A 571,128-nucleotide genomic window follows, 5' to 3' on the forward strand; every position below is an offset into this window, starting at 1 on the left:
TAATCCCAGTAGATAAGACAGTCAGATACTCAACCTGGTACCTGCCTGACACCAACAATGTCTCTGTTAACAAGCAGTCCAACAGGTGTACCTAATGAAGTGAGTGTACAGTTAGGTTTTTGTTCATCTGTTAGTTTGTTTTTTAGGAAATTCGCTGTTTTCAGGATTGTTATTGTAAAACAACTTCCACCATTCCCATTAATAACTGAATATATGCATTTAATAAAACCAATGAAATATTTTAGAAAATGTAAAACGCATTCAGCCCTGCAACAGGATTGCAGCCCCATTATATCAGGAGTTCTGATGAGCCTGGAAATCTTTGCACTATTGACATTATTGACTCTAGCAGCTATCAGTACACCACATGGCATCATTCAGTTGAGACATTCGTGGGACATTTGTGAAAAACTAAGATTGCCAGAGTCCATATATAGATACAAATAACAGAAAATCACTGAAAATGAATCAGAAGCATATCTGCTGTTCACGTGATTTAGATGCTACCAGAAAGATCAAACCACTAATTTATGGTGGGGGTGGGAAGTGTTTGTATTGCAAGGTTGTGTAACACATGTGGGTAAATGTTTCAATTTCTCTGGAAATCATTGTGTACTTTTAGAGAACTTTGAAAAATGAATGAATGAATGAAAAAGTGCTGTGCTTATTCAGCATAACCAAAACGTTCTGAAGATATTTCCATAACTTCAGACATAAAAATACTCAAACTGTGAGTAATGGCATTATGTAAATACCGAATCTGAAGAATGAGGCTACTATTTAAAGGGGGACTATGAAGCTTATTTACCACTTATGATTTCTATTCTTGGGCTCTTTTAGAGTAGCTTTGCATGAGTCAAGTTCAAAATAATCCTTATTTATCTTATACTTCAGGTAGAACATTAGGAAAAACATTAACCTCCCAAGACCCGAGCTCTTCCATGGCATACATTTTTAATTTCTCTTTGATATTTGGGCATAGTGGGACCCAGTGAATGTAAAAACAAAGAATTACCAGATTGATTTTTTTTAATCTGATTTTTGTTTATAAGAAAAATGAGAGCCACATATGAGGATATTCGTATAAAATGTTGATAGATCAGTGGCAGTATAATGTCCTCATAAGTGGACATCAGGCCCTTGTAGAGCAAAATGTAGTGTTTTGGTCTAAATAACCCAAAATGTGATGTCCGCATATGTAGACGCCAGGTCCTAGGAGGTTAAAAATTAAATAATGCACTTAATGGGTGAGAAAGCCATTTTCTGTTTTTCAGGATACACAATGAATCTTAAGGGGCACCTGTGCAATTTATTCTTAAATATCCACATCTGATATGGCTGATTTTCAGTTGTTAGTCAGATGTAACCAACATGTAAAGATGTGTCTTAGAAGGTTCTTGAAAGAGCTGGATCTAACCTACCTTACCTCATCATTTCAGGTGTTACTACTAATAATAATCTGAGAGCCTGAGATGAGAAGGGTTAGTTTTTCAGACATGCAGCAGATATGGCTAAGCAATGCTCTGCTTGATTAATGCATATCTTCATATTTAGTATCAGAAAAAAATTATTAGATAAACTATGCATTTAGTCTACAACCAGGAAAATCAGTGCTGTATGTCTTCCCAGAAGCATCCTCTGGTTGAAGCTGCTAATCTTGAGGTCAAAGCACCATCTACTGGTCATCATTAAAAAGCCAAAAGCGCTGCTTTTAATAGCTACTCTGCATGCATCCATGCACTAGATGGTAGTGTTGTACTTGTCTCATCCAAGGGACCAGCGCTTAGTTTGTGCCCCTACTTCATATTACAAATACAAATAAAAACTAAAGGTTTTGATGTTTATTTGCTGTATATTCCAGTTAATCCTTCTGTTTTTAAAAAAATCCACAGTGCCGGTCTCCCTCTTCAGTGCCAGTTCAGCAGAGAATGATCAGTTTCTTCATAAAACATCCCTTCTGTGTATTGGCCAACAATATTGAAATTTCCAGTAGTTTGATTTCTGACCCCATATGAGTAATAAACTATTCTGCAGTCATTATAATAAGTGGCTGTAAATTCTTACTGGTGGGAATATCTGAAATGCAATGCAGTGATAATAGCTGGCAGCGCTTGTGGGAACCATTTAGACGTGAAGGAAAGCTTTGTAGTGGCTCCACTGTTAAAATGCAGTCTTGTTCAGGCCCTTGTGGTACAAATTTGCTTGTTTATGTGGGAAAATTTCTGTTTGTCCTTTTGCACAAAAAAGGCATGTTTTGTTCTTCTGCTGGCATTTAAGAGAGATTCTTCTAAAGCAGGACTGAACTCCATAAAAACTATCCCTGAGAAAACGTGTTCGTGGTAACCTTTAGAAAAGGCTGCTCCTGTCATCTGTGAAGTCTCCATTCACTCTCCTTGTTCTCACAAAGGTCATGGGCTAACCAAATGTCCCCAGGATAAGGCTAAAATGTTGCTATCCTCTCTGAAAACAGCATTTGGCATTTCTGCCGTACACCATGAATATACAGTATGCGGAGTAGACAGATACTTCTTGAACATCTACAATTCATTCCACATGATTGGAACTAAATGGAGATATTGTGTTGGAGGTCCTGACCTCATAACTTTGCCAGGTGAATGGTGGCTCTACTGAACCCACATAATAACCAAATATTATAGGACATATTAGATAATCACACTTTTCTACATTGGATAGAAATGTAAAGGCGTTATAGGCAGTGGTCAGCATTGCAGCCTCACAAAAAGAAAGTCCAGAGTTTGAATCCACTGACCTCTCTGTGTGGAGGTCACAGGAAACTTTCAATGTCAGAACATCACAACAACATCAAATGTTAAGCCTGGACATCGTGTCTCTGTAAAAGTTGTGCTCCTCCATGGAGGAGCTGAAAGACATCTGAATTAGAGGAGGAAAGGACTGATGTAGCTTGTAGACCAGGAAATTAATTAATGACCACCAGCATAGCGATCCATCTTTCTGACAGGCCAGCCTCTAGTCTCTAAAAAAGGAAAGCCTTCAGCCCAGATGTTTTACATTTAATATCTACATTTACAAGTGAAAAATGAACAAATGTATTTTACAATCTCATTTTTTATGAGTGGAAGTGGTGTTGCAGTCCTCTTGAGAAATATCAATATATGTCATGAGACATTTACGTTGTCCTCCTCAAAAGGCAAGTTTCATGATTTACATTAATGAATCTCTATTGTGTATTGTTTGTATTTCTTAATAAAAGGTTAAAACATTTTGTCCAAGGATGAGGATGTTATGTTATTTGCGGTGTTTACTGCAGCGCATCCCTGGAGGCCGTTTCATCATTGACAAGGTGGTAGGAGCAGTGGTCTCAAAGAAATGAAATGACTACGCTTGATGTTGCTTTAAATTTATGGCTTCAGAGAGTGTGGCAAGCTCAGAGGCCATTGTCAATCCCAGTCAATCACTGCTATGTCAGCAAGGGTCCCAGCTGTCCACATGACGTAGTGCACTAAACCAGTGACCATATGGACTGACAAGCATGCTGGTACATGGAGTCACAGTGTCAGTGCAATTTAAGTTAAGAGAAAGAAAATTAAATTTCGGAGAATTTACTTGAGTAGCAGATGTAGTTTATGCCTGAAAGTACCTTCGTTACTGAAGTCAATTATTTCTACGATAAAGCAAAGAAATGGACGTAGGTTGGGCTTACGGAAAGAAACTACAAATCCCAGTATGGCTGGTGTGGGAAAAACAATTCACCCCCACAATCTGGGGCGTTCAAATTGCTGTAGCCGCGTTGGATTTTTACCGTCACAGTTGGAAAACTGTGAAAAAGATAATCAGCCTTACGATTAATGTTCGTGGTGGAAAACCGCAGGACGCAGGCCGAGAACTGCAATATCCCAGAGCTCAAAAACAAAGCACTAATTTCACTTATGGCCTTTAAAAACATGTAAATCTTCAATTAAGTATACACTTCGAACAAGAAAATGCTTATAGTCATATCAAACATGCAGTTCTAGCGCGTTTTCCATTTTACGAGTTTTTGTTATGAAAAATTAAAAACATTTAATAGTTTTTTCCTGCACTGTTTCAGGCTCTAAACTCTGCGTTATATGATTTCCGACCGTATTTGAAAGCATCCCCAGCGGTAGCAGCCCCTCCGCATCACACACAGATTCATTCACTGTGTGGCTGCTCCGTGTAGAACAACAGGCTACCTCCCTCAGTCCTGTGTGAGTATTCCAGCCTCTGAGCCCTTCGTTAAAGTTAGAATAAATATTAAATTGTCGTTTAGCCTCGAGGTCAGATTTCTTTTAAGCTTCAGCACAGTAATATTTCTCTTGCGGTTGAATCGGGGGTTTTATTTCTTTTCAAAGTCATGACTGAGACGTTTGTGGACAGCATGGTCTTTTGTTCTCTAGCTATATTTCTCGTTTTGACAAAGGAGAGCTGGGTTTTTATTTTGCCTAACCGCCTCGGCAGCTCGACACCAGTGTTTGCTAGTGTGGGTTATTTTTTTTTAAATTTTTGTTATGAAATATTCTCCAGTCCTGTGTAGCAGTTAAGCTTTACAAGGCGACTGGTATAATCCTGTGTAGACATAAAACTGACATAAGAGGAAAGGGCTGTATTTTGTATTTAGGCCTGTATGAATGTATCCACTTTGGAAGTAGCTATACTTAATTATGTTTTTCTTAACCCCCCTTTTTTGTATTGTTTTTTTCTAGGATGCTGCACAGCAAGGGAACAAAGGAAACAACAGAAGCTTTGAACCAATTTTGCCATCTAACAAAGAGCCATAAAATCAAAATCAACATGGGATCCTAGATAAGAAAATCATTGTGACAGCATCTTTTTGTTGTTGATTACATTCTAGGAAATGTGTTGTCAACAGATAACTCTGTTGATGACTTCAGGTTTTTAGTTCAAGAAGGTGATGTTTTTCCGTGTGCAGTCGAGCTACCGCTATCAGGATTGTTTTGTGTCTTGTAAGCATATTAGGAGTCTGATGTTTTGCTTTGAGGGAGGCTGCTTGTGACAGAGCGGTGCTGCTGTGAGTGGGGATGTGGAATAAAACATGCACATAACTAGAGGAGTTCAGTCTGCCTCAGTATCACTGACAGGGCAGTCCTTTCTCCAGCACACAGCCCTGCAGCAGCTCTACACTTTCCTCATGTGGCACTAGTTACTGACTGGCAGACTTGTCAGCGCAGCCAGGGGCCGACTGAAGCTGAAACTCCAGCTGCGCCATGGCTTCATTGGACAATGATGAAACTGGGAGTGATATGTCTGAGTCTCTGGAGATCTGTGAGCTCCAGGACCAATACATGGAGCCAGAGAACTGCTTCAAGTCCAAAAGTCTACCAATCCTGAATGAACCTTGTCAACAGGGTGGCAAGGCTGCCGAGCCTCGGCTGGTCGGCACAGCCCACACTTGTGTGACCCTAGAGGACAGTTGTGGGCTTCATCGTAAAACCCCAGACTCCAGCCAGGAAGAATCCCCCTCCTCCAGAACAGACTTCTCCCCCTCTATGTCCAGCATGGTGGGGCTCAGCAGCTCCCTGCCTGTGGAGGGCCACAGGGCCACAGGCTCCGGTGGCAGAAAATTTGGATTCTCCATCACCCGCCTTATCCGCATCCCAGCTAGAAGGTATGTGCAGGTCATCCTGAGCGACTCGCGCTGCTTCTTGTTCTGCATGTGCTACTTGACCTTCATCCAGTCCCTGATGGTCTCGGGCTACCTGAGCAGCGTCATCACCACCATTGAGAAGCGCTACAGCCTGCGCAGCTCCGAGTCCGGCCTGCTGGTCAGCTGCTTCGACATCGGCAGCTTGCTGGTGGTCGTCTTCATCTCGTACTTCGGCGGTAGAGGTCAGAGGCCACGCTGGCTGGCTGTGGGGGGTGTTGTTATCGCTGTAGGCGCAGCGCTGTTTTCCCTTCCCCACTTCATCTCACCACCTTACCAGATCCAAGAGATGAACTCCTCAGCGGGCCACGAAGGCCTTTGTCAGAGCAGCAACAACAGCGGCCGTGAACTGCTGGACGTGGCATCGTGCCCTCGCGACCAGGAGGGCAATGAGCACAACCTGTATGTGGCACTGTTCATCTGTGCCCAGATACTCGTGGGCATGGGGTCAACGCCAATCTACACCCTGGGACCCACCTACCTGGACGACAATGTGAAGAAAGAAAATGCATCTCTGTATTTGGGTAAGTAGCAGCAGAACAGGAGGCACTGCATTCAGAAGAGGATAAATCTGTTCCGTCCTCTAATCCACTTCTGTTTTCCTTGCTTATGACTGACATTTGCAAAAAGTCAAGGAATTATGTTTCAACACTAAAGCACTTAGTTGGTTTTGCTCAGCCCAGACTGGCTGAATTTATATAAATAAATCTGTAAAGCTTACAGACCGCTTTCTACGACTTGAGCAACTTCACAGTTAAACCGAGCAGCTCTGGTGTGTGGCTGGAAGAATGCCGAGACGCTGGGTTACACAGTCAGTGGTTTGTAACACAATTAGCATCGCTTACCCGAGCCTATTTCATTCCATTTGTTAATGGATTGGATGTTGGGAACGTCCGAGGCGGAAAGGTTATGAATTTCTAATTCGAGAGATTTAAAAGACTGCTTTTTAATTTGTTGGGTCATGTGATTTTTACAATGCATGCGTTTATACCTCAAGATTTTATCCCCCACTCTCATGCTCTGTTCTTCTGATTTAAACCTCTACGCCATGTGACCTCTGCACCACGCTGAGGTAAATACAGAGACTGCAAAGTCAACCTTGGGCCAGAGGCACACAAGAGATGAATCTGTACCAAGAAGCAGAACTAGGTTGCTTATGATTAATAGACCACAACTGGCTCTGTGTGTGTGTGTTTTCTCCAAGTTTTGTGTGTGCATGAAGAAGCCAGAAAAGACAAGGTTGTGTTCGAGGTGTTAGCAGACTGTTTTCTCTGTTCTTATGTGTACTTCTTCACAGGTTTCCTTTTATTTATCTGTGTCGGGGCTTTACCCGTCTCTTAATGTGTTTGCTCAGATTAATTGGATTTATGTAGATGTATCGCATACTTTAAATAGCTCATGGAGTAGCTTATGACTGTAGTAATCCTATATGTGCACTGTAGCTGGGTTACCGCGACATGGGGCACCCTTCAGTCTTGGAGACGGCCACTAAGGCTACGTTCACACTGCAGGTCTTAATGCTCAAATCTGATTTTTTGATCAAATCCGATTTTTATTTTTTTTTTGTCTGCTCGTTCGCACTACAAATAAAATGTGACAGCAAACGCGCTCTAGTGTGAACCCTCAAAGCGGCCCGCATGCGCAAAAGAAGACGTCACACACAACGCGCTCTGTTTAGTCCCAGACCAACCAGTATTGTTTGACTGATGGCCCTTAATATAAAGACTTGTTTCGGACTTTACGTTTCCCAATTTTGCTTTAAGTTATAAAGTTATTTTGTTATTTACATATGGCCTAATAATTATCTTTATTGCTGTTTTAGAGGAGCGGTGCTTCAAAGGATAGTTGCAGATTTCTGTCAGAATCTGCAGATTATACAGTACAAATAAAATGTTCACGTTTCTCCAACGTTGTCTTCCCAGCTGTTTCACTAACATCTACACGGGATGGCCGGGAAGTGTTCGCGATGTCTTATCAGGCGCTTCTCTGGCGCTGATAATTGGCGTCTGTCTTGTGTCAGTGACATAGAAGACGGATTTAATGCGACATGACCGTTCAAACAGCAGTCGCTTTCTAAAACATCAGATATGTATCGGATTCAGTACCACATATGAAAGTGACTCCGATCGGATTTGAAAATATCGGATTTGTGCCGTTCACACTGTCATACCATGATCGGATATGGGTCGCATAGGGTCAAAAAAGTCGTTTCATTTTAGATTTTTTACACTAAAACCATCAGATAAAAGATAAAAACAAGCATTCAGAGATACAGAGAATATATGGTTGTTTTGTATAACTGTTCAAAACTCTTGAACCACTGACTGTTTTACTTGATTTGTCCACTTTTTGTCATCGAAATCGTTGATTAGATGTTCACCGGTGTGCATGAGCATCTGTTTCAGTGACAGCTGACTACTAGTACTTTTGAAATTAGTGCCTATTTTACCACTGAAATGAATTCACATCATTAGCCACGCTGCTGATGCTGGCCCAGTTATTTCAGCATTGCGCAGCCTACAGAGCATCGGTCTGCTCTGCTGCCTGCACTGTTGCCCTCGAGACCCAGTATTGATCAGATCCCTTCATCACAGCGACTCATTGCAGCATAGCTATCGAACCATCCACAAAAACAAGGCCCAAACGGTCTCAGACACCAACTTGCTTCGCCTTCATCCTGCTAAGGTATTTCCGCAGCAGATGCATTAGGGCTCAATATGCTCCCTGAGTCGTCCTGCTCAAGACGTCCCTTTGTGCAGATTTCCATCAAAAGCAGCGCTTGCTCTGATGACCTTGATGGCTATTTTGAGAGAGCTCACAAAGGGATAATCTGTTCACTCCAGTAAAGCATTGTTTGGAAAACCAGACATGTTCTGACATGTCAGAGGGAGCAGATAATCGGGGGAAAAATGTACGTTATTTGTATTGTAGATCCCCAGAGAACCATGGTAACGCAGTTTCAGTAGTATCTACTTTGAGAACTCTTATCTTTCAGAGTCTAGACAGCGATGGCTTATCATGCTTTCTTGTGAGTTTGAGTGTAAACATAACCTGAACAGAGGAAGGAGAAGAGACCTTACAGCAGGACTGCAGGTTTTCACCCAGAAAATCATTTTGTAAAAATATAGGCTAACCCACATCTAGAAGAAGCCTCCCCTTTTCTCCTCCCTTCAAACCCATTAATGTAAACCCTATCTCAATTTGCTCTGCCTCAGAGGGGAGGAGTTGCTCTTTTGTAGGACAACATGCTTTACGTTGAAGGGTACTTCTGGTGTCCTTGGAGAGAGAGAAGGCATGCACATGTGTAAGAGAGATGTATATTTGATGCGTGTCTTTGTGTCTGCATGAGTACACAGAGCCCATCACTCCATTTCTCAACTCCAGCCCACATCTCTGGGGTAATATAATAGGGACGGTGTCTGAACTTTACCTTTTTTGCTCTACTTTCAGAGCAAATGGTGACATCAGTGTAGCATTTATGGTGTGTTTTGCCGCTCTCGTCTGTTTTCTAAAGACATGACTTGGACGGACACAGGGGCTACTACCTTTCCTCTTGTCTTTCCTCTTCTTTCGCTCAGACAGATTTACAGCATATCGTTCTTGGTGTTACTATGGTGAACGTTTGTCTGGGAAGTCACTTCATTTGTGTGATGGTGGCTCGTTGCAGTGGGTACTGTTGTGTGGCAGAATAATCATTTGCAATAGATGAATGAAAGAAAGATGTATTTGAAACACTTTTGTTCTTGTTATTTCTGTTCAGTTTACTCAGCTATTGTTGTGACTTGTTCTCTATAAGTAAAACTACCTCAAAGCACCTTATAGTTAAAAGTAAAGACCCTACAAACCCTTAACAATCAGATGATCCCTATGAGCAAGCACTGGGCGAAAGTGGGAAGGAAAAACTCCCTTATAACAAGAAGGGAGGGGAGGAAGGACCAATTGTGGTTAAAGGGGAAGGAGACAGGAGAAAATTGTTGTTTTTGTTTGTTTGTTTTTTTAAATGAATGTCTCCAAAGAGATCCATAGAACTAATCAGTAATCGTGTTTGTCTTTGAATATTTCCTCCACTCCAGCCTTTGGGCTGTGGCTTAACCTGTGCTTATTAGATGGGGTCTTTTTCCCCTCTCCACTGATGACCGCAGTGATTTACATGCTAATGATGCAGAGAAGGTGTAATTGACATGGAATAACTTGAGATGCTGGGTTTGATTTTACTGCCTTCTGCATTCCACAGTAACTTTCAAATGGCGTGCTTGAGCTAAATTTATAATAAAATAAACAGAAAACACTGATATTAAAACCTTTTGTTTATGCTCTGTTGTTCTTTAATAACCTTTCAGTGTCTAGACGTTGCTGTCTCTGGCGCTTGTAGCTAGCTACCTGCTTTACATACAGGATAAGGTTAATTGATTCCTCCTAGCTGTCATCCTCACGGCCTCTGCATTAAGTACTGTAGTTTGCAGTGCAGAGGTCTCTCTGAAACTTCCATCCCAGTTTCCATTATTGGTGTTTTTGAGTTATTAATTTTTTATTAGGTACTCATGGAAACCATGCATCAAGCCTCTGGAGGATGAATAGGAAATGAAGGAGGCGATGCCCAGTTTATGAAGAGAGGCCTAAACAGCAGTGCTGTCTGCACGCTGACACACAGACACATGCTCACATGGACACAAGGGGTGTGTTTTCTGACAGATTTAGAAAGAACAGTTGCTCTCAGACTTTTCTCCTGCAGTGCGTGCATGTACTGCAGCTTAGAGAGGCAACAGAGGAATGGACTGTTAAGTTTACAGTTTAAACCTCACTGTGTTTATGTATTTATTTTTTTGATGTAGGATTATCACTCGTGGACCTGGTACGTCCCTTTTTCTGCTCACTCAGTCAGTTTCATTAAATTGTGTGTCCTGGTCTGCTTAGCAGCAGCCAAAGCAAATGCAGGTTGTGCACATAGTCAGGCAAACAGTGAAGTCCCCAGAGACCCCGCCTTCTCCCCGCTCCTCTCTGCCCCTCTGGGCTGACGGGCTCAGGTTTCAGGATCAGTTTAGGGTACACATTGATCTGTCAGAAGCTGGCACACATATAGAAAGAAGACTGGTCTCGTTTCATTGCCGTCCTCATGGAGGGTTTAAATTATGCCACACTGGCCATGCAGGGTTACTCAGGAGCAGGCGACCTTTCTGTGGGACTACTACTGTTACTATGACACGCCTGTGAACGACTGACCTCTGCGTGGCTGTGCTACTGATGACAGTGTGTGCATCAAGAAGAGAAGTGATGTAAAAAAAAAAAAAGGTTCATGTGAGCATAATAATTTGTCTCCAGTGGTGGAAGTTTTTAACCGCAGCAATTGTAGTGTGTTGTATTTATTGCTTAACCTCATTGACCAGTGGCTGTTTTTCAGTGTGGTGGCCGGTTGTTTTGACAGTGTGGGAAGGTTCCTGGGGAAATGCCAGCAGAGTTTTTTGTGATATGAAGAATGCTAGAAGTCCTTTTGTTTTCAGCTATGCGGGAAAGAAATGCTTGCTTTGTTCTTGCAGCCTCTTTGGTGCATGTTGTTCCACCACATCCTCACTGATCCCTGACTTCTTTTTGGAAATCAAATTAAAAATAAATTCTCAGAAGACCTTTTGGTGTAGTTAAACTCTCAGAGCACAGAAACACTGTCGAGGTTTGGGAACACTGGTGGTAGAAAACAAGACCGTGTTATGGGTATAACATAATTAATAGACACCTCAATAGAGTGATTATCTGTATCGCATTTGCTATTTAACTTGTTTAGGACTGGATCTAACTTATACCTAATTATTAATCTGCAGTAGGCAGTAAGCTTTTCCTTTGTCACCACTTCTTTGTAGGGGCTAAATTGAAAGCTGACTTAAACAGGATTGCAACCTTGCTATTTAATGATAGTTTATTCTGGAATATTTAGTTGCTAAAAACATTTTCACCGTTACAAGTTACCTATCATCCCTCACCCCAACTTCTTTAGCTTTTTATATGGATAGCTTTGCTCCACTCAGCTGTCAGATCCTTCTGAAAGTGTTTTATTGCTTAAAAACTGCAAGTAGCCACTTCCTTTTCATCGCTGCTGGATGAAAACCCTCAAAATAATTTCTGTGTATTTTCTGCTGTTAAGCTAATCATAACCGTGATGAGAAACATGGCCTTCCGTTGCCTGTTTTGTCCGGTCCGGAAATGAATTGGCGTCAATAATTGCCAGATGTTTGCTACCAGGGGTGCAGTATATCCTGCGATGGCCATCAGAACAGAGAGTACTGCTGCTAGCACACGCCATGTTCTCGGAAAGACGCATTGTCTGATAGAGCTGCTTTGGGTTTCCACGTAAGTGGCTTTTCTCTTGGGATCGCAGGGTTACACCAGCCAGACACCGTACAACCACATCAAGTTAAATTGCATTTCCTCCTCTCCTTCTTGTGCATGCTACCTCCTCTGCGCAGTCCAATCTCCATGTTGATGCAGGCTTCAGGGTGTTTTAAGAGTGTTGCTTTGCTACAGAGACGAGGGAGAAAAAAAAATCTCACTCCATTCCAGTGTTGTGCTCTCTTAGCGGTAGACTGGCTATTGTTCTTCTTGACCCCTGTGCTGCTCAGATGGAGAGTGAGCGAGGGAGGGTGGCTGGAGGGAGAAGTGCTAATGGGATTTACATAAGTGCAAGAACATGTGGAGAACAAAAAAAGTTCTGTTTATGAAAATATTTCTGTTGCTGTTGTCCATACAGATGCCCAGCAGATCTTTTTTTTTTTTTTTTTTTTTCTCTTCACAAGAAGTGATTTATTTTTATAATGGTTTATAAATGGACATAAATCCTGTGTTGAGCTTCCCAGAGCTGCTCTGTGGGATGAGATGGATGTCTTTAAACGCTCTCTGACCTAACCCCATTGGACGCACTGTGCACAATGACGCGCCTTTCGGGAAGCGCCAAAAAAAATAAGGCATTATGACCAAAAACGTTGCCTGACAGCCGCACAGATGACAAGGGTGAATTTAGCTGTACGCTTTCACCTGTCTCTCGCAGCGATGCTGCCAGGCTCTGTTTAGCTTGTAAATGTAGCATTAATCTGGTCGTGCATTATGCAACACGGACTATTAGGCTACACATGCAACTGTGATACAGTTCACTGAAGAAGCAGTGTTTTGACAAGCGTCGTCCTCAGATGTTGGCAGCAGCTGAGTTTGCTCTTTGTGGCGAGGTTAGTGGGTTGGGAAGGTGTACAGGTACAACGGAGGATCCCTCTGCTTAGCACAGACACTTTATGCTACGAAAATGTTCATTTTTCACACTTTTGTTTCTGTTTACATGTGTGGGGGGGTGTACCTAGTTTTAAGGAGTTGGTAGGCTCCAGGTGTGACCCTGGAGAGAGCAGCTGTTGAGAGCTGGCAGGATGCTTGCCTGGGGGAGGGGGAGTACACATATATGAATGTGAGTGTGCACCTGCAGTTGGGGTGTGGGTTAGAATTGAGGGCTTTTGGGGGGGTGGCTGGTAGTGTGGATAAGTATTCGCAGAAGGCTTGTACACTTGTTTTTCCTACAAGCTTACACTTACAAAAAAAGAAAAAAAAATGCAGGGCAGAAAAGTCTCATCCTCAACGTCAAGTATGGCTTCATACTCTCCTGCCACAGTGTGTAGGAGGCACTGCTGCAGAGCACAGTCCTTTTCTTACTTGCGTAACACCAAATTAATGAAATCTGAATAAAGCATGGCTGTGCTATGTAATCTTCACATCCTCTCGTCGTGCTCTCCTGTGTTGATTATATTCACCCTGTTAGGAGATCATTAGATCGCCTGTCATCCTTCAAGATACCCAGAAATCAAATTGTCTCAGGAGTTCTTACATGGCTGTGAATTGCAAAGCACACCTACAGGAATGAAAACAGCAGGATTTTCTTTTTCTTTTTTTTTTGTTTAAGAATTAGCTTAGTGTGTGTGATTAATTTCCAAGTCATAAAGGGGAAATTTTTAACTAGAAACGTCAGTTTGAGTATGAACACAACTTTTTCTTTTTTTTTAAAAAATGAGCTCTTGAGTTGGAATGAACATTTTTGTGGTTTAAAAGAGTAGCAGAAGTAATAGTCCTAGTGGAGGATGTATTGAGGATGCCAAATAAATTCTGGGCATAGCTTTAGAGCCATGGAGCAGATTAGTGTGCCATGTCTGTCATTTACAGAAACTGAAAAGCTGCAGGTGCCAGCTTGTGGCACACTGAAAACCTAACTCGCTGCTGTAATGAATTCACAGCTTCACCGAGTGTAATGTGGTTCTACCCTCAGCCCCCAGATGCCTCATTCATGGCCACTCATCAGCTGAAAGATTATTTGCCACCCTCTCAAATGTTGGAACATTATCTATGCACAGGCAAACACACAGCTTGTTGTGTTTCAGGCTGGATCTGGGACCCCTCCCCAGTATGTTCCTGTTGGCAGGGAAGAAATGAAAGGAAGGTACTGTAAAGGTCTCCTCAAATGTCCTTAAATGCTACAGCTCTGCTCAAAAGTTTCTCTATGTGATGATTCACAAAGTCACAGCACAGGCTTTAATTATACCATTAATCTCCTAAATCACATACATTTTTGTTGCAATTTTTTTACAAGGTGTTGATCTGAATGTTTCTTTACCTTTTTAGAGAAACCTCTTCACTTATTAACCATAAACATTTAGTCTTGGATAAACAAAAAGTTGTCTACTTTCTGTTCAAATCTTGTAAAGTGAATGCACGAGAAGTCACAAAGAACGATGGATTAAGAGGAGAATCCAAAGATGATGATGGATTAGGCTGCTAAGTAAAAGGATTTGCTAAACGTGGCAGCACGCGAAAGACTTCTGAGAGTAAGTGAAGTAAAGTAAAGAAATAAAAAAAGGGAGGAGACGCAGTGGAATTAATCCGTTTCTCTTGAGCCCGTGTGCCTCTGAATGACATTTCATCACTAAGCCATTTAAAGAGAACCGTGTTGCTTTCATTGGCTTGCCACAAGGGCAGATTGTGAAGAAGAAAGATTTTCAGTTGTAACAGTGTTCACAAAAACACCCTTGCAGCTGCTGCAGCGTCACAGTTAAAGTAAATACGTCATGGCTTACTTATAAGTAATAATTAACTGCATATATGTAATTGTACACTGCTTAATGCAGGGTTTGCTTTTGTTTTTCATGTTTTACTGAAGGGAGGGTGGCAAAAAAAATACACGGTACACATTTCTCACCCATAAATAACAGCAATACAGTAAATGGAAAGTGGTTCTAAGAGAGGAAATCCTACTTAAGCAGATTTGTTTTCCCATGCGTTACTTAAACTTAAAATCTTACACAGGGCAGATTTGCATTCGAGGCCCACTCACACATTTTAATACATCACGGAAGAGCGGGCAGCTGAGCTGAGTCCTGATGTGCGTTGCTTGCTGGGTTTGTCATGTTCCCAGATGATTTTGAGATTTTTCTTTCTTTTTACCCTACCCATGCGTTCTTTTTCAGCTGTGCTCTCTCATCGCTTCATCCCCTTGAGTGGATTCTTTTATTTATTTATTTTTTTTAGATCAGCAGCAGCAGATTTGAGGACTTTTGCTGCCAGTGCAGGACTAGAAGCCTTAGGCCAGCAATGGAATCAGCAGAAAATGGTCATTTGGTGTCAGACTGGGCCTGTGACGCAACTAATGCACGCTAGCGTGAAGCTGTGTGTGGGTGGATCGGCTCCCACTGGAGAGCAGTGGCATGCTGGAACCACTATTTCTTTTTGGACGTTGCTGACAGTCTGATTAAAACAGTTAATATCTTTTATTCCCATCTTTTAGGATGTTTTTCTTTATGCTAATTCAAATAAACAGATAAATGTGTATGCATACATGGCTGGTTGAAGTGTTGCCTCACTGGCTGACTACTGTACCTCAGGCTCTCTGCTGCAGCCGAGGAGCAGCTAAAAATAGAGAAAACCCCTTTCGTTCTTTTTTTCCCCCCCTCTCGTTTTCTAAATATTTGATTTTGCCAAGTGAGCTTGGGGAACCCCTGCATGGAGCAGCTTTCATGAAAAATTCATTACATTTAGAATTTTTCCTGCACCCTACACAGCAAAGTGCTGTGGTATAACACGTAATAACAGAGAACACAGTTTCAAAGTGACGCAACTTGTGCCACTTGACTGCAGCATGCACAGAATATTTATGAATGGGCCTGCACTTGCCTTTATTGTGTCTTACACTGGAGGCATCAATAATATACCATATTACCAGCATTTTTCACAGCTGGATTAGGCAAAAACATTCATAGTTTGTTGTACAGAAACAGAACGTAGAAGAGGATGGAGGAGACAGGCAGGCTTGAGATGCTGATCAAGTTCTTAGTGCTCCTTGTGACTTGTCATGTCTCTGCTTAAGGGGCTTCCACAGGAATGCCTGGAGGTAAAGTGGTACAGAAGTCTAACGGGTGGCCTGAATGTTGATTTCCTTCTGAACTGCTTTGATTGTGCAGTTCAGAAGGGTTCCCGGTAAAGACTTTGGTCTGGGTCTGTACCCGGCTGTGCTGCTGTACTGCTAGATCAAAGTTTTCCCCATTTAATCCATTAAGATCTTCACCGCTTTCGACACCTGAATGTAAATTCAAATGAAAACGCAGTTTAAAAAGGTGTAAATCTCATAAAGAAAATCGAAAAGTCTTGCTTGTTCAGCATGTTTTCATTCACTTTATCTAGAACATTTATAGAGTGCCAGCACTATTCCTACTATTCCTTAAATATAAAGATGGATATGTGTATTAATAGATCTGATTTGCATCATTAAACTAGTCCAGATTTAATGTTCTGTATAGCTATGCAATTAAATGAGGCTGTGCTTTGTTTGGGTGTCCCACGCAGATTTATGTTGTTATCTCAGATACGGTATCTGCCGGCTGCTCGACAGTGTTTGACTTTAATAAGTAGTCAGTCTGTTTTGGTTGCCGAAACTAGGAGCTGGCAGTACAAGGCATTCCTTTATCATTTCATATTACTAACACAGTGAATGTGCAAGTGTATTAAATGTAATCAGTTAGTAATAGTCGGCTCAGTTGTGCTTATGTTGCTTTCAGCTTTTTTTTTTCCTTTCATGCCTTATTCTCATGCATTTCCACTGCCAGTACTCCATCGCATTTTCTCTATCTGTTCATGCATGTCTCTTGATTTCCATTTAATTCTCCTCCCTGAATGTTCTTATCTGACTGGAAGCAGTTGTACAAGTATGTATAGAGAACTTTCCCCCCATTATTCACTTGGGGCTAAACACATGCACGGTCTTGCAGAGGCAACTCATCCTTCAAGTCTGTGACGACAAATGTGTACTTCATTATAATTGGGACCACATCCATCCTGAAAAACATCATCAACACATAATAAATGGACTTAGAGATGTATGCCTTTTTGTGTATGTGTGTATCATATAAATAACTCATGCATATTAAAGCAGTCTGCCCCACTGGCCTCACTCTGTTCGTGTATGTGTGCCCTTTGGGTGAAACTGTAAGGTTAGGACTTGTAAGAAGACACTGCTATGTCAGCAAGTTGTCATGACAATGCCGCCATTCCCCTATTTCATTGTGTTTTTTCCTCCTCTTGTCTCTCGGGGTTGGAGAGGTCACATGACTGAACTGATCCCCATAATACAGGGATACATAGAGCGGCGTTTCCCTTCTGTGGCTCTTTTTCGAACAGCAGACGCCGCATAGATCATCTATCAAAAACCCCACAAAAAACAGCTACTACACTTTCCAAAGAGCTTTAGGAACTCCACAGAGCAGCAAATCAAAATTCTGTGCTGCCATATCGCATAAAGTAGATGTTATTAAATAAAGTAGAATAACTCATTCTGAGGCTCAGTTGTTATCCTAGGCTAGAGTGAATAGTTAACGTGTGATGTATAGTGCCACATAAATCAACGTGGCAAAGCTCAAGTAACGCTCACGAGACAACGTGATTGCATCTTTTTTAGAGAATCGGCAGCTCCCACGTAACGCGCTGAATACGAACCCAAGGTCGTTCGCTTGCTGCCTGCTGCCTGCTATCCATTCCCGGGCTTGTTTAGAGGCTGACTGAGCGGTGTAGGCTAATGGCCAGGTGGAGCGCTACATAATTCATTGAAACGAAGCTTTGCAGCCAGAGAGCTGGAAAGAGAAGGATTACAGAGCGAGGCTCATACCTCTACAGCCTTTATTGCAGGACAGTCACTGGAGAGAAATAAATTCCCGAAAAACAAATGAGATTTTTACTTTGGCTGCACGTAAACGTCGCTGCATGGAGTTTGGTTTTGTATATGTGGCTGTGTGGAGCTGTGCGACCTTTTGACCTCACTGACGATGCAAGCCTTGTCCTTTTTATTTCGTCAATGTGCTTAAATCAAATCATTAATCTGCGCTAATTAGTTTGACCACCAGGGAGCTGCTTCATTAGCCGCAATGTGCTTTCTCATCAGGTCCTGTGGCTCTGCATCCTCTGCTGCTCTGGCTGAGTCTCATTGGTGAGGAGAACACGAGGTCAGGAGAGGTCGTGGGGGAGGGGGGTGGAAGGTCACTAGAAGCCATTGCATTTTTATGGATGAAAGTCCGTTCTTGTCATCTAGCTATTCAAGCAGCTTCAGGTGCCTTGGTGACTACCAAAGATGACGCCGTAAAAGCTGAAACGCAGTAAGACCGAGTGCAGTGAAAATCATCTCACCAATTCTTTCAATTCATTCTTCTTTTTCTCTTTGGCCTTCATTCATTCCTACGAGCTGTGAATGAGTCACTGCTGCTCGTGAATACAAAGGAACCGGCAGTGTGGAGGAGGCAGAGCGGAGACAACAGAGCAAAACTGGTCCCTGAAGGTTAGATGTAAGAGGGATGCTGCTGAGCAAGCTTTATCACTCAGTTACACAGCAGGATCAGTCACCGCAGACTGCACCCAAGCTTCTTCTTTTTTTTTCTTTTGCGCTCCTTCTGTTTCTTGATGTTCGCTCTTTATTCTCACTCTCTGTCTCACATATTGTGACCATACATCACATTTGGTCAGATACTGAACTGGCAGAAGTAATCTTAGGCGCCTACCTTGCCCCAGCGTTTTAGAATTTGTAACTTTTTTACAGCAACACTGATTTTTGAAGCATTGTTTACTTTTCTGCAGAATCATCTTCTTTTATTTTGCGTTTTTCTTTTTGCATTGACATACATATGCTTAATACCTTCTTATTAAATTCCTTCGCAGCCTCTGCATGCACTACAAGTCTGGACGGACATGGGTGTAAACTCCTGCTTGACTGGTTGGTAGACAAATAAAACGGTTTCTTGCTTTACTGCCTTTCTCTTTCTGGATTATTGTTGAGTAAATCTCCTTTCTTCTCCTCTGCCTGACACTGCTGTGTCCATCCATCACAAACACTGGAGCTGAACTGCTAAATTGGTGTCAGTGAAGCCGTTTAAAACCCTAACCTCACTCTTACCCTTAATGCACCTTGCCTCCCTCCTTTCACACTTGCGGGTGAATGCACATTAGAGTTAATGTTTTTAAGATGCAGGGAGAGCTGACCTTGGATGCCGGTGAAGTCACTGAGTTGTAATTGAAACTGTGTGCTTCTTGTTGAGCTGTTTTTGGTGCTGGGGTGATTGTGTTTCCTGAGATTATGTGGCTCAGATGGATTCTGTTTGTGTATCTTAACATGTATGCGGTGTGACTACATTCTCAGTTTATATCTTTTGAGGCCTAGAAACCATGAAGGCTGAGCCGTTACCTCAGCCTACATGAAAGTCAAACTGAATAACCACGTGGATGATTTAGACTTTGTTTAACCTAAGAGTGATAAACCAGTAACTGCAATGCAGCGCTCCTAACGCGGTGCCTCTACACGTGTAGAAAGCCACATCAAGTCTTAATATGTTGTCCTTCAGGTGCCGCTGGTGAAGGTCCATTGTGTAATTCAGTGAAATGAGCCTGTGGGCGCCATGCGTTCCTCATTGGCATGCACCCCTGCAGTCCACTGACGTCTGCCACCGCAGCATGTGTTGTGTGTGTGTCTTTGATGGAGCGCTGCTGCTGTGCCAGCATATTTCTCAATCCGATGCCTGTGCCCCGGTCGCCCTTCAGGCCGGATGTGGCCCTCCAATCCCTTCATCCCAACCTGCTGATCTAAACTATCTCGGCTCTATGCCAAGTGGGCAGGATAGGGCAACGACTAAGGTACAGTTTATGACCCGCCCTTTGTCCTTCAGTCAGGCACAACGGCGTTAACGTGATAGATGGAGTAGCAGGACAGACACAATCCCCCACCAAAGGGGATAAAATATGGCCGTCCTAACCCGGACCCCCACGTATGACGAGGATTGAGTTTGGAGGGCAATCAAAGGACCATGCTTGGTGCTTAACTTTTGCATGACAACATGCTGGTTGGATGCACCTGGTGTATTTGTGACTCAAGCCAGAAGGTGTCTACACTGTGATGTGTTATATTTGGGACAATAGAAAGGTCTATGAGACACTGGAACTATAACTAGTTATTTAGCTATACCCTTATACCGAGAAAGATTGCTAATGGAAGCTACCTACAGATTACAGTTGTCTGTATTTCCATGTAACAGATATAGTTTATTGACTAATCTAATGGGCAGTGAATAAAAAGATGATTTGTGGATTTTCTTTTCTTGGATATTTGAAATTTGGAAAATGGGTTAATTAATGCTTTGCAACCCAATCTTTGTTTGCTTCAAGTTTGTCAAGCTTACAGTACTTGATAGTGACATTTAGAGTCTGTCTGATAGGAAGTTTTTAAGACAGATACTGATATTTAGTGAAGAAGAAGATCAGCCTGTAATATGGATCAGCAGATGAATCAGTGCGACTATGAGGGAGGATCATGACGGGGGCAGATCATTTGAATCTGCAGCAATCTATAAAATGGCGTTTACCTACACATTCACCCTTGTCTTTAAACTCCACTACATTTCCCAGAATTCATGTGTGGTTTTTGTGAGACATTTTTAATTTCACAAAAGCCAAGGCACAATAAGACCTCTTATTGTCCCTGCCAACTGTAATGAACTGTTTATTGTCTCCAGGTGCTAATATCCTGTTGCACTGTGTAAATGCTTTGACTGCGGCAATGAATCGACTCTCCGGGCAGCAGGATATGAGAAACGGCAAAGTGAAATGAGTTAAAAAGATCAAACGTGATAAAGGGAGAAAAAGGCAGGAGAAGCTTTAGGTGTCTGGAGAGGAAATTCTTCAGTTCATGTAGATTTTATTGGAATAAAACTTAACAGATCTCCAGGCTCACCCACAACTTGGTTATACATTTTAATATATGTGTTTTTTTAGATGTGTATAGGTTGTTTGTTTTCATTACATTTTTAAAAAATATATTTTTATATAGAAACTTTGAGCGCAGAGAATTGCTGTCTTACATCTTGCGCTTACAAAAGTGTGTTACTGTTAGTGAATGTCTGCTTTAGGTTGGCAAGAGGAGGCTGTTGAGCAATGTTTTCCTCTCTTCTTTTACTCAGTGCTTTTATTTAAGGGAGCCTTGATTTAATTAAGTTTTGATGAGGATTTGGGCTTTAGAAATACGCTTTTTTTTTTTTTTTTTGCTACTTTACTGGCCAAAATCCACAGAGGGAACGATGTCCAACAACACCCAAAGTGCTTGGATGAAAATATGTTGGCACGGCAGCTGAAACATTTGGTTAAACAGACTGGGATGAAATGGTGTTTGAGTTTCCATTCTGACAAAGGCGAGCTTACATGGTGGATAATGTGTGTGTGTGCGTGCGTGTTATGTAATCTGGCTGAGAAGACGCGTTCATTTGGTCTCAGAGATAGATTTGATATTTTGGGTGCTGGTGTGGACACACGGCGCACCTGCTGCCTCTCCTGCTAAACACAGGCTCTGTCACAAACAGCAAACACCAGCATGTGTGAACACACAGTTCAGAGACGCAAATCAACAAATCTGAGCGTGTGTGTGTGTGTGTGTGTGTGTGTGTGTGTGTGTGTGTGTGTGTGTGTGTGTGTGTGTGTGTGTGGGAGACGAGCAACAGAAGCATATGGGTTGTAGCTATTTTGATCTCTAACTGCAAAGTCTACATGTGGGTATGAATTTTGTCATTCACGGCAACATTTTCAACCACACACACGCGCACACACACACACACACACACAGTAATTATTAAGTGCTAGCAGCAGTGTTCCAGGTGTAATTATAGAAAGTTTTGCCCCCTCATTCTGACTGGTAAATGTCTGCTGGATGTCCACAGGAGGTTTTTCCACTTGTCCAACTAACTTTAATGAGTTTTCCTCTTCCTGAAACAAAGAGATGGTGCATGATTGGCTCTCTAACTGATGGTCTTAGACCTCGGTGAGTTAATGTTTCAACCACACAAGGTCTGCTGGTGTGTCAGAGCTACAGGTCATCGTGAGACCTTTGTTTTTGTTTTTGTTTTGTTTTTCCTCAGATGCTTTATGAGCTGTGAGAAATTACCTGAGGTGTAGGTGCGCAGTTTCCACTGATCTCAGTGCAGGTGTTTAAGATATAATGAATGTGATGTAACGAACAGCTCCTCCAGGTCTGATGCAGTCAGTTGCTGGGAACAGTCGGTCATTAAGCATTAATGTGGAAATTTGTAGGCTTTGCTGGCTGCAGGCTTCACACTCATCAAAACTTGCAAATACCTGATAATGTTTAATGAAAGCTGCAAAGTGTTTGTTTTGCAGACTTCTGACTGTTCTGTCTGTGCCTCTTCTAGCCATCATGTATGTGATGGGAGCCCTTGGACCCGCAGCTGGCTACCTGCTTGGAGGCGTCCTTATCGGTTTTTATGTTGACCCCAAGACTGTTGTCAACATAGACCAGAATGATCCTCGGTTTGTTGGAAACTGGTAAATATGAAGCTCGTTTCCTCGTGCCAGCTGTCCTGTGATATGATCATGTATTTTCTCAGATATCTTTATAAAACTTTCATTTTTCTTTTCCTTTCAGGTGGAGTGGTTTTCTCTTGTGTGCCATAGCTATGCTTCTGGTCATCTTCCCCATGTTTGCCTTCCCTAAAAAGCTGCCGCCACGCCACAAAAAGAAGAGGAAGAAGAAGAAGATTGGCTCACCGGGTGACGTGTCCAGTGATGATGACGTGATGAAGGAAAAGTCCAATAGCAAAAGCCAAAATGTTTCCTCCTCCATGGGCTTTGGAAAGGATATTAAAGGTGAGGAACAGATAACATTATTTTCACTAAGTATTCCTTATAGATGGATCTCTAGGTACCTTACACAAAGGACCCATGAGCTACTGATGTCCAAACAGCCTTTAATTCAATCAATGACTGGGATTAGTCATTTTATACTGTAGTGCAAGGTTCACTGAACTCTCCTTTAAAGATGTTATCGATTAGTGATGGAAGAGCGTGTCTACATAGATGCCTAATGAAGCAGCAAACCTTGGAAGTGTTAGTGGACTTTAGGTTCTATTAACTTTAGTAAATAAACAGTAAACATGTCTAAAGGTCACACACAGGACAGTATGGCTGCACAGTGAACTTAATTTTAATCATAGTCACAATTTTGGCTTCCTGCAATGAAATGAGCTCCATTTTAAAATACATGCTCTGCCAATTAAAACACAAAGCAAAAGCAAATTAAGCACTCCTTAAATTAGGACCGACCAGGTGCCTGCATGTGCTGATCGCAGCTGTTCCCTGCACTGTGCTGCTTGAAGCTTCCTACACTAGCCTGGTTGAGCTGGTTGAGTTAAAAGACAGATTTATAAGAAAATTCAAATGTTTGGCACAGGTACAAACACAAGTTGGCACAAATTTAAAAGGAATGTAGCAAAAGTGAAAGCGGTGCTCCTTTTTTGGTCATTAAAATCAGTGTTGATCATCATGATGATAATCATGATTATCATCGTCGTGCAGTCCATCAGTTCATTTTGCCACCAAAGATTACTCGCACTTAAGGATGAACTGGTTCGACTTCAGTGATCAATGTAATATCAAAGCAATGCATTTTTGTGGTCAAAGGTCAAGGTTGCTGTAGCTTCTTATGTGTTCCATTCTTGTGGTTGTTGAGGTTTCATGTGCACCTGGATTATTTTCATTACATCTGACACAAACGTTTTCTTGTACTCAGGATGAACTGGGAGGGACTGGATTGTGGTTTTTGCACCACCCTAAAAAATGAAAAATGTGCTGTTAAAAATGTGATTTTTTTTTAAATTTTTTTTTTAAAGACCCGCCCAATGAATTCCTCCTTCACAACAAATCACATATCGGTCTAGACTCTAGACAGACGTGATTGCAAACTGCAACCGGACTGGTTTTTGGAGGCGTCCAGCTACAAAGTGGTGATTCTAGTTTATGTCATCTCTGAGCCAGATGCCCCAGGAATCTCCCGGCTTTCCCTGGAAGAGCCTCTAGCTGAGTCCTGCTCTAGTGTTTCCCAGTTACCTCTTGTGCAATTTTTGCTCTCAGTCAGACAGCTCTCTCACTCTCTCTTTCGCTCTCTCTTTTAAATGAGCTCTCAAGAGAGTTCAGTCACATTTCCACACACAGGACTAGACAGACTGAGCTGCAGAGGAGTGCACGTTCGCATATGTGAAAATCACAGCTGTAAATTTGAACACGCATTTAAGGTTTCTGCACGCTTATAAATGAATCCCCGTGTGTACGTCGGAGCATTCGGAACAGGATTTCGTCTCAGAGAGACGCACCCGTGCTGGAATGATGATGAATGCGTTATAGCTTCATCAGCCCACAGCTAGCTCTCCGGCTGTTTTATTTGTCTCAGCACAATGTTTTGGGCTGTTGTGCAAACTGTGGCCAATTTCGCAGACTCGGGAGGTTCAGTGTTTGGATCTGGAATGTATTACAATACTGTGCATGTCCTTCAATTGAGGTGTGCTTGTTTGTCCATTGCCCGAATTCAGCACTTTCTGCGAAAGATATGCTGCTGTGAAGTAGCTATCTTTTTTCTTTTTTTTCTGTTGTGCCCTTCACATCATAAGCAAACCCTGAAAAATGCTAACACTGATTTTTTTTACACATCACAGTGACAAACTCTTGATTATGGGAAATTCCAGGCCTTGGTCTACTGCTGCGTGAATGCAGTTCCCCATGGAAATGTTGTCATTATGGATAAAAAAAACTGCTGACACATACTGTGTATTACAGCCATGTTTCAATATGTGATTTATTACCTTGGCATGCTGTGAAATACACACACAGGTATTTCAGCTGGCATTTATTCCTCTCACAGGATAAAACGGATTTCAAGACTCAGTTCTTAGCTCCAAACGTCAGCATCCGTCTGAAGAATAGAGTCATTTCATGTCAAAATATGCGTTTTGCATTTATACCCTCTCAAATCAGTTTTAAATACTGTAGCGCGCAACGACTCAAAGCTAAAATGATATAGGGGTCGGTGCATTGTATTACTAACTGCGGTAAATTGTCGTTCTATATCTTTAACCAACACGAAATGTGACACGCGACTATTAACGACGCTTAACGTGTCTGTGTGTTTCAACCTTGTTGGTTGGCTTGATCAAATAGATGACACAATTTGACGGTGTCGTCAAATAAATCCTAATAGAAAAGCAAATGTGGCAACTCTTGTGAGCCAGTGGTCTGTGTGATTGAGGGAGCAGCTGCTGTAGATGCCAGCAGGACTCACCATCTGTCCCCCTGCAGACAGCGTTACAGCACGCCTCCCAGGAATGAAATAATTAGCGTCACTTTCCTTTTCCTACCATTTGATCTGGGATAATGCTGACAGATGCTGCTAATATTTCCCCGCCTACAACAAGATCAGTTGCATTAGTACTGAGACTGCTATTCTCATATCTAGGCACCGTGTCATCTAGTCACACTGGCCGGCTTCCTAATAACCTCCTTTAATAAAAGGCGATAATAATCAACATCACTTTCTTTCTGCCCTTTCTTTTGTTCCTGCTTTGCTTTGTGGTATTTGCTTTTGAGGCGTGTGAGTCAGAAGAAGCCCTCGTGAGAGCCGCATGGCTGTAAAACCTTTTGTGTTTAAAATCCCTGGACACACATACACACTAGCAGGGAGAGACTGGAGATGCCAGTTGCGCAGAGGGTAGGCGAGCCACCTCCAGCTAAAAGGTTTTCCAAGTCTCGCTTTTGTGCCCAGATGTGACTGATCAGACCACACACACACTCATACTGAGAGAAAAAGACTGTAGAGATGGAAGAAAGGCTGAGCGGCAAGAGCAAGATTTTCATGATTAAAATATAAGGCTGTCATTATAATCTAATGATTTTTTTCTCTCATTTGAATAAAGAAGCTTTACTGACATATTTGTGACCTGACTTCTTAAAGTTGGTTGGACGTTTTCTGACTCTTTGTGTTTCCTCTGAATAGTAAAAAAAAAGAAAAAAAGAAATTTTCCCAAATTTATTTTTCTTTCTATTCACTTTGTCTCTTGTTATAAGTGTTATAATCAAAGGAAACCCTACAGACTCTTAAAGGATGATTTGCTCCAGCTCAAGGTGACTTTGGAGCTGTAGATTCTGCAGCACGTTCCGGGCGTTCTACGGCACATCAAACATCCAAACTACATGGATAGTAGTTATAGAGAAGCAGTAGCTTGAATCTGAGGTCCCTGTGGATTGCAGAGATCCTCATTCTGTCAAACTGTTCCTGAAATTGTATACCTTAGCTGTGCTGAGATGGAGAAGTCCATATGCGCCAGTGACCTTGTACCTCTTACAAGCACATTCAAGGAAAGCTTATCTTACACAAGGTTTAGACACATAAAATATACAGAAGACCGAAATAATGTCCTGAATATGTCGTGAAAACAGGGAAACCAGGGAGCCATCCCTGGCAGAGACTGTATATTTCCATCTCCTCTGATCTGATATCTTTTTATAAGATATAAGCAGGGATTAAAATCTGAAACCCAATTTTAGGGGTCAAATCTGGAACAGAATTACTTAAAAAAATCTTGCTTTTGTGAGGTTGTGGTCAGCTGACCTTTGCTGCTCTTTGTGTGTTTAGTCAGCTAAATTCAACAAGATACATATCGATGTTTCACAACTTATATCACAGATTTTTCCAACCCTTTAATACCATGAAAGTATTATAAAAGGTAGCAAGTGAATCTAATCAACATCATTTGAAATACAAATTAATGTCTGCTACCTTTGATGTAAGCTAATATTGACCACGAACACCACGTCTGCTCCGTAGCAGTCCAACATGAAGTCCTGACTGTAAACTTCACCACAACACTGTAAACTAACCAGTTTAGCCTGCATTAAACTGCTTAGTAGTGTCCTACAGTATTTTTATGCAAAGTTTGAATGAGACAAAATGAGTGTACTTCAATTCTTAACTTTCATTTTAAATGATCTCCAACTTAACCCACCCTAAACAAAAAATTGTTGTTGTTGATAATATTCGCTTCTCTTCTGTAGCTCTGACCGCAACTTTACATTTGCACCATGAACGGTTTACAGGAGTGAGAAGAAAACAGAATGTGTTCCGGGCATAGCAGTGAGTGGGATGTCTTTATTTTCTCATTTAATGAAAAGGATTTCTCTGTCATCATAAATTATGAACTCATTTGACGGTGTTATGCTGGCAGTATGGTAACCCGCCTATCAGATTTAATAGATCATTAATTAAAGGTGCTGGATTGTCGTTCCAGATCATTCCTGCACACATTAATGTCTGTATATAAGATATATGCAGAGATGCATTTTTGACATAACTGCATAATTGCATTGGGATAAAAAACATTTTTTAAAAACATTTCCTGGGACTATTAAAGGCTAGTAGCAGGGAGTTGATTAGTGATTCAAATGGAAGTCTCACATTTGTTTTGTCTTGACAGCAACCATCTGCCCTGCTTGTTTATGTATGAGTACCTGAATCCTTACTTGCTCCAAACATTTTTTTTTTATTGTCACCAGATATTTATCTTTGAATCAATAAAAACATTTCGGTCCACTTTTCTTTGCTGCTATTTCTCAGCCAGTATGACCAATGTACTGGACTCCATAGGAAAGACAAGGAGCTCAGTTCTGCCCGGTAACAGTAATGCACATTTGCAGTTAGACCACATGACTACCGAGTGACAGAATTAAGGGGGGGTGTTTTCATCATGGGGACCAAATCATATGGACACTGCCCTCAAGCAGACATAAATGCCCTTGTCATGATAAACCAAGGATGACAGTATTCAGGCTGTAAATGCAGAGATTGGTTGGTTGGTTTTGTGCACGCAGCACAGAGGCACATGATCCGCATGTTTGCACTGTATGGCAAACATGCCGGTGGCTTCGTGAAACCCCTGAAGCTCAAAACGATATGTAGGCACAACTAAATAATGAAGGGAGATAATTAAGAGGGCAGCATGAATGGTTAAATTGTGCTCATTTATAAAAAGAAAGCGTTTTCCACAGAAATCGCGGAACATCTGCATGTTTGTTTACTGTCTTTTTCTTCTGCAGTCGTGCGTGAAACAAGAATAATTACCCGGACTAATGAGACGAGGCTGAGTGCATCTTTGTATTTAACAATATTTGAGTGAGTTTCGTAGACGTTTAAGTGTTGTTTACTCTGACATTACCTAAGGCTGATACTACTTAGGGCTCGTTTTGGCTTTTCTCAATTACAACTCTTCTTGCAACGATTCTTCCGATTGTAGAGTGTGTGTGGGAGAGAGTGAGAGCCAAATTAAGAAATTGATTGCGCGTTAATTACAGCGCGAAGGTAATGAGCTGCTCCGTCTTGTCTTGTGTCGCTCCTCAGACCTTCCCAAGGCAGCACTGAGGATCCTCAGCAACATGACCTTTCTGTTCGTCAGCCTGTCCTACACAGCAGAGTGTGCCATTGTCACCGCCTTCATCACCTTCATTCCCAAGTTTATTGAGTCACAGTTTGGTATCCCTGCCTCCAATGCTAGCATATACACAGGTGAGTGTGACTTTCTTTACTCGTAGGTGTGAATATGTTGCTACTAGCTGCCAGTGAAAAAGCTGTGGCAGATGGTTCACTTTATTAATGGTACTTATGTCGGTTTTGTTTTCTACAATCAGAAAATAGCCGTCGATTCAGTCTGTACTGACTTAAGCTCACATTTGTTCTCACCTCTCCACGTGCACACATCGCTATGACTCTTTGAGTCCTGCTGGATTTCATTCAGTGATAATCTTCCATTACATCTCATGACTGTAACACACAAGTCTCTGCAGGCGACATTCATCATAGCTTGGTCTCTCTGATATGCACAACCACACATACACACTCACAGGACCCTCCACCCTGCCTACGATTTGTGCACCACATACGTAGGGTTCACAAAGAACCGGTCTAATCCTTCAGTCGCGTCTAAGCCAGCGGTATTAATGCACAACTAATCTGGTATCAGGATTACTACGCTAAGGACTGATTAAAAACTTAATTATGTCTTTGAAGTCATGAAGGTGTGGGTATTTGTGTGTGTGTCTGTGTGTGTGTCCAAGAATACTGCTGGCTAACATATGGTCATTTTTAGACTCTCACATATACACACAATACCGTCGCCTCTTCTCGTCTGCCTGTTGCCAGGATACAAGGGGTAAGGGCAAACGGGTGGTGCAGTTGCCATGACTACTCAAATGATGCCAAGCTGCCAGGATGTGATGATGGTTAGAGGCGAGGAGGAGAGGTGCCTCCCGTTGATGGGAGCATAGTGCTTCCTCAAATAGTCAGCTGGACTGACCGAATACATTTCAGATATGATGCAAAGGAAGTGTTGGTTATAACTTAGTAGGTGTAGGTTTGGTATTTATATGCCAGATATCCAAATCTCTTTGCTAATAGCTCTTCTGGAATCACATTGTTTGTGCAAAAATACTCCTTTATGTCTCTTAAGCTGCAATATCTTTGGCATTTTTCATAGATTCGAGGAAAGAAATGGAAGCAAATTATATGTCTCTATAACAGGCTGCTACTAACAAACTGCCTAAAGGTACAATTTAAAATTGTTTTTTTGTTAAGTTTGCTTCAGTGATTCATAGGTCAGTGTTAAGTGAGTTAACAAACACAAAACTTTGAAAGACCTCCAGATAGCCTGGAGAACTATTGTGGCTGTAAAATACAAAATAATCTCATCTTTCAGGAACCTTTGAATGGTTTTTCTCTAGCACAAACAGTAATGGAGTTGTGCTTTTTTGAAGAGCACTTGTAAAATGTGCACGCTGCAAGGCTGATGTTTAAAAAAGAAGAAAAAATCAAAAAGATCACTTTTAAAAAAAAAAATCCAAGAAAGTCTGGCTGCTGGGAAGCAAGAAAGAAATGAGGGGCGACTCAAGACTTTTGCACAGTACTGTATATAAATAAACATGACTCGGCTTAGTGTAACTAAAGTGAGCTAGCACTGCATTTAATGAATAGCAATATAGTCTCACAGACATCAAATAGAAATAACTTGAAATCACATTAATTACCACCTTGTTGGATCAGCATCATGCCTGGTTACAGAGCTGCCACAGCTACATGTTCATTAGATGTTGCTGCAGAGATAGAGCTGTAACATCACACACGCCCCTCTCAGCTGTAGCCTCCCCCTCTTCTGCTGCTTTGCTTTCTGTTTTTTGACTATTTGTCACTTTAGTTTCCCTTTGTGTTCCTTATAGTTCTTCTTAGGTTCTTAAAGCACCTCTTGCATATAGTGACACACACGTAACCTCTCATGTTAATAACTGTTAATGCGGAAAGAATATGTGTAAAGAGCCTTTTTCCCCCCATGTGTACATGTTTAATGTCTCACAAAGTGCATGGTTTAAGCATAGAAACATGCACTTATAGGATAATTTTAAACACCTGTATTCTGCATAGTTCTCCCTGAGCATGCTCAAGGATACTTTGTCTTTTGTCCTCTCTTCTGTTTTTTCCTCTTGAGCTCTGCTTTTAACACACACACACACACACACACAAATACCATGGATACGGTGAGAAGCCACATGACATTTATGTGTACTCTTATCATTTCTCTGCTAATCCTCTGTCTTTGACGGCCCTCCGCCTCCGCTGACTGACCCGGTCTTGCTCATTACCCGGCTGTGAGCATGTGTGGCCGGGCTCGTGGGCTGCCATGTGCACCCACCCTGATCCTCGACCCCAGCATGAGGACACTTGCCACTCGGCCTGTTTTGCTAGAGGCCAGGGTTGCCTCTCTTCTCGCTGTCAGTCTGACTGGCTGTGGTGGACTGAGAGCACGTGCTGCAGCCTGAAATGACTCACAGCTAACCCACAGCGTGGCCTTGTCACATTGATGGAGCAAACCTAGTCTGGTCTCTTGCTTTCGATAAAGTAATTTATTCTTGATTAAACGGGCGGGGTGACCTTGAGCAACAATTTCTGACAAAACTCACAAACTCTGTCATATAAACGCATAACGAGCTCGCTTGGCATTCGTGTCGGTGTGCCTGATTAGAAAGCTGTGCCTCAGATGTGTACACCAATTCATCCAGTGTTATCATTTTTCCATGGCACGTTTTATCTGCTTGCAACACCTCTCCATCTCACCGATTACTTTCTCAGGTGTGATCATCGTACCCAGTGCCGGGGTGGGCATCGTGCTGGGGGGCTACATCATCAAGAAGTTGAAGCTCGGCGCAAGAGAGTCGGCCAAGCTGGCCATGATCTGCAGTGGGGTGTCTCTTCTGTGCTTTTCCACTCTCTTCATAGTGGGCTGCGAGAGCATTAATCTAGGAGGCATCAACATACCCTACACCACTGGGTAAGGACAGATAAACAGAAGTTATTGGAAAGGAATTGTAAACCTAACATTGCTTTTCATTCAAAATAATATCTAAACATCATTTAAGAGGTTTCATTAGTTGTAAAATAGACACACTAGACAGTTTTTTTCCCAGTCTGATCGAAGTCTTGATTTTTTGCTTTGCAAGCGTGACTCTAAAAACAAAATTAATCATTTAAAATGAGCCATTGCAAAGCCAGAATGCTCAGACTAGACTGTGTATAAGATGTATCTGAGAAAGGGTGTGGGCTGTCAGCGCTCCCATCTTCCTCATGTGTTGTGGTGTTGGGAGTGTGAATGATTAATTAGCAACACTGGCATCTGCTGAAGTGACTCGCTTTGCCACCTCTATTTCTGAAGCTGCTGCGGCTCGACAGCACATCAGCAGCCTGCTGCTGAGTTAACAAACAGTCATGTGACGTGTCAGCCCCGGGGGCAGAAATATGGAGTGGTCTGCTGGCACACTCAGCTATGAGCCCGCTCGCACAGACGGGCGGTACCATCCACACGGCGACCCTGGATGATGCAAAAGACCCTGCAAACTGATTACAAACATTGCAAATCTACTGTAATAATTTCCTCCTCTCCTCCTACTGTTTGCTGCTAGCATTCTCAGATGTTACGTGTGCAAGCATACAGGGATAAATAATACAAATGCAGTGAACATGACAAGTATTCACAGCACTTCACTTATTGCACATTTTGTTAGATTTACAGCTTTATTCCAAAATGTATTAGGTTCAAGTTTGGGCTCTGGCTGGAACACTCAAGGACATTTTCAAAGTGGTCCCAAAGCCTGAAGCACACTGAATGATGTCTCTCTACATTTGTATTCATCTTTCCCTAAACCCTGACTAGCCTCCCAGTTCCTGCTGCTGACAAAGCAGCATGATGCTGCCACCACCGTGCTTCACTGTAGGGATGGTATTGGGTGATATCATTTAACCTCCTAGGACCTGGCGTCCACATATGTGAACATCACATTTTGGGTTATTTAGACCAAAATACAAACTTTTGCTCTACAAGGGCCTGATATCCACTTACGAGGACATTGTACTGCCATTGTTCTGTCGAAATTCAAAATGAATGTCCTCATATGTGGATCTCATTTTTCTCAGAAACAAAAATCAGGTAAAAATAAAAAATCAGGTAATTCTTTGTTTTTACACTCATCTGGTCCCAATCAGCCCAAATAGCAAAGAGAAATTAAGAGGTTAATAATAAGGTGATGAACAGAACCTGGTTTCCTCCAGTAGCAACAATCGGCATTCAGGCCAAAAGGTTCAATCTTTGTTTCACTAGACCAGAGGATTTAGTTTCTCGTGGTCTGAGAATCCTTCAGGTGCCTTTTGCAAAACCCAGAGTAGGTTTTCCACCCTGTTGACCCAGGATAATATTGAAAACCTGCAGGACACTGGCCCTTGAGGCCTGTAGTTTCCCATCCCTGTTCCAGAAGGTTCCCCTCTCACCACAGAACAACACAGGAGCTCTGTAAGAAAAATTAATGGAACAACTGAAGTGTTGTGAATACACCAAACATTTTATTAGCCAAGAAAACTTACATTAATTAGGCTCAACCGAAAAACCATCCAAGAGTGGACGCACTTGAGTTGACCTCAAAATTCACAGCAAGCTAATGGCTCTGTCACACAAGTTTACTAAGAACAGATTGTATGTAATTGCCAACTTGACCCCATTCAATTACAGACTGATATCAGATTGACGCTGTCTTATGGCAACATTTATGACAGGGTTAGGGTTAGGTTAACTTCGAAGACATCACTTTCAGTTTAAAATAAAAAAGTAATATCGCAATATTTAGCATAATATTGTACCTTAAGTAAGTTATTGTGATAATATCGTATCGTATAATATCTGGTGATTTCCACCTCTAGTTTGTATCCATGTGTATCCCACTAAATACACTTAACAGTGCTTAACCTATGTGAAATGTGCTTTTCGCATAACTAAGTTAATTAAGGGGACTATTTACTACACTGCCAGTAAGCCCCTGTGCTTTAAAGTCCTGGAGCTGACTCATTGTAACTGTAGTTTTTGTCTGAGCCCATGTTTGTAGAGGGGTCAACAAGACTGTGTGAGCCAGCGGGCCTCCTCATTACGAGCAGCGGTGGTCTCTAGTCACAGGTAACACCCACACGGGAAATATTTAACCCAAGCTGCCCTTTGTGTCTGTACTCTTATGCTAGTCTAGACGCGGCTCTCCCCCTGCTGACAGACTGAGGACTATCTGACAAAAAAAGGACAAAGCCAGGAGGCATGTCGAGTTATGTAATGTTCTTAAATGTCTGCTAAAGTGTAATGTGATAATGTGTTGGGCTGGTTTTCTTAATTGAAAGCTACAGCATCTTCCCACAAGACCTTTGTTCCTGATAAACCTCCCGACATCACAGGTTTGGTTGTTGTCCTTTTTTTTTTTCTTTTCCTGGTCATTGTCTGCCAGCGTCAAAGCCGATTAAACCACTCACTCTCGTCGCTCTGTGCTTGGGTTTTTCATGCAGCGTTGCCTGGGCACAGTGATGCAAAATTTGCAGGGTTCATTAAAGGCCGGGGTTTGGTCTAGAAAGGGACATGTGCAATCAGTGCTGCAAGACTGCAACTCCATGAGCCTTAAATGCCTTTTCTTAAAAAAAAAAATGTATGCACACACACAGAGTCTGGAATGTGACACTGTTATGTCAGGGCGAGCCCAAATGTGTCGTTCCAGTGACAGCTAATAAAGATGAGCCTGGACTTTCCGGTCCTGTGAAAAATGATGGTCCAGTGATTTAAGAGTTTTTTATTTTTTTCCCGTTTGGCAGATTTTACGTAATGAAAAAAATTACTGGCAACGAGAGTAACCTACCATTACACGGCATGTCAAAAATAATCAGAGAGAGAGGCCCCACCAGTGTTGGCTGTGTGTGCTTGCGAGCGTCACTCCTGACCGCTGTGTTGTTAGGGCCTGTCCCCATCTGTTCCGCAGGGCTCAGAGTGAAGCTTCCCAGAGAAAACCCAGGGCTCGCTTCACTGCTCCCGGCTTAGATGAAGCCAAAGTCCTGTCTGGCTTAGAGCGACTGTTCCCACACTGCCTAAAGAGCCAGTGGAGGTGTCACTTCCTCATCCCCCCTCGTTTCTGTCATTCTATCATCACACATTCCACACGGCTAGATCAAAGTTAATCAGAAGGCGGATTATATATAGAGACAACTGTAAAGATTGTCAGGAAGATCAGCAGCCTCCTCAATAATACTTTTTCTTTGTTGAATATACAGCTCCACACAGAAACTATTTCAGTTTTTTAATTGCTTTTTGATGCTTTTTCCCCCCTTTTTTCTCCACCCTTGAAACAAAACTTTATGGCATGCTGAGAGGGAGAGTGGGACAAGTTTAATTGTCTTTGCAGCAGGGAATGTGGTTTAAAATGCTGCATATAGGGCCATTAATTTGTTTTCAATTTTCCCGGAGCTAAGTGACGTGCTGATCCTCCCGCGGGCTCACGCTTGCAAAAAGAGATTGCACTCACGCTAACCTGGACAAATTAATGCTTAAGAAATTATTAAATTCTCCTGCAAATTGAATGGCCAATTCCCCTTGCCTCCAGCTCTTGCTAACACAGCGCTCGTGTGCATTGCTAAATTAAAAATGAGGGGTGGGGTATATAAAAAAAAAAAAGACTTTGGTGCATTTTAGCATTAACTGATATAGTTGGAAAAATTGAATCGGCTGGAAAATATGAGGTAGAAATAAGCGCCGAGTCAGGCCAGAGGGCAAAATAAACAAATAACATTACTGAATTAAATGGAAAAAAAATGGCTTTATGATGATTAAAAATTCACTTTTTAAAATACCGTGCTCTGCTATTGGTGCATCTTCCACCCACTGATTTTTATTTTATAAACATATATCTAACCTGAGGTCTCTTACTGGGCTGGAACCAGCCAAAGCTGTGATTGGCCCCATAAAACCCCAACGTGCAAGCATTTGGTGACAGTGGCAAGGGAAAAAACCTCTGGAGGGGCAGCCATCTGCCGCAATCGGTTGACACGCATTCTCTCACATTCACACCTACAACCAGTTTAAAACTAAAGTTAGTCTAACATCCATCTCTTTGGACAGCGTGGAGGAAATGCAAACTCCACACTGACGATGAGGAGGTTCAAACCAGGGACTTTCTTGCTGTGAGGCGACAGTGTTTTTGTTCTTAGCGTCTACGCTTTTCCTCTGCAGCCCGACTCTGACGATGACCCACAGGAACCTGACGGGCAGCTGCAACGTGAACTGCGGCTGCAGGATCCACGAGTACGCTCCAGTCTGCGGCTCTGACGGCATAACCTACTTCAACCCCTGTCTGGCTGGATGCAGCACCGTCGGCAACGACAGCACTGGGGTGAGTGCACAATAGAGGGGGCGATTGCGTACTTGCTGCACTCATAGTTGCTTTTGATTTTGTGTCACATAATTGCACAAGCGTCAAATAAATCGGAGAATTATGAGTGGAAAAAGAAATCCGAGGAGTTTGCCAGAGGATACACAAATCATAATGGATACACAAAGACCTGTTTTCTGTGCATTCTCTTCTTGTAGCCCTGCAAATAGAGGAAATTAGCGAACAACAATGTCCCAGAGGAAGTTATAACAACACAAGGAAAGAAAATGTTTGGATTCTTTGCCTAGATCACTGATTGCACCATGTTGGTGGTGCCATCCAGTCTGTATGTGAATCTAAACGTCTGTTTTAAGGAGCTTTGTTCTGATTTAACTCAGTTTAATTGCAATTTCTCATTGTTGTTTTCTCCCACAGATCAGGAACTACACCGACTGTGGCTGCGTGCAGAGCAGGCAGGTCATCACCCCGTCCTCCGGCAGCCAGGTCAACCAGCTCCAGCTCGTCATTGTTAAAACGTACTTGAACGAGAACGGCTACGCAATGTCAGGGAAGTGTGATCGCACCTGCAACACACTCATCCCTTTCCTGATCTTCCTCTTCATTGTCACCCTCATCACTGCCTGTGCCCAGCCCTCCGCTATCATCGTCACACTCAGGTAAGGGAGGCTGTCCTGCCAGGTTTTGCCAGAGAACATCTAACAACCTTTGTTGAAGGGTTCTCAGTTTTTCATTCTAATGTGGTTTCCCTTTACCCAGGTCCGTCGATGAACAAGAGAGGCCTTTTGCTCTTGGGATGCAGTTTGTCTTACTCCGAACTCTTGGTATGTTTCTCATTATTTACACCACATAGAAAAACTGTCCTCGGTATGCTTTACCAACTTGTTAGTTTGGATGAATCTCTTATCATTGCTGCCCATTGAATCTACTTTGCCCATACAGGAAGTGCAAACGCTTTAATTTAGTGAAAAGTGAGTATTTGTTATTATTTTGTTCACTAAGACAGCAAACAGCTTTCTGAGCAGCTGAAGATGTGTCGTCAAGCATGTAGCCAAGCAAATCTGTCATCTGATGTTTTCATAGCTTATTTTTATTATCTTGTTCGTCCTCACTAACGCCACAGAGCGCAGGGATATGCCAGCTTGTAACACACCTCTGTGAACTTTTGAGCAGACAGGTGTAGAAAAGTGCTCGGGCTGAGTAAACGCTGCCCTTGCGTGGAATCCAATCAGCCTGGCCTTGCTGTGTGAACATAAAGTTGTCACAAAGTTGCAAAATGTGTGCAAGGATGCACAGCGGAGCCCTGTGTGTGTATGATTATAGAGTTAACACAATCTAATAATGAGTTTCATTATATACACCTATACAATGTTACTGAAGTTAGCGGCGCTTCTGATCGGCATAAAGACAAACATTGCCACCAAGTGGTAGAGAAATGGTACTGCAGTGCAGTTACTGTTACTACTGTGCTGTATGTATTAGGATGTATTTGAATTCTGTGAAATTAAGTTTATTAGCAAGAAAGTTTAATTTGAGTTAAATTAATTCAGTTCAATTAAATATTGTTATGTCAGCCTCAACCCACTGTATAGTTTATATTCAGTTGGCTGAAATTAAAGTAATTAACTACAGCTTCTCTCTCCCTCCAGCCTACATACCGACGCCCATTTACTTCGGTGCTGTGATCGACACCACCTGCATGCTATGGCAGCAGGACTGCGGCGTGCACGGCTCCTGCTGGGAGTACGACGTGACCTCGTTCCGCTTTGTCTACTTTGGCCTGGCTGCCAGCCTGAAATTCGTCGGCTTCGTCTTCATCTTCCTCACCTGGTACTCAATCAAGCACAAGGAGGCGCGAGCTGAGCGCTGGCGTCAGCACCTGCCTCCACTGGGTACTGTCAGCGAGCTCGTATGCCACGCCGGAGGCCAGAAGAGCCACGCGCGCACCCGTTCCTGCCCCGTGTTCATCCCGCCTCGACCCGAGCCGCCAGCCGTCCTCCTGCTTAACCGCGGCCACAGCAGCCTCAGCTGCCCAGGCAACGCCCTCAAAGCAATAACTCCCCCCATCTTGCTGCCACATCACCACCGAGGCTCTGCCCATGTCTGAGAGTGCGCCGGTTTCATAGTGACACGTGCCTTCCTGTCTGTGCATTTGCACGACACGGCGTCTGCTCACCACACCAGTCAGACGCCAAGCGGGGGGTCCGCCGCTGCTGTAGGACAGACAGGCAGAGACACAAGTGCGCCCACCACACCTAAAGGGCTGCTCGTCCTTTACGATGACAGGAGAGCGAAAGATGTTCTTTCACTCAAGAGCATATCATCAGCTGCAGCCACACGGCATCCACACAGAAGGTCAGACCTCCAGGTTTGGACGCTATAAAGACATCTCATGGTGCTACTGTTAAAGGGCAGGGCATTATCATTATGTACAGTCAGATGAATCATCATCAACACAGCGTCTAAAGCACAACCTGTACTATGCAAGCTCCTGTGTACAGCTCCTCCCTTCTCAGTACTGTACAGCTCCCTCTGTATTCCACATCTGTACCTCCTCTGCTCCACCCATACCACCACACTGTTGTCCATTCTTTGATAATCCCATTTTCACTTGCAGGTTAAGCATACTCTTGTGCATTTGAACCTTTTGCACCTGTTCTCTCGTCTGGTGTTGTCCACATCTTCAGTGGGACTGCTTTCTAATCCTTTCACCTCCTTCATTTTTTTTTCTTAACAGTGCCTCTCAGGCTGCCTCGGCCAGTCCAGTATAAAAGGCTAGCTACCAGGGTAAACGCTAGCTACTAAAAAGCCAGTCATTTCTTCTTCAGCTGGGCGACAGCACTTATTGGTCGTCACAGATGATCGTCTGCAAGTTAACCATGTAGCTCAAAGCAGGCAAAGACCAGTTGGTACAGTGTAGAATGACTATAGGCAAGAAAACGATATTTCATAGCAAGTGGTGTTATTAAAATGTTATTTGTCAGGCGGCAAAAAGAAGAAAGGAAATAAGAACGGTACATTATCTCTTACCATGTGCTGAAGTTACTGAATGTCCCAAAGATGTGACAGTAGGATTTATTTTTAAAGTGGCAAAACCCCCGTTTACTTTAACCCCTTTTTAAAAGCGTCGTCTTCAGAGTAAAATGATTTGTATGGAATGAACCTGCAGATGAACACGTGTAATTTTGGCTTTGTATTGTAAAGGCGTCTCCATACTACTGATCATCAGATGTACATAGTAGTATTTTAGAATATAAAAGTAGCAGTGCAGCAAGCTTGACCCCTTATGTCACTTATTGGGCGTTTGGGGCCATCTAGTGGACACAGAATGATGGCGCGTGAAGGCCAGTGAATGTTGCTGTTTGTCAGACCTACTGTACTATGAAATTATGGGTTTCTAAGTTAATCACTGCTCTGGATTAATTGCTTCAGACCCCCAAAGGTTATAATCGAGAGAACAGATGACCTGCTGTCTTGGATATTTATTTATTTAAGTCAGATGTTTAAATTTTTTCTGGCAAAGTCTGCTGAGTTTCCCGTAACACTGGGCTTGTGTTGTTTAAGTAAATTATAACTTAACTTCCTCTAATCAGGAGCATTGAAGCCTTGTTGTGTTCTGATGTTAGAAATATATAAAAGTGCATTGAAAAACTCAAATGTGAGACTTTTTTTTTTTTTTTTAAACCACATTTTTAGAAGTATTTTTTTCTCCACGTGCAAGGGGATACATAAGTCTAATAAAAGTAACAGTATTTTATATTCTGATTGGTATGAGTTAACAGCCCTGCCACTTAAAGATTATCATAGGTAGATCAAAGATTAATTTTTAGTGTTACCGTGACTTCAAATGAAATATTCATAAGTCATCATTGTGTAAATATTAAAGCAAATGAATCATATTATAGAGCTCACGTGTAGTTAGAAGCATATTTATAAACTAATCCATGATGTTGTAGTTAAAAAGGTAAAAAAAAAAAATTCTTAAAGCTAGAAAAATGAAAAAAAAAAGTGGTTGAACAGTATTATTCACACGGGAAGGTTCATTTTACATCACAAAGGGGAAAGGTTGGGATTATTGAACTGTTATCCATCAACTGAACATAATAAATTAAAATGTTGAAACTATGCTTCCCAGAATGTCCTCCTATATTATGATTCTCTGCTCTTCCTCCCCTGGGTCGTATTCATCACGCACTCTAAAGAGGACTAGCAACGTAGGATTACGAATCATCTGCTCACTTACTGTGATTGCTGCTCATGAAACTCTGTTCTGATCCTTAAAACCTGTGCAAAAATACCTTAGGAATATGTTCACTGCAAGGCAGAACAGTAACATTTCCAAAATATTACTTAGCCCAAGGCCTTCTGTGTTCTTAAAATTCGATTTTTATTTTTATTAAAGCATGAAAACATCTCTTTGAGGTGAAGTAAACTGCTCTCCTTGCAGGGAAGGCTAGAGAATCATCCGGCAATGCCGCACCAAGGCGGCGATTTCTGACTTTGCTGTACTGTACACACACTTGGATTTCAGTGTCCTGCTGTTCAAATGTCTGGATTGCTACTGGCACAGATGACTTTGTGTTGACTGCAAGATTTGCTTTCTTTCTTTTTTCTTTTCTTCAGTATTTACACTGAAAGTGAGTTTCCTGTACTCTCCAAGTTGAGCTTTTATTGCTTTGTGTTCCTCAGGAGCAAAAGTCTAATTACTGTTTGTGAACACTTGATTTACAAATGCCTTGAATACTTGATATTTGTCATTCAAATAAAATAAAAAAAAATCAATAAATAAAGAAAATGAACTTGCTTGAATCATTACACACGGAGACTTGAGGGTGAAAGGTTTTATTTCTTAACAGCGTCGTGGCTTTCCCGAAACCAGAGTTGTTCCATAATTTCTACACACACAGCTAATGCTGCAAAGAAAAAGGAGCTTCGTGAAACCAGTTTCCAAGATAGATGTGAAACGTTGCCCTTGGAGAACCTTTTAGGCTTTTACTGACATGGACAAACCTGTAACAGTGTGTCATAATGTAACCACCTTGAAATGAACTGGCCATGTGCAGCACCATTCTCTGTCGTACGGTGACGTTTCTTTACAAAGTTACAGAACCACACGAGGAAGACGTTCTACCACGCGAGCGCTTTTCTTGTGATCAGTGAAGAAAATCTTTATTTAAAAAAACAAACAAACCCCAAAACAAACGTGAGCAGGTGTCGTGTTTCACGCGCCTCGTAGCTGACTGTTAAACTGTGCCGTGATTGTCTGAAAGCAAAACAAAGTTATGTTGATTCTGTAACCTTTTTTAAATTATTTCATAAAATCTGAGTTCACAGCAGACAGGCAGTGGAGGACCAGGGTCGTTATTTTTTGGGTGGGGAGGGCTGTTTAAAAGTGCTTGTGGATTGTGATGAGAGTTTGTTGCGACTGGGCAGGACTAGGATAAACTGATGAATGGAGCATAACTAACTCGATGCTAATCACCCATTTAGAGATGGTTTAACCACTCACACCGTTTTTCATAAAAACATATTAAAAACATCAATGGTGTTGTTATCCATGTGGAATTCAGCATTTTTAATTCCAACACTTAAGTTTAGCTGCATTAAGGCTTTTTTTCTAAAAAAAAAAATATATATATATATATATTTTTTTTTTTTTTTTTTTTTTTTTTGAGGAAAAAGAAACATAACACTGTTTACTAATAATTGTAGGCAACAGTAAAAAAATAAACAATAACTTTAATACTCATTATACAACTCTGACTGACTGAGGTGGCATTATTCTTTTTGCTTCGCTCTTGGCTAGCACTCCTTAGTCACCGTGTCTTTATGGTGACCGGAAGTTTATTGGCTGGCTGGCCAGAGCGTGAGTCTGCCTCAGAGGGTCTGACTGGAGGGTTGAGGCAGAGAGCCGCTGGCCTCGTAGTCCAAGGTGATGGGCAGAGCTGACTGAGGCAGCACCACCCTGACACTCTGTGTGCTAGTCTGTGTGGTGGGGATGGTGGTGGTGGGAGGGCTCCCTGTGGTGCCAGCTTGGACCTTAGGCCTCAGAGTCTGCGAGACAAAAGGGAGAAAGCCTTGGGCGTGGAAAATATCATCCTCCTCTTCAGGGTCCAGGTTATGACTAAGACCCTGCGGGCTGATGGTCTTTCGGTGACCGGGGCCGAGTTCTAGCTGGGCTCGCAGGCTGTTGTGAGTACGCAAGAGATCATCGTGTCGCGTTTCGAGTTCTGTCAGCCCATTCCCGCTAAACGTTTCGCCTTCAATCTCCTCAAGCAGCTGCGCCCACGTATCGCTGTGGAGGACATCCCTGCCTCTACTCAGACCTGGTGATGATATCACTGCTGATTTTGACATAACGGACGTCTCAGGTCCGCTTACAAGCCTCTCGGGAAGGTCGTTGACAGCAGGCTCCAGTTTCTGTTCCAATGTGGGCCTGGGTGTGGGTCGTGCCGATGGTATTTTGCTGGGGATGGGGGTGGTGAGGCGAGTCTCTGTGACTAAGCCCGGCCAGACGTCACTGGCAGAAGCCAGCTCTTCTCCACTGCCCACTTCAAGCCCTCCACCCCCGGCCCCGGAGCCCAGCTCTGGCAGGGTGGAGTCGTCAAGCTTATGGGTTTGGTTGTTAAAAACGTGTCGCAGTGCAAACATTTTATCTACATCCTTCTGGAAGTTGTCCCAATTCTCTGGGCTGGGGCTGTAGTCAGGCCTACATTCATACAGGCTTTCGTTTATGCTATACAAATCCTCCAGTCCCTGCCAGTTCACCTCCTCATCTGTCAAGTTGGGTAGCTTAACCTTGTTGTCCTTCCCATATTGGCTGTGTGCTGTCAAAGAAAGAGAGAGACTGTGAGGAGCAGAAAAATACGGGGAGCTCTTTTCAGGTTCACTCAGTCGGCATGCAGTCACGCTCAGCTCCCAACTCTCACCAAAGCAGCCAACGTATAGGAGTCTGAGGCCTCAAGCAACACACACACGCTTCAGAAGTAGCATTAGAAAAACACAGTATTCACCCTGAGCTCAAGCCATGAGTAGTGCAAACACATGCTGGCTTTTTGCTAATTCAGAATAAATAAAAAAAAGTCTGAGGAAAAACAAAAATATTCAATGATCCATTATAATATACTAACAAGTAATATGTAATGATATAGTTAATGAAGGGCCTGGGCTCAACTGAAATGCAAAGTCAGGCAACCTGGAATAAAAGAATGTAATGGCAGAGGAAACAAAAAGATGGTCAACAAACAAAAGATGAAACTCATGAAGCAAAGTAAGAGAAAGTGCTCGGTAATTCCCAGGAAAAATGAGAAAGGAATTCAAAATGCTACGAAGAAACAAAAGTAGCAGCAAAAGCCAAAATCAAGAGTTTGTCTCAGTTTGATAAGTGCAAGAAAAGAAGCGTCAGAGCCGCTTTTGGTTGACCGTCCTCGAGGAATCGGCTCTCTTCAGGACTATTTGCAGCTAGGAAAATGGAGATTGTCTGACATCGGGTTTTTAGGGACTCACAGGAAGGAGAGGCTTGTTCTCCTCTTTGACCATTTTCGATGCTGCTGCCGCCTGGTAAGCAGGTGCCAGAAACAGAGGTCAAAAGTGCAGAGGTCAGTGCCTGGACAGAGAGGTCACGGCAACTCAAGTGTCCATTCTACTGCTAGCTAATGGCCATGAGTAGATATGAAGAGCTATCCTGAATGTCGCGTTACACCGGGACAAAATGGAATGACTGTGGCTGGCATGGCATGAAATGTCGAGTGTTAAAGGAATAGTTTCAAGTTTTGGGCAACTTTATTTTTTGCTTAAGTAAGATGAGGAGATGGATACTCCTCTGTCTGTTTTTACCCTTTGCTTTTGTGAGGATCAAACAAACGAGACATATATTGAGTTGATGAGAGGAGATTCCTGGAAGTCTCTTTCTATTCTTCATGCCTGGCAGGTACACACCATTCAGGGCTGTATATAAGCTTATCTCCCAAAAATGTCAAACTATTCCTTTAATGTCAGGTAGTGATGCATTATGGGGATGATGCGGTATCATGCATTGTCATTTACATGCACTTGATGCTTGGCCTCAAGTAAAGAAATATCCATTATTAAGACTTGGGATTATTCTATTTAAACAGCCATGCTATCCTATAAAAAGATACTAAAATGATCAATATTTTAACATAAGAAACTGATAGAAATGTTTCATCTTGAGCATTGCTGTGAAAACATGTGGCAGAGAGCATCTTAGCTGCTGCAAATCGACAATCCACAGCGAGCAAATATAAAGACAGACTGTGTGCGCAGGATGAAACAAACAAACAAAATATCTGTTATGCTTTGTTAGCGCATTCCCAGCATGCAGCCACAGATGAAGCGTCAGCACTCCGTGTATGACGGATTAATGGGAATGAGGCAGTTGGGCCCATGCAGGTGTTAAAGGGAGGAGAAAAAAAAAAAAGCCACTGAAGAGAAACAAAAACTTGGAGAATACCTGTGTGGCTCAAAGCTTCCTCCATCTTTACCTCCTGATAAAAATAAAAGCAGTCGATTGTTAATGTTTTGATTCAAGGAGGTGTGGGAGGGAAACAAACAGATCATTCACACTGAAGACGTCTTCATGCACCGCTCCTATATGCTATGGAGAAATGCAATCATTGGATGATTAGGAGGAGGAGGAGGAATGAGGAGACAATGGAGGAAAAAGTCTGAAAGGTCTTATGACTGGGCTGGGTTTAGAGATGAGGAGATTCAGAGTTAAGTGGTCTGATCACTTTACAGGTTATCCCCTTCAAAAGCAAAAAGGATAAGAGGTTATCCAGTCAGGTGATTGCTGAGGGTTAAGTCACACATCACAAATAGATTCTGCTGGACCCATTTCACCCCACAGTTAAAATTTTAATAATCTAATTTTCCAACTAAAACATCACTTGATTGAACCACAACAGTAATTTCATTGGTTCACAGAGCTGGCACCGTAACTGAGAAAGGGCAGCCAGTGCAAGTAAGAGATTTTCGGCTGTTTTGTGACATGTGCTGGCACGGATTTGACAAGACCAGCATGCCAGCGCTGAAACACAATCAGGTTTCTCAGAGCAGCTTTGGCCGCTCCAGTGCTCCACTCTCCAGCTGGTAATTACAGACATGAAAGTTTTATCCTCAGGACATAAACAACGCAGCCAGTTCATGCCACACACAAACGCTGTATAGCTCAGACTTTACAGGCTTAGGTCATACTGACATTACTTATTAACCGCCTCCATCACTGGGATGTCTTCTTTTAATGATCCTTGGACCAATTGGCGGTGATAAAAATAAATAAATAAATATACTGTGGCTGCCTATAGCACCGATGCGTGACAGGCTCGAATAAAACGACAGCCTCAATTGCTGTGATGACAGAGTCCTCCAAATAATATCCCTAACACTCGGTGACTCACAAAGGGGAAGATTGGCCACGATGCACAACTGTAACCTGGCCCTGTATTTTTCTTTTTTTTTTTGATAAATTCAGAATATATTCCAGTAGAGTGGGAGATCCTGAGCTGAAAGACAAGTCACAGTGCACGTGTAGGTGTGTGGGTATGTGAGAAGAAAACACAGGAAACAAAGGGAATGCATATCTCAGTGATGATTACTTGACCTCCACCTGAAATTTGAGCAAACTGAGTGGATCGTCCCCAAACACATGCACCATGCAGATATGTACAAACACACACAAGACCGAGACTGAGACAGATTCAAACCACAGAAGACTGGAACACAAATATTATCACATCGTCCCTCGGATTGTGAGTTATATTAACGATACCACTTGTTACACGCTTCAGTCAGTCTGTTTCTTCTGTGTGTAGAATCTGTTTCTGTCTTTATTGGCATCACAACCACCACTAAACCCAGTTCTTCACTCAAACGGGGAACAAACAGACTGAAAGGAGATTCTTTTATTTTAATTACTCTTTTTTTTTTTTTTACCTGTATCCAAGCCTTTAGGGCGAGGGTTACACTGCTTGTATCCTTGACAACTCCTCATCTCCATGAGCTGGGCATGGAGTGTGTTCAGCACCTCTCGATCCACTGCATATACTGCGTTGGTAAGCTGCCAACACAACACACACACAGACACTTGTTTTATTGTCATGATGTTATATCTTCTTGTTATATTCCCATGTAAATACCTGCAAAATTACTAACAGCACCTGTTCTTTAACAGATGAGTTTTATAACGCAGGAGCCAATGAAAATTGTTTAAGAGTGACAAAGCAGACAAACGCAGTGAGAGAGAGCACAGCTGACTGATTGTAGACAGATGTTCACCCACCTGGTAGGGGTCACTGTTGAGGTCAAAGTACTCCAGGAAGCCGGTGGAGAATTCGCAGAAGAGCGTGTTGTGGGTCTCGTTGATTGTTCGCAGGCACCAGTACGTGTTGTTGTTGGAGCTGGTGCACGCACAGAATGCCCCCACTACGAAATAAATGACACAGCTGCTGCCGTCAGTCCTAATCCTGACCATTATTTCAGGCGAAAACGTGAAACTCATTAAATGAATGGAAATTTTACGAATGTTTGACAACCAGATCTACATCATGTTAAACGCTGATCAAACAATCATTATCTCGCTGATGTTTGGAGACTGAAGCTAATAAACGCACGTGTCCAGAAGGGAGCCGTCTGCCAGTGGTCATTGTTATGCGTGAAGCAAGTGAGGCCTGGAAGGCTGCAGTCGTCGCCATTCCTCTGGCGCTTCTTCTCCTTCCTTTCCTTCTTTCTCCTGCGGATCTCGTTGTACAACTGGGCCTTCCCGTCTATGTCCCGCGCAGCCTCTCTGTCAGACAGAAACGTGAGAGAGGATTACAAAGGCGTGACGCAAACATGACATCAGCCCCTACCCTCCCTGGTGCAAGTAACCGCAGTAATTGGGGGGATACAAAGGGGACTTCCAGAAGGCCTCACTGATGCCAGGCTATGACAGCCTGTTTACTTTCATGTTTGAGGCCTTACTACAGTATTTCCAATTTTCTCTGGAATGACATTCTAGCCACTGTCCCCTCTTCCTCCAGCCCGAACACACGGCAGGCACTGCGAGAAACAGCTGCTTTACATAAGCATAATCGGTTCCCAGTGTTTCCTGGTGCAAGCCGATCACTGTGTTTGAGGGACTAACTGATTTCCCTCTCTGCTGGATCATTCTGTCTTTCCATGCAACTCAATCACTTCCAGACACACAATGACAACATCTGCTTTGTCATTTAAAGTCTATTGAGGGACCATTTATAGATGGCATGCCTTCTTTAGAAACCTGTGTGTATTTTAGGATCGCATACATCATTAACACACCAAAGTAAACGTACATGATGGAGTGTTTCAACTGTGATCTACAAAGCAACCGAAAATGAAGATGAGCTTTAGTGATGGATTCGTGCAGGGACCACCATGCAGATGTACGGTTAAAGAGCATTACAGCACACACCATTTGCACATTTTCAATCAGTTGCAGATTTCATGGTCAGTGTTAACTGAAAGATAAAATGCTGAAACTAAACAGGGCAAACTCAGAATTAAAAGGGGAAGAAAAACTCACTTAAACGGATGGAGTTGATCATTCCTGCTCTTCAATCTCTCTGCCTTGTTTCTGTGTCCTTTGCTATAATAGCTGTTTTTTATGAACAGAAAAGGGACCGTGGAAGAAAAGTTGTTTTTTTGTTTTGTTTTTTGTTGTTGTTTATTTTTTAATCCATGTAATCCAGCAGGGTTTGGAATAAGGCCTAAAACAAGCTTTAAAATCAACTTTTCCAACAATACTGGAGATATAAATGCATTTTTTAAAATGAAATTATAAGTGACTGACCTCTTCTTTCCACAGTCACAATCATCTGGCCGTGTCCTCTTCAGATGACCTCTTACTTCTCGCAGTTTTTTCATTTTTTCTTGAAGTGCTTCAATCTAGAAATACATAAGCAATACAACCAATGACCTTTGATAAAAACAAATATCCAGAAAACTGTCCAAGAGCCTCATATTGAACCTCATACACTCACCTCCTGGTCCACATAGCTCTTATGATCCTTCCACGCTCTGGGGGACTGGTAGATTTCTCTCTCGCAGTGGACGCTGTCGTTCACGAGGATGTAACACCTAAAAAAGATGCAAAAACACCCCCTGCTGTATTCTACTTTATTGACGCAGAGAAATGTAAGTGAGAGGGGAAATTTGATTGCTTACTTGTGGGTAACTTTCACAGAGTTCAGGTATCCGACTGCATTTGTATCATCTGCCAGCATTTCCTCTGAACCGTCGTCAGACCCCAACTCATATTCTGGTTCCTCTGGGTTGTAGTGACGCTTGGAGATGACACGAGGACGGACAGCTGACTGATCATCTGCCTGAAGGTCAATATCATATATTTGACCTTCAAACTCCACAGACAGAGACCTGGCAGGTCGAGTGTGGACGAAGCGTGGGCGATAACCTATTATAAAGAAAAAAGGATGCTATGTATTTCTTTTTACTCTCATTTCCACCTCATTTCAACATCGCAATGAAGTAAAAGCCAGCATCCTAATACACCAACTGATTTTTGGTAGGATATCCTATCTGGATCTTTAAGGCTTATTACATGTTCATACCATTGTTGTACTATTTCCAAGACACATCAGAGGGCATCAGACCATTTGATAACAAAGCCCCAACAGCCCACGCATGCACAAAGGCACGTCCAGAGCATACATTCCAGGACCTGTTGAACAATGTTTGCTTTTTCCATGCATGGGTCTCGCTAGAGCATAAAAAATCCATTGCCGGGAATAAAAACTTGAGGCTTTAAAGATTTCTCTTTCTAGTACTGAGAGACAGACATTAATGGGACTTTTTAAGAAAACAAAAGCTCTTGTTTTTGAAGTGAAATAATCTGACACACATGTATATGCATTTTGCCATGGTTTCAATTAAATCACTGTCCCTCTATATTACAAGAAGAAAGAGCAGGTTTGGGTATACTCACGGCGGCTTGTTGAGGAAGGAAACTGTCGGTGGGAGCGGCGTTCGGTCTTGGATCGTTTATACTGTGCGTCTCCACAGTCGCAGGCCCTCTCCCTTTTGTCGTAACTGTCACGGGGCTTTAGGCTGCGGGCTCTCTTCCTGGAGCCTTCTTTGGAACCACCTTTACACTTCTGTATCCTCCACTTCCCTGTGATCTCCTCAACGCAGTGCCATTTCTGCAGAAAGAATTACTTTTGGTAGCACAATAGGCTTGCAAAAAAAAAAATAAATCAAAGTTTCCTTGCAACAGCAATGAACACATCTTATTTTATTTCTTTTTGGGTATGGCTAATTAGTGCCTTAGATGTTAATGATATGACAGCACAATTTGAGATTTCACAACTAAACCTTTAAGAAAATGAGCACATGCTTCTAACAGACATATCAGAGCCTGTGGGAAAGAACGGCATCCAAAAGCAGCGAGAAAGATCAACCAAAACTAAAACATGAGGCGAATTGGGTCTGTCTGGTTTCTGGAAAACAAAGCGGAGAGCCATATCGTTTTCACATTGGGTATGTCCATACTATGTGCGTCACTAGGGTAATTGTGTAAATACATGTCCATACAATCGCAGACATCCCCCGCGCCATTTCCCAACATGAATTCATGCTGGGAAAAGAAAGTTTTGAAGCTAATTGCTGTGAGTAGTGCCGCTTGTTGGGTCTCGAGTAAACGAAAGAGACACATCAGTAAAGTTTGGTATAGATGATGAGGGCTGAGTGTGGGAACGAGGGTCCAAACAAAGGGCTATAAGTCAGATCGGGTTCCTTTTGGAAGAGCTTACAGACAAAACAGGGCTGTTATATCAGCATCAGACAAGACGTGAGAGCGAGAGAGAGAGATGTATTGTCACTGGAGGACGAGAACAATCTCCATATTTCTTTCTCCTTCTCCCTCGCCCTACTGCGAGTGCTTTAAAGGTATAAGAGTATCACTGCAGCAGCAGAAAAGCAGAATAATATAATATAGAATTTCAGGATTTCATCCTGAGACCGATCCATGTTGAGATTTTCCACTGTGCATATTAACAAAATAAGATAACTGTAATCAAATTTGTTAGCATGGATGAAAAGGAGAGAAAAAGCATTTGTTTGCTTTGAGCAAGAAACACTTTACTGGCCTCCAGGTTGCTTATATGAAGGTATAGTTAAACCATTAATAAGAAGCTACTTGCAATCAGTGTTGGTCAAGTTACTTGAAAAAAGTAATCAGTAACTAATTACTTCCCCCCAAAAGTAATCCTTTATTTTACTGATTACTTATTTTCAAAAGTAATTAATTACTTAGTTACTTAGTTACCTTTTAAAAACATGATTTACTACCTGAATAGGTGATAAAGCGATAGATCTTTCAGCCCAATTCTACTTTTTCTGCGTAATCCATCATAGAAAATGTAATCAAATGGAAAAGTCTCTTTTTAAAACTTGTTTTAATCTTTTAACTTTATGCATCAAGCAAACATTAAATTATATGCATCATTCTCTGACTGGAAGAAATTTGTTTAACATTTAAACCTATTTTCTGCACATTCCAGCACATAAAATAAAATATTTTTTTGTGTTTACACTCAGTCTTTCAAATAAGTGCAAGTGAAACACAGCAGAAAATAAATAAAATCAAAGACTCAGCGGTCCTGTTGCTCTATTTTCACCTGTATAGTAGGCGGATGTTTTCCCTGGTGCAGGTGTGCCGCAGCGGTCAGTGGAAGAATCCGCGAGTTTGTCTGTGAATTTCCCTGGTAGCGCACTGGGTGCTTGCACGGAAGTTTAGGGGTTTTTTCACTGTAAAAAAAGTTTTCTTCCCACGCAGTGAACAGCGGACGCTAATGTTTTTGTCACTTTTTACGGAATCAAACTTAAAGTAAGGTCAGTACTTCCACGCTTTAAACGCTGCACGCTCACACTCTCTCCTGCACTCGATATATTATCCGTTGTTGATCTGCACACAGCTGTTGCCACGAACGTCACGACACTCTCGCAAAAAAAAAAAATCACGGTTTTAGTAACGCAGTAACGCAGCGTGCTTACGGGAAAGTAACAGTAATCTAATTACCTTTTTTGCAATAGTAATCCCTTACTTTACTCGTTAAAAGATAAAATATGTTACTTGTAACGTATTACTGCCCATCTCTTCTTGAAATCACTTCAACACACTAGATGTACTTATGAGCACATATGATGAGCTTTCACTTGCATTATATGATGCAGTATACACCTCTGATGCCTATTGCTCCTGTTAATAACTCATTGTTATACACACTGTGAGGTGTTCGTTATGATGGATCTGGACTGCATTAGCCAAACCCTTATAAATCTCTGTGATTGAATACTACAGGACATTTGTAATAATTTGTCTTATTCTGGCCTGTCTGTTCCGGGGCCACAACCTCTACTATTTGGCTGTTGCTCTGCCAGAAAATTCATGGGCATAGATCAAAGGGATGTACCAATTAGCGCACCACAAAACGGTGTAAAGCGGTCCAATTATAAACCAGTTGTGGCTTTGTAGAACAGTTCAAAAGGCAGCTAAGAGGTCACTTCAAAATAATTGCATCGGCTTTCTTTAGTGGATATATCAGGGCACTCATGTGGTCAAAAGGTTGCAGAAAAAAGAAATGCGCTTGTGTGCAAATGGGTGTTCCTCCTTTACCTGTCCGGGCTGTTCACACGGTGTCTGGAATTCAGCCTGCTGGCAAGTCTCTCTGACCTTCTTGTACTTGGGGAGACTGTTGCTGTGTTGAGTACTCGCTGAGTCGTCCTTTTTTCTCAGGATCTTCCTACACGACAAAACAAGGAAAGCAAAACCATATCAAATGGTGAGTGACGTCAAATGGCGTCAAATTCAACTGCCCTGTCCCCTTTTCCTTTACAACCACCACCACAAACACTGGCTAAGTCTCTGCTACGGCCATGCCAACACCACTGTCCTTCCTCTTCCATTATACCTCGACTAGCCACAGCAGTCACAGACAGAATGAAGATGCCAGTGAGGCACAGAACAGCCTGTCCCCTTACACAGGAGGGCCACTGCAGTGTTTAATTTTTTGTTGCCGTCTTCTTTGGCTGGAACCAGCCAATGTTCACACGCTAGCTTGGCTGACGTATCTTGCCTTCAGCCAAGAGTGATTAAAGAGCAAACAGTTGTTAAAGACCCTCCCTGATTGCTGCATTACGTAGATGGAGTTTTAAACAACACAGTCAGTCCCAGCTGTCATCCAGCATTTCACAGGCTCAGATGTAGTACTGTAAGGTCATGTGAGGTTATTAAATCAGACAACATATCACATGACTGGTGCAGGAACTGCAGATAAAACTTCGACTACTGTATTTGTGTCAATAGAGTCAAGTTAATGGAGGCTAATCTTATCACTTAAAGAAAAGTGGACCTGTGGACGTCATTTAAAAAAAGTTTAGAGTTTAACTGAGAAACAGATTTAAAAGTCAGCAGGCTGCTGGCCGACATGAGCAGCAGTAAAGCTAACAAAAGCTTCTTTTATTCTCTTGATAACGTGTGAGAAATGATAGCGGTGATGTAGCAGTAACAGCAGCTGTAAAGAAGAATGTGACAATGTAATATACAATATTTTTCATTTTAATTTTTCTCCTTTTACACAGTTAGACTGTGCTGCCAGCACAATCTGCCTTCAGCCAGTGATTGTTCTCTTGCCTGTCGTTTTCATACGAGTGCCCTCATGGCTTTCTTTTCTTGTTTCTTCAACCTATGTTTTTTTTTTTAACCCTCGGGCAACTGTATATCATAAAGTCGAGCTTGACGGGATTATTTCTCTCCTCGGTTGTCATGTTTCTGTCAGTGTACCTCTGGCGTTAGCACAGCGAAGCATGTTCATTGAACAAAAGTGGACTGACAGCTTGGAGGTATCATTTTCTGCGACATATATCTTGTGGCAGAGGAGGTTAAATAAAGAACTGACAGGGTTTGTGAAAGGACACACACTGGATGGAATCAGAAAACAGCCTTGGGGAAATAGTCAAGTGTTTTCTGCAGTGTGGCTCCTGCATTCCACACTGGGAAAGCTGGTGACATGTCCTGTGAGTGGATTGAGTGTGAGGCTTCCAGCTATTCCTCAGGTAACATCATCCGGAGCTTGGCTAGCCTTTGTTTATTTTGCGTATGTCTAGTCCTCCCATGTTACTGAAATGTATCTTCCTCCTGTCTCCATCGATGCAAGCTAAGTCAAGTTTAGGACTATGATCTAGGATTGTGTACTTAATATATGCAAGCCCCCCTCCCCTCCGAGGAGACAAAGACTCGATAGCTTTTCTTTTCTTTTTTTCCCCCCTAAATGACCTGGTTACATGTGTCAGCGCCCCTTGCGTGAACTGTCATAATTTTCCAGGAATTTTAGCTTCGCCAAACAACTTACAACACTTTCAATTGGTTACACACTGCCGTCCAAGCCGAATGTGGTCAGGAAATGTCTGTCAGATAACAAATAACCGGGAAAAGCAGATGCGTTGCTCGAAAAGGGAACACGCACCGAGCCCTGCACATTTCGGGTTCATTTAAATGTTTTCATCAGGTTTATGTGACACACAGTGACACGGATGTGTTTGTGGTGTGGAAAGGGAATAAAGAAAGCCGGTTTACCCTCGCTCCACAAGGAATGTGTCCCTCCAGACTTTGGGTTTCCGGTTTGGTTTGAATCTGGGAAAACAAAACATACAAAGTTTATAAGCTTCATATGGCCTATGCACTCACTATCAGCTACAGCACGGTGGGAACAAAGCTAGTCAGAATTATGGAAGTTGATCACAGCAAGAACAGGACCTTGCGGGCGTAATGCTCTTTTAGTATTAAAGGGATTGTGCTAAGTTTTTCTGTAAAAACATTTTCGTGCAGATTTATTATAAATAGTGCAAGGCACAATAATCTTGCATTCCTTTTATACACGGTTAGTACAGTGGGTTTGCTGGAGACAAAAAATGATTCAGTTTGCAAACAAATTCTACAGGAAACCTCATAAAGAAGAAACTCAGTGTTTCCCAGCCAAAGTCCCACAGCCAAGGAAAATCTGCCAAATTGCCCCAAACCCACTCTGCCCAGCTGGAGCAAAAGCCATCATTTTGGCTATGGAAATTTGCATTTGCTCAATAGAAGTCAATAGAAAGAGTTGTTGCACATATGCACGCTGTGGAATTACATGTACATAGTATCCATTACAGCATGGCATAATGGATCCACACAAACCTGTTGCCAGTCCGTTCCTGTTCCAGCAATTTAAGGATGGGCTTTCCATCCATGTCTGGAGGGATCTCCAGTCCAGCAATGTGGAGAAATGTGGGAGCCAGGTCAATGTTTAGCACCAGATGAGGGTTTCTGGAACATTACAAGCGTGAAAGACATTAAGTTTCAAGTGATAAAACTGATGGATTGAAATATCAGAAGTTTACTCAAAGAAGACAACAAGAGTGCAGCAAAGACTTACTGAATGTTTTTATAGTAACAGAAAAAATGTGCGTAGTTACTTACACTGCCCCAGGCTCCACATTCGGTCCTCTCATGAAAAACGGTACACGGATATCAAAATCATAAGGCATTGACTTGCCCTTGACCAACCCGAACTGACCAATGTGGTATCCATGGTCTGCTGTATAAATGATGTAAGTGTTGTCCAGTTCGCCTGTTTCCTCCAACATGTCATAAATCTGTGTGAAAAAAAGCATCAGTAAAATGATCCATGGTAGATTACTCAATTATTTACAGTAACTACATATCCATTAATAATTACTCATACCTTCTGCACTGAATCATCCACAGACATAAGCGTCTGTAGCCTTTTCCGATGCAGGAAGTTGGTGAACTCCATGTGGATCGGTTTCATGGGGCCCGTGTACTGCATGATCCAATGTTTGTCCATATTGGGGGCATAGTTGTAGCTCGGGGTGCTGAAAGGGCAAAAGGAAAGGAGAAAGGAGACGGGTATGTTAAAAAAATGCATTATTTGGGTTTCATTGTGTTGCCGTTTAACTCGCGTAGAAGTCCGAAAAACATTTTGGACGTGTCCACATCAGAGCGCCTAACAGCCAAACATTTAAGATGCCAAAAACACCTGTCTGCTACTTTTCACAAACCTCTGCTCAGCAGCAGGTGTCACAGTTGTCCACTGTGCTTGACAAGCATCAATAGCCGCTCAGTTTGCTGGGGGAAAATGTCTTAATACTTTGCACCCAGCACCTTGACTGTTTTTCCACACCTCTCTCAGACCAGATCTCTCCTCCTCACACAGACACAAGTCTCCTCGCTTCACTACACTCCTGGCAAAGACGAGTCATTTGAGGGTTGGCACATGCTTAAGAAAATAATAGGTCCAAAAGTCGGGTTTGCAACAACTTCTGGTCTAAAAAAGCAAAGAAGTCATGCTCATTTGAAATTGGGGAATTACAAGACTGGACAAAGGCAAGACAGAGAGAAAAATGCTTGCGTTTGTCAAGTTTGTGTTCAGCTGAAGGAAAGTGTTCCCCTGCTTGCAGTAAAGGGAAGCGGAACACCTGATGTTGTGCAAATCTTCTGCAGTTGAAAGCAAAATAGCACACAAATTATATACACTAAGTATATATAATGTACGTAGAAACCCACAGAATCTCAGTAGCAGTGAAGTTGTGTCCCTTCAGCTTTAAGTAATCCACTTTATAAATGAGCAGCTTCTACCCCTGAATAAACAGCCCAAGCCTCAAAATCTGCGTACTTAATGAAGACTTGCTTTGGGAGCTACTTTGTCCTCAGTGACTGAGCTGCCTTCTGTCCTCGTCTCCTCAGGACTGCTTTGTGAGAAGGGTGAACTCTTCACCCACTTAGCAGGCGGTCTAATAAGACCCACAAAGGGACCCGTTTCTGGGCAATGGGCCACCAAGGTATGGGGGCGCTGAGCACCAGGGAACCAGGAATGTAGATGTCAGTGGAAAGACGCCAGTCCGTAGCAGAGGTCACACCTGCATACTGTTGCATATAGTGCAGGTCTACCTTATTGTCTACATTATCCTTGGCTTACAGGAGCACTCCATGCACCCTAAAATGCCTCCTAACCTTAAAACGTTAGGAGGCACGCTTGAAGATGAGAGAGTTTCCATAAAGCAAGTTTTTAATCTATGGCCAGAATAGCATCTATCACTCCCTGCAGGGAAAGACATGCCATTGACAAACCGCACCAAATCTACGGTGTTTAAAATAGGTCGGGAACATACTTCGCATCTGAGAGAGAGTAAAAGCACCTGAGGAATGTTAATGACATTAACATCAAACCATCCCCAGCTACTGGTGCTGTCAAAAGCACAGACGCTTGTTTTGATTTATGAAGCGGCTCCTCCTTAACTGCCACGCGGTCTCTTTCCATCTCTGTGCATAACACACTAGCTGTAGATGGCATCTACTACAAAGTCATCTTTCCATAATCCAATTTAAAATGGAACAGTGTCAAGAATATTCCCATCTATAAAAAGAAATTTTTGAACATCGGAAAAAAAGTGTTTCCATAGCTGTTATGAAAGTTTATAGTCAAACAAACACCCAACCATGCCAACCACCTGGGCTCTCCTTAGTACCACTTAATCTACACAAACACACACACAATAACTGGGGCAACCCCTTTAGTCACTCGTGGGCCCCAGCTCCACCCCCTTCACCCGGAGACTCAAGCTAAAAATAAATTAATAATGTCACAAAGGGTGTTCCAGAGCGCACAATGCATTCCTCTGGTCCTAGGAGCTCCAGGGCGAAACTGCTGATTGATATGGATGGGGTCAGGAAGTCCTTTGCGAATTGCACAGGCGGGGAGGAAGGGGTAAGCAGAGCGAGCTGGAAAGAGAGAAGGAGATGACACTGGGAAACAAGGAGGGAGAGGTAAACAGAGTGATAGAAACAGAGATATACAGATAGAGAGACAGAGGGGTAGTATAAATAGATGACAAAGTTAAGTGTGACAGAAAGTGAGAGGCAGGAACACTAAAACCTCTGGGAAACATAAAGAAAAGGTAGTATTGAGTCTTCAAGTCCAAATCTAGTTCTCTAAAACACCATGCCTCCACACATTGAGCCGTGCAGTGAGGCAGTAGGGCTTGGTGCCAGTGAAACAACCCAAAGTACTGCAGCTTAACTCAATGAGAGCTGCTGGAGGCCAGTGTGGGTTTGGCATAGAGCACAGTGCTACGTTAAAAAACCATTCCCGATCTTCCCTATGGTATGTGCCTCAGCTACTCTTGGATGATAAATCATTTTGATTTCACGCTTGCCAAGTCGTCGCCCCCAGCGGCTTCAGAGCAACCTGTCATCTCGTGGGGATTGGGGTGCATACTTACTGTAATAATGTTAGGCAAACCAAATCGCAAAAACTCAATTTAGCTGTTAATGAGACAAAGGCTGAAATCAAAATCTGGGCCCTAAACACTCATTTTTCATTCTTCTCTAAGGCTACAATTCCTGTGTCAAAACCCTGATTAGTGTATATGTTTGAGCATGTATGATAATCTGAGCCTCAGTATTGCTTACATGTGCTGCGAAGCATTCGGGAAGAATTCGGCATACTGTGGCGCCGAGTCTTCTGGGCCGTGAGGAGCAGCGTGACTGACGACCATCATCACGGGACGGTGCGGGTACATCTTCTTGGACATGCGGAAGAAGCTGATGCTGTCGTTGGTGATTAGGTCAGTGAAATAGTCCTTTGAAAGAAGAGCAAAAATAAGGCCCGTTAAAAGGGCGAAAAGTCTAAAAGAAAAAACCTAGAAATAAATATGGAACTGAGGGAAAATATACACCAAAAAAAAAAAAGAACATAAATTACACAACACATGCTTTCATAACTCATTTGCAGTCCAATCACCGTGACATGTTGCTTGCCTTCGTCTAGTCACTTTCAAATAAAGTGAGAGGGGCCATTGGGGATATGAAGTGGGGCCATTGAGTACACTACGGTACCAATCTGTCGAGTCAACAGCTGGCAGCTTGCCTGTGTGTGTGTGTAAATGAGTGTGCATATGTGTATACAGTATGTGGGCAGTTGCCTCATCAGTGAATCTCTGCACTATTGAATGTGACACCACTTGATGGCGAGGGGCCAGGCCCTTTTAAATAGCATGTTGTGATAAATTTGCTTTCTGCTAACTTCATTTTATTTCGCTCACTTTCTGCTACATCTCCCTGCTTCCTTTTGTCTTTTTCACACAAAGTGACATCAAAATATCTTTTAAGAAACTGAGATATTGGCTTTGGGTAATATAAATGGTAAATGGACTGGTTATTATACAGCGCTTTTCTCCTCTACCTAAGCACTCAAAGCGCTTTATACAATTTGCCTCATTCACCCATTCACACCATTCATACAAGCACTTTTTCTATGCTTCTTCTATCTGACATTTACACACATTTATACTCTGATGGATGCATGGGAGAGCAACTTGAGGTTAGTATCTTGCCCAAGGATACTTGGCATACAGACCGGAGCAACCAGGGATCAAACCAGAAAGTAGACTCAAGCGCCAACAACAGTTCTCAAGATGCCAAATGCTGTGTTTCTCTAAATTAAACACCACAGGCAAAGAGAGAACAACTGGATGAATGTGAAGAGCTTAGACACAGGAAATGTGAAATTGTCACAACACTGTACAGCAGTCCCACCTTGAACTGAAATTACAGTAGCATTCGCCAAGTTTCCAAGAGAAGACCAACCATTGTACCTGTTGTTGCTGCCTGGCATACAACAAATGAAAGGGAGTGCCAGGCTGAGAATCAAAGGGTAACGGGTGATTTCCTTGAAATGTCAGAAGTGGGTTTGGCTGATTCATCTTGTCTCTATTAATAGGTTTTACAGCTAGACCAGCTTTAATGGCCTGGCGGCTGTACATGCCCGTGGAGGCCGATGATTATGTGCACATGGCAAAGCACCGCCGTGCACTTTATGTTGTCAGCTCCCAAATCTGAGCCACTGCTGCTGAGAGCTCTGGCAGGTCAGAAGGAAGTGACAGTGTCGTGGGGAATGCCTGGCCAGTGACTATAAAATAGTCAGGGAGGTGAAGAATATCACTTTTCCCTTTTGGAGCTGATTGGTAATAGTAAGTGGCACTCACCCAACGGCACCCCATTAGTACATGGTTTCATTTTCCCAAATCGTTCATCTATTTAATTTGTAATCCTCATAAGTTTTTAAATGACCTACAGGACAGCCAATGCACCAGTGTTTAATAGGTTTACATTTACAACATTTATTGTTTTTTCAAAGTTACAAGATTGCACATCTGTCAAATTAGCAGTGAAACACTTTATAATATCACAGCTGTTAGAGTTGTTGCTCTACTGTCATGGGATTTGATATTGATGGATGATATTCTGAAACTAAATCTCACTCAAGAGTGTTTGACAAAACCCTTAACCTCAATTAACTCATCCTCCTACAGAAGAAAAATCAAACAGGACCTAACTGGATGAAATCACACAGGGTCTGCTTAATCAGTGTCATGATGTGCAAGATGCACTCTGCACAGATACTCTGACCTTCTCACCCCATCCAAACCTAAAGAACTGCGGTTGTCCTGGTGGCAGCAGGTTGATGGGCTTTGGCAGTAAACAGAAAATATTGTGTCCATTTGGTTGTAAACCACAATCTGCTGACCAAGTCCGTGTCATGTAAACACACCGGCCCAAGCCTGTGGGTAATTTTACACCTTGGTCCAAGTTGGCAGAGAAGTAGCAATCCAAACATTTGTTTGCCCATCTCATAGGCCAGCCCGCCACATGGATTTCTTGTATATCCAGCACTGTGCAACCTAGGGAGATATTGGCACGGACTTGCGAAAACAAACTGACAGCTCTTACAAAAACATTTGGGGAAGATTGATGACCGATGCCATCTAGAGCTACAAAAAGACAGTGTAACCACAGTCATCCCCCAGCAGTAGCAAACAGTGGTGTTACAGCACAAAGTCATTCTGCAAAACTTGATAGTGAGACACAAAGAGGAAGAATAAGAGTGAGAGACAAAAACAAGTGCAGGTCAGTTTTTGTCACAAGTTGTCAAGTTGGCTTCTCATAAAGATGCACCAGTTTTATAGCGTCTAAATATTGAGGAAAGGTGCATCATAATAAAAGGATGCTGCAGAAAGAGGAGGCGTCAACTCAGCTCATTTCCTTTAATCCTCAAGAGAGAATTCCTGCCATCCTGAATCACCACACAGCCATAAGCTGCTTCACTGTCTGTATTTATAAGCGAGTGGAACCTGCAATTTGTCATGTGAAGTCTTAATATTAAGTCATAACGGCAAAACAAATTAGGGACTGAGCTAATAGAGCCTTTTCGTATGAATTATGAGAACATACCTTGGCATAATCAGCACCATGTTTCTCCTTGTAACCATTCCGACAGACAGTATAATTATAGAAGCGGGAATTTTTGATCAATCCAACCCATTCGCGCCACCCAGGTGGGATGTAGCTGCCATTGTACTCATTGAGGTACTTGCCGAAGAAAGCTGCAGAAGAAAAGATGAGAGAAAGAAGGGAGAGATGGGCCTCTTTTAATATGCAGTTTCTTTATATATGCAGTCTTTACAAGCACTGCTTCCTTAAGGCGATGCCTGTAAAAAAACAAAAAAACAAAACATAATTGTGTGACTGTGCGACTTTATCTGCGCTTATGTGATGTTTAACATTTTTGCTTGTCTCCTTTTCCCTGGATTCTCTGACAACATTCTCGGATAGGCTGGGCAGGAAGCCAGGCTGTCCCAGAGACGGCTAATTGCAGACTAACGCAACGACTCCAAAACCACAAGTCGAGCTGCAGCCCACAGGACCCCACTGAGCTGCCCAGTTCAACGCCTGCCCATCACTCAGGCAGACAGCGTCTGATGAGACACGACATCGACCTGGCACGCTCAACGTGTTTGCATTTCTCACAGCAGACAGCCAGGCAGGCAGGCAGGTTTGTGGAGTCTAGCTTACTGTATAAATTTGCATTGACTAACATATGAATGGCGTTGCCAGGAGGAGATTAGAGCTAGTAGTGACTGACACTCTGTTAATCAGAACCGAGAACCTCATACAGGTGAACCATCGTCACTATCAAAACTGCCATTTTCCATAAATAAATAATAAGAGAACACCACAGGCATGAAATAAAGAGTCCTCAATTATATTTGTGTGAGTGTGTATTCACAAACCTGTTCTATAGCCAGTTTCATTGAGGTAGACTGCAAAGGAGCGCGGCTCATGCTGAGCTTGCCAGGAAGGGGAGGAACAGTTCTCATTGTTGGTGTAGGTGTTGTGGTTGTGGACGTACTTGCCCGTCAGCATGGAAGAACGTGACGGGCAGCACATGGGTGTGGTGACAAAGGCATTGGTGAAAGAAGTGCCACCATCCTCCATGATCTTGCGGGTTTTATTCATTACCTGTAGAGAACCTGGAGGGCGAGGTAACGTGATCAGTGCTGTACAGTTACAGCGAAATCTTATTAAACACACGCAAATACTGTTTTTCACTCGTATTTACTTAATCTGTGATTCAGTGCTCTGAAAGGCAAATAATTACAATTCAGCACACGAGAGACCAGATGGCCATTCCGGTGTGGCTTATGGCCTCTACTTAATATTTAATGTGCCAAGAAAGACTACAGAAGTCCTGATGCAAATCACCACAAAGACAAAGAAACACATTAGAACAGAGAGGATTGAAGACTGGGAAAAACACTGAATTTTAGATAAACTGTGCACTTTTTCTTTTAAATAGGGAAAAAAATTGAAGCCAAATGAAAATTTCCAGGAAGACCAGGGGTTTCTGCCAGGCAGCCTTACCCAACTCAACATCCTGGTCGTCAGTCATGATGAGGATGATGTTGGGCCGGATGTTTCTGCGGTCTCTCTGAATGCGACCTCTGAGGCCCTGAGCCCTGGTGGTGGTGAAGGCCCAGCTGCCTGGAGCCCAATCCAGCGACAGGAGGGCCAACCAGGACAGCCAGTGAATCAGCATGGTGACTGAAACAACAGGCCAGAGGATGGGTAGATGGAGGAGATTAATGGAGAGAAGGGGAGGGAGAGAACCAGCCGGGCCGCTCACTCACACTTGTGCAGCTCTTGCAGCAGTGATGGACTGTGGGGAGACAAGAGGGGGAAATGTATGGAGACATTACAACAATAAGCATGGTGGGAGGTGAAACTTTAGGGTCAGTTTTGCAGTAGTGGAAGAGAAAACTGCATTGCACCTGCAGAAAGCCAGAATCCCTGTTGGAACATTTAAGCACATTTACTTCAGGTAACTTCTGTGCAGATGGTCACAAATCACACTCAAACAGAACAGTTTATCCATAAACAGGGAAGCCAAAACAGATTGGCTTTAGCCCTTAACGGTCCAGCAAGGAAAACTTATTCAGCAGTTCAAATATATGCTGTGTGCAGATGGAAACTCCATTAATACTGAACACAAAAATCCCTCACCCTCAACTCCCTGATCTGAAAGAAAAGAAAATACTCAACTCTGTCAAAGTTAAACAAAAACAAATAAACTGAAGATCTAGAAACACAGATCTCACCTCAGAGAATCCCGCGAGTCCCCTACTTTTACAGTTTTCTCTTTATCTCTCTCTCTATCGTTTCCTGGTTTTCCACTCTTCTACCGTGTCAGAGAACACACTCGTGCACGGAAAGTCTCCATCCCTACTGGACAGCTGCTGTTTAGCTAACTGTGATGAGATTAGGCCATTGGCTGCACACCCAGAACCACTTGCCTGCATGAGCCAATTGTGGCCCCCCTTTTACCTGCCACTCAAAAGTCACCCCCTGGTGAGTCAAGCATGACACAGGGCCAGTGGGGGGAGAAAAAAGGCACTGGAGGCGGGGAGAGGGTTCCACTACATTAACTGCAACGCCACTGTCGGGAATCACAGATGACCACTGAGTCATCACTTGGCAGCCTCTTGCTCACTATAACAGTCATCATAGCTGAATGCTCCGACTAAATTCCAGTGATCAGTAAAGAGAAATGTATACTAGTACAAACCTGAGCTCAGATTTTATTCCTGTACCAATGAAAAGCCAGTCTAAAGGAATTCAAAACATTATACCGGTAGTGTTGTGCTACAAATTAAAGTTAAAATGTAATAAGAATTCAAAGATGCCTTCAAATATATATAAAATATATGTGAAAGAATGGCTTCTGCCTGTGAGATGAACCGTGATGCAGTAATAATGAGAACCTCATCACCACCTGTGAAAAAGTGCCTTGCGGACAGCAGTCCCACTGAGTGGCACCACACTGCTCCCTATTCTGGGTTAATGGCCTGAAAACAAATGGCAGGTCTATGACACCTGAGCCCGGCCAAACCCCACTGGGTGGCTCCGCCCTTATTACCATCATTTCCACAAAAGGCCTGTCCGAATCAGCAGAGAGTAACAACCCTAATAAATGATTTGTATCTTGATGATTTTGATCTATCGCACAGTCCAGAATGAACTAACCTGCGTTGTTCGGATGGTAGTCGAGGACGGTAAAGATTCTGTTTGGTAATTTGCATCAGGAAATTAAAACACCTACTCTAGTCGTGTATCAGATGGATGCAAATCATCTCAAACACCCAACACCTCCCAATGTTGACCCTGCTCTACTACGCTGTTTATTTCAGCTGCTTCTCCAGTTTGATGTTAGATATGATAAGCAGAGCTTCAGACAGAGCTTTAAGAGTACTTTGGTGTACTGGGTTTCAGACAAGCTGTGTCTGGACTAGCCAGCCAGCCCAGTCATCGTGACAGCCCTGTGCAAACACTGGCGCCGTTTGGACAAACACCCCTCTGGTGCGAGGTGGCAGAGTGCACAGAACCTTGCAGTGAGCTACACACACAACACAAACTACTTTACAAACACATGGTGACACGCAGAAACTCATAGACGAGCCTTTATCCCACAAAAAACACACTCTTCTGCCGTGTGGATCCAAGTCCTCCTACACAAATTGGGAACGCTTCCCATATACAAGACACATAACCCATATCTAGACAAAGCTCAAGTCTCTGTTTCTATCAGAGCTGCGGAAGACCTGACATCAGCTGTAAGCCAGTCGGCCAGCGAGTGTAATGTTAGCACCCAGCGCAAATTCAATTTTACATGCCAACGATTCCAAGCAATGGCCTCTTCTTGCATCTTAGACAAAACAGACAAGAAGGTTCATTGTGGTGTCTGATGCAAACCTTGTGGTGCTGATCTACAGTGGAGTCAATAGCTATTCTGTCTGAAATGACTGAGACCGCAGGGCTAATAAAGCGCCACACAAAACCCCCCAATAGAATGAGGGCTGTTATTATGCAGGCCCCCTCCCCTTTTTCTGGACTACCGCTCGTAGTCCATTTCACCTGATCCACTTTGCTCACTAGGCCATCTGAGGTTCACTTAGGAGCAAAAGGACTTCTACAGGTCTTGAGTCATTCGATCATCCTTCTCAAAGTGACCCATCATCAAAGAAAACCCAAGTATATGCTGGCATCATATCCTCAGTGCCCTGACTTCCTCATGCTAATGTGACATATGGAGCGTAAAGCCTCTAGAGGAAATGAGCAGCTGAGTGACAGGACATGTCAGAGTGTCGAGATAAGCAACTGCTGTTGTGACCTTTAGTTCATGCAGAAAGTTTCCAATTCACTGAGCAAGAGTGAGAAAGAGGCAAAAAAGTGATTTTACTTGAATTAAAAATGTAATTTGCCCAAGGATGCTTAGGAGATATTCCTTCCAGGCACCACATCGTGGTGCTTTTATCAGAATAAAACAAGTAGCCCTGCAGCAATTTCTGCCTCAGACAGGTCCACTCTACATGAAGATTTAATTTGGCTTGTTTTAAATATAGAATACATCCTGTGAGCACTCTAGAGCAGCACGGTATGCTTTATAGTTTAATATGCTCTATTTAAAATGTATAATAAAAACATCTGCTCCAGATTTGAAAGTGTGTCTAAGCTTTACAGACAGGATAGTTTAAACACCTATTTAACTACCGCTAGATGTCAGAATGAACTCCATTAGTTGTGTGTGTACAAACACACGTGTGTGTGTATTTTGTTTTGTACAAAAGCTTTACAAAGTGTTACACAGAGTTAATGGCTTCAGGCACATTCAGGGATCGGCATAAATTAGGCACTTTGTACACTTTAAATACACAAAACAATATGAATGACTTCTGATATGTGAAAGTTATTATTAGGCTTCCAAATCCATCTTCTGTTATCATCACTGATTCTTTTTTGCCTCCAGAGTTCAAATTCATGTTTCCAATTTCACGATCCCTCGCAGATCATTTTCATGTCATTTTCATGTCATTTTCGCAAGCCTTTCATTTTGAATGACTCATTTATTTATGTCATGTAGCGTGATATCAGCAGAACAGGCAACTTCTATACATCTGTGGAGCGAACAAGAGGTCTTTATTACTGGACAGAGTCAGAGGACTAGGGAGCACATTGTTTCTCCTTCCTCATTGTTTTGAAGGATTAGCTCTAATGACCCTTTAAATGAGCCCTTACTGTACTCATCATGGTTAAGCTGGGGGGAGAAATATTGGGCATGGATGGGAGGAACGCAGCATGCCTAGGAGTTCAAAAGGACTGAAACAAAAAGGCCACTATGGAGTTTTCAGATGCACAGCTGCCAGATACATAAAAGATGTGCAATTTTCAGATTAATGGCAATCAACACTTTTAGCACACCTCAACACCGTACTAATCTTTGCTTTCATGAGGGTATTTTTTTCTCCTACTTGTAGAAAAACAGCTCTTTTACTTGCTTTCCTACAACACATGCAGCATTGCTCGGTAATTTGGTATGTCTATACAGACAGCTGTGCTTTGTGCATCGAGTAAAGCTGAACATAATAGAGTTGCTGCTTGTAGCCATGCAGGGCAGCAGTATTTGGCTGGTTGGCAGTTGTGCCCTCTTGTTAGGGCCTCAAACCACACACTGCTGCGTCCTGACCCTCCTCCGACCTGAGTGGTGTTATGGCTTTGATGGTGGCTTGTTTAACCTAACCTCAGCAACCTGAGGCTACCCACACACAGGGGTTAAGAGGTGAAAGTCTGAAGAGAGAGCGAGAGAGAAAAAAAAGAAAACAGAGGTATGAAGGCAACAAAAGTCTTGTCTGGTTGTGATTGGCCCACATTTTCATTTCATCAATGGTCTGCATCTGGCTTAAGTCGTGTTCGTTCAGGAGCGGCAGTCTATACATTTATCAGCTGTGACTGAAAAGTAGCAGATTACCCAAGAGCGCACATGAAAGACTTCTTATGTAAAAAGGCAGGATGACAGCCGAGAGTTCGCGTATCTCTAACAGCCACATGTTTGTCCACGAGCGCATGCATGCTCACAGAGGAGGATCTTGCCCAAGTTAACACAGAGAGTTTGGAGGTGAGGGGGTTCACATTCCCAAAACAAGATGCAAGTCAAACACAAACCAGATGCCATGCTCCTCTAAAGTAAATCAGTCATTCATAAAAAGGCCTTGCTATTAAGGACAATGGCCATTTCAAAGCACCTCAAATCCCCCCTTATTCCTGTTCAGTCTCTCTCTTGCTCCCTCGCTATTTGCCTAGTCCATCTCTATGGCAGCCAAGTCACAGAGGAACAATGGAGGGGAATTATAGTCCAACAGCATAGTTTGAATTCTGTAGGCTGCTCTGCGACTGTTGGCTGCATGACTTGCAATAACAGTAAAAATCATTTAGTACATAGTCATTCCTCGACCATAGGAGAACTGCTGAAAGAAAGAAATAAACATCGCAGAGTCGGGATATAAAACATGCTAAACTACAGGCTGGTCTGATTAACAGATAAAGACACAATGTTTTGCACTCCTTCTTTCAGAGAGGAAAAAATGAATAAGACGAGGACTTAGATTAATATGGAGGTTTGTCCAAATATTTCTGTAATCTGAGGGAATTCAGCTGGTCTGCTGCCATGAGGGCTGACGAGGGACTTTTATACTGAGGAGAGCCTGTGTCAGGGCCTGCTGTGCCCGGCAGGCCAAGGGCAGCGCTTGTACCCATCAAGGCCCACCCGTCAGCCACACTGAGCCGACTGAAGGGGAGTTCTGTCCCAGTACATTTACTTGGCTGTGGGTAGGCACTGGGAAAAGACTCAAACCTTGGTGTTTTCAGACTCTTAACTCCATTGATTTGTTTGACCAAAATGCCCAAGTTGGTGTAAGATTTATGCAAAAATTCCAATGAGAAAACCCAAGTGCAAAGTAGTGAAGAGAGATCACTGTTCCAGCACGTTTATGGCTACAAAACCCTTTACTGTGACAGGCACAATCAGAATCTTTGTTTTGTTCAATATTAAAAACGATAAAACTTCAGATGTTTAAGCTTCCCGTTCACTGGAATGTGGTTTGTTTGGGGTACAATGCAGGCCACTTTAATGAAGAAGAATGGCCTCAATTCAGTGAAACATGAACCTGGAGTTAGTGCATTCACAGCTATTAGTTAAACCCCACATGTTTCTCTCGGACCTGGGGAGAGACCCTTTGTAGTGCCATGGCTGTCATTCCACTCCATCAATATTATGGATGCATCTTAATGTATAATTAAATGAATCCGGGTCCAAAATACTTCAAAGTGGGAATGACTTGTGGGCCCACAAGCAGCCTATTGGAAACATGAGTGGGTTTTGAGTACATTAGGAGGTAAATGATTAAAAAACACAAAAGGTCACATTTTATTTATGTATGGGTGTGTTCCCAGTCTGACGGTGGTCTGTATTTAAACATTCATATCCTCGGCTATTTAGTTCTTTGAGTCTAAACCAAGAACTTTATGTAGGCATCCATGGCAATCACTCACACACGGCTATCATACTTTCAGTAACCGGACTGGAATTTAGAAAGTTCAAGAGGCCCGTTTCTGCCTCCATGATTTAAAATTAGTGGTAATATTTAAAATCAATATATTTTATATATAACGTTATGATGTGCTGGTGCTACACCTATTGGTAACCTCTGCTGTACCATTGTCAAAGTATATAAAACAACTGTAGGTGGAGGACGGCTGGGCAGTTTTTTTCTTTCTAATCTGGTGTTTTCCTCCATGTCAGTTTAACACAGTAATTAAAACAAAGTAGTGCCACAAGTTAGCGCCTCCTTTCTCTACTGTGTTGAGCTAAGCTTAAAGAGTTCCACACATGGCACATTGCTCTGTCGAAAGAGTCTCATTAAGACTTTTGTTAATGTTCGTGTGGAAAGTCCTATTATTGTATCTGACAAATTTAGGTTAGCAAGTTAAACCAGAGACCACACCAAGTAAGCTAGCCAGGTGTTATATAATAGCATGTTATTGCCTTCGGCTTTCTTCCCCGAGGGCCTGAAGGGCGTCCTTCATCACGTCCTTATTTTAGTTTGTTTGTCTCACTGGTTTTTGTCTGGTTTAAAACAATTCAGTTCAATTTTATTTATATATTTATAATCACACTGATAGTCACCTCAAGGAACATTCAGACGACACCCTATGAGCGAGCACTTGGTGACAGTGGAAAGAAAAAACTCCCTTTCAACAGGAAGAAACTTCCAGCAGGGTTTCTCTGTATTGTTGCTTGGGCTTTACCTTACAATAGTGTCTCGAGGAGACTGTTGTTGTGATTTGGTGCTATATAAATAAAACCGACCTAAACTGAAATTGCATACTACTCAGACGCATCTTCAGCGACAAGAGCAACAAGTAGTCCTGCCACAGATGGTCTGGCCCTTATACAACCCCAATCTCAGCATGATTGAGTTAGTTTGTGATTAAATGAAAAGATAGAATATCCAGAGAGCCAGAAGCTTGGCTTTGTATACGAGGTTCAAGTATACAAATGGAAAAGCTCATTTACTGTTCACGTGGGTAAGGGAAAAAGGTAAGGGGGGTAGGAAGCAGAGAAGAAAGTGAACAGAAGGGAAACCACTCCACTGATTTATAGTGTGATATGAAAACATGGAATCACAATCAGAGGATCAGCAACCACAGTTATACGAGCCTAAAGCAAGCATTTTCTTTTTTAAACTATTCTAAGCCATGAATGGAAACCATTAGCAACAGACGACCTCAGCTGAATGAAATAAAAACGCATTTTTTATTCCTCCAGCCACGTTCTTGTCAAAATCCACACTCCCATCAGAAACACTCTATCAGAGTACAAGTGCTCCAGAGAGTGAGAGGGAGCAGAATGAATTGCTCACTCACGGGTGGCTTTCTTGTCTCTTTGACGTGTCAAATATACCCCAGATAAATTATTTCTTTTACCACAAAAGAGAGCTATGGCAAATTGCTTCAATGGGTTTCCACTGAGGTAATTGTCAAGAATAAAGAGACTGACTTCTTTTCCATGAAATCAGCAACATGATGGCAGAGAGAGAGAAACACAGAGAGAGCCAATGCACCAAGCCTGATGGATGATTTTTGTTCCCTTATGTGAAAAGTGTGACTTTATTTTTTTCTCTTGCACTCTGTGAATACTGAAAAAGCAAAGGATTTCTAAGGTGGTGAATTTGTTTAATAGGAACAAATGAGCTACTCTGTCAATGTCCACTAGTTAGTAATTGACAATAAAAACAATTTAATGAAATCTTTGTTTAGAATATGCTAATTCATCAGAGTTTATTACATCTAGCTTCTAGACAGGTGACTGTAAATGAGTTTAATCTTAGAAAAACTGTTGTATTATAAACCCCCCTACTTCTGTGAAAGAGTGAAAAAGGTGGCAACAGTTGAGAAAGGAAACTTCTATTAAATGTAGTGCGGCTCCTGGCACATGAAACTAAACACCCCCAAAATGTGAAGCATGTGGAGGCATATTTTTTGGGAATCATAGACAAACATAGATCATGGGAACCAGCCTGTGTGACCGTGAATGTCATAAACAGACTTCTCGATGACTCAGACACACCAACATGATACCACTCATAAAAATGTATTGGACTCATTGCACCTGTGCCAGTTCAGCACTCCCCCCCTCTCACCCAATCATGCCTTTGGATATGTGTGTGTGTGAACGCCGGGTATTTGGATATCATGTACTCTGTGAGTGCGTGTCATTCACTCAAACAGAGAATGAATCACTCAGACTTGGACGCAGACAGACACGTAACCTGTAATTTGTACGCAGGGGAGATCTCCTTTCCATTGCCTCTGGCTTAGTGTGTGGCTTTCCAAAGCACGCAGCAACGTCATTTGTAATTGAATTAACTTTATCCTCTCTGGCAAAATTTCCATATTTAATTCCATTGTAAATAAAGAAATAATAAAACACGATTTCGATAAAAAGATAAATTAGCTCGCACAGCGTTGAACAGGAAGCTTACCCATCCGAATCCTTCCAGGCCTTTTACTTTTGAGCCAAAAGTAGAAGAATGCAGCCACTACATCATCCAAACATGTTCAAGAGACAGCAGACAGAATCAGCTGAAGTTGCCACGGGCAACTCGAGAAAACCAAGATGACAATAATGTGAGTCATGCCATCATAGAGCTTTTCATTATAAAGCAAGTTGCTGTTCAAACACTTTAAAGATGCAGCCATTCTGCATCCACACGGCCGAGTCGTGTTGATCAAATAAGGTCAAACAGGACTGGAGGCGACCAGCAGAACACGGCCAAGTCCTCGCATATAAGCGCTTGTGCGTGTACGTACACAGAGGCAGAGGAGGGGAGAGCGCTGGCAGAAGCTGAATGTGTTTGCTCGCTCCAGGGGAGAAGGAAAGAAAGGGAGCAGAAGAGCTGAAACAAACGCATGCTGGCTTCTATTAGTCGAGCTGTAGAGCGCAATGAAGGGGTGAGGAAACATATTCATTCCCTCTGCCTCCTCCCCACCCAACAACATCCCCCCCAACCCTCCCACCCCATTATATCCATTCTGGAAAGGCGGCGGATGAAAGGGGCAACCCCCCAGTGGCAGCACTTCTCCCTCCAAACTTTCGCCGATGCATTCTGACGGCTGCTTAATTGTACGTGATACAGGCAGGATCCTTTCTCTTTCAAATCTAAAACAGATTGCTTCTCCCTGGGGAGGAGGATTATTGGACAAGAGAAATGACAAAGCAGGGACTGTCCAGCCCTCTGGGAGGTGGAGGACAGAGGGGGTGAGCTCGTGCATAGTGTGCTTATGTGTGTAAATAGCTTTTCTGTGTTTGTCTTTTGTACAACCCTGTCCTGCAAGAAGATTATGTTTGTACCCATGTGTTTCAAAAGTGCACACATTATCCAACCTCCCTGCATCTTTTTCCACTTTAAAACTCTCTCTTTCGTCCCCTCTTTATCACACATTCACACCTCCCTTTCTCTGATCTTGGCCTCTCCTTTATCTTATCCCGCTTCCACTTCCCCCTCTGTGGCTCTCTTGACCTGGCTTTCTCTTTCTCACTCTAAAGTCCATGCTGCATCTACGTGCAGTGACATCTGAACAAACGCTGCTGTGAACATTACAGAAAAAGCATTAAAACCTTCTCTCTCTCAGTCTCCCTCTCTCACCAAGGATTTACCCATTAAAGTGCACTTTTAGCCACCATTAGCAAACCCGCATTTACCCCTGTTGTGTAAATTCTCAGGCCACAATTGCACGGGCTGTCTGGGGTCATTCCTGGCTTTTGTGTCGCTGAACCACCTACTGAACATTTTCTTCATAAAACACATCTTTCCTTTTTGACTAGTCATCAAGGCAGAGGCTCGAGACAAAGGGGATGAGAGCCATAGAAAACAGTAAAGTACTGAATGTGTGTCTGGATTGCTGCTCCTTTTACGGTGTCCTAAATACCACATCAAAGGTTGGAGGGATAAGGAATTCCCTCCAATAATGAGATGGATGTAATGTTTGCATGCCCTGACCTCTCTCATTCAAATAGCAAGCTGAACAAACATATGGGGTGCTATCATGAGCTCCCAAATACTGCCTAAAAGATTTCTTTTGAGATAGGTGCCTAAAATAAAAAAAAAATAAAAAAGACTTAATTTAACGTGCACTTTGCAAATGGATCAAAACTCCATAACAATGTTTGATCAGTAAGGTCAACAAAGGAACTGGGAAAGTGGCTGACTCATCTAAAGATAGCCTTTCTGGATCCCACATAAATAAAAGCATGCCAAATGCTCACTGTTCAAATGCTGGTCATTTGCAGTGATAGGACTGTGCAATCTACACAAGCGCTACTATGCAATCAGGCTAGTATGAGGAACACTATCATTAAGTTGAAGAGATAAACAAGTTCTGGAGGAGAGAGGGTGGTTTAGGAAATCTTTTCTTAACATGCTCACACACACACAAGAGAACACACACAAACTACAGTTATACAGCACTGCTCTCTGTACTTTCCAGAGAGGGAAAAAGGGGAAAAACTAAACTAGTGTCATTCCACTGGACTTCAAAGCAAAGATGTCTCAATCCAATTAAACTGATTAAGTGCTACTTGATTCAAAATAATTATTCAATACTAGAACCTGTGTCACCACAATCCCAACTAAACTCTTTTTTAAAATAAATGACAGAATTCAGATATCTGACTCCTGTCACATAGGATCAAGTTCACAAAGCAATGCAGCATGATGAATGAGTCGGAGACGACAACAAAAAGCAGAGGCAAGTCAAAGCTCATCTAACATGGTTCTGATTTGGAGGAAGAAGTAAGGATAGAAAAGCTAAAAATACTGAGCACTCACCTGAAAGCATCTCCCCACACGCACACACACAAATGGAGAAACTTGGATCAGTATGACATTACATGTGCCTCTTTTCTCCAAAGTGACTTCCCACAGGAGCGTTACCTAAAAGTTTAAAACTGTGTTTGCATCCCGTTTAAACAGAATCTTGTTCAGTCTATTAGACTAACACACATATATGCATATTTGAGCCATTTCCACTTCCTGCAGTAATCACTCTTCCATGAATGTGTTGGCCCTGTTCATGATGAGATGGCATGCGTGTCTGGGAAATCTCTGATCCACTGCTGGTATTTAAACAGACGCACGCACTTTTGGTAGCATTCGCTTACACCCAGTCTCTCGGCATGCTTATCAGAAGAACAAATTAGCTCACTGAATACTTTCACACGCATAGAGAGACACACGCACATACATCCGCAAGCAGATCTGAATGATGGCAAAGCGACTACTGGAACAACGTTTGTCTTGGCAAGCGCCTACCCCCCAGAATGTAATTATTTGCAGCAGCTGCTCATGCGCTTGTTTGTACCACAGTTAAGCTAGAAACTGTTTAAAGGATCTATCTTCTTTTCTGCGCTGGCAATAAGGCACGGCGTTTTAAAGCAGTCCAAAGCTGCTTTGCTGTGTTCCGAGTAAGTTAATCAGAATATTGAGTCTAAGCGTTGCTTGCGGATCAGTCTTGTCAGTAGCGAAAGTTTCAAGTTAAAGTTCCCCATCATTCTCCAGCCTCGCATTCAGTAATACACATGGACACTGCCAAAGTGTTGAAATGTAAGTCAGCCAGTCTACTCAAAGAACTAGATTTGAATGGGACCACAGTAAAATTTTGCCATCTAGGTCAAAAGGATAAATTCCCTGGTTTTTGCGGACTTGTAGGTGAACACAGTGATCCAGTACACATTAAAGTCAAACCGTTCACTTGGATGGACTTCAACAATGTACCACACACACAGCAGACAGGGGCAAAATGTACTCCACATTTGGATTTTTTCTTTATTAAGAAGCTTACTCAGTTTCACTCAGTGTCCCTAATAAAATTTAAGACTGCAAAAGCAACGACAGTCGGTCATGTCTCCAGCTGATTGATTCTAACAATCAGCTCATACAAACAACTCTACAGGTCTTAAAGCAGTACTAATCACTACCTGTTGGTGGTTGTGTTAAATACTTCGAGTAACAAGCAGGAAGTGTAGCTACGGCTGGTTTACAAAGGTAAACACAAATTCACACAGCAGCAGCTTTCACCCATACAACCTTCTCTCCTCTCAGCCCAGCTGCTGTTCACACAACTTTTCACAGCTGCACAGTCTCCATTTGCAAATGCCTCATACACACACACACACACACACACATATAATGCCTGCAGCAAGGCATAAATACTATACATCATATTCCCACTTCACTGGCAAGTTTCGCTTCTCACTTGACTTGAGCTAAATAGCTAAAGTGAGGTGCACATTCCCAGCGTCTCTCCCTCTCTGCTGAGCTTTGACAGTTTGTCCGGAAAGAACTCTTCAGCAGCTCATCCATTTAGCGCATACTGACACGATCTGCCAGAGGTGCACTCTGAATGAGATTTATGAAAAAAACTTATCTGGCCTGAAGTGAAGGAACATTAAATGCCACGCTGATTTATGGAAATGTCGAAAAAAAAAGTGTCTTCATTTGCTATTACAGAAAAGGAAAACAATTTAAACTCAGTACTGGATTTCTGTATGATAAAAAAAAAGACACCATTAAAATAAGAACATGATAAAATACAACCTGTAATCTTTTATAGATTGCACCATACTGACAGTTACATACTTTTAAGTGAGAGAGCAGTTTAAAATGTAATGGAGCTACCTTTCACGCTCATATAATCGGTTTCGGAAAATGAAAAATGAACTGATGAACGCTCATGTTTTGGGGGAAAAAATGACATTAATGGAATGTGCTGCCTTCTAATCCCTTGAGACGGAGGAATTTGCGACCGAGGGAATTCCTGTCATTCACAGGGAAAACTATGAGATCCTGCACACACTGAGCTGCTGTACGGGCAGCACAGACAGGCTGCAGGAACAGCGCAGCTCACAAGTCCAGACTTACTGAGTTATACCTGACTCCTGAACTGTAATGTGAATCAGAAATTTACTGCTAAATGAACAACAACATGCACGCTCTGCAAAAGAACTGGAAACCTGACAAAAAAAGAAGTGAAAGAGTAAAAAAAGTTGTACAGTACCTGGAAGGCAGGAGAGAAAAGTGCTGGCTGACTGAGAGGCAAGGATACGATTGCTCTCAGTTTTATCCCCACGCTTCTTGACCAGATCTGCCTTTGCTCATGGAGGGGTTTGTATCTTCGTGCTGGGACTTGGTTTCAAGAGTAGGGGGGACCACACAGCTCCTGGAAGACAACCTCTCTCCTCTAATCCTCTCCCCAATGTGATGACACTCTCTAACCTCGACCATCTGTTGAAACACGTCCCAAAGCAGTCAGCACCACGCTGTGTCAAGAACCCCACTCCCCTGCCCAATCACAGACCGGCTGCTGGGTGGCTCCTCGCTGCCAGGAGGCAGGGACAAGGACACAGCATAGCGCAGAGGGAGACACACACACACGCACAGTCGGTCACACCACTGCCTCCACCCCACACTCACACAGACACTCTACGAGATGAGAGCAAGAAAACCCCCCAGTCATCGTAACCTGAGAGGCAGAGTAGGACGGGGAGAGTGAGTGGAGGAGGAAGGGGAGGGGAGCAAGCAAGAGAGAGCAAGGGAGGGGAGAGAGGGTGAGAGAGAGGGGCACATGCTTAAGAGCTAAAGTAGGGAAGATAGAGAGATACAATTTGTATCTTTCACATTATGTTGCTGGCAATGTCGCTTAAATAACAATCCCTCCGCCCAATTCCTCTCCCTGGATCTATAGCGCATGTGGTCTAAAGAAATAATACTTTTCAAAAAATGCAATAAAATTCTATATTGGCTCCGAGGTGGGAATGCTGTTGGCACTAAACTGTTACATCTGAAAGCGTAGAAGCGCAGGCAGCAGCCCTCACACCTTAGTGTGTTAACTCCTTACGTCCCCCGGCCACATTCCTACCCTTCACCACCTATTGCCTTAAGTTAGGAAAGAGGGCAGAGGGGAATACACTAAAATGACAAAGCTAAGGGAAAGAGTAAGATAAGGAGAAAAGAGATAAGCGACGTCTAGATATTTTTGACTAGATGATGGCCAGCTGTTTAAGCAAACACCTTTGACGATCAGTCTTTCGATGGCAACACAATTACTACTCAGTTTCCTAAACAAATCAATCCAATTCTCAGTTTACTCAAAACACGAGGAGCGTTAGGTGAGAAAGGTTGTCACGTTCATCAGTTGGTTGAACTACTGTCCTACTCATTGATCCATTAAAAAGGGATTATGAGACCCTAATGATATTCAGGGATAAATTCAAAGGCAAGCACTAATGAGGTGATGCCCGTTTGATATGCAACAGCATCATCATGTGTTAATCAGAGTGGGGAAACGGCAAAGAAAGGCTTGTGAGTGATTCATTTACATTACATAAGCACGAGCAGCATACACACAATGACCTCTGTTTGAAGTTGTCAGACAGGTATTAATCAAAAGTTTGAGTGCCACTTTCCAACTTCCCTTGATAATGAGTCATTTGGTGGGGGAGGGTGTGTGTGTGGGGGGGGGGGTTAATACCTAAAAGAAAGTTTCACCTTATTGTGTAACAGTCCCAAATCTGTATCAGCTTTATATTTTAATGTTATTTTACTGCACAAACCCACACAGAGTGACTTTTTTCAGTGGATGCTACTAGTTATCTCCCCTGCAGGTTTGCATTAAGCTAAACAAGCCCTAGACATGTAATGCTCTTCCCAGCACCGACTGATGTTTGAAACACGGGCAGTGGTGAGACAGAGCAAGAGCCTGAGGGGGGAACGAGCTCAAATTAGATTAACTAAATTTACAAAGACTGTCCCCAGCCCCTGCTGCACGGTTACACACATCCCAACCCACACCTACAACCCCAAGCCCCCATTCTCACGGCCGAGAGGTTTCAAAAGGGCCTTCAGGCAGGACAGGGGCGACCAAATCCCTGTGCTCTTTACTGGATTAAAGATGGCTGCCCCACTAGGGGAGAGGGGCTGTTTTTATACAAGCTGAGCACATCTGTAAACATCTTAAAAGGTGTGTTTCTGTGAAGAAAACATCCAGAGTCTTATCCACGGCTATTCAAACTTTCAAAAAGGTAGAAAATGGTCAATGATTTATGCAAACAAGCTAACCATTTTGCATGACCGCCATTAATCTCCATTTTCCATTTTCACTTCCGCTGATGGACACAAGGGCAACAAAAGCGAGGGCAGGGGGAGGTCTATAAAACGGCCTCATCTTATGAATGACTGAATGACCTGCAGGGGGGCAACATGGTCCTCTGGTAACCCCTATTCACTCTCCTTCTCCCTATCCTGACTGCACAAATAATTCACCAAGCACATCAGCGGGGACATCAGGCACATAAATTACCTTTAAGATGAGTTGTTTTCTCTTATTTTATACTTATCTTATTAGGTACCTCTTGTCTCTTGTGCAAGCTTTGCTCTCAAACTGAATCCAAGCCTCTTCTGACCTCAGGCTCACTTCCCCCCTTTTCCTCAGAGCTTTCCAGCCATCAGTTGGGTTTGCAGGTGCAGGCACAGCCCAGTGTGGGGGGGCTCCTCGGTTCACTAGCTCCATTTTCTATGGTTGAATGAGATATATAGGGGTGTCATAGCTGTGATTCTGCCTCTGTGCCAGTATAAAGTGCTACGCTCAAGCTGAGAGGTGGGGGGGATTGGGCAGACATGAGGTCATTTTGTCTTGTTTTATAAAGTATTTTCAAACCATTCTAACCTCCAACTGTACTACAGTAGTGTCATGCAAGATGACATGCACAGCTGGTCAATAAAGTGCAGAAGAATTAAAGAGAGCAGAGGGCAGAGGGGATATAAATACGTGATAGACAAAAGGCAAGAAGGTCTAAGGGAAAAAATAGAAAGTTAAAGTCATTGTGCAGTGAACGTTAAATACATACCCCACACATATGGAAGAATCTCACCTGATACCCACACTAGCAGTGCCATGGAAAAGGTCAAGAACCGGTACCAGACATGAGAGAGACATGGCAAAGCAATCTGAACTAAAACTGATGATGTCAGAAGGGAAATAACTTCTTATACATCATTTGGGGCAAACTTTAAAATTTTTTTTTATCAGATTTGACTGGTAATTTTAAATTCCAGAGGCCATTAAAATTCAAGTTAATTTAGATAATGCTTTAACATGATTGCTCACACAACGCTGGATTTAGACCTTTGCTGTAAACCGACTTAGTAACTTATGAGGTAACTGGAAACCCCTTTTACCCTAAGCGGTAAGCTTCCACGTAGCGTCACGTGCACCTCCTGAAAAGTGCAACTACATGTCAACACAGCCCGCAAATATTGTGATATTATTTCTTCTGCAGTTTAGAATTTATCACTTAGAGAATAACAATTACTGTCTCAATATAAAGATGAATAATAATAGTGTAAATATAAGGACTCACAAATGTCAGCAAATTCCTGGGGGGAGATTGCTGAAGCTACCAAAATGGTCGTGAGGGAATGTACGAATAAGTAAAAAAACCTGAGGGACAAATGTGTTTGCCTCTGGAAAGGAAAAAACTGACCACAAAAAAGAGCCGGGACCCAGGAGGCAAAAAAGCCCCCAAACATGAAACATCGGAACAAGGCCACACAGTATTTAACACGTAAACACATACAAGCACAAATGTAAGCAATGACATCGGCCCCTTACATTAGTCTCCACAAAACTCCCCGGGGAATTCTATACCAGAGGTAAGTGGCCAGCGGGGTTTATTAAGAAGGCTACCGAGCGGCAAGGCTTGCATTTGAAAGTATTTGTTGCTACTGAATTGGTCAGAGGAGCAGATAAACTAACAGTACTCCAGTGTTCATTTGTGCAATATTGTTGGGAGATGGGATGCTGTGTAAAATGAAAAAAGACAAGGACTTGCTTATTTTAGCAAGAAAATACCAAACTACATCATTCACGTAAATAAATCAGCATGGCTAATTATTAAGCTAAATTGACGTGGCTGCACTCAACAACAACATTTGCAGTATTTTCTGTTTCATTATGAGTCAAATAAATGTTACGATTTTTTAAGCAGCACAATTCCAACACCCTGCAAGAATAAGACAACACCTCCTGTTCAAAACGAAAACGATTTGTCTCATTTTTCTTCTGCTCAAATAAAGAAAGTGATTGAAAAAGAGCATCTGAGATGTTCTCACTTAATGCATAAAGTTTAAAATCAGTAAATACTATTTTTGTTTAGATTTTCTACAGCTTCCTAACAATTTCTTATAAAAAAAAAAAAAAAAAGAGTTTCGATGTCACATGTAATAAAAATTCTACAAAGGCTCTGATAATTCTTGTTGGCTATAAAGCCATGGAAGTTAGCACAGGTCAATTTTTAACATCAGTCATACAGTACAGGGAGTGCAGAATTATTAGGCAAGTTGTATTTTTGAGGAATAATTTTATTATTGAACAACAACCATGTTCTCAATGAACCCAAAAAACTCATTAATATCAAAGCTGAATGTTTTTGGAAGCAGTTTTTAGTTTGTTTTTAGTTTTAGCTATTTTAGGGGGATATCTGTGTGTGCAGGTGACTATTACTGTGCATAATTATTAGGCAACTTAACAAAAAACAAATATATACCCATTTCAATTATTTATTTTTACCAGTGAAACCAATATAACATCTCCACATTCACAAATATACATTTCTGACATTCAAAAACAAAACAAAACCAAATCAGCGACCAATATAGCCACCTTTCTTTGCAAGGACACTCAAAAGCCTGCCATCCATGGATTCTGTCAGTGTTTTGATCTGTTCACCATCAACATTGCGTGCAGCAGCAACCACAGCCTCCCAGACACTGTTCAGAGAGGTGTACTGTTTTCCCTCCTTGTAAATCTCACATTTGATGATGGACCACAGGTTCTCAATGGGGTTCAGATCAGGTGAACAAGGAGGCCATGTCATTAGTTTTTCTTCTTTTATACCCTTTCTTGCCAGCCACGCTGTGGAGTACTTGGACGCGTGTGATGGAGCATTGTCCTGCATGAAAATCATGTTTTTCTTGAAGGATGCAGACTTCTTCCTGTACCACTGCTTGAAGAAGGTGTCTTCCAGAAACTGGCAGTAGGACTGGGAGTTGAGCTTGACTCCATCCTCAACCCGAAAAGGCCCCACAAGCTCATCTTTGATGATACCAGCCCAAACCAGTACTCCACCTCCACCTTGCTGGCGTCTGAGTCGGACTGGAGCTCTCTGCCCTTTACCAATCCAGCCACGGGCCCATCCATCTGGCCCATCCATCTGGCCCATCAAGACTCACTCTCATTTCATCAGTCCATAAAACCTTAGAAAAACCAGTCTTGAGATATTTCTTGGCCCAGTCTTGACGTTTCAGCTTGTGTGTCTTGTTCAGTGGTGGTCGTCTTTCAGCCTTTCTCACCTTGGCCATGTCTCTGAGTATTGCACACCTTGTGCTTTTGGGCACTCCAGTGATGTTGCAGCTCTGAAATATGGCCAAACTGGTGGCAAGTGGCATCTTGGCAGCTGCACGCTTGACTTTTCTCAGTTCATGGGCAGTTATTTTGCGCCTTGGTTTTTCCACACGCTTCTTGCGACCCTGTTGACTGTCTTGAATGAAATGCTTGATTGTTCGATGATCACGCTTCAGAAGCTTTGCAATTTTGAGACTGCTGCATCCCTCTGCAAGATATCTCGCTATTTTTGACTTTTCTGAGCCTGTCAAGTCCTTCTTTTGACCCATTTTGCCAAAGGAAAGGACGTTGCCTAATAATTATGCACACCTGATATAGGGTGTTGATGTCATTAGACCACACCCCTTATCATTACAGAGATGCACATCACCTAATATGCTTAATTAGTAGTAGGCTTTCGAGCCTATACAGCTTGGAGTAAGACAACATGCATGAAGAGGATGATGTGGACAAAATACTCATTTGCCTAATAATTCTGCACTCCCTGTATAGAGAAATTTGTTTGGATGCAAACGTTCTATTTCACTGCATGTAGCAGATAAAAAAAAGGCTGTTCCTGCAAACATCAAAGGTGACACCTATTCTTCCAAACCCATTGTAAATTAAGCTAACAAGCAGCGCTGCAGACAACAAGAATCCACACACTGACGCATTATGAACTCATTTACAGGAACCTGACTGAGTGTGATGGTGATGGGACTAAGAGGTCTTTTCATAATAGCACCCATTAACAGGTTTCAATCAAATGCCACATATGCCATCTCCTCTCTGGCAGATGTTTACATGACATAACATGTAATAGGTCACAATCAAACACACTGTTATGTTTGGATAATCTAATCTTCAGGTTAGAACATGACAGATTAGTTCAGAGTAGCTCATTCATTTTCATTCACGGAGACAAGTCGTTTCCAAAAACAACTCTTCTTATACTGTGCGGTCAGGCAATGATCAATTAGATTTCCATACAAATTTCCATCCATTTTCTTAGTATTGGTACTAATAAAAATTTAAAAAATACCTACTAACTACTGCATACGAGTTCTGAATTAACACCTCCCAAAGTATTTCTTTGTAATAAGGGAAATGACTTGGCTCTTACAAGCTACCCTCAATTAATCCCTAAATCATATTCTTATTCTTCTATTTAGTATGTAAAGTATTTTATGTACAGAGTTAAGAAAAACAATAAAATTCACTGACAGTGCAGAGGGAACAGCAGAAATTTCACAGACCACCCACAAAGCTTTTTTTTTTTTTCTGTAAGTAGGATTAGGACCTTTCAAGGGCTTCTGAAAAGCAAGAAAACAGATAGCAAGACAAATCAATACTATCACAGTTCTGATCTGGTAAACCACAGGATGACGGAAATGTATTTGGGATGGCCTTAAGGTTCGGTAAGTGGCTGGGAACCAGTGCTGTAAACCATGAGATACAGAGAAGAGATACTGATCAATCTCCCTGGGTCAAAGTAAGATGAAAGCTAAGACAATGGTTATCATGTACTCACCAGGTTTCACAGGCAAAGCCCAAGGGACTTTTGACAATGAATTAATGTTAACTAACTATTAATGTCAACTAGTTAATTAACTTTTTTTTTCTTTTGTGTTTTTAAGCAAGTGAAAAAAAGTAGCTCAGGCATGTAAAGTTTATAGAATTATAATGATTTCAATTACACAAGTTTAAAACTTCATGCAAAAATGAAATTATTGCATTTTTGCCACATTCTCAGTCCCATATTTTGTCCTGTCCTCTTGGAAATCCATCTAACATAATACATCTTTCATACAGTGCCATTTATTATGAAATAATCCAAGAGCATAACATGCTGTTGCAAAGCTCACCTTTGCAACTTTTTATCATCCTGGTGTAGATCATGCATCAGTCTGACATTGAAACTCACACACCAGCATTTTCATGTTTTGGTACTTTCCACAATGAGACGGTGGCATCCAGGTAGATTTGGAACTATGCAGATTTTTCCCTCTAATAAAACATCCAACTCTCGCTTCTCGTTCATGTTATAAGTTTGGCTTTGGCTCTTAATTCAAAGCTGGCTTTAAAACGTAAGTTATTTCACTAACTTGTATAACTAGGCTATTCAAATTATTAGTAAGTGTCCAAAACTTTAAAACAAGCTCATCTAATTTGCTGATATTAACAGAACGTAACCCAGACGATCACAGTTCACTGAAGAGAGGGCTTGCAGTTTTGCACAAGAACTAGATGTCTGTTCAAAGAGTATTTCTGCTCACTGAGCCCAACCTGAATTTGAACCCTTTTGCTGGAACTGTCAATGGGACATGGATATTTTTGACTCTCAGCAAAGAATGCTTTTGACCATAAAGAGATTAATCAGCGATAAAGGAAAAAATGTATTGGTAAAGCATATTGTTGACCTCTAGAGAGAGTTCCTCTGTAGCCACAAATAAACAGTTTCCACACCACTAAACAATAATGCATTCAACAAATAATCATTTCCCCTCATACCCCTGTGCTCCGCAGACTCCAAACAGTCTCTTGGGTCAGAAAAAAATTTGTTTGTTTACACTGATATTCCCTCTGTGTTAACTTCTAAAAACCGGGACTCATGAAAGACCCAGAGAAAGGAGTAACCGTTGTTATAATGCTCAGCTTCTTCGTGTCATTGAGGCGCTTTTGGAAGTCTCATCCTCACAGAGTGGTGCTCCATTTCCGGAAGCCTGACTTACTAATCCTCTCAGGCGAAAAGGTGAAAGGAAAGACCAAGGAGAAAGGGAGAAAGCGGTACGTGGGAAGGAAGGGCCATGTATGCTACAACATTCAAAATGCCTGGTTGAAAATAATCCCATAAAGCATGCCGCCAGCGGCCTGTTGAGAGGAAGAATTAGGATTTGCGTTAGCCAGATAGGCTGTTCAATTATCCCCTCAGAGGCCTTAACTGGCCCCAGGCCACAATAAGGACAGAATTTTCATTTGTCAGCAGAACGGGGCAAGAACGAGGCAGATCGGGTTAGAGCATACTGTAGTGCAACACAACAGCACTGCGAATGATATGATACGCTGAAACCATCAAACTAACTGCAATGAGCAAGAAAAAATGCCTGATGAAGAAGCAAACTGACAAGCCAGGAAACATCCACTGCAGCACTGCTGTCCACATGGCAAACTTGGTAAACATGCTATCTGAATCAGAATACAAACTATGTTTTCTGGGGGCCACTAAGATTTAAAACAGAAACGAAAAAAACAACAAAAAAAAAAACACAGGGTTGTGGCTGTGGCTTTTAACAGGGTGTTTGTTGGGTTCCTGAGAAAGGGGAAGGCTCTGTGTGATTTGTGATTCGCACGCGGGTGGGAAGAGAAGCCTTTTAATCTGTGCCCCTGGACTCCGCTTCCCCTCACTAGGGGAAAATCAGTAAGATGAACGGCTCAACCACTGGGATGTTTATGACCTGCTGCAGGGCCACAGAGCGTAAGAGATCATTTGTAAGAGAATAGGTACAACAGCGGGTGCCCTCCCCTTTACTAAGCTGCCCTTTCTTTTATACTCCCTGGTCCTCTCCTCATATACCCTGTACCCATTTATTGTTCTACACCACCTTTCTCCTTTTAAGATTAACTTAAACATTTTTATATATCAGTTCAGAGCTCCATCCTTGGTTTATAAAGAATGTATACTTCACAACAAGAGCCAGCTTTCAGAAAAGAAGCCCCAAAGAAGCTAGGTCTCAAACAGGTGCAAATTCCAGTGATGCCTGCGTGCACTTGGACACTATTGTGCCTCTTTAAAACTGGGCCAAGCCACTCACTGAAGGTGATGGCCAGCAGAGATGTCTGACAGCTAGACCTGCTTTCTTGCAGGCAAAAGCATTTATTTTTACTGTGATGGTATGCATAAGTAAGGTAGACAAAGTGCAGCATGAACAATTTAATATTTATTATAACTTCTTATACTTATATTTTAAATTTAACGAAAAAGTAAATTGTGACACGGGCACAGGGTTTTCCATTTTATGCTCATCTTGCAGACTGTGGAGTCTGGAGGGGAAAAAAATGCACCAGACGGCCCTACCAAAGGAGAATTCAGAGGAGTCTGGAACTGTGTGGGTGGGTGAGCACTCATTTGAAGAAAACTCCCAATAATCCAATTAAGCACATAATTTCCTTTAGTACACAGGAACTGAATCGACTGTCAGAAAGCAGCCGAGTCAGAAAAAGTGAAAAGTTAAAAGGCTATGGATAGAGGAACGGGTAAGAAAAGACTTCTCTGTGTACTGTTCAGCTGCTGCACCGAACAAAACGCAAACAAAGCTTTAGAAAAAGAGGCTTTAGATCTCTGCAAACATGGTGGGGCCTCCCGTGCTCCACTTTGTAACTGTCCTGCTTGGCTGACGATCAGCTTCCTTGCCCGGGACTAGTTTTTATCCCTTGACCAAGAGCCAAGTTGTCTTTCACAGTATGTGTGAGTGCGAGTGCACGCGTGCTTGAATATGCATGAGAAGAGTGAAGGGGCTCCTTCACTGCGCAGCGTTCTATAGCTGGCCTCATATTCACATAGAGAGAGAACAATGACAAGATGAAGAATAATAAGAGAACGGAAATCTTCATTTGTCGGACAAAGAAACTTGGACCGCATATCATCGTTAATTCTCTGATTCCCGTTACAGATCTCTGATTATGTGAATATTCTTGCAAAAATAACGTGGAAATGACTGAGTGAATGCACTTCATCAAAGAGAAACAGAAGCTATAAAGGAATTCTGAACATCTTTCTTGCAAGTGATCATCTTCCCTCTTGGGGCAAGGAATCTCACACTAGCCAGAAAAGGAGAAAATGGGCATAGCAGGTCTTTGAGCTACAATTTTAACCTCTTCAAATTGTTTTCTACATATCTGTTGGGTTAGATCATTTAAAACATACACAGATCAAAGTTTGCACAAATCGAAATCTAAAATCTCATCTGAAGTTTACATTTTACTTAAAAAAAAAGAAAAAAGATCTCAAGTAAGTTTTTTAACTTTAAGTCAGCCTTTATTTATATACGACGACTGCAGACTTTGTTTTGACAGTGACAGTTGTCCAGCCTTTGAATAAAGACAGGAAGGAAGGAGCAAATGAAAAATGAGAAAAGTACGAAGGAAGGTAAAAGAAAAGGGAAACCGGCTCAGTCTCTCTAAGACAAGCTTAAACTGTGAAAAGGGGTGCTCGGCTTTCTTTTTCAAGCTTTCATATCCTAAAAAGATCCCCACTTAATTCCCCGTTCTTCATTTCCTGTCCAGATGGCCAAGGTATCTAGAGTGCAAATGTAGCTGAATCACTGAAGACTTTCACGAGTGAGTTGGTGCAGGAATAATGTCGGTTAGAGGCATTTGCCTGGTTTCTTATACATCACTTAAACTATTTTTTCAAAAATAATAATAAAAAAAAATCCTGAACTCAATGAGGGTCCGCTTGAGCTCCCGAAAAACTGGAAAAATAACATCCTCCGTTATATGGTAATAGTGTTAGACATACGGAAACCACACACATTAGAAAGAAAGGGGTTAACATGAAGGCTTTATGGGCCCCTTGCCAAATACTGTACTACACTTGAGCTCATGGTGAAATCAAAACATCTGCTTACAGCATTAAAACAGTCATAAATATTATAGCCTATAGCTTAGAAAAACATGCTTTAGGGATTAAAAAAAATACAAACCTTGCAGCTGTGGAGACGTTTTTAGCACTTGTCTGCACAGGTACGTTTAGAAAATGACAGGATATAAGATGGTTTAAAGCTAGCAATAAAGACAAGTATTCTAATTTAATACTTTGAATCTTTATTTTTTTTAAATGCAAGAAACAACTAACAAAATAACAAGATCTGTGAAAAAATGTTATTGGTCATCGTCATGCTTTTTAGTGTCGCCTAAAACAGATAGCTGTCAGGCCAAGCGGGGCTTAGCGAGAGGACAGCCTTAAACAACCGAGGTGTAGCCCAGGTAAAGTGGGATTGCGGGCTGCTAAAAAGATCAAGCCTTTTAAAGCCTTTTGCAAGCAGACATATTCCAGCCAAATGCTGCAAGCTAATTGACAAATCAGGTTAAATCATTCTGTTTTGGGAAGCTGTCTAAATCCCATTACGGAGAAACAGTAACTCAGCTCAACCACAAATATGCAGAGTCAAAAAGTGTGACAGAAATTGCCTATAAAGTGCGCTCTCTGCACTTTCCACAACACATTGAGTTTGCCATATGAACCCCACGTTCTTGGCATCTTTGCTTATGCCATTACACAATAGTGTTCCATGTCAAACGGCAAGCTGGTCCTCTCAGGTCACCAGCCAAACAGAAATCACAACCTCAAGTTTAATATCCAAGTCAAAGAAAACTAGGCTTCTGGCCCCGCAAAAGTAGAAATCTAGATCAACAGGAAGTCAAATGGCTTTCACTTGAATGTCTTTTCTACCGCCGTTAGGACATCATAAATATATCCCAGAATATAAAACACCTAAAACCGGGCCCTTTTGCACTGCATCTGACTGACAAGACCGCTGTGGTCCAAATTATTCACAGGCACACACAGCAGGCAAATAGAGCACTTGGCTGAGATGTGTGTGTGGTGCCAGTGAGCTGTACACAAGCCAAACTTTTGGAGTCAATTGTCAAGGGCATGCAAGTCTTAGCCATGAAAGCCATCTGGAAAGGGGCAGAAATGCCACTATTTACAGCTATAAATAGAACAAATAAGACCCACAATCAGTGATAATCCCCAAACAATGCAGCGGCTTTGTGGTATTACTTAATGTTCCACATCAAGACTTGGACAATATGTTTTGTTTCACCTAACCGTCACATTGTTGCTTTCAGGCCAACTGACATCGAGTACATTTTATGTAGTCAGAGTGTTGGGTCGGCCACGTGACCTTTGACCTGAGTCGGGAGAGTCCGAGAGGAAGGCCACGACACTTTAGTTATGGATTCTCACTTAATCCCTTCATCTGAAAGAGTCCTCTTCAGCACAAATGAGGTGGAGACACATGCAGCAGCCGGATAAACTGCAGTCGCAATGTAGCTGATGAAGTCAACAAGGGCCCAGTTTATCATTTCATTTAAGTAGTTTCTTAAAATCTATATAAAGAATTTAATTTTGATCAGTGGTTTTAAATTTATACTCAATTGTATTAAAAAAGGGAACCAAATGTAATCTATTCTTCACCTCCATCTGGGTGCTGAAAAGCTAACTTGGCACCCCCTCTACCTCCAAGATCTAGCTCTGCATAGACAAACACATGAAGCGCTGCACTTCGGAAGCCGATTCTTTTTACCAAATAGCGTTTCCCCAATGGCATTGTGTTTGCTCCTTCTTCCTTGACATGGGGGCAATTTATTAAAATGTATGAGACTTTATCCTACTGTGTTCAAACAGAGCCAAGATGGGCTTGCCTAAACCTCTCACACACTCTCACTTAGACTCACACACGGAGACACAAGGGAGAGTCAGCTTCTGTCTCTGTCTATAAGTAGGAGCTGCAAATATCCATGCTGGAAGTGTGTTTGAGATGAAATGGCACACGGCGAGCCAAAACTGGCCTTTAACAAGAACAAGAACAAAGAAACCAAGCCGCAAAGCTACAAAAACAGAACTGCCAAAACCAAAGGACTTTGTGTATTTAAGGTAACCATCGATTTTTATTTGCGAGCGCTTTATTCTCTCTCAGTTTTTGTTTAATTACAAAACCATCTCATATTTCTTCCACTTTCAAGCACTCAAACACAGTTCAAGACTGCCCTTACTCTGTTCCCATTACTGGAGCACACAGTGAGGCTGCACGCAAAAACTTTAGGGAAAATGTGGTTATTTGCTAAAAAAAAAAAAAGTTTACTCCCCAAGGGTGGCAAATATACTCAGAGTTGATGCAAAACATATTCAAGAATTAAAGCCCCACTTCCTCCTAATGTTGGAAAAGGGTAAGCAGCAACACAAAAGAGCCTCATCAATGGGTTAAAAAGATCAGACGTTTGCGCAAATGTGTTGCAAAGCCAATCAAAAGCAGGCTCCCCCCAATATCAGCATCAGCTCTGGGCTCAGTTTTAAACACATACCACTCATTATTGGCAAGTTTGTTCTGGCCATCCACTGGATAGGAGACGATTATCAGATATCACCCCTCAGTGCTGCTTCATCCTAACCCTAAGGCAACCCTTTCCTCAAACAATAAAGGTGCTATAAAGTTATCTGTTACATATCACAGACCTGTACGCTGTCCTGGGAAGAGAGTATTTACTGATAACAGTGCAATCTTTGTCATTTTTATAGCAGACATGTTATTGTTATAAAACACTTTTTTACTGAGAAATTTTAGACATCAGATATGAAGCTTTCTGAGAAACCCTAAACATATGTTTTCATATCAGCCTCCCTGGCTAGCTGGTGTTTTGTGGATAAAGGGAAGCTCAGGTTAAGCTCAGACTGCAGATAAATCAACCTCTACGCACACTGCTCTCTAACTCTTTTCTTGTTTTCCGGGAACTCCTAGTTTCCCTGAGCCCAGCAGAGCCGCAAGCTGTCGTTTTGAAACAAAACTAAATCTTCTCCACCACTGGTCTAGAAAAACAGCCTGGCGAAAGAACAACACTAAATAATGACAATCTATAGAGCAAACCACAAAAAAGGCCATATTTATTTTTAAAAACATGTGCAGTTGCACTGTACACAGCCCCAGTCCCAGGATACATAGATGGAAGATTTCAGACAGACGGGAAACACCAAAGAAATCATTTTTCATTGATGGTTATATAAAGCATATGCAACCGCACAATGGTTTCTGTATGCATGGCTTGTGACTCTGCAGCCTTTTCATGGAGATACACACAGAGGACTCTATGCATTGATCTCTATAGGTAAAGGTGATATCATCCGCTATTGAGGACTGAGGTGCCAGCACATGCACAGAAACACTCTTCGGACAGCTGCATTGTTATGCAAAAGGCCAATAAATGCCACTAGCTACCTACTTATTAATACAAATGCAAACCTCAACCTCACACCTCATATAGTTTAGAATCTTTTACTTCTATTTTACATGTTAAATTTTAGGAGAAAAAAACATTTTCTCGATCTGAAGTCGCATAGAAAAGTTGTTACAGACCCTACATCTGCAGTGCAGTTAGTGGTCAACTAGATAACCATTATGTTGTGAAAATTAGAGACATGCAGGTCAAACAAAAGGGGCACACTACTAAACACATAAAATGCTCAGGATCATTTATCATAATTGTCATATATATAACATTATATTCTCTTTAAATGTATGATCTTGTTTAGTTTGTGTGTCTCTGCATGGCATCTGTGATCTTAGCGGGGGATCGAGGACCAATGTGGCATTGATTGTTTGCAACTCTAAGCCTTCCTGGTAAGCCATCTCCGTCGCCCATGATCCTTTCCAATGAAAAGCAGACTTGCCCAGGCTTCCATTGCAGTGTAACAGCTCTAAGTGATTTTGTTCTTAACCCCAGAGCTTATTTTGAAACCTCCAGGGGGTATTGAAAAATGAATTGCGAGTGTTGCGGAAACTTTGCCCTCCTCCCTTCCACTGCCACGGTTAAGAGAACAGATAGTCCGTGATGGGGAAGTGCATCTCACTTAGCTAAATTGACCGTGTCTCATCCCTCAGTACCTACTGTTCCAGTGGAGTAAATGAGTTTCACCAGGTGCAACGTAGGATCTTTAGAGTCCCAAGAATTTTCCGAACTTGTCCACACCCCTGCATTCATCCTATTGAAGTGCAGCTTGGTTAGACACGCCTGAATGGCTTTGGTCAACACCTCACCATTACCAAACCTTGCTTGAGTTGTGCAGCAGTATTTCTGATGAGTCATTCAATATAGCTCTGGCACAAATCTTCACAACACACAATTTCACTATATAAGGTGTCACTTTTTTTTTTAAGAATTTGGATGGAGGGCAAATTGTCCAGATGGCCCTAACTCAGCAGTAGCCATATTACCTTTCAAAATGCCGTCTCAGTCCCGAGTTACCATTTACCTGCGGCAGCAGGGCACTTCCCTTTTGATTTCTGCACAGTTGCTCTGATCTGTCAAGCAGAAAAATAACCAGAGGCTACTTCAAAGGCCAGGTTTCCTCGCAGTGGCTGCGTCCTAAATGCTACTGGCTTCATGCAAGGAGCCAGAGCTAAAAGGCGTCTTTATATGAAAATTGGTTTCATTAAGATCACTGGAATCCTTTGAGGATCAGCGCAAAAAAAGAAAACACATGTTGACAAGCACAAACGTCTGCACCTTCTTATAAACATGAGCCCCCACTACTCTACACAATGCGTTTAGGGTAGTTTCCCCTCGTCAATTTACTAAGACGGTACACTACTCATAAAGCAAATGTTAAAAAAAAGTTTGAGACAGTTTCTAAACAACAAGACCCTGTTCTCACACCGGTAAGACACATTTATAGTCTCCATGTTGCTGAAAGCATGCCCTGTACTCTAACATTTTATCTTAATAAGAGGTGTTTTATAGCTTCCAGAGGGAGGCTAAGAGGAAAAAGGATCTACTTATGTTTTTAAAAAGCTAAGGTACATATGTTGCACTTATGGAAAAAAAAAACACTAATAATCCTGTTTGAATCACCAATACTCCTTGCAGAGTAACTCAAAGCCTCATATATAAAAAAAATGTCAGTACCAACCACATAAAAAGTCAAACTGGGTGAAAAAAAGTCTGACAATAAGATATTTACGTCAGACAGAAGGGTCAAATTCACTAACAGACAGGATAAAAAAGATCAAAGGCGCAGATTCTAAAGATTTAGACAGACTCAACGGTCCTTAATTTTTGGGGCTAATTTCAAGACACTTAAGATGGAATGTGAAACTGAGTCAGCTGCTTATTCACACCCTTCAGGATGGCCTGAAAAGCTTTCCAGCTGTAGCTTGGCTGCAGAAATATGTCCAAATCCTGTCAAGTCAACTGATATCCAAGCATGGAAATTATTAGACATCATACACGAGGAGACGGGAGAACTCCAAGAGGGAGGCATTTTATCCAGGCTCAGGACCTGTTGTGCTTGTTCTCTTCCAAGGTTACAAAGGTGGGTAACCCAGTCCATCAAGCAGTTCCTTATCTGGCTGTTGATCAAACCCCTGGGAGTGTGCTGTAATTTCTTCACACCGACTTTGACACAGAGGGTTTTGGTGTGGTTTGGTCCTACCATTAAACGCAGTGCAAGGTCTATTCACCTATACATTATACAGGACTGAGATTAAAAAAAAAATGTCAGCATTGAATGGAAAATGAGGTGTTTCTTAACACCACACGGGGTCTTGGGTGAATTGACTGCTATCAAATTCAAGCTCTTTTCCACGTTAGATGCTTTGTCATCAAAAGCACACAGGGAGGATTTCAGCTCTCAGCTGTAGGTCTTGTATATAATAAGTTACAGTTAGGCTACCACAGCTCACTGAGCTCCTTGCGGCTTTGCTTTCAGAAGAAGTGAAGACATTAAAGTCATCTGTTTCTGGATGCATTTTGGAGGATGGTTGAGTTATGAGTTTGGCTCGTGTTACCTGGCTGTGCTGGAGCTGACCTGAGCGGGACCTACAGATTAAGGAACCATCTGGGAGCTGCAACCTGAGCCCAGGAGAGGAGGAACAGGAGGGCCTGGCCAGGATGTTGTTTTTCCTTATTTACAATAATGCATGGTGCATACACACACATAGAAATTAGCCACAACGTCATGTTTAAGACCAATTTAACCCAAAATGCCTTTTAAAAGACCAAAGCCAACCAAAGTGATAGTTGGTATCCACAATTCCTTCAACTCCACACTTACACCACAGAGCTGTGCGTGTAATGCAAATCTAATTAGCTCCAGTGATCGTCACAAAGACTCAATGATATGAGACAGACAGATTAAAGTCAAATGGTGGCTGAAATAATTTCATTTGACTCAATTTATTTAAAAAAGAAATCACTTAATATTCCTTTATTCTACTCTACTTTTATTACAGCTTCTGCTTAGTGGATTCAGCTTTATTTATTAGTTTTTCCATTTATACATTAAAACCTAAACATCAAATATATTTCAAGAGAAACATTAAAGAAGCACCAAAAAGAAACAAAAGACAACTAAATACTACGAAACTACTTTTTCTACAACGTCAAAAAAATATTCCGACAATGAAGCTGGCTGGCCAAAAGTCATTTCACGTGTTATATGTTCATGCCAAAATCCAGGATATACAATTTCATCATAAACAACGTGTTGTCTGTCTTTCATTACTTCAGTTTTGCCTTAACACTGCAAAGAACAGTGGCTGGAGACCAAGGACAACCACGATTACTTCGAACGTGTGCAGTGAAATTGTGATTGCTTTTGAAATAGTTGCTTCAGGGACCAAGTCTGCAACCAAGATCACAAAACGTAGTTGAATGATCATCGTACTTAACTACTTCAGCATATGCTAAATCATTAATAACAACTGAAACTTTTGGAACATCACAGGATATCTTCTTACTCTCCAAAAAAAGTAGATATCCCGAGAGTAAAAAAAAACTTTTTCTTATTCTCAGAAAAAAAAAAAAAACCTCTACCAGTGAGGCAGCTCTTCATCAAAGCAAGAAACCATAATGTCTAAGCTTAGCAATTAGAATATTTGGGTCAGTGACATTGAAAGCTGCAGTAAGATTCAAGAACACAACCCCAGCTACTTTCCTTTCATGTATGAACCACTGATCCATCATGTGTACTGAAGCAGTGTTAGCAGAATGCCATAATGTGTAAGCTTGCTGTGCTCATGTAAACAGATCATTAATGCTAAAATAATTTATCTGACTGTCCTCACAGGTGACTTCCTCACCACATGGAGTATCCCAATAGATGTAGAGTCAGAATCAGTAAAACCTGCTTATACATTTCTAGATTATACATTTCTTTCCAAAGCTCTGGAAAGGAAAGCAAAGAAGCTGCAATCTAAAACATTTTTATTCCAAGTTTTAGATTTATATACCAGAAGATGTTTTATCTGAAAAGTGACTCTATAGTGTGCTGGTTTTACACATTCACCTAACAAGCAAAAGATCCACAAAGCCCTTTGTGGTTGCGTCGGGAAGTGCATCAGCATAAAAACATAAAATACGTTTCAAACGCCCAAAGCTGCCCACTGTGCCCCGCCCCCTTTAGAAGCAGCTGAAATGAGCTTTGTTTGATCCTATAAAGACAGAAACATCTTTCTTGCCCTTAAGACAACCCCTGAGGAAGTTGAATTAAAGCAAAAGTATACCATTGTCCAAAAGAGGATTTGTTTCTTAGCAATTCATTTCCTATTTGGAGAGGTACTCTACATACACCAAAAGGACCTACACCAAGGTAGATTTTTCAGTGAAGCAATTCAATTTTGATATTTCCCACCAGTATAATAAATCCTCTACCTCATTTATTCAAATTATATTTCAGAGGTCACCACAAGTAGGAAAATCTTCAGCTTTGTAAAGAATCCTGGTTTCGCATTTAAGAGCATTTGCTGCAGTTCATAACAGTATGGCTAGATGTGAAATACAGTAGGCATGATGTTACATTTTCTGGCCCTTTGATCCTTAAAGACAGAGTACATCTGCTGATCATTTTGCTAATATATTATCCTCTATACAGTTATGGAAAATGAGAACCAAATGCTGTCTAACTGTATTTAGGGAGAGGCCAATTCATCTTTAAGGGACCAGGTCACATGTTATTAACTGCTGCCCCTTAACCTTCAATATGACTACACAATCTCAGGATCGGGTTAGGTGATGATGATCATGCTCTTCAGAAGTTCAGAAGCTCCTTTCTAAATGTTCCATGTGATTCTCAAAAGGCTCATTTAGGTCTTTGTGGTGGCAACACTAATCAGTGTGTTACACACAGGAACCTGCCAGAGCTCTAGAGAAAGGCCTGGTTTCCATCTGAGAAAACAATAATGGCTCCTAATGCCATCAGGACTCTTTCGCTGTCAGAAAACACACAGTGATAGGTCCATTTATGGCAATTATGCTCATTTTTAAATGAGCCTTTTAGGTCTCAGTTAAAAGGCCCATTCTCCACAACAAATGCCAAAGCAAGTAATGATTAAAGATCATATGTACAAAAATGACTTCTTTTTTTTTAGATGCCTTGATTTTCCTGCATTCAGTCAACAGACTGACTTAAATTTCTTTTAGCTGATTAGGATAATCATCTAAGCCCCCTGAATAGGCCTAGACTAGTTAAGATTATGAGTGAAAGAACAGATGCTGCACTTAGAATTTTACTATTCATAAATTACAATGTTCAATCCAATCCAACCTTACTTTTATGCCTTAGTTTTTAAATTGCCTGTCCCACAACGTAAAGACATTTAGATTATAATTTTACAGTCAGAGGTAACAACTGAAATGACCACTGGTAATAATTAAAATGGGGTTTTAGTACTCCTTAATTTTGACTTGAATGAAATTTTTGGGTGCGAGGTGTCACACTTGGAACAAGTGGGACAACTTTAAGCTTTAAGAGGGAATCATGACGCTGGTCAATTTGCCATCAACCCCACAGGCCACTGCACTTTTAAAATATCATTCACACCATTACAATAGAATGGTGTGAATGATACAACACAATACAATACGATTAAGACTCCTAAAACCAGGTGACATTTTTCAGAGTGTATGCAAATTGTAGCCTCAGCTTCCTGTTCTTGGTGTGGTCTTCTGCTGCTGCATCCCATCTGATTCAAGGCTTGACATGTTGTGCATCCAGAGATGCTCTTCTGCATACCTCGGTTGTAATGAATGGTTATTTGAATTACTATCAACTCAAAGCAGTCTGGTTATTCTCTTCTGACATCAACAAGGCATCTTCAACCAGAAAACTGATGCTTGATGATTTTTTTCTCTTTTCCAGGCGATTCTCTGTAAACCCTAGAGATTTCTGTGTGGGAAAATTCCCAGTAGATCAGCAGTTTCTGAACTTTGAAGAACAGGCCATCTACAACAACCATGTCACCTTTGAAGTCACTAAGTCACCCCCCCAATTCTGATGCTCAGTTTGAACTTTAGCAGGCCATCTTGCCTTAATGCAATAAGATGCTGCCATGTGATGTGCAGTTAGCTATTAGCTAATCAATTATATCCAATGAACTGGATTCTGGGTGTATACTGAAACTATACTATATTTGACCTGTAAGTCTTGCTTAATCTTTAGAATCATTTAAGAATTAACAGTAGTTCTACGACATTTTGAGGACATTACGTCATGCGCATAACCTCATAACCTAAAGCATAACCACACTGAAAACCAGTCTAAAAGTTCTTTTGAAAAATCACCGACATACTTACCAGCTCTACACCACTGCACGCTCTCACAATGAGGCTCACATCAAGAATCTGCCCACCCATTAGCCTACAAGGCACACAACCCACCAGAAAAACAACCATGGACTCCATCTTCCCTGTAAAGCCCCAGTTCTGCTGACAGCTGTGATAAGCACAGGCCTCACAGCTGTTGCACTTAACAAGTTCACCCAAAACACGAAATCAGGATACCATCTGCTACTTATGTCTTTTCAACATCATTAATCAAACTCCCTATTGCCTCATTGATGGAGTAGAAGATATTGTTTCCATCACATCACTGGGAGCACAGAAGCACACACTGTTTTATATATGAAGCAGTTGATCTTTATGGGGTGAGGATTTTGCATTCTCATAAATGAAAGCATAAATCAGTAAGTCAAGAACTTTCAAAGTAATGGTATTTACACTCATTTGGCAGTACACACTTAAATTCATAAGGCACTGAATGAAGCGCAAACATTTCTAACATCAATCGTTAAACAAAACTTCAACTGACTATTTCGTCAATATAAAGACAGAGCGAGTTCTTAATATATGATAGTCTTTATTTTTCAGCAAGGCAAAAAAAATGATTTACTCCCCTACTTCCTGCTCTGTGGAGTTTGATTGTACCCACTAAAATCTATGGCAGATACACAATCACCACAGGGCCATTACAAAACACCACTAATGGATACCAAAATCGCAAGTAATGACTGTCAGTTGTTGACACACGCTGTGCCATCCCATAAACCTCAGACGCCCAACAGGGGGTTCTTTGCAGAATTTAATAACAAAGGAATGTTTTCTGTTGAAAGATAATTTACCCTCACTTTTGACACGTTGTGACATCATAGCTAGTTTGGAGCATTTCAAACCTCACACCTGTCCAAATACACCATTTGTGACATTTTATGATATGGCCATATCGAAAACGCTAATGAGCAAAGACAGAAATTTGAAGAAAACTACCACCAGAATGTTCTAGTGAAAGAATTTGCATTATTCCAACTTTTACCGGAGGGTTGAATATGGACCACCAACATATAAGCGTGGGACATATTTTTCTCCCTTGTACAGAAGGCTGGATGTCACAAACAATAAATCAAAAAACAAAACCCAAAAAACAAACACACACACACGCAAAATCTTGGCCTCGACCGACTTCTTTGACAATATCCTCAAAAGCAAATGACGTGTGACCACCCAGCAATTCTTCTACGGTAGGCCAGAAAGTGAATGCAACAGCAAAATCTTCTTCAGCGATTTTGTTTTGATGGGGTTTTTTTTTGGCACATCACAGTTCAATGTTTGAATTCACAGAGCTAGAAAAACTTTCTACTCTTTACAGTCCATTTCCAAGTCCAGGCTTGCTGTCAGGGTTACCGCTAATATAGCAAACAAAGTATCTAACAGTGAACCTAAATTAAATGTAACAGTTACCTTTGTTCTCTAGACATTTCTGCATTAATGACAATATATCTGAAAACCTATGTACCAAAATTCTCTCACTTTCCAGTTATGTCCATGTTATGGCCTAATGGTGTGTTCATAAGAACTTTCCCAGTCAGGAACTACAAGTTTCCAAGACAACCTTGTTCTACAAGTTGCTGACCCCATAAGTTAGGAAGTGTCTATGTAATATTATTCAAGGACATGAAGAAAGGCAGTACTGTTAACAAAAACAGGGTCCTTATTTGCACATAACTGGAAGCTGGCAAAGGTCTACCATCTCCTCTGATTAATATCCGTGTTGTCCAGCCACTGAATCGATGGTCTTGTTTACCAGCTCACAAGCTCACAATGGATTTAGCTGAGAGGGATACCAGCTGGGATCCACATGACACATGGATTTCTTACTCATGTGTCATGTAATATGATATAGGGCTCTGAAAATGAATTTGCCAACTTTCTGATTTCTTGTTTTTCTCACATATTTGTCACATTTAGATTCAGATAATCAAACAATTTTTTAATATTACACAAAGACAACCAGAGTAAATAACAAAATATAGTCTTTAAATATGATTTTGCCCAGGACCATCACACTACCACCACCATGTTTAACTGTTGGTTTGATGTTCTTTTCCTGTGTTAGTTTTATGGCAGATGAAATGGGACTTAAACCTTTGAAAAGGTTCAACTCTTGGGTTTTTTTGGTCAGAAGTGGTTTTCTCCTTGGAACTCCCATGGGTTAGCCATTTTTGCTCAGACTCTTTCTTATTGTTGAATCAAGAACTCTGACCTTAACTGAGGCCAGTAGTTCTTCTGTTCTTTTGAGACCTCCTGGATGAGTCGTCGATGAGCTCTTGGAGGATTCTGGTAGGCTACCCATTCCTGCGAAGGGTCAGCAGTGTCCCATTTGCGTATATTGGCTCTCACTGTGGTTCACTGGAGTCTCAAAGTCTTAGAAATGGCTTTGTAACCATTTCCAGACTGACAGATGTCACTTACTTTGTTTCTGTTCTTGAGTTTCATAAAATTATGGCATATGGATATGTTGCTTTTGAGATCTTTTAGCCTATTTCACTTCGTCAGACAGGCTCTATTTAAGTGATTTCTTTGGTTCAAAGGGTCTGGCAGTAATCAGTCATGGGTGTGGACAGTGAAATTGAAGTCAGCTCTCCAAAGAATGTGGTTACTCACAGTTAATTCATGATTTAACAAGAGGGGTCATTTCCCCCCCCCCCCCTTTTACACATGGCCAGGTAGGTTTGGATAAGTGTTTTTAATAGATTAAATCATAATTTAAAAACGTAACACTAAAACTGGATCCAAAACATTTAAGTGTAACAAAAATTAACAAAAAATAAAAATCAGGAAGGGGTAAATATTTTTTCACAGCATTGTATCTTTCTGCAGGTGATACAACTTTGTTTCTGAACTTTAGAAAATATATATTTTTTATGTGATCTTTTCTGGTAGCCCTTGAATAAAAGTTAAAAATACATCTGACCTGTGAGATTTTTAATTTTGCCTTTCTTGGAACCATCTCAAAGCTTTTAGCTGCATCTAGCTGACACAGCCACTGAAGCAGACAGTTTACAGTCACAAAAGGACTTTATTAGAAGACAATATACTTGACTTGCAGCAACTTGAGGCCCTAAATATCGTTTCACAAGAGCTGCTGGACCACATCACAGCTACAGAGGGAGTGAACACAGGACTTAAATTTATCAGGTGGTCAGAAACATAACTCCTGTGGGATGCTTATGGCATTCGATGCTGGTGAAGCCACTTGTGTTATATGTTACCCAACTTTGCACTGTAAATTGAGTTGTCGCTGCTGTCCATATGAATCTGTTTTAGGGCCTTACTGTTCACTTGGGAGACAAAAAGGACTTCGCTGCAGATTTAACTTGAGAATTGAATTGTCAAGTTGAACTTTTTTAGCATTTCATATTTTATTTATTATTTAATTACAGTATAAACAACAACAAGGCAAAAAAAAAGAGCATGTATGGACTTTGACTTGACCGGGGGCTCAGAGGATGGCATGTACCATTAAATGAAACATCTGTGATGGGAGGTTCCTATTAGATAAACTCAATGACCTACTCTTCTATGTCCTCCCCATCCTCAGAAATAAGCAGCTATATGAACCTGCATTAGCACCTACACAACATATACATCTGTCATCATCTGTGCATTAGTCCTTATCTATTACCAGAAGACTTTGTTCAGAATTCCCAACTGAGAAACCAATCCAGCTAAACTCACTCAGAAGAACTTTGAGCAGACTTTTGACACTGCTAAAGTAATGCCCTTGAGATCCTTTGTGGCTGTCCTGCCTCAAGCTGATTTATGAGAGTGCCAACTTTTAACAGCAGTTTTGCTGTGCTATTGCAACTGAGCCTTTAAAAATCTGAGCCAGGCTTGACAATAAATGCAGGAATGAAATTTCAACACAGACACAAACATTACTATAAGGTGCAGGGAGTTCATTTCTATGCATTTGTCTATTTACAGTGTGAGATGCATGCAAGCTGATGCATAAATGTTATAATTAGACGAATTGCCAAACATTTCAGTACTAGCACATTCTTTTAAAGGTTTCAATATGCAGGCTTATTGGTATATTAGTATTATATATATTATATTAGTAGACTCATACAAAAGTCATCATTTTTGACCCACTAAAAAATTGGGATGGTCCATTAATCTGCAAAGACCCTACCCTCAGTTATTTATATTATTTTCATACTTTTTTGCTGTGGTGTTTTAAAACTGCAACATTTTGGCTGTGGGCGTATACCCAACAGGATGTTATAATTAGTAATACAGGACCCTGTTGCAGGGTTGCGCTAATGTGGGGGTGGCACGTTTATTTGCACTTTAATAATTTCATCATTATCAGAAAAAAAGATGTCTAATGTCACTGCTTTTCTCTTGCTAGGGCGGGTCCTTTGCTCGTCATTCACTCACTGAGCTGAGGCCCAGGTTTGAATCTATACCTTTAAAAACAGACATGAATCTACTGAGTATCCAGATAGGAAAAGAACCAGCTCTCTGGGACAAGGTTTGATCAGACAAACACCAATCCCTGGGAAGTAGGAGGATAGTAGCAGACAGATGGCAAACTAAAAAACTGTGTTAAGAACAACATCAATGAAAAACACCTGTCATTGCGTGTTTAAAACAAGACCACAACTGAAGAACAAAGTCCTGTGATGGGAGTACTTCTCAGATCTGTGGTGTAAACTGAAAACTACTCCACTACCATTAGCCATCTGAAAAGATCATTTTCCCTTGTTCCCACTCTCAGAATTTACTGCTTCTATGACAACGTGCTCTCTGTTTACTAAGCTTCTCAGAAACATCTGGTTGCACCGCCCATCAACTAAGGGCAGTGGATTTACTCCATTATGTATTCCTGCAACCAATCCATGATGGCAGATTCTTTTCTGTAATACAGACAATTATCAAAAGTGAAGTAAAAGAGAAGATAACATCCCCATCCCTGGGGGTTTCTAAAACACACTGTCTATAAAACATTATTTGCTAAATTAGTCCACTAATTGAAGATCATGTAGTCACTTGATACAAAGATACAAAAGTTAAATGGGTATAATGCTGGAAAAATTATTTTGCTGCCAACAAAACTACCGAGCTTAATGGCTCAGCTTCTTTAAAGTGTAATAAGGACTGGACATTAATGCTTGTCCACTTGTCATGGACAATGGAATTTTTGTAGGACATGTAAACGAGAGATGGACTTTATGAAAAACAAATACACATCTTAACATCAATCAAATCATTCCACAGAACAGTAAATGTTCACAGTTTAAGCATTTTACCTTTGGAGATCAGATCAGGCAATCAGGCATTTATCAATCGCTCAAATCAGAACATTATGTTCTGGATCATTATAGTCAGTTCCTGTATTCATTTTGACCAAAAATACACCAAGAACCATGACAATCTGACAAACAGAAATGGAAATTAAACACACCTGTTGATATGTATACACATTAATATGGCAATTATCCCATGTATAATTCCTGACTAAGAGAGAACAGACGCTGGGCCTCATGCTTGGAAATGTTTATTTTTGTGGCCTTAGGGTACAAAAAGGTTAAAGGGCTGCCTGTCTTAAGACGTGCAGATTTAAGAGTGTGATGAAGTGAGATAAAAGAAAGCAATGAGAGCGATGGACAGACTGGAGAAGTAGGTGGGACTGTGGCACAATAGGAAACAGAAAAAGCCTCAATTTTCTTATGTAAAAGTAATTAAACAGCATTTGTATTTAGCTCAAGGATGGCAGTCTATCATTAATATCTGTTACACTGTAATGGATCACTGTTGCTGTGGGCCAATTACCCTTGAATAGAAGAAATAAAGACATCCAACTATGAACACTCAGAGGACGATATAACATGATTTTATGTGAATAAAATTACTAATGATTAATACCGTAAGCAGGTTTTGGGCATATAATGAGCTTTTATCTAGCTAACAGACTTGTGCTGTCAGTCTGTCAGTTGGGTGATCTTGACTTGATCAAGAGAAAACTATCTGTTAACGTTGAGACACTTAGCGAGCACATTGTCCAACACTAACTTTTAGCTATTGGATGGATTGCCATGAAGATGTTTCCTGTAGCCACCCAGGATGAGTCCTAAAACATTCCCTGTCCCAGTGACTTCCTTTTGTCCTAGCACCACTACTTCTGGATACTCACTCTCAACCATTTTTTTAACTGACCAAAGCTTTCCTCCTTCCTTCTGTTAGCTTTCCGCTAATCCTTTCTGCCCTTTGCCATCCTTCCAGATGTTCACTGCTGTCACTGGTGCTTCGTAAATCCCACATCATGTCAAAAATGACTCAGTGTCCTCTGTTGCATCTCTTTTGCTAACCCCTCCATCCTCCCAGCCACCAAATCTGACTTCAACTGTCCCACCCATAGGTATCCCTGTATGAGGACTTGCTGAGGCAGCATGTTTTCCTTAGGAAATGACTCATAAATTATGAGAGCTCCCAGGCTGGCTGTGAAAGAGCCAGACAAGCATACACAAAGGTCCCTGATTAGTAAAGCTGGGAGAAAGGCCAGACAAGTCAAAGCTGGAGGACCCATTTAGGAGCGTCCCTGACTTGAAAGAAGAAAGGAAAACATATTGATCACATTGCACCGGCTGGGTCATATTAAGAGCTATTTTAGAGGGATACCTGAGATACAAGAACGAGTCAAGCATCTCATAAGGACTGCTTAATATTTTCCTTTGTTGAAAGGAGATTTTAAAAAGATTTTTAGAAGGTCAGTTTACATACAAAAGTTTATTTACATTATGTCACATAAGAGTCCCAGTAGCCTTAGGCTTCCGAAAGCTAAGAGTTTCAGATGTCCTATGGTTGCACTTCATAAAAAGGATAATGTTGCAAGTAGTGGTGAAATGCATACTAGAATAATAAATCGTTTGATTAAGAGAAAATAAGTGAAAAACTGTTTCAGATGACAACAATAGATTTGATATTAGCAGCTTTCTAAATGAGAACACTCATTTACTCTGCCTTTTAAATATATGTGTACTGAAAAATGTCTTTTGGCTGTTAGATGCTACAAATATTAATCTTTAAAACAAAACTCCTCCAGGAACTTTATATTAATTAGTCAGCATTTTATAGAGCAAATAGTTAATGGAAAGCTAAGATGCAAAACCTTTGGCATGGTGGAGGATATATATTTACAAATTACTTTAAACTGAAATGGAAACATATCTGCAAATAACTGGACTCTTATTTGTATAGTGCCTTTTCTAATCTATTTGAGCAATGAAGCCACTTTCTTACTACATATTCAAAAAAGCACATTTTTATATAAAGAGGATTTAAACCTAACATTTACACACTAGCATTAGATGCAATTCAGCCATCAGCATTTTCCCCAAGGATAGTGGAACATGCATGCTAGAGGAGGAACCACTGATCAAACTACTGACCTTCTGATTAGTCGACAATCTACTTCATCTCTTGAGCCACAGATCAATCTATTCTAGTTAGTAATTGCAGGGTATTACCATCTTGTCTCTAAGGCACAATACAGAGAGATTAAGCCTTCCATTGTCTAACCTTCATAAAAGCCTTCAAACAAATCATTTCTAAACTGTTATTTTTATTTTTCATTTTACCCACAAGCAAATATCCCAGTTTTCAACTTGGAAAGCACCTTATTTTAAAGTGCTGGATTTTTTGTTTCATTTGACATTTAAGTGAAATTGCACAGGGGTATACTCGCCTTTGTCGTACACTGTATATTCAGAAGATGAATACCAGAAACCCTATATATAAAGTTGTAAAAACAAAGTCTGCAGATGAATTATAACAGCACTTGGGCTCTGGATTTTTTTCACTGTTATAAAATAGGCTTTCCATTGAGGAAAACCAGGATCATGTGCTGGTGCTTATCTACAGTTAGAGTTCATCCTCAGCCAAGTTTATTAACTTATGAAAGCATAAAATTCTGGGGAACAGCAAATTTATATGAAAGACTAACTGGATATTTTTGTTTGTAGAGTCTGTAAACAGGGGCGGATTTCAGAAAAGGAATGCTTTGTTCAGTCCTGAGCTATCCTTTGTACAGAATGACAGGATAAATCAAGTCACATGAATGCACACAAGTATACCTCTTTTGAACTTGGTGTACTTTGAGCACGCACCCAATATTTAATGAATTTCAGGTCGAGAACATTCCCCTCCTTCACATCTTTTCTGTCTGTATCTAAACGTTCTTTTTCACAGGACTCTATACAGAACTTTGCACTCTTACTGGTTCCATATGAATTACGAGGTAAGCAGCAACCAGATTAACCGATCATCAACAAGCATGACCACCTCTGTAAAAGCAGTTTTGGTACTTCTCTCTACAAAGAACAGGGCAGCATGTCTTAGGTTTGCAAAGTTGCATCTGTACAAACCACAAGAACAATATCCTCTGGACCAAAGGGAATATGTCTGGCTGTAATGTACGGCACCACATTTGGTGGAAACCAAGAACAGAATATCAACACAAACACTTCATACCAACTGTCAAATACGGTGGTGGAGGGGTGATGATTTGGGCTTGTTTGGCAGCCATAGGACTTAGTCACCTTGCAGTCACTGAGCTGAACATGAATTCCTAAATGTGAGGCCGCCGCTAAAGCGTGGCTAAAACTAGGTCGTGCAACAGAAAAATGATCCCACATCAGCAAATCTGCAACAAGAAAAGTGTTTCAGTGGCCAAGTCAAAGTCCAGACCTCAACTCAACTGACATGATGTGAAAGACTGATAAAGTCATGCAAACCTTAATTTATTGCTGCTTAAGGTGGCTCTACAAGCCACTGAATCATGAGGGTGTACTTCGTTTTTCACAGGACTTCATAGAGTCTTTCTTTTTCACGTCTATAAAGGTGAGATAATCGAGGTGCTGCCTATGTTGCTGTTGTAAAAAAAAAAAAAGGACCACAAATAGGTACTCCCATAATACATCTTATCGGCAGGTCATTATGACTAATCACACAATGAAGGATGTTAGCACTATAAACTAAACTTGTCTACATTAGCACAAATAGCAGTTTTGTGAAACTGTGGCTGCTGAGAATACTCAGGTATTTTCCACATTCTCACCTACAGCTTTTTACCACTTGAGCTAATTAAAACAGTTTATAGGTCTACAGACAAAGTATGTAGTTGTGAATGGATAAACATGATGAACACATAAAACACAGAAAGAACCTTTGCTATGCCTCAAACATATGAACAACAGCCATCTATAATCTCTAACTTAGCAGACAGTCTAGGTCAATAACATAGTATAAAAGACTCAACACCTAACAAAAACAACCCTTGAATGCTTACCAAATGCCCTGCAATTTTCCACTCACATTTCCACTACAAGAGACAAGGGATTTCAGTTGTGAGAGGAGTTTGGGTTTATGGGCACTCCCTGAGGATGCATAGGAGCATAACAGTTTACTTTAGCACATTCTCTGGGGGTTAACTTCAAAAATACTGTTCAGACAGACATAAATCCAATGAGTGCATTGTAAAGTACCAAAAAACAAATAACACATTTAACACAAGGTATGCAAGTGCCACACATGAGTGGGTCAATCAACCCAACAGGATGCCATCCATCTTTATGCCCAAGCTTTACAGAGAATAAAGGCATGCTCACTTAAACATTCCTGGTTGTTCAACGAGGTATTCAGGACTTCAAGTCAAGCATGTTTCTCACACTATTAAATTTTCCAAGAATGTCCTTCAGAGCAGACGGCAATAAAGAGAGATGCGGAAAAGTGTGGCCCTTAAGACAGAGCTATATTCAGTCTGATTTTCAGAGAAGCCAGGTGACGTCTAGCTTTTTGAGACTAATTCCCTTAAAGCTGGAAACAGCAGAGGATCTGTTAGCGCTGTGACAGGGATATGATTCTGTATAAAACATGGAGGAGAACAGGAAATTCCCGGAGAAAGTCTTGAGACGACCATTGTCTCACAGTCAGTGAACTGGAGAGCATCTGTGCCTCACCTACCCCTAACCTCTCCAAGCCAGGTCAAACTCAAAGACAACAGGCTGCCAAATTAGCATTTTATAGCTGTGGGTTGTAAAGGAGGTGCAGCAGAGAACAAGGTAGGAGGAGGAGAAGATGGTGGGAAAGAGGAAGCAAGGGCTTTGAAAAAATACAGTAATGACAGGAACTGTCATTCACACTGTTGTAAAGCTCACTGTAAATTAAATAAATGGATAATAAAGGAAAAACTGTTCACAGAGGAAGTAGAATCTGGTTAGTTAAGGGTCAAGGTCAGTAATTTTTAACAGCATATGAAAGCCATATCCTTAAGAAATAGGATGGGTTAAGTTGTCAATATGTATGGAGGAGGTCAGGAGAGAGTATGACCGTGATCCCAAACCCACTGCCAGTGCATTGCTATCATCATAGATTGGTCTCCCCAGAGCCCAGACCTCAACATCATTGACGTTGTGTGGGATCATCTCGACAGAAAACAACAAAAGGCAGCCAACGCCCAAAGAAGAGCTTTGAATATCCTTCAAGAAGCCTGGAGAACTCTTCCTGAAGACTACTTAAAGAAATTATACAATCTTGCCTAAGATAGTTTAGGCTGGTTTGAAGAATAGAGGTGGTCATGATAAATATTAACTTTCAAGCTTGTTAGAATTGGCTAAATTGTCCAAAATGTATGTTTGGAGATTATTTCACGAAGTAAAACAGTAAAAATAAGTCACTGATAAGAGTTGCAATAGACCTGAAAGTTATTTCCAAACAGCTTAGACCAGGAATCATCAAACACTAACACACTGAAAGTAAAGCACACCAACCTGGTATCTTACTGGAACTGATCAGACAGGACTGCATTACAAGAAGGCATTGCAGGCTCCAGTAACAGACAAATCAAAGCAAACCTCCTCACCCATACTACAGCATATACAGTGCACTCCTGCTGAGATAGTCTGACTGCCAAATATCTCGAGAGCTGTGGGAAAGAAAACTCAGTTGAGTTGAGAGAAGAAAGGTTTTCCACATCAAGATGTCTTTGAAATGTCCAACAAAGATAAGCAGAGCATGGTGATAAATTATGATGCGAGACAGTGGCTCACACGGAAGACCCCCCACCTGCACTCCATCCCCCCAAAAATCCCTTCCTTCTCCTATTAACTGAAGACAATACGAAAGGGAGCATCAAGTTTTTCCCTATTGAAACCAGCTGTACGAGCAGTAGTAATATCTCTAATCCTAAAATCTCAAATGAGTCCATATAAACCCGATCACAAATCTGTAAGGGGGCATATAACATATAACATATAGTTCTATGGCACAAGACGTTTACAAAAAGAAAACACACCCAATCGTGCCGTGTGTTAGAGGTCTCTCAATCAGTGACAGCAGGTTTATTTTAACAGTGTAGATGAAACATGTGCACGATCTTTGTCAACACTAGTGAGAAAAGTGTTTTTTCAGCTGTTTGAAACTTGTCATTTTATTTTTTTTAAAAGTGGTCAAATAAAGGAGAATTTATTATGACTAAAATAGAAATAGGCTGGCTCTCAAAAACTGTAGTTTACTATACTATAGTATACTATATAAAATATCCAGAAATGAATTACAGGTTTTTGAGAAATACACCATTAAAAAGATACAATATATCTACTGAAACCAAGACCACCAGAAAAAGCAGTTAAACTGGGAGTTCACTTCTTTTTCCTTTGCAACCACCTGTGCATACATCTTAAAATTTTTGCACTCATTAACACATACAGAGCTTAAAAATATCATTTTCAGTAGCACAACAGGGCGAAGTCAGTTGATCTGAGGTGGCGGTGTTTGTATAAATTTAGAAGGACAAGTCCCTGTTGATCCCACCACACCCACTGGTTTCCTCTGTGAAAGGTAAATAACAGCAGGACAGAGATCATTCTGACTGCAGCGCTCCTTGACCGCTAATGCAAACACACGCACAACCGTCAGCTCGGCAAGTTGTGCAGCTACCCACTCTCCCTCTCATCTGAGGACGTACTCATCACCTTCCCCCGCACAATCTGACTTCCTCCATTTTGCAAGCCCGATAAACAAACACACCAAATGCTAACATTGCATAACCCAAGCAGCGACCCTAGCCAAATGTCACCTCTATACACACACACACATGCACTTGGCACATCCTCCACACTGAGGGGGAAGAGATGTAACTGCTTCACAAGCTCTGATTTGAGCGTTCATAAATTTGCTCATCATTCAATATATGTGTCACTGCTTTTTTTCTCCCCCTCCCCTCCTTGCCCTGATTTCCATCTTTCCCCTTCACTTTTTTGGCCAACAGGTCCTTCCATCTGTTAGCCAGCTGGTGGAAGACGAGGATGGTGGGAGAGTGTGGGGTGGAGGGGGTTGCTCCACCCGTATTTTTGCTACTCTCCACGGTTTTAACTTTCTCACACTAACTAATGACTCTCCTGTTGGTCCCACTAGGGCTTGACCCAGCGCCGGGTATACCTCCCTGCAGGATGTTACATCCGGGGCACAGACAAACCTGCGCTGAATAGAGAGTGAAGTAACAAATCACTAACATAATACTTCCAGTTCAGAGGGTTCGCATAATAAATGCAGAGACCGAATATGTGGAAATTATAATCTTAGAGCACTGGGACTCCGCTTGTAGCACGGCGCATACACCTATATGCCTCAGATTAACACACTTTAAGTGGTTAATGCAAAAATACAGTGTGTAACATACTGTGAAGTTAAATCATCACTATAAAATATTCCTTTTTTTTTTTTTTTTTTTTTTACCATCAAAGTACCATCAGGGTGTACACCCCACCCCTGGCGTCGTTGCCCACCTCTCAAGGTTAAATACACGTAGACATTGAGGGCTAGCAGGAGGGACTATGCGCTTACCTGCTGCTCTCTGGCATGTAGCTCCATGCCCTCCTGGGTTTTAAATGCACCTTAGAACACACATGCATCAACACTACAATGAGCGGGTGGAGGGAGGTTTGGAATCCTCTCTCACCCCCGTTCTCTGCGACCTGCTGGAGCGGGGGGGGCTAGGAGGAGGAGTTGGCTGTCCGACTGCGGTCTGGAGTGTGGGGCCTCCCTGCTGCTGCGGAGTCGGGGCGGTCTGCCTCCCCCCACCGCAGGGAAAAGGGTAACACCACCTGGGTCTGGGTGCAGTTCCCCCTACAGGGGTAAGGGTACCTAGACCCGGTTTGTAGAGTACGCTTGGGGAGTGTGATCGTGTGTACAGCGTCTCTTTATGTCTGTCTCCACGTTGGTTGAGTGTGGAGTAAGTGCATATGAGAGCATGAAGGTGGGAATGGATGTTTGTATATGTGTGTGCCTGTATTTCTGTGTCTATATGTCAGGTTGGGTGTCAGGCGCCACCTCTCTGGGGACATCTCAGGCCCTCCAAGGTTTGGAGGCCTATCTCCCCCTACCACCACTTCCCCTGCCGGTGGCAGACTCCCTCAGGTGTCGGTGCGTTGGTGGTTCTTTGTGTCCGGGGGTGGGCGTCCTGGTACACACCGGCTCACTCCTTGGCAGCCGCTTATCGGGGCCTGGAGCCTGGGGCTCGCTCGGGCCACTTCGGAGGCGGGGTGACCCCGGCCTCTCGGCCTGGGGCTCGGTCACTCAGGCACGGCTGGCTGCCGGCGGAGCTCACGGGCGCGTCACTGCAACTCCCCCTGGCTTCTGCTCCGCGGCTGCTGAGTGAGCCCTCATCTGGGACTCTCCTCAGCTCTTTCTGGGACAGTGGGACATCATCAAGGACTCCAGTCACCCCAGCCATAAACTGTTCAGACTGCTTCCATCAGGAAGGAGGTTCTGCAGCATGCGGTCCCGTACCAGCAGACTGAGAGACAGCTTCTTCCATCAGGCCATCAGACTGCTGAACACGTCATAGACACCTCAGCTTCACTACTGGAACTTCAACATTATGCACTCCACACTGTATATAAATGCCACTTGTTTTGCACATATTCAACTCTGTATATTTTATTTATTTTATTATTACTATTATTATTATTATTATTATTATTATTTTTTTTTTTTACTATTTAATTTGTAAAAATGTGTATACACACACACATACACACACACACACACACACACACACACACACACACACACACACGTAGGAAAATATTTAGTATACACATCCAGAAATGCATACACTATTATATATTGTACATATATTTATTAGTTTCAGGTTGGCCATTCTTGTATTTTGCTCGTTTGTGTTGTTGTGTTTGCACATCTCTGTTGCTTGTGGGGCTCGCACACAAGAATTTCACTCGCATGTGCTGTGCCAGTGTGCCTGCACATGTGATGTGACAATAAAAGTGATTTGATTCGATTTGATTTGGCGTGGCTGCCCCTCTGTTGGTCTTCCTTGGTCTCTTGTGTTCTGGGGGCCTCTGGATGTCTGGAGTTTTGATCTTCTCCATACCTGCTTCATGCCCTGGAGGACGGGGCTGTGGCCCCCCCACACCCTCTAGCAGATCATTACATGAAGGAACCTTTAAAAAAAAAAAAAAACAAGCGCGTCCATGCTCACAGGTGTACACACGGGTGCTCACACACACAAACTACACCCTTTTTGGCTCCTACCTCAAAGCACACTGTGTTCTGTTGATCTTATGTGCTGCACAATAATGTTTAATATTTAGTATTTACTGTCATATTCCCATATATCATTGTGATGCTGTTTATTCTATTACTCTTGTTCTCTTCTGCTTGTTTTCTTTTTTCTTTCTCAGCAGGTGATCCAGGTGATTGATATATGCTTTTTTTATTTCTTTTTCTTTTTCTGCTCATTCTGTTGGTTTTTGTTTTTTGCCCTTCTTCCCCGTCCCTCTTCTCAGCTGTTTCTCTTTCCCTCTTTCTTTCTCCCCTTCTTTCCCCCAGTCAAGTCTGTCCCGTATTCAGTAAGTGAAAATAAAATAAACAATAAAAGGTGAATCAAATGGACCATTACGGCAAGGCTGGGATGGTCAATTTGGTAAAGTAAATCCATTGGGCATCTTTCTTTGCCTTTAGACAACAATTCTGATGGCAAAAGAGCCAAACGGGACAGGCAAACAAAAAACAAAAAACAAAACAAACAAAAAAAACTATAAAATATTCCTAACTCACTGAAGAAGACATTTTCTTTTACTTGTGTTTGCGAAGAGAAAAGAAAATTACCATAACATGATAAATAAAGTGATTAAAAATATTTGAAATGGTTTATTGTTCTTTTTCTTAATCTGCTAATTTGTTAGCTTTTTAATAGTTCAAAAGACCAATAAAAGACACTGGCAGTGTAAAGATAAGAGTACGTATGCTTCTTATTCTCTTAGTCTTGTTTCTGATTTGAAACACTTCCAATACAACCATCAGGTCTGATTAGCCTCTCCTACTGTAAAGCCTAAAGCAGGAAACAGTCTGGCTGAATAGAAGCTATTGAGCTAAGCCTGCGTGTCAAAATGTTTCACTCGTCAATTTTCTTCCTCCTCGTCTTCACTCTGCTCTTACCCTCGGCCTCTCTGACAGACAGGTTCAGGGCAGGTCTGGGGTTGACAACATGTAACCTGACCCCGCATAGTGCTCTCACCCCCTCTCTAATGATCTTGGCCCCTTCCCATTCCTAATGTTGGTTTAACCTGATGTTAATATGCCCGCTCTGTGCTACTGAAACAAAGTTCTGTTCCACTATGCCTAATGAACGTCTAGCCTCGGTCACCTCCGCTGTCAAATAGAGTTTTAAGTAGCACCGTCTTAAACAAGAAAGACTACTTTCGTACATCTGTAGCCACATGTGTTATTGCAGCCATGGGGGAGATATTGAGTGAACTACAGTGATTATATCTCTGACAACTGGCTGATTTCTGGCTTATTTTTATAATCAGGAGAGGGAGAATTTTCGCTCAGGATTTGATTAGATCCTTGTTGTCTTTCTAGATCTATTCAAACATTTATTCTTGACTCTTAATCTAAACACTAAAGAAAGGACGCTCTGAAAAAAGCCTGTCTGTTCTTAGCTTTACTTGTTCAGCTGATCTATTTGTCACTTGATGGGCGCATGTGTAGAAATCCAAAGAATTCAAATACTGAATTTAAATTCGTATTGATGTGTAACCCTAATTTTAGCTCAACGTTGGTTTCTTGTAACACTATCACAACAATGAGAGACACAGCTGGCAACTGTTTGGGGTCAGACAAACTTTACTCCCTAGCACCCTCTTGAAATGTGGCAACTGCTGTGAATGCAACAGCCTCTTATTAAATGTCTAATGGACACCTTTCAGTACCTGAGGAGTCCTTCAAAAGCTCTCAATAGATCCACAAGGAGTATAATAACCTCTGTCTAGCAATAAAACTCAAGATTGGCTGTAAGCTGCAATCAGTCTATTATGAACGGGTTTGATTTGAATAAGAAATGCTGGTGCAATTCAAGAAAAGAAAAAGAAAGACAGAGGCAATATGTTTTTGGTCTTTTCACAGTTCACTGCGAGCCAAATCCTTCAATCATGCCCCTCACCTACAGGGCTGCATATTAACCTACAATTTAGCTAACTGGCTTAATTGATAGGTGTATTCTCAGAAGGTGAAAAAGTAGGAACAGGTTTTTAATGTTATAATTTGTATCTCCAAAAGCCTTTGTTATCCAATGACAATGTATTTCTTTACCACACTCAACAGTGTCAATTACAGTAAAGTCAGGGTTTGCCTAAGGCAGGACCAAAGCACCTGTTAAAGGATTCATTGGTCTTACATCTTAATCATTTCAATGGGGCAATGTCATGTTGTGTCAAACTGGTTTCTGGATCACTTGTTTTGCTTTGCTTGCAAAGTTTGAATATTGAACTGAATGCAAGCACTTGTCAAGCGAACTGTATCGTGCAAAGAATGTTAAGAGGGCGGAAGATAAAAATGAAGGAAGAGGTGGTCATTAAGGTTTCAAGTCTCAGGCATTTGTGAACTTTGATGATACTTGGCTTGCTTTGTGAATCTGCACAATGTGTTTTGTGGGTAGTCTAGCTGTTATTACCCCCCACCAGTTACCTCAAACTCCAGGCAAACCCATGATTAAGTGTTAACACAATGCATAGGTCAGTCCTGTCTAAACATCAGGAAGCAGCTGCTGTTATTTGGACTGAGGGTTACTTAATATTGTTTCGTTTTTTCATTTTAGCTCCACTGTTTGTGATAAATAAGTGGAAACCAGATTGCCAAACACAAATATTAACTTAAATATCAATCAAATAGTGATCCTTGCATGTATTCAAAGGCATTTAACTACAATTTTAACCATAAATGGAGAAATAAAACATAAACATGACAAAATCAGAACACAAACAACAACACAAAGAGACTCCTGATCATACTACAAGACCAACAACCCGACTTGTGTCAGTTGCTCGTTCTGTCCAAGTAGCGCATTACCAGAAGCAATTCCAGGCTGGGACTGCCTTTAAAACTTCACTGACCTTTCACCCCTGGTTGTGCTACACCTGTTAGCAAGTATCAGTTCCATGTGCGATCCATGCCACCCACCCCCACGCCAATTTTACCCTCATTATAGGATAAGATCCTGACTTTTGTGAACTCAATTACTTAGAAGAAAAGTTCATGGTGCACAGGAATTATTTGCAGACTGCTCCTTTAAATGTTAAATTCATTTTAACCAAGGGCAAATGAGGCAATGACTTGAACTGAAGCTATTTCCTCTTTCCATGAGGTTGCCCTTAGGTGTGTTTCTTGAATGCAATTCCTGAGTGCATGTCGTTTCCATTTTTTAAAAAAAGTGCTGCTGTTCTGTGACTATCTCCACAGTATCACAGCTCCAGAAGTGCATGTAGAGCATGTAGAGAAACAATTCCAGATGATTTCTTAAGTCCAGGCTTTGAAGTTTTATGATACTGCCTCAGAGGGCAAATCCCAGACTCGCCCAAGTTGCATCAGACAACTATGGTGCAGACCACGATTTGCTATCACTCTACCACATGTTCTAGACACATAGTTGACCAAAAATGTGTTTTCTGACCCAAAGTCATTAGTGGAAGAACAACATGATGACAGCATGAATCATTCGCTTTATACTGACCTCATCCTAACAACCTCCCCCCGCTTTCACTGCCCGTCTCTTACGTCCTATTCAAACTATCTTTGGTGAAAGCCCTAAGTCTTCCCCTCATTCAATAAAATGCCTGTGCATTTCAGCTGGGGTTTCCATGTCTCTCCAAACACAGAGGGGCTAGGTCAGAAGAAAAGTCCACCAAAGAAAAATCCATTCTGTGTCCTCAGCCATTCGGCAGGTCAGGACATGAGCAAACAGCATGCTTTCACCACCCTGGCAACTCTTTTCACTTCACACTGGCAAACTCCTGGAGTCCACACACACACACGAATCAAAGTTCTTGACAGCAAACCCAACACCCTCTCATGAACTGAGAGATAAACGCTTTCGTAGTCACAACCAGAAAAAGACTTCCGGGCTCTTTGTGACACTGGTAGCAAAGCCGTCTGGGAAACTTGAAGGCTCTGACAGTTTCTAAACATTGCAGAGATCTATGGACCGCAGCATTTTGAGAAACAGATTGTTTAAAGAGCAAGCTTTAAACTATGGTGCAATGAGAATGTATTTGACATTAGCATATGGTAATCATTGACCAAACATAAGGATCTAGCTTATTTTTCAAAGGCTTTAAGATACTTTCATGAAGTGCATTCAATTCAATTAAATGAGTATGATCCACGCAAAGTTGCGTTGTTAAGAAGGAAAAGCACCTTTAGAAACACACAGAAGCTTGTGCCGATTAAAAATATTTAAATAAATGTGCCAGAAATTTCACAGAACAGGTGTAAAGTTTGTAAGTGGTCATTACACTTCACAACTGTTTTTTCCTTTTCTGTTTTTTCCCCAATTCAAAGGCTGCCTCCTGCTCAGTTCAAAGCATTATTCCTCTTTCAATTACATGTCACACAGACACAGAGCAAAGCGATGGGAAAATTCAGTTCTCAATTGGGGAGTTTGCTTGGACAGATTGGACAAATATTTCTTTTATGTGGTCGTATCCACGCCTCAGTTCTGCCCTGACAGCCACAGAAGAGGGAGTGAACAATTCAAACTGCACTACATTATGGGCTGGGTGGCTGCTCCATCCAAGACACATGGCTGTCTCAGCAGCTGCCTGTTTGTTTACACTTCACTGCTAGCCTTAGGTATCAATTAGGTTTATGGGGACAAGGAGGCTAATAGTACAACATGGACTGAATTCAGATTACTGACAACACTGAACGGAGAAGGCACGACGATGACAAAAGAATTTAACAATGTACTCTAATGAAAAACATGATGGCTAAGAATATGGTTTGATGTTATAAATTCAAGCCCAAATTTCATCTAGAAAGATTATTGTATTTGACATCAGTTAGGCCAGTTTTAAATGTCAAGTCAGTTTAGAAAAGAAAAAAAAATCACTTCCCTGGAACAAATAACTCCTACTTTTCACTCCAAACCAAACTCCAGCCACAGGAAGACAACTTTGAATGTCTTTCTTCACCATATGGGCCCATCTAAAGAGTCTAAGGCTTTGTAATAGCACACCAACTGCAAGGACAAACAGCAGCCCAGACCACATGCTCCTGTAAATCAAGCCCAGCCTGCGGTCTTCGGTGTCAACATCTGACATCCAGCACTAAAGGATAGGTGATATCATCATAATCACTGCATAGTAATGCATCATAGGCTGTTCAGCGAAGCACAAAGCCTTGTCCTGAGGAAGGGAAAAAAAACAACAAAAAAACCCCCAAACATTGTAGATGTGTCAAACTTTTGAGAGCTCGCCAAGAAATGTCTTTGCAAATTCACACCACTGAATCGCAAGTACCAACGGTCCTTTATAATTTCCCTTGTTAAAATTCACATTTGTTTGGCACAAGTGATCCTTTTTGATAACCGATTAAATGATCTATTGTGTATAATAATTGTTTTTGATGTATTAGACCCTTGAAATTTGTTTAAAAGTTTGCAATTTCCTAAAGCTCAATTTAAAAGGAAAAAAGAACAACAGCCAACCACCCACAACATCTCTACATATAAAAACAGATTATGAATTGAGCCAGACTGAAGGTTAAGATGGAGTTTCCGACCCACTAGACTTATCAGCAGAAACACTTTTGGGGAGGAGGCTATCCAGCAACATCATCTGTGCCCTCTTGTGGATGGATGGCACAGTTCACAAACCTTGACTCCAAGCATCTACTAGCTAATCTGAGTCAAAAAGACCACAGCTCCTGGCAAGACACATTCATCAACAGCGATTCCAACCCCCTCTTATTTCTCTACACGTCTTTTTTTTTTTTTTCCTCCCTCAAAACTGTTGGCAAGACCCAGACCCCTCTCAGCATGAAATACATCAGAGTAACTGGTATCAGCCCCAAACCCCTTATTGTTTGGCCTTGACTTGAAAGACTATTAAACTTCAGTGCGCTATATCCATAAACTTAAGTCCAACTATGAGCTAAACTTGTCACTGACATCATGGAGGAACAGTAAAATTGCTTGGTTATCAGTGATTTCCTTTTATTCGTTCACCGGTCTTTCTTTAAAATGAGCCAAAGCCAAATATCAAAAGCAATCGGGGAATTATACAGGCAGCTTCTGCCCTATGACATGAAGCAGGAGACAAAGGAGGACTCAGAGTGCTGATCCCGTAATGGGAACCATTAGAAAGGAGAACAGAGAACAGAATAGTCGGTACACAGGAGTCATCAACTGTGATTAAAAATCGTTTATGGCTCATGTTCAGTCTCAGGACTGAATAATTTGATAAATCTCTCTTTTAAGTTGTTAATGCCCACTTGAGAGAATCTAAAGAAGAGGATCATCATCAAGCAGTGGTTAAGTGATTTTTAAAGGTTGTAAATGATAAAGTGGGCAGACCTCTTGGTACTTAGGACTGGTGGATGTGCCTATTATACAGTCGTGTGTTTTTTTAAATGTACAATGGTAAGTGCAGAGTTGCTTTGGATTAAAAAAGAAGCAGATTTGTTCTTTCTCTTACCCAATAAATCCTTTTTATTCTCTTGTTCGTTCTTGTGCCGACACCAATGAGATCATTTACTATTACATCTGCTCTCAAGCCTACAGTATAGTACATATTGTATAGATCACACTTGTGGGTTACAGAATTTTACAACATTGTACTTTTTTTTTTTCACCTACAGTTTTAAATCTTTATGGTCTCTACTTAATCGGAGGCTAAACACTGTGTGGCTGCAAAACGAATCCAAAGTCAGTGTTTGAGGTAGCCTACCTGCTGCGTAATCTTTTAAGGCAAAATTTTCTTTCAAGTCACTTCTATCCCTGGGGTTTCAAATCACTTACTGAGGTTTCAGACCTGTTTAGTTTGAATAAATATTACATTTATAACCCCCAAGATTAAAAAAAGCCCCAAATCAAAACAAGATTTAAGCCTGCCTTTTGATGAAAAAATACATTGGGACAGCTGGTATGAACATCAAATCGTTCTTTGTTCAAAATCATGAAACTGAAACCCAGAAACTGGAAAGCGCTTTGTGCCGCCAGAGCAAAAACACTTATGAGTCAGACAGAATTTCACCGCGTGCTGGGGATTCATCTTCTTTGTATCTTGATACTAACAACATCCAAAGCAAATCATGACAAACTTCATCACAACAAATGTGACTGGTTCCTGTTCCAGTATGTCCATCGTGTTCCAATTCAGCAAAACCTAGCTAACGTATCATGACCCCTGAATAATTTCATTTTGCACTGCATTGCTGGGAAGTTGACATCAGACTCTTGGCAGGATAAGCCTTTGATGAGGGGAAACGGCGTCATCTTGATGATCGGGAATGCAAAGAACCAAACACTTCCAATGTTACTCACTTAGTGACAATTAATCTTTGCCATTTGTCCTGCTGTTACCTACAAGCCAGTGACCCTGAATTGCAGATGAATGAGTGTGAATGCACTGGATGCACAAGAAGGAAATAATTTAAAACAAAACAACAGCAAAAAAAAAAAAAGGTAAATCATTCACTACTCGCTTGAAAGTAAAGGAACGAAGAAAGGGGAGCGAAGGCAGCAGGTGTAGTGCAGCTTTTTGGCATTATTACAGACATTTTCTGTCCTCCTGTGGTCAGGCGTTCACAAATTTACGAACAGAGCTAATCACGCAGCTAACCCTCATCTGACCAGCCGGCAGCATCATTTATTCCTGCTCCACCCTTTTCCTGCATGGGAAATCATTCCACGGAGAGCTGATAAAATAACAGGAACACTACAAAAGAGCCCTTATTACCAAATCAAATGATTACCAGCTGTGACAGCACGGCCAATATTGTTTTTTTATCTTCTGAGTCAGTCAGCATGTCTATCCATGTCATCACAGCAAAAATCTGATCCCTGAGACCACAAAGGCAGTTTTAAGTACTTTAGAAAGTATCTGGACAGACAAAGTCTTTGTAGACAGTTGTGTCAACATTGCACTGTAACAATGCAACAGAGCTTGACAGATGTGCAGCTGAAGATGAAGGTGCAATGAGACTGGGTATATGAGCACTTAGTAGAGGCCGTCAGTGGTAAGGGACAAGGAGGTCTGCGCCTCCTTCCCATTTTATGATTCTGTCAAGCTGTCTTTTGCATTTGCAGCGTATTTTCAATGTGGAAACACAGCAGCAACAGAGGAAAATAGCAAATGTGTCAGGATGTGTCAGGGCTTCCAGTGTAACTACATCAGGGGTAAGTCCTCCGTCTTCATGCTTGGCCAACATTTACAGTTTGAATGCAGATATCGATGTATGCAAATGAATAGATGTGCGACTCCTCACATGAGGGATCCTAATCTAATGTACAAACATAATACCTGGAATTTTTTCTTGGCTCACAACAGGCTTTTCAGAACAGTATGAAAGTAAAGGCAATTAATGTGTTTTGACAGAATATTACCATGCATATTACTAATATTTATGAACATCCGATAAATAAAAAGTTCAGTATCATTTCAACCGATAACTTACTCCCTACAGTACATGGATCTTAAGTGTTACAAAAATCATCAGAGAAGGAGCCAAGACAAAAAATATTCTGTGAGTAATACTTCCAACGCTGTAATTTCCAGAAATCAAAATAAATACTCCTGCACGGGAAATGGACCGTCAAATATTGTTTAAGAATACAACTTTCATACGGCAGTTTACAGTTGGTTTTTTTGAGTGTAGACATAAATCAGGCTGCAGATGTGTCCAAAGTGATTAAAAAAAAGGTCTCGAGTTTACAAAAACAGTCACTTCTCATTATACAAAAGGCCACATTATTTATGGACCTGACAGTTCATCCCAAAATCTCTCCTGCTGACATCCTAAATATTTATCTCCTCACATCAGCAAAGGAACACAGAAACATGACAATGGCTTGACTTCAAGACAAATACAATTAGCATCTCAGTCAAGATGATGGTTTTGATCGTATGGGATTGGCAGTGGAGTATCATATGGACATGGAAACATGAGTGCAAAGCATCTGGATTAAGATAACCAATCTCAGCTCTTTTATCCTCAGACTTGTTCGCTGCTTCTTACAGAGTTCCATTTAAAAAGAAAAAGAAAATTGAAGTTTTAATTATAATAAACAGCCTGTCCGACCCCCAAACTCCCTTCTGTTTTTATTCCTTCAAGAGTCATTGTATCTGAAAAGAATTATAATTGCACAATTTTGTATGCCGTGACATTTTCTGAGATGGTTATTGCTCCGTGGAAACCTTTTATTGTAGCAAGTGGCGATGCACCAATCTGTCAGCCATCTGCCTGTCTGCAAACAGGATGACATTTACCAAAGGCAGTGGTAATATGCTAAAAAATACTGTGACAGAGACCTAAAGGACTTGAATAATGAAGAAAAAGGGAAATGCATACCAAAAAGTAAACAAACAACCAGAAAAATAAAATACTGACACTGGCCAAATAGTTATTTTAAACACCGACCCAAGCAGAAGGTTTGGATTAATGGGAGAAAACGCAAAAAAGCAAAAGTACCCTGCAGACAATTAGAACAAAGCACCATGAGAACGTGTAATAAATCACAGCTTGAGTAAAAAACACCATGTGCAAGCTCAATAAATTCACTGCAACTTTATATGTAAATGAAAACACAAAAGAGAAAGGAGCAGAAGGGATTGTTTGAGAGCATGATAGTGAAATGAAACCCAAGTATGATTTAACCGAGGCACTGAAGGTGATTTTCCTTAGCCTAAGGGAGCTTTGGTGGCTACCTACTGTCAACTACCACAACAGAAGGCGATATTCTATTTCAGTCCACCCCAAACATTTCCAGCACACTGTGCACCATCACACCATGATTTTAACCCTGTATTTGAAAGACTAATAACACTAAAGCTAGCACAAAGATTTCCTTGACCCAGAGACAGACGCTGAGTTTGGATGATTCATCTGATCCAGGTCTAAGCCTCACCCACCACAAAGCCTGGCAGTGTGTAACACACACACACACACACACACACACACACACACACACACACACAGACAGAGCTTTTGAAAAGATCTCCAAACATCTGGATACTGACCACATCACGGTCAGGGAGAAGAATCATAAATTTGTCTGCGAGAAAGAAAAGGAGAGATATAGACATGACAGCTCAGACTACTGTTCTCACATAGTGAGGTTTCACAATTCAGCCATAGCAGTCTACAGGGGTACTCTCAGGGCTCCAGAGCCTGTGATTCTTATGGAGATTTGACGGAAAAAGCCTCACGCTCAGCCAGAGATCACAACAGGATTTCTGTTTATCCATCCACTTTGTAATCCCTCACTAGTCCATCTGGATTTTCTTTTAAACAGCATTAAATACATGTTGTTCCAGTGGACCCGTGCACGCATTTACAAATCCTGATAGGGATCTTTTTTTTTTTCAGACACACTAAAGGAGATGAGTCACTTCCATGTCGTTAATCATTAAAATTAAGATCGCAATACCGGAAGAAAAAGAAAAAGCTCGTTAAACTAATGTCTCTGCTATCATTTGTAGCTGTTGAGCGTGGGTGCCAATAATCTGCCACGGCAGAGCAGCTGTAAACGTTAGGAAAACTGCCGAGCTAGAAACAACATCGCACTTGTTTAATACAGGCTGTATGTCCTTCAACGCACCAGGAGCCCGGCCAAACCTAACAGCCTCAACTATCCACACAACAATGATAGATATCTTCTGGTTTACATTGTTGGGCTAAGGATGGTCAACGGTTTCATTCTGCTGCCTGGGGTAATAGCTGAAAATTAAATACTGGGGTGATTTAAGATGTTCCGTACACACGTGGACATGCTGACAATCAAAGGACATGTGATTCCCCCGCAATAACAGATAGCCCACCGCCAAGCTGGAGGTATAAAACTTTTTTTTTAAAATAGCATTTATAAAAGCAAACGAATTAACCGACCAAACCACATAATTCAGCTGGACTTACCTTCAAACTTCATTTTGAACGTCGCTTTGTCTCATTTCTGATGCTAATCACGTTTCAAACTTTTTTTTTTTAGCTAATAACGTTTGAGGAACTGAGCTAAGTTAACTCAAATACACAATATTTATTCAAATGAAATGATAAAGAATGATATTTTGAAGTAACATCCTTGTTTTGAGCGTATTTCGAGACAGTTTGGAAAAACGAAGACGTGGTTTAGTGCAGCGGTCCCCAACCCCCGGGCCTCGGACCGGTACCGGTCCGTGAGTCGTTTAGTACCGGGCCGCGAGAGTTGAGGCTCAGGTGTTAAATGTATCGTTTTCAGGGTTTTTATCGGTTTTCAGCGTTATTTTGTTATCGTTTTTATCGTTAACTCGGTTTTCCTGGGTCTTTTCAGGTGTGTTATGAATAAATTCTCTTTTTTTCAGTACCGGTACTAGTTTTATTTTGTTGTATTTATCCGCGACACCTTAAAGGCCGGTCCGTGAAAATATTGTCGGGCATAAACCGGTCCGTGGCGCAAAAAAGGTTGGGGGACGCTGGTTTAGTGTCTGTCAACCATTTAATTAGATGCCAATGACCATTCCTTTGATTAGAAGCACGCGAAGAAAAATGCCGATGTGTATGATGTGGTTTTTTGTGTTGCTTATTGCTTGTTGTTCCTTGGAACCTGTACACATTCTAAACAGCTTTTAAATCAAAAATGATATAAACATTTAGATAATGTTACTCATACCTTTTAATCATTTGTTCTATTATATTCAGGGAGAAATGTGCCACATAATACTCAAGACAATGTACATTAAATAAAAAGATAAATAAAGCTTTGTTTATTGACTAATTTTAACCTAAATCTGTGTTATACTTAACAGTCATTGGGTACACCTGTTCATCCCCATGTTCAAGCAAATATCTAAGCAGCCATCATCTCTAGGGTTCTAGGGTGATCATATTTAGATTTCCAAAAAGAGGACACTTAGCCCAGTCATGAAGAATTTTAATAATACTGTCTGCTTAAAGAAAAGTTTTGTATATTTAAACGATGCCTTCTCTGTGCGGTTAATGAGTGGTAAAATTAAAAAATGTCATATAGGCTTTTACAAGTCAACAAGTGCAAAAAAAAGAGGATGTTTGGTCACCCTAGTTTACACAGAGAATGGTGTGAAAAGGAGAAAATACCCAGAAAGCAGCAGTTCTATGTGGGAAAATGCCTTTGTTGATGCCCAAAGCCAGAGGAGAACGGCCGGACTGCTTCGAGATGTTCTGCAGAAGAGCATCACTGAATGTACAGCATGTCGAACCTTGACGCAGCAGAAGACCACACCGGGTGTCACTCTTGTCAGCAAAGATCAGCATTGTTTGTATTGTAGTAAAAGTGCACCAATGTGCAAAACACTTCTGGCTGTGCGTGCAGAAACCAGAAGTCCTGTCAACAACATGTGAACTCATGTTCTGCTCTACAAACAATGATGGGTGCAGTCTTTTATTGCTTATTGTTTCTTTTACTGCAGCTAGGAAAGTTTATTGCTCTAAATTTTTAGAAAACAAAGCGAATTGGGCCTGCTTTAACGGGCCAAAACTCCTACCTCGGCTTCAAATGACAGCACTTCCATGCTGATGACAGACTCAAAGTAGTAAACAGTTAAAGAACAGCGGAGGCTGATTTTTATTAGTTCTGTGAGAACAGGCAGTTCACTTCAATGAACACAGAAAACAAAATCCAGATTGATGATTATGTTTTAAATTACAGTTACCATAAAAAGGACCCACATAAACCTCCCCGGGTGATTCTGCTGAGGAGTCCTCACAAAAAGGGTTTAATATGGAGCTTCTCCATAATTATAGCCTACCACGTGTAGCGGCAGTGTAGAATGAAGTACTAGCTACTTATGCAGATTTCGTCCTCTTCATGTGAAAGTTCAAAAAGTATATAATACGTTTATCTGTGGAAAACTCAAAAGCATTTAACGTAATTAGAACATTTCACAAACAGGAATTAAACACTGGTTTCCTTTCTCATAACACCAAAAGGCCTTACAGTTTAACCAACCTGCACACACACACTGTCCACAAAAAGTCATACCCAGTCTTTCTATACACATCGTTTTCCCCATGTCACACATTCTCATGATATTGGGACATTTCAAACAACAAATGACTCTATATGCCTTCAAAGCGTACCTCCCACCAACCATAGATTTATTTGTGCTGTACGTCAAGATAATTCCCAGTCTGTTCAGTTGTAAATTAGGACATGGGTCAGCCTGCTGACCATTGATGGTGGTCTGGATCTCACGGTAAGTACAGCGGTGGCTGTTGCTATGCCTGGGTGGCCCTTACAGTTGCTTTGGACCTGACGTATAAAGGCCTGCACAATATGCACACTTTAAGAAGATGCTGAGGGTTTCATATTCTGCAGAGAAGTATTAACGATAAGCAATTTGATCTCTCTCTGATTGTGCGGCATAAAACTGACAATCACAATCATCTTTGCGGTAAGCATAATATCATATAGCTACAATCTGAAATATGATACTACGCAGCGCGAGGGTGTGGGTAATTTTATGTACAGAGACATTGGCAAACACAAAAAGCAGAGGAGAAAGGATCAGAGTGCTTATTTTGTGCGACATCTGTGGCAGTAATTGAAGTCCTCATCTCTCAGAGTGTCTTGCCTTTTTCCAGAACTCCTCATGCCTTGAAATTTGGCTGTCACAAAACATGAAAGCCTGGAGGAGACACATGAACTCAAGAGAAAATATTGATAGTATAAACGGAGCTAACATGCCTGCGATCAGTGGAACAAGAACAGACAGCAGTCACATTCCCGAATGTTTTTCCAACATAGGGAAAATGGAATATGAAATACGAAAATTGAAATACACAAAGCGATACATTTCCCTTCTCTGTTAGGAAAATATTGTTTATGGTGTTATAAAGATTATATCAAGGCACCACTGTGAGTTAATTATGCCATGTCCTGAAATTTTTCCACAGATCTGCGAGAAACCACATCCTCTTTCCAAAGAGCACACAATGTGCTAGAATGCGCAGGGCATTAATTCACATGCCATGTTTTACAGGATGGGAGTTTTGAAGTGATTAGTCTTCTTACACATCCTTTTTACAGGAATCAGCCGTTGTGAAATGAGGCTGGAGATCTGAGTAGTTTGCAACCACATCCCGAGGGACAGACTCGAAAGCTGGCATTGCTCGGCGTACCTTACCGCAAAACTCAGTGGGGTTTGAGTGAAGGGATCAGACTGTCAGACTGAAGGCTGTGTCCGTGGTGCGCCTGTCTCTGGAGCTGACGTTGTCTGTGTTACTCTCAGACAGCCACAGTTTAACTAACAAGTGCCCAGGCAAACACAAGAGGCAGCGCGGTAAAAGGTCACGTCTCTGTGCAGAACCTCCATGTACGTAAGAGACGCAAAGTTAAACGCTGGGGAAAAGATGGGGGAAAGACTGGATTAAACCAGGACTTCATTATTACACGTTAGGTTTAGAGTTAATCTCTATGCACCACTGGAGGTCCTTGCACAAGGAACAGGCTGCATCTGGCCCAACTTTTCAAAGGTTGTCATGCATGGCACACAAAAAGTACGCAAAGTACGGCTATGAATATAGTGGATGTTATCCTTCATTTCTGTGGACTCATATTTGGTGGAATTTTTAGGACCGTTTAAGTATCATAAGAGTTTAATGACTCACTACGAGGATGTGTGTACTCTCCTTTTTTCTTTTTTGTTTAAGGATTGATTTGGAAGGAGTAAAACTAAAATTCTTTCCTGGAGTTTATAAGAACTCGTTCAACCTGATGATGGGGACAATGAGGCGTGTTGTATTACAAAATTCTCCCAAGCGCCTCATCCGTTGAGGCCAAGTTGTTTTTGTTTCTTTTCATTTTGGCTTATTTCTGGGGAAATTTTTGAACAAAACTGCCTCGAGCTTTAGGGGGTAAAAACTCCTCTTTCAGTGCTTTTCCCCCCTCCCAGGTTGAAATTCAGAAAGCGCTAAATAAAAATAGCAGAACAAGGTGTGTTACACTGGGGTAGAAAATAGAACAAGTGCACCAAATCAATATAACAGCATTCCACGGATACCCTTCAGAACTTGCGTATCTTAAAAAAAACCCCACACAAAATCTTTCACCAGTGCATTTAATAAACACTATCCTAACATAGGTGTGCTGCCTTGACAGTGTGAATATGCCACAGGCCTAGAAAAAGTCTACCGACAACAAAATGCATCTGTTTGCTGGACTCCATGTAGAATTTCAGTAGCATGCTATAGAGCAAACAAAAATAAATGGCATATTTCATACTCTCAAGTCATATTTTCACATTTTTATCGTACAGTTACAGTACAATGTGTATGAAATATCTGTGAAAAAGTATACAATCTTTTTCTTTCCTATCTATGAATTATAAAAATAATTGTCTGTGTATTCACATATTCAAAATGTCCAGCGGTTTGCATAATAGTTTAATTGGATCAATGTCTCTGGTCTCCGTCACTATAGGCCTGTGAAAAATGAAAGACAAAAACATCAGTCTCCTAGAAACCAAAATCAGACACATTTAACCGCTAATAAGAATAATAACTGGGGCAATTACTTTGAAACAGCCGTTTAATATTTGAGCATGTCATGGACAAACGTGAGGTGGAAAATTAGACTTAGTGTTGCCCAGTGGAGGTTCCAGTGACCATATTTCACAATATAGAAGAGTTGTGGGAGAGCAGTGAGCTTTGAGTTTGGTTGCTGTGGCAATGCTCTGGCCTCTCTGATAGCCAAGCAGCAGCAGCAGCCTGTTCTCAGATCTGCCTCCAGACTGGCACACTGACACTGGGAGCTGTGGGCACCTCCGGAGCCACAAGAAGGAGAACCGCAGACAACCTCAAACCAGACAGACTTTCTCCTTCTCCCAAATGTTGACGCTGTGACTTGACGCTGTCTGCTGCGTGTAAACGCACAACCCAAGTGACTTAATGGAATTGGGCAACAGCGTCTCCACACACAGGCAGCCTCCGCCAATCGCATTTGAGAGCCGCTGTGCCCTCCATTTAGCCTGTGACTGTAACTGAATGGACCGTAAATGAAGGTGGAGGCTACCAACTCGCCCATTGGTAGTTGTTTGGGAAACATAATGTGGCTCTAAACATGAGCTCACTGACAGACGCTGAGGCTCTCTCAGTTTGAAGCAGTTACTTACAGCAGCAGAACTCTTGACATAGTTTGCAGGCGGTGGCAAAATTATGCAACACATTAGAGACTGTCTCTTAAGGTTAAAACATCTACCTGTTCAGATTCTCACCTGAAAACACGGATCTCTTATTGGCGTCTCGTGAACCACCTGCGAAAGAAACGAATAAATGTCACGCAGGACGACGGCTCTTATTTGAAGTTACAGTAATGCAATACAATAAACGTTTATAGGCATTTGTGGCTTTGACAAAAAAAAAGTATTAGCATGGTTCGTTTGAAATATCTTTTTATACAATGACTGACCCATAGTAGGTGTCACATTAAGCACTAGGCTGGCAGTGAGGTTGGCGTATTAGTGCTGAGCTCATTTAGCACCATTTACTGCACTACACTACACACACATGTAGACTCGGTTTCACAGGCTTGGGTTAAGTAAGTCTAGCCTTGGACTAAAAACCTTTTTCAGCAGAGATCCTCTCTGATTTTTATTCTTTTAGTCTAGGACTAACCACTCGGATAGAGTTTCTAAAGTAATCTCTATTCAAAATTACTATATTCTATATTATATTACTATAGTAATCTATATTCAAAATTATACACATGCAAGAAAATCAGAATTTTACTGGTATTGCACAAATTTATATATTGTCAAAGTGCAAGCTGCAACTAAGTTCATGGCCTGACACTACCCTATAACAAAACGTAAGAAAAATATCCATGCTTTTTTCCACCTGTCTAGCTTTATTTCGTTTTCCAATACTTCTCCTGGCTTCTCTGCAAATTTTATGACTTTTCAGTTTTTTTTATGATCATGCAAACTCTCGTAGTCTAAAACTTTAACTATAGCTTTACACTAAACCTGTCAAACTCTAGCCGACAGCTATTTTTGCTTAGTACAAAGAATGAAAATAAGAGGTAAAACCCTTGCTTACTAATATTTTTCATGTGTCAGATTTTGCACACAAACAGCCAAAATGACAGGACCCAATTTAGCTTTAGCCGTGTTAGCAGACGGAGACTTTAACCTGAATCAGAATCAGAAAGGGTTTTATTGCCAAATGTTGAGCGGGTTTACAACATTAGGAAATTGCTGCGGTGTTCAGTGCAAACATACTGTTATAAATACTGTTATAAATTAAGCTTAAATGGACATGAAAATAAAAATGAGAATAAGAATTAAAAGTGCTAAGTAGATAGATATATACATGATATATACATGAGTGCAGGTGGTGATCAGTGCCAAACATGGAATGATGCAGTGAACACAGCGTAGGGAAGCCTTTCTGTGTGGAGTTTGCTTCAGTCTGTTAGCTCTGTTCTAAACTGGTGACTTGTCCAGGGTGCACCCTGCATGTAACAGCTGTGATTAGATTCTAGGCACTTTGTGATGCTGAACCCGATAGGCAGAAGAAAATGGATGGATTTTAACCCAAAGTAGCCAGCTGCAGTTTCAGATTTAAGAGCAGCAAGATAGAAAGCATAATGAGCTATACTAAGGAGATGCATGTTGTTTTATATATGTAAATGAAGGTCACTGACTATGTCTCCATGTATGTAAACTATTTAGATCCAGTGACATGCACCCCATATTGAAAAACACATACAATGAGAGCACTTCAATTTGTTTTTATTTGAAAATGATTTGAAGCAATTCCTAAATAAGCAAACATTAGAAGTTTGCTTTGCCTCTTGCTTTGTTTATAGGCTGTGATTTTAAAAAATCTTTTTTTCCCCAATCGCATATTTAGCTGTCAGTGCAGCTGCTGTTTAACAGTATTATTTCATAGGTCAAAAAATTCCCAGGAAAAAAAAATTGGATAAAGAGCGCAAAAGTGCTCTCTGAAAACAATTTTAATGCCTTGCACTGACTAATACAATCGCTCACATGCACATACGCAAATGCACACAAACCAGATTTCAGTGAACAGTCCCAGTGGGTCCTCTCTCACGCCAGAAAGTGCTTTGTCACGTCTTGTGGCTCTTTTTCTCTGTCAGTCTCCCTCTCCCCTGTCTGAGCCACGTCTAATTCAATATGCGGTTCATATCCTTTCTCAGCATTGCCATTACTACTGCCAAGACTTAGAGCAGACCCCCAGGGGCTATTAGGAAAATCCATCCATTTATTGTGCAAGATACACATTTGGCAAAACAACGGCCCTCTAGAGGAACTTGTCAGAAGAGTTATATTTCCATGTGACAACCATTCGCCTGCTTGATCTTTTGTTTGACTGGAATTCTTGTTTCATAGCATCAATGAAAGCGGTCTTTTTAAGTCCCACATGCACTTAATTTTCACTTTGTGTAGCTGATGATTCTTTGTTTGCTGAGAAAACAGGGCTTAGTTATTTTCAGAGCGTTGTCTTTTATCATTTAACTCATTCAGAAATTGGAAGCGTCTTATTTTTGGCTAAGCAGTCACAGGACCTCAGCGTGCCAGTGTTGGTCTGCAGCGCTCTGTACATCCAGCACATTGGTCCACTTCAAGAAGCTTTGACAAATACAACAAAGGATAGCGTGAGATTTGGTTTGAGCACTTGATCAGGTTGTAATTGTGGAAACATGTTGGATGGCCCAAAAGGAAAAGATTTCATCGAATTTTGTCTGATTTTTAATGATCCAAGGAGAATTTATCATAATGCTTTAAATATACTGGGCATATTCATGTTTCCCCAGAGGATGAATCTCTCAGTTTGCATGGGATATTTCATGATTTACTCATTTATTTGTTCGTTTCATGCGCTGTTAGGAAATCTTCAGAGAGCATATTCATGCTCTCAGTGACATAAACCCTACTGATTTTGTCTTGACCGTGTCGCCTTATGTCAGTGCCTGTATTGGAATAAGTATCAGAATGTCTTACTGAGTGGCTTTATAGTATAGCCCAACTTAAAGGTCCCAAATCCATTTGCGGTTACTTCAGGAAGGGCATCAAATCAAAAATGCAGGGCTACCCGCTGTGGTGACCCCTTGGGAATAATTGCGCAGCCAAAAATAAAGTCTTCTACTGATAAGGCTGTTATAACATTTGAAGCATTTCAGTCCAGTCCATTTATATTTCTGATACAGCAGACCTGCAGGAATATGTAATGTTTACATGACTGATTTGTCATTTAATGCAGCTACAATAACTTAAAAGTCTCTCAGGACCTAAGACATTTATCCATATGTTAATCAGTCATAAGGCAGTATAAATCTGACAGTTTCTTAGCGGATCACAGTGAATTGAAAAGTACTTAGTTTCACTCCGGCGAGCATGTGATTATCAGACCATACCACCACATGCACTCATTTGATTTATGGACCAGAACTTTCAAGGAGGTCTGATTTAATTCTGCCATGTTCAAAGCCAGAGTAACACACTGCACCGCATCCAAGCCAGGCCATTACTTTGACTCGATTTATGACTTTTTAAGCAAAAAAAACAAAAAAAACCCTACACATCTATGTGTTGGATTTTGATAAAGATATATTTCCTACAGGTGCCAGGAAAGGAAATTGTACATGACAACATCCCACCCTTTCAGAACCTCTCCAGGATTTCACCCAGTGATGAAATATGGAAATTAGCATGAGTCAGCCGTTTTGCTCCGTTGCAGAATTTTACAAGGAATATGTTTCTATTGCCAGTTTAATCCAACAGTTAATCATTGTGGTAAAGTGACTGTGCAGTGATGAAATGAACGTCACGTCTCACAAAGAAAAAAGAAAAAAAAAAGTCAGTGGAAAGGTAAAAACATTAGAGGTCCAGATTTGTAAACGGTGCAAATGAAAGCTTCTAAAAAAACTCCCAGTAACTGAGATGCACTGTGGATGTTTGGTCTCGCCTGCATGAGGGGAAAAAAGAAAGAAGAAAGGTAGAGCAAGAAAAGTAACTCACTTTTATCCTGTTCTGGAGGGTCCAGGATGTCACTGTCTGTGTCACTAGGAATATGCCAAGGCTGTCTGATGGCCTGTAACTGCTGGTAAAACTCATCCTGAAATGGAAAAACAGATCATAATAGAAGAGAAATAATAGAGGATGGTAAAATATATACTCTGCAGATAGATGGACAGAACAAAAGAGAAATGGGAAAACAAGATTAGGAAAGACAATCTAGGCCAGCCTGTCCGTTTAGCAAATCTGAACTCTTAAACAAACTGAAAATGGAAACAAATCTTCAACCGGCTTATGGTTGTCATTGTATTAATGACTATGTATTCATAATTGTATTCAATACTGAACATTTGGAACCCTAACCCATCAAAAAGTGCAAAAGTCAAGAAATAAAAATGTACAAAACTAGTTGAATACCAAGAACTGTGTCAGTGCGTCCCAGGGCAGCTGTAGCTACAATGTAGCTTGCCATCACCAGTGTGTGAATGTGTGTGTGAATGTGTGTGTGAATGGGTGAATGACTGAATGTAGTGTGAAGCGCTTTGGGGTCCTTAGGGACTAGTAAAGCGCTATACAAATACAGGCCATTTACCATTTACCATAATGAGCACACATATACGGTGAAATATATACTTTATATCCAAGAAGCCACTGCTTATGTCTTCATATTTTGCTTCTAAGGAGCCAGACTTTCTCTCCAGTTTTAAAGAGCCATAGTTGTCGAGCATTCCTGAAGGTCTTTCAAAGTTTTCTTTGGAAATTGGCTGCTTTTTCACTTCCTTCAGTCCAGTCCTTGTACCAAACCATTTTCAGAGGAATGTTTACTCTTGGTTGTTAAGTCACTGACCTATATTAATAGGTCATTGAAGCCCCCTCAAGGGATGAATCAGTGTTGTACCCCTTAGAAGTAACAAAAACAGGGGGGGGAAGAGACAGAAAAGACCTGACACAGGACCCAAAAACTGCTTCTGGCCCATCAGTTGATCCATCTACTGTTCACTAAAGTCTCCTCAGAAATGGTCTCAGTGGAAGAGCGGCTGTTAAGAACCATTCTTAAAGAGGGGAAACAATGGCTGGGGTACTCAAGTTACACAAGATCTGGACTGAAAATCAGTAGCAAGAGGTCTTGTGAGTTAAATTTCTCTAACTAGAAATATATGTTAAAAAAACAAAAACGATTTTCAATTTTTTTGTAGTTTATTGCACTTTTTTGCAATTTATGTAATTACTATGCACTTAATGCATACATATTATTAAAATTTGGGCTATAATGGTTGTATTTATGTATAGCAACTTGAAATGCTCCCAAAAATGGCACTACAGCATGTAAAAATATAATATAAGCTCTGGCGGACTTGGGTCTATGGTAGGTCTTAAAGGGTTCATGAATAAAATTTGGCATTTTTGGTTCAAATCATCATCTATATGTACGGAGGACTTTAGGAGAGAGGTACAACGGTGAACGTTTACATCCTATCTGTGAAACACATTGGAGGCTCTGCAGTGGTTGGTGACTGCGAGGGACCTTGGCAAAGTTGATCCAATTATGAAAGCAGACAATTTTAAACACACCAGCAATGCAGTAAAAGCATACCTAGATGAAAAAACAAACAAAAAAACAAACAGTGAAACCCTAGCAGTCCTGGATTGGCCTCCCCAGAGCCAGAATTTAACATTATTAAAGCAGTGTTGCATCATCAGGGGCGATCGTGGCTCAAGAGTTGGGAGTTCGCCTAGTAATCGGAAGGTTGCCGGTTCGAGCCCCGGCAACCTTCCGATCTGGTTGGACAGTCTCGGTCTCGACAGTCTCGGTCGTTGTGTCCTTGGGCAAGACACTTCACCCGTTGCCTACTGGTGGTGGTCAGAGGGCCTGGTGGCGCCAGTGTCCGGCAGCCTCGACTCTGTCAGTGCACCCCAGGGTGGCTGTGGCTACAATGTAGCTTGCCATCACTAGTGTGTGAATGGGTGGATGACTGGATGTGTAAAGCGCTTTGGGGTCCTTAGGGACTAGTAAAGCATACTACAGGATGGTAATGGTAAATACAGGCCATTTACCATCATTTTGACAAAAAAATAAAATAGAAAGATAGCAAACATCCAAAAAAGAGCTTTGAATGTCCTTCAAGAAGCCTAGAGAACTATTCCTGAATACCAATTAAAGAAAACACAAGAAAGCTAGCATTTATATCCGTTGTTTTCTCTTTTAAGAGGTTAAAGATTCTCTCACTCTGGAACCTGGCCTCACTTTAAGGCTTCAGTTCTTCTACCTGGGACCAGGTGGCCTTAATAAAAGCCGACTGGGTGCAGTAGTGTTTTGGATAATGTGACTAGGTGTCAACTGGCATAACTGTCAGATTACACAAAGGCATTGTAAAATTCCTGCCCCACCATTAATAAAACCTTCAAAAAAAGGCTCATATTTAACAGTCCTGCTGTTAAGTAGATCATGAAAGGAATATAAGAAAGAAATCCCAATGAAAGTTCCCCTTTTATGCCAGACTCATTTTTCCACAGTGAAGTGACATCCTACTGTACAGACCTCCACGACTTTCTGCTAAACCCCACACGAAGTGGTGTGTGCCCGCAAAGGATTTGCACGTGTAATATTTTGTGCTCCTGGTGATCTCGCTCATATTTCTTTCTGAGGAAAGGCTCTCAGCTTCAGTGCCCGGCTTTACTTTTTTGGCTTTCAGCACACAAGTTCACTCTCAAGATGCTAAAACCTTTTCAGACCATGACCCAATTTTTATGACAGTTTTATCCTTGCAATGTGAAATATAACATGTAGAACTACATGTCTCATTAAGTGCTTGCATGACTTGTAAAAAACAAAAGTTTCAGTGTGGGGTCTTACCTCAGACAGATAGGCCCGTAGGCTGGCACCAAGGGTATCTGTGCTGCTTAGCCCTGGAGGGGTGAGCAGCGGTCGGGTAAGTATTGGCTGACTTGTGGGTGTAACAGGGCGGCTCCGCGACCTCCTGAAGGTCACCTCTTTATAAGAGCCGGAGTTAAAGGTGGAGCGTGTCAGCAAACTATTTGGGGTTATGGGCCTGCTGGGTGTTCTGGGGGTTTGAGTCCTGCTCCCAGGGTTGCTAGGAGACTGAGTCCTACCCATGGTGAGGGTCGTGGTCTTGGGGCTAAGCAAGGGGAGGCCCACACCACAAGACTTCCCCGTAAGGCTACCAGCTGGAGACTGGGGCCTGGACACGAGGCTGGGGAGGGGAAGTGTGTCAGGTAGAGTTCTGTGGCGCACTGGGGTGTGGTATAGGCTGCTATGTGGATTATTGGAGCTTCGGGTGGTCATCTTTCCCACTTCTGCCAGCTTTGCCAGGTCCTTCTCAACCTCTGGAGAAAGAAAGGCAATAATCCAAGTCAGTATCCAAACGCTTAAGGAGTAAATTTCCTATTTAAATCCTATGGTATACACACACATTGAAATAAAATTGACTTTATTTAAAGCCACGAAAATGCCCATAATAATTTTTAAGATAACTCTCCCAAATAACTCTGGAAAAGGAACTTTTAACATACCAGCAGGCTTACTTTGAGTTTTATTCATCGACTGATTTGACTAATGATTCACAAACTTTACTGTGGGCGAGACTGCTTGGGTTAATCCCTTTTCTCGGCAATGATGACAATATTTATAGACCTTATAAACTGTGGTGAATCCAGCTTCCTCTGTCAGAAAATGTCCCAAGTTGATACAGTAAGTGCAGCATGGCTGTATTTCTTCCCTTCTTCCTGACAAAAACACATTAGGCTGCTGCTCTGGTAGTCTCGAAAACATTTTTGTTTATAAAAAAACGCGACGCTGCCAACTTCTGTGATCAACATCTGGGTCATTTTTTCCATGTTTTCTGCTTTCGTTCCAGATCTTGACAATCGGGATTCAACAAACTGGGAGTTATCATTTAAGAGGCATGATTTAGAGGAATGACTCACTCGAGGTAGAGGGTACTTCTGGAAAACTGTATGTGTGACGTTAGATAAATAACAAGAGCAAGCAACAATTATTTCACAAACTCAAACTTCCATGTTTTTGAGCAAATTTCAGCTTTTCTGGGTTTTACAAACAACATTTGCAGAAAACATGAAACATGTGCTTCTATTCACTGACAAATATCCATTTAGTATGCAAACAGAAAATGCCTGTAATGCTATCCTAAATTTAGCTTTTGGACATTACTCCGGAAGATTCTGTTTGTTTAAAATCAGACAGTGCTGCACAAAATCCTTTGGGGATCAAATGCATATAATTATTTGACATGCCTGAGTGGATTGCTGTTTATGTGCTTAAGCAGCTCAGCGTGCATAGAAGTAAACCTTCATTTGAGACACAATGCTGAACATATGCTGCTTGTTGTTGGTTTTATGTGTTCACTAACTTGTGTCCTGCGTGATGTTATGTGTGTGTGTCTGTGAACCGTTAAACTTTACAGACGTAATAATTTCTAAATTATAAGAGCAGCGGGTCCTCAGAGTTTTACTGCCTGAATGCCAACACACACTCGGAGGACACTTCATTAGGTACACATGTTCAGTTTCTTATACTGCAGCTGTCTCATCAGCCAATTGCATAGTAACAATTCAATGCATTGAGGCATGTAGAGATGGTAAAGACAAGCTGTTGGCATTCACACTGAGCATCAGCATTGGAAAGGAAGCTGATTTAAGTGGCTTTGAACCTGGTTTGGCTGTTGGTGCCAGATGTGCTGGTCTAAGTATTTCAGAAACTGAAACTCTCTCGAGTTTACATAGAGTGCCGTGAAAAAAAGAATATATTCAGTGAGCAGCAGTCTCAGTCTAATGTCAGAGGTCAAGAGAGAATGGCCAGACTATTAAAGCTCTTAGGAAGGCAACAGTAACTCAAATAACCCCACATTACAACCAACATATAAAATCTCTCTGAATACACATCAAATTTAGCCTTAAAGTAGTTGGGCTACAGCAGCAGAAGACCACCCATGTCAGCTAAGAGCATGAAACTGAGGCTATATTTCGCATGGACTAGAAATCTGACAAAAAAGATTCGAAAAAGTTTGCCTGGTCAGATGAATCTCAACACATTCTACACATTAGTAACAACTAATGGGCAGAAATTGGCAAATTTTATTAATGGGCCAAAACGCGAAAGCTGAAATGGATGAAGGAGGAAGTGAGACGGGGAGAGGAGAAGGTGGCAGCCTCAGAGGCTAATATTGAAAGACATCTGTGGAGTTGAGAGTAGCTTGGTCACTGCTGAGGACGAAGCAATCAAATTACGGTAAACACTCAACCGTGCGTGCTGTTCAAGGCAGGTCTTGACATCAGCTTTTGGCAGTGGCAACACTGCTGTATGCACTGTAACCATGTGCTAACCTCCACAGCTGGATCTTGACCATAACACCAAAGGATAAATAAGTGAATACCTTTAGACTGCAGTGAAATAAATAATACAAACGTGCAAAGTAAAGTACAGGATATAATGATTTCCCGCTTTAAGTCCTTAATCACCCACACACTATGTCCACCCACACTGATGGCTGATATTATTTTAAAAAGCTGTAAACAGGATGTATTCCGTAGTTCCCATAAAGCTTATATTTTCATCTTGAGGTATTTACCAGTATAATGATAAACACCACATGTTTTTGCTCTAAATACCCCCCCACCACCACACACACCGACACACACAGAAATGGACATTCGACTCCAGCTACCTAACAGTAAAGAGTAGCCTATGAAAGGCAGTTTTAATTTTAAACTGACTTTGTTAAACACAGGAATACTTTAACATATCTCAGTGACACTGATATAAAGAGACATGCCATCAAAATTCATATACTATGAACCTTGAGTTTGAACCCAAACGCAAGTAACAACAACAGGGAAAAGAGGGTAGAAAATGAGACAGAGGGGGACAGAAAGAAAACAAGAAGAAATAGAAACAGATCTATTAAAGTCTTTGATCCAAAAGCAGTTGCATGTGGTGAGCGAGTACAAGGCCCTAGCACGCTATACGACCATTCAGAACTCATGAAATCTTTATTGGATCCTTCCACTGAAAATAAACAAGTGCGCTAAAGACATGTCATTTGTCAGCAGGCTTACAAGTATACAATATACTGTTTGCTTGACGAAATTAAAACGCTCCCTTTAGTCCTTGGATTGATAACGTACAAATAATGTGAAAGAAATGCACATTCCTCACACGGTGTGAATGGAAGTAAAATTAAAAGTTGGCAACGCGGTCTTGGAAAAATTCTTGGGATTATTTACTTTTACTCTGACGAGATATCCCTGGCTCTAAATGGGGGAAATTTTCTTTTACAAAAGCCTTTGTCACTGATGAATTGAGCAGTTTGCGATGTTTTGTACAACGGATGAGGAGGTTATAGGTATTATATAAACACAGCTTTCAGACTCGGGCCCCTCCCTGGCCTCAAACAAGCGAGAGTGAGGGAGCAAATGTGGTCAAGCAAGCTAAGGACTGAAAGGCAAAGCGGTGAATCAGGAAGATGAGGGATTGTTTCCTGATTGTTTCAGGGTGGTTTTGTTCAAATAAAAACAGTCACACCTCTGCACCAGCTCAAGAGAAAGGGCCAAACGCCGATGGAGTGCATGTTTCATGACTGGAGGGCAATGAAACCACTGCCGCCAAAAAAATGCCCCAAACACAGCAAGTTCAGAAGAAAATACAGACAGAGGAAAGGGTGTCTGCATATAAATACACATCTGCACACTTCAAGGTAATAACTGAGCGGGATTATCTTTGCACGAATCGACAAAATTATGTATACTTATACACTTGAAGTGTGCTAATACATTAACTACTTAGGTATTACAGACATTTTTATACATAGACCCTCATTTTCAGAGGCCCAAAACTAAATTTAGGCAAATAAATGATCTGAACTTGATTTCGTGTTGAGCTTACATTTTTGAACTAGTTATTCGCACAAACTCTCAATATGGGGCCCAAAGAGATGTTGATGCAAGTAAAGGAGGTCAGTATTAGGCTGATAAACCTTAAATATTAAAACTTTAGAAGTGGACATATCAGCAATCAGGCTCAGCAATACTAAAATACCAGGTAGACCACAGAAGATGAAACGGCTAAAGACATATAGCCAAGTCAAAAACACTCTTGAGGAAGTAGGTGTATCATTTAAATTTCAAGTCTATAAGCAAGAGATGCTTTCATTAATGTAAATACAGAGGGTTTACAGTATGGTGCAGACCACTGGTCACAATCAAGAACAGAAAAACATCGAAAAGAGCCTGGACAGTTTTAGGGGGAAAAAAATGCCTCCAAACTGAGATTAACTTGCACTACAATGATGGGAAGAGAAAAGTGTGGCAAAGGAGAGAAACAGCTCATGACCTGAAGCATACCACATCATCCGTCAAACATGGTGGAGCCAGTATTGTAGCATGGTCATGTATGGCTGCCAGCAGAACCGAGCCACTCGTGTTTATTGATGATGTGACTGCTGATAGAAGTAGCAGGATGAATTGTTAAGTGTATGGGGCTACGCTCTCTGCTGCGATTCAGCCAAATTCTGCAAAAGTCATTGAAGAGCGATTCACAGTGCAAATGGATAATGGCCTGAATCGTACTACAAAAGCAGCCCAAGAGTTTCTTAAGACAAGGAAATTGGATATTCTTCAACAGCCAAGTCACTGACCTGATCTCAACCCAACAGAGCATAGCTTTTCAGCTATTAAATACAAAACTGAAGGCAGAGGGACCCACAAGCAAGCAGCAACCATAATGCAACTGTAAACCGTAAAAATGATGCTAGTTTGTCCAATTGCCTTTGAACTTCTTAAAATGGGTGACTGTGTAATTTCTAAATGATTAATCCAATGCTTTTGTTAAATCTGTTGAATTAGAGTAAAACGGAAAGTCTGCAATTCAATCATATATTGATTGTTTGAATTAAAATACCCCGTGGTGGTGTACAGACGCAACATTACAAACAAAAACTGTCCAAAACTGTCCAAAAACCTCTGTCTCTGCAATATTTCCAAAATGTACTCTTGCGCAACTGTGTGAAAAAAAAAAAAGAGTCCCAGATTTTAAGCCCTATGGGAATGTCCCCAAGAGGGTTATGGACCCCCAATCAATCCTCTACCTAATCACACGAGCCAAGGTGTGACAACGGGTGTGCGTCACAATCAGTCACTGTGAAACCTGGCCCCACCCTATGTGATTTACTGAGGTCAAATGGCCCAGGATGTGAGTGGGCGTTAAGGCTTCTGGGAAGGGATCTCAAAACTGGATTATAGATGGGAGACAGTTGGTGTTGTAAGCCGTCGTCCTCTGTTCAAAGATGGTTGTTCACAATCGACATCATTACTTCTTTTCTGTGCAATATGTGAACACAGGCATCTTCGAAATAGGGGGTCTATGACCCTCTTGGGGGACACCCCCATAGGGCTTAAAATCTTGGACTCTCCAAAAGTTGTCTTCAAGAAACTTAAAGAAGTCCAGACGCTTTTTTTTCCAAGCTACTTAGACTACGATGACCTGGCTGACTGAGAATCTCAGTGAGCACTAACTGGATACATACACTACTCAAATAAATTAAAGGAACACTTTTTAATAAGAGTATAGCATCAAGTCACTTAAACTTGTGGGATATTGATCTGGTCGGTCAAGTAGCAGAGGGGGTTCATAATCAGTTATGGCTTATTGGCCTCCCAGGAACATTTTTGGGCATGCATACAAGCATGTAGAGGCCATACAGGCTACTGACTACCGTTTTGAGTTGCTGAAATGAAATATTAGCAAAACAGACTTGCCTGCCACATCATATTTTCATTTTGTGTTTCTTTTGGTGTTTTTGAATCATTGAATTCAGCCCCTCTGCATGTTGATACTTTTCATTTCCATAAAATGATGTGGGATCCTTTCGTTCCTAACACATTACCCAGTGTACCCATATCAGTGTAGACATCCAGCATGATTTTTTTCCCCATTGAGATTTGATGTGCTTTCAATGTGTTCCTTTAACTTTTTGAGCAGTGTGCATAAGAAAATGTCACAAAATAAAAACACAAACTGGGGAAACAATAGTAGCTCAACAGTGAGGCTCTGGCTCATAATGTGGAAAAGATTTAACAGCTAATAAAGGCTTTAAAGACTTGGATTAGCTTGTTTAACAGCTTCTACAAAAGGCCTGCTGGGAATCATCAGGCTGACTAGTCAGTATAAAACTAGAAATCAATAACATCTGAAAATTTGGTACATTTTTAACACAAACTTTATCCTTTTTTTTCTTTTTTGGGGTGTATTTACTGTCATTTACAGATGATCTTAGAAGGTCATTCCAGCTGTGACCACTGCTGTTTGACAGAAACAAATTCACTCAGTGTGACCAGCATGTGTTTAATATATCTGGTATGCAAAGAAATCTTTACACACTGTGACGCTGTTAAACAGACTGGGAGGACATGCATATACAAACAAGTGTGTGACACATGACAGTAAATGGCAAGTCTCTCCCTGGCTTCTATTCCACACTTTCATCTGATTCATACTTGATCTTCATGACAACAAAAGCAGTCTCTGAGTCACCCAGACGTCACATATATCAAAGCTCAGCCTTGGACTACATTAAGAATAATCATTTCCAAATTGCCACACAAATTCCATTTCGTCAGACAAATAACACTCCAACAGAGTCAGCCTTCGATCGGCTCATATTGACTCAGCAGCGGGAGTGAGAGTTATTAACTGAACCTGTCAAAACTGAAGCTCAATGGGATTCCTGGCATGTGGAAAACATTTTAATTAGTCTTTCTATTTACTCTCCATAAAGCCCAGGAAGAGCAGAGAGAGATAAGAATATACATATCTCACTATACTAAGCGCACAAAATGCTATATAATTCATTCCCGTGTTATAGATTCATTTGTTCCTGTGATTTAAATAATTCAAAGCCAAAAGATACATCTTGTCCTCACGTTTTGGTTGTGTGCGTGAGTTATATAAGTGTCCCAAAAGAGCAGAACACCCTGTGCAAATAGATTATAATTTCCCTGATCAATAGCTTATAAGAAAAATGTTTAAACCAAAACAGAGACTAAGATAAACAATTGAATTTTGCCAGAACAATCTCTCCCCTGAGCTGGATGAATACATCAGTCTTTTTTTGCTGAAGGTGAGTTGAGTGCATACAGAGAGTCTACACCGAGATGAAAAAATATTCAGTAACTTCAGTCCACATCCACATGTCTGGATGGTTTTACTACAGGGCTTTTAAGTAGGGGATTTGGGGGTTTTAATTTTACTGGAAGTAATTTTTCTCATTAGGACGAATGCTCATATTCTCCACTCTTACGCCATCATTGTGGACATGGATGCGGATATAGACAGCTGCAAATATCATGGGTGGATGCTATTAACTAACTGTTAAGCAGTGAACTGTTCACATATGCATTATATACATTTGAAAGAGATTGATCCAAAGTCAAGGTAATTTCTTTCCAAGAGTTATTGTGCATTTCTTTAAAGACAAAGTAAACAGATGCAGCGGTAACGGACGCCTTCACATGCTATTCTCAGATTCAGATTTCTCTTTGGATTTGTGGTTCATACGCAGTCGATGCCCTTGGTCCACAGTCACAGTGTGGATTTCATTAAAAAACTAACAAACTGCAATGAGCTTCATGTTCAGACCACCCTTGTGGAAAGTGCTCTTATATAAAGTAGTGTATAATCAGCCAATTATTATTGTTCTTGGTGACACTACCTCATGTAAGACTGACCATCCCCGTGCACTCATTGCATCACTGGCCACTGAGAGAAGGTGAATTGTTTCATGAAACTGCATATGGAAAAGGGTCGCTGCTTGAATTTTAACACTTTGCATATAAGTTACCGATCTTTGACGTTTGTATTTTACTATTAAAGCAAGAGAATGAATTAATCAAAACATGCTAAAACCTTTATACGATGTAATAAAATGGCTCATTTTTTCTTTTTCTGGCTAATCCAGGGCTCCATAAGTCTTAGTTTTTAATTAACCAGGAAATTCCTTCCACCAAAAGCTGTGTATTCTTTTACTGGATAGCCCCCCCACCCCTCAAGTGCTATCTAAATCCCCTTCAGTTATATAAGACTCTATAGCTTTGTATGCCTGCATGTGTGCATGCTGGCACAGTGTTTTTGCTTTCAAAGAAAGAAGGCTTTTTGATCTGCCTCAGTCTCACAATTCATCATTATAGCTAATATCACATACAGACGCACACACACATAAAGCATGCAAACATACACATACAACTGCCTACCAGCAAGCTGCTTGCCCATGTTCTCCAGCTCTTTAGAAAAGAGGGAGTCGCCCAGTAGCAGGCCCGTCTGCCCGACAGAGCTCCCACCTCTCACAGCCTTCAGATCAGCCTCCCAGACAGCCTGACGCTAGTTAGCAAGGAAAACAGAAAGAGAGAAAAAGTCACATTAGAAGAAAGACCCTTCAATTAACTCTTTATATAATTTTCAGCGTTTGCTGGAAATATCTGAGCCATATCTGCTGGGGGAAAAAAAAGAGCCAATTATTATTTTACGAGCTCAACAAAAACACAAGAAACCACAGCAAGTGTAGATGAAAGCATACATCATGGAGTGCACTGTGTTAACTGAGTGCAGGGTGCTAGACAGTCAGTAGTGGTTCAGAGCATTTTTGTGTAACTATCAGTAAATCTATAGGAGCGTGTATGCACACCAGTCTGCTGGCAGCGAGCCTGGCAGCAGCAAATCTTGCGCTGCCAGTTACGGAACAATAAATCAGCCACTTTGAATAGTTTCCAGAGTTTTTTTTTTTAAATAGAGATGATCATATTCTAAAGCATATGAAATGAAAGAAATAAAAAGGCAGATTGGATCACTTATGTGTAGTTGCTGTGTTTGGCCTATTTTGCTCGTACCAATCATGGCCAAGTGTGTGATTTGGAAAGGGACCTGTTAGACAGTCTAAACTTTGCCAAGTTCTTTAATGGCAGCATGCTTAATCCTCCTATTTTTTTTCCTTTGATAGGACGCAAGTGGCCAGATGATCTGTTTCAGTGGACCGAGCGTACATGAGCTCCAAGCACAGGTGAACAATAAAACCTGTCAGCCGTAATTCCACCTCCTGTAAGTTTGGTTTACACTAGATAAGTTATGATACCTCTGATGCCAGCACTTACATCATTTGATGTGCTAAGCACTTAATGGGAGACAGAGCTGACTAGATAAAGTGCTGACACAGAGTGAGGTTTGGAGACATCTGGTGATATACATAGAGCGAGGCTTCCAGCAGTCTTTAAAGACAATCCTGGGATAATCCCTTCACAGCAAAACCCGAGCACACGGCTGCGCAATATCACTAAAACAGTGAAATAGTTCAAAATGAAAACATCTTGCTATAATTTTTATGATTTTTATTTTGAAGTGCGAGGTACTTGATCCTATGCACGACAGACTATGAACATAAAACACAAGCCACAAAGTCCAACTTTAATAGAACAAATGTCAGAACACCTGTGACCACTGGAACCAAACCGATTCCACATGAAATCCTAGTTGAGGATAATTGCTTGAACAAGGTTATAAAAGAACACCTGTGAACACACACTTTCCTCCTGGGTTATATCTAATGCAACATAGCTGAGTGTGGTAAAAAATAAACAGTGTGAATGGGAGTGTAGGAAGAGCCGTGTTACCAGTAACGGAAGATGGAGTTGGTGACCTCACACAAACCTCCTATTTGGAAAAAAGACAAGCAAATGCTTTTGATTCGGCGAGAAGAATATCTGGGGGTGTCGGGCGCCGCGACGGACACTGGATAAAGTCAACCTCAAAAAAGCCATTACTCATAAAACTGCAAGATTTAACTTGGCCGAAGGATAAGAAAAGAAGCCTGATGAAGTGCAGAACACGCTTTGGTCAGTTACAACCAAAATAAATTTGTGTGGATCTGATGGTTTCCAGCATGTCTGGTGTGAACCTGGCCAATAACACCACAGAGGAGTGCATGAAACAAGGATGTGTGAGTGTAATGTTATGGGACTGCGTGAATGTCAAAGGTGCATGGACGGTCAGGGCAACTGAATACTAAATGGTGTTTTCATTCAGGGCAGCCACAAGAAGCTCGAGAGGAAAGGAATTTTACAACACGACGGTGTTCACAAACGCACAGGGGACAAGGATCTTTACGGGGAAAACTATGAGCTGGATAAGCGTGTCCTCTCACTAAAATCAAACAGATCCTTTGGAGATCTTCAGTGATAAAACCTCTGCAGCAAAGAGCGACTGAGAAGAACTGTGTGAATAATGAAGGAGTGAAAAACTGGCAACCATCAAACATAAAGGTGGGCAGACAAAATAGCCTTTTTAAAAATAAAAATAAAAAGAAGAAGAAGAAGAAAATTAAAAAAAATTCACTGATCAGATTTTTGGCATTGGGATTGTCCTTTTGGGTTAAGAGGTGTAGTTCTTAACACATTCGTCTTGCAAAAGAAAAATCCCCTGTCTGGAACACAAACTCAGGGGGTCGGCATACTCCTAATGCAGGTCCCATGCCCGGATAAATGGGAAGGGTGCATCATGAAGGTTATCTGTTGTAAAATCTGTGCAAAATCAGAAATATAAAAATATGCAGATCCATGGGCTGTGGCGACCTGCTAGGTAACAAGCAGCCAAAAATCCCAGTATATGCACAGGAAGGAATACACTCTATTATAAGAAGACTCTCTTAACATTTTAGTATTCTTGCACAAAGGGGAGGTTAACTCAGTTTGTTCTACAGTAACAAGTTAAGCTCCCCTCAAAGAGGACTGCAATGCTTAAAGAGTAGGTGTAGTGAAAAACAAGGGAAGCTGCTATCCTCTGATAAATGACAGAAGATCATTCCCAGGATCTATGGCATTGATCTTCATGCCTGTCAGATACATAAGGCCTTCTGTGGTCGTAGAACCACAACACCCAAGCCAATCTTTAATTACAGTCCTCATAAAGCAGCAAGGCGGGTTGAGTGCTACAAGTGAATCCCCTCCCCAGCTTTATTTCTTTCTCATTGGTGGTATCTCCCTAAATCCAACAGCATGACATCACACTGTCCTCCTCTTGCCTTTTATACTCAGCTCTGGCAAACAAGGCCACCAACAGATTCCCAATTTTAAGTGGACTTTACGTCGTTACATTTTAAAGCCCCGGTGCTTCGGATATCCAGAGTCCAAGTTGATTATATCAAAGATCAAATTTATCGTAGTGCCTTATTAAGGAGCTCGGTTTTATAAAAGCTTTTGATATACAATAGATCATCTATTATTAGCAACATCTACAACGCAACATCTGCATTGAGTTCTAAAGCTCTGCTGTAATCAGGACCATATATCCTGGAGACAGCAGACTGGAGGCCGAGGCTGATGGGACTCCACAGTCCCGAAGACCAGGAAAACCAAGCAAGCCTGTAAGAAATTCACCTCATCAGACAAGATCAATAAGCAAATAGACAGTGCAATGAAATTATGACTGTTATTTCATTGGGTTTAGTGACGTCATACTAACAAAGTCACCTGGATGTAATCGTGTATCAATATGGCATATTTGAAAATCATGTACAAAACAAAAATGCTACACAGGAGATGTTGGGGCACAAAATGGACTTGATTACACGGTGAGACGATACAACAGAATGATGGAGAGTGGTTTCATTTAGCCATGGTTTAGAGCATCTATTGTTCTTATAACAAACAGTGCACGACGTGCGATATTTTAATCCTAGCGGCCGAAAAGACAGGAAGGAATGGCTTTTCATTTGCCAAATAAAAAGTGATTTTGCAATGACTTATAGTGTATTAATGTCAGTGGTGCAAAACTGGTATGATCTCCCTCCCACTATGATAAAACTAAAGAAAGCTTAAAGAGAAAAGGGGAAACCCTTCTGGTAAAACTTCTGGCTAACTAACAAACATGGGTCTTGTTTCTTACAAAATTGATTCCATGTTGAGAGCAAACAAGACAGAAAGAGAGAGGATAGACGTCTAGAGTCAAATATTTTATAGCCTGCATGTGTGGAGCTATACGTGTGTGGTCAGCAGTAATAATCACCGCAATCTGGGGTTTGGTCCAACATGGCCCCTCCACACAACAAGGACTGCCGGGGGTGTGTGCATGCAGTCACAGGGGTTTGAGCGTACTGCTGGCTTTGCGAGCACAACTGATGGACTCTTGTTGTGGTCAGGCCTGGGTTGCATAGGGACTAATATACACAAAACACACACAGGACCTTGCACCAAGACACTCTATTTGATCATCTCTCATTTCAGCTTATTATTTGAGGCTTTTAACTGCTTCACTTGAAGTATTGGGGCTCCTTTGAGTTATAAATGCTCTGGCTGATAGGATTTGCTATTACGAGTGTTTGGGGTGTTTAGTGTACGTCACTACCACAGTACCTTTAGTGGACTGTACTAAAGGTACTGCAGTTCTCCTTAAACACAAGTGGATCACTCCATATAAAATCTACTAAATTTGAAGTCAAATGTTTCCACCAAACCACCTTAGAATCAGCTTTTCTTTTCTTTTTTTTGGTGCAATAACTTTACTATGTTTAAGAAGTAAAACAAAAGTTTATCTTCATGATATAGCTTTGAGCTTTAATCATCAGGAGATATATCATAGTTCTTTCTGTGTCATAAAAAGCTGAAGCTGACTGATTTATTTGCAGGCTGATTTTGTCGGCTGCCATCTGCTACTTGATGACATATGAATGAATGAATATGAATGGCTCTGGTTAGCACTGTTGCTGCACAGCAAGAAATTCCTGAGTTCAATTCCACCATCAGGCCGAGGTCTTTCTGTGTGGAGTTTGCATGTTCTCCCCGTGTTTGCGTGGGTTCTTCCCACAGTCCAAAGACATGCAGTTAGTGGGGATAGGTTAATTGATCAATCTAAATTGCCCATAGGTGTGAAAGGTTGTCTCTTTCTTTGTGTTAGCCCTGTGACAGACTGGCGACCTGTCTAGGGTGTACCCTGCCTCTCGCCCTATGACAGCTGGGACAGGCTCCAGCGCCTCCCACGACCCTGAAAAGGATAAGCAGAAGCGAATGGATGGATGGATGAAGTATTAGCGTTTATGAAAGCTGATTAATGAGACGTAAAAATTAAAGAAGAGACAGGAGAAACAACCATGTTATGGGTGTTGGCATTACACAGTTTGGCCACCAGAGGGCACTTTGTTACCTGTTCGCAAGACACGCACGTGGAACGCCACAAAGACAACCGACTGATCCGAGAATAGTTGGGCAGAGGGTAAAGAAGTACATAAAGAACTACACATGAGATTTTTAGTAAAATGTATTTGTCTTGTATGTCTGAGAGAAAAAAAAATATCAGCAGTCATAGAGGAATTCCAGATTTTTTAAATCGCCAAATATCGGTATTTATCTAAAAAAATCTATATCAGTCAAGCTGTAATAACAATTTTGTTACATAGTCATGTTTTAGCACTTGCAAAATGGCATGTCTGTGAAATAAAGAAACATCTTTAAAATTCCTGCCACACACAGGCCGGGATCACCGAGGGTGTCAGGTTTAGTCTAGTGATTAAAGGCCAAAAAGCTGTTACAAGCTCATAGCGCAATAAAGCAGCAACCTACAAAACAGCCCTCTTCTTTTCACCCTTTTCTTTGCTAACATGAAGTTTTGGATCAGTCACATCCTTTGCTACTTCAGCAGCAGCAGGAGATAACCACCGTCTTTAGCCTTGTCTGTACCTCGTTTCCTTCATACTCGTTTTTAATTTTGAAAAAGCTTCCTTGGTTATAACTATCAACGATCGAGCTCCTGCCAGAAGCCAACAATGAGGAGCTTGGCCTGAGCTCTCTCTGCAGTGCGCTCGCACAAAAAACCGTGTGCCAGGTGGTGTAAAGTAGACCTGCTGCATGAAAGACACTCTGCGGACCCTTATTTGGTGTGAGATTAATCTGGGCATAGTGAGAGCTGACATACAGACTTAAAACGGGTATCACATGCCAAAAGAAACTCAGCATAAAGTGAAGCATGACATTTTTCTCTCTGTGAATTTTCATCTCGAGCCTCATGAACCCTTTATGTCATCGGGCCTCAGGGTTGAAGCTCTGGTAAGCCAGTGCATTAAATACTGACGAGTACCCAGCCAGTCCTGTGTTTTTTATAGAATCAGGTGTAGTGATGCGTCAGTGCTGTACAGCTGAAAAGTCTTGTGTATTCTGGGGAATTATCTGAAGTGGAAAGAAACAAAAAGAGGGTCATATATTCTGTCATATCTTTACATGGATTAATCAGCTAAGCTTAACACTAAGAAAATGAATTTATTACAGGTTTTCTAAATAACTCACTTTGCTTTTGCAGCCCCATCTAAGTTGCATGGCTGTGGGAGAATATGGGATGTGAGAGTTAGCACTCACACTTTTAATGAATTCCTGTTGTTTTGGCTTATAGCAGAATCACCTAATGGATTTTATGGACTTGCATACAGAGCTCAGAGGCTCACTCATCCAACCACAGTCAAAAGCAGACAGGATATTGACAATAACACAGTTAGGCTTTTACTCAAGTGCTCCAAAGACCGACTTTATGACACACTGCCTGTTCTTAAATCAGAGAAAAACAACGAGTGTCAATAGAAGTGCAAATGAGATGAGTCTTTACAAGAGTCTGCGGGAAAAAATATATTTTTACTGCACTGTACTTCAAAATTTAGCTGAAGCCTTAGAATCAGTGTGCCATAACACAAAAGATTAGTTTTTGTATGTGTGACATCTTGGAGTTCATTTCCCAAAACTTTAAAAAAGAAAATGTTAAAGATGTGAAAGTGCTTCAACGTGTTAGCCTGCAACAGACTCTCCAGGATGTACACTGCTTCTTGTCCTATGATGTTGGGCGAGGTTTCAGCATCTCCCATGACTCTACACTGGGAAAATGGAGGAAAAATAGATAGATGGATCTATTACAAGAAATTCCCTAACAGAAATCTCTCCATCATTGTAAGCGAAAATCATTTTAGTGCACAGGCAAATAAAGAAAAACAAAAAATCCTGTAAATCCAAAACAAAGCTTTTGGCAGATTACACCAGCACTTGCCTTGTGTGGCTACGCTGTGCGATTTGCTCAGATGACAACCATACATGCGTGTCTGTGGAGGTGTGGGGAGCAGACTGTTGCCAAATATAAAAAGCCATACAGCCAAGATTCCTTCGGAAACAGAAATAAACCCTCATAACGGTTCTGCTTCGCATCTCTCACACACACAGCACTGCATCACACTAATTATCTTATTTCCAGCATACAAGTGAGCAGTTTCCCTTGGCATATTTTACGATGGTAACACCCATACCACTCAGAGCAAATCTGATTAACACATATCACTTAAGAGTTACAAAGGAAAGTGGGAGAATTTTGGGGGGAATTTACACCTGGCTATTGCTTTAGGAAAGAATTTGTCTTTATGGGGCAATTATCACCTAAAGGGAGCTGGCAGAGGTAGGAGACTAATAATGATAACCGTTAAGAGTGTTTACTTTCCAACATCTCCAGGGCATTTACTGCCCAAACCAGGGCTTGTCTACAATACAGGGCTCTACTTTATTTATGGACAGTTGTAAATGCTAATAATAAAATATGACTTCAAACTTTTAAAAGTCGCAAAAAAAAAGTAAAGAAAAATGCAATGACCACTGCGACAAGAGAGGAAGCACCAAGACACTTTTCTACCAGCGTAATGAAATCTTATGTCTTTACTCTGTGCGAAGACATAAGATTTCATTACACTTTCATTCATTACTTTATTCGAGTTATTTGTACTCCTACCCCCACCTCCCGCCGAATAAACCATAAAAGAAAAAAAAAATTCCACACTGCTTAGTCATTTTACTCCACAAGCCCCTGGACGACTAGCTGAACTTACAAGCTATTACAAATTGCATTTGCCTTTCGAAGAGGGCCAAATATAAGCAATTAAGCACAAAACAAGCACGGTTACTTGCAGCACTATAGGTTACAGGAGATATTTGCACTTGCAGAGTCCATATGGGACCTATTAGCGCACTGTTCTCTAAGTTGCCAGACAAGGCTTAACCTGTGAAGATTGCGGTGTAGCGGCAGGATGGAGTGTCTAATCCCTTGTTGCGCACAGCTACAAACTAGTGGTTAAATGTGGATGTGAAGGTCATTGGAAAGGAGAAATAAAAGGCACAGGCTAAATTGATCGACTTAACTCTTCCAGATTTATTAAAACTCTGTTACTCTGTGTTGGTTGCGGTCAAGCCTCAGCTTTTTGGTTCTAAATCCTTCTGTGCGTTGTGTCAAAGAAAACACTTGTAAAATGCTGGGAATTAGTGTGACTGGCATGTTAAGGTCCAAATGTCTACAGTTTCAGGATGGAGGCTATTGTATTTGGCTAAATCCGTCAGAGCTCCGACTACTTTAGTCCTTCAGTTTCTAAAGGTCTGCTCCCAGTTAGTCTGGAGCCTCTCTGCATCTGCTCCACACACGGAGCACTGCACTGGCTCCTTTCGTTCTTAAAAAAAAGCAGTAAAAAGCCTTGTCTAACACTTAGATTGGGCAATTATATTTTTTAAAAAAAAGGTATTGGCTTTTCGGAGAGGTAATTATACAAAGGTACCGGCGTCTTAGCTGAATGCTTTATTAACAGCATGTGCCTTTGACTGAGTCTGGTGTGCGCCACGTAAGGCCACTATAGATTTCTTCCCTGAAGCGTCTGAGGTTTATCACGCCACTTTGCTATTCAACAAACCTTTGTGTACCTACTGTAACCCAGAAATATTTAGATCCATTATCAAACCCATCTAAATCTCCTGCGGCTGTTACGTCGCTCGATATTCTTTTCGTGTATTCCTTTCAAACTGCACACAAGAGCTGTGAAAGGCAAGCAAAGTGATGCAGGGAGAGTTTTAATTGGGGCTGTTTAGCGCTATCAGCTGTTGTGTAAGCTGAAATCCCCACATGAAGATGGATCACTTTTACTCGGGCCTTGTTCTGTTAACGAGGGGCTCGAGGTGGTTTTGAGACAATAGCAGTCGAGGAGGAGAGAGCGACGAGGTAATTGATGGTTGTAAAGCGATCTTAATTGTTTGGTGATGGATGTAGGGAGGACACTTACAGAGCCTGACATCTGAGATAAGGTGTCGCATTCCTGGAGTCGTCCCGCCACTGTGTCCAACCCGGGCAAAGGAGCTGCTCCAGACGATACGCACAAACGAGGGAAAAAGGAAGGATAAAGCAGAATGAAACGGCATAAAGATTTTATATATTAAGTATGAACTGCAACTTACAAGATATATCAGGTACAGCTTGTTCAGATATGTGTGGCCTATGCTCCTCTTCTGATCTGCTGTCTGATAGTGTGTCTCCCTGCAACCTGGAAAACAACACACAACATAAACTTGCACTGCAGCGCATGTTTGGACATTGAAAGTCAGATAACAAAAAAAAGCCAGCCTCAATCAGTCTGAGGTGATGATACAATGAGGAAATGTTTAGCGAAACGTTCGGCGAAATCTGGATCGGCACGGAGGTCGGTTTCAGGTCACAAACTTTTTTGTTTTTGCTGAAATTAAATATGAATAATAATGAAGAAACGACAGTAATGCACGAATAGACGATGTGTACACAGGCAGCAGCACCTCCACTATCCCTATGCTTATAAAAACATAAAACTGAAGATGAAGAAGAAAAAATAAAAACCCGCACGCAGCTACTATTTTTCCCTGACATCATTCAGTTACTGTTTTTTATCAGAATGTGTTCCAAGCCCCTATTGCTTTTTTTTAAAGATAACACCGTGGACTGAAAGGGAAGTGGGTCTGACAGATTTGGCTGTCTTAAGGTAGCAAAAGATTTGGGCTGCCCAGAGATAGTGAAGTAAACTGCAAATGAAAGACAAACAGCCTTTTCTCGTTTCACCTTTCAGCAAGAAGAGAAAAATGCTATTTAAATGCATTTATGCTCTTCTAAATTGCTCTATACACTCACTATAGCTGTAACTGTAAATCACATCATATGTCAAATTTGTGCACGCACCACGTTGGCATCAAATTCTTTATACCTCATGCTGTTTCCATGTCATGAGAGCAACCATTAGCAGAAGAGAAAGGAAAGCAATCCCTATGCCTTTATGGCACAGCTGCATTCCCAGCTGCAGGGCCTCCTTGTTTCTACCTCTACATCGAGACTAAAGGCACAGCGCAACTTCTTAAAGTGGATTCTATTTCTTTCCTTCTTTAGACATCCCTCTCCTTGTCTCCCCCCCTCTTTAATGGTCTTTATAAGACCATTAAAAGTACCCAAGATGACTATCAAAAGGCCTTCCCATTCTCTGAACAAAAGCTACTCATAGCCGCAAGTCTTGACTACAATTCCCCTAGTGCATTCCTGATATGAAAGCAATTAATTTAATGAGAACGACAAGTCCAAAAGAAGTTTGTGGAAATCTATCCATTTCCTTAAAACCGCACTGCCAGCTACTTCAGAGCAGGCCTAAGATCTGGGATGCGTTTGCACACAGGAGATTTTGTGGCGGGAGTACATGCTCTTTAAATGAACTGATCAGGCCAATAAGGGAGGTGGATGAAATGTTGGTGTGACCACAGTTATAGCCCAAAAGGCAGAAACGTGGCCACAACACACAGGCCACACAGCATTTTGCACTTCAACCAACCAGCAGAGAGCCACTGGAAGCTGCATGTTTTCAGACCTGCCACTGCTGGTTAAGAGGCACACTGGCTGACTGGAGCATTTGGTGGTGTGGCCAGTGTCTGGACAGAAGGGACGGAAAAGGACGTTGGCAAGGGAAGGTGTCTTAGAAGTCAGGGATCGGTTTCAATACGGGGTCAGTGAGTTCAAAGAGAAAAGCGATCCTGCAATGCAAAGTTGACATTTTGTTCTTATTATGGTGCCCAAATGGGAACGGAGTTATCGCCTTCACACTGTGGGTGTGAAATTAGGTGTCACTATTTCCTGGTTTGGGGTAGTGCATGGTAGAGCCAAGTGGTTCGGTCTCATTTGCGCAGACTGATAGACCTCACTGACCTGTAAAAAAAACACAAGGGAAGCTGGATTCGAATGTGTCTGACTGAGGGATGACGGGTATGTGAGGAATGCTTATCCAGCTTGGGCCAGTGTTCACAGTTCCCTGCTGAGCCAAGCAAGCCTCTGGTATCTTTGTGTGAGTTATAAAATATTGCAAAGATTCCCCTCAGTCATGTCAATATTAAAATGAACTAACATGAGCAGTACTGCAAGGTCACATCTCTCACATCTCTACAAGTCTCACTGATGCTGAAGGACAGATGCACGTGTTAGTTTTCTGAAGAACAATTTTAAAGCTTCAGCGAATCTCATCAAGGTAAAAGTAGACAGTTTGAAACCTGTGTCCAGGCTGCCTTATGTGTGCATCCATGAATACCTGAGTCTGTGCACGTATGAACTTCTGCACAACCCTAATTTGAGAAATCTGTCTTCTCAAAACAGCACAAAGGGCAAGCCATGCGTGCAGCACTTTTCCAGCTTACTGATCTGTTTATGGCCCTTAGACTACTCAAAAATGACTTTGAAAGACCACAGCTCCTTTGCCAATAAAACTTGGGAAAGATTCGGTGGTCAGGTTAAAGAGGACAAAACAAGAATTTGGCCTCAGCCGAAAGGATAAAGGAAGACAGAGAAAGGGAACAGATGTTTGACATTTCAGTAACAAAAAAACCTTCACAAGAGCCAAAAATGACTCCAGATACAGATGCTGCTTTGCTTTGCCACTAATTCCACCATGGGACAAAAGGTATAAACAACTCGCTTAAAACCATCAAGTCGATAAACTGCCAACAAAAATCCAGCGATAGCCTTCATCCTCCTGCACAAACCTTTGACAACAACCCGCAGCCTGCGTGTGGAACGAAATTGATAAGCTGCATGAATGAAAGAAGAGTTTGAAACAAACAAATTCCAGACCCCAACCAGTGGAGGCTGTGCAGGCAGATTTGTGCCTGGCGTCTCATCAAGAAGATACCGTTTATCTTTGACTGGCATCAAGGAAGAGTTTTGCCCACACCTGCCTACGGTATCACACCCAAAACTCAGAAATCTGAGCACCAGACTGACGATGTGAATCTGAGGGAAACAGGAAATGTGTCTGAGGAGAAAAACTGTGATAACAAGAGAGAGGGTGATAATGGAGACAATTATCCTCGCTAGAGCTGATTTGTGAAAACAAGCAACACTGGAATGGACTTCAGATATGATATTATTCTCTGCTACCTCTGATACAAATGCAGAGACAGGAAATGGAGGGTAAGAAAAGGATAAGAAAGAAGTGTTGGATGTTTGAAAGAAAAAAATGGATGCAGCAGGCGCTACGGTATAGTTTTGACAAATGAACTGTAGAGGAAAATTTACAGAAATTGTTTAGCATTTCAGTTGGGAGATGAATTTGTTTCAGTTCTTGCTGAGACTTTGATGAGGAGATTATCTAGTGAAAAAAACAGTAAGTGTGGCTTTGCGTGGGGTTAAGAGCTGAGCAATTTCCTGGATTTGGGCAATAATTTAACATAATCCTGGAAAAACAGCTATTTGTCACCTATTTACTGCCTCCAGTCTTTAAGCTAAGATAAGCAGTTATCGCAACAGCATTAATCTATTTACCTAACTACTAGAAAGAACAAGTCTTCTCAACTGGTTATACTTTCTTAAGGAAAGCTGTTTTATATTATTACAAAACTCAAAAAATGTTGTAAATAACACTAGAGACAGACGAGGAGTGGCGAGAGAGTGGATCCAAAGGCAGACTCTGGAGACGGACAGGAACTAAAAGCGAGCCTTTATTTACGGCTCTATGAAAGGCAAACAAAAAGCAAAAGGGAGACAAAGAGTAAACCAACAAAAACCTAAACTGGGAAAACAACTAAATACTAAGTGCATGGCACATGAAGACCTGAAACCTGAGACATGAAAAACCTGAGACTTGTAAACATGGGGGAAGATGAGCAGGGTGGCTGAACAAACAATTCAACAACAGGCAGAGGAAGACAGAGGACTAAATACACAGTGGATAACGAGACGGTGGGAAACAGGAAGGAAACACAGCCTGAACTAATCAGACGCAAAGACACGCAAAACTGAACACGCTGAACCCTGGACAAGGGACTATCAAAATAAAACATGAAACATGAAACATACACTAAGACACGGACTAGACAGTGGAACCAGGGAAGACAGACATGGGAACATGACCGACTGGGGAGACAGAAAGAGAGCACACAAAACAGACACAGGAGAAACATAAAGACAAGGATGTTTAGGTGTGAGACACAGTAACAAAACCCTAAAAACTAGAATGTATAAATATAACCAAAGCAGAAAATAACTAAGAGAACTAGAAATACAAATGGAAAAGCAAGGAAACTGAACCATGAATAACACTAAATCAAAGAATATTAATTAACCAGCAACACAAACACAGACCCAGGACCATGTCGTACCAATACCAATGCCGCACCTTATGTACGGGAGAGCAGTGTGTCATGATTTATGAGATGAAGTTTGAGGTATATTTCTTTCATCCAAGGCAATTATTTTACACATTCAGCAGGCTATGTACTGAACTTAGAGGATAGAAACAAAGTATCAATCCTATCATTTATCATTAGTCATAAATAATCTATCATTGTAAAATTCATCAGCCTATTCTTTTTCTAAGAAAAGGTTAATCCATGAAAAAAATTTCCAAAAACACGTGACTTCATGCAGAGGTGTATACTACTCCTTTCACCAACCCCTACAGTCTGGCTTTTTTAGTTCTATTAAATGAAGTTGCAAGCAGAAAAAAATGAAACGTCTGTTTTTTAAACTAACTATTCTGATGTATTATAATGATTGTGTTGTTCTTTTGCTCAGTTGTGCCCTTGAGCCTCGCTTTTTCTTTCAGTTCTAAGGAGAACCAGTTTGATTTGGTCTTGTAATAGAGTAGTACACATCGTAGCTTAAAATCTTTACTTGTCTGACAGCTCCCACAGGGAACACCGTTCATCCCTGCTACCAGAAAAAAAAGTTTTATGGAGCGGCATTTTGAGACTGTAATGGAATCTACAAACGATCCAGACACTTGACTAGCTCCATGCTGACATGCGAAACAAATGCAAACGGAGAACGATGAAGACGATTAAATGCTTTTAAAAACATATTCATGTTATTAACCACTGCATGTGTGAAGATGTTTGTGAAAGGTTTGTTGAGAAGACAGAGTACATACAGACATATATACACACATATTAGTACTAATGTTTTATAGAGGTAAAAACACGGACGTTTCAAACTTTGGGGCAGAACTGTGCGTATATTCTCCGTCCACTGTGCCAGAAAAGAGAAGGTAGAAACATTTACCTGGCACACCTAGAGCAGATGTTGAGTGTAACTTTGGCCTGTGGTTCAGGCTGATAGGAGCTGCGTCCTTGGCTGAACTTACTGCCGGATAGAACCAGCCCTGTCACACCCTCCATCCGCAGGTCATCCAGGTCCTCTGGGAGCAGAGAGGGAGTAACACAGAGAAACAGCAACAGGGAAAGGAAAGCAAAGAAAATGGAGTGAAAACAAGAGACAGAAAGGACAGTTATTAATCATACTTTGGTATCTCCCTCCACTAACGATCCCCTGTGATGACAGTCTGCTAAGAGCCAAACGAGCAAGCAAGCACATCACAGTAAATAGACACTCGGCTTAGCCCTGCTGCTGTGCTGCTTCACACACACTCCATAGGCATGGATCCACAAAAAAGTGCAGAATCATAAAGTTCACATGAATAACACTTTGTTATGAGGAATGATTTTAACAAGGTGATGACAGGACCGCATTATTCCTGCACAGAAACAGGAAGGTTAACAAGCTGAACTGGACAAAGAACAATATGGAGAAAAAACGAGTGGTAAGATGGAAGGAAAGGGTGATGGAGAGGTGGAAAACTGGGTTTTGTCTGATCTCTTACTGTGTCCTGAAGAGCAAACAGTTGCAGAGCACACACACACATAGACTTTCTCCCCTCTGTCTCTAAAGAAGTATATAAGACACAGAGCGCACTACAAATGTCTTTAATAGACAGAGGACAAACACCACAGAGGAATAAATCACACCAGTAACATGATTTATGAAAAAAAACAGTGGTGATGTTGAATAGTTACAGACTTTAAACTGTCCATTAATACAATTCTAGTATCAAAGGGGAGAGTCTGAATCAGCCAGTCCATTTTGGTTTTGAGTGCATCCCCAAGAGATAAAACATACTGCAGTATTTTCCGTGTCACGGTCCTTTCCGTGAGAACGAATAGCGTGCGGGTGTTTTGGCGTCTTCCTCTCTGAAATGTGCTGTTCAAGTTTTTTAAATGTTTAAATCAACATTTTGAACGGTCACCATAACAATATTTCTCCCATTTTTCTCAGCCCAGATGAATATCTGAGCTTTGCCAATTGGGGTGAGGGGGCGGAGGTCACCTTCAGGCCAGACAGTGTACTCGAGCTTCTCGCTGCCATTGTTTCTGCTCGTATACACGTAGCACAGTACGTGCCTGACTGTCTGCGTATCTGTGTGTCTAGTTACTTGAAACCAACAGTGATACTTTTCATTTTGCGATTACATTACCTGGCCCCTGGTTGAGGGGGGGGGGGAGAAATAATGGGCCTCACACCTTGAAAGAGGAGAATGCATGACTAATCACCTGGATTAGATTGGATGACACTTGCTCATGAGAACTCTCTTGCTCCATCCATCAGCGCGGCACAAAGCCAGAAAATCTCATCTGTCTCTTCTCCCCTTTGTGTGAAATCATTGCAACAAGATGGCTAAAAGTCATCCTTCGGTCGTATTTGTTATCCACCTATCCTGACCTGCTACGTAAAAGAAAGTCAGGACAGATGGCAGTTAATAGATTTTTAGTGTTATGTCACAAACAACTGCCTCTAGCTACATTTTAAAAAGGAATGAAAAGTATTCAGAGCATCACCTTTCACAAAACAATTCCTAGAAACATTCCCACTGTCAACTACATGCCTGATCTGCAATTCTGCAGCTTTTTTTTTTTTCAACTTTAATTGTAGTTATGCACTGGGGTTGCTGTCTGTGACATCCTGTAGTCAGAAAGCCTTGTTATGAAGGATGCCCCTCAAGAAATATTACATGCACAGTTTGTTGTTAAAGAGGAATAGTCATACTCCTGGGAGAAAAGATCAAACTTAACCTGACTGTCATTCACTGTATCATTTTAGTTACTTACAGTTAGTCCAAATGCTGTAAAATGTATTCAGAGTAGAGTTATTTGCACGTATTTTGCAGATCTTTTCAAACTGTTGAATTTTGACACCATTTCAAATTAAATATTGAAATACTGGCTAAATAACACTAAAATAAAGAGGGATTGAATTCTGGCATGTTAAGTCATTTGTATTCCTGCATTTGTCTGCGAGTGACTAAAAGGGAAAAGGTGATACTGTGAATATTCATTTCAATTTTTAAACCTGTTTTGTCGTTTTGAATTGCACTCTGATATTAGCCAACAATGCATGTATTAGCGTGCCACAGCACTACATTGTCACAGCCTCAGTGGCCATAGTTAGTCCTGTTAAGAGCTGGTTAAAACAAAGCATTTCTTTAGCACACAAAAATACATATTTATATCCACAGAAACGCTACTGAAATCACACAGATCAACTGCCTCCACCTCACCCTATCCCTCTGCATCTCCTCCTTCATTACATCCATGAGTTTCCTTTGAGATTTTCCTCTTCTCCTGTCTGGCAGCTCCACATTTAGCATCCTTTGTCCACTTCGTCCACTATCCCTCCTCTGCACATGCCAGCTTTGACTGTCTAACTGTATAACCAGTAGCCTTTATGAGCTCTCTTCTCTTTTATTGGTTTGTTTATTCCCACTTGTTTGCCGTCATAAAAAGTAAATGTTTTCATGGTTTCAGAAATATGTAAAATACACAACCACATTCTCTTAAGAAGCAGAACTTATGTGTTGGTCGTGGCACAGAATGTGTTGAAAATATGTCCCAGCATCAAAGAAACAAAGCAATTTTAAAGTTACCTTGTCAGTAAAACCCTTGTCTAAAATTATGTTAAAATCTTTTGCAAAGTTTTTTGGTTTTCTTCTACATTTGATAATATGTTGCTCAATTCCACACTGCCAGAGAAAAAGGGCTGTTTTAGTGTTTAGTGAAGGACAGATAGGATACACTCCAGCGATACCCTTAAGCAGCGCAATATTAAATGTCCCATTCATCATGGAATGCATTGGAGGGGTGGGGACAAAGGGAGCCACCAGCAATTTGAGCAATTTTCTGGTCGTGGGAACTGCTCCGTTTTGGGTCTTCACTCTTTTCCTATTTTCTCTTCATCCATTCACACTTCCATCCGTTCTTTCGGCAACTGACTAACATGGCATGCCGGATTTTCTTTGGGTCACAGCCTGTGGTACAAATCATTAGCTGACACTTGGAAATATTCACTTGTGAGACTGCAGCTTTCATGAAACACTAAAAGAATAACAGGGACCAGTTCTGACCCTGAAAAATGAACATGACCTCGGTATGCACAGCTGCTTGTCACTTCAACTCCCATTTTGTCTTTTCAACTTGTTTCCTTCTGGTCAAAATAACATGACACAGTAAGGAAGCGAGACCTCTGCCTGAAGAAAGAGGACTCCAATCTCAGGCACTTAGTGGTTACTGAGATAAACGAAATTTTTGTCTGCATCTTACACACAAAAAAAACTGATTAAACTGCGGCTAAATGAAATGCAAGAGAAGCTCAAACATTCTGAAATGAGTCACCAAACCTGAACTTGACCTGCCAAAAGCACAGGAAACTAGCATATGCAGACAATATCAAGAACTGCAAATGGAAAGTAAAGAGTTTTTAAAAAAATTGAGTTTATGAGCATGTGCGTGCATGAAAGTGAAGCAGCAAAAATTGCTGACCTACTACAAAACTGAATCAGCGTGAAGACCTGCCGCTAGCTGCCCCGACTGTAGCTGTTCTATGGGTGCGCATTTTGGTGTCCTTATTAGCTCTCAGAAATAAACTGCATAAATGACAAAGATGGCTTTTAGAAAACAAACAGTTCTTTCGTGACTTAAAGTTTTGTCTTGCCAGGAACAGGCTTTGAAGGAGGGTGTTTCCCTTCATCTGTGCAACAGCAGTCTGAACTGCATCCATGTCGGCCCTCACGCTGAATCCAACTTTCCGTGGAGAGAAGTGACAGATTTCTGTGTTGACACCATCCTATCTCTGAGGAAGGCCTGTGCATGGAGCGCTAAAATGATGAATTTGTATCCCGTGGGATAAGGTTTGGGTGTTAACATTATATATGAGTCCTTTTATAAGCTGGGCTTGAGGTCTGAATATGACAGCAGAAACTGTTTATTAGTCAGGAAAATTTGATTTTTGTCATCCCGCACGCAAACTCATAGAGTATGACACCAATTAATATTTAATTTGCAAAAGGACTTTTTGTGTTGGGACAAAAAAAAAATAGCATATGTCTGGAAACAATATATATGAAAACATTTAAAGTTGTATTTAACGGTAACAGCTGTTCTACACACAAATAAAAAAAAAGTGTTACATATACCACCTATACTGTTAACACAGAAATTCAAGTGACACTGAATGAATTATCATCAAGCCAACAAAAGTGCCAAAAACTGCAGTTCCTCTAATGGCCACATGAGGCTGTAACATTTTTACAGCCAGAATAGAAAATTTACTTTATCGTCTACAAATGATTTAATTGTTTACAACACTCATACAATGGGTGACTTTTTTAAAGACGCATCCATCCATCTATCTTCTAAAGCAATTATGCAAAGAAGCTGGATCCTTTCCCAGCTGTCTTAGGATGAGAGGAGGGGTACACTCTGGACAGGCTGCCAGTCTATTGTATTCGCTCTCACACTCACATCTACTGCACGACCAATATAGAATCATTTAAACTAACACCATACATGTCTTAGGACTCTGGGAGGAAGCTGGAGTATGTGGTAGAAGCCCTAACAGGCACACAAAGAACATGCAAACTCCAAGCAGAAAAGCACCAGTAACCCTTTGCTACCCATATGGAAAAGAAATAGTAAAAACTTATATGTGATTACTCATGAAAGTGGCCACTTTCATGAGTAAATCATATAAGGCTTACATGATTTACTCATGAAAGTGGCCACTTTCTCATTACTTTCATACATTGTTTTAGTAAGTATCCAAAACATACAAGTTTCATTATATAATTTTTCAAGGGATCTTATATCTGTTTTCACTCTTGTATGCTTTTCATACAAGTTTCACACAAGACAGATACAAACTTTATAAGATTTATATATATCTTTTCCATATGGGTAGGCTTCACCTCCGCTAATTAGAGTAACTGAACAGAGGACTCGCAGCTGTGTTTGTTTTGTTGGCACCTTCTGGAGCATTTTTAATGCAATTATCTGAAAAATAATATGCTTGCTGTGCATTACAGCATGCCCAACATGTTGGAATTATAGTACTTCATTAGACTGTTAATTAGCGCTAATTATCCTGTTTCCATGTCTGTGCACCACACCCCTTCAGTCTATGGATGCAGCTTGCTAACCTAGCTTGCTAGCGTTAGCTGATAACTTAGCATTTTAAACCAAAATAAGGTCAACAAGTTTTGTTTTAAATGACAAAATAACAATTGAATTTTTAAAATAACAATGTAATGCGTTACTGTACTAAATTCAGAAAGTACATTACAAGTATTTCATTACTTGCATTACATTAGATTAAGGTTCTTTTTTCTTCCTGTAGACTTTCATTACTGATTTCAGTTTTTGTGCTGGGAGGAGGAAAATGGTGGAGTGATCTATAGCTTTTGAGGAATGGAGACATTCCACCACAGACAGATATTACTTTTATTTTTATTTATTTTTTACTTTTATTTTTATTGCACAGAAGGACAAGATCATGATGGTGAAACAACTGCATTATACTGCTAACAAAACTGTCTGTCTGCACAGACAGCAGTCTAACAAGAAGCTAGCCAAGGATTTGCTTTGTGCTGTCAGTTTTGTGTTCATACATAAAAACTAAAACATCCCATCTGTGTCTTCATTACAATTAGGGATTTCTATTAGTGTGTGGACCTGTAAGTTTATATTGCTAACTGGTAATTATGTGACAATGTGTTTCAGTTCAACGTAACAATTAGTGTAACAAATTACTCAACTGGTGACATCATAGTGGTTGTGTCCATCTTTGACATACAGTCTATGATTATTACACATCACACAAGCTATACTTCTTTAACTTTTCTTAAGTTAATACCCAACTTCAAGCTGAAGATCAAAAGAATAGTACATTATGTGTGTGTAAATGTTATTTTCTTGTGTTGTGTAAAAGACATGGGTACTCCCCACGTTCACAGCAGAGCCCAGCATGTATCCCGCACAATAACACTATGATAAGTTTACAATGTGCCTCCTGTGAGACTAGTTTACCCAAAGACCAGGACAGCCTCATGGGCCTCAGTCTAGACACAACAAACGTCTGTCCACACTCGCCTGTTTGTCAGCCCTGTCACATTTTCACTCCCCAGGCACCAGGGCAGCCATGCGTGCTCTCCCCCCTCGTCTGACGATGACACGGCAGATAAATAAAATGGATCTACACTGGGGTGGAGTATGGTGGGAGAGGAACGGAAACTATTCAAGCGATGCAATCCCAACAAAAGGCCCAAGCGCTCAGGAATTCCGTGCCGCAATCACTCACTTGCGCTACAGTAGGGAAGGAAAGGAGACGAGCAAAGCACGCAGATAAAGAGAACTTGTCTATCTCTAAGTTTCCATGTAATTTCACGTTGTTTGGATAGCGACGGACTGGCTGTCTCTTTCCTACTCTTCCTAGGCTAAAAAAAGAGCTGAAGTCATAATTAGCACACTAGCTTCACAAATAACATAATATACACCTTCTCAGATGATGCGCTGACAGATGTAATGGGTGGAATCAGCTCAACCTCACACATGGAGGGAAGGCACACACACGCTCCATCTCCCACATAGAATCCATGGCGTTTCATCAAGTGCTGTGAATTATTGGGTCTCATCGATGTGAAATAATTGAATTTTCCATTCTTTCATGAGCAGTGGTGACAGGTAACCACAAAACACTGGGCTCTAATTAATAGTCTATGTGACACATGCCTCGCTCCTTACGGTGCGCAGTTGAAAAGCTGCGCTTACTCACAGACGGGGACGCACATGTGTGAGCAACATACTCAAACTTACAGATAAAAAAGGCGCACGGCAACACATACAGTGACACTTGCAGACCCCACACTTTTGCTGGCCTCACACACACACACACACACACACACACACACACACACACACACACACACACACACACACACACACACACACACAGCCAGCATTTGTGTTTCATTAAACCTCAAGCACCATGCCTCCACTCAGTGGTTAGTCGTCACACAGACACCTTTGATGTGATTCGCGACAAAGACACATTTGTTTGGCTTTGTAATAAAAACAATATTCCATCTTACATTTTATAATTATGTCTCAGCTTTCAATAGCACCCTCTCCCCCACGACCCCCTCCTCTCCTGGCCTAAAAATACGCCTGTTAGGCTCCAAGCCCTCGCAGCTCAGAGCGCAGCAGTAAAAACCCTGATCAGAATCAGATGGGGGACACACATGAGCGGGGTAACATCACAGCTCAGTGAGGCCTGTGGAAAGTCTCATCACAGACCTGGTGCAAACCTCCTTTTAACTCGCTTTCTAACCGCAAATATCGCTGAGATTAGGACGTCAGCGTAGACACGGCCAAGCTTGATGTATTGATGGATTACGATCCCAGTCATTATACTGGGATAAAGACTCTTTATTGGTGTTTTATTACACATATTTCAAAATTAACAGGACTTGATCGTCAAGAAAGCATTTCACATGTACTACATAATAAAAATACATGGAAACATCTGTCTGCCAAGAGCAAGGTTGCCATCTACAGCTCAAAACAATGACGTTAATCACTCAGAGAGAAGTGTGCCTAGGCAAGAAGCAAATAGGAGAAATTACTGAGAAACAGCTATTAAAATATCAAAGATGAGTGATGGAATAATGTGGTAGGTAGCACCATACAAGCAATACATTCATTTGAGCTGAAAGCTCCTTTTGGAGATCACTGCTTGTTTTTGATAACTCCATAGATACAGCAACATAGTTTTAAATAACTTCACCAAGAAATGCACAGACACAGTTGTATTCAGTCATTAAAATATTAACACTCTAATAATTACTGCACAGTGTCATCAAGTCTATAACTCTATCAGGTAAACTTCTTCTCAGCACGAGCCAGAAAACGCTGGCGTGTTTAGCCGGTTGCCTCTACTAACACAATGGATCTATTCACACAACTGCTTTATCTGCCAGTCTAGATAACAACGCTTTCTACAGATTACATACTTGCGCACCTATCTATCATCTTTTGGCCCCGTCTAGCAACAGTAGTCACAATACAGCTTCACTGTATCAGTTCAGCTCGTTTCCATTCGAATAATCTGCTCATCTAAGGCGCTTATGCACACAGGAGGTACGTACGCTGGCTGTTATTAGGCTATGCTCTGCGTAATGACTACCTCTAGATTTATAGCATAATCGCAACAGTCTACTTGCCTATTGGTAATTGCTTCCAGTAATACCACCATAATACCGCAGCAATTTGCCCCTCGATTAACGTATCCATCTGCACTGTGGAGACTTTTACAGGCATCAAATTGGGCGCAGTTACGCTTTTAATGGGGACATTCTTTTCGCCATCAGGCCAGCAAAACCTTCAGAGGTGAGCACAGTCCTTTCAAGCGTCCAAGCGAAAGATTTACTGTTTCAGCAGCTTATGCTACTGACATATATGATCTCATTTACCTCCTCCTCTCGAAGCACCGCGATGATACAGCTTTGTTTTTGTTGGTTTACATCGTGTCCAGGGCAACTGTTGTGTCTTTAGTTGTTTGGGCAAAGATGAGGGAAGCAATGGTATCATGAACCGGCTGTACCTCCTCCTCTTTCTCTGTTTCCTCTTTGTTCTCTTACTTTTTATGTCTCCTGTTTATTTACAGTCTCTCTTGTTGTCCTTCAGTTTGTGAGTTTTATGCACGACACCTTCGTCCCGGACTATTCGCCAGTGATTGTGTATGACTGTTTTTATAAGTTCATCCCCATCTTGTATATCTGTTCCAGTTCACAAGTCGTTTTCTACAAGAGAATTCAGCCTCAGCTCGCTCTCCGTCTGCCCACCTGACAACTCAGTTTTCCCCTCAGGGCTGCACGCTCCATCTTCAAAGATCCATCCACTCCAATTACCTGACTATTCACAACAAGCTACTTTTAATCATTGCTAACTTCAGTGTGTGCGTCTTGCCTCTTGGGGTCCTGAAATTTTCAATCAACATAACAAATGGCGGTGATTAAAGTGTGTCTGCATGTGGTGTGCGTTGCAGGAGGTCTTTCCTGATGGTATCAGGAAACTGGAAATCTTAACTGACCTCAGTCAACACAGCAGTCCTTCTAGTACAGCAACTTGTATTAACATAGGTAGGATGATATTAACGGTGATCTTTAAAAATCATAGAAAGTAACTAAAAGTAGTGTACTTATACAAAGAAAATACTTTTTTTAATGCACACCAATGTTAATTTTGCATACATACAATGTACAATGTACAAATTTAGACTACCAGAATAAAATAAATAAAATAAAAACTGGTTTGTTTTTTCCAGGATAAAACATACAAAAAAACTGTTGCTCTGGCCATGCTAGCATTCATTCACTGGCCATTTTATTATGTACCCCTGTTCACCTTCTTTTTGACACAAAAATGTAATCAATATATACTCAATACATTTAGGCATGTAGACAGGGTCAAGGCAACCTGCTGAAGTTTAAACTGAAGATCAGAATGAGGGCTAAAGGTGATTTAAGTGACTCAGAATGCTGCTTCAAGTCACTTATTAAACAAATGTACGCAGAAGAGCATCTCTTAAAGGACAAAACGTCAAACGTTGAAGCAGATGGGCTACAGAGGCCCACACCGGGTGCAACTCCTACGACTCACAAGGCTCACCAAAATTGGAGAATAGAAGAGTGGAAAGATGTCGTCTAGCTTAGTGAGAGTTCTGCTGCAAAATTCAGAATTTGGTGTAAACAACATGAAAGCATGGATCCATCCCGCCGGTCGATGGTTCAAGCTAGTGGTGGTGGTGTAATGATGCTGGGGATATTGTAGCACACATTTCACTCATTAGTGACTGTGCATCAGTTAAACACCACAGACTAACTGCTTATTTCAGCAGGATAAGACACCATGTCACAAAGTTCAAATCATGTCAAAGTGCTTCAAAGAAACAGGACAACGAGTTCACTGTACTCAAATCGCCTCCATGGTCACCAGATCCTGTCAGATCCAGTCACCTCTGGGATGTAGTGGAATGGGAAAGTCACATCCTGTATGTGTAGCCAACAAATCGGCAACAACTGTATGCTATCATGTCAATATGAACCAAAATATTTCCAGCACCTTGTTGAATCTGTGCATGTTTCAACTAACTGCTATCAGCCCTTAAATTTCAGGAAGAAAGTCGAGATAATGAAAAACATTGCTCACTTTTCCACACCTATTTTATTTTCTACAAAACACTGAGCTATTGTACTGCAGGCAGCACTTCATGAAAGGAAGCTGTAACACCAACAAAAGAGCCACACACAGCTATTGTATCTCATCCACCAGTCTGCGCTTAAGTCTATGTGTATCAAAGATCAGACAGAGCTTTATCATGCGCTCATCTTGTCAACGTCAAATCTTCAGTGTCGCTGTAACTCGGCGAGCGCAGGTAAAGCTACTCTTCTCCTCTCCCGTTTCAGGATTCACGCCAGAGCGGGTTCACATACTGAAAGGGTCTGCTGGCTCGTGAAGGGGTGGTCTGATGATATGTCATATATTAGTATTTTTTTTACACTGGAGGCTCAGTTACCCTTTGCAACAATGGAAGTGTGTATGTGTGTGAAATGCATTCTGGCCCAAACAGCCTTACAGTCTTTTAAGTATAAAGTATTTTAGACTTTATGTTGCTGCAGAGTTAAATACACAATACGTCCTATTGAAAATGTTTTTTTCCCTTTTTTTTCTACAATAAAGTTTGTTTTTCATCGCCTGAGTTCATGTAAATCAAACATATTCTCTGCACATATTAATAAAAATGGAATTTGAGAATTCAATCAGCTTGCCTCCTGAAATGGAATACTTCCACCACGGATGACAACAACAGTAACCTTACAGCGGGGAACTGGCTAACGCGTCTCATTAACTTACCATAAAATAACACTGCAAGGCCAAAAAACAGGGTGTTTCTCCCCACACACTGAACTCAGCTTGTTTCTTGCTTGGGTTCACTATATTGCTGCGGTTCCACTGCCTAGCAAAAGCTAGAATTTTGACATTTTCCATGGTTACACAATAACATGTGAGTCATATTCATTTTAAATATGGTTTGGACTGTGGTGAATATTAAGCGCAGAACTAATGAAAACAACTGGGAAAACACAGTGTCATCCCTGAGAACTACCAGAGAATCAACAAGACTGCAACCTCTAAGCTGATTTTATTTTCTCCTTTTGGAACAATGTGAACAAAACAAATCAAACTCGAGTCACGCGTATTTGGTTTTTTATAATTGTATTACATCGGGAAAACCTTGGCTAGCAGTACTGTAAGCCATTCCAAGGCGATCCTATTATTTTCTCATAAGCTCCTTATCCAGGTACTAGAGGAAAAAAAGAAAAAAGAAAAGAAAAACATCCAGTTTGCAAAAACCTCTTTCCTACTATAAAAATGCAGAGAAGTTGCAACTGCAACTAACTGTTGTAACCTCTAAGTCCATTTTTATCACACTCTTGCAGAAGTTGTACTTGTTCCACAGTAGGACAAAGCAGTGCTCCTTTCCTGCCTCCCAGTGGAAAATCTGCAGTATGTTTTACATTTACATTGTTCCCCGAACCTCCCTCTCTTCATTCCCCAGAAACTTTGGCACACACTAAACACGATCGCTCCCAGCAACATCACAAGTGTTTATTTCTCATCTATACATTTGCTTTCATTTGTATGCAGAAACTGCAAGTTACCAGGCGAGATAACAATGGCCGATCTGCCTGACAACATGGTGAGGCTCCGATGTGCATGTGGACCTAACATAGGATGTATTAGCGTCACATGGTAAATAAAGGTAATGTGCAAAAAAGGTTTAAAAAGTTATTAAAGTCTATAGACAATTTTCTGTCAGGTTACCTAAATTCAGATCATTTGCACTCATCAATGCACTCATCTGGGACAATGCTCTTAATAAACTTTAGACACAGCAACTGTAATTCAAGCATTTAGCCACTAGAGGTCAGACTGACCTAATGCTTAAACACATAGCACCCAACAATTTCTATTCCTGAAGCAGTTGCATTGCTGCATGTGAGAGGCCTTTAACACTGCGCACCAGTCAACAGCTTATTGTTTGGTGAAGCAGAATCAAGAGAAATGAGAAGATAATGTTGCATGTTTATAAAAATGAACAAAAACAAAGGTATTTTATGTAATAACCCATTACTGTACAAGGTTAAGTTACAGCAGCTTTTGCTGTGTCATCAAATTTGAGAGAGCACTTAATTCCAGCGATTCAACTTATCTGACAGCAAGCACCTCTCAGCTGTGAAGTCCTTGAACATGTTTCCAAATCCCTATCGGCTTGTGGAGCAGCTCTGAACAGATGACCACATGTTTTACCCTTGTGGACAGCAGCAGGGAAAAAAGATGAATATCTCCTTTAGGGATCAATATACTATCACAAGCTCACCAGCCCTGCCAAGGATCATCAGTCATCCTGGCATGCGTTTGGTCATAGCTACAGAGTTTTTGCCAAGACCTTCTTTCTAGTTGAGGCCCAAAAAATCCTCACGAGGGTCCTTCGTTTCACAAAGTCCACCAAGGCACCACATGATACGTGTTAGCATCACCTTTAATCAACTTTACAGTAGTGAGGCAGTCAACTCAGAGGCGGCGGTCTCTGGAGAGCTACGTGACCAGGCCTCGACAGAGGATCAGAAATGCATTCGTTTCTTTGAATTACTGCCATAGACCAAAGTGTCAAGCCACAGAGCCTGTGAGGGGTCATCACAGACCATCAGCATCCTGCTTTCTGGTTATATTTATTACTACTCTCCTGGGTCATGTCTGTTGAACCCTGCCTTCTAAAAATGGTGTTCCCAAACCAAACTGCATTCATAATTACTTTGCAAGAAGACCCATTTTCTCTAGCACAAGACTGTCATACACCAGACGAAGGATCAGCTACCATGTGAGGGCGTTTTTCTTTCAGATTTTCTTTTCACTTTCCACTGTGCTCCAGATGTAGCTCACGAGGAAGAATGGGTTGTCTGCAACTCGGGAGGTCGGTGGTCTGATTCCAAACTCCTGTAGAGTATGATTAAGCAAGATACTGAACCCTGAGTTGCCCCTAATGTATCTATTAGACCAGGGGTGGCCAACTCCAGGCCTCGAGAGCCGGTGTCCTGTACGTTTTAGATGTGTCCTTGATCCATCAGAGCTGATTTAAATGGCTGAATTACCTCCTCAACATTTCTTGAAGTTCTCCAGAGGCTGGTAATGAACTAATCATTTGATTCAGGTCTGTTGAGCCAGGGTGTTATCTAAAACCTGCAGGACACCTGCTCTCGAGGCCTGGAGTTGGCCACCCCTGTATTAGACTGTAAATTTGTGGATGTTAGGTTAAAAACACGTACGCATAGAATAAAGAAAACATATATATGTGAATGGGTAAATGACCACTGTGGCAGAAATTACCTTGAATGCTCAAATAGGGCAAAAAAGTGTTATATCAGAACCAGTCCGTCACATTTGGGCACAAAATTAAGGTGCTTAATTCAAAATTAAGCAGCTTAATTTTGTGCTTTTGTTACGCACCTTTGAAGCTTCTACCTGAGCATGCAGAGTCCTGCCTCATTTAATATAGGAGCTATTGCCTGAAAACACTCAGAAAGACACAAAAGGAACAAGTATGCCTAAAACATATACAGTTTCCATCTAATTTTGTTACATAATTATACTGTAATATCTATGAGAAATTTACTTGGTTGGTATCGTTCAGTTTATATCAAGCATATTTTTCTTGATTAATTACTGGACCAGACAAATATTTTTATTTTTCTGTTGCATTTTATTAAAACAAATATTATGTCATGTCATGTTATGAGGGCAAAGAAAGTGTTTTTGAGTGAAGGAAAGATACCATATATGACAAGTATTTTGATTCTAAATATCTAATAATCATTAAAAGCAAACGGTATTAAAACTATACTGACAACGTTGTTCAGCTGATTGGAAATTTTTTGCAACACAAAAGAAAAGAAAAACTTTGTGTTTAAATAATATTTTCTAAAGATTTCTTTTATATATTAGCAGACTCACAAAAGCCAATTCAAGCCCAGGACCCTCCTGCAGTGAGGCGACAGCGTCACGGTTGCCGTGACGAAACATTACATTAAAAGAGCAATTAATTTGATAAAATGCCCAGCTTTGAAACCGAACACCTAAAATGTCGCAGCTTCAGTTTGTGTAACCGCGCGGGAATCGCTGACACGCAGTGAAAAAGAAATGAGACCCTCTGAATGACCCTGGTGAACGGATCCTGCTAACAAGCAGAAGTGTCTCACTGCTGTGACAGGAGCGTGGAGAGCACAGACTTGCGTAGATGTGTGTGTCACCACAGAGCAACAGCTCTAAGGAGACCGAAGAGAGACTGAAGCACTATTACTAGAAACCATGTTTGTCACAAGGAAATAAAAAGACTGCACTGCAGGTTGCCGTTCCTCAAAGAAGTACTGCTTGACAATCATTTGTTAGCTATGAAAATTTTTTGTAGTATTAGCTGTAACACAGAACTGTCGCGATTCAGATTTGAATGACATAAACGGTGTACAGTGGGGCAAAAAAGTATTTAGTCAGCCACCGATTGTGCAACTTCCCCCACCTAAAATGATGACAGAGGTCAGTAATTTGCACCAGAGGTACACTTCAACTGTGAGAGACAGAATGTGAAAAAAAAATCCATGAATCCACATGGTAGGATTTGTAAAGAATTTATTCGTAAATCAGGGTGGAAAATAAGTATTTGGTCAATAACAAAAATACAACTCAATACTTTGTAACATAACCTTTGTTGGCAATAACAGAGGTCAAACGTTTACTATAGGTCTTTACCAGGTTTGCACACACAGTAGCTGGTATTTTGGCCCATTCCTCCATGCAGATCTTCTCGAGAGCAGTGATGTTTTGGGGCTGTCGCCGAGCAACACGGACTTTCAACTCCCGCCACAGATTTTCTATGGGGTTGAGGTCTGGAGACTGGCTAGGCCACTCCAGGACTTTCAAATGCTTCTTACGGAGCCACTCCTTTGTTGCCCGGGCGGTGTGTTTTGGATCATTGTCATGTTGGAAGACCCAGCCTCGTTTCATCTTCAAAGTTCTCACTGATGGAAGGAGGTTTTGGCTCAAAATCTCACGATACATGGCCCCATTCATTCTGTCCTTAACACGGATCAGTCGTCCTGTCCCCTTGGCAGAAAAACAGCCCCATAGCATGATGTTTCCACCCCCATGCTTCACAGTAGGTATGGTGTTCTTGGGATGCAACTCAGTATTCTTCTTCCTCCAAACACGACGAGTTGAGTTTATACCAAAAAGTTCTACTTTGGTTTCATCTGACCACATGACATTCTCCCAATCCTCTGCTGTATCATCCATGTGCTCTCTGGCAAACTTCAGACGGGCCTGGACATGCACTGGCTTCAGCAGCGGAACACGTCTGGCACTGCGGGATTTGATTCCCTGCTGTTGTAGTGTGTTACTGATGGTGACCTTTGTTACTTTGGTCCCAGCTCTCTGCAGGTCATTCACCAGGTCCCCCCGTGTGGTTCTGGGATCTTTGCTCACCGTTCTCATGATCATTTTGACCCCACGGGATGAGATCTTGCGTGGAGCCCCAGATCGAGGGAGATTATCAGTGGTCTTATATGTCTTCCATTTTCTGATGATTGCTCCCACAGTTGATTTTTTCACACCAAGCTGCTTGCTTATTGTTCACTCTTCCCAGTCTGGTGCAGGTCTACAATACTTTTCCTGGTGTCCTTCGAAAGCTCTTTGGTCTTGGCCATGGCGGAGTTTGGAGTCTGACTGTTTGAGGCTGTGGACAGGTGTCTTTTATACAGATGATGAGTTCAAACAGGTGCCATTCATACAGGTAACGAGTGGGGGACAGAAAAGCTTCTTACAGAAGACGTTACAGGTCTGTGAGAGCCAGAGATTTTCCTTGTTTGAGGTGACCAAATACTTATTTTCCACCCTAATTTACGAATAAATTCTTTACAAATCCTACCATGTGGATTCATGGATTTTTTTTTCACATTTTGTCTCTCACAGTTGAAGTGTACCTCTGGTGCAAATTACTGACCTCTGTCATCATTTTAAGTGGGGGAAGTTGCACAATCGGTGGCTGACTAAATACTTTTTTGCCCCACTGTATGTGATGCTTTAAATCTACAAGTGTGACCATAAGGTACTTTACTCAAGAGAATCACCACGCAGATAAACATTACTACAACACACAGACAAACTGCGAGGAACAAGTGACAGACGGTAGCAGAGGGAATGCTTCACCACAAAAAATATTCAGACAACACATTCAGTTTAGAAAGAGGCATTACATCCTGCATCTGCACGTACAGAATGACAAGCTCTCAGAGCCTCCATTGAATTAAACTTTACATCAGGTGTTCTTTCCACTGACACTCATCCATCTCAAGTCATGGTGGCAGAACTGGCGTGGAGGAACGTAAACACACACATGCACTCCTGACACAGGCGAAGTAAATCATATGAGCCACTTTGCGATTCTACGCTTGTCAGAGAGAACAACAAGACTCGCTAGCTGAAAACATCTGGCATTCCAGTGCAAACAGGAAGAGCAGATTCCTTTAACAGCTACTAAAGTGCTCTTTAGTGCAAATCAAACCAAATTCCACTGCATACACAACGCATGCCTCTGCAGGTGTGCGTATATACAATGCTTTCCATCAGTTCAAGTCAACCCTGTTACATGTTGAAGAAAATGTACATTTTTACATCTTTAGTTAACTTTAGGGCAACAGAATCTCTGCAACCATAAGAGAAAAGAGAAATTATCCAGTGAACAGCAGTTCTCTGGGTCTTGTTGATGCACGATGTAAGAGGGGAATAGCAAGACTGCTTTGAGCTGACTGGAAGGCAAGAGTAACTCAAATAACCATAACTTGGTTTACAACCAAGGCATGTGAAAGAGCATCTCTGAACGCACAACACATGAAACCATGAACCAGACAGGCTACAACAAAGCCGAGACCACACTAGGTGCCACTTCGGTCAAAATGAGGTTACAGTCCACACAAACTCGCTAAACTGGAAATAGAAGATTAGAAAACCATTCCCTGGTTGATGAGAGTCAATTTCTGCTGCAACATTTAGATGGTAGGGTCAGAATCTGCTGTAAAGGATGATGAAAGCATGGATCTATCCTGCCTTAGATGAACTTCAGGCTGCTGCTTGTGGTTTAATGATATGGAGGATATTTTCTTGGCACAATTTGGGCTCCTTAGTACCAGCTGAGCATCGCTTAAATGCCAAAGCCCACCTGAGTATTGTTACAGACCATGTCCAACTCTTTTTTTAATGGCTCAACTTAGATTCTCATTGAATTCAGTGTACTCAAAAGGCCTCCACAGTCACCAGATCTCAGTCCAATGGAGCACTTTTGGGATGTGGTGGAACGGGTCATTCACATTATGGATGTTCAGGCATTTATTATTTTTAATTCACCAAACACAAATTCCAAGTAACACACACGCCTTGATATTGTGCATCCAAACTGTGTGTGCTTAGGAAGGGCAGATGTAGTGCATGCTCTTTGCATGAGTAGGTAGGTGGCTTGTGGGAAATTTGTGTACAGGGCTCATGGCCATGATAATCCATCCATGTTTGCCATTAACCACTTTCCCACTTTTAGCAACATTTTTTCCCCACAACTCATAGAAAATGTGTCAGAACACAGTGAATTTGACTGTATGCAGGTGGCCAAAGAAAGCAGCTGCAGTAATAGTAGTGCTGTAAAAGAACCAATTTCCCTTTTTTCCCACCTAAAAAAAAGCAGGAGGCACAACATCAACTGAACATGCCATAAGCCTTCAAAGTAAAGTATTTTTTTAGTTGTGCTACGAGGTGTTTCTTCCAGTTGTGCAAAAATACACAATATGCATATTTTTTTATTCCACATAGCCTAAAAAAATATATAGTGAAAAATGTGTAGTTCCATCTGCAGACTTCATTTTAGTGTTATCTGAAATCGCAGTTCAGAGGTTTGCCAAATGCATCACATAAAAACACTCATACATGCAGACTCATAATCAGCAGTAGGATCAATGGTAGTTTTACACTGGAAAAACTAATGGACTGCATCTGCCTCGGAAAACCGTTCACTCTGCTCTATTACACAACAAATTTTTCACAGATTTGTAACTTGTGACTTTGTATGTAAGTCGTATCGGGCTGTGAGATTACCCAGAAGCTCCATGGCATCATCCTCGTCCTCGATCTCCTCTTCCACAACAGAGGGGGTGGGGCTGTGGACTGAATCAAAGGAGTCCTGGGACAGCATGGCAGCCAGAAGCTTCTTATGATGATGCTGCTGCTCCTTTAGCCCTTTGCTCTTCGCTTCCATCTTCAGGCTAAAGGTGAAATAAAAAAGTCTTAGCAAGAAAAATAGCATAAAGTAATATTTTTCAACCCTCATACAAACTGAATCACAATTAAATACTTATTAGCAAGTAATTACATTGTTGCTCACTTCTGTAAAGCATTTTAAAGTTGAATAGGTCATGAATCTGAAGCTATTATCTTCTGCAATAATATGCTTTGAGTTTCTGGGAAACACATGGAGAAAAATAACGGGTTTTATAATAACAGTGTTCCGACAGTAATTACATACTCTCATCCTAATCTGTTAGAGTTGTATCTAAGCAGACTCGAGCTTCCTAGCAAAAACAAAATAATGCATCTGCCCCAGTGCTATGCACATGCATGACTATACTTAAAAAGGTGTTTCACCAATCATTGCACTTGGTATTCATTCCATGGCTGGCACAGACAAAACAGAGTACAGTTATATGAAGTGTCATGTAGGTGTAGTGCACCTTGCTGTACCTGGGTAGCAGGAAGTAGATAAGACAAGATAATTGCTCTGAGGTGAGCAACAGTTAAACACTACCCACAAACCATTAGGCGTTTAGAGGATGTCAGGTTGAAAAGGGAATCTAAGCTCAGGATTTATAAGCATGTAGGTGTTGAAAGCACCCCCTGCAGTTTTTACCCAACGGGGGAGCCAATGATCAAATCCAAACGAGTTACTTACTGCTTGAATCTTTTAAATATTCAAGAATGGAAAAGATATATCTTTTTTTAAAGGATCGTTAAATATTTATAAAATCTGAATACTATATTTCTAATATTATTTCTTCTTATATAATAGCCAATAGTATTACTGCTTTGTTCCAGCACGTCTGGCTTCTGTTTACATTTCAACATTGTCTTCAGCCTCCACTATTTGTTTTATCATAAAGGCGTACGCTAACATTTCCCACATGGTAATTTATAAACATTACGCGCTGATTGCCACGGATTTATCCATGGAAATCACAATAAAGCCGTCAACATAAATAAATACGTCAACATTTGTGGAAAGAGGATCACAGTTCTGAGACTGTATTCAATTAAAATAATAACTATATGAAAAAAAAAGAATGCTTTTCTTCATATTTCTGTTCCCACACACAACACCGTCTTCATTTTCCTTTACAGTTAAGAGATACACATACCACACTGAAGGCTGGCTTCCTCTTACCTCTATATTGGCGAAATTAATTTTCATATCCCAGTGGCCGAGGGCGTGGATTATAGGGGTGGAAGAGAATTAATTTGATGCTAATCTCAGTTTAATGACTTCTATTTACAGCTAATGTGAAAGGGTCAAAGGATATTTCTTCATACCCTCCGTGTGGTATTTATGCTAATAGTATCTGCTAATACGAGTAGTGTGGTTGGTATGGGGTGTTTTTTACAGCTTTTGTCTTTGGATGAAGAAAAAAACAAAAAAAAGTTGGACCATTTCGCTGTGATTGCAAACAGTCAGGTTTAACCTGAGGCTAAACTTTCCAACATTGCGGCGAGAATCTAAGATGAGAACAGCAAACAAAGCAGGAAAGTAATAATTGTGAAAAATAGAAGTAAACAAAAAAAGAGAGAGGCTGCTCGGCTAGCTTGTGTGGAGACAGTGTTATTACTTTTGTGTGTTGTATAATGGGCCCACATCTAATATGAAAATCTCAGGCCCACTGTGCCTCCCTGTAGCTGTCCCAGAGTCAGCAATTCTTTTTCACCACAGGAGCCAAAACATTAAACACAATAAATATGACAAAAAAATGCAGCTTTACGGCACTCTCTCTTCCTGTCTGAGTGACCAATAAGTAATCAGAACCCATAGAAGCGAATGTCTTTATATTTTTGTTAACAGAAAAAAACTTGTGTTCCTGCTATACGTTAAATGTGGAAGCCTCGCTCCACCGGAACTCCTTGAATAAACTTTGGCCACAGTTCGTTCTTGATTTCCCAAGTGCACTTTGCACTTATCCCTCTGGAAACTGCAGCCCATCATACAGAGAATGGACACAACCTGTCACTATCTCTTATGGTCATAAATGACAGGTGGGCTGGAATGAGGGACAGAAGCAAAAGTTTGTAAGTGAAAGCAAGTAAACTTGCAAAAGTCAGAGGAGGAAGATGGACTGCATAGACGAAAAAGGTCAAATGCATGAGGAAGAAATAAAAATATATGTGCTTTCAGATTGCCGATAGAAGTTTTAATTTATTTTTTTGGCAGAGCTTAGTTGAAAATGTTAAAATTTTCATTGGGAGTGTCTCGGATGGACAGGAGTACAAATGAGTATATCAGAAGGACAGCTCTTTGGGAGGTTGAGCAGACAACGTTGGAGAGGTTAGAGAGCGGTGAGCATGGAAAAAGAAGACCACAGAGGAGGTTCATGGATGTCGTGATGGGGGACATGCAGAGGGTTGGTGTGACAGAAGAGCAGGGTGGGGGAGATGAAGTCATATGAACCGCTGACTTCTAAAGGAAGCAGCCAAAAGAAGAAGAAACTGAACGCCTATGAGCACCATGAAGGGACGCCCCATTAAAGTTCACATGGGATTTTAAGCGAGGGCACTGCTAGTCTTTGCCAGCTTTCCATTACATCAGTGGTCATTTTTAGCTTCTCTAATTATAAACCTAACCAGTGGATTTAAAAATCTCTAGCCACGAAATTTTATGTCATTTAGTATTATGACTTTTAATAGAAACATGACACTAGGCTGGGTCAGAAAACTGCTTGGAGTAATTGAAAGTGATGTGGATCCCCAAACAGAATGTGATAAGGGAGCAAGTTCCCAGTAAATGCAATTAAGAGTTGATATAAATGATCTATGTGATGAGCCAGGTACTCCTGTAGTTAATGAGAGAAGAGGCTGTGATTATATTGGGACACGACACCATCCCAAACAAACAGCGGCTCGCGTTTCTCACAGTCTTAATAGGTAAATACAAAACATCTCACTTACACGCACGCACACAGAGCAGAGCTCATCAGTGAGCCCACACACACATCCCTATCTCCCAGCTCAGGGTTTAAACTAAGTGATTTCTCCCTATAATCCACCCATACAGTAACCTAATGAGATTAACACTGTGTGTATGTCAGCTCAGGCCTGAACATGATTTATGGTTTTATATCCATTCCTCCTTTAATTTGTCATATCAGAAGCACATGCATGCACTTGTGTGTGCGCACTAACACACATGCGCAGCCCTTGTCTTATCCATGTGGGGGGTAACTTGTTGGCATAATGCATTCCCAGAAGCAGAATATTTGTCCCCACAGTGACACATCTCTCCGTGGCTTTCACACAGCACCACAAGTTTGTCACACTCCTCATAGGAAAATACATAACATCTCATTTACACAAACACATATATCCGGTTCTGTTGGGACCATAATTTGTGTCCCCTTAGTGACAAAAGTCCTTATGGATGAGTGAGCAGTTAGGTAAAAGTCCCCACCAGATAGAAAAACATACGCATGAGTGGACACACACACACACACACACACACACACACACACACACACACACACACACACACACACACACACAGGGCAATAGCCTCATCTAACAACCAAGTCCACTTGACTTGGAACTTAAAGGGTTTTTTTAAAGATGACAAATGATTTGATAATGCAACGCACGACACAGTTATACTGTCATAAACGGGCCATTTTTAAAATAACAAGCAGAAAATTTCTTGGCCTTGAGGACACAGAAATGAGGTTAGCTTTAATTTGAAATTGGGTTGAAGCAGTATCATGGCAAGCATGTTTGATCGCGCCTTTGAAATGGGATTATCAAACCCATTCAGATGGGCATTCCTCAGGCAGCCAGAGTTAGAAGTCTACCTCCTCCTATTTAAAGAGCCAACAAGAGCTTTGTGAAGTTTCTGAAGTTTTAAACTTTTTGCATTAAGTGACTCAGACGCACACATACACTCATATAGATGACGTCACAAATATACTATATTCCCAATCACTAACCTCCCAGCAGGGCTGCTGTCTCCACTCCAACATACTTCAGTTTTAGACCGAGGGACGGGAGGGTGCAGCATTTCCGCAGCCAGCGGGTCTGCGTCATCTTCGTCCCGACCAACCCACTCCCCCACCACCCGAGGGCGCAGAACTGCGTTATATCCCACCAAGTTCTAAAACAGAAATGCATATTAAAACAGCAGGAAGTAGCAGACAGAAAGGGAAAGATTAAAATGAAAAGAAGCAGAGGTAGAGGTGAGAGGAGTCAGAGAACTGCTATGAATCTCTATCTTAACACTGTGTACTTTTAATTCAAAAAGAAACCCTCAATTATAATAATAATGGAGTTTTTTTTAAATAATAAAGTTCAGAAAAAGAGTAGAGTGTTGTCTGATATCTGCCTCCCAAGCAGCCTCTGTACACATTTGCACGATTCAGTGTGCAAAAAGCAAAAATACTTATCCTCATCTTTCACAAAATCCAGAAGGAATTCTATTGTCTCTGCACGATCTCAGCAGGTATTTAGTATTCATTCCCTGTTCTGTTCCACAGAAAAGAGGGAAAATCTCTGGACTATAAGCCAAGGATGTTGGACATGGTGCGCTGAGCAAAAAGTAAATTCCCTGTCAAAACATATGCTGTATTTCTCAGAGCCAACATTTTCAAAATCGATCTGTGCATCTCCAACCTGAGCAGCCGCTGCACTATTGTGCCGGGAGGGAATTTGGGCCAGGCGAGGACAAAGGCAGAGCGCAGACAAAGCTTTGCGAGTAAGATCCACAACGAAGGGGCAAGGGAGATGGAGATGGAGGACATGCTTTACTGAAGTATCACTCTCGAATATCAATCCCTTGAGATAGCAGTTCATCATCAGAAAAAGATGATGTCTGTGCTGCTCTGTTGAGCAAGTGAAAGTTAAGAAATCTGGCTCTTTTATTTGATGTAGCATGAGTAATTCAGCAGGGGTGATGAGAGGAAGACCAAACTAGTGTCAATATAGGAGTGTTTTATTTTCCCGGCTAGTTAATATCTACCTGGTCAAGCTCATCAGAGATGGCGATGCCTGAGGAAAGAAGAAAATGGTTTAAAGCACAGAAGCATCTAATACGGTTTTACATCCCAGCTTAGGCTGCTTCTAAGCTTAGTGGTGAGCCTGTAAGATAAGCTGCTCTATCCGGTTCCTTCTCGGGATTAACAGTGACATTTACAGAAAGGTCTAGACTTTAGTTCTATATGTTAAGATGTATTAAACGCTGCTGAGTATGATGTAAGCATGCATTCTGCTGAGTTGCAGCCACTCACTGCGCGACAGGCTCTCCAGGGCCTTGCCGAGCTTCTTGCTCTCCTGCAAAATGTGGTTGAGCTCATCAAAGTCCCTGCTCTCCCTCCAGTCCCAGGGCGGGTACTCGATTGACCGAGGCACTGGACATCACAGAAGCAAACATGCAATTTACGTCAGCGCATCCGAAAGCATTGCAGATCCACTTTGTGTGAGTATTATGAAATGGATGAGAACTGACCCTATGAAATGTCCAAATAACCATACTACAATCTGCAAACACCCCTGCTTGACTTTCTATTTGCCCAAACACGACTTTGTGAATTACTGCAGGATGAAGTGAAATGGAAACTTTGGCAGAAAAGTCACAGAGTGGCTTCCAGAGGCAGAGAGCTGACTGGACTGAGGCCAGGGGACAGTGTCTGTCAGTCTCTTTGATTAACAAAATAACTCAAACAGGAGCAGGAAATGACCCACATATGTTACTGATGTCCTGCTCGCGTCCCCTAGCAGCGCTCCAAAGCTTTTGGCGGTCTCACTCAGACATGCAAGGAGCAATATTGTTTTTTAGAGGACGGATTACTCGTTCATCCATATCAAACGTTCTTATGCTCAAACACAGCTGGACGGAAAATCAACATCAAGTAACAGTGAAGACGTGCCAAAAATGTGCCGGTTATCTACCAGCCTTCAGTCTCTGAAAACACACTGAAAACTATAGAGAGGAATTTGGATTAAACTTGATGCATGTTTGAATGAAACTAATATGTCCTGACAGGTGCAGAAAGTGAGTGGTCTGTTTCCCCACAAATAAACTCGAGGGCGAATATTTGTCAGCGCTGCAGCTACAATCTGCCTTCCCCTACACTTGTTCGCTCTGACTAAGCTGCTTGGCATTCTAACAACTGTAAACACACAGCAAATTCGTCTGCCAAATACAGACATGAGGGGGGGGGGGGGGGGGGGGAATCATTACTTCCGGCAACGAGTGTCATTCTCTCCTATGCGTGGCTCTGTGTGATGGTGCTGCCAGAGCAAAGGGCTACGCTGCATCTTAATAGCTTAGATTAGGGGTTAAGAATTCAATTCTCTTTGGATCTGCCCATTAAACTATCAGTCAGGCACAAGTGAGGCCAAACCCTTTGCCAAACAGTGCACAGAAAAGGAAGAGGGATTCATTTTGATCAGCGTGTGAGTGGACCTTTAGTATGTTTTTGACAGCTGTTGTGCCGGCTTCCTGCATACAAACTGTGCAATAATGATGAGAGACAGTTCTTTTGATTTCAATTTTTCATAAGCTGTGCATGCCAAAACACCTATGCATGTATTTTTAATGTGATTTGACGTTAAATCTAGCTTTGAAAGCTTCTTCCTCTGAAGGGGGCAACAGGAATGCTGCTAACACACCAAACCTCGATGCTGATGCACAGTTCTCCCATTCACTCGTCCTCTTTTATGGACTTCACGAGACACCCTCATCCTCTTGACTGTGAGCAATGCTCCTAACATAGTCTAAAATAGACTCGGTCTGGCAATGACAGAGCACAGCGTTACATTATTGAAGAAGTCTGTGGCGCCGCTTGATACCCATTTGACCTATTCTTATTGCCTCAATTGCCATACTTCATTCTAACACCACAGCTAAAATTAACCCAGGAAAATCATTTTCATATATTCTGCATGAACCCAAGAAGTCTGTGAAGAATCCCTCTTTAGAGTGCGTAGAAGTGCACGGCTGTAAGTGTAGGCTATAATAGGTGGTCCTTAATAATGAACTCATCTGCAGGGCTCTGAAAGGCTGGAAGGAGGACACTGGACTATACAGTGTGACTAACTTTAATTAGACATAATTATAGCAAATTTAAAATGGAGATTAAAGTCAATGGAGCGTGTAATTGGGAAACAACCGATATCAACAGGTATCAAAACAGTGCTGCTTCACATTTAAAAATGGATTATGTGTGTCCGGGTGTGCATGTGTAAGTAACACAACCAGGAAAAAATTTAAGAAGTAAAGATTAAATAAAAATTAAACTTACGGGATTTGGATTCTGGTGAAGGCGGAGAGATACTTGAAACAGCAAGGTCGCTCTTTGATTTTTTTGGCTTCTTTGGGTGAATTTGCCACGGCTTTTCATAGTTGATGTAATCCCTCCGAGTGTTTTTGTTTTCTGTCAGGAAAGAGTCTGAATTTATGTTCAGCATATCATAGGACTATTTATCATGAACTGGGGGTACTATGTGCAAAGGCAAATACTTTGTTCTTCTTGTGTGTGTCTACCGCAACCATAAATGACAGCAAAGCACAGGAGACATTTTTGCTAAAATGAATCAAGGGCAAATATATTAAACTCTTTTTTTTTTTTTTTGCGGGGTAGACAGGGAGTTTTGTTCGTCCAGGTCCGAGAGAAAGGCAGGGGACATGCAGCATATGTATAATGTGTTTGCATGTGTGTGTGCACCAACCTGGGGAGCTCTGTGCCCAAAGTGCAGCAGAACCTGAGAAAGCTCTGTGTAGCTTGCCAGGGCTGTCTTGCTTGGTCTGCAGGTGATCAATGAGAAAAGGGATTGGATGGTCTGGAGTCTCAGTTATCAATTTGGTCATCAACTCCTAGAGAAGAGGGCAAAGCAGAGAGCCATTAGAGCAAAAGTGGCACTGCAACAAGAGTGAGAGAGAAGGTCCGAGCAAGCGGAGTATCGGCCATGCTGATGCTGAGAAACACAATCAATCCCTAGAAGCATCCCAGGAGTTTTTTGGAGTTGAAATCACTCAAAGCAAGTGTGCGCGTCCAGCAAGTGGAGATTTATACCAAGCCCGGTATCACAGTCTTTAAATAATAAAAGATGGTACTAGTTTTTCCTTACAGACATGGAGCAGTTCCCTTCCGTGTCTATTAGTAAAACATGTCTGCAAGCTTGTTAAAAATCAGATGAGGCAAATAAGTATACAAGTAAATAAACACTGCAGGAATCGAGGGTGTTCTTCAGCAGCCTTTTCGCTGAGTAACATTTGAAATATGAAGGGCAATTTTTAAAAAATGCTCTAGAATACCAGAGAAAGCAAAATGAAGGCGCAAGTTTTTCTCCAGCATCACATCTGGTGATTTTCCAAAGTTTGCAGCCTGAAAGTGTTATTCTGACCACGTGCATTTGCACAGTTGAGAAGGTGTTGAGCAATCGTTGTGTTAGTATTGTGTATAATACACTTTCAGCAGGCCCACAGTGACATATGGGACTTTTCAAGGTATTTTGAGGGTTAGATTTCATTTTACTGACTTATTAGTCTGCCAATAACTCAGTATATATTTGTAATCTCTGATAAGTATGAGAAGGTGGCCCCTTCCTTTCTTTTTGAGCTGCATTTGACAATGGTACACAGACTAATATAAATTTTTAAAGTATGACTAGCGAATATAGCGCCACGGAGACCTGACTCAGTGCTGCACAAAGCTCCACGGATATGATGATGGCAGCCAGTTATAAAATTCAATATATCACCCATGCCTAGATAGTTTTGACACTTAGAGAGGAACTTGGCATTGGCAGTCTGACAAATATAAGGTGCACAACCCTGTGAATGTCACAAAAAGTGCACAACTCCTAGTTGTGCTCCTGACTTGGTGCACTGCAGGCTCTTCCAATCAGTTTGACACCGAAACAATTATTTACTCACAGCTTAAGTTAAAAATGGAAACCACACGGACAAAAGTGGCGTGCACAAGACTTCCGCGGATGGTTGTTCATGTAGAAAGAGCGCCCAGATATTACATGTAAGCATAAGGATAAACTCACATTTTTGAATAAGGACATTTTGAGAAAAAAGCAGCAGAAAATGAAGAAGTGTACCTCAGAAAAAAAAGAGAGAAAAACACACTGGTGGGAGTCACAGTAACAGGTGCTGAGGGTGGAGGCCATATCTCACTCTGCATGCTAATTTCAAATCCTTCAAACGCATGATGGGAACTGCTTCAAACGAACGATCATGTTCAAACTAATCACGTCCTACCCGTTTACGACACATTCCCTCCTTGTACACACACACTGACAAAAAACACAACAACAGAAAAATATTAACACTGCCCAAAACACTTCTTAATACACTAGCTACGATACAAATGCAAGCGCAGAAGTGGGTTTTATTTTTCTTCACCTACAGAAAACCACAGAGCGAAACTCTTATATCACAGCTATAGGGAATAGCAGTCCCTTTGAATATGATGGGTGCAGTGAAATGAGCATATGTCTGCTCCTGTCAGTATATTTGTGTGTGCCGCTGCGATACGGTATGAGAACGAACTCTGTTTGACCAGTTTAAGCCATTCAGAGCAGAGCTCAGGCTGACTTCAGGATGACTACTGCAGTGAAGCAGAGAAGCCATTAGTGGACTGCAGTGAATTGGCAGTAATGTATGGATAAAATGAGTGCGTCTGTGTGTATGTGTGTGTTTAAGTATTTGTGATAGGATACACTGTAGAGTTGCTTACCTAGCAGAATTGTATTTTCCTACGCTTTGATGGCTGGTATGCATTTGCCAATATGAGTTTATTTGCATATGTGCGTGTTGTTGTTTTTTTAAGAGGTAGAGACAGGATAAAGAGAGCCTGCCTGTGTGTGTATTACAGCTGGCTAGTCTTGGCTGCACTATGTGTGCTCAGAAAGCTAATCAGGTAATTGGTCAGGGGGACATTCCTGCTCTGCCCCAGTGTCTACAGCAGCTCTGACAGGAAACAGCATGTGAATGGATAAACAGGGCGCATGCTGAAATGTCTCTCTGTAAAGGCCTAACAACACAGGCAACTCACGCCACTGTTTGCAGGAGTAGCACCACATGAGAGAATAGCGCACCGAGAGTTTAGCAAAGCAGCGCTCCTCACCATAGTCTAACAGTTTAAAACCTCTAAAAGCGGCACAAGGCAAAAGTTGTAATTACTGCTTAGTAGTTCCTGTGGGTAATTTAACTAACTTACCAACAGGAGGTCTATTACTGAAGGTTGTAATTTGGAAGCAAATGATGAGAACTCTGTTAAGTGCCCCAAGTGTTCATTTCTTTTTGCAGGAAAGGGGTAAAGGGAAGACGGTTCTTAGTGGGATGTGCGTTCACAGGGATGCACAGACAAGAGAAGGAAGCGATGATGCAAAGAAAGAAAAGATCCCATAGCTTGCAGCTACATGTGCATTCTGCACACGTCTGTACTGTACAGCACTCTTGTGTCAACGTGTATTGATTGCACGCACTACAGAGTGTTCTGCTTCCAGCATGACACATGGCTGTTTAATGAGCTAAAGCACCTCTTCGTCCTTTACCATCTACAATGACAATTGTAATAAGGCAAAACCTCACACTGTAAGCAGCAGATCCCACTAAATCTGCACGGTGGATATGCAAGCATTTGCATTGCTCACGTATGCAGCGGAGCAAAGTAACCGTGTCTGACACTTTCACGTTCTATGGTAATGAGCTGCTTTAAATAACACCAGTCTTGTTTTGATAAGCACATGCTGTTAGACGGGTAATCACATTTCCTTCGACAGGAACCACAATAAGATGTAGACTCAAATTTGGGTCAACATTTTTCGGTGCAAGCTGACTTTAATACTATTTGGTTTGGACTTACTTGCACCAGCAGAACATCGTCCTTAACGTATGGTTTTATATGTGTGAGAGAGATTTAAAGAGTGCCCGAGAGTTTCGGTCTGTGAAGCGGTGATCTCCAAGCAGCCCAACAGGTGGCGGAAGCAACTGAGACAGTGGAGTCTCAGTTCGTATCTGTGCAGATGCATCGTTTGGCGGGATATCTGCGTGCCCCAGGCAGTTTCGTTCGGTCACAGTAATTGACAAGCTGTCAGCCAGCCAAGAGACACCCATGTCCTTGGAAGCTCTCGAGGACTCTCTCCGGGGACAATAGCAGTCATGATACGCTCACTGATGCCTGATACCCCACAACTTAAACAAACTCCCTGAATTAAAAGTGGAAAGAAGTCGAAAATAAGAGAGGAGGGCAAAGAGAAAGTTCTGGAGGTCGTGCACGAGTAGCAGGCTGAGACAGTTTTGACGGTGGCATTGAAAGAGGACAGGAAGAGAGAACTCTACCAGGGTGGTGGGTAAGGACAAATCTTCAAACTCTGGTGACACAGAGTATCCACGCGGTTCAAGTGTCGGTTGCAGTATAATAAATTTTGCCAGTCCCAAGGGGTTCATTTCCATTTGTTACCTTGGACACTTGGATAATGATTTCTCTTGTGCAAATCAAAGACGGAATCACAAAGAACACGGACAAGAATAAAAAAGGCTGAAGTAAAAAAAACAAAACACCAGATACCGACAGAGCCAACGCTGCTTCACAAGCTCTGTGATTTAAGCGACTTTGCCTAAGCTTTAGTTCTTTTTTGTCAACCTGTGAGCTGATGAATTTCCTCCTCAGCCATTGTAGACTCCTGGTGGACTATTTGAGCTATGGATTTATGGATGCAAGGAGACACTGAGCCTGCAGCACACAACACTTACTCTGCATGAGTCGGCTTTCTGTGATGTCTGTGTTCCAAAGAGGAAGTATATCTATTCACATATCTACTGAGAGAAGCGCAGTGTGTCTGTATTGCAAGTATGAGGGTAGACATAAGAGGATTTCAGCAGTATAGAGCACATTTACACATTTTATTTCAGGCTTGCTTGAATAAAATCAGTGTCACCTTCAGCATGTTCCGGACTTGCAGAAACAGCTCCTCCAATACTCCCTGGAGGGCTTCCTGTCCCTGTCACCTATAGAAGAGGCCAATGGCTGCCAATGATTTACTTATTCTTTCTGTTAATAAAATATGTCAATGCAAAGTCATATCACAGGTGACTTAAGGTGACATGTGAGTGTCTTTATAGTTCAGAGCCAACGTAGGTGAAGACACGCAGAGGGAGAGCAAGAGATGTGCCGGTGGAAGACATCCAAACCCTGAATAAGCAGGAAGGCAAGAGCAGAAGAGATCATGTGGAAGAGGAGACTACAGGAGAGGCAATGTCACCTGGCCAGACTGGCACCAGCAGATAAAACTGCTCTCGTCTTCCTCGCTGATATGCACCCTTCACTTGCTTTGTCCTTGCGGAGTATTTGCTGATTATGTTTGACCGGTTTCACTGTAGGGCGCTGTTGGATTGACAAAATTTGCCAAAGCAATTTTCAATCAAACATCTTCCAGTATCACATCTTTCCCCTTTCCATTTGCATTTGTTTCTCCTGCAGTTTAATTTGTGCCATTTACTGTTCTCTGTCACTTCTGCACTTCTGCAACTAGGGAGAGCAATTATTATCACCCTCTATTTATTTCCGTATGGTTTCCGATACTGTTGGATTAATAACAATAAAATAAGCGTGTAAATGCTAATTTGCTTATCATCTTTTTGGTAATTATCTGTGGTGCTTGCTGTGTTCCACAGGAACAGATTTATTCACAACATTTATACGTGACTTAACCTTTTCAAAACCTACATGACGATCTTTCTGCTGCACAGCAATCAAGTAATTAAAATAGAAAACGAAACGCACAGAGGCCTTGCTATGACTATCACTGCATTCAATGTATTTTGTGTTCTATATGAGAAACACTTTCTTCACAAAGCTCTTCTTTGCAAACTTCTTGGGTATCTTTTGTATATCTTTTTAACTACACATCAACTTCACACAGTCACAAGACTACCTAGCATTTGAAAAATCAGAAAAACTGAATTTTATTTACTACGCTCACTGAACACTTTATTAGGGACACTTTGCCCCATATTGCCCACACTATTACACCACCATGTGCCTAAACTCGTAAGAAAAGCCAGGATGGACTCGTGCTTTGATTTTGGTTAGACAAGCTTCTATCAGCTGAATGCTGCAGCAGAATCTTCTATTGTTCAAAAGTTTTGGTGAGCTCTTGTGTCAGTTTTTCGACACAGTGTGGACCTCTGCTGCTGTAGCCCATCTGTTTCATTCAGAGATGGTCTTCTCTGTTGCTTTCCTATCACCTCGAACCAGTCTGGCCATTTTTGGCTGATCTCTGGCATCAACACGCCATTTTCACTCAAAGAACTGCTGTTCTTTAAGTATCGTCCCAATTTTGCCACTTTTTTATCGCCATCACTCAAGGATCTCATCCACGAGCCAGCTCTACGTCAACAGTGTGTAGATTATCCTCTTCAAAATAACATACTGTGTAGCACAATACAATTTGGGACAACTAATACTAGTTAGAGCTAAAGTTGGGAAGACACAGAATGAGCACTGTGGATTGTTTCCGCCATCATTTACATTAAAGCTGAGCTGGAAAGGTAATGGACAAACAGCCAAATGAACTTTGTCTTTGCAACCTTTAAAAACACACACATTATAGAAATACATACAGCATGAGCACTGATAGTGTCTGCACACTGTACACACATGGTCATTAGTCACCAGCTGAACAAACAGAGGGCAACTGTCAAGGCTCTTTGTATCACATGATCAGCTCTCCTACACCACCAGCATGACTATCAGCTTCACACATCAGTAAGCCCCCAGGATCAGCGGGCTGGAAATGGACGTGATATCTTTATTAGCATGCACCAGAGCCACTGTACTCTCTCTCTCTCCTGATTGTTTCCTGTCTTCTTACAAATACAAGGATACTCCTTCCCCCTGCCTAACACTGCACGCTTTAAGTCTTCCTCATTTTGGACTTCACTCATCGTGTCCCTGCTCGATCTTCCAGATACCACAGAAATGCTTTACCTTCCCTCTTTGTCCCCATCCTGCACTCCCTCAGGACCAACCTGGCCTTGGGCCGTGTGTTGAGCCGCCTGTCTCGTGGTAATTACTCTAACTGTGCCTGAGGGGAAGCCGTGTTAACCCGTGCATGACCACACATCTGTCACACCAAGTTACCAAACTCAAGACCATCACAGAGTTTGAAGAAAAAGATAACGTCTAATTGATACGGATGCTGCAGCACTTTCTCTGGCACATTATGATGCAATTTAACCAATCCTAACCTTCTCTCCCCTGAATTTTGATGCTGTTCATTTGTAAATGAATCACTTACCCTACCAGCCAGACATCAAAAGGGAAAAAAGGCTTTGTTTCAATTTTCTCACGGTGTCGTAATAAATTACCAAAGGAAATCATTTTATTCCTAATTGACAGGTATTTACCAAGCCTACACATTTGCTTAAAATGATTCAAAGTGAGCAGATCTGTGTCTGCATGCTGTAATAACCCACCAACATGTGTGCATACAAATGGCTGAAACTACAACCAAAAGAGCAAGCGTAGAAAACCCGAAGCTATACTTAGTCTTGAAGATGTAAGGTAACGAGCTTATCTGGATTTATGATCAAAGCGACTCACTTCTCATACTGGACCGTATGCAATATGATATACAGAGTGTTTTTGATAATTAATGCTAAATATTTAGTAATACCCACTGTTGCATCACCAGTCTTTAGGATGATCATTCATTAATTTTTGCTTCAGGTCAGTTTGGCTAAGTGACAGACGGAGAGGTTTCAATGAAGTTACAGAAATCCAAAATAAAGAGAAGAAAAGGAGTTAAATTGGATCACTTTCCAGCAGGAAAAACAAGGAAATAAGATAAAATTCATCTTTTAAGCTATGTGTTTTCTTTAAAGTTACACCCTTTGTAATTAATGATACATTTTTGTCGATGTTCTTGTTTATTCGACCTAGATGAAACAACACTGTAATGGATGAAGTAACATTTATGTTTTGTAGTCCGTCTTCTGTATATTGTAGTTTCGATATGTCACACTGGCCTATTTTACAAGTGCTCGTTAAATGGCCGTAACGCTGTTATCATTTGTGCTAGAGATGAAATGCAAACAGCTTTGGGAAAGAATAGAAGAAATTTGCTGTAAAAAAGTCAGCTCCACCTGGATTTTACCATGTGCTCGTCACATGATCTTACTCCTCGACAATTTTAATCTAAAGAGAAAATTAAAATTGTCCCTGAAAGATGAGAATTATTTTGTAATTTTACAGCCAAAATTACAAAAAACATCCAGGTGACCTGTATGATACTTGGATGATAAAGGATTAAGGAGTCTAGTCAGATTCTCTGAGCACCGAAAGTCCTTTTGAATTTTTCTTCACAAATTTGCTTAACCCCATGACGTTCTCGCTCAAAGTGATTAGAAAAGGAGGTAGGAGGTCATTTTTTGGATTATTTGACGGTACCCTCTCCCTCCTGTCTGCCACATCCTGATTAGTCTCCCCCCCCGCCCCCCAAACACCTGTTCCCTATTTGCCAATTACTCACCCATCTCCCATCAGTGAGCTGCTCACTGCAGGATGTGCTGTTCCTGTATGTTCCCTGTCAGATCGTCTTACTTTCACCATGTCAAGATTTCCAGGCATTTCTTAGTTTTTCTTGTTTTCTAGTGTTCTTGTTATTTCTCATGTTTAGTCATTGATTTTCTTGTGTATGACCTTTTTGGGCTGTTTTATGGATTTGCCTTTTGCCTGCTCCCTACTTGGACTGTTTACTTTGCTGCCTTCCTTGTTCCTATGATCACTGCTTATTTTTGACTAAAAATATAGACTTTGGACATTTACTAAGCCTCCCCTGTGTTCTCTGTTCAAGTCCTTTCCTCTCGTTGTTACATTGCAGAAAATACTGACCTTATTTCCTGTTGAAAGGGAAAAAATAAGTTGAAAGAAAAGAAATCAGACAGCAATCCAAGTTCAAAGAATATCAATTATATTAAATCCTGATCTGACTGACCTATGATACACATTCCTAAAAAATAAGACCAATGTTCTTCTGTGTTCTAATTTATAGTTAATTTAATGATTTTACAAAATATACTGTTAATGGCATTTTCTAATCATTTGAATGACAGCTCTGCAGTCTTACAAGAAACGGATGCAGGCAGAAACATGGATATCAGCATAGAGAGTGAAGGTGAGACAAAGGTTCTACCTCTGTAGGGCGGATGCTGTTTGGTTATGAAAAGTATGACATGGACCAGAAAACTGTACTTTGCAAATTATGACTTAGGTCAACTCAAATACCAAGTAGTCCCACATGCATTAAACTGTGACGCACTGTGTTTTCTGACACCTTTCTAACCAATTTGAGCTAAAGTAGTTCATCTGTTGCATTGAACTACTCAGCCTTAGCCTTTGGTCCCCACATGCATAAACGAGTCTTGGCCATCCATCACTGCTCCGTCCTTGGACCAGTTTAAGATACCGACCACCGGAGACCAGGAACACCCCACAAGAGCTGCAGTTTTGAAGATACCCTGATCCATTCATCTAGTCATTGCAATTTGGCCCTTGTCAAACAAATCTTTATGCTTGCCTATTTTTTTTTTTTTTTTTTTGCTTTCAACACATTGACTTTGAGGATAAAGAGGTTTGGGTTACATCTCACAGTCCTAGTTCCATTGTAAAGTCAAATGCTCAAAGTAAATAAGATCAAGCAATGTAAATTAATATTGTAATTTATCAAATTTTATGTGACTTTTTTACTTTTTGACTGATGGCTCTCAATTAACATGAATCAATTCAATATTTTAGGTCTTTAACTATTAAGCATTTTATTAAGTCTTATTTCAGAGTATTTGTTTGTATTGTGTGAATATGCACTGTTTCATTGTTTCAGTGTCTTAAGTGGGCGCGACAGGACTCCAGGTTTGTAGTGGCTCAATTTTGGACAATAACATAAATAATATGCTCTAAAGTGTCCAGCACTTTAATTTACCTGCAATTAAGCAGAACATTTAACATGTTATAACAGCAATTATCTACCTGAGTTCTGCCATTTGGTTTTCCTATACAGTGTAGATAATCTTGAAATGGGAAGAAATCACAGTAAATGCAGGTCTGACACAGTGAACACATATTTATTAAGTTTAGGTGTATGTTTATGGCCAACAAGAAATATTAAAGTTTCACTGAGACAGAAAGATGAGGGATGTTGGTAATAATGTTGGTGAAAAATAAGCTGCAAAACACTCAATCACACAGAGTCCAGTAAATTATCTCCAAAGGAAGTGGATCAATAGGTCAGGTGGTGTGTGTCTGTGCATATACGTGTTTCCCAGCCCTACCTGACCTCTTAACAGCACTGCAGGGCTGGACTTCTTAAACCCTGGACGCAGCACATTAGCAGAACTACACAGCTGAGCAAGTTGGAGTGGAACTTTTCTACGTGAACGGATAAACAGTTCACTCAGAGAAATCTTGAGGGAGAAGCAAAGTCATTTAACTTCACTCGAAGCAGAAACACCAATAAGTAGAAACTGAGCAGCCTACTCGTTTAAATTCCTGCACCTTGACCCAAAGCATTGGCTCAAACAAAGTGCAAATTCAGTACGGGTGTTCTTTTTTCCCCAGTCATCGATTTCAAATCTGTCATTCTCACTGTGTAGAACTAATTGAACCTGATCTTCTTTTTTTAAGGCATATGAATGATGAAAGCAATACATACACAAACTTCAAAGAAATTATATGCATTCGTGTTGCGCCGATATTTTAGAAGCAACAGTATTTTCCATTTGCAAGTTTCTAAACACTGTTGTGAACAATCCAGACCTGTTCTATTTAATTAAATATGTATGTAAATCACACTAAATACAGTCTACATCATTAGTGAACTACATTAATATCGCCGAGCAATCACAGCAGCCTCTAAACTATAACAAATACTCAATTCATGTCAAACCTGTATTCAAGCTATTAAAGTCACAAAGGAGAAAAAGTCAGACCCCAATTGCTTCACAGAGCAGGGCTGTATTTCAACATCTGACTGTTACACCAGTTTCCAGTTCAATGCTGTGACATTTTTTTGATCCAGGCAACATTTACATGATCCATCAGTTCACAGTTCCAACAGAACCATTATATCGGCTAAGACATGATTGACAGATCACAGCGGGGAGGAATATGAGAGCGGGTTTTTTTACACCGTCTGCTGATAAAGGCAAAGAATGCACCATTTTACACCAACTGTGTTACACGAGTTTAAATGTCAGAAGCTTGCAGGTAGATCCTGCAGATCCTCCTTCGATAAAGCAAAGATTAAAGAATTAGACCCATTATTTCATTCAATTAATGAGCCCTGTGTGTTGACAAATGTCAGGAAAGGGGGGCTTTTATAGTTTTAAAAAGTGGCATTTACAATGGAGTATCATACCGAGTATAACAACGAAACCTGAGCATGTGACCTTCAGCTTGCTTTAATGCCTAACACTGACTGGGATTTGTCACATTGCAGTGAAACTGCTAAGGCATTGGAAAAGGGCAGGTGTTTGAAAAGAATATCAATTTACCAAAACACTTTACAATACGTTAGAGAGCAATTACTTCAGTTATTATGAGAGGCTGCTTCACTGTTTTGGAAGAATATTATGTCTGTGTTGACTCAGCTTGCTATCTCTGCAAAGCAACTATTTCATTAGTGGGGTGGGGTGGGAGATCGATTCTCTGGCAAATCATAAGCTGTGTCTCATCAGGGCGAGTAAATGAACCCTCGCTTCTACTCACACTGTTTAAGACTGCAGCTGGGTATGAGGAAGGAGTGATGGCGCTTTGCCTTAGGAGGAAAAAAATTAAGCTGAAGTTGGATTTTTATGTAACATGAAAGCCAAGGGTAGATTGGTACAGATCGGAGAGTTCAAGGAGGGAGGGAGGACTTAAACATACATAGCCAATATTGTAAGAGGACTCTTAATGGAGACAAAGGACGTCTTTTATTTCCATAACAAACTTGTACACTTGCGTTCGGAAAGGCTCTTCAATAAATATATTTAGGAGATCCTTCAGCAAACAAAGGGCGGCCTTTACTATGAAGAGTTATGTAAAAGCTGAAGGAGACAATCCATTTATATTTTCTGTACGAATTAGATCGTTCGCTAAAGAACGTCTCTACAGAGTACTACCGCTACACACAATTTCTGCACTAATGAGCTAAAAGACTCCTGGGAATACAAGTGTTTAAGTTCAATCATCATTAATTTAGTGGTGTTGTGACGGTTATGCTGCGTTTGGACTTTTTTTGTGTGGATGTGTGATCCACTTTCCACTGTTTGTGTATCTGAGAACAGTGTTGAAGTTTAGCTAGCAACGAGCCACCACAACAGAGATTAATTACCTGTGGCTAGTATTCAAGTATTCATCAGTGTTCCTGTGACAGTGCAGTGAAATGAATACCATGTTTTTAAGCTTGCTATCTTGTCATAATCAAGGGCCCGAGTGCAGAAGACTGCAGTTCCTTTAGTGGCCCTTTGAGGCTGGTTCCACAAGCAAGTCAGCCACGTTAAACCTCACCGAGGAAAGAAACCACTTTAAAGCCCGCTACAATTTTTTGCTACTTCTCATCAACTCAAAGAACTAGATCTCTCAGTCGTGTTTGTGGTGTCGGTGCCTTTTCAAAGTACATTATCTCTCCAAACTGTCCCATTCTGTTGCTTGATCACTAAGCCTGCTAGCATTTTATGTCATTAGGAGATGTCTGTTTATGTGCGCTGCACCCATAGAATTCCTCTTGCTTTGCTAATGTAGCCTGACAGCTCATACTGATAACTGTCCCCTTCACCTTCAAAACAGGGTCCCACAAACCAACAGGTGATATCACAGTGGTTACATCCAAATGGGCATAGTTCAAAAACAATAAAAACTAACCTCATAGCCAGCAACATGTAGCTTGAGAACCTGGTTAGTGGTTTTACACTCAATGCCCACTTTGTTAGTCACGCCTGTTAAACTTCTTATTAACGCTTTAATTGGCCAATCACACGTCACCAACTAAGTGCATTTAATCATGTAGACATGGCTGAGACGACCTGCTGAAGTTCAAACTGAGCATCAGAATGGGGAAGAAAAGTGATTTGAATGTGACATGTTTATTGGTGCCAGACATAGTGGTCTACTTCAGAAACTCTGGATCTACTGTACAACATATTGAACCTTGTGGCAGATGGGTTACAGCAGCAGAAGACCACACCACACAACACTCCTGTCAGCTGAAAATAGCAAACTGAGGTCGCTATTTGAAAGGATGAAGCCATCCTGCCTTGTTTCAAAGGCATAGACCGGTGTAATGGTGTAGGGGATATTTTGTTGACACACTTTGTACCAATTGAGCATCATTTAAACACCACAGCCTACATGAGGATGGTTAGTGAGCATGTCCATCCCTTCATAACTACAGTGTACCCATCTTAAATAATAATAGTGTCCAATGACTGTAGCTCTATGACACTTTAATATATTTTTGTACAAAACTATTTATGGAGATTAAAAAAGAAAGAGTAAAACGGCAACCTTACAGCTGGCAGTATTAGAGAATAAAACCTCTATTATATAGTGTGGTGGTGTAATATCTTTCACAGTAAGAGTGCTGCAGATTATAGAATGCATATTATAAAAGCAGCACTTTGATGTAGGCAATTCTAACTGGCAGCACATTATTGTAATTTAACAGGGCAAGTTTTAAAGTGTTTGTGATCACGATGGCTTCTTGTTTATAATGAATCTCTGTAATACAAGACCATTATACTGTAATAGTATCACTACATTTTGTTTTTGTAGTTCACTTTGCCATAACTGTCCACACTGTGCTCTTGTAGTACCTTAATTACAAGTACATTTATAAATTCATTTTACCTGTAGGTGTTGTATTGTTTGGATATCAAGCTTCCAGCGAGCCCCTTTTTTGGTCTGAGCAGCACAGAACAGCTGTATCATTCCTTCACCTGTATCAATGTTCTACATCTGATCCAAAAAAAAGAAAAAAAAAAAAGAAAAGAAATTACAGCGAGAATTCAAACCTCTCTTCAGGACTTGTCCAATAAAATAAAAAAAAAGAACTTGTTTCTTCACAACTGAAAGCACACGGATGGATTTTCTTTAGGACAACAATGAAATGGTCAAGGGTTTTCAAGCACAGCAGCAGGGTAGCAGCTACATCATTTTTCTCATGAGGAGAGCGACAGAGCCAGGAGAGTTTTCAATATCCTCCTCTTACTACACCTCTTTCTCCCTCCTGGCAGTTTCCCCAGCAAATCTACACGACACAATGCAGCCTCACAACACGCCATTCGCAGCCTATTTGCTGTGAACACCTCGCCAACGATCCCCGTCTCTGTAACTCAGAATAACAAGTCTGTTTGATAACTTTGGGAGACAACTCTGGATGTGAATGGCTCGCTATAAAGTCTCGTCACAGATGTTTGCAACAAATGCATTTTTGATCAGCGCGCCGAGCACTTCCTTGGCTTTAATCGCCTTCAATCGTCACATGAAGGAAACACAATTTAATTGAGCACGGAGCAAGGAATGAAAAAGAAATCACAGACAGGCGGCAGGGACGGGTGGGGAGGGGGGGACAGGTGGAAGAGGAATATGGAGGGAGCAAAGACAAACAATCAGAGATTACAGAGGCCTTTCAACTGAGCGGTTTTGAGCCTGGTAGGAAGATTTTCTCTCTTCTACGCTGGTGAAATGCATGTTAGGCTTGATTCACTGTCCACGGTGCTGAAACAAGCCACAGCAGCTCCTGTAATCCATGCACTTCAAGCTCTGTGCGTTTGCCGCTTCCACACATGCAGCTGGGGAAAAGTGAAGCGTCAGCACATTTGTGAAGCACACGTATAGTCAGTTCACGTATACAGCCATCCCTCTGTATCCTTGCCTTCTTCTCATGGTGATAAGTGATTCTTGAAATCAGACTTCTGCACCTCAGAGAAAAGCTACTTCTAATAAATCTGATTATGTCTCACACCCGTGCAGACCTGCTTTCAGCAATTAATCCAGGAGCAAACAAGGGATGAAGTCATGCTTTTCCTAACCCCCTGGGTTTCTTACTGTAGCTCTAACCCCCGATGAAGAACACACAGACGGTTTCAGTGACAAACACACAGCGAGGGTGGCTGTGTCCTCTGTAGCACAACGTATAGTAAAAGCTAAGCCTACTGTGTCCAGTCTGAATTCCAACTGGCTTCCCCCAACTTCACCAAACTGTAAAAGGCACAGAGAGGATGCTACATCCCAGTCTTCTTAAATGCAAATCACCAGCAGAAGGATGTAAGCTTGGAGATGTGAGGGCAGACAGAGCAGCCGATATTGCTTTATAGGGTTTGCAGTGTCGTTTAAAGGGAAGCGCAGGGGGAAGACATCGGCTGTAGAAGTGCAAGAAAATAAATGTTTTTATTTGAAACCAGCCCTTCTGATTTAAACTATACGACGCATAAGTAATAATGCAGTAATAAGACAGTGACAGTTCACGCAAACGCGCGCTCGCCATTTGGCACAAACTATAAATTAAAGCGAATAACGCAGTCCGGTGCACAGCAGTGGTGGTCCTTTAAACCGGCTGCCAATAACTTCGGAGTTGGATGCACATTCGTACACTCACCTCAAACAAGGGTCCGATTTTATTCTTCTCCAGATACGACTGAATTCTTGACTGTTGAAGAGACGCCATAGAGAAACTGTTGTGTTGAGCTTTTAGCGGGATGAAATCATGAGGTGAGCCGCTGTCATTCGTCCTTCAGGAGACGTCTCGGCGAATTGAAATGTAGAAAATGTGCACCGAGCCACGTTAAGTTCAGGCAGGTTTGCGTCAAGTGCGGAGCGGGTGACTCTGAGTCCGGCTCATCCTGGAGGAGAGTCAGCCCGGGACCTTCCCCAGCTTGTCGCCTTACTGACTCTGTGGCTGTAGCTTCCCCGCATAAGCCAATGCCACAGCGGCTCTGTGACAGGGATTACAAATCTTCCGCTTACTGGCTGCCAGTTTTAACCGCGCCACGGCCACTCCCACTTATACACCGGGCACTGCCTAGCACTATCTTTAACGAGACTGTGGTGTGTGCGTGCGCGCGCTTCAGCATGATAATTGGGCAACAAATTCGTGCACTGACCAGTTACTGCGCATTCTGCTAATTACCACAAGGAAACAAGCGCACTTCTCTCCTCGTAGCTTTAATTAGACCACATTACCTGCACACTGATAAGTAAAACTGCATGCACACCTAAATAAAGAGTTGTGGAAAGGCGGGTACCTTCTACACCAACCACAACCAACATGGCCGGTGGAAAAATGGTCATTTTCAGGAGTAAATCAACTACAGAAGTGTCCCCTGTAATCAGCTTTAATGTACATTTTACAAACTGTATACATGGCAGGATTATTATTATTATTTTGTAGGATTTTGAAGGGAATATGCAGAAAAACCCCAATCATCTTCATTTTTACATTGATCATACAGAGGCATACGGTCTATGTAGGAAACATCACCCTTTGCATAGTAGCAAGCTAGTCATCCACTCTACAATGATAGCATGTTTTAATCCTGAGTATTGTCAATATATATATAAAAATATAGGAACACAGAATATAGCTCCTAACTGTATGCTGTTTTATGTTAATACTGATAAAAATCACTGAAAAATCTTCATGTGCATGCCTAACAATCTGAACCCAGTGAGACAGTATGACTCTATCAATACTTTCCCCCCTTGTTTTTCTTTCTTTTTGCTAAATGCTGTGCATATTAACAAGTGAATAAACATCTTTTCAAGAAACACACACACACACACACAGTCATATGATTAAACAGCACGGAACTGACAAAGCACTGAAGTCAGAGCTGAACAGAAGCTGACAAATTACTGGCTAATTTGAACAAATACTGTGCCAAATTACATCCAGTATCCTTCTAATCGTTTATTTCATATGCAAATAAAGCTAATACCATGAAATGCAAATGTCCCTCATAAAAACAAGAAGAATAACATGCAGACACTTAACTGATGGGATTAATTTTGTTCATTCATTAAGCTAATTTCGCTCCCTTCGCTCTGACACATTGTCTTGTCAGATGCATCACAGAATAAAAAGAAAATCAACAATATGTATCAAATACAACAGTGAAAAATGTAAAGTATTAAAACACAATCTAAGGTTTAGAAATTCTATTTACACTTTAGGCAGCTACTCTGGACATGTAAAATGAACCCAATAACTCTCTTTAATTAGATTAAGCTATTGGTGGAGGGAAAGCGTTGCTGACTCAAAAGATCCTCAAGACCTCTTCCTGGATGCGATGCATTATGGATCACCATCTGGGGGTGGAGGCTGGCACAGCTTGTACAACCTGATCAGAGAAACACATATGCAACATGACGCTTAATTACATTCAACCAAAGCGATGATTCTTCAGGCTTCAGGTCTTTGTTTGGAGTTACCGGATATGAGGATGCGTACTGGAAGCATGCAGTAATAGCTCTGTATTACCAAGTAAAACAATATTAAATATGCAAAGAGAGTAAAAAACAAGCAAACAACTTGTACGTACTAAAACTATGCACAGTATCTTTGTTACACTTGATAAGTCTGCCCTCTATACATCGTAATGTATAATATAAAGTGCTCATGTATAAGTCCATGAGCTGTTAAATCCGTATTCATTTGTTAAATTATTAAATGTAAAAAGTGTCCTAATAGTTTCCATACTTCTCCCAGTCAAAGCATGGTTTCTTCTGCCACCTTGGTGAACAGAAACATTGCTGAAGCAACACTTTGATTTGCTCTTGTCCGTGATAGGTCACTTGTAATCCAAGATCAAACTCGAGCAGCATGAGATATGATGAATTTGTTGGAGTGGACCCCTCTATTCTAAATGGTGGTATCAAGAAAACTCTCTTTGCCAACTGAGAATATGAGAAGCATTTGCGCTCATCTCTTCTCCGGGTTCTTTTTTATTTATTTATTTTATAACAAATGCATTAATATTTTACACTTCACATCCGCATCTCCTGAAAGATCATTTCTGCACAGTGGAAAAACGCGGTCTCGTTATATTTTCCACAACATCACGTGAATTTCTCGCAACTTGAGCGTTAACAACACGTAACTACGGGGCAAAATGTAAGAGACCCTTCCATCTACAGATCAGCAGGAATGAGAGTCCATCTTGTAAAGACCCTCAGAGGATACATACATATCCCACAGTTGTGGCAGCTACTTATGCTGCAACACTTATGACATAAGCCTGCAGGGAGTGCAGTAATTTTGCTGCATGACCACAATGTCTCAGTGTCTCAACACTAATCATCCGGCCACTAAATTTTATTTGTCAATTTCACTAAAAGGTTCAAAGGGGCTGCCTCTCACACAAAACCTATATGCCATAGCCAAATGGCTAGAGCAGTCTTTGCCCTCCTGTTAAAGCTACTGAGCAACAGGAATCTTTCTGCTAATATCCCTAAAATGACCATTTGGTTCCAGACCTGTTGAAAAAGCACAGGCAGAGATCTATAGCACTACAGTACATGTCCTTCTGCTTAATTCTTCTCAGCTACTCAGATGGACATTATGGAGGCACTTTTTCATGCTGAACAACATCTTGCTGGGTCTTGCTGTTTAATTCTCTCTTCCAAAAGCACTCCAAAAAGCATCTTTTTTGGCCAATGTTATGTGCATAAATAAATAGTTTATTTTCTTACATAGCTTCCATGTCAGTTTCCTCATTAAATTATTGGATTTAATCATAGACTGTATATAAAAGACATACATAATTTTTTGGTGTAAAATGTGAAGCCAATGAGGAAGTGGCTTGACGCTTGATTTACATTTTTTTTTTCACCATTTTTTACAAAAAAGATAACATATGAATAACAGAGGCTCCTTTGCTATGCAGTCTAGTTAGTTAGCAGTAGCTAATCAGCTCTACTCTGTGCTCCAAATATAGTCATGTCTGGTTAATAAATACAGGAAACCCAGAGCTTCAAACTAATGGTCAACATCCTGTGGTTAAATTCATTTTTTATGCCGTCCATGAAAAGAAGTGCGAAGAAAGATCCATAACATGAAGTTTGGAAAAATCCTAAAAAGAGTGGCCTCAAAAACAAGAAAAGCTAATGACCTTTAACTAATGTTGCCAAATGTAAAATGAGTGGTGCCTGTAGCTTTACCTTGGGACGGACGACGGCGTGCGATCCCTCACTCCCAGGTTCTTGGCAGAATTTTGAACTCTTGCCCCCTAAAAGACAAAAAAATAATAATAATAATAATAATAATAATAATTGAGGACAAGGACATAAATCCAAAAGCAACAGCCACAAACAGAAGCTGAATGAAACACCACAGAGAGAAGAGCTTAAACAAAGCTTAGACAATAAGCCGAAGAACATTTCTGCCCTCTGGGGGTTGAAGTTCTTTTTCCTAAAGCTACAAAATATATGGTTTGTCAGCTCTTAGTCATAATAAATGCTGAGCAATATCATTCAAACCGTCTACAATCTGACATCTCATGTGCTGTTCTTCCAATAATAGCTTATTGATGTTTATTTAATCAGGAGCACTGTGAAGTTTTGAGTCAGTGTTGACTTTAGTGGAATAGCTCTTCATGGATCTCTGGTTTCCCCTTCTCATCTTTGAACAGATTTATTTATGGTCATAAATTCAAAAACACAAGAAGCTCATATTTCATCTCTCCAGTGATAGTTTTTAATTAACAACATGAGGATCTCCAGCCTTGAATGACTTTCAGCTGTCTGCAGGGGAGAAATTACAGGTTCTTTTCTAAATATTGTATGTTATGAAGCATATGAGGTGCACGGTGCATGTATAGAGTCTAAATTTAAGCTGCTGCTGCCAGTGTGTAGCTCTTCTTTGTTTCTGTGTAGGCAAAGGAACAATGCGGATTAGTCTTTGTAAGGAATTGTAAACCAGTAGTAAGGAATCTGGAAGATGAATAGGGTGTCTGCCTGTGTGTGTTACAGAGTTTGATTATGCCCAGTCAGGAGTATGTCTGCTCTTTGCTAATGTTCCTTTAGTCTGCTGGCTGTGCGCAGAGTCGGCAGATAAATGACTGTAGGGGGGCAGGAAGCAACTTAGGCTTTCAATTTAGAGGCACGAACACCTGCGCTCACAAACACACCGTCTCTACATCTGCGCTGCATGCAAGTAAGCAAAAAAACCACATAATCAAATCTTTTTTTCTTTTTTTTTTAAAGAGGTCATCAGCGGATCTGCATCTGCTCTTTGAGCAGAGAGAGAGCAAGCGGCCAAAAGTGCATTAGCCGACCTCTCAGTTACAACTCTGTCGTGCCCCATCTTACCGTCTGTTTCGAGTTACAGCCAGATAACAGGATAGCATCAGCAATTACTCGATGCCTATCACGGCCATCCATTCTGATGCCTCCAGACAGAGATGAACCCTAATGTCCCTGAAGGACACAGCATACAGAGACGACACCAAAACTATATTAAAAGCAAATTAAATAAGTGGAATTTTGTTTACACGACTCTGAAATTATCCGAGGACTTTTACAGACCAACATAATGAATGTATACTCTCAAAGGATGGTTCTGGAGACGATAAAAACAAAGCGAAGAGAACTTTAAACCACAAATCTGTGAAACTTTCAGAATCTTATTAGGTTCCAACAGGATATTACACTTCTTGTTTTTACCTACTTCACAAGTAAGTAAAAAGAACAGGCATCTACATCCACAGCATCTACTCTCTCCATCCACTTTATTAGGTACACCTATTCAACTGTTCGTTAAACACACAATCTAAATTCCAATCATGGCAATAGGCTATCAAAACCAATATGTTGGTAACAATAGGTTTATCCTGTCCTATCTATTGCTAAAGCCCCACAAACACTTAGTAAATGTTAAAGTTTAGGCTTTCTGGAATATCTTCTTCACATCATTTATTATCACATTCTCTAATAAATAATCTTCAATTTTACGCCAATCTATACTACAGTTATTAAGATATTGTAGTCTGGGCCACAGTGGTGGAAAAGCAGGCAGATTCTGCCATCAATAAAGCAGCCAGCATGTAATTATCACAGGCTCAAATACATATAATGCTAAAGAATATAAGATTAAATATGGTTGTCCAGGAAACAGAGTTCAAATAGTGCATGCACAGTCCTTCGGTGGTTTATAATGAGCATCAGTTCGCTCACGCATGCAAAGTGCTGCCTGTAATCAGTAGAAATGTTTTCATTTTTCACATGTTGACTCTCTTTATGTACTGTGTCAGCTTCTAAAAAAATGGGAGACGTAATATTTGCCCCCAGCTTTAATTGAAAGTAAAATTAATTATGATGAGTATTTGTCAGCATTTTCAATCTGGTTTAAAAAGCAACGCTTACTTCTCCGCAAAATTAACTTCTTATAGATATTTTAAAAACTTGAAAGGGACTAGATTTTTCTTTTTTCATGAGTTCATAAGGCCAATGCTATAAGTTATTCTTTACCTTTAGTATAAAGCTGTACACTGTTTGTATACAGAGCAAATATTGGATGTATTTGATGCAATTTGGGCAAAGCAGGTCTACTCTCAGCGTGATTTGTAAACCTCCACGCAGCATTCTCAGTCTGAATTACGTTGTCTGGGCTTGATGGATGAATCCTGCTGGGACTGGATTCTGTGCTGATAACCTTTTTTTGTGAGCAACCGTGACTCTACAGCGAGAAAGAAGATGTGTCATTCAAATCCTGTGTGATATTCATATTCACCAAATTCATCAGCTGATGTCTGAGAGCAAGGGTAGGCACACACACACACACACACACACACACAAACACACACAATGCAGCTCAGATTCCCCAAAGCTCTCTATCTGGGCTGAACCACATCTCCTCAGTGTCTGTCCAGGTTAACAATGATACAAGGCAAGAGAAAATGTCTCACTACAGAATAAGGTTTACTTGTATTAATCTAAATAATAAATCCCCGTGCCTGCACTTTTCAGAACGGATGTAAAATATCCTCAAATCACAGCCTTCGCAACGAGGTTCCAAATGTTTGCCAGCTGCACACTACACAACTCAAGGTCACACGATGCACAAAGTTGCATCCTGCTGGCTGCCTTCCCATTTCTCTGAGAGGAGAAATTAAATGCCTCTTGTCCTGCAGGATCTGAGCCTACTGGGCAACCTCTCCTCTCAGTGAAAATAGCACTGAAACCACAACTGACACAACTTTCAAAGAGAGTTTGAGCTGTGGTCATGGTTAGAGCCTTTAAAAAACAATAAATAAATAAAAATGAGGTGATAATGTGTATACACTGAAAGACTAATAGGAATTTCTTCCTTTGACTCCTAATGCATATGCAGATAAACAAACAAGCCCCAGACTTTCAACGAGTCTGCTGAGTTTCTCATTACTCTCTCATTTGGTCCAATTCATATTCTGGTAGCAGCGAATGCATATCTGATCAGTTTGAAATCAGGTTTGGGGGGTGGAAGAGAGAAAGAGGCAAAACAAATTATAATGTAGACAGGAGCTAATGATTTTTCATGTGGACACCAGCTAATATTTCTTTCATTACCCAAAAGCATACTTACTGCCGGTTCCCTTTAAAAATATCATTATTACTGAAGTAATAGACTCTGTGAGAAATATTGACCAAAGAAGTTAAAATGGCACAACTCTTTCTATTCCACTCGACGAAGCGTGCGGTCTATGTGATGACTTCAGATGTAGAAACTGTTCTGTGAGTTGAGACACAAATTTTCTCAGAGTGTGAAAATGTCACCGCAGTAGACACAGCAGCAGCAGCATCAGGATGCTGTGATGAAATTTAACAAAAGAGGCCAAGGTACATTCCAGGTGTGGAAATAAGAGTAAGTCATTCAAAGATACCTTCATGATGCTGTTCTTTTAGTCATCTAAGACAATATCTGTCTATGTGGGGAAGAAAAACTACCCGTCAGAAGGAAAGACGGAAGAATTATGCATTTCTCCTCTGCAATGTATTGTGTGTGTGTGTGTGTGTGTGTGTGTGTGTGTGTGTGTGTGTGTGTGTGTGTGTGTGTGTGTGTGTGTGTGTGTGTGTGTGTGTGTGTGTGTGTGTGTGTGTGTGAGTATTATGACTATTAATGTGTCAGTTCAGTTAATTAGCTCTCTAGTTTCCTTTCCACCTCTATGAGTTTCTTCTTTATTATTACTATTATTTTTTTAACCTCAAATAACTTCCATTCACTTTACCCTTATTCATTTATAAACGCCAACGCAGTAGTTATTCTTTTTAAGTCATCGTGGCAGGAAAATGGATTGAGAAGATTTAAATGCTTTAATTGAAAGGCACTTATTTTTCTTGTGTAACAATACTATATACAGTTGGCAGTGTTTGTAGCCCTCTGTGCAACACAACAGAGGACTGTAAAATCCAACAATCGAGAGTTGATTGAAATGCGGACTTTCAGCTTTAATTCAAGAGGTTTAACAGAAGCATTGCATTTACTGTTTTAGTACAACCATTTTTAAAAACAGTCTTACATTTTCAGAGGCTCAAAATTGACAAGATGTTTAAAGGAAATGCGAGTCCTGTTCCCTCATTACTTGCTGAAAAAAATTAAGCAGAAAAAAGATTTGGAATTGATTGTTTTTGCAGTCCAATTCTGTGGAAATTCTTCTCCCTTTTTAATCTATTGACCGTTCTTCTCTTTTAAAAACAACCCTTTCTCTACTCTCCACTCGCCGCACTGTCTCCATGAGGTTTCACTCACAGGTAAAAGTTTCAGTCTTTAACTTTTTAGCTTTCCTGCTTTACTTTGAACGGGGTTACGTAATGTGTTCACAAACTGAACTGAAGGTCTGTAGTTTTGCTTTGTTTGCACAGCTTCCGGAGAAGCGATGAGGAAAAGACGCCACAAAAATATCCCGAGAGAATGAGGTGGCTGCCAGAGCAGCTTGTCATTCCCTATCAAAACAGAAGAGAAGCTGATCACTGTGGTGATTAATCACCTTGCATCATATAATCAGGGTTTAAGTCAAAGGCAGCCAGGTAAGCTCTTTTTAACAGCCATTCAAAGCACGATTATTTTACCTTCAAAAACACTCCCTCTGAAATGTCAGAGACATGTGTGTAAATGTATGGCACTGGGAAAACTACAAAGTGGACAGCGGCTCGTTATAGCAGACGTCTGCGAAACACATACCTGCTTCCTCATGACATCGGTGGCCTGCATGATGCAGCGAGGTGGAAGGCCGTGGTTTCGAGCCAGCAGGATGGCCTGCTCCAGTGTCACACTCAGGGTGCAGCTGTTAGAGAGAAAACATGCGGTCAGGCTTATTCTCATCAAACAGTGCAATGATGCTTAATCATCTTCTTTACCATCAATCAAAATACAATATCCACTGAGGAAATCTGGGACTAGGACTTTGTGACGCCTAAAACAAAAGGTTTTTAATGTCTTTTCCCAATTCCATGACTGCAATATTAAAATGCAGTCCGTGTTTGACACATGACGGCAGTCGAGTAGCCTTTGCAGCAGACGGAGACTGAAAGTGAGATCTGACACTGAAACAAACATCAACTGAGAATAAAATCCAGCTCAGCTAAATTACATCACCATGAGAGCGTTTTGCTCCTCTTGACACCTTGCCATTACATCGCATTCTTCCCACCTCACCTTCGCTCGTCTTCGCTCTAATGAATCACTGCACTTGCTTCTGAAAAGTCAATCACCGCGAGCAAACGCGGCGCATCAAGAGGATAACAAGTTCGCTGATCTTTGCCTTAGAACAAGTACAAGAGAGGGAAATTTGTGGCAGACCTCTGGGACTTGAGGAGACTTACAGGTTTTCTTGTCCTCAGCCCAGAGAAAGAAGTCCAAGGACAAGTCAGTGCTTCTCCTTTGGCAGAGGCGCTATACTCTCACCACCATAAGGATGCTATATGTGTAAAATGAGTGCTGACACGAGTCTGTGATTCATTAGTTGCAGCAAACTTTGTTCCCAGGCACATACACAGCCAGCTTCTTCCTCTTCTGCCTTTACACAGACACACGCACACACAGATGGCAGTGTGGGGATAGATCCTTAGAGAGCCAGTGACGGGCATCAAGGCTGCTGGATGACCTTTCTATGATAACAAGCTGTACTGGTAGATCGATCCAGAGCCTTTTCACTGCAAATTGAACTGTCCAAAGTTCCAACACTGCCATGACGCTGCTAAGAAATCTGAGCTGTTTGTTTAATATCGCCTTCTCTCATGGTAGCGTTTCACATTGACCGAGGAGAACGGAAGAGAAAAGAAGAAAAAAAAAAAAAAAGAGCAGATGTGAGACGGGGGACTTATCACTGCCAGAAGCCGTTACTTTGAGTCAATCAAATCAAGATTTAAAAGTCCCCTTGAGTTTCAGTTGCATAACTTTATTACAGGGAAACAAGATACGATAAAAGTAATGAACCCAACAATCATTTCCAGTATGTGCCGAAAGATATCCCAGGAGAGAATTTGCAGAGGATGTCCTTTCACAGGCCACCCCAGAATATTTTAAGCACCCACTTTGAGCTTCCCACACCGATAAAGAAGTGGGGAGAAAAAAAAAGCTAAAAAGGAGGATCTTTAAATACCTCTTCTGCTGGAGCACGATGAAGGAAGTGCAGTTCTGTGTGTGTGCGCGTTAGCCTGCACATTTTCCCTTTTGATTAGGGCTGGTGAGATAGTATGAGATGATTTATACCCATTAGTTTTGTTGTTCCATCACATATCCCATTTACACTTTGTGTTTCTGCAGAGTGAGCCCATACTGATAAATGAACAAGAGAAAGAAAGACACAAAGGAATGAAAGATAGAATTAAGAGGAGAACTTAAAAAAAGGGGGGGAAAGCATAAACAAGCCAAATATAGAATTAGTAGTAACTTTTTTTTTTGCTCTCAGTCAGTGAATCCTCAGAGTAACTGGGAAAAAAAGGAAAACAGAAACGCTAGGGTTTGCTAATATCACCCAAAATATCACGCTTTCACTGTTATTAAAACTCATCCATCAAGCCAACTAATCCAATCAATAGTGCCTGAGAAGACTGTCACACTGATAATGCAATTTCCACGTAGCTAATCTACTGGCTTGCTTTCACTGGCTTTTCAATTGTTCCAGATTTAGCCAGCGTGCTCATCATTTACATTTTAACAATTCGTAGTCTACAGAGAAAGCAGCAAAAATTGCTTCATTTTCCTACAATCTGTGCACTGTTAATAGTAGAAAGGGGTTTTATTTATTTATTTATATATAAAAAATTTCCCCACTCGCCCCTGTGGGCGGTCAATCCTTCAAGCTCAGGTCCTCTACCAGAGGCCTGGGAGCTTGAGGGTCCTGCGCAGTATCTTAGCTGTTCCCAGGACTGCGCTCTTCTGGACAGAGATCTCCGATTTTTGTTTCCGGGATCTGCTGGAGCCACTCACCTAGCTTGAGAGTCGCTGCACCTAGTGCTCCGATTACCACTGGGACCACCGTTACCTTCACCCTCCACATCCTCTCGAGCTCTTCTCTGAGCCCTTGATATTTCTCCAGCTTCTCGTGTTCCTTCTTCCTGATATTGCTGTCATTCGGAACCGCTACATCGATCACTACGGCCGTCTTCTTCTGTTTGTCTACCACCACTATGTCCGGTTGGTTAGCCACCACCATTTTATCCATCTGTATCTGGAAGTCCCACAGGATCTTAGCTCGGTCATTCCCCATCACCCTTGGGGGCATCTCCCATTTTGACCCCGGGACTTCCAGCTTATACTCGGCACAGATATACCTGTATACTATGCCAGCCACTTGCTTATGGCGTTCCATGTATGCCTTGCCTGCTAGCATCTTGCACCCTGCAGTTATGTGATTGATATATATCTATATCCATCTATCTATCTATATATATATCTATATCTCTAGATATAGATATATATAGATATATAAAAACTTGCACCGGGCCAAGGATTTGCGATTCACTCTCCCGTCATACAAAGTCCAATACGCACATCATTCTCCAACTTTGAAGGGTAAAAGAGTGTTTTAAGAGAAAGCCTGTTGACAAATAAACCTCTGATATGGCAGGTGCCGTCACCTGATGTGTCACTACACTTAGCCTGCGTATCTGACTGAGTTGTAGCCAGTAAATGTAATTGCAAACACACAAATATAGGCTGTAGGTTCATAAACAGAACTCATTGCACAGACAACTTTCTATTAGAGCTCTGTCAACCAGACCGCTCCATCCGCAGCCCTTTATCAAGCCATCAGTCACATACGGTGAATGCATGAACGAGCGTGTGCGAGCCTGCGCATATAACCGAGACAAAAAGATATGGAAACTGTCACACGGTAAAGGAAGAGGGTATCAGAGAGACGGGTGGGTGGGTGGGTGGGTGTAGGGGAAGAGCAGAGTACAAGATGAAGATGAAGGCTTGTACTCGGGATCAGCGGTGACAAACGATCTGGATATTTTTGTCCTCATGCACTGATGAATGCTGCCCTCAGCAGCAGGTGAATTAGGAAGCTGTATATAGAGATCAGTGAGAATGGAAGTAATTGGTCCATCTCCTATGTATGCTTTCCTCTGGTCTGAGAAGCATGTCATTAACTAAAATATCCTGCTGTTAATTAATGCAGAGAAAAGTGTATTAATAGAAAACCCCAAGGGCAAACAGTGTGGGGCTCATGAAATTGAGATGTAGCTAGAGAATAAATGAGATGCACGGGAGCAGGGAGAAACTGCGGTGGAAATGGGAAAGGTGAGAAGAGTGTCAACGCAAAACAGATGAAAGAGAAAGGAAAATTGCAAGTGCGCTGCCAAAAGAAAGAACATGATGAGCGCAAAACGTATAATTTAACTGGAGGCGGCCCATAGTGAGGTGGAAGATGCGCACAATACATGTGCCCACGCACTTACCGATGAACGCCGCTGTTGCACATGACAATGTGTGTGGCTCCCAGACGTGAGCAGAGCTCAGAGGCCACAGAGAGCAGCCCCACGCCAGAAGCCCCACAGGCGGTGTACTGACAGGCAGCGGTGCGGCGACAACTAATAAAACTTTCCATCAGACGGTAGAGCTCCTCCAGAGCGTTGAGGGGACGCATTAACTAGACAGAAACAACGCAGAGAGGTTAGTGTGGGATTAAATCACAAAGAAAAGAAAAGAAACTGAGTAGATTATAAGGTTAACATTGGCGTTAGACCATTTCTGTCTTAGGCTGTCATATATACATTGTTACAATGCTGGGCATTCAAGGGTGAAGCTTCCAACCAGCTTTTTACAACTTGATCTAGTTGTTGGCTGATGGGATATCCATAATATAGTCAGGCACACAGCCCACTGACCTTCTGATTATAAGGAAAGCTAATAAGTAGACATTTGGGTTAAAGGGAGGAGTCTACTAGAGCAGCTTTGCTTGATTCAAAGAATAAAATATGCAGCCATAGATGAAGATCAAAGTTTCCTTTAAAAGCCATTGCATTGACTGACTTGTTAAGGCTGCTTCATTTGTTTTTCATAGTGTGGCGCCAGCCTCTCTCAGACATCTGTACCTAGCAGATGTCTCAGATCCTTGGATACTGGCTTCCTACTGGTCCCACAGAACTCAGCAACAACACATGAAGAAATCAGCCTTTAGCCACTGTGCACCCAGGCTGTGAAACAGTCTGAGCTTCAGAAATCTGAGGGAAGGAGCTTCAAGACAAGGGGTGGCTCTAGCTCAGGAGGTAGAGCGTTTAATCTTCAGAGGGGAAGATTGGTGGTTTGATCCCATGCCAAAGTATCCCTCAGCAAGATACTGAACCCTGAGTTGCTCTCCCACAAGTTTATCAGACTTTGAATGTTAGATAGAAAGCACTTAGGCGTACAAAAAAGTTGTTGTGTGAATGAGGCAAAAGCACCAATTTACACTGTATGGACAAAACTATTGGCCACACCTGTTAGCCCATTATCACAGGTATGTAAAAGTCAAGCACCTAGCCATGCAGAGCTTGAGAAGAGACTCATGGTTTTAAATGGCTGAACAGCTGGATGTAACTTGGTTTTTCTTAAGGCGACTCTTCCTTTATACTTAGTAATTTCTTTCTCCTAAATACATCTTAATTAAATTGAACAGTTTTGCTCTTCTTACCTTTTGAAGACCATAAATTTATTAAGAAAAAATGCACTTTTCTAGTTTCAAGGTAAGTGACTGGACTTGACTTTAAAGTGTGATTTCCTGCTGTTGCCCCCCTTGTCTGTTGCAACACATGCAAACAGGTCCATTTTGCAGCATCTACTCCTGCTCTTCGGCTTCCCCCCATAGTGTCACAACTGTACTATGAGGCTGTGTAAGGTCGTTCTTACCTTATCTATGAGGGCTGCTTTTGGTGCAGAGCTAGGCGGCATGTTGGACTGATCGAGGTAGAAAGCCCTGTGTGAGAAACAAACGTTAAGTTAATACATGTAGTGAGAGAGAAAACGCCACATACTAAAACCCATCACATGACAGAAGACTTTCATTTAATAATCAATCAAACGTTTTTCTATTTAGCGGTTCCACTGCATGAAATCCAAACTGTTTCCCTACACCATTAGGTCATCAGGAGAACTGGCTGGCTTTCTGGGAAAACTAGGCCACTTGCTCATTATGGACCGCCACCATCTGACTATCAATCATGAGAGTAACTTGGGCACAGCTAAGCAGAAACACAGACCAAGCATCTCTTGTCCTGGGCATCACTCCAAATGCCATTCCCTCATTCATTCATGGAGCACAATCAATATTCCTCTTCCTCCACTGGAGGCAGCACTGCACTGGCGTCCTTGCAGATGGGCGCTGTATGCCGCAATGAGTCCTTCTGAGGTGGAGTGCTACTGGTGCAAACTCAGCAGTCTGTGACTCCATCAAATCTCAGTAATCCAGCAGCGTGCTAAAAATAGATACACTACACCACATTAAACACCCTGTAATAAAATCACATACTCCATTACCTCTAGCTAGAAGCAATTATAATGTTTAACGTACAGTCACCGATATATATCACATTTCTGAAATCTCTAATATAATAATGAAGCAAAAAAAAAAAACAAAAAACAAAAAACTTAAGAAACTCAGCAACTGCAGACTGAAGGAGGGAGACTGTTTACAAGAATCAGTGAAGCACATCTCATTCATCTGCATTCACTCTGCTATTAAGTGATTAAAATCAAGCCAAGCAGGCATTCATTATGTCTGTGGTGTTTATGCTTGACATAATATTAATGAAATTAATTAATCAGGGCATAGTTAACACATCCCTGACTCAAGATTTTATAGCGATTATTAACTATTCCGGCTAAAATGAAAATTCAATGAGAAAACAAGCATTAAATATACACTATAGTCATACTGGAGGAAACCTGCACCCACCCGGGGAACCAACGCATATGTGTAAAAAACAGATGAATTTTCCTAATCACTTATGCCTATTTAAATATTACACAGCATGCATCTATTCTGTGATACAGATGAGTTCACATGTAAATGTTTCCTGGTAACTAATGCCTATCGGCCAAATGATGCGTTAACTCTGAGGTGTGCTCTTCAAAAGGACTATGAGCAGACTTTACTAAGGGTTCAGATGCAGCTAACAGCCCATGTAATTGGTTCAAGATGGCCTTATCATTCAAATGATGCTCAAGACAGACTAGGATAGTCTGAGCATTTAAAGTGGCCAAAAGCCCACAAATTGCCGAATAACACATGTCAGGAGTAAACGGTCATTTAGTATTTGGCTTAAGCTCCATTTGTAAGTGAGTGCATACTTATTGGAATACGAGTGCGGCGTTCAAGGACAAATCTGAGAAGTAAGCGAAGGTTACATTCAACAGCTTCCAAAGAAAACACCATTCACTTACCAAATCAGCAGCACGCATTGAAAGACTGAACGCCACACAAAATGACATTTATTGGAATTCCTCACCCTGAAATAGTTCCTGTTCTGTTATCTGTTTACTCCAACTGTGAGCCCATTCACCCTTGTCCTTATCGGTCAACTGCTCAGACTTTTATCTTCAACGTATATAATAGAATCTGTCCGATAGCAGTCGACTTTTGTGTAACTGTCCAACTCGACTTCGTCTGCACACAGTTGTTTATCTTTTCCAGACAAAACAGACGCACCTCATCTCACCCTTGCACGCTTCTTTTTTGCAGAACCAAGGTCATAATACCCACTGATTATCTCATCCTCCTGAGGTAAGAGTTGTACTAAAAATACCACCAACCACAGCTCAAGGAGCGGGCCAGACTCTCGTGGAGGTCTCTCTAATGACAAAATAATAGGAGTCCAACTTACAAGTGATGTGTGATTTAAAAAGGACCTGCGTTACATCTCCTGAGCCGATGATGTTTTGTCAGAGCTTTGGAAACTGAGCACCTTAGAAACCTTTATTATGGGTGAAATATGACATTTTAAGGCCACACACAGTGCGCAAACATACCACCGTGCGGTAAAGAACACACACAAACACACAGGGTTGAAAAGTCCACTGGGTGTTATTTCTTCACACTGTAACACACTATAACGGCTCCAGTTTCGACTCCCCTTACAGGCATCAATTTTCTAACCCACCTGCACGCTCTAATGTTAAAATTGAAAAATCTCAACTTCTCTTATTTCATTCTCAAGTGTTTTTTGTATTGTTTTTGTTGTTTGTTTTTGGGGAAAACTATGCCAATCAAAGCTTGAGCCTACCATCTGAAAGTAAGTCTGTACCAAAAATAAAGGTTGCATTAAGTATGTGCAATCAAGCTTGTCGTGCTTACAAGAATTTGCCTTCCTTGTGTTTTTGCTTTTAGTAGAGACTGAGACAACCATAGGTAAAGCTTGCTTGTGGCTCTCTCTGAAATAACAACAAAACAGAAAACCCCAAACCACACACACACACGACCAATAGCGTTTCACATGAGGCTCTAATGGAGAATTTGGCTGCAGGCCAAAGATGACCTGCTCTGCATGTAGCCGGTTTTCTTTCATTGAGCCAATGAGAATACTTAATTCTCTTTGTTTCTCTACCTTCATGACAATAAGGCTCTCGAGGCCCTTTACAGCACAGGAGCATTAGCAGTCAGCTGCAACGTCAACGAAGAGGAATCTGAGGCACAGATGTTTTCAGACAAGTAGCGTGGGAACGCTTGTATTAGCGCCACATCCTGCACATTAAACAGTCCAAAAGAAACATAAATTGCCCCCTTGAATTAAACGTCTTAATGTTTTCCGTGGGTTTAGTTTCATACTCATTTACACAAGTAAATTGTCTTGAATTTATGCCGTTACGTATGACCTTATGTATGGTCCGTACTGGTCCATGTAAATCACTCAGAAAGCCATGATTAATGACACCCTCCATTATTAAATTCTCCTCTCTGTGTGGCAGAGCTTCCTGGGGGCTAATGAGGGCTTCCAAGGGCCCTCGCATACCGCACGGCGATGTTAGCACAATGACACCAGTGAAATGGTGTGTGTGAATGTGTGAGGAAAGTCATTTTCTTATCCCACACATTTGTCCTATTTTTACAAAGATGTAAAAGCACATGTTGGTGGATGTAATATGTACCTGATCTTTGCTGGTTTAAAACGTGAATACTGTAATGACAAAATGACATCTGTGAATACACTGCCATGTATGTCATGCCATATAATAAAGAGAGAAATTCCAATCCTTTTCAGCTAAAGCAACGAGTAGTTACTGTGTGACTAAAACGCTGTCACTGGGACACTGAGGACATGCAAATTTACTAAAATACAAGGTGAGCGACTTGCTTAAAATGGGGACCAAATTTATGATCCTAATGGGGCACATAAATAAATGCAAAGTATTCCTGGATCTTTAAAACTAGTGCCGGACGTGGTACAGAGATGAGTCAAGGTCCACAGCATTAAGCATCACTATGTGCAGAGCTGTCATCATTACAGCCAATCAATGATTGAATCAAAGAGAAGTGATAAATGGGAAAAAGCTCAGCCCTCTGGGCTTTATAAACAGAGGTTCAGTGCACACTAGCTGGAGTAGAACGAAGCCTCTCCACCTTCCTCAGAGCTCTAGTGAATTGGGACTCCCTCCTCTGCCAGAGCAAAAACTGCAGCATTTTCCAAAGTGGAGAAAAACAGAAAGAAAGCAATGATGCTGCTTGGGACTAGCATAGAAGACCAAAATATCTTCCTGCTGAAGTTAGGTTAATATCCATAAGCAATCGCTATAATAACACTGAATATCTAGAATTATCCATAAATACATAATATCCATAATAGCTCAATTAAGCCAAATTCTTCACTAAACTAAAAATACTCAAACAAGCTGCACCGCTGCATGACTTTTGCTCCGCCCGGAAGCGTAATCGTTTTAGAGTTCTGCAGTGCTAATGCATGCCGAATGGAAGAATTTTCCACAGTAGCTACTGCTATAACTAACAATACTGCCGTGAGCCAAGAGGAAGGAAAAACACCATCGGTTAGAGGTAGAAACTGTGTTACTGGAACACAGCTACATACTGGTGATGTTGAGCACTGTGCTGCATGTGGAACAATCTAAAGTCATGTCAAACTACCCATCATCTCATTTTCTGGGCATATACTGAGGATGTGTCCTGAGAGATCTACGCCAAGAAAGCTGCCCAGGAGGCTTTTATTGCTGGTATAAATTTACATGCCTTTTTTTGTTGTCGTTTTTGAGGATGCCAGCTGGAGTGGCTACATGCAGCTATCTAAGTATAGGATAAACCTACCTCGAGCTATTAACTAATCAAGTGAATCACATTGATGGACATTTGGCACTTTAACACATCTATGCTCTGTTCCAGCAGCAGGCAAGTGAAATCTAAAAAGGAATGAGGGAATACTGCAACGGTGTTGGACCTGAAAATATATAGCCTGTGACAGGCATTAAACACTTTTGCTTAAACAACGTAAAGTGCAGCGATATGATTATGGGGTCCATATGGCTGGTAGAGTATCTATATGCGCAAATGTCTTAGAAGAAGCTGTGGTGTGATGACAAATGACTGTTTAATTAACAAAACATTAAACAGTCTAATAATATAAACCAACAATGGGATAGAGCTATACATCTAAATTTATTGCTTATCAACCAGCATGCACAGAATCATTATACTGCATTTGTCAGACTGTGTAGAATTTTTATATCCACATAAATCAAGCTTTTTTTTCTTCTTTTTAAAATCAGAGGGACATCAACTGCCAAACATTTTCCCCCGTTACTGCCAAATGTGTTTTAATTAGGGAGAAATGCTCAGTGGCTGCAGCACAACATTGCAGTTTCTCCACTGAGGCTTCCTGCTTACACTCTCAGTTACTGTTACACCTGCAACAAGAATATGCTGCACATACAATTCACAAGCAGACTACATTTAGCGATTGCTGCACCTTTATGTTCTTGCACTGGAAGGGTGTATCTACATGGAAAACCCAGGTCCCTCCTGAAAGGTCTCGTCAATAAGAGCAAAATGTGATAAAAATCATGAACCTGCAATAATCTCTCCCCCCCTCTCTCTGAATAATGCATTTGCGTGCTCTCTGCTCTGATTCTCCTTTCTTCAATCTACTTTCCCTGACCAACTCTCTCTTGCACACACTGCCCTCAACCCATCATTCTCATCCCCTCTCTGAAATCCCCACCTTGCCATTTCACCATTTCAATCTTCCCTCGTCTATTATTACTGATCCTAAAGGGAGGGAGGTGGATAGGGTGGGGGTGGGGGGATTCTCTTCTTTCCATGTACTTCTACCCATTTTGAGAGTTTTCTTATTCCCTCAAATAAACTCAATATCTTTGTGATTTTTGCACGACAGGGAACTTGCATGCGATTTAAGCGAACTGCAAACCTGTGACTAAGGAATCTGTCACTTTTGAACACATCAGTGTTTCCAGGTCCTTTTAGATAAATGCACATGTCAGCTAAGATGGTTTATGCAAGCTTGAAAACGTGGGTGCAGTTTCTGGCTCTATATACCGCTGACTAACCCATTCTGGCCCATGAGTTCATGTTTTGTGGTTAAACTTGTGAGTGACTTCATCCGACATGATGGGTTGGCACAGATCATGCTGTGTCTTTTTGTGGGTACGAACAGTGAAAGTCATAGACACAGATTGTGGTATTATTTACCGCTCTGAAATTGTCCACAACACATGCTGGCAAAGATCAGGGTAAGCACAAAAATATTAGTTGATGTAGACATAAAATATTACCTTGTGCTTCAGCATTTCACAATGAAATGCACCGCATGTACAAAATGATGCACGCAAACCCCAAATCGTTCCTGCAGAAAAACTTGTTTCTTTTAAACGGGATCCCACAAGAGGAAAATATAATGAGACGCTCTCTTTACCTTTAATTCAAAATGATTCCACTGCCAGCATTTGATAAAGAAATGTTAGTTTAAAAAAAAATAAATCGAATTTCTAAATAACTACACCTTCAGGGTCCCAAATGCACATGGGCTCTTGGGAATAATGGGAATCTGTCTAAGGAGTCGACAGCGTTCAACCCTCAGTCCTGCAGTTCATTCAGTTCAGTAATGTGTGTTCAGCGCTCTGTCTGTCTGTCAGTCAGCCTCTGGCTCCGGCCCACAGCGTGGGTTTAACCCAACACTGCTGTGGCTGAACTCCAAGGATAACGAGGTGCTCGAGGTTGGAACTCTGCAGCGGAGAGAGGAGTGACATCACAGCCTGGTCTGTGGTCAGCCGGATGACACATGGCACCCGGCAAAAGAAAACTGCTGGTAATATTACACGGAGTGAGACCACAGCACTAACTACTGAAAACCACCTGGGACTGTTTACTTTGTGACGTTTAAAACAAGGAAACACTCTGGGTGGGAGCAGAAATGAGCAGTTGTTCACATCTGGCTTCACTTCACTTTCATATAAATGAATGACAATGAATGATTCCCTAGCATTTTTAAAGCAGCAGTATTGATTTGCATGCTTTTTGTGATCCTTAACTTGATTTTTCATTTCTGGATATACACATCATTTCAGTGACTATCGTTTCAGTGAGGTGATTAAATCACCGCACTGCTCACCTCAGAGACCTAAAGTTCAGGTCTTCCACATCACTGGCTTTCACATGGCTTCTCTATTATTTTTTAAATATGCTATTAATAAAAAAAGAATTCACTTGGTTACATTTATACAGCATTTAGAAAAGGGTGATGGTTTCCCACTTCTTCTGAAAGCTTTGTTGTCTTGGTTGCCGTGGTGACGCCTCCCCACTTTCTTTAATAAATGAATATAGATCGGTTGTTTTTCACTATTTCAAATTCTCTTATGAAACCGGGGTGCAATAAAAGCGCTGCCTTGAGATGCAGACAACCCTAAAGCTCAAACAAATTCAAAGATGACAAAAAGTTCATTGAGGATCATCACGTGTATTAATCATCGTTTATTCACTGGACACATTTCATTTTACAGTATTTTCCCACAAAATGTGATTTGTGAAAAAAGGATGGCAGCAAGAGTGAAAGGGGAGGTTTACAAGGGGGTGTCCGAAAGAAGGAGAAAAATAAGATTTTCTCATGACATGATTAATCCTGAAAATGATAGAAACATTATACATTTGAAGTAATGCACAACAGAAATAATTCCACCTCAGAGGTGGAAGCAGTTACTGACAAACAGTTGCAGTTAAGTTAATGTGCTCAGCTCGTGTGCTTTGCATTGTGATTTCTCGCTGGTGTTGCTGCAGGGAATCACATCAGCAGAAAATAAAGAAGTCAAACTGCTGCCCAGACTCTCAAAAAGAGAAAAAAAGAAAAAAAAAGTGACTTTTTGTAGAGTCGTTGCTTGGGAGCAGATATATATGTCAACTCTACACCCCCTAATTCACCCCACTAGACTGCAGTATATATACAGCATGAGGCCTGAAAACTGTCTTGAGAGCTTAGAGAGCTTATTGGATTTCAACTGAAATAATCAGCCGTTTTATGCTGCAACAGGTTTTGCTGAAAAGCAGTATTTGAGAAGAGTACAGTCTCCAACAGTTTCACTCTGCTTGTATCCCTGAAGCACACTGCCTCTCCAAATCCCTACCCAGCACCCCTAATGCTCCCAAAATCACCAGCCACACTTGCTTGCCTGTAAGACACATCTGCTCTGAGTTAATGCTGGAGCCTGTACTGTCAATTCAATTTAAGTTTTTTTTTAAGTAAAGGTATAAGTGTACAGACATTTACAGTACATGTGCACACATGTCAAACCAAAGGCTGTCCTAAATAACATGGATAAATTCCAGAAAGTTCCTACTCTATGTGTATGGTTTGCACCATTTAGAAACAAATGAGTTTGCTTGGATAATTCATGTGAAAAGGTTACAATAGAAAATAAGATGAAAAGGTTAGACTAATGACATTTTAGATACTGATAACCTTTATCTTCAATGCAGTCTGCAGAAATGGAGCTGATGAGATGAAAGAGATGCAACAAAATAGCAATATTTGACTATTAAAAAGGTTGTAGAGTCCCAGGAGATCTGACGCACAAAGAGTTAGGAGGGCAAGCAGAAAAGCCCCATGCACAGCAAAATCTTCTCTCCTAAACTCTGCTTTGGGCAATCTGATACTCAAAACACTCAAACTAAACACTGCAAACAATTTAAAAACTCTCCCCAGAAAGCAGTCCCAGTAAATGAACACTTTGCTTGAGTGGTTTGGTACTGATGTGGCACGGGACTGCTCAAACCTTAAATTATTCAACCCCCCACAGCAGCCCGACCCTGAATGCTAAGAAAAAGTTCTGATACAAGATCTGCTTTGTATTTAATTATCCGCCCGACCTGCAGCAGATGTTTAGTCGACGCTGATATGTCAAGTCGTCGAACTTTCCAGGTATTCAGCGAGGGAAACATATTTTAACTGGGCTTCAAACATCTTAGCATGAGAGGGATTGTTCATTTTTATGAACCGGGATAGTTTATAAAAATCATTATTTAGTGTTGATGTAACAGGACTCTTAGTTACACTGGCAGGACGTAAAGAAGGCTTTCTGCTATGATGAATTTGTGTCCAATCATCATAACTGAAAGAAAATCAGCCTCTATATTTATTAAGCTCTCATCTTGCAACAGGACATTTGTAACACTTCAAAAGCCACATGTAACTTCTAAATTAGATAGTCTAAGAATTTCCAGTTTATACACAGCTGGTTTTAATGTGATTTCAGCTCTGAGAAATCACAAGCTAGCCTCTTCATTAAAACTGCAGCGATCCTCTGACAACATCGTGCAAACTGCAGGTCAGAAGTTCACATCCACTCATCAGGGGCATGAAAGTCATGGTAATTTGGGGTTTTTAATGATTTCTTTGAACTGTTCTTTTTCCAGATTGGAATGATTGTACAGATTACATCTTTAATGACTTTGAAAAATAAGAATTGGATGCACAAGTTTGAATTTATTTTGGATTTTTCTCTCATTTGCATGGGCTTAAAATTATACATATAGGCTTAAATGTCTACATACACTCACCTAAATGTTTTTAAAAGTGTTGTTCTACGGTATATTTTAGCTTGACAAGACCAAGTCCTGTTAACTACTCATAGGTGATCGTGATTGGTTACAACTCTTTGAAGCACAAAAAGGATTTGTTTGAGAGCACTCACCAATAATCAGAACAACGAGAAAGTCCAAGAAACTCATTGAAAATCTAAGAAGAAGAATTGCACATTTACACATGTTTTAAAGGTTTCTTGGAGGCATTTCTAAGTTCAAACAATATATGCAAATACAAGTTTTTCGGATGGGGCATCACTTTGCCAAGGTCTGAAAGAAGACCCAAACTGTCACCCTCAGATAAGAGGAAATTGGTTAGGATGTTAGGAACAACCCAGGAGCCTGTCTGTATTAGATAAATTAAAAAAACAAATTTGTTTTTTATGTCATTAAAGACGTGCTGTATAATCATTCCACCCTGGAAAAAGAACAGTTCAAAGAAATCACTAAAAGACCACAAATGACCATGACATTCAAGCCCATGCTGAGAATATATAAACTTCCGACCACAACTGTACACCCGTTCATTGCCATTTTCAGGAAGTTAAATAAAGTTAAGTTCTCATTTATTACTCCCAAAGGCATCTTCTCCTTGTTTCTTTTCATCGTATTTAATTATCCTCACTTGGTCAATCACAGAGGGTCTCACAGAGGTGTGCAGCAAACCAATGTGGTGCGAGGGAACCGAGTGCAGCAGCTGTAAATGCACTGCATCAGCAACGGTGACATGCTGGGCACCCTCATCCAATCACTGCTTCCCCCTGCTGAGTGCGTTCGCAACCAATCATAAAACATTCCCGCAGTGTTTCTCTCAGCCAATCACCTTGAGGCCCTGCTGGGTGTTGACACCCAAGTCTGACTGAATTGGAGGTCGTCTTGATTTATAACAGACTGTAAAAAAGCCAAATCACAAAGGGAACGCAATCTCAAAGTGTGAGTGTGTGACTCATACAGTTCATACGCATATTAGCGTAGCAGACATTCCAGTAGCCTTTTGTGAGGTTTTTTTATTTTCTGTTTCAAGGATTCTTTTTTGTTATTTGATGATATTTTTTGTATTATTATTGTATCATTATTATTATCATTATTATTACATTATTATTGGATCTATCTAATCCATCCGTGTGTGTGTGTCATTTACAATACCTCAGTCTTTTGTTGTACTGCTTGACCTTATCCAATGAGGCAGCATTGATTTGTGCCTGGTATTCCTCCACTGACACATTATCTCTGTAGTAGTATCCTTCCATACTCTCGAGCGCTAAAAAGGGATCAACAGATCAAGTGAAAGATAAAGGCATTGCGTATACTGGCCATGCATAATGTGAGGACTGATCTTCTTACAGCAGCTAGGCTCACTTTACCTTGTGTGAAGAGCACTGGGTAGATTTTGACACCTCCTCCATTTTTCAGCCTGTAAGGCAGCTGAGAGAAATAGAAACTCTCAAGGTAGAAGCAAACTTTCAAGGCCTGGAGATTGCCCTCCACCTGGTATGAAATGGGCATGTCTGCCAGAGGAGAGGAAAGGAAGAGTTTAGAATTTATTAATAGCAATCAGAACCCTGTGATGATAACTGTCAGAAGATGCTAATGTGAACTAAAACACAGAGTACATACTGGCAACAAGAGGCTCCCCTTCAAATTCCTGGAAGTAGAAGGTGACTTTCTCCAGGTCAATTAGGGCTACTTGAGTGTCTTCCAGCATGGCTTGCTCATCAGTCTGAAAAGAAAATTAGAGCACGAAAGTGTTTGTAAAAGGAGGAAAGTGTAATGGCCGGTTATCCACAGATCCTAAATAAAACGGGAACTACTTCTACTACACATCACCACACGCACCACCACACATTTCCTATAATTTATAATCCTTATAATCTCTTTCTGCTATTTGCACATTTTTTTACTACAAAATTTCGAAGTTAATTTGTAAATTTTGTAGTAACCTGTAAATTGTAAATACTGTAAAACTTTTTTCTGTCATTTAATGGTCGGGCATTGTACAGCTACAAGCATTTCACCCCCATGTCATACTGTGTATGGTTGTGTGTGTGACAAATAAAATTTGAATTTACTTGAGGGCACATTAGCCATTAGTATAATGTTTACCAGGTAAGATGCAGCCAGGTTGTGGGTAATGTCGATACCTGGTTTTCAGAAGGGAAAAAGCTATGGCCCATCCACCAAATAAGACATTTTAACCTTTAATCTGTAATGCGCAATGCATGCCTCCATCCATCCATTTTCTCCCGCTTATCCAATTCAGTGCCACAAAGGGGCTGAAACTCCTCTCGGCTGTCACCGGGCAAGAAGTGGGGTAGACCTGGACAAGACACCAGTGTGGTGCAGGGCTAACTCAACAGGACAGACAACCAGGAACGCTCACATTTATACCTACGGGATTAATTTAGAATCACCACTTAACACATCATCTAGCCAGAGTAGCTGGAGAGACCCCAGACCCCAGGAGAACATGCAAACTCCACATAGGCAGCACGGTGCTGCAGAGGTCAGCACTGTCACTTCACAGCAGGAGAGGCTGGTGGGTTTGAATCCTCCAGCCAGCTGCAGCATTTCTGTGTTGAGTTTGCATGCATGTAGAATACACCCCCCTTACAGCAAATATAATCTTCCTCCAGAGGAGAATAATGAAGTTCTCACATTCAAGTGGTGGCTTAATAATGTATAATACCTCATGGTTTACAAGCCTGCAAATCTTGTTAGCTGATACACAGTTCAACAAGGGTAAATCACAATTTAGTCTCACCATTAATCTGTGATGATCACAGTAGAGAAGTCATACTATCCAACCAGTTTTACTTTTTTCCTTCAGTGTTGGCTTTGGCTAGTTTTACTTTTTTCATGTATCACTGTTAACATGCTACACACTTGAAGAGATGAAAATTAACTTTATACATGCATCTTATGTTATATGCTTGTAGTTTCTTACACCACCCCTGCCTACTTTAACTGATGAAGTACCTTAGATTTTCACAAACATCGAGTCTTTTAAGTAACATTTTTAAGCACATATAAAGACTACATGCATGTGAACTATCTGATGTAATCCACCTCCAACACTGCTCTCATTTTCATGCTGTATCTTTTTTTTTTGCATTGTATCTGACCCATGCAGTTATATCTATCTGATAAATATAAAAGTTGCCACTGACGCATGCTCTGCTCTTTACAGGGGATCCTGCTGTGCTCTCACCATCACTAACACTAACTTTTCATCTATGCAGATGGAAGCTATCCTCGTCCTTCCATACATGCATGTGGAACTTTGTGTGTCTGCTCAAGCCAAATACAAAATTACTGAAGATGGAAATGACAGTCTTCTTTTGACTGCAGTACAGTAGTCCTCACTGAAAAAAAATATTTAAGTGCACCATCACTCAGATTTGTAGTGGCACAGCACTTTAGCATTGATATGTTCATATTTGCTTCATATTGATTGCTTATATATCTCTGACTGTGTGTGTGTACATGTTTCCATTTCAAACATCCACAGAGGCAACCCTATTGGCAAGCACGTCTGCTTGTGGCCACAGTGATAGCACCTTGAATATTTTGATTCTGACACACTGCGCTCCTCAGTCACCCTTCATCCCATTTCATTTCTTCCCCCGTCTCTTCTGCTTTCCATCCACCACATGCAGAGGGATAAACAGGAGCAGCGGTGGAAGAGGATTAGGGCCTTTTTCTAAAAACACATTTGAGATGGCCCGACATGTGACAGAAGGGTACCCACTGTCCTGCCAAGTGACACCTGCTGTGTGTTTGGGCAAGTTTATCTCAGAGGATGTGACATAAACACATTACCCCCGACACACACGGTATTCAGTGCACACAAAAACGCAAACACACACACATTCACAACGTCCCCAGCTCCACTCATGCCGCCTTTCATGCGGTGCCCTGAAAAGGAACGTGTTGAGATTTCATTGGAAGGTACCGAGGCCCTAGTTTGTTCCACAGAGACACTTGAAAGAGAAATTTCTTGAGACAGACAGAGAGGGGAAGGCGTGCAGAGAAAAAGGCAGTATGGCAGCAGGCAAGGAGAATCAACCATCATTTCCTAGGTCTTGACTTAAGCCACCTACCCCTCTAACTTAAATAAACAGTCATCCAAAAACAGCAGTAAAGAAGCAAATAACAGCTTTCAAAAATATATCACCAGTCCTTCAGCTACTTAAACTAAAATTTTGGCTTCTCGAGCTTGGTTGAAGACACATTTGAATTTATTATAAACCATGGTGGGAAATGTTAATATTGATCCCACTGAGGTTGCAGTCTGTGCTTGGCTCGGTATTAGCAGCGGCTGTTCATAATGAACTCCTGCCTAGACATGTGTGATAAAAAACAATCTGGCAAAAACAAAGCTCAAACAACTACGTGTTTTGGTTTTTAAGGCATTTGAGGTCTGCTGTCTGAGGACACCTTGAGTTAGCAGATCCAGCTTAAATAGTAACTATGCTGACCAGGAAGCTCTCCGATACCTGAGAAACAACAGATGGAGCACAGCTGTAGCAACTTGAAAATATTGCTTTAGTTGAGGTCCACCACACAACCTGGTAGTGGCGTACTGATCGATGATGATAAATGTTGAAAATCCACATAAATAGCATCTTAGTTGGTAGCTGCAGTTAATAACTGAGCTGTAGCTCAAAGCAAAATCTTGTTGCATAGCTCATAACATACAGTCATGAGAAAAAGAAAGTTTGAGAGAGTAAATCCTTACTGCTTCCATATGAATTGAGAAGAAAAGCAGTAACCAGGCACTGCTAATCGAATGTACTTGAATAAGTGATCATAAGCAAGTGTGAGCACTTTTATAAGCAAAAGTTTGGGGATTTTGCAGCTCTGGAGCATTCAGATGTGTTTTAACACAATGCTACAATGGACTCACCCCAAGCCCAACCTTTGCAATGCTGGGAAAAACAGCAAAAAGCCCAAGAGCTGCATCTTAGGCTCAGTTAGCAAGTTAAATGTTAAAGTTCATGAGCAGGCCATACCACTTATTTATATAGCACTTTTAACAACAGCAACAGAGCTGACCAAAGTGCTGTACAATAACCTAAAAAACAACACAGGCCAAAGGTCCTCTGCAACTAGTAGTTACTGAGTCAACATGTGAGTCCCGTGAAAACATATTTCACATGGCTGTAGAAAACTTTGAAACTCTGTAACCAATACTGGTTGATATGACTGATTGTTTGGTATGCTGTTTGTTTATCAGAACATGAAAGGTGCTCTGGCAAGATAAGTATATCACATCATATTATATGTCTTACCACCACATTAATTATAGACTAAAAATTAAAGTCTCAACAGCATTTTAGGTTTAAATTCAAGGGGGGTCATGTTGCTCCACAAACAGAGACCCGTTCATAGAAAGAGTAAATACAAACCATCAGAATCTGGAAGGATGTCCAAGCATGCATGGCAGGAGTTCACTTACCCAGGGAGAATGTGCCAAGCAAAATACAAATGTGAGCAAGGGGATATCTAAACACATGATGTCCCCTGATAGCACTTAGCTGACACGACTATGGTTATAACTGTCATTTAAAAATAACATTTACTTTTATATAATGCAAAAATATGCATAGTAACAGGCTTGATTATTTTACAACAAAATGAACAGCAAACTCCTGTTTTCACAGTGTCTATATCCAATCTGTCGCTCACCAGATTGGGCGAAAGCAGGGACTGGAAGTGGAACAGCAGCCCAGCACTGGCAATCTGCTCGAGCCATCGACGGCTAGCTTCCTGGGCCTCCTGAAGGTCCTGGGAGTCAGGGATTTCCTGGTCAACATCTTTCCCTACATTGCAGAACTGAGAGAAAATACAGAAAAGCTCAGCAGAGAGCTGAGGAAAACAACTGTATCTTAATTCCCAGTTCTAAACAAGTCACATACATAATTTACCTGGTTGAGGACAGCCAGCAGATGCTCGGAGAAGGCGCACACAGACGCAACTAGAGACTGACAGAATACCATATCGCGACGTAGCTGGATCTCTGAGTCTGCAAGGAAACAAAGGGAGGTGTGAGACTGAAAATCATGTTGATTAAAGAGTTCAAGCAGTGAAAGAAGCTGAGAAGTAGATTCAGGAAAAGATGACAGAGAAACAACAGAGCGAAGAGTCAAGATTAAAAACTGCAGTGTAAAGCAATGAAGGTCAAAGAAATAAGTGCCACAGGTCTATTATGGTAATTAAAGAGACTTTCAGTAAGGTGAACAAAAGGCTGCCCTCCCCCACCACTCCACATGTGTTGGATATTAAATAATGTATCAGGAAAAAAACGAGAGGAAATGACAGGTGTGCCCAAGCGGAAAATAATTGGCTGCCATAATTTCCAGAGAAATAGGCCCCTTTAAAAAGTTCAGCAATCCAACTGAGTTAAAAATAGGTTCATGAACCTCAGAAATGAATAATGTGAATGTTGCAGGGAATGACCGCAAACTTTTTGACACTATTAACCCAGTTCCCAGGGGTCTGTAAATGAGAGTAATGTCTGAGTTTTATCAGTAGTTATTCGGTCCTGGCTTCTCCAGTATAATAGTAGTCCTATAGATTTTGATTTATAGCTTTGGCAACGTGGAAGTTATTTTTAATGGAGTGGTTCCCAACCTTTTTACTATGGGATTTTGTTTTTCTTTAAATAATACACCTGTAACTATAATACATCACTGTCCACCTGCAATGCCTTCTGAGACTATCCATAATAGGAATTATGCTCAATTTCAGGTCTCCGCTGTCGTTCCCAAAACAGTATTTCAAAGGATAAAGGTAGGGGTGGTTTTAGTGGTTTTTTTAGCGTTTGATGGGTGATTTTAAAATGCTATTATCCAAAATCCATTAGAAGTACTTGACCCAGTTCCTTCAAAGTTTTCAGGGCAAATACCTGCTACTCTCTGACTACAGACTCTCAGGAGTGTAGCTCAAGTTAACAAAAGATGATGGATGCTCAAAATCCTTAAAATATTTGGATGTCCTCGTTATTGAAAGCAGATTTGAAGGCCAGTAGAAAGCTCAGTTTTTAAGGGAGGGAACTGATATTTTATTTCACAGCTTCTCGTATACAAGACTCATAATATTTTTTAAATCATTGAAAATCAGGTGAATGGTTATTAAAGTTTTTTTTTTTGTTTTTTTTTTAAGTGACGGCCAGATCGGAGGGATTTCAATTTTTTGGCTCCTGACACCTTCTATTGTAAGAAAGTGAGATCTAATCCTTAGATTGGGCAATGTACTTCTGACTCTTATATTGCATTTAATCATTAATATCAATTTCTGGGTTGCTTCCACGTTGTCCCTTTTGTCCTTTCTCTCCCCCTCCTCACCCCCAACCCCTTGCGGCAGATGGCTCCCCGAGCCTGGTCTTGCTGGAGCTTTCTAAGATTGAGTTTTTCCTCCCTACTGTCGCCAAGTGCTTTCTCTTTGGTGGTCATCTGATTGTTTGGGTTTTCTCTCTATAATTGTTGGGTCTTTATGATGTGAGGCAGCTGTTGTTGTGTTTTGGTGCTATAGAAATTAACCTGAACTGAATTATAACTGTAACACAAAGTGAAAAATGTGCTCTATAATTACAGGTGCACACATGAAACTATTTTCTGTGTTGTAGGTGTCTGACTTAATTCTTTCCCCTTTTTTTCATGTTTTGCGTCTGCATGTGTGTTGCTTTTATTATCTTATCTTATTGAACTTTGAGTTTGGGTCACGAGCACACAGCAAAGTCTATGGGAGTGTTATTTTGGGTTTCACTCTTTAAAAAAGGCCTAAAATTAATTTGCTGTTGCAATCTGTATTTAAACAGAGTAAATCTTCAGTGTAAAAGGAAGGGACAAACCTGTATACTGTAGTAGGACCAGGAGCAGTCGAGTCTTCACCTCTGAATAAAACAAAAAAAAAAAACAACCATTAAATAAAAGAAATTCAGTGAGGCAGTGGACAACCTTTTATCAAATCAAATAGACCCATTTCTCCTTAACTGAACTGACCTATACTTTAAATTGAAAGTCTTAAAGTCATAAATAGGACAACTCTGTGTAACTTCACTCCATCCGAGCATACAAAAAAAAAACCATAACATCATAAAAACAACCAGAGGCAAAGATAACATCATAAATCCTCATTTGTTTACAGCCATCTCAGAACTCCGGGTATACTAGCAGGAGGCTGCACTGCTTGAAAAGCCATCATGGGAAGAGGAGGGGGGAAAAGTAGCATACACAGGGCCTCTGCTTATTATTAATAAGGAGACTTTTCTCAAGCGTGACCGCCCGCTCACCTTTCCCAGGAGTGTTGTGTGGCTGGCCTTTGTTTGTATCTGGGAATTTAGTGCTAGTGTGTCCATGTACAGTATTACTGTATGTGTCTGTGTATTTAATCTGTCTGCCAACGAACACAAAAGCCACACACTCCCGTTGGGAATAAATATGGACGAAATGTCTCTCTGGATAAAAATCAATAAATAAAGGAATCTCACAGAGCGCAGCTCTTTAACTCTCTGCATGTGTTCAGCTCCACCTCTGTTCCTCCAATTTATGAATCCCAGGATGGTTTCAGGTTTAAAGGTTAAGGAAAGTGCTGCAGTTAGTGGGACTGCCTGTACCCACACAACTGTAACAGAGGTTATTATTACATCTCATAAATGCGACGAGGTTTACTGGATACCCTGTCAATTTAAAGCACATTTCTTCTCCAGCCAGGCATGTTCTATCCATGATAAATATTTGATGTGACTGTGTGAGCAAGCTACAAGGCTTGAGCATTGAGAAAGCATAAAGTGTAAGGGGCTGGGTGTGCATGTTAACCATGTGAGGAGCTGCTCGGGTACACGCTGACCTTCAACATATTTAGTTATGGTTTGCGTGAGCGCCTGAACGCTGCTGGGAAGGTTCCAGGGATCCTGCTTGACGTGGAGACGCAACTTTTTGGTGCAGCTCACTCGGGGCTCCATCTCCTGCTGAAACTCTGACAGAAACACAAACATACACCGTAAATTAGCATCTACCATAGCTACATGAATGCATGTACTCTATATCAGTTGTGAGGCACACTTGGCATAAAGAGATTACCAGTCAATGAGAAAAACTGCATAAAAAAATATATATCGTGCCTAGATCAGTCTGCTTAACCTCATCTTTTTCTCTTTCCTTGTCAAGCTGCACCATCTTGCTCAATCTTTCTAGAGAAAATTATAGGTCACTGATGTCCAGAGGCAACACTTCTTTTTTATTAATCAATTTTAAACTCCTGCCATCAAATCTTTTTATCACCTCGCCCAGACAGTGCTGAAAAATGAGCATAAAAGCATGTCAATCTGATGTAACACCTGTTAAAAGAAACAAAAAACTACACAGAATGACTTATAATAAAGTTTACTTTGAAAAACAACAGATCTCTGAGAGAAAGGTGGCTGTTATCAGGGGCTTTGTGTGTCTTAGAGCAACAGACAGGGCGTGAGATGCAGGAATGCTCTACTTGTCAGATAATCCTATTTGCTCTGCTATCAACCACACACATTACTAGAGTTGTGATGGATCTGCTCTGATCAAGGCGTCCTGAGGGAATTTATGCGTACAAACCCGCACACAAACAGGCGCGCGCACACACATACACACACAAACCCACACACACACACAAACCCACAAAGAGAAGCGGACCTATTTTCAGTTCAAGCATATTTGCACTGACTTGAGGACAGCTGTAGATGAGAGGGGAGGCTGTGCGCCAAATGGGTCGGAGTGTTTGCAAGCTTTAGTAATCAACATGACAGAATCACTGCATAATTTTCTATTTTTTTCCCCTCTTACTGCACACTGCACTTTCAAAAAGCATAAAATAAACAAACTTTGTCATATGAGAGCAAAGCACAATACAAACCACCGGGATATAAAACAGATAGCATTTTTGCAAAGACAGAAAGAAAACAATTGCTGATGTCAACCACTTTTCTTATCTTAAAATGGACTGAGTCATCCGAATAGCGCTCCACAGAGGATAAAAGGGCAATGTAAGCTAGTTTGAATTTGTGTGGGGAATGATAAAGGGTAAATTCTGTCCTTTTTCAGTAACATTTGCTACATTTTTGTTAGAGAGATAAAACAACAATAGAAAATGCGGTTAAAAACCAAGGCTAGGAGGAGGTCAGGTAGCAAATAAACAGAGTAAAATTAAACGATCATATAGCATACAAGCTCAAGAGCTTTTATAGGGTCACATTTTCAATTGACTGGTAAGTAGCACTACAATAAACCGTAAAGTGAAGATGAGTACCCAACTAAGTGGTGCTATTTCAGCGCTATAAAGGGAAGGACACCACAATGACTGAAAGTGAAAAGAAGTGGAAAAGTGCAGAGGCAGAGGGGAAATGGCTGGGAATCTGTTTGGGTTTTTTTAAAAACATTCTCAAATCCACCTACAACACTTTCCCCAAAGTCTGTGCACACACTCATTACACAACAGGAAGTTACTGCCCCTATGTGCAGGCGGCTGCAGCATTTTTCAGTGCCTGTTCTGTTTTATGTCCACATTGGTGCTGTCGGTGCTCAAGAGTCTCTAGCATCATCTTTTTCTTTGTCCTTTCTCCCAAAACGATGCAAATATAACACAGAAGAAAACACATAAGTAATTAGCTTTAATGAAAAGGTTAAACTTTTTCTATTAACAAGGGTGCAGGTGACGACATCACCGGCACAAGGGGCTGTCTTACCTTGTAATCCTCTTCCAGGTGTGAAGCATTTGGTCTGCTCAAATGCCCGAGCCACTACTGCTCCTGTCAGCATGCTAGTGATTGAGTCCACCTGAAGACAGAACAAGGGTCAAGCTGATGCACTTGATACAGTTTCCTCACACAGTATGGATCGAAAGTACTGCATGTGGGTGTGGATGGAAGCAAAAAACTGCCCAGGCATACCCAACACCTGCTTTTCCTGCTCTTTCTGCAACACACATACACACGTTGACAGAGCCGCAGTGAACAAAGTTTGTGCTTTGTTTACACACTGCACAGCAGAGACAGCCAACCATGGCTTGTTCCCTTTCAGTCGATTCACTCGGTACAACACATAAGTATGGGATATCACGCCCTCGCGTGTCCTGGCTGAAGAAACCTTTATTCACGCCTTTACGGCAGATGACGTGTGATGACACGCGCAAGGCCCCGCCCGCACATATAGCCGCTGCCATCACCGTCATCCCTCAGTTCTTACGCTCTTCACCTCGCTGAGAACACCTCTGCTGAGTTGGGCTAGCTAGCTACTGCTAGTTAGCTCCGTTGTCTGCCAACTTGAACCTAGCTTAACTGCCCCTGTTGGTGTTAGCCTCCACCGCCCAGCTGGTGCGTAGGCTGCCCGCGGAGCGCTATTTTCAAGTTTTTCTTGTGCAGCGTTTCGCTTTGCGTTTTGGGAATGGACTCCAAACCGAAGCGAGCAAAGCAGAAATCTTCTGTTCGCCCCTGTCCTCAGGGATGTGGTTTCTCTTTGCACGACAGCGACCAGCACGATGCCTGCCCTGTCTGCCTGGGGATCGTCCACGCTAGGAGAGCGTTGACGGAGCCCGAAGCTTGTGCGTTTTGTCGCCAGCTCCGACGCTCGACCCTGGAAAGACGGGTGACGTTTGTGGAAAGAGTGCTGGGACGCTCGGCTGTCGCACGGCATGACCCTCTTCTTTCCGAGTCTGGAGCCCCGGCTTCGTCCGAGTCCGAAGACGAAAATTTTCAGGTCGATGTCCCCGCGATTAGCTGGGCTGACCACATGGAATACGTTGACGGGTTAGCCGATGACGGACCGGAACCATGCAGGAGCGCTGACGGGCTTCAGCCTGGGTTGAAGCCCGCCAGCGCTCCCCAGGAAGACGATGACGTGCTGGACATCGGCCTGGACATCCATGGTTTGTCGGAGGATGAGCAGGAGAGCTCATTGTCGACCCAATATGCCGCCGCTGCTGCGCCGGTCGGCCACGATGACACCTCTCTTTTCTCCCTGTTTCGCCGTGCCGCTGAGAAGCTGCAGGTGGACTGGCCCTCTCCTCCACCAGCTCGGAAGCCGTCGCGGTTTGCGGGTTTTTTTCCTTCCACCGGAGCCCGCAACGGCCAAAAACTGCCTCCCCATGTTCCCAGACTTTCTCTGCGAGCTAACAGCGTCATGGGACAAACCTCTGTCTACCCGCATCACTGTGCCCGGCTATGGACAGTACATGGAATTGGACGGCGCCGAGGGAGCTGGTTTAGCTAACCCACCTCCTATGGAGCCGTCTCTGGCTGCTTATCTGGCCCCGTCCCATAACCATGGTGTCGGTGGCCCCGCAACTCTGCCGTCCAAGCACTGCAGATTCTCGGCCTCGCAGCTGGAGAAGATTTATCGGGCTCAGCCCGGCACCGCTCGAGCCATGAGCTCCGTCACCATGCTCCAGACGTACCAAGCAATGTGCCTGGCGGAGCTTGGATCGCTGGTTCCGGAGGACAGCCCGCTGTCACCTCTTCTTAACGAGGTTAGAGTCACCACGGATTACATCCTCCGTGCGTCTCGCTGTGCAGCGCTCTCCCTGGGCAGAGGGATGGCTTCGACAGTGGTGGCGCAGAGGCACCTGTGGCTGACCCTCTCCGACGTCCCTGATAGAGACAGAGCTGTGTATCTGGACGCACCAGTGTCTGCGGCTGGGTTATTCGGACATTCACTTGAAGCCATTCAGGCTAGATTCGATCTGAGGAAGAAGCAGACGGAAGCTCTGCGCGACATCATCCCCAGACGCCAGCCCCAGCCCAAGCCCACTGCTAGCTCTCACAGGCCCGCCGCTCCTCTGACAGCTGGCAAGAGACCGGCGCCCACTGCTGGAGTGGGAGGGCCGCCGGCGAGAGCACGTACTCCGGCCCGAGCTCCACGCCAGTCGGCCTGGGGCAAAGGCCCTCCCCCGGGCCCCCGACGGGACCCGACGCCCAGGAGGAAGAAGCCTCAGCCCTCCTAGCTGTGATTGCGAGTGGGGAAGGGATCCGGCAGCAGGGAGACGCTGCTCTTACCCCTCTGTTGCCGCACAAGAGGTGCCGCTTAAGTTCTGTTCAGGTTGTCAGCCCCAGAAGGCGCTGCACTTCCCTATCGCAGTCTCCCAAGCACATAACCCCTGCACACGGTTCAGATGTGTTGAATGTTCAAGCGACCACATCGAGTGTTCCCGCTGTTTTTCATTGTTATGCCCCGGAAAAGGTGCACCCAACAAAATGTATAAATGTACATGTTCCCATGTTGCAATCAATAAAGAGTGTGGTTTACTCTCAAACAATCTCAAATGCTCAACCTGCAGGCGAAATGAGCCAGGTCAGGCAGGGGATGCAGTCCCCTGCAGACACACTGGGGGGCGACAGCACCCCGCCGTCAGTGCTGCAGGCCAGCCGGCTGGCTGCTCACTTCCCTCAGTGGCGCGCTTGCGCCCCCTCTCCGTGGGTGCTGCAAACCGTTGCCATGGGTTACCGGTTGCAGTTCCGGGTCAAGCCGCCTCGTTTCCAAAGAGTCGTGAACACGATTGTCAACCCCGAGGCAGCCTTGGTACTCAGAGAGGAAATACAGGCGCTATTACAGAAGAGAGCAATACGGGTGGTCCCCGCTTCGGAGACGGACAAAGGTTGGTACAGCTGTTATTTTGTCATTCCGAAGAAAGGGGGAGGGCTTCGTCCCATCCTCGACCTGCGAGTCTTGAACACGTACCTGCGAACGTACAGGTTCAAGATGCTAACACTCAGACAGCTCCTGAGTGCAGTCGGCCCGGGAGATTGGTTTGCGACAATCGATCTAACAGATGCTTATTTTCATGTCGCTATACACCCGAAACACAGGCAGTTTCTGAGGTTTGCATTCGAGGGCGTAGCCTACGAATACCTAGTGCTGCCGTTCGGGCTGTCGCTCGCTCCCCGCACCTTTACGAAATGTGCCGAGGCAGCGCTAGCGCCCCTCAGGAAGAGGGGCATCCGCATCTTGGCCTACCTGGACGACTGGGCTCTCGTGGCTTGCTCCAGAGAACAGGCGGAGACGCAGCTGTCGCGGGTTCTGTCACACATTCAGACACTGGGGTTCTCTGTGAACTTTCAGAAGAGCTCGCTAATCCCAGGTCAACAGATCGCTTTTCTCGGTCTGGAAATATGCTCTCTTTCCAGCCGCGCACGGTTGTCAGAGCACAGAGTGGCCGCGTTTCATCGCTGCCTCGCTCAATTTCAGCTGGGACGCAGACTGCGTTTCCAGACGATATTGCGCTTGTTGGGCATGATGGCATCTATGATCGCCGTAGTGCCGCTTGGGCTGTTGAAAATGAGAGCGTTTCAACGCTGGACTCTCTCTCACCGTTTGTGTGCTTCGCGTCACCTCCGGAGGAGGCTGCCGGTAACTGCGTCTTGCATGCTAGCTCTCCGTCCTTGGAGGGAGCCCGGGCTACTGCACCAGGGCTCTCGGATTGGGAGGGTGTTGTTTCGCAAGGTGGTGTCCACAGATGCTTCCCTAAGTGGGTGGGGAGCGCTGTGCGAGGGTGCGTCAGTGAGAGGGATCTGGTCCGCGGCTCAGCGCCAGCTGCACATCAACCACTTAGAGCTGTTAGCAGTGTTCTTAGCTCTAAAGCGTTTCCGTCCAGTCCTGCAGGGCCAGCATGTCTTAGTCAGGACGGACAATTCAACAGTGGTGTCTTATATAAACAGGCAGGGAGGAACACGCTCTCTTCCCCTGTTGCAGCTGTCTCGCTCTCTGCTGTTATGGTGCAGTGTTCATTTTCTGACTCTAAGAGCCACCCATGTCCCGGGCCACCTGAACCTGGGGCCGGACCTTCTCTCCAGGGGGGGTCCTCTGGTGAGAGAATGGAGGTTACACCCTTCAATAGTGGCTCAGATTTGGGATCTATTTGGCGAGGCGCAAATAGATCTTTTTGCTTCCAGGGTGAATGCTCACTGCCCCCTGTACTTCTCCATAATCGACCATGATGCACCCTTGGGCTTGGACGCGCTAGCGCACCAATGGCCGGACGTGCTCCTGTATGCATTTCCCCCAGTGGAAATGATATCTCCAATTCTGGAGAGGGTGCGTCGGCATTCCCTCTCTCTGATCCTGGTGGCCCCTTGGTGGCCCGCGAAGTCGTGGTATGCAGAAATAATCAGCCTGCTTGCAGCAAGTCCTTGGCAGCTTCCTCTCCGCAGGGATCTCCTCTCTCAGGCGGGGGGGGAAGTGTTTCATCCGCGCCCGGATCTGTGGCACCTTCATGCTTACCTGCTGAGAGGTTAAACTTGGTTGCTAAGGGTCTGCCACCTAGTGTGGTAGCGACGATTCAGAGCGCCAGGGCCTCGTCTACTAGAGGCTTGTACGCTTACAAATGGCGAGCCTTCGAGCGATGGTGCCAGGACCGCCACACTCTCCCATTTCAGTGCTCTATTGTGGATGTTTTGACATTCCTGCAGGAGCTGTTGGATAAAGGCCTTTCGTTTTCGACGATCAAGGTTTATTTAGCGGCTATATCTGCTTGTCATATCGGTTTTGATGGGGTGACACCAGGTGCGCATCCCCTCGCCGTGCGTTTTCTGAAAGGGGTTCGCCGGCTGAGGCCCGTGCTTAAGTCCAGTGTCCCTGCTTGGGACTTGTCTTTGGTGCTGGAGGCCCTTTGTGGCCCTCCGTTTGAACCCGTTGAGTCGGTAGATATGAAACTTCTTTCGTATAAGACCGCATTACTTCTCGCTTTGGCCTCGGCGAAGCGAGTGGGGGACCTTCATGCGCTGTCTGTGCATCCTGCCTGCACACAGTTTTCTCCTGATGGCCGCAAGGTCGTATTGCGTCCGAATGCCGCCTATCTTCCCAAGGTCATGCCTGCATCTTATAGTTCAATGGAGTTTGAGTTGCTGAGCTTTTGCTCCCCTCCTTTTGAATCTGAGGAGCAGAGGAGGGTGCATTCTCTTTTTCCGGTGCGTGCGCTACGCACCTACATTGAGCGCACTCGGGATGTGCGTTTGTGTGACCAGTTGTTTGTCTGCTTCGCTAATCCGAATAGAGGTAGAGCTCTGTCCAGACAGAGGCTGTCCCACTGGATTGTAGAAGCTATCTCGCTGGCATACAGCACCGGAGGTTTTGCGTTGCCCCACGGGGTGGGAGCTCATTCCACCAGGGGGATGGCGACCTCATGGGCTCTTTTTAGAGGGGTGCCTGTGGCTGATATTTGTGCAGCGGCTAATTGGGCGTCGCCGCACACTTTTGTGCGGTTTTATCGGTTGGACGTTACAGCCCCTTCGGTGGCTCATGCTGTCCTTTCTGCTGGGTCTACCACTCACTGAGGATGTGGTGGTCCCGTTCCGGTTCGGTGGCTGCTCTGCGGGGCGTGTATATAGGTCCCATACTTATGTGTTGTACCGAGTGAATCGACTGAAAGGGAACGGTTAGTTATGTCTATAACTTCTGTTCCCTGAAGGAGAGGAACGAGGTACAACACAGGGTGGCCCCACTGAGCAGTTGGCTCGGTGAAGAGCGGCTATCGAACTGAGGGATGACGGTGATGGCAGCGGCTATATGTGCGGGCGGGGCCTTGCGCGTGTCATCACACGTCATCTGCCGTAAAGGCGTGAATAAAGGTTTCTTCAGCCAGGACACGCGAGGGCGTGATATCCCATACTTATGTGTTGTACCTCGTTCCTCTCCTTCAGGGAACAGAAGTTATAGACATAACTAACCGTTTTTTTGTGCTTGTCCTCTGCCGATTGAAATGTCCTCATAAAACACGTAATAAGATTTGGTCGGTCTTTGCTCTAAAGGTTCCAGAAAGGTCAAGGATCATTAAGGCTCTTGCAATTTTTCCCTTCCTGAGCACAATTCAAAAATACACAATCCCTGCTTTTCATACCCAAAAGCCCCAATAAACATTTGACCTTTGGAAAAAACAATAAGTTACACATGAAACAAGAGCATCTCTTTGTGTTTGAAATTCATTCACTGTGCATTTTGGTCTCATATTTGTGTTAACACACAAGGAAATGACTATCACACAATACCATTAGGCGACACAATAACATGTTTCTTTCATTTTAACCAGGCAACAAAAAGGGAGCAAGTGTTTGGACAATGACACCGATGTGATTGAAGTGCAATTGCTGTAACTGTTTTGTAATTACAGCTATTTTTATACACAGTTCCTAACTAACGGGATTTTAAATATAAAGATTGTTTTTAATACTTGGATGAAAATCATTTGCAGTGACTGCCTGAAGCCTAGAATCACCAAATGCTGTATTTCCTCCCTTCAGAGGCTCTATCAGGTCTTTACTGCAGTCGCTTTGAGTTGCTTAATGTTTGTGGGGGTCTGCATTTGGTTTTGTTTTAGTGACTGAAAAGCAGGCTCTGTAGGGATGAGATCAAGAGACTGACTTGGTCACTGAAGAATATCTCCTATCTCTGCTTTGAGTAACTTTTGGGTTGATTTGCAGTAAGCTTTGGGCTATTGTCTATTCTTACTGTCCAGTCAGTTTTGCAGCATTTAGCTGAATCTCAGCAGCAGCAGTTGAAAAACACTAGTAGCCTCATTCCATCGGCATCTATGCGTGCCCATGCTGTAACATTGCCTCCACAGAAAATGGGGTGCTCAAGAGTGTAACTGCTGGTTTGCACTTTGTTGTGAACCTCATGAATATAAATTGATTGTAGACCTTCACAATGATATGTCTACCTCCTCAAGAGTGTTTTTCACCTGGATGGATCTTTAAAAAAAAAAAACAAAAAAAAACATCCACTTTAGTTGTCTTCTGTGGGCTTTCAGGGCTTCTGGTGTTGTAGGCTCAGATGGGTATTCTGTCTTTATAGGAATGTACCATATTGTTCATTTTGTCCACTCTTAAAGTCTTTGCTTTGTCCTGTTGGTTTTTAGCATAGTGATGGCTTCTTTCAGTTGCAATGACACCTGAACAGGGAATCAATTTATCTTTTATCTTCTGAATTCACAGAATGGAATAAGAAGGTGGCAGACCTCACCTGGCCATAAGCCTAATGTGAACTACTCTTAGCCACTTAAACACTAGTATCCTGGTTCCACTGAAGTGGCAGACTATGTATTATAAAAATGTCTGTCTCCACTTCAATCACACCTTGACTGCTGGATTTAAACTGTGCACTGTGGTGTTTAGAGGCTAAATAACAGAAAATGTGTCATTGTCCAATAACCAACATTAAGTCTGAGGAATGTCCTGGGAAAATAAAATTGTGTACAAAAAAAACTTAATAACTCATATTTCACCCACCTGGCTAAACAGGTGCTCTAGAAAGCTGTGAAGCTTCTTCTGCTTATCATGTGACAGCCACACACTCGAGGGCATCTCATCTCCTGCAGAGGGGGGATTACAACTGTACTGTAGTAAAACCAGTGCATAGGTTTACTGTATGTGGACAGAAAGTCCAGTGCATTCTAGTTAGTTCTGGTTCAAATACACTGTTACCTGTTACAAGACAGCCTTTTACAATATTACTGTTGACAAAGGCTACGGTTTATGACACCGAGCTGAAACAGGGTTTTCCTCCCTACTGCTGCATGGTCACAGGTTACTTAATGTGATCAATCATGAGGATATTACACAGAAAATACAACTCATGAATGGTTTATACCGATAAGCTTTATGTGGAGGATAACAGTGTCCCTGTTGTTGCATTTTGTATACCTGAGTCCATGTCGTCACTGTGAACGTAGGAGCTGCAGTGACTGCTGCAGATGCTGGTGAAGGAGGCAATGGAGTTTCGATTGCTGTTACAGTCACTGATAAGAAATTTGAGAAAAAAATTTTAAGATGACGTATACTTTAGAGGTGCACATAATAACTGATATGGATAGGTTTGATATCATACACTTTAGGTATGGAAAACTAAGCCATGCATCTGCATTTATTGTATGAAAAGCTATGCATAAATATTGCTTTATATTACAACTTTGCTACTTGTTTTTCGAAAATCTTTTAAATGATAAAGACTCTCAGAAATTCGATCACCCTATGTGACCATGTTTGACTTTGGTTTTACCTGTATGAGTCTCTGTTGCTGATTGTGTCATGCCCGGAGTCCTCCTGCTCATCCCCTGCCATATTAAAACAGACTTTCTTCCCATTCCTTTCACCCTTCTCTCCCTCACCCTCTCCCGTAATGTAGCTCTCAGGGGTTCTCACCTCTGAGGCTGGAGGATGGGTGATGGAGGATAGAAGGCTGATGGAGAGAGAAAGGAAGGAAAGGAGGGGGAAAAAGGAAGAAAGGCAGGAAGGGTTATTTAAAACTATGACGTTCATCCAAATCTAGAAACAAAGCAGCATGATAACAGCAGCTCCTTTGATCATACACATGATCTTACACATGTCCCAGCACTGAAACGTTTTCATTGGTGCATACAGTCTGCACTTTAGCCCACGCAAATGTAGTAAGCTTCCACAGCTGAGTGAGCAGGCCAAACTCAAACCCCAGTCCGTTTGTGTTTGACTTCCGCACAACAGCTTCAGATGTCAGGGATCGGCATCGTATTAATAGGTTCAAACATGTAGCAAGGTGCAGCTGTGTCAACACGCTGCAGCACGGCTGCAGAGATCAGCTCCGCTCTTATTATTACCCTTGGCTTGCATTCTGTTAGACAGCTATCAGAGAAGCAGGAAGAGGCTACGTGGGATATTTTCACAGTTGCAGCAACACATGGTGGCATTTAAAGCCATATTCCAATAAATTCTAGGCTAGGGATTTTTATTTTTTTTATAAATCTCTCTCCACGCAAAACACTGGCACGCGATGTCTGTTTACATTTCAGACTTATTTTAATTTGTGTCTGCTTGCATTTTCCATCGTGTCACACCATTGGCCTCCAAGACGTTTCAGAGGCAGAGGGGAGGGGATTCATCAAAAATAAACAACCTGTCTCTCTGATGGACCCCAAATGCATCCCAGTTTGATGCCTATTTTTATGATTTTCAACACCTCCCCCTCCCTCCCCTGACCCCCTTTCTACCCATTCACAGGCTGACTAGGCCACAAAGATGCCCTCATTAAGGTCCACTCCAGGAGGCACCACAATGCCCCTTGTAAAACTGAGTGACATTCCATCGCCATGGAGAAGCCCTCCAGGCTCTGTGATTGGCTATTGGTTAATAAAGAAGTGAACGCAGTTTGGGGCCTTTGGGGCGAGGGAGCAAAGCAGAATAACAATGACTGGATCAGAGAAGTGGCTTCAAAAGAGAGAGACAGAAAAAAAAAAAAAGAGAAAAAAGGAGAATGAGAACAGGCCAAAGTACATCACTGCTTATTGCACCAAATCAGAAAGATCTCTTAATCTCCAACAGGAAGCTCTTTAACCCACTTTGACACATTAAACTATTAGACTTCCATCACATTTATTGCATCTGTAAGTGCGTCTGCATTACAAAAGCTCCACATCAGGCTGTTCCACAGTAAGAAATTTGCATAATGATTCACTCCATAATGAGATAAATAAGTCAGTGGATCCTATAGCTCTCCACCCACTGCTAGTCATGGTACTTTTTTATAATGTGCAAAGAATAAGGAAAAGATATGAAAACGGGTGGTATGGATTCAGGAAGGGAGGAGGCCCTGATATAATGCACGTCGCCAGGAATGTCCTCACACAGCTGCGAAGCCTTCTCGGTGGCCCTGGAGACAAAGGTTCACAGGTCACCGCCTCAATGGATTCCTCGCTGGCCGGCCAAGAACTTATGTAACGTGGAGTTGTTTGCTTTTCCCAAATTGCTTACGGATATTTCTAATCTGCCACAAATGTACCGTAGACTTCCTCTGATGTTGGGAACGGAAGAGGACTGCGTGTAACATAATGCACAAAATAGTCACCCGAGTTCATTATTACATCCTTCATGTAGTGCTGTCAGAGCTGACCACACCCAGTACAGAAAAGGAAGAGTCACAGTGAGCAAAGAATGTCAGTCTGCAGTATCCATGCTGATGGGTGCAAATACATCAAGAGATAGGAAATGAGATAAAGAAAAAGACACAGACAAGCGTAGACAAGGGAGGAAAAGGTGCCTGTAGTATTTGTAGCAGTTAAAGTAGTAGTAATAATGACCCTTGGCCAATTTGTGAACAGGTTAATGAAAACTAATCTGCTAAAGTTCTCAAAGCACCCACAAAAGGTCAAAGAGATTCAGTCACACTGCTGATGCTTGCAGTGCATCCTATTAGTATCACTCGTGGCCAACCTTACAGCTCAGCCTTAACAAGCTCCTTAAGTGCTCGTGTGTATCCGCATGTTTGAACAGATAGCTGATGCTAAAGGTCACTTTTGCTTTGGTGGGTACGTCTTGGACCATTTCAGTGTGCATGGATGCAACTACTTTAATTGCCATCGACAGGAGCATAATGAAATTTGTCCAGACTCACTCATTACGAGCCCTGCCGTGGACTCCGCTCATTATTACCGCAGTTAGGTGACAGCTCCGCTTGCAATGTTTAATGTCATTCTCCGAATGTTGCTGCCTTAGCTGAGAAGACTCCTAATGACTAAATCACCACAATGGCCCTTCTTCATCACACACATTATAACCAGTTAGCTTTCCACCAGTAAATATTACAAATTGCTGCAGCAGCAATCTGTAGATAAAAGTTTCTCTTTAAAGGCCACTGAGGAAAACGAAATCAAGCGTCACACCCTCCTACATGAGACAGTACTTCCTGGTTCACGGGTGGTGTGGCTAAGTTTGACAGGAGGAGTGTTTCCCATTTCCTTTCCATTGCCTCATTGACTCCAAATAATGAGTCCCGTAACAGAAACAAGCATGCCAAAATCCTGATTGGCCACACACTACTTTTCCAGCACAAATTGTGTTTTATAGAGAAAAAAAAAATCCAAATCAACACATTTCCGCCCAAATCTTTGTCACATGCATTGCATTCATAGGTGCTGTATGTTTACTAATGCCCAGCTGTTGCACATTTATTATGCGTGTTACTTTGGCTACAGCATGCTATATGACACAATCTGGTTTCAAAGGTCTGTGATCATTAATGAAACATATTTCATTGAGAGTAGGTATGCACACAAAGCTCACTCATGAATGTGGGCGCCGTGTGTCTCCATCTCCCTGACAGCAGCAGTAAGTTTATAGAGAAGTTTCTGATATGCATCCAGGGTGAGCAGGTCTTCTTCTCTGAGCAGGAAACGAAGGCCGTGGCCCTCGGTCCGCCCCAGGCTATGACCCGATGGTGCTGCCATAGTTGTAATGGTGTGCTGCACATTTACCATGGGGTTCAGCTTACCTGAACATAGAAGCATGATGAAAAAAAAAACAGAATACAAATAAAAATAAAAGCTGGACATGTGTGTGGTATACCACAAATGATCAATGATATGTGCAAAATGACTTTTTTAAAAATGTTTTCTATTTTCTGATGAAACAAATACCTTGAGCTCTGGTGTGAACTTGCAGCAACTTTTATTTTTTTTTATTTATTTATATATATATATATATATATATATATATATATATATATAAAAAATAAAAAAAATTTTTATGTGCATTAAATTGGCCAAGGGTCATTATTACTGTGTGTATGTATTTAGCTATACATTTGATTATATATTGACTGATTTGTAATGATTAAATAATGTTAAGTGGTGTAGGATCACATAAGTGTAAACTGCAATCTTCTCCTTTTTGAGCTATTATTGAGCAACTTGATGGCTTTATGTACAATGCATTTAGTTGTGTATTGTATTTCTATTTACATGTAACTATAAATACAGACATATCAATCAATATGTAAAATTCCTCCACTGTCCTGGTGGGTTTTGTTATGCTCACCCTGCTCAGCACTGCTGCGGCCTCCTTTCTCCAGCGTATTCTTCCTGTTGTCCAGCTGCACACCAAACGCACTTCCCAAAGAGGTTGTGGTCTTTGGATAGGACACCTCCATCACATTAATGTGACAGTTTGTGGGGCAGAAGTCACTACTATGGAGAGGAGACACCTTGGCCTTTGCCTGCTTAAAGGTGGGCCATGCCCTGTTCTTGAGTACCCGGGAAAACTGGAACAAGAGCAATAAATTATAATAGTTTCAATGATTTTCTTTCAGGATTTTACACAATCACAGCAATTACAGCAGTGAAAGCCACCTTTTGTTACACTGGTAGGCGGTGGGCTACAAAAGGAAGAATATTTGAATTATGCAGCTCATGTGAAACACAACGGTGTATTTATCTAGCTAAATGTGCTGTTTTGTTTTTACATTCTATGCGTGACATCTGGTCCTAGAAGAAAAGAATAAACACCAATTTCTGTATGTTCTCAACATTCAAACTCAAATATTTAAACCGAATGAAAGATCCAAGACGGACTCATAAGATTATCATTATGTGAAGAATTCCAGACCTCAACATCATCATTTATCATGAACGGAGTTAAAACGGTACATAGCAGCTTGTATCATCATGTTGTAATTACGACTCGAAGTAGTCTGGTTCATCTTTTCTGATGGTCACTGTGTCAGCCTAGAGATCACAGAGTCATAAAATCTTGCTTTTTTGTGACATGACAGCCCCCACATTCCTTCCCGACTAACCGTGCATGATATCATCTGTAAGACTGTGTTAGCGGCAAAAGAATGTAAACAGAAAATGGCAAAACGAAAGCCTCGTGTCAGGATGGCTGCCTTGTGTTAATCCATTTCAGTTACACCTAGCTACACCGGTGACATCATTCCTCTTTCGCTTTGCCATGTTTACAGCTGTGCACAGTAGAAAGCAAACTGAACAGCTGGTGGAGTGCTCGGCGTTCATAACGGTCAAGCTCATAGAGGTCAGAACTATTGTAAAAGACCAAAAAAATTAATTCAAACATGCCGGTCTTTCTGTGAGGATGTTGCGATGGTGTCCCATATGCCGTGCTGGTACAAGACAAAAGTTAACAGTGACTGCAACGCCAATATTCATTTTAATTCTACCCCAAACTGACCCTGTTGTGCAAGGAAACCTCTTTTAAGAGTTGCACTTTATTTGTAAAAACACAACACGCAGTGACGTTGTCACCAATACAGCTGATACAGAATATCATGAAGGTATTTTTTTTTTCTTTGCACTTTGCGTGAACCCACCCCACCGGGCCTGAATCCTGTCTTGGATATACAACAGATGCTTTAAGCCATCAGATCAGGTATTAGCATCTTAGGCAGATAAAACAAGCCTAACGTACACCTGAAAAAAAATCCCTGTAAGCAAACATTTCTCATCTTTTATTTCTTAAAGCTGGAGTGTGAAGCTGTTGTTTCAACTGAACAGATGACTCACATGGACAATGAAGTGACCTTCAGTGACCGAAGAGTCATTTAACACATCCACGCGATCTCCGAATAAGTCAGAAAAATTTATTCCAAGCTCATGTCTCCTTCTAATCATTTTCTGTTCCGTCTTCCTGTCCCACACAAATTTCATTTTTCTCTCTACATACATTTCTTGCTCTTTTTCTCTAGGGGTCTGAGAAGGAATGCTCTGCTGCATGAGGGGATCTTACACAACAAAAAAATGCTGGCTGTGGCTATGCAGAGATATTTATAAGCGACTGGTAATGAATCCAAGGCACAATCGCATGTTGAGTCAGATCCTCTCTCCCTCTCACGCACACTTGCATGTGTTGTTTTGCCTATAGACACATGCTTGCAGATGTGAATGAAAAGTGCTGAAAATGCTTTGGCTCTGTCATTTACCAGCTGTAATTGAAAGCAAAGCGCTATATTGTGGGCACAATCACAAAGTCAGCAATAAGTGTGGAAGTCAGCAAGACACTTTGGCTTAATAAGTCTTGAAGGTCAACGACCACTCGTTACATGTGCCGCTAAGAAGCATTCAGATAGTTGAGCTCTTGGTTGAACTTGTTTGTACTACGGTCCAGTCCATTTACTGACTGATGCACCTTGATACTTTAATGGAAACAAAATCAGCACAGTGAGAAAAATATGCATGTGTACCTTGTCTGTATCTTTTCAGTGTGCTTAAAGTCCTTAACACTAAAGTTTCTTTTCATTTCCAGTAAGTATGTAGTGAAAATCCCTCTACAAGTCCTGTTACACTATATTTATGTTTTATAGCTTTCAGAAAGGATTCCCAGTCTTTCTTTCAGGAGCAAAACTATGTTGTGGATCTATGCAAGCGTGTATCTCCACACCAGCTGCATCCTGTTTCTATTGTTGTAGGTCTTTAGAGAATTGTCCATACTCACACTTCCAAGCTGTACAGTTTAGCATGGCAACAAGAGACTGCTCAAGGCCCTCCAAACAGTTACCTTTCTGTAGTTAGTGATGCGTCGATTAATGTGCTCTGCCCTCTCACTATGCATGGCACTGAGGCGCACCCGCAGCTCCTCTGGGATCAGATCACAGCTGGAAATCAACCTTCCACACATCTGCACCAGCGCATCATCATTACGCGCCAGTACCTCCAGGATCTGATTTCAGAAAGAGTAAACAAAGTCAGGGTTGATTAAATGATATGCAAATGTTTCTTTTTTTAAAAAAAATCCCTTTTGGGGGAACTAATGGGATGTAAATGAATGACCAAGCTCCTTATTCAGTCGAAAACAAGATCAAAATTGGACAGAGGGCAGATTTATTTGCAGCATTTCATCAGGAGTTTAATTCCAATATGAATATTATTGTGATGCATATACTGTTTATATGAAGACTGCAAATCAGAGATTAGATATGAAGACAATAAGACACACAAAACTCTGAGCCTTCTTAATGAGATGCCCAGTGGAGGAGGGTGGGAAGCGAGGGAGGAAATGTAACAGCAGGAAGAAACTGAAGCACAAGACAACCCATGCACCCCGACAGCGTAACCAACATTAAAATTCAACATCACACAGATCTCAGAGGACGGTGTGGAATGCGGGAGCAGATGTTTATAATAATACTAAAATTTTACTTGGGAGAAAAGAGATATTGCATATAGTGAGAGAAGTTATGGCAAGTGTTGTTTTGTGCATGTCATCGGCAGTGTTTAGAAGAGAGCTTTCACACACTTTAGAGGACAAGAACAGTAAATCTAGATCAACTTAAAAACATGTACCCAAATGTGATCTTGTCTAATTTACCATAAACAAGACAGATGTTGTTCATCATGAAATTTGGCAGAAATACGCTTCAAACTGTGTTTCATTTCCCACATCAGCAAGTGTGCATCTGTGTCTGAGTGAGTCTTCCATCCTCTGTGTATCTTAAATCAATAATGATCATTCTGTGAACATCACTGCTGGGATGTAAAAAGCATGCACTTAGCCCAGCTGAGAACTAACACGACTAAAATAAAGCTGTCTCTTTTCACTAGCTTCAAGCTCCACTCCAATCTGCACAGCAGGAAAGCTGTTGGATTTAGTGACAACAAAAACGTTACACTGGAATTTATGGTGGAATTTGTGCATCTTGTCAAATTTGAGAAGAAAAGTCTCGTGTGTTAGTAGACTCCTGCTCAAGAGCCGGCTAAAACACAGACAAGATGTAAAGTCTGTTCACATCTTGTCTGCTGCTATCCCTTACCAAGCAAGGAGCTGCTCTTTGGTAATAAGCACCACTATCCATCATATAAAAGGTAATAAAATGTCTCCCTCTCTTTCACTGTCATCCCTCTTTTTGTCCACAACCATCCAGGATGAAAGTCGCAGCTTAACGCAACATCTTTGCTTGATAAATTACGCTCAGGGGGATTTTTACTAGCTGAATAAGACATTCTGCTAGATGTGGATTTGCTAACACAGAGAACTTCAACTACTGGGTTCCCTGTCAGGTGGAGAATACACACCTCATGGGGGCTTTTCTGCATTTTTGCAGAGCACTAAACACCAAACTTTGCCTCCTGCCTTAGTAATAGTGAATCACATGAGGCCTGCAATTAATGAATCCATAGTGTAGAGGTTAACACATTCACCTAACAAGCAAAAGATCTCCAGTTCAGTCTCCAGAGGGGAGAAAAATCTCTCTAGGGTTGCATCAGGAAATGGATTTAAGTAAGGCTAAATCAGACATGCAGGGCTATGTGCTGTGACAACTCCTTGTAAATAAGGAAGGACCTGAAAGTAGCTTTATGAGTCATATTCAGTTAAACAAATACAATACATGAGAGAAAATGCTAATAAATGTAAGGCTGGAAAATTTGATATTGGACAAATATCTACTATAAAAGCTACCAACTAGCCTACCAATTATTTTTGCATTAAGATAAATAAGTAAAACACACACCCCTAATGAGAAAGGAAATGTAATGTATTCATGTAATTGCATTTTTACCTTAGCAGTGAGGCTGAAGAATCCCTTGGGTTCAACCATCTTCTCCAGTACATGGCACTTGGTGCCAGCTGTGCTGTCATACTCGTACACCACTCCGTACTCCAGGTGGACATTGTCTACTGTCAGACTTACATGGTCTGTTTTTCCATCAATGATAGCTATAGTGTTGATTTTGTCCATTACCTCTGAGGTTGGAGACACAAAAACATAAGACATAAAAAAAAAAAAAACATAGTATAAACTTTTTATGTTTATGTTGGCGAAGCAACAAGGCGGTATTTATGCCTGAAACTATTATAATGACATGTAATAATGTTCTACAATGCACTGATGCAGTTTTTTCCAGTGTTTTCATCACCACACTTAGAACTGTGGGAGGCCTCTGTTCACCAAATCTGCAGATAATTTCAGAGAAAGACCTTCTGCTCGTGGCTTTCTTCCATTTCCCTCCAAAAAACAAAAAAAAACAAACCCCGGAGCAATTCCAAGAGCAGCAAGTTAACCAGCCCTACAGTAAAGCAGTGACCTAATGTAGTTATAAATCCTGACAGAGCTGTTTGCTATGAAGGGAATAGCTTTCCTGTTTTACTCTCTCATTGGGATGCATAAATTGCAGGGGCAAATTAACACTTGATGAGCCAGAGGGGGCAGCTGTTCTCACACTAACACATTCCAGATGAGCATGTTTGGAGCTATGTTTTACTTGTTAACTGAAGGAGGTAATGGGATTGTGTTCCTGTGAACAACCCTGCATTACATCCACAGACACTTTGAGAAAAGGAAAAAAAAAAAAAAGAAGCACTTTGCCAAAATGACATATTCCCATGTAGCTTGTGAATGAGCATGTGTGTGCGTGTGTCGTCACCTTCGACTTTACACTCAAAGCCATCTCCATTCTTCTCAGGGATGGGTTTCTGGTTAGTTTTCTGGTTGTCCTCCTGGGCGTTCTCACTGCTGTTGTAGACCCACTTGATAGTATCTTGCTAAATACATTAAAGAAAAAATAATTAAAGATGGATTTCATTTGAACTTTTTATAACATTATTTTTGTATCATATTAGTGAAGAAAATGCTAAAATGAAATTTTCCCCCCAATTGACACTTTAAATTGACTAACTGTAGTCTGTGTCTTTTAATTTACAATTAATTTAACTGGAGAAATTATAGGCCCATATGTACACAACTGTCCACATGAATCAATCTACTGCAGCATCACTCTTATCCCTCCAACCCTGGTGTTTAACAGGTGGCATTTCTATTACTCTGTTGATTGTGTGCATGTGTACACAAGCTGAGGCTGGAGGTTTGTTGCAGCCCGTTTAGCGGATTCTGCCTAGATATGGTGTGCAGTGTCACAGTTGGGTTGGCAGAGCATACAGTGAAAAGTCTTCACAAACATATGGAAACATGGCTCTCGGTGAGACCGCAAAAGCAAACCCATGCCAAACTCATCAACCCACTCTAGCATGCCCTGTGTGTATTTGAGTGTGTGTGTCCTTTCTCTACACCCAAGCCCACAGAGGGTTTTCTGCCAAGGCTACATGCTGCGCAGTCCCATTGGTCTGTGGTTTTCTAGTGTACAACCGCACACGCAGGCACGCATATACAAACACACACAAAGACGCAAAGAGCGAGAACGAGAGGGTGGTTCCTCCGGGTCCACACTTGATGGAAACCAGATCTCCAGGAGTTTTGGAACACTCTAGTGCACCATTAAGCCTGAGGTCCACACGAGGCTCAATTATAATGACACACTACACTAACTCACACCATACACACACCCTGGGGTTTCTATTTTTCACCGTTTCCCACCTTCGACAGGTGGACCGAGCTCTCCTCCTACTCTTGTCTGCTGTTTAGCCTACCCCACACTATCCCCCTCTTTCCTTCCATCTTCGATCAGTCTTACTCCAAGACTCTCACCCACTCTGACCCCCAGCCAGCCTCGGGATCCTTTCCCACCTCTATCTGCAGCCTGCCAGTCTCCCACAACAAGCCCACCACTGTGAGCCAGGGGTCAGTGCTAAAGAAGCCAAAACTACTATTATTTTTGCGTAATGACCCAAATGAAGGAAAGGCAGAGAGAACCAGGGTAAATAGTTTCCCTTATTTTCTGCTCTTTTGCACTTCTACTAACAAATTTGCAGAAACGAATTCTATTTTTCCAGCAAGACAATCATTTATTCATTTTTTTCTCTGCTCCACAGTGACACATAATAAAAATTAAATACTTTTTCATTACCGCTGGATGACATCCTACCCCCACCCCCCTTGACAAATCCTTGTGTCTGGTTAGATTTACTCTGCAGTTTATCCCTTTTTGCTTTTCCTTTCTTCCTCCCGTCTCACCTGCGTGGGTCGCCGATACTTCCTGCACGCTGTGACATGAGCGATGACGCTGGCATGGCTCTCCTTGCTCACATTGATACCGTTCACCTTTATAATGCACTGGCCTGGGTGGAGACCGGCAGTTGCTGCCACTGTGCCTGGCGTGAGACAGACAGAGATGCAAGGGGAAGGAGGGGTGAAAAGAGTAAGAGCTACCGCACGTTATCTTGCAGGTGCATGCTGAAACCGGATGAAAAAAACATGAGCACATCCTAAAAGAAAATAATTGTCACTTTTTCCACATCCTGTATGCAAAATTAGATTGAACAACATTCTTTTTTTTTGCTTTGTATTTACAAGACTGTTTCCTGTTTTTGGCAGCTCAGGAGGAGTGTGAGAGGGAGAGTGTGGTGCAGGGAGGAGGGAAGTTGTTTATCTGGGGTAGACGAAGGCCTCTGAGGGATGTGATTCAGACCATAGGAGAACTTCAAGGTTTACAGCTATCAGAAGGAAGTGTATGGCAGACTAAATATTCCTCCCATTTGTTTTCTCAGCTCCTTAAAAATACATCATGAAAACCTCACGCTGCAATGTAAGGAATCTGTAATCACTTGGCCGAAGATTGCAGGGACGGACATATCCAGTGTACTTTCCTTTCCGCATCAACTGAACTTATAATATATCAACAATAGACAAGGATATTCTAGTTATTAATAGAGTAGAAGAGAAGAGTCTACATATTACATTAAAAACACACTTAGCAAAGTCCAGTATGAATGAGTATTGTTCAAAACATTTTTATATTTTCTTTATGCTTTCTACAAGGGCTTCAACATCTTCTAAGTGGCCTTTTTGCCCAATCCCCCCACAGGCCTTGGGATTCTCTAAAAGGATAAGCATGTATTGCTAATGAACGATAAAATATAATAATCAATAACTCTCTAAGCACCCAGTCTCAGGTGAGTTGCTCCTTTAGAAAGGTCACCCCAACAGTATTAACATACTAGTGTTTAGCAGGTTTATTGCTTGCTATGTTAATTGCGTTTACAACAGCATACTTTAGTACTATTACACTATTTAGAGTGCATAAGTGTGTTTACACTGATAAGCACAACTAAATGAAGGGCAGCTCAAGTACCCAGATGGTGTACTCATAATGGTCAAAAGTTGAAACTTCAGTTGAATCCTCAGTAGTTAGCATTTTGGCTATAGCACCAAACAATTTTTAGACAACTCAAGGAGGATTCAGCTAGTTAACTAGCTGAAAGATGGCTTTCTGGCCATGTGGAGTCGTGCTATGGCACTCCATAAGGCTAGTGCCTTCTACTTACACTACATTCAAGACCTTTCTACGTGTTTAAGACATTTTAAGGTGAAAAATGTCTATATCATAAGGAAAAAACAACCAACACAATAACACACATCCATCTAGACTTCTGATTTTCTGCAAGTGTGGTCAAAAATTACGTGAAGTCATCACGGGCATGAATATAATGATAAGTCTGGCGTTTTATTGATTTCTTTAAACTGTTCTTTTTCCACTGTGGAATAATTGTACAGCATACATCTTTACTGACTTTAAAAATACAAGACGTTTGAATTTATTTTGGATTTTCTCTAATCCCCACGGGGTCAAAATTATACATACGGGCTCAAATACACACATGAACCCTCACCAACTATGATGAGAAGGGACAATCAACAAGCTTCTTGTCATCTGTTCTCATGGTGACATATCTCTGGCCTGATATTTGACCACTCTTAACAGAATCGGTAGACTTAATTTAAATTAGTTGCCTTCCTGACATGGAGCAAGCTTCCCACATACTTTACAGTTTGGGACTTTGGGAAGATCATTCCTGAAGCATAATGTTAGCATGCTTTATCTGTTCTAAAACCAGTTTTGATATGTGTTTGGGATCATCGTCCTGGAACACTCACCTCTGTCCAGGTTTCAACCATCTAGCTGTCTGATTTGAGGTGAAGCTGAAGAATTTAGATGCAATCCTCCTACCATCCACTTTTTGCAACCTACCAGTACCACTGAGAGTAAAACAGCTCCACAGCATGGCGCTACCACCACCATACTTGACAGCTGACATTATGTTCTTAGGTTTGAAAGCCTAACCTTTAACCCTTTAAACAAATTAGATTAGAGAAAATCCTAAAATCCTAAATAAATTCAAACTTGTAAAACAAAAATTGACTGCACATCACAGCAGTGATGTATACTGCAGACAAAAGTTTAAAGAAATCAAACCCCCAAACAAACCATGGCATTCGTGCCTATGATGAGTGTATGTAAACTGCTGACCACAGCTGTAAAAATATAGATGCCTGGTTCGCATTAAACACTTATTTTACAAAAATGTGCAACACCGGTGTCAAGCAACAGTGCCAATACGCTGAATTGCTGCGTGAAATTAATTTCACGACAGAGATTTTTGTGCAACTGCTCTTTTTCTGTGCCTCGGTTTCTTCATCTCTAATTGGTATTACCAGCTCCTGTTGACCTCAGACACCAGGGAACAGAAGCTATTATGACAATCCAAGGAATGAGACACCTCCTATATATATTGAGCTTTGTCCCCGGGGATCGCAACATCCACTTAAACACACACCAGGTTCCCAAGCAACCACATCATCAAGTCAACACATGCAGGCGCACACATGCACGCTGACACGAAAGCACATACTCTGCAATCTGACTTAGATTGCTTAAGGCGGGGAAAAATAAAAGATTCAATTCCCTTGAGATGGAGACGAATTGTTTTTTGATTGGACCCTACCTCATGCCAGCCCTGATAGCAGTGTAACTAAATATGCTGCATTAGGTAAGAAGCCTGATGAATTTAGAGCAAAAAATGCAGAGTGCTTTCCTATCAAACTGATCGGTGAAGGAGAATTGCTGAACAAAGCCTTTCCTATCAAACTTTCCTATCCTAATCGAACTGCTAAGAAAAATGCGAGTAGGTGCATGGAAATCATTGCGATCATGTCACACCGCAGCCAAGTCACGCACACCCCCAAAGCTGGTGTAGCAGCTGCTCGCCAGCTGTGCCACAATAACAAAGAGGTGATGGAAAGACTTTTGCTGATGAGGCCAGACAGCTCAAGTGGTGGAAACTGCAATCTCTTACCTCTCCCAACAGCATGGACCACAGAAGGACCGAATCCACGGATCTGGAATCCCAAGCCATCGGCCGAGTCTGGAATCTTAATCGTCCTGGAAATGAAAGGAAAGAGTAAATTACCGAGCTGGGATATGCACACAATAAGATGAAACTGACATTGCGTGTGCGTGCAAAGATCTGACACTTACTCTCTAGGCTTGGTGCTGACCAGCACTCGGAGGGGTCCTTTGCTGTTAAAACATTGCTTGAGGAGAGCTTCAACTTCAGAGAAAGGCCTGAGGAACACCAGGTCTCCATTTATAGCAAACAACTTCTTCCCCACTTCCAGACCAGCCATCTTGAAAGAGAATATGAAGAGCAAGAGAAATAAATATAAATTATAGAAAAGGATTAAGTCACACATTCGGTCTTAATGTGACGCAGAATCACAGTGGACTGTTTGAATCACAATGAAAAGCACGCACACTCCCAGCATTAGGAGACAACACTGGGTAACTTGTGTCTGTCAGCACACAGCTGGATCCTGTTGAGGATTTAATTTTTTTTAAGACATCACACAAAACGCTATTCTCAATGCAAGCCAGACGTTCAAGGCTCCTTCAGTGCTACTTTAGGACTGGAGGGAATTATAGATCATGCGCTCAAACTGATCACATTTGCCTTCGAACCCTCTTCTCTCATTTTCAAATAGCAGATCAAAGCTAAAAAAAAATCTGCCCCATATTTGTATGAAAGCACTAAAGGTAGCATTAGTGCCACATCACAATAAAGCAGGTTTAGAGGAAGGGCAAAGAGTCACGAGGTTCTATTTTTCGTGACTAATGACTGAATCACATTTTAATAACAAAAGACTTCTACTGGCTGGCACATCTGCAAAACAGCTCTGCCTTTACTTTCATCTTTGAAAATAAAATCAAAGCAATCACATTAGCAGTGCTCCTTCCTATTCTCTATAACCTATGATCTGCTAAATGAGGAGCAACTCGAGGAGAGCTTTATGCCTGGAATGCATTTTTTTTTTTTTTTTGCATAAACATTACTAACACGTTGCAAAAAGGCTTCAAAGAAGTACAGAAGAAACTTCACGATTGTGCTTTTGTGCATCTCTGTGTGTGAGACCGTGTCACCTCAGCTGGGGAGCCCTTCTCAACAAATTTGATTATGGGGACTCGATTCCTCTCTTCCAGGGTAAAGCCATAGCCTCCATCACTGGGCCTTATCTGGAAAACAACATGTCTCGCATCAGCAAAATCCCAAGCGAGCAGACCAAGCACAAACACGGACACAGCAGAAGAAGATACTATTAAAGACCGATAGCACACACATTTCTGTCTGCTCGCTTGCTGCAAAAAACAAAAAAACAAACAAGGTTTGCTTACCAAGGTATAAAATGGACTTTTGTAGCGTTATTACTTTTACTTCTCACAGCTGTGTGCTGCATAATGATTTACAGCGTTTCCACTTTGCTCCAAGTTGTGAATAAATCCCAGCAAGCCACAGCATATCAGTCGGAGTGAGCAATAATCGATCAATAATCCACCAAGGAGCACTCACCAGGAGAGACTTGGAGATGACATTTTCAAGTATTTTCAGGTCATGCTTCATAGGTTTGTATTTTGTGTTGGAACCCTCCATCTCCTCATCAGCGAAGAAGCGGAACAGTAGGGGCTCGTCCTTGAATTCACTCTTCTCCAGCACTGAGGGAGTGACAACAAAGTCACATATGAAAAGTGTGACTGGAAAGTTCAACAGTCCACAGATTTAGCTACAAATGCCAAGTACAGTTTAATGTGATAGCTAAATGTGAATGTGTTAAAGCTTGTTATCTGACTCCTACCTATATCTGAAAGTAATAGGAGATCCTAATTTTAATTGTTTTTTAATGTATGCGAGTGTCGGAAAAAATTGTTACTTGAAAGGTGGATTTAAAATGTTGGACCCAGACAACTTCTGAGGGAGTAACCTCACTGTGTGGTGCTGTGCAGAAGCAGAACATGTTAAATTTAGCAAAAAACTCTTTTTGCATTACGCTAAGAAGTTTAAACCCATCTAAGTGTGACCGCAGTAGTATTTGCACGCCAAATGTACAAATAGACACTTTGGGAAACAATGAGACCCCACTTTTATGGCAAAAGGAAAAAAAAAATCTTTTGAACAAACCAGGTCTCAGGGGCAACATAACATATCCACTATGACTTTCAATTTTAAACCAAAAAATAGCCCTGAGGGGAAAGAACAGAGCTTCCTTCTAACATTTCCTCACTTCATTCCTCTCAAGATCAGATATAGCTACATCGTGAGGGCAAATAACTTACAGGCACGAAATGAAATTATGAAATTACCCTGTAGGCAGTGGAAGTGACAGGAAGTTTGATGGCTGGGGTTGTTATGTTCTGGAGATGTGCTGGTAATTTGTAGTGTGAGGCTTGAACTGCGGGTAGTTTGAAGCAGTTGCATCATGGGGGTACGAGGTGACATGCTGTGATTCATACTGTAGTGTGCATGATGTGGACTTTGGCACAGGGGAGGTGCGCAGTTAAAAACAAATCCGACTCTCATAAGCAAACTGTAACCATGGCCACTGTCTGTTTTGCACTTACAGATAAACAGTTTTCATGTATTTACCCATAGCACTTAGTTACTTAAGACATATACAGTGCATACAGTATATGGGAACATGCATACATGGAATTAATGATGGTATGCAAGCATCACACACGCACTTATATTCACTGGTTTGGAAAATAGTTCTATTCCTGTAGCATGTCAGAGGGATATTAAGTAGAAATGGAAAAAGAACAAGTGTGGTTATGTTCTAAAACAGGACGCTAAATGCCAGACGCCCTCTGCGTGGTTTCACCAAAGCATTCATCTCTCATTTACTCAGTGATGGAGAGGATTCCAAAGTTCTGCAGGATTTTTTCCCCTTTTATTTTAATCAGGAGTGGAAAGTGCCGTACCGTGATGCATGAAGCCATTGTTGCAGAGCTCCACCCCCAAGATCACCGCTTCCTCCCTCGTTCTGCAGTCCCCCTGCACCAGAAGAGTGGACACGCGGGAGAAATAAGACAGATGTAAGCGTGAAGAGTGGGTATAGTGAATAAGTCAGAAGATAAAAAAAAGAAGCAAAGGAGGATGAGAGAAAACAGAACAAAGGACATTGTGTGTTTAGAGTGCAGTCAAAATGTCACATTCACACCCCTCCTTTGTTCTTGCGTCCAAAAGCCCTCAAGGCCAGCAGAGCCTCTGCACACTCGATCTTAAACAGAGCCAAAATCATGTCTAGACAGTATAGTGTGACAGCTATTGAAGTCCCACGGAAGAAGCGAGAGCCACTCCACTGCACCGACTCAAACACATGCATATGGAATACCGCAATCACACACATGCACATTTACGCAGACACAAGCATGTAATGACTGCCAGTGATTCTGTGGTTGCTGGTCGCCATATATGTTTCATCCCTTTGTTGTCGTCCCGAACAGGACTATCAATCTGTCAACCTCAGAACTTCCTGTCATAGTCAATAAAGCTTTGCTATCCAATCAATTCTGCTTTTCTTTTTTCGTTTCCTCTCGGCTCCTTTGAGAGCTTCAAGTCTGATGGTGTCTTTTTTTCTGCTGCACATCTGAAGTGACTGACGTGTAACAACAGCAGACGCTCCCAGAATTATTTTTTTTAAACTTCTATGCTTGAAAGGGGAAGAGGTGGGACATGTGTTTTCAACATGGCCAGAAACTAATGGAAAGGTGTCTTCTTAAAAAACACACAAGAAACTATATGAAAGTATCTGAATTTAAAGAAAAAAAAATAGTGTTCAGAATAATAATCTAACTTCATCAAATTCTTTGCACAAGCAAAATAGACAAATTCAACAACTTGTATATTTATTAAATAACATTTGTGAAGCAGCGAAAGAGCTTACCTGTGCTATAAGCCAATCTATGAGCTTGTTAGCCATGACCACTGATTTGTAGGTCCGTAAATGATAGTCCTTGTCCCTGGATGGGCACAAAAGCAGAAGATATCAATAGAGGGATCTGGAAAAGAAAGTTCTTGGTATTTTAAATTTTACTATTTGCTTTAAATGTGAAAAAAAAATGTAGGCAAAGAATATGTAGAGAAATAATTGCTTGGTCTATTTAAACACAATGCCCAAAAGGAGGGATAATAATTCCCAGTGTCAGCGAGATGTGGCCTCGTTTCAAGTACTGGCTGGTGTTTGGCCTTGGGGTGCTCCATGTCAGTATGGGGTTGCTTTTCTCAGTGTTACCCACACAGCCGCACTTTGCCAGACCCCGAGAATGCTGTTTGAAATGGAGCCGTGACTTTCCCATGAACACAGGGGCCTCCCCGGGGACACGCAGGGGCTGAGCTGCAGGGCCGGGAAAGTCCAGAACCACCGTGACTTACACCACTCCACCGCTTCCAGCACATGCAAACGCTTACACACGCGGACACAAAACTAAACATACACAGGCCTTTCTAGCACACACAGTTCAGACAAGTCAAACAAGACTTGTGGGCCAAGTTAAAGTCTGATTTCAGACTCCTGGTACTCTTCAGAAAGTGAATTGTTAGAGGCCAAGCGCGGCCATGTTTGATCCATTCTGAAACTTTCTGTTACATAACTGTGCCTGACAGCCTGCGCTAGTCTTGGATGAGGACGGTACAGCTGGAAGCCATGTCGCACCATGCATAAACCACTCTGACAGAGGAACCAAGAGCCACCCTGCATTTCCCCCAAAATGGGATACTAGAGCCAGTGAGAGTTGGGCTTCAGCGGCTGGTGCAAAGTGAGGCTGTCAGAGTGAAAAATGGGGGTAAACAACGGCCCATTGGGCAGCCATATGTCGAGGATAAGGAAACAGCAGTTTGAGGAGTAACAGAGGGAAAGGTCAGAGAGGTGGTTTTTAACTTGCTGTCCAATGACAAAGTTTGTCTTGACATTTTGTGAGCAAACGGATGCAACTGTCGTACTTTCTAAGTACTCCTTAGAATAAATTACACGGAGGATGCTGAAAGTTCAAGCTTTAATCCACTGCTCAGGAGTGAGAAATTAATCAAGCAGTTTTCCATACTGTTTGTTATTCTGAAAATCCTACCCATGCATCAGTAAATATTGAGCTCCTCAGCATAATGAGGAAAACTTGTCAACATTTCAAATGCTGAGGTAAAAATGACAGTTTTTTTCCCCCCATTGTATGTAAAGAATATTTATGAGTGGCCTTGGCTCTAGTGTCCCTGTGTACATGATGAAAAATTGTTCTTATTATCTATTTCAACATATAACTGTGTACAACAGCTTAAGTGGGCATTTGCTCCTTTGCAGCGAGATCCCCTGGAGTGGCTGGATTCACTGATTTCTTGTAATGAAAGCAGAGGCTTAAGGGGGGCAAAGAAGCTGCAGAGGGTTATGGGGTCTGCATAGTATATACCCCCATCTTTGCCTAATCGCTCTTACTCTGCCAGGAAATTCCACCTAATTAGGCAGGGGCTGGTTGCTCCAATTAAACTCTGGCATTCCCAGGCCCTGTGATGCATTGTACTGGCTTCCCAGGGAGAATGCGCTGCGCAGATATGTGAGCTAACAACGCACACAACTCAAGTTCACCAACAGGAGTTTTTACGTCAAGAGTTTTGGCCTCAACACAAAAACACCAGTGGACTGAATGCTGACAATCCAAACATACACACACAAATTCACCCTTTGGGGTTTTTAGCAGTTAGAGCAAACAAAAAAGTCTCTATGCTAGGACAGATGAAGGATCAGCGTGCCCCCGCTAGCCATGGCACAGTTTTATAGTTGTGAAATTCAAGCTTTTATTCGGGTTATTTGAAATCAGTATAAACAGCCAACTCTGATGTTGTGTTTCGCCATACGACACATTAGCAGGTGGCAATAGAATTAAAGTCAGATTATAAGAAGTAAAAACCAAAGCAGGCCAGCAGATTCAGCTCAGTTCAATCCAATTTTATTTATACTGCGCCAATCACAACAACAGTCGCCACTCTAAGGTAGAGAGTCTACATTAGTAGACAAAATTCCAACAATCTTCTATGAGTATGGATTATGTGACAGCAGGAAGGAAAAACTCCCTTTTAACAGGAAGAAACTTCCAGCAGAAGTGGGCTCAGGGAGGGGCAGCCATGTGCTGCAACTAGTTAGGGGGTGAGCACAGGAGGGCAGGACAAAATCCAAACTACGGAAGCAAGGAAGCAAAGAAGGAAATGGATGGAAAGAAGTCCTCATTATATCATGGGAAGTCCCTTGGCAGCCTAAGCCAATGGCAGCATAACTAAGTGATTGCTCAGGGTCACCTGACCCAGCCCTAAATACAAGCTTTATCAAAAAAGACATTTTTAAATCTAATATTAAAAACAGAGTGGGTGTCTGTCCTGAGTCCAAACGTGGAGCTGGTTCCAAAAAAGAAATCCTGAGAGTAGCTGAAGTCTTTGCCTCCCTCTCTGCTTTTGGAAAAACCAAGGAATCTGCAGTCTGAGAGTGCACTGTGAGGTCTCTAAGATATAACGAGGCCTGATTTTTAAAGAACTTGTATACTCCAATAAACATTTAGGCACTCTAGGTAAAGCTTTAAAAACAAAAAGCACTTGCCTAAGTGACAATTTCTACATAGCCTACGCTGGATGAGTCCACTTTGGGGAGTTTCCAGTATTTTCCCTTATTGTAAGATACTGAGAGAAGTCACATTAGTTTCATTACTCATTCTATCCAGCCAGCATGCTTATTTTCCAAGTTTAATTACTGTTTTGCATCATGCTGTATGTCATTTTAAATCAGGAATGGCTCTGCGTGCCTTTCAAAAAACAAGATCAATATGATGTCAGTCACTCTAAATGAAATGTGTTAAGAGCTGTTTTTGAGACAAAAAAAAAAAAATGAGGCACTGTTGAGCTGTGACTGGGCCACGTGATGCTGCAAGGTACAGAGACTCATCCGAGGGAAACTGTAGTCTTGAATTTAGTTGATTTTGGATCAACTGGAGGCTTTTCAGGGAGTTTTTAGGACATCCTGGAATTAATAAGCCTAGAAGTAATAAATGCATGAACTAGATTTCCAGCATCACTCTGAGACAGGATGTTTTTAATGTTGGAGATACTGGATGGAAATGGAAGACAGCAGTCCTACATATTTGTTTAATATGCGCACTGAAGGATATATCTTGGTCAAAAATTACTCCAAGATTCCTCACAGTGTTACTGGAGGCCAGAGTAATGTAGCCAGAGTGAGCATCTGGCTAGATACTGCATTTCTTGGATTTCTAGGACCAAATACAATAACCTCAGTTTTATCTGAAATAGAAAGTTTGAGGTCATCCAGGTCTTCATGTGCTTATGGCATTCCTGCAATTTAACTAATTTGTGTGTGTTATATGGCCTCATGGATAGAAAAAGTTGGCTATCATCTGCATAGCAGTGACAATGCATATGCTATGCCTTCTAATTACACTGTCTAAAGGAAGCATGTATAATGTAAATAGAACTGGTCCTAGCACGGAACCCTGGAGAACTCGCTAACCTTGAAAAGGACTCACCGACTCACCACTGCACAGTACCTTCAATACCCACAACATCTCTTATTGCTGTAACAGTATCGAACGCCACACTGATGTCTAGTGGGACAAGCACAGAAACCTGGTCATATATTTTTGACAAAACAATCTGCATGAATAACTTTAATTTTTGGCTTTATTTATTGAACAACAGGTTTTATACTGATGAAAATGTGGAATGAAATTAAGATCTCTCCACAAAAGCAAGTAAAAACACCACAAATATGGGAATGTTTGTCAAACTTGTATTACTACAACTACCAGATATTTAGAATTACCTTTTAAGCTGCTTACCATGTTGATCAAGACCATGTGTTAGGTTATAAAACACACACACACACACACAAACAAAAAGGGGAAACTGTAGGAGGACCTTCTTTGTAATCAAATGATCACCCACTTAACTCACATTCTTCATCATGACAACATTTTCCAACAAACTTTCCTCTCGGATGCATCAAAAATGATGTGAGATTCATCACAATATCACCAATTTTTGTTTTAAGCATGAATGTAAACATCGAAGGGAAATTGAGGGAATAGATTCAGTTTCTTTCAGCACATCTGTGTCTTGAGAACAGCCAGATAAAACCTGTCATGCTCAATCACCCACAGGAGCCTGTGCCAACTCCTCACAAGTCCTCGAAAACAATGAGCTCATAGTTCACAACCTAATCCCTCTTAGTCACTTTTTCGTATGTGGCAGGCAGGGGTTATTTTTAGGCACAAAAGCCAGACGCTGAACTACACGTGCCCCCACCTGGCTTGACTGCAATGGAGTGGAAAAGAAAATGACCGCCCACCTGATGACGGGAGTGAAGAGGCTGTGAAGACGACAAAACAGCCGAACACCCTGTGAGGAACAGGAGAGAGACTTTGGGTTATTTCAGCGATATGCGCTTAAAGTGCGATTTTAAATCGACTTGCGTTTCCACCGCAACACTGTTACCTTGGATATAACATCGTGCATGTCACTTCTCGGGTGGTAGGTGCCGTCGTCGTAGCGGAAACGGTAGAGCACGGGCTCTGGTTTGAACTGGTGTTTGTCTGTGACTAAAGAAATGCCACACATTCAGGCCCCAGAGTGAAGGGGAGCATTATTCAGTTTGCTTTAAATGTGAAAATTTAAAAAAAACCAAAACACATTCAAACCAAGCAGGGCTGCACAGAGAAACAAGCTCTCCAGACAAGAAAAGGACTCCAACCCCACACAGAGCAGTCACAGATAGCACAGCTGCTCAGAGCTTCCTGCTTTTCTCGCTTCAGGGGACTGTGTGTAGACCCCCCAGCAGTCATAAAAGCTGGCTCCGTACTCTTGGCTGCAGCTGAGCGGGTTCCATTAAAGTTTTTTTTTTTTTTTTTTTTTTAAATAAAAAGATATTCTATCGTTTTTCGCATGGGGACTGCTAACTGCACCGTGAGAGAGAGCTCGGAGGGGCTCTGAGTTATTCCTCTCTGTCAGGAACAGCTCTAAAGCCCCATCTCATTTCTCACTGAGGAAGCAATAAAGTGCCCCTGAGTGATTTAAGATACAACTTGACTTGGGGCCCTACACTTTTGAGGAAAAAAAAGAAAGAAAAAAGAAAGAAAGAAAAACCATGCAGGGCTGCATGCGCCATTTAGTGTGAATGCAGAGCGTTAGCCAGCTTAAAGTCTCATGCACTAAACACACTTGTTACCCAAAGCCACAGAACAGCAGCTGAGAAAATATAACACAAACATTAAGGAAAGAAAAGATTAATATTTATAATCCCTTACCTAAACATTGTGTCAAAGCTGTGTTTAAATGGGACACCTGCTAAGAAATAAATAAGAGAGCCACATCTACTTTGTAGACTCCAGCCAGAGAGTGAAAGTACAGCATTCTTCAGACATGTCTAGAGGTTAGGTTAGGGAATGGCAGGCATTTGCATGCTCTACACTGTGCAGCACAAAGTAAATTAGACTGTGGCAGATTTGATTTAATATGTGGGACAGCAAAGGATGATAAAGCGGGTCTGAGTGGGAGAGAGGACGGGAGATAAAAATGAAAAACTAACCGTGGTGGATGATACCATTCTCCAGCAGAGCTTGACCCAGGTGAACCCCTTCTTCTGGGTTGTCCGTTTCACCGATTTCCATCAGCCAGGACACAAACTCACTGGTCGGGTGGGGGAATAAATTTCAAAAAACAGAAGCTCAAAATAAAGAACTGGCACAGCAACATACGTGGCTCAGTCGCAACAACACAACACAAATGCACAGAAAACCCATGGGAAATTTCCTCGCTTCATAAAAGGGCAATGTTTGTGATTATTGGAGAGAGAAGAGAAGAAACAGCCTTCATAACTTTCTACAAACTGCATTTACTCTAAATCAACGTGACTATGGCAACAAACACCCGGGCTGGCAAAGGGGGAATGATTTATTTACAGTCAAGGCCCAGGTTTGTTTGTTAAAACAACCAGCAGGCCTTAGTTCTCGCTTTTTGTCCAGTTTGACTTTATTTAATTTAGACACACAATTTAATAACATCAATAACAGAGGATTTGACTCAAGCTTGGGAATTTCTTGATAGAAAAACACGTTTTTTTAGGGGGTGGGTTTTTCCCCCCTCTGCACCATTTACAACTAGATAGAGAAAAACAAACCAACCACTAAAAGGACCAAACACAGCATCCGATGTTCTGGCCCAAATGAACTTAATGGGATAATTCTTTATAATTTAGTGACTCAATAAAAGAGACAGAGAGTAAAGACAGAGAGGACTGAGCATGAACAGGCAATGCCGCGGCAGTCTGATTACATCCTTGATGTCCCGTCTGTCCGCAAAAGCCAAACAAACACATCCAGCAGCGCGACTGGAATTCTGTGGAACACACTTCCAGGCCACGATGGGGGCAACTGGTGTCAAAGTTGAGCCAAAAGCAGCATTTTTTTAAACGATTTTAGAGAAACAACTACTGAACACGCCACCGCCAGCTTGTCACACTCTTGAACCACTGATTGCTGATGTCTTTTCACTCCAAAATTAACCTTGGGGGAAACCACAAACCTATAACAACCTCTGTATGGAGAAATGATCTGAAAAGGTCAATGATGGAGTTGAATATGGCTTTTATACCTTCTTGAAATAACCCCCAAAAGGATTTGTGCATCTTTCTGGGATCAAACTGGGGCTCTTTCGCTCGTTAGATGAACACTGCTACACTATGGAGCCGCTAGTTACGAGTAAAAATGGAAGAAAACTGGAAACATCCTGCGCAGCCTTGGCCCAAGTGTAGAGCACACTGCCCACTAATCACAAGGTTTGCTGCAACTCCGTGCGCCAAAGGGCTCTTGGGCAAGATACTAAACCAAGTTGCATATGATGCCAGGTAAACACCTCACGTGTGTGTGTGTGTGTGTGTGTGTGTGTGTGTGTGTGTGTGTGTGTGTGTGTTAAACTGGGTGAATTCATTTTTTTGTAACATTTCCTAGCCAAACTTGAATTTTTGTGGTTACTTATATGTTGTCATGGATTTATTTTTTTTTTAATCTCCCACTGAATCAAATATTTTACAAGGTTAAAACAGATTCGAAGCTTAAAGGTCAACTTTTTAGGAAATTAGGATAATCCTTTTATTTCCAGCAGAAGTCACATAAAAAAATATTATTGGGGGCAGGGAGAGACGCTCTATGTAGAACTTCTGGAGGTCTTTATGCTTGTTTAATATGAGTAGTACTTGGCTTGGCAGTCAGAAGATGTGGTTGCCTCTAACTGAAGCTTCATATACACATGCTTAGGTATAGACTAAACAAACAAGACAGAAAGTGTTAATTAGTGCGCTTTAAAGGTGCTTCATTTAAATACATTTTAGTGCCTTCGGGCAGAGACGGCCAAGCTGTTTCCCCCCATGTGGTCTTTATGGTGAGCTGAACAAACTACCCGCTGGCATAACTTCATATTTACAGAACAGGAAGAGCATTGGAAGAGATAAAAAGGCTTCTTACAGAACTCTCAGCAAGAAAGCAATTACGCATGTTTCTCCATTTTCCAATATCATTTCCCATGTCCATGATCATGGTGCATAAGGGGTTGCTCCCGATGCGTTCATCCAAGTGTAAGCATTTATGACTGTATGAATATGTGGGTGAATGAGGCTTGTAGTATAAAGCGGTTTGAGTGCTCAAGCAGAGTAGCAAAGTTCTATACAAGAACCAGTCCATTTACTATAACTGTCATAGATACTCACCAGCATCTGTCACGACAATATACTGCTAGAGTCCATCATATGTAGAAAATGGTTTTTCTGTTTGTTTCAGGTTTAAAATTGGATGATAATGTCAGACTAGGTGGCTCTCACACACATTTTCTTTGATGAATTACCCTCTCGCAGAAAACTAACCTCAAATAAGATCATAACATTTTTCTGAGACACAGAAATAGCCCTCTGTTTTAAAAAGAAAAAGTCAGAAAGAAAAAGGGGGAGGCGTGGAAAGGGGATAATGGCAAAGCATTTCACAATGGAGGGAGTGGGCTGACTTGAAGCCATAGGCAATGTGGTTTTCATCAGAGACATACAATGCTGGTTTCCATAAGCCAATTACGCCTACATGTAATCATCTCCGAAATCAGTGCAGACAGGAGAAGTACCGAGGGGCCAGAGATGTCCTTTTACCCACAAGTGGTCATCCAGGTGTAAGGGGATAGGTTTTCAAAGAAAGCTTCCCTGAGCTTCTTTCTCACCATATGATCGCTTCAGACTCAACAAGATGACCGCATCGGACTAGTGTTTGATCCTGCTAATCTTTTCAGCTGACAGATCCATTCCTTCTCCGGACCGCAAGGGATCTGGTGTTGTCTGTGAGAGAAAGTAACCCTTCATTTCAAACCACCATGCCATGTAACTTGGCCACAACTATGTCCAATTGGACTTTTTGGTTGGTTTTTGCTCCCCTCCTCTCTCTTTATGCTTTTAAAAATAACAGGGATTTTGACATGACTGTATAAGCTCGGGAGATTTTCAACGTGACTGTAACAACTCAAGAAAAACAAACTGAAAGTACAATTTTATAACAAATGGAAAACATGGCTCATTCTGAATTGTACTGGAGTGTTTACAAGGCAAATTTGTTAGAGAGGATCAGAACTTGAACAGAATCCAACCCAGGCCGTCTTTTGGAAGCATTCAATGATTTAGCTGAGCCTTTAAAATTACAGGCGTCCCTCTGTAAACATATTTTTGGCTGCCACACGTCATCATCAGAAGCTTCTTGTTTTTATTATCTTTATCCACGTTCGCCACCTTCTCAGTCACACTTTGTCCTCTTCCCACATTGGGGTACAATATGGGATAGATGCTATATAACAAGAGAGGATGCTGAACATGTCGAATGGACCGAGCGAAAGAGTTTTGCAGTTCCCAGATTCCCGATAAAAGTGTCTGTGCCCACATATTTGATCTCATTTGAAGTAGAACTACAAAAAAAAAAAAAAAAGTTCGTCCTTGTCAGGCATTCAAGTCTTTTATCTCATTAAAGCACACAAGTGCGCAGAAACCTACAACACTGACGTGAAACCAATTCGTCTGCATTTCACATTATGAAAGCAAAATACCCAAATGGTGGCATCAACTTCTGCTTACCTAAAATAACCCAAGGACGAGATTTTCAGCAAAGCTCCACTCACGGTAAATATTTTTCACCTGTCAGCGAGTGCAGGAGAGATAGTCATATTCAGACTCAAAAGTAAATATGGAAAGCGCGCCCAAATTAACTGTGAAAATTCAAGGACAACAATGAGCGTGACACACTCTGATGGTAACACACGCACACACAGACAGAGCTGCCCTCTGGCATAATGAACCTTCTACAACAATTACCTCATGGATTTCTCTGCAGACAGCTTACTATAATCTAACATGGGCGAGGGAGCAAAAGGGGCAGTCAGCTGAGCCGCGCAGGGATATCTAGCCTGTGATTTATGACTGGCATTCAGTGGCCGATCCATCCCCAGACACCACACCAATAATCCTTAAATAAGATTCATGGGCTAAATCTCGCTGGATTTCATTTTCCCGTGACTGAGATGGCGGCTCCACAACACAGAGTCTCTTGAGCAGAAAGTGCCATTGCTTTCTTCTTTCCAGCAGCTGTCTTTACAAATCCTGGCCAATTGATCTTTATTATTACGTTACATTACTAATACCACTTCTTTTAACATCAAGTACAAGGTCCTATAAATCTTTAGAGACACACAGAATACAGATTTAATCTTTGAAAGGCTCCTGGCACAGTCATGCAGTCTGACCTACTCACAGGTAAAATGCTTACATGACACAGAGAAAACCCATAGGGCTGAACACTCGATGGAATAAACATCAAGACCAGCAGAAGGATCCTTACCTTCCCAGGAAACACTTGGGGAAGGTGGTGAGCTTGCGTTTCCGGTCCTTTATGAGGTTACCCTTGGTCATGAGGTGATAGAGCTTCTCTCCCTTCTCTGACACCATCACCCACGTATCCTGCTCCATGCCGAGCCTCAGACCTACACAGGAGAGGGTGCAAAGAGCCCGTCAGTATCACCGCATTAATAATCTTTGCACCTAGCTCCGATACTAAAAGCATCAATCACTAGACGGAGAAGGTTAATGTCTCCTAATTTGACAAGATAATCAGCAGTTGCAATAGCCTTCATTATGTGATCTGCTTGAGGGAAATAACACAGCTACTCAAGAAACCCCCTTCAGTCCTAGATGCAGATCCCACATGCTGTTCGCAGCTGGGATCTATTTGCGTTTTTAATCATTCAAGTTATATTGCTTTGTATCGATTTTCCCAAAACGCAGCCTATATTTTCAGTTATTTAAATCAAGACAGATGCTAAGGAGAAAACATTGACCAGCTTTCCCTGAGTGTAATAAAAGCCCTGACACTGACAAACAGTTGCTTACTTTTCCTGCGTTCCCTCTCTTTCATGATGGCCTCCAGCCACTCCTGCTTCTCCTCCGGGGTCTTGGCCATGCAGACGAACCACTTGTTCTTGGCCGTGTTGTGGATCTTCCAGCCGTTGTTCACTATGTTCCCGCTGCTGTGGTAGTCAGCTGAGGAGGAGAAAACACAGGCAGAAACCATCTCAGCTCCTTCTAGTTAGCTCTTTGCAAGGGGAGGACTTATTTAATCCGAGAACTTTTTCATATTTGAAAGGGGAAGGCCATAAGATAAGATAAGATAAGATAACCTTTATTAGTCCCACACGTGGGAAATTTGTTTTGTCACAGCAGGAAGTGGACAGTGCAAAAGTTATGACGCAAAAATTAGAATACAATAAGAATAAATACAGTACACAGCTGTACAGAATAGTCTGTGGGTACACTGATCGTGACACTGTAAACAGAGTTATTGGGAAGTTGGGTTCACAGTAAATAAGGGTTACCGCATGAAACACAGCAATAACATGGGGCACAAAGTGAGTCGCTGCAGAGAAAAGCAAAGCCGAATGACATAGTGACATCAGCGCTACTATAAAGGAGTGAAGAAAAAAAACAATCTATAAATTAAAAAAAAAAAACATGCCTCTTGATGAGTTATTGCTTTCCTTTATAGCAGCGTGTGGTCTATTTTTAATAAAAAATAAATAAAACAAAACAAAAAACAACATCCAGAGAATATCATACTCTGTCTTACTGCAAATGCTGGACTCGGACTCATTTTTCCCTGCTCTACTATCAGACTTTCTATCGAGTGGTTCATTGATTATCGCTCTTCTCCTTTAATGAGATAAACGAGAGGGAACAAATGCAGAAGGAGGACCATCAATCAGCATTATTTACTACTGAGTCCTCAGAATACTCCTTCAGAGCTGGTGCGTACTTGTGATTAACTATGCCTGTAGTATATACATGTTAAGAAGCCTCCAGATAAAGGAAGTGAACTCTTGACCCATCATCATTTTCATCTTTTAGGAACCCCTTCCAGTCTCTTCCCAACATTCCTTTGATTTTTCTTTCTAAGCTTATCACAAAAAGCGACCCATTACAATCATCAATTACAATCACGTCTAAAAACACAGACGGTGTGGTGGTGGTGTCCTTTATATGGAATGCCCCGAGGGCGTGTTTCAACCTCAGGCAGCAAGTGTGTGCCTGGGAAAAAGTCGTGGCACTTTGTTAACATAGGAATCCAAGCTAAAATAATCCAGTCACCCTGGCTTTAAGATTGAGATCTCCCGCCTGTGGTGAAGAACACCCACAAGTTACTGCTCTGCCGCCTGCCTCGCCCGTTTATCCAGACCCAAGCCCATCCATCCCTCACCAAAAACACCCAATATTACTGCCCATCTAGGACCGTTGGAAAGGAAATGATGGCTTCTACAAATATAAATGCTAATCAGTGGCTATGTGAGGCCAAAAGACACAAGCGCTCAAGTTCACTGAGGACCAGCAGCAGCACAGCCCCAAGGATATGTAACTATAGACGTCTAAAAAATGTTTATAGGTAAGTCTCATTTTTCCATTGGCGATCCAAGTGTAAAAATCACACAGTTGTGCACCAGCTCACGCCAAGGACTATGTTGTCTACTTCTCCGTGTGGCTTATTATGGCATGTATTTAAATTCCTGCTGCCAGAACTGCTGTAAGTGGTCCTGGCAAGTTAGCACAGGCAATGACAAAAAATAATAAACTCAAACAGCAGCTGTCCAAAATAACCAGGGTATCTTCTTTTAGAGCACTGCTCACCTGTGCCATCATCCACATTTTCCACCTCCATCACCTCAGTGCTGATTCTTCCCCTGAACAGGTAGCGAGGGCCCTCGGTGGACGCCTTACTGTTTTTTAAACGCCTTTGACGGAGAGAAACAAGATGATGATTAATCCTTAAACATTTAAATCATATTTAATAGACTGTCACACTTACCAGCCTATTTTGACATCAAAGGTAATCAGTAGCAAAATACTTTACATTTAATACTTGATACTGTATACTCAGCTTCTTCATCCGGTTTCCTGCTGCCAAACACAGATTAATTAGACGAGTTTCACGATTCAGTTTTGCCTGATCGGAATAAATGTCGTATTATTTGCATCCGAAGATTATCTGAAAGATCAATCTAAAAGGAAAATACTACCCAAACGTGGTGGTTCATATCCCTACCTTGATTAATCACCCAAAATTTCGTCTAAATCCTTTTCTAATATGAGTCTTCCATCTCTGCCTCCTTAAATGTTTTTCCAACTCCCTCACAAAACAGAACCTAAAATACTTCCCATAGTAAGAGGAAAGGAACGGTGCAGTGAATTATTTATAAAGTCTGTACTTTAAATGTTCTGTAGGAGGACAGACACACAGGAATTAGCACAAATATAATATTTTCATTCTCTCTGGAGAAGAGTAATGAATAAAAAGTCACCTATTTTTCTTCTTGCAGTAGACCAGAAGCTTGTCGAACAAGAAAAAAATCCTCTCTTGTATGTTCCCAGCTGAAATCTTCAGCAGGACACCCTGCATTAGCATCTCCGTGCATGTGTCTGTGATATTTGAACCCTGGAAATGGACAATGGTGCAGGAAAACCCCCCCAAAAAAAAACAGGTGAGTTGTCATTAACATGCATGAGAGACGTGGGAATTTGTGCACAAAGTTCAAGTTTTAATTTTAAACTATAGTAAAGTATATAAACTGTGGCATTTATCATTCACATATATTGTCTGAACAGGAGGAGGGACTACAGAGCCCAACTTTTTCCTCTTCCCACTCTCAGGGGTCTGTAAAAACACCCCCGCTTCCTCACAGCAGATTGCTGTGGGATTTTAAAAACGCGCGGCCGTTAATAGCCTCTACAGAACAACATCCCGTCCAGTCCAACCATGTGCTGCACTGTCACGTCTGGTCACCAGATTGGTTGGGGTTCCTGCTGCAAGTGATAAAGTGTGCTGTCTTTTCCCCTTACCTTGCCTGCTCTGGGAATTTATGTACCACGTTTGATCAGCCCTCCAGAGCTAAAAATAACCCCCATGCGCACAGAGGCGGAAAATGTGCTCCCAACGGAGACATGGGCGGGCCAAAACCTATCCCACGTTTTCCCCCCCCCTTCTTTTCCTCCCTTCCCTTCTGCTGATCATTTTTCACTTTTCTTCCCCTGCTCTGTTCTTCGCTATCTTTTATTCCTTCCTCCACACTTTTCTTTTTAACTCTCCCACTCTTTCAAGGGCCCATGACCAGATGTTAAACTAATTTGCAGCTTTTCAATGTGTGCGCACCAGACACAGAAAGAGGTCTCGGTCACTTGAAGGGGCCAATGGCAACATCACACCGGTCCAGATTGTAAAGCAGCGTGTCCTTAATGGAAGAACTGACACTTCCTCTTTGTGTTAGACATGCTTTTAACAGAGCCTCCATCCTATTCACTTAAATTTGCACTTCTTTTGCAGCATTTTTCACTTGTTCTTTATATTAACCGTGCTCCATAGAAAAAGCTTCACACTTCAAACCCTCAATCATCCGTTTCATCCAGAATTCAAGCATCTACTTTCATAGTAAGACAATGACTCATAACAATTGCGAAGCAGGATATGCCATTAATTAAGAGGGAAAAAAATAAAGCATTAAGTGGTATTTGCCAATTACCTCGAGAGATGAGAGAATTTTTTAAGCTAAGGAAGCCAAATCAAGCAAACTCTACAACTCAAGTACATTTTAAGCATGCTAATTAAACTAGAGAACAGAATGTGAAATGAAACTTGAAACTACAACCCTCTAGTCTAAAATTAACATATTTTTATAGTGCACAGTGACAAAACACAGACACATGCAACACTAACCAACTGGCAATCACTACCCTGACGAATGCTGGCAGCACACAATCATGGCGACCACTTTGGGCCACAGCCCTGCTTCTCACACGGGAGGTGAACCTGCCAGGATGCCCCGAGGGTAGCCAGCAGTGAAGCGGGTCAGCGCTAACAAGCAATCATCCCAGGAGGAGGAGCAGAAATGGAAAAAAAACAGCGGCTCTCACAATCACTCCTCATCCCACTGAAATACCTCAAAAACACCCACACAGAAAAACAAGATACAACCATCACTCAGTTCTTTCTCCCTCCACCTCTCTTCTCTCCCTCTTAGTTCCATCTCATTTAGAGCCGGAGAGCCTGGCGTGCAGCAGTCGCAGGACCAGCTCCAGAATGAGCTAATGTTTACAATTAATAAAAAGTACTGAGGGGAAACTGCAAAGTAGCTACAGCCAGGATTATGTTGAACACAAGATGTCACCCCACCCAAAAACTAAGCCTGACTCTGATTACGCTATTCTTAGATTTGTGTGTGGTTGTGTGTCGCTAAAACCTGTATAATGGCCTTACATTGAGGTTTTGGGTTGGATTTAAACTGTATTAATGGATCCACTATTGAAGTTCCTGCCATATATTTTACTGTAAAGCAAAACACTCGCACTAAAAGGCATCCAATAATACAGCAACTCTTTAAAGTTGTGGGTGACCATAGAAAAAGTAGAACAAGTCAGTCAAATGCAAGAAACTCTAAACATTTTAGTCAAAAAGCCTGTTTTCTATTTAGAAACAAATATCTGTTGCTGCCTGAAAAGGCTCTATCAACACTGCAGCATGTCTGTGTGCATGTGTGCTGGAAGCCTTAAGGCCCTTTCACATGAAGCCAGGTCAATTACATAAGTATTCTGCCCTCTTTCTGTACAATTACCATCTCTTTTTACACTTTTTCCAACTGCTACGACCCCTTATTAAGCCTACCTACGGGGGGGGAAAAATAACCCTACATACAAAGAAGTGCAATCTACCCGATGGTGATCTGACTGCTCACCCCAAAGCATGACGTCTTTAACTCAACCATGCAGAAGAAGTATGGCTATTGTGAATACAAGTCATTGTTCCCGGCGAGTATGCGAAAGCTTAAAAGGCTACACAAGTCAGGCCATGTGGAATTCTTGCTGGCACAGGGCTGAGTAACTTTAAATAAGTCATGACTTTCAGCTTAAGTAGTGAAAGCTCAGCTTAGGACAAAAACAAAACAAATCCCCAAAACTCTGAAATACAGCAAGACGTTAAGTTAAAGTTAATGAAATAAATCATTAAATATGCTTTACTGAGGCTCACCTCCCAGCCCTCGATATGCGACTGCCATTCCTCCAAAATCTCCAATTTTTCCATCTGTCTCTTGGCCTCATTGATGCTGGAGCACACCTCTTTCATCACCTGCAGAGACTCCTGTACCAGAGCGTAGTCGTTGTGCTTCTTCGGGGTCCTCTTAAGCAGCTCCTACGCATGTACAGATCACACAAAATGTCACATAATTTCACAGAAAAGTATAATTAAAGCGACGCAGTTGGAAGAATAGCTGGCAAATATTGCTCCATCATGAAAAGCACTTCACTTTTCACTCTCTCGTGGTTTTTGAGTTTAGTGGTTTAAACCCTTCTGCTGAAATGCCAATCTCATAATCTGTAGTCTAAACACTGTGTTTTAGCATGTCAGCTACTATTAGTGCACAATTTACACTCTTCTGGATGTATTGGTGTTACTTTACGGCCCTGGCAGCTGAAAGACTTCAAAAACGCAACGCATCGGATTACCCCCTTATTATCATAACATCTCTGCGCATATGTTGGTGGCTGTTTAGAAAGCGCCTGGGAGAATTAATAGATCATAACAAGATAAATGAATAGGGACAGCTCAGATCACCAACTCAAACAAGCCTTTGAAAATGTATTTCATTTCACTCACGTTTCACATTCAAAAATGGAAACTTCAAAACTAACAACCTAGAGTGCCAGTGTGAATAAGCCCAGTCAAAGTGTCTGAAAGCGCAGCTGGGCCGCGGAGGTGATGATAGGCCTCGTGTTATTCCTGCAATGTGGCTGTGCCAGGGAACTAAAGCAGAGACGTGTCAGAATATGAGGCCAGTTTTTCATTAGCAAGGCAGAGGTTGATGTGAATAGGATGGGACAGCCCTAACTAATGACTAGGTGTGGTTGGACGAAAAAGAGGGGAAGAAGTTGCTCTACAGAGGTGGCGCATGGGTGTGGTATCTCTTTAACACATGGTTAGCGTGCACAAGACTATACTCACTCTGAGCAGCAACGGGTACTTGCAAATCCTCTGAATGGGAGCTACCAGATATCCCTCCAGTGGGACCTCTGTGTTTTTCCTGCCTCCCAGCAACATGTAGTTCTGGTGGGATTGAGAGGAGAGGATAACAGAGGAGAGTTAAATGAAATATGAAACATTGTCAGAGAATTCGTACTAATAATAAAAAAAAAAAATAACATTACCGGTTACGAAGTGCTTTAAAGCTAGTAAAAGGTAAGTATGAATGTTCCAGCATACAGATTCATATATATAGTGTTACATTCATTGCAACATACAACAAGTGCAACAAAGTATTTGAGAAAGATTATGAAGAAGCTAACCTATAAAATGAGTTTTCAGAAGTCTGTTCAAGCAGGCTGTTCCAAAGCTCAAAAGTCTCCAGTTTTAAAATAAGAGCGCCGAACAGTTAGCAGGTATCAAAATACATCGAATGCATACACAAAACTTTATGTGTTAGCATAAATTAGCAAAAAGCTGTGAAAATATTTTCATCTTCAATAAATTAACAAAATGATACAGAACTATTTAACAGCTGATTATTTATTTTAAGTGATGTAACCGTTACAAATGTATTTGTGCCATTAGCTAACCATTTCGATGTTTAGCCATGATGTTATCTTGCTATTTCAACTGTTAACCCTCAGAGTTAGCTAACATTTAACTTACAGCTATACTTTTAGCAAAATTACTGACAACTTTTTATTCCAAATTCAAGCTAGCTGGCTGTACTTCAGCTGTGTTTGTCTATGACTAGACTTTAGCTAAAACATTTCAACAGTTAGCCATGAATTTAGAAAGCTATTTGAAACACATAGCTAACTTTCCTACTCCAATTTGTTCAAGTCCTGTCAATTCTTTCATTTTAATAGGTGAAGTAATCTTTCAAACTACACTTTAGTAAGAAGTATTTTCTGGGTTATTTGTAGCCATGTTTTGGAATCACGACACTACCAACACTATCCACAAACTATAAGTTTTACTTTTCTCCCTCAGCATGACAATTCATGTGGTAGATTGCAAATTATGAGGAAATATTCAATCACACCTTTCTCTCACCTGAAATTTAGAAGCGGTACTGCTGAATATAAACACTAAACCAGATTTTATTGCTGTCAGCAGGCCAAAGGTTATAGTGGAGGTTATATGGAGTGGATATCCCCATCTTGGTCACTGTAGGGTCTGGGAGATGACCTGAAGTATATAAGCTCATGGCGGACTGGAGCTTGGAGGGTAACACGAGACCCAAACGGCCCTGATGGCAGGCTAGGTTACCAAAGGGTCAAGGCTATAAAGACCACAGCAGATCAGTGTCGGTTAATATCTTTGGCTAAACTGCCTCCTTAGATTAAAGACACCAGTTTTCCATATAGTTGTATATAGTACATGCATGTGCACATTTGTCTCTCACCCTATCAATTACACTTTGAGAAAAGGTCATACACTTCCCCACAGACGTCTCCAATCAATACAAGCAGACCTGCCGTCATACTCTAGGTTTTCTAAGTGTTTAACTCTTTACTGGAAGAAGGCGTCGTCTTTTCATCGTCTCCAAACACAGGGTGTGATGAGATGCTTATAACTGTCACACACAAAAAAAGGAGCCAAAATTATTAACAGAGGATAAAACTATGATTGGGGACCTGTGCATAAACAGAGAAGAAAAATGTGCACATTTTTTGACCTCCCTAAACACAATCCAGCAGTGGGAACGTAGTCAACTTTGTTCTCGCAACACGATGCTCCCCTGTGGAAGTGAAAGTTTCTAAGAACGTCGGAACAGGAAGTGGGAGTCAGCCCACACACAGGGGCAGAGCCACATCAGCTGTCAAACAAACTGGGACACAGAGTAGAGGGTTTTACACTGTCCAGCTGCTATGTGTGGGTGACTGCGTGTTTGTATGCCTAGGAGAGTGTGTAGTGGCCCTTAGAAATCACCTCAGACGCTGTAATTGTTCCAGAAATCATGTTTCTGTTTTACCAAGAACTGAAACAGATTTGTCAGATTTAGGCTTGAACTTACAATTTAATTGTTACTGAACCTAAACACATACATTTTTAAGACTGCTTACAGTTTCTTCAAATGCACAAAGGTTCGGAGTCTCTTCTCACCAGTAAACATGTCCTGACATTTCTGATCTTATTGAGCTCCAGCAGCAGCCTCTGGGCCTTCTCGTGGTTCCCGCAGTATTCGTCATAAATCTGAAAACGGCTCCTCTGCAAGAGCCAGAAAAAGTCAAGGTGAGAAAAAAAAAAAAAAAAAAAGGGGGGGGGGGGGGACATGTAAGGAGCAGAAATTATGGTCAGAAAGCAACAGAAAGAGGGCAACAAAGTCAAACAGAAAAATGGGAAAGGAGAGGAGGGCATCAGAAAACAAATGAACCCAGACAGGGCAGTAAAGAAGACAGGAAATCTGACTGCAAAATAAAGAAAGATGAGAGAGAGAAAGAGGCAAACTGACTGGAGAGCACATATATATAATTGAGAAGATATAAATTATTCGTCCCACTCATCACCAAATACATAATAGTGATCATATCCTGCCATCTGCCTTGCAGCCATGACCGACAACCTTCCACCAAAGCCATTCATATGACATCCATACTCATTGTCTTTCGCAGCGGGCCCAGACCACACAGCCTCTAAATCACTCACTACAAAGCAGCAAAAATAGTACGCAGTCTTCAGCCGTGCTGCTGTGCCGCAGAAGACGAAGCGGGTGATCTGAAGAGACATAACTGTCAAAACAAGCGGTAGCGCGTACAAAAACAGAACTTTATGATTAACTTTACAGATCGCCCGACTCGAATCGTGTTTTCGAGGAAGACTATTTACGAACACCCAAATTGTTTATGTTCTGGCCTTGCGATGGATTGACTGATTCCAATGCATTCCCAAAAGGAAAGTTTTCAGCCAGCATGAACTAATGTTCAGGCCTGAGTCACAGAGGGAGTTGCACTGCCCAGCTGGCTGGCTTTTTTGTATTTCTGGAGTAGATTGTAGTGATTTGTTGGTGCTATAAAAGTTTCATGAAAGAATTACACAGAGTAGGAAACTCTGAAAAACGCTGCATAATACGTTAGGCGTGTCTAATTTGTTTCATCTCTATGGACACACATGACTGCTCATGACTGAATTATGGTCATAAGTTTTCAGTATATCCCATCTTGCTAATGAGGTCATCATGTCATAAACCTAAATGTACCACTTATACTGCCAGGTCATCTCTCTTGCACCTGTATGAGCAGCAGCTAGATGCGACTGACAAACTCGCCTTATCCCCAACAGAAGGACGCTCAGATTTATTAGACTTTGAAGACCGTTATACACCAGCGTGCCTCAAGGCTTCGCATCAAAGAACTGCGATATACAGCGGGAAAGAGCAGTATATCAGAGCTCTATCAGGCATATCGCACATGTGGGCACTCTCACCGCGAGTAATCCAAGGGAGTTAAATTGACAACACGTGGAGCACGTCGGCATAACCGTGCACCGAAGCCCCGACAGAGCGTTTTTTCCCCCCCCTTTTTCAGATCACACGCTCCAGTGAACTGAGGAATATTACGAAGGGAGGTAGCATCAGTGCCACGGAGCTTTAGGAGCTCGGACAAAACATCGTAATTAAAATGCGTTGAGTTGACATTCAATTTGCAGAAGCACGAGTTGCACGAGTTACGTACAAAGTGCAAGAAGCAGCGACCGATTTCATGGTGAGCGTGAGGGTCGGGCTGCAGGAGGTCCTCCACCATGGACAGGAAGTCTTTGTGAACAGCCAGAATCTCCTCAATGTTAGAGAATAAGACCTAAAAGAGAGAGAGAGGGAGGGAGAAAGAGAGGCAGAGAGAGAATCAATACTTTGGCATATGCTTCCTCTTGTGGTCGGTGGTGCTTTGATGGCCACGGAATAAAAAAAACGAGGTTTCTTTGTAATGAGTATCTTAGCTTAAGATCTCTTTGATATTTGAATTTCAAACATAATTAGAGATATTTTAAAAGAAAGAAAAAAAAAGGAACACAATGTTAAGATTTGTTGTGTGGAAACTTAGCCTTCATGTGGTGTTGACTTCTGCCCTTATTTATGTCATTTTTGTGGCGATATTAAAGAAAAAAACTGTGCTGGATAAGTGAAGCGAGTGAAATGAAACCAAAGCATGAAAACCAGAAGTCTTTCATGGGCGTTCTAAGGCCAGAATAAACTTAGTAGCTAGTGATACCAAGGAAAAAAGGAAAAACATCTGGGCAAATCCGATCGTTGCGTTTTCATTTTGGAGCACTCTCAGCCGCTCGGTGGCATTGCAGCTGTCGGCCTTTGCAGCGATGACCCTTTTCGTTATCTAAAAACCCCGTCAGCGTGTTCCCAAACAAATCAGAACATGAGGGGACACGTTCCAAAACACGGGACTTCCAGTAAATATCCAGTGAATGCATGTTTACCTTCAAAAGTAAGCAAACTCAGAGAAGAAACGCTCCCACTGTGAGAGAGCATCCTTTATTATCCTCCAGCTGGGATAATTTAAAAATAGAATATATTTACAGCTGCTTCCTGGATCGCCCACTGCTTCTTCTACAGTCCAGAACTTGATGCAAGTTCAGGTTGAAAGAACCCCCACCCCCCTCCCAAAAAAGCTTAATTGTAAAATGAAACTTCCCAACTGTTCACGGGTAATGCCCCTGAGTGCAGTGTCAGAGCGAAAGACTGCTTCTCACCTTCACCGTTTCGTCTGTGACATTCTTTTCGATTTTGGTGGCTGCGTACTGATTGAGACGATGCAGGAACACCTGAAGCAGAGCAGAAAAGGAAAACAACAGTTAACACTGTGGAAACGGTCCCACAGTAAATTGCTTTTTGGCATTTGATCTCTTGAACCTTAAACGGGCTGAATAGAAGACAATATTTGAGGCTTTCTGTGTGCAGCTGCAACTCTTCACAGCCACAGTAAATTGGTAACCTTCACAATGGACACCTGATATTGGCGAAATACAATCTTTACACTAAATGGGGGGGAGGGGAAAAAAATTGCAGCTCGTGGTATTTCAAAGGCAGCGTTAAGTGGCTTTGGATGTGAATTGTAAAGGCCAACAGTGTGTGAACTGAGATGGATGGAAAGTGCTCTTAACTTTCTTCAGTCTCCGAGGACACTGGTTCCCAGGCTGCTTTGCTGCATAAGCGCCCGACAACCCATTTAATGCTTCAGGGAACTTTCTGAGAATGGCAAATTAAGAAGGTGTGCTTCAAAGGTAGTGCTAAAATGGGACTAAGGAGAAATTAGTCATTTTCTGAACTCTGCCTAAGGGAGAGCTTTTAAAGACGAAGACATCCATCAGTGGGTACCAGGTGAGAATCTTTACGTTTACTGCATGTGTGCAGTGCTTGGGATAGGGTTTGGCAGAAAGCGATCCACCTTCAATTTGCTGCATCGTTTTCATTTTGATGGATGCTCGTATACGACTTACGGGAAGCTGTGATGAAATCAGAAGCAAGGCTGAAAAATCGAAACTTTTATAAAATATTAAGAAGATGTGAAATTACTGTCAATAGTGCAATTTTTTTCCCCCAAAACAAAACTTTTTCTTGCTGAAAACTTTAAGAGTTAATTAAGCAGCACTCAAGAAATGTCATTGTTACAAAAATCATGAAACTGTATTCAAGAGTCAAAGAGCTTATTGTCATGTGTGCAAAGGAAAAAAGCTTTTCTCTGCTGTCCACACAGATGCCGGTTAATATGTACAAACAGATAAAATACAAATAGCGTGAATAAATAAATGGAAGCAAAAATAAAACTGAAGTATTAAATAGATTTATGTGCAAAAGAGCTGAGCTTAATATGCTGGTTTGATATGTGAGATGACCTGATGTGCTAAAATTATTATTACTGTTAAAATAGGTCAGCTGTTCAAGACTCTGATAGCACTTGTTAGGCGGATTTGTAAAACACTACAAAGGGAAAAAAGGATCTATGTCACTATCAGTATTAAAATCCTATATCAGTCAGGCTCTACTATTACGCCGATTAAACTGTGGTAAGATTCATGAACATGAAGGCAAATTTACAAAGATGAAAGAAAGCTGACGCAAAAACTATTTTTTGAACTAGATCTATTCAAACCACATCCACCGTGACAATATGATGAATTATAACTCAATCAATGGCCTGTCACACCAGTCCGAGCCAATGCGACATGGCAGACAAGAGAGACTGAAGTACAATACAACAGACTGACGCTGACATTTCAGCAGCCCATTCATTGGACAGAAAGCAGCAACAGCAGTTCTGTAAACATCAACGTGATCAAACTCCACACTGATGCGCAGTCACCTCAAGCAACAAAAACCTACATCTGTCTTTGCAGTTAACCCTAACCATGGGCATCCGCTTACTGCCCCACCGAGGGCCATAATGCCATCTGTCGCCCACTGCAGCCACACAGCAGGCAGCCTGACCTGAGCAAGCTAACATAATACAACCACAAAGCATGTTAACAGGTTACTTTAATGAGCACACAAGCCAAGAGTTATTCCTTGCCACTGAGATCTAAGTGAGCGCCTGTGACTATAGTAAGCTTATTGAACAGTTTCACTTGATTAATTGTGAACAGATGGAAAGCGGGTGGCGCTAGATTGGTGGTAAAATCTACATTTCAAGCTAATTACAAAGCCAATGTTCTGTTAACCGTTGTAAGAAAACAAGCCAACGTGAAAAAATTACTGAAATCTTTTTAATCACACAGTACTGACGTCAAGCAGCACTTCAAAAGGAAATGCACAAGCAAATGTACGAATCTAGATTTGTGGTTGGAACGGGGGGGAAAAAGAAAACGAGTGGGGCCTAAATAATCAGCCTTTTTGTTGTAGGCCAACTTCATGCTGATTACCATTCTGTAGCTGCCTTGCCTCGCAACTCTGCCACTCACTAGCATTAGCATCTGATTAGCAATTCTAATATGTACAAACACTAAGCAGAATCCGTCAGGCATTCGCAAAGGCCTGCCGGGGCTTATAGTGTATGACCTCAGCTGAGCAATTTTCATCAAAACAGTGCTTCCTATCACCAAAGACAGCCTTTATGGAGTATCACTTCTAATAATGAAAGGTCTACTCGACAAGAAATAATCTCTATATCTGCAACTCGCTAATTATCCTGCATATCTGCAGTTAAGAAGAGCTCTGCTGCAGAATGTCAGGAGACACCTCGAGATGCTTATCAGATTAAAATAAGCATGAGACAAAATCGGATTGGACGGAGATAATAAACTGCATGACTTGTCAAATGAAGAAATGTTTTGTTACCATGAAAGGCTTGTGCTAAAAAAAAAAAGAAAGAAAAGAAAAACCATCAGTCTGGACGTTATTCCTAGAATTGCGGATGGCTCAGGCTTGATTTGTGGAAACGAACATATCTCTTCCGAACCGACTGCCAAAAGTGCCTTGTTGATGTTGTTAAAGAGACTAGCTCTGGAACAGCTCCACGGACAGTGAATGGGAATTCGACTGGCTGAATATATGGACACAGTAACAGTACCCAGGGTGACCATTGCAACACCTAACAGCATGTATCTAAATCGAGCACTTATGTCATTCAAATCCAGTCTCATTTGGTTAGTGGAGTGTCTCTTCACTGCATCTGTTTTGTGGCTTAAAGCTTTGGTTGTAATATTATTAACAGTTCTTGCCAATATGATAATAATTAGTAGCTTGAAACAAACTGCATTGAAAATTGATTTTATAATAATTTTTTGAAGGTCATTTTCTTTAAACCTCAGGTATAATTTAATGCGAGTTCATTAAAACAAAAACAACAACAAAAAAAACACCTTCTCACTAATCTCCTTATTTGCTATTCTTTCCTTGTGACAAGTGAAATGAATTTTTTTGTAGGATGTGTTTTCTTGCAGCAGTCCACTGTGTCTGGGCGCTGACCACTGTTGAATCGCAAACAGACTTCAATGGCTGCAGAGCTCAATGGGAGCCGTTCATGGTCAATGTCATGGCTTCTAAGACCAGATTTAAAGAAACAAGCATAAAAATACTGAACAACAAGTTGTGTTTCTTTTATGGAAGGTCTTTGTGGTTTAAATACTCTTTTCAATCACTACCAGATTTCTAAAAGATACTTTCTCAGAATTTTAGTGAGTAATTTCAATTTTTAATCATTTACCAACTTTTTTTTCTTCTTTCATGAAAATGAAGGAAAAGAGTGGCCTTCAATACTCTCAAGTATGTTAGAGTATTTACTACTGCTGTCAATGTTAAGTATGAAATAATGTCAGATTTCAAAACCACAAAATGTCATCAATTAAAAAAGAAAAAAAAAAATCAGTCTGCTCTTTTAGCCATATGTGCAAATCTCCATATAGGGAAAAAAAAAAACAAGTCTGTTACATTTGCTGAGATCAGCAGGAGACTTTCAGAGTTTGAGAATTAATATGTGAACATGATTTGGTTTTATAATGTGCTTTATGCCATCATGCATCACAGGTTCTAACTGTGAATGACGTAGTGAATGATGGTCAGGTTAGTGTTGCTTTTTTCAGGAGTGGGACTGTTCCTCCCTATCAGCACATTAAAGCCGCTGCAACATCAGTTGCAAAACCATCAAACTGTGGGAGAGAAATATCTTCAGAGGTGCCCTTCATAGCAAGACTTTCTAAATACTGTAGCTACTGTGGCAGATAGAACCTGCACAAGTTTACCTTTGCAAGGAGTTCTGATGTCAACAATCAGGCAAGTGAATGACAAAAAGTATTTCTAGGATTTATCTGAATCTCCTGATGCTTTGAATCCAGTTAAATTCTGCTATATTTAGTTAACAATAGTTCTCACACTGAAAAAGTGGTGCTTGGTGGCTTAATGACAACTTAAAAAGGAATAGATCCATCACCCCCCTTCCTACTCATTTTCACCTCTAGCGTTACAGAATCCCGAGGGCTGAGAGTGAAACTCTGTTTCTGACATGATTGTTGATGCAGTGTCAAATCAGAGGAGGTTAAAAAAATAAATAACATGTTAGCATGTACTTTTACTTGTGCAACAGTGTGTTCAAATCGAATACATGCAATGCACTACAGAGTACATGGATGGTATACTATGTATACTTAGCAAAGGGTAGGTTGGTTATTGTTCTGGAGGGCTGTGAGACTGAGGTTTTAGCAATCAGTTTTCCCCAGCGATTGCCATCAACCCCCTGCAACCATTCCCAACTGGATGTGGAAAACTTATTTTTCCTTCATACCTGATGGTTGCAAGATGGCCATGAACTGGTCTCTAAGCCAATGTGACTGGGGCCTTATTCACATGATCCTAGATAATCACCATGATTGGCAAACGCCCCAAAATAGCTGAGAAGTTAATGTCGCATGGTTAGTGGTCACATGTCTGTAAAACTTCAATAGAAGTCTAAGGGAAAACCACTTTTTGTCTTGACCACTGATAAACACTTTCTTGCTTAGTTTATGGGCTCAGTCACTCGTTTTGGGTGATACTGAAAAAATATTAAGTCTACTGTGTTAATCTTGGTCCTATGTTTTAAAATCAAGACAGAGTTTTGCAGCCAATGATGACAATGACAATACTCATATTGAGACTTTAAACAGGACTCGAGAAACCAACGGGTGATGCCATGGCAGCTAGGTCCATCTTTTATACCATCGCTAATACTGGCACAGTTTTTTTCTACTCGTTGATGTAACAGATGTAGCATTGTTTGGTATTTATTTGTGTTAAGCTGTCATCTCATGTGTATAATTATTCAGCATTAAATGTGTGGTTGGAAGCACTACGCAGTTTAAGAGTAGTGTACTACATGGAAATGCACCAATAGAAATATATTCAAGCAAAGGTTGCTATTAGGACATACAGTACAATCTTTACGATCCATGAATTTCCATCAGCAGCATCCAACAAGAAAACTCTTAGAAATTGTGTTCCCTCGGGCCCAGGTATAATCACCTGGATTGTCACTTTGATGGCTGAGGGTGGGGACAGCACATTAAAACCCCATTAAAGTTTTCATTATTCTGCAGAGCAGATGGGTGTGATGAATAGTTCGGTGCAATCGCTGCATGTGGCCCTACATGCTATTAATCAGCAAAGGCCTACATGCTGTGGGCCGCAAAGGCACGGTAATGTAAATCGTTGCTTTGCTCTTGCATACAGTGTTGCTCTTATTTGAGAAGTTAAATAATCTGACACTAGGATTAGGAATAAGAAGCTGAAATCAGGTTAAGCAAATAAAAGAACTACCGACTAGACACTTAGACATGAGTGACAGCTCGCTCAATATCTGCAGGAGTCATGCAGCTCAGATTACACCCTGCGTCCTCTGGACTTCAGTGTCATATACAAAAGTAGAACAACAGACAGGCTAGCCAGAGGACCAAAGTAGTTCAGGACATTTTGTGAATGGATATTATGCAATGCTGTCCCCGCGGCACCTCTCCACCAGACTGGAAAGATACAATCGGCGGAACTAGCCCCTCCCCTTGTTTATGTTTATCTCTTTGTCAAAGAAACACATGTATCAAGAAAAGGAGTTTGTCAAAAAACGGAGGTCACTTGCTTCCTCAAATAAGTAAGCTAGCAATGACATGACAGGAGGACAATGACAGACATTCTTGCGCTCCAAAATAAAGGATGTGCACATGAACGCTGTATGTGCCGAGCCAGAGCACATGCTCGTGTCAGAGGCTGCGAAGAATGTGAAGTGCATGGTTGTTCGGCATGCCCAGCAGAATGCGGTGGCAGGGTAGGAACCACAGAGAGAGGGGGGGGGGGGAAAAAGAGTGCTTAAAAATAACCAAAAAAAGAGCGAGACAATGCAAACAAGCTGCTCTGATTAGAAAAGCTGAAAAAGCTATGTAGCTGCTTCGATGGTGCAAAAATGACTTTGAATTGAGTACAAAGCTAGCCTCAAACATCTGTTAATCCATTCAAGTTTGAGCCATTTAAAGAGTGGGCAGGAACACAGGGTGTGTTTGATGTATCAAATGGAAAACAACCATTTTAAGTCCTTGAGGATCAATTGGTGCAACTGTAGAACACAAAGCTCTTCCTAAAATTAAAGTGGTGACGCAGCTTTAATAAACAGAGTAAAAATATTATGTGAAGTAACACATCTGTCAGCACAACTTGTGCTCTTAACAGCATTACGCTGCTTTTGCTGTAATGTGGGATCTGTTGCTCACTACTGAAAAAGGTCCAATGGAAGTTCATTGGCAGTGTTTCTTCTGCAGCGCTCCAGAAGAACAAATAGGCCTTTCTATGAGCCTATTAGAGAAACTGGCCCTTTGTCCATGGACAATTGGCTGATCTGCTTTGTTGTGGTGACTGATAAACAAACGTACACATAAACATCCTGTGTGCACCCCCCCCCCCAAAAAAAAAATAAATAAATTATAGGCACATCTCTATGCACTTGTTATCATTCCATCACAATCTGTGATCTAGGGTGTCTCATCAGCAAATAACAAAGATGAGACAAAAGCCATTCAAAGCTGGAGACAGACACATAAGCATGAAAAAGTCCACTGGAGTGAATCACTAGACTGTGACGCTTTGCTCATTAACATAACTGTGTTTTAGAATACAGTGTGTGTGCTTGTGTATATATATTGGATATATATTTCTGTCTACCACCACAGTAGTCTAAAAAGTAAAGCAGAGTAATAAAGGACAGCCGGTAACAATGGTGTGAGCTGTTCAGCACCCCTAGGTAAGCTTTGAAAGCACCTGAGTGTGTGAAGGTGCTGCAGTGGTGAGAAGTGAAGGGCAAAGATGGAAGGAAAGGCAGGAAGAGGCATTGAAAAAAAGAAGGAGAGAGCCTCTTTGACCTTTTTAACATATCTCTGTAGGGAGGATATGAGTATATGTTGCCTTTGCCATTTTTCCCGTGCAGAAGACCTGCTTTTGAATTAAAACAGTATTAAGGGCTAAATTCAGAGTAAATCACCTACACACATGTCTATGACGCACACAAACACACGTATCCACACACCCCAAATTCCTGGCAAGCAAAAACTGAATTTCCTTCAAATACTGACTAGAGACAAACAGTCGCTGGTGCAGAGATCACACTGGGAGACATCCGAAAAGAGAGAAAAGGCTCTTTGTAGCAATTCCCGCAATAAGCCAGGTCCCTTCCTGGCTTCAACAGGTTCTGATGACACCTCCTAGAGGCATCCTGTGCTTCCCATCTCATTAGTCCTCTTTCCCAAGCTGACTTTTTCTCCTCCACTGGGAATGTATACAGGAAACACACGCTATAAATACAACAGGGAATGTTAATAATTCCAACTTGGAAGCAGCTATTAAAGCTCATCTTTACAACTCAATAAAAGCCTCTGGTTTTAATTTACAGCGGAGTACACAGTGAGAATTCATTTTACATGATCTTCTGGTAAACAAAAGTCCTTTTATCTGTATAATATGTGTTATTTTGGGAAGCTGTGTGTATAAGAACTGAGAAACAATTAAAATACTGTAAAATTTGACATTCTCACAACAGCATATAAAATACAGTGGTGTGAAATATTTGCTCCCTTTCTGATTTCTTTTTTGCATTATTGTCACATATAAATGTTTCACATCAAGCAAGTTTTAATATGAGCCAAAGACAGACCGAATAAATACAAAAATGCAGTTTTTAAATGATTATTTCAGTTTTTATGGGCAAAAAAAGTTGTCTAAACCCACCTGGCCCTATAGGAAAAAGTAATTAGCCTCATAGAAAAGTAAAAAAACACCACAATCTAACACAAAGAAATACCTGAGAAACAACATTGTTGACCTCTATCAGTCTGGTAAGGGTTACGATGCAATTTCTAAGGCGTTGGCACTCCAGTGGACCAAGGTGAGAGGCATTATCCACAAATGCAGAAGACTTTGAACAGTGGCCAGCCTACCAAAATGACTCCAAAAGTACAGTTGGTGATCTTTAATGGCCTCCTCATTCAGGAAGCCATAAAAGAACCCAGAACATGATCTGAAGAAATGCCGGCCTCACTTGTCTCAGATAAGGTCAGAGTTCATGATTCAACAATAAGAAAGAGACTGGGCAAAAATTGCGTCCATGGGAGAGGCCCTAGAAGAAAAAGAACTCAAAGGCTCATCTCACTTTTGCCAAAAAAGACATCTTGATGATTCCCAAGAACTTTTGAAGAGTTTTCTGTAGAGTAACGAGACAAGAGTTGAACTTTTTGGAACATTGGTTTTCTGATAATTTGGCATAAAACACAGCTTCACATAAAAAGAACATCATATCATCAGTCCAACATGGTGGAGGTAGTGTGATGGTCAGGGGCGGCTTTGCTGTGTTAGAACCTGAATAACTCGCCATAACTGAAACGGAATCATGAAGTCTGCGCTCTATCAAAAAAATCCTGAAGGAGAATGTATGGCCATCAATTCATGCCCTGAAGCTCAAGCACAGTTTGGTTATGCAGCAGGACAGTGATACAAAACACACCAAAAAGTCCTCCTTTGCATGGCTCAAACAAGTAAAACGAAGGTTTTGGAGAGTCTTACTCGAAGTTCGGACTTAAATCTGATTGAGCTGGCATGACCTTAAAATAGGACATTCATGCTCAAAAACATCCAATGTAGCTGAATTATAACAATCATGCAAAAAAGAGTGGGGCAAAATTTCGAAAAAGAAATGTGAAAGTCTCTTCACCAATTATTGCAAATGCCTGACTGCCAAGGGTGGCATAACCAGTTATTAGGGTTAGGGAGCTTTCCTGAAAAAGCCCGGAACAAAGTTCTGGCTTGTGAAAGAAATATTAGACCAATAAGCAATGTGCTTTGAGGCATCTCTAAGAACTCCCAATTGTCTGTAAAAGTTAGAAAAATTCTCCACTTTGATGTTATTGCTGTCCTTTCACTGACCCTGGCACCAAGTACATTCATAAACAGCTGGAATGAAGCAATTTATCTAATGAATATGTCTGTGTCCAATGTCTCTGCCTGACTCGGCGAGCTGCTTTCACAATCGACACTGAAGCGAAATGAGCACATGAGCATAAAATGATCCTTGCGGTCATGTCCGCAGAGCTTAATACCTGACAAGTTGTGGGTCTGTTTAATTTCACCCATCGTTGTACTCCAAGTGGTTAGCAAGTTTAACATGTTAGGAAGATTGCGAAATTGGATATTAGGTGGGGAGACTTGCCTCCAGTAGATGAGAGTACGTTTCCAGAGAGCAGGGCTACAATCTCTATGTGCAGTCAAGCAAACCATCACCCACTGATTGCTGGCGATTCCCAGCAGAGGCGCACACACAGCACACTGTATTGATCTCCGAGATGACTAAACAGAATTGTCAGCCTCCTAATCTGTGGCGCGCTCCCAAGCATGACTGTCTCACAGCCCGATTGTTCATTTGATTACCATTCAAACCTTCCAAACCATCTGCAGGAGGCCCCCCTGCCACCCATTTCAGCAGCACTGGCAGGAAAAATGAAACCTGCAGCGTCAGCCTCTCTCACACATGACAGAACTGGACATTTTGTCAAAGGAGAACTAAACAACTACCCTGCCAGTTTCTCCCCAACTCTCATTCTGCCCAACCACAACTGCTGAGTGTATTCCCACCCAAATAAATCTCCTTCCTGACAGGGTTCAGCTCATCATTGCTGCTTTTTGGACTGTTAATGACCAGATCAGAAAGCACCACACTGAAGGAACTCCATTATTTATTATTATTGTTCATAATGTGGTGAAAGTTTTCTTGCCAACAGACAGTACAGATACCAAGACTCTAGCCTTGACTACAAAAGGACAGTGTAAAATTAACATGTCTAATATTGGGGCTAATTCATCCTTCATACAAAGTCCAGCAATTTTATATCTTCAAAAAAAAAAAAAAAAAGAAAGCCACAGAAAGGATGTCTGCAAACAGAACTTATTTAGAAACAGAGAGACACTTGTCTTACAGCAAATCTTATTCAACTGCTTAATTAAATAATTGATGCTAAAGTGGAAATTCCCGTCACGTCTGGCTAACTCTGGTTGTGTACAGAGTCAGAGCCCTGAAGTGCAGGACGGACAGAGACATGAATGACATGGAAAGTGTGAGTTTGAACCACAGAGGAAATATGGAAGCTTGTCTAGACATAGTCAGCAAACACTCCATCAAAAAAGAAAAAGACAAAATCGGATTGGAGAGTGTAGCAGCAAAGAGCCATAGCGTTTGTGAGATAATTGAAGACATGAAAACACATGGCTGGCAATTACTTCTTTTTTTTAAATGGCAATCGTTTAATCCGGCTAATGAGCAACATATGAATATTTTGTTTAGTTTAGAAACATGCTTTCATTTTTTCCAGGGGTGTTATCCAAAAGGATGGTAATGCTACGGGCAAGTTCACAGCACTGTGTCTACCTTAATCTCGCCCTTTTGTACTTGTCGCATGCAGGCACCATGTGACAACGCAGCTGGCACAGGTCAAATCACATCCTTCCTTCTCCTCTGCCCTCCCCCCGCCGCCGCCGCAGCCTTCTGAGCTAAGCCTACTCTATGGATTCAGCACAAAGGTTTATGCAGCCCTGACGCCTATGCAGTTAAGCCTCCTGGTTGCTAAGTGGCCGCGTGTACAGTAGCACAACACTGCTTTCCATGGCCAGTGAAGGCATTGGTGGGGGGATTGTATGTGTGTTTAAGCAGGAAACATGCAGCACAATGTAAAGATGGGAAGGTCCAAGAAGGAAGGAAATCCTGCTTGAAAAATGGCCTGAGACAAAAAGCAAAAAGTGCTTTCTGCTGTGTTAAAATCTGCTAGTGGGACTTTACACCAGGTCCTTTTGGAGAACCACAGAAACTTTTTCATTTTTGGATCTGCACTAAAAAAAAAATCCTAATATTTAGGGTCTTTTTGCAGCAGAAGAGAAACTCTGAGTGCCCTTTCCAAACTTTGGTAAGTATATATTGATTGGTCAAACACAGAAAAAAAATAAAATAAAAATCCAATAAAACAACTGTAAAGGATTAGCTTTTATGGTTAGCCTTTAAAAACGGACCAAGATACACAAGAATGAGCTGAGACTGGAACCCAGGCTTTATGAAGTGCATATTTCCCCTCAGCTTCCAACTACGCATTACAAAGCAAAGTAGAAGAGAACAAGAAGACACTGAAACAGGATTACAAGACAATATAAGTCCACAGCAAGCAGTGACATTGCATTCAATTGGGCAGCCATTGCGTCACTTTCGCATTTCCTATTAGCAGTGCAAATTTAACACAGAAAAAAAGGCTTGGGCATATGCAATTCCCCCCATGTAACTCTCAAAACTGTTTGGTGGACTGATGACAGAGAGAAGGGAAGATCACAACTACAAAGAGACTTATCGAACGATTTGCTAAATCTAGGATGGAAAGGTGAATGCATGAAATGCTTGCCAAAGACACTGATGCTACTCAACACAGCACTGCTCAGTAAAGAGAAGGACAAACCTTCCTTAGTGTTTTAATTGATCTAGGACTCGAGGCTCTTGTCTCTCCAAGCTAATCTTGGCTGGCTAAAAGGCAGATTTAGATTTAAGATATGCTGCTTAACATAATATATTATAATGAATATATTGTTTATACCATATATTGTAAAAACAAAATTACAAAAGGCACAAAAAGTGCCAGCTTGGAGTAGTTTACAGCCAATCAGAGAGAGAATCACTTAAATTCAGGAAGAGAACCTATGAAATTGTTCAGTAATGTGAGAGGTACATCCTTGCAAACACAGCATAAAATGTAGGCCGCTTGTGTAGTGCCAGCAGCGTTGCAATTAAAATGCAAGTGAGCCGCTCCATCAGTTTGGGGGCCTCACAAGGGGGACACAAGAGAGAAGCTGCCTGTATTCTTGGAGAGGACAGCCTGACCAAATCCAATTAAAAAGAGTCAAGGAGAACCACGTCTCACCTCTCCCTCGCTTCACTTCTGTCTTCTAGTTAGCCTCTCACAAGCATACGCGTGTGTGTCTGCAAACCTGGATCATAGCTAAATGAAGAAAGTCTGAAGTTTAAAATTCTGCTCGGTGGCGAGGAAACGTGGCTCTAGCCAAACAGCGATCCATAAGTGGAAAAAAAAATACTCTTCTTTAAAGGCTATCCACGGGTGGAACATGTGCAGCCACCACCTGCTCTGGGAGCAACGTTGAAAAAAAGGAATAACAGGGGTTTGTGACATATGAAAGGGCAGAGTGTATAAGAGGCAGGTGTGGAAGCCATAACATTATGAGGCTATCATCCGCTCTGGAGAAGAAAAAAAAGGAAGTAATTAAGGAATAAAGAGGGGAGCAGTCGGGGGAGATACAGCAGACTGCCTCTCTGTGGAATCGCTTATCACACACTGCAGCCTATTATAGAGACAAACTGATGTAAGCAACAGTAAATGGCTATTGGTAGGCTCTCTGCGTGAAAAACCCAGCCCCAGTCTCATAACTATACAATCCCAGTCTACCAGCATCATGCTGAAAATGCCCCGTCTTGTGTTACGTTTCATACACAACTTTGCTTTTGCACTCTTTGATCCAGCGTCTCCAGCAAGACAACAGCTTTTAACATTTCTGGCTTCTGATCCCTACCACATGCAGTGGTTTTAATGTCAATAAAACGTTCATCCCTAGTATGTATTCAATAAATAATACATCTCACTTCATCTATTATTTAACAACAAATATATAAATAAATAAAAGGAACTGCTTAATTTACCTGCAGACTTCCATTAGAGCAAAATATACATGGCATTTTAATTCTTAAACATGGCAGCACTGAACTCTCAAACGCACACGTATACACGCACAAGATTGCGCTTTCACTGTTTACAAGTTTGCTTTCTCATCTGATCAGGATGCACTGATCAGATCAACAGAATCTTCTCTTCCTGTTTCCATCATGCACAAGAGAGAGCTGAATTCTCAAATGACATCCACGGATTATCAGACAGGAAAGGGATGGGAACAGGAGGCTGTGACCTTCGGGGGTCATCTGCTGAGAGGCGACGAACCGCCTCCTCATTCGGCCGGTTATATGTTGCAGGAAAAAAGAAAGGGGAAAAAAATTCCTGGCCCAGCGGCACATGCCAGAGCAACTATCCCAGCCATGTAAATAAATCCAAACCCAGAGGGACCGCAGTGGAGCCTTCAAATACAAATACACAGACAGAGTTTACTTGAATACCTGGGTTTTCTAGGAGCTAACAGCATTTTCCATTAGGATTCATTTCTAACTTCCTGCAGGCGTATTCACATGGAAGACACAAGTGATTTAAAGTGCGGACCAACAACTGCTGCACCTCCAGTCCAGAGAGCACAAGAATAACCTGTATGTTGCCTGTGCACGCGCATGCAATGAGGTTTTTCTTGAATTTCTTCCCTTGCTGATCAACAGTATCTAAGATAAAGGCAAAGGTACGAATTCTACAGCATTGCAAGGTCTAAAAACCACATCTATTCAATTTCAAGTTAGTCAAAGGATTAAAAATGTTTTAAACATTACACTCATATTACTCAGGCCTTTGTTGGGTAAGGAAGGCAGCAGCTAAGGGACCACTTAATGCACTGCAAAGCTCTTTGGAATATATTAAGTTAACTTGTGATCTCCCTCCAGAATTGGGACATGAAAGGTTTCCCCTATTGTAGCTTCTTGCATGCTTCTTCTCTTAAGTGCTTATCATGCAAGCAAATGGCTTTCAGTGTCTCTCCATCAATGGCAAACATTGGCAGTATTTTGTTTGACAGTGTGGCTAAAAAACTGCAGACAAGCAAAGACCTCATTAGAGTCGCTGTTTACATTATGCCTTGATTTGTTCCTCCCATTGAGGCTTTTCTAAGAATGACTATCATTTTATTGGCTCGTAGCTGTCCAAGATAAACACCACTGTCCACCACCACCCACTATCTCTTGCTATAATCGTTCATTATATAAGATAGGAAAGACATATTACGGACAGCTTCCCTGAAGCCTTCCTCTCACTGTCGGAATACTGGGGACGTTTAGTACATTAGGAGGAAAAGGTGGTGTTTTAATTCAGGACAATGCCCAATTTAAACGTTCCCAGTAGCTTTAAGATATAATCTACATATTTTCCCACAAGACGTCGGGTAGATCCACACAATAGGCGCATACTATCCTGGGACAAACTGCTCTAATCATCCTTGTTCTCCATGCTGTTTTCCACTACCTTAAAAGTGAAGTATGTGCGAGGTGCATTGTGTTTAGGTCCCACAGATCGGCAGCAACAATCTTTGCTCTTCAGTTCAACTTTGCCTACCGACCGGAGCCTCATTGTTCTCCAGCATTTCCTAACCTCAGAGGAATTCCTCCTCCAGGAAATATGCTTTACAAGAGAAGGCACCAAGCCCAGTTACTCACAGAGACCACCCCCCTCTACCCTTCGCCCTCCTGCCAACATCTGCCCTGTGATCCGCTGCACCCTTTTCCCTCTCAACCCTTTAGCGATACCGTGCGTACACATCTTCAAGGCCTCCGATGCCGCACAAACTGGGCACCTCCAACCTGACCTCGAGACACTTAGACTCTTGGCAGTGGAGTAAGAAAAAGACAAGTATGTGTTTGTGTGATCAGATGAAAGTCTTCAATGTGACCCTTTCTCCACGGGAGGGCTGTCTTTGATCATCCTGAGCGTTTCTGACGATGCCCTCCAGGATCTCCCAGAAGATAAAACCGCTGATAAGAGCGGATCTTTGTCTTCTTCTTATTCTCCTCCTATCTTTTTAATCATTATCACTCCACTAAACCAACTTAACTCACTATTAAGACTCCAGTCTGATGCTTCCAGCATGGCATTCCCAGCCAGAACAGAAAGCCCTTGTAGGGATCAGTCACCTGTGAAATCAATCCCAGTTCCAGCACTACAGGGGAGATAAAGAAGGGGAAGGGGGAGGCTACATTCCCCAACCCCCCCATCTCCAGGACTGAGGACACATTCCCCTCATGTAATCACCTCCTCAATTTCTCCACTGATGTGCCACTTCTAAGAAAGGCTCCATCTCCTCTCTGGCTCCTCTGTCCTCCATTGGAAACATCTGGGCGGTGGCGGCGGTGGTGATGGAGGGGTCGGGATGTACACATTCATACATGTGGTCTGGGAAACTGCAGACCACAAAGTGCCCCCTCAACCTTTCTTCACAGCAAATTTCCCACCAAGCTGGGAATGCAAAAATATGGTGAAAGGCAAAAGGGCACAGGGCATTGCATTAAAGTGTTCACCGCCAGGATTAACGTCCTACACGGCCACTTGGGCACATTAAAGCACTCGATAAGCAGCAGTGCACAATGACGACTTTTCACAGCTTTTTGGTTTCAGCAAAATCGCCACATCCTCCTGTCTTTGAAGTCAGGCGTCACTTCATGTAATGCCATTAAGTTGACAGCCATGACTCTGCCGTGCAGAAACCAAAAGTGTTATGCTTTAGTGCAAACCTGGAGTTGTGCTGCCAGCTGAGTGCTAACTCCAGCGGTTTGCATTTGAGTCCACCTGTGCTATCTTTGGCAGAACTCACTCCTGCTGGATTTAATAAGAAGCTGGCAAAGCCGGTGACTAAAATGCCCTCCTCTGTACTTCTTATGAAGTGTGTGGCAAATTGGGTAATTACTGGACTGAACAGATGCTGTAGAGGGCACAAAATAAAAAAAAAATGAAGAAAATACACACTGAGTAGAGATACAGATGCCATTTAAACAAGTTTCCTAAATGAATTGCACTTCAGTGACTCTGAAAATGGCAAATAAGCTTTAAGGTAAAGCTGTACACAACATAGAATGATGTACCTAACAGTCCTGGAAACATTTATTTCTTTGTCTTGGTTGACCTGCCATTCATCCTAATGGTTTATGAGGGCCAGACTAACCACTGTGAGCTTAGAGGAGCCCATGAGCAGACTCCGAAAAGGATTAAACATCACAGTGGCTGTGCAGGAACTAAAGCTGTGCCATGCCTCTTTGTGACTGCTCTTCCAATTTCACACTTGCATTTTCAAAGGTAAATGTCTCCATCAGTAGGATGGCGTCACACAGTATTACAGACAACTTTATGGCTCATGTTATGCTGACAGCGCAGCAGCATGCAGGGTTTGTACAGGAGAACGCGCAACACTCCTTGCCCTGCAGGCTGATGCACCGTGCATACTAAACAGGCTTGCTGGTTTGTGTTTATTGCGAGGCTTGTTTTGTTTTTCCCCGTTAAAGTATGCACTCTGAGGGTTCTCTGTTTAAAACCGTTCTCATCACTCACCGAGAGAAACTCGAGCGTCCCGACATAGTCCCGCTCAGTCTTTAAAAGTTCGTTTAGGACGCACACTCGCAACCGCAGCTGTTTCTCCAGGTCCTTCCCGCTTTCAGCTCTGTGCTCACTTCTGCCTTCCTCAGTCATTGTGAGTATATATGAAGTTATTTCCTTCAGGAGTTCACAGCTTCACATCACACGGCGAGTTTTAATGGCAGAAGTGTAAAGTTTGCAGCATGGTCAAAAACAAAAAAAGTCAAGGAGCAACCGGTGCCTGTGCTCTTAAATCCACAAAATGTAGGGAAAAGAGCGAAACGCAGTGTAAGAAGAAAAAAAAAGTTAAAATAAAAACTTTTAATAAAATAAAAGGTTTCTGAAAAGCAGCTTCCAACAAATTGTGTGACTGACCGTTGTACAACAACTAGACACCACTTAGTGCACCGAGTCCATGTGACTCCTTAAATCTTCATCCTAATCCAGCCTCCCAGCAGCTTTTTACACGGAGGACCAGTGTAAAGGCACCAGCAACACTTGTCCTCTTGGTGCTGGTTTCAAAATAAAACCACGGGCGTTGAGAGGCAGCTAAACGCCAGAGCAGATAAAAATGACCTCACGGTCATGAAGATGCTCTAAAGTTGATCTAACTGCCAGCCAGAACTGCGGAAAGGATACTCACTGTGCTTAGTGTGACTCTTTTCGTGCTTTTAATTTGAAGGAACGCTTAGTATTTTGAAGCCATCTCCAGGTAACTTGACAATCCTTGAAGCATATAATCAAATACACTTCAGATATATGAGATCATGAATCCAAGCTACTAAAGTGCAATCTACGAGAAATCTGCATAATAGTGTATTTATATAAAAGGTGAAGGAACACACTTTTATTCCAGCGAAATTTACTGAGTGAAAAATAGTTTGAAACCCCTCTGCAACTTCATGCACCCCCTCTGATACTGCTGCAAATCAGTGGTCACTTCAGAATGTAACCATGCAATATATAATCATATATTATTATTTAAATTATTTTCATTTTTCTACTTGTGATACAGCTCAGTAGTTGTTTAATGGCATAATGAATTTCAGTCATAACCCTTTGACTTGTATCATTAAGTTTTAAATGAGCTCATCACTACTATCTGTGAGCTAATAGAAAACGTATTGCACAGCCTGCGTACACCATCGGTTCTTTAAATCAGTGTTAGCTTTTGGTGACAGAAAGGACAGAGCTGTAAAGAGCAGCTACATGGGACACGATAGCCCTGCACACACCATGTGTTTTAATGCATTTGCACATTTATTATTCTTTAAGCTTTCTGTCTGAGCACATTCAGTTTAAGATAAATGGTTTACACCCAGTCTGAAATCTCCCTCGGCTCTTAACCTCTTTACACAGACTTGTCTAATTCTTGCCAGCTGACATGTAGGGCAACCAGCGGGCTCTGATATGTGCCTGTGTCCGGTCAGTTTCTCAGTGATGCTCCAGCTGTGACTGAGAATCTTGAGCTTTGTTTCATATTCTTTTAAACATTATTGCGTGCACAAATATGGCTCTGATATGGATTAATGGATAAAAGGTGTCTTTTACTTTGAGGGTTTATGAGTGAGCTGTACAAGTGAAGAAGATATTTAGAATTTATCTGCCAAAATATAAAAAAACAACAGTAAATTTCACTTATTAGAGGAGTAGCTCATCACTTAAAACACACCATATAAACTGTCTATCAAACATGTGTATGGATATTTTAGAGGACGGGCATGTATGGCTGACCAGAGGGCAGGAACTTTGGCTGACAGAAGCACCCAGATGAATCCAGAGACAGGCAGGAGCATTTACTGGGCTTGGATTTAGCCAAATATATCAAAACGTATTGAATAACAACTCATGATTTAGCAGGACAACAGACTACCGGACGAACCAATCAAAAACCAGAGACCTTTTCAGGGTTACTGGCCAGTCAGTCACCTGATCTCAGGGCGACTGAGCAGCATTACACTGCAGACTAAAAGAGGCTATAGTGAAGGCCTCGGAGTCTCTGTGGATGTTTGTGACAGAGAATGAAATATGATGCATTAATTCACTCCTGAAATTTGGGCACACTAAGATACAAAACTGCAGGCAATGATAAAATATTAAGAAGGTGAGGAAACAAACAAAAAACAACACCAATAATAACAACAATAAAAAAAGATGTGAGTCTACAGAGAAAGACACACTTCCCCTTTGCTTTCATTCTCACGGGGCTTTCTTGAGCACAAATTGAAAGAAACACTTAGTTTCAGTGAAAGTGAGGCACAGGTGGCAAGAGGGGCTGACAGGAAATGTATTATCGTCTGTCTCTGGAATTCTCAAGGAGGCAGTCCACAAACACTTAAATTACAGGCGTCCCAAACACCACACGAAGCTCTTCTCTCCAAAACATCGTTTCATCTGGAGCACAATCAACAACTGCGGTTGTAGTCAGGTTGTTACGCCTTGCGAACCATTCAACTCCCTAAATACATGTGCATGTGCATGTACACACAATACATGTTTTATACGGGCTAGAATGTTATCCAAGAAACAACAGCATCAACGTGCTCCTGTCAGATGTTTGTTAATATTTGAATGAAGAATTTCCTCTTGATTAAAGCTCATCCTGTTACATTACACTCAAGTTAAAAACATGGACCTAGAAAGATGCATAATCATATTTAATTAATCAGACTCTTTATAATTAGGTCAGAACTTCCTCCTACAGGCAGGTAAGATGTGTCACCCCCCACCTCCCTGTTCGCTGCTAACACTAAATTCACTGAAAAAAGGCCTCTTGAGAAGCTGGTTAAGTGTCTTTATATTAAATTAGACACAGTCAGAGTCATTTTGTGCCTGGGCAAATATGAACGCGATCAACACTAAACCCAGCTTCGCTGCACCAGCTTCAAGGTCTTTTGAGAGGATTTTAGAGGAGCCATTTGCAACCTACAATAATGATTTAGGGATTAACATCTCAACAAGTAAGGATTCACTTAGCTCCCTTCTGTGGTCTATTTATAACCTTTCTTCCATATCTTTTTTTTTTTCATTCATCTGCAAACCTAACCTGAAGAGTAGTCTGTGAAGTTTAGTGGCACACAATCACTGCAAGAGAAAAGGAATTTAACTGATGAAAATTCCCTTAATTTGTCAGGGCCAGAGGGAGTCTTCCTTTATCGAGCTGTTTTACGTCTCAATTACGGGTTAGTGTTAGTTTTGTGAGGTGAGTCGAGGACATGAAGCTTAAATCTTGGTATTTACTCTCCTCTGGTGCTCAAATGCGGTACTGCATGCATTCAGTGTGTTTCCAGATAAAGAAAGGATATCCTGCACTGTTTTCTTGTTGTCACCAGAGAGCAGTGTTGTGTTGTGTTGTGTTTTTTAAATGAATAATGATCCTGATAATAATCTAAAGACTTTTACCATTACACAGATTTAGATCATGGCTCATAATAACGGGTGTATTTATTGGCAAAGTCCTTGAAATTGGTGCCAGACTGACACTGAATGTGCTCGGTTCAGTTCTTAGTCTGAAAAAAGCCAAAAACCACTAGTAACAGACCAACTTAATTATAGTTTTATATGGGCCCTTTCAGTATAGGTACATTTCCAGACCATCTGATTTTATTACCCATGGCTTTAGTCTGTGGAATTACCTTCTATTATTTGTTATCCAGAGCTGCCGGTGCCTTGCTGAGTGCTGCCAGGAAGTGTTCTGTTCTTTCTATTGGAAAAGGAGGGTCAGACTGATACGAGGGCTGCTTTTGCTCTGAATATTTTCATCTAACACTGAGCACGAGTGTTGATAATACTGTTAATTGACTGATATTAACCTTTATTTCTACCCATTTCCTTCTAGTTCCCTTTCGTGGCAGCCAAAACCAACGCTTACATGTCCTCTGCAGTGGTCTCACTTTCCCTTTCTGCTCATATGATGGAAAACACAAAGAGACAGAGAAGATAATTAAAGTCAAGGCTGGCTGAATTTTTAAATCGGATTTTAAAACACTGGTTTGAGACCGGGCTGTAGGTGTGTGCGCATCTAGATGCAGCATTTTCTAATCAAATAAAATCTTTTTTTCTGGGAGAATTTTAATGCACTTATGCAGCCATGTGAAAAAGGACGCATCCACAGGACTCTCTGCAGTCCTGTTTGAAAGGCTTTGCAGCTATATGGTCCAGATAAAAAGAAAGCACACCCTATTTCATTTTAGAAAATCATCTGGTCCTTACCAACAACAACCTCAGATGAATCTCAGTGCGTTCATATTATTTCTGTATCACAAACTTAAAAAAGCAGAACAAAACAAAAGCAGAAACAGTGCACTTCATGATTTAATAGCTTGTAGTACCACTTCTTGCAGCGATAGCTTGAAGTAACTGTTTTCTGGATGACTTTCGGGCTCTCACATCGTTATGGAGGAATTTGTCTTTACAACACTGCTTCAGTTCATTGAGGTTTACATGCATTTGTTTATGCGTAGGTCTGTTGCTGTCCTTCCACAGGATATCAGTCGGGTTAAGGTCTGGACTTTGACTGCGTCATTCCAACAACTTGATTCTTCTGTTGTCGATTTGCTGCTGTGCTTTGGATCATCGTTCTGCCGTATGACCCAATTTCAAGCATAATTTAGCTGTCAGACAGATGGCTTGACATTTGAATCATGAAAGTGGCACACAGAGGAGTTTGTGTGCGACTCAGTGACTCCATAGTGCCCAGGTCCTGTGGCTGTAAAACGAACCCAAATCATCACCCCTCCACCACCCTGCTTGATAGCTGGTATGAGGTGTTTTTGCTGATGTGCTGTGTTTGGTTTCTGCCAAATGTGGTGCTGTGCGTTAACCATTTTCACTTTGGTCTCGTCTGTTGAGAGGACATTCTTCTTGTGGTCTTGTGGTCTCATCAGATCCCACTTTGCAAACCTAAGCTGTGCTGTCATGTTCTTTTTAGAGAAAGGAGACTTTCTCCTGGAAAACCTTCCAAACAAGCCACGCTTGTTCCCTCTGTTTGTACTGTGGTGAACTTTAACATTTAACATGCTAACTATGGCCCGTTCAATCCGACATGTAGCTCTTCAGGGTTTTTTGTTTCTTTGTTTGTTTGTTTTTAACACTTTTTCGAGCATTATACAGTCTGACCTCGGGGTGAATTTGCTGTGACATCCACTCCTGAGAAGACACCTGAATGCTGCTGAATCCAAACTGCCAAAACCTCTGCATTAACTGGTGACCAGTTAATCAAGTGCATTAGATTAGCAGCACCTGGATTCTACTCAGCCTCTTAATTTCTCTGAAAGCAGCAAAGCTTAGTGGAAAAAGTCCTGTGAAAACTTTCTGTTTGACATAACTGTAAGATTAACAGTTTAGAAAAGGAAAACTAAACATTTACAAAGAGAAATAAAAGAATGTGTGAGCTACATGTTTGAGAATATAAATTCATGTCACAAAATACTCAAATTCCGGTTGTAGTGAGTCACAATCGCTGCGTTGCAATTGATTTGCACAAATTTTTAATGCAACAAAAGATAAAGATAAGTATAATAAAGTCTTAGCGTGTTGTTAACACAAGCCTACTTGTCTGTTAAAGTTCTTCAGTTCATGTTTCACCCAGCAAGGTGGCTGAACTGAAAAAAGTCATATTTTCTGAGCGTTATCACCAAAGTCCCCGCAGCTATTAATAAAAATCCAGCAATATGTAGTAATAAGATGCCGGGATAAAAAATGGTCAGTTTCCATCAGACATATAGAGCAGTATGTTTCATAGAATAACAAAGGAAGTAGCAGGATCTAAGATTTAGATTACAATCAAACACCATGAAGGAATACCTTCTCACTCTATAAATTCTGTTGTTCCTTATATAAAGTGCTAAATCACCGAGAATAGTTTCTGAGCTTCCATTCATAAATTGGATTATTTCTGTATTTGTCTAGAATCTGGTGTGAAACACAGTTTAAGGTTTTTCACTGACTCTGAATTACACCTTTAATATTAAGCAAGTTCAATCCCCCAGTCTTTGTAATAAATGTAAGTCACTGTCTGATGTCTGATGTGTGTGTGTATGTTCGTGTGTTTTAATCACATTTCCCAAGACACCATCAATCTGCCTTTCCCCCACATTATTTATAAAGAAGGCAGACCTAAATAAATCTGAACACAAACTTTTGAGGAAACTCGTGTTGCTTGCCAGCACGAAACAGTGCAGGAAAGCCGAAAAACAAAACAAAACAAAATGGAGAAACAAGATACGCTGAGCAAAAAACACAGAAAGGTAATTCGTAACGCTCTTGACAGCCTTTCCATTTCCATGCTGTGTAAGGTAAGCAGACTTGACGGCTGTACCAACAAGCAGCACTCTGCAGAAATCCTCTTCCACTTTATTGACTCATCTCATATTCTCTAACCACTACACTCTTCTGCCAAGGTCTCCTGTAACGCACACTGATTTCTATTACTGTGAGCGAGTCTTTGTGCTTTGTAATCAAACAGATGGAGATCTGTGAGCTGCAGATGTCTGAGCAAAGATTAGTGCACGCTTCATCAATGCATTTTTCTCATCATGATGGATGATGTTCTTGCTTTTTGATCTGTAGAATGGGACCATTAATTAAAAGCAAGTCGTCGTCACTGAGATGATGTTTTTGTGGTAAATTCTTCTTTCATTATGTAAGTGACAAATTTTTCTGGCTGTTAAATGCCCCACTTTGTGCTGCCTCTCAGTGTCTGCATCATCTTCAACCCCTGCTAACCTCTCTCTTTCATTTCTCCCTTTGGGGTCAAATGGTCAGAGATGTGCACTCACAGCTCTGCTCGGGGTCAGCTACCACCTTTCAGATCCTGCAGAGGCCCCGTGGTTTCACCAGACCCCCACTCAGCGCCACCAACCCGGCAGACCGCACGCCTATCAAAGGGTTCTTTCACGCCCCTCAGCACAGTTTCGGGACTCAGGGATGAAAATGGAGATTTACTGGCCCTGGATGCCATGCTAAGATTGTACAGCTGTAGACTCATGGCTCTGAAAAAGGAGCTTGAGCCTCCACCTTCAGTCAGACCACAGCGTAAAGGACTGCTACACACCCAGGTCTGTGTTCCTGAGTATTAAAAATAACACCAAATTGAGTGTTGGCAGTGCCCTCTGTACCAAACATGTCACGCTTAAATGACCAGCCAGTGTAACTGCCTTTACACACCAGTGTTTTCACTGTGCCTACAAATCCCTGAACATGATATACGTGGAAGGCAAAGCAAGCGTTTTATGAATAATACTCCTGTGTGCAGCTGTCATGGTGCTCAGGCACTTTCATGGATTTTATGTTATTTCTTTAAGAAAATGAAAATGAAAAAAGTAGCCCTGTCAGACAAACATCTTGCAAGGAAATTTTCCAGTGAAGAGCAGGATCTTTACACGGCATGGATATTCTGACCAAGTGCTCCTCACATGGAGTAAAGGAAAAAACCTCAGCTGTTAAAAAGAAGGTCAAGCTCCATCTTGATTGAAAATATGTTGCAGCTGCAGAGCAACGTGTCATTTTCTGTTTTTTGCTTCTGAAACATGTTGTTAGTACAAAATCATAGAATAGAATAGAATAGAATAGAATAGAATAGAATAGAATAGAATAGGCAAAAGTCAACAAAGTCCTACATGGTAGAGGTTTCAGAATGGATGTGCATGAGTCTGTGGACAAAAACAGGCACTATCTCAATAATAGCTAAAGTCAACACCTTTATAATGAGTATCCTAGGACTGATTTTTGAGTGATCGTGGCAGGATACAAAGTTAACAGCTTTGTGCAATTGTCTTGAGGCACCCCTATTTTTTCTCTCTCCAAGCATCCAGGCTCTTTGTAATGTTTTAAAGTGACCTTGAGCAGCAGTTCGTTGGGGTTTCTGAAAGTCTTCTTTTGTTACTCATTTTTCAGTCCAGTCCTTGTACCTGATCATTTTCAGAGGAAAGCTTTTTCTTCACTTTAGAGCTAACCTCTGAATCATTCAAGCATAAAAAGGCACCTAACTCAAGGGATAAACCAGTGTTGTGTCTACACATAGGACACAACTTAGCAAAGAACCTATTTTAAATGACATCATTCGGCACTCTGTTACCAGCAGCCTGTCTCCAAAAACACATAATTTGTTCCCATTTTTTAGTTGAATCACTGAGAAGTTTAACACAGTTTGACAGACATAAAATACTATTTATATGCCAACAAGGTGACTCTCAAAGCGCTATTAGCTTAAAAAATCAGCATATCCCAGCATGGTGTGCAGTGTCTCCTTAAAAATTTGAGGAAACTGGACAAAAGAAAAATTGGCAGAACTAAAATCCATCTATTCACGGTGGCTCAAGACGTCTGCACAGTAATGTATATATTGATGTTATTATATAAATTTAGGCACAACAAGGAGCCTTTAAAACAGTAATTATCAACCTAGAGTTTGTACCAAGCCAAATCTGAGCTCTTGACTCCTGAAAATACCTTTATCTGAACGGTACAACTAAAACGATCCCATTTTAAGGTCTTAGTTTTCATGTTATTCATTTATATCTTCACTGCCTAAAGTGAGTGCACACTTTATTCCTCTGTGTGTGTGTGTGTGTGTGTGTGTGTGTGTGTGTGTGTGTGTGTGTCGGGGGGGGGGGGGGGGGGGGGGGAGAGAAGGGTGTGTTATGGAGACTGTTGTAGAGTAATTGGTGTAGAACAGGTGGCGCGCTGTTGACACTGGAAAAAAAGTATGTGAAAAATGTGCTGCTGCCATGCAATCACAAAAGGAAAAGGCTGGCGGTTGACTTAGACATTTAATCACCGTGCTGGGTGATAGGTAGTGGATCAAAGGGAGGCACGAAAAAAGCCTGGAACAAGGAGAGTCATCAGAGGAATTCCTCCATGGTGGAGTCAGGCCAAGGCACTGACAGAAATGCTAGCTGGTTATTATGACACTGGCCTCAGAGTACAGAGATGTAAGTAAATAGGAAAGCAGAAGGTTTAGGATCTCAGAAGGTTCCTCGGGTCTGAATGAGAGTCCTCTCATGTTGTTTTCCGGATTCAGCATTTTCTTGTTCTTCTCCTGGCTCAGACTCCTCTTTTTCATACCAAGCTCCACCTAAAGGTGCACACTGTGGTACTGTAACAGGATTCTCACTACAGGGGATACAATTAATAGTATAAAAAAGATCAGAGCGCTGATGAAAATTACTTGTGAGAAGAGCATGTGTATTGTTTGTATGCGGATGTAGGATGTTTAATCGGCACCAAAAAAGCACCTGAGCTGAACACACTGGAAGAAAATTTCTCTTAAAGTTTAGAGGTGAATTCAATCAGAACTTTATGCATCACTTAAAAATTAAAACATATATAAATCTCCTTAAAAAAATAACCTGAGGCGGACGCGGGTTAACGGCTGGCATTAAAGCTCATTATCCTCTCAGAGCACATTACGCACCGGAGAGGGATCCAGTTACCGGCTTCGCCCACACCGGAGCCACGCGATTCAGGTCCTCCTCATTTTAAAAAGAGCTGCTACCCTGCAATTCCCTCCAGAGCTTCAAAGAGTTGATAAAGTGTCTCTCGTGTCAGTGGACTGACTTTTTGCACCTTTTTCGTCAGTGGAAGAACTGAACGAGAGTGCACGCCAATACGCGACTTTGCCAAACTGCTGCTGCTGTTGCTGATGGTGGTGGGCTGAACCGAGAATCATCAAGTTTCCATTTTTGTTTTAGTTTATTTGCATCCTTCAGAGTGTCTCCGTCTTTGATCAGAAATGTCACCGGACCACATGGGAGCATTTCGCGCATCGGTTTTACTGACTTGGGTGATAATCTGCAATAACGTGCTGTGTCCCGTCCTCGGCTATCTCTACAACAACCGCTACGCAGGGTGAGTGAAATGCCCCCCCATTCATTTCTGAGGCTACTGGGATTCCCATTCACGTAAACACTGAGAGGGAGACAGAAGTGTTTAGAGTGAAGGAAAGGCGCACTTTGACAAGTCGTCTGCAGACACTACCATTTATCTTATGAGAGACTGAACAAAGACAGCCTTTGTGCTCGCCATCTCCACAATCCATGTTTCCCGTTTGAGACATAATACCATGTTTAAGTTTGCTCTAAATTTTTCCCAGAGTGTTCTTGTTGACTGATGGCATTTGTATAAGACCGTGTCTGTTGTGTCCAGATTACTCAAAATACAGCACAGATGACAGTGGGGATTCTTGAAGCTGCACTGGCTTCCAGCGCAATGTTTTTCTAGTACTAATGCTATGAGGTGTTTTTGTTTTTTTTAATCAAAGGTCTTGGTTTATCAGTCTGTCTGCAGGTTCATGTGACTGAATGCAGGCAAAGCACCCCTAAATTACTAATATCACTGTTTGACCCCAGATTAAAAATTTGGGGGGCACTTGGACAACGAGATATTTCCTCTAGGGTTTATGTTTTGGTATTATATAGAAAAGGGAGGTTATCACAACTGGAAGCCTCCTCTTCCAAACTTTTCATTTAATATCATGTAATTCATCAACAGAGCATTATCAGACACTGAAATTTGGATTCTCCAAATGGAGGAAGGCTCAGAGTAGTTTGTTTAAATATAAAATACTACTGAGAGCTTTTCGGTTTAAGGGCCTGAGCGTCTTAAAAACAAATTGCTTCCATCCCAGAAAGGGTTCTGCTGAGAATCAACAGACTGACAACTTAAGGACAGCTTTAGCCCCGTAGCTGGTAGAAACAAAGCAAAATGTCTTTGCCAGTCCAGCTTTGTAACAAAAACAGGCTGTCAGCTTTGAGAATCATTAAAACATGAAGGAATGATTTGGCCTAAAAAGCATTGGGATGCTAAAGGCTGTCTTTGTTTACGCCATGCTTATATTACTGTACCAAAGTCCTGTGAACCTTCTTCTAAACGCATGTTACTCTGATGTTTCAGGAACTGTGTTTCAGTATGTCTTCTGTCATTGCTCTTTTCGTGGAAACAGGCTGGGTTTCTTTTTTTTTTTTAGCAGCGTGAAATGGGGCAGTCACTCATGTGGGACACCCAGACGCCTTTGTTGCTCAGACCTTTAGAATGGCCTACTGCCACCTTTGTTTAGGGGGGGGGGCCCAACTTCCTGTGTGACAAACCATTAAAAGACTTTTGAAAGAAGTGAAAGACGAAGATGCTCAAAGAGAAGGTGGAAAAGTGTGAAAACCAGGCAAACAGACAGGTTTCTCTGCAGATAAAATAAAGCCTATCGTAAAGAGAATGTAATGAAAATACTGCCGGCATGTTAACTGTAAGGTAAAGTGAAGACGCTGAGATCTGCAGATTTAATAGCAACATGATGTAAGATTCACAGTGAGGAAAAAGAGAGCCTTTGTTTTGCTGCCAGGCATAAAAACGTGGTTTGCAGACTGGATTAGGAGCACTCACAGGGTTCGCGGGGTTACAGTTTTTTATTCCATTATCTGTGAACATGTCAAGAATTGTATGGGGGTGTAATGATTGCTGTCTCGGTGGTGTAATTTTTAACTTTTTTGCAGTCAAATGTATTCTTGTTTCTTAAGTTCACTCGGGTTTTGTTTTAAATCTCATTGAGTCCATTAATTCTAGTAAGATAAATCTCATTGTTAAATATCTATCTGTAGTTTTATCTGTGTGGATTTATCTAAAATTACACAACTGGAAAAAGGGTTTAACTATATTTTTAAAAGTAGGCAAATGCATTAAACTAATTGCTACTTCTAATTTAGAAACAAAAGATCATTATACTATGCTTAAATGGTAAATACATGACATCAGTCCATATTTACAAGATGTACTGATTTGCAGTATGAAAATGTGAAGCAGCTGCCGCTGCTACTGTATGAGGGCTGCCAGGGACTCGTTCCAGGTGCAACCTGCAGAGCTGGAAACGATGAAATATAATCCTTTAATGACACCTCAGACAGATTGTTTGGCTGGGGTCTGATCCTTGTCATCTATACTGAAAAAGGACCCACCCATTTCCCCCCATCTACAATCTATGCGGCTTTAAGAAGTGTCCTCTTCTATTGGCACAAAAGCCAGTTTCATTACCTGACACAATGGCCCAGATGTTTTTTAAATGATGTGTTTTTTCCAAAACAAAAAAAATGGATCAAAGACCTGTTACAGAGCCATAAAAAAAACTTTAGGATACTTAAAAAAAGTGCTTACAAAAGCTTTTCTCTTCACAGTGATCAGGTCTTCAAGATCACGCCAAGTAATGATGAGGAGGTCCGGACCCTAAGAGAAATTCTCGGACACATGAAGGTTGGCACTTTATTTTGTTTCATGTACACCTTTTATATCCATTCCTAGGTGCTATATATTTATGTGATGTTATACTTTTAGCATGTTAAAAGTTTAATATCTGTTATTATTCAGCCCACATGAATGTCTGACAGCTGAACATCGGCCACGGACAAGCAGTTAGCCCCGATGCCGGTGGGATGGTGGGCCGACAAGGCGATGTGACAGTTTCAATGAGGCAGAAAGCAATCAAGTGTGTTCATCTGTCACAGTCAGGACACATTTGCAATCTGAGAGACTGAGATACTGTCAGCGAGACACTCGGCAATCATTTTTAATATGAAACACCAAAAGAAAATGGGATGAAATACAAAGGAGTTTGTCATATTGGGTCAAACGGCTGGATGTCTCACAGCTTAAGAACTAAATGAACATGTGTTTCAAAGATACTGAAATTACAGGGGGGAACCCCCGCAGGACACAACAGCCCTTGCTTCTTTTCCCATATTCATTTGGAAGTAATTACCCCAGCCAACAGCATGGCCTTCATTATACATTGTTTTAGTTTGCTAATGCAAAGCTAAATTGTTTGCAAATTCATAATTCATATCAGGACTCTCTATTTTGTAAGATTAAGACTTACAAAGAGAAATCCAGTGATCCAGTCATCCTCTGTGAGCAGGAACACAAAGCGGATCTATTATCCTTTTCCTTATTTTCTGGAATATATGGCATATGGCTTGTTAGAATGGTGGAGCTTCATATTAAATATGGTTTCAAATAATGAGGTCAAAGTATTTGTAAGTAATATGTGAGCCAAATGTTCAGTTTAACCAGTTTTCTCTTCTGTCTCTCGCTGATGTCAGTGAGAGTGGGTGTCGTTAATACGGCCATCCTCGGGCACAGTTGGTGAGAGATTAGAAGAAAGTTCGTTTACAGCGAGAAGGCAGGGAGCTTGTTTCAGACAGTGGATCAACTGCATCAAGGTCCAGGATCTCTAACAGAGTCAAAGGTGGCAAATGTGGAGTTGGGAAGGAATAATAACACTTTGTCCCTTCTAACAGCTCTCAAAAGATCAAAAATACACTTAAATTTAAGGCTAAAAACGGGAGACTGGGTGCACCTTTTTCCCATGGCTAATTATGTTCATATATTCACAGATGTACAATCTGAGGGTTATTTTGTTTGACAGGTTTGCTATTACAGAATAATTACCTTGAAAGTCTGCTTGTAGAAATAATAACTGTAGAGTTCATTTAAAAAATTGAGCCTTGGTGGTTCTAAAATCCTGGTTTTCAGACAGTGTGGTCAGTTTTAGCTTTCTTTGGTATACCATTTACCGCAAGTGGTCCAGGAACGCCAGGCCAGTACGGCCCAAAACAGAAAAAGGATTGAAGAGAGACAAAAAAAACCAGAGAAGTACTTAGTAAATGCTTTTTGATTTGTAGGGAGCGACACTAAGAGAGAGCCAGGTTCCTGGTCGGGCCTCAGTTTTCTGTATGAATGGGCAGTGGACAGGGTGCTTCAAGGCCACCCAACCAAAGCAGCAGCAGCCACTGTTTGGACAGCTGTGGACATGTGTTTTCAGTAGCTTGTTCACACTGCCATGCCTCCAGTGTCAAGTCAAACTTTTCATTTTCAGGGTAGGCATGAGGTCGAATACACTTCAGGGTGCAGGTGAGTCAAAAATCGGACGCATCACAGACAAAATAGCATCATTTTTTAGAGATCTCCTTTTACCTGGGCTCCTCATTTTGGAAAAAGCTCGGCAGTGTCTTCAACTAAGGATTTCTTTCCTCCCTAAAATGTTAAAAAAACAACAACAAAATATATAGAAAAAAAAGTCAAGAACAAGCTCTTAAAGTTAAATACTCTCATATTGCTTTTTTCCTCTGACCAACTATTTAAAGCTCGAGAACATTTAGTTTATTTGTACATAAGAAAAAGCCGGAAACCCTTTAGAGCTGAGGAGATGGAAATGGGTATTACACTTATGATAGCTTTGCATGAAAACACGGGCTTTACGTGGTTACTGATAGTTTTCCTTTCAAACAACGGATAGAGTAAACCGCTAACAGTTCCAGCTGTAACAGCCGAGACGAAACTGAGATAAACAGAAACATTCAGGGCCTTGATGGGAGCTACAAAAAAGAATTAGCTTCGGTTTCTTTTGGGGCTCATGTTAGATTTGTTTGAGACATCCACAGGCTAATATGAAACTGATATTCCTGTCATATTGAAATCATTTTATATGTTTGTAGAGAACTTTCAGCGTTTTCCTATAGATGACATCATCATAAGTGGAAAATCTCTTTTCCACAGCAGGAGAGACAGTCTTTGTTAACAGGCTGTTGCTGAATTTGAGGATAAAACTGTCACAATCCATGTGGGCCTTACAGGTTTTCAGAATAAATATTGATTGCTCCAGGTATGACTGACCTCCAAACAGATTTAATGCATTTAAGATGCTATAGCTTGTCTAATTCAGCTTAGACAGCCCCGTTAGCATTGTTGGCATTCTTATATTAAATCTACCTTGACCAACTTGATTTCATTTACTTGATTTCACCTCATCTGGCCTAAGGGGAGCCAGCTCCATTTTTATTGAACCGTAACTTTTTCTTTCTTGTTCTGCCCGTGTCTGTGCTACATCAACCAAAACAAAACAAATCCAATTTATGGCTACGCTGCAAATAAACAATCAAGAGATAAAAGATTTATAAGGCAGACGAAGAATGCCTCTTTGAGGCACATAAATACAGCTATAAAATGTTAACTTAAGGAATTGTATTATCTGATCAGGGACATTTGAGTGCCTTCTGGCATATGTGTTTTGGATTTGTTTTGCTAAAAGACGAGCAGTGCTGAAACATTTGGGGTGCTTAACCATTTGGAAACACCATAAAAGTGCAGGAATAGAGAGGGGTTCGCACTCAGGGGCACCATGCATTCCAGCTGAGGGTATTTGACCCTTCTGGCTCTAAACGTAGTTAAATTATTCTGGTATGCATTCTGTAAAGCATTAAACCAATTGACACATTAACAAGCATGTGCATGTTTTGCCCCCATGCAGAAAATGAAAGCCAGCTGGGGGCGTACACATCTGCAAACATAGAAACAGCAATCTCTTTACAGTGACTACAGTGCTTTTACTGGTAGATCAGTTGCTTCCTGTTTGTTTTAAATCCTTTTAAATTCTCGTCTTCTCCGCTTTTTTCCACAGTTTTACTGCTATAGTTACTATGTGGTTTATTATTTGTTTATTTGGTTGGCAAGGATATCTGGCTGTTAGGACTCTGGCTATCACATCGTGATAAGTACTGAAAGACCTTGTTATCAAAGATATTTGAGGTCATATAGTAGAGGAGAAAGCCAAGTGAGGTTTATTTACTCTGGATTGCTCCATTGAATCATTCCCCAAATTTGCTTGAACACGGAAGTAGGAATGGTTCCCTGTTTGGGTCTTAATAAAACTGTGTGCGTGTGCGTGCTTGCATTTGATAGAAAGTGTTTAAAGGTGTAGAATAAAGTATGAATGAGTGAATATGGTTTGTAGTAAAGTGCTTTGAATGATTAGTTAGGTTAGAAGAGCACAATATTATGAAGCCTGAATGCAGTCCAATATATTGATTGATTAGTTTGTCCAGCACGTGTTTGGAACACCACAAACACAACAACTAGCTGATCGTCCTGAGCATAAATGAGTAATCCACGAGTAGTTGGGAAAATAGAACAAGATTATTTTAAAACTGCATTGTCATAGTATCTCAGTAAGGACTCATAAATATTTACACACAACAAATGTCAGGAAAATCTGTTTATGTTATGAGTATAACCCTGACATATCCAACCTTTTAATCACCAAATATCAGCACTGGTATCGGTCTTAAAAATCCTAAAGCTCTGCTGTGTAAGTGCAAGTCCAGTTTCTAGTGAGTTTCTTTGGGTAGACGGCATAACACACACACAAACTAAAAAATATTTGTTTTTATCAAAGAAATTAAATTAATCCCATTAAAGTTGGGTGATAATAACCGTGATAGCTGGCATACAGTACGCTCAACTATAGCGACCGGTCAGCTAACAGTTCACTCTTTAGCACTCCTGGCACCTTTCATGGGAAAGTTTCTATCGATAAGCAGGAAAATTTCCATGAATTAAATTTGATACTTTTTAAGATAAAACTGCCGTTTCAGTGAGGCTGCTTTTGCCCAAGAACACTTTCACAGTGTAAGAACTTTTACATTACTGCTGGGTGTTTCTGTCACTGTAACCCTAATATGTTCACTGTGTTCCATTAGGTGGATTTCTGGCAGCCCAACAGTGCTTCTCTAATCTGTCACAATGCCACAGTGGATGTCCACGTGAAACGTAACGACACGCAAGGTTTACACGCACGCTTAAAGTGGGAAAATATTGATTATCAGTAAGTATAAAAGCATGGACACTCATATTTACTCTCATGCATGCACCCTTTGACACATCTGTTATCCAAAGGTTGTTTACTCAGCTTTCTCATAACAGAATATGTGATTTGCACATGCAGAATAGGCCATATTTTGCACGCAAAGGCCCTCATATTTCCACAAAGCTGGGACACACACACACACACGTACATCAGAGACACTCTATCAATCTGCTCCAAAAAGCAACGCTTTCATCTCTCGACACCATCCCTCATCAAAATTAGCGCTGAAATGATGGAGTTTTATCAAAGCAGCCACAGCTAGAAAAAATTCCATTGTCATCTCAGTCCTTGGGGAGGAATTGAAGCGCAGAGGAGGATTTTTTTTTTTTCCACTGTCTGTTGACTGATTGAGGATTTTTCACAAAATGGTTTACGCGGCGGGGGGGACAGGCTTTGGTGGGTGGTTAGGGGTTTCATTTTGTTCATCTCAGTATATTCACAGGATAATGACCCAATTTTTAGCATCATTAAAGGAGTTGTGGATAGAAACTGTTATAGAAGGACGTTATGAGGAAATGTATTTTAGTACGTACCTGCTATAAAAAATGCTTTGAAAAAGATCACATGATATGCTTTAGACTCAGGTGGGAGGTGAAGAAGGATCGTATGTGTACAGGTAATGATGCTTATAACTGTGGTTTAACCTCAATTACACCATATTTTGTAATTCATAAAGAGTAGTAGCATAACTGCTATGATTCTTTCTACCAGCAGGGAGATTGATGAGGTGGAAAACTGGTTTAGATGTTGCAAGCGATGAGAGAGGGTGACCTTAGTTACATGGTCTCATCAATGAGTCAACAATAAAACCAGGAGTCCTGATTTACTGCCTCATCCCAGCACCCCCAAATACCTGTGTGCTTCATTCACAGCGGTAGTGCAGTCAATAGGGACACAATTTATCAGGTATTTGTATATACAAAGATATCATCTCTACAGGCAACAACACATGAGAGAAGCAAAATTAAAAGTCATACTCATACAGACCTGCTTATCATTAGTTTGCATTATTTCCAAATGTGTTTTCCTGCATCCTGGTAATTTGATCAAAAATTACTTTTGTCACTAATCACCTGTGTTATTTGTTCCATGTACAGTCCAAGCCCCTGACAAGCCAACAACAGACATGGTGCAAGATTTATACAGATTTAGTCCCTTCAGAAGCCTACATTACCACAACCATGTCGGTTGTGGTAATGTAAGGTTAGTCTAGAAGAAATAACTGAAATTATACAATGCATTTCAAAATGTACAACCCCAATTTAAAAAAAACATGTAGACATGTAAAATGTAAATAAAAACTGAATGTAATTTACAAATCTGGTAAACATATTTTATTCACAATAAAAACAGAAAAGATGTCAAATATTTAAACTCAAATGCACTATTTTAAGAAACAGTAAGGTCATTTTGAGTTTGATGACAGCAACACATTTCAAAAAATTGGGACAGGGCCATGTTTGCCACTTTGAAGCATCCCCTTTTCTTTTAATAGCAGTCTGTAAATGTGGGGGACTGTGGGAACTGATGAGACCAGCTGCTGGACTTTGGGGAGACGAATGTTGTCCCATTGCTGTCTCATATGAGATCCTTGGATTCTAGCTGCTCAACAGTCTTCTGTCTTCTTTGTTGTATTTTTCATTTCATGACGTGTCAGATGTTTTCAGTAAATCGTCTGGACTGTAGGAAAGATGCAGTGTGCAATTTAGCATTGTAGATCTATCATCACTATTAGATAAGATTAGACTTTATTGATCCCTCGACGGGGAAATTTTTTGCCTTACCTCAGCTCAGGTACAGATATCAGACGGAAAAATATCAGAAGAAAAAATACAAATAAAGTACAAATAAAAAATAAGTAAGATAATACACTATATACAACGGTAGCATGCACAGTATATGATTATGGATATCTATCTATCTATCTATCTATCTATCTATCTATCTATCTATCTATCTATCTATCTATCTATCTATCTATCTATCTATCTATCTATCTATCTATCTATCTATCTAAAATGAGCCCAGAGTAGATGGCAGTGTTTCTGGATCATGTTTACATGTGGCTTGTGTGAAAGCGCTTTAACCCCCATTTGTGGATGTCACAGAAAACCGTGTGTACAGTGATATCTGGAAGTGTTCCTGATCTCATGCAGTGATTTCCATGACATATTACAGTTTTTCTCAGTCGCTTTGGTGCGTTTCTCAGAACACCATTAACATTTGCACAGCAGTTAGTGCATTTCCCAAAACAATTAGTGCAAACTGCAAAACCTAGTGGATAGCCTGCAAAAGCACGTCACATGCACAGAATTGATTATCCATACCTCAAAAGCAAGTATCCATGTCAATGAAACTGTCAGTGCCATCAAAATGAAAAGTCTTGACACCATCTTTATGAACAAGATAGTCAAATGGCATTGTCATGTTTCCACTATGACAGTTTATAATTTCAGTGTTTCCCATTGCAAAAACAATTGGTGACACCTGAAAATGCTGACGACAGCACTATGGCCTACCTGTACAGCCATCTGAAATGTGCAGTAAAGTCACTGTAGATGTTATGGGAGTCTTGGGAGTAACTGAGACACTGAATACGTACGTTTCACATTTCCATTGTGTAGAAGTGTTTGTAATCCTACAGAATTGTGCAAAAGAAAAATATGCTACAGTCACTTGTGCACTGTAGAATACATGTAAACATAAAATCACCCATTTGGTAGAGCTGTGCACTAATGTGAACAATAAACAGCACATGTAACAGTACAGTAAATCATTCTGGCACATCCAGACGTTCCTGTCTGTCTGGCCACATATTTTCATCTACATCACAACAGATGTTATCCCTCGCAATGCAGCGAGGAAAGTATCTCCTGGAGTGGCGAATCCATCCTCTGCAGGACCCTGCTGTGATGTCGTCACATGCTGCATCCATGGCTGCTAGCAGGGCCATTTGCTCATGTGGATTTCATTTTTCTTGAGTACTCTGTCAATTGTTGAAATTGGAACAGATTCAATATTGCCAAATACCGTGTAATTCTCTATGACAGCGCTTTGTATGTCTCTCAGCTTTATTGCATTGTTTGCAATGACCATTGCACAAATGGCTTCTTCTTGCTGTGGGGTAAAAAGGGGCCCTCTTCCGCCTCCGCGAGGTTGTCTTACAATCCTATGTGGTGCAGAGTGAACTTTTTGTGAAATTGCAAATACAGTACAGTAACATGTGATGTGTCTGAGATGGCACAGTACAGTACAGTGTATTACTGTTTGCATACCTGTTTTCCCTACGGAATGTTTGAATGATTGAACTGACAGTAGTTCTTCCAATATTGGGTTGCACCCTTCGACCAGCCTCCTCCATGGTGAGGCCGTGATTGACAACATGGTCCACAATTGTAGCCCTTATTTCATTAGGAATCCGCCTATATCTGCCTCTTCTCCCTCTTCCCCTTCCTCCCCGCATCCTCACCCCTCTTCCACGGTGCTGACCTTCCATTTTGTGTCACAGAAGTGTAGAAATGGTACACACTAGCTCCTGCGCAGTTTATATATGCTTGCCAATTGGGGATTCACAGGATTCATCCATAATTGACAGTGAACAAGTTGTTTGTCATTGGTTACAACTAAACTTTCACACGCCTCCTCATGAGTGACAGCTGTAATTCACCCGAGATCAATTGTTCAATTTCGGAGACATTTCCAGGAACAATGATACAGAAAGGTATAGGATTTGCTTGACAGATGGCCAATATTTGGCATGTGATAACTAGTTCAACAATTTTGTGTGTGATGACTCAAGCAATGGATGTATGACTATTAGTTTTATTGGGAACGACTATTCAGCATCCATAGGTATGATTACTTTTGACTGACATGACATAAGCAAATGGAAATGTCAGAAAGCAGCAGGGAAATGTATGGAAGCAACTGATTCATGTCCAAAATCATTTGCAGTTTGTTCAGAGAGAGGAGAAATTGCTACTATGATGTGCACAAATGACTGAGTGTTGTGGAGGTTGAACTAATAGTTATGAGAATTTCAATTCTGATCTGAGAAACGCACCAAAGCGACTGAGAAAAACTGTAAGCATACCTGTTTTTAATGCAGTGCTGCCTGCGAACCTGATGAGAGCGGAGTTAGCTCGGGCTTAGCGGGGAATTAGCTCAAATGGTAGAGCGCTCGCTTAGCATGCGAGAGGTAGCGGGATCGATACCCGCATTCTCCAGTATCATTTTGGGGTGGCTGTAGCTCAGGAGGTCGAGCAGGTCATCTATTGATCGGACCCCAAATATTCTTGGGCAAGATATTTAACCAGAGTTTCTCTCCAATTCAGCCATCGCAGAGTGAATGGTAGTTAGTAAGCACCTAAAAGCAGAGAGGACCGTGCTTGGGTGAATGTGGCATGTTGTATAGAGCGCTTTGAGTACTCCAGGAGAATAAAAATGCGCTATATAACTATCAGTCCATTTACCATGTCATTTTTGGCTTTGTCCTTTACGCACAGATTTCTCCAAAATATATGATAATAATTTATCATCAACTGTAGATGATGAGATATTCACAGAGATATTCACTTGTGAGAAACTGCCTCTCTAAGATGGTCTTTTTTGACCCGGTCATATTAACGATGCATTGATAATTAATAGTTTCAAAATGTCCCTTCACTTGTTTCTTTTTAGCACCGCTGGTTTTGACTGCCTTTTGTTTCCCCCACCAGTCCAACTGTTTTGAGACCTGTTGCTGCCATCAAATTAAAATTATCTTATTTTTTTTTTTATTAAAATTGCATTTTATCAATAGAATATTTTGTATTTTTTCTGTGTTCTATTGTGAATAAATGTTGGTTTATAAGATTTACAAAGCATTCTGTTTACATGGCATTCCAACATTTTTGGAATTGGGGCTTCTAAACTTTTGAGCTGAGCTCACGAGTTCTTTCCTGAACTTCTGCCATTTTACAGAATTGCAATCTCTAAATCCCAGCCTCCTATTTGGACTGAATTTGGATGGAAATTTAAAGTGTAGTGACTCATCACTTACAGAAAAATGCTCCCCAGTGCTTCCTGATATGAATCTCCACACATTAGCTGCACAATGAGACATAGGGCAGCTCTGTTTCTGTATTCTTTAGATTACATTACTTATGTTTCCCTTTGGCTAGTTCACACCCTCCTCTATCTTTGTATTAACTGTCTAATAAACCATACACCATACAGTCAGAGTACCAAATGTGCCGATGGGAAACATGCTACAGTGGTTATAATGTGTACCATGTTTGTCTGCTTCACTCTCTTTCATTCACGCAGGGTATTTATCTCCAATCTACAGAAGGAAATTGAAAAGCAGACGGGATATCGCTCCTCTCGCAAGCGGAGGTCAGAGGCTCAGTATGACTACGAGGTTTACCACTCTCTGGAAGAGGTAGACATGAAGCCCAACATCTACCTACCTATCTCTCATTCCCCTCTGCTCTCTAATCTATTGCACCCACAAGGTAAACAGAAAACCTCTCTAAGGGTGCTTTCTCTCAATTACACAGTTCCACATGTGTCTTTCCCACGGCCTCGCGCTTTCACACACCGAGACGTGCGCTCCACTTCAGACACTTCACAGCTTTAGAGTGTTTATTTTCCCAGGTTGATCAGGCTCCTGGTTTGCAAATCTTTCAAGCCCTATGAAACAGCATAGCTCAGAGGACAAATCTTTTGTCCTTTGAGCTTTCATCCTCTCCCTCAATGTACAACACACGTTTACAAAGCACACAGATGTGCAATAATGCATAGTAATTACTTCTGAAAATTATGTAAACAAGTCTTTTAAGATCCACTTCCCTGCATCATTTCCTGTCCCTCAGATCCAGAGCTGGATGTTTATGATGAACACAACCCACCCCAATCTGGTTGACGTGTTCTCTGTTGGGAAGTCATATGAAGGAAGACCGCTTTATGTGCTTCAGGTAGGAGAGGAGGCACATTAAAACTAACAAACACACTGTCTTGTCCTAATCTAAAGCTAAAAATGCTCGTGTCCTGTCAGCTAGGAAAGAAACGTCGTCTCCAGAAGAAAGCTGTGTGGATCGACTGTGGTGTTCACGCCAGAGAGTGGATAGGACCTGCCTTCTGCCAGTGGTTTGTTAAAGAGGTGCTTATAATGTCTGCAGATTGCTTTTAATTTTTACAATTTTCTTTCTTTGATGTATGCGCGAAAAATGCCTCGACAGGAACACAATGTATATCCCGCTGATTGCCTGCTGTAGATCATCATTCAGGCTATCTGTGACATATGGTCTGTTCATCAAAGCGCCAACATCTGTTCACTTGTCATTTACAGCTATCCAAATACTTAAGAAAATACTTTACAGCTAAAATGCTGGAAATAACACAGGCATTTACGCAAGTTCCTTTGCACCCTTAAAGTCTCCGTGCTCTCTGAAGTGAGGACGGTACCAGACCAGAGCCAGACATTAACTGCAAGAACATTTAATGGCTCATTTTATAATGCTTAAATGCCAGATGAGTGGGATTTTCAACACAGTCCAGCACAATAAGTGCCAGAAAGTAAAGAAAATTAAAGGAAAATCTGTTATCTGTAAAGCTAGAGCGCTGACTTCAAGTGAATTCCAAAGGATTGTTTTGGGTGTTTTTTTGAGTGTTTTTTGAATGTTACCTGTGAGGTGCATTAAAACCAGCTGTTTTAAAATCCTCTTATTTTGAGGTGTAAATAACTGCTTAAACATCAGCTAGTAAAAAGTGTATTACACTGAACCTTACCGTTCACAGAACAATGATTTGTTGCACTGACATTCTCCGGTGTGATGGTTCAGTTCAAATTTCTAGAAAGGCAAAAGTCAAATACATGACTGTTTCACCTTAAATGGACTCATGATGAACGGAAATACAAATGTGCTGTGGTGTAGTGACAGAGGGAGGCCACTGGAGGTCAGGGTGCCATCTTTGTTCAAGCCTTAAGCACATTAACCTTGGCCTCAGTCTGGTTAAAAGGCAGGTATAAGCAGCATTAGCCCAGTGCCCAGGTCTCATAGCTCCAATCCTCTTATGCTGTCAGACTCAGTTGTTTGAATGCACAATAGATAATGAGCCTGAATACAATATAAAAAGGATACACTGCTCAGAAATAATTAAAGGAACACTTGATCATCACAGTGTAACATAAAGTCATTTAAATTTCAGGGATATCAATCTATGCAGAAACCTTTGTGAATCAATTTCAGTTGCTTTCATGCAAATGAAAGTGACAACGAGTGCACCGGAGAGGCAAAAACAAAGACCACCCCCCAAAAAAGAACGAGTTTGCAGGTGGTAGTCACAGACATTTGCTCTCTCCTTATCCCTAATGACTGATTTTTCTCCATTCTTGCTTTTTGCTCACATCCCTGCCACTTATGGTAGCATGAGACAGTACCTGCAGCCCATTCTGCTTGCACAGGTAATCCGGCTCCTCCAGAATGGCGCATTCACAAAAGAGTATTAGGGTCACTGGGGGGAAAAAGTGTTGACATCTTTTTTTTTTCCAGAATTTTGGAAAAGAAAACACCCCAAAAAGAGAACAAGTTTGCAGGTGGTGGTCACAGACAGGCAAACACAGACAAATTAAGGCATCTCTAAGATGTGCTCACTGTGAGGCCGCTCTGGCAAATGCCAATCAAGCATCCTTATAAGTTTCATGGAGTTTGAATCTCAAAATTTGGTCAGATAAATGCACGTGGAAGTCATTTTGTGAGGCATTGGCAGTGCTCCTCTCGGCCCAAAGGAGCAGTTACTAATCCTGATGCCCTTCCACCGCCCTGTCCAGCTCTCCCGGTATCTTCTCCACATTGAGACTGTGCTGGGAGACACAGCAAATGCTCTTGTGATGGCACGTATGAACGTTTTGCCCTGAGAGAGCTGGGCTATCAGTGCAACCAGAAGGGGCTGCAAGTACATGCCTCTTCAGTTGAGCATGTTTTATAATTACACTGGACTTACATTATATTATTATTACAGGCTATCAACTCATACCAATATGACTCTGTGATGACAAGACTACTGAACCAGCTCAACTTCTACATCATGCCTGTCTTTAATGTGGATGGCTATCGTTTCAGCTGGATTACGGTACTGTAGGCTTTTCTGCTGGTCTTTCTATATGTACATTTTTGAGAGGAAGCTTTTCTTAGAGGGGAAGCACATTTTACATATACATTTTATTGCATTTTTTTTGGATTGCTTGCTAAAAACAAGGCAAAGAAGGGAAGCTGGAAGCTTGTTTTTTTCCACCTACAGATTGTAGAATAATTTTAAAGAAAGAAAAAATGTCTACGTATAAACAGGAGAAATAATAATGCAATTTATGTTATTACATGATATTACATGTTATTATGCTGCTTAATTTATGTTTAATTGTCTATATTTTTTTGCTGCATGCAGGAAGAATGAACCTGTTGTTCAGATGTGTTTTACTGCCAGTGGACAAGAACGTGTTTTTTTTTTTTTTTTGCCTGCAGGATCGGTTCTGGAGAAAGACACGGTCCAAAAATCACAAGTTCCACTGCAGGGGAGTGGACGCTAACAGAAACTGGAAAGTAAAATGGTGTGGTAGGTAAAATAACACCTGACAAATCTGACTAAGAGTATATATGTGCCCCTATGTGCGTAGGAACAACTACATCCATTTGTTCTCATTTATTCTCTAGAGAGTGAGGACATAGGCTGAAAATAGAATAAAGTTTTTTTGTGATACATCTAGACACACAGGAGTGGAAGATTTCTTTATACCTCATGAAGAACATCTCTTCAAGGGAACGCTCGGTCATGAATTCACAGCATTTAGAGTTCTGGCATATGACAGTTTGAGAATATGTGCAAAATATATGATAAAAGTCTGGAAATGGTGTGAGAAATATACCATAATTAAATGAATTATAGTCTATTTGATTAGTCAGTAATGGACTGCTGTAAAAAGGCATGAAACAGGACAGAGTGAGCCCAAAGATAGCATTCAGTCTGACTGAAATTCATGGTTTTTCATTTGCCTCTGCTATTTATAGATATATTTAAGAAGGACTTTCAAGTGTAAATGTACTTCATGATAATTGAGCCTTAGAAAAAGTATCCCTGAAATAAACTTTGAAATATGTCTTTTTTTCTCCCATAATTTCTAAAGTAACAAACACATTTCAGACTAATACTAGTCACCTTAGAAGCCCTTTTTACTTCGTAGTTTTAAAAATACGGCTTTAATTAAAACCAGCATGTGTTCAGATGCTTTTCTCTTTACTTTTTTGGGTCAAGGTGAGTGAAATAAGGTTGTCTGCAAAGGATTATAATGTGATCATATTTCAGTCTGTGTCTTTATTAGTTCCCCTTCACGCTGGCATTTGGTTTTCTAGACTTTTCCAGTCTTACTGACCACTCAACGAGCTTTACACAACAAACCCCATTCATCCATTTACACACATTCACACAGCACTTTATTCTGTGCTCTTAATGCTCTCTAAAGCTCTTTTTTCCCCCTCTCACATGGCCACACGTGTGGCCGATTTAGAATCACCTATCCACCAAACACACTTATCTTTGAACTGTGGGAGGAACGCACACATGCTCCACGCAGAAACGCCGCAGGAAAGTTTGTGCCAACAATGCGAACTACTGCTCTACTTCCATTTCTTTACACTTACTGCTTGGTCACTTTTTCTGGATTAAGGATGCCACTTAAAGCATCCTGGTATGGTTAGAAGATATGATGACGTGGTTTCATCCTTTCTCCCTTTGCTTCCCCAGATGAAGGTGCCTCTTCTCATCCGTGCGATGACACGTATTGCGGTCCCTTCCCCGAATCTGAACCTGAAGTCAAAGCTGTCGCTAAGTTCCTGCGCAAGCACAAGAAACGCGTGGAAGCATACATATCCATTCATGCCTATGCACAAATGCTGCTTTACCCATATTCCTACAAGTATGCCACAATCCCCAACTTCAACTGTGTGGTAAGATATCTATTGCTTAACACTCACTGAGTTTTATTTTTTAAATTAATCTGAGAGAGCTGCTTAGTACAGATCCTTTGATAGTGTTAAAGAAATGCAGTATGTGAGATGAGCTAGCCTTCTGCTTTCATGCATCCAGGAGTCAGCAGCTCACAATGCAGTGACAGCATTGTACTCTGCCTATGGCGTGAAGTACAGATACGGACCTGCCTCCACAACTCTGTGTGAGTTCCTCGAATCCTTCTAATATTGCGCTCTGGCAATGGAAATGAGCTGTTATTCATTTTAAACTTAGGAGAAAAATGCCAGTTTTCTAATATACAAGATCAATTCAGAGTTGCCTTGAATGTTGCTCTAGAGAGGAGCGATATCTAAACGCTCACCTGCAGCAACAGAAATGGAACGCTTTAAAATCAAAGCTACTTAACTTAAGGTATTCCTGTTTTAAGCTTTCCTTACCCTTGTCTATTTTGCACTTCCTTGCAGACGTCAGCTCAGGAAGCTCTATCGACTGGGCATACAGGAACGGGATCCCCTACGCATTTGCATTTGAGTTGAGGGATACGGGATATTTTGGTTTCCTTCTACCTGAATCCCTAATAAAGCCAACCTGCACTGAGACTATGAGAGCCGTGAAAGCCATCGCATCAGGAGTGCTGAAGAAGTGCAAGACAGATAGGGAGAAATTTCCATATATATGACCACACCCTCCGACTTACCTATCTTAGCACCTAATATTTTCCTGAGATTTCATATTCCGCTCAGATGTTATCAAGCGAAGAACCGACAAAGATCCTCAGAGCGTGAATTTGAATTTGTCGTTCATCTTATTCTCCTTTTTCTGATAACAGCTGATGGTGATGTATTTTTGTGTGCAAACAAACCAAACACTAAAAAAACACTTGAACCCTACAGGATCTTTTAAGTAATGCATCTTTTAAAAAAAAGTTTATTTTTTACAGTGAATAGTGGTCATGCGATCACTCATTATGCTACAGCAGCACTTTTATGGTAAAGATAAAGCTAATATTTTTTATGTCTTCTAAAATGTGCTTTATTAAATACAAGTTTAAAAAGAACAACATCTTTAAGCCTGTTTCTATTCTGGTTGGTTTTTTTTTATTCTAGGAAATATTCTTACCAAGTGCCACTCTAGATTTTCATAAAATGCGTAAAAACCTTTATTACTAATAATAAATATGCTCAGAGTGGTAAATTTCAGTGTAGATCTTTTTTCTCTCTTTCATTTGGTCCAGACTAACATTTAGAAAGAATGACCTGCGACCTCAGCAGCTTACTGTGTCATTACTCAGGCATGGAAAAAGACAGTGTCTGAAATGTTTACTTGTGCTTGGCTATGTTCTTATCATGAGATCTTTTTAAGTGTCTGACCTGAATAAACGTTGTTTTATAAAACAAAATATATTTTTTGTAATTGAATTTCTGTCTTCTTTGCCTTTCTGCTTGTCCGCTTTTACAGGTGTACATTTTGTTTTGGCCTATTTTCATTTAGTTTGGCCTCTGGCTGCAACTGACATCATTAGAAATAATTCATTCCTAATAGCTTTCATGCAAACATCTACAAGAAGGTTAAAGGTCACGCTTTCAGCCCTCATTTATGTTCTGTCAGTGTTTTGCACACATACTCGTTGCCATGTTTGATGATAAACATCATTGTAGTCAGCAGATGTTTATAATGAATAACGTTCTGACCTTTTTTGATTTAACTAATAGCATTTAATGATCGATTCAAACATCTGCCTCTTATTTTAGTTTCTTCGTAGCCAGTCTGCAGATTCTGCAGCTCTGCTCTTATTTATGGATTCAGAAACGGTGGGACTGACACGCGGGACAGTCCGATCCGAGTGAAAGTGAACTATACCGCCCACAACTGCCAAATCTGTGTTGTCAAATTGCCAGATTTCCTGGATGTGTTGCACTCTGCTAAAGGCTGTAAAATGCAGTGTAGCACCATCTGAATGTGTGGATATGCACAGTTATGTATGAGGTAAGGCAATAAGCAAAATACCATAAAGATTAAATTGACTGGGAAATTATAACGGAAATTAACCACAGACAAATAAGTTGCCATGTGCAGGGATTTAAAATTGCTCTGCCACCAAAAATGAAGCCTGCGATCACTCCTGAACTGATTTGATACATGAGCAAAACAAAAAGCAGCAACTTGAAATTGTCTTTTTTTAAGGTTTTAAGTTCTGCTGAAATCTTTAAAGAAAACTACATTTGCATTCATTCACGAGTAAAGTGTGTTAACCCCCTCCTCCAAAAAATCTGTGGGTCCTTACAAGGATGACAATCAGATCTATTTACACTGTATTGTTTCTAAATGTAGAGTTAAGTGGGTCCGTTATGATTAACTGAGAATCCCAAAAGGATCGACTTCAGTTCTGTTTGAGTTAACTGTATCATGATCCCTTCACAGGCTACTACATATTTACTACAATGAAAATGTTTAACAAAATGCCCACAGGGATACCACACACAGGTTTGCTGTAGGTCATGTGCATGTCATGTCAGAGGAAAGTTATCTTTTATTCAACAAAAGACAGCAAACTCTTCTGCTTGGTGGTTTAAGGCACTGTGGCAACATGTTACGCCAGGGCTTTCACACATAGGTTTAATACGACCATGAAGGTTTATATGCAAAGACAGTTTTGCCTCTGTAAACCACCACAGTGAATTTTAAAATCAAACTATCAATATGTGACTGAAGTGCATTAATTACAGACATTCCTATACATTTAATATAAAATTATTTGGACAAACGAATATAATTTTATATATGATGCTTTTAATACTTTGCAGCCAATGAGTGACTGAAGCCTGGACCCTTAGTGCTGTGTTTCCTCTCAAGCTGCTGCTTGTTTGTGGTTCTTCCTGCATTCAGTTTGGCCTTTCATAACTAAAAAGAAAAAAAAGCTCTTCTTGGTGGAAATTAAGTGACTGAATTGGCCTTTAAAGAACATCCCATTTCTTTGATTTGAGAAACTCCTGGGTTGCTTTTGCAGTATGCTTTGGGTCATTATCCACTTGCTCTGTGAAGTTGTGTCTGATCAGTCTTGCAGTATTTGGCTGAAGCAGAGCAGAGAGCGAGATAGAGAACCTTTTACACTTCAATTAAATGAGGTGCCCAGTGCACCAGACTACTGATTTGGCTGACTGAAGCTTTCCCTGTCTCACTTATGGGTTTGTTTAGGTTCCCAGTTCAATAATAACCTACAATACCTGCGCTGTAATCTCTTTGGGCCTCAAATGTGAAATTCCAGTGAAAATGTATTAATTTTGAGCTTCTGAAACTTGGCAATTTATTTAAAAAATGGCTTTAAATCCTAAACATTTAATGCAATTTTTGTGTACAACCCCTTTAAATGAAGTCTGCTCCTCAGCGGCGGTGCACAGAACCAAAACTACAGAAAAAATGTGTCTTGGTCAAACAAATCGTGGATCTCAGGTGTACATGAATGTGCAGACACAGCTCGGGTGCAGGGACACTCTCATCTCCGTCCTCACTCCCTACTGCCTCACTGCGGCCGCTCTCAAACGTACGTGACGTCGTTTCCTCTCTCAAACATGGCGCAGGAGGCAGGTCGTTAATGGCAATCTGAGGGATTTACCCCACCTTCTGTGTTTATTTATGTTTGTCTGTTAGGGGCTCTGCGGCTGACATTACTAAAGGAATTACATCTCTGTTCGAGGAGGCTGCAGCCCCCCTTGGGACCAGGCACACCTCGCTCCAAATTCCGGTGCGACATGTTTGAGGGCAAAAAGACGAAAAACATGTTCCTTACACGAGCTTTGGAAAAGATCCTGGCCGACAAGGAGGTGAAAAAGGCTCACCATTCCCAATTGCGCAAAGCCTGCGAGGTGGCACTAGGTGAGTTGTGTTGTTTTAGCGTCACGTTGTTGCTGTCTTGGACTCATTGATTTAGACACGTCATGCACCCTTTCACTTATTAACCGGTTATCCTGCAACAATGTCGCAGTGTTTGGCAAGGCACCGTGTGCTTTTCGTTTATTACAAGCTGGCTCTTACTCCGGTCTTATTGCCCTGCGTAAGATTTCAGTAAAACCTTTGCATTTAATTGACGTGGCACAGGCTCCGTGGAAATGATTCCGTATAAAACACGGAAATGGTGCAGGAGGGGTGGGTGTTTGCAACGCCGAAGCGATGCTGCGAAACTAGTAGCGATCTGTGCACAGGCCGGACATCACAGGGGAAACAAAGTTGTTTAAGGCTGTGTTTCTCTTTAGTCATCACCCTGACACACAAGCACACTCCATATATTCGTCGAGCGTAAACTGTGTTTCTCTAAACTACATGATTTCACCCCATTAAGGTGAGATGTTTGCGTCTCTTCCTGGTACAAAGTGGCCGTGCCCCGGTCAGTACAGGAAGGGCTGAAGACTTTTTTTTAAATTTTATTTTATTACATCTGTTATTTATTAACCTTTTTACTCGGGTGGCCTCGTCTTCTCTGTAAAACTAGACAATGAAGTCGACTTGGCGAGAAGCTTGAGGTTGACAGTTGTCAGTAGCACCTTTATGCTAGGAATGGTGTCATTTCTAGGGGTGGAGAGAAGATAATTTCCGGTTAGTACAAAAATAAAATTACAGTTAGAAGGATTTATACCAATCAAAAGGGAACATCGTTTAATACAGCCTATTAATGATTAATACACGTTATAAATTGTACTTTCTGTTCTTATAAACGTGTTTCTTCGCAATAAACCCAAGATTGATCGGCGTGCTATCTAATTAACTGCGCTTTTATTTTGAAATGAACGTCACTGCACGTCTGTTTGACCTTTTACTACAGGCGTGAGCTTCACTAACGTTTGCTAGCAAGTGTGTCTTGGGAAACATAACCTTAGGGGTGATAATTAGTGGTAAATGTAAATTTTGTAAAACATTATTAACAACAAGGAAATTCACCCCGTAAAACATATATTTTTTCTCATGTTGGAGTTAAAATTAGCTCCATGCAGGCTAGGATTTTTTTTTTTTGTTTAGTTTTTTCCTGGTGAGTAATATGACACAGCTAGAGAAACAAAGAGTCCTGTTGTGAAGCAGCCAAAAATCCTACCTGTCCCAACAGTGCTGCCTTTATCAACACGTGCAGCTGCTGAAGGCTTTTGTAGTGGCCTATAGGCAAAATACATGCAGCATATTTGTTTAGACTCTGCTGTGTTGTTTTGTGAAGCTAAACCACCCACATGAATTATATAGCTTTTTGTGCACAGAGCAGTAACATGGTGTTAATTCAGAATAGGAAGCTCTATGTAGCATGGCCTTAAAGCAGACGTACACAATTTGCATGGTTCTGTTCCTGTTATTAGTAGACAGTCGGTGGTGTTTCTTTATCTGGGGGGCTTAGGGACTTGATCTGATGATGTCATCAGTTGGTACTGATTGTCCTTTGCTTCTGATTTTCCTGCTTACCTCGAGGGTTTGATTAAAATGTAGACATTACAGCTGTGAGACAGAAACCAAGCATAAACCACGTGTAGTTTACACGGGCTATGCTTATTCATAAACCATTAAAGTCACCATGGTTACTGGCTGGCATATAGCATTTTAGCAGCTAGTTTGTTCACTACAATATGTTGTCATTCTGATTTAAAAATCGCTGGTTAACACTGAATCCTACTTAGCAGTCAGTGGCGGTGAATCTTCTTTAAAAAGAAAAAACAAAACAAAAAATAAAACCTTTTAACTTCCCAGTGAAGCCTTACGTGGGCGCTATGAAATACGAATCTCTGCAATAAGCGCAGTTGTAGCGGCGATGCAGTAGTGTATCAAAAACAACTGGGTGACCCAGTATACTGCTTGACTTACATAATCCCCTTTAGCTCTTGGAGCTCTGAGACATCTCTGAGAAAGTGCTTGTGCCACACTCTCCTCTCTGCTGTCACTGAAAGTCTTCCTGTTTCACATGGTGTCTGTTAAATACCCGTTATTTTCAGCGTTTTCCCGTCTGCAAAACAAGGTATCAGGAACAAGCTAAAAAGAAGCTACCTTCGCAAACAGTTCACCCTCATAACTCCCAAAGTGAAGTTCCTCCTGCGTTATCAGTTTCACTCGGCAGTTCACAAAAACTACATCATCTCAGTTTCTCACACTCCCCAAAGTGCCGCTTTAGCAGGGCCCTATTATCTGTGGATCTCACTGTCGGCTTCTTTGAGAGGAGCTGTCTGGTGGCAAAGAACAGTTAACTCAAAATATCAAAGGCCCTTAGACCGTATATGCACACTACCTCCTTGAATTCGGCTCAGGCTTTGGTTCATTGTTGTCACAAGTTTCTATTTTCATGTGATTGGATCTGGTTGGTCTCATTGTTTTGTAAAGCCAGCCTCCTCTTTTCCTCGAGTAGCTCTTGTGGCCTTTCGGCTGGTGAAAGATTGGTAATGTGAATGTACACAGCAGTCTAAACCAGGGGGGCTCTCTTCACGCCTCACTGCTAAGAAGAAGGAGCACTTGTTTCCACCTGAGCAGTTCAGTCCCGCTGAGCACAATGCTCATTATCTCTCCCCTTAGGGGTGTATGATCTGAGGGTCAGCTGCAGAGGTCACAAGAAACCTGTTGCCGATGAAGTCCTGCAGAGTTACCTGCCAGCCAAGGATGAGTGAGACAGAAACACTGTGACTAAGTCAGGGATGTAATTTTTTTCGGTGTTGTTGTCAAATTTGATTGTAATGTAATACACAGTCACTCATTACCACAAAATCTTAATACATTGTTATACCAACAGTGGTAATAGATGAGAATAGTGAACTGTGTTTGAGTAGAGCTCGATCAGTACTGGACGTTTGGGGGGAAACTGATTTTTATATATTGACCCATATGCTTTACACTGGGGCAAAGTTAAAGCGACCTATGGTGGACACCCTGCTACTTACTTAGCCTTTTTCATGGTGATGCTATCCTGCTACATGTGCTGCACAGTCCTGAGGGCAATCCATGTTATAATATGGATACAGTTGAGATATATCTAACATGTTTTATATATAAATAACTATTGTCAGCTTGGTTTCTGTAAAGTACTGATTGTTTGGGTGATATTCATTAAATATGAATGCATTATAGGATGAATACTAAACAAATAATCAATAAACCATCATCTAGGTGCTATATTTACTCAGCCTGCAGACTTATGGAGTGCTAATGGTAAGTTCTGGTTTCATTGGTTGGTTCAGTAGAGCCCATCTCCTCCCTGGATTTCATTAATTCTTAAATAAAGTGGAATAGATGTTGGTGGTCTTTGTTCTGCGTTTTGTCACTCTAGCTTTTCTAGTAGGGCACTGATGCTGTGACTGCCAACCTTTGGCTGAGTCCATTTAAAAGAAAATTAAAGACATCTGGCCAACTGGTTCGGTCATGTTAAAAATGATGGTTTCTCTGTTAATGTGTACTATCACTTAGACTTCTCAAAGGTACCTGCACTTTCCTTAACTGCTACTCTGGCACATAGAGGTTAATAAACATTTAATAGTCAAAAATCTTCCAAGAGAAGCTTGTTTAATATTTAGCCAAAGTCCCGTGCTACTTAAATACATCTAACATTTATCAATATTTTTATTACTCCAACACTCATGAGGTCAACATGATTAGGAAATGTTTCCTGCTTATTGACTGAATTTGTGCTCCACTACAAGGTTTAATTTGGACCAAACAAAAAACACATTTCCAGCCAATGCCACTTCACTTTGAGCTTTGCTGTGGCAAATATTTTCCCAGTCCAAGGTCAAAAGAACCTTGAATGAAGCTGTAAACAGAGACAAAATCAGCAAGAGTTTGCAGGGTGTACTTTTGCACAGAGCTCAAGGCCGCTGCTTGCATGGACTACCTTCTCTTTAGAGCTGACCGGGAAGCCAACAGGACAAATGTACCTCTGATCATTAAGATTGGTGGGCACGTGCTCCTCCGTGATAAGCTGCACCATAGTCGCCACGTGCTCAACCGCAATAAGCACAAGGTTACGAATGGTGCCGTCTGTTAATTGGGGTTTTTGACCACGATGCGCAAAGATGCCACACAGCCTTCCCTGGATGTGAAGCGCAGGAGCTCAAGGCTGCCGTCGGGGGGCAAGCCTTGAACGTCTGTACTCCTGCAAAATAACCAACACTAACTTGCATGCTTGACAACCTTTTACTGCCATCTTTCATTCTCCTCGTGAAAATTTAGCAGAAGGCAGCCAGTTTCCTTTTGATTTCTATGCAGCTGAGGCACACCAAGTAACCTGCTGATGACACCACCAGACATTTGGGGCATTGAGGCGTTGAGAAAGTGTAAATGAGGGAAGCAACAGCAGCTGTCAGCCTCCTTTTTTATGTCACTTTTATTTGCCAAGGTACTGTAAATGTTCGGGGCTGTTTGATCCTAACTAGAATCTGATTATACAGGCACAGTTCAGGTCAAATTCTTATAAGTAAGAAAGGCATCAGTCGAAAAAAGAATTCATCTTGGAGCTCTGAAAGGTTTGATATGACCTCGAGACTTGCATATATTATCTTTTTTCTTATTAGAGTCATAGCGGCACCTTCAGATTGCTTGTTTTGTCCAAGCAACACTTTAAACTCCAAGCATCTTCAATTCAGAGTTATATACTATATATTTCTATACTACTTAATTTTAGATTGTAATGTATGTGTAAGAAGAGAAGTACAGTAGATTTATTGGGATAAATTGTTCTCCAATCATGTTTTCTCTTCTGTTTCCCTAAAGAAAAGGCCCCACGCCTGATTTCTGTCTCATTTCCACCCCTCCAGACCAAGTGCAGACACAAAAGCTGCTTGTAACCCCAAAGGTTGACTGGTGTTCAGATAGCGAGCAGTGGAGTAGTTAACATGGCGGAGCCTATTCTAGCTCTGAAAGCACAAATAATCCTTTTATCTGTGCAGTGGAGACTGTTTAGAATGTAGAAAGGAGACTGTTTTTGTCCTCCTCACACTTTGTTATGCTTACACTGATATGTCAATACATAATACATCATTTCTTTCCACTGATGCCTTCTTCAGTCCTGGGACAGGTGATAAATTAATTATAGTCTACTGCAAACAGATGAGGCACATGATGAGAAACCCTCCTCCCTTTGTGTTGCTTTCAGTTTCATCTTGCAGGACTTTTTTTTTATCGGGGTCATCTATCTTGTATTCATCTATTAGCTGTATTAATTTGTGTAAATTTGCTACTGAGCAAATTATGTGTCGCAGTTATAGTTTTTTATTGAGTTTCTGGATTTTTTGGGTGGGGAGGGTTTTTTTTTTTGTTTTTTTTTTTGCACCTTGGAGGAATATAAGTGTTTATAGGTACTTTAATATGGTTCAACTTATAAATAAGTCCAATGTCTGCAGACATGCTGGCTGTTAACCAGCTGGGTGCCATTGTTTATCATTGTGAAAGTCTGCAATTTGAGCCGTGTATTAATCTGAGTCTTAATTTAGATCAGAATGTAATGAATATTATGGTATTCTGAGCTTGTAGAGCTGTCAATACTTCAGTAGTCACATAGTAGAGACTGTAGAGATTGATTGGGAACATGCTGTGGAACAAAGGTCCCTGAACTGGATGAACTGGATGAGCTTTAACAAAGTGGTAACAAAGTGAATTCAACTCATACTCTCATGGCTACTTGAAACCGACTCCATAAGCAGAAATAGAAATATGTGCGGCCTGGTACAAAAAACACCTTTGCTTTCTGTATCTAACTCATGCTTTCATGACAGTTGTGTGTATATAGGGAGTTTATTTATTTAGTTTTTAAAACAATTCAACCATCAAATTTTTACTGAGGCTAAAAGTTTGGGCACGGCAAAAGGTAGAGGCAGACACAGCAACTGCTGCTGCTAGCAGGTTTGTGCTTCACCGCTGCTGATTCGAGACCCTGCAAAAGGGCCTCTGTGGTGGCGGTGTATTTTGGAGAATTTATCATTTAATTGCTTGGCAAATAAAATTGCCTTTGTGTGGATAACTAATAGAGTAAAATCAGTAGAACTCCAGTATTTCTAATAATGGACTGTCTGTGGATAAATTTTGCTAGCTGAGCTTGCTGTTGCTAGCAAACAGTAAAGCTCAGGGCAGGTGTGTGGTGCAGATGGAGCTCGTCTTGAAGTGACAGGAATGAAACATAGTCATTGTTGATGGTTAGTCTAGCTCACAAGCTAGCACTTTCTGAGTGATGTAAAGGGACAGTTGTATTAAACTGCACTACAAATGGTACAAAATGGTGCAGATACAGTAGTAGTGCACAATACAAGTTAACAACTTGTGTCCTTGTGCCAGCTCTCAAATGTCAGGTGATGTCAGAGGGGAATTTTAAACTTCTCTTTTTAACAAATGTCCAACTTCTGCCATAATACTAACAGTATCACTGTAATAATGAAGTATCACACAGTGCTTGTGAGTGTAAAGTTCCCCTAAACATGGCAGGGCAGGTAGAAGACGACAGGTGCACTTACAAAAATGACTTGTATTTACCTTCCCTAGGCTTAGTGTTTGTCTCCAGATTCTGTAGCCTGCACGCTGATAATAACCCGGTTTTAAAAGAAAAGCGGTTGTATTTCATACCAATAGATAGAAGAATGCTACATAATGTGTCCAACCACAGTGGAATTATTAAAGATGCATTAATTTTAATAACAAAGCCAACAGCTGAGTAATCGAGACCTTGTGGAGGCAGAGCGCTTTGGGACTTTTTGGCTACAAAATTAGAGCCTTGATTCAGCCATGGGAGTGAGACTGGTGATTAGAAGGGCTTATGCAAGTGCGAGTGAGTGGGCTGGTGGGACACACACATGCACACGGAAATGTAAAGCACGCATGCCCAAACGCATGAGTGCACATGTGATTAGGTAGCCCAGACAACCTCTGACAGTCGTTCCTTCTTCCACACCGAATGTAATTACCGCTGTGCAACCTTTTCTTTCATCGTGAACAGCAGAAATGTCAGAGGTCTGATTTTTCTCAGGCTTTCTTCGGTGATCGCAGCTACGCCATGTTTGCCTACAACAACAGTTTATTCTCAGATTGGTCAAATGTAGTGCATTAGTGTGAGCCTCTGTCTTGTGTGTGGATATTGGCTTAAAAATTAGGCTTAAATGCCTTTTGTTGATTATTGAGTGTACCTGAGATCCAATCATGACAGTCTGGATACCGGGTTGTAGTGTTTCACTGTGATCATGATTGTTTTTGGGGTAAAAGCAGTCTGACTAAAATGAATGTTCGCTGATCATTGCGTATGGTGCGGTTAGTGCCAACCGCAGGATCCATGCCAAATGCAGATGGGCTCTAAAGTCTTTGAAATGGAAATAGTGCTGCAGAAGGCGGATGCCCTTTGTCGCTCTCCAGCTCCTTTCTCAGGTGATGGAAACTGAGTCAGAAATTAACCTCTAACCTCTTGCATATGTATATGCATGTGCATTGGTAGCGATTGCTGCGGTCCCATTGTGAAGAAGTGTTGTGTTATCATAGTGGAGATTTTTTTTTTTTTTTTTTTTTTTTACTCATCCAAGGTCCAGGAATTGATCAGGCTGCAGTGAAATCCTTCACATTGTCTCTCTTTCTTATGTCTTATTTCTTCTGTGTTATAGATGATCAAAAACATGTCTGATTACAGTCTAGAAATGATTACTGTCCGCCTGCACTGTGGTGGCAGCTTCACAAAAACAGCAACACAATGCTTCTATTGCACATACAAAAACCCAACCCCATAATCATAGAGCTAATAAAAAGGCAGGTTTATTAAGCTTATTTTCTTTGGAAAATAGCCTCGTCCTTGCCTCTGCTTCCTCTCGCTTTCTCCCTTTTCTCTCCTCCCTCTGTGTCTGAACCCAGTGTCCCCTCCCAGCGAGCTGTTTTCTAGCTGCTTGTCTTGTGACGTGTTGCGGAGCATCTCCAGAGAGCTGCCTGTTTATCTCTCTCCCTCCCACCAGTGTAGCAGCCGTGTGCATGCGCTGCTGTGTCTTAATTGATGAAATGTTAGAGGTCTCGTGAGATTTTTTTTCTTTTTCTTTCTTCTTCTAGTGTGGGCGCATGCGCGTTTTTGATTGCATTTGATTGTTATTCCGCGCATGAACTTTACGCTGGCTAAAAATGTCTACTTATTGAATTAGTGTTGATCCAGCAGCTTTAGTCAGCTGAGATATATTTGCCCAGGTGAACGCATCCTCTCAGGGCTGCCATTGAGTGCATCTACCTGCTGTGCACACTGTTGTTGGCGTCAGTGATAATGAGCGAATCCTGCAACAAGACAACCGTACTGCAACATTTCGGAGAAGAATTGCACCCTGGATGGGTTACAGTTTTATTTCTGTTTATTTTTGCTCCAAGCCTTCTCTCACAGATGTCCATGTAGAGTTTACTGGTAGTAGCAAAACGCAAATGTCAAACATATCCTAACAAAATTTTTCATTTGGTCTCACTGAGACAGAAAAATAGAGAAACACCTATTGATTTGCATAGCAGTAAAGCTAAACTGGCAAACAGAAATCGACCATTTGCGAGTTTACTGAGGTGCCAAAAGTTTTTGTGTGCACTTTGTTTGCACCACCTGCTGCACCCCTTTTCCTTCTGACACTAGGTTGGTACTTGACCTTCTCGAGATGGGCAGCTTCATTGCCTTACAGCCTTTTAGCCCTGTTTAGATTTAATGTAGAGAAATAAGTGAAAACTTGTCCGATTCTCGTCACCATGTCTACTTGCAGCAAAAGTAACCAACGACATGCATAAACACACATGAGGAGGCCTTAGGATGTGTGACTCCAGGGTTTACGGTCCTGCCGACTTATTCCTGTGGCTACTCGCAGATTGCTGCTGAGGCTGAGGAATGCTTCGTCATGGCACTCGGGCAGGGTGGCGCACGGGAAGGGGGGAGACTCAACTTAGTCTGCAAGTAGCTCCTGGCAGCAGTGGGAGACGAGAGGGAGCAGGTTGTTTTGAAGCAGGAGTTTGATGTGTTGTACGTATGATGAAAGCAGGCTGTTGTTCTGCTCGTGCTAGCAGACTTGGCGTTTTCTACAATTCATCACCACGTGTAGCCGGGGCGTCTCGTAAATGTAGTACACTCTTAGCCTCGGTACAGACTTCCATGAATATTCAAGCACATCTTTTATCAACGCTGTTTACAATCTCAGAACACAAACACTCCTTTTTGAGGAACGGGCTGTGAACTGTAGTGGTCAACAGCATATTTCTCATTCAGTCATTGCTACATTTTCTTCTCTCCTGGTTTTAAACTGGCAACCCTCCCACAATCCCACTGCTAACCTTTTGCTCAGGGCTTCCAAATACTTCCCGTGCTGATTCATCAGCCTTATCTACTATGGCTGCCTATTGGAATGCTAAGTGGCTAACTACACTGTTGTGTACATATCTAAGCCATGATCAGCTTTTGCTGTAGCTCAGTGTAAGTGTGATTGAAGGGGATCACTGATAAGCCCCTGTGAAACACATATTATATAAAGCACTACAGGAACCTGTCTCGGTTCACTGTCAGGTTCAGTGATTGAGTGTGATGTTGGTGTCTCTCTCTTCACATCAGGCTGTGCTTATCCTAGCATCTCAGTCAGGCACTGTCTCTTACACATATGAGGTTTTTGTGCTTTCATCTGTCAGATTATTGGCTGTTAGTTGCTCATACTGTTATATCTGTGTTGTGTATGGCTCACACCCTAATATCAAATCACCGTGCCTTACGTGCTCTTTTCAGATAAGTGCATTGTTTTAGTAGTGCTGTCATGCTGTCAGGGGTGGGATTTGGTTGTTTTGTGTGAGCTGGCTTCAGGCTGAGGCACTGAAGCTCGGGTCTCTTCACGATGTCATCATCTCATGAATTTTTCACAGGCGGCCTTCATGTGTAGGTGTCACATAGCAGACTTTAGTTCACAGGCAGGGACGCGAGCAAAAAGAAGCCGTGATCCGCTCCGAAACGTAAATAAAAACGGTTAAAGCAGTTATGAGTGAGATATAAATCACATTGTGATATTTGGTGGCGCTGACTCAGCAGCTTGCATAGGTGTTGTGATACATAAGCTAGTTGGGGTTGCAGAAGTGAATGTTTTCTAAATATGAGGAAGTTTTTGTTTAGGTTTTTTACTTACCCATCAGGAGGCTGTTAATATAGCAGGTGCTACAGTATGGTTTTATTGTGGGGAGGTACTTGACTAGAATGTGTGTGTCTGTGTCTATGTGCTTGAAAGTATTAATAAATGCCCATTTTGTAGTCTTGCCAGCACTCAGAGGCTGCACTCTACCCACTCTTGCCTTTATACAGGTGTGGAGACTGCATTCACTCCAGAGCAGAGTGGAGCAATGATTAGCCAGCTTTTTACTGACCCTCTCTGCAGCTTAGAGACGGTTTTATTGGGAAGGGGGCACTTCAGTAAATGACAGCCTCAGGGTATGTGGGCTCGCCCTAAAGTATCTAGGCTAAACTTTTTATAGGACTGGCAGGGTTAGCTGGAGTGTGTGAACACAGGTGCTCAATCTAACAACTAGCGTCTCATTTTAAGAAGTAGTCCTGTGTGATTATACACCAGAGAAAGACATAGTTCTATACGTAGTTGACCCACTTGTCCTTGGATGATGAAAGAAACGTGTACTGCAGGCCTAAAAAGACTCTCTCCAAGGGGGTCAGATTGGATGTGCAGACATTATTGCTCATTTAAGTCGTAGTGTTAGGATCTGGGTCAAAGTCAGGGTAAGAGTGAAGAGACAGAAAGTTGGGGGAGCTTTCAAAGACTTTTTGTTGCTTTGTGATGTGGGCGATGGCTGATGAGCAGGATGGCTCCCTGTAATGTATCTTGTGAGTGTATGTAAGCTATAAGAGACCTATAACAGATGCATTAAGACACCTGTTATGGATTAATCGGAGCAGTTTCCTGTCCGCCAGTCATTTAGCTGTAATCCTGGCACAGCAAAATCAACCCTGTAAGTAAGAAAGAAGTTGAAACAATTGATTTTCATTGATAATGTTTCTACTAGTTCTATTTTGTGACTTTAGACAAATGAGCCAACTTTATTGGGATTCTTGTTCATTTTGAGAAATCTCTGCCTATGGGGCAGTCTGATTTTTGAAGTTTTAGTTACAAAGTTTCCAAGTTTTATCAGCTGGCCCACAAAAGCCCCTTCAGTGGACCCCTGCTCTTTTCCAAGTGTGCTCATCGGACTGAAAAGCAGTGAGCCAATTGGCTTCATCTGCATCACTGTCACCCCATGTGACAGCTGTGTGGAGGAGGTCTTACTCTCTTCTCCTGTTATTTCCTCTTTTATACCACAAACAAGTGTGCAGAAAGCTTTAGTTATGCAGCACTAACACTAAATACCTTGGTACACCTTGGTTTCTTTGTTGCTGACCTTGAAGATATCGTAAATCAAGAATGAGGCTTGGTAAATAAATCACAAAGGGTTGACTTCTATCAGCTTGTGATAGCAAACTAAAGTTTGGAGATATCCTATGTGGGAAGGCTCCTTTAGATAGTTTGGTTTATTGGACAATTACAGCCCAGTTTGATCTCTAGTGGGATAGACCATTCAAACCATTAAATAACCAGTAATCTTTTTCTTTTCTTTTTTCTTTATTTTGCTACAAAAACAAAACCCAAAACATCCTAAATATGTTTACACTGATTAAAAAATTTCCTCTGCTAAGTAAGAATATAAAGCTGTTAAGGCATACTGTTCAAACAGCTCTTTATCTTCTGTCATCATAGAAACACTAGTGTTCTTCTGCGGGGTGGGGCTGGTTTCCTTGTCGGTAAGAAGGCTGTAAAACTGGCAGGGAAACCGAAAGATCAGATAAGCACTCTCATAATAACTTTAATTTTAAATGAAGTGGAAAGTTTAAAATGATGCCCTCCTACCCTGCAGTTTTCACACTTTGCGAAGCCATCCATTGGGTCTAGATTGGACCCTTTGGCTGTTTTCTGGCCTGTGCTTTTCTTCATTTCTTCCACTACATTGAACTTTTTACTCGTGTCTTCTGGCCAAAAGTGTGCCTGTGAGTTTTCTGATTGAGACCACAGATCACACTTTGATAGCTCATTTGTGCTTCCTTGTCTTGTTTGTGACAAGTGCAGTGTTTTGGCTTTTATATAGCAACGTAATTCAGCTCAGTATCCAAGGAAGGAAACCATTACATCATGACTCAGTTAGTAAAAGTGGAGACAAATTAATAAGTGTCTAGGGTTCTGTGTGTGTTAATGCTACTCTCTCATCTTTGCCCACTTCCTGCTTTGCCTCACAACTCTGCATATGTTTTGCTTTGAAACCCACGACTGGCAAAGCGGCCATAATTTTCCATAACTTTAACATCCATCTCATGTCTGTCCAATCCTAGGAGTGTCCAGCACTGTTCCTCCTTATCATTATTACCACCAGCCACTGTTGCTATGGTTTCAGTGTTCAAATCCCGAGGTGACAGTTTCTCATCGATGCACGGAGCTAATTACTTGATGCTTACTTACACAGTCAACGTGACAGTCCCCACCCCTCCTGTCAAAATGACTGGTTTTGTACTGGCTGCTTGTTTGACTTCTCTGTGCATTTGCATAAATCTGATAGCAATCCAAGTAATTGCTTGACGTGAAGCTAATGTTGATAGTGGAATAGCCAGGGGTCAGCACGATTATAGTTTCACACATCCCATAATAGAGGCCTCTAGAGACTTATTGGAATTTTAGTGTCATGCAATACCGACAGTAAGCAGAGCAGGAGAGATGCAATTTTACACCACGTTTTCTTTCATGGTAACATGCAGTGCCTGCAGTGATGTAGCACTGATGTTTGACTGGGTCTTTTTCTATCACGTTTGCTTTTTTCCTGTTAAACTGAAGGGATAGAAATCTGAAAGATCGGACGTTAATGATTATTCACTTTGGAGACTATTTCTTAAGAGCTAATTGGTCAAGGTTTGGTCAAAATTGAAATGGTGTTCACTAAACGAGGTATCAATGCGACACACTAACTTAACTCTAACTCTAAAACTGACCCATTCAGAGTTGATATTACAGCTTCAGGGTGCCAGCGTCTCAAATGCTCGTGCACTGCAGTAGTGCTGTCGTGGAAGGAAAGCTCTGCGTTGCACAAACTTTATTGTTTTCTGTGAAATGCTTTCCATTTTCTTCCCTCCTCCTGTTTTGCCATTTGCGAACTAAGTTCTTCTTCGTTCTTGTAAAGTCTTGGCAGGCGATATAGGCGATACTGCCACCATAGCTTCCTGTAGTGTAATGCAGTTACAAAAGCACATATGACGCGTTGAGAATTTTATTTATGGGCGTCATCGATTATGCCGACTAATTGTTTCAGCCCTAAACAATTGGTCGGCAATCGACACCTAATTCGGCACACCTTGCTAGTACCATGTTGGCCTTGAGAACTGCCTTGATCCTTTTGTGGCACAGATTCAACATGGGTGCTGGAAGAATTCCTCAGAGATTTTGGTCCATATCGACATGACAGCATCACACAGTTGTTGCAAATTTATCAGCTGCACATCTATGATGTGAATCTGCTGTTCCAGCCCATCCCAGAGGTCCTCTATTGGATTGAGATTTGGTGGCTATGGAGTGCATTGGAGTACAATGAACTCATTGCTCATGCTCAAGAAACCAGTTTGAGAATATCTGAGACTTTTGCATCTAAAACAAAGCAGCAGGAACCCTGTTTTTTGACACTGTGCGTTGGGCTACATACAGCTCCTGCACGAACACACACAGGGTGACAACAAACCAGGTGAAGATGGCTAAGTATGGAAGAATAGCTCAATCAGCCACAATGTTAAAACCCCCTTCTCACTATAGTGCGGGTCCTCCTTGGGTATACTGGAGTGGATCCTTTGGGACTGCATGGAGGCCATGGATTTGCACTCTTGGGTTTCTTTGTTGTGTCTCTTGACTCGTTCCTGTGCAGTTTTATATGTGGCAGAGAAATGTTGTTCAGAGATGTGCTGATCTACAGTCTTCTGTCTGTTGTTAAGCAACATCATGATAATCACTGTAATATGATTCGTTATCTCTGAAGGCACACATGATTTCCCACTCCTATGTAACCTCGAAATTATGTAACCAATTCAGATAACATACACTAATACTTAATCTCTGTCTCGCAATTTCAGGTCAAATATCATTTGTTTACCGATTACATGTTTCATATTCAGAGCATATACTAGAAATATATGTTGAAAAATGGATGCTAGGCATAAGGTGAGATAGATCCTCTGATGTCCTGTTGCTAATAAGTGAAAATATCTGCCTTAGTATCAGCTCAGCTTCTACAATCATGCTTTTTAACTGAATCAAGAGAATGGGGGAAACTGTCACAGCCTTGTTATTCATTAATTATTAAATAGATGATTTAGACATAGCAGTCACGATCCTGTTCTGTCTGCTGTAGAATAAAGACGTTAAAAGATGATCATTGCTTTGATCTTATGTCAGATTTGAATCCATGTGAACAAAAGTCCTGTGGGCCGGTTGTGACTGCATGTAAACGGATGTATAAATTAGCATCAGACAGTTCGGAAAATCGTCCTCTCCTGAGTTGCGCAGTCAAACATGGTTGAAACCAGCTTTAATTTACTTCCACAGTGTTAAGAGCTAAATATTCTCACCAAGTGGATTTCTTTGAAAGGACCCGTTAGCCTTCCAGCAGTGAAATAATTGAGCTGTCATTTCATTACTGGGGTTTTTCCCAATCATCGCTAGGCTTGTGCAATTCTGTGAGGACGATTGACACTGTGTTTTTTAAAAGCTTCCTCATTGAAGGCTCCCTTTAATGTCTAGTACCAATTGGCCTCTCTTCCGCTCTCTCTAGCTCTATTTCTGTCTCAGCTTCTCCATCTCTCTCTCTCATCCCTCCCTCTGTGTGTCTGCCTCTCTTATTTTCCTGCTCTTCTGTGTCAGTGCTCAGCAAGTTCATACAACTGCTTTCAAGCCTGGAGATCTGTGAAATAAACACAAATGTTGGCCTGGCTCACGGACACGGCGCACACTGAATAATGATTACATTTTGGGGACTGAGTGCTGCAGCTGAGGCAATACACAAACCAGTCTCCTCTCTAGTTGCCGTTAGGGACGCAAACAAGACCATCACCATGACGAAACAAGCGCATTCAGGCGGAACCCCACCCCAACAAGCTGTTCAGTGACCGCATCAACTTAAAGCATCAACTTAGATCTTTTGAATGCAGATGTGTTTGAAAATTTACTATGTTGATGCACTAAGATTGCAGATATGTTGGATGTGTGCAGCTGCATTGTAGCTTGGAGGCAGGGGGGGGTCCTCACTCTGAATCAGCCTTTGGGAGGTGTGAAACTGAAACACTTTGTTGTCATTTATGAATATTTGCTAAACCATAAACATCTATTGTCCAGAATTAATTAATTTTCCTTTGGCTCCAGCTAAAACCTTATTGAAGGGTGCCAACAGTTCCTCTGGGAAGGAAATTGGTGGCTGCACATAGATGTCAGTTTGGAGGGATTATTTCTGCATAAATTGACCTGATCATTTGAAACTTTTGGCCATGCATAATATGAGCTTTCAGATATTAAAAAATATGTAAAATACTGTCCACAGATTCCTATATTTGACTTATTTAACATGTTACTTTTTTTTTCTGTCTTTCAGAGGAAATCAAAGAAGAATCGGAAAAATTAAGGTAAGCAGTTGATGAATGGAGTCACACAATAAGGCAGCAAAGGTCATTTCACGGGTTTTGTCACTCCCTGCGTGTTCAGGCACTGTAAAATTCATGACTCACTTGCAAGTCTTTCTGCTGCTTTTGCCTGTGTTCAGACGCGTAAAGGGGATTAAAACTGTGTATGTGCGTGTGTGGGTGTTCATGTGCATGTCTCTGGTGTTTTTGTTTGTGGCTCTCTGCCTGGCTTGTTCCCAACAGTGTCTTGCCTTCTCATTAATGGATTTCTTCATGAAGCTCTGCCTAATGCCTGTGTGTGTGTGTGTGTGAATGTGTGGGGTGCTCATGAATGGGCTTCGAAGTATCATGGGCTTTGGAATGAAATGTAGCATGAATGCCACCTCGCCTCTTCCCCATCCTTTCTTCCTCACGCCAGCTCATTTTTATTTCCCACTTACATTTCTGTCCCTCATCATTTTCCCCTTCGCACACAATCCTTCCCTATTATTTCACTCACTTCTCTCCAAATTAGATTTACCAGTGACTCAAAATTCATCTGAATTTTAAGGTTAGGGATTCTGTGCAGCCAGCACCAGGCTCACAGAAGTATTGCTGCTTGTGTTTTCACCTCAGGTGCTTTACAACTCTTTTCGGATAGATGCAATACTCTAGCTTTGCTACTTATGAATACAAACACCCTGGTTGAGCCTGCAGCCCAGTTTAAATAGGTTTTCTCTGTGCATTCATTCTGTAATGTAATTGCAATAGTAGGCATGGGCAGTGTCTAACTAAGTACATTTCAAATCACTGTTTAAAATCAAATCTTGTTACGATAGCTAAATATATGCTAAGGAAACGGGTACTAAGCATTACTGGCTAATCTAATCACTGTGATATTTAAACAAAGCAGCCACATAAAGCTCATGTTGTATGAAAACCATTAATGGTGTTTTAGGAAATTATTCCAGAATCATTTCATAATCTTAAAAAAATGCTCTTATCAGTTAACTACCACACCACGTAAAGGCCTGAAAGATCAAACATTTAAGCTCTACAAAGTGACCTGCACTCGGTACAGTTTACATGAGTTTACATGAATTAGGTTTTCTCAGTTTTCTGGGACCACTAAACATTGAAACTTTCCAATATTCTCAGGACTTGTTCTGTATCTTGGTTTCAAGTAAGTGTCTTTAAAATTGCATTCTTGCCAAAAATTACAGCGTCGATAACGCACTAATCTGCAAGACTAGATCCAGCTTTTGGTCTTCCAATAAACCCGTCTGCCATACTTTGATAACATACACTGTAATTACAGCTGCTCAGCCATGGTAACCCATGCTATGAAGCTCCCAGTACACAGCTTTTGTGCTGATGTTAATGTCAGAGGAGGACTGGAGCTCTGTCGGTATAGAGTCAGCAAGGGTTGGCAACTTTTATGTGTCTCAGCACGCAGCGACCCAGCTTTGTAACTTTGAGCTGCTGTGTTCCTAATGCCTTTCAGTTTGTAATAGGGCTGCCACAAAGGATTATTTTGATAGTCGACTAGTCACCGATTATTTTTGCGATTAGTCGACTAATCAGAGCATGCATCCATTGGACGTAAAACATACAGCTTATTGCACCAGCAGCATCTGCTCTTATATAACTATCATTAGCTTACAGCTTTAAGTGTTTAAGGTATATGCTAACTAAAAATAAAGACAAGATGATAGTTTATTAAATTTTAATGAAATTTGCAGATTGTTTCGGTGAAAGTTAATAAACTCCTTGCTATCTAAAATATAACAGGACACCGGAGTATATTCTCCAGCATCTCACACTTCTGATAATCAGCTGTCTGCTTGACGTTTATTCAGCTGTGTAAAAACTATAACTTTAATCTCAGCCAAACCGATTTACTCAGGAACAAATAAAATACTAAAAAAAGCCAAACAATAACATTTTGAAGTTATCTAAGTGACTCATATATCATGTTTAACCTGAGTAGCGAAAGACAGCAGTGGGTTTGAAAACGATTTGCCGGGAGTCCGGTGTTCTCACGGGCTCCAGTGAGCCTTGCCCCCGGCTCGCTATCGAGCTAGTGGGTAACAGACGTCTCCGAAAACGTCGGAGCGCTTTTGAAAATATGTGGTGTCTTGAATAACTGAGCAGTTATTTGAGGTTTACACAGCTACATTCTCGCCTGAAAATATGTTAAACGTTTATTTTGTGACCCAGAAAGAATAATAAGAGTAATATTAAAACTAACTAGCTGCCGCCATCGTTGTAAACTAAGCTGGGCCGCGCTATGAATTCTGGGACAAAGCTTCTTCTTCTTCGGGGTTTAACGGCAGCTGGCATCCTTGTACATGCAGTGCTGCCATCTTCTGTTTCAGTCCGTTATTACACTCTTAAATCCTACTACTTATTCCTGCGCCTTTTGTGATCTTACAAAGCTTCAAACGACGCGTCGACTATTAAATCAGTCGTCGACGATTTTGATAGTCGACGTAATCGTGACTAGTCGACTAATCGTGGCAGCCCTACTTTGTAATAATACCACTTGCAGTTGAACTAGTCGGAAAGAAATTGCACAAACTGCCTTGTTGCAACAGTAGCATCCTGTTACAGTGCTACGCTCTTTAGAGCGACCCATTCTTTTACAAGTGCTTGTGAAGGCAGACTGCATGGCGAATTGCTTGTTTTTTGTTTTTTTTTCTTATAAACCTGTGGCAACGAGGTGTGTCCTAATACTTTTGTCCATATGGCGTAGCATCTAGAAACAACAGCTAGCATTCTGACGCTTTACCACTTCCTGTTTTGTGCACAGGTCTTTCTTTAAGAATGTCAATAAATTTTTTTAAAAAGCTCAAAGTTAAATTGTCATCAGGAAATGGACACTGGTTTGGAGTCGGTGTGAAAAGCAAAATGGGGATTGCATTTGCCAAAACACAGACTGTTTACCTGCATACAGGCCAAAGCCTGCTGTATGATCGGCCAACACAGCATGTAATGCAAACAGACTGAAAGCTTCCAGCACCCGATTTTCTCTCCCTCGTCTGAGAACTGTGCTTATTTAAATGCTGATGTGTCTTTGTAGAGATTAGCTCAGGATAAAGATGGAGGAAACGCTCTGGTTCTGTCCAAAGGTGACAGATTTGACCAACCGGCAGCCCTGAAGTCCTGAAGTAGTACACAATAAGATAAATTCTATGCATTCTTTTCGTTTTCTTTGCCAGGAAATTAGATAAGCTTTGAAAGCTATGAAATTAAAAGCAAAGTGCAGCTGCTAATGAAAGCACATGTGACCTGATTGAGAGCTTGTAAGGAAACATGGCTCCAGTAAGGATTTTTAAGCGCTTGTTTCCAAGATAAAGATGAACCTTTGACTTCAGCATTTAATTGAATGCAGTATTCAGTTCCATGTAATAACATAGCTGCAGGATGTGCTGGCTGTGCTGTCTGACTAGAACTCAGTTTTATAGTGTTTATGTTTTATAAGCAGCCTGAGCCTGACATTGGGCTTATAATAAAGGGCTGAGCAGGCCAGGTGACATTAAGCAGGGAGTTCAGGGATAAACCAGCGGAGACGAGCTCCCTGCAGATCCACAACATAATAGCTGAGAGAGAAATTGAGACTGGGTCAGACCAGTAATAAGCTGACAGAGTGGATGCTCTTGCTGAATCATAGCAAAGATCTTTTTAATCATTTTAATGTTGTTGTCCACAATGTTTTTGAAGAAGACTGTAAGCCTGGTAAACGGGTTCATGTTTTCCATTTTTATGCTCGATATTTGTAGCTCCTTCCCTGTCCAATCATCTTTAATTTGTGGTAATTAATACCCATTTCCTCGGCTGCTTTCAGACAACTTATATTATATTCCTTTCCAGCGCTCTAAGCGTTCTCCCTTCTTCTGCTCTTCTCTGAGCACTCTCATTTTCCTGGTGAATTCATGCTGCTTGATGCCTCTTTCGTTTTTAACTGGCTCTGAATCCTTTTTTTCCCTCTTCTCTTCTTGTACAAGCGATCAGTCCTCGCTTCTTTCTCTGTCTCTGATTGTGCCCTTCTATGCTCGGCGTGGTCGTCCCTCTAAAAAAGAGCTGAACTCGTCCTTTTTCCGTTGCCAAGACATAAACAATGCAGCCCCCTCCACCGCTAGCCGTCTCCCTCCCTTTCTCTGTTCTTCTCCTCTTCCAGCTTGTGCAGTCTGGGTGTGGTGGTAGCGCTTAGGGATGCTGTAAAGACATGGCTGCTGAAAGCGATGGTCTATATTTTAAGGCTGTCTCCGGTCTTTTAAAAATTCCGAAAAAATAGCTGTGCAGTTACCAGTCGTGCAGGAGGAGATGCTTTATCAGCATGGACCCATGGCAAAGCTTGAATTACAAAACCTCTGGGATTACTACCCCAGGCACTACATTAAATTCAGTGTAATAAAATCTGTTCTTACTATTCCTTTTCCCCCTCAGGAACAGGATAAAGCACAGGGTCTTCTTTGGTTTAGCTTGTTTGATGTCCTGCTTCAGCTGTGGAGCAAGCAGAGGTTGTTCTTTATAGTGAAGCACGCCATCCCCGGCGCTTTTTCGTGTTTGTTTCAGGCTTGGATGTCAACAAAAGTGTTAGTGTGTCATGTTGATTTTTATGCCCCGTTTCTTTTCTTGTGACTCCAGATGACAGACGGGACCGCGGAGCCACAGTGTTTATCTCACAGTCTCTGTCCCTTTCTTCCTCTTTTTTAAAATGTATTTATTTTCCTTCCCTCCCCAGTCCACCCGGTGGAGATGGCAAATCAGGTTCCAGCACTTTACCGCCAATCAAATCAAAGACCAACTTCATTGAAGCCGACAAGTACTTCTTGCCGTTTGAGCTGGCATGTCAATCCAAATGTCCCCGCATCGTCATCACCTCGCTCGACTGTTTACAGGTCAGTGGCGGGACAAGTCACACCGCAGGCCCCCGAGTGCTTGCACGAGTGTTACTTTATGGCAGCGAACTGTGTGCTGGGCTCTGCCTTTACTGTATCTTTGGATGTCTTTGAAGAAAAATAAGTTCTTTTAATTCCATGCTACCAGGTCGTTTAGTTGTGTTTTTGCATATGTGTGTTTACGTCTGCATGTTCGTGTGACTTTTAGAAGCTGATAGCGTATGGCCACCTGACGGGCAGCGCCCCGGACAGCACGGCTCCGGGCAAGAAGCTCATCGACAGGATCATCGAGACCATCTGCGCTTGTTTTCAAGGACCTCAGACTGACGAGGGCGTGCAGCTACAGATTATTAAGGTGTGCTGCCGTCCCCCTCTTCTGACATATCGCAGCTTGTCGCAGACACGCTCAATACACACTTTAGAGAATTTAATTAGCCGACAGTCATTCCTTAAAAGACCACATCTGTGTCTTTATGTGGCTTTGATCTGCAGCAATCTTTAATAACACTTGCTGTTTGTGGCTGCAGCAGATAATCCTGCTGGACTGTTGAATAATACAATATTATTTTACCTTATTAATATGTATGTCATTTGAAAAACAATCTGTAATTATATTGTAAATACGATTACTTTTTCATTTTATCTCGGAGACTTACCTGACAAAGTCAGTGATAGTGGCAACTATTTAAGTTTTAATATTAGTTGTGAATCTGTTTTATATTTATTGTTAATAACTTGCTGTCCCTGCTTTGTGGTGTATTGTGTTGTTCTCCTGATAGACTATATAAAAATGGACAAAGCCACAGTGACTTTGGTTTTAAAGACTTCTACTTAGCTTCATGGCTGCTCCCCTTTTTTACACCTGTGAGTGACCCTATTTAGGTCTGTGGGCGGGGATTCCTCCCTCGTAGCTGTGAGGTTATGAGCTTATTTGAAGTTTGTGCATCAGAAAAAGTTCAATAAACTAGATTTTCTGACATACTTTTGTAGGGCTGTTCAATATAACGATATATATGGGATGACGATATACAAACGTCTATCGTTTCCTATTACGCTATCGTTTGTTTCGTGGTGTTGCAAAATAAACTGTTTACAGCAATATTTTTTCATCGTTTTGACGGTTACTGTAGTGACCTGTAGCTATATTAATTTCTTAAAGTTCTCTCGTTCTCTTATATTTAATATAACCACACTACAGACGGACAAGCGCCTGTTTTTACATGTTGTCGTTAGCAACAACGATGGTAAAACCATCGCGTGGCTCCGCTGTCCGCTTGTTTGTTTTCCATGTAAACCTTTCACAATAAAGCTCAAGATCCTGTTGAGACTTTTCAAAACAAACTGAATCATGTGATTGAGTATGCAGAGTTTTGACGGATGAGAAGCAAAAAAGAGCCGTCAGGTGCTAAAAAATAAACCTTAGACTCAAACGTTAGAACAGGCTTTTCCCCGCAGCACGGCGTGTAATAAATACTCACAAAGAAAACGGCGGCCGTTACAACCTTTGCCTAAAAATGTGTAGTTTCATGCATCGGTTAAAACATTCGTCTCCAGGTACACGACGCCCAGCTGGAAACACTTTACGCAAGTCGAGCTGCCCGAGATTCACAGAATTTACAGAAGATTTTGTGATTTATATCGTTGTCAGGACGATAAATGTCTTATATCGGGATATGAGATTTTGGTCATATCGCACAGCCCTATACTTTTGAGAGATGTTTGCATTTAAGATTTCGAATGCTGAAACGTCCAGCTGTTCTTGACTGCATCAGTGTTTGGCTTTTGGTTTTTTGCGCAGCTGCGATTCTCGGCTTTTTCTCGTCCTGCGTCAGCAGTTAATGGTAGTTTTTGGTCTTTCCTTTCAGGCTCTCTTGACAGCGGTGACGTCTCAGCATATAGAAATCCACGAGGGTACTGTTCTGCAGGCCGTCCGCACCTGTTACAACATCTACCTGGCCAGCAAGAACCTCATCAATCAGACCACAGCCAAGGCCACGCTCACACAGATGCTCAACGTTATCTTCGCACGCATGGAGAACCAAGCAGTATGTTCGAAGCCTCTGTAAACACCGAATCGCACAGAATTCTGTTTATGTAGAGACACCATGGACAGCTCATCTTTGGAGCGGCTGTCTGAATCACTGATGCTGTCACTAATGCATAAAAGCCAGTGAAGCTAATATGAGTATTAAATAAATTATAGCGCTAGCCTAAACAAATCTATGCTGCAGTCAAATCTGGAGTCAGAGTGGATTGGAAATAATGTCTTTGCTTTCTGTGACTGGTTTACTCGAGCCACCAGATTTAATTAAAATCTGTTGTTTGCTTTGTGTCCAGAGGGACATTTTAGTTATTGCCTTCAGAAAAAAAGGCAAAAAAAGCTTGCTCTAATGTCATCTTTTTCTTTTTGAATGACACTTTTTCCCCCCCTTCCTCACCTGCCTCCCTCCTTTCCTTTTGGACACATAGCTTACAAATCACAGGCTATCTTGGTCTCTGGCCTCCAGAAAGCGTGACCGCCAGGTAAAGCGTGCAGGACTGCCGTGACATGCCTGATCCGACCTCTTCTAAACTCTTCTCTGTGCATCTGTGTTTGCGCATTAGAGCTTTTTTTTTTTTTTCCTTCCCTCACTCATCCATCCATGCACTCATCCGTTCTCTCCTCCTTTTTGCTCCTGCACCGCACAGGAGCAGGTATGCTGTGCACTTCTTCCACCGTATGCTTGCTGTGGCTTCTGTTGACTTGCCCACAAATCATCTCGCTTTCCTCCCGCACCAGTTAACATTTTAGTTTACAGTCACACCTGGGCGCGGTAAACGCTGTACAAGCAGGTCAGCTGCGCCCGTCTCATTCCTGACGAGTTTTCTTATGCTTTGCTTCTTGAGAGGGCTTTCAGAACAATGAGCCATTGATACCGAGTCAGACGGAGAAATGCGAGGCAGGAGTCGGTAGACGAGGCAGACTTTAAGGCAGAGGCCTATTGTTGTGCTGTCGCTGCCTGCCCAGTGCTGCTGCTGCTGCACAGGGAGATCCACTTTGTGTGTCTGTGTGTAGAAGTATTCTGCACGCTGTGATCACAGCTATCACACTATCCGACTGAGGTGGCATTTAAATAATGAGCTTAGTTTGTCTTCGCCCAAACCTCCCAGTTGAGGCGCCTTCGTCCTGTCCCGCTACCGTCACTCGTATTCAATACTAATCGTTTCATTCGCAATGCCGTGTCACTGAATCTATTCGATTACATTTAATGCGACAAGATCAGCAGTCTGGTTTAATTATCGAGAGTGTTGATTTGAGAGTAAGACGCAACGAGTTTAATGAGAGGAGTCAGTTTTTGGTTTGCTTTGTAATAGTCAAATGATTGAATGTAATAATACTGATAGTGTAATTGTGTCTTATGGCTAGTAATGGATACAGACAGGCTAATTCATTGAAACAAATTCATTTTGGCTCATTTGTTCTTCTAATTAAAGCTCTGAATTCGAAAGAGAGTCGCCGTAGCTCGAAAGATCACATTGTTTGGTAAATGTGTCACACTGTTTGTATTTTCATCTGTGACCCACGTCCCCCCCTTCAAGCTGCTGCGCCTCTCCTCTTTGACTCTTGAGTCTGTCATTTGCCTTTTAACCTTTATTGTCGGCAAATCATCACACGCACGCTCAGATGGCAAAATGCACCGCTGGGTTCTTGTTCTTGCCGCTGCTCGTAGTTATTTTTTTTCCTCGTACGGATCGGTGTTTGCTGTCAAGCACTGAAGTGTTAAACTGTTTTTTTTTTTTTTCCTTAAATATCTCTTTGTTTTCTCAGAAGCCTTTTCCAGGAGGCAATCAGCACAACTTTCACAAACATGTAATGTTTTTTTTAATAGATTATGAGCATGTGCAAATGATTTATGACCCACTTTTGGTCTGTGCCCTGCCCGGCTAAAGCATGGCAACACTTTGCGGCGCTCCCCGTCAGAAGCAGCGGTTGCACATGTCAGCTGTGACACATCAGCCGGGACAGCCGTTTTTCCACCAGAAATATTTTGCAGCACCGGCGGGTTAGAGTAGACCCCGTTGACACGGGCCAGCATGAACTGATTCCTTGAAGTTTGTCTGATTGCTGTTTTTTTTAATGGCATGTCTTTCTTCTCAGTGCGTGCATTTTCATACGCATCTCCATATGAACACACATCTGATGTATGCTGGCAAACTGTACTGCTTTTTTTTTGTATACTACAACTACAATCTGTAGTCATCTTTTGTTCTCTGCTTTGACATCTGGGAGTGTTGTGGCTCAGTGAGTCTTCAGGGAATCTAGACAGGCTGATCAGACTTGTAATTGTTGATGAGTTTGTTTATATGCTTAACCTTTGCTTTTTTTTGTCCTCTGTGTGTCTGTGTGTTGCATGCGTCTGTCTTCTATGATGCTTTTGCTGTTCTTTGCATGCTTTGTCTGTCTATGTGTGCTTTGCTGTTATGTTTTGTCTGTGTGTGCGTGTGTGTGTGGGCCCCACCCCTGCTTACAGCTGCAAGAAGCAAAACAGCTGGAGAGAGAGCGGCACAGGCAGCACTCCCCAGTCACTCAGCACACCGAGCCAGACTCCGCCCAGCACCAGACCCACATTCATTCGCCGGCGAAGGGTCCGACACGGGAGGCCAACGGGCCCCTCACCCCTCCGACTCCCAGCATCACCACCCCGTCCACCCCATCGACGCCCTCGACACCGGCCCCGGAGAGCAGCGGCAGGTCTGCCCTCAAAGAGCAGGAGGAGCAGAGGGAGCAGGAGGAGAAGGGAGAGAACCCAGACCCAGAAAACGGTTCAGAGTTCTGCGTGGCTGAAAGTGAACAAACCGAGGCAGACCAAGCCACTGCAGCGGCAGAAAGTAAGGCTGCACGCAGAGTTTCTTCCTTTTTTTCCATTTTCTCTTTCTCTGTCAGTAGACACGGACAATCACAAAATATCTCTTCCCTGATTATGAACCCATTATCTTGCTTTTTTGTTTTTTAAGTTTAATCTCTCCCTGTGCCACCATGTTTGGCCACTAAAAGCGATCAACTCTCTCACAGCTAAGTGCTGTTTAACTGTCGCTTTAAATATATCAGGCACACGGCGTAACGTTCAAGAGCACGTGGCATGTCGTTTGAGTTGTATCAACTTGTCCAGAGTAAACAGCACCTTGAATGCAAACTGTAAAAGCCTCGTGCTTAAAATGCTTTGCAGTTTGGTGTAATAATTAAAAAGAAACTGCAAGAACCAGTGTTTTCTGTTGCAGATATTTGATACTACAGATAGTGTTGCAGAAGCTCCTTTAATGAGGGAACTACTGTAGAATCTGAAGAGGAGAATAAAAATGTTTTTTAGTGACATTGTAACTTTTTGCATGCTGGCCCCTTTTACTGCACTCCACACGCGGTTTTAAAAGATCTCTAAGCTATAATTTGGGTGCAGCAGCAAATCTACAACAAAATGACAGAAGAAGAAAAGAATCAAGGTGTCCAGACCTCAGCCTGACTCAAATGCTATGGTGAGACCTTCAGAGAACTGTGCATAAACAAATTCCTGCAAACCTCCAGAAACTGAAGCAATGTTGTTAAGAAGAGTGGGCCAAAATTCTTCCACAATAACATGAAAGACTAATAAAGCCATTTTTTCCAGCCTCTAGCTTTTCACGAGACTCTATACAGAACTTTCTTTTTCACAGGACTGCATGTACAACGTATCAAGGCGTACACTCAGACTTTACATGGTTTTTATTTAGGTGCAGCAGCCCAGAAGCATGCAGAGGCAGCTGAGGAGGAGGACAGGGAGACCCCAAACTATGAGGAGAAAGCCCAGGAAATAGTCCAAAGTATTCTGCAAGAGGTGGTCAATACTGTTGCAGGAGGTAAGACTTCTTTGTTGCTTGTTTGCTTAAATCGGTGTTTTATTTTTAAAGGCAGTGACTAATTGCGTCGTGAAAAAAGTGGCTGACTGAAGAATAAACCAGCAACCAGCTGCTCTTTATTGAGGCCAACTCCTGAAAGTAGATTTCAGTTTGCTGTCGGAGTAGGAGATCTTTAAATTCTCAAAAACCTGTGCAGATTTGCAGCCATTGTGCAAAGCTTACCCCAGACTTAGCGAGTTAGAAGAGTGTTATCTTATAATTTCTCCTCCCAACACTTCCGCGGCTCATTCGTGGAGGTGTATGGGAAAAGCAAAGAGCTCTTTCTTTGTGGGTAAAAGCTTAAAAACCTAAAAAAATTCTTTGAGCACACAGAAGAATAGTTCTTTGCTTCGCTAACCTCAGATGAAAGATGGCGGTTATGTTCCAGAGCTGTCTTCTTTCTTTGTAATTCGTCAGGTCGTCAAACTAAGTCTAGAATGCTTTTCTTGTCATAAAAAACAAATTGTGTCCCTTTTGTAGATCATTTTAAGGTGTTTAAATATTACAGATTAGTGTATCACCCCTGTCGATTCAACTCCACCCTGCAGGCCACTGCCTGGACCCAGCAAACCTGTGCTCTGACACCAAGGAGTCTGGTGGCGAGGGGGAGCCAGCAGAGTCAGAGCCTGCAGAAGCGGCAACAGAGGGCACCCAGAGCTCCCTGGAGGATGAGGGCACTGTGGGTAGCGACAGCGAGCACGTCCATGCCAACGGCATCCCCGGCACACCTATTTCTGCCAGCTTCACCCCCTCCCTGCCTGATGACAGACTCTCCGTCTCATCCAACGACACTCAGGTACCAGGAAACGCAGCTTGCTTACTTTATGTCAAATTAACATCACCTGCAAATGATCAGAGCTTTGACTGTGAACCTTTATGTTACCCTATTTGAATCAAAAGCATGATGAAAGACATGTCACACACACTTTGAATACCTGTTTTGTTTTTTTAAATTAAGCTAAAATAGCTATTTTCTACAATTCTTATGTATTTACAATTTTTCCATTCAGCTGTATGTGACCAATTATGCAGGATTACACTCCTCAGTGATTGCTGTTAAAGAAATCTAATAGATTTGGAAGCTCATAATCACACACAGTTTATGTTAAGCACTCAACAGGATATAAAGAGTGAAAGTGGCATTTTTTAAAAGTATTTTTGTTTCTCTGGTTTGTCTGCAGGAATCAGGAGCAGCACCGGGCCAGCCGCCAGGTGCTAAATTCTCCCACATCCTCCAGAAAGATGCCTTTCTTGTCTTTCGCTCGCTCTGCAAGCTGTCAATGAAACCGCTATCAGATGGGCCACCTGATCCGAAGTAAGGATACAAATTAAACATAATGACTGCTCTTGTGTGTTATTTGGTTCGTCTGTTTCTGGTTAATATTTTCGACTCCTTTGACTTATGCAAAAAAAAGTGAGATAATTATGCTGTGTTAGGAGGGAAAGGTGTGATAGCAGCCTGATACTGAAATAATGCTGAGTTTTAGACACAGCAGTAAAAAATACATAAAATGACTTCTGTTTGGTTTCATGCCTGTGAAAACCCATCAAGCAGACTCTCTTAAATTATGTCAGAGGCATTTGAGGTTTCACTTGAAGTCAGGTTTAATAACTGAGGATCGGACGGCAAAGAGCTCCACCTCGGTCCACATAGCACCAAACCCCTCCTGTCGGTTGGATGACTGGGCCTTGTGGCACCGCACTTCCTAGGTGAGGTGTTTGGGGTCTGTCCTGCCAGGAAGAGACCTCAGGACAGAGCCAGCACACTTGAGAGATTATATCTCTGACTTGGGAGCGCGTTGGTGTCCCCCTGTAGACCTAAGAGGGGAGGTGGTCAGTTGGAGGAAGATCTTTGGGTCTTTGCTTCGACTTCTACTAATGAATGGATGGATGACTGAGTGATTAACTGTAAGACCTAACTGTAAAACATTTTTGCTGCTAAACAACTGAAATAATGAATTATCCAAATAGTTTTGGACTTACTTTCTATCAGTTCATTGCTGTATCCCAATCTTGATTACTTAGTTTGCAGTGGAGAAACATATTACTGACATTTAATGAGAAATAAATGAAATTTTTAATGTGGTTATCTAAAAGAATGTGGAAAATCAGTTTTATTTGGATGCTTTCCAGCTGACATTCTCCTTCAAAAACCTTTGTTTGTTAGTAAAATGAATTAGTGATGTATTGTGCTTCCAGTAAAGCCCCCAATGAAAAGCTTCGATTTTTATTTGGTTTCATCTTTGGGATAGACATGCACAAATGTGAGTCATGGTTTAAAATGAGGATCGCTCCCATGATAACTGCAGTGTTCTGATACATGATGATAAGGCAGACAATGAGCCATCACTCAGCATTTTCTGAATCACTTCCTGGTTTCATCCCATTTTAACTGCTTCCCTTTTTTTAACAGCAGAAAAGTATAATTAGATATGTGCCTTCATGTAATATTTCTTCTGACCCATCTCTGGTTTTCCAAAAAGGGCATGCGATTGGCTTGACCTGATGGCTATAGCTTTTGAGAAACTGGATTTCCCGCATCTGGTTTCTTTGTGAAACTCAATTCAGGCTCTGCTGGCTGGTTTGTTTACTGTTCCGTTTATTTAATCATCCGTCACTTTTATTTTACTTTAATCCGGTGAAATGAACTGCAATCTCAGTCCTTTGCTCAATAGCTTTTTAATGAAAATGTTGAAAATTCAAAAGAAAGAATGGTGTTTGTGTGTTTGTGCCCATTTGTGTGTGTGTGTGTGTGTCTAATGAAGGCCACGTCAGTTACCTCAGCACTGATGTGCCGTGTCAGTGCCAGACAGAAACCTTTTACCTTCCTAACAAGGCTGTTCTGCCTCATGAGTCACACTTTGTCACTCTGTCATGAGGGAGCACACAGGCGAAAGTGTGGCTTTATTATTATCATTATCACCATCAGAAACTACTTTATTTTATTGTTTTATAAATTTGAAGAAATACTTGATTTTTATTCTAGATTTGCTAACCACCAATGTGCTAACTACTCTTTTCTGGATATCCTAAGGGGGATAAACTTAAAATAAAGGCGGATGTAGTCTTTGGGTATGAAAAGGAGGCCAGCTGTCTTAACCCTGCGTTTTTCTTTCTTATTTTAATGCTTTTAGTGTTGTAGTTTTCTTGCATTGTACTAACATTGCATTTCTTTCTTCACAACAATCTGGTTGGCGATAAAGCAGTATGTTTTCCTTTGCTCCATATTTTTTGGCTATTGAAAGAGAAGTAGAGGCACCCTGTTGTTGTGCCACATAAATCCTAATTTGTCTGCTTGCCAGAGATGGAAGACATTGCACAGAAGCAGCCAAACCCAGAATATAAAGTAGCTGAAAGTGTGATTTTTGACTCGTTTCGTCCTGCTGCTGCAGGAAAACAGTTCAGACGGGCTGACGCTATACGCGCAGGGGCGTTTGATTTGGTTTCCCGAGCATTTCTTTGATGCTGTTGAAGTTTTTAACTCTCTGATGCAGAGATACAGCATGATTTAGTTTTACTGTGCGTTACACTTTTCCCACTTTGTGGAATAACTTTGCTTGAAGGACAGATCATGTCACTTATAGGTACTTTGTTTTAGTGAGATTTTTGTTTCTCTTTTGGTTGCCAAGAGCATTTTGTGACGAAAACTTTTCATGGTTAAAAGCCTTGGGCAGATGATTAGATACATTTTTTTTGGTTGTTTTATCCAGCGCTGAGCGTTATTGCAGATTTGGATCTGTAAAATGCTATAGTACAGGGGTCTGCAACCCTGATCACTCGTGCCACAGCTGACACGTGAAGGGTTTAACTGATGGCACGACACGCGGTGAATTAATCTGAGAAGGAGCATTAAAAAATAAATGGCCGGGCCACCGGTGCACATCGCAAATTAGCTCGCATAGACACGTCAGTTGTTCTTCTTAATGACGGTATCTTAGCTAACAACCCCAACTACCAGATTCAACTTGTAATTGGATAAAAATAACGTAGCCTACCTGTGAGAGGGACGTGGCTAGCTGGCAGTTTTTTCAAGCGATGCTGAAATTTCCACATTCCGACACAAATGCTTCAGGAGCTGTCCGCTCAGCGCAGCATCAGCACCACGGAAATACACTGATACATCCATGGACTCGAGACAGGATTCACGATGCGTCTTCGGGACTTTCAGGTGTATGGACCAATGTTTTCTTTTCTGATCTAACCAGAAAGCTTTAGCGAGCAGCTGGATTTGTCTCTCTTTAACTGGCTGGACACAGAGGACATCGAAATGCAGCTGATTGAACTCAAAAGCTCGACTCTGTGGGGTCAAAGTTTGCAGAACTACGAACGCAGCTGGAATCCACAGCTGTGCGTGTTCATGGAGCTTGCATTTTCACCTGCTGGGCATCACTACCTGACAAGTTTAACTGTGTTAAGAACATTGCACAGGCCTTATTGACAGTATTTGGCTCTACATATCAAAATAGCTGATCTGCACTATGCCAACGTCTGTTTAGAAATATAGTTCTATAAAGTTGTTTTATATAGTGTGTAGCTGTTGATGTAGAGCATTATTAAATCTATTGCTAATGCAACGGTTGATATGGCACATTGACTTCTGAGGAAATTTTAGATGGCACTCATCATTAGAAAGGTTGCCGACCCCTGCTATAGAAGATGAAGCTTCACACATTGATATGTGCGCACAAACAAACCACTGCACAGGGTATTTTTTTGTGTTTTAATTCAAGCCCTCTTTTCTATTCAAAGGAGACAGTCAATTCATGATAACAAGCTTATGTTATTGTTGTGGATGAATTTAATTTTGTAACTTTCCGAAGGGGAATCAATTGTTCCCCTTGCTTTCATCAAAGATTTTAACTTCCTCTTTTCTGTCCTCGTCTCAGGTCCCACGAGTTGCGGTCGAAGGTCTTGTCCCTCCAGCTGCTGCTGTCCATCCTGCAAAACGCCGGGCCCATCTTTAAGACCAACGAGATGTTCATAAACGCCATCAAGCAGTACCTGTGTGTGGCTCTGTCCAAGAATGGGGTCTCCTCTGTGCCTGAGGTCTTCGAACTGTCTCTTTCCATTTTCCTCACTCTCCTTTCTCACTTCAAGACACACCTCAAGATGCAAATCGAGGTAAAGCATTTGCTTTAAGTTTGGACAAAAGCACTGGGTCTCCTACACAAGAGCTGTCGGCCATAGAAACCCATGCCGTGAAGCTCCCGGCACACAGTTTCTGTGCTGATGTTAATGCCAGAGGAGCTCTGCAGTTATTGACTCAGCAGAGACTGCACTCGGGGACCTTTACATAGTCTGCCACTTCACGGCTGGGTTGCTGTGGTTCCTAAATGCTTTCATTTCCTTTCTGTTACGGCATCACAGTCGTATTCAGTTGTGTTTGTAAAGGCACACTGCATGGCTAACAGTAGGTGTGACCCAGTGCTTTTGTCCATATAGTTTATGAAAGTATTGACCATAAACTGTATATAAAAGATGATTGTGGTAACACAATTGGAAGCGTTAAGTCTGGTATTTCAGTCGTTGCCATCTTGATTATGTAAGTGACAGAAGAAGAGTTTTCAGTTGATATCTCCTTTGTTAGCAGGCTTCATCCATAGACCTCAGAGGTTCATCACAAAGACATGCAGCCCCTCTTATTTGGGGTCTTACTTACTATTAAACTTGTCTGACAATAATGCAGCTTACAACTGTATTAAAAATGCAAACATCTAGGAAGGCAGCGACCTGTGTCGGCACACTTAAATCCTTATTAGGTGTAAATGTGTGAGTAATAAAAGAAATCCTCCTTGTACATTACTGATGAAGGGAAAATTAGCTTTAGAGACCCAAGTCGTTTTGTGCCCGGCTACTTTTGGACTTTCAAAGAAGTGCCGTTTATAGCAAAAAGGTATCGACAGAAAGGATCGCCATAGAAAGCAGCAGTTTCTGCACTAACAGTCTCTGGAACGTAGTACAAAAAAATGTTTTGAACCCAGAAGTCATTCAATATTTTTCCCATGGTGAGTCAAGCTAGGATATTTTTTCTCTCTTTTATTTTTACTTAGATGTGCAGGGAAAACCCGATGAACTACTTGGCTAGTTCATCAGCCAACTAGTTCATCTGGCACCTGGTTCACTTTGTAGGAAACACAGGAACAATTGAGGTGTTAAACGCCACATTTAAAAGAGAAAATAATTTTGATCGACTTGTTTTTACAGTGAAGAACTGTCAGTATATATGTGTATCTTTCATGTTTATATCTAGCATCTTTCAGTGGTAAGAGATATTGACAGGCTGTTACCATATCTGCTGTAACGTTCTTCCTCCTCTGCCTACAGTTTATTCTTCTGAGTCTAACTGTCGAACATTTGACATCCACCTGCTATATTTGTTGTATCCACTCGAGGGGAATCGTGTTTTGCTTCTGGAGGGTTGCGTGTGGGCTTTCTCTTTTTTTTTTTTTTTTTTTTTTTGGTTATGCAGGCAACTGAAGGTTGTTTTTACCTCTCCTTGTGTGTGTGATTCATGTTTACACTGTCACATGAACTCTCTCAACAGGTGTTCTTCAAGGAGATTTTCCTGTATATTCTTGAGACGTCCACAAGCTCCTATGACCACAAATGGATGGTTATACAAACCCTCACTAGAATATGTGCAGGTTGGCGTCTCTCTCTATTTTCACTTCTCTTTGTGTCATTTAGAAAATAGAAGTACTTTGATTGGGGCTTTAGATGTGGTGCAGATATATCTGCTAGTTGTCAAAAAAGTTTTTAGCTGTACAGAAATGCTGAATAATACCTCATATGAACTGCTTCTTTTTTCACGTGACTGTCGTAACAAAGTTGCAGTTTCATCTAATGATTAATTATTATCTTTATATGTATGCCTATTGATTCACCCTCCACATTTTCACTCCCAAACTCCATCTGGCTCCCATCTGTCCCATCAGACGCCCAGAGTGTGGTGGACATCTACGTGAACTATGACTGTGACTTGAATGCTGCTAACATATTTGAACGGCTGGTCAACGACCTCTCGAAAATTGCACAAGGTCGTGGAGGCCATGAGCTTGGGATAACCCCCCAGCAGGTGATTTTATTTATTTATTTAATTTAAAGTTATTATTGCTATTATTCACAATCTTGGGCTGAAAAAAACTGTTGGGATGCTTTTCTAGGAGCTGACCCTGAGAAAGAAAGGCCTTGAGTGTCTAGTGTCAATCCTGAAGTGTATGGTGGAGTGGAGTAAAGACCAATACGTCAACCCCAATTCCCAGACCAGCCTCGGTGAGACACTCGTGTCTTTTATCAAAACTGTCTGGCAGTCATCAGACCTGATCTGAATACAAGGCATAACCTTCCTCTTCATTGTTATTCTGCACACTGATCAGTGTTTGGCTGGTAGTTTGAAACAATCCAAGACAGGCTAGCTGTACACAGAACAATGTGTTACTGCAGGGGAGAGTGTAGTAATTCCTTAAAAATAACAGTGAAGACTGTTTGGTTAAATTGCAGAATACAGAACATATAACACGAATGAATACATCAGGACACAAGCCTGTAATATTACTGAAATCTTCAGAATGAGCTTTGAATGTATGACTAAAGCTTAAATAAAAGGAAGTGTTTGGGTACCTTAATTTTATTTTTTGCCTTGTAGCCTCCGTCTTTTTCAATCCTCCACCTAATGTAGGAAATATGATGCTAATTAAACACTGTTATGCTAATTAAGATTGCATTTTTTTTTTTTTTTATTTGCCAGATTTTTGATAAACACTCCTATTTCCAAAATGTAGACATTTCTAGCAATAATTTCATAATTCAGGCTTTTAAAGGTTTTTACTGGTTTGCGATAAAGCTCCATCAGCATAGTTGCAATCAGAGGCAGGGTGGACAGCTGGCATTCATCTGGGAGAGCTACAACTCTTAAGAAGAAATGCAAACGTTCATCAGCTCGGTTCCCACCGCTCGAAGCAGCGGGATAATGCCCAGAGGCTGGCGCAGACAGGCTAATCCAGGAGGTTTAATCCTGAAAAGAACGATACCTTAGGCCGAGCCATGATTGAGGCAGGGGGGGGGTGGACTGAAGATATCTTCAGTGTCAGACTGGCCCTTGGGTTTTCAGCACATCGGAGGATTTCTGTTGTTTGCTCAAACTAAGGAAGAGTCCAGCTGCGTGAAAGCACTGGAAAGATATCCCAGAAGCCTTCTGGAGCAGCCCATGGGCTAGCCTCAGGCTGGGCTAACAGGGCTAACTAGCATAGGCAGCTGTGTTCGCTCACAGTGGCGCTATTTCTATTTCAAAACTTATGCCACCTCATTAGCAATCTAGCAGGAACTCATAGGTTAGTAGTGGTGTGCGGATCGATACTGAAATATCGATTCTTCCGATCCCAGCAATTTATGTTCTAGAATCGATTCTCATATTTTAATATCGATATTTTAGTACTCTGGGGTAAATTTGTAGTTTTTCCATTAAAATGAACGCAGTGGAAAGAAACTATACAATTCGGATCGTCTAATTTGGAAGGAACTACTTCCTCTTACGCCTTTCATAGTCATATGCGGAATACGGCTGTATAAATGTGTGGCAGCCCCTGGCGTGCACACTCACAACAATGGCTGAGCGCAAACAGAGTCCTGTGTGGACACGTTGTTGTAGCAACACCACTGACCTCGTCAAACACCTCGGAGTAAATCACATCACAGAATATGATAAGCTTATGTTGAGGCGAACTGAAGAGGAGGACAGGGACAGGTGCTGCTAGGGCGAGACCGACGTCTCTCGCAGAGTCCTTTAGTGCTGCAGGCAGGCAACATGCTCAAATAGCGCACAACGTCAGTTTTTTTTTTTTTTTTTGTTTCTATATGATTATTCTGCATTATTAAGCAATAAAAACAAGTTGTCTGATGTCCTCTAATCATTATGAAGCAATATGGTTATGTTATTATTACAATTACATAATACAATTATATATTGTATTATGAAATGCAATGAAACATTAAGTTTTTGTACAGAGTATCTGTATCGGATCAGTATCGCTGATACCACCCTGAATTTTACTTGGTATCGGATCAGAAAGGAAATCAGTGGTATCGCACATCACTATAGGTTAGTATTTGAATTTTGAATGTTACGTTTGCCGCCGAATTTCAGACAGAGAAGTTTTCACTGTTTTCTTTTATTTTACAATGTGGAATATGAATTGTGGTTACAAATAGAGTATAGCAGTACAATATATCACATCCCCTGTTTTTAAACTGTCCCTTGTCTCTCCTTGTGAACGACTTCAAAGCAAGAGCAGGTAACAGTAGAGCAGTATGGAGTGTTTGCTGGAACGTGTTTGTGTCGCTCGTTTTACACCCGTTGTGTCCGTAGGGAGTTTTGTACTAATGTTGGGTTACATAGCTTGTGTTTGAGAGTTTCCTGTTGCCCAGCTACACCCATAGATTTGTAACAAAAACCGTGTTTGAATTTAACCACAACTACTAATAGGTGAAAATGCTGCTGGTTGGTTTTGATGGAAACGTTATAAAGTAGTTCCCCGACGCACAGCTTGTGTTCCCCCATTGTTTTCCCTCCGTTCTGTAAGCCGGGGAGTGGACACAGAGTGCCAGCTCACATTACTGCGGCTTTGTCCTGAATGTTTTAAAGAGTTTCCGATAGGTAATCAGACTCCCTCCGTCTTACAGCGTGGACTCGCTCCAGCAGCAGCAGATCCCTGAGCTTACTCCAGCAGGCTTAAGAAACCAGCCTCTGTTGGTGTCTAAGTTCTTTCTGCTTTCCCTTTGACGACCTGGAGCTTTTCAGATAACCCACCTTTTATAATACCCCTCCCCTCCCTCCTGCCTTGCACCTGCTCCGACAGTGTGAATAAATGTGTGTTTCTGGAATTCATTAAGCTGCAATTGTGCACGGATTCGAGTAACGCTTGCATTCATACCCTCCCTGCCAACAACAACAAAAAATCATTAAGTAGACCTTGGGTTCATTTTCTTTGGTCCAGTTTTCCCCCTTTTAAATGACTGAAGTTTGTCTCCTGCAGTACTAGCTTTAAGTTAGCTGTTTTTTCAGCCTTGAGGCCATGCTTGTGCCAGAGTTTCAATTAAAGGCCTCGCTTCTATGATGTTTGCTGGGAGTTGCAACAATAGTCTTTTTTTTCTGTTATTATCATATATGTCCACTTATCTGTCGTCCCTTCTGCGTTGTCTTATCTGGTGTATTTTTTTCTTTCTTTTTTATTCCTCAGGCCAAGAGAAACCATCAGAACAAGAAAGCACAGAGTCCAAGGCTCCGGAGACCATAAACCGCTATGGGAGCATTAACTCTCTGGACTCCACAGCCTCGTCCGGTATCGGAAGCTACAGCACGCAGATGTCTGGTACTGACAACCCAGAGCAGTTTGAAGTGCTCAAGCAGCAAAAGGAGATCATCGAGCAGGGCATCGACCTGTAAGGGGTGCCGCTTTCACGGAGTAATCGTTTTATCCTCCGGATAACTGTGGCATTAGCTTCATTAAGTTGTCCTTCTCTGGATCTTCTATAGGTTTAACAAGAAACCAAAGAGAGGAATTCAGTACCTTCAGGAGCAAGGCATGCTGGGTACAACCCCCGAGGACCTTGCTCAATTTTTGCACCAGGAGGAGAGGCTCGATTCGGTAAGAAGTCATGTGGTTCTTACTTTCAGCTAAAACAGAGTACAGATCTGCTTCTCTGCTCACACCACAACACAGATTTGGGTCCAGACTTTTGGCATGTTGAAGTGAGGAAGCACAAACCGCACAGTGATCTCAGAGCAGGTGTAACGTTTACAGCTTTATCCCAAGACCGGGTTAAGCGAATACGATACTCAGTCACCGACGGCTGATGGTGCCAGAGTTGTAAGTGCGGCTGTGGCACCAGAACAGTTGTTGTATGTGTCGGGGGGTGTTATTAAAAATAGCACAAATGAGATTTACTCAAGCGAAGTTATGGCAGGGAGGAAAATGGCTCATTCTAGTAGCATGGAGTGAGTTTCCCACACAAACATCTGGAGATCAGAAACGTTAACTAAAGCTGAGATATGAAATGAAGAAAGTCTAAGAATGTCTAATATTGTAAATATTGCAACAGATGACATATGAGATGGCGTGAAGGGACTGTTTTTCTTCTGTTGCCTGCATCCGCCCGTCAGAACAAGGGTGCAGCAAGCTAACGCTACAGCCTGTCCTATGAAGCAGGATGTGGCTAATCTATCTTAACTTCAGGATTAACCCTGAGTTTTCAGGACTATCAAGGTGGTTCAGGTCTTGCTGGGTTATATTGCCATGGTAACATGTTGCCAACCTAACCTGCTCTGGAAAATGATAGGTTTGAGATTAAAGATCAGCAGGTATGAAATCGCCTCTTACTGACCAATCAGTTGCCTAGAAAAATCCATTCCTGGAAAAAACCCCTGTGTGTGGAGAGCAAGAGGGTCTAACAATGAGGATCAGTGATAAATACAGTTTCTTACACATAACTTACCAGCTAACAGCACCACTTCCCTTTGATGTAAACATGCTAATCATATCCCAGCTAGATTGATAAAGCCTGGGTTACTTTATCATGTTCATGTCCCGATGTTAGGGTAAGTGGATCCATATAACGGAAAGATGTTGAACCTGTTTTGTGGTACAGAGCCCAGATCAGCTACAGTAGGATACTATTAAAGTCTACATCCTATCCTGCTGTCGCTAGCATGCGCCTGATGCAATTGGCATTTGTAGCCCAGTAGAAAAAAATGTTGTTTGCATAAAACTGGTAATACCCCACATGATTATTTCTGAAAAGAAATGTTGGTGCTGAGTTTGTCAAATGTATTTTTGGTGCTTCATGCATATTAAGAAATTTCCCAGAGAAAGACAAACTTTGGCACATTTATGGTCATTCCATCTCATTAGAAAAGAAATCTCATCTCAGAACTTCAATCTATTTCAGACACTCTCCCACACACGCAGTAGATAAGAACCAGCACAGACAAATGCTAAATATGTGTTTTACGTTGCGGCACGTTTCACATAGCCTCTTTTTTCTTTTGCTCTGTCAGACTCAAGTGGGAGAATTCCTCGGGGATAATGACCGTTTCAATAAAGAGGTGATGTACGCCTACGTGGATCAAATGGACTTCCAGGGCAAAGACTTTGTCTCTGCGCTGAGGATGTTCCTGGAGGGCTTTCGGCTGCCCGGAGAGGCCCAGAAAATCGACCGGCTCATGGAGAAATTTGCGGCGAGATATCTTGAATGCAACCAGGGGTGAGTTTATGACTCTGGAAATGCTTGCGTTTGGTTCTCTGTGGTCAGTAAACACAGTGCTGTTAAATTAATCTGCTCTCCTACCCTTGCTTTCCTGTCCCTTTCCCAGGCAAACGCTCTTTGCCAGCGCTGACACTGCGTATGTCCTTGCCTACTCAATCATTATGTTGACAACAGACCTTCACAGTCCACAGGTGAGCGCTCCGCCTCAGTGAGGCAACGGCCTTCGGGATGTGTTTAGACAGCAGTCCTTCCCTTAAATATCTGTTCAGCATAAATCACAGAAGTTAAATAAGCAGCTTTTGACCCGAATCCCTGTTGTTATCTGCAAAGGTTAAGAATAAAATGACAAAAGAGCAATATATCAAGATGAACCGGGGCATCAATGACAGCAAAGACCTACCTGAGGAATATCTCTCAGCCATCTACGACGAGATCGCGGGGAAAAAGATCGCCATGAAGGAGACAAAAGAGCTCACCATGAAATCCAACAAGCAAAGTGAGTCTCAGTGCTGGAGGAGTTCTCAAAGGTGTAATGAAAAAGGAGATTGTAGATATTATCCAGAGTCATTTACTTGATATCGTTGTTGCTGGAATGGTTTTGGATGAGGCTTGGAGCTATCAGAAATCAGTTATTCTATGAAAAACACTTCTGATTTACACTTTGCAGCAGCTGTTAAAAGAAAAGCTGCAGTTTTTTTTCCACTTTCTGTAAAAAAAAAAAAAAAAAAAAATGTCTGGGGTTTATTGCTCAGGTGTGGCCAGCGAGAAGCAGAGGCGCCTGCTGTACAACTTGGAGATGGAGCAGATGGCTAAGACGGCCAAAGCTCTGATGGAGGCCGTCAGCCACGTGCAGGCTCCCTTCACCAGTGCCACACATCTGGAGCATGTCAGACCCATGTTCAAGGTAATAACGCCAGCGCATGCACATGTGCTTCAGACACAGCTGCAAACAAATCATCCTTGCCGTTGTTGTTTGTTTGTTTCCTCAGCTGGCATGGACGCCCTTCCTGGCCGCCTTCAGCGTGGGGCTTCAGGACTGCGACGACACTGAGGTGGCCTCGCTGTGTCTTGAAGGAATCCGCTGTGCCATCAGGATCGCGTGCATCTTCTCCATTCAGGTACTGCAATCTGTTTTGTAGGACTAGTGCCGTACCGTATTACCGACCTGGCAGCGCGTTGACACAAAGCATTGTTGTTGTTTTGCCTCTCACAGCTGGAGAGGGATGCGTATGTGCAGGCTCTGGCCAGGTTCACCCTGCTCACAGCCACCTCAGGCATTGCAGAAATGAAGCAGAAGAACATTGACACCATCAAGACCCTCATCACTGTGGCCCACACAGATGGAAACTATCTGGGAAACTCCTGGCATGAGGTTCGCTCCACTTATGTCACATGAAACTGGCGTTTGTGTTGGCTCGCAGGAACGTGTTGTTATAATTCATCTCATATTTAAATGATCATCTTTCCCGAGCCTCAGATTCCTCTGGGATATCAATTTGTATATCTACAGTAGAACAGAGCAGAGACCTGTCTTTACTTTGTTTATAGCTCACATTTTGTAGAATTTTGGTGTTACCCTTTTCCCACTTTATTCTACATATGATAGTTTGCTGCGCTTGCTTGTTTTTTAACTTCTTTCTACATTTCTGCATCTGTTTTTTTTTTTTTTTTCCTCCAAATACTTCACTGTTGTTTCTCCTTGCAGATCTTGAAGTGCATCAGTCAGCTGGAGCTGGCTCAGCTGATTGGTACCGGGGTCAAGGCACGCTACATCTCAGGGACGGTGCGGGGCAAGGAGGGCTTCATTGCGAGCACGAAGGAGCAGAGCAGCGATGAGTACCTGGGTTTAGGTCAGCGATCATCATTTGAATGCATCGTGCACACAAAGACCAACGTTAAAGCCTAAATCAGCCTAACAACCACCTGTGTTTTGCTCTGCAGTTGGAGGGACTGTGGACCGTAAGCAGATTGCCAGCATTCAGGAGTCCATCGGAGAGACCAGCTCTCAGAGTGTGGTGGTGGCTGTGGACAGGTATGCACCTCCTGCTGTTGTTTGTTTATTTGTAGACTTTAACGTCCTTAAACGAAGCATGCAGTAAATGAACGTAGCAAGGATCACATCCTCTTATCTACCTTTATTTTGGAGTAAAAAGAAATGAAAATACAGCGCAGCTCTTAAGTAATTTGTGTTTCTGTACAGGATATTCACAGGTTCTACCAGACTGGACGGTAATGCAATAGGTGAGTCCAGCTGATCCACTATTATACATGTAATTTCCTTATTGCTTACAAGCAGAGGTACATGCTAGCTGTTTTTAATTGGCATGAATCACGTCCTGCACAAACCGCTTTTCATTGCCAACGTTTTCTGTCCGTTCATCAGTTGATTTCGTGCGCTGGCTGTGCGCCGTGTCCATGGATGAGCTGGCCTCGCCCACACACCCACGTATGTTCAGCCTGCAGAAGATAGTGGAGATCTCCTACTACAACATGGGTCGCATCAGGCTGCAGTGGTCCAGGATCTGGGAGGTTATTGGAGACCACTTTAACAAGGTGAGCGAGAACTAGATAACTCATAGCTTAATACACTGATCGGGCACAACATTACGATCACTGACAGGGGAAGTGAGTAACACTGGTTTTATAGATATTTCAATACAAATTTTATTTTTTTAAATTTATGTTTTGGTAGCTTTGTTCCTCCATAAAGTGTTGGTTTGAAAATCTATCCCAAAGGTTTGCAGGAACTGAGCTACAAAGGCTTGTTTTCCTTCTCTCTCCCACTTTCTGTTTTGTAATGATAAACACCGATTGTTGCCAAATTCTGGCATTTTGATATTCAAGGACTCGTCTCTCACCAAGATTCGAGTCTCACGGCGCAGCTACAGCCTGGATTTTGGCGAAGGAGTGCCTGTTATGTGAAAAGTTTATTCAAGAAATGTTAGAGGCTTACTTTTCAGTAAAGGAACAGTGTGTTCTCAGAGAGCCGCACATCATGCGCTGAATTTAGGAGAAAAAAATGTGAAAAATAATACAGTGTTAACAATATTGTTCTGTCTTTGTGTAGGTTGGGTGCAATCCCAATGAAGATGTGGCCATTTTCGCGGTGGATTCTCTTCGGCAGCTGTCCATGAAGTTTTTGGAAAAGGGGGAGCTGGCTAACTTCAGATTCCAGAAAGACTTCCTGAGGCCTTTTGAGCACATCATGAAGAAGAACAGGTACAGAAGGAGTGCAATCATGTGTGAGTGAGTGATCACGTTAACTCTGCAAGTGGAAATCTGTAGTTCCTGGTGGTGTAAAGACAAGTTAGGAATCGCCCCTTGTTCTTGGGCGCATGCACAGAATGAAATAACTCACTCAAACCTCTCCCTTTAACCTCATCTGCAGCTCTGTGCCTCCTTCCCTTCCTCCCTGTAGCAGTGAGTTGGCATGTTGTTTGCTTTCTCACGTGGGGACGAGTAGCAACCCAGCATTTCAGCTGACCCATTTCAGTCTCTTTGCATTACCCTTTCAGTGAATTCACGTAAAAGCCTCTCTTTCCTCGTTTGCTCCGAATCTATCTCGGCTGGAATTTAAGCAGCTATCATTTATAAATGAGAGCGATTTTCCCGTAAAGGCTGCTGCGCGGCACGTCAAAGAGGAAAGCTGTTTCGTTACAGCACACGTTTCATTGATATGAAATAGGAGTAGCAGTTTAAGTATAAATCCACCCACAGATTGAACAGCCCGAGAGCTTCAACAGAGAGGAGATGGCAGGCAGCCACGTAAACCCTGCAGCGCAGTGTGTCTCGCTCATGCTCGTTCATGCTGCCTTCCCCTGTGTCGGTGTGTGTAATGGTGAGTGGAGGCAGAACTCCTCTCTCATTCATAGCTACGGAGCAATTAGGATTGCTCTTCACTGAGGCCACAACTCTAGCCAAAGCTGGAATAATCATTCTCTCTGAGAACAGGGCTGTGGATGTCATCAAGAGCCTTTAAAGCTAATTGAAATCAATGACGGGATTCATTTTCTTCTCTTTAAAAGGGACCAATTATGCAGGCACCAGCTCCATGTTTTTCTTCTTTGACTCTACTAGAGTAGCTTTGCTGTCATCCAGAGTTCAAAATAATGCTTATTTAGTTTATATTGTGCCTCGACGCATTCTGTCAGAAAGTCTCCTTATTTTTCACTTTCATTGTTATTGTTTGCTGGGTGATGATGTCACATGCTTTTACGACAGTCCAGCCGTACTAAGAGTCCGAGGAGCGCTAAGCACGGGGGAATAGCGATTTCCAGTGTGATTCAGAACCTCTGTAGCTCTAAGGATCAATTCCTAAATTAATAGGTTGGATACACACACACACACACACACACACACACACACACACACACACACACACACACACACACACACACACACACATATATACTTCCGTTAATTTCAGGAAGTTGTTAGAAGTCTGTGGTATTATGTTGCTAAAGTATACATCTCCACTGAGGCGGTCTAGGAGGAGACTGATCTATACTCTGACATATTGTTTACATCCTTTAGGGGTTTTAGATTAGGAGGTAGCACATTATAAGACATGTACCTGATATGGAGTATGTTAGGAGATTCGACTGATATTGGCAGAAGCATGTAGCCTTTGACACAGGTCAGATCCATGTATATCAGTTAGGTTATTTGGCCACTAGAGGGCTGTGATGACCACCTAATTGCTGATCTTTGCTAATATTGAGATATTAGGCCTTTCTGTTGTTTTGGATAAGCAGATATTCCTGCCAATGTGAGATTTCATTAAGCCAGAGCATTTAGTTATTGATGTATGATGTTGAAAAGTAATGGTTGTTATATTTGTCATGTAATTATTCTCCCTGTTTTCTTGTTATTTAGAACCACAGACATACGCACCCTTATACTCTCACTGAGTATGCCAGTTGCTGTACTACTGGCCTGCTGTTCAATCAGTTAATGTTCATTAAAGTATATCTGGAAAGCACTCTCTGTGCCCAACTCTCTGACTGGAGTCCTTGTCCTGAGGGAGCTATCACACCGGCATCCCAGTGATAACTCTAACACATTCACTGCCTGAAACAAGCTATGTTAGCTTTTATTCCTTTAAGGCCATCCTCTCCTTAAGAGTGTGTCTTTATGGCGTGGATGTGATCCGACCTCCATCCAACAAAACTATCACGTGCACCTTACAGGCTGAAGTTAAAAGCTTTTCTGTAGTCACATCCTGTATGCTTAGCATTGTGGGATGCATCAGGGGTAGCATGTTCTCCAGCAGTCCAGAGCACAGCACCTTCTTCCTGTATTTACTTTTGTTGCTCTCACCCCAGACACATCTATCCAATACACTTCAAGTACCCCTGTAAGTTTTTTTTGTATGTGTTAAGAAGCCAAACTAAAGAAAAGCTACAAGTTTATAAACTCATCAACTGATTTGGACCAGAGTAAACAAACCATTGGTGTGAAAATATCCTAAGACTGCTTCTGATTGGCTTCCATCCTTAAACAGAAGGTTTAAACTGTATAACAGGATGTTACTACATATACTATGTATGTGGTATACTAAATATTTGTTTACTTTATTCCTCCTATTTTGCGGCTCCTCCTTTCCTGTTCTTTTTCCTCTTTGTTTTGACCCCTTCTCCTTCTGCTTCATCACTCACCTCTTTTCTCTGTCTCCCATTCAGGTCTCCCACCATCCGAGACATGGTGGTGCGCTGTATCGCCCAGATGGTTAACTCCCAGGCAGCGAACATCCGTTCAGGATGGAAAAACATCTTCTCCGTCTTCCACCTGGCTGCCTCTGACCAAGATGAGAGCATCGTGGAGCTGGCCTTCCAGACCACTGGTCATATCGTCAGTAAGTCCAACAACCTCCCCAACTTATTTTATCGTTAACCACTTCCATTTCCCTTGTAGTCAGCAGACTGGTTTAATTTGCGCTTCCCCTGTACCCCCACCACTCTTCTAATTTTGCTCCCTCCTCTGTCTGCCTCCTAGCGAATGTATTTGAAAAGCACTTTGCGGCTACAATCGACTCCTTCCAGGATGCCGTGAAGTGTCTGTCAGAGTTTGCCTGCAATGCCTCATTCCCAGACACCAGCATGGAAGCCATCCGCCTCATCCGACACTGCGCCAAATACGTCTCAGATAGGCCACAGGTCAATACGAGTCCTCGTCTTATACAGATCGCTTAATTTAATACTGTACGGGAGGCGTGTTGTGATTGATTATGATGCAAAATGCACCGACTTGTGCATCAGCTCAGATAGTCAGAATATAAATGGTTGGTTGAAGCAGCAAAAAAATTCAAGTCATAATAAAGACATCAATATAGAGACACTATTAAAGATAATGCATTTAAGATACATGACATTAGCATTATGAATATATATGTAGTTCTGTAATCTATCCTACATCTACTACTGTCTGCAAAAAAAACACCTTCTTGTGCTTGATGTAATAACTTGAGAACATGTGCAGTGCGTACCAGGGGCATGAACAATATGTATGGATGTGTGGGAGGATTAATTGTCTCCTGAGGCAGAAATGGTGCAGTGGTGAACTCATATTTCTCTGGCAGGCCTTCAAAGACTACACCAGTGATGATATGAATGTAGCGCCCGAGGACCGTGTGTGGGTGCGGGGTTGGTTCCCTATTCTCTTTGAGCTCTCCTGCATCATCAACAGGTGTAAACTGGATGTCAGGACCAGGTAGGCGGGATTTACCTTTTAGCTTGCTGTTTAGGAGCTTATAGGGTGCTTTTAAAACGCTTTCACATTTCAGCTGATTGGAAATGGAAAATTTGCATGGGGTTCTACATAGTCCTGCTGCACAGCTGGAGTTAATGCTAGATTATAGACTTTAAAGACTTAAAAACACATCATCTATAGTATTAAGAAAAACAAAATGTGCATGTGTGTGTCTGCGTATTTCCCAGGGGGCTTACAGTGATGTTTGAAGTGATGAAGACCTATGGGCACACCTTTGAAAAACACTGGTGGCAGGATCTGTTCAGAATTGTCTTCAGGATCTTTGACAACATGAAGCTGCCCGAGCAACAGACTGAGGTACACAATAACGCTTTCATCCACATCCTCTGCTTCACATCCTGTGTTTGAACGGCTCAGCCAGATGCACTCAGAAAATGTCAGAGCACAATCTTTAATCTCCCGGTATATTTGTTTTTGGTCTCATGCTGAAACCTTCTCACTGCGCCCTCAGAAAGCAGAGTGGATGACGACTACCTGCAACCACGCACTTTACGCCATCTGCGATGTCTTCACCCAATACTTTGAGTCCCTCAATGGCGTCCTGCTGGATGACATCCTTGCTCAGCTCTACTGGTGTGTGCAGCAAGGTGAGTGCACATCCCTCTTTTTGGCTAATGTTTACAGACAGAATTATCTAAAAAGTGGCAGAATAAAGGGGCAGGGAGGTGTGCAGCTCACTTAGGTGGGCCGGACCAGTGAAAACCCCCTTTCTGTCAATGTCAAGTAGTTTAGCTGCACAGTTAGTCCCTTAGGTATTGCAATATAAGGAAACATCTCTCCTCTCCAATTCACCGTTTCCTTATCTCTTCCCCCTCCTCCTCCTCATCCTCCTCTTATCTTCTTCTTCTGCAGATAATGAGCAGCTCGCCCGTTCAGGCACAAACTGTCTAGAGAATGTGGTCATCCTTAATGGAGAGAAGTTTTCCCCAGAAACCTGGGACAAGACATGTAACTGCATGCTGGACATCTTCAAGACAACAATCCCACACGCGTAAGCTGCTGCCAAAAACACACCCATGCTTTTGAATGCAGCATTTAATCCCTGCGGTTATTCTTATAGCAGTGCTTAGTTGCAAAATGAAAGCGGCAGATTAAATTAAAGAATAAAAGTCTTAATTTTTCGCTTTGTGCGTCTAGATTTTAATGTTTCACTCTCAATTCAGTGTAATCACATTCTTTCAGATTATGTATAATTAAGTTAAAAATCATAATGGATTTTAAATTAAGACCTTGGTTGGTTTAATCGGCCGGCCGTCTCTGGTACTTTTCTATAATGAAAGCTGGATGTTGTTTATTACCCTGCATGAAAAGATGAATTTGTTGGGTTTTATTGAATGACTAATTCTCCTGTCTCAAAGGCTTTTAACATGGAGACCAGCGGGGGCAGAGGGAGAGCACTTATCAACACAGAGCCTGCCTGACAAACAGCTGGTATTTTTCATTTATATCACTAATTATTTCTTTCCTCTGCTTGTTGCAGGTGATGAAATTGTTGCATTTTTGCTTTCCTTTTTAAAACGAGAACACAAGTTAGATTTTCTATAACTGATTGATTTACATGTACAGCTCTTGCATTATAGCAGTACCTCTGTTTACTTTGCTCCCAGGACTCAGTTTCCCAGAAGTCATTGGACATCCAGTCCCGCTCTGATGACCAGCATTCCATCAGCAGCTCCGACAGAGCTGCGATGGAGAATCGTCGGCAGAGTCAGTACAGCTCAGCCTCAGGCATGACCGAGGACGGTCCAAGGAGTAGGACCCAAACAAGTCAGTCTGCCACTTCACTCAGGGATTTTTGACCCCTGTGTGTTTTTTGCCTGCGTACATTTTCTGATTAACTTCCCCCCCCTTGCGTATCCCACAGAGATCCAGGAGCAGCGTTTATTCTCAGCTTTACTCATAAAGTGCGTCGTGCAGCTGGAGCTGATCCAGACCATCGACAACATCGTCTTTTTCCCCGCCACCAGTAAGAAGGAAGATGCGGAGAACTTTGCAGCTGCTCAGGTACAAACAGCTGTTTTCTCCCACTCCTGCGTAGAAATGCGGCCGTGTTTTGTTTTTGTGTTACAAAGTAATGCATCATTCATTTGTCTTTTCGCAGCGGGATGCTGTGTGTTCAGCAGACGTCTCCGTGGAGACCCAGGACCAGGGAATGTATCGCTACCTGACCTCTGAGCAGCTTTTTAAGTTGCTGGATTGCCTGCTGGACTCGCACCACTTTGCCAAGGCTTTCAACTCCAACAACGAGCAAAGAACCTTGCTGTGGAAAGCAGGTAGGGCGAGAGAACATGGGCTCCATCTTTTCTCCTTTGCTTTTGATCATGTAGTCAAAAATTACAGTAACACAAAGTCTGTTTCGAGTCTCTTTAGGTTTGACAGACAAAAACTCGAAAACTTTAATATGCTGAGCTGTAAAGACTTGCTTGCGTTTGTTCATTTTGAAGGTTTCAAAGGAAAGTCGAAGCCCAATCTCCTGAAGCAGGAGACCAGCAGCCTGGCATGTGGGCTGCGCATCCTGTTTCGCATGTACACAGACGAGAGCCGCCGGGACGCCTGGGAGGAGGTCCAGAGACGACTGCTCAAGTAAGGACCGCATGCTATCCTGATGGGCAGCGGTAACTTTGCATCTACTGAGGCAGTCAGTGGAGCTGAGTGTAAACATTCCAAATCTTATTATTGGCTCAATATTATTATAGTAATCTATTAGAGACTATAAGGAAAAGGACTGGCTTAACCCTTCGTCTAAGTGTACGTAAGTCTATTTGCATTTATTTTGTAGTTCTAAACTATTTTATTGGTCAAATGAAGCCCAAGACGTCTGAAGGAAAGGGCTGTTCTGTTGTCGCTATGACATTAGGGAGGGTTGTTGAGATTTCGGTAACTGTAGTCGGTTACTTGTGGCGAAGGCCCAGCATGTTCGCTGCTTTGAGGTTGTCTGAAGTGGATGCTGTGTGATGTTTGGATCCAAAGGAATCAGCGCATAAGATGTTTCATTGTTCAGTCAGCACTGCTGTCATCACACTGTCTTTATTCAACGCCTCACACACTGCTGTCATCCCATTTCTCTCCCTGCCTCGCCTTCATATTGATGATGATGTCAAAATGAAGAAGAATCATTGCTCGTCTCTCCTAGTTGCATTCATTATTAGAGAGGAGATAAGAATGGATGCGGGTGGAGGAGGCTAGTGCCTGCATGCAGATCCTAATTCACTGAAATGCTGCTGTGTGTCACTTAAAACACCACATCAGCAGCACAGGCTTATGTCTGAACTCCACACAAGCACTTTTTCTGTTTACCAGAGGCCACGCAGCTCACATGCTAGTTTGATTAGCGCAGGGACCAAAGCAGATTTGGGTGGCCATTAAGTCACAGAGGCGGGAGAGCTGTGAGTGTGAAGGAGGGAGGAGAGGAGGAAGTGGATGTTGTCAGGCAGCTGCAGGATCAAAGACAAAAAGGTGGCTTCAGTTTTCCTTGAGCTTTAAGTGTGGAGAAAAACATCCAATTGTTTTCATACCAGCCTCAGTCTGGGGTTTTAATTAGCAGTCGTTGAGCTAGAGCAACCTTCATCATCCTCGCAGCAATTTTTCATGTGACAAGTGAGGCGGGGGATGCAGATGTTGCCTTGCTACAGTACGTTAGAAAACAACACAGGAATCAGAAGCACTTTTCTATGTTTGACTTCATATTTGACTTCCAGGCTTGTTCTGTTCGGTGTGTTAATCCAGATTTCTTCTTCTCTTTCGTGTAGCGTGTGCAGCGAGGCTGTAGCATACTTCTTGGCCCTGACCTCAGAAAGCCACAGAGAAGCGTGGACCAACCTGCTGCTGCTCTTCCTCACCAAGGTGCTAAAGATCAATGATGAAAGGGTAAGAAGCCAAAACACCCACTGATGCTCTTCCTCGTTGCTGCGCACACACAGACAAGACCTTTTAAGTCTACGTGTGATGTAGCTTAATACTTATATTTTTTTTGTATTTTGTTGGTGTCGGAGGCAAAACAAACATATTTTTGGCCATGTGTGCTGTTACATATGCTTGCACCTATCCTGTTAGGCATACAACAAACAAAACTGAGCAGGCTAAACCTTAATCCCACTACATTCATCATCATGTTTTCCTTGAGTATTATGGTATGGGAAATGGTGGTTGAAGATAACAGCAAAATTATTACAATCAAGTGAAATGAACTCATCTTATTGCATTTGAAATAGATGCTTCAAAGATGGAGACCTGGTCTGCAAACCATTGCAGTCAGAGGCACATGAAGATGATAATAAAATGGAAACGTGACAGAATTAGACTATGGTCTGTTTGCAAGTAAATGGGGTCAAATTGGTATTTACATGCAGCGTGTTAGTGATAACTTGGCAATGAACTGTGATAAATTGGGGGAAAGATCTGTTGCCATCTATGCCACCTTATGCTCAGAGTCCAACCAGAACCTCATACATCTGAATCAAAAATTCAGAAAGTCCTCCACAAAATTTGATGCAATTTGACTGCAAAAGAACACAAACACTTTGCAACCTTGCTTTCATATATAAATATATGACCAGATTACAACCAATTGGCAGCCAGTTAAGTCAAGTTCCCTAATGCAAAGAGATTGTAGAGTGTTGCATTCATCAGCAGCATGTTGGCAGTCTGTGCATTTATGAATGAGGCATTTATTTACAAACCTTTGCAAATTTGTTTGTGAGTGATTACATTCTCTGCTGCCTCCCACAAGGCAACCTGTCAAGTCACCCTGTGAACAAAACTATTCACTGAAAAAACCTGCAATTAGTCACCCAACGCGAAAAAATTAAATTCAGTCCCAGTCAGTTGTTTTTATTATTTATTTATTTTTCTGGTCACAGTGAGGTTGTCATCCTGTTTTCACTTTAGTGTGACTGGGCCATTACAGATTTCTCTTTGTAGATTTTGTGTATAAAGATCTAACTTCTCATTGTCTTCCTCTGTCTCTTCCTGCTCTCTCATCTCACCTTGTAGTTCAAAGCTCATGCATCCAGATACTACCCTCTTCTGTGTGAGATCATGCAGTTCGACCTGATCCCCGAGCTCCGAGCTATCCTAAGAAAGTTTTACCTGCGTATCGGCATCGTGTTTAACATTGCACAGCTGCCAGAGCCTCAGCAGGCCCGTGAGCCAGAGACTGACATGGAGGTTGGGGAGGAGGCTGGGGAGGAGGCCCAGTGACGCTGCACCGCAAACAGCCTGGAGCACGAAGCCCTACCGAGGCCTCCGTCGTAGATTCGCATGGCCGTGCTGGTGCTCTGTGCTGCCTCAGGGGCCTCGGTGTGTTTTTATGCCGAACACTTGATTTAAAATTGGCTGATTGTCAGTCAGTTATCTGTTAACATCCACCCGCTCCCTTAACCCTGTCACCACACACACAGACACGCCTGTACACACAAACAGCCCAGACGGAGTCCTTGCTAACACTATAAAAACATGTCTTGTACCATGTGTAGCGATGCCTCTACTGGATAAAACTACTGATAACCAACTGACAGTTATCCATATCTGATCTGCTCAGAAGGAAGATATAAAAAAAAAAAAAAAGGTGTGCTTCTTACTGTATATTTAAAACAAAGAATGAATGGTTTCAGCAACATGCAAAAAGACATATTCTGCAACTATGACAGTGACGTTTGTCACACGTTGATAGTAATGATCTCTCTGTCTGCACTGCAGATGGCTAACATTAGTATGGATAGCCTCTTGGATGATACTAGTTGTACAGATCTGATCTGCCGTTGTGTAATATAATCTTATAACACTAAATTTCTTTTATTTTTGTTTAAATTTGTTTTCCTTCTCTGGATTTGCTGCACTTGAGCTGTTTTGTTTTTGTTTTTCAAATGCACTGGAGATTTTACTTTTGTGATAATTTATTTGACTGTACCACCTCCTGCAGATTGTCCTAAACAGTACGATTTGTAATTAAACTAAGACCGCGGAAAGTGATGGGTTAAATTATTCCATTTTATATGTTATGAGGTTTTTAACCGAAATAGACGATAACGGGGCTTCTATAACTGGAAGACGACAGCAAACTGATTCTAGCTGCTTTTTTGAGTCACTAGTCTGTTTTCATGTGAGTTTAGTTTTCACTCTTGTGTATAAAAATCAGAAGTTAATAATATATTTAATGGTTTTTTCTTTGGTCTGGGGGAAAGATATATGTATAGAGAAAATGACAAATGTTAGCTGTGCTTTAAGTATGACTGGGGTGCATTCCTGCTCATGGATGTAGAAAACAAATGTATATGATACAGCAATGTAAAGTTTTCTATGTTGCAAAAGAATATGTACAACTTTCTGTACAATACATCATCTGGCATTCTAATCAGGTTCTAGGTCAATAAAGTTTTTGAACTTGGTTGATTTGAAATGCTGAATCACTGAATTACAGTTGCTGCCAGCTGTTTAAGAATGATCAGCCAGGACAACATTACAGTAACATTTTTATTGCTCAAAAACACCATGACTTTATTCATTAACTGAATCCCACCTTTACAAAATGCTAATGTGCTAAATGTAGAAGGTAAAGAGGAATTGGCCACAGTGAGTTTTGTATTAACTGTTTCTTCTGTGATCTAATAGTCATTAATGTTTTTACAGACTCTGGTCTCCAATGAGAGCAAATAGAAACAGCACACAAGTAAAGTGTAAGTCAGTAAAGCACTGCACAGGAAGGACATCAGTTCTCATGAGAACCCCCACCTGCATTTGCAGAAAAGGTGGCTGTGCATTTCCAGTTTAGAGAGCCACCAATGGGAGCTGTGCAATGCAGTGTTTAAGTCTGTGTGGAGCTCCCATCCGCCTGTTTATCCTGTTGCTACAGCCTCACTGCTTTACAGCGTCTGACGTTCCGGGCCGCAGCCACAGTTCCGTGGCAACAGTGTCCACAGAGACACGCCTCCCCATGGCAGAGCCCAGCGACGACATGTCCGCTTCATCACCGGGCAGCCAGTCTGTAGGGTACAGGGGCGTATCCATCACATTTTTTTTTTTCAGTGATACTAAAAAACGCTTAAAATTTGCACATGTTGCTAAAAGCCAACAAGTATATAAAGTGGCACGATTTTTATGTTTCACTAATTTATACGGTGTTTAAGATTAGCTCCCACTTGCTATACTAGTTATAAGCCTGATCATTTAAATGCTTCCTGTAGTGAATTCTTTCATCTTACCTTTTACGCTGTGATCACCAGAGTGGGAGTCTGGCCTCGTAATGTGGCGTTTGTTCTGGTTGTTGTGACTGGGTACTGCTGGCAGATTATCACCCCCCTTGTCAGCCACCTCCTGTAAATATATACAGAGCTTTGATATCTTAATGATGGTGATCCTTTTGATCTTAGTAAAACACAAGATGCATATCAGACATACATCATAGTTAAGTGCCGTCCTCTCCTGGTGCTCTGCTGATGGTTGAAGGGATCTCTGCTCACGTGCCTCACCACTGTAACCTGACAAAAACCCAATTGCCATGTATCATTAATTGCAAATGTCTTTACAGCCAAACAGATGGTAGGGACCTAAACTTTATTTCGTTTATCCATGCATAATATGAAAATAGTGAGAAAACCCTGAGCTTCAAAAGTATTCAAAAGCCATCAGTCTTTTTTTCTCTAATGTACCAATTGCCTGTGCTCTGGGAGTCTGCTATCACCACCCTGCAGCTGGCGTAGTCACCTTGCAACTAGCACTGGCACCAGCTGCAACACAGACAGCTGGCTGGCACGCACCACAGTTAGCCTGGCAGAGAAACCAAGAGCTAAATTGGCCTGGCACACAGAGTGTCGTAGAAAGGTATTATGAGGTTGTATGTAGAGGACTTCCCAAACCGTGTCACCTTTATGTAAAACATCTGGTGCTTTTGGGATTTTTTTTCAAAGTCTATTGTGTCCCCAGTCATGTGAACACAAGAAGGGAAATAAATGAGAAAGACTGTTTTTACAGACGGACCATATTCTGCCAAACTCACCAATAAAAGAACTCTCTGATGGCAATATGGGGTTTCTGTGAGTGGCACGTCCAGGGTTCTTGATCTGGGAGGAGACACAAATGCAGACAGAAAACAATAAAATCTCTACAATTAAAATTAAGCCATGCAAGACTGAATTATCTGCCAGGGTGAAAGTGCAGAATATAGTTACTGTGTAATGTGCTGATCACTTACAGGATAATAATGACCTAGTTGACGGCCCAAGAAGTCTACAGAGGAAGACAGAAGGAGGAGTTAGAGGACAAACATTTGAGGTGAAACTGATTTGTATTTGCTCACTGACCATGAGCAAATACAAACTCCAGTTTGGGAACACATCCAGTCATTTCTTTGGTAGCTTACATGAGATTCACTGTACACATGGGCAAACTGTCCGTCACTGACCGAGGCCTCAAATGACCTCATGAGATTAAAGTTTTGGTTTAGATAAAGGGAGATAGAGCACCAGTTAAAAGTCTAAACCATTTGGTGTCCTCCACACTTACAAGAACAGCATGACCAAAGTGATTGTAAACAGAATAAACACTAACTTCCTCTATGTAGCTTAGTACTGAGAATAAAAGAAAAGCATTATTAGACGTATTTGTTCTTCTTCTTCTTCTTTCGGCAGCTCCCTTTAGAGGTCGCCACATTGGATCATCTGCCTCCATCTCCCCATTTCTAGCATCCTCCTATGTCACAGCAACCCCCTGCATGTCCTCCTTCACTTCATCCATGAATCTTTTCTGTGATCGTCTGCAAACATCATCATCCACAGAGACTTTTGCCTGATCTCATCTGTCAGCCTCTCTGTCACCAGTGAAACAAGAAGGGGCTCAGAGCCTATCTCTGATGTAATTTCACCCCCCAACTGTCACTCCCACCGCACACTTCACTATTGTCTTGTTGTCCTACATGCCCTGCACCACCATCACATACTTCTCCGCCCCTCAGGACTTCCTCATGCAGCACCAGAGTTCCTGTCTAGGCACCCTATGATATCCACAAAGAGTGCAACTCAATCAGTCCTTCTCTACACTTCTCCATCTTATTCCTCTGTAGTTACTCTCTTCACATCAACCCCGTTCTTTAAAAGTGGTACGGTTACACTTCATCTCCATTCCTCAGAAATCCCCTCACTCTCCAAGATTGTGTTAAACACTCTTGTTCAAAGGTCCACGGCCCTCGCTCCTAGACCTCTCGATGTCTCCCGTCTCCTTCCTCTTCAGAGTTGCCCTCACTTCCTCCTTGCTGATTCTCTGCACTTCCTGATTCTCTAACTCCATTTTCATCCACTTTCTGTCATTAACTTCATTCATGAGCTCCTCGAAGTACTCCTTCCATCTTCTCAACACACTCTCTTCACATTAGCACATTTCCACCTCTATACTTAATCACTCTAATCTGGTGGACATCTCTTCCAGCACAATTTCTCTGCCTAGTCATTCATTACAAGTCATGTTCTCCTTAGTGTCCAGCCTCACATACAACTCACTACAAGCCTTTTCCTTTGCCAGGGCCACCTCTCTCTTTGCTGTGCGCCTAGCCTTCCAGTACTCTTTTCTTCAGCTCTCCGACTATCCCACTTTTTCTTTGCCAGCCTCTTCCCGTGAATACATTCCTGAATCTATTATTATTTGTGCAATGAAAATTAAATCAGACTTACTTCAGGTTGGTACATTGTAAGAACAACAGTGGTTCAAAGAAGCATTAAAAGCTGTGTCAAAGCTGTGTCTTTTATTACCTCTGTGTTTAAGCTGGATGAACTCCCTGATGTTTTGCCTGTTAGCATGTGCATCAGCTGGAGAAGGACTCCTAGCTGAAGACAGGACAGCTTCTCTATGTGCAGATTCTCTATGTGGTCGTCTTCTACACATGAGCAAAGGAGGAAAATCCCAAATTAAACAGAACAACTACCTCTAATAACAAACAGATGTCTGTCTGAAAACGTAGCAGCAGTTCACTATGCCAAATGCTTTCTAGTTGTGCACAGTAACTATACCATTTAGCTCCACCTGCTGCACTGTCCCTGCAGTGACATAAATTAATTCTGCATTGCTATAAAACAATGAGGGCATTACGCTTGACCTGTACTTGCTGAATACATTCCAAAGCTTTTATGTTCCCTAAAGCGCTGGTCCTTCTGTGTGAGCAGTCTGTGACAAAAGAAAAGCCCAGAGACTGGCACCAGTTCAAAGGCATTTCTCAGATGATTTGCTGTAAACTTGAATACAAGCACAGATTAACAAGTGGCTTGTAAAACATTCCTGTAATTTAGCAGGGAGGGATGCAGTTACTCGACATATCGTGCTGGGCTTGGTAATAATGGGTTGAGAATATTCTAAATAGCAACATGGCTACTGTAGTGCTCCACAGCAATTCACTGAGGAAAGACATGGGTCACTTCATTTTTTCCAAGCACAGTAATACATACTTCACTACAAATATCAAATCAAGATCACACTTTAACAGCCCAGAGTTAGTATTGTGTCTTCACTTCACAACATCTGGGGGTTAATTGGGTTAAATTCAACATAGCAGCGTCTCTAAATGTCTTAATATTAGCCTGGCACAAAAGATAGAAATCCCTGTTATTTTGGGTCTGTTATACCTGCACACATCCCCCTGCTGTTCAGTGCTGCCTGACTGCAGTACCTGTTTACCAGATTGTAGTGGGTCTCGTGTGAATCCGTGCGACCCATCTGAACCTCCAGTTGTCGCTGCTCTTTCCTCAGATAACCACGGAGGGCTGACAGCTTTCTGATTACTTCCTGTTGATCATCTGAAGCATGACAGGGGAGTGAAGGCAGAGCAAGGATCAGAAAAATAAATGTTTATGATTTGCACGCACAGAGGTTAAGACAAATCTTACCCTGCTGGCTGGGAATTTCATCGGGTGGTCGGTGGTGCGGTGCTGACACTGAGCGATTCTGTGAATGCATGTTTTTTTTATTATAGAGTTATCATAAAGGGTAAAATGTGAAAATATTTGCAATCTTTGCGATGAGTTACTCACAGTTCTGGATGACCGCTGGCTCAAAACAGAGGAGGGCCTATATGGCGCAAGATTTGCCAGCTTTTTCTGCAAGGTTGGGATAGGCGGAGAGGGCTGCCTCTGCAGGACAACAAGTAAAATGTCATTCTTTGACAAAGACACAGCGAGCTATAGCACTCCTGTCTTTTCGTGCTTACTGTACCTCATAATTCAACCGTGAGTCTTTCTCCACCCTGGTGGTCTGAGGTACCTTCTTAGTCTCTTTTTCCTGCATCACCACCTTTTCTTGCTTCTGGCGATGTGTTTCAGCTTCATGGATCCAGCCTTGGTTTTTCAGCTTATGCTGCAGAGAGTAGATAAAACTATAAAGAAGGAGAAATGATGAAGGACTCTTTATAAAAGAAACAAGCTCATCACCTCAGTCCTCCTTTTCTCTTTCCTTTGCTCCTCCTCATATTCCTCCTGTAAGCGTGCCCTCTGCATGGCGAGCCTCTTCTCTTCTTTCGCCTCCTCAATTCTAATCTGTTCTCTTTCCTCTTGCTGTTTTCTCTTGTTTTCCTCTATCTGTTTGAAATGCACAGTTACAGTTAATTTACAACTTTTTTAAAGTGTTGAGAATACAGGTTGCTGTAAGTCTAAAAGCATTTCATTTCATCCTGCAGTTCATCAGTACCCTCTCCTATCATCCATCTACAGACTGAGGCCCCGGGACCTACCTGCTGTTTCAGGGCTGCTCTGTAACTGTCCTGCTGTTGAAGTGTCTCATCCTTGAAACCTGTAAAAGGTGAAAACAATTTAAAACAGAAAAGACAGAAAGCCATAAGCTATAGATCTACAAAGCATATAAAATGCACAGCCACTGAAATATTAGGAAGATAACATTACCTGTTAGTCGATGGGAAATGGGAGAACTAGTTTCAGTGCCAGGAGTGGGCACAGGATTCCTATATGATGCCTCATTGATCCTGTGCATGTGATTCAGGTCACCTAAAGGCAGCAAAACATTCATTAAAACATGTTACATTAATATCTGTTGATCATACACATTAAATTATCTGGCCTCCGGTGAACACCATTACAATAAAACTTACTAACAAGGTTGCCTTTTTGGTCTCTAATTGGAGCGCCTCCTCCACTTCTCCCCCAGGGGTTGTATGCCCTCATCTCAGCCTGTATCTTGGCATTGAGTCGTGCTGTTTCTTCTTTCTCTAGTCTTCTGTGCTCCTCTCTTTCTTTAATCTGGGCCCCAGACACAATTTTCAAAGGATGAAACCATGACACCGCTATAACAGAACATGTGGTTTCTTCATGGAGCTATAACAATGTACCTGCTGTCTGAGTGTCTCTTGGTAGCTCAGTACACTCTCTCTCCTCTGCTTTGACTTTTCTGCATGAAGTTCTTCAAAAACCAGAGCAGATGCTCCATGTTGATGAGTTTCTCTGGAAGCAGACAGAGTAGCAAATGGCAAGGAGATATAAGTACAGAAGGTAGTGATAAGTATTCAGTTTGTGAAGACCCTCTTCCGGAAGAGAGAAAAGATCTACTGGGTTGCTGCTAGCAGAGATGAGGGCATTTAATGCAGCTTTACTGAATAAAATCTATATTAACATCAACATGCTGAAAAAATTAACATGTTTTACAAAAAAAACTCCAAAGGTGCTGGGAAGGTCACTGACTCATTTTGGCCACTGGATCTGAGAGGACGCATTCTCTGAGACAGAATCTTGGAATTCTCAGACTGCCGATTCCCCCCGGGCAGACCATCTGATGTAGAAAATACAAAAATATAAGATAAAGAATGCACACGATTCAAGAGCTTCATGAACTATCTGCTGCCACTGACTGCCACAAACAAAGCTCAAATAAAGAGCAGGAATTTGGCAGTAATATTAAAATAGAAAAGAAATAACTGTAACCAAACACACCACTCGCATATAGTATTATCATTAATGTTGCCTTCAGCTGTAGAAAAGGAGAAACAGTAACATTACTGTTTTCATGAATGTTGCTTTAAGCTTTTCTGAAGCTTAAAGCGACATTCATATGATTTGCATGGAGGTGACAGTTGCGTTAAGTGCAGCAGGTCATCTATCACAGTAAATGTAAGGGTTTATTTTAATTTTGTTAATAGGTTGTTGCAGTTTCTTTTTAATGTTGACTTTACACAAACTGGATAGCAACACGTTTTTCAACTCCAGCAATCTAAACATCACCACACTGAAATCAAACCAGTCGTTGTCTGCTTTAAAAACTGCTAGCAATAATCAACAACATAAGTCTAAAAAAAATGTGGATAAAAACAAGAAACATTTAGTAAATACATATTTGTGAAACAGATAGTTACATTACTTGGATTGTGAGGAAGATGAGGATCTAATGGATTCCTGGTTCCATAGTAGTAATAATCTGCATCATATGGAGTCTTGTAATTGTGAGGTACAATGGGAGGTAAAGGAGGAGCAACACTCGCAACCCTGAAACAGAGTTACCAACACTCCAGTGAGTGTATAGCAGGGCTGCTAATTTTATTCATTTAATCGAAGCAAATGTGAGCTACCTTGGGATGGTCACCTCTCCTAGGATGTTTGAGAAGTCTCTGTGGTAGTCCTCACTAAAATAGTCCAGTGAGGGGACACCTTGCGGTAATTCCATCCCATTTGAAGGCACAGTCTTCCCAGACAGTTGTCTGAGAGCTGTAATCAAGTCCACCTGGGACTTTCCTGGGGGGGCTCTCTCATCTGCATTCTCAGTGGGTTTGCCATTTTCAAGACTGGGATTTAGGTGCTTCCCTTCGGCCTCTAGATCTTTTCCTAGCTTGTGAAGAACATCCTGGCTCAGGCTGTTATAGTGACGATTCACAGACCCTAGCTGCTGTATTCGGTCAGGCTGGAACAGATTACGTGTGGTCCAGAACACAATCATCAAAGAAAGACAACATATATATCGAGGATAAGATTAGGTGGTACTTCTTTCAAGAAATTTCTCCAAGACTCCACAACCTATGAAAGTTATAATAACAAATCCAGACCTGACACAAACATTATGTTTCTGCTGTTTAAAGGTTTTGCTAGCCAGATCTTTTAATGCTATTCTCCTACCTCTTTCTCAGGGTCAACTCTCAGCTCAAGTCTTTTCTCCCTAAAGAGAAAAAAAGGACAGAACAACGTCACAGGCTTGATGTTGTTTTCTATGTCTTCTTTTTTATTCAGCTGCTCCCTTTAGGGGTCTCAACAACATGATCAACAGCCTCCATCTCACCCTATCCCTAGCATCCTCCTCTGTCACACCCCTCCGCATGTCCTCCTTCATGACATCCAGAAATCTTCTCTGTGGTCTTCCTTGTTTCCTCCTGCCTGGCAGCTTCATCTTCAACACCCTTCGTCCAATATATGTGCTATCCCTCCTCTCCACATGTCCAAACCATCTCATCCTTGCCCCCTCTAACTCTCATCACTTCTCTTCTTAACCTAGCTTCGACAGGTCTTTTCTAAGTTAAGAAGAGAGGTGACCAGCGATCAGTAGTTTGATTTCATGCTTTGTAGATCATAAGGGTTGAGCTAGCTTAAAGGACTCTGATGAAAATGATGATTTTGACCAACAGAGGGGCAGCCGCGCCACTGTTCCAGTAAGAGCTGAGGAGAGTCCCAGATGAGGGCTCGCCCAGCAGCCGCGGAGCAGAAGTCAGGGGGAGTTGCAGTGACGCGCCCGTGAGCTCCGCCGGCCCCCAGCTGTGCCTGAGTGACCGAGCCCCCAGGCCGAGAGGCCGGGGGCACCCCTCTGTTGGTCTTCCATGGTCTCTTGTATTCTGGGGGCCTCTGGATGTCTGGAGTTTTGATCTCCTCCATACCCACTTCACACCCTGGAGGACGGGGCTGTGGCCCCCCCACACTCCCTAGCAGATCATTACATGGAGAAACCTTTGGAATGCAAGCATGCTGATCCACACAGGTATGCACACATGGGTATTCACAGACGCGGACTAAAGCTTTCTTGGCTGCTGCCTCAAAGCACACTGTGCGCTGTCTATCTTGCGTGCTGCACAATATCGTTTATTATTTAGTAAATATTGATATCTATGACTAGCTAGTTTATTGTGATGGTGCTTTGTTTTCTCTATTATTATGTTGCTCTTTGTTGTTTGCTGTCTCCTCTGTTTGTTTTTTTTGTTTGTTTTTTTTTTTCTCCATACAGGTGACCCAGGAGTTCTTTTTTTTTTTCTCTCTCTTCCCCCCCCTTCTCACCGTCTCTTCTCCCCTTTGGTTTTCTTTCTTTCTCTCCCCCTCTTTCTCTTATTCATTCCCCCTGTCCTATTTATTAAAAAAAAAAAAAAAAAAAAAAATGACAAAGGATGAACTGAAGCTCTGCCATCACGTAATGTCGCATACTGCTGTTTCTGATGTCATTTAAAAAAAAAAAAAAAAAAAATGATGATTTTGAGAATAAATACTTACTCCATCTTCTTCCTCTGCTTTTCAGCAATTTGTCTCAGTAACTCCTGCCTGTATTGTTCTTTCCTCATCTGAGTTGTCTCCTGCTCTTCTGTTATTCCTGCATCAAGACGTAGAGTCATTAAAATACTGCTTAAGTTCTGAAATATGACTTTAATTGATAAATTGCATTTATTATCTGTGTAGTAAGAATGTTTTTACCTATCAACAGTCCAGTAGCAAAATCAGCCTTATCCTTCCTGACAGCAGATCTTGCAGCCATCTTCATGCTGGCTGGCACTTGAACACTATTGAATACAGATACACAAACAGAACGGGACTCTCCATAAGAGTCACCCAATTACTGACAGCATGTAAGGGTAACATCACTGCAATAACTTCCTCTTTAAGCCACACTCAGCTACGATTTTATGTCACACAGTGGCTGCAGAGCTTTGAGGGCTATAACTCAGAGACAGAGAGCAAAGGCTTGTGCTTCATCAATCCAGCTCTTCTGATAAACTCTAGGGTGAGCAATTTTTTGCCTGGAAAAGGGCCAAGGCTCACTCTCTATCACAGCACCTCATGTTACCAGGTTACTGAATGTAGTTCAGGAACAATGAAATGCAACAGCAGGCAAAAGTGTTGAAGAGCAATAACTGAATATGGCAGCAGATACCAGTATAATCAATTATGGTACTGATGGTATTGATTCTGAAAATTTATGAGACTTTCCAGGGGGATGTTGTTGGCCGCCCTTGTCTATATGTGACCACTGTTTCATCATCATAAATCACATTGCTGCAAAACCTTTTGCCCAGGGCAAAGCATTTATGAGCTAACATTATTGCTAGTGTACAGTTAGGAGCTGAGATCATTAACAGCTTTCTAGAAGCAGGGGTCAAAAAACATAAACTTGCTTACTCAGACTTCCAAATTGTGTCATTGGTCTTCTGATGAGAAACTGTAGGAGCCGCTGTCTCCTTTATGTCCTGAGAAGCCCTGCCATAGAAACAGACAGGACAGTGAAATTTGGCAGAGGAGCAATCTGATCTCATTTATATGGTAATGGATGAAACTACCAGTAATTCAAATCATTTTCCAGAAAAAAAAGGATACTTCTTCACTCTGCACTCTTGCGCTGTCATCTCCTCTTTGTACCCAGGCTCTTGAGTGTGCCTGTCGTTCCTCCTCCTGTATCTCAAATCAAACTCATCCCCTCTGTCTGTGTTTAGCTCGTCTTCAGAGCTGTAGGGCTCTGCTCTGAAGATTTGACAGCGTCTTCGCCGCCTCTGAACTGGACTCCTGATTTCTCCATCGTTGAACACCTCGGTCAGAGTGGAAGCATCTTTCCTCTCATTGTGACTGGGGACTATGTTTGTGTGGGTATGTTTGTGAGGGGATGACAGGGGAGAGGCTGGGGGAGAAATTTTCAAGCCATCTGAAGCGTGAATCTGTCCAGGCTGAAAATGAAAATGTGAGGAAGAAATTCAATGTGAAAAAAGATTTACTTTGTAACAGAGTGCTTTTCGTTATTTGTCTTTCAAGTACTCAGTGAGCTGTATCTACCTGATAAATGGAGAAGCATTTCTACTGATAGAGAATCCTTTAAAGTGTGCTATAAAAATTGCATGGATTATTGCACCAAACACACTAGCGTTATTGTGCACGATCTGCCTATTGAGTCATCAGTCTTCTTACCTTGGGACTGACAGAAGACGTTCTCCTCTTTACCGTTCTTATTTGAGCTTGTTCTTGGAGGAAGAGGTTGTATTCTTTATTTCTCTCCTCTCTCAGTTTTTCCTGCAAGAGAAAAAACAAAAAGTCAGAGTCAAGCAGCCACACCGCTCAGTTAAGCTCATGTGACACTTAGAATTTAAGGAAATACAAAACTTAAAGAATACCATCTTCTATCAAAAGAAGATACATATTTCTGCTTGCACACATTCGATTGACGATGAGGTTAAGGCTATATTTTTTGCCTCAATATTTCAAAAATGCTTGCATCAATACTTATCAACATTCAGCTTGTCGTGCACAGATAGACGCCTGAAATCCCTCTTAACTTTTGTTTGTAAGTTCACGGTCTTATATAAAGAAAATCAGTTGCCATGAAGCGCGCAGCACTGTGCAGTCAGCAGTTTGTATCAGTTCTAGCTGAAGAGCTAAAGCTCTACTTTGATGACTGAATGAATGCAGGCACACCTTTACAGATATCCTCTCATCAATCGGTAGTGACACTCCATCAAGTTGTTGTTGAGGCTCTTTACTTTTCAGATCCGTTTTCTGCAGGAAGAATAAGAGATTTGCTGTGTGTACGCAAATGCAACACAGAGGCAACTTAGTTAAACACAGACATAAACTCACCAGCCACTTTGCTAGGTAAACCTTTTCAGCTGCTCATTAATGCAAATACAAAATCAGCCAATCACATGGCGGCAGCTCAGTGCATTTGGGCATGTAGACAGGGTGAAGACGATCAGCTGAAGCTCAAATCAAGCATCAGAATGGGGAAGAAAGGTGATCTAAGCTACTTGAATGTGGCATAGTTGCCGGTGACAGATGGACTGGTCTGAGTATTTCAGAAACTGCTGATCTACTGGGTCAGTCTGAATCCAGGGAGCAGTAGTTCTCTGGGTGAACATGTCTTGTTGATGCCAGAGGTGAGATAAGGGAAGAATAGCAATGATTGCTTCAAACTGATAGGAAGCAAACAGTAACTCAAATAACCCTTTGTTACAACCAAGGTATGCAGAAGACCATGTGAACCTTGAAGTAGATAAGCTAAAGCAGATAGTGGTGGTGTAATGGTGTGTGGGATGTTTTCTTGGCAGACTTTGGGCCCTTTAGTACCAACTGATGATACTACGTATATACAGCCTACGTGAGTATTGTTGCTGACCATGGCCATCATTGTATGACCATGAGTATCCATCGTCCGATAGCTGATTTCAGCAGGAAAACACTCCACCATGTCATAAGGCAAAATCTTGTTCAATCTATGCCATTTAGATTGCCAAAATGGTTCTAATGTGGCGTTAGGAAGGTATACCTAATAAAGTGGCTGGTGAATGTATTTTCGTAACGATTTCTGATATGTCATTCCAGATAACAAGTTCCCGTGTTCCAGACAATTTTAAGATTAGGATTTAAGATTTATTAAGTCTTAAATGTAACACTAATAAAAAGGAAATGTCTAAAATGCACATTTAGGTGTTTTATTCCATTCTGTCAATTGGATATGTATGCAAATTAGCACATATTTAATCTATGTTAATCGGACACCAATTTTTTTTTTTTAATAATTCAGCATAAGCTTCAAAAAACTTGCAATACATAAAATTATTATCTTAATATAAGTAATCAGCTGTTGAAATTTCATTGTGACTGTGATTCATTGTGCTTTTCCTTCTACAGTGAGCTACAAATTTTCACTTCGGTGGCACTTACATAAAGCAAAGATTTCCAGTTTTATCTAACTTGATGTTCTGACTTTAGGTTAATTATTTTTCATATAATGTTTAGTCTACTATTTAACAATTTATTACAACAGTGAATGAAAATAACTCAGTAAAAGGTTTATACTCTAATGCCTTTGTGTGGTGCTCTGTTGTTTATTTCTCTTTTTTTATATTGAGATTGCTTTTTTTTTTTTGTTTTTTTAAATTGTGCATCTTTTACCTCACTAAGCCAGTTTGTCTTGGCATATTTTTTAAATTTTATTTTAATAAGCTATTCTGATTTATTTAAGACCTTTTCTTATAGGTTATATATAATTATATGCCTGATGTAACAGTAAATTCCTATTGTTTTGGCTAAATGAACTATATATTATTTTATCTATACATGTTCAGATTTTTATTTTATTTATTTATTTATTTATTAAGTTATTAAGTTATTTATTTATTTTGCGTCGTCACACCCTGGATATATAGTTTCTGTAGTCCAGCTGGAGCTCCCGCTGAAGTTTCTGCTTCTTCCTTTCATACTCGGTACCCAGCAGATGGCTTAAGCCAATACCTGGGAAATACGGCATACGGTATATAGAGTAGACTGTACAATAAAAACAGGAAACTATTCACTAAACACTACAGGCTTAAATAATGCAGCCAATTCACTACTACAGCCTTGTACAGTACCTCTGTCGGGATTGGGGTTTACTCCTAGAGCTGCTGCTGAAGTCATATTTACAGCATTGTGTAATTTGCACCATCTGACCCTGACTGTGGAGAAAAACTCGCTGAAACACCGATTTGTTTATTAAAAAGCAACATGTGATTAAAAGAATTCCTTTGTTTGTTTGTTTGTTTGCTTGCTTGTTTGTTTTTACTCACCGGTTGATTAGTTTACACCTATAAACGTTGCTTCGCAAGTCCTTGATCACATATGGCGGGGAGTTTTTTCTTCATGCTTCTCAAAAAAAAAAACGTCCAATCGTGATACACAATACACCCAATAAGGCAAACACTGGACTTAATGTTTATATACCCCATAATGGGGTATATGAACATGCGCGTCTATTTTAAAGCTCGGATGTAACTCTGGCTAGACAAATAACAAGACCAAATAACACGATATATATCAATAATTCTTAAATTTCCACACACAGCTCAAACCTATCCGACCGATCTTTCACATCGAGCCCAAAGCGTCATTCCGTTGCCATGGGCAACCATGACACAAACCTTCTCCTGGGAGAGGCTAGCAAACACATCTAACACAAACATTCTAGAAAAATATGTCTAATATAGTCCAAATGTTAAGTCTTTAATAACTCTGCAATATTTAACACTAGGATCTGAATTTTCTGTTTCTTTTTAATCGTCTTTAAACAACATAAAACCAGGCAAAGTTTATTAACAACATGTTAATAAACTTAACATACTGCTGTTGTCTAAAAATGATACCATCTAGCCTTACCCAGCAGCCCTTTAGGCTAATTAATAGCCCTTTAACTTACTAGCTACGGCCTTCCTCCAGAATAGTATTGCCTAATTATTGAATACTAGCTTCAGTTTTATTGACTCATTAAATACTTCAGCTCCCAGTACAGTGCTGAGGCTCTAAGAAAAAAGCCCTGACAAATAGATGTAGGTACCTTTCTAAAAAGCGCCGCTAGATGTCAGTGCGTCCCCAGAAGTTAGTTTGACGTCGTCGCAGGACTAAACCATGGCTTCCGTCACAGGGGTAAATATATTCTAATAAGAGTAATAAATAAGATACAAATATGATTAATGAATGCAATATCACCATATATCATTGCGTTGTAGTGTTAAGAGATGGCATATAACAAATAAACACATCAGTGGTAAATATGTGTAATATGAAAACGAACGTCCCCGTCGATTTCACTTTGTTGCGTTGGTATCGCTCACTGTCATGGCTCCTTGAGCGAGTGGCTATCAGCTCCTAAAACGTTATCAAAATCTTTGGGGGAGAAATACAGCACTTCTTCCCTTATTTAAAGAAAAAAAATCGGGTTTTTTTACGGCTCGGGTTTTGCTTGGATACATTATTAACATGGCGGGGAGCAATACGGCTCAGAAAACATGGGAGCTGTCTAACAGCATGCAGGAAGTTCAGAGCATTGATGAAATTTACAAATATGACAAAAAGCAACAACAAGAAATCCTCGCTGCGAAACCATGGACGAAAGAGTGGGTGCAAAACAACATTGTGGTATTTAGGTTTCTGTCTAAGTATTTAGGTGATTGCTGAGCTGCCGTATTCGTATTAAATGGTGTTCGTTGGTAGTTTATTGTTGGAACATTAGTGGTAGCTTAGCTACAAACTAGCAAACCGGTCTTTATGTTAGTAGCAGTACAGCAAACTGGATGTGTATCTACAATATACGCACTGCTTAATATTATCTAACATCAATACAAATACATTTGTCATTGTTCACCTTTTAGTCACCACTACTTCAAGTACTGCAAAATCTCAGCTTTGGCCCTGTTGAAGATGGTAATGCATGCCAGATCTGGAGGAAACCTGGAGGTGATGGGCCTCATGCTGGGAAAGGTGGACGGTGAAACCATGATCATCATGGACAGCTTTGCTTTGCCCGTGGAGGGCACAGAGACCAGAGTTAACGCCCAGGCGGCAGCCTATGAATACATGGCTGCCTATATTGAAAATGCCAAACAGGTGGGACATTGACTTCCACGCACATAAAGAGCATCGTGTTTGAATTATGACTTAGAAAGAAGGAACCGAACTATAGCCTAAATAAAATCAGACTTGATTTCATCTGAGACATTAACTTAATACTTTCTGTGAATGTCACTGGCTTACAACCATTTTTTTTTTAACTTAAGGAAGAGTGTTTCAGCTGCTTTAGAAAAATCTTTAACTTAATATCAATAAAATTTTTACAAACTATAAAGGGATTATTTGAAGCATTACTGTCTTTTGATAGTATTAATATTCTGATAACCATATATAACCACATTTGTCTGCCTTTTCCCATGCTGAGTATACGATTACTTACCTCTAACCTATTTTCAAGCACTTTATTGTAGTTAATGTTGCAACCCAAGAAGCAGGAATACAGTATAAATATATTATAAGGTTAATATGATTTGCACTCTTTTATATTATCTAGGAATAATTGTAAAGTTTTGTGTAAATTGTACTATGTTATGAGGTTTCTCCAGTCCCTGTTTAACATACACTATCCAATACTCTAATGAATTCAAGTGACTACACGAATGTGGAGATATTTTTTCTTAAAAGAAAAAGGAAAGATAGGAAAAATGCGACTTTAGATAAGGATAAAAACTGCAAACTGTGTCAAATACAATCATGTTACTGACATCTTACACTGCCCTAAAGAAGATATGATTTTATATTATCTACAATTCCTCAGGTTGGCCGGCTGGAGAATGCGATAGGCTGGTACCACAGTCATCCAGGCTATGGATGCTGGCTCTCCGGCATAGATGTCAGCACCCAGATGCTCAACCAACAGTTTCAGGAGCCTTTTGTGGCTGTTGTGGTAAGATGGGAAATAGTAACCAGTTTTATTTTGAAGCTAATGGCTTTTTGTTTGTTTTTTTAACTGTGACTTCTACTTTCCCACTTTTCAAATGGAGCTTATCCCATATCCCACATCCCATTAATGTGGGTGTAACTGAGAAGGGGGGAAGATTACTGATGGATGAGTTGTAGATTTGCATGTAGTACTGATGAATATTTTGCTATTACAACCACATTTGCTATTTACACTTCATTTGGTTTAGCGGCGCTTAAATGCCAGGGGCGTCATGTAATTAAGTGCGTATTTTCAGCACACTGACAGCCCCAGTAAAAAGGCTCCTGGTGGCCACATTTGAGTAGTCCCTAGAGGTTTGTGTGACCCCTGACTCTGTTTTCCTGTTCTACTGTATCTTGCTTCCTATAGATTGATCCCACTCGGACTATTTCTGCAGGGAAAGTCAACCTCGGTGCCTTCAGAACCTACCCGAAGGTAAAGCAAAGACTTTAGCAGCAGTCCTCTTTGGTCTTTAGTAAAATCACAAAATATCTGTTTTTTCATTCTTCTTGTGCATAGCTGTATTTGATTATTTGAGACGTTTTTATATACTGATTTTATTGCTGTGTATTTGTTAAGAATATATTTATAATTTTTTTTCAGTCACTCTGTATTCTTAATTCCTTATTACTGTAGTAAGTACTTAGTATTTCCTTTTTGGATTTTTAGGGTTACAAACCCCCTGATGAGGGACCCTCAGAATATCAGACTATCCCCCTGAACAAGATTGAAGACTTTGGTGTACACTGTAAACAGTGAGTATTTATATTTGCTACAGTATTGTACCGGATCAAATACTTGTGTAGCATGTACCGTATCACACATTTTTTATTGTTTACTTTATTTTCAGTACTTGCATATGCGCTTCTTTTTTCTCTGTCGCTCTCCTTTTTAGGTATTACGCCTTGGAGGTTACTTACTTTAAGTCCTCCCTCGATAGAAAGCTCCTGGAACTCCTTTGGAATAAATATTGGGTTAATACCTTAAGTTCTTCAAGTCTCCTCACGGTATGTAGGGCATTTCAAAAATCAAAATGTTTGCTATTTGTTTGACATTTTGATTTATGGTTAATTATTACTCTATAACTCATTTAGACATGTGGTCACCAGCTTGTGATGTCATGATTTATTGCTGCTTATTAGCTAAGCGTCCGTGTTTGTTGATTTTAGTAATAAGCTGTACATGAACTTTTTTTCACAATGGAGATAAGTATTAAAGCTGGAGCCGACTCCATGATGCTCCTTTTCCCCCTTGCTGTTCGTTTGCCCCTCATGTAAATTTGCATTGTGGATGCAGGAACTCTGTCCTGAGCTTGACTAAACAGTCTAAATAGGCATCAGGCTTGTCCAAACAGTTGGTTTTTTGGCGTTTTGGATGAAGATGAATTGACTAGATGTCAAGAACGGGCTGCTTTATGGGTGACGGGCTTTGTCAGTTGCTACACTGTCACCCCAGCCAGGGGCCTCCCTTGTCATTGTGTTTTAATTACCTTTTCTACCATAAACACGGCCTCACCTTAAGCAAACCTTTCACTGACTTCTTTTCATTCACCACAACCCATAAAGTGTTCCTCTGGCTTTTTAGACATATTTGTTGCCATTCTGCAAAAAAAGAAAAAAAAAGGAAAATCTGTTATCAAGCTTTTAGTGGCAAATTGTGCATGAGTCAGTTTCTGTGTGTTTGTGTGTTGCATGGTCAGAACTCGGACTACACCACGGGCCAGGTGTTCGACCTGTCAGAGAAGCTGGAGCAGTCGGAGGCCCAGCTGGGCAGAGGCTGCTTCATGCTCGGATTAGACACACACGACAGAAAGTCTGAGGACAAACTGGCCAAAGCAACACGAGACAGGTGGGTTTTATTTTCGATAGAATGCTTTAGTAAAATTAAATGTCAGCTTAATTTATTTTGGGCACTGTAACTTAAGTATGATATAATATGACTGTAAATGTATAAATAATATCCCACTAGATGAATAAAGTGGTCAGTGGTGTTGCTTTCAATTATGTAATCATATTTTCTACTTGTGTGATATATATTATTTTTTCCACTGACCTTATAACTGGCTTGTTTTCTTTTATTTCGAGCAGTATTTTTATCACATCCTCAAATTAAATGTCAGTCTTTTTTAAATCTGGCATTGATTAGGTGTTAAGGACAGTAGTTTATTTTTGTGTTTGTTGCTAAATTAATCTAAAATTTGTTTCTTAATCAGACCAGTGTTGCTTAGCAGTAATAATTCAGTGCTTTAAGATACTTTTTAATCAGTTATTATGCAAACTGACCCCATTTGGCTATTTCAAATTTCTTGATATAGTTTCTAATAGAATCCAGCTCAGTAATGTCTTTATGAACTCCGCCAAGGTGGTCATGTTTTTGGGAGCATTTTCGTGTGTCATTCTTTCTGTGTGCAAACAGCTTCAAAATGTTTGAATTCATTTAGATAAACTTTGTTGGGGTGTAAGGTGGCATCATGGTAACAATCCATTAAGATTTTCCTTACATCCACTCAGGCCTTCAAGGTCAACTTAATGATTTATTGCCTGAAAATTGACAAAAAGCCTTATAACTTAGAAGCTATGATTCTTACAAGTGTGGTATAAAAAGCACCATATAAGGATTTAAAATATCATGTCATATTTGACCTCTGACCTCTCCTTCAGGGTCAATAGATTGATCTGAAGGTGATAATGATGCTATATAGAGAGATTTAAAACAGTTTCTTTCAGCAATTGTTTGTATTGACAACATAGAGGCATATTAGGAATGACATATAGAGTCTAAGTAACATGTTACTATATTATGAATTTGTTATGCACATTACAATAATAGGTTATAACTGTTTAAATACGTAATTTGAATACACAAAATATGTTAGAATAAGTATTTTTTAAAAACAAACTTCTGCTGAAAAACCTTTTTTTTTTCACTTTTTTATTATTAAATATTTAAACTAAACAATGAAGTAAATGCTACACTTGTACTATATCCACATGAATTTAAAAAACGGGTTTCATCAGGGCAAATAATGTTGATAGTGGTTTCAGTTTCAGTTTCATCTTTTAGTGGCTCTATAATGTAGTGGTTTAAACCTTCAGCTGTCAAGCTAAACATCCCCGGTTTCAGGATAAGACACAGGAAGGCCAAATCACACACGGCGAGCTACCTGCTGTGGCGACCCCTCGTGAATACGAGTGCAGTCGAAAGTAGCTTTAGTTTCAGTGATATCTGATACATACACCCACTACGAATGTCTGCAAACAGCAACGTTACCTTTAAAAAGTCTGCTGACACCACTTTAAATGTCATATCCCTTTATGCGGCATCTGTTTTCCTTTTCTTTTTTCCCCCCTGGATTAAATGCTGATCTTCATTTCTCTCTGTGGTTTATTTTAGCTGCAAGACAACCATAGAAGCGATTCATGGTCTGATGTCTCAAGTCATTAAGGACAAACTCTTCAATCAAATCAACACGTCTGGCAATTAAACCTCAGCCACAAGGCCATTTGTATTACACCTGGAAATGTGTTCTTGTGCATGCCCGGTGCTTACTGATTCATGGTGTATGTTTAACTGCTAAGAGTAGCATCATCTGTTATTTCTCTTGGGAGTGCTTTTCTATTCATTTTTCCTTCATGTAGGTAAGAATTAGAAGACACCTGCAAAAAATAAAACTTAAAAAAAGCAGCATTTTGTGTTTTTGTTTTTTTTTGTTTCTTTGTTTCTTTGTTTTATATAAGGCAAAGTGTAGCTGGGACAGTGATCGGTTTCAGTGGAAGGTGGATTAGATGTACACTGCTGTCCAAATGTTTACTCTTTAATGCATAATATTATATTCTCAATGCCCAAGGCACGGTGGCATCTTTTCACACATAGCCCTGATTCAGCACAACATTTAAATAACACATCGGTGTAGTCACATTTAACGCTCAGTCTAACCTAGCACCAGTCAGTCATTCAAGTGGTGTAGCCTGTCATAGCATTACATAATGGAACAACAAACTACAGCTTCTGCTTAGGCTCAGCGGGAATCGACTGCCATGCGTGAGATGTCTCTGCGGAGTTGCTCCCAGCACAGTTTGGCCCTCGGTGGTACGCTGTGGCAGAGCGGCCAGCTCGTCAGGTTGTGGTGTGGCAGTGATGCAGGGCAGAAACAGAAGCCGTGCACACTGGGGTCCATTCACCCGACGCGCCTGCTCTCCATCGAAGCAGACACTCGCCGAGTCTGCCTTTCTTTCTTTTCCCTTTTTTTTTTTCCTGTTCCTTTGGCCTGGGGTTGTGTGATGTCTTTTTCTATGGTATTGTAATGGCTACATGTATATTTTTGATGTCATGTATTGCAGAGGAGAGAATCCCAGTGGGAGAGTGGAGGTGCCTGTTTTTTCTCATAAGCATGAGCTTTGGCACCACTTGCTATAATGATTTTACTTAACCATGATTTAACCCGTGTCTTAAAACTGAGAACTTTTGGTGTACTGGTTTACGAAGATGGAACTTATTAGATTAGATTTCATGAAGTTTAGGAATATGAAATCATTGAGTAAGGTTTTTGCAGTCAGTCTATTGACTAGTTTGTATTTTCGCCAAATATTTAAATGTATTACATGTCTGACTGTCAGTGCTGAGGAGGTATTTAAAATATGCACTTCTAAAATAGATTAACCTAATGTTTGGTCTTTCATGATTTAAGAAACATGTTGAACTTGTTGGATATGTAAATATTGTGATTATCACCAGATGGACATTTGTATGCATGACTAAAGCTGCAATAAGAACATTTATGTAAATTCTAATCAAGTCAAATTGTGGGCAGCCAAAAAAAATTAAACGATCCTTTTCAACAGATTTCTAATTCTGAAGTATGTTCCCGTTAGTACAAAAAGGTTTCTGCTTGCATGACTGTGAAAAAGAAACATCGTAAAATAAAATGATTTAAGAAGCGTTTTTAATGTATATGGCACTGCTTTGACAGATAGTTAAAAAGCCTGCTGTTGTCCAATAGGCGGCATAGATCTAATGACCACACTAATCAGGAGATGGAAAGAGCAGTTTTGCTGTGAGAATGATTGATCCCGCTTCCTCCCCACCAAGGGCTGCTGCATAAGCAGAGGCAAGTCACTCCTTCAAAGGAAACCCAGGTCATGACAAAATTTAAAGTTTACCGACTTTCCCCTAAAATAAAAACATAAAAAAGCTTTTTTCAATCTGGAAGTTTTACTATCATGTTAGCTGTTCGGGACTTTTCAGTACACTAGTCCCCCAGTTAGCTACTTAATAGCCTACTTCCGCTTCGCTGGTGTTGCGCCAATTTCAGTGACCCGTGGAATTCTGTTGTGTCTCGCGGACGCTACTTCCGTTGTTTCCATAGAAACCATGTTCACGATCTCAAACAAAAAAGCCCAACACGCTTGAAAACTGTGTAGCTATAACATACGTTTTAAACCCCCTTGCCGGCGTTGAAAGGTAGGAGAATGCAGTTAACTATTTATATATTTGATTTTTACACCTGAAGAATATTTAGCGGAAACGTAGAACTTCGTGTTAGATGTAGTTAAGAGGCTAATATTGGGGCTATATTTGTTGTGCTAGCGAAGCTACACAACATAAAAAGGACCCGATTCCTTCCTTTCACTGTTGCTTTGGACTTTATCCACTTCAGTATGTTACTCCCTGCCCGTATGCACTGCTATAAGCGTGGATTTTCTTTGACAGTGACAAACCGCCGTCCCTGAAAACCCCAGGCCCAGGAGTGTTTGAGTTCAGTTATCGATCAGTGTCTAGTTTTCCTTACACCACCGACCTGAAGCCTTGAGATCAAGCGTGGATGAGACCTGCTGTCACATCACTCTGCTCTCCTCTCCCCAACACTATCTTTTAACTACACGCGTACACAGTTGTATACTTAATACAACCTAAGCTTAATACCTGAGGAAATTAAACTCAAAAAGTATAATTGTATACCTCACGGTCAGGTCATTTTAGTACACAAGCCTTATATAAAAACACAGTGGTCACCTAAAAGCATATAATTTTCCATTAGTTATTTCAAACCATGACGTGATTAGGTTTTAGACCATTGAAATTTCTGTACAAGGTTATTACAAATGTAAAAAGAATACTTTTCTGTCAGCAAATATTCAGAGGAAATATTTATATGTTTTAGACACAGCCAACCCATAGTCACTGCTGTGGGCTGAATGCTTGGCTGAAGCTGAAAGGGATCCTCTCTGAAGCCGAGATTGTGACAAGCCAACATGGTACATCTGACCGTAGATCTGATTGCTAAGTCTAGAAAGCACTTCAAAAAGAAAAGGGGCCTCTCCTTCCCAGAGTACCTCAAGACACTCACCCACCTCCACTTTTCTAACAAGAATATTGAAGATATTGTAAGTAACCAGCATCTTTAACACTTCTTTAATTCTGTTTTTTCAATTTACTAATTTTAATGCCTAATTTTCTTGATTTTCAAGGGAGATCTTTCAATGTGTACAAACCTCACCGTTCTTTACCTGTATGATAATAACATCACTTACATTGGCAACCTCAGCTTTGCCTCCAACCTCACGCATCTCTATATGCAGAACAACAGCATAACCCATATAGACAATCTGCACAATCTGCAGAACCTCTCTAAACTGTGAGTAAAGTTCAACTGATTGGTGATAAATATATGAAGTGGGAGGTGTGTGTTTGAACATGTATGTTATTTTCGCTGCTCTGCAGGTATCTCGGGGGGAACAGAATTGCTGTGGTGGAGGGCTTAGAGCAGCTCCATCAGCTCAAAGAGCTTCATGTGGAGAATCAAAGACTGACACCGGGGGAAAAGTTGCTCTTTGACCCCAGGACTCTCGACTCCCTCGCTGTATGACCTATTTTTACTCTGTTCGGCTCACTAATAGTATCAGAACAAAACATCTCCCACACTTCCAAATAACTTAAGTTATCCTTGGTTGATTCATTATACGTTTTTAAGCTATCGAAAGACCAGACGAAGGTCTGACATTCCCTTTTCATGCACAAAGATGTGTGTGAGCTGTCAACCCATGTGTAGGTTATCACATCCAGTGAAAGAGAGATCTGAGATTTCCCCTGATCCGTGTAAGAGCAATATTGTGCAGGGTTTGATGATGTCAAAGAGATCTCTGTTGCTCCCTCTGGTCTGACAAATCAGTTGAGTCTGTTTGCTTCGTTTACTGCCCATGCTATGGATAAACACACCAGAAGTCTCAGCTTCTTGTTTGTTTAGATAAATTAAAGAAATTGCTGTGCAAATTTAAAGAGTTCCAGCGTTTTATAAATGAGCCATTGTGAAACTTCTAACCAGGGTGAACATTTTGCAACTGCACCACACACATATATATATGTAAAGACAACATATCCACATGCTTAAGAGTACTTACAAGTGAATAAAGAGATAAAAGTAAATGTAGTTTGGATCAACTAGTACTGCTTCCTTTAAGCTCTGATATATGGTATTGCAGATATTTTCCTTGGGTGGGTGCAAATGATTTTTGTCTTTTCTTTGGAAGTTGCGTTGCATATTTGAATACCTGTAGTTTAATATCAAGTTGATTTGACCATAAAAAATATGTTTCATATATACGTTATAGTCTAGGATCTGTTTGTAGTAGTCTGTCATTGTACTGACTGTAACATGAACTATTTTCTTTACATTAATATGAATTCTGTAAATTCTTTGTTCAGGAATCTCTGTGTGTCCTGAATATTAATAACAACAACATCGATGATATCAGAGACCTGGCGGTGCTGAAGGAGCTCCAGCATTTTTCTGCTGCAGACAATAAGCTGTGCAGTATTGAGGTAAATATACGTTTTCAGGACTTACTTGATGTCATTCAAGGCTCCTGCTGCAGTGTGACTCAATTAGAAAGTGAGTGCACGTGAAGTCAAAGTAAATACTACCCCTTCACAGCAACTATGCATGCCTGATCAGGTCAGCATTAACATTGTTCCATGGCTTTCTGCACTGATGTGTGAAATGATATGGATAGCGGGGTTGTAAGGAACTAAATCCTGCAAATCCCGCCAGAGCTTCCCAGTCTCCACGACTCGCACAGGGTCAGAATTATTCAACAAATCAGCGAACCATTCCCCCGAGAATTTTCTCGCTGACAGCTTCAAACAAGCACAAGTTTCTCCCGTTCCTTGGAAGGTTGATTTTTCCTCTCTGCCTTGGAATCATCTATTTGATGTCGCAAACCCCCGCTGTATCACTTTATGAGATTTATTAGACTCCCTGACGCTATGATGGCAATGATATCTCTGTTTAAACTCATCTGTTAACTGAAAAAGTTGATGGCTTTATTTGAAAGGGTGTAATTCTTGCTTCTTATTGGCATTTAATAGCAGGATGACGCAATGAAAGCACTTTGTAGTTGACTTTACTACCTTCTTAAAACAGAAGACTTTCTTTGGAGATCGTTGATGCAGGTAATTGTTGTACACGTGTCATTTTTTTTAGCAGATGTCTCCTATAATTTATACAACCCGTCTGCCACTATCGATTGCGCAAAGACAGCCCTCCAAAGGATCAATTTTTTCTTCTGCACCATTTGGTCAGAGTCCAGAGGAAACATTATGGATTTTTAAAATAGATTATGACAGGCAGTCAGCCCGGGTGACAAATGGGGAGCATCTTCTGAGGCAGTTAGCTGTGCGCGGGGCAGAGAGGACAGGGGGAATCGAAGCTCTGGTCAAATACAGGTTCATAACTGGCCCATCATTAGTGGAAGTGAGAGAGCCGGCCAAGCTCAGTGAGCATTCAGCCTCTGCTGTTCTCCACGCCCCGCGTGGGGGGCAATTTGGCGCTGGGCTCCTCTTCAGTGAGGGCCTTCTGAGTGACGGCCCTGACACGATCATTTATCAAAGCCTGGGAGCGCGTGGTGCTCAGGGGTCCCCCTCTGAACTGATTGCGGCTCAAGCTGGAAAAGTGGAAGCGCTTTGGCCAAGACAGGAAGGCAATGAACAATCAGAGCGTGTCCAGAGAGTATTCATATTTCCAGGCTTGGATTAATGTGCCTTTAGATAAACATACAACTGCAGGCTACTCGCTGGAGGAGCCAGCCTCACACTGCCCCAGGAGAAAACTTGTAGTTACATGACACCGGCGACACTGTTTATTAAAACAGACTGATGTGTTGTTTATGCACTTTCTATTGGCCCTTATACTTCATATTACCATTCACTCACACCTTTCTTTTTTTCCCTATGATCATCTGTATAGCAATCATAAGATTGCATTATATCTGTTTTAAACAAACTGGGCTATTGTTTGATGTGTAGACAATAACCTTAGAGACACAGTGTTTCCAGTAGAATAATTAGGGATTCAGACACAACAGATTATAGCAGATTTCCTGCTCTGTGTTTATTTTCAGGAGCTAGAAGATGTGTTCAGCCACTGGCCTCAGCTGTTTCTAATGGATTTGAGTGGAAATCCTGTGTGTAAAAAACCAAAGTACAGAGACCGCCTGATAACCGTGTGCACAAGCCTCGGTAAAATAATAATCATTTGTTTGCTCAGTTCACTTCTAATTTGAAAATACGCTTTCATTATTTTGCTGTGACTTAAATTTAGGAAACTCTCTTAAGGATAAAATCAAAACATTCACAATAGTTCATTTTATGTTTTTATTTTCAATGTTTGTTTGGTTAAAACATTTCTTATAGAGGCTCTTGATGGAAGGGAGATTAATGACTTAACCAGAGAGTTTCTTATTAACTGGAAAGCATCCAGGGAGGCCAAGAAGAAAAAAAATAATAAGCATGATGTCTGGAGCACTCATCCCTTATTCTCTAACAAGTAAGTTACTTTATTTGTACATTTTTTTTAAAAATCCACCAACCTTGTTTACAGTCATTTTTCCCTCCTGTTTTTGCTATTTAATTCTCCCTTTCGTCTTTGCATGGTCCATTAAGTCACTTCTTTGCTTTAGTAAGGCTACTGTGGATCTGCTAATATGTATAACAATACTGGAAAACCATACTATCAGTTTTTAGATTAATGTGAAAATCACAAAAAAGTCTGAATTGAGTTTTACATAAGTTCATAAGGCCGCTGGGTGACTTCACACCCATGCAAATTTCAGTAGTAGTAGCAGTACTTGGCTTTGTTTATATTTCAGATGAATTTAACATGGGTCAGGATCTGCAGCCTGGTCACAGCCACGCTAACATGCAGAGGTGGAAGCCACAGCAGTCTCTCAGGTCCAGTATCACAGTTTAAAAAAGCCTACATTCGGCACATCTATGTCATGACTTACTAAATTATTTAACTGCAGACTGAATCCAAATCATAAGTAATAACTGCTGATGGTAGGCTGACCCCAATTCTTAAAGTCCCCCCCTGCCTCCAAAAAAAGTGAACATTGCTAGAGAAATTCATATTTTATTGTAAGAGTCAGTTAGTTTTGCTTCATTCTCCTTCCTATCTTTTTTTCTTGAAAACCTGAAAGGAACCATCAGTTTTACTGATTTTACATAAGATTAAAGACATTTCAGTTTAGCCATAAAACAATTATAGAGATAATATTTATTTGTCAGCATTTGATTTTTTTTTTCTCTCTCTCTCTCTTATCTTCCAGGGCAGAAAAATTCCAGTTTCTGTAAATACCCTTGATCTTTTAGCTGTCTCATCAGCTGTCTGCAGTCATGTGGTTGCTTTAAGACAAACCTACAAGTGCACCAAAATCTTCACCCACGACTAACCGTGCTTGTGCCTTGTTTATCCATCTTGATTATTATATCTGCAAAACTGCAGGGAACTCAGAGTCACTGCAGCTTCCTTCACCTATGGCATGTTTTTACAGCATATTCCAAAGTGATTTCATTATATTGAAATAATAAGTAACTAAAATTAATAACCATTGTGGGGAAAAAATAAAGACACTTATTTAATGGTTTTTTTTACAGCTGTTTTATTGATAATTGCTTTGTGTGAGTGGGGGGGGGGGGGGGGGGGGGGGGGTGTCTGATGATTTAAATAATTTGTCCAAACCCAAACTGCTAGTTGCAATGCATTTCCTGTGATGTCATTTTTCTTCTAAATGCATGTCAGCAAATAAGTGAACATGGAGATCCAGAGTGGCACAATCTAAATGATCGCTCTGCTTTATTATTACAAGTCTTTACATTATCCAAAACTAACAGCGTGTGCTTCCATTTAAACAGCCGTGATAAATGATTCCGTCCTCTTTTATAACATATAAAGCCACAACGCGGACATATTTGGTCTCATCGTCGTTACTTTGAGTTTTTGGGGAGCCACGTGGGTGCGTAACCCTGAAAGATGCGGGATAATTAGGGAAACAAGCTTACTTAACCTTCCCTTACTTCTCCTTATAATTAGTGGCCCGAAGCAATACTGTTACCCCATCCTTACAAAAACAATGTTTATTAAGAACACTCTGAGGATACACATATTATGAATAATTCCTTTCATTAATTTGCCGACATCTCTGTTTGGAGCCCTGAAAATCAGAGTGATTAATTTATGAGTCTCACAAGAATTTCCTCAACGCCTGCCTGTTGATTGCAGTGCTGGAGTTTATTTATTAGCTGTTCCAATGAGTTTGCAATTCAAGACACTCTGGCAATTCGTCACATGTTTTGCATATCACCTTACCCTTGTCAGTTTGGCTTCATGGTCTATTGCAAATAGTGTTTTGGTAGACCAGCCTTTTGTTTCTGACCTTAAGGAGCATATTTGAGGTAATTGTGACCAAACTTCTCCCCAATGCCACTTTTTTTTTCTTTTTTTTTTTTGGTGATAGGCTTATGAAGAAAATACAGTGTCAAGTTCGCAGCCAATTAGAGTGGGATACGGCCTGCACATATCGGAGTTGAAGCAAAAGAGAGCCCTGCCTCTGGCGTTGAAAACGAGCCTCTGCTGCCCCCAGACAGAAATAAGTTGGGAAGGGGGAAAGAGCAGCCTTTTCTCCGCTGCGAGCGGGTGTTATGGGTCGAAAGATTAATTACGTCGGAGTGAAATACTTGTCCGCCGCTTTGTGTATCCAATAAATTAAGGGCTCCCGAGACTTACGCACACAGGTGAAGTGTTGGATGTGCGTACACGGGGACTGCGGCGCAGCGTTCCTGCATACTTTATAAGGATAAACTGGACTTTGAAAGGGACCTCTTCTACATTGGCGAGCAAATTCTCCGACCTAACGACGTCTTCTTTGGGTTGCCTTCATGTCGTTTTTTGAGGCAGAGCCGTTGAGAAGTACCAGAGGTAAACTCCCCATCAGACTACCGAACAGATAAAGCTCTCATGCCGGGAAAGACTTGGTTTGGAAATCTTCTGAGCATAAATTTATGTCAGTGCAACTGGACAGCTGTCAGTTATTTGGATTAGGTTTCTTTTTTGTTGTTTTGTTTTTCTTTGATGCTGAAAGATTTTTTAGACTTGAAGTGTGTTTCCTGTTTTATTTGCAGCATCATACAGTTTGACATTTAATCACAGAACTTAACTTATGGATATAAATAAATGCAAAAGGCAGCAACTTTAATAGTGTAGATAAGTATAAATGTTTAAGTTCAAATTAGAACATTTGCTACAGAACAGCGGACTCAATTAAATATTCAAATTTGTCTGTAAAATGGCTGAAAGTTACAGCTAGAGTTCAAATAAAATGTGCAGCTACAGTGGGCAGGTATAGGCTAACCTAAAACCTCTTCATCCAGGTCAGTAAGTGCACCCCGATGGTTGGAAGACAGACGCTCCGAATGGACAGCGGTAATTGCTCCGGAGCAGTGGTGGATGACAGTCCAGGATCCAGCCCGAGCTCCAGCCCGAGTCCAGACGGTCGTCGTCAGGAGCTCCACCGGGCCAGAGTGCTCCAGAGCGGCGGGATCGGCGGCAGAGGACGCCCGGCAGCAGCGAATGCGGCGAGGGAGAGGAGCCGGGTACAGACGCTGAGGAACGCCTTCCTGGAGCTTCAAAGGACTTTGCCGTCAGTGCCGCCGGACACCAAGCTGTCCAAACTCGACGTGCTGATACTGGCCACCACCTATATTGCCCATCTGACTCGAACTCTGCAGGAAGAAGGCACAGAGGAAGGAGAGGGCACGAAACAAACAGAGGCGTTACACTCACTGAAAGGCGAAGGCTACCTGCACCCGGTGAAGGTCAGTGTTAATAAGCATTAATCACTAGAGATCTAGTTTTGTTTTCAATTCTTCATTAATTGTTTTATTCTAAAATTATTTTGGTAATCATGTTCTGTTAGAAATTTCTCACTTTTTAAAATATAAGAAGTTAGCACAGCCTTTATCCTATAGATGCAGAAAATCCTGTCACACCACCGAGCTCTGCTTTTAGAAATTATTTTACCAATTTAAATATTTCGATTTATTAGTTTCTGTTTTCCCCCTACAGAAATGGCCAATGCGATCCAGGCTGTACGTTGGAGCAACCGGGCAATTCCTAAACACTTCAAGTCCTTCAGAGTCAGAGGATCAAGGCCCATCGTCGTCCACCTCCCAGTAAAATAGGCTTAATTCATTTGTACCGAACAGCTTCGTTTTGTGCATGAGTTCATGCTTTACTTCCGAAGCGGCACATGATTGTAGAATAGCTCCCACTAAAGCACCGCAAATTAGGAAGACCTTGTAAATTAATATATTACGTGAATTTTATTGTATAAATTTTGAGAAAGCATACATTATATTTCTGTGTGTTATTTCGACTAATCCTGCCTGCATTGTGCAGCTCCACACACGTCCCAGGTATATTTACAGAGACTCCTCGGGGCAACGAGCCCGTCATGCTTGAGTGTGCACTTTCAGCTGAGACATTTGCACTAAATGCATGTGTGAATAACTTAACATCTGTCATGTGAAGTGGTCTGTCAGGGAGCCCACAATGCAGGCTCCGAGTCTCATGTTCCTCCTTATTTTTTACATGCATGGGTGTAAATGTGTTTGTGAATAAATTACTTGACAATGAAAGAAGATATGTCTCCAAGGTTTGAACGAAACATTTTAAAGGTGTTCCAATTATTATTATTATTATTATTATTATTATTACTGATGGCATTTGCTGGACAGTGATTGTGGTTTTTGTGGTCTCTGAACAGTCACTGTAATTGTGTGGCTGTAGGTTTTAATCAAATCCATCTGTGGTGCTCGATTAAGAATTTGGAGATAACACAAATTTCAAATATAAAGAAACGTTTTAACTTGTCTTGCAGCTGATTTTAGAAATCCGACTGGCTAAAAGGTCTATGTAAACAATAATAATTGGTATTATTTTATCATAAAATATAAAAAAATACGATACATGAATGCATAATTTATAGTGTTAGTAAAAACAATTACAATCCATACAGTTTAAAAGGGATGACTGCTTTCTTATTTCTGATTATTTTTCTTATCACTAACATTTAAAATATTAATACTTCACTATGAATTAAAGTGTTATGATAAGTGTTATAATACCAATTTCTTCACTCAAAATATCTTTATTGGTGACTCTGTTAGACTGATTAATCGGATTTCATGATGTAATTTTTAAAATATTGATAAAGGTATGTGTAAATCCCTTTAGGCTACAATGAAACAAATGACGATATTTCCCTAATTTAGCTAGTGCGGATTAAATAAAAGAAGAGCATAGAAACAGAAATTATGATATATTTTTTATTTATTTATTTATTCATTTTGATTTAATTTGATTTTTTTGCTGTCACATGTCCAGATCATCAAGTTACATACCCCTCTTTGTTTGTTTTTTGTGTTTGTTTGTTTGTTTGTTTTTAAATTCACTTTTATTCATTTGTTTTATGCTCGGCCTTCTGTTCCTTCTTCAGTAATCAGACATATTACACAGGAACGTTCATATACAAGTACATAGAAGTAGTTCCAAATTCAGAGCATCGTACCTTCCTGAAAAAAAACGAAAAGTGGCCATGATTGTACAGCTTCACTAAAAGCTCTAAAGTACCTTATATTAAATGGCAAAATTACCAATAATAATAAATTTAATGTAAGTTTTGATGCGCACACACACACACACACACACACACACACACACACACACACACACACACACACACACACACACACTTGCTTTGTCTCTTTTCTCTCTCAGATCTATTTTTAACTGAATACAGCGCTGGTATTAGTATGTTTGTTTATTAATTTATTTATTATTCCATTTGCCTCTTGGATGCCCCCCCACCACACACACACACACACACACACACACACACACACACACACACACACACACACACACACACACACACACACACACACACACACCTTTACATGGGCCCGTGAGCGCATGCCCAGAATGACCATCGGTCAGAATATAGAATGACGACAACTGAACAAAAATCACCACATATGTATATGTCTTTACAGGCCATCATCATTGTTATTAAAACTTTATGCAATACAGTGCATAAATAAGAGCACTTTAGATGTTAAAGAGAAGCTTAAAAAATGCTTCGCTGTGCACTTCGCATGCTGCACTGCGCAGCCGTGGTGCGTAGAAACAGGAGGTCGGACCGGAAACTCTTCCTCTTCCCCTGGAGATGGCTGCAGAAGGCAGTGCGGCGTTTCAGCTCTTCTCAACATTTAACTTCTTCGCGATTCAACACGTAGGTAAGCAATAGAGACACGCTTGTGTACGTTTGCATAGCTTAAAATGGACCATCAGTCAGCGTGTTTTCAAGATGAATATGAATTTGCTCTTGAAACAGGCCATTAGTCGGTAGCATGAAGCTAGCTAGCTACTCAGCCACGTGGGTGAAAGGAGTACAGCGTAGCTTTCCTCCCCTCGCTTTACTGTTTCTCATCATAGTTAAAACACTAAAAGGTGTTTCATTCAATTTGTATAGTAAAGCTAATCTGGCTCCTGATTTTGAGCATTGCACCAACTCTGTCCTTACAAAAACACGTTAGTGTGTTGGTAATAAAATACAATCGTTTCATGTGGCAGACATTTTTATTTCTCGTCTCCCGGTCCCACGATCTCATTGGTTCCAGTTTACAAATGTGAACACGTTAGGCTCACAAGAAACACGTGGCGTGAAGTATTATTTTGCAGATCTGTGGATGTATGCCTGCGTAAACTAAAAACGAAGCTGAAATGATGGCGAACTTGTATTAGATATTAAGATGGGGAATTTTATAAGTTTAAAGAGTCGTATAAGGGCTTAAAGACAAACTTCTGGTTACTTCTGGTTTCTTGGTTGCCTAAAAGCAAGTGATAGCATATTTAAAAAGTTTGCATTTGCACCTCAAATGTAATATTGGGGATTTGTCTTCCTTCGCCACCTTTGTTCATTGGTGTGCATGTCTCGTTATAATAGACAGGTCTCATCCCTGAAGTAAAGTAATAAATCATTTTTCTGGACTCACTGTCATTCAGCATCTTACTGAACGCTACGTCTAATCTTGTCAAGGGGTCACCAGAAGAGCTGCTGGTCAGGGAATTGCCACCTCTCATTAGTTTACTGGGGAAAGTCATCAAGGCCCCAATGAAGACATAAGGTCATGGCAGAGGTCGTGACCTGTTGTTGAACCCATTCTCAGACATGCGGTGTTAGCCATGCTCCTGGGCTGTGTTATTTTGCAACCTTTGACCTTCAGGTGATCAGTCATCTGTTCTCGCTGTATTGGCTTTTCTTTCAGTACATTTTACTTATTCAAGCTGAAAATCAATATCCCATCACTCCTGAGAGCAATTAGTTGCAAGGTTTGGAAAAGATGCAGTGACAGACTTTCACTGATCTTGAGAGGTGGTTGGGGTGTATTTCTGTTGAAAGGGAGTAACTACTTGATTTAAAAACTTAAAGTTTAAAAAAAAAAGAAAAAAGAAAAAAAACAAACAAAAAAAAAACTTAAAGTTAGAGCGAACTATTAGGCTGGTCCTTAATAAAACCAAAAGATCATACTAAACTAACTCATTTTTTATTTTATTTTTTTTTTATTTCAGATGCTATGCTGCTGCAAATAACCTGATGTCTTCACTGTGTTGACCCTTTAAGGTGAGAGCTGAAATATTTGACCATATTTAAGTTTTGGTGTAACTGTAGCTCAGTCCAGCTGCTGGAATAGTGATGAGATCACATTTTTGCCGTTTACCCGTCAGACAATAACATGGTGAAACTGTGACTAACTGAATAGCCAGCATAACATCAGACAGCCTCATATTTGATTTGTATGAAGAGATTTTCAGGAAGTTCATGTCAGTGGTTTATTTTGCTTCAGGTCTCATGCTGTGGTTGCAGGAGAGGCACGAGATGCCTAATCCTTTGTCTCCTTTCCCTGAGGACAGGTTAGTGGTTTCACAACAGTAAAATGGAAAAAATGAGTAACTGCAGTAATTGTTGCAAATCTTGTCTGCTCATACTGATTCAGTGGTTAAAATGATTCCCAAACAACAAGTTATATTAATTTGCTTTGCGGCAGCTATTCTATAGCTGCAGCTGGAATAGTGATGAGTTCACTTCTTTCGCCGTTTACCCATCAGACAATTAAGTGGTGAGATTTGGGACTACTGAATTACCAGCTGCAGCCTTTGTGTCACATAGTTTACCCCAGTTTTTATTTAATACAGTAATAGTTTCACACATAGCCAGACAATTTCATCTTGCCAAACTTGGCATTTACTTTCCATTTAGAAATTTTGTTCTTTTGTTAATCTGATTTCAGTTGACCTCTGAAATTCTTCAGTTTTGAGCCTATTATTTCTACATTACCTGTATCTAAAATTACATTGTGTATTGTTAATTCTGCAGATAAACAGCAGCAGCAGTAATGGAGCTACACAGTGACTGGCAGTGATTTCATGCCTTTCCTGGTAAGTAAAGCCAGTAGTAGACTGGTGTATTCAGGAGCTGGTATTCTAATAGCCCTTTTCCTCTAGTACCTACTTGGCACGCCTTGGCTAGACTGGGATTTTAGGGGTTTCCATTACGTGGTAGTACCTGGGATCAGGTACATTTTTAGTACCTACCCAGCCGGGTTTCCAGTCCAAAAATATGACGTCAACAGACAGAATACCACTAATTGGCCAGTTAGTAGTGTCACTCAGTAAGTCAAGAAAGTGACTTCTTCCATTTTTGAAACCTGGCAATGACAGAAATGGCTTCATAGAAACAAACATTGTGGTGTTTCTGTCACATACAGATGTCGTTACTGGACTTTCAGATGCGTTGCTATAACGACTGCAAGCACATTTTAGGACTCAATTGTAATGGAAAGCGTCTGAAACAGAGTCTAGTTGAGCTGAGTAGTTACTAGTGTAAAAGAGGCATAAATTGCCAGCTTACTTCACTGGTATGTCTGCTGATGTAACTTGTAATGATGAGTTCACTTTTTCGCCGTTTACCCATCAGACCAAAATGGGCTGCTGAGAATGTGACTAACTGAACTTAAAATTACTTTTAAACCCACATAAATCATTTATTCTCATTTGACTGACTATATACTGTATATTTGTTAGATGTGCAAGGTTTCGGAAACACTTGAATGACTTGGGAGTACACAGAGTGGCCACAATTGAAAGGTAAGTAACAGGTTCTAGCTCTGTCACTTTGGTTTTTCAGACCTGCACATGCCACATTGAGCTCAGTTTTTTTCCCCCCCTTCGTGCTTACAATTTAAAAATGGATAGTTGTTTTCTTTTTTTATTTGATATGCACAATTGGTGGGGGGATTTGTCTGCAAGAAAAAATATCTTAAGTGTATTTTGGTTATTTAATCTTGGATGCAATATTTTTAAACATGTACTGGATTCAGATTTTGGGTAATCCATCTTTTTATCTGCATTCAGCACGTATTTATTTGTTTGGTTGTATTTGATCAGCGTACAGATTTGAAATGTAAAAATAAAGGAGTTTAATCTTGTGTTGCCTACCTGCATTTTGTTAAACAACCTAGAGAGGCTTCACTCTTCTGTAATGTATGTGTCTGCTCCAGGTGCGTTGGTGTAGATGAACCGTAAGATAAGCTGATGGAGCTCATCCAGAGCAGCGTCTCGCTTGCACAAACCATCTACATCTCCCAGGTCACAAGGAAACACTGGATCGGGTGGAATAATGAGAGCAGAGGCGCCTGTATGAAGAAGAGAAAATCCTGAATATATTGTATATTATATTGGTGTTTGATGCTTTATTATCTTGAGTGTTATATATTGATCAATAAAATGAACCATGCTTATGAACAGAACCATCGAGTAATGTCATTAAATTGCTAAATATCTACCTTTTAGTGTTATGAGGTGTAAAAGTGAAATAAATACCATGCTTGAGTGAGACTGAGCTTTCACAAAGGAGTACAGCGATCACAGCATCCTGCTCTAGTACTTGAGTTCTGAGACATAGCTTGCAATGGGCCTCAGCCAAAGAGATCCTGTGACAAAATGAATATACAATGTGAATGTCTGCCTCTGTATTCAGTAAGACCTTTCTAATACACTGTAGGACAAGTAATCAATAAAAATGTTACATTTAAAATGTAAATGGATAAATCAAGACTGGCTGTGTATGGACAGTATAATGTGGCCTGCCCTGTTTGGCCTTCTCACTGAGAACATTTATTTTCATAGTTTTAGCTGAACATAAAACGTGTCACCACAGTGGGAAAGATTTGTAAACATTTGTCAAAGTTGCATGAAAAATGGTCATCTACGAGCAGCAATAGAGTGGGCTTGCACCACCTGGTGGATGAAGTTGACATTACAGCAGACTTTGACCTCTGCAGTTTAATATGCAGAAAGCAGAGATTGAATGTAAAAAGCCATTAAAGCACTTACAGCAGCTTGATAGAGGCCACAGACATGTTGACACCCTGACCCTGTGATCGCACTCTACGGCTCGCCATGTAGTAACCATGGATTATTTTCTCTGCTGCAGGGCTGAGCTCCACTTGCAAACCTTGTGCATGGGCCACCAGCTGAAGAATATAATAGTATATTAGCAATATAACATAATTTATAATATAATAGTAATAGAACATGTTTGTTAACCTCATGATAGTCTTCAGTGGAAAACTCCCAGCAGGGTGGGTCATGGGGTTTTCCAGACTGTACTGCATGCTGGAGGGTGTGGACAGTCTGGGCAAGCAGGGCCTGCTCTCCAACCCTGTCTCTACACTCAATGACAAGGCCAAAGGCATCTGCCAACTGAGCTGGTACAGCACCCATCTCCTGCTCACAGTAAAGAAAGCTGTCAATAAACCTTTATTTTAATGGTTACATTTCATTATTTACCCCTTGCCTACAAAAAGAGCAACACAAAGCACTGATTATTCTCAAGGGTTCTGCTGTGAAGTATAATTGCCTGGGCAGGGCACTTCCTTCAAGAGCACTAAATTGTCTCAATTTCCTGTTTTGCCTGTAGCACCAACAAACAGCATCTAAGCTGAAGGAAAGGGGCCTTTTTTTAAAAACTGTGTAATAGGCAAAATAAGTTACAAACATAAATCTAAACTTAGACCCAGTAAAGCACATTCATACAACAATAACTTGATGGAACTGAACTCACTGCTGCTCCCAGTGCGCCACAGTCTGCCCTCCCAGATCGACGGGAGGAGTCTGTGGCGGCCCAGAAGCTACACTGGACTGGAAAGGAAAGCTGCTGGTCTGCATCCTCACCATATTTCTTTCCAGGGATGAACACTGATAGTGTGCGGGTCTCCATAACTGGAAAAATTTTTGTTTAAAAAAGATTCATGATTTTTATAGCTGACATCCTTTTAAGGTTATTGCAGCACTTACATTCGTTACCTGACTTAATGGAATCCAACTTGTCCTTTCTGTAATAGCTCAGATCTCCCAACAGGCAAACACCCCCAGTGGCTAGCAGGACAGAACCAGCATGGATGTTAGCAGTACCTGCCCCATGTTCATCCCGGGACAGGCATGCGAACATCTCCCCCGTGGCCTGATGCCTGATCCCACGATAGGCCAAACTCAAGCTGTATGTCATCAATCTAGCACAAAAGGATAAGATGATGGATGGATAACGAGGACGATTTGATCACAAGTGTGGTACCTAGTGGGTCCATTTAGGTAAATGGACTGGTTCTTAAATAGCACTTTTCTATTCTACTTGAGCACTCATAACGCAAGCATGTGGTTACACACTGCTGTGTGATGGTGTGTGACCAAGCTCGTGCCCAGCATGAGGAGGAGGTGCCAGGGCTGTTGTGGCTGTTCATGGTCCTTCCACATGTTACTGAGGTCGTGGTTTGTTAATTAACAAATTGTTAAATTGCCATTATATCTTCTTTCTTAAGACTTCAATCCTCCAGTCCAATAAACGAGACCAAACAAGAGTAAATAGCAGAAAAAGCTGTTTGGCATTGGCAGATAAGATTTGGCAAGTTTTTATGGGCACAACCCACAAATGCATTTCCTTACAAACGTGGCACCATTTAAGGGGAAATAAACAGGCTTTCCAACAGTGTAAGATTTATCGCCAAGAATCATTGTTACAACACAGACATAATTGATCAAACACAAAATTTCCTTACTTTTTGTTCTAAGTATACATCCCTGTTTAGGACGCAGTAGGTTTCAGGATTCAGATCATTTAAATTTGTTTACCTGTCGAGTATAAGCGTGTCAGTGGTGACAACAAGAAGATCCAAGTTGTGAAACATGTCCTTTTCATCTATTCTGGTCTGCACCAAGCTAAGCAGCAAGCTCAGCTTCAGAGTGTCGTACAAGCCTAGAGGAGCCACGTCCAACCCAAAGCAGTGAGCTACAATTGCGGAGAACCTCCATGGAGACGAGGCCGTTCCCTTCAACAGCTCCTGGAAGCGGGCGCTGACTTTACAGTCACCTGTAAGTTGAGTTGTAAAAGATGGTCTTTTACTACAATTAAAAAATATAAAACCTGAGACTTCACTGTATGAAGACAAATTTAATATATCTGCTATTCATTCTGTAATTTTAATGGGAGATAATTCACAGGCTTACACACTGGTTCCCACGGCTGGACACTATTTGCCTCCACACTCCAGGTAATGTTGGGCCACTGGTGCACATGTGCAGGAATGCCCAACACCCGGTAATATCGCCCGATTCTCATGGAGTTACACAGCTCGTCTACATGAGATGGGGAAACAAAGCATTAACACTCAAAGGAGTTGTTCTCGGCTGCCCGGTGATTACTAAAGAAACATGCATGCCACCTACAAGCCACTGCCAAGAGAAACAGAGTGAGGACTTCAGAACAAAGATTTCACTGTGTGCGAACTGCACAGCCAGCTAATGAGTGTTCTTTGCACTTATTAACATATATGTTTAGTAACGGGAGCTCGCTGTATTGAATTCCTCCACAGGACTGGGTCAACAGAATATGTTAATCCTGCTGCAGAGATTTGCTAAGCTCTCAGGGGTGCTGGCGGGACAATGTTATTCGAGGGGACAGAAACACTTAATATCCAACCATGAGGCACCGTGCTCAGCCGGCTGCACTAAAATCTATTTATTTGAACTCTCCCCCACCAAGTTTGTGTTTCAAAGCGAACCTCGTTTAACAAGCCAGAGAAAATTAATGGCAAACCTCAATACATTTGACTGTAAATATAAGCCATTATAACCACATTTCTCAAGAGTAATGGATTAAGATCTTATTTTCCAAACAAAACAATAAACTTGCATTTTGAGGATATTAATCTGCAGTGCAGTTTGATTTTAAATGCTTCAGTTTACAAATGAAAACCAAGGAAAAAGGATTAATCACCTTACAGAGTGGGGGTAAATGACCGTTAGTCTTTTCAAATAACAAGCTATTTGGTTTTCTGCTGCGTGGTTCAGATGTTTTATAGCGAAGATATGTTTTTGTTACGGAGCTGTTCTCTGAATCAAAAAGCCAAGGTGCACAAAGTCCTGTTTGAACCAGCAGATCAGTGCTGACCTTCACGAAGGAGCCGTCACACTCAGTACTGTTGGTGTTATGATTTGTATCGTCTGTTTTAGGATTAGGCTACTCTGATGTAAACGTTGGGTAATGGATTGTGTTTCTGCTCTTGGGTATTATTAAGTGTGATCATGATGTATTGTAATGCATGCTAGTGCATATTTTTCATCTTCTGCCACTGCCTTCACCACTCCCAAAAAAAGCTATGAGTTTTCTTCTCCGTTATTCACGCTGCTAAAACAGTTGCACACTGCAGACTGTAGACATACCTCTGAGAAACAGGGTAACAGACTGGTATCTCATTGAGCTTTGCTCGTGGCCTCTTAGAACATCCAGTGCTTTGACATGGATCAGCTCCACCAGCTGCTTGTCTATACCCAAAAAAACACACATACATAATTACTGTGCAAAAGTCTGGAGCCACTTTATATATTGCAAGGAAAATGGGAAATAGGCACAATGATTTACTGAAACATGGGTAAGCATACATTAGAAATACAGCATATTAAGCAGCAACAAATTTCTTATAATTCCAGACAGATCACAGCCTGGAATCTCTTAGGCAGCTTTCTTGTCATTTCTTTAAGTAGTCTTCAGGATTAGTTCTCCAGGCTTCCTGATGGACATTCAAAGCGCTTCTTTGGATGATGGCTGCATTTCTGTTCCATTTTCTCTCAAGATGATGCCACACTGCTTCAATCATTTTGAGGACCAGGTTCTGGAGAGACCAATCTATGACTGGCAGTTTATTTGGGATCATTGCCATGTTAAAGAATGAAACAGCTGCCAGTGAGATGGGTTCCAGATGCCACTGCATGGTGGAATAAAGTCCGATGTAACTTTTCAGTATTTATAATTGCTTAAATTTGATAAGATCCCCAACACTACTGGCTGAAATGTAGCACCAAACCATGACATAGCCTCCACCGTGTTATTGTGGCTGTTTTCAGCTGATTTTGTTGATGCAAAAATACTATTTTATATCTTTCAAACTGTGTTATTGCTGCATTTTTCATAGATTCACTTAAAAAATGATTAAAAATTGTGTTTTTGTAAAAGGCTGCCAGTAACATAGTGTGTAAAGATAAATTTAAAATTGGTTTATTACCAAGTTTTGTTGTATGTGTATACAGGACGTGACCCAATATACTTGAATGATTTATAGTTCAGTGTTAGGTGATTTAACAAACAGAAAACAAACAAAACAACATTCCTATGAAAATGGACAGATACAAGTATGGACCTTAAACTGAGTGAAAAAGCAGCCAATGTCCAAAGAAAATCTTTGAAAGACCTTCAGAGAGCACAAGCAAAAAAAAAAAAAAAAAAAAAAAAAAAAAATCACAAGAATGTCTGGCTCACTGGAAGCAAAACATAAAAAAATGAGGGGTTGACCTGATATTTTTGCAGTAGTAATATGTTAAAATCAAACCTTACAACGCACTGCAGCATTCTGAATCAATAGTACCTCCTAAAACTCTAAACTTCACATCCTCTTTCAATTGGGAGCTGCACATCATGCAGCTGAAGTCGTTTCTCACTGTGGCTGACTCTGTTGCTCCGGGTGCGTGCACTCGAATGTGGTGAAAACCTACAAGCAGCATCACAGAAATGAGAATTTATATACTGCATTTGTCTTAGTCTGACTTAAAAACCACAGAGTATGTGTATGTACTGCAGTACCTGTAGAGCAGGGGCAGTCATCATCAGTGCAGAGGAACCTCGCCCCCTGGGTGTACTTTGTGACCCTTGTCATGGAAATGACCAGGCCCTCCATGGAGACAGGCCTCAAAGGGCGACATAAACGAGGAAAACTGGAAAGGTCCAGTGTGTACTCGGGGAATGGAGGCAGGTGTGTGAACTTCAAAATAACATTCACCTCAAAAGAAACACACACACATTGTTAGAGGACAGAGGCATCATCTGATTTATTACACTAGGAAAAGCCCAGGTGTATTAATGAGGGCTGCATTCCCTTTAGGAGTCATTGTTTACTGGGACAGTAAACGGAAACGAGCCCTTCACTTGTGGATTTATACAAAACACAGTATTGTTTCGGTGAAAGGGGAAGCGGTTGTTTACCTGACTCTCCATGTGTATTTTTTCAATAAGTGAAAGGGTCTTTATAGCCAGGAAACAAACCTAAATGAGGAATTGGTTAAATATAGTTAAGCTGACAGCAAAAGTGTAGCTACGTTTCATTTTTGCCCACAGTTTTCACTTACAGACTGAAACAAAGCCGTGGCTTTCAGGGGGTCATGGAGAACACAGTCCCCCAGTACAGGATCCAGCTCCAGCACATCGGCCGGATTAACACCTATACAAAACCTGTACACCGCCTCGGTCTGCTGTGTGCCTGAAAATGACCGTTAGCAAAGTTAAAAACTCGGTGATTTTAGCTGTCATGGCTGCCGTGGAGCGGAACCTCATACCGTTAAAATGTTTGCAGTTTTCGCAAAGTTTCTTAAGACCACCGCTTCTGTCTAAGTACACCAAAACCGATTCTTTCAGCGATAAAATGTCAGCCATTTTTAAAAACAAATTATATCATGAAGACGTTTAATGTTTAGTTGAGGTTAGCCCGGGTTCAGCGGGGGGAGCTAACTTCAACAAAATGTGACGTAATAATTTTTTAAAAAAATTTATAACTGTACATACAGAAAAACTAAAATATATATAGTTTCGGTTTCCGGCTATAAAGAAAATATTTTAAGGAAAATTATGGAACTTCTTGTTTTGTTAAGAAAATTTCATAAATTGGTTTCCATAATGCGAAAATTTGTCAGTTCAGTGGTTTCTAATTGACGTTATTGCTTAATATTAATTTATAGCAAATTTAAAATACACACTTTTATGCATACTTCAATGAAGATGTTATTAAAACAAGGGAGCTGGGCTTAAATTTATCCACAAACATTTCAAACCGATTTTTTTTTTTTTTTTAAATTTTCTTTTATTGTTGTGCAGGAATACAGGACTACTTAATTGCCAGACAAAGAAAAGCATTGTGGAATTTCTGAATTTAAAAAAACTGTTAATGCAAATAACAGAAAAAATAAACACATACAGTTCAATAAAAAAATCATATAGAAAGGTAACTTATGAAGCAGAAGACAGTCTTTTCCATTTTGCAAATGTGACCTACAAACCAAAATGCTGCATTTACTGGTTTCTCAAGTAATCCCCACTTCCAGCTTAATGTGAATGTGAATATAAACAATAGTTGTTTTTTTTTACAGTAATTACATAAACAAACACAATTGTGTCTGAGAGTCAAATTGAGTCACTTAAAATCCAGTGAACTGTTCAAGTTTGTCAGAAAACTGCTTACTGACTTTATTTAAGGGATAATTTTAAGGCAATATAAAGGCTTATTTTGTAAACTGACAGAAATCACTTTAATAAAGAACAGTGGTCCCTAAATCTAAAAAATAGAATCTGTCTTTTTTTTATTATTATAAATACAGGTAAAATAATACCTTGTTTCAACCAAAATCTATTTTGAGTGCAGTTCCTTCTCAGCTGCGTGCTTTGGCTTCACATAACAAGTTAATCCATTTATACTGCTTCCCTTTAGTAAAAAAAAAAAAAAAAAAAAAAAAGTTAGAATGGTTAAGGCAACTGAATGCTTCTATGGGAATGTTTCATAGGAAAGAATCATCAGAAGGCGGTGCGTAAGAAAAGCCCACAAAAGCGTCATCGGCTTCCATAACACTAGCGTTGACAATCGACTGTTCTTGAGACCAGCACACTGAGTTGGGGACCATCTCCTCTGTGAACTCAGGATCGAAGTTTGAGATATCACTGACAGAGCTCTGTTTAAAAAAAAAAAAAAAAAAAAAAAAAAAAAAGTGCAGAGGTCACATTATCATTCATGTTAAAAAATACAAAACACCATCACAGAGTAGGTCACCTAAGGGTGACTTACTCCCGTGACAGAAAAGCATTGTTTCAATTTTACACTGTGCTCCAAAAAGACACGGCAATCATAAAAAATTATAAATGGAGTTGCCAGTTTACAAAAAAAAAAAAAATCAAGACTTGTAGTTGTACAAACAACAAGATACCCCTGCAACAAAGCTTACCTAAGCGAAATGTGACCTTTTCATTGTGTCAATACTCTGTTAGATTGCATATCTAATTTTGTTGGACTGCATGTATGTGCACGCTTGTTACAAGTTTATTCTTGTTTGTTCTTTAAGAATTACTATGAACTAGATCTACTCATACTATAAACATGATAACTCAAATATTAAAGCTACTCCATTTCCACAAAGATGTTTTTAGTCATTCAGTGTGATTAGAATAGTATATAAACAATGTACTGTACAGAACGTCCTGTAAGTCTATACTACTGCAAAGCCAAGAGAATTATGTCTTGTGAAGAGTCAAAATAAGTGTAAAATACCCAGGTGGTTTTGATTACAGGAAAAAATATTTACCACAAGTGGTGTAAAAGGGGGAGGGATCTTCTTCTGCTCAAGGTCATCCCAGTTGATGGAAGAGAAGAAGCTGTGTCTTCTGATCTCAATCTGAAAGTCAAGAGTAAATAAACCTCAACATGATTTTTCAGCTAACAGAGCGTGAAGAGAAGAATGACACTCATTTTTAATTAGTGTTAGAGACAGTGACACGCATATACATTAAAGGTATGGGCCACTAGAGGGAGCTCAAAAGTTACAAATTCTGTAGTGAAAATCAATTTAATAAATGAGACATACAAAGTCTTCCCTGTATCCCAGTCTGCGCTTGCCATCTTTCTCCAGCAGTCCGTCGAGGAGAGACCAGGCTGTGTTGGAGGCACCGGGACGCCTGGTTAGCGGCTTGTGGAGGATGTTGTCATACATCTCGTGTGTGTCCCTGCTGTAGAAAGGTGGCTAGAATAGGGGGGGGGGGGGGGGGGGGGGGGGGGGAGTAGAGGTTTATAAGTGAGTAGGAAAATGTGGCAACTCATTGAAATGTTTCAACATTTATCACTAAAGCAGATTTACAAATCAGAGTTATTTTTGGAAATGTCAAAGTAAAAACTCACTAGACCAAAGAGCATTTCATACAGCACTGAGCCCAGACACCACCAGTCTACTGTGCGATCATACGGCAGCTTCTTCAAGACCTCTGGAGCTAAGTACTGCTCATTTAAAAAGAAGAAGAAGAAGAAAAAACCCCACATAATAATATGACATTAACTCTCACATTTTCCTTCTAGCTTAAAACACAGTTATCAATGCTACAGTTCTTTTGCATATGAAAGTGTATTTTATTCTCCAGTAGTTTAACAAATTACAACACACACACACACACAGCGGAAAATTATTAACTTCACTTTTGTAACAAGGTTTTCAATGATTGTCATGTTAAACAAAAGGCTTTCTTGGAACACAAACCTCAGGTGTTCCACAAAATGTAGTGGTAGTGTCCTTCTGGGAAATGCCTTCCTTGCACAATCCAAAGTCTGTGAGTACGATATGCCCCTAGAAAAGGGAGGACATAGGGATGTTTTTAGATAACATGTGCTACACAAGCAGCTCATTAACCCCCGGGACTGAGGATACTATTGTTTACTAGGAATGTTGGCTGCAGCAGTCAGTCACATTCACCGTTTCCTAACTTTCTCAATGAGGCTAGGCAGGAAAATCATTAATAAGACCTAATCCAATCACACGCTTTCTGTCCAGCTGGAACTGGAAATGACAGCAGGAGAATGAAATGTGTCCTGTACGTGTTTTATGTAATAACTCCTCCACCAGTTATAACCCTAACATGATATCCAAAAGTGGCATTGAGATATATTTCGGGATTCGTTGAACACTTACCTCGTGGTCAAGAAGGATATTTTCTGGCTTTAAGTCTCTGAAAAAATAATTTCAAACACAGTTGCATTTAAACGCCCATATGTTTGAAGTAAATGTAATTTCAATTTAATTTCATAAGCTCTACACTTGAAGAAAGTCTTGTAAAAAAAACAAAAAACAACTAAGTATATCTCATCCTATAACAGCTTAAAGAAACACATTTAGCTTTATTAGCTTGAAGTAATCAGCCTCTCACACTGCATCTTCTTTACCGCATTGCTTCAGTTCAGTGAGCTTTGCAGGCATTCATTTATGCACAGCTTTTTTATGACCCCACCATAGCATTTCAATCATGAGATGTCTCTGCACGGTCTATTTGCTAGTAGTAGTAGTATTAGTTTTTCACATGACTTCACAGAATCACTTGAACTTTCTTTTTCACATGACTGTATCTTGGCTTTACATATTTGGCTTGACTGACACTTGAACAGCAGCATACCTGTAAACAATCGTGAGAGAATGCAGGTATCCCAGCGCACTTGCCATTTCAGCAATGTAGAACTTTGCTCTGGGCTCCGGAAACGTCCTTTCTCTTTGAAGATGAAAGAAAAGCTGAAAAGAAAAAAGTTATGGAGAACTTATAAATACTGATATTTCATTTTTGGCATGTTTTGCTCATCTAGTTCAGAGTAAGATTCGGCTTTAATGGCATGCTGATTGTCACGCAGCGCAGCTAAAAAAGCCAATCACACTTGAAGCAGTAACATGCAAAAGCCACCCTTACTCTAAGTAATGCTATAATCGCTAATAAAAATATCACACATGGAGGTGTGTTAACAGTAAAGGGGGATTTTTAAAAAAGTTTCTTTATTGCTTCATTTCTCAGCTGTTCATGACAGTGTGACTCAATTCTGTGTGATTTTATTACAAATAAAAGTGAAACAACTCACTTCTCCTCCATTGATGAAATCCAACACGAAGTACAACTTGTCTTTAGTCTGGAAGGAATAATGAAGCCCAACCAGGAAAGGATGTTTCACGTTCTTCAGCAAAACGTTGCGTTCTGCCATGATGTGTTTTTGCTGATTGGCACAACAATATATGTGAACCATTATCATACACATATCCAAGCCAAAATACAGATAAACTCAGTGGTGATCAAAGTTTTACCTCTTTCCTGTTGAGAATGATCTTTTTTTGTAAGATCTTGATGGCATAAAACTTTCCATCGTGTTTTCGTTTAGCGAGGAAAACCTGCATCAGGAGAGAACCAGAGCACGTTGAGAATTTCATCAACACTGAAAACCAAAATAATTCCTTATCCGATTCTCACTTCCTACATGGAAAGGGCAACACATGCAGAACTAAAACCTGTTGCTTCCTCAACAGTAATGACATTAAAACTTGTCACTGTCTAACATCTGGGATGAAGATAAAGTGAACATATTTTCCAGTATTGCACCAATTACATACCTTCCCAAAACTCCCTTTTCCTATGACTTTTAAAAAGTCAAAGTCTGTGGGCTTGGCTCTGAAAGATAAAATATTTTTAAATTTACAGGCATTTCAGATAGAAATAATTGATAAAAACATCAAGGCCTTGTCAGCTATGTTCTAGTAAACATACTGTGGATTTGCAGAGGGTCCCAGGTTGATGTTTCTGGAGGTAGAGTTGTTCTGTTGTAGAGCAGAAAAACATCATTTAGATAAGCCAGTGAGACCCACAGCTGCCATATTAACATAACAGCCTAAAATAACTGTCTGAAATATTTATATAGATATATTTATGCATGTATAAAAAGGGTTATCAGACAAGATGCTATCATCAGGACAGGCAAACCATCATCCAAAACTGCTACATACCTTTTCATCTTCATCCTCAGAGGCATCTGATATTTGTTCCCTTTTTTCCATTAGTAAAAATGCCCTCACATCTGGACTGTGAAGTTTAACACAGGACAAGCAGGTAAATAAAAACATTCTAACAGCAGCAGGTGACAGCCAACATAGTACAACTTTTAATTTAAATAAGCACAAAGCACGGCTAAAAAAATCTGAACAACTCATCCTAATAAAGTTAGCATCAGACATCAATATATAATATAGTGTTGTATAATAACAGTAGGAGCTGCTACACTTACTGGTTGCAAAGCTGAGGATGTGAGACGAGTTTTTTGATGAACTCATGTAACCCGGCTCTTCTTTGCTTGATGAACTCTATTTAAAACAAACCTACAATCAATCACTTGCACGCAACAAAGATCAAGCAGGGCCTATTTAGTCATATGCAAACACCTACCCGGGTCAAAGTTGTCCCCAAATATCCTTTTAGCTGGAATTTTCAAGTTCATAGATGGAAACTGTTTCCTTAACTGTGTTAAAAGCGCAACAGAGAAAATTATTTTAGAAGGGAGAAGATTATTCTGACATATTTGTAATTATTCTGAATGATTCTTAATATCATAAAACACAACATCTGCCCCCCAAATTAGATTTGATGGAAGATCAAGATGTTCCACTGCTTACTGTGTTAAAGAGTTTATCAAACTCTGCATATCGCCTGAAGACAAACCATTCCTGTTGTCCAACATTGACAATCACTTTGTAAACCTGAAAAAAAACAGACAACCATAATTCATGTAAACATTAAGAAAAGTAGCAAGTCCTAATTTAAATGACCATTTCTGGGATTACATTTCCTGCAGAAAAAATATGAATGAACCAATGTACGCACTGTGTAACGCTTTTTTTTGTCCCTCTGCTCATTGTGGCAAGGGATGCTGACATTGGGAAAACTGGGTTGGTCCTCCATCTTAGGGCCGGTCAGCATTCAAAGGTGCAGTAATGTGTCCCCCAGGAAAAGGCTTCAAGTATACGACTGGCCAATCCTCATTCTGGGTCTCTACTGCAAAAGAGGAAAGAGAAGAGCTTACTCTGTTATACAGGAAGTGAAACTGGTCTTGCTCTGCTCACTACACATATCAGCTTGCAGGGCTTACATCACTGCACACTTCAGAGGTGGCAGCCTTTGCTCATTAATCAGATTATATCGGCACAGTATTTGTTGTAACTGCTTTGCACTTTATAAGCACTCAGTTCTCGAAATGGTATCATCCCATGTGTTAGAAACGCTCAGTTTTATTTTGCCAAGGATCAAACATTCATATCATTAAGATATGTTAAATACACAACAGAACAAAATATGTAACACCGGTCTAGTTATTTTTAAACTAGGTTATGTACACCGTATGTTAAAACGTTGAAGAGTGTAAGTATTTTTCTTCTTTTTTGTCACTATCTGTTACATTACAGGTAATCGTTTTTAAAAAGACGTTATTCAAATGTAGTCTTGGCTGAAAGTCTGTCTACAAGTCCTTCGGCTTTCTTAACTCTTTCACCCATAAAAATGACTATATCATATATCATATATCATCTGACTATTAAGAAATAAAGTTTCTGGATTTTTCCAAGGGTAGCTGCCTAGGCAGAGACCACCTTCACTTGCCTCTGATGCACACCCAGTCATTTTGTTCTTTAAGCAGGCTTAAAATATGACAGAAACCATTAGTTTCATAAAAGAGCTTCAAGGGTTACTCCTGCTAGGCTTTTGAGGGGTAAAGAGTTAAAAAGGGAAGATTGTGGTGAGAGTACAGGGACAACAGATGGGTCAGTGAGCTGCAACATGGCAGCAGGTGGGCTCCCTCCTCCTGGGCAACCAGTTAACTCACTCCTTACTGTGAGCATATCCCATCCTCCCTCAGTTTTAATAACATAACACTTAAACATATCAATACAGCACATACTAGCTATTATTTTGCTGTTAATCGTGCCATCTTCTTCCAGATGACTCTATCCATGCAATCTCTTCCATGTCTCCCCTAACAACTGAGCACATACAAGCCCACAGTGATTCACACACTAGCTCTCAAACATGCTGAGTCTGTGACATTCTCCCTTGTTTGGCTCAGTAGAAAAATGTATAATTTTTTTTAAACCTTGCAGGGGTTTTTGAAGCCAGAGTTACACAGCAAGCAAAATATTAGAAGGAAATAAATAAAGCAAATTGCTGGGATCCAATAAATTCCTTCCCCTGACTGTTGAATTAACAAAAGGTCAGGCTTTCAGTTGATTTAAGGTGAAGGGGGACAAAGTTAATACTGATAAGTCTTAATGAGTAAATTCTAATAAACTGTAACAGAAGTGTCTTCTGTCTCCAGCTTAACTGGGGACCTGAAACGATCATGTGTACTGTAAATACTCAACACTGTGTAATCTAACTGAACACACAGAGAGCGGCATATCCTTCTCTGTCCGTTATGTAACGTCTGTTGTTTTAGAACAAAGCTCTTTGTCTGCTGCTCTGACTTGACCATTGTCTGAGGTTTGTGAGGTCAGCCTAGTTTTGTTTAGTAGTTTTATCTTTCCGAGCCCTGCTGCTTTCTCAAAACACACAGAAAACCTGCTCTGTGACAGCTTTCTCCTGCCGCGTACGGATCCTGAGTGTATCCTGAGTGGGCATCTCATTCTGCTCACGTTGGGGTGAGGAAACGGTAAAAGAGTGGCCCTCTTTAAAATGCATGAGTGCAGTCAGAGGGACCTTCATGCCCTCTTCATCACTAGGCGTTCTTTCTGTTCTGTCACGACACTGTAAAACTTTCTTTTTAGTTTCACTTTTACTCACATTTATAAGAACACAAAGAGCCAGTATTACCAGTACTAACTTTTCCCTCTAATACAACTGCTTGTCCACATATGCAAAGCATTTGTTTAAAAATAGAGCTGTAACTAGGAAATATTTTCATTTTGCTGAGACTGTTCAGTCTATCAAAACCCATCAGCCTCAGCCCAAGGTGACCTTTTAATGTGTAATTCTCGTGACACCCGCCACCTAAGATTTTAAAAAAATAAAAACAGGTAAAAGCAGGAAAACATATTTTCTGGTGATAAATTAGGATATGTATTGATCTAATTGACTGAATCTTATTACAGAATCGGTGTACACCAATTCTGTAATGGAAAAAAAAAAGGTTGCGTCATTGTGGCTGGCACACACTAAAATGCCTGTGCACATCGCCGAGCTGCCTCACATCTGTGCGTGTTTTTCATGCTTAAATGGCTTGTGAAGCTCACAGGGTAGGACCCGCTTTTTAACATTCCAGAATTTTTTTTTGTTGATGGGGGGAAACAACATATAACCGTGCAGTGAAACCTACATTTGGAGCCTGACACAGGCTGCTACTCCTAAGTATGGAATGCTGCAGCTCACCACACCCACCAGCACGCACTGTCAAGTTAAATAATAAGAAGTGAAAACAAAGAGTGGGAATCACAATGCGAATAAGAAGGAATGAGACTATTGTTAAACATGTGTCCTCGCCACAGTTTATGCCCACATCACAACATGAATTAACTTGTGATGACAGACCCAAAATATTACAGCCTACTACATGGGATAAAAAAAAACAACTTCTCAATGATCAGTTCAAACATAGGGACATCTGTGGTTATGTACAGTAAAGCATAAGCAACACTAGAAGACCACGAAAGCTCAGTCAGGCAAGCAGCTGCTGATCAACAAAAAAAAAGGCAAAGTTTTGAGGGGACGAAAGATAATTTCTAACCTTTACTCAGACCAGTCTGCGTTGCCACAACAGTGGCAAATCTCTGATAGAGGAAGTGCAGCTTGAGTAGTGCGGGGAGCACAAACATAGTGCATCAGCACATGACCAAATTCTTACCCTAACCTGACAGTCGAGACAGCTTAGAGACAGCCGCAGTGTCTACTGACTTCCTTTTCGCAGCAAACCTGAATCAGTGTGTGCACTGACAAGAAATGACCGGTTCATCAGCTGCAGAAAATAAGAACTCAAAGAGAGCACGCTCAGCAGCCTTAAGGAGCTTGCTCTGTTATGACAGATGTTGAGCTGGCTCTTTTGTAATGTGAGTATTTGTCCCATAAAACCACACATTAACATCAGGGAAGGAAATGTGAAGTTGACCTCCAGTCAAAGCAAATGGACAGATGAGATGAGAGTCCACATGTGAGTTTAAATATACTCTTTGGATAATAAGAGGAAACGGAGTGATGAAGAGGGATCACCAAGGGAAGCAACCTTCCTGTCAGTGTAAATTTGAGTTTTTTGGTGCGTGTTAATATCACACAAGCTTGGATAAACATTCAAGGTGAACATTCATTGTGACAGCTTCTGAAGTCTGAAAGCTACGTAGAGCTATGTGGATGACAGTTCCCTTGAAGACAGCATTGAAAAAGGCCTCGTTTACTATTTCTGTTTCATTCTGCCAAAAGTATCGGCAAAAGCTTACAAAGAGTACAGGTGTACTTACACCGGTACTACTTTTAAATCTGTGCACATGTTACGTGTATTGAGGGGAAAATAATTTCTTAATAATACATTTTCGAGCCGAGGACGTGAGAGAAAAGAAAAAAGAGACAGGGGAGGGAGGAGCTCAACACACACACGCAAATAAACCCCCGGCAGACACTAAACGATAAGCTTCATACACTCTAACAAGACCGCAAATGTAACACAAACTATAAACAATACAGTATTAAGCTATAAGGACATGATGAGTACTAAACAGTAGATGAGCAAACACAAACACAAGTTAGTAACTTTAAGCGTCTCTCGGCTAAACTTTCTTTAGTGACATATTTGAGCAACAAACGGTTAATGTTATAACTAGCATTATATTACTTAACATTACACTGGCACCAGTTCTCCTCATTTGAAGTAAATATTACAGCTACAGCTAGCCAACACGTCGTTAGGAGTTACGTGAACATCACGTACCTTTCAGGATTTTGACGCGGTGTTCCTTTATTTTCGCAGTTCCAGCGGGGATTTTTCGCTCTACGGCAGTTAAGCTGCTAAGGTAGCAAACATTTGTCCAGGTCGGGCAGGGACGAAAGTCCCTAAACCCTCCAAATGAAAGTGTGCTTTCTCTCACTGCTCACAGCCGTCCGACAAGTGAGCGCAGCAGGAAACATCAGTGTTTCCTGGCCGCACAAAGTTCCAATGAAATTTGTCACGGGACCTCACACGGACAGACGCGACCGCCGTGAAGTACACACTAGACACCACTTTACTTCCGGTGCTGCTTTTCAAAATATAAGGGGAATAAAACTTCCTGAATTGATGTCTTTTGCTTAGCCGCTGTGCTAAAAACAAACACATTTTAAGCACTTTGTTTTACTTTAATGTTCCCGTCCACCGTATCCTCACGCCAATCATAGTTCTAATTAAACATATTAAACACATCTTACTGTAGCCTCTGAGATAAAAAGCTGTGCTTTCTGCTGGAGCCCAACCCATATAATACTTTTGAGTCATTCTATAATTGGGCAGTTTAGGTTTCAAAAGTGGCGAATAAGTGATAATGCATTTATTTTATAATCTATGTATTTAAGAAAAACAAATGATAAACCATAAAAAACAAACAAAACCCCTTAAATTTGTCCACCTCAGGCATCAAAGGTTCACTTTTTATGAGATATTTTAGTTAGTTAACTAATTAATATTTAGACTTAGACTTAATCTTAGCAACTTTTGAACCTTACCACATCTAACTTTTCAATAGTCCCACTTTTTTGGTTTATTTTCAAAAAATTTCTCAAATAAACTCATCTAATAATTTAAACCAGTGCAAAGATAATAGATTCAGAGCTAGGAAAAACATTTACGATTATATTATTAACATGACATGGTAACAGGGTTACAATTTGAGTAACCATTTACACAAGACATAATGACTTATTACATATAGAACTTGTGCTTGTACATAGCTATATATATTTCAGACAACAGAAATGTTGTTTATGTTATTTATGTTTACATATATGTTTTTAGCATGTGTTTGTAAGAGGTGCGAGCTGTAGAATATGATACATGTGATGATGGAAAGTCAAGGATACATGCAGTCATATAAATAAGGAATCTTTTCAATTAATTTGCCTTCCTTTGGAAATGTGTGTAACAGGGTTGGACTGGTGAGAGTGCAACTCAATCTAGTCAGAAAAGATTAGAAAAAATACAAAGCACATCAAAGAGGACTGACTTCTGGGAGCTGAAATGTTGCATTATTCGTCTTTGTCATTTTCACTGTTTTGTTGATTCCCTTTCCAATCTAAATAAAGGCATGCGTCAACAAAATCCGAACAACAAGTATGCATTTAGAACTCATTTTAACTGTTATATTTGACATGCAATTTTGGTTATCAAGAACCTGTGATATGTTTGGATTCTTGAGAGATATTTTGTATTTCAAATGCTTTGGAACACCTTTTATAAAATCTATATTTTGTCCCTGAACAGTGGTTTACACAATTTACACAACAATTTACACTGGCCTTCAAGGACACAGTCACCTTTAACTAAATTAGCAAATTTGCCAACATTTCTTTAGTTTTATGAGTTTGTTTACTCTGGCGATTAAAAAGGCATTTAAAAATAATTTTGGCCAGCTATCCTATAACTCTGTATGCATGTAATTACACAAATGTCCTTGGTTAAAATTTCAAAACTTGTGTTTTAATAAAATCACGACGTTTTGATTACGCAATAAACATTTTTGGGCTCTTATTTTCCTGGGATAACAAAAACTTCCGGTCATGTTTGCTTGGCACAGCTGGTTTACTCTGATTCTGACGAAATCCAACAGTTCAACAGCGCCACCAACAGGAAAGAAGGCAACAGAAACCCAACAATCATAACAGTATTCAGACAGTTGAAGGCCAGCAACTATGAAGTATCCACGATGAATTATTTCAATTATGAATCATTTAATAATAATGCAATTATTAATATTTTGTTAGTTCATATTATTTAATATAGTGCTTCATAAATGTGGTAATATCCTTTTTAACAAAAAAGTGTGATTTAAACTTTCAGTGCTTTTCTGTCTGACCTTTTGTGGTCAACACCTAAACACACTGTAGTCCAGGTCAGACCTGACAGAGCTGATACAAGAGAAAGGCCCCAGTAGTGCTCTCCACAACAAATCTGAAGAGCTAAGCCAACATTAAATGTAAATATTTTAAAAAGAAAAGTTTGACATCTACATTTTGACTGAATATTTACATATATTTAATAGCTAAAGTGAGAAGTAAATAGTTTTTACTTTTTTAAAAAGTTTTTTTGTTGTTGCTGAAATCGGCTGTCCTTTAAGTCATCTTGATAGTAACCAAAACTGTATCTGTATGAGTGTGAATAGTTTTCAGTTTGTGGGCCTATGCCACAAATTGACAAAAGTAACGCAAAATTAAAAGAAATAATAAAAAGAAATAAAATCAATAATATTATAATACTTCAATGATTGTAATGTGTGTGCTTGACAACATTTATGTGATGTACACAAATACTCTATACAAATCCCACAATCATATATTTGTACATTTCGACATGAAAAATGGCAAAATAAATAAATAATCTTTTAAAAAAAATCATATTTTGCATAGTTAGATCTTAACAAGTTCCAAGTAGAGCTTCAACATGCCACAAGAAAAAGTGGGGGTGAGACAAAACATTTTTTTGAGCATGCAATTTATTGGGAACAACACTTAAACTGAAACAGGCTGTTTTACAGCTGATCAAAAATTTAAGACCACATGCTTTTAAAAGGCCAAATCTGGGCACAAATGTGGATTCACTGTCATTTTCTGTCAGGTAGTCACACTGCCATGGCGTTCTGATGGTAAAGGCAAAAAAAATCGCTCCCTTTTTGAGCATGGTCGGGTTGTTGAACTGCATAAGCACTTGAAGCGCGGCATCACTGCTGAGGATTACAGACTAACAAAAGTCAAGTGGAAGACCCCCCAAAATTTTACCAGCAGTGAGCCAGAGGATCCAAATGGCTATCCGTCAAGACACTGGATGATCCTCGACCCAAATTAAGGCCGTTACTGGTGCTGACTGCAGCCCCATAACCATCAGACAGCATCTTCAAAGGCCTCGTCGCCTTGAACACCACAGAACTGACCGTTTGGACTTTGCAAGAGTGCACCAAACATGGGACACTGAAAGGTGGAAGAACGTTTTATACCCTGATGAGAAAAAATGTAACCTTGATGGTCCTGATGGTTTCCAACGTTACTGGCATGACAAACAGATGCCACCCGAGAGTTTTTCTACGTGCCACAGTGGGGGGGGCACCATATGGGTTTGGGGTACTTTTTCCTTCAGTGGAACAATGGAGCTTCAGGAGGTGCAGGGACGTCAAATGGCCGCTGGCTACGTCCAGATGTTGCAGAAAGCATCCCTCATGACTTAGGGCCCTTGTCTGTGTGGTAAAGACTGGGTTTTTAAACAGGACAACGCTACAGTGCACAATGACTGCAGGACAACGGACTTCTTCCAGGACAATCTTTCACTCTTCACTCTTTTGGACCATTCTGCATCTTCCCCTGATCTTAATCCAACTGAGAACCTTTGGGGATGGATGGCAAGGGAAGTTCACAAAAATGGACAACAGTTCCTAAGAGTAGATGCCCTTCATGCATCTATCTTCACCACTTGGAGAAACGTTCCCAATGTTCCATTTGCCTAAACAAACGTGTGATGGATCTTCAGAAGGCCTGGTAGTGAAGTGGAGTAAAGTTTGTCGGGCTCTGCTCTGGTATAAGTATGTCACTGTGGACACGGTTGCTACAGAGACACCAGGCTCTGTAAAGCACAGGCTGTGACAGGAGGATGGATGCAAGAAGATGTACAGCAACTGTTTCTGTCTATAATGTAATGGTGAAATTTTGTGGATGAACAAACACATTTTATATCATTCGTTATTAAATGATAAAGAATTTCCTATGATGTTGTCCTGGCTGATAATTAATAAACATTAAACAGCTAGCATCTGCAACTCTAATTCAGCGATTCAGCATTTCAAATTAAGTTCAAAAACTTAACTAATCCTGATTAGAAAGCCAGATGATGTATTGTACAAAAAGTTGTGCAGAATCTTTTGCAACATAAGTTTAGAAAACCTAACATCTACAAATCAGGAAACCAGTTTTGTTTTTCCTCCTCTGTATTATGTTTATGCTGTTTGCATAACAGAACATGTGCACACATATAAAATAGTAAAAAATTATTTCAGCTGGTTTAATTTTGTTTCTTCAATACTAAAAGTTCATGTAACACATAACGGTCTCAGACTGACTTGTCTGTGTGCACAAAGGTCACTCACAAAGGATCAGTGGGTGTTTTGACTTCCTGTCATTTCATCACTGATCTTTAGCACCTTGGTAAAGATCAGTGGAAGAACAGCAGCAGGCTGGTCCACGCCTCTCTGTGGTTTTCTGAGGTCAGGGCCCGAAAACACACGGAACAGAACAAGCCTGGAAATCAAATATGAAGTCAAACATAGAAACATGTTTCTGAATCCTGTGTTGTTTTGTAATGTACCGTAGCAAGGCAACATCTGCTTCCCTGTCTGACTTGTCACACGAAAAATTGCTGCAGTGAGGATGATGAAGATTGCTCTTGCTCAGTGACTGCTAATTAAAGCCCCTGACATAGAATTTAAGAACATAATTGGACATTTTCCTCCACAGTATAAGCTTGAGGAAAACTGAAGCCACCTCTGACCTGCTGTTTAATGTTAAATTCATTTCATCCTTTGTCCTTTGCGTCTCACATGCTTATTCATCATGCTTATCATTGGAAGTCCACTTTTGTAATTGAAATCTTCAGAAAATCCAGATATTGCAACAAGTACAGTACAACAACTATACATGTAATACAGATCAAAGCAGAATTTAGATCAGAGAGGGCGTCAGAAAAGTAGATGATTAATAGATGATCTATAAAAAAGGCATGCTGGGGTATAGTGATGATCATTAAGAGAATAGAGGAAAATCAGACTGCTGAGAGAAAAGAATGTAAGTTATGTCTCTTTAAACGGGATAATGGACAAAGGATGTTGAATATGAAGCTTCTAGGCCAGAGAAGATGGGAAATGGGAAAATAAAACAAATGCTGATTATAAAGCAAGTGCATGTTTGCGACGAAAATCGGTAATAACAGTATTCATGGGTAATCTGGTTTGCAGTAAATACCACTAGCCACTAGGTGGCGACAAAGGAACCCTTTGGACAGTTACGTTTTGACTGAAAATCTCCCGAGGCAGCATCTCTGTGTTGCTAAATATAAATAATTGATAAATATGTTTAAAAAGTATGTTTTAAACTCTTCTCTTTCTTTGTAGCTGAAAACCATATTTTTTGTACTGCAACAGTAAAAATCAGAATAAGCCTAGTAAAGAGCAACATTACAGCGAGAACACCATATTTTCAGAGCTGATATGAAAGATTGGTACAGCCAAATAATGATTCTTCACCCTCAGTAAATACGAAGCAATAATTCTGAATAAGATGCAGCTAAAATATTTAAAATCAAAGTGTTATTTATTCAAATAAATCATATTTAACAGCGGCCTCCCATGGACGAACATGATAGAGCCTGCCTGAAACTTGGAGAAAAAATAAAACGGGAGTGGCATTCAGGCAGGGAAACGTGGGTGTACGGGGGGGCATACCATTAGGGACATGCGCAACAGGGGAGTGCGTTTTTAAAACGCCCCCCTGTGGCTGTATTTTTTTTTTTTTTTTTTTACAATATCAACAAACTGTCCGTGTTTCAGGCGCTTGATCCCTTAAGAAAAATGTGCCTGGTACCAAGTCAATTTCATTTGACCACATTCTCTTTCTAAAAAAATATTTTACACTGTACTTAAGTAAAAAAAAAACATTACATAAAAATGGCATACTTAATGAATAATAAAAACAGTATGTATGGGACTGCGGACGGGTAGTGACAGTAAATGTTGTAATATTTTCATATTGCACAAACACAGAAATGTCACTATTGTCATATCACTGAAATAAACCCCATATGAAGAGGTTAATTATATTTTATATGAGTGAAATCTGCAAGCAGTATGTCGATATCCTAAGTTTTGTCCACAAGATGCCAGCAAAACACCGTTTTTAGAGCTGCTCGTGGAAAACCAATTTTTATGGTACTGTTTTGCTGCTGTCCTTATATAAGATGCAAATTATAATAATAAATATACCATAGTAATGCATCACATCAGCGCAAATGCATTCACCTGAAGGTATACGATGGCACAAAGGCGCAGATGATGCAGCCTTTTGCGCTTTCATTGTGCGATTTTTCGCGCTGTGTGCCTCAGAACCCTCTGAAAGTCCCCAAAGGGCCCCCAGAAAGTCCCGAAACCCACTTTGAGCCACTACAGTCATAATGAAAAGACCCATTTTGCTGAAAGAGGTGACAACACTGTTGTCTGCTATAACATTCGCCTCCTGAGATTCTCAACCAATGAAAGAACTGCTTGCAAATTCTTAACCAATCACTTGCGAGTGTGTCCTCGTTTTTGACCTATCAGTTTCGAGAACCGACTCCTCTCGTCACGGCCCCGTTTCTGACCAATCGGGGGCGAGGCCGCCTGTGCAGAGGGCTGGGCGCGAGAATCGGCGGGATGGACAAAAATCATAACGCCAAACAGAAGTACAGAAGAGAAAGATTATGATAGAAACAGCCCGGACGGCGAGTAATAAAAGTAGCCCACCTTCAGTTTCATAGCGAGTTTTTATGTTACGAGTCCGCATTTGAAGACAGCCTTTATCTGAAGAGGACATAGCAACGCCTTTCTCTGGGAAGATGTGAATATGACTTGTACGGAGAAAGTATATGTTATAAACTGTGCTTTTAGTTAGCTCGCTGCTAGCCAGATCCCGAAGAAACCTGCAATGACTGTCAACGCTTTCTATGGATACACATCTATTAAAGAGGGATTTTAGGGAGCTGCCAAGCACAGGTTCATCTACGAAGAATTTCAGTCCTCCTACCAGCTGTCATGGACAACGTGAAATCACGCAGGTGGGTGCCAGCAGTGTTTCATTATTCAGTTCCCGTGACACAATGCACCTGTGTACAGTTAATACGACGTGCCTCATATAAACAGCTTATACTGCAAGTGCACCTGCACACTTGCACTGTAATAAGGTCTGCCTATGGGATTTATGAATAAGTAGTTAATGAATAACACCTATAGTTAATAACATACCCCGATGAAAAGTATAGACAGTGTAAAATCCACGTTTCAGATATAGCTTAAACAACCTGAAACGTGCATTAATTTGAATGGGTGGCAATGCTTCTGAAAGTTTCGCATTCAAAATAATGTTCTGTGAATGTGAAGCCAGTTTCACACAGCTGTTATGTAACAGCATCATCCTTGAAAACGCATTACTAGACAATGACAAATCAGCCAGATTAATGCATCTTTACTGCTCAGATTCACTTTTTCTGAATATTTAAATAAAAACAACCACCGACTAAAAAACTCCACATCAGATAGCATGTGTCCTCTAATTATACATTACAGATTTTTGCATTAAGTCTCTTGGGTTTCTGGCAATGGAAGAAAAAGCTTCTAGACTGTATAAGTATACCATGTGAAAAATGTGGGTTAATTAGTTTAAAAATTATTCATATCAATCAGTTTTGTTAATCAGACATTATAGTCATCGCTTAAGCTAAAAGTACTACACATTTTCTCAGTCCATCCCAGTAAGTATGAATATTTGAACAGTATAGTACTGCCCCGTGCATCGTTTGGACTGCTACCTTTAGACTTTGGAAAATAGGAAACCTTAAAATTGTAACCATGGTCTGTTAGCCTCTATAAAGGGCATTTTTCATTATGTTCTAAGATATGGATAAACTTCAACAGCAACATGATTGTTTGAACACTGGATGTAGATCAGTATACTATTTGGTGACGCTTGTTACATTTTATTTTAGAGAAAGTCCTCTATCCAATTAGAACAACTCAGAGTTATTATTTCATATTCATTGCTTATGACAGGTGATGTATTCCTAATGGATTAAACACTGAATATAAATATGGTGCTTCTTATACTTGCCACCTAGAATTATAGTTTTATATTCTTCAGTTTCAAAGTGAATAAATGCCAGGAGGTTATGCAAGTATACCCCCTTTTTTTTTTAAACTTTTTTGAACTGGACCGTTACGGCTTTGCCAGTCCCCTAACCACACCCCAGTACACCTCTTCCACCTCATCAAGACACACACACACACACACACACACACACACACACACACACACACACACACACACACACACACACACACACACTTATAAAGCTCTGGTAGTGAAAGAGCCTGTTGATGCAGACCCCTCCTTTCCTCCAGTCACCTTAGGCCCCTCCTTCCTTTTCAGCAAACTTCTCTTGCCTCTTGTGAGGGAATCAGGCCATACCAAAATTCAATTGGTATACTAAAGTTTCCACTCTAAGGAAGACCTTTCATCCACATTTTCATACAAGACCTCAAGAGAGCACTCCCCAACCCCCTGTGTGTGCATGTGTGGTTGTAGAGGTCTCCTACAGGACAACAAGCCTGGCTGTTCAGGAATTTAATTTCTCCTCCATTTATTAAAGTCTGCTCCCATACTGCAAAGACTTTAGTGCCCAGCAGCAGGTTTTTGCATGCAAAAATTTTGAAATGCAGTGTGCTGACATTTTATATTATCAGTAGTTCTATTTTGTGTTCTTTATTGTGCATAATTATAATTGACATGTTATTTCTGTCTTTACATCTTCAAGACCTGTGACCTAATGCAGTCACACTGAGATCCCCGCATCAACGAACTCATTGATTCATTTGTTTGGTTAGCTAAAATGTCCAGAGTCAGTGTTGTGCAATACACGAAGAACACATTGCTTTCAGTTTTGATATGATGTGTCAAAGGCTTGTTTATTGCCCACTGATGCTTTTAGTTTTGCTTTTATTTGTCTTTTATTAATGTATTTGTTTATTTATTTTGCTATGACATCAAAAGAGTTGTGGTCAGCTTTTGGTACATGCTGCTGCTTTTCCTCAATCCTGCCCCTAAAAAGCTTGGCATAACTCACTGCTAAAGTCTAATTCTTTTAACAGGGATTTTATTTCTTTCAGATGAAGTTAAAGCAAAGAGTAGGCAAATCTACTTGGTCACAAGACCGTTTAATTACACTGAGCCTTCATCCTGTAGTAATAGTTAAGCTTCTTACACCATTCTCAAGTAATTTCTTTTTACAGCTTTGGTGTCCATGTATTGATGTCTAATATATTAGCTTACAGGCACTGACCTCATACCTCAGTCTTGGGCTCCATTTGTGGTCTAAATGTGCTCTTCTTTTACTGCCTTGTATATTTTAGCAATGATGAGGATGAAGAGCTGCAGTCCACAGATCCAGAGAGTAAAGAGAAGAGCAAAGATAAAAAGACACTGTGCAAAGTAAAGTGGTCACGAGATGAGGTAAGTTTATCAGAGATCTGACATCTGAGCTGGGAATTTGTTGGAAAGATTTAACTTGAGGCATTGCATGTTACGTTCTGCTTTTATCTCCTCGCAAACATCTTTAAGGGTAACTGTATAACAGTGTTTATGTGAAAATGCTGAACAAGATGCCTTACACGCGCTCTGTACCATTTGCTTTTTTTCCATCTCTCTTTTTCTTCAGGATGAAAAGCTGAAAAAGCTTGTTGAGCAGCACGGAACAGACTCCTGGAAATTAATAGCTACCCTTTTTCCAGTAAGCACAATTGTGTGATTTCATTAAACAAAAATGTTACTACTTTACACCATATTGGTTTATCTCTTTCAGTTACTACTGTAATGAGGTGTTGCTCTTTGTGTATCTCTATCACAGGGGAGGACAGATGGCCAGTGTCAGCACCGGTGGCAGAAGGTGCTCAATCCAGAGCTAGTGAAAGGACCATGGACAAAGGAGGAGGATCAAAAGGTAAGATGAGCTCTGAATCCCTATTTTGTGCAGAAACATTGGTGACAAAATGGGTAAATGATATGGCAGAGAGGGGAGAGAGCAGTTTAGACAGGTTGAAAACACACAATACAAAGACAAGTGCCACAATATGTAATGTACCCTTTAGCTTCAGAATAACCAGGCTGTGCACATGTGCATGCTTACTTCCCGCCAAGAAGGTTTTTTTTTTCATTTTTTTCTAAAGTAAATTCTCCACTACGTCATTCGTAATAAAACAGTCTCTTCAAGTAAGAGGTTTAGCAGCCAGCCGCTTTTTTAATTAGTTTTTTTCCCTACAAAGCAAAGCTTGAAGACCTTTTCCTGCTGTTAGACCAGCGATGCATTCCTTAAATGGATCACTGTTGTTCAAGAATGTCATGAATGGTGTGTCATTCCTCCGAAATGTTGGAATCATAACAAAAACACAGATCTTACAATTATAGCTTAGCCTGCCAAAAGTGACATCACAACATTTCTCAGCCTCGATGGAAAGAGCCAAACAAGCTCTGCTGTTGCTATAGTGAAGGTTTCTAAACAGCACTGCTTCTCTTAGAAATCTGAACTCTTTGAACAAGTTTATAGAGTGGCAGAATTAATTAGGGCCCTACCCCATTCATTCATAAATCCATGAATTTATTTACTTGTGCTTCTACTGAATATCCTCCACGTGGTGGTGTTTATGCAGGTTATTGACCTCGTACATAAATATGGTCCCAAGCGCTGGTCAGTGATTGCGAAGCACCTCCAGGGAAGAATCGGAAAGCAGTGCCGTGAACGCTGGCACAACCACCTCAACCCAGAAGTTAAGAAGTCTTCATGGACTCAGGAAGAGGATCGAATCATCTATGAAGCCCACAAACGCCTTGGCAACCGCTGGGCTGAGATCTCTAAGCTTCTTCCTGGACGGTAGTGTAGTGCGTCACACACTGTCTGTTTGTGCTTCCTGTCTAAGTAATGTAAGTGAGTCACACTAGCAATGCTATCCCCTAACAGAACGGACAACTCCATCAAGAACCACTGGAATTCCACCATGAAGAGAAAAGTGGAGCATGAGGGGTACCTGCAAGATGGCTGCAAGACTTCCTCTGCTAATGGGAAGAGACGCCACAACAGGCAGTGTCCTGCAACTCCAACAGAGCCCCAGCACTGTGACCACAGCCCTGTGGCTATGACAGCATCAAACCAGGTCCATCCTCAGTCTTTGTTTCATTTGTCCTCTTACTTAAAACATGCTTCACCTCAAACACAACATTTATAATCAGGGCCCATTTAACTGTAAAAAACTCATAGTACCGTATCACCCCAATCGATCTCTTCATTCTCAGACTGTGGGCTTGTGATATTTAAAAGTAGAATGAGAGGCAGAGCCTTCAGCTTTCAGGCCTCTTTCCTGTGGAACCAGCTCCCAGTTTGGATTCGGCAGACATCTCTACTTTTAAAATCAGGCTTAAAACTTTCCTTTTTGATAAAGCATATCGTTAGGTCTGGATCAGGTGACCCTGAATCCTCCTTTAATTATGCTGAAAAAGACTTAGGCTGCTGCAGGCTTCCTATGATGCACTGTTTCTTCTTCACTCACCTTCCCCTTTATGTGTTTATACACCACTGCACTTCAACAGTGTGTCTTTTGTCCTGTTTCCTCCCCTCACCCTCAACCTGTCACGGCAGATGGCCGCCCCTCCCTGAGTCTGGATCGGCCAGATGTTCTTCCTGTTAAAAAGGAGCTTTTCCTTCCCACTGTTGCCAAGTGCTTGCTCATAAAGAGACATGTTATTGTTTGTGTTTTCTCTGTATTATTATGATCTTTACCTTACAATATAAAGCACAATGAGGTGACTGCTGTTGTGATTTGGCGCTATTTGAGCTAAGTGTAATGCTCTGTTTGCAGACGGGTGGTTTTCCATTTGAGCCTCATGGTGGGCACATGATGGACAGTCTTCCTGAAAATTCAAGCTTCATATCAGTGAGTCTTTTATAAGGTTTCTTTGCATGCTAGTGGGGAAAATGTCTGACTTCTTTATTTTCTGGTCTTTCTGTAGTTGTACTTGTGATTGCTAACTCTGGAGCTCAAATCAAAAACTTGAACGTCCTGTTTTTTCTCCTAACACAAAATACAGCTGAAAGGGTGTGCGATGTCAGTGCTGTTGTTGCAGTGTTTTTATGTTTATGTCTTGTTTTCCTGATTTTCTTAACTCTCGTAACTCTTTCCTCTTTTCCTTTCGCCTCCTTTTCCTCCGTGATGTTTGTTTATTCCAGCCATCCTGCCTGGATGATCCTGACAGAGAGCAAAGAATTAAGGAGCTTGAACTGCTGCTTATGTCAGCAGAGAGTGAAGTCCACCAACAAGTGCAGTGCAGAGGTTCATGTGTAAGAACACACACTGAATGTGTGTTAGCATTCTTAGTCAGCATAGCCTGCGTGTGTTAATAGCTTACAGTACATACACTGTAAAAAGGCTCATATTTATATTAAATATGTCTTCGCGTCAAAGTGAAATAAATAGCGAGTTACATAATCTGAAAAAACAATATATTGATATCGAAAAGTTTATTTAAGTCCAAAATCCTGGCATTTGATTCTAACTGGCCTTCATTAATGAACTTTTTGCAGTGTATATATTCTAAAACAAGAATGAGGGCATGTATGCGTGTCTGTAGCCTGTTTGCTGTAGTGTTGCAATAGTAACTACTTTCCCCTTCTCGCCACTTACTCAGACTGGCCTGAAGCTGTGCTTGGTAGTCCCCCTAGCTCCCACCCCTCACCTCGCCCATTATTTTAGTTTTAAACTTGATCCCGCCCCCTCATCCCCTCCAGCCCTCACTCCCTGCCATCCTACCATACCCACACTTAGCCCGCAGTTTGGTTCTGACTAAAGCATTCTCAGTCTCTATTCTGTCTGCACTGACTGTTTTCATACTTCATTCACATTTATTCTTTTCAGTGAGCGACTTTATACTGTACAATTTTTTCCCACCATTTCCTACACATAATTTCCAAACTCGTGCAAATTAGCAATAATTTTACACCACATCTGCCAAACCCATCAGATCAGACACCATTCTGCTGCACGAGCCAAAGATCTAACAGCAGTGTCTTTAACCCCCACCCGTCCCCTGCTGCCCTCTATCTCAGAGTTTGGAGCAGTACCCAGCATGGCCAGACAGTGTGTCAGATGACACGCTAACCACGAGTAGCAGTAGCCTGGAAGAACAAGCAGAGAGAAGACCCTGGGAGGGCCCTGAGATCCCGCAGGGAGCTCCAGCACCGCTTCCTGTCTCGCCCAGCAAGTTCCTGGCTGTAGAGGCCAGCACAGTGCTGTCCACCCTGCAGACCATACCAGAATTTGCAGAGACCATGGAGCTTATTGATTCAGTGAGTAACAAATGGAGATGAACACAGAACAAACATAACTCTGTGTAAATTTGTTGGCCAAATATTGTGAATGTATTAAAGATCTACTGTAGATGTGTTTTGCTCTGCAGGATCCTGTCGCATGGAACGAAGTGGCCAGTTTTGATTTGTCAGAGACGGCGACGCCATCCAGGCACAACCAGGCAGCCTATAGCACTATCTTGCAAGAGAGCACCATGTACAATTCAGTGAATTACCCAGTCAACGCTGCCACTACCGACTTAGGCCAAGACAGGAACTGTGCTCCATTTGGTGTGGGAGATCTTACATCCCTGACTCCCATTAACTCATCCAAACCCACCCAGGCTTCCACTGGGAGGAAGAGGAGAAGAGAGAGGGGGGAACCATCTCCTTTGTGTGACAAGACTTGCTCTTCCTTCTTGGAAAATATTTCAAATTCTCCCAAGAAAACACCTATAAAGACACTGCCATTTACCCCGTCACGAGTAATTATCTTAATAATTTACTTCAGAGAACATCTTCCCATTACAGCTGATGCAGTGATTTGACTAATATGCCATGTCTTCATTCTCCTCAGTTCTGCAACATATCAGTGCCAGAGCATCTCAATCTGGAAAACCCCGCCCTCACCTCAACTCCTGTGTGCGGTCAGAGGTGTCTGCTCAACACACCCCTTCAAAAAGATACCACACCTAAACACCAGAAAGAGAATGATGGGTAAATGAATCGGCTGTAAGCAGTATATCAGAAGATCTTTTTGCTTGCAGAAAACTAGTGTAATCACAATTACAAATATGTAGTTCCAGGACTCCTAAATTCTGCAAAACAGTCATGACTCCAACTCCGAGGACACCCACTCCTTTCAAAAATGCTTTGGCTGCCCAGGAGAAAATGCACGGGCCACTAAAGAGAGAGGTAAATTTGCCAAATTCTGGTGCAAGCAGGTGAACATATTGCTGCCTTTTTTGTGGTTATACTCATCCATTTTTGTTTTGCAGCCACAGCCTTTGGCCTTTCTCGAAGAAGACATTCGAGAAGTTCTAAAGCAAGAGACCGGAACAGACATCTTCAACAGAGCAGACTTACAGCCAGATTACAGAGTGTGGAAACATAACGTAAGTCACGAAATACAACCTTCATGACCTCAACACCTCATCAAAAAACTAAGAAATAATTTTATTTCATTTTGATGCTTCAAAATTAGATGGATGGCCCAGCTAGAAAAGTGCGCAAGTCTCTTGTCCTGGACCCTTGGGGCAAAGAAAGCATTAATACTGAACTTTTCCAAGACCAGCTCGACGATGCACAGGTAAGCCTCTCTGACCACACTTCAAATCAGCTTCAGGTCCTGGAGCCCTTTCCAAGTAAAAGTATTTTTATAAATACCATGTAATTACTATTACTCTTAATCTACTGCTTTCTTAAAACCTGCACCATTCAAAGAATGCCATGTTGCAGGTGTCAGATGAAGGTCTACTGACAAGCTCTTCATTGGTTTCTCCGATCTCCGAGAGAGACGAGTGTGGCCATTCTGTGACTTCTGGGAAAGATGAGCTCTCATTAGGAGTCGCCGTTCATACTCAACACTTTACTAGCCCTCGGACGAAGAAGCTTCCGACCTCTAACAAAGCAACAAAACACAACACTGCACAGGTATGACGAAACAAAACAACTGTCATTAATGTCAATGTGTAGTTAATGCTGTGAAAAGGGTAGAAACAGACAATCACAGTAACCACTGATCACCTTCTGTGCAGGTGAGTGAGTGGGAAGCAGTGGTTTATGGAAAGACGCAGGACCAACTGATCATGACAGAACAGGCTCGTCAGTACCTGAATCCCTACCCACCGTCCACCTCTGTCTCAAGGGCGCTTGTGCTTTAAAGCCGTCCCCTCGACTACGCAGGCAGCACTACATCTGTCCGACAACTAAAACCTCCACTGAATCTTGTAAGAGACAATCCAGTGAAGACAAATTGTTTTATTTTTCTTCTGAAGCAGAAGTGCACTGCCAGTGACGTCCATACAGAGGTTTTGTTCTCAACGCATTTTGAGGTAACTGCCCAAAGTGTTCTCTGTTTGCCAGCAGTCATGAGCAGTTTTGTACACATACAAAAAGGCTTTTTCTTTTAATCAACCTGCACATAGAGTAGGCTGCAGAAATAGTGTGTATCACCAGCAGCGGCTGCTTCTGAGTTGTATATTATTAATATATTGTTTAAAGACATGAAAGACATTATAAGATGTAGCGCTACTCATTGTTTATCTCCTCCTGCATGTTTTTACTAAACTGTCCCACTGCTGTTAGCAGATAAAAAAAACACGTATGTGCAGCATTTGTAGCTTTTTACCGACACCCGTGTACAATGAAATCACGCCATGGGTTGTAAACTGACGCAGTACAGACTTCATTCACTGGCCACTTTATTGGGTATATCTGCTCGACCGCTCATTAACGCAAGGCATATCATATGGTCAAGATGATCATATGATGTGAAGTTTACACCGAGCGTGAGAGTGAGGAAGAAAGGTGATTTAAGTGACTGAACACAGCATGGTTGTTGGTGCTCAGAAATTGCTGATCTGCTGGGATTTTCCATCACTACCTTCTCTAGGTTTTACAGATACAAAATTCAAAATGGGTAAAAATGGCCAGACTGAAGGCAAAAGTAACTCAAATAACCAAAATATGCAGAAGAGCACCTCTGATGTAGCTGAGGGGCTACAGCAGCAGAAGACCATACCAGATGCCACTCCTGTCAGCTAATAACAGGAAACTGAGGCTTTAATTCACACAGGCTCCCTGAAACTGTACAAAAAAGATTGGAAAAATCTTGCCTGGTCTGACGAGTCTCAATATTCAGATGGTAGGGTCAGAATTTGGAGTAAACGACATGAAATCATGCATCCATCCTGCCTTCCTGTACTCAAATGGGATCCACAGACAACAGACCCCATCAGATCCAGTCACCTTTGGGATGTAGCTGAAAATCTGCAGCAACTATGTGATGCTATCATGTCAATAAGGATCAAAATCACTCAGGAAAGTTTCCAGCACCTCGTTGAATCTGCGCCATGAAGAATTAAGACAGTTCTGAAGCCAAAAGAGGGTCTAATCCCATATTAGGAAGGTGTACCTAACAAAGTGGCTGGTGAGTGTGTAATGTTACTATTGATTTTTAAATGAGAAAAAAAATGCACTTACATGTTTTTTGTGACAGCAGTGTTATGTTAAGGAGGAATGCCAATCGGACTCCATGTGAAGTTTTTAGGATGGAAATAGGAAGCTGTCAGTATTGCACTATTGAGTTGACTTTGCTGCTGAGAAAGGAGCAGTATTTTCGAGGGCAAACTGGATAGCACTTGTGATGGTATTTTTTTATTATTATTTTATTCCTTTTATAACACAGCGTTTCCTTTCCAAGGCCATAGAGTCGGTGGAGACATCGGTTGAATGTATTTCATTGCAATGTACATGTGAAAGAACCTCAAAAATGGAAGGGTACCTTAATGTTTATTTTTGTTTGTTTTATTTATTATCTGACAGCTCTAAGGCTTAGATATTAATATAAATCGGACACCGTGAGTTTCGAAGAAGTTTAATCTTGCTGCCAAAACAGCCTAAAAACTCTCACTTGCTCTAAAGCAGTTCTCTATTAGGGAATGAATGGCCGCCATTGTTTTGGTCAGACGTTCGTATCATTAGTGCTCAGCAACAAGCATTTTGTTGGAGAAGGATTTAGGTTTTATGTGAGGGCTGTAGGTTTTATTTATTTAATGTCTACTAATTTATTTATTTCTAAAAGAAAACATTTAAGAGAAATTATTGAGAAATTATATTGTCTTTTTTTCTTTCAAAATTAGGATTGGGCAACCATTCAGTTTTTTATTTCTCCAAGTTAGAAGAACAAGCACTGCAACTGATTTAATGTTAATTTCTTCTCCTGATTAGGCGAGAGCTAGCAAATAACCTTTGCATAGTTGTACGTGTGATTTTGTAAAATATAGATAGGATGTATGTAGGTAGCGGGACTCCATTTCTGACCTCTAATCATAGACTAATTGCACTTTTTTTCCTCTTTGTTTAAATGTAAATGTTCATTCTCATAATGTAGTTCCAGTTCTTACCTTTTTTCGTGTGTGTGTATGTGTTAGATGGGTGTTTCCTTATGTTTGCTCATGTTTGCTCATTCATGTTTGAATGCTGATGTTAAGATCATGCTGCTTTATTTACACATGTTCTTTTCTCCTGTTTTGCTGCAAAAGGTGTATTTAAAATGCACTACGTAAAAACCTTGTATTTTTAGACAGATGGCTTTGAGCTAAAACACAAAATACATATTGGTCAATACATATGTTATTACAATTCTGTCTCCTAAAATGCTGGGCTGCTGTGCAGAATGCAATATGTTGCTAAAACCCTATATTTAATTGTAAACAGTGCAAAGATGTCGTTGGATGTTATGTTTTGATACTGATGCCAGTAATATGTTTCAAATAAGGTGAAAACAAGGGCTTGTTTACCACTGACTACTGCTTTTTTAACACTATGAGGAAGGCAGGTGCACTAGTCTGAAAGCAAAATGTTTTCCCATTTTTAGATTTTAGTGGTCACCAGCTCCTAGTCCTCTTTGTCATATTTTTAATTTCTTTATGACATGTCCGAACGCTGGGCTGGACAGTTTAGCACCTGCTTTCTTCACCTCTTTCTTTGGAGCAATATCACCAAGCATTAAAACGCATATTAGCCGTGCAGTGTGCACAATGCAACCGAATATCATCTGGCTTTTTGAGCTGGACACTCATAACAAGTTGATTGATCCGTCTCCCTTTTTTAGCCCGGACAACACATTGTCCACGATGTCAGAGATGAATTACAGATTGTGATTGGTCAGACCACAGGACAGTTTTTCCCTTCATCCAAGTCCGTTTTAAATGAGCTTGGCCCAGGCAGCTGTATTTCTGGATATTGTTAGATTAATTTTTTTTCTATTCTTACTTTGAATGCCATTTTTTATTACATACACTGTGGGCAACTGCAAGAAGCCGTTCACTGAAAATGGTTGTCAGATGTTTCATTTTAGTTTCAGTGTCAGCTTCACTGATGTCCTCTGGAGACATCACATTTATTACTGAACTATTAGCCCACACAGTCTCACTAAGTGAAGGATGCCTCCCTAATTTGCCTTGGTCACTATAGTCACTACAATGAACCTTTCTAATGTAGTATTAGTATTTAAGCTGGTTTGAAACACCTTGTTGGCATCAAGTTCAAAATAAGTGCAAATCTTTCTATTTACATTTTTTTGTCTTGTTATCTTTGTGACATTTTAAACTAAATATAGGGCTTAAAATGTTTGCAAATCATTGCATTCTGTTTTTATTAACATCTGTACAAGATCCAGATACGATCTCTGCTGCAGCCATTGTCTCCTTGTATCCTGCTGAACTACCCTTGAGTGAGATGTCACATGTTTCTCTGCTCACTCATTTCACCTTATGGACAAGAACAAATGCACTCTCGAACCATCCTTTAAAAAAAGCTCCATAATCTGGTGAAGTAACACTATAGCTACATGTATTTTTTTTCTTGTATCATCTGCTTTAGTGGATCCAGTAATGGCTATAATCTGGATTATCCTGCATTAAGTATTTGAGTGAGAATAAGAAGGGAATCTTGTCAGGGAAATCAGGTGGAAAGATCAGAAGAATATGGTACACAACGCTAAAAACAGACTAAACAACTTTGTAAGATGTTTACTGTATATTTGGATCGGGTGGCTGAGATCTGTCTAATCTGTATATATTTGTGTCGTATGTTCTGTGTGTTGGTTTGTACATTCCATTTGTTAAAACCAAGATAATCTGTTTGTGTGTTAATGACATTGTAACATCATAGGTTGCAAGGGCATTAAGTACATATAAGTACAGGATAGTAGCAGCTGTCATATACTATTGTAGTTATGCATGAGCAGTACACAAGATGCTGGACTTTGCTTTCATTTACAGGAGAATCACACATGTAACACTTGAGTTATACTATATAGCATTTTCAGTTGAAACCATAATCGAGGTACCATAGAAATCCTGCCAGCTGTCTTTGTAACCATGTACTTAATTTGGCTAAATAAATGCATTTGTTGGATAATTTTAAAGGTATTCTGACTTTCTTGTGTTTGCATTTTCACTTGCCATCAACTGCCAAAATGCCTTTGTGCAAATTAGTATACGTTACATGCTGTTTTCTGCATAATAAAGATTTCTGATGATCGCTTAGTTTTTCTGACACGTTCACAGCGGGCATGGCGACACTCTGACGTCTTGCCAAAAACTAACGCCACTGAAAGCTTTTTCTTTGTCTTTTTAAATGGTGAAAGTGGAAATTGAAATATTCCACCTTTAATCATGCACTCTAATTTTTCCTCACATGCAGCGTGGACATCTAAGCAGGTGAAGGCTGGGTGTGACAACTCATGGAGTGGTTTGAAGATGACCTCTCTGTCATGTGTGTATGTATACGTTGGGATGCTGTCAACTTGGCCTGGGGTCCAGGGACACGAGCCCCCTCCACCAGAACAAGAGGCCTCTCCACAGGGTCAGCTGCTGGCCCTAAAGGGGCCCACTCACCCATGACTTAATGCCCCTGAGCTCCTTTGTCCTTTGGGCTGTTGGTTTTACAGGCCCATTCACTCAATTGCCCCCCAAATGGAGGGAGAATGTGACGACTTGCCTTATGCTGAAGGAGCGGCAGTGCGCATGCATGCAAACAATGTACACATAAACACACGAGCGCCACATGCACGCCATGTCCACTTAATCAATCTGTCCTCCTTTGCTTTCATTCTGGTACAAGAGGGCCTTTTGTTATTGCGTGACCCGCACTATGAGCCGAAAGATGTCGGGGACCCTTTGCTTCTTAATTGGTTATTGGCAGCAGCCCTTCCACTTTGTACCTCCTGCATGTATTTAGTTGAAACAATGACTTACTGAAACACTATATAGACCTAAAATAAACATATAATTGCTGTTTTTGGATGAATTACATTTAACCCAGATATACAGATTCTCTTCACATGCTGTAGTTTCCACTGATTTAATTACCGTATAATGTCCAGTGCACGTTTGCCCCCCTTCTGTATCTCTTATCATTCAGTCAGCTTGACTAGGTAAGGTATGTGTGTGTGTCCATTTTTGGGTCTACCCTGTGCACCAAAGACATGAAACAGAGCCTACAGGCATCTGACCAAATCTCCTCGGCCTTCTTTCTTTAAGCACACACCCATAAGCGAGTGCACAAACTCTCTCACACACACTGTTTGCCTTTGTGTATGCTAGACAGCAGATGGCAGCCCATTATAGGGCTGACAGAGCAGTCATCTGGCAGGCACCCCGGTTACCCCCTCCTTCCACCTCTCCTCCCCCACCACCCAAAAGACACCCAGCACAACACAACAGGGATAGGAGCCTTTTAGGCGGGAGACTGTATCTGTGTGTGTGTGTGTGTGTGTGTGTGTGTGTGTGTGTGTGTGTGTGTGTGTGTGTGTGTGTGTGTGTGTGTGTGTGTGTGCGTGTTAAAATTGGACACTGGCCTTTCCACTCTATATAGGTCACTGTTTCCACTGTTGTGTGTGTCAGCGCCATGTGAGGTAAGTCAGGCTCACATTTGACTGGGGATTTGCCAGGCTATGACTTACTTTCAATGGAAAGTTTATCTCTACAGTATGGAGGATTGATGCTGCTAAATAAAAAATTTAATGGAAAAATACATGTATGTATTAATTATGTAAAGAATAAAAAAAATGATAATAATGTTTCATTCAGCTTCTTTATCAATTTACCTTTGTAGTATTATCTCACACATCTTTATTTCCTTTATTTTTAATTTTTCATCTTTCACCTTCTGACACTTTTAATGACAGTCAGTAATACAGAACACAGAAAGAATTCAGTTCTTTCTGTGAAAGATCGGGTCCTCTACCTGAGGCCTGGCAGCTTGAGGATCCTTCCTTGGACTGTTCTGGACTGTTCTGGACAGAGATCTCAGATGTTGTTCCTGGGATCTGCTGGTACCACTTGCCCAGCTTAGGGGTCACTGCACTGAGTGGTCCGATTACCATGGGGACCACCGTTGCTTTCACCCTCCACAACTTTGCAAGCTCTTCTCTCATCCCTTGGTTTTTCTGGAGCTTGTCATGTTCCTTCTTCCTGATGTTGCTATCACTTAGTATAGCTACAGCTATCACTACAGCCATCTTCCTCTGCTTTTCTACCACTACTATGCCCAGTTGGTTAGCCATCGCCAGTTTGTCTGCCTTAATATGGAGGTCGCACAGGACCTTAGCTCATTCATTACCAAACACCCTAGGGGGTATGTCCCATTTTAACCTTGTGACTTCCAGACCACTTGTACTTGTAGCTTGTAGCTGTAGCTGTAGCTGTCCTCTGGTATTACAGTCCCCTCAGCTCTGACTAGCTTCCTTCTCTTTGTCATCATCCTATTACACTTCTCCAGTCTGAACAACATTCCAATGTTGTCGCTGTATATCCTGGTGGTATGGATCAGTGCATTGATGTCTCATTCACTCTTGGCATACAGCTTGATATCACACATGTAGAGGAGGTGGCTGATGATCGCTCCATTCTGTTTTCAATAATCTCACTGAGGGGGTTCAGGCCTATGCAGAACAGCAGAGGGGACAGACCATCTCCTTGGCAGATCCTACACTTGATGGTGACTTATGCTATTGGCTTGAAGCTGGCCTCTGAAGTTGTTCGCTACATCCCCACTGAATTCCTGAGGATGGCTCTTAGGATCCTGTTGATCTTGTACTATTCTAGGCATCCAGGATCCATGTGTGGGGCACTGGGCATAGGGTTTCTTACAGTCAGTCCAGGCAGTGCACAGGTTGGTGAGCTTGGTCTTGCAGTTTCAGGCCACTGTTCTGTCTACCACTGCTTGGTGTTTTGCTCCTCTGGCATTCCTGCCTATTCCTTTTGGTGCCCCGCTCATGTATTGAGCCATGTATCCAATAAGACACTTAAGCTCAATTATATTAATTTTAAAAAATTGTAAAAAAAAAAAATTATTTTGCCATATTTTATAATTAATGTAAAAATTAAAAATGACAAAAATGTTTGCAATTCTTTTTGGTGCATTTGTAGACATATTTATTTATTTATTTCATTTCATTTAAAAATATTAAAGTTTTTTATTGTTTATTTTGGATTTTGACAGTTTTGATCCTCCATACTTTATACCCGATATCCAGCTACACTTACAATAACTTTGTATATATGTGCATACACTCAGTTCTTTTGTCAAACTCCAGAAGTAATCACAAAGTTATTCACAATAATTCCTTGACCCTATATAAAAGTGAGTCATAGGCTCGAGGTAAACTCTAACAGTAAACGCTACAATATTCTCCTTGTGAATGAGAGTTTGCTACAGGACGAGTGGAGCTGTCTGTCTTTGTAACATTTACACTCTTCACTGTGCAGGACATGTCCTCCAAACACTGGCCCCAGAGTGACTGCCTCCTGCAGCCTTTATAACAAAGGATTATACAACAGTGAATATCAAACAGCAAGTGGAGGAGGGGTGTATTTCCCTGTGGAGGTCAAGGCCAAAGTTAGGATTTTATGTCCTCTGCAGAAGGTAATCTACAGCCCACCCTATAGAGATCCCACCACAAGGACAAGGCTGGGAGGCACCACTGAAAAAGAAAGACTACATGCAACTTCTGAGAGCTGCTTTGTAGTTGCTGGGGCAACTGGCACAATCCCTGGTCTTTTGGCAAAGCTTTCAGCAGGCCTCAATCACACTTCCTATTAGAAAGAAGGGAGGCCCAGTGTGTTCAAAGGAAAATGAACAGGAGCCTAAGCACTGAGTCGTACACCGAGGCATGTTTGGACTGAAATGAAATCATCATACAGTCACGGAGGGTTTGCTGGTTTTATCATTATCACAGTAACATATTACAGCATATTAAATAGACATAGACACACATTAACAAATCACAGGAAAAAAGTAAGGAACATAACAAAACCAACAGCAGAAATAACATTCAATAAAGGCAGCGTTATAGAAAAGGCTAAATTTAATAATCATGAAGCATCACTTCCTGCTTCACTGACTGCATCTAACTGCTACGTTGTTTGAGCTTTGATTGCAGCGACTAATGTTGTACAGTTTTCAGAATATAAGCCTGACTTTAGATTAGCTGAACTGGGCAGAAAAGAGCAACACCTTCAAACTTTCCAGCATGTTGCACTTGAGACAACACCCCCATCAGTGATGTCACGGCATGCTTTGCCCATCAGATAAAGTGGGTAACACACACACACACAAACACACACACACACATACACTACTGTGACATCACTAATCAGGGGGTTTACATTCAGCCTTCAACCTCCTGCTTGCATTTAGAAAATCCTGATAAAGCACAAGTACAAGCCCACATCAGGAAATTCAAAACTCATCTGCACATTTCAGAAGCTCCTCTACCCCCTCATCCTCCACCCCGAGTGCAACCTCACCAAAGTGATCTCAGCTCAGCCACCCAGGACAAAGAAAAGGGTTTCTTAGTCGCCCTCGAAGGCCCCATTGGTGGCTCCCTGGCATTCAATCTTTTTCCGGCACTTGGACAAGATCCTGTGGAGCAAGTTTGGAGATCTCTGTGCCTGGGGCTGAGAGGCCACGGGCTGAGGCAAAGGGATCTGGGAGCTCCGAACCAGGAAAGGGCCTTCACGCTCACCCTGGCCCTTCTCCAGCCCCACTCCTCCTCCACCTCCTCTGCTCCCCCTCTTGAATGCCTGCAGAATGTGTCCACTGGGGGACAAAGAGGAAATAACAAACACAAAGACCCTGTTTATTCCTTATGACCCAAATTCCACTGTGAGCAGACAAGATGTGAAGAGGCCTGTGGGCTTATGTACAGTATGTTTGTGTGTGTGTGTGTGTGTGTGTGTGTGTGTGTGTGTGTGTGTGTGTGTGTGTGTGTGTGAGAGAGAGAGAGAGAGAGAGAGAGAGAGAGAGAGAGAGAGAGAGAGAGTATGCGCTATGAAATGTAATAGATTTTATTTTAATAAACCAAATGTGCTGTATATCAAATAGTTCTTGCAGGGGTGTATTTGACTGTTTTTTCTTTTAGATAAAAAAACAACAACTACAAAGTCTTTTCTTTCCCTCTTGCTCTTCTTTGGCCCTAATGAGATGCAGCACTGTGAGAAGGGGATTGACTAGCTTGTGTGCGTGTGTGTGCGTGTGTGTGCGTGTGTGTGCTTAGCAGGCTCAGTAATCAGTGTGCTTTGTCAACTAATGAGGGAAGAGAGGGGCCACCTGTTCAGGGGTGCTGGGCGGAGAGCAGTGGGGTGGGATTTGGAGATGGGGGATGTGGGGAACATCTGCCGAATGCTGGGTGTATGTGCATGATTGTGTGTCTGTGTGTGTGTGTGTGCGTGCATATACTTGATAAGAGGGAAGCATGAAATTATTGATGTGTGTGTTTACACCTACTTCCCATATCTGCCGCGTTCACTGTCACCGGGTGTAGTCCTCACAGATAAACTCCTCCGAAGGCCTTTGGGAGGCAGATTTGCCTGAGAGTGGAAACATGATGTTTTTAATTCCACCTTTTATTAATTATTTAATAGTAAATAGACAGTAATTATAAAATAGAGTTATTTAAAACACTTTTCTTCTTGTTGTTTTTGATTTTTGATTTTATTTGTGTTGTTCAAAAACATAGAAGTAATTTTTGATCATGTCTTTTTGTTATAGCAAATAACATAAATCAAACTGACATTATAAAAGTTTTGATAATACAGGAAATTTTTTAAACTTTTTTCAGAGAATGGTGAGAGAATAGTTTATCGTTATTAACTGTTAGTGAGGAGCATGTTATACTTCTTAACACCTGCTGTGTTTGTCAGTGTTTAATTGCTAAATTAGAGAAGGTAAAATTGTGAGAAATCTCTTTGCTTCTGGTCAATCACTGCACAATATGAGCTCGCACCAAAACCAGTGCAAATATTATGCATTTAAGTCTGAAATTTATGAATTACCCTTTATAAATATCCCTTATTAAATGTGCAACAATTCAAGACTGACTTAAGGAAACAGCTCTCATAGGCGTTTCTAAATTCTGTCATGACTGTAATATGTTTATGTAGGCACACATTTGGTTCTGGCTTATTTAAAACATACATGTGACAAGCAGAGCAGAGAGGATAATATAATCTGTCATCTGTAAGCTGCAGCAGCAACAGTTCTGTCCACTTTCTCTGCATTACTGAGCACATTCAAGAAGCCAACCAACCTGGCGCAGCTCCATCACACATGAGGCGGGGAAATAACCTCGCTGCCCATTCTGCAACTGCCCAAACCACCTCCCTTCCTCGTGTTTGGACAGCACTAGGGTGACGTCACCTGGAGACAGCTCCAGCTCGTCAGGCCAGTGGGGCCTGTACCTGTGCACCACTACCATCTAATGGACAAAAGGAGAATTACAATAATTTTTAACTCTAATTTGAATATTCAATATTGCAAGATTAAAATTCAATGCTACATTTATGTTAGGGCAGAACTTGTTCATGATTAGCGTCCAGCTCCTTTTTTTTACAGCCCGCAGATCAGAGTCGGTGAATGGAAAGGATTACGTGTGAAGACTTGGATTAGTTGTTATTTAGTGTAATGGTAACTCTTAATCAGGGTTTACCCTTCATTATGTTACACCTGAATATTATGTGAGAGAAAGTGGAAAACTAAATGCGTAGTTTTGCAGGAAACTGATTAAACTGATGCAATGTCACATTCATATCCATTAGTCTTTGACATATATAAGCATACATAAACCTATGAATTGAGTTCTCATTTTCATATCAGTGCAGTTAAACATGCAGATTTCTGTTGATGAAAATTAAGAAAAAAGTGAACTTGCCTTTTCAGCTTCTGCTCTGTATCGATACCTCCCTGTTTATCATCGAGAGCAGAAATGAATCAGCAAAAAAGGGTTATTTTCAACATTTTTCATTAATATGCAAATGTCCATAAGAAGACCTCGACATTAATGCGCGCACATAAACATCTGTGCAGCTAAATCTTTATGTACACTGTCCAGAAGGAGGGAAAACAAGGCATTTATCGGTCAGCTGGCACTGGGCTTGCTCTTGCTAACCACATAAATAATGTCCTGCTAAGCCACACTTCCCTGCAGATATGATTCCACTCACCTTGTGGAGCAAGGACAGTGGTGAAAACCTCAAAGTGTTCATTGCTGTGCATGTAGATGCGCTGCATCTTGAAGATCGGACGCTCTCACACTGTCCGGGACTACTGAGCTCTCACTGCAATACCTTAAATAAATGCAGCTGACTAATCCACTGCAGCACAGACTGGAGCTGGACACACACACACAGAGACACACATACACGTGACCAGGGACGAGTAAAATCTTAGTTTATGTCAGAAAATGTATGATTGTTAGAATTTTCTTATCACCTGACGCCAATGCTTTTTATTTTGGAATAAGAGGCGGCATCTTTCTCATATGTCATGCTTGACCACTCCATCTTGCTGCCAATGTCTATTGTTCTTTGACCATCTGGCCACATGCAAAAGAAGTTTAGTGCTTGCTCAGATGTGAATGAGAATTCATAATTTCACCTCATCAGGAGTGCTTGATTGATTATTGGCTGTGCCCCACTTTCCTGTGGCCTGGGTGAGCAGGGACAAAGATGATAGGGCTGGGGACAGAGTGCCCGACCGCTCAACAGATGGTGATTGAAACCCCACCACCGCCTCCCCTCTCCAGCTCTGGTGCGAAGGCGCTTGGCTGCGAGCTTGCATTAGTGATAAAAAGGCATCCATCACTAAGATGAGAGATGACTCAGCTGGAGCTGGACAGAGCACCCCGCAGCCTTGGCGACAAAGTGAGGATACAGCACACGCAGAAGGATTTGACTTTTTGTTCTTCTAGACAATCCAAACAAAAATTACGCGCAGTCAATTTTCACAAATAATTACAATCAGTGTCAACAGGAAATAAGGTTGTCAGAGGATCATGGATTATCTAGGTGAACAGAGCAAGAGGTGCGTTTGTGTGCCGTCTGAAAGTGGAAACACCTCTAAATGCAGGAGACTAATAAATCTCATTATCTGAGGCCTTAGCAGTCCAGGAAAATGTCTGACTAGACTGCAACCACTCTGGCTCCAAGACCAATCTCTTTCAAAAGGGTGAAGACCGTGGAAATACACACCTCAATACCACCACAAAAGCAAGACATGCTCAACTGGATGAGAGAAAAATCCCACTCACAGTTTGCTTTGTGTTGTGTTTAAATGTACTTAAGTTGCAGATTCTGGCTTTGTGAGCTATTTGTTACACTATACACTGCTCCTAATTCAGAACGATGGCTCCAGTCTAGACATCAAGGCCAAACCGAAGCCCTTACATAACCAAAAAAAAACACAGCTAAGCTGCTAAGAAATCCGATCTGATGCTTCTCGGAAGAAGAAAACTGATGAACACTGAACAGCTCAGAGTCTGTAAAGACAATCTGCGGCAGCTTAAAAAAATATATTCTGAGCATAAAAACCTCTCTGCTGTTACATGAATGATACATCTGATCTGATGCCGACATGCATTTACTGGCTGGAGCTTGTTGCTGCAGTTAACCAGCCTCATTTAATATGAATGGGAAGCTTTGAAGCTATTTCCCAAGACCATGTATATTAGTTAACAAGTATGTATAAAAAAACCTGTTTGAACGTTTCCATTAAATATCTCTGGGAGCACTGGGCCATTGTAGGCCACATTTTTAACTAGCAAGAATGTGCGGCACCAATTTTTCCCCCATATTCTTTCAGAAAATACACCTTATATTACTAAATACACACAAACAAATTATTAAATACACCATAAGAGGTATTGTTGCACATTACCAACCCTGGCTGAGTTTTTCTTAGCTACTGCATGGCTTTTTATGCAGTCTCATATTCTGACATGCATATATGTTCATATCCAGGAGCAGAAAATTCACCTATTAACTCCATTGGTTTTACAATAAATTGAAATAATGATGAACATGCATATTGTTGTACTTCTTTGCTGCTGCGTTGGTGAAATGTTCCACAAACTAATTCTAATAAATCAGAATTAGTTTGTGGATAAGTGTATAAAAATATGCTGTAGATATAAACACTCTTGTAATACTTACACTACATGCGCAAAGCTGCAGCAGCTGCCAAGAAGCTCCCACCGTAGTTTTTCTGTGGATGTTAATGCCAGACGAAGGTTGGAGGTCTGCTGTTATTGAGTCAGCAGAGCACCTCAGCGACCTTAACTTCACACAGAGTTCCTGTGGTTCCTAAACACTTCTACTTTAAATGAACTCATTGCATTCCCACTACAGATCCACGGTTAAATTCAGGGAACGACCCACTCTTTCAAAAATGTTTGTAAAGACAGATGCCAGATGGACTTTTCTCCATACAGTCTAATTGGCTAATAAACAAAGCTAAGCAGCAGTGGGAACATATGGAAGCTTGTTTCTGCCAATGAAAAAACAGCTTTTTCTGTCATCCATATCTCAAAATTTAAAGTTAATAATTTCAAGTTTTTTTAAGTTACCAAGTTGATAACCTGAATTTTTGACTTATGGGTGGCACATTTTTGTTCTTCTTTCAATTGGAGCAAGAAGCTTCCAAAGGAACGAGTTGATGCAGAGAGCGAGCTAATTAGTTTGACATGATTAGCCACAATCACGTGAAAAGCTTCATTTGAATAACACTTTTTTTAATCATTCAGCAGCAAACCTTTATGATTTATAGGAAATTATCTCTTGACCTCCTGGCTACAGATAAATGTGGGTCCCTGAGCCCAATTTAAAGAAATTTATTTTTTAAATATCAAATAGTGCTTATAATCCCAATTTGTTTTGCACAAACACTCTGGTTTTATCAGTACTATTAAAGTATTTCCCCAAAGTTACATAAACTACATTAAACTTCTGTTAAAACTATGTAAATCATATGAAAACGTAATGAAATTAAAAATTAGAAGTCAAATATTTTGAATGTATATATATATATTTTACAAAGTAATATGTAAAGGGTAACAAAAATAGCCTTAAAAACAACCTATTTTCAAATATGTCTCATTTATCAAGGATCTAAAACGCTTTACGATACTTAACGTAACCGTTTCAGACTTGAAGCATCAATTTACTCACACAGAACTAAAAAATCACTTCTGCAATAATTAAAGACAGAAAAACAAGTCACTCGTGTTCTACTCGCTGTAATATTAAAGTATATTTGTGAAATTCTTTCATGAATATTACACATACATCGAAAAGAATCATCATGGATGCTGCAGTCAAAATGTACAGTAAACATAGTTTACATAGATGGAGGGAGCATCCCACCCGTGGGCCACAGATAAACCACATGTTCTGTTCATATTGCATCATGAATGTCCAACACTTTCATGCCAAGGCAGGCACACACACAACCACACACAGGAAGACACAAGAGTCCTCAGCGCTTCCCAGGTTTGCCTCTTCTCTTCCCTCCTCCCCCTCCAGCTGCTTTTCCTTTCCCACCTTTTCCTCTGGCCTTTCCACCCATGCTGCCGCCTTTACGTCCCTTCTTCCCTGCTGCCTTCTTGTGTTTTGCAGCAGCCTCCTCTCGGTCCTCCTGCCTCATCTGTTTATTCACAGCTTTGGTGATGTCCAACTTGGGCTTCTTAGTGTCCATGACTTTCAGGAGCTCCAGCTGCTTCTGCTTTTCATTAGAAAAGTTGCCAATGAGGGGCTCGAATTTCCTCTTCTTGCCCTTCTTTGCTGGGTTCTCCTTGGGCAGGCGGTCCTGAAACCTCCCCAAGGATGCTGTGGAGGTTTTGGCCACACTCTCGGCTCTGGCCAGCTCGTCTTTGGACTGGCTGGCTTTGGGGGTCAGGGTTACAGCAGGGATCTTGACTTTCTGCGATCTGGCGATGTTTTTCAGCCTGTTGAGCTCGTTTTTGGCCACCCTCTCCTTCTTGGCTTTGACGCGTTTGGCGAACTGGTCCTCATTCGGGTCTGCGCTCTCGGGCACCTCGATCAGCCACTCTTTGGTGTCATCGCCGGCCCTCTTGTAGCCCCAGCGCCTCTTCCACTCCTTTGCGGTTTCATCCCACACCAGGTTGGTCTTCTTCTTCTTCTTTATGCCTTTCAGCTTGGCGAACTGCTCCCATTTTGTTGGAGGTCTGGGTTTCGGTGGTAGCTTCTCTCTGGGAAGCCGGGTCGTCGGCTCCGGCAGTTTGGCCACTATCGCCTCCTCGACCCTCTCCGTGGGCTGTTTCCATATTTCGTTGACGAGAAGCTGCGTGTTGTCGCGAGCGAGAGCGCGCAGAAAGTCCTCTCTGCTCTTCTCCCGGAGGTCGCGAGGCTCGATGCGGTTTTTGTCACACGCCAGCAGGTTCCCGATGTCAAACTCCAGGTCCAGCTCTTTCTGGACTGATATGCTTTTCAGCGTTTCCGCCTCTTGCGCCTCAGCTTTAGCCAACAACTCCTCTACACTGCACGCTGCCATCTTGCTCAGTGCTGAAAACCCCACGTGTGAGGCAGGAAAAACACACGGGTCAGTGAAAAGAGCTTCCGGGTCAAAGTCGGCGAGCTGCAGTTTGACACGTGACCACAGGAGTGCGCTGTCGTTTCATTTCTTTGCGTAACAGCGACGCACAGATACAACAGATAGACGGTATCTGAAAGTCATGTCCTCAAGACACATGAAGAAAAATCCACAAAGACCTGATACTGGACCCGAGAGATGGATCTGGCCCGTCAGGTGATCCATTTAGTGTTCACTGAAGCCTCACCAGAAATGGTCTCAGTGGAAGGGTGGCTGTCAAGAAGCTGTTCTTAAGGAAGGGAAGCAGGGAGAAAAGGCTGAAGCATGCCAAATTACACAAGAACTGGACTGAAAATCAGTGGCAGCAGATCTGATGGAGTGATGAATTCAAATATGACATTTTTGGTTCAGATTCTCATCAATATGCAGGAAGGTCGTCAGGAGAGAGGCACGGCAGTGAGTGTCTACAGTTATTTGTAAAACACAGTGGAGGCTCTGTCATGGTTTGGAGCTGCATTTCATCCAGGGGTGTTGGAGATCTTGTCAAAAGTGATGAATTGTGACCTCAGTGGCATCAGATACAGGTCCACCACCAATAAATGGATTGAAAATGGAGTACAAACTCAATCTTTGCTCATATATGCTGTAAATACATGTATTTATATATATTTGCACATGCTTCAGTAAATCACTCTGCCAATTCCCTTTTTTTTCAAGCAAAATATAAAGAAATGAGAAGTGGCACATGGACTTTTTCTCATCACTCTATACAAAAAATGATCCACATGTAAAAACGATCTGTCTTTAACAATAAAAACATTTCCAAAATGAAAAGGTCTAAAGGTGTTTTTAAAATTGGCATGTGCGTGTGAAATAACGAAACAAACAAAACAAAAATAAACAAAACAAAAAACCCATCTGAGGTTCTATAATGTTCTTGTTTTAGATAAAAAAAAATACATTTATTTTCTATAGAAATTACATTGAATTGACAAGAAATGGTGTAAATGAAAATTAATGGAGTCATTCATAGTAAATCATTCATGATTTTAATGGATTATCTATACAGAGGCACAAAAGTGTCTATTATTAGCAGTCATTCCTGTGTTTCAGTTAAACACTGTGTTACCCAATGAAAATTTATTGGGGGCTAATTTATGTTAGCATACTTGAAAATGTTCCTGCTGTTTTTGAGCAGGAACATTTGTTAAATCACATGTGTGGAGGGTTGGAGGGGGTCTAACCTTAGAAAAAAAAAGAAGTGGGAGACCCTGGTGTCTCAGCTAAGCAGCAGAACATCAGATTACATCAGAACCTTGACTCTGAGTCACCTTGCAGCTCCAACTCCACCAGGTTTCTCCAGGTTTCTATATTGTGTTTTCTGTGTATCTCATGTGCTTATGTTTTGCTGTCCCAAGTTTAGCTTTTTGTTAGTTTTTTCAGTTCCCCTTTACTAGTTGTTTTGTAGTATTTTCATGCAGCCAAGAATAAAGGCTATCTATTAAACTCTCGCCTATCTCGCTGTTTGTCTGCCTTGGGTCCACTCTCTCTTCTCCACACGATCTGCCCTTGCAAAAAATCTGACCACACTATGGACCCAGCAGACATGGACCTGTATGAGCGCCACCAACCGCTCAACCGCCTGTGGCTGCCACATCAGGCCACCAACCGCACAACCGCCTGCGACTGCCACGCCACTAACCAACTGCTCAACTGCCTGCGGCCGCAAAGCCAAATACTCAACTGCCTTCAGCTGGCACACTGTGCCACGCCTCCAACCGCTCAACCGCCTGCGACTGCCACGCCACTAACCAATTGCTCAACCGCCTGCGACTGCCACGCCACTAACCAACCGCTCAACCACCTGAGGCTGCCACGCCTCCAACCGCTTAACTGCCTGCAACTGCCATGCCACTAACCAACCGCTCAACCGCCTGCGGCTGCCACGAAGCCAACTACTCAACTGCCTTCAGCTGGCACACTGTGCCACACCGCCAACCGCTCAACCGCCTGCGACTGCCACACCACTAACCAACCGCTCAACCGCCTGCGGCCGCGAAGCCAACTACTCAACTGCCTTCAGCTGGCACACTGTGCCACGCCTCCAACCGCTCAACCGCCTGCGACTGCCACGCCACTAACCAATTGCTCAACCGCCTGCGACTGCCACGCCACTAACCAACCGCTCAACCACCTGAGGCTGCCACGCCTCCAACCGCTTAACTGCCTGCAACTGCCATGCCACTAACCAACCGCTCAACCGCCTGCGGCTGCCACGAAGCCAACTACTCAACTGCCTTCAGCTGGCACACTGTGCCACACCGCCAACCGCTCAACCGCCTGCGACTGCCACACCACTAACCAACCGCTCAACCGCCTGCAGCTGCCGTGAAACCAACCACTCAACTGCCAGCAGCTGGCATGCTATGCCACACCGCCAACCGCTTGCGGCTGCCATGCAATACCGACCATTCCTCAATTGCCTTGCAGCTGCCGCGCCACACCATTTCCGCCAACCACTCAACCGCCAGTGCCGCTTTGCTTCCTCTTTGTCTTATGTGTCAGATTAGGTTCAGCTGTGTCTACCTTGTGTCATATTCTCCCTTCTGTATTCCTTCGTTACCCTCTGTCTTTATTGTGGGCATTTTCCTTTGTTCCTTGTTGGATTATCTGCTCATCATCCACTGCTTCACTTCACTTCTCATGTTTCCAAGTCCCGGGGTTTCTCCAGGTTTCTATATTGTGTTTTCTGTGTATCTCATGTGCTTATGTGTTGCTGGCCCCAGTTTGAGGAAAACTAACAAAAAGTTTTCTATTCTGAAAACTTTTTGTTAGTTTTCCTCAGTTCCCCTTTACTAGTTGTTTTCTAGTATTGTAAATGGAAAATATTAAAAATTTAAAAAATACAGACTTTGGATGGAGGAAAATTTAACAGTGCTAACACAAATGGAAAAGTTGTTATTTTTCCTCAAGCTCAATAAGTCTTTTAACATCAGGGAACACAATATGGCTGAGGAACACTTGAGTGATGGCTGCTGAAAATGGATTCTTGATGAAAAATCAATAAGGATGAATAATTCAATGAATCATTAATAGTCACTTGCATAATTTATGATCAATTTATTGTTATTTTAAATAAATGCAAACGTGTTGTTTGTTCGGAAACACAGATCTGTGTACGTAGTGCCAAACCTTTGAAGGTAACATACTTACAAAACAAGCTAAAATAAAATAGAAATACATGAGAAAAATTTAAAATTTAAGCATTTGTCAATTTGGTTAAATTGATCAACACAACATGCATGATGCACCGCTGATTTCAAAATTATATCAAAGTCGTATCTTCCACTCCCACTTATCCGAGTCTGGATCAGGGTTGTGGAGAAGCAGAGAAGACCTCCCTCTCCTCAACCACCTCCTTCTAGTTCATTCAGGGGGACACCAAGCCACCCGAGAGATGCAATCAAGTTTTCCTCCCAATAGGACATCTCCAAAACGCCTCACCCAAGAGGTGTCCAGGAGACATCCCAGTCCAAAACAACTCAGCTCTCCTTTGGATGCGAAGGATTAATGGCTGTTTCTGCTGAATCACTGAGCTCTGCATCCCATCTTTAGGGGAGAGTCCAGCCACCCTCTGAAGGAAGCTTTTTTCTGCTGATTGTGTCTGCAGTCTCCTTCTGTCAGTCAGTATCAAAAGCTTGTGGGCATAAGTGAGGGTATGAATATAGATCAACCACTAAACTGACAGTTTCACTTTCATCTTCACCAGTTCAGCATCGCTGCAGATCTCCCCTCACTCATGATGCTAAACTGCTCCACTTGTTCCTTACCCAGAGTGGGTACTCCACTCTTTTTCCACCCTCAGACTTGGAGGTACTAATTTTCATCCCAACAGCTTCACACTTGGCTGCAAACCACCCCAGTATGAGCTGGATGTCATGGCTCAATCAATCCAGCTGAAGCACATCAGAGACAAAAAGCAAAGGCGAGATCCTGAGAACCACAATACAGAATGAAACCATGTTGCCCACAGGTGGCATTTGATTTTAGCACCTGCATCTGATCTTTAATCTCCATTAACCCTTCATAGACTATGTCTGTGTAGAAACCTCCTGGATGAGAGGTGAAACATCTTCACCTTAACCTTAAGAAGTCCAGGCACTGTATTTCCAAGCTCCTTAAATTGAAAACACAACTTCTCAATAAACTCTATTACCATAAAATCAGGAATAAGATAAAAAAGGAAAAACAAAACAAACGAAAAAAGAATAACTGATAAATAAACATTTTTCCTGGTCTACAATTAGAGGTTATGTACTCATTAGAACCCCCTCCTCTATAGCCACCTGAAACTTTTTCAAATGTTTCACTCACTAATTTAAACGGCTTTGCCTCACATCACCTCAGGGACAAATTAAAATAATAATTTTCTGTTGACCTAACCAAACACGCCATAATAGGATATATTTTAATTCCAAGAGCAGTAATTCACCAGTATCAGCTAAAATCTCATAAACCTGCTTGTTGGGCGACTTCTTTCATCTTGACAGTGTCAGAGTTAATCATGTGCAAATATCTGCTGTTTACAAAGTGATGCACCTTCATTACAGATGCTGAAACAATAAAAACTAAATTGAAACAAACAAACCCAGTCCAGACGCTAATTGAAACTAAACTGAGCTGAAAAACCAAATTAATTAAAAACAAATTAAATTATTAACAAACCCAAATAACTCTGACACAGTCAAACTTTCACTGTTTTAGCAAAACACCTCCTCAGTATGAGACTCAGCTCATACATCGCTCTACACTCTCAAACTAACACAACTTCATAAGAAGTCCTAAGATTAGGTAAATACACCCAGGATGAACCGCAGCACATGATGTATTAAACAGTGTCATTATTTATTTAAGTAAAAATGAAGAAGCAGCGTGTGAAAAACGAAGCACACTCGATGATTCAGTAGCTTGTAGAAGCATATTTAGCAGCAATAACTTGAAGTAATGGTTTTCTACATGACTTTATCAGTCTCACAAGTTGTTCTGGGGAAATATTGTCCCACTTTTCTTTAAAGTGTTGCTTCAGTTCATTGTGGGTTACGAGTGTTTGTTTGTGCACAGCTCTCTTAAGTCTTCCCACAGTATTTTAATCAGGTTGAGGTCTGGACTTTGACTGGGCCATTGCAACACATTGATTCTTTCCTTTTCAGCCACTCTGCTGTAGATTCGCAGGTTTGCTGTTGGACATATGGATCACATTTGACTCTAGAATATTTAGGTATAAAGAGGAGTTCATGGTTGGCTCATCGACTCCGTGGTGTCTGGATCCTATGGCTGCAAAACAAGCGCAAATCATTGCCACTACACCGCCGTGCTCAACAGTCCATATGAAATGTTTTAGCTGATATGCTGTGTTTGTTTTTTGTTCCCATCTGTCCAAAAGACATTGTATCAGAGGTCTTGTGGTTTGTTCAGATGCAACTTTGCAAACCTCAGTTGCGCTGCCGTGTTGTATTTAGAGAAAAGAGGCTTTCAGCTGCCAAACCTTGCAAACAAGCCATACTTGTTCAGTTTTTTTCTGACTGCACTGTCATGAACTTTAACCTTTTACATGCTTAGTGGACCCTGTAGAGTCAGAGATGTAGCGCTGGGCTTGTTTGCAGTTTCACTGAGCACTGCAGCTTTTCTTTCTTTGGCCGTCATCATCCAGAAGAGTTTAATCAGTTCTCATATAATTGCAGGTCTTTCACGTTTTTGAAGGCAGCTTTGCTCATTGAGCACATTTAATACATGGAAAATACAAAGGTAAAGGTATGAAAGCGCATACGTTGCACCAGTATAATGAACAAGCATACATGCACGCATACACACATGTATGCCCACAAGATGAGATTCAAGGACTCATGTATTCTTTGTCTATGTTTGACTCCAAACATGAAATTAAAAGCTCATTTCAGACCTTGACACACCAGTAATAATATCGTTCAATCAACGCTCCACAGCAGTCTGAGTTGCTGTTTGAAGGTCATAACCTAAGTTAGAATCAGAATACAATGATATATAAATTGATTCGTGCTCCTTTTAAATCGCTAAACCTTAAAAAAATGTAAAAATCCAAGCAGTACAGAAGGTGCGCGTGTTTTCTCTTTCTTTAATTACTTTAAGCAGTTCTTCCAGAACATAAAAATGGAAATAATTTGAGGGGAATCCTGTATAATGAACTAGGCAAGTGACAAAAACATCAGGTGTGGGAACACCTCAAGATCCGTGATAAAACTAAAAAATGGAGAGTTGTGTATGCATATTGCATACTTCTCTTTGACTTCTCTTTGCTGGGTGTCATTTTAAAGTTGTGCGCCTGTAATAAACTTTATAATAGGATTACTATAAGTGTTATCGTGAGAGATTAAAATCCTGAATTATTAATATCCCATCCCTTCTCTCCAGTCTGTTCTGAATGGGTCTCTCCCACAGACCCAGGACGATAATGACTCTATTTTTGTCTTTGTCTCATGTAATTTGGAGGAGGGAGGGTGGGGCTCTGTTACAATTGACTGGCTGCTGGTCGCTCAAAGACGATGGTGTTATTATTTTGGGCTCCAGTAATTACATTCATCGCCACACTTGCCATGTGAATGCTAACACTCTGACAGGCACAGAGATAAGGTCACAAGCGATGCTGTGTTTGTTAGATGTGAGGAGGAAATGCGCAATTAGTGGCCCAAAGTCCCTGTCGTGATTTAGAGAAGGCTATAAGGTCCTGTGTGACGTGGATATATATCATCTAAAATTACCCAATTTAAGCACAGTCCACCCGTTGGCTGGCTGGCCTCCTGTGCTCGTTTCCTTTCTTGCTGACTTTTGATCCAGGGTGAATTCAGGCAAGTAGGATTACTTTTCCATGGTGTTTCTTTTCTGAGAGGATACACAGTCACAGGCAGGATAAAGTCCTCTATGAGCTGTGACCGTGGAGCAAAGACATTCCCACTTTCAGCGCTGCCATCTCCCCAGATTTTAAATGGGCTTATAGGATAAGATTTAAAAAGAGTTCTCTCCATAAAACATTACTGCTTTCATGTGAAAAAACCCTTTAAGGTTTAGATTTCTTTATTTTTATTTGTTACTTTCAGTCTAATCCCCTTTTTTCTTTCAATGCGTCTGGGAAAGAGAGGCATTTGGGACTTGCAGGGGACATTTGATGTTCTGCAACCGAGTGAGTCTCATCTGAGTTTGTATTCCAGTTAATGCAAAGTGTAAAATAATAGGAAAAAAGACCAAATGAGGAAGTTATTTTTTTATTTTATGACTTCTTAGTCGATGTTTATTTATGGTCCTGATTTTTTGCGTAGTGATTCAGAAACTAATCACTGTAATATACAGATATTATAATAATATACAGAGTGAAACACTGAAGGATATTCTGCGGCTTTGTTATGTTTGAGATAAATCTCACCGCAGAGGTCTGTTCCCACTTGTCTCCTTGGAGAGGGGAGTTGCTACAAATCAATACCCAGTTGCTCTGAGTGATCACCTTTATCTTATGACGTAGAGTCAATGCCAAGATGCAGTTAGGCTGTTCTGGCAGCAGCTGGTGGGCAAGAACACTTTAATTTGTTACCTGTCTGTATTTTAGTTTTAACTGAAAGGAGCTTGTGAAGATTATGAAGGCTACCCCGATGTACCCTTTCAACTTTCTGATCACTTTCTTTAGCATGAACGTCCCTTCATTTTATCCATTCACTTTTTTATCTTATTAGTCTCTATTGAGTGTAAATTGTATGATATTTTGCTCAGAAAGAGCCCATTTAGCACTGTTTTCCTGCAGAAAAGAGGTGTAGTGTATCTGTGGGCACCTTCTGTGTGTAAAAGTTAAATAAATCAAATCAAATTCATATATTTTTCCTGAATTCTATATTGAATGATCTGTTAGTGCATGGCCTCATCTGTCCTGTGTAAGTTGTGTAAAACACTAACGCAACAGATGAGATGACGATGCTCTTTGTATTAAAAATCCAAAGTAAAGTAGAAAGAGAACACCTGAAGTAATAATCACGAGCACAAAAATCTACTAATAATAACAACCTAATTATAATAATAGTTCTTTACTGTAAAATACATCCGGACATGTAATAAACAAAGACCTTGATCACCTTTGCACATTTGTGTTTTTTTATGAATGAGCACGGCTTATGAATGGTTCACTAAGCAGGAACAAACTGCCTGACAGGATCAGTGCCTTGCATTATTTAAAGAGCTTTATAATTTAGCATTACAATATCGCATTCACTGAATTTATTTAAAGGGTTTTTTCCCCTTTTTTCTAAAAAACATTGTATATGTTCCAGCAACAACGCCGATCTGCATGCCTCACTTTTTAAGGCATCCTTAAATACTTACTGACTGGTAAACGCTATGATCCATGAGTCACAGGGGAAAAGAAAGGACACCCATTCATGCAAAAATGGGCCTGAGGCTTTAAACTCCTTCTAAAAGTTGACCAGTTAGCATCAGAGAGGTGCGAGCGCTGCGGGCCCAGATACAGAGGAGAAAAATAGTCTCATCAGCATCGTCCCAGCGTAAATCAGACATGATTAGCTGCTGACAGTTTGCTTGTGTATTTATAGTCCTTGCGTTATTACATAAAATTCTTTGACCTACTTAGCTGGAGGACAGAGGAGGTATTTCGTTAATAGATTTAGTCAGGATTGAGAGGAATGTCGGTTATTTTTAAAGAAAAACATGATTGTAAAATGTGTTTTACAGGGCGAAGTCTGCTTTTTCTACAGGAAACAAAAGTGACTGAGCATGCAAATGAGAAATTTTCAGATTCAACATGTGTCAAAGAGGCCAATGGGAGACTTAAAATATTCCTCAAAGACCTAGCAAACATTTGATTTTATCACCGAGGCCAAAAGAAATACCATCATATGACAGGATTTTTCTGACAAGAATCAATAATTGCCGCCCTTGGGTGCTCATGTCAGACAAAAAATTCAAATGACCTAGCTGCTAAGCTCACACACTATTGTGCGCTTCCTGTTTCATGAGCGTTCCCTTTGCTAACAGAGTTGAGCTGGCTGACAGCCGAGGTCAGAGCTTTTATTGATCTGCTGTAGTCGAGACAGAGACATCATTTGGCATTGAGTAACGCCTCACAGCTACCTGCTGCTCCCAAACTACCGCCTGCACCGCATGGCATCTCACACTCTGAGAAGTCAGAGGATAGACTGCAAAATCTGGGTGAAAGGTGGCAAGTAGTGGCAAGTATTACCCAGCTCTCTGGAGCCAAGACACATCAGGTGTCTCGTTTGCAGGTGAGCAGGAAACAAAGCCACAGGCTCCCGGAAGTGCGCCCCCTGTTTGTCCAATTGACTCGAGTGAGACAGTTCACCCCAAAACCTGGCCTGCTTCCTAGACCCAGCATGGTGTGGAAACCGAGTCCTTGAGATATCATTCGAGCCACATTAATTCTGTGTGTGTGTGTTTATGTGAGAGGGGTTATGATGATGCAAGCGAGTGCATTACGCATGTGTTTGTGTGTGTGTGCTGTAGAGGCTTCATGCTGGATGCTGGAAGCCGACAGAGCCGGGTAGTGCCTGGTGTTATGGAAGCTTGCAGAGGTCATCCCTCAGTTTTGTATTCAGCAGCACTGCGGGGGTCTTATCACAGTGACATCATTGGTTATACCTTGCACACTGTTTAGCCAGTTCCCTCACAACCTCTCCTACTTAAGCTACAGCCAGTAATCGTTCTTGTGTCGTTTCCATCAATCATTTAAAGTGAACAAAGAGTATCGTTTAGCAGGTAACTACATCTATCCAGACCAATGAAAGGCCTTTTTATTTTTAGCTCAGGACATTGCAGCAGTACTCACTTCATTACCTGCTGCCTAAATTAGCATAGATAGTAGCTGTTGTGACCATCGTGAAGCCCCAACGTAAAGCTGATCATCGCCGTTTTGTTATTTTGACACTGGATCTGATGAGGGATGGACAGATCTAAAACAAACTGAGTGCAGTGCATCCTCATCGCGAGTGACATGACTTGCAACTGACTAGTTGTTAACTAGTAATTGAGCCCATAAGGAAAGTGTTTACCTACATTATACAGGAAAAGAGGCGACAACAGTCTTTCCATAGACTTCAGTACGACCACAAGTCTTTGTGCAACCGCAGGAGTTGAAAGTTTACGTTATTCACACGTTTGCTTTAGCCTGGACCGGGAATCTGCAGTGCCGTGACAAGTATTTGTCCTCTTTCTTATTTCAGATCATCAAACGAATTTTAGACAAAAATAACCTAAGATACCCCCACATCAAAAATCATGAATTAACTGATTAACCACATTTTTTGGAAAGCTAAGTTTAGCTTCACTGTCCACACCCAGGCAACACATCATGACATAATTTAAATAAACACAGTCACTATCAATCTGGAAAGGGTTAAAGCCATTTGTTACCCTTTAAGACTCTGGTGAACCTTGGAATAGCAGTGACCCTTCCCAGGATTGGCCAGCCTACCAAAATTACTCCAAGAGTGCATCAACAACTCATCCAGAAGGTCACAAAAGAAACCAGAACAACATCTAAAGAACTGCAGGGAAAATAACTTTTTGGAAGGTTTGAGTCCTGTTACGTCTGCATAAAACAAAACAGGATTTCATAAAAACATCATAGCAACAGTCAAAATGTGGTAGTGGTAATGTGATGGTCTGTGTCATGACTGACCCATGAATTCTGCTCTCAACCAGAAAATCCTAAAGGAGAACATCCAGCCATCAGTTCATGCCCCCAAGCTCAAGCACATTTAGGTTATTCAGCAGGACTGCGATAAAAAACACACACGAGCAAGTCCATCTCTGAATGGCTAAAAAACACAGAACTAAAGCAAACAAACAAATAAAAAGTCAAAAAGATGATTTTGGTCTGCCCTAATCAAACTGAGATGCTTTGGCACAACCTTAAACAGAATGTTCATGCTTGAAAACTCTTCAATGTGGCTGAATTTTTTAAAAATTCTACAAAGAAGAGTGGACAAATTTACAAATGTTAAATTATATTTGATGATCTGCAATATTTAAGTGTGACAAAATGCAAAATTGCAAAACTATGAAATTAGGAAGGGAAAGCCTTTGTTTCCAACTTTTCTTTTATTATGTTAATGTATCGTAGCCCTGACTAAGCCCTATCTGCACTGTTTTGACAGCTAATCTTTGCCTTTATGACAGCTGTGCAGGAGGGTAGAATCACTTTATAGCTGACCTGTTTAAACCCTACAACGGATTGAATGTTGCATCATTACAGACATGGCCACTGTATCTGACAGGTGAGTACCAACACAGGCAGCTATATCTAATTTGTATTACTGCTTGACTGTGTTTGTGATGCCGGTGTGATGTTAATACTCTTATATGACATATTTCCAACAGCTTGTCTTGTATTTTATTTCTACGTCCTTTAACTTGAATTATCAAGAAGGCCTATCGATGTCGTTGGTCACAGGCTTATGAAAGTAGCATGCTTTATACGTATGCTTTTTACCTTCAGATGATAACTCACCTAAATATAATCTCGCTTCAGAAAAATTAGATTTGAATAGTAAAAATTGAGGCAACAAGAGTTCATTAAATAATAGGTGACGTGACAGTGGCTTTATAGTGTAGTTAGACACAGACATGATATCCATCTGTAGCCAGGACAGATTCACAAGGCACAGTCTAGCCTAGTCCATAACCTCTCCCTCTACACAGATGACCTTTATTAAATGCATTTCCAACTGTCTGCTTTCTCTCACTCTAATATCGTCTAGCCTGAATTCAAAAGGTAAAAGGTTACGAACCAAATAGGGAAAAAAGAAATGTATCTTGAAATTGTTTAAATAACAATAATAACAGTAATAATGAAAATAATATTTTTACATCTGAGAGGATTTGTCAAACTGGGTTCAAACCGAAATATTGTCTACATAAAGCTCATTGCGCCTTTTAATTTACTCCAGTTTGCATAGCCTAACCGGAAGAGGACGGAAAGATATTACAAAGTATAAGAAATAGCTCGAATCACAGTTATCAGTAAAATTTTTAGTGTTTGGCTCAAATGAAGATCCAGTTCGCACCTCAAACAGCACACAGTTTCCCCTGTCCTGTTTAGTCCCCACTGTGCGGTCAGCGGCTCAACAGTACTCAATTCTTTACACAAGGATTTGCTTTCCTTTGTTTTTCATTCACTTCAGCCACTCATAATTAGCTGAAATGTCATTCCACTTCTTTAAAATCAGGCAGTCTGCAAAAGCAGTTCCTCAGTTTCCAACAGCAAACTCCTAAATTCTGAAATCGAAAGATGCCTTAGCTTTGATTAAAAGCACATCAATAACTTGCATAATTGACTCTCTAAATCATGCAGCACTGTATCCCTTAGAGGCTCCTGGGAGATGCCATGTCAAATCATCTCTGACGTGACATACCCTGCCTGGTGCGTTCCTCCTCCATTTGTGGCCAGCGCTTTCCACAATGCTCCTGTCACCAACACTTAATTGGCCATGACAGTTTCTGATAAATGCTATACCTGCAACAGCTGTCACCAATCTGCAGCTGGCTGCTAAAGCCTCTGCAGCTAAAGGACTTTCGGTTAAATTTACTTAATTTCAGAGCTAAAATAATCTTTAAAGGGGCGCTTTATGAAAAATAATGATTGGAGGGGAATACTGACGCCACTCAGGTGAATGTGAGGCTAATGCTAGCAGCCAGTGGTGCTGATAGGCAGATGTATTGTACAGCTGATTAAAATCCTCTCAAGAAATCAAAAAAGTATATTAAAAGGTGGCTGAACTATTCCTTTAAATTCAGCGCAGTGCCGACATCATGGCTAAATCTGTGCTGTCACAGGTCCTTTCAGCCTTTCATCCATAATCATGTTAAATCTCCACCGGGCCTGAAGACTCGTAGAGCACCCTTAAATAGTTTGCCATCTTCTTCTGGAGCCTGTGGTAATTTTCACATGCTTATAATCAGTTTGCTTGACACGCATTAATGCAGAAAGAGAGGGAGAGAGAGGAGGAGAAACACTAACTTTTGCCAAACCCTCAGCCTAATGTGTCATCCAGCCCCCAGGAAAGAGCCAGAGAAATCCTCTTTGAAAACTCGGTGCACCCCCATTAATGAGGGGGGTGAATGTTGGGGCCCTACGTGAGAGGCATCCAGGGCCCTTATTGATCCCCTGTTAATTAGTCCGTAGGTGCTCACTGGCGCATAATTAGACCAATACTGAGCTTAATGAATGCAGACAGCCACTAATTCCACAGGGAAATTGTTTTCTGCAGAAGGGATGTAGAATTCGGTCAATCAGACATTATTTAGTGAATAAAGCATGATTACAACAGATATTATGTGCATGAAACCCAGCTGAAAATTAGGTATGTAATTTCATGTGCAGCACTTTTAATTTTTAATTTTAATTTTTTCAGCAAAATTTCAATCACCAATGATGAGCTCGTGTGAAACGTGGCTTCGAAAAAGAAAAAAAAAGGAAGCGAGCAGCCCTGATGACGTACCCTTCACATGCTTTATCAAAGACAAGAGGGCTTTTAGCCACTAAGTGCTATTCAACGTGACGCCAAATGATCTGATGGCAATGGACCATGGGGGAATGTAAAAAAATATTACCGAAAGAAATTGTTTCAAACAAAAATATGCGTTCTGACAAGTGACAAATTGGCCTTTTCAAGATGCGCTGAGATGCCGTGGAAGTGCTGCTGTCTCCCTCGTGGGCTGCGAGTCAAGCACCACTAATATTTCAAAAAGGATCTGCAGAGACATTTCATCTGTCTATTAAACTTCAGAAACTCTTATTCATCTGTGAACGCAGCCGGAAAGTGTTGAGTGGGAGACTCGAGTCGGAAGGACGTAAATGACGATTCTAAGTCAGTGACAACAAAGTGCAAGTTTAGGGATAAACTTGACTTCTCATTTTCATGAGCTGATCAATTTATTTGAGCAGCAGCAGCAGCTTTGGAGTTTGCCTTTTTCCAATTCTGCCTCTTTGTCCACCGACATCTGCAGGAGTTGATGGTCCTGCTCTTTGCGTGTGTGTGTGTGTGTGCATGTGCATGCACCGCTGTCACAGGCAGAATGGAGTGAGATTCCAAGAAATCCACCCGGGAATAGGGACTTTGTTCCTGCGGCATTCAACAGGAGCCACTCATACATCAGTCTGTGGTGTTAGAATGAGCCACAGGAGCGGTGCTCATTAACAAAAGGGCAGGAGTCACCTTGCTTCACTCATTCTCTCAGCCTCTGTCACTTATTGCTAACAGAGTGTCAGTTTGTCTCCGGCATGCTAAACATCCCAGTGTGATCACATTCATGCTGGAGCAGAAAATCGGAGATATAATATAAAGTCCACCTGCTCCGTGTGTCTAAAACCAGCTCCTGTCAGCTGCTTCGCTTCGTTTTCCAAATAGTTGCCGGATCAATGGAGTGATTAAATGTTGGTCACGCACTGTGGAACCCTTTGGCTCACTAATTGCAAACTACATTCACCTAACTGTCCTCGCTTGTGGCCTGACAGACGCCGAGCAGCATCAGCGTCCCGGGGGACATTCCTGAGCTATAAATAATATGGATCGCATACATCTATGCAAGGACCCTCAAGCCTTGGTATGTTCCCTTTGAAATGTAAATGTAATCTCTACTTTTTTCCCCCTTCCACACCCTGAAGTTTGAGTAAGTAAAGCAATTTGGTTGAGTTTCACAAGGTGTCTGCAGGTTTAGAAAGCTCAAAAAGCACATTTACTTTAATTTTCAGCATTGTTACTGTTAAAATGGTGATTGCATGTTAGCCAACTGATGTGAGGCTACTAACCAGACTTCCAGAAATCAGAACAGCAAGTACCCAAAGTGGACAAAAGTGCATCAGCAAAGCAGCACGCTGGTCATAAATGGACACTTTGTCGTGGTTAAGTGCCTCCAATGTGCCGCCTCAAATAAGACCACTAAATTGAGCCGGCACCTCGGTCGCTCATTCCAGAGAAAACTGTATTTTGTGACCTTGGGCATACAAAGCTCGAATGTATGGTGGTGCTGCCTTTCAGAAACCACTTTTATCTAACGCCTGTGCACAAAGACGAGAGAAACCTGGCGTAAGGAGCTCAAATTCTGCACCCCTGAGCCATGAAAAGATCTGAGCATGAATGAACCTTTATGAGGAGTTTTTGGATCTCAGCGTGCAAAGCAGATTTCCACCTCAGTTATCCTTCAAAGGGGGGGGGATCTTCTATTGAATGAACAGTTTCAGACTGTGACAGCATCTAAAGAAGGCCCGAATCTGTTTTCAAAGCAAAGAGCGACGCTCCTCCACCTCACCACCCCTCAGGTGCTTGATATCATTTGGTGTTCCTCTTAATTTGTCCACACTTGCTCGGGCTCTGAGGATAGATGCGAGATTGTGGTATTTCAAAGGCGGGACTCCCGCTGCTCTGTTGCCATCTTAGATTCAGCAGGAAGTGAAGAGAGCTATTATAATGAGCTGTGATCAAAATGGTCAAAGTCAGCAATTCTTTTGAGAGGGTCTTTCATTTCCATTATATGCAGCCTCTACAAACACCCTAATGAGAATACATAACACACACACACACACACACACACACACACACACACACACACACACACACACACACACACACACACACACACACATCTGCACTCACATCAACTTTTCTGCTCTGCCTCCTTCCTCGAAGAAGCACCTCAAAGTGAAACCGACTGCCGTGCTGCTTCTCAGGTTTATTCTGAGGGTTTTAAAGTGTTTCCTCCAGAGTGGGGATTTGTGGATAATTTACACTACAGCTTGTTTTACTCCTTCCTGCATACGTGGTGCCGGTCACGGGTAATGCAGAGTGACAGCCTCAAGGCGTCGACTCCATATGCACTTCCAAATAAAACATGATGATTCAGTGTTGGAGACGATTTAGGAAGGATAACAGATGCCGAATCTGTTTTCTTATCCTTTACATGCTCTTACAGGCAGGGTGTAGGGGTGAAACAAAGCAGCATCTTGACTGCAATTGTGTGAATCACCTCAGGCTATGTACAGCCTACTTGTGGTTAGTTAGGCTCCTGATCCTTCTGCCCTGTTTGAAAAATCACTGCCAAACCAAGTTAAACTAAACTACATCCACCCTGAGGCTCAGCGTTATATCACACAGCTCAATCAGGCGGATGGGTGCATATATTTAGTCGTTTTTTGTACTGTAGGTTTATTTATGTGAAGCAGACGAAAGAAATGTGCACATACACATGCACGCCAATGCCAAGACAACAAACCTGAGCACGGTGGAGAGTGATGGCTTCCAGCTCAGTGCAGAAGGAAGGATTGGGTTTGGGCCAGTATCCAAAATCCCTCATCTAATTAATGTTTACATAACTGCAGGTAATGAAATTCACTCTCACTGATGTTGAGAGGGGTCAAGGAGCTTGGGGAAGCCCACCGGAGTTGACAATCGCCTGTGTGGGAGTTGTCTGCACAGCCCAGTGAGCTGGACACATCGGGGAGGGGAATAAAGAAAACACCCTAATTACAAATCATTGGTCACAGAACAATTCAGTAGTCAAACAGAAAGTTCTTGGATGGATCGAGTGTAGCCTTCCAGCTATGATCATTGAATATTTGCTCACTGCAACCTGTCTAATTTAGCTGCCAATAAAACATTTTTTGCACTGAGGTAAGGATGTTAAAGCAAACCTTAAGCATGAGGCAAAGTAATCAGACAAACACTGCTGATTAGTAAAAGTGGAAACAATAATTAGATCTGAAAATGCAGGTACTCAAATATAATGACCTGTGAATGAATTCTTTGCTTTTTTTTTCAGTCATGCTGCAAAGAAAAACTCCCATTGGAGAGCACTTAACGAGTTTTTAAAGGCACTGTGATTTAATTGCGAGGAAAGGCAATTTAAGTCGCTGGCTCGACAGGGATAAACTTCACCTTTACTCCATGTGACATATATTATTTTTATTTTCAAGTCACCTCATTAGGCAAACATTGTCACTGTCGGCCAAATGAGAGCTAACTCGACTTAGTACGAAGTAATCAAAGGAAGACTTTGTTGTCACAGTGGCAAAAAATAATGGTGTTGTGACAGGAACAATTTTAATTTGATTAAAAAAACAACAAAATAAAACAAAAAAGACTTACTACATTGTCTGTGCTAATACAACGACTGGCCACTTCATTAGGTATACTTTGCTAGTACCAGGTTGGACCCCATGATTCTTTGTGGGATATTTTCCAAGGTGCAGGAAACATTCCTCAGAGATTTTGGTCCATGTTGACGTGACAGCATCACAGCTGCTGCAGATTTGTTGGCTGCACATCCATGATGTGAATCCGTGTCACCAAAGTAGCGCTATTAAACTGAGATCTGGTGAATCTGGAGGCCATCTGAGGACTGTCACGTTCAAGAAACCAGTTTGAGATGGTTTGAACTTTGTGACATGAAGAGTTTTCCTACTGTGAACAACAATCAGAGGATGGACTCACTGTGTCATACAGGGATGAACATGGACAGCAGGAACACCCAGGTAGAGTGTGGTATTTAAAGATGCTCAGTTAGTAACAAGAGGCCAAAAAAACCCCATATCATACTGTATTGCACCACCACAGCTGCCAGCCTGAACCACTGACACCAGATTCTGACCCTACCATCTAAATGTTGCAGCAAAAGTCAAGACTCGTCAGATCAGCGACATTTTTCTAATCTTCTGTTGGCAAATTTTGGGGAACCTGTGCAAAATGTAGCCATTATTCTTGTTCTTAGCTGACAGGTGTTACACCTGGTGTGGTCTTCCGCTGTTGTAGCCAATCTACTTCAAGGCTCAATGGGTTGTGCATTCAGAGATGCTGTTCTGCATACCTTGGTTGTAATAACTGGTTATTTGAGTAGGTGTTGCATTCCTAGCAGCTTTGAAGCAGTCTGGCCATCCTCCTCTGAATTGATTGATGATTGTACAGGAAAATCCCAGTAGATCAGCAGTTTTTGAAGTACTCAGACCAGCCCGTCTGTGACCAGCAACCATACCACTTTTATAGTCACTTAAATCACCTCTTTTTTCCTCCATTAAGTTCAGTTAGAACTTAAGCCACTCTTCGTGACCATGTGTACATGCCTAATTGCATAGAATTACTGTCATGTGAGTTGCATTAATAAACAACTTAGTGTAGACTGAAGTTAAAGATCAAAAAGTGCATCTAAAAATTACATTTACAGGTTACGTCAAAAACAGTTATGATGCAGTTTGACTGGGAGTAGAAATTTACAGAAGGCTGCCTATTAAAGTGAACTGTAATGTGTTATGCATGGCAAAGATACAAGTGTGGAGATACTGGATAGGCTTTTTTAAAGCTTAGGATGATGGTATAATGTGAATCATACAACAAAGAGCAGATTTGGAGGTTGAGGCAAGATGTTGTAAGCAGCTTACACATACAGCGACCGGCGTTAGCCAGCAAAATTCAAGTGTTAAATCTACAGATAGAACTATTTAATTCTAACAAAGGCTTCAAAAGTTCAAAACTGGATGCTAAGACAGGCCAAAAGTAGAGAGTCTTGTAGCAAAAATAGGACATACGGTAAGAAAAGGCAGTAAGAAAAAGGACAACAGACAAGTAGAGATCTAGCTTTTGTCACAGTTTAGTTTTTATAGAGCAAAATTAAATTTGCCTCTCACTGGTGCATCGGCTCATGAGTGGCAGGATATTTTAAGGTATGCCAAAGCTGCCAAAGCAGCCGAAGCAGCGATGGTGTATAAACTCAGGCAATATATGTAGAGAAGAACATGAAAAGCTCACGTGATAGCTGGACTCAGACACAGCAGTGCTCAAATGTATCATTATGCTCTAAGTGAAACTAGTTTTGTAGGAGGAGGGAAAGAATCATCACTAATATCAAGGCAGCCCAGAGAAGTAGTTGTAGTCTATGTGCATTACAGAATACAACTTCTCTTACATCAAAATATAAAGTGCAGGTCATTGATGCCTTCGGACCAAAGCCTGTTGGTGGTTCCTCGTTCCTGACCGAAAGCTAAAGCATTCGAGGTTGCATCTTCTAAACCACAGAATGCACTTCCACTATGCTACATTTGAGATCTATGGACTTGATTTTATTTTAGCTTTAGACTTGACTTGAAACGTGGACAAATAAAGCAAATATTTTTTCCCGGCTTACCAGCAAGCTACACTCACTACACATTACGCATACAGGAGTTGCACAACCCTGGAAACACTCATCATGAAGCTCCCGGTGCACGGTTTTCGTGTTGATGTTAATGCCAGAGGGGTTTGAAACTCTGCAGTCACTGAGTCACCAGAACGCTGGTGACTTTTATGCAGTACACTACAGCAGTTTCTGAAATACCAACCCAACGATGCTACGTTCAAGATCACTTAAATCGCCTTTCTTCCCCATTTCTAAACTCAGTTTCAACTTCAGCATCTGGTATTTACCATGTCTCCATGCCTAAATATAGGTATGAAATTAGATATTTGTGTTAATCAGAAGTTAAACAGGTGTATACTATGAAGGTAGCGAACGGGTGTATACTATGAAGTTGACGCCAGCAAGTAGCTAGGCTAGTGTTGCTAAGCTAGCTTAACTTAGCAAAACGACTGGAACACAAAGTAAACAGTGAGCCTTGAGTCCATTCATTGATAACTTTGCTCTCCCTTTAATCAAAAAGGGTTACAGTGTGACTGGGTTTATTGCTAACATCTGGCAATTTTCATAGAATATCAAAGTTTTCACCATTAACAGTCTCCAATAAAAACTTAGTTTAACTAGCAAAAATACTGGTTGCTCCTGTTTTGAAATGTGACCAGATTGTAGAAAGGTGAAACTCATCTTGCTTACCTCACTGCCCATAATGGCGTACTTATGTCTGTGTGCTTTCTACGTCAAAGGGTGTTTTCTTTGTGCATTAGCAGCACCGGGGGACAGTTACATCAGAACCTCAGTGTTGCTAAATATTTGGATGACCGCCCATCACCACTGCATCGAGAAGGGACCGGTGAAGGACAGTGCAGTTCCTGGCACGTCTCCTCTGTTTGTCAGCTGTTTTGGCGTTGCTCAGACTAACTTGTCCAGTCACTCATGCTGATGAATTTAGTAGACAAGGCTAGCTTCAGTGTCCAACCACCTGCCATAAATGCCTGTATCTTCCTCTGTTTTCTCTAACCCTGTTCCCTCGGACTCTTTCCTCTTTCCCGGGAGGGTTAAGCTTGGTGGTGAGAGGTTTCTTACAGAGGACCTCTTCAGATTAATGTGTGTATCTCTGCTGATTGATTCATTACATTAGTTTTATTCGACTAGTTCAGTAGATTGATGTGGAAGCTCTGGAAGCTTTTAAATTACAGCCACTCAATCGAATTAATCACGAAGTACAAGGTTCACACCAGCAGTGATTCTCTCTGACACAGTTAATGCTCTCAGCATAACAATATATTTATGAAAACATATTATTCACTGTACAGCAACAAAAGCTTTAACACGCTTTTTCTTATTGTATTAGGAGCCGCTTTCTTTCCAAGTTCATTTTTGTGCCAACCGTTTTTAGGGTAACACGATTTGCTCAGGTTTCTGTGAAGAAAGGATGAATATCTTTTGGTTCCCCCCTTTTCCCCCCCGAGTGCTGCTGTCTGGTGTGATTGTCTCATTTTTTATTTTGGCCTGCTGCCACTGTGTGATCAGTGCCTGTTAGCTCCTCAAACAGGCTCAGGGAGAAGCCAAAGAGGGAATATTGACACCTACACAAACAATTAGGGAAGAGGAATACTTCCCAATTTACAGTAGAAAAATCTCAGTCATCTTCTGATGTTAACAAGTAAAACAGGAAAAAAAAGAAAGCAATGGATGAGTCACTCATTTTGCTCTGGGGTAAAACGTGCGGATGTACAGAATGTCTTTATTTGAGAGACACTCTCTTAATGATCTTCTAATGTGATAAACACCAAAATCAAGACTGTGGGTTCTTTATGGTAAAGATAGTTTCTGCAGAAGGGTCTCAAAATATTTTCTTGACCCAATTTGCTGCTCCATCGTTTTTTTCCCCCCTCATTAGACTAGCCACTTCCTGAAAAACAACAATGCATCTCATAGCTGATTTCACTTCATCTTCAGTGGCTTGGGTTCTGTCTAATGTGATGGAGGACATTCGTTATGTGTGCTATGGGGCAAATGCCCAGCGTGATCATCTGAGAAGACTCAGTTTGTGCACAAGGCATGAAGAGCCATGAAGACACACACATATATAAAAGCGGACAATCTCTGTTAGAAACCGGGAACTTGGAGTCAGTTTGATGAAGGGGATGCCAGCAGCATGTTTGCTCTCTGTTCGGGAACTTTACTACACTATTGAAAGTAAAATGTGTCTTGCTTGACACATCGGTGTAACTTTGTGCTGAACATTGGGGGGGGTCAAGATCTCTGTCTAAATAAATAAATAAATCTAGGTAAATTCCCAGATGATTAAACATGCAACTATTTTTCTGGTAATAACTGAAATTAGTAAAGAAAATCAACAGCCTATTTATGCAACATAACTCATAATATTATTTGGGGGGGTAGGTTGTATTGGTTGAGTCTGATTATTTGGGGGGGGGGGGGGGGGGGGGGGGTCATAACCCCCCTGGAAATTACACCCCTGGCTTGACATAGGACTTTCAGCTCCTCAGAAGCAGTAACAGGGCAGTTTTCTGTGTTTTTTTATTTTATAATGTGCCAAATGTTTTCAAAGGTCTTGACTCCAGGCATGCCACTTTAGCACGTGGATCCTTTTGGAGCTACACTGACAAAACGTAGTTTGGCATTTTCTTGCTGAAATAAGCAAGATACTTCCCTGTTCTTCTTCATGCATGCCTTCCTCGGTCCACAGATGGTACCCATGCATTGTACATTAATAAATTATGGGCTCTGGATTTTGATCTATACCGTGGTACAACCTTTCAGTCCTCTTTATCTCCTAATTTCCACAAAAGTATTTCAAAAAGTTTTATTTGTAAGACCATAGGGTGGTTTTATATATATGTCTAATAGACTCCAGTTTCTCTATGTGAATGGGGAGTTACTTAAGGAGTTCCACAGGGTTCTGTGCTAGTACCAGTTTTATTTACATCATACATGCTTATACAGGCACGGAAAACATGTTTATTGCTATGTGACATGATACTGAACTTTATCTATCTGTGAAGCCACATGAGACAGACCAATTAGTCAGACTACAAGTGTCACGGGTTGCCGGGGCAAGCCGTGTGTATTATTAAAGGACCCAAGATGCAGGTGGCTTCTGAAGTGAGCAAGCTTTATTGCGACAGTGATATACCAAACAAAGGAAAGGGTGGCAAGAAACAGAACTGAAAACACTCTAAACTGGGAAAACTAAAACTTAAAAAACAAAAAAAGAACATAAATGAGGGTACCTTGCAGGGAGAACAACGTGGGGAGAATGCACAGGAAGATGGAGGAAGATACACAGACGAACCAGCAATGAAGACGAGGGAACTCGTCTGGGAAATCAGGGAATGGGAAACAGGAGGGAGGCACAGCTGGGAATAATTGGACATAACGAGACAGGGGGAGTGAAACTAGAATCACTGACGAGAGACACGAACCTTCAAAATAAAACAGGAAACACCAACTGAACACACCACACACAAGAAAAAAGGAGAGTACAAAAACCCAGAATAAACAAAACCACAGAATAATAATAAACTAAAACATAAACACGGAGTCACAGACAATGCATATAAGATAATGCATATAAGATGTTTCAGCTGGTGTAAATGAATACGCATATTTCAAATAAATATAGGCTCATTGAATTCTGGTTTTATTTAAATAAAACCTTTTTTGTTTCCTTTGTTTCTTTATTTGTTTTGCAACAAGATTTTTGCTGTAAATGGTTTAATCAAGAAAAACAGAAACAAAAAACACACAAGATGCAGCAAGCATGCTTAGGTAAAGAAAGGGAGAAAAGACCACACACTTCTATACACTGACAGGTTTTATCTCATTAGCCCACCAGTTGACATAAATAGATGCTGCAGTTTTTGAAACTGATGGCATCTTCTCAGCAAATTCCAAAACACCGCCACAGACATTAAAAATATTACATAAGAAAAATATTACAGGGGTATAACAGCCGTTATAACCATTTGAATCCACTTACTGGGAACTAGCTCTGTCTGATAAACTTCCATTTGGTCATAACCCACATAAAGAGCCCTTATGTAAAAATACCTGAGGTAACCACTGATCGCTGTGAGACAGAGCAGCATGATGGACATTCACAAAGACAGGAAGAAACCTGTTCAACCATTTCAGCCTTTATGCCTCTGATTGCTACATGGTGTGCGGAGAGCTGTGTTGAAAGGAAGAAGAGTGCTTTTAAGGTTGTTAGCGCTCTGAGACAATCCAAGATTAGAATAAAGAAAGCTGTTTGAAATGTTTCTTGCCTGGCTGTTTTCTGTCACTTTGATCTGTATAACTGCCAGCATCAATGTATTTGATGTTTGTCAATCTTGAAAGGAGACGTGACTTTTTATTTTTTTTGAGAAATTCCTGCCACTGATCACACTTTATAGCTGCATAACGATTAGACAAAATTAATGAATTATAGATGATTCGCAGCTTAGCCATGAGGGTGCACAGCGAAGACAGCATCAGCATATATGTTCAGATTAAGTGGCCCCAAAGAGACAATTATGGTCAAAGTGTATTATCAAAGAGAAAACTGGGTTACAATTTTGCTAGAATGGCTTTGGCCTAGATTTCTCCAGAGACAGTTTTTTTCCTTTCTTTTTTTTTATCACACTCTAGGATTGGAGATTTGCTGTCTCATGCCTTTGAGTGAAATGTTAGAACAGTATGTCACGTATCACTGAAATAAAGTTTCACTAATAATAACTTGAAATCATGCACAGAAGCAGAACATTTAGTATTTCCTGAAACGGAGACAGGCCCCTAAATATGTCTCATTTCACAGGATAAATCTGAGAAAACTGACTGAGCCAACATATTCAGTTCACATAATGTGACTGCTGGACAAATGACAGGAAATTACCAGTCAAATCAAAGTTTAGCAAAGAATGATGCGTCAACATCTCTGCAAGCATTGTACTAACCCATATGACATGTCTGTGAAAACATTTACAAAGCTGGACCCCCTTCAGAGCTGCTTCATGCTGTAGATTCAACAAGGTGCTGGAAACATTTCTCTGGGATTTTGGTCCACATTGACACACAGCATCACGCAGTTTCTGTGCATTTGTTAGCTGCACATCCATGATGTAACTCTCCCATTCCACCACATTCTTTGAGATCTCAATCACATTGGATTGAGATCGGTGACTGTGTGGTTGTAATCAGTAAGTTACTGTTGCCTTCCTAGCAGCTTTGAAGCAGTCTGGTCATTCTCCTCTGACATCGGCAGGACATTTTCACCCAGAGAAGTGCTGCCCGCTGGATCTTTTCTCTTTTTCAAGTCATTCTCTGTAAACCCTAGAGATGATTGTGTGGGAAAATCCCAGTGGATCAGCAGTTTGTGAAATACTCGGACCAACAACAGCCATGTCACATTCACTTAAATCATCTTTCTATGCCATTCTGATGCTCATTTTGAACTTCAGCTGGTTGTCTTGACCCTGTCTACATGCCTGAATGTAATGATTTGCTACCATGTGACTGTATATAAAAAATATAATTTACAAACCTCCTCCTTGGTCGGCAGTCATATTTAACTGGTTTGTCACACTGAAAGTGACAGTATAGTATGTAGTGTCCAGATTAGAAGATAATCTGGATTGTAATTTACTGTACAGTCTCATCTTTTCCTACGTATAAACAATACAAAAGAATTAATGTTACTAATAAGCCTTAGGATTCTATAGGGCTCTTATTTAAAATGCGTGACCCTCGTGCTCACTATTGCACTGGTTTACACACTCCCTCCTCCTCTTTTACTGTTATTTGAGTGACCTTTGCTGAAAACCTTAGACCTCAGCTGTTCCAGGGAATCACTTAAAAAGAATAATGAAACTACGTATCAGTGACATCTTTAAATATTTTATACCTTTATGGGAGCAAACAGGGTCTCGTGGCAAAAGGCAATGGCAGCCAGCCAGGTGCACAGCTGATTTTGGTGTTTTTATGTGATTTATACAACAAAAAAAAGGCTTCAAACTCTCCAATCGATCCTTTTAATTACAGGTATTAAATATTGTCTATTTAATTTTTAATCGAAATATAAAATTAGCTTTTTAGACGAGCTCTGTGACAAACTGGCGAACTCACTTCTCGATCTATGACAGTGAGAATAAATGGACTAATGGATGGAGGCTTTTTAGATTAAAGAACTTAGTATAGTTTATGTCTTTCTTAACAAACAGAAAAGAGATTCTAAACTTAAAAAAGACTCAGTATCTTTAAGATATCAGGACAGAGTAAGAACAAAGCTGGCAGAATTATCTCTTAAAATGACTATAAGCACAGAATATGAACTCAAACTTTTGGTTTCCCAAAAAGTAATCTGCAGGTATTCTGTAGTTACAAAAACACATACTGTAATTACCAATTTGTTACTTGCTTATTCAACTTAAACACTGGAGCTATTCTGGGCTCTGTTATGAGTTCCAGTATCATCCTTACAGGCATTATTTCCCTTTCACAACGTTTGTGTGACAAGACTGGCAACCACTATGTGAACGAGTAAAAGTGAAGCTTCTGGCCTGCACGTGCTAGATCGTTACAGACAGATGGCCCTCGGGGGGCTTCGCTGCATTACAGAGAACTTTGCGTCACACGTTCTCATACGGGTTACCGTACACGGTCTTAGGAAGAGCCAGAGAAAGCCAGCCGTGTCACATTTAATTTTTCAAGATGTGATGACATTGAAACCTTCAAAAGATTGCTTTGTGTCAAATCCTGAAACATTCATCAAAACAGTTCTTTTCAAAAGCAGCTGGGGTTCACTGAAGAACACTTTAACATTAAGCCACCCTGTGGGGATACTGGCAGATCCCCTCTTGCATAGCAAATTAAACTTCTTAGCCTTAAATAGCCATGGTTGAAGCGTATATGTTTAACAATATAACTAGTTGGCTGATTGTATGAAAGCTTTGAGTAGTTTTGTGGTCAACTGTAAAACAAGAAATGCCATTTCTGTAAAATTGTCCATGTCTTTTTTCTTTGTAAAATGAAAGGCCAGGCTCTCACTTCTATTAGAGGTGTTTTTATAACAGGTTATATCACTGCACTATAAACCAGAAGGACACCTCAGCAACAAGACTGAGGTCAGGTGGTAGTCTAGCCCTGGGCTCTGCAGTCCCAGCGATCGCACTCACTTAAGCAGCGAGAGTGACTTTGATTATTAAAATTTTGTTTGTGAAAGTCAAGCATGCATTAGGAAAAACACGCTTCTATCCACTGGAGAAAGCTGTCCAATTATTCACAAAGGGAAAGTTCACCGAGAAGCACCGGAAAGGCAAATAATCAAATAATGAATCTGCTGCAGAGGAGAATTTGCTCTTCTGACAGTGATTCTGTAAAATACTTTTTCTTTGGCAATTTGCAGTTTGTGTGCTGTGGAAATCCAATTTCATCTATTCATTTTGAGTGTCTCACCAAAAGATGCCAGCGGGAAAGGTGGCAACATTCCAGTTTTCCAGGACAAATCATTTGGGTTTTATCTAATGTAATCATCTAAAAGACTCGCTCTAATTGAGCAAAGAGAGAGATAATAATTTAAGCCCAAGTCTTTTCCGGGGTTGCATCACAGAAGAGGATTTCTCTCCCAGTGATCTGTCCAGGGACGGTGATTTGAAAATGAGGTGATGTGAATTGACCACGAGCAGTCCCTCTCTCATGGCGGTGTTTTCTATTTGTGTCAGCCAACATGTGTTTCTCATGATGGGACCTGACACGTCCCTTTGAGCGGTAACGGAGCATGAAAAGTGACAAAGTCGAGAGGCTAGGGGAAACAAGGTTTTTGCATATTATCCTCTAATCCACTAAAACCAATATAGGTAATGCATGAATCTTGGAAGACAGGACTTTCTTTCTGAAGAAAAACCATCCTGCACTTCATGACTACATTTACACAATCAAATGTTCCCCCTCTGCTCTCTCTTCCTTTCTCTTTCCAGAGTGGTTGATTTTACTTGAGTGCACACTACCTGTTAGGTCACTTTGACCTCTACATATGTTTGAATCGTACTCTTTCCCGGTCTGAATATCTGAATGAAATGGATTTACTGTTAAGGATTAAATGGAAGGGTTGCCTTACAATGCATTCTAATTTTAGTTGCAAGTATGAAAGAGCCATCTTTTTATCAACATATTTTGCCATATGGGAATCCACATCCTCTGTCTCTGCCTTTGTGGAAGAATTAGTGCTCATTTAATGGCATTGCAAACTAAAAGGCCTCTCTACCAATGCCAGTGTCCTAGCTCATCATTTAAAAGAAGGCCATCTGGATCCAACCAAAGTATAATAGCCAACTTTCCACCAAGTTTCATGAATTTCAGCCAGGTTGTTTTTACTTAAACTTGCTTACAGACAAACTAATAAACAAATGGAACTGAAAAGAAATCATCTGCCATTGTGGAGGAATTGCTTGTTTTAAGGTATTGCACAAATGTTTGGGTAAATGTAAAGCAGGTAAAGCAGACAGAAACACAAAGTTAAAGATTTGAGCTTTTTAACATTCTAATCGCTTTTCTAATACTCGGATAAGCGCTTCATCTTGCAAGTGTGGCTTGGCGGTGGGCCCCTCTGGAGCAAGGTGGCCAAGGCACCGATTGGAAGAGGTGGTGACGTATATATGTGCAGCAGCAATGAATCACTGGGAGACAATACCTCTCTCTCTCTCCCAGCCTGATGTGTTTGCAAATGCACTTTCACTGAATGCAACACAGGGCAGATGGAAAACTGCTTTGGAATACTTGTGGTGTAAAATGCAGAGACAAAGTGAGTCCTGAAGATTGCACCAAAATGTCATACCTGAAACTACCGCACTTCCACAGTGTTACATAACTTTTGCAATTTTGTAGGCAATAGCAGTCACTGTATGGTGTCCTCAGATGAGGAAGGTTTTTTTTCCCTTTGTCTTTTATAAGACACATGATGAAAATGAGCAGTGACTGATAAGAAGAAAAAAACATAGTTCCAGACTTATCTCGTCTAAATATTACTTTTTAACTTCTGATTATTTGCCACATGGAGTCCAAAACCCTTGGAATTATTTTTCAACTAACAAACTCAAGTGAAAATGCCGGCAGGTGTGTCACCTATAGGCCTATTCTGAAAGCGCCGAGGTAGACGCTCGTGCACGTGCGCGCGCACTCACATATGACTCATCTCATCTAAACTAAAGCACTTTGTCAGAGGCGTCCATTCACGTTACACCCATGCAAGAACGCGCAGACTCAATCTCAGCTTGGAGCGCGACACTTATAGTGAGGGTGGCTATATAAGTCCATTCAGCATCTATCCTTTAAGTAACTATATACTTGATTCCTCAAAGTGAAGTGAAGGAGGGCGGCATCTCGCCAACTACCTGGCAACCTACACGGCTGTAGCGGACCACCTCTAAAGCCTGAAGGTAAGAAAAGTTTCATTAATTTTACCCACATTTTGAATTCGTATTTTTCCCTCTTTTAGCATTTTAGTTATTCTTTTCCCAAGCACAGCTCAATGCGACTTTGCTTAATTAAAGACTTCTTTGTGCTTCACAGCAAACATTTAAAAACTGTATTTGTAGATGATAAAGTGGATTTGTAGATGATAAAGTGGATTTTTGGCTTTGCTGATACCTTTCTATTCTCATTTCTGATTTCATTTTTGGGGATGGACTAAGTATAATGATAGAAGACAATAATTCCTCATTCTAATCTTCGAGCTTCCTTTACGCGTAAATATTCCACATCGCTGATCAGTTGTACAATATATAGTCTCCTTACTAATAACAGGTGGCAACAGATCGCAAAATATCTTACAATAATAAAAATAAACTGCGGCAGCAATAGTTATAATTTGCCCGTTACATTATTGCAACGTCTCTTTTACGTGCGTAATTGCCTTTTTACGCGGCACATCTCGCGCCACAGCAAAAAAAACGAGCGTGCCAAAATTAAATAACCCAATGTATTTCTTTTTCTTCCCAGATTCCTGTTGAAATCCTGACATGAAGCTCAATTTATTCGGTACCGCCGTGATTCTGCTAGTTGCCTTCTTACCGCGCTACGAATGTCGGGCTATTGAGAGCCCTGGCAGTACTCTGCGCGTCCCAGCTCTACAAACCCAAAACTCCCAGCAGCTGCAATCCGGCCCGATTCTGGAGAGGCTTGGGGAGGAGTATTTCATCCGACTGGGCAACGGGGACTCGAACTCTTTCCCATCAACGTCCATGTATCCCGGCGGATCACCTTCCATCTTCAACAGAGCTTTGCAACTCCAGCTGACGCGGCGTCTTTTACAGGGTAAAGTTGGGAACATCAGGGCGCTCATAAGCGGCTTCGGAGACCGCGGGGACGACTCGATGGAGAGGGGAAGAAGGTCCGAGGACCCGCCAATATCCCTGGATCTGACCTTCCATCTGCTCCGGGAGATGATGGAGATGTCCAGGGCGGAACAGCTGGCTCAGCAAGCGCAGAATAACAGAAGAATGATGGAGCTCTTCGGGAAATGATTTCCCAGCCCGCCAAAGATCTCCCTTCCCTTTCTTTTTCTTTTACTCCTTCTGTTGTGCATTTTTGCCATCAGCACAAAACATGCTCTGTACAATATAGTGCTGCTTTATCACTTTATTGTTTATAGCTTTAACCTCAAACTATGGAGCATAAACGGGCTTGACTTATAATGAGCCGATTGTACCTTGCCATTTCAATGTTGGTGTCAGATCTGTAGAGATATGCCGTTCTTCATATTTGAGATGAAATACTTTCGTCTAAGACATGAATTGCATTCACAAAATTGGCATTTTGTTTTAGATTATGAATCACTGTATTTATGAAATTTATGTTTGTTAATAAACTTATGTGCAACCAGTCATTTTCTGTTGTGCAACAGAACGTCTTATATCTATATTTTTAATAAAAAAAAAATAAAAGCAATGCTTACATTTCTCTGTGGATATCCTTACATATTAGTTAACACTAACGCCAATAAAAATAAATAAATAATCCCATTAACTTTGACTAGTAATCTGATTAAAACGCACTTTTCTAATGACTTTTAACACATGGATTTGTAGTCCCACATTAAAGAAACTTTGAAAAAAAAAGTAAATAACAACTTTAAGAGTGCACAAATGGCCACAGAATCTCGAGTCTTGCCTATAAATGCTGACTGGTAAAGGTTTGCCTAACTCAGTGCACACAATTGCATAGGTCTAACCATGGCATTGCTCTGGAGCCAGTTCATGCCTTCTGTCTAACACAGACGCACACAAAAAAAGCTCTAACTGCAGTACTTTGCCAAAAATCTGAACAACCCTTCAGCGCAGTGAACATTCATACAGCGTTCTTCTTCCAAACCCTTAATCCTCAAGAGGCAATTCTCATTATACCAGCAAGAGGCAACCACGCTTAGCTCAAAGATGCACCACTGATAGCTAATTAGTGTCGAAGACACTGTGTGTGTGTGTTTATGTGTGAGCGTGTGTATGTGAACGCTGATTCTTGACCCCCAGTGTCAGGCTACGCTAAACAAGAGCCGTGGGTGTGAGTCATCCTATTCTTTTTGGCCCGCGAAGCATCTTGAGGCTTAGTGTGGGATTGAGCCCATTTGTAAAGGATCCAACTCACCGAGACACGGTGTAAAATAACAGATGGTCGTTGAATGGTGGACTACCTGAGCGGTGGAGTTACAGCAACGTGAGGCCATCGCAGGGCAGCAAATTATTTGCTTTGGTCTAAAAATATGGGAGCACTCATATTTGCTCACTGTGGTCTCATATGTATATGCAGGAGTGTTATCCTGATCATGCAGTGGAGAAGGATGTTAAAAATGTCTGAACAAGCCAAAAAAAGGCACTCACGCATTGAGCTGGATTTCCTTCCACGGAAATATGCCAATAGGAGTGTGGAAAGACGAAGAGGGAGGGAGAGAGAAGGCATTACGAAGAAACAAAACTGTTTTTTTACATCTAGTGTCAAATAGCGATGTGAAAAAGTATGCTGATGGTATTTAGTCAAATCATTTTTAATGTATATAATATGCATGTATCATATATATCATCATGGGAAATAATACCTGTGCCACATTACAATGAAGAATATTAAACATAACGCAAGCAGCCCGATGTAGGAAATACTGAAATGTCACAGTGCTCATTTTATCACTCTGCTACATTACTCACAGAGTTATATCAGTCATCAAGAAGTATACAACAGGGAGGAGAACCAGCGGCTCTCCTATTATGTTTTTTTAATGATGGAGTTTAAGGAGCAAGTCTCAAAAGGTCAACCACATAAAAAAAATATTTGAGTACATCTGAATTCTGCAAAGAGCTGAATGACAGTCAAAGTCCCTCTGTCATTAAGCATGTTCAAAATGAAAAGGAGGAACTAAAGCATGTTTTTTTAATAAGAGAAAAAGAGATTAAATCAGTCCGAATGCTGTGATAGACCAATCACAACAAAAGAGGCAGAAGTAAAACATCTCTGCCTTCCTTAAGATCTACATACACAGATTAGGTTCCCCTCGTGGCTAAAAATGTATCACAGCTGACCTGAGGTCAACATTTAGGAGCAACAATCAATCCTGCTTCTGGTTTAGGTGTTGTCAGGGCCGATGGCTGACAGCTAAGTTGAGGGAGTGCTCGTGGGTGCGCTGGGGGAGGAGCTCATCTGCTGTGGGGGTGCAGAAGGCTGGGCAGAGGTGGCTGAAACAGCACCTCCAGGAACAGTTTGTGATCCTTCTCCTTCCTCAGCACCGGCTCCTGCAGCCTCATCTTCTTCATCCTCATCTTTGTCATCTGTGTGAGAATTAAGGCAAAAAAGGATGAAGGTTAGAGAACTACAACACTGAGGGGTGTGAAGCAAATTAAAGCCGCGATCTCTGTTCCTTTACCTTGGATGAAGTCGATGCTCCGCAGGGCCTTGCCCTCTTTCTTGAAGTCGACTTTGTAGTGATCCATACTCTCGTAGCCAAGCTCTACTTTATCCAGGTGCGCTGCACTGGATGCCTCTTCAATCCTGAGCACATAAGTCTCATTTAGGATATTCACAGGACTAAATGTTGCCTCACAAAGTCATGGTAACACGTCTTAAATATATTCAATCTGTGATGTTTAGCACGTTCGACAAGTTATTTCAGGATGCCACAGCAGAAGATAGTGATTTGCAACATTTCACAGGATTATTTTCCACAGCTACCAGAGGGAAGGTGTGACCTTGCTCTATTAGAGTTCTGGTTTTATGTGTAAGTGCAGATGTACTCATTCATGAGAATGATTAAAAAACATTAGCTAGAAAGGATTTTGACTTTTACACTGGCGGTGTAGTCTCTCTCTTTTTTGCAAAACCCCTTCATCCTCTTACCAGTGCAATTATTATTATTGAAAAACAAACAGCATACTTACTTTTTGAGGAGAGGCTTTGTGTTCTGAAAGACACAAGGGAGAGTTCAACTGAACATGCACATAAAATACTGATAAACTTTTATGAATTGGCTAAAATTATGTCAAATTTAAACCCCATGTGGTAGCAGCTCTGACCTGCAGGAATAAAGCCATTTCTGGCTCATCCATAGTCTGGATCCCCATCTCCAAGATTTTACAGCTCTCCTCCAGATGGTCTCCATATTTCCTTGTCAGGCCCCGGATATAGTTTACCTTCTCTTCCTGTTCGCCTGTCACCTTCTGACTCATCTCCCTCTTTTTCTCCTCCAGGATAGAGTACAGGTGGTCAAACTTTTCACAAACCAGAGTCTTCTGTCTCCGACTGTTCTCCTGTACGTGCGTGAACAAGTGAAGAAAGCACACACCCACAGGGAAAGATTGTAAATTCTGCAGGTCCATTCTTTATTAATGAGTTCTGGGTGGGAAATGTAGGCAATTCAGTTTCGAAGTACATTAGAATTTCAAAATGAGAGAAAATGCGGTAACTAGTTGTTGTTTTCATTCTTCGGATGTCTAAACACTGCAAAATTCCTTCCGTTCAGTTGGTGCCATGTGCATGACGCCACAGCAGTGACACACAGGGGACTGGAGTCACTCCAGCTTCCTCTCTACTACATCCAACTGTGGCACGTGAACCATAAGAAAGCTGCCTGTTCTCGCCCTATCAATTACACTGCTCGTTTTATTGTCCGTGGAAGTGGGTCGAAGGCAGAATAGGGTGCTCTAACTAGTGTATGTGCACCCAGCGTAGGAGAAAATATGAAAAGGGCAGATTAAAGCAGTCCGTGGAACCAAAACATTTATTTTCCTCTTACTGCCTCTCTGTCTAAATCTCGCAGATGGATAAAAGCAGAAAGAGTGGCCGTGACAAGGACACATTACATCAGTTTGGTTGTCTGTGCAGGTGCATTAGTGTGTGCACGGAGTGAGGCTTGCTGCGTGAGTGAGCGGCCAGGCACTGCAGCAGTCGGACACTGACCTCTATGGCACGACAGGCTTCCTCTAGCTGACTAATGATGCCCTGCATCCTGTCGTTGTTACCAACCACCATGGCAATCCCGTCACTCAGCTCCGTCTAGGGGGCAAGGACACGACAGCATGACTACAGACTCAAATCTGGGGCAAATCTATGATTATACTACGACATACTTCATGATGAAACTGTAAAAAACACATCACCATGGCTGACAGTATTCGTAGCCTTTGTAAGCATCTCGGGCCTCACCTTCTTCGTCTGGTAGATGCTGCTGAGAGGAGCCACCTCGCAGTCTTTGTGGGCTCCAAAGACCTTGCACATGGAGCATATGGGCACACCGTGGGTCACGCAGTAAATGTTGATCTTTTCGTCCTCGTGAATATCACACATGGGCGTTTCTTCCTTTTTCTCTGGTGCTGGTTTGCTGCTGTTGAGGTGCGATGAAAACAGCAGTAGTGTCCTGTGATGCTGCACATTTGACTGCATACTGATGTGACATGCAGTGTCAGTTTGATAATGTCACTGTTACACATCTCGGCATCTCAACAGCTTATCGATGACCCATCAGGTGTGCCCTGCCATTCACATGCACTGCCAGCACTGTAATCAATAGGTCATCATCATTGCTGAGTAGTGTGGGAGCAAGCATACATGATTCATGTTTATATAGCTTAAAAGTTTTCCCCCCTTCCTTATTTCTTAAGTTTATACGTCACACCATCAGACAAAGATAAAAAATGCAGTTTTTAAATAATGATTTCATTTTTTAAGTGAAAAGTTTATCCAAATGCACCTGCCCTGTGTGAAAAAGTAATCGTAAAGCTTTTGGCGATATCTGACAATGAGTCTTTCACATCACCGTAGAGGAATTTTGGCCTGCTCTTCTTTGCAGAATTGCTTTAATTCAAACACATTTAAAAGGGTTTTTTGAGCACGAACAACCTGTTTAAGGTCCTGACTTTGAGTAGGTGGTTCCAAAACCTTACATTTGCTTGTTTTTAAGGATAAAGGTAACTCTTTGGGGGATGCGAATGTTTACATTTTAGACCGAGGAGATGGTTTAAAAGACGATGACGGATCATTAACTACACCAACTGTCAACCACCTACAATGCAGTCTCGAGATCCGTTTCCCACGCGGCTCAACATCCACTCACACGTTGCATCGGGTGAACTCAACGGGTCACATAATGTGGTCTCACGCAAGATCTCACAGTGATTTCATCTGAAGCCTCAGGTGGTAACGACCCACTGCTTTCTTCCCAGTTTGGCTCGTGTGATGATGGACATGACTACTAGTCAGGCAACGATCTCCTCTTAAGGGGAAATCCCCATTAGGGTTTAAATACCTGGCACTCTCTACGTTTTGGTTTCAGAACTGAAGAAGCATCTCGGTCATCCTATAAACTCTACTCAGGATAATTGTAATGAAATAATGTCACAACAGCAAGAAGTGTTGTGGATATCATGTCATACAAGCCTTTCAGTCATCTGCTGGATAAAAAAATCTGTGTGGATGACTACTGCAAGTAGAAATGCCCTCTCACCCACTGCAGATCTCTGACTCAGAAGCCAGTGTTTCACTTCCTGCTATTATACTTTACTGCAGTTTCACAAATGAAAACATCCTCCTGTCAGACATGAAGAATTCTTTTCATTTTCTGTTATTTTGACAAATGTCTGATCTGTCTCACCTGCTGGATTCTTGTTTGAACATGTCAATGATATTCTCAACCAACAGGTTCCTCTGCAGGCCGTAAACACCATGCCTGTCCAGAATCACCTCGTGTCTGCAGGACGGGCATCGGAAACGGCCACCAGAGGTCAACGAGCCGCTTCTTGTTGGAAGGTACGGGTTTGAAGCCTGTAAACAACAAGTGAAGCTCTGAATAATTACATTGTTTCACTCGGCAGTTAGGAAATATTAATCCAGGGGATTAACAGTCCATAACACAAACTTCAAACCACCATCATTAACATTCAGTCCACATGCTTGTAAACAGAGCCTATGGGTGTTAAATTTATGTCACTATTTGGGTCTTTGATATGTGAAAATTCAGACCAACTTTATAAATAATTACCAATTTGAGCCATTCAATAGCTTACCTGGAAAACATCATTGGCACATTTTCTGCACAGGTTGTGCTGGCAGGGTAGGATGACCACAGGCTTTGTAAACATTTCCAGGCATATTGGACAAATCAGCTGTTTCTCCAAGTTGTCCATGGTGTCAACGATTTCAAACACAACTAAACAACTTAAAAAGTCTGAAAAGTTTAGTATGAAGTCCTTTCTAAAAGCAGTCTATCATAGGCCCAGCTTCAGGCTAAGTAGTAGGCCTGTTATGTTTGTCCTAGAGGGTGTAGACTCCTATCTCCTCTGTGTCAGTTCTGTTTTTAGCAGCTACTGCTGTCACGTCTAAGGTTGCCATTTTTGCCTTGTCCATATTTGAAACTAAGTAGGGCAGTGCTGAACAGCAGCCCATCCCCAGCCTCTTCTACGCTGGGTGCAATGTAGCTATGCGTTTCATAGGGTGGGGGCGAGTGATTTAGCAAGAGATGCAATCATATGACCCATGTGACTTTTAGATCTAAAATTATTGATAGCATCTGAAAATCTCTACTGAAAACACGTAGTTCTCGACACCTTTTTACCATGTTGCCAATCAAGTGCCAGCTTTGCATTAATGTTAACTTAGCAGCAGGAAGCTATCGAATGTGACTTCCGTCAAAGTTTGGAACAGACCATTACGTTAGAGGGAAGATAACAGCGCACAGGAGAGGTTTGTTACAATAATAGGTTCGCTGGCTAAGTTCCTAATTAAAGGAGTGATCGTGATTATACCTAGCATTAAACAAACTATGGCATGTGTTAAGCGTTTTTTGCACATGGGTATTTACACTTAGAGAACAGCATAAGGACGACAACCATAACATTGGGTGTATTCACCGCATCCTTAAATGTAGGTGATAACTGCTACTATTTTAAAAAACAGAAAAGAACAATTCAGTTAAAACATTTTGGTGTTTGTTAGCATGTTAAAGGCCTTACATTGAATGAAAATGTTATTGGAGAATGCGGGCATCGATCCCGCTACCTCTCGCATGCTAAGCGAGCGCTCTACCATTTGAGCTAATTCCCCGGTACGGAAGTCACTCGTTGTTTGTGTATTTATTGCTCGTCAGATACGTAGTCGGTCCAATCTTGCGGTGTAGTGTTTGATATATTTCGCATATCATGCCGAAATACAGTGCGGTAAGGTAGCATTATTAAGCTGTCTAGGTTAGCTCTAACGAATATGAATAATAACAGGGTTTAATAGCTGCTAAGTTATTGAAAGGCTTGCAATGTTAAAGTTCCTTTGGGGGACACCAAGTTACTTGAGATATGTGGGGAAACTCTTACACACAACCATTTAGCTCAAGTGGAAAACAGTAGCGAATGCAAATTTCCCGAAAACACGTTAACTGAACAGGGCGTCCGCCATATTTGTGACTTTATGCAGAAGCAGAGCATAAAGCGTTTTACGAGCCGATCTTATAAATACCCATGGGTTAGCTGTAGTCGTCAGCTCCCTTCGATAGCTCAGTTGGTAGAGCGGAGGACTGTAGTGGTTTCCCAGACATCCTTAGGTCGCTGGTTCGACTCCGGCTCGAAGGAGAGAGTATTTTTTTCCCCTCCACCTGAAATTCTGAGCGCTTTTACAAATTTGCTAAGAATTGCTGTTCTATGAAGCTTCTCTAATCATTTCTTTTAATGAAAATGCATATTTCAGATGTTGAAAAAAATGGCTAGTATTGGCAGTTAATGTATTTTTCTAAAAATAAATGCTAATCCATAAAAACAGATTTGATGATTTTCTTAAACTTTCCCACAGAATCGAGTAGATTTTTTGGGTGGATGAAAGATAGAAGTGAGCTTGAAAATGTTTGGCACTGCACTGCCTGCAGTGATGGTCTAGTCAGCACAAATACACAGCATATCCTGCAAATCTGCTGTGCATGTTAAATAAGAAATGATCACACCTGCAAGCACTCTGTTCAAAAAGGGAATTTAAAAGTGATTGTTTAGTGTTTGATTATCTCTCCACTCATGATGAAAACAGACTTTATCACTTTGTTTGACTGTGAAATGACTTATAAAGGTGCTGCGAACACATTCAGATGGATGACTCAGAGACCGTAATTAACAGTTGTGTGGAGGACTGTGGCAAGCGTCACACGCTAATAAAGCGCCTTTGTTTATTTCTGTGCTGTTGCACGATTGTTATTCCTCCGTCCACTGATTCTCATTATTTCAATTACAAATTAAAACCCCTGTCCTCTGCTAATGGAGTGCTCATCTTCATGAATCTGTATGAGTTCCTCACTTTATTTCCAAATATTTGTCACGTCTAAATGTCCCACGCAAACGAAGCAATTAAAGATGCACTTTTTCAAAACATTTGACCTATACAAAAAATATTTACATACTCTTTAATTAGAAACTCAATGTCAAAGCGAACGTAGCAGGATCCTCATAGTGGAAGCTTCTGACCCATTTAAGCATACCTCATCTTTTTCTTTTTTCTTTTCATCTGACTCATACAATATGACATCTGCCTTCCTCGCACCTCTTTTCCTTTTATATAAAGCCACATAGATGTGCACACAGTGCTTTTCATGCAGAATCAATGAGTCATATTTAAACATTTTAGACAGATGTCAATACTGAAAATGAATGAATGTCTCTCTCACACTCTCTAATTTGTCTCTTTGTTTCATTTAGTGTCCCCTCCGGGGTTTGCAGGTTAGGAATCAACTTTAAGAAATGAGAAAAAAGGTGAAAAAAATAATAATAAAATGGGGGGGAAAGGATGAGAAATATACACATTCAAATAGTAAAGTTCCCATCTCTTGTGATTTGCAAGTCTATGTAAATGTAAAACACCGCTCTTACTAATTTTTGTCATTTAGCTTTTCATGTGTGTCTCACCCAGTTTTCCTTTCTGTTGATGTGTTTTTTCTCTGTGATGTACTACAACTGAAGTTTTTTGTCATTTTGTGATGCTGTGGGCACACCACTTTATTCAGTTTTAATCAGTAACCTCTAAAAAGGCTGAACTAGCATGATTACATATTCATTAGCGACAAGCACAGGCTGCTCAGATGCTCACCATTTAGATAAAAGTGAATTCAAATGAGATCAATTAAGAAGATGTTCTGGGTTATGTCTTTGTGATTGAAGTGAATTCATAATTTTTCAGCCATTACTATCTGACTCATAATATTGCAGCGCCTGTTAGTAAAAATCCAACAAAGATTGACAAATTAAGAGCAGTGTGGAGATTACTTGGAGATGAAAGGCCAATATGAATGCCAGACAGTGCTGCCTTTGAGGCTAAAAGCTGCCAATTTAAAGAGCACAGTGTGAAACTCCTGTTCCCCTCTTTCGCTCGGCGTTGGTAAGCGGTGCTTTGCGTGAATCGTGAAAAAGGTCTGCATGCATTGCCAAGGCCATGAAATACACCTGCGCTCACACATAACCCCACACATAAGATGTCTACAAACTCATAAGCAAGATGAAAGTGTATAAGGGACCAGAAAAGGGAGCAGAGCAAAGGGTGCCATCTGTTCACTTGTATGAATATTTCAGTTAGGTGGAAGTCATATTGTATTCACGCAGATGGCAAGCAGTCAGTGCCTGTGATTTAAAAACTCTCTGCGAGCAATTCCAGATAATGTCCATTTCTTCTTCATCTCCATATCTGTCCTAAATCATCCACTGAGCTGAGAGTCTTTGGGTCAGAAAAAGTATGATCATACCCTAGAATGAATAGTAATTTTAAAGGTAGCAGTAATTCACCGCGGATTCGCTTGGGATGAAGAAATATTAACGTCGAACAGTAATTAGCAAGACTTAAAAGGTATTCCATCTGAAATGAACACAGACACCATCAGCTAGGCTTCACATTATTTTTAAATGCCAAGGATGTAGTTAAATAAAAAAAAAGCAAGGTCAGATCTTTATCCATTTATGCAACTTCTGGATAGTTCAGGTCTGAACTAGTGATACTCTGGGCAGTTTCGAGGATTTGCCGTCACTGTGTTAATGTTGCAAAAGAACAAAATGATAACGCAGGCCTGTTTATGATACTGTGATACTATGAGCAGTACTGCTGAGGTCATACTGGGGTTACATACAAAGAGATACAGCAGCTGTACACCAAATATTTATAGTTGATTTAGCAGCAGCATTCACATTTATTTTCTCCAAGAAATAGAAGATCCAGTGCTCGGTGATTACCCTGATTACATTTTTAGTGAGTCCTCTTAGTTATCCCAGCTAATAGATCTTTTCTCTGGCGTTTCCAGATGCACAGTGATGATAAGTTATAAAAGAAAACTACATGTGGTCCTGTGTACTGTTACAGCCAAGAGTCTGGATAATATAAGAGGTACTTCATTGTAAAAGTAAGCAATCCCCTATCATATGAATAAATGAGCAGGAACCTTCAACATGCAGTGACCTTTAAGGTTAGCAGTGAGGAGGCGTGCCTCTACTTTTTGGTATTTTTTTTAAAGAATGCATGTCAGATTATCCTCTAAAATGCTTCCAGGTTCACCTGTGCCTGTCGGACTTTAATAGCTTCTGGTCTGCAGATCAAGAGCGCAGTACAGTACCTTATTCTGTTTCTTTTAAATGAACAATATCATGAAAATCTAATTGGGCATAATGGAATATTGTCACACTTTGTAGATATAGCTTACTTGTTTTAATCGTAATAAATAGAAACGTTTTCTAGTACTTCATTGCTGTGTATATATTTAGAAGTTATTTTTGACCATACCTTCAAAACACAAGTAGTAGTGTGTAAATGAATACAGATCATTTAAGCTATGAAAATGTTTTAATATTTCTCTATATTTTTTGTTAGAGGGATTAATGGAAAAATTACAGACTGGGATCCATGACAATATAAGTAAAGGTCAGGCTTGACTCAACTTAGACGCGATCTCATTATGTTGAGATCACGTCATTTGTGTCATTTGTGATCAAGACACAAACTCACCGAGTCACTTTCCAGCCATGATAAATTACTTAAAAATACTCAAAACAACCCACAAAACTCAAAGAGTGACTCTGAAAAAAAGGCTCAGTCAGCATTTTTCCAGTAGCCACATTATCTTTGGCTTTAGAGTCCGTCCCCTATACAGGCCACTAACATCTGTGTTAAGATCTCATTTAAAATGCACCTTTCATGCTGTTGTATAATATGGCTCAAAATTGCACAACTTGGCTCAGTTGTGTAACAAAACATGTCAACCTACAATGTTTTAGAGCGGAAAAATCCCAATCTTGTCATCCACAAATTGATTGAGCTGGACCGGGTGATCCTGAATCCGTCCTTAGTTATGCTTAGTGTTTGTTCTTCACACTCTTTGTGTCCTCACACACACACACGCACCACTCCTCATTTAACTACTTATTATTACTCCCCTGCTCTCTTCCACAGTGTGTCTTTTGTCCCGTCTTCTTCTGCTCACACCCAACGCGTGGCAGATAGCTGGCCCTCCCTGAGCCTGGTACTGCTGGAGGTTTCTTCCTGTTAAAAGGGAGTTTTTTCTTTCCACTATTGCCAAGTGTTTGCTCTAAAGGAGTGTTTGATTGTTGGGATTTTAACTCTGTTATTCAACATTACAATATAAAGCTTCTTGAAGCGACTGCTGTTGTGATCAGTTCAATAAAACTGAACTGAACTAAATGAAAATGAAAATGGAGTTAGAGTAAAAGTGTGCCACACTCTTTCTGGGAGATGGATAAACAGATGAACGAGATGCGATAACTCTCACTCACATATAAATGTCTAACATCCTATTCGATAAAGCCACTTGATTAGAGGAAAGATGAAATCAATCAGCCTGATTTTCACTCCTAACTTTATGTAACATCCTCTGCCGTGCGGTGACGTAAAAGAGACGTCAGCCTGTTTTAACAAGCACCGCTGCACCGCATGGTCATGGGAAACTGAGATGCACTCAGCATTCAAGTGCTTGTCTCAGCCTGGTTTAAACCTCACAGCCTGTAAACCATGAACAGTGCAGTCCTTTAAAGCTTTGTTTCATAGGATAGTGAAGCAGGGTGATTTTAACAGCTGGTAGCTGATTGTTCAAATATCAGGAGGTATCTGGTTTAGACGAAGGGTAAAGCATGAACACAGTATAGTGGGATTATTGTGAATATTCATTCTGTCATTGAGGTAATTATTCATGCATCGTTACAGGAGCTTGATCAATAAACTGTTTCTTAACTTCTGTGCTGAGATCTTAATGAGGGGGAAACAGAGGTGCAAGGTGCAAAGATCATTTTGTAGTTTTTAATGCAGAGGCAGACACAGTATTAAAGTATTTGAGACTACCCACTCGCCAGTTAACAAATCAAGTTTTTGTTATGCAAAATACCAGCCTTATGGCCAAATAACTTACGAGGTAATTTCTTAGATAGCACAGTTACAGAGGGGAGAAGCAGAGAACCTTGCAGTTGTTGGCTAATATTTTATCTCCACCTGTGCCAGACAATGAATGTCAGTGTTACATCTAATCTGTTAATTGTTGAGTTTTGATCCAATTGCTTAATAACATTTGTATAATAAATCAGTTTTTACACATTTAAATAAATAAACAATTCAACTCTTAATGGTTACCAAAAAAGGATAATACTGTATCGTACTGTACTTGTACTACGGAGCTGTCACTGTAACTTGTGCAGGCCTTCAACACAGTAAAAGGGTGCTATCTAGTGGCAGAAAGAAAACAGGGTATGTCCAGCATGTTTCACAGCTGCATATTGACATCATTGCAGACGTCAGCACAGCACAGACACTGCAGTCACAATTAGGCTGTTACACCTTGTGATTCACACTCTTTTTTTAATTAGATATATTGTGCACAGCGTAGATGGAAACGAGAGATGAGGCGATTGGGAAACATTCGGGCCTCGGTTTAAAACAATTGAAATGATCGTTTTATGTAGTTTGTAGTATTTATCTCGACATATTCTTTTCCACATAAAGCATAAATGTTTAATTAGGTGAGCTATGTTTGTGTGATCTTTGTATTAGCTTGTCATACTGAAAGATTTTGCGGTATTTGTAGAAGATATGCAACATTCAGAAAGCTGGTAGCAGTAACCAGATATTCTATTTTATATTTTTATATTATGTTTGAGATGCTCTTTCGTTTAAATGAACATCATTTTTATTTTTTTGTTTTAAATCTAAAAGCACACTGTCATTGTAATGGCCCTTTTTTACCACAAGATGGCTCCAGATACATACAGCGATACATTTTCAAAAGCATGCTGTTCATTTCTTCAGTTTTAACCTGATCATAAATACAATCCAGAGGATGAGCATTAAAATTACATATGAGCATCATAAGCATCTATCAGAAATCCGCAGTTTCTTTATGTTTTTGTGTTTGTGTGTGCACATAATGAACCTGCTTTTCAAAGAGACCTATAGAGGAAAGAAAAACTGCCAGTAAAGGAAAATAAAATGACTCCAGTGATTCTTGCAGTGTAGTAGAAGATTATTAATTAGGGATACCGTGGTACATTGTCCTCAGGGAGTGGAGTGTTGGGGGTTCTCAGAAGCAGACACTGCACTTGTGGCACCGAAGGGAATTTGCAGGTTTGCACCTTACCTGTTTTATTTAAACTCCTGAGACTGATGCTCAGTGCTAGTATATAACACCATGCATGGTGTGTGGTAGTTTTTGTGTGAGTGTGGCAAAAAAAAAGATGGCTGAGGAGCGAATTAATGAATGAAAAAGCTTTCCAAGATGTATATTTAAAGCAGTAGGGGTAAAGCGTGTGCCATCGTGTGCTTGCATGTGTGATGTGCCACTGACACCGTCACATGCTAGATTAAGCAGTTTCAGAAACGTGCACTTAAAAACAGTACAGCCTATTTGTGGCTGGCCATCTCTGTAGTGTTTGCAGCGGCGGGTATTTTTTTAAAAAGCAAGGAGTGTTATTTTAGACATTTACACGTGAAACGTCACATTAAAAACTTTTGTGAATGTATTCTCAGCCACGAGGTGTTCCATGAACTCTTCACAATATTACTTTGTTAATCATCTGCCTGGGTTTGCAAAGGCCAAATTTGCTTTGAAAACAAAAGCCCAGAATATTTAAATAGAAATTTCACTTATTTTCTTATTCCTCCAAACAAATCCTCTGAAAACAAGCACATTTGTGTTTCCTACCTTTTTTGTGTTATTTCCCAGAGGTACCTGCACTATCAGATCAGCTCCAGTACCACCATGAATACTAGCGGTATGGGGATACTGCAGTATCCATCCGATACTAAGTAAATATTGTATTGCCAGTATTGCCAATAGCAATACCGATACTGATGCTTTTAACATATAAAGGCAGTGTATGTAGGGGTGAGCAGTGTATCGAGATTTATGGCATGAGTCAGCATAAGTTTGCAAATTCTAAACACATTTTAATGATCCCTGCGATTCTACAATAATCATTTAATAGAATAAAAACACACCTTTCAGCTTTTGATGGGTTTTGAAACTGGGTTTTTGGAGACCCGGAATTTAAATGTGCCTGCCTCTAGAGCACAACTTCTGTTGTTTAAATGAGCTATAAACTATAAATAAATAGGCTCAAGTCCACCCACTGAACTGGATAAGCAGCTAATAAGATGGATGTCTTTTTCAACTTTTTAAAATCCATTTCCATATTTATATTAAAAAAGATATCCCCTTGCTTTTATCATTTAGCCAACAAGTAGCTACAGATATTTTACCATTTAATTGAATGCTGAATATCTGATACTTTTAGGCCAGCCTTTCACTATAGTGAGTCTTTTCTAATCTTGACATATCCCCTGGAAAACACAAATGTACCCTGGTGTATGATGACTCTTTTAGATGAACATATATAAAATTTAAGAGTAACTCTTATTGTGTATTGCTACTGAGCCCTATAGTTTCCTTTAGTAGTGTTAAACACAAAGGAAATGATCTGAAAATAAAACCCCAACCCTTAGATAATGGGATAGCTGTGCTTGAGTTAGGTATTCTGGTACTCCGTCGTCTCCTGCTACTGTCTATGACACATTTGTTGTTGTGTTTTTGCAGTGTTGCCTTAGTTGCCTGGAAAAGATGCCAGGACCTCTCTTTGTGGGGGGTACGGCTGTGGGGAACTGCATTCAGACCATTCAGGAGCGTGAAAATGGGGGATGGAGGGGATTATACATACACTGGCACTGGGCCTGGCTGTTACCATGGCACACCCATTGTCCCCGAGCACACGGGCATGGCGGAGAAACCTCGAGTGAAAATGTGAATGTAGTAATTTTTCACTTAGGGGTTGATTTGAGTAATTGCAGCTACACTGTATAGTGAAAGATAATGAATTGCCAAGTGTGTTAGAGATATCTGGGGTAGACGGAAGGTCCAAACAATGCACGCGGACAGTAAAACACTCAACTCAAAGTCATCCTTTTGTACTGAATTTCCTTTTGTCTCGCAGTCAACACATGCACTCATATATGGCCACTCTTTAACAAAAGATGAAGGTTTTGCAGCTGTTCTTAGGCTGCATTTTAAACTCCCGGTAAGTCTCAGCTCCAGAGTAGTATGACTCATGAGAGGAAGGTAATCACAGGCAATGATGTCGACCGCTGCAGGGCAAGCCCCGTTGTGGAGGAATACCCTTGAGAAAGTCCACGCCGTCTGCAAACGACTGCTCATATAGGTCTTGGGATTGCCCTGGCCTCACAGCTAATCATAGCTGTCCTTCTATACCGTCTAAGCGTCACTGTCCAATCGACGTGTAGCTTGGAGCAGCTGCTTTCACACCATTGGTCGAGCTAAAACAAGGGCGGTTTTTTTCCCCTCTGCTCGCTCCAACAGCACCATCTCTGGCAGGTGGTGTGCGCTCTTAAAGCGTAAAGTAGGCTAATGTGTAGGACGATAGGTAGGTAGTCGTAGTGAAAAAAAAAACGCCGCGTAGGGTATTAATTTTTTTTGTTTTTTATTATTATTATTTTTGAGAGGGTTGCCAGATTTGCAGTGCGCGTCGCTACGTTTCCTTTACACCCAGCGGAGTCGCAGTGAGTGAAATGAGCATCGGGGTTCCCCTCTCTGAGCCAGACACTTAGTGCTTTACGGTCAGCGGCGAATTTAGACAATTGCTCCTTCATCATGCAGCTCCAGATAAAAAGACGGAGAAGCCCTACGTGTTGATAAAATCTCGCCGGCGGTATAAAGTGTGAATGAGAGAAAGCCTCCCCCCTTCCTCCTTCTCCTCCTCCTCCTCCTCGTCCTCCGGGCCAACGACCGACGAGCTCTCACATCCTGGAGCTGCCTCACTTCGTCCGCCGGCGTAGCATACAACATGATATGTTGATGACATTTTTTGGAAGTGGTCGTGCCTTTTGTTTACACGCCGGGATACGTGATATGCGGATCTGCGAGCGCCACGAAAGCCGAGCGAGCGGGCGGTTTTTTCTGCTTTGAAAATGAGGAAGCAATTTCATAAAGACCCAGAAAATGGCAAGAAGGTCTCGTCGTCCGTGGGCCCGGATTTGAGTAAAATGAGAAGGAAAGAGGCAAATGCAACAGCAGCATGATTTATTACTGTTATCATTATTTTTTAAATCTGACAGAATGACACCAAAGGGGGTAAAACTGGAGGTAGATGAGACACAGCATCAATGAAGGCGATCTGCACAAGTTTTAAGTCGCTCATGATGAACAGAAATACTTTGCAGCTCGATATCAGATCGTTTCCACAATAGTGAAAGATTTTTTTTTCTTTTTCTTTTATTTCTTGCCCCGGCAGATTTTCTAGTTAATCACTCATCTGCTTTTTTCCGCATTGCATCTGCTGTCTTTTTTCCCATTAAATATTTCATTTTTTTTCCTATATTTTTGATCCGGATTCAGCCCTGACTATTCAATGGAAGTATGTTATCAGCTGCCGGTTTTGCCTCTAGACAGGCCGGTTCCCAAGCATGTCCTCAGCCGAAGGGGAGCCATTAGTTTCAGCTCCAGCTCTTCTCTCTTCGGGGCTCCTGATCCAAGACAGCTGTCACAGGTAAAACACGTATCATTTCCTATCATCTGATCACAGTGGGCTCGATTATTTTATTTTATTTTTATTTATTTTTTTGGGGAGGGGGGGGGGCACATGCGTCTTAAAACCCACATCATTTTCAGAAACCATATAAATAATCCACAGGAATCTTGCAGGTGGTTGCTGGATATTTAGGCCCCATTTCTCTCACTCACACACACACACACACACACACACACACACACACACACACACACACACACACACACACACACACACACACACACACACACTGCGAGAGCTCTCCACCAGAGGCATACTGTATATTCTTATCTTCAAGAGCCTAAGACACACACCAAGTCATCACCCAAAGCCAACTTTACATTTGTGTATGTTTCCCCCTGATAAAGGCCTCTTCAGCTTAAACTTTGTAGCCTTCCTCAGAACCATGATGCTGAGGTGTACCAGCTCACTCCTGGGAGTCAGAGGGAACGTGCCACACAGTTATTTATGTTAACATGCTGGGAGGAGAGCTTAAATCATTGAGTCATGCTTGAACTTCCTACTTTCTCAGAGTGTTGAATTCTTGAAAATGTCCCTCTGGTGAGCCTACCTTTGTTTATTCCTCTTGCTTCTCAAAACAGCCTGTGTGTGTGTGTGTGTGTGTGTGTGTGTGTGTGTGTGTGTGTGTGTGTGTGTGTGTGTGTGTGTGTGTGGCAGCAGGGGTCATGTTCTGCTTGACTGCCATGTACACACAGACACTGGCAGGCAGCACAGTGCATTTTGAATACATTAGCCAATCGCTGAACCACATTTGAGCACGTGTCTGAGGTAATGGTACCATCTCTTTGGCCTTTGTCCAGCGCACTAGTTTAATCAAGGCATGTGCCTGCGATGCCAGCTCACAACAAAAAGCTGCACGTCATGTCACCAGTCAATGAAGTCCCTTCTCCACGGTGTCGCTCCTTTTAAAAAGGGAAGCATCGTTACTATTGATTCAGTGTTTCTTGACAAAAGTAGCAGCGGGGTGTATTCTCGTGCCGTTGGGGTCACATCCTGCTAGTTGCTTGTGAACAGAAACTCCCACGGTGTTGCACGGCACCTCTCAGCCCATTAACTGAGCATTAAGCAACTGTCTATGACTACGTGAGCGTCCTCTTCAATGGGCCATCCATTAGTTCTTTGTACAGGACCCTGCTCCACATATCCACCCATGTGTGTCTCTGCTTTGAGCCTACATCCATCCTCACAGGCAGCCCCTTCAAAGACCGATTCATAGGCCTGTTGTCAGCACTCTTTTTCTTTTTTTTTCTCACTGGGTCATTAGTGTTTGTCCTTTGGTGACCAATATCATGCAATCTTGGATAAGTTGGCTGGACCATGTGGTCACTCAATAACACTCTCTGAACACACTGTGCAAACATCTCTCTCTGAGTCAGTCAGGAGGCTTTTCATAAAACCAATTCAACATCCTCAAACTGTCCTTGCACAATGGTGGTTTCTGGACCATAGTCCAAAGGAGGATTCCTTTGGGGAAATCCTAAATCCTTATAAGGAAATCAATATAAGTATAATGCTGCATTGTTCCTTTTATGTACAAACAGAATCCGTGAAGCCGTTCTGTCTCCTGCTCACGTTGATCTCTCAGTTCGGCCGGTCTGCCTTCACAGCCTTTGCTTCTTTGTCATAAAAAGTGCACTGTTTAGTGTTAAAATCATTTCCCATGAAACTGGACTGGAGAAGGCTTACAAACACTGCAGACAACATTGAGACCAGCCTACGTTGTAGTCATTTGTCTTTATCCCTTGTGAACATCGGCAGAATTGGTGAACCTGCTTGCATACGGCAGTGTCACTCAGCCTTTGTCACCAAGCAATTACACTTCTACAAATATTGTTTTTTGGGCCCTATTTATGACCATAAGGGTGCATTTGTCCTTGGTGGCTGCTGTGTTTTTGTGTGTGGTTCCACAGGCCTGTTGTTTGTGGAAGCGGGGCTGGACTACCATTGCAGAAAGAGGCAGTTAGGCATGGGCCTCAGCTCTGTGGGCAGTGGTTTGGCTTGCTGCCAGGCTCACAGATGGTCGAAGTCTCAGTCCCTTTTCTTTTCTCTGGCTATCTTGTTCCGCTCGCTCACAAGCTCCCTCTTTTTCTTTCTCCGATGCACCCCTCCCCTTCCCTCGCCGATGAAGACATTTCCTCTCGTAAACAGTGGACGAAAGAGTAGGGTCGGAGTCTCTGAAGAATATGTCACTCTGTGACTGTGGAATTGTTATGATTGGGTGTAAATATGCCGTTGAAGAGGCGTTGAAAACAGCAACGGCATTAAATAAACGGGGCCCATTTATCCATTACAATGCCTCCATTGTCTTTAGCACAATGGGTGTTGTAAGTTGATCAAATCCCAAAAGTGGGGTGAAAGATGAATTAGAATTTTCCTGGAATATGGCGTCGCATTGGCTTCTCTTGGAAAAAGAGAGAACCAAAGACACGAATAAGTCAGATTAGGTTGATGCAAAATGAAAGGACCAAGAGGAGGACGCTGCAAAGAGTCATGTGGTTCTCATCTAAACTACAAAGCACAAATGCATTTGCACACAGCTTGACAGTATGTTACTTGTGTTATTACATACATCTCATATTAAGAGATGATGCACAGGGTGGGAACGAGAGTCACACGGTTGCGATAAGGCTTTAAACTTTCAGAAAGAAAGATCCTGCAGAGATAAAAGGGGGTCAATAAACAAATACGGAGTATTGATGAAGCCTGAGCAGTGCGATGATTTTTGGTGATAAAGGGAGGAACGCAGCTTTAGACTGGGAGAACTGATCTGCTATCAGTTCGTCATATCACAGTGAGAGATATCATCAGTGCTGTAGTGGCTGCTGACCCGAGATTGGCTCCTCATTTGAGATGTTTACGCACAAGAGGAGATGATGATGATGATGATGATGATGATGAGAAGCCCGTGCATAAGGGTGGAGGCTGGCACTGCTTGTTTCATTGCTGCTGTGGGTGTTTCTGTGGAGAGGTCGATAAGGGAATACAGTGCCGTGCTTTTTTTTTTTTTTTTTTTTTTTTTTTTTGTGGGAGTTACTTTGTTGATTTTAACTGAACCGATAAGGTTTTTTTTGTTTGTTTTTTTTTTCCTCCTGTGCAGTGCCATCAGATTGACGTCGTTTCAGGATGTGGTAAGAATGCTGAAGGAGCCGTTCAGACTCTGAGCCTGGTGTTTCACAACCTTTCACAAAAACATTTAACCCCTGCGCCGCCAAAACTTTTCACGCTGAATTCACACAGTTGAGCTGGAATGCACTGTGCTGCTTGCCGATAAGAAGGCGGGGGATTGCGGGTGTTTATTAACCCGCTGATTAATAAAGAGGAGCCAAATATTGCACCCTGTCTTCATTCAACCATACACACTCCTCACCCTTTCTGTTTGCCTCCCTGTCTCTGCAAGGGGCCCCCTCTTATCACGTGACTGATCTGTTTTTGTGCTGCAGCGTCGAGTGCTGTCGGCCACGAGAGTGTGGCTACGTACTTCGACAGCCACAACATCAGCGCTGCTTGATTTTTATTCTTATTTACTGTGGCTTTATTGACGTATGAGCCTATACAGGAAGGGAGTCTATTTCTCAGTGCTACTGGTTTCAAACCTCAGACAGATCGCGCTGGTTGGTGACCTGGGTTTCGTTTGTTTTCCTCAGAAGGCTCTAAGGAGGGACGGGGCATGAAGTTGGCCCCGAGAGGCAATTAGAGCCTGGGGATGATGTTTGAGATGAATGAAATTCCTGTGCAGCGTAGACTTACAGTATGTGTGTATATAAGGCCCTTTTAAGCACTCGGTGTAAAAAAAAAAAAAAAAAAAAGAATTTATGACACACTTGGCGACTAGTTAAAAGTTAAATAACAATAAAAAATCACTGATTGTGGATATATGACTGCTTGACAGGCAGGCCGCCTTGTAACACTGCTCACTGCTACACTCGTCATCATTTGCTGGCCAAGATATCAGTCCAATTCACCCCAGGCCTCTCCTCCAAAGCAGCGGGCGTCTCGCAAAAACTAACTGCAGCTGCAAAAACTAACAGTGGACACAGTACTCATAAAACACTCTTCCAGCAGGTAGACTCTATCCAGGGTTTTAGTGTATGTAGTGGCTAAAATATATATTATACACACATGCGCACACACACTCCAGATCTGCTTTTGTTTATAGGTTAGCACTCAGTTTCTGGAATTTGGCGTCCCACACAGCAGAGCGCTGCAAGAGGCCATAAGTCAGAAGGAAGCTTTTGGTTTATGAAAAACCCGTCCACCTGCTTTTTATCTCGAGCATTTACATATATGTGTGTGTGTGTGTGTGTGTGTGTGTGTGTAGGGTTTATGTGTGCACTGCTTTGTTTTTTGATATGTCAGTTTATTGGAATACTGCTGGCTTCCTCATTTGCTTGGCCCCAGCTGACTTGCTTACTGGAATAGGCAGGTCCTCAGTTTAAGTCAAATTCTAAGATCTTTATAACCTAGTAAAAGCCAGTTTTAGGCCTGTGTTTCAAATCAGGAAGTGTGAGAATGTTTCATTCGATTGTGCCATTGAAAGGGCATCAGGCATCTGTATCTGCTCTTTCACGGTGCTCTGGTGAAAGTGCTTTTTGAGCAATGATTTTGAATTTCTGAGTGTTTTGAAATGAGTGTTTTTGGGTTAATTCTGCATGCATTAATCATACTGCATGTTTTCTGATATTTGTTTGTGTCTGTTTAACTATACGGGTGAGAAAATGACAAACAACGAAGCCCTGGGGGTCAGCCACATAGTGAGGAGTTTTCACATTAGGTCCTGACCTCAGAAACCTGAGTGTTGTGCCCCAAGGCAGTGGCGCTAAGCCGAGATAAGAAACAGAGCTGTATGTAAACGAGCTTAGATGGAATTGCAGGGAGAACAATGGTTGCGCTGTTAGGCCTAGTGGTTAAAACGCCAAACAGAACTAAAGCTAGCTTGTTCTCAGACTGCTACAATCAAAAACCAACAGACTGCAACTCATTTAAAGGCACTGAAAGCAATAGAAGTTTTGTTAAATTTTTAAAGCTATGTTGAAGTAAATTGAAAAAACCTTCAGAATGAGTCATTGTTACTCATTTAAGTTTTAATAAAGTGTATAATTCAGAAGATTTGGTGCAAATTAAAGGGAAAAACCAACATGCGTGTTAGTAAGATGTTAGGCTCACATGTGCCTCAAGAACGGCTTTGGTGCATCTTTGCTACGATGTCCCAAGTCTCTTTAGTCACTGGAGGGATGACTCTTCCGAAAAATATTCCCTCAGCTAGTGTTTTGATGGAATGGAGTGGAGATACCGATCCCTTTGGTATAAAAATTGATAAATTGACCTAAAAGTTACCGAAAATATTTCTGCAAAAGGCATTGTAGAGTTTGTTTTTCCTTTATTTTCTCTTTTGTTTTGCTTAGTTTTTTAACTGGTAAATATCTCTATATATACTCATCTGACACTTTATTAGTTACATCTTGCTAGTACTGGGCTAGACCCTTTTTGCCTTTAAAGCTGGCTCGACACATTGATACAGCGAGGCGCTGTGGTGGAATGTCCCATTCCACCACATGCCAAAGGTGCTCTATCTGATTGAGATCAGGTGACAGTGGAGGCTGTTGTGAACCTGTTGTCATGTTCGAGAACACTACGCTGTGGTCATAACAGGATGGACATGATCAGCAAAAACAATTCTCAGTTGAGGCCCAACATGTGCTAAGAAAATATCCCCACACCGTTATAGAGCATCACCACCAGCTTGGACCATTGACGTCAGCTGGGACGCATCCTTGCTTACATGTCGTTTACACCAAATTCCCAGTAATTCAGCAGTTTATGAAAAAATAAAAAAAGCCTAGTTCAAAGTCACTCACATCACCCTTTACCCCATTCTGATTCTCAGTTTGAACTACACCAGGTCATCTTAACCATGTCTGCATTCCTGATTGCACTGTGTAGCTGCCATGTGATTGGCTAAAGAGATACTTATGTTACTGAGTAGTTGAGCAAGTGAACCTAACGAAGTGACCAGTGATCGAAGTGATATGTACTTCTGTAACAACCAGCCACGTTGATACCAAATACTGATACTAGCTGATGAAATCTACCTTTTGACATGCAGACTTGCGTAACTTTCCATGTTCTCATTCCTCAGTGTTTTTGGGCAAGAGTAGCCTGGGGACCTGAGCAACTGTCATTACTTACAGGTTCTTTAACAGCAAGTGGGAACTGGGTAGAAGGGGGTTCATTTTTTGCTGTTAAAATATAATGATTTGTTTTGTTTCATAGGGGCTCTGTGATTGACATGTGCCAGCTAGTCTTTAAACTAGATGTCTATATACCGAAGGTGTGGCCAGCCCTGTTGTTTGTGTGGTGATTTGTTAACGTAAATGTTTGCTCACTCACATGCCATCTGGACTTGTAACTGTCCTCATTTTGCCTCCTTATGCAAAGCTAACAACTTCACACTGTGTTTACTCACTCCATTTGCAGTTATTACAAGTTATTAGAAAATCTAGATGGCAAGATTAGCATATCCTGTACACACGTATCTCTGGTTTTTGGTAGCTATAATGCTCGGGGTGATCAGGAGAGAGTACAAAAGTGTTGTGTAAAACTATCTTGAACACACCAGAAATGGCTGGATGGTGACTTCATGGCTTTCCAGCCCAGTGAGTCACGTTTCACCCATCACACCCCTGTTTTGCTTTAACCTAATGTTTAAAGAAAATGCTAAAGAGGAACAGAAACTTGCAAGAAATTTTAATCTGGGCTCTGCCTTGTTTCATCCCTGAGGCTGTTGGTCAAATGCAAACTGGCACTGCTCCAGAGTGAAGTCAGAGTTTGTAAAGCTGCAGTTTCTTGGAGGACAGCTCGAAGCAGCTTGGAGTAACTTTAACTGTATTAAAGTCATTGGGAAACAAATCAAGCAAGTTTTGGTCATGACATGAAAAAGGGCATTCACTAGTATCTACCTGCCACTCTAAGGCTTGTATTGTTACGTGCAAGAAAATCAAGACCTCTTGTTTTTCTTGTGTGCACCATATACAGTGGGGCAAAAAAGTATTTAGTCAGCCACCGATTGTGCAAGTTCCCCCACCTAAAATGATGTCAGAGGTCAGTAATTTGCACCAGAGGTACACTTCAACTGTGAGAGACAGAATGTGAAAAAAAAATCCATGAATCCACATGGTAGGATTTGTAAAGAATTTATTCGTAAATCAGGGTGGAAAATAAGTATTTGGTCAATAACAAAAATACAACTCAATACTTTGTAACATAACCTTTGTTGGCAATAACAGAGGTCAAACGTTTACTATAGGTCTTTACCAGGTTTGCACACACAGTAGCTGGTATTTTGGCCCATTCCTCCATGCAGATCTTCTCGAGAGCAGTGATGTTTTGGGGCTGTCGCCGAGCAACACGGACTTTCAACTCCCGCCACAGATTTTCTATGGGGTTGAGGTCTGGAGACTGGCTAGGCCACTCCAGGACTTTCAAATGCTTCTTACGGAGCCACTCCTTTGTTGCCCGGGCGGTGTGTTTTGGATCATTGTCATGTTGGAAGACCCAGCCTCGTCTCATCTTCAAAGTTCTCACTGATGGAAGGAGGTTTTGGCTCAAAATCTCACGATACATGGCCCCATTCATTCTGTCCTTAACACGGATCAGTCGTCCTGTCCCCTTGGCAGAAAAACAGCCCCATAGCATGATGTTTCCACCCCCATGCTTCACAGTAGGTATGGTGTTCTTGGGATGCAACTCAGTATTCTTCTTCCTCCAAACACGACGAGTTGAGTTTATACCAAAAAGTTCTACTTTGGTTTCATCTGACCACATGACATTCTCCCAATCCTCTGCTGTATCATCCATGTGCTCTCTGGCAAACTTCAGACGGGCCTGGACATGCACTGGCTTCAGCAGCGGAACACGTCTGGCACTGCGGGATTTGATTCCCTGCCGTTGTAGTGTGTTACTGATGGTGACCTTTGTTACTTTGGTCCCAGCTCTCTGCAGGTCATTCACCAGGTCCCCCCGTGTGGTTCTGGGATCTTTGCTCACCGTTCTCATGATCATTTTGACCCCACGGGATGAGATCTTGCGTGGAGCCCCAGATCGAGGGAGATTATCAGTGGTCTTGTATGTCTTCCATTTTCTGATGATTGCTCCCACAGTTGATTTTTTTCACACCAAGCTGCTTGCCTATTGTAGATTCACTCTTCCCAGTCTGCTGCAGGTCTACAATACTTTTCCTGGTGTCCTTCGAAAGCTCTTTGGTCTTGGCCATGGCGGAGTTTGGAGTCTGACTGTTTGAGGCTGTGGACAGGTGTCTTTTATACAGATGATGAGTTCAAACAGGTGCCATTCATACAAGTAACGAGTGGGGGACAGAAAAGCTTCTTACAGAAGACGTTACAGGTCTGTGAGAGCCAGAGATTTTCCTTGTTTGAGGTGACCAAATACTTATTTTCCACCCTGATTTACGAATAAATTCTTTACAAATCCTACCATGTGAATTCATGGATTTTTTTTTCACAATTTGTCTCTCACAGTTGAAGTGTACCTCTGGTGCAAATTACTGACCTCTGTCATCATTTTAAGTGGGGGAACTTGCACAATCGGTGGCTGACTAAATACTTTTTTGCCCCACTGTAGTTTGCATAATGTGCACTAATGCTTTTTCAGTCTCTAAAGCCCTAAAAAACCCTCAAACTACCGTAAGAAATAAAACAAAACTTTAATTACCAATTTAAAAAAAAAAGAAGCTCAGTGCTGGATGTCTTTTTATATGTTGTAATTTCAATTTTGTAGTTAATTAAAGTGAATAAACACTGTTCTTTAAACTTTAATAAATCTGTGTAGGTTCTCAGTCATCCAGGTCATAGTAATCTAATAGTAGTTTAATAAATTAAGTGTGCATGTGACATTTAGCTCAAGTTCTTCAGTTGATATCTTGCATCTGCCTTCGTATCTCAGTCACAGCCGTGAAGCATAAATGCCAGAAGCGCAAAGCTTAAAAAAGTGACTTAACTTCTTGTTGGACCATGACAGGCCCATGGTTGTCTGGCTTTGTGTGTTGGTGCAGCAAGGCGTGTCAAGGGTATGTGAGGGTGTGTGTGTCTCTGTGTGTGGGTGTGTTGTGGGCTGGCCATTTCAAGGGTAAAATTTGACTTTCCCTTCTGTTCACAGTGAGAATGTGATATACACAAAGTGCAGCTCTTGCCAACTTGTTGTACAAGGGAGGTCATGGCAGTAAGTGCCAACTGGCTGCTGGGTGTGTGTGTGTGTGTGTGTGTGTGTGTGTGTGTGTGTGTGTGTGTGTGTGTGTGTGTGTGTGTGTGTGTGTGTGGCCAGGCAAAAGGTTTTGTTGGTGCTAGCTGTGTTAGCAGGGCTGGTCACTCTTCATACCCACTCTTAGCCAGCATTATACAGTTCCCACACGTGTTGCAGCCTATTCCAACCCCCATCTTACACACACACACACACACACACACACACACACACACACACACACACACACACACACACACACACACACACAAGCTCCGTGGATAACATACCCACAATCTATAATGCTCACACTAAACACTGCACCATGTGTAAACACAGAGGCCTGTTGACACTAAAATACAGCTTTGCACATTACCCACCCTGAGTCAAGCTGTTTGCTAGGCAGTAAAATATTAGCTTTGGATTGGTGGCTGTCATGAGCTTAGAGTACAGACATTGCTAGGTGTATATCTGTGTGTGTGAAAGATTCACAGTAATCCTAATTATATGAGGTAATGAGTGTACAAGCCAGAGCATTTGTGTTTTTGCATGCGTTTGTGTTTGGTGTGACCTGCCGGCTGTCGTTAAATGGCCACAGATTAGACATATTTATCAAGCCCATTGCTGTACTCTGTAGTTGTGGACCATAATACAGAGCTTCCTAGTTTTGCCTTTTTAAATCTATTTTTACTATAACTTTCCTTTATATAAAAATATGCTCTCTTTTCATTAGAGTGCTTTGAGTGAAGGGTGCCCTGTGTTAACCTGGAGGGTTAAGGATCCAGTAAGGCCCTTTTGTTCTTTAGAGTTGTATACAGTGAACAGGTTGGTTGTCAGTGGACCAAAACATCTTCCTTTTAAAAACAGTTTGTCCTAGTAGAGAGCTGTAAGTCTGGTACCGAGTCAATCAGTGAGGTAATCTTCCAGTTATGCAGGATCTCTGTGAAAGGGGTAACTCTAGACAAGGGTAGCCCCATTAGCGTGAGTGAAGAGTTGACCTGGAGGGGGGCCAGGATGTGTAAAGTGCACAGAGAGGTGAGCCAGCACCTTACTGTAGCCTTGGGCAGCTGTCTGTCAACAGAGCAAATATGTAGTTACGGCAGTCGTGCCTGCTACAGCTACTGCTGTGCAAGTAACACTATTGTCGCAGCTGCCTTCATGCACTGGAATACTAGTTAGGACTGGATTTTGTTTTTTGTGCAGAGAATAAAAGTAAAAATTTTATCCTCTAATGGATTGTTATCCCAGCCCAGAGTGTACCCTGGGATAGACTGCTGACCTCCTGCAACCCTAAGTTGTATAAGCAATTAAGATGAATGGATGGATGCATGGATAAAGAAGTAAACAGGGTTTGCTGGAACATTTTTCAATGTTTCTTCAACTCATTTGCTTCCTCTCTCGAAACCTGAATAACCTAAATGGTTTATTTCCTGGTTTATTCTTCTTTTCTTTTTTCCCCAATGCATTAAAAATGTATCTGTAGCCCGCGTACCAAAGCCGTTTGCTGCACTGCTGACGAATATTGAGGAAGTATTTACATATTTTAAAACATGATGCGTCAAGTGCATTACTTTACAGGAAATGGTATTGTGATTTGTTTGGATGTGATGCTGAACCCAGTGTTGACTGAGAGAAGTATTTCAGGAAGTTACAGCATTTACGTGGTATTTCATGTTCGTGGGTTACAGTAAGCAGTAAAAGTGATATTCCAGAAGAGTTTTGTGCAGTGAAGTTAATTTTGCTTTTGAAATTGCTACTAAATTGCATTTCAGTAAATTTCATGAAACTCTTTCTCTGTCTCTGTGTGCAAGGAACAATAATATGAATAAAGTTCCCTGATGTGCTTTTTATTTTATGGGGAGGGGTATCTGTGTTTGTGTGGGATCTCCCCCGAGTCCTCCTGCTTCCTCGCACAGTCCTAAGATACTCATGTTTGGTTAACTGGGGATTCTGAACTGGCTGTAGGTGTGAATGTGGGTGCGATTGGTTGTTTGCCTCTTGTGATGGACTGGCAACCTGTTCAGGGTGTATCACAATGCTTGCTCGTTGACAGCTGGGATAGGCTCCATCCTGAACTGAATGACGGTTAAGTAAACGAATGGGCGTCGTTCAATGCACGTTAAAGATTTATTCATCATAGTGCAAGTCTGGTTGTGGCCTGTCTTAGTCCACTGCTTTAAAGTGTGCTTTTTGGATTATGGAAGGCATAGACCGAATCCTAACACAGGGGTACTATTTAGAAAGGACTGAGTGTTGTTTAATGTTATTTACGCATAATGCTCCCTCTGCTTTTGTCTTGCATTGAAAAGGTTTTTCATCATTTTATTTTTCCTTGGCACACTCTGACATGGAATAAAAAGTCTAAATTAAATGTCCAAATCTAGATTTAGCTCAGACTTTATTGAATAAACAGTTAGCAGATGGCCACTAAACACTTCCTGTAACTGCTTTTAAGAAGACAAAGCAAAAAAATGTCTTTTATGAAGCAGCTGCCAGAAGCTCTGAGTTTAGACTCTTAAGCTGATAAGTTGACTTGTTGCTAGCTGGTCCGTCACATCTGTACAAGCTGTCAATTCCACCATAGTCACTTTTACTAAATCAAAGTGCATTCACGTGCTGACATCAGAATAAATAACTTTAGAAAATATATCTATACTTTTAATACTTCTGCATTTTCAAACTATGCTTTGAGGCAAATCTTTAAGTTTCATAAGAACCTCACACATCAAAAAAATACTATTGGTGTCTGTGTTTGTGTGCGTGTGTCCCCAAATAGCACATGTGTTTCTCACATGCCTGATAGCAGTGCCGAATCAGGCTGATGACACGGTGCTAGAGCATGTTTATCAGTATAACACCAGAGTATACAGAGTACACACTGGAGATTAGAACCTGCAGCAGAAGCATTACACCACCCTCCTCTTATCAAGTCCTGCATATGCATTAAAATGTAAAAAAAAATAATAATAAGGCACATGTTTCTGTTTCAGAAGAAGTGTTTTGGGGTGCGCCTGTTGTTGCACTGTGATTGTTATAGTAAGAAAACAGCTGCAGGGCTCAGGTTTACAATTATTTATTGAACCAATAAAAAGAAGTGATGTTTCGAGCACCACTGGTCTTTATTGGTGATTAGGGACTGTTATACTTCACACGTGGTTTTGGACAGGCGGGACCTCTTTGTTGTTCGGCAGTATTTGTAATTGCGTTGCACTGTATCGGTTGAACAATAGCTGATGTTTTCTTTTCGTTTCTTCTGTTTTTTTTTTCTCCTGCTCAGAGACGAGGGGCCATCTCCTACGACAGCTCTGACCAGACAGCGCTGTATATTCGTATGCTAGGTAAGTGTTAACCTGCTCTTTCTACATACACACAGTAGAGACACAGTCACACTACTTCGAGACCTCGGAAGGTTTACCTTCTCTGTGATCGTCTAAAATAAAAGCACTGAGATGCGCATTTAAGGGCATGTCCAGAATCCTTTCAATCCCTGGCCTTTTTTAATCTTTTAAGTCACGATAGGGTTCAGGGTGTGTGTGTGTGTGTGTGTGTGTGTGTGTGTGTGTGTGTGCGCGCGCGCGCGTGCGCGTGCGTGCGTGCGTGCGTGCGTGCGTGCATGCGTATCGGTAGTCTTCAGTCTTAAAAGTTCAATCTGATATGTGATGAGCATACGGTTTTTATTTTAACTGTAAATAAACTAAAGCATCTTTGGCTGAGGTTATTTTTTTGTGTACATATGCGTGCATTCGTGCATGTCCATTCGCACTCAGTGATAAGCAGCTTAGAAAATGGATGTGAGGATGAAGGTTCATAGCTCTGCCAGGCAGATGGAGTCAAATGCATCTAGGAAGCAGCCAGTTCAGCTCCGTAATCAATAAGGTTACTGGGGATAATGGTGCGATTAGAGGCTGGTTATACCCCTGAGGTATGTGTACTAAACAAGGATGCTGTTTTGCATGGAACTTTTGGCACCTCATATCATACTTGTTGGCTGGGAGGTAGCAGCAAAGAAGAAGAGTAGAATTGCTTGAAGTGTTATCCTGTCTGTATTCTTCTTGGATATTTTAGATTGCTGCTATGAAATGTAGTGAGCGGGCAGGGAGCTATCAGTATTAGACGCAGTTCAGCGTGAAAAAAAAATGTGAAAAAAACCAAAAACAACATATTATTGTCATACTTTGTTTCTTTCCAGCACGATCATGAGTCGACTGCTGCCTAGTCTAGTCATAATAACAGCATTTCATTGAGCTGAGTGAAGGAGCTTTAGCTTTTTAATCATTTTACTTAGCTAAGTATGATGGCAGTCTCATATGTCACAGGCATAAAGCATCTGTGTGTGTAGATTTTCAGATTAAATTAAGTGTAAGGAGAGGCACGCTAATGCAGACGGGTGCTGGCCTGGTCCTGGGTTCAGTCTGCCAAGTTAATGCTGATGTGCTTTCAAATAGCAGGACTCAGAGCTTTTGCCTCATCAGTTATAATGACATGACCTACATTCACCCCAGAGCTCCAGCACTAATGCACCATAGGGAGACGTGGACCCTTTGACACTCAAAACGCACTAATCACGCAAACTCGCGCAGACAGACGCGCTCTGGGCCCGAGCACGTGTGTTTGCATCTGCAGATGTGACAGATGTGCATACATATGGGCATATGACGACTGCCTAAAAGTGCATGAATTGTGGTGTTTTTTTGTTTATTTTTGCAGAATTCATATTGTGCAATCGAAACTAAACATTCATGAATAGCTTTTCAAAGTAATGTTTAGCGCCGCTATGCCGTGAATAGTAATTCTTAGTTTTTGGTATTTTGATAGGAACTTGTGTAGTATTCAAACAGCTGTTTGCAAGTAAGTAACAAGGTGGTTGTGGGAACACACTGGTGTGACTGCTTTTTTTTTTTTGTTGTTGTTGTTGATAAACTGATGCACACGTGACACAATTTAAGTGCTATGCTGGAAGCATACCATCTCACCTTTAATCAGTATACTGCAGTATAGAGTCTTGCTGTACATACAGTGTTGCCTGGAACAACACACTAGCATTTGCTGCATCAGTCATAGCACCATCCTGTCACCTCACTGTGCTCTCACTGCTCTCGACTGCAGCCTACAAGCAAGCAAGCAAGCAGGCCGGCCGCCGTCTGTTAGGTCTGAGTTTGGAGCCTGTCTCTGTTTCTCTGCCTGACTACTAAAACCAGTCACAGATCGGCTATAGATCCTTCTCAGTGGCTCGGAGTACTAATAGTAGAGCAGACATGGCATTGCATGCTCAGCTGTTTGACTTGTCTGTCCGTTGAGTTTCCTCTTCTGGAACATGGGAGTGTGTGCTTGTGTGTGACTGTGCCCGCACATGGATAGTCCACACTGGGTCTTGGTCAAATAGTATTTTCCACAATCTCTTGCTTGTTTTAGCTTGCTGGGGAGTACAGAGATGATGGGTTTTACCACAGCGTCCTGTCACACGTCATGATTTAGTTCCAAAGCTTCACATAAGAAAGATTATTTCCTTGTTTAGAAAAGCTGAGACATGATTGGGGAGGGGGTGGGGTAGGTTTTCTGTCAACACTCTGAGGTATAATAAATGGTTTTCTGTAGGTTTTCTAGAAAAAAGCAAATTTGAAAGATTTTGTTGATTATTTTGTTAGGATTCAGTGCTATGAGGCTATGACAGTGAAGTAAAAGTGTTTGACATTAAAGCAATTTAAGCACAAGCTACTAAAAAGGGCAGGTAGCAAGAAACACGGGGAGAAATAACAGTTTATAATAACAGAAATCGCAAAAATAGCAACTAGTAAGATATAAATATTTGCTCTGTCTTTGGATGTTGCCAGAAAACCAGAGTAAGTTTCAGCTTCTTAAAAATCCAAATGAAAGAAGATTTACTACATTGTCATGTGGTAAAGCCCATCTTTGTGTCACTAAAGCAAGATAAACTCCAGGATATAGCGCCAAAAGATTACTAATTGGATGCACTTCTGGACTTCTTTTCACGCTGTATGAATCTTGAGGAAATAAGTGTTGATTTCTTCTAGGAGATGTGAGAGTGAGAAGTCAGGTTGGATTTGAACCGGAACGTAGAAGCTCCCACCCGTACCTGTGCATCGACTTCCGAACGCTTCACAGTGAGTACAGCCTGAGCATCTTGACTAAAAAAACCAGCCTCCCCGGTAGGAGTCACAGACTAGTCCTGTCCTGCGTGACTGAAAGACGCCTGTGTTCTTGTCTCTGAGGTGTGCCTTACTATAAACCTTGTTTGAGGCTTACAGGTGCACGATAAAGCACCACTTTCATTTTTCAATGAAAACGTTTGAGTGTACTTGTTGACATTTTTGACCCAAGATTAATCCTACCTCACGCTGACGTGTTTCTGGATTGCAGCGACAGTTTACTCAGACACAGTGCCTTTTGTGGGGTGTGTGCGTGTGTGAGAGAGAGGGAGGGAGAGAGACCACTGACAAAGCATGTCTGCTGTGTGATCCCAGACGAAAGGCTTATGAGTGGGCGGCTGTGTCAGCAGCAACTGTTTGTGTATTGCTGTGTTGGTGTCAGATCCCCACCAAGCTTGTCCGAGCCAAGTAATTCTCCGGGCCTAACGAGGTTTAGAAATGAACATGCCCCAACGTTGTCGTCTGTTTTAGATGTTGTATCCTTTGTAAAATATCGTGTGCGTCTGTGTGTTTGTGTGCGCAGCACGGCTGGGCTGCGGCTCCACGTCGGCCAGCTATGATCCTGAAAGGCGGGTCCACAGGCTGCTCAGCTTCCAGAGATACCTGCATTCGTCCCGTCTGCTGCGAGGAGTCCCCCAGCAGATACCCCTCCACATCCTTGATGAAGATTACACTGGACAGGCTAGAGTATGGGACTATTTGTAATATTTGGCACCACAATAAAACAGAAGTGCACATTTTCTTTTTATAATTTATTTTTTCCAAACCTCACGTAAAACTCTCTCTTTTCTCTATCGTAGTGCATGCTGGAAAAAGTCGGGAATTGGAATTTTGACATTTTCCTCTTCGATAGGTTGACAAATGGTAGGTAAAATATAATCTGTAGGACTTCTGAGACGTTGTTCTAAATGCCATGATGCCTTAACTGACATCAATCAGCCACAACGTTAAAACCACAGTTCCTACCTTGTGACCCAAAAACAGCCATCAGGGAACGGACACAAGACGTGCAAAGTGAAGATTTTACTCTGTTGTGGACACAGACGGCACAATGTCGCGCGTGCGCTGTTGTTGCAATGTAATGGCCACTCTACATCCACATGGAGCCTCACGCTTGCAGTCTGATTACAAAATTTGCGTGACTTTAGAGGCCAAGAACTAGAGTGAAGGTGGATGACAAAAAGACAGGAGACCGAGCAGGAGGTGGCAGAGCTGAAAATGCTTCTGTTGGGAATGAGGCAGATTTCAGATCAGATTGAGCAGTTTGGATACAAAGTTAGAGAGGGAAGTCTGAGATTGTTTGGACATGCAAATAGAAGGGATGATGGATATACTGAAAAAGGATTTTGTGACAGTCGGACGAAAAAGAAGCAACCTGGCAGGAGGAAAAGACTGAGACCACAGATGCAGTGAAGGAGGACCTGCAGAGGTTTGGTGTGACACATGAGGATAGATATGGATAGAGTAAGATGGAGGCAGATGATCCTCAGTGGCTATCCTTAAAGGGACCAAGTAAAAAGAAGAAAAGGTGTGCGTGTTCTGACTCTGAAACAATGTTTCACGAGTGGCATTTATCAAAGTAACACCCGCATGAATGAGAGCACTAAAGGTGTTGTAACAAAATGATCAATATTCACTCCACCTGTCGGCGGTTTTAATGTTGTGGCTGATTGTCGTGCACACTGACTGGTGAATCCTGACCTCTGGTTGAGATTTAAAGTGTTGGCGCTGGTGCCATCTATCTGATACCTGGCACAGTTTTAGGATTAGCTCTGCAGCTATGTCACTGTTTTACTTTAAATATACATCAGCTGTTTTATGTCTAAGCAAAGCCCAGGCTTGACGGAAAATGAATATACAGTACTGTATTATTTAGATTTGTATTAAACTAAACTCAAATTATTTTAAGTGTATTGGTGTGGAGGCCCTATATTTGTTTATCTGTGTAATAGGATAGAAGTGCATACTCTTCTGAATTAGCCCCTCCTCCTTTCTGTGTGTACTCCTGTAACCTCTAAAATCCTCAAGAATATTTTTCCATAAGCTGTTTTCACACATGCACTGTAGCCCTAAATTTCTCTAAACCTCACAGACTGGTGCGCTGTCCATACTCCAGCACTCGGCAGTGGTGCGTGGGAGAAATGTCAGTCATTTCTCCATTAGCAGGTCTTTTCATCTGCGTGCTGCATAGTACAGTGTCCATGTGATGTCTGATTGCACCAGTGTGCAAATAGCGCAGCTAATACTCTGGCGTATTGTGCGCTGCCTCCTCCCCTCTGCGTCCAGTAAGATCCCTCGCTCAAACCACCAGGAGTACTTCCTGTAGTGAGAGCATGTCTGAAGCAGACAATTTCCTGCTGTGTACGACATGCGAGAAAGGATAACGGGGGAAAATATTCCAACTCTCTTAAGCTGACGTGTGAAAGGAGCCTCAGAGATTGTGCTTTGTATTTTCATCATACTCCTTTTTTTGGGGGGGGGGGGCAGCTGGTCTGTGTGAAAGCCAGACTGCAGCAGTGGAGTTCAGGAAGTCAGTGGTAAACAAAAGTAATTCGTTTTTTCTACATTCTCTTATTTTTGAACCACTAAGTGCGACTCTCGTAATGAGGATGAAAAGGAATCTTATCATGTATATAATTGCACATCCTGCACTGTATAATTGAGGTAACCTCAATCCAATCATCAAAACAGCTTTAAGACATGTTCTTGACCCGTCTCTGACTTGACCCGAGTTAAACTTCAAAAGCAGGAGTTAAGGATTGCAGTGGTGAGAATCACAACTATTAAAAATTAGACCGAGAAGGAGGAGGTGGTGTAGTGGAGGCAGAATTAGGAAAGATGGATGCATCCATAAAAAAAGACTGGCAATAGAAGTGATTATTGTTGAGTTCAGCAGCGTTCAGTTGCAGCTTTTATAGGTGAACTTAAGGGATGAATGCAGAGTGATCATTCTGATTTGATTTCTTGCTCAGGAAACAGCCTGATCACCCTGACTTTCCACCTGCTGAACCAGTATGGGCTGGTGGAGCTCTTCCAGCTGGACATGGTCAAACTCTGGAGGTTTTTGGTCATGGTTCAGGAGGACTACCACAGTGACAACCCGTACCACAACGCTGTCCATGCTGCAGATGTCACACAGGCCATGTACTGCTACCTGCGAGAGCCCATGGTGAGACAAAACACTTGAGCTCTTTTGGGTTTAAGTAGCTAACTCTCACCCAGTCCTTTGCTAGCCACAACAAGGTCTTCTTAAAAAAAAATCTTGCATAGCCAAGGTTTCTTGCTTCAACAGTATTCAACTCACAGTACAGGCTTTCCTCATCAGCTTCTTTCAGTCTAACCAGTGAATGCTACCATTAAGATGTGCGTTTGATAATGCATCCAAATAAGTGCTCTTACAGACAGATTTTGAATAAAAGTATGCTATTTGCAGAGCTGAGAGTTCTTCGGAGAAGGCATTCTTGTATTTTAAACCCTTCTTGCATTATTTTTTGTGCAGCTTGCCAAGTCTCTGACCTCCAAAGACATCTTACTGGGACTCTTAGCAGCTGCCACCCATGACCTGGACCATCCTGGGGTCAACCAGCCTTTCCTCATCAAGACTGACCACTATCTTGCCACACTCTATAGAGTAAGGCAACAAAGCAGTCACTCTTTAGCCTGCCTAACTTATTAGAAGACTTCAGTGAAGGATGTTGTACGATGTATTAAATTAACGTGCACACACAATTTCTCACCTAGAATACCTCAGTTCTGGAAAACCACCACTGGAAGTCAGCAGTGGGTCTGCTCAGAGAGACTGGGCTGTTCTCCCATTTGCCTGCTGAGGACAGGTCAGTCTGACACTGAGAAACACAAAGAGAACTCAAACTGTGCCACTTACAAGGCTGTGCAGAAACGGAGTTCTTTCATAAGACTGCTCTTTGCTTTAAAATGTGTTTTCTTAAACAAACATGCTTTGTAATACCTCAGGCTGAACATGGAGAGGGATTTGGGTTCCTTAATCTTGGCCACGGACATCAGCAGGCAGAATGACTACCTGTCCAGGTTTCGCTTGCACCTGGACCAGGAGAACCTGTGCATGAGCACCGCCAGCCATCGTCATTTCGTCCTGCAGGTCAGTGTTGGTTTAAAAAAAAGCTCCTGCATCTCAGCAAACAGCAGGTTCATATTTATCTTTGCTTTTCCAATGCAGATGGCCCTGAAGTGTGCAGATATCTGTAACCCCTGCAGACCATGGGAGCTGAGCAAACAGTGGAGTGAGAAAGTGACAGAGGAGTTCTTCCAACAAGGTTATCTGTCCATATTTTTCCCTTATTTGTTTTGCTCTTTCTTCTCCAGATTGGAGGTCCTTTCTTTCTTCTTGTTTATTAAAGTCTTTGTTACACTCTTGCAGGAGACATTGAGAAGAAGCACAAACTTGAAGTCAGCCCACTTTGCGACAGAGAGATGAACACAGTCGGCAACATTCAAATAGGCAAGGATTTTGGCTCTGTTTTTATTCCCCCGTTATCAATGGCTTGCGTGTAATGCAAATACTCGTCCTAATCAGCATCTGCCACCCTTTCTCCTCCCTCAGGCTTTATGACATATGTGGCTGAGCCGCTGTTTGCAGAGTGGGCCCGTTTCTGTGACACACGTCTGTCCCAGACCATGCTGGGTCACATGGGGCTAAACAAAGCCAGCTGGGGAGGCTTACAGCAGGAGCCGGCTCCGGTCTCCGAGGAGGCAGAGCCCAGCACGGCCTGCGCAGACACAGGAGACGCTGCCACCGCGCCGAGTGACGGCAGCACAGCTACGACCGCAGGAGGAACCAGCTCCAAAGAAATACCTCAGGGAAGCAGAGAATCCTGACACACTCCTTCTGTGCCATTTCACCTCAACCTCGTGACCCCTGGGGGCCTCAGGGCCTCACAATACACTGAGGGGGTCGGGTGGGGCACCCAGCGGTTTGCGGCCACGCCGCTGCCCCACCCGTTCCGAACACCTAGTTTATGTTTTGTTGCTTTGGCCTCCCATCTTGATAAACCACTGATTTTACTTAATTTATTTAATTTTAATTCCTCTTTTTTTTGGCATAGAGCAATACATAGATACCTCATTTGGCTACTGCTGTATTTTTTTCTTTTTATTTGCTTTATTTATTTGTCCTCTGTAGTTTTGGCATTACTGACTGAACGCACCACCTTTTTTTTTTTTTTTTTTTTTTTTGAAGTTTGTGAACTTTAAGGGGAAAGCAGTATAAGAACTGAAGAAGACCTTTTTCTGGTATTTTTTTTAAGTGCCATTTGAAAACAAAGATTTGAAGAATGATCTGAACTGTATTGACTGAGACAACTGGAGTGTTCAGACCTTTCTAAGACTTTGGAGTAATGCCGTTGTTGCATTGGTATTGAAGATTCTTCCTCATGTAAAAAAAAAAACAACAGAAAAAAAAAATGTGACAAGCCCAGTCCTTTTGCTGCCTCTACGAAGACTGTTTACGCGTCTTGTTTGTTTTGTATCTTTCCGTCGAACTGAAACGAATCACGTCGGCCCCACATTTGCCTTCGAAGCACAGATGTGAAGAAACCACTCATTTTGAACTGTTACCCCCACCCCCCACCCCCTGTCAAAGCCATGAGCAGAACCTTATTCAGACACACCAGATGCCATAAATGACTCCACCTGTTCTACCATGTGTTCCTGCACTCCCGAATAACAGCGGCGTTCGATGAGCAGCTTTGTTTCCAAGACATCCTGTGAAGGTATTATAGGAAATAGTCTCTTTCTGATGTTTCCACATCATCCAGTCCTGGTTAAACTTGGGGCAGTGGGGTGAGGGTGCGTGGGAACCTTCCCTGCCAGACTGGAGGGTGGTTAGTCACCGCACATGCATCTCACCTGGAAGTCAACTCCACGCAACTCGACTTGCTCAGGGTTTGCAGACGTTTTTTTGTTTTTTTTTGTTTTAAAAATTTATTTCTTTTTTGTAAAAGGGGAGGAGGATAATGCAAGTTTTTATTATTATTATTATTGGGTGGTTAGGATCTAACTAAGGAGTCTCCCTCTCCTCAGAATGTCTCACAGCCACATGAAACCTAAAGGACTGCTCGACTGATGCCTTACAACTATGCACAAACTATGCTAAGTGACCAAACCAACTCCTGTTCCCATCAACTGCATGGCGTGCTTGTCTTTTGATGCACTGTCCGATCCCTTTGCCTTTTTGTTGCGAGGAACAACTCCAGCTATCTTTTCTTTTCTTCTTCTTTTGTGCGGAAACAAAATTGTCGAGTGAATTTGAACATTCCATTTCTTCGTGTTTGGTTTGTCTACTTTGATTCTGTATAGTGCCACAAGTTGTGTTTGTGTTTATACATTTTGAAAGATAACAGGTGCTTTTTTTCTTACTTTAGCTGATTTGTATTTTGCTGTTAAGTGCTGTAAGACTGTTGACAAAAACTGTTTACAATTTGTTGCGACAGCCATTTTTTGGGAAGACTTCAGTGTCAAGCCAGATTTTGTAAAGGCTTTGCTGTATTGACCTTTTTGATACATGCCTGTTGCAGTTACAATTTGAATAATAAAACCCGTTGTTGACAAATGCTTGAGTTTTACACCAGTTAATAATCACGTCGATACTGGCAAACTGTGAAACCAGTAGGCCCACTCGAGCTCTTTTTAGAGGTACAACTTGCTGCTACTGGGTTACGACCCCTTTTTGCCTTCATATTCTTCATAGCATATATTCAACAAGGTACTGGAAAGATTCCTCAGACATTTTGGTCCACGTTGACCTCATGTCGTCACACTGTAGCTGTGAATCTGCTGCTTCACTATCCCAAAGCTGCTCTGTTGCATTGAGATCTAGTGACTATGGGAGCGATTCGAGGACAGTAAACTCATTGTCATGTTCAAGAAGGCAGTTTATGATATGAGCTTTGTACATGGTGTGTTATCCTGCTGGAAGCCAACACAAGACGATGGGTACACTGTGGTCGTAGAGGGACGTGGTCAGCAATGATACTTGGGTAGGATGTGCTGTTTAAACAATGCTCAGAAAGTGTACCAAGAAATTATCCCCCACATCATTACACCACTAGCAGCAGCCTGGACCTTTGATACAAGGCATGGTGGATCCACGCTTTCATGTTGTTTAAACCCAGTTCTGACCCCTGAATGCATCACAAAGACCAGGCAACATTTTCCCAATCTTCTACTGACCAATTTTTTTTACACAAATTTATCCTTAGTTTCCTGTTCCGACAGGAGTGAAACCCGGTGTGGTCTTCTGCCGCTGTAGCCCATGTGCTTCAAGGGTCAAGTCGAATATTCAGAGACGCTTTTCTGCATACCTTGGTTGTGCCGAGTGGCTACTTGAGTTACTGTTGCCTTCGTATCAGCTTGCAGCAGTCTGCACATTCTCCTCTGACAACTGCTGATAGATATTTCCTTATTTTCTAACCATTCATTCTAAACCCTAGAGATGGCTTTGTGAGAAAATCCCAGTGGATCAGCAGTTTCAGTCGTGCCATATTACAAATAATTTATATCATCTTTCTTCCTCATTCTGAACTTCAGCAGGTCATCTCGCCTATCTCTACGAGTGCACTAAATTTTTGGCAGGTGTTTGGCTTTTCTGTAGATTTGCATTAGCAAGAAGTTGAACAGGTTTTTCTACTGAAGCGGTTAGTGAGTGCGCAATATCAGTTAAATATGTAAAATGCATGTAAAAATTACCTATAAGTTACATCAAAAACAGTTTGAATGGAAGCTGAAATTTATAGAAGGGCAGGCTGTTTAAGGGTACACTGCATGCAGAGATGCAAGTTTTAGAGGAAGTAAATGGGATTTTGTGGTTTCGTCCATGTGAACAGCTGATTAGATATTTGTTAAGCAGCTGAACAATAATAGGTTTATAAAATGTTCAGTCGGTTTCCAGGTTGACTGTTTGTTTTAAGTCTATTATTTAATCTGAAATCACACAATGATGGATTTTCAGATAAAAACCTCAAAATGACCAAAACATCATAGAATTTCTTCAACTCACAACTTCAGCAAAAATGACAACAAAACAGGTCAGGATAGACATTTTATTTATTAGTTTGATAAATTAACTTTTATGTAAGACAACTTCAACAAAAACAATTACTACTGACGTATCCACTCCACTTTCCCCATGAAAGACAATCCAGCTGATGTTCAGCAGCAATTACATGGCATATATAATAGTCACAAATAGTAACAATGTGCATTCCTTAATTAAACAAAACACTTCCTAAAAACCTCGAATGCCTCTGAATCCAATCCAGACTTGGAAATGTGATGAACCTCTACACGAAAGCAGGATTTATGCAATACTAATGACTTTGGGTACATTTGTTAAAACATGCTGTCAATACAGAGCTTCGCAGTATCGTGTCAGCGTAGTGTTTCTTTAGTGTTGTTGCTGAACTTTGAATCTACGAGAGTGTTTCCTAGCAGAGGTAGAAACAAAACGCTGCATGTGTCCCAGTACCTTTAAGTATCCAGCAGCAGTTAATTTCAAAAAGACAAAAAAAAGGGACATGAAATGCAAAATTTGGTATTGAAAGGCAAAATCCTGAAGGGCTTCAGTGAAATATCTTTGGTTCTTAAAGGCGAATCACACAGAAAAACATATGCATAATTGTGAACCAGCTAAAAGCAAAACTGGCAACTTGGGAAGAAGATGAAATATTATCCAGCGTCACTGAAACCTGACTGATAACACATTAATTTACACTGAGACGAATCTAAGCCATAATTAAGTGTTAAAAACTAAATTATTCACTTAAACCAAAATATAAACAGATCCTAATCATAAAGTAGTCTAAACGTCAGGCAACAAAGTGCACAAGTCATAAAATCTTCCTTTTCTATGAACTCTTCAGCTTTTATGCAGCCTTAAAAGATAGGAAGCTGATCAGCCCTGCTGAGGCGCAGGTTTAACAAAACCCAAAGTTTCAATAATAAAATCAACTTTCACTCGAGACAGACTGAACACAAAAATTAAGACCTTCAGTTCAACGACAACAAATTACAATAAAACGTCTTTAAAAGAAAGAGGTTAATATAAGTTAGAAAAGTGCAAAATCAGTCAGGATGACTGGTGAGACTTGAGGTCGTATTCCGGCAAAAATCCCTTGTCCTTCCAAAGAAACAGATTAGATAAAAAGGAATTTCAATGCATCTACAGAACATCTGGACCTTAGGCTTACATTGTCTGTTCAGACCAACTTTCTTTTTCCAGTTGCTTTCAACATGTGCTGCCCAAACTGTGGAAAAACAGAACACAGCAGAATTAAGTGCATGAGAAATCTGCAGAGCACTTAAACAACTGCATGACAAAAGAATGAATTAAGATCCTGAAATGCTTCTTAAAAATTATATCTGTGCCATCTGAACTGACATCTACAAACACGGAGTTTTAAATATTTTACTCATCTTTTTTGTAAACCGCTAAGTTTTTTTTGCCCTTTTATAAAAATCAGCTTGTGGTTCTGCTTCAAATTGTTCACTTGTAGCTGAACCAATTAGTGTTGACCGATCAGCATCCTTTAGAGAAACATCAGGTCAGTATGGTTGAAGTTAAAGGATGTTTCAGGTTTGATGAAACTTTTTTTTTCCATTCATACTTATAAAAACAGCAGGAGTGGTTTTCCAACACGCTAACTACACAGGCTGGTAAACATTATCATAGTTAACTGAAAGTAAACTAAAGACTAAAACTGAATATAATTTTTATTTTTTTTTTAAATCGCAATTTACTAAAATAAAAATGAGAAAAATTCTAAACAAAAAAAAAAAAAAAAAAAATGATGTGATTTTGTCAACTTGGAAAACATAGTTGCCAAATACAGTAACATTTCAAAAGACTAACAGTGAAAATAACAAGCAAACCCACTGTGGACACAACTGAACTCATTTAAAAACAAAAAGTTAAAAGCTAATTCCAAAATACAAAACTTTGAGAACTCCACAGCGAGTTACACGTTTTCTGAGATTTGTTTTCTCCTCACCACTCTGTTCTGTAATTTACAGATTTGATTTACTGACGTCAGCCTGTGATAGATGGTTCATCCAAACACCTGCCAAATATTCTCTGACAAGGCAGGCCTTTTACAAACTGTTCTGAAGAACAACTTCATGCATGGTTCTGAGTAACAGACCATCTGGGGTGTTGAGTTCACTTATTCTCGATAATAAAAGTTGTTTTTTTGTTTGTTTTGTTTTTTTCAATTAATATAAGCCTCCTTATAATACATCAACATTTCTCACCGGAATGGTTTCTTTTTGAGGCTTCGCTTCTATGACAGGAATTTTGAATTCTTCCGTGTCATCTCGTTCACTGTCGTTTCGATGACGATGAGCAAACTTGCGCTTCAAGGCTTCGGCGATGAGAGATGCAGCATCTGCCGGCTCCTTGGACTTTGTTTTGGCATCATCTTCTACCAGACGACTGTAAACACACACAGGTGATGGGGCATTTACCAATGTTACTGTAACGCACCAAATCACTGAGTGTTTGATTCTTTCTCTGTGAACTCCTCCAAAAATTATCAACAAGCAAACCTGGCAGACAGGTACGCCATCATACATTTTATTGTGCCATATCGTTCTCATCTGACATTCCACTCTGCTCTACAGTGGGACATTCCGTTCGGTCCTCAACTGAACTCTCAAATGCACAAATATGTACGACTGTGGGATTTGTATAAAATATTTGTGTACGTCACACAGGTGCTCTAGGCAATGTTTATGCAAAACCTCATCAAGATTAGTCCACTGATCTAGGATGAAATAGGGAACATATAAACATGGGCGCTACTATCACTATAGTACAATGAGAACGTCATCACGTTGCCTAGCAACATGCTAAGAGGATCTTAACGTTTACGGCCCTACAACACCTTGCATTATTTTCATGATAACATCATCTAATTTGATTGAATTAGTTGAATTATGCTTTCTGTATTATGAAGCCTGGAAACCGCCTAGCAACAGTGACGTGTTTTTAGCCTTTATGCACCTAAAAACACCTGAGGAAAGCATCCCATTGTTTTAATTTCACTACAATAGCCTAGCCACTACATGCCTAGCAACCACCTAGCAACGGGCAAAAATGACCCATTTTTTGGCAAACAACATCTACCACCCCTATTTTTTTTTCTTTTTTAACTTTTCTCAATGTGATTACACATATCAGTTTTCCAACAGCCTGACCAAAGCACACAATACTGTAATATGGGCATGCAGTAGCTCTGGCACTACATAGGAATGTAGCGTGATAAAAAAATCTTGAGTAGCAGCGGCTTAATAAAACAGAAGACGACACTATGTGTCTGATAACATGAAGTTGAATTTGAAGTAATGCATGAAGTCAATGACTTAATGGAGATTCATCTTGAATTAGCTTATACTTAGCAAGGAGGTGTCAGATTCAGATGAATGTCTTTGTGTCAGACTCTAAAAGCCGTTACACACTGAGCGCAATGCATAAAAATGACAGGAAATTCCAAATTTTATGGATCCGAACTTCACGTGTCTCTCACACACACACACACACACACACACACACACACACACACACACACACACACACACACACACACACACACACACACACACACACACACACACACACACACACACACACACACACCGTTTTTTGCAGAAAATTTGTCCTCAGAAAACAACTGTAAAAACAAACAAAATAAATAAATCAAGTTTTCTAAATGAGAAAAGTGAAATTATATTGCCGGTGTGAACTGTTGCATTAACAAAAGGTGAATCCGAACAATATTTTTAATGCACAAAAGATACGCCTGGATTTTGTGCGTCTGGTGTGAAAGGCCCTTAGCACTTGCATTCACTAATGAGATTTCAAACACCTCAGAAACACTTCACTGGCCACTTTTCATCACTTCCAAATGTATCTCATTCATGTCTTAAGCAGAGGCCTACCTTTTCACTGATCGCAGCTTGACTTTGTTCATGTCCTTTAGGACATCGAGCATGCTGGGGATTTCGGCAGGTCTTGACTCCAAAACTGTCTGGCCGCATGTCTTCTTCCCTCTACGCTCTTTTATTAGTTCAATGGCCGAAAATGTCCGCTGCAGACTTGCGGGTGGGGGTGGAAGAGGGGGAGGTGGTGGAGGTGGTGGGGGAGGTGGCAGGTTGCCACAGGGTAGAGGGGGAGGAGGTGCCCCTGTGGTAGTAGCAAATGTAACACAAAAGAAAGAGGAAAAAAAGAAAGAAAATAGAGTATACGCCATGTGACACTCTGCTGCCATCTAGAGGGACATTTCCATTATTACAGTTAAATATGAAGAGAAAAATAAGAGACTATACAGTCATTTAGTATGTTGCAAAAAATTTAAATACAATTTAAAAAAAATTTGTAACAGAATTGTTAAGCAGTACCTGGCTGTGCACTCTTTTCTTGAGCCAGAACAATTTGTGCAATTTGAGCCCTGAGTTTTGCAAGCTCAGTCTCCAGCGCACTGATCTTCTGAATGGCTTCGTTGTTGGCAGCAGCTGACGCCTGTGAATCCAAAGCTCCATGATGCATACTGGGTAGAGAGTTCTGGCGGTTTAGGCGACTTCTGCGAGGGTGAGGCCGCTGGGCTCGAAACATGAGTCCTGGTGGGATCCCCGACCTGTTTCCATTGCAGATTTGAAATAAAACTGTCTGCTTCTAGTAACTCTTTACAAGCGCTTAAGTCTTCAGCCTGATTCAGAGATATCTTTCTACAGACTATAGTCTTACCTCGGCCTGCTAAAGTAGTCGTCTTCATCATCCTCATCCCTGTCGATCCATGCAACATCAGCCAGAGTGGCCACCAGGCAGTTCTGCCTCCTGCTGCCAATCAAGACACCAGCTTCATCATGGTATGGATAAAGCTATCAGAGGAGGAGGATTTAAAAAAAATGCTTAGAGGGGAAAAAAAAAAAAAAAAGCCTGATGATAGCACACCAAGCACACATACAACAACTAATGTTAGAAAATCATTCAGTAAAAATAAGGTTAGTTTAGAGGAAAAGCATCTACACATTGTTAATCAAAGGTTCAGGTAGCTCAGTAGGAATTAGTCAGCTCAAGGTTGTTGAAGGTTGCTGAACCAACTGACCTACAGCAGACATACTGCATTCCTCATAGCTACGGAGGGTAGCTGGAGACAGAAGAAAAGAAGAGAAAAGCACAGAGTTGAAGGAAAGTGAAGAACAGCGAGCCAGTTTTTAACATTTTTAAAATGGTAATCAAATTCTTAAAGGTTAAAGTCAGTGTTCGAGCGGTAATCAAATATCCCTTCACCCAAACTGTTTATGGTTCTAAAATGAAAACAGTCAGATGAGCAGAGGTAAACAAAAGTTGAAGAGGACATGTGATTTTGTCACATGGCAGTGACTCCAGCAGGTAGGAGAGACGTGCGTGAAAACAGATGAAGAGAAAGGAATGACTCATAAGAGAGACAACATGTCATTGTCTTAAAAGAAAAAGAAAAAAAACTTTCAATTCTAATTTGCCTTAAATAAGACAAAACTAAAAAGCTCTAATGAGAGTAACTTGGCCTCACCTGAAAATTTACCCTGGGACAGGGTTTAATCGGGAGACTTGTACCAATTCTCCTCACAATACTTCTCGAGGACCCATAAGGCTTCACTGATCCAAAAGCCTGAAACAGAAAAAGCAATAATAATTCAATTCAAAGCAATTGAATAATAACTTAACTGGGTACAGCCAAGTTATTATTCAACTAAATACAGCTCAGTCAATGTGGAACCGTCACCTGACTAACAACAAATATCTGTGTTTAATCTAATTTTTCACATACCAGGTCCATTTCCATCCTTGCATACTCTTTGCTCATTCTTGTCGGTGCGTTTCAAGGGTACACTGGCACACGTGCCAACATCAACATCATCATCACCAACCAGTCATCTAGAAGAAATACAAAACAAGAGTGAGAAAGTCAGTTTCAACCACCATCAAACACAACACTTTAAACCAACAACCGCACTGGAAGAACTTTGTGGATCTACAGTATAACAGCGTTAAGATGCTCTGGAACAAAAAATAAATAAATCTCTGCTATGTTAAAAATTAGAAACGATCTTCTTTTTTTCCCTAAAATTTACAATGTGTTTTTTCTTTTTGCAATTTGGCTGCTCTTACATTGTAAATCCTCACTGATATGAATATTTATATGTTTCCCTTTCTATATAACATTAATAAGCCACAAATTTTCCTTCTCTTATTACCGAAACAGGATAAGCGTGGGAACAAGCGCTCTGAGCTTAACACAGACCAACGTTTTTATAGAGTGTATGATTAAGCTAAATGAGTGAGTCTCAACTTTAGCGGGCATTTATGCTAACCGGCTAATGATAGCAGCTGGCTAGCTAATACAATCCGATGAATTTTATAAGGATTTGACCTAGAAACACACATTTATAATAATTTATAACTTACCCGAGACAGTTATCACCACGTGTTTTATATTGTATTCACATCCAAAGATCAGTATGTGCCTTACTTCCATTCCAACTTACCGGACTTGCGCTTGTAGAATAACTTTCTCAATTTTTCCACCTTGTCAACACGACGGACATGGACAGCAGATAGTGGCTAACATAGTAGGACCTATGGAATGCATTTTGAGCCAATTGAAAAAAACGATTACGTAGATTAACCTCACGATTGGTTATTATAATTGATTGGCAAAGAAAGTCACCAATTAGCATTGAACTCTAAAACATATCTGTCTCGTGATTTGCTATCACGACAGTCCATTCTACTAGACCATCCAACCACATGCTAGCAAATATGTGGACGTTCGTTATAGTTCCCTACATTTCCCGACGGAGCTATGTCACAGTTAAACTGTTGGGATCCTGGTGGAAAAATGGGATGTCCTTTATGAAGAAACAGCTGTACCCCATTTGCTCGCCACAAAACACAAACACAGTGCAGTGCACAGCTGCTAGCTAAACAGGCAAAGGGGAGATAGAGGCGCAGGCCTGGCGTTACTGAAATAATTTCGTTTCTCTTGTTTTGGGGTTAGCTGTTTGTAACGTAGGATTTTTGTGGTTGCGCAGTCTTTGAATCCGTCGTAGCCGAAGTCACGGGGAATTGTCTCTTGGTTTCCACGAAAACTGACAGGAAGGTATGCTCCAATTGTCAAGTAATGCCTGCTAGCCTAGCTAGCATAGCCCGGACCGTCTCACAGGGCGTGATTTGAGGTGAGGTTAGGGGTCGTAGAAAGTGTCTTTTCACTGAAAGGAGCATCTGTATTTGGGTTAGCGCAAATTAAAGTACTGGTTCAAGTGCCTCATACAACGCTAAACTACTCGATCTTCAGATAGTATGACAACTATCATACATGTCTAGCTGTGTAGTTATAATCCACTTCTCAGTCAGATTGCACTGTACGTTTTACACATATTATTGCTGATATAGTGTTTAGTAGTTAGAACTTGCCGCCAACGCATAACATTATTAGAAATTGTACCATTAACATAGGTTTGCAGCAAGTTAGTTTAAACGTTGTAAGATTTACAATCAGCCCAACTTTGTTTTCTAAAGACATCAAGTTATAAATATTTACAAGTGACTTGGATGCAAAAAAATAAAGCTGTATAGACTTTTATACACTTTAAAATAAAAACGTGAACGAAGAGATCAACGAAATATGACTAGCAAAATGAATACATTCAATAAAGCTAATAAAAATTAAAGTGATATATATAAAATTATATTATAGGTCCAAATTAATAGATTGTTCGTTTACCTGTGTAATATAGATGTTTTTAGCTGCAAGTCTGGAAAGAGCATCACCAAATGTTTTTTGTTGTTCTCTGTGCAACAACAGAAGAATCACATGATCTAAGGTCCCTCCCTAGTTAATGGGCAAGAAATTATTCAGAGAGTTAGTCTAGTGCAAGGCCACACTGTCAACAACATTCACTGCTTTGAGCTTGGCTTTAAATGATCCCAAACCGAATATCTTTGAGCATGTTACCAAATTGTAAAAGATGTGAAAATTAGATTTCAATTAGAAAAGGTCTTTTAAAAACTAAAATTAGCTGCTTCTCTGAGTTGTTCAACATACGCTTTCTAAAATATTCTATCGTTTTATTTTAGGAAGAGACTGTTTTAATGTGTGTGGCATCGAGACAAGAAGCACCATGAGTGCAGAGATGGATGCACTGACTGTGGTGAACCAGTTGCGGGATCTTGCCGCAGACCCCTTGAACCGAAGAGCCATAGTAGAAGACCAAGGCTGTCTGCCAGGTCTTATCCTCTTTTTGGACCATCCAAATCCACAGGTTGTCTATTCTGCACTATTGGTAAGTATGTGGTCACATAAAACACAAAGCACTTGGTTTGTAAGGGAAAACCTCCCCTGCTGTCCTGCAGTGTCAGAACAGGTTTCAGTGACAGTTTAAAGGGCATGTTTTCCACCTGTGTGTAACATTCAGTCACAAGCTTGCACATGGCGCAATATCAAAGAAAAAAAGAAAAAAGGTCCATATTTGGAAACACTGCACAATAGGGACATCTGCTGTTTGATGTGGTGTAAACACTATGCTTTACATAGCCACCCTTCACGACTTCCTCTATAGCCATTCGTTCACATTGTGTGCACACATTTGAAGTGGCTTTATATAACTACTTTTTTCGGTTACCCGGTAAACACAAAGGCAGTACATTTGTATTTATATCGGTTATGTAACATTTAATGTTTGCACATGCATGCCCCTTTTAAAGTCGTGCCTTTTTTTCTTTTTCTTTCTTTTAATATCACAAAGCGTCTTTCAGCTTTTATGGCCAAATAGATAACAGCTGCCCTTGTCCTTGCAGGCCGTGCGCTACCTGGCAGAATGTCGAGCCAACAGAGAGAAGATGAAGGGCGAACTGGGCATGATGCTGAGTTTGCAGAATGTCATGCAGAAGCAAGTCCATGTTCCCATCACACACACACACACACACACACACACACACACACACACACACATGCAAACACAGAGCACGGACACACATGCTCACAGTGCATTTTCTTTACATGAAACCTTTAACATGTTTTTTTTTTTTTTTAATTGTTTTGCATGGACAGTGTTTGCCACGCTGCAGAATTTTCCAGGCAGGCTGATGTCCTTCTGTTTGCCATGTCAGGATGAATGTGTGATGAAAGTTGAACTAGAATAGGGTGACAAAGGCTTAAAATGCAGTTTTGCACGTTACAGATTTAAATCCATTTTGTCATCTCTGAAAGTTCTCTTTGTGCATGTGCTAATTGATGTAGGCGTATATTAGCACTTGTTTTGTTTTGCAGTAAGTAGAATATCTTGCAGACATGGTAATTTTAATTTTTTGTGTTGACTGTCCTTTAAAAGCTTTAGAAGAACATTGCATATAATGAGATCTGCTTTTAAAAACATGATCATAAACATGTCATTTTTAAGAGAGACAACTGCTTTTATCTGATTGAGTGTCTAGAAGCACCTGTGGCAATAGCTCATGCTAACCGTAAAGTAAGCCAGTCACTCCAGCTTGTAGGTGTTGGCATGAACAGTAGCCCTGCAGGAACAGCAGCAAGGTTCTGAGCTTACAGCCCAGTCATGCTGACTTTGAGTGGAGGTCGATCGTAGCTGGACAGAGTGGGAACACATGGCTAAAGGGAAGTGTCTAGCATTGTTGTACAAAACGGGTGTGAATGTGATTTTTAAACCCTTAAGTCATTAAGCTCTCAGGTAGCCTCATTTTCTTCAGTGATTATTATTAAGTATTAAGTATATTTAATGAATTTACTCATAAGAGTGTTTTGTTTGCTGGAAGGCTTCTGCAGAGCTGCGTTAGGAATGTGTGGCACAGCTCTGTGGACCGTCAGGCTCCCAGAGGGTGGCAGTGCCAGACAGCTAATGTCATATGCGGTTAATATGGAAGGAGTGATGACTTGGTGACACATGAAGCAATATAGCCTGCGGGAGTAACCCAGGATCCCTCATAAAATATAAATTCTGGCACAACAATGGCTCCTGACCTCACATGAATTTCTTGCAAAAAGCTGCTGCCCGTGAAATATTATGCTTTGCTGTGAGATTTTTGCAAAATGGACAGTAGCAAATCTGACGGCAGTGCAGAATAGGCATAATTAACTTGTGTTTCAGTTGTTGTGTCTATAATGGCAACATTGTCTTTAGTTGCACTAAATAGCTGCACAAACAATTTTGGAATAGAGCGATGCAAAGAGGAGTTACCTTTAAAGGCTTCCTGTGAATGTGGGTGCCTGTTAATTTCCAGAATCAGGACAATGGGGATGCTTACAAAGCTTAGAATTAAACCTGCGTAACATAGTTTTGGCATTACCAAAAAAAAAAAAACCAAAAAAACAATAACAACTAGTGACTTCAGCATATTTCTATCTGACTGTTATTAGTGGACTTTAGACTCAGACTATTAAAAACATCAAACATGTAATGAAAGACTTCAGCTACACATAGATCTTGATGTGATGATTATTAAGCAGTGCATGAAACCCACCGTATATACTTTGCTTGTTAGAGGCTTTCATACCGAATTTGGATACCTGCAAGGGGCTACTTACTTTCAAATGTTTAATTCTCTAGATTTCTGTCTGTTGCAGCTCTTAATTAATTTCAGTTTTATGAGTCAGTTCACACTTCCTACAGAGTCATGCAGGCTTTGGCAATACCGTTTCTACTTTCATTCACGTTAATTGTCATTTTCACAAGCCTAAATTAGCTGATTTATTCTTTGCATCAGAATTACTTCATCTTTTGCACCTTTATTTTCAGTACAGATGTACTTAAAAAGACATCCAGAGACTTATCAGGTAGTTTCAGCTCTGCTCTGCTGGGTGACGCTGACCACTTGCTTGGACATCAACAACATTTCACGGTTCTTTGATGGTCTCCTTGCACTGACTTTGGTCTTTAGTTCACTCCACAGATTTTCAGTGGTATTCAAGTCAAAACTGTTTGCAGGCCAGTCAACAACATTCAGTTTGGTCTTCTGGAGGTGGGTCTTTACCAGGGGCGACGTATGCTTTGGGTTCTTGTTGTGTCGGAAGCGACGGCACTGAGCCATTTTGCTGCTGACTGCTTGAGGTTTTCTGTTAAAATCTTCCCATATCCTTCTTTCCTCATAATTCCTTCCATCTTGATGAGATTCACAGCTCCAGTCACAATGAAACATCCCCACAGCATACTTCTACCACAGCAATTTAATGTGTGGGGATGGTGTTCTTTGGGTTGTATGCCTCTCCCTTCTTCAAACATGAGCAGGATCTCTTTAGCCAAGAGCTTCAGTTTCATCTCTTCTGAGTAACGTATGTGCTTCCAATATATATAATCTTTTTCCTGGTTATCCTTAGTAAGTCAGGTCTCTATTTTGCAGTATTGGCATTTTTGTTGGTCTACAACCTCGCAGTCCATTGCTGTGCAGGTTTCTAGTGATTGTCTCCTTTAAGACTAAAATTCCTAACTTGGCGAAGTCATTTACTAATGTCTTGACAGTTGTTCTGGGGTTAATAGACGCTTCTCACTCAACGTGTCTGTCTCCTGCTTTTTGAGTGTCAACAATTCTTTTCTCAATTCTGAGCTGGCAACATTTACCTTGATTTTATACGCTTTGAGTCTTGAGTGCTATGGCTAAAACAAAACAAAGCTCAGTTTTTTAGGTAGGTAATAATAATGAACCTGGTAATTTAAAGAAAATAGAAATAATTTATGCTTTCTAAAATTAATATAATTGGAAACTATGTTGGAAATCCTTTTTGCACTATTAAAATGCACTTGGGAATTTTTTGACAAAAACTTCACAGGTGGGCTAGTAACTCATCTGTACATGTACTTTTTGTCACTGAAGGAGCACCTCACCTGGGGAGACCAAACTGCTGGCCTCAGAGATCTATGAGATTTTGCAGTCAGCTGGTAAAGAAGAGGCTGAGAAGGCCGAGGCAGCTGCCGCCTCCTGCCGGCGCAAAGCCCATTTCTTCCTGGGCTCCAACAACAAGAGGGCCAAAACTGTCGTGCTGCACATCGATGGACTGGACGATTCTGTAAGTCCATTGAAGTCTTAACACAGCGTATCGTCAGGCTTCTGTCAGGTCCAGACACATACCAAATGTCCACAGTGCACAAGAGTCTCATGTTTGCTGCTGCCATAATCACAGTGTTTGCCAAACATCATAAGGGTGTCTATCTGGCACATGATAAGAGGGCAGAGGGGTCAGGTTGTAAATGTCAGCCTCTGAACAGCAGGACATTGAGCCTGAAGCTGAATGCTGCTCCCCAGGAAGCTTTCACCTAGCCCGATTACATTACAGCAGACAGACGGCCTCTGATGGGCTGCTTCTGTCTCCTTAGCAGAAACACACAACGCTGTTGAAGCTAGAGACTAAAAATCTATAATTTGTTTCCCAAAAGTGAGTTTTAAATAGCAGTTTATTATTTTATCATTAAAATATTTAGTTAAAATTGAACAAAATCACATTTTCAAGCTTATAAATGTATATCTAAGAGAGAATTTCTTCTTCTTTCTGTTCCTAATGGTCACTGTGTCCCTTCCTGCTTTCAGACTCGAAGGAGCCTGTGTGAGGAGGCCTTGCTAAAGATTCGAGGAGTCATTAGTTTTACCTTCCAGATGGCTGTTAAGAGATGTGTGGTCAGGATCCGCTCTGACCTTAAAGCTGAGGTAAAATGTCTGTCCGGACACAGAAAATCTCTTTTAGAGTTCAGGGACACATATTTTGACTTTAAGGCTAATACCAGTTTCATTTGGAAAGCATGTATTAATTTATGGATGATTCGTGTTTTATCATTAACAGTCTTGGAAGTGGTTTTTAAAATTGGTATTTTAAATATAAAATAGTTGTCATTCCTAGCATATTAAATCAGAACATATCTTAACAAGTCACATATAAGTAATCACATTTGTTGGATGGCAAATATTTCATGTTGATACTGGTACCAGATGCACTTGTGCACAGGTTAGCTGACCCAGTAGTATCATCACGTTGCATACTGTTTTTGAAATGAAATGCATTTTCTTCTCCTAGGCGTTGGGAACGGCCATTAACTCCACCAAAGTACTGATGGCTCAGCAGGTGGTGAAGACAGAGGATGGAGGAGAGGTAAAGAGGACCGGAGTGCTTAGATGTGGGAATCAAAGCAATGTTAGACTCGCACTGTTTACATTAAACTCCTTTATATAAAACTGATTTCCCCCTTGAAGCCTCCAGCTGATAGGTCAGTGTGCTCGATGTATGTTGTGTTTATCTGTGTACAGGGAGTCTATCCCCCTGCCTGTGGCTGAGACTTATTCACACTGACATGATTAGCTAGTCACATCTCTGCCTCAGCCTGTAGGCTAGTTTGCTTTTTGCCAAAGACATGACTAGTCCTTGTTGCACCTTTTACAGCAAATAGTCCCCATTCTTCAGTGGCCCACATTCAAAGAGCATAAATTTACCAACTCTATAAAAAATAAGCTATTACCCTATAAATATTTTGAGTGATTATTGCTTTAGTAATTACAAGAAAGTAGCAGTTTACCGTGCAGCCAGCAGGGGTCAGACCTGTCTCACTGCTGTATTTGAACCTAAACTGTGGTTTTAGACTCTGTTGCCAAACAGTTGAGCTTTATGCTAACCCACCTAATCTTATGTATTTGCTTAAAAAAGCACTTTATTCACTTTTTTGATTCCCACCCCTGACTGTGTGCAGCTGGTGGTGCCATTCCAGGAGGATTCAGCGGTGGTGGTCGAGGAAAACACAGACATCCCAGACTACCTGCCTGAGGACGAGAGTCCCTCCCAGGAGCAGGACAAAGCTGTCACACGTGTAGGATCTATCACTGACGGCATGGGCTGGCTCAGTACGGCTGCCAACTTCCTGTCACGCTCTTTCTACTGGTGACAGCTTCGCGTGATCTGCTCTTTGTTCCCTATTTTGTCAAAGGTACCATCCAGCTGCAGACTTAGCATCTCTCAGCCTCCTTCCAGGCTCCAGCCTGCCTCACAGCCCTACACTAGTCTAGACTCCCAGCTCCAAAGCACATAGAGCCCAGCCACACGTGTGCAGCAAGAGCTGGACTGTCAGGTGAAGCCTGCAATAATTTGCGTACATCTATTACGAGCTACACGTCCCACTACTGGCTGTATGTGCACAACTATATACTAGCTGCATATGTAATTAAAAGACATAGCCAGAGGACTGAATGAAACCAAATAGCTTTCTGGGAGTGTGTCTCGCTGCGTCGACTGGGTTGCAGCAGGTTTATTTTAATTTTTTGAGGCGATTTTTGTGTATCTTGAAAATAGTGATCTCTTTTTTTGTGCATGATTTTTTTCCCCCTGATGTCTAATTCCAGTCATAGTCCCATTAACACATATTTTTCATATTTTTATCCTGTAATTTCCTAATAATGTAATTTCTGCCTCTCCCTCCATTTTTCTTTTGTTTTTAAAGCATGTTTTTACACTTCTGTGCCAATTTGCCTGATGCTGACCTCCTTGGTTATTGTGTGTGCCTTCTTTGACATTTCACTCTAATTATTATTTATTCATCACTCATTCAAACTATTTGAGAGCTCCGAGCATGTTTAATGTTTGTTGTTTGCTGGCAGCAGCTGCCCCCTCCCCCGGCTTTCTGCCCACTAAGGGACGTCACTTCAGTAGAAATAGTAAATAGACACCAGCAAGAGGACACATTGACTCAGATGTATTAGACTGCATTGCACTCTGGAGGAACAACTAACCGGCCTGTTGGCTGATTAACGAACAAGCCCTCGATGTCTTTGTTTGTGTCTGAAACCAGGACTTTTCTGGTCTTCTAATCAGAAGGAGTGTTCAACCGCGAGCCCTGCAGTGACTGTCGACTTTAGGCTACGTTTGCTTTCAGCTTTTAGTGGAACCGTGTATCAGCACGGTGAAGACAAACCCATTAGCTGTGTGTTTGTCAAATGCTTCCAGTGTTACCTGTACTTCCACTGACATTTTTTACAGTATTTTAGCGGCTCCTGATGATAAGGTTAGTTTTCAGTTTAGCCAGCAGTGTCCTTAAAGCAAGGATCATGCTGGTGCATGCTCAACAAAACATGCGCGCGCGCGCACACACACACACACACACACACACACACACACACACACACACACACACACACACACATCCATATAGAGGATTTAGTAACGCTGGCATAGGAGCAGTAGTGTAAGAAAGGTATGGTTATGTATGTGTTGTAAATGGCGACTGATTCCCTAAAATCCGATACATGTGAAGGATTTTTTGAGTTTTAGTAATAATGGTTTTAAGTTGGATTATGAGGTTCAGACGGTTAACACTAATCCTCTTAGTGAGCTTTAAAAGAGAAATTAACCCTTAAAACTAAATCACTCTGTTTTGATATATTCGAGCATCCTGTCTTTTATTCTTTTGATGGAGCGTAGGTGGCAAAGAGATGAACGGCAAGGATTCGAACTGAATAACCTCAACTGATGAACCGTAAACCCTCTGGAAAAGCAATAATCACTTATGTGTTTAATGTAGTTCAACAACAGCCTAAAAATCAACATTTTTGAACAAGAAGGTGTGAGCTAAAAAACAAGACTTGTGAGCAGTATTAAAGTCGCATCATTAACGTGTCCGTTTTCACAAACCTCCATGTGCGGTTTTGTTCTAACGTTTTCTGTCTGGGCTCATACTGGGAAGAAATACTTGAACAATGTTCAGAATTGTCCGTATGTGTTGATCGAAGTGTAAATTCTTTTTAATTTTAGAGTTGCCACAGCTGTACGGTTGACAGAGAACCACTGAGTCCTCAGACATGTAACTTCATGTGTACAGACATCCACTGTCAGCAGATGTAGTATAATGTATGCAGATCTTAAAAATGTAGAATTCCCCACACTGTCAATGCAAATAATGATAAAGGTACAAATCAAATTTTGTCTGCTGAGTTTTTATTTATTTATTCATTTTGTAACAGATTTCGTTGACCTATCATCTGCACTCCTCTTCTTGCCATGTGCAGTGCTCACACCAGCGCTCCAGACCTCACTTTGTGAAATCAAATCGCTTAGGGCAGCAAGCATTCCTAGCACAGAATTTCAGTTTTCTTTACTGGTGCATGAGCGACGTGCCCCAGGGCAATCCTGCCCACAACTCTACCCCCCCCCCCCCCCCCCCCCCCCCCAAAAAAGCCTCAGTGCTGGTAGGCAGGCAGAGGCAGCAGCCAACCCCAGCTGGAGGCCCTGAAGCCACTGCTGCTGCTGCTACTACTGCTGATGTGGCTACTGCTGAGCCTCCAATGAAATGCTGTGCCAAGCTGTAGAGAAGGCCTTCACTTATCTGCTGTATCATCTGGATGAACAGTGACCTAAAATAACATTTTTATGTTAATGTTGACAGAAAACTTTAGTCTTCTGAGGCTATAATTTATACTAATGCTTTGTTTTTTTTATTGGAAAATATCCTGAAAATGAAAGAAATGTGAAATGAAATGATAAAAACCAGTATTAACACAGCTTGTAAATTCAGCATTATTTGACTTTGTTATTCAGGTATGATCTTTGACAGGCAAACAAACAGTATGGTAGTGAAGAACAGAAAGCAAATCAATATATTAGCCAAAAAAAGAGAAACAAATACTTAATGTGGCTGATTTTAAAGGAGGTCAGACTTGTTTATGAACAAATAACCTTCCTGCCTTCGCTGACTACTTAACTAGCTGTTGTTTCTTCCCCATTATGAGGATATTAAAATTGAGACATTTGTACAAATGTGAGTTGGAGCTTTTTTCTGAGCACATTAAAAGCTTGCACATTCTCACTATTTTAATAGAGGCAACAGTTCGGCATGTTACCCTGATTATTTCAAAAGCGAATCTCTTGTATTTTATGCAGACAGCAGTTCACAGGATGGTAGACTTTTGTTATGAAAGGCCTACAAGTCCCTATTTCTCACGCATCACCACTAGAGAGAGACAGCAGCCTGGGGAAGACGACAAACAAGAAAGTGAGTGGTCCCGAGTATAAATCTCATCACCTGATGAAAACGTTGTTTGTAATTAGATGACCTAAGATGATTATTGAAAGCCATTGCTGAAACTCCCTTTCCATCTGGTAGGTTTGAACCTGAGCAAGAATCATCATGACCATTAAGAGACCGCAGCCATTAATGCGCTTTATTCACCTCGGTCTAATATCTGCGAGGCTAACGTAACTAATGCAGCCATAAGGTTGTTTTTTTGTAGTTAAGTGCACACCTTTCTCTTCAGTGCCCTTAGTGCTAATGATAAGCCATTTTCAGCTTTACTTTTTTTTTTTTTCCAAGAGCTGATATGCTTGTCTAACAATGACCTTACCACTCTTAGTTTTTTTCTCTTTAATATAAGGAGATATGCTTTGATATCCTCCAGAGAAAATGGGCGGCACTCACCTCTCATTTTCCAATTAAAGCTTTAGATAATTCACTCTCCTTTAGGTTTTTTTCTCTTCTTCTTCCAATTCCCTCCTTTCTAATCTCCCCCATCAGATAAAACCCAATCAGCCTGTCTTGTGCGCACTCCTTCCCTCATATCAGCCCAGTTGCATAAATGTGCATAAATGTTTTGTCGGTATCACCCTCCCACCTGTGTGTATTTGCATGGTTAATCTGCAAGCAGGGAAGAGGGGTCTGATGAAGGGTAGATAGGTGCATCTCATGGCCCCACGGGCTCTTGAGGAATTTTATTGGAGGTTCAGCTCCCAGTCAATGGGATCAGCTGTAAATCCTGCTCAGAGTGTGGCAGGAAATGATGTGACTCTGGCAATTTATGTCAAATAACTTTTGAGGATGTGTGAGTGTAGCGATCAGCGCTACCGGGGCAGCGATAACTCTTCGGCAGGGGGCCCCAGTGAAGATTTAATTGAGACATTTTTCTTTATCTGGAGCGAAGCGCCTGAGCCGTGTTGTTGTGTAACGAGATGTAATGTCTCTCTTTATACGGGGGTCAACATCCAGGATGAGGGAAGGTCACGGACTGACTGTTTGAGCATCCAATTTGCTCACATAATACCCGCTCTTCAGGGAGCTGGGTAAAGACACAGAGTATTAAGTTACACAGTCCACATATCACACTAAGACCTGAGGCCCTGTGAATGTAATGCTGTGTGAGTTTAAACTGGATGTAGCTTTTGTTAGCGTGTGAGGACAACACATATATAAAAAAATATGTTTGATTGATTTTAATTGTTTAGAGTACTGATGATCTTTTAAAAAAGTATCTTTATATGTATTAATGTGGAATACATCATCTATTACTTTAAATGTTGTTTATAAACCTGAGGACTGCAATACAGCACATTAGTTTCTAACTTTACAACTAAGCCATTATAGTTACATAATACAACCTGGCAAGCCTTGGCAAAAGCTGTGTTAACAATTAATAGACTCTTATAGCTCACGCTGGCGTTGTGGAGCAGCTTTATCAGAAAATTTTACAAATTTTTATTTCAGTTAAAGAGTTTGTGTTACAAGCACATTTTCTGCATTTCCTAGGTTACATATTAAAAATAAGAGCTGCCCAAACGGGGTACAGTCTTGAAAGTGGAATAGCTCCTGTCAGTGTTATATAATACTGGTTAACTATTATGTAAGAACCATATGATGTTAGTGGTGGGACAGCAATGTGCAGGCACATTTTGCAAAATGCATCATAAGCTGCTTTTATGTTTTGTGTGCATCCACATGCAGAATGGAAGACTGCGATGGAAATATAAAACTGAAGCGCATTACAATGTTTCAATCTTTACTACAGAAATATTAGCATATATATATCTATATATATCTATATCTATATATATCTATAACTATATCTATATATCTATATCTATATATATATATATATATATATCTTATATCTCTATAAAGTAGAATGGCTGCCAGAACTTTTTGTAGTATTAAACTGTAAAAGTTACTTTTTAAGTTGGGATAGACTGTAAATAGGTTTGTGCGTTGCAATAGACGCAAAAACCTATTTACAGCTGATATAATCAAAAACCAACAGTAAAAAGTTGTGATTACAAACACAGTTACTAGTTTAGGAGCATAATTTTGACATTCTTAAATGGGTGGTATATCATGTTATTACATTAATCATCCAGCAAAAGTACAAAATTCTTTGCACAAAATCAAATAATAAAACCGAACTAATAACAGCAATTTTCTTTTAAGACTAGTTAATTGCATTGTTAGGTCATTTCATTGCTTTTACACGTGTAAATATCTTTTGTTTAATATAGAAAATCAGTTAAAATACAAAAGAATTTCTGTCAATTCAATGTTAAAATAACTATTTTTAATTTAATGTCTTGTAAAAAGACAGGAAATTTCTGTATTTTTACATAAAATATCCGTTATTTATTGAAATATTACCTTTTTTTTTTTTTTTTTTTTTTTGCAGATTTTCTTGTTCTCTGTGTCCACTCGCTCAAATGCAGTGTTGCGGAAGTTTAAACCAGCATTTTAACCCTTTCTCTTGCACTTTAAGTATTTAATGAAAACAATCGCAAAGCAGCGATTAAGTTATTTCCATTACTGACTGAGCAACTAGTTGAGTATAAGCCCATCCTATAGTGCGTTTTTTAAGATGTGCTATATGTATTTATTTTTTTTACATTGTGCACCTCTGCGTGCTTCCCTCCCTGTAGCAGCTTGCATGGAGTCCTTGATGAGATGCATGCACACACAGGCAACTCGTAATTGTGGCCATAGCTCATTATTGTTCCCCGGATGATTTGGATCCGCCGGGGGGAGTCTCGTCCTCTGACACCGCCGCGTCCGCCCGGCGACAACCACTCCAGGCGCTGATTGGTGGGATGAAATATTGCCGGCGAAAATTAAAAGGTCCCAGTGTCAAAATAATTCATGACATGCATATCTTCCCGGCTTGATGAAATCGCTGATATCTGGATTAGTCGGATAATAAAAGCGATCAGGCTACAGTGAAACTCTTTCAGCACTAGCTCCGTGGAGGAGGGAGAGCAGCTTCCTCGTGGTTTTGCTGGGTCGAGAAAGCCCACAACAAGTGTGTGCGTGCGTGAGCGCGTGCACGTGCACGCACAACGTTGGTCAAACCCCTGTCAGGTCGTGCGTACTGCAGTTCACCACACAGCCAGACCAGTGATTTGAATATCCGCTGTAATTGTCCCAAAACGGCTCATCAGTGGATCTGCCTGCTGCCATTAGGGCCCAACAAAATGGTGTGACATTCAAATTCCCCTCAATGACAGGTTATTAGAAGCCCCAAGCAGCCGGCACATAATTAAGCGCCGTAACGTTGACCTGTGATATGAAGTGATGGCACGCTCGTATAGTGGGCAAGAATGAAATAGGTGCTTTGTTAAAATAGAAGGAGAATTGTATGATTTTTCACACTGGAGCAAAGTAATCATAAAAAAGAAGGCAGCTGTCAATGCATTAAAAAAGCCCACTCAAAATGATAGAGGCAAATAACACAGAGGAGGATTTTACAATGGGGGGAAACTGCATGCCAAATGCCATGGCAACTGCTGTCACACAGCAGAGATTGACACATTAGTCATGAACACCGTTCAAGAAAAAGTGATGAATTCTGATATTATTATTCCTAAATTTGTCCTCCTCTCTCCGGCAGTCCTGGTTTATGTTATACAGTTTGCTTATAAGTCCATATTTATCCCTGAGATAATCTCTCAGTCCAAAGAGAAAGAAAAGAAAAAAAAATCAACCTGATAAAAAAAAGCAAACGTGTGACTTTCATTTGTGACACTAAAAGCCTATTACACAACTTAAGACATGCTGTCTTAGGCCCCCGCTTTCCCCTTTAGAACAAGTGGACGTTGTGATGAGCAATGGACCCATCTGCTGTGCCCTCTCCTCCAACTGGTGTGTGAATATGATGTAGTCTGTAGGTCCCATTTCCAAGACAGAATATAATACCACTGGTACCTGGGAAGTATTACAAAGATAATAAAGTTTGATTTTATGCATACCCGACTGTGCCCCTGGGGTTGAGCAGTTATCACCTCTCTGCATTTAACATCATGTATTCTTTCAGAGTGCTGTTCATGTAAAAGAAATACAAGTGCACAAGTTTTATGACCCACTTCTGCTTCTTTTATTAGACAAAAAAAAACTCACCTTCACGTTACTGGGACAAACCAAGGCTTCATGTTAAACTGTAGGCCAGAGGCCTGTGTAATGGTGGGTCTGTGGCAGGGTTGCCGAACAGAAGGTCTGCACTTCCCTCCCTCCTCCCTCCCTCCATGTCTCTCTCTCTCTATCTCTCTGCTAGCCCCCCCTTCATAACGATGGCAGATGGCTGCAGATGAATCCCTCATAATCATGTCAGGACGGCTCCTCCGATCCCAATTCATCTCTTTAAACACATTTCATCAGATGGAGAATTACACAAAGATAAAGGCGGCCGGCAGACAACAAAAGCACACAAAGATTGTCCTTGCAAACAAGTGTTCCTAGTCCCTAACACCACTTAATCATTCGTGCTCCTGTTATTGCTCCTCACCCTGTGTGCAATCAACTCTGCCCCATTTACCTCCACTGTTTCTCACTCTTTCACTCTTTATTCATGCTTTTTCTCTACTGTTAATTGTCTCCATCCCCAGCTACTGTCTGTCCTCACTAACCATAAATCTTTCCTCTCATCCCTGCTTCTGTCTGTCGTTCTTTCTTTCTTTTTCTTTAAAAAAAGGACAGGTGTGTAAAATCCTTTCCTCTCCTCACTAAGCCCCCCCTCTCCCGTTTTCTTCTGGGTGCCCCTTTTAGAGGGGTGATAATTTGCCACAAAAGTGAATTGTGCTTTCCCACCCCACCTCCTCCCATCCATCCCTCCCCTGCTGTGTCTCCGTGCCACCCATCCGCATGATGCCGTTAATTGTGGATCAGGTGAAGTTTGTCTCACCTCATTTCAGGGCCATGCTCTGCTAGGGCCATTCTCCCCACTCAAAGGCCACATAATTTCACAGCCTCCTACTTCTCATTAATCCCTCCTGAGTGGCTGCTCTCTGAGTTCCAGTTCACAGATTTGTTTTGCTCTTGTTTTCTGACTCGCTGCCCTTCCTGCCCCACCCACTCCTCTCCTCCGCCTTTATATTAACCCGTTTAGGGAGACCCCCCTCCCCCTTCCGTCCAGCCTGCCTGGATCTTCATTCTTCACACTATATTTCATCCATAAAAAGCTTTGTAAAAAATGTGACAGCTGACACTACAATACTCACCAGTTTACCCACATTCCCCACAACTCTCCTCTTCTCTACCTTTGGAATAGAGGCTACTGTATTATAAAGTGGGCATGAAGAGGCGTTTGCTCGTGATGCCAGTATCACCTCTTCTTCCAAAACAACTCCACACCCGGCCGCATTGTACATTCAACTTGCGCAACCTGCCATCTCCATCCTAACAAATACCCAGAGACAAATTGAACACAACAATGGGAACTGAAGGGAAAGCTGCGTGTTTGTTCGTCTCCACACACGTGTGCGTGTGTCTGATCAACACGGCAGTCAGACTTCCTCATTCCTTTCCTGCTAAACTTTTTTTTTTTTGTTGATTCATAAATTATTCATAAGGCAAAAAGCTGAAGATCTCTCATTAACATAAAATAACAATTTGCTAATTTATGGAAACTCCTAATTACTTGCCTTATTTGCCATGACCATATTAAATATTCATAAATATGCGATTATTTCTCTGATTTGACTGTCGTTCAGTTTAATCTACTATTTTTCCTCAACAATAGCGGTGTGCCGGCTTGTGCCGCGTCTACCAAGCAAAGCAAAAACCCAGGAGAGAGCAGTGAACAATACTGCACATTCATAGTAGAGGTCTCTTTTATTTCAATACACCTGTTTTTTGGGGTTTTTTTTTGACATTATCTATTATGTAAATTTCACATCTTCATAGTTGCTGATTTGAAACCCTTTTTACAGGTGGAAAGGTTTTCTGGCTGCATTTTGTGTCATGATCTGGTACAGGGATTCAACGCAGAGCGGTAAGGTATCTCCAAGGTGTGGTTTATTTACAGTGCAGTGCAATATATGTACAGTGAAGGGATCCAAAAACTCCGGGGGGAATCACAGGGTAACTCGCTCACGTCTTCTCCGCTCACACTCACACACTTTCCCGTAGCAGGGAGGTCGCAGGTCCGGGGGGGGGGGGGGGGGGGGGGGGGGGGAGATCTGAAGCAGACGAGAAGGCAGGTCACCAACAAATCACAAGTCACGGATATGAAGCACAAGAGCTGTGAGAACACTAACGTTAGGGGTACAATCATCCAGCGACGAGAGGATCTGTGTTCCAGCCTCAAATAGTGCTCCCGGTGATGATGGGTGAGTGTTGTCAGGTGTGTGTGTGGGCCAAGGGCGGGAGCCCACAGTGAGCTCCGCCCAGGCAGAGAGGGAGAAAACAGCAACAGCAATTGTAGCCTTGTGGGGCCGACCGGGCAGGCACGGAGACCATGACATTTTGTGAATTGATCTTTATGGCAATGAATTTGCAAAACTAAAAATAAGATCCTGACATATTTAAAAAAAAACCCAAACAAACCTGTATCTACCAAGCTATCTGTGCAACAGGGTGTACGAACTGAAAAGCTCAGTAACGCATGACACATAAAGTAAAATCACACAGAAATGCCTTCAGACTGCAGGAGCTTGTAAAATGTCTCGTGGTTGCAGCTTCATTTCAGTCAAAAATCAAAAATGCATTCATTCATTTGGTTTCCATCCAAAACTAATCACATCATTTTCCATTCTGTAGCCTGCAAGACAACCTTTGCTTCACTCCCATTTATTCAAAGCTGAAAAAGACCGAAAGGGAATACAAGAAAACGGAATATCTCCTCTTTGATGCAGCAAGCAGTTGTCAGAAGAGTTCTTGGCCAAATTCTCGGGAGAAAGCAGAGTCTTGGATCCCATCTGGGACGACTAGATGAGGTCTCTTGCTGTCATCGCGTCTGTTGTCAAGGCTGCATTTAACCTCAAATTTATGGCTTTGTTATATCAGAATTAATTACAGATATTTCCCCCCAAAGTGAGTGACGTTGACGAAAACGCTAAGCGCAGGCAATTTAGCTCTATTTGCAGATTAATTTGGGCCCACCTGTGATGCTTGGTGTGCTAAGTAGGTACATCAGTTTTAATTACAGACCTCACAGAGTGGGTTTAGTTAAATTACAGTATTAATTATCACATTTACCAGATATCAGAGTGACAAACGGTTGTGGAGAAGCACTTCCCTCGAACCTCCTGTTTCTCCAGACAGTGGCTTCGCTTGTGTCCTTCAAGCAACCTTCAGGAGAACAGATATGATGGAGGGCTTTGTTTCTGAAAGACAAGTGTTTACCTTGATTTACCGCATAGGAGTAGCTGTCAAAGCAGGAAGTCACACCTGAAACGCACTTCTAAATGTGAAGTTTTATGGCCATATGGTGAAATTGGTTGATTATGTGGAAAATGGGGTTTGGGGGGTAGCTGATAGAAAACAGTAGAAAAAAAGTAGTTAATCCCAGTCTAAAAAGAAAATATGTGGCCTTTATCTACACCATTACCCCCTTCATTCACTCAGATACATTAATCTCCTCAAGGATAATATGATTCATGCTTGACTGCCACTTCACGCCTCACGCCACATCTCCATCAGAAAGAGAAAATAGTGATCTTTGACCTATAGGATCATTACAAACAGAAGATATATGGAATGGGTGATCGGTGTGAGACCCTGTGTGTTTATAGTAGGGCTGCATTATTGTTCACACATGAATAAAGGATACCGGAGCAGCTTTATGTAGCGGATCCCTAAAAATCTGGTTACATTTAATTGATGAGGATAAAGAGTTACACGCTCACGATTTAAAGTAAGGATAATTGTAGAAAATGTGCTTCTTTGTGTTCTTCCAGAGAGTTAGGTGACAACCACTCTCATCTCGGCACACTTAATACGAAGCCACAACCGAAGCTTATCTCAGGGAAAAAAAATCTAGCCTGACTCTTTCCAAACATAACACACTTGTGGCGAGACTCCACATTTGGCCAAGAAATAGTTGTTATCATAAGCTCAGTGTTTTATTTTCTTTTACTTCTGGTACAGATTAGGCAAACGAGAGATTTTGTTAAAATTACTATTATTACATTAAGTATGAATCAATTGTCTGCTAATATTTGACACACTGTACATACGGAGTGTCTGAAGCTCTTTTCATCCCCACAGAGCTCCTTTTATATATGCTTCTCTTGTTCCAACATTATTGTTTTTTTGTGATCCTTTTATCACTCTCATGATGTCATTTTCTGCCACAGCAGGTACTTGAAGGTAAGAAGAAGGAAAAAACAAACAGTTCATTATCTTCCTAACACAACATGTCATATAGAATTAAGCAATGGCTGCACCAGCACATTTTCAGTACCTGAAAGGTAAAATAGTATCCTCTTGAATTGCTGCAAGCCAACATATTAATAAAAGAAGCAGGAATATTGGATTTACATTTATCGGTGACATGTCAATGCAGACTCTATGTTTAAATACACAGTGTTATTTTGAGGCTAGTCAGGTGGTGCAAACCTCAAAGTTCCTGACTTTGACAAAAAAGTTGGGAAGTTTTAACTTTTTAATTTCTAAGTGATTTCTACAAATGATTTTTACATTGTCTATAAAAAACTGTAAAAATCAGTCTACAGCACAGATTTTTTTTTTTTAAATATATGCAGTTTTAATACATGCTCCAAAGCTCATTTTAGTCCCTTGGCACCTTATGCCACGATGTCATCATCAGCCAACAAACCAAATTTTGGGTTGTTACGTTGTCCCTTAAAACTTGCTTATTTTTTCCTTTTTGTTTAATGACATGTCACGTCTTGTGTGTTCAACGCAATGTCCACATCAACAGAATCAACTTCCTGGGAAAACACGTCACAGTTCAATAAAATGAAGGTTAGCAGAAGGTTTGACCTTTGACCCATGGGGGCGGAGCAATCCTTTTAGGAACCACATCTGTGTAGGAGGCATTACCAGCTACTACTAAGACTAATAATTTTTTTACATGTTCATATTGAAATGAATGTATTAAAACTAAGAGCATTACTAAGAGCATTTGGTGTTGCCTCAGGACAACATCAAATAATGATCTATTATCAGGTAACTGTAACAGTTAAAACCCAGCTTATCATCTGAATCCGGTGTGTTGGAGCAGGAATTGGATTCACTGTGTTAACATTGTGAGAAGTGGGGTACGTGGGTCATGCACAAATCATCATTAACATAACATAAACCTGTACTAACTTACATGAAATGGGCAGAAGAGCTTTTTATGGGAGATAAAAATGGGATTGGACAGTTGGGGGTCACTTCCTCAGTGATGAAAGTGACAGTGGACCCCAGAATCAGATTCGAGGAACAGCTGGGAGATCAGGGATCAGTTAAAGGCCATACATAACTGATGGGTGTGAATTAGCAATAGTATGTGTATTTAAAGGATGATGTGTGCGTGTGAGTGAGTCAGAGAGGACATTATGAAAAACACTTATTTCAAAGGTTGATGCTTTGCTTGGGCCAGGAAAAAGAGACTTCCATCAAATCTGCAAACATCTACAATTAGAAAAACGTTTTGAGTTTGAATGTGATTAAACAAATGTCTGCACACTTGATTTGTAACCACCACATGTGGAACTATAACTTTTTATAAGCAATGCCAGCTTGTGCAGACTAAACCTGTTTTCATGACTGACTGTCCTGTTCTATAGATGCTTCCACTGATGATAAAAAAAAAATATATATATGTGTAGAACTGTACTTTAACTTTGTTATATGTAAGTGTGTATGTAATTTCTGGAGCACTTAAATCACATGAATAACACTTACTTGCTTTTTTTAAGGCAATAGGTTTGCATGGTTTTAATAAGTAAGTGAGATTCCTGTTCAAGTAAATAGAATTTGTCACATTAGTTGTTTAAAATAGTAAAATAGTAATCCTGAGTAGTCTTACTTAAAATATCAAGTACTCGGTACAATTTTATCTTGTTAGTTAGACAGAAGTGTAAGTAAACGAAACTAAAAAAATCTTTGTTAGCACTTCATACTTTTTCTATTCCACTATACTTTTTTCCAAGGCCCTTAGTGGTTTGCAGGCTTTTTCTTAGAAATGTTAGAATTTGCACTGTGATGTTACAGAAGTCCTCACAGAGCTGAAACGCTTCCAGGACTGGAGCCAGGGACAGAGAGGGGTGCCTCATTTAGCCGTTGGCTGATGCTTTCTCCCACCAAAGTACTATATTAATCATAATCACACAACACCATTAGACTATGTCATTCTATTAAAGAAATCACATTATCATACATTTCATTAATTAAACTCAAACACAGTCCACAGTCTGCAGACAGAGAAGGACGTGTGGGGTGGGGAGCTGAGGTCAGAGGGCAGGACACTTCACCACTCCACTCAGCATCTCTCCAAAGGGAAATCAAGGGGACAGATTTGCATGTCATAGGATCCTGGGACTGGGAGCGAGTGGAGGCTTTAGACAATAGCATCTGATGATGGAGGTGGAGTGGAGAGTCTGGGATGAGGCAAAAATCCTTCTGATAAGTGTCTGCACAATGGAGAGAAACAAGAGGAGGAGATGGAGAGGAGAAGAGGTAGGGCCATCTTCATCCTTAAATGCTCATCACACGCCGGGTCATATCATCCGGGGTGATCCTGGATGATATGATGAGGATGCAAGGGATTCGATTCCTCCACCCTGACATACACACACTCTTCCAGTGGCTGTGAAGAGACACGAGTGCTACTGATACCTCTTGGACAAGGAAAGGTGCACCTGTTTGTGCTTAGAAGCTGGCACAAGGCCCTGTTTATCAGGGTGTTTTGCACTCTTAGCTAGTTATGTGTCTATGGTATAGCCTTATGGGCGAGTGATAAGCAATTTGTTTTGCAAATAATTGAGGTTTAAAAAAATGATGCCAAATGTGAGGTGAAAATCATCTAAAAATTGTGTGTTTTTTGCAAAAACACAAGCAGCCAATCCTCTGTGGATATTTTCTTTATTTGGTTTAGAGATCTCCACTCTCTTTTATTTTGCTCCATTTCTTTATCCCTGCCTCCATCTGCCCATCTCTGCTTCTCCCTCATGCCGTCTCTCTGGGTCTGATTAGCATGTGTAGTGTATGTTCCGTCACGCTGTAGTGTTGACCTGTGCTGTCATCTCCCTGATTACCTCCCTGATTCACTTTCCTTGTTTAGTAATGTGCAATCAATCATAATCAATTAGCCAAAATGTAGAATCATTAAAACCATTATCATTAATTAAAATAATTATCACTTTCTGCCAATGCTTCATTACCACTGTTGTCTAACGTGTCTGCCACACACCACACTTTCCTGCAACACTATTTTTCTTTCTTTCTGAGGAAAGAAGATTTCAGAAGATTTTAAAAAGTTTGCTTTAAAGCTCTGAAGTTATTTGCATGCAAACGATTGCTGATTGCTTTCCTTTTGTTAATAATAATTGTGGAGTTTCTCTAATATAGCCATTTGAAAGTAAACTGTTAAAAGTAAAAAAGCTGCAGCAAAAGTTTAGGCTTAGCAACACTGACGTTATTTTACAGAAACTGATTTATTTCAAAGTCTGAATATCAAACATGTCCAAAAGGTTCCTAGCAGAGCACAAGCAGTGCTTCTTGACATGACCTGAAATGTTTTCTCACTGTCTGTCCCACTGCCTGTTTTGTTTCCCTCACACTTGATCAGAAACTGTCTTCTCTTCTACCTCAGACCTACTGCAGCCCTGCTCTTTAAAGGACAGAGATGAGACAAGAGAACCTTAATGATGTGTAAACATCCAGGGAGAGCAGAGCCCTCGTCTAAAAAAAGCCCAGAGGGGGAAAAAGAGAGGCAGACAGACATGCAGCTCACTTAGTTTAGCACACTGCCTCAACCCGAGTGGTAATTCCACATGACTGTCAGCCCGCTTCTCCTCTGTGTGTCTGCTGGAACCTGGAATAGACCTGTCACTCCCCTAACCCCCAATAATTGCTTACATTGAAATTTCCTTGAAAGTGTGCTGGAAGCCCCGAGGGTGCAAAGGGTTCAACTGAGTGTATGCGTGCATAAGAGATGTGCGAGCCCGTGGGCGTCTGTTTTTCCAGCCCAACCCACGGGGCAAAGAAGGGTCTCCTCGCTCCCCTGCCCCGACACTGCAGAGGAGCATCGCTCACTGCCACCTGGGGAAAGCAGGCGTCTCATTGGGGTCATGCCATCCCCAGTGGAATGTGAGTCAAAAGGAAATGGGCCTGAACATTGCACAGTATCCCCAGTCTGAGCTCCATTAAGCCAGGCATCCTCACTGTGGGATGGATGTCCATTATTACGCAGAACACAAGGGCTATCCATTGAGTCTAGAGACACACTGCCTCATGTCCTACATCACCACATTAAAGGAGAGGATAATGAACTTATAAGGGGCATTAAAAGGGACTTTTTAAAAGTCCTTGGCATATTACAGTGGCTAAACAAATAAAACATCTTCAGTTAAAATATTCAGAAGAAAACATCTCAGTTCTCAGTACTTTGCTCCCCCCTCCCTTTATTAACCAGTGCCACTCTCAGTGAAGAAGTCTGTCTGGCTGTTCCATCTCTCTCGGCTCATGCCCACGGCACTGCCTGGCATGAAGGGGGGTCCTGCAGAGAGGAACCGCACAGAACAGGCTGTGAGACAGGAGGGGTCTCAGAACATGTGGCATCCCTCTTTCCCTCCATCAAGCGGTTTCCTGAGCCTTCAGTGGAGCCCATCAAGCCCACCTGATTACATTATTTGCAAATGGTCTCCAGGAATAAAAGTAATTGTGTCTCATTAAATTCTATGAAGTGTAACAGGAAGTGACTGAAAGTGTTTTTCCAAAAATATCTTCAAAGGCAACAAAATGTTCTACATCATTTTGGAACCTATAGCTTTATTTTTTATTTTTAGCAAACATTAAAATTATCCATAATGTTATTTACTTGGTGGTTAATAGTTGTCTTTTACAGCCTCTATGAACACTGCTTCCATGGTTTTTGTAAAGTTGGAACTGATGTTTCTGAAAGTTTGCTCATAGTGCACCAATGAACAAATATTGTATGGTTACTACAAGGTTGAAAAATTAGGTTTAAGGGTGTTTGAATGTGATGCCAAGGGTTCCTGCCCCCAAGAGGGTCCAGTGCATCTACTGGGTCCTCCTTCTAACAGATGCTTCTTAAAGGACACCTTGTGCATGTCAGTGCGACCAGCGGCTTTAACTAAACAGCTTTGATGCCCAAATACAAGGTCACTGATCAGTAATGAAAGCTTTATTACTAAACCACAATAAACACTCACCAGCCATTTTATTAGGTACACCTGTCCGACTGCTCATTAATGCATATATCAAATCTGCAAACCACATGGCAAAACTGAATGGATTTAACCACGCAGACATGGTCAAGACAACCCGCTGAAGTTCAAACTGAGCATCGGAATGAGTATGAAATGTGATTCTGACTGTGGAGTGGTTATTGGTGCCAGACAGGTTCCTCTGAGTATTTTAGAAATTTTTGAAAATACCTTTTTGATGCCAAAGATTAAAACAATTAAGCTAAAAAGGAAGTAAACAGTGAGTCAAGTAATCACATGTTATATACACGATATGCAGAAGAGCGTCTCTGTATGCAAAGCACATTGAATCTTCAGATAGATGGGACACAGCAGCGGAAGACCACACTGGGAAGCCACTCATGTCAGCTAAGAACTACAGGTTGATGCTACAATTCTATAAATGATCTTATATCACATAGACTAAAAAATGCTAATGTTTATATGTTTAATACTTTTTTATTAGGGAATATATTTATTTTATTTTTATTAAAAAGTGCTAAAGCTTAATTTGATATCAATATACAATTTATTATCATCATTATTATAATTACTATTACTTTTATTACTACTACTACCACTAATAATAACAGTAATAACCATAATAATAATATTCTCAGTGCAGTTGAATAGAATGAAGCTCTGTGCTTGTGATTTTGTGGTAGAAGGATGCACTGGACACAGCATCTGATGAAACAGTTTAATAAGAACAAGCACCCAGAAAAAGACAAAAAGACATCCTGTTCCGTCCTGGTTGTCTCCATCTCTGCCTGTTTGTGATGAAGGGCTCTTTTTGGTGTGAGAGTGAAAGAGACAGGCTGGGCTGCCTGTCATGTCATAAAGGATGCAGTCAGAGAGAGCAGACATGATTTCATGGATAATGATTCCTGCACTAATATCAGTGTGGGCTGCAGAGGGGATAACCAAGTTGAGCTGTCTTAGCTCAAATGATTCAATTAGGCCAGCTGTCCCTATTTGTCATGGCTCAACTGGCTTCTAGATTACCTTTCCAGAGTGCATACGTGCCTCTGCATTGAACTTACCAGCTCAACAGTTTCACAGAAAAAAAGCGAAAAAAAAAAAGCAAGAGAAACAGAGGGCGACAGCGCCGTGGAGGGGAAGGAATGAAACAAAGAATGCAGTAATAACCACATTATCCACTTAAACATTAGGGCCAATTATCGAGATAAATGTGACTTTTTTGTTTCGAGGACGATCCTCGTGAAATCAGAAGAGAGCCTGGGAGCACGCTAGAGTGACGGGAGAGATGCTAGACATGGAAATCTGATCCACTAAAAGAGGATAGCAGAGACGATGTGAAGGTCAAGAGCTAGAAATAAGGAAGATAAAACGTGAAGCATGATCTTCTGCTGTTTTTTTTTCATTCTAATCTGTTTGTTCTTCATTATATGTCCAATCATTTAAATGCTGAATGACCCAAACACTGCAGAGGTGTTGCCTCATCTTTCCCTCTCTGCTTTTATGTAGGCTGAGCCTCAATTAAGTGTGTGATAAGTATAAAATTCAAAGAAGCATTAGAGTCATTACTGCTGATTGAGTTGATGACTCCAAGGGCGATGTCCTCTTCCTTTCACTTTAACGTTGTTAAACATAAATTTCCATCAACTAACCTCATCAGGTGTAATTAACACAATTGTCAGTTTTGGGTCAAGGAATAGGAGACGAGGATCGGCATACTAAAATGGTCAAATATTTCATTTATTAGAGGTAATTAGTTATGTTAGCATTATTAGTGCTGTCACTTTTCCCTTAATAAGGCACCTACAGCACGAGTCTGTGTCTGTGCAGCACACGCGGTGACGATGTGAGGAAGAGCTCGATTAGACATGGCTTTTTGCAATTCAAAATAAATAACAAGCCATTAAAAGCAGGGACATTACATGCTTTGTGGGTAGTGTGCTCGATGCTTACATGACCATGAAAGCACAAATGATGTTTCATTTTTCACTTCTTTGTGGCTAAACAACATCACATTATCGCTCTCCATAGAAGCAATATTAATACAAGAAATAAAGGGTTTTTATCCTTAGCAGCCTAATGGGATGATATCCCTTAAAGATGCTCATGCACTTCCACTGTACTGCTTATGGCCTGCGAACAATGCAAGTGGTGATAATGAGATAACACTGCTGTGTACATCAGTGCAGCTTCTTAACTCTATATGAATGAGCTTTTGTGTGAGGAGGAATATAGACTCATATTTACATCTGCTGGGTAAGATTTAAAGGGATTTGAATTGAATGTATTTCACAAAAGGTACATGTTTTTTATGCTGCTTTGATTGAAAGTGACCATCAATTCTTATTTTTCAAATTAAATAAGTATACAGTAGTTTATCAAACTGCCTTAAGGGACGATATTGATGACTCGTTGATGTCTAGAAAACTTAAATCATTAAAAATAGGATGGCTGATTTTAAGGTCTTGTCTTTTTTTTTTTGACTGTAAGAGATAAATGAAATGTGCTGCTGTATGCAGTTTGTTGAGCGCTCCTAGATAGGCTGCAGTTTGTTACTCCAATCATTTTGCCAGCTCTTGTGCTGTATAGAAACAGGGCAGCCTCATCTCTGAGCTGTCACAGCTCTGACTGGGATCAGCCTTATTACAATGATTGAGAGAACAGCCCTTTGCAGCAGAAATACCATCCAAGGGGACTAGCATGACCACATTCATACAACCGAGTTCACATATTTGTCTTCGTTAATCCAATTCGCTTCTCTTTTGTCAGGTTTTCAACCGAACAGCTACACAGTTATGCAGTTGGTGAAGACATAAAAGGACCAGATATTGCCAGAGGTTGCAGAATTGATGCAGTAAATGAGAATGCTTCATGTTGTTAGTGATGAAGGTCCCTCAGGTGCTTTTGAGCCTTTAAAGAATGTGATGATGGTGTCATTTAATGTAATGAATCGCTGACTGATTGACTGCTGATGGATTTATGTCAGCACACATTTAATCCGAACACTTTTTATATTATCTTCATGGGAATAATCATCCTTCATTTTCTCTTCTGACCTTCCTGATAATACTTTTATAATAAAAAGAGGGACGCTCAGGAATAAACAATTTTAGATGAATTCAGCATATGTTGTCTGCAGGCTAATTTGCTCTTGGGATCTTTACCACTTTGGCCAAATAGTGACTAACACCCAGGCTCGACAAGCCCAGGAATACAGAACGTCATTACTGCCTTATCTTTAGAGATGGAGCGAGGTGTCAATGACACTTCTGCTGCATGCAGGCAGCAGCTGAGCTGCGAGATGTCCTGGCACACAACGCAGACTTCTTGGCCAGAGCTTTGCAGCCCAACACCCAGAATCTTTACCTTATAATTACAGGAATAATTACTGCATATATGGGTTTCAAACTGTACTAAGCCTGTTTTTAACCAGTTTCATTTGCATGTTGTTTTTATAGCTAAACATTTTTTCTTTGTCTCTTTTTCTAAGAGGTCTTTAAATGAAACCTTCCTATTTCTTGCAGAATAGAAAAATGAAATATTTGTGGTACAAAAATTATATACTTAAATACTCTATTTCTGTCCTGCTAGGCAACATAAACACAAAGCAGTGTGAGAAATGTCTGATAGGCTAAAGACAGGAATAATGAAGGAAATGGTCAGTCTGACTATGAGGTTCTTCAAAGAAAATATAAGAAATGAAGAAACGAAACAGCACCACAAACCACAGCTTGCTATTTTGGTAAGCTTCATTATTGTTTGGCTCAACAAACTACCTCTTATGTTGCAGGTTTTGTCACATTTGACAGAGCCAAGCTGGCCATTTCCCCTGTTACCAGGCTCTATGCTTAATCTACCTGAATCCTACTGAAGCTTTAAATTTAACTGATAGATGAAAGCGTGGTAACAGGATCTCATCCACAACTTCAGACATGAAGTTAAATCATATTTTGCCGGGTACCATTTCTGTGATTTTAGCTGCCCGACCATTTGTAATTTGTATTGATCCATGCCAAACTGGACTTACTGTAGATTTTTTTTGTGTGAATTCAAACCTCCCCGAGCAAATCTGAGTCAACTCTGTGTGCAGTGGCAGTGCCATTAAAAATCTCAAGGTCTATGAGTAGAAAGAAAGAAAATAAGATCTCCAAAAGTCAAACAATTTAAACAAGTTCGTTGTCTTAATTACTTTAAAATTACAAATATTTAAAATGTCAAAACTTCTTGATTAGCAGATTTTATTTATCAATCTTTTTTTCTGTTTTTAACTTGATGTTAATATGTGTCCATTCTTTGGATTGTTGTGGTTCAGTAACATTTAATGCAGGGCAAAATTGTCTATTGTTTATTTGCAGTTTATGCATCAGAAACTGTTCGATAAACAACATTTTTCAGAGATGTTGCAATTAAATTTAGTTCTTTTCAGTGTTATTTATATATTACCAAATCACAACAGCAGTTACCTCAAGGCCTTTGCAGAGAATAAAGATAAGATAAGAAACACTGGAAAATTGTCCGATTGCATCATTTGTGTTTCTTTGGCTGACTTTTGCCTATGTTGGGTCACATATAGTATTCATTTAAACTCAGCCTGATTTTTTTTTTTTTTACCAATTATCCAAATCAGTGTTAAACTAAGGTATCAATTATGTCCTTTTGCCACCAAACTCATCAAATTCTAGGAAGAAAGCAACTTCTAGCTAACATAGCTACTAGCTAATTACCCTCTAGTAGCAGCTTCCTGGCTAACTACAATCTTCATATGTGGAGTTTTTAGCCCTGTGTTTGTCGTGCTGGGATTTGGTTTTTGTTAAGGTGAGGGATTAGTGGAGTACCTCTGAGCTAACATTTGCTACTGTTAAAGCGTAGTGTCAAAGCAACCATCTTTTAAAAAGTTATCCTACAATCATCAGGCAGTGTTAGAGTATTCAGCTCTCGTCTTTGTTTCTGCGCTGTATCTGCCATATCTGAAATTATCCACTATCCGATGCCCCTCTCGGCTAGAGATCAGAGAGACAGAGGGTTCATAGAAAACCTCTTCACCTTCTCCCTTCACCCCTCCTTCTTTCCTCCATGTGTACCTGCAGTACTGGGCTGCACTGCATCACGGGTGCAGCTGAGGCCATGCCAAAACCCAATTTGGAACGTATCCAACACTTCATTGGAAAGTAATGGTTTTCACTGAACTGAGTTATGACCAGCTGTTTGCAGACAGTCTGTGACATACTGATGGAGCAGAACACCGTATGTTGCTTTCCAAATCAAATGATACAAGGAGTGTGACAGTGTGGAGAAACATCTGTCATTAGCAATTTTCAGCACGCTCCACTAATTCTGGACAAAATACGCCTAATGAAGTTACTGCAGGAAACTTCAAATATTGTCAGTGAAACAAGGCCATAAGAAGCCAGTGCTCACCAAGGCCTGTAATCTGATTCATTTGCTGTGAGAAAAATACAGAAGGAGGAGGGTAATTGTTTTTGATCACGATGTTTTTAAATGCAAATCACAAAGATTCTTCTTTAATCCCGGAACAAAAACCCAAGAAATCAAGGACGAGAGGGTGGCTGGCTCGCCTTCACTGATGTCCTCTCCCTTGTAGTGCGGCTTTATACATGCCGTTTCCGTATGGGAGAACACAAAGGCTTTGATGAGCCTGGTTATCAAGTCGCCATATATACAGTACATGAAACTGATGATCGCTTGTGTTCTGTCATCTGCAGAATGAAAGGCTTGGTTCACGGTAAAGAGGACTGTGTTTCTGTCCAAGTTATCCCACAGGTTGTTCCTTCAGTGAATTTAAAATGTGTGAATAAGAAAATTAAATCACTAGGAAATAAGCATATACATATATGTGTACTTTATTTAACTTATTTTAATTATATGTTAATATTTGGGCCACGACAAACCACAAATAGGGTTTCTTCCTCAGTGAATGACAGCTTGATACTGACTTGAAATGTATACTATAAGTCTAGCACTAACAATATTCATTTGGCTTCCCCGTGTTTGCCAGTTTCCAAGAACTGTTATCAATTTATTCAGACTTTGCTGAAAGGATGAGAGGGTTTGTGACAGGCAGCTCTGCTGAAAGTGGTCCGCTCCTCCAGAACAGTTGTTGTAGTGAGAAGTGTTAGAGACGGGTGGGCGTCTGGACCCAAGTATGCTGCTCAAACACGAGGCCTGTGTCTATCTGGCAGCAATCTCCTGGCGGCAGAAGGGCTATAAACCCGCCTGTGTTAATTCTGCCGTAATTATCATGGGTGCCACATGTTATGCAGGATGTCCTACCACTGCAGAGCCACTCAAAAGTTTGCAGTGAAATCCTTCCACACTGCTGCTTAAAGCTGTGGCAGACGAGCGGATGCAGAAGGTGACAGTTGGCCATTGTGATTAGAAAGGGCTGCTCCTGGAGCCCTGCCCCATATCTCATTTCCTGTCGTGGCCCTTTGTAATGATGTGTTATGCGGTGCATGTTGGTGAATAACTGGCTGCATTGAGATGACAATAATCACCCATAATGCCCCCAGGGAGGGGGAGGCCTCTCTCGGGGACAACATTAGTCATAAATATGCAAAACGGCTGCTGTCCTTTATCGCACGCTACCTCACAAACACACTTTGTTTCAGTTCAAGGTTGATCTAACTGTATTCTTCTATTTGAAAAAAAAAAAAACAACAACCCTGAAACATATAAGTTACCATTAACAGAAGTTGATAAAATCTGATAGCAAATGTGACAGTTTTCGTGTTACTGAAAATCAGAGGATTTTATGCAAGGATGCATAAAGCCCCACTGAGTTCAACCAGAATAAGAATTTTCACTTGGCTGAGCACTTAAATAGTCCACCGCTGATCAATTGCTATTATTACCATTACCCATCACTCTCAGCTTCAGTGGGAGCTCCTCTCCACTACTTCATCTTGAGTCCCTGTATCCCCCAAGAGAGGCACAAGCAGCCCCTCTCAGCCTGCCTTGGCCGTGCTTTGGCAGGACTACATGGTTTAGCACCCTGAGAAATCCCCCCCCCCCCCCCCCCCCCCCCCCCATCGCGATAGAAGGCTTTGTGTCTCTCCCATCGTGACCTTCTCCCACTCCTGCACTGCCGACATCCATCTGTCAGAGAATTCTTTCGTCCTGTTGTCCTGTGATTCTGACAAGATCACCCACGTGTTCCCATCTTGTTACCCGTTTACAGGGAGACAAGCGGCTCATGCAGCCTTTGTTTCTTAAACCACGCAGTAAACTGAAGAGCAACGCTCTCTAAAATATTTGCATGAGCATGCGCATAATCAAACTGCATAGAGTCCTGTCTGGACAGTAATAGCATCCACTCCGTAATATCACAGATAGTAAAATGAAGCCCTCTGTTTTATCCTCTCAGCACTCTAATGAGTATTAACATACCCTCCTGTTTCCAGGAGGAGTTAGAGCAGGGCAGTGACATCTAGACATGTCTGTCAGGTTAGCGGACGTCTCCCCTCCCTAAATCTGCTGACGTTGATTTGTGAGCATAATGCCTGATTATAGGATGGCTGACAGATAAATTTTATCAAAATTAAGGCACAATTAAACATTTCATCTTTGCTAATTGCTGGCTGTAGATTTGGCAAGATGACCATGTGCTGTAGGAAATCAGCAACCATAACACATTTTAATGGGGCACAGCTGTCTTACAGCTTGGTAATATTTGCACAGTGCACCAGAACTGTAATTTATGAGACAGAAAGAGGGGGAAAATCTGCAATGGATTGAGTGCCAGAATAGATTTTGAATTTATATTCTTTAATGAGGTTTGGATTTGTTGCTGATGGTTGTTCTGCATTTAAGATCTATGCAGATGCCGTGGCGTCTTGGACGACACTGTCGCTGTTTGTATTTCCTAAAATAACGTTAATGTTGTATCTTGCAACTTTGCACCCGCGCCTTTCAGATTTCTTTTGAGAAGCTCACCGCAAGAGAGGAAGGTGGCTGGTTTTTGAGCATGCAGCCTGGGCAGACTTGATGGGTTCACGCTAAAGTAATCAGCCCCAGTATTCACTTCTGCCAACAAATAAGCCTGGGAAATTCACCAAAATGTGGGAACAGCTTGGGAACAGATTGATGCAGAAGGGTGAAAAAGGCTGAGACTGAGTGTGTGCTGAAATGGGTGTGTATGTGTGTATATGCTCTCAGTGCTAATTCCAACGCAAACAAGAGGAAGCTTCTTCTAAGTAACTCAGCTCTGGTGTGCTCCAATGGTATGTCTCCAGTGGGGTCTACCAATGCCTCTTCAATTACATGGAAGTTTGGCCACCAAATCCCCTATAAAACAACCAGCGCATTGTGAGGAATATGAATTTTACGATTTCCACACTAAAATCATCGGTTTTTATCTGAAAGTAGCTGCTTTGCGTAAGAATTTTCACTTCAGCAGGGCCTGGATGTTAACAATGCTCCATCAGTATGTTTGTCTCATACAGAGGCGCAGTCCTTACTAGGAAAATAGCACCATTCTTTAAATGTATTTGACTGGATTGTGGCCTGCCATAGCAAAATGACTGATTGACTTTAAAATATATTCATCTGACTTAACTGATATCATCCCATCACATGGACTGGGCAAAAACTGACGAGGGTTGGGGTGGACTGCGCTGGCATGCTGCGGGCTTTGTTTGGTTGGAGCCCGTGGAGGTTAATTTAACTGCTGTTTCCCGGGTGACACCTTCAGTCTGTGACAGGCCTGCAAGGGCTGGGTGCTTGTGGCACTTTTCATGATACCCCACTGATCTGCAGTTGGGTCCAGTTCAGGTGCATCTCACCACAGTAAACTCCCTGAAGGCCCTGGTGACCTTCTTTTATGAGTGATTATGCTCATATTTACTGTAGTGATATTAAATAGTGACACGTGGTCGTTTAGCTTGTCAGCTGATGATTTTATATGTGAAATTTCAATAGGAAACAGACATAAGCTTGAGGTGTCGTGCCTATGTGTCTAAAAGCATTCCAGGAGCTATTTCCTTTTAATTAATACACATTAAGATGGGCTTACAGTAATTTTTAAAGTTGTCTTGCTTTGATATGATCAAAGTCATATTGCAGGGTCTGGCTGCGGAGAGTTTCTGCTTTGCTCTAAGCTGAAATATGACCACAGGCTGGCATACAGTATGTCAGTTTGTGCACCGTGCTGGAGACTGACGAGGGGGCTCACCCTCACAGATAGCCGGCTGTTGTCCTAAAACTGCAGCACATTGCCATTATTGCTCCAGGACAGAAAATCAGGGACAGCAAAGGACAATGAAGTACATTTGTCTACTGACAGCAACCCACTCTTAACAAACAAGCGCTGAAATTCAGAGGACTTCAGTCACACAAAGGAATTATGCAGATTTTTTTGTGTGGTGATACGCTACAGTGAAGGTTTTGAAGCATTACTTATGCAGGGGAGTGTTTCTACAGTCATTAGGTCAGCTATGCGCTTCAATAGTGCATCTTTGCTGAGGGAATCCAAACATTAGATTAGATGTAATTGAGAGAAATGAAGCCATGCTTCAAGCAGTTAAGCCTTTTGCATTAAAGCATACACTGAAATGCTCTTTGTTAATCTCTGATCAAGTGGGATACTACCTCTCATGAAGAGCTTAGTAATGCTCATTAAGGCATTACACAGTAAATGCCTGAATAATTATGAATTCCATTTTGCCTCCCTATATAATCACACAGTTTACCAAACAATGAATGGCATTAAAGTGAATGAACTTTTGGCTTCTAAAGGAGCATGACAAATGAGTGGTGACGTTACACATGTCAGTTTTTAATCCTGAACATACTCTTCACCCTCCTGGTCATGCAGTACATATGTCAGGGATAGGGACAACAGCCTCCTGCCAATGTCTCATACCAGGCTGAATCTGTTTGAATCAGACTCATGCATGAATGGACATTTGTGCACGCAGACTCTATTGCGCAGCATAGTGCTCTGATTATTTTTTAATATGACAATTTCCAGGCGCACACACGGATGCCTCTTTATAGGCACTTATTAGTGTTGATCACCGGCCCATGTGGTCACACAGCTTTTTTCCACGATCCTGCAGGATACTGTTGCTGTATTTTATAAAGGTGTGACATTGACACCATATGTCAGTGCTCCTAGAAGTCACACATTAAATGACAATGTCTATTACATGACAATGAATACCACCAACAGCCATCCCACCTAACATTTTGCCACATGCCATATTTTCCTATTATTCAGGATTAGAAACAGGTGTTTGTGTGTGCATGCATGTGTGTGTGTGTGTGAGTGTGCAGATGTATTAACACAGCCATCGAATGCCCTGAGTAGATCTGTATTTGTTTTTTTGACAAGTGGTCCTGTGTGCTATGTGTGTGCTTATGCGGGTATGTGTGCGTGACAGCTGAAGAAGAGGACTGTATTTGTGGAGGAACAGCATGGCTGCAGAGAGGAGTGGAGATCCTGAGGGAGGCCTAATGGTTCCACTCCTTCCTGCACAGAGATAAAGACTCATAATAAGCGTGTATGCTCACCATCTGGCCCTGTGCATGTGGCCCTTATGGAGGCGAAAGCAGCACAATCTGTAAACGATCAGGAGCCATGGCGCTCCCCCTAGAGAGGCCGCCATGCAATCAAGGTGACAGATGGCAGCACCACTGCTGTGGCCTCATGGAGGAGATCAAAATCACCTTCAATAAACTCTGACTGGAATGGGCACAAGCCCCTCAAAAAGTCAGTTTGTCAGTCAAACTGTGGCAGCTTGCTGAAACAGGGGGAACACACAGCGGTCCGTCCGTGCACCGCCTGATTTCCATATTTTCCATGTGACTGAGCCTGAACTGTGATCTTTCTCCAGTTGTCCTCTCGACTCGTGCCGGCGTGGGCAAGCTGGCTGCCAGGATGAGCAATGCTACTGGGGGAAAATTGAGAACATGATGCTGCTAATGTGGGACAATATCAGCCGATGGTGGTAGTAAGACATTAAATAACTGACTCGTAATCTATTTTTGACACGACAGGACCCCCTGTGATTTGCCTCTATGTGCTTATCTAACTATAGATTTACTCACACACAGGCAACCACACAAAGCCTGACACAACTGTGCAGCATATAATACAACTCATTGTTGTAAAATAGCCTTACAGTGCGAGGAGCATTTGTCCTGAATTTCTTCCCTCTGATATTTTTTTTGTTTAAGCATCCGATGAGGCAGCATGGTCCGGCCTCCGCACCTTGCCTGCATGTGCGTGTTTGTGTCCTGAGCATGGAGACAGAAAATGCTTGGGAATGCTATTTC

The 571,128-nt window shown here is 41.3% G+C and overlaps 20 protein-coding genes, 2 long non-coding RNA genes and 3 other non-coding genes across 51 annotated transcripts; 14 read left to right on the forward strand and 11 right to left on the reverse strand.

Annotated features, from left to right (window-relative positions):
* The first annotated feature begins 4,128 nt into the window (after positions 1-4,128).
* On the forward strand, positions 4,129-40,130 carry slco5a1 (solute carrier organic anion transporter family member 5A1). Of its 2 annotated transcripts, none has more exons than XM_004546633.3 (10): positions 4,129-4,208; positions 4,704-6,186; positions 22,399-22,531; positions 22,632-22,852; positions 28,425-28,589; positions 31,200-31,398; positions 35,647-35,806; positions 36,221-36,462; positions 36,563-36,627; positions 37,453-40,130. In XM_004546633.3, exons 2-10 carry the CDS (start codon positions 5,226-5,228, stop codon positions 37,908-37,910), a joined length of 2,604 nt encoding a protein of 867 aa, XP_004546690.2. In that variant the 5' UTR covers positions 4,129-4,208; positions 4,704-5,225; the 3' UTR covers positions 37,911-40,130. The 2 variants fall into 2 exon arrangements, with proteins under 2 accessions (XP_004546690.2, XP_076744245.1); XM_076888130.1 differs by lacking the exon at positions 4,129-4,208 and adding an exon at positions 18,872-18,926 and having other exon boundaries at positions 6,040-6,186.
* Positions 40,131-40,629: 499 nt separating this feature from the next.
* sulf1 (sulfatase 1) lies at positions 40,630-121,161 on the reverse strand. 7 transcript variants are annotated; one of them, XM_076888129.1, is made up of 21 exons: positions 120,900-121,161; positions 77,047-77,210; positions 74,697-74,923; positions 61,614-61,908; positions 60,983-61,222; positions 60,144-60,295; positions 57,324-57,493; positions 54,577-54,727; positions 54,312-54,487; positions 54,030-54,158; positions 53,430-53,486; positions 51,471-51,597; positions 48,783-48,996; positions 48,005-48,251; positions 47,821-47,917; positions 47,631-47,725; positions 47,364-47,435; positions 46,435-46,607; positions 46,104-46,246; positions 45,758-45,881; positions 40,630-42,630 (listed from the first exon to the last, which is right to left on the reverse strand). In XM_076888129.1, exons 4-21 carry the CDS (start codon positions 61,786-61,788, stop codon positions 41,681-41,683), a joined length of 3,492 nt encoding a protein of 1,163 aa, XP_076744244.1. In that variant the 5' UTR covers positions 61,789-61,908; positions 74,697-74,923; positions 77,047-77,210; positions 120,900-121,161; the 3' UTR covers positions 40,630-41,680. The 7 variants fall into 7 exon arrangements, with proteins under 7 accessions (XP_076744244.1, XP_012773324.3, XP_012773325.3 ...); XM_012917874.3 differs by lacking the exons at positions 77,047-77,210; positions 120,900-121,161 and adding exons at positions 43,310-43,360; positions 44,277-44,310 and having other exon boundaries at positions 42,448-42,630; positions 74,697-75,108; XM_012917870.4 differs by lacking the exon at positions 77,047-77,210.
* A 3,579-nt stretch (positions 121,162-124,740) lies between these two features.
* Positions 124,741-196,888, reverse strand: lg9h8orf34 (linkage group 9 C8orf34 homolog). Of its 2 annotated transcripts, XM_004546634.3 has the most exons (16): positions 196,520-196,599; positions 194,770-194,877; positions 181,598-181,742; positions 181,171-181,302; positions 179,155-179,274; positions 178,887-178,915; positions 177,862-178,025; positions 173,729-173,895; positions 155,379-155,514; positions 150,281-150,366; positions 150,109-150,182; positions 141,257-141,383; positions 132,831-133,321; positions 129,980-130,076; positions 126,212-126,250; positions 124,741-125,420 (listed from the first exon to the last, which is right to left on the reverse strand). In XM_004546634.3, the coding sequence occupies exons 2-16, from the start codon at positions 194,848-194,850 to the stop codon at positions 125,413-125,415; spliced, it is 1,896 nt and encodes a 631-aa protein (XP_004546691.1). In that variant the 5' UTR covers positions 194,851-194,877; positions 196,520-196,599; the 3' UTR covers positions 124,741-125,412. The 2 variants fall into 2 exon arrangements, with proteins under 2 accessions (XP_004546691.1, XP_004546692.1); XM_004546635.3 differs by lacking the exon at positions 194,770-194,877 and having other exon boundaries at positions 196,520-196,888.
* On the forward strand, positions 133,235-142,085 carry LOC143420301 (uncharacterized). Its single transcript, XR_013100118.1, has 3 exons — positions 133,235-133,347; positions 133,852-133,926; positions 142,000-142,085. It is a non-coding gene; the product is annotated as an uncharacterized LOC143420301 (long non-coding RNA).
* Positions 196,889-197,239: 351 nt separating the features above from the next.
* On the reverse strand, positions 197,240-294,487 carry prex2 (phosphatidylinositol-3,4,5-trisphosphate-dependent Rac exchange factor 2). Of its 2 annotated transcripts, none has more exons than XM_004546902.5 (41): positions 294,033-294,487; positions 277,503-277,574; positions 276,476-276,598; positions 274,908-275,012; positions 272,778-272,879; positions 271,806-271,967; positions 269,089-269,222; positions 268,418-268,521; positions 266,633-266,782; positions 266,085-266,226; positions 261,758-261,858; positions 260,668-260,771; positions 260,522-260,571; positions 256,070-256,145; positions 255,105-255,177; positions 253,699-253,841; positions 253,272-253,364; positions 252,333-252,481; positions 252,151-252,236; positions 249,032-249,168; positions 247,548-247,665; positions 246,683-246,867; positions 244,684-244,845; positions 242,212-242,434; positions 241,459-241,666; positions 238,427-238,606; positions 238,072-238,166; positions 237,658-237,740; positions 230,131-230,221; positions 228,261-228,389; positions 227,263-227,304; positions 225,338-225,435; positions 225,099-225,245; positions 221,028-221,130; positions 220,775-220,918; positions 220,557-220,671; positions 210,230-210,296; positions 208,801-208,991; positions 205,076-205,178; positions 200,080-200,147; positions 197,240-198,260 (listed from the first exon to the last, which is right to left on the reverse strand). In XM_004546902.5, the coding sequence occupies exons 1-41, from the start codon at positions 294,168-294,170 to the stop codon at positions 198,215-198,217; spliced, it is 4,842 nt and encodes a 1,613-aa protein (XP_004546959.3). In that variant the 5' UTR covers positions 294,171-294,487; the 3' UTR covers positions 197,240-198,214. The 2 variants fall into 2 exon arrangements, with proteins under 2 accessions (XP_004546959.3, XP_076744246.1); XM_076888131.1 differs by having other exon boundaries at positions 225,329-225,435.
* A 9,015-nt stretch (positions 294,488-303,502) lies between these two features.
* cpa6 (carboxypeptidase A6) lies at positions 303,503-322,138 on the forward strand. The gene is made up of 11 exons (XM_004546636.2): positions 303,503-303,905; positions 306,218-306,293; positions 310,574-310,698; positions 316,048-316,162; positions 316,596-316,697; positions 316,778-316,882; positions 318,745-318,855; positions 319,245-319,335; positions 320,521-320,723; positions 320,863-320,947; positions 321,210-322,138. The coding sequence occupies exons 1-11, from the start codon at positions 303,790-303,792 to the stop codon at positions 321,422-321,424; spliced, it is 1,344 nt and encodes a 447-aa protein (XP_004546693.1). The 5' UTR covers positions 303,503-303,789; the 3' UTR covers positions 321,425-322,138.
* trnaa-agc (transfer RNA alanine (anticodon AGC)) lies at positions 314,894-314,966 on the forward strand. Its single transcript has one exon. It is a non-coding gene; the product is annotated as a tRNA-Ala (tRNA).
* A 2,113-nt stretch (positions 322,139-324,251) lies between the features above and the next one.
* arfgef1 (ADP-ribosylation factor guanine nucleotide-exchange factor 1 (brefeldin A-inhibited)) lies at positions 324,252-376,597 on the forward strand. 2 transcript variants are annotated; one of them, XM_012917900.4, is made up of 41 exons: positions 324,252-324,286; positions 324,394-324,618; positions 340,363-340,393; positions 345,117-345,273; positions 345,482-345,628; positions 347,139-347,318; positions 347,743-347,796; positions 349,785-350,142; positions 351,019-351,144; positions 351,732-351,979; positions 352,365-352,498; positions 356,070-356,304; positions 357,728-357,827; positions 358,119-358,258; positions 358,347-358,455; positions 361,419-361,620; positions 361,715-361,826; positions 363,236-363,441; positions 363,551-363,635; positions 363,775-363,940; positions 364,197-364,348; positions 364,434-364,562; positions 364,658-364,816; positions 365,150-365,294; positions 365,386-365,476; positions 365,645-365,685; positions 365,828-365,997; positions 366,512-366,663; positions 369,126-369,298; positions 369,439-369,599; positions 370,022-370,152; positions 370,380-370,509; positions 370,664-370,799; positions 371,065-371,203; positions 371,571-371,643; positions 371,820-371,979; positions 372,077-372,216; positions 372,314-372,485; positions 372,657-372,795; positions 373,962-374,079; positions 375,205-376,597. In XM_012917900.4, the coding sequence occupies exons 2-41, from the start codon at positions 324,495-324,497 to the stop codon at positions 375,409-375,411; spliced, it is 5,832 nt and encodes a 1,943-aa protein (XP_012773354.1). In that variant the 5' UTR covers positions 324,252-324,286; positions 324,394-324,494; the 3' UTR covers positions 375,412-376,597. The 2 variants fall into 2 exon arrangements, with proteins under 2 accessions (XP_012773354.1, XP_004546694.1); XM_004546637.4 differs by lacking the exons at positions 324,252-324,286; positions 347,743-347,796 and having other exon boundaries at positions 324,295-324,618.
* Positions 376,598-376,669: 72 nt separating this feature from the next.
* cspp1a (centrosome and spindle pole associated protein 1a) lies at positions 376,670-390,842 on the reverse strand. 3 transcript variants are annotated; one of them, XM_024798903.2, is made up of 29 exons: positions 390,727-390,842; positions 389,963-390,038; positions 389,768-389,851; positions 389,551-389,648; positions 387,834-387,914; positions 387,330-387,431; positions 386,748-387,091; positions 386,553-386,630; positions 385,851-385,936; positions 385,653-385,749; positions 384,300-384,339; positions 383,759-384,087; positions 383,551-383,675; positions 382,878-382,965; positions 382,529-382,640; positions 382,292-382,439; positions 382,086-382,187; positions 381,917-381,975; positions 381,618-381,764; positions 381,403-381,543; positions 381,222-381,320; positions 381,078-381,135; positions 380,861-380,987; positions 379,950-380,074; positions 378,401-378,435; positions 378,206-378,269; positions 377,608-377,687; positions 377,412-377,523; positions 376,670-377,192 (listed from the first exon to the last, which is right to left on the reverse strand). In XM_024798903.2, exons 3-29 carry the CDS (start codon positions 389,811-389,813, stop codon positions 377,065-377,067), a joined length of 3,051 nt encoding a protein of 1,016 aa, XP_024654671.2. In that variant the 5' UTR covers positions 389,814-389,851; positions 389,963-390,038; positions 390,727-390,842; the 3' UTR covers positions 376,670-377,064. The 3 variants fall into 3 exon arrangements, with proteins under 3 accessions (XP_024654671.2, XP_024654672.2, XP_076744247.1); XM_024798904.2 differs by having other exon boundaries at positions 389,768-389,868; XM_076888132.1 differs by lacking the exon at positions 390,727-390,842 and adding an exon at positions 390,589-390,680.
* Positions 390,843-390,982: 140 nt separating this feature from the next.
* Positions 390,983-396,345, forward strand: cops5 (COP9 signalosome subunit 5). Its single transcript, XM_004546643.4, has 8 exons — positions 390,983-391,285; positions 391,541-391,775; positions 392,497-392,625; positions 393,031-393,096; positions 393,331-393,416; positions 393,557-393,668; positions 394,361-394,509; positions 396,055-396,345. The coding sequence occupies exons 1-8, from the start codon at positions 391,149-391,151 to the stop codon at positions 396,143-396,145; spliced, it is 1,005 nt and encodes a 334-aa protein (XP_004546700.1). The 5' UTR covers positions 390,983-391,148; the 3' UTR covers positions 396,146-396,345.
* Positions 396,346-397,987: 1,642 nt separating this feature from the next.
* Positions 397,988-403,590, forward strand: ppp1r42 (protein phosphatase 1, regulatory subunit 42). 3 transcript variants are annotated; one of them, XR_013100119.1, is made up of 9 exons: positions 397,988-398,121; positions 398,822-399,044; positions 399,129-399,295; positions 399,382-399,520; positions 400,363-400,479; positions 402,057-402,174; positions 402,349-402,481; positions 402,804-402,885; positions 403,263-403,589. XR_013100119.1 is itself a non-coding variant. In XM_076888133.1 (8 exons), exons 2-8 carry the CDS (start codon positions 398,913-398,915, stop codon positions 403,285-403,287), a joined length of 831 nt encoding a protein of 276 aa, XP_076744248.1. In that variant the 5' UTR covers positions 397,988-398,121; positions 398,822-398,912; the 3' UTR covers positions 403,288-403,590. The 3 variants fall into 3 exon arrangements, 2 of the variants coding, with proteins under 2 accessions (XP_076744248.1, XP_076744249.1); XM_076888133.1 differs by lacking the exon at positions 402,804-402,885 and having other exon boundaries at positions 403,263-403,590; XM_076888134.1 differs by lacking the exons at positions 402,804-402,885; positions 403,263-403,589 and having other exon boundaries at positions 402,351-402,476.
* Positions 403,591-405,091: 1,501 nt separating this feature from the next.
* Positions 405,092-418,428, reverse strand: mcmdc2 (minichromosome maintenance domain containing 2). Of its 2 annotated transcripts, none has more exons than XM_004546644.3 (15): positions 417,995-418,428; positions 417,788-417,918; positions 417,645-417,704; positions 417,246-417,441; positions 417,031-417,153; positions 415,832-415,933; positions 414,617-414,745; positions 414,242-414,479; positions 413,420-413,625; positions 413,178-413,335; positions 412,661-412,840; positions 412,448-412,587; positions 411,935-412,044; positions 411,551-411,747; positions 405,092-405,714 (listed from the first exon to the last, which is right to left on the reverse strand). In XM_004546644.3, the coding sequence occupies exons 1-14, from the start codon at positions 418,089-418,091 to the stop codon at positions 411,581-411,583; spliced, it is 2,037 nt and encodes a 678-aa protein (XP_004546701.3). In that variant the 5' UTR covers positions 418,092-418,428; the 3' UTR covers positions 405,092-405,714; positions 411,551-411,580. The 2 variants fall into 2 exon arrangements, with proteins under 2 accessions (XP_004546701.3, XP_012773391.3); XM_012917937.3 differs by having other exon boundaries at positions 413,411-413,625.
* On the forward strand, positions 405,382-407,027 carry tcf24 (transcription factor 24). The gene is made up of 2 exons (XM_004546646.3): positions 405,382-405,807; positions 406,058-407,027. Exons 1-2 carry the CDS (start codon positions 405,382-405,384, stop codon positions 406,166-406,168), a joined length of 537 nt encoding a protein of 178 aa, XP_004546703.3. The 3' UTR covers positions 406,169-407,027.
* On the forward strand, positions 408,146-411,861 carry LOC105940829 (uncharacterized). The gene is made up of 6 exons (XR_001167472.3): positions 408,146-408,288; positions 409,625-409,676; positions 409,900-409,966; positions 410,430-410,491; positions 411,137-411,199; positions 411,613-411,861. It is a non-coding gene; the product is annotated as an uncharacterized LOC105940829 (long non-coding RNA).
* Positions 418,429-418,508: 80 nt separating the features above from the next.
* Positions 418,509-428,445, reverse strand: sgk3 (serum/glucocorticoid regulated kinase family member 3). The gene is made up of 17 exons (XM_004546647.3): positions 428,167-428,445; positions 424,089-424,259; positions 423,881-423,964; positions 423,654-423,726; positions 423,496-423,571; positions 423,218-423,293; positions 422,982-423,031; positions 422,828-422,885; positions 422,525-422,608; positions 422,305-422,436; positions 421,854-421,966; positions 421,376-421,412; positions 420,947-421,033; positions 420,595-420,690; positions 420,284-420,439; positions 420,005-420,094; positions 418,509-419,377 (listed from the first exon to the last, which is right to left on the reverse strand). Exons 2-17 carry the CDS (start codon positions 424,182-424,184, stop codon positions 419,207-419,209), a joined length of 1,479 nt encoding a protein of 492 aa, XP_004546704.3. The 5' UTR covers positions 424,185-424,259; positions 428,167-428,445; the 3' UTR covers positions 418,509-419,206.
* Positions 428,446-434,866: 6,421 nt separating this feature from the next.
* Positions 434,867-447,748, forward strand: mybl1 (v-myb avian myeloblastosis viral oncogene homolog-like 1). 5 transcript variants are annotated; one of them, XM_076888135.1, is made up of 16 exons: positions 434,867-435,267; positions 437,615-437,714; positions 437,920-437,991; positions 438,109-438,201; positions 438,908-439,128; positions 439,216-439,408; positions 440,111-440,185; positions 440,479-440,589; positions 441,355-441,594; positions 441,687-442,079; positions 442,172-442,311; positions 442,395-442,509; positions 442,593-442,709; positions 442,799-442,903; positions 443,038-443,247; positions 443,352-447,748. In XM_076888135.1, exons 1-16 carry the CDS (start codon positions 435,245-435,247, stop codon positions 443,475-443,477), a joined length of 2,334 nt encoding a protein of 777 aa, XP_076744250.1. In that variant the 5' UTR covers positions 434,867-435,244; the 3' UTR covers positions 443,478-447,748. The 5 variants fall into 5 exon arrangements, with proteins under 5 accessions (XP_076744250.1, XP_076744252.1, XP_076744253.1 ...); XM_076888137.1 differs by having other exon boundaries at positions 441,705-442,079; XM_076888136.1 differs by having other exon boundaries at positions 434,868-435,267; positions 443,053-443,247.
* A 3,786-nt stretch (positions 447,749-451,534) lies between these two features.
* On the reverse strand, positions 451,535-479,258 carry LOC101473394 (uncharacterized). The gene is made up of 6 exons (XM_004546649.4): positions 479,110-479,258; positions 454,830-454,997; positions 454,538-454,569; positions 453,917-454,084; positions 453,115-453,197; positions 451,535-452,427 (listed from the first exon to the last, which is right to left on the reverse strand). Exons 2-6 carry the CDS (start codon positions 454,894-454,896, stop codon positions 452,181-452,183), a joined length of 597 nt encoding a protein of 198 aa, XP_004546706.1. The 5' UTR covers positions 454,897-454,997; positions 479,110-479,258; the 3' UTR covers positions 451,535-452,180.
* On the reverse strand, positions 457,882-459,223 carry rrs1 (ribosome biogenesis regulator 1 homolog). Its single transcript, XM_004546650.4, has one exon. It carries the CDS (start codon positions 459,169-459,171, stop codon positions 458,137-458,139), a length of 1,035 nt encoding a protein of 344 aa, XP_004546707.1. The 5' UTR covers positions 459,172-459,223; the 3' UTR covers positions 457,882-458,136.
* Positions 479,259-487,648: 8,390 nt separating the features above from the next.
* Positions 487,649-489,301, forward strand: crhb (corticotropin releasing hormone b). The gene is made up of 2 exons (XM_004546653.2): positions 487,649-487,853; positions 488,416-489,301. Exon 2 carries the CDS (start codon positions 488,436-488,438, stop codon positions 488,937-488,939), a length of 504 nt encoding a protein of 167 aa, XP_004546710.1. The 5' UTR covers positions 487,649-487,853; positions 488,416-488,435; the 3' UTR covers positions 488,940-489,301.
* A 1,136-nt stretch (positions 489,302-490,437) lies between these two features.
* On the reverse strand, positions 490,438-495,525 carry trim55b (tripartite motif containing 55b). Its single transcript, XM_004546651.5, has 8 exons — positions 494,955-495,525; positions 494,543-494,712; positions 493,099-493,276; positions 492,853-492,948; positions 491,970-492,203; positions 491,835-491,857; positions 491,324-491,448; positions 490,438-491,228 (listed from the first exon to the last, which is right to left on the reverse strand). Exons 1-8 carry the CDS (start codon positions 495,072-495,074, stop codon positions 491,056-491,058), a joined length of 1,119 nt encoding a protein of 372 aa, XP_004546708.2. The 5' UTR covers positions 495,075-495,525; the 3' UTR covers positions 490,438-491,055.
* Positions 495,526-495,917: 392 nt separating this feature from the next.
* Positions 495,918-495,990, reverse strand: trnaa-agc (transfer RNA alanine (anticodon AGC)). Its single transcript has one exon. It is a non-coding gene; the product is annotated as a tRNA-Ala (tRNA).
* Positions 495,991-496,422: 432 nt separating this feature from the next.
* trnay-gua (transfer RNA tyrosine (anticodon GUA)) lies at positions 496,423-496,508 on the forward strand. Its single transcript is given in 2 exon segments — positions 496,423-496,459; positions 496,473-496,508. It is a non-coding gene; the product is annotated as a tRNA-Tyr (tRNA).
* An 8,267-nt stretch (positions 496,509-504,775) lies between these two features.
* Positions 504,776-527,997, forward strand: pde7a (phosphodiesterase 7A). Of its 8 annotated transcripts, none has more exons than XM_004546654.3 (13): positions 504,776-505,949; positions 518,521-518,581; positions 520,059-520,091; positions 521,276-521,365; positions 521,934-522,097; positions 522,211-522,274; positions 524,383-524,579; positions 524,910-525,041; positions 525,152-525,243; positions 525,383-525,527; positions 525,606-525,702; positions 525,807-525,887; positions 525,990-527,997. In XM_004546654.3, the coding sequence occupies exons 1-13, from the start codon at positions 505,812-505,814 to the stop codon at positions 526,262-526,264; spliced, it is 1,569 nt and encodes a 522-aa protein (XP_004546711.1). In that variant the 5' UTR covers positions 504,776-505,811; the 3' UTR covers positions 526,265-527,997. The 8 variants fall into 8 exon arrangements, with proteins under 8 accessions (XP_004546711.1, XP_076744254.1, XP_004546713.1 ...); XM_076888139.1 differs by having other exon boundaries at positions 521,279-521,365; XM_004546659.4 differs by lacking the exon at positions 504,776-505,949 and adding an exon at positions 518,057-518,193.
* A 1,474-nt stretch (positions 527,998-529,471) lies between these two features.
* mtfr1 (mitochondrial fission regulator 1) lies at positions 529,472-536,120 on the reverse strand. Its single transcript, XM_004546661.5, has 8 exons — positions 535,967-536,120; positions 535,249-535,355; positions 534,991-535,089; positions 534,183-534,316; positions 533,837-534,072; positions 533,378-533,621; positions 531,692-531,872; positions 529,472-530,688 (listed from the first exon to the last, which is right to left on the reverse strand). The coding sequence occupies exons 2-8, from the start codon at positions 535,282-535,284 to the stop codon at positions 530,641-530,643; spliced, it is 978 nt and encodes a 325-aa protein (XP_004546718.2). The 5' UTR covers positions 535,285-535,355; positions 535,967-536,120; the 3' UTR covers positions 529,472-530,640.
* Positions 536,121-536,347: 227 nt separating this feature from the next.
* On the forward strand, positions 536,348-545,380 carry armc1 (armadillo repeat containing 1). The gene is made up of 7 exons (XM_004546660.3): positions 536,348-536,580; positions 537,558-537,763; positions 538,278-538,369; positions 541,305-541,497; positions 542,016-542,132; positions 542,497-542,571; positions 543,164-545,380. The coding sequence occupies exons 2-7, from the start codon at positions 537,602-537,604 to the stop codon at positions 543,353-543,355; spliced, it is 831 nt and encodes a 276-aa protein (XP_004546717.1). The 5' UTR covers positions 536,348-536,580; positions 537,558-537,601; the 3' UTR covers positions 543,356-545,380.
* Positions 545,381-571,128: the final 25,748 nt, after the last annotated feature.

Source organism: Maylandia zebra, linkage group LG9 (assembly GCF_041146795.1).
Source record: "Maylandia zebra isolate NMK-2024a linkage group LG9, Mzebra_GT3a, whole genome shotgun sequence".
NCBI lineage: Eukaryota > Metazoa > Chordata > Actinopteri > Cichliformes > Cichlidae > Maylandia > Maylandia zebra.

What these genes read in the sequence shown, in the direction of transcription:
- arfgef1 (XM_012917900.4), top strand. Translation starts at nt 324,495, where the DNA reads ATGTTTGAGGGCAAAAAGACGAAAAACATGTTCCTTACACGAGCTTTG. An exon ending in TTGGAGACCACTTTAACAAG is followed by an intron (nt 365,998 to 366,511) that starts GTGAGCGAGAAC and finishes GTCTTTGTGTAG; the next exon opens with GTTGGGTGCAATCCCAATGA. An exon ending in AGAACTTTGCAGCTGCTCAG is followed by an intron (nt 372,217 to 372,313) that starts GTACAAACAGCT and finishes GTCTTTTCGCAG; the next exon opens with CGGGATGCTGTGTGTTCAGC.
- tcf24 (XM_004546646.3), top strand. Translation starts at nt 405,382, where the DNA reads ATGGTTGGAAGACAGACGCTCCGAATGGACAGCGGTAATTGCTCCGGA. An exon ending in GCTACCTGCACCCGGTGAAG is followed by an intron (nt 405,808 to 406,057) that starts GTCAGTGTTAAT and finishes TTCCCCCTACAG; the next exon opens with AAATGGCCAATGCGATCCAG.
- LOC101473394 (XM_004546649.4), bottom strand. Translation starts at nt 454,896, where the DNA reads ATGCAGCGCATCTACATGCACAGCAATGAACACTTTGAGGTTTTCACC. An exon ending in CACTGTCCTTGCTCCACAAG is followed by an intron (nt 454,570 to 454,829) that starts GTGAGTGGAATC and finishes GATGATAAACAG; the next exon opens with GGAGGTATCGATACAGAGCA. An exon ending in ACAGAGCAGAAGCTGAAAAG is followed by an intron (nt 454,085 to 454,537) that starts GCAAGTTCACTT and finishes TTTGTCCATTAG; the next exon opens with ATGGTAGTGGTGCACAGGTA.
- armc1 (XM_004546660.3), top strand. Translation starts at nt 537,602, where the DNA reads ATGAGTGCAGAGATGGATGCACTGACTGTGGTGAACCAGTTGCGGGAT. An exon ending in TTGCAGAATGTCATGCAGAA is followed by an intron (nt 538,370 to 541,304) that starts GCAAGTCCATGT and finishes TTGTCACTGAAG; the next exon opens with GAGCACCTCACCTGGGGAGA. An exon ending in GCTCTGACCTTAAAGCTGAG is followed by an intron (nt 542,133 to 542,496) that starts GTAAAATGTCTG and finishes TTCTTCTCCTAG; the next exon opens with GCGTTGGGAACGGCCATTAA.
- sulf1 (XM_012917871.4), bottom strand. Translation starts at nt 61,788, where the DNA reads ATGCTGATTCACTGGCTGTCCTGGTTGGCCCTCCTGTCGCTGGATTGG. An exon ending in CGACCAGGATGTTGAGTTGG is followed by an intron (nt 61,223 to 61,613) that starts GTAAGGCTGCCT and finishes CTCGCCCTCCAG; the next exon opens with GTTCTCTACAGGTAATGAAT. An exon ending in ATGGTGCTGATTATGCCAAG is followed by an intron (nt 57,494 to 60,143) that starts GTATGTTCTCAT and finishes CTTCTTTCAAAG; the next exon opens with GACTATTTCACTGACCTAAT.
- cops5 (XM_004546643.4), top strand. Translation starts at nt 391,149, where the DNA reads ATGGCGGGGAGCAATACGGCTCAGAAAACATGGGAGCTGTCTAACAGC. An exon ending in GCGAAACCATGGACGAAAGA is followed by an intron (nt 391,286 to 391,540) that starts GTGGGTGCAAAA and finishes TTCACCTTTTAG; the next exon opens with TCACCACTACTTCAAGTACT. An exon ending in CCTTCAGAACCTACCCGAAG is followed by an intron (nt 393,097 to 393,330) that starts GTAAAGCAAAGA and finishes TTGGATTTTTAG; the next exon opens with GGTTACAAACCCCCTGATGA.
- crhb (XM_004546653.2), top strand. Translation starts at nt 488,436, where the DNA reads ATGAAGCTCAATTTATTCGGTACCGCCGTGATTCTGCTAGTTGCCTTC.
- lg9h8orf34 (XM_004546634.3), bottom strand. Translation starts at nt 194,850, where the DNA reads ATGATACAGCTGTTCTGTGCTGCTCAGACCAAAAAAGGGGCTCGCTGG. An exon ending in CCTGGAGAGCCTGTCGCGCA is followed by an intron (nt 178,916 to 179,154) that starts GTGAGTGGCTGC and finishes TTCTTTCCTCAG; the next exon opens with GCATCGCCATCTCTGATGAG. An exon ending in ATCTGCTCTAGGTGTGCCAG is followed by an intron (nt 150,367 to 155,378) that starts GTAAATGTTTCT and finishes GTTGTTTTCCAG; the next exon opens with GTTGCAGGGAGACACACTAT.
- prex2 (XM_076888131.1), bottom strand. Translation starts at nt 294,170, where the DNA reads ATGACTGAGGAAGGCAGAAGTGAGCACAGAGCTGAAAGCGGGAAGGAC. An exon ending in GTCGCTGCTTCTTGCACTTT is followed by an intron (nt 275,013 to 276,475) that starts GTACGTAACTCG and finishes TGGCTCTTGCAG; the next exon opens with AGGAGCCGTTTTCAGATTTA. An exon ending in CCGCAGCAGTGCTGAGCAGG is followed by an intron (nt 241,667 to 242,211) that starts GTGAGCATAACA and finishes TTCTATGTTCAG; the next exon opens with GTAAGCTGAACCCCATGGTA.
- slco5a1 (XM_004546633.3), top strand. Translation starts at nt 5,226, where the DNA reads ATGGCTTCATTGGACAATGATGAAACTGGGAGTGATATGTCTGAGTCT. An exon ending in CTTTGGAAAGGATATTAAAG is followed by an intron (nt 22,853 to 28,424) that starts GTGAGGAACAGA and finishes GTCGCTCCTCAG; the next exon opens with ACCTTCCCAAGGCAGCACTG. An exon ending in TGTCTTACTCCGAACTCTTG is followed by an intron (nt 36,628 to 37,452) that starts GTATGTTTCTCA and finishes CTCTCCCTCCAG; the next exon opens with CCTACATACCGACGCCCATT.
- mtfr1 (XM_004546661.5), bottom strand. Translation starts at nt 535,284, where the DNA reads ATGAGCAAAGAGTATGCAAGGATGGAAATGGACCTG. An exon ending in CAAGGATGGAAATGGACCTG is followed by an intron (nt 535,090 to 535,248) that starts GTATGTGAAAAA and finishes TTTCTGTTTCAG; the next exon opens with GCTTTTGGATCAGTGAAGCC. An exon ending in GACTACTTTAGCAGGCCGAG is followed by an intron (nt 534,073 to 534,182) that starts GTAAGACTATAG and finishes CAATGGAAACAG; the next exon opens with GTCGGGGATCCCACCAGGAC.
- mybl1 (XM_076888135.1), top strand. Translation starts at nt 435,245, where the DNA reads ATGGACAACGTGAAATCACGCAG. An exon ending in TAAAGTGGTCACGAGATGAG is followed by an intron (nt 437,715 to 437,919) that starts GTAAGTTTATCA and finishes CTTTTTCTTCAG; the next exon opens with GATGAAAAGCTGAAAAAGCT. An exon ending in CTATGACAGCATCAAACCAG is followed by an intron (nt 439,409 to 440,110) that starts GTCCATCCTCAG and finishes CTCTGTTTGCAG; the next exon opens with ACGGGTGGTTTTCCATTTGA.
- rrs1 (XM_004546650.4), bottom strand. Translation starts at nt 459,171, where the DNA reads ATGGCAGCGTGCAGTGTAGAGGAGTTGTTGGCTAAAGCTGAGGCGCAA.
- pde7a (XM_004546654.3), top strand. Translation starts at nt 505,812, where the DNA reads ATGGAAGTATGTTATCAGCTGCCGGTTTTGCCTCTAGACAGGCCGGTT. An exon ending in ATCCAAGACAGCTGTCACAG is followed by an intron (nt 505,950 to 518,520) that starts GTAAAACACGTA and finishes TCTCCTGCTCAG; the next exon opens with AGACGAGGGGCCATCTCCTA. An exon ending in ATCGTCATTTCGTCCTGCAG is followed by an intron (nt 525,528 to 525,605) that starts GTCAGTGTTGGT and finishes TTTCCAATGCAG; the next exon opens with ATGGCCCTGAAGTGTGCAGA.
- ppp1r42 (XM_076888133.1), top strand. Translation starts at nt 398,913, where the DNA reads ATGGTACATCTGACCGTAGATCTGATTGCTAAGTCTAGAAAGCACTTC. An exon ending in CTGCAGAACCTCTCTAAACT is followed by an intron (nt 399,296 to 399,381) that starts GTGAGTAAAGTT and finishes GCTGCTCTGCAG; the next exon opens with GTATCTCGGGGGGAACAGAA. An exon ending in ATAAGCTGTGCAGTATTGAG is followed by an intron (nt 400,480 to 402,056) that starts GTAAATATACGT and finishes GTTTATTTTCAG; the next exon opens with GAGCTAGAAGATGTGTTCAG.
- cspp1a (XM_024798903.2), bottom strand. Translation starts at nt 389,813, where the DNA reads ATGACTTCAGCAGCAGCTCTAGGAGTAAACCCCAATCCCGACAGAG. An exon ending in ATGAGAGGATATCTGTAAAG is followed by an intron (nt 387,432 to 387,833) that starts GTGTGCCTGCAT and finishes TTTCTCTTGCAG; the next exon opens with GAAAAACTGAGAGAGGAGAG. An exon ending in TCATCTTCCTCACAATCCAA is followed by an intron (nt 382,966 to 383,550) that starts GTAATGTAACTA and finishes TTTCTACATCAG; the next exon opens with ATGGTCTGCCCGGGGGGAAT.
- mcmdc2 (XM_012917937.3), bottom strand. Translation starts at nt 418,091, where the DNA reads ATGGCTGACATTTTATCGCTGAAAGAATCGGTTTTGGTGTACTTAGAC. An exon ending in AAACTGCAAACATTTTAACG is followed by an intron (nt 417,919 to 417,994) that starts GTATGAGGTTCC and finishes GGTCATTTTCAG; the next exon opens with GCACACAGCAGACCGAGGCG. An exon ending in CCACTGAAGACTATCATGAG is followed by an intron (nt 412,588 to 412,660) that starts GTTAACAAACAT and finishes TATATTCTTCAG; the next exon opens with CTGGTGGCCCATGCACAAGG.
- sgk3 (XM_004546647.3), bottom strand. Translation starts at nt 424,184, where the DNA reads ATGCTGACCGGCCCTAAGATGGAGGACCAACCCAGTTTTCCCAATGTC. An exon ending in GAAAAGGGAGTTTTGGGAAG is followed by an intron (nt 422,609 to 422,827) that starts GTATGTAATTGG and finishes CTCCTGATGCAG; the next exon opens with GTTTTCCTCGCTAAACGAAA. An exon ending in TCTCTCACGATTGTTTACAG is followed by an intron (nt 421,413 to 421,853) that starts GTATGCTGCTGT and finishes TTATTTTTTCAG; the next exon opens with AGACTTAAAGCCAGAAAATA.
- trim55b (XM_004546651.5), bottom strand. Translation starts at nt 495,074, where the DNA reads ATGGACAACTTGGAGAAACAGCTGATTTGTCCAATATGCCTGGAAATG. An exon ending in AAGCCTGTCGTGCCATAGAG is followed by an intron (nt 492,204 to 492,852) that starts GTCAGTGTCCGA and finishes ACGCACGTACAG; the next exon opens with GAGAACAGTCGGAGACAGAA. An exon ending in AAATGGCTTTATTCCTGCAG is followed by an intron (nt 491,858 to 491,969) that starts GTCAGAGCTGCT and finishes TGTGTCTTTCAG; the next exon opens with AACACAAAGCCTCTCCTCAA.
- cpa6 (XM_004546636.2), top strand. Translation starts at nt 303,790, where the DNA reads ATGTCACCGGACCACATGGGAGCATTTCGCGCATCGGTTTTACTGACT. An exon ending in GCCAGTGGTTTGTTAAAGAG is followed by an intron (nt 316,883 to 318,744) that starts GTGCTTATAATG and finishes TTATTATTACAG; the next exon opens with GCTATCAACTCATACCAATA. An exon ending in ACCTGCCTCCACAACTCTGT is followed by an intron (nt 320,948 to 321,209) that starts GTGAGTTCCTCG and finishes ACTTCCTTGCAG; the next exon opens with ACGTCAGCTCAGGAAGCTCT.